This window comes from Lepidochelys kempii, chromosome 10, assembly GCF_965140265.1.
Source record: "Lepidochelys kempii isolate rLepKem1 chromosome 10, rLepKem1.hap2, whole genome shotgun sequence".
Lineage (NCBI taxonomy): Eukaryota > Metazoa > Chordata > Testudines > Cheloniidae > Lepidochelys > Lepidochelys kempii.
In genome coordinates, this window is record NC_133265.1 from 70,698,122 (window position 1) to 71,274,837 (window position 576,716).

General features: G+C 48.4%; 3 protein-coding genes and 1 long non-coding RNA gene across 11 annotated transcripts; 2 read left to right on the top strand and 2 right to left on the bottom strand.

The window, feature by feature from the left end:
- Positions 1 to 12,193: 12,193 nt before the first annotated feature.
- On the bottom strand, positions 12,194 to 18,933 carry MRPS11 (mitochondrial ribosomal protein S11). Of its 2 annotated transcripts, none has more exons than XM_073304178.1 (6): positions 18,782 to 18,933; positions 17,176 to 17,295; positions 16,810 to 16,908; positions 15,441 to 15,570; positions 13,063 to 13,128; positions 12,194 to 12,552 (listed from the first exon to the last, which is right to left on the bottom strand). In XM_073304178.1, exons 1-6 carry the CDS (start codon positions 18,832 to 18,834, stop codon positions 12,445 to 12,447), a joined length of 576 nt encoding a protein of 191 aa, XP_073160279.1. In that variant the 5' UTR covers positions 18,835 to 18,933; the 3' UTR covers positions 12,194 to 12,444. The 2 variants fall into 2 exon arrangements, with proteins under 2 accessions (XP_073160279.1, XP_073160280.1); XM_073304179.1 differs by having other exon boundaries at positions 17,176 to 17,257; positions 18,782 to 18,929.
- A 65-nt stretch (positions 18,934 to 18,998) lies between these two features.
- On the top strand, positions 18,999 to 23,998 carry MRPL46 (mitochondrial ribosomal protein L46). The gene is made up of 4 exons (XM_073304177.1): positions 18,999 to 19,247; positions 20,295 to 20,487; positions 22,307 to 22,480; positions 23,576 to 23,998. The coding sequence occupies exons 1-4, from the start codon at positions 19,014 to 19,016 to the stop codon at positions 23,824 to 23,826; spliced, it is 852 nt and encodes a 283-aa protein (XP_073160278.1). The 5' UTR covers positions 18,999 to 19,013; the 3' UTR covers positions 23,827 to 23,998.
- Positions 23,999 to 29,450: 5,452 nt separating this feature from the next.
- NTRK3 (neurotrophic receptor tyrosine kinase 3) lies at positions 29,451 to 485,177 on the top strand. Of its 7 annotated transcripts, none has more exons than XM_073304182.1 (19): positions 29,451 to 29,517; positions 238,202 to 238,276; positions 239,834 to 239,905; positions 266,232 to 266,300; positions 278,084 to 278,241; positions 279,558 to 279,700; positions 280,391 to 280,532; positions 283,561 to 283,857; positions 291,927 to 291,950; positions 293,280 to 293,350; positions 295,180 to 295,282; positions 364,716 to 364,904; positions 432,029 to 432,159; positions 436,978 to 437,150; positions 444,216 to 444,459; positions 456,598 to 456,672; positions 461,347 to 461,460; positions 479,290 to 479,448; positions 482,898 to 485,177. In XM_073304182.1, the coding sequence occupies exons 1-19, from the start codon at positions 29,489 to 29,491 to the stop codon at positions 483,081 to 483,083; spliced, it is 2,454 nt and encodes an 817-aa protein (XP_073160283.1). In that variant the 5' UTR covers positions 29,451 to 29,488; the 3' UTR covers positions 483,084 to 485,177. The 7 variants fall into 7 exon arrangements, with proteins under 7 accessions (XP_073160283.1, XP_073160281.1, XP_073160282.1 ...); XM_073304180.1 differs by lacking the exon at positions 29,451 to 29,517 and adding an exon at positions 172,037 to 172,703; XM_073304181.1 differs by lacking the exons at positions 29,451 to 29,517; positions 456,598 to 456,672; positions 461,347 to 461,460 and adding an exon at positions 172,040 to 172,703.
- LOC140895048 (uncharacterized) lies at positions 315,486 to 373,591 on the bottom strand. The gene is made up of 4 exons (XR_012154052.1): positions 373,437 to 373,591; positions 372,336 to 372,537; positions 323,557 to 323,674; positions 315,486 to 315,923 (listed from the first exon to the last, which is right to left on the bottom strand). It is a non-coding gene; the product is annotated as an uncharacterized lncRNA (long non-coding RNA).
- Positions 485,178 to 576,716: the final 91,539 nt, after the last annotated feature.

A 576,716-nucleotide genomic window follows, 5' to 3' on the forward strand; every position in this document is an offset into this window, starting at 1 on the left:
TTGTTCTTAAGATCCAAGGGTTTGGGTCTGTGTTCACATATGCAAATTGGTGAGGATTTTTATCAAGCCTGCCCCAGGAAAGGGGTGTAGGGTTTGGGAGGAAAGACGTTTCCAAGCAGGCTCTTTCCCTGTTATGTATTTGTTAGACGCTTGGTGGTGGCAGCAATAAAGTCCAAGGGCAAAAGGTAAAATAGTTTGTACCTTGGGGAAGTTTTACCCTAAGCTGGTAAAAATAAGCTTAGGGGGTTTTTCATGCAGGTCCCTACATCCGTACCCTAGAGTTCCTTGACAGGGTCAAAAATACTGGTGGGTTTTGTTTTGATTTATGCATTTTTTTCACTGCATGGTCTTCCCAGGTAGAAAGTGCCTCTGCTGAGCTTGAACAGTGGCTGCCAGTGCACAAATGGGCCCGGCCTGAGGCTCCACAGCTTTGGATTTCTCGCTGCTCTGCTGCACCGAGTACTCAATAGCAACACTGTGTGTGCGTACCTCCATACTCAGTCTCAAGCAGGAGAGCACCGGAGAGGCCAATAACTGCACTTCCTGAGCCCTTTCCCTCTATTGTGTGTAGGTGTTCTTTATTCTACGGCTTCTCTTGAGCTTTGTGTCAGAATGACCCCACAGAAGCCCTTTAGCACTGAGCACTCCTCAATTCAGTTCAGTTCTGAACTAACCGGCAGGGAAACTCATGCCTTGAAAAGACCGTGTGTTGGTTAACAACGGCTCTACTTTATGCTTTCAGTGACTCCAGCCATCTTTGATCTGGCAGACAATCAAAATAAGATTGGGTCAGTTGTGTGAGGATTATATATAGCTGTATTAAGTGACAAGCTACAGAAGTCATTGTGGGCTCAAAAATGCAGCCTTCTGTACATCTGTGTATTCATCTAAAGGTAGATCCCTTCTTAAGACTCCTTTCAATTAACCTTCCAGCACAGACTTCCTTTCCACCATTTCTGCCCTCTTTCTTGGCTTTGCTCCCTTGCAGTCCCAGTGTAATTATGGTAGCTTCCCTTTGTTCACATGCTCTCCAGTGTATCTGCTAGGTTTGTTTAGGACTTTTCTGACACGGCGGGAAAAAACAGGTTTGTGGCTTTCTACAACTTTTTTTCAGGTCCTTCCTGTCTCTTCACTTCCACCACCCCCTTCTATGGGAACCATTTCACCCCAGGGGGAAAGGGGAAGAAGTCACTGAGGTCTAGTAAGACCAGGATTGCTTCTGCTAAATGTTTTTTTGATTTAAAAGAGTGAATGTAGAAAATGTTCTGTAATCAATAAATCATGTGCCAGGTGTGATGGTTGTGTGTTCATGTTACTCATGCTGTGTTAGGGTCCAGGTTGTTAGTGTGTCCTTGTCCCTTTCTGCGTCCCTGGCATCATGTTAAAAGTTGTTCTCTTGTCAGAGTAATTGTGAGAAATGATCGGCGAAAGGAAGGGAATGGAGCGAGGGAGACAGCTACAAACTCCTGTTGCTGCTGGGCTGCAGAAACATGCTCTGCTGAGTTGTACAAAGTAAACTCTTACGCAGATTGCTTAACTCTAGGACCCTACCAGCTGCTATGAGATGTGGCTGACTTCAAAACCAAAGCTGCTTTTTGGCTGGCAGTCTGTCTGTTCCAGTGCAGAATTTTAGTTGGCATGCTGGAAAATGAGTTCTGGTTTTATTCAGAGAAACATTGATATGAAAATGCTGAATTGTATGGGGTTTTTCTTATGTAACAGGATAAAAATACAGGCTTTAAGACGGTAACAACCAGAAAACTATTGTGACGTGGGTGACCAGCAGCATAGCGGAGGTTTGTGGGGGGATATACTAACGAGAAGGGCTAGTGAGTTCTGACAGAGCTGTATTGCATCTAGTTATGCTCCATTGGCAGCTAGTAATGGTAATCCATATTTCCAGACGTCAGTTGGTCCTACAGTGTCATGTTTTGGAGCTCTGCTATAATGCTAAGTTAGTGTGTTGACTCTGTTGCTTTGATCCTAGGAGATGGCAAGCTTGGAAACTTTACTGTCTTGTGGGTGGGTAGAGACATGCCCTAAAGACCTGGCTTCCAGACAGACAGCTGCAGCTGGTAGACTTCTCTTGCATCTCTGCCTGGTTTGGCTATTCTTCCACGGTCTTCCCTTTTGTTTTCTCACTCTGGCAGCTGGCGAGATCCTCTCTTAAAACATCTTCTGCTTCCTGCAGTTCATCCACCTGACAGAATTGCCATCTGCTTTGCAATGACTGGAATGCCAAGTGCACTGAGGAATTCAGGGAAAAGTTGATTCTTGCACTGGGGGTGGGGAGACAGACTATCGCCAGCTGCTCAGTGAGCTTAGCAGAACCTACTTGAGCTTAGAGAGGAGACCAGGGAAAGAATCCACTGGTGGTTGAGAAGATCCAGAGGGCTTGGAGGCCAGTCACTGGGGCTGGGAAACGTCTTGTGAAAACTGAAATGAGGCAGCATGAAGCTAGAGCAGGGGTGGGCAAACCTTTTGGCCCAAGGGCCACATCTGGGTCCAGAAATTTCATGGTGGGCCGTGAATCGGGGGTTGGGCTGTGGGAGGGGGTGAGGGCTCCAATTGGGGGTGGGCTCTGGGGTGGGGCCAGAAATGAGGAGTTCAGGGTGCGGGAGGGGACTCCAGGCTGGGACCGAGGGGGGTGAGGGCTCCGGCTGGGGATGTGGGCTCTGAGGTGGGGCTGAGGGGTTGGGGGTGCAGGAGAGTGCTCCGGGCTGGGACTGAGGGATTCAGAGGGCAGGAGGGGGATCAGGGATGGGGCAGAGGGTTGGGGCACGGGAGGGGTGTAGGTTCTGGGGGGCGCTTACCTCAAGCAACTCCTAGAAGCAGTAGCAAGTCCTCCCTCTGGCCTCTAAACAGAGGTGCAGCCCGGCGACTCTGCGAGCTGCCCTGTCCACAGGTGCCACCCCTGCAGCTCCCATTGGCCATGGTTCCCAGCCAATGGGAGCTGCAGGGGCGGCGCTTGGAGTGGGGACAGCATGCAGAGCCCCCTCGCTGCCCCTATGTGTAGGAGCTGGAGAGGGGACATGCCACTGCTTCCAGGAGCCGCACGGAGCGGGGCAAGTCTCAGACCCCGCTCCCCCGTGGGAACTCGAGGGCTGGATTAAAATGTCTAGAGGGCCAGATGCGGCCCCCAGGGCATAGTTTGCCCACCCCTGAGCTAAAGGAAACCTTAAATATCCCCAGCCTCTACCCTAGTGGGGCAGTCTGACTTGTCAGGTTGGAGGCTGATGCTTGGTGTCACTGGCCTTAGAAGTGAATACTTTGTTGGATTGCTAATTTACAAGGATCAACTGAATTTAACAGAAGCTGTTAATTTTTAACCAGTCACATACTTAGTAGCAACTATCCCTGTTCCTCAGTCGGGAGCTCTCCAAATGCCTTCATTATGTGTCAGCTGCTGGTTATGAGAGAGAAATCTCAAAGAAGTGGAGCCCTTCACAGGCACACGCTGTTTGGCTTTCGCCTGAAGGACACATCAGGCTTTTGCTCCTGGACACACACCTTCAGACTTCCCAAGTTGGACTACCCTGCAGAGCAAGCTCCTCTTTGGGACTCCTGCCCCTCTCACCTGCCATATCTCTCTTCTCCCAGCCTCGCTGGGGCAGCTATAGGCCTTGAGTACAAGGCGAAGTAGAAATAGGAGACAGTAAACCCTAACTCACTCTGAGCCCCATTCTCCATGCCTTATGACATAAAACTTCCTGGCTTCAGTGTGGATGTGTGAGGAAGGAATGATCAGGTCCTTCAAAGCAATGGGTATGGCTGCTTGCATTTTCCTAGCCTGTGTCTGGGAGGAGTGGTATGGAGGTGAGCCTGCAGCCAGATGGCATGTGGAGTTTGGTGGTATGCTTGAGGCATGTGAACAGCTGCACTCAGGCCAGAAGGTGTCCAAGAGATGTGCGGACATACTGCTATACCCAGGCTGCCCTGCAGGTAGTGGGTTTCTCACCAGTAAGAAAGCAGGAATGATGGGCAAGGGGAAAGGGAGAACCCGGTCTGGAATTGAACAAATATAACAAGGTGGGAGGAGGTGACCCAGCCATCTCCAGAGACACCTGTCTGCCAGTTCTGGTCAGATTTGATTTAGAGTGTTAATAGGAGTAGCTGGCTGAGTACTGCATCCTCTCCGAGCAACTATCGCAGTCTTGGAGCTGGTCATTTGATAGCTCCTTGATGCTTGTCAAAGGCGTAAGCCGGAGCAATGCTGGGATTAGATGTACCTGCTGCCCTTGGAGAGCACATGGGGAGATGCAGCTTTTCCCCCTCCCCCATCTCAGGATTGAGCTCTTACTAATCACTGTAACCATGACAACCAGAAGAGACAGGCGGCAAAAGCAGCTATCAACATGGCAACGTCCTCGGCTCAGGGCAACAAAACCCAGTTAAAACAGCCGCTTGGAGAAGAAAGAGCAGCCAGCAAACAGCCTGGGCTCTCCTGCTCAGGGGGGGAGGATGCAGCAGCGCACATAGCTACTCTGCACGTGGCCGAGGTCATTTCCCACCCTTTGGCCCAGTGTCTGGGCAAGGCCCCCGTCCTCATTAAGCCTCCCCAGGGTGGGATGCAGCAGCCTGAGCTAGATGACAGCAGGGTCAAATGAACCTGCTACTCAGAGCAACCGGCGCAAGGACATCTCCTGAGAATGGTGCTTGCCAGCCCTGGAGACAACCCCGGAGCAGGCTCTTACAACAACTCTGTTCACAATGGCCAAAAAACTGCTACTGGGACTATGCTCATGCCAATACTTTCTACGAGGGGGTTAGTAGCTAGTGTCACCTGCAGGGTAGGCCCCATGCTCACACTCTTGGTCCCTCTTTCTCATTTTCTTTCCTACCCCGAGGGAAGGTTTTCAGTGCTGCTTATTCCATTTTCTAGCTAGAGGCTGAGTCCAGCGTCCAACCAAGTTAGACATGCTGTTATTGGTAGAGATAGCTGGGCACTGTCTCTCTCCCAGCCAGTGCGTGCAGAGCACTGATAAAAGCAAGGGACAGGCATGGGCATTAATTCCATTTTTTGGCTAAAATGTGTGCCTGTTGGGAGGGAGAAGGAAAGTAGCGCTTGGCAGCCAAACAGCTCTGCTTTCCAACCCCTCATCTAGTTCGTTGTCTCTCTCGGCTCATCGTGTGCTGATTAAGGGAAAGGTGAAACTGACCTGAAGGACTGAAAGTACTTTTTAAAGCTAGCTATAGCCTAGGGCCAAGAGACTATTTTCTTTTAAAGCTGCAATTCTGTATACCCACACTGACTGCTGTGAATCTCTTGTCTAGCCCTCCCCGCTCTTCCCACCCAACATTTTGGAGAATAAAATCCCTATTCTGCCTGCACCTGCTCCTTCCAAAATAGGTTTGAAGTTAAAGAGGCATCTATATGAGGGCCTGGCTGGCCCAGAAGCAGGGTGCTGGAAGCATTTCTCTTCTACAGGGCCTGTTTAAACCCAGCTGTGCTTATCGCTACCCTCCAGTGGTCCTTCATTGACATCTGAGGAATGAGTTGAGCGTGACAATATTCACTTCCTGCTGCAGAGGTGCCTGTATCACACCAAACACCAGCACACAGGGTGGCAATCTCAGCAGAGGGAAAAGATGGACTGGCTGCTGCTGGTCAGGCCCATTGGAAAGGGAGCTTTGTTTGCAGCTGTCCAGCTGGCTACGGTTCAGTGGGTAAATGGACAATATCAGCGTGGCTCTCATTGTTGGCATTAAACAGACTCTTTACCAACATCCACAATGATGAAGCATTTTGATGCATGTTGGGTGCAACAAAGACTGTTGGAGGGAGGAGTAGGGAGAGAAGCTGCACCTGATATTCCCCCTTCCTCCCTGGAATAAGGAGAAATGCATTGGGGGCTGACACTGGAGGTTAGTCTGACTCTTGTTTTCTAGACTTTTTTGGGCAGAGTGTGGTCCTGACTGCTCAGTTAATCCGTCATCTGCTTCTGTGATGGACCCTGCAGGAGCAAATGAAGGCCAGAGTCCAGGTCTGTGCAATGGGTGGCATGAGGGCTATTCCTGACAATTACTGGAGAAAGTTGCTTGCCTCAAGGCAGGAATGGGAAGAGATTAGAATAATCTTTCAACACTTCAGCCTGTGACCTGCCAGAGGGACCGATTAGGAGGGCTGTGAGCGTGGCTCTTGCTCAGCTCTGTTTTTCTTATGCGACACTGAGTCCAGTCTGCTGTAGGAAATGCAACCTGTTCTTGGACATGGTAGTTAGTGGAGGAAACAAGGACGCATGATTAAAATGGACCAGTAGTGAAACTGTTATCCAAATGGTTTTGGACAAATATAGAACATGAACCCAGGCCATTCCTGTTTTTCACTTTGGCTTTGCCAATCAGAATCCTAACTGGTGAGATATTACAGGTCCTAAACTTGCTCTGATTTTACCTAGCTCTAAAGAAGGGATCTGTGCATAGCAGAGAGAGCCTCATGGACATACCCTTGGAACTTCCCTATGGCCAGACCCATGGAGCATTTCAGAACCAGAGCGGGAGGGAAAGGAAAGTTTTTTGAGGGGTGTCATTTCCACATAGAGAAATTAAAATTTACTAAAGAGGAGCAAGTTGGGAGTCAATGCCCAAGGGGATTGTCAGGCCAGTATTAAAGGCAGCTAAGTGAATACTCCCCATGTCACTTCATGCAAATGTCAGGGATACATGGAAACTCAGCTGCTTTTTTGGGTATTGGGAGAGGATGAGATTTGGGAAAGCAGGGTTCTTCCCTGCTAGGGAAGGGGAATGAGTCATGTGAATAGCTGTCAGAGTAGCAGCTGTGTTAGTCTGTATCCGCAAAAAGAAAAGGAGGACTTGTGGCACCTTAGAGACTAACTAATTTATTTGAGCATAAGCTTTCATGAGCTACAGCTCACTTCATCGGATGCATTCAGTCAGACTGAATGACTCAAATGAATTTATATGCACAAATAAATTAATTAGTCTCTAAGGTGCCACAAGTCCTCCTTGAATAGCTGTAAGTCCTTAGAATACAGTTACTGCTGCAGTGGTCCCTGTTCATACTGCCAGACGCTTTTGGTAACACGGACGTCTCTAGACTGAGCTGGAGGCTCAGCACGGGAGAAGATTTGGATAATTATGGCAGAATATAACCAACCAGTTTCTGTACTTTGATCCAAGACTTCTCTCTTCTTGAGCTGCTCCTGTTTCATTCCCTTCATCTTTGCTTAGCATTCAGTCCCCTGCCCCATGTGTTTGCTCTGCCTACTTCCTCTAGAACAAAAAGAAAAGGAGGACTTGTGGCACCTTAGAGACTAACCAATTTATTAGAGCATAAGCTTTCGTGAGCTACAGCTCACTTCTTCACAGTAGCTCTAAACTGACTACATTAGCTACTCCCAGGAACAGCCTCACTTGGCTTGGGCATAGGGGAAGAGTTACTGGGGCTTTCCAGCTGGTGCAAGATTTCAGTTCAGATAGGAGCCCATGTAGACTCTCCAGCACTCAGCAGATGTGGGGCCCAGTGAGGGAAGGATCATGAGCATCTGAGAAACAAAAGGGAGGGGGGTGGGTCAGTGGGACAGGAGAGCTTTGCCACTGCTTTTACAGGAAGGCTGAGAACACAATGCTTCCTCCTACACTGGTGCTCAGTTTTCTCACCAGCTGTTGTTTAGCTGCCCAGCAGGAGCTTGATCAGCAAAAGGAAAAGAGCCACTGTCTGCCTACTTCTCCTGGTACCCCCTCCCCAAGTGAAATGTGCTGCCTACCCCCACCATTATCTCAGGAACTTGGATGCCATTAGCTAGCTGAAAAGCAAAACCTCCAAGCACTCACTGCTGTTGAGTGCCAATTAATGCCTGAGCCTCTTCCTGGGGAGTAGAGAGCATTATGAAAGCAAGAAAACAATCTGAAGACCCTTGACCTAATTTGGCCTGAGAGGTTGCATGCTAAGAACCTGGAGAGGTAACTAGGAAAGGAAGAGAGATGGCCAAGGTAAAGAGGCTTGAGCTGGGTTGGTATCAATGATTTGTTTTGCAGACTGGAGAATACCTCTATTTATGCCAAAGTCTCAGTGCACAGGAAGAGCAGAATCATGACCTCAGTTGGATCCCCTCCACCCTTTAGGGGAGTTCATAAGGCTTCGTAGTTAGGAATGTCCAATCATGGAGTTAATTTGATTTACCCTCTATAACTGAGCATGATTTTGGCCCACTACCACTTTGCCAATGTAAGGGAGTGTAATTCCACTGCAGTGCTCCTGAGGATGATTTCTGGTTACAAACATTTCCCCCTAGGGGCAGTGAGGGAAAACTAAGGCAAAGCCCTACCACAGGCACACATTGGGCTGAAGTAAACCACCCCAGCTACTGCAGTTTATTGGCAGTGGAAGCTCTGCCCTCTTCTCTTCCTCACTTGCACTTGGTTAATGGATTAATGGTTCAACTGAAACATGCAAAGGAATTGGGCACCGGACTTGTCACCAACAACCATTTACAGCTCAGCTACAAAGGAAATAGTGAATCACTGGTTGAGCAAACAATGATGACCATTGCTCCAGCTCCAGGGTGGAAACTGCTTGGTGCAGGAACTAGGAAGGGGGTTCCCCCACATACAGCAGTGCACTGTGAGGGATGAGTTTTTGTGGCTTTTGTTCAAAGCACCAAACACAGATGCACAAGGAAGACTTTGGCACTTGGGTCCAACCTAAATTCCCGCTAGCGAGCACGCAGAAAGCGGTCTCATACTTGACATTACCGAGCTGCTTCATGCCAGGCTCACGCTGAGCCCAAGTGGGATTGACAAACTAGTCATTTCCCTGTTCCTGTCTTGCCTGATCCACTAAGTGTGCTTTTACATCAAAAAAGGTGATGGTGCCCCTTTTTGTTCTATAGCCCAGGGATTAGGGCACTCACCGCTTATGTCGGAGCCCTGGGTTCAAATCCCCATTCTACCTGATTCAGAAGCATGAACTCATGTCTCCCACCTTCAAGCTGAATGCCCTTGGCACTGGGCTATAGCAAGGGGGCCCGAAGCAGGAGTGCCACAATCATCACTTTTTTTTTTTTGCAAGAAAGGACTGCAGCCTTGAGTCATGAAGTGAAAGCTACAATGGTAGGCAGAGAGTTATCAAAGCAAGGAAGCGAGAAGCCTCCCTATGCCAAGTGAGTGCCAGGGCAAACAGAGAACTCCTGAGAGGAGAGAAGTCAAACAGGGGCTGAAGAGTCTGACCAGAACAAAATTACTAGGACCAAATGGTGCTGCGCAGGGAGGAACAGCAGCTAAGCAAGCCAGCATGGAACTGTACATCACCCAAGCACCAGGGAAAGCAATTAAAACTTGTAAATCCTGGTGGCTGACTCAAATCGGGTTTTAATTAACGGTTGAAATGGAATTGTAAAGAAATCCTGTAATTAAGTGCTCTTGAGGTCCATTCGTACCCAAAAAGCACAACTGAGCACACGGCCCTAAAAGATCTGCAGCAGATTTTCATCTGCAGCACAGTGTGTGAAGGTAACTGTCCCACACAAGGGGTGTAAGAGTCCAGTTTGGAGGCAATTCTGCTCTTCCCCAAGGCTAAAAGTTGCAGCACGGGCCTAAGCTTTGCAGAACAAAGAGGGTTAAAGCTGCAGCAGAGTCAAGGCTCCCGTGCTCTTCCACTCACACTTTATGAGCGATTGGCCTGGCCTCAGATTGTCCATTTTTCAGCAGTGAAGTCAAAGAGAGAAAGGAGGTGGATGTGGTGGATTTGAATTCACAAACAAGCTCTGTAGTTGACACATTGTGTTTGCAAGCCCATGAAGATTATGCTGAGCTGGGGGACTGGAAGAGAAACAAACATGTCAAGATGTTCTATATGGCCAGCTAATGAACAGATGGAAAGGTAATGCCAGGTACTTCTGGCCAGGTACACAGGGATTCTAAGAGAGAGCTAGGCAAACATCAATATAGGATAGGAAAAGACAGAGATAGGCAATGGGGCGAGACAGAACAGCAGAGAAGAGATGAGAAACTTCTTTACTGCACATACAGTGCAAAGAGTTTGTTGGCTTCATGTATCTTTTACAAATGCTGAGGAACCAACAGTGTTAAAAGCCCCGTCTTCATAATTGCTAAGAGAGGGGGAAAGGCCAAGCTTTACTCTAGATTTGGCCTGGACCTACAGAGGGTATAGGTGATGAGCGTGTGACTCAAAAAAAACAAGACCTCCCCACAGCACTTATTTTTTCACTCCCTTGTACCATTTACACTTAGAAGCACTTCTTGCTGCCCCACTGGTGCTCACAGTACCATTGGATTGAGCAGCACATAAGCTACTTGTATTCAAGAGTGAATATTTAGATTGCTCCAGAAAACATATATCATCATCTTCATAAAAGTCTGTGTCTGTTCAGCAATGCTCAGACATGCACCTGTTTAGAACTATGCCATTTTTTTTGCTGGATAGTGAATACACATATTCTGGGATACTGCTACTTGTTAAGTATGTGTGGGATACACACGACTACTTGCTGAACCCAGCACTAAAGATGATCAAGCTTTACCCACATCTCCATGTACACTCTCCCTGGCCATTAATGAAGCATGTGGTTAATATTTTTCTGTAGAGTCTACAACTGACCCAGCATCTCCTCCTGGACAGTGTTTGGAAGTCAGCAGAAGCCCAGAAACCCCTTTCCTGGGGTTGGGGGAAAGCTCTCAACTTTTTGAGTGATTAAATCAAATCAGTGGGGACCCTGCTATAGGAAAAAGCTTCTCTTCCCCATCCTGCAGTCTTGTGAATTGTAAAGGGACTTCCCCCTACTTTAAAACAACTTCCCCTCTGCCCAAATTCACATACACAGAGCTGGAATGAGGTAGGAGGAGTCATTTAAGCCTTGTTTTGTCATTGGTTAAATTTAGCTGGGTAGGCTCCTCTAAACAGCCTGATTTCATTAGCTTTCTGCACATCTCACAAAGCCATGAATGAGTTAAACATTGCCGTGTTGCTATGGCACCCTCTCTCTTTAAAGGGGAAGAGAATAGCTAATTACACTGTTTGAGAAACTAAAGAGGAAGCAAAAGAAAAGAGAAATAATGGAACAGAGAAGCCTGGATTTGTGCTAGACCTGGCAGATAGACCAAAGGAGAATCTGTGCTCATTAACATCCCTGATAGAGGAAGTACTTGCCCAGTGTTTGGGATATGTAACCAATGCTTCTTTCTGTTCCTCTTGGTCTCCTCCTGGAGCAAACTTCCCTCAGCCAGGAAGAGACACCTTCCTCAGTTGCTAGAGTTACCACCTCTCTTTCACACTCCCGAGTGCCCATAGCCTACGACAGGTTTCAGAGTGGTAGCCCTGTTAGTCTGTATCAGCAAAAACAACGAGGAATCTTTGTGGCACCTTAGAGACTAACACATTTATTTGGGCATAAGCTTTCGTGGGCTAACACCCACTTCATCAGATGCATGGAGTGGAAGACTCCTTATTGTTTTAGCCTACGAGACTCTCCTTAGGTGGAGCTGAAATAGGTGGCAGCAAATAGCAGGTACATTCCAGGCAGATAGGTCCTGCCTCTAGCCAAGGGCAGCATTGGCCTGACCTAGCATTTTAAATTTCTTGGGCAGCATTTGGTTGTTCCTCAGGCCTCCTAATCCCCTACTTACCCTCTCCCTTTGAACCCTGGCACAGCAGGTGCAGTTGGCATGAGAGAGGACTGAAAATACTGCATGCAGAAATAGGTGGGGAAAAATGTACCAGCGACTGTATGTGCATTTCACAGTGCTAGCTATGGATGGAGTTGGCACAGGCACAGCAATGATGCCGTAGATCAAAGCTGGCAAGATTCCTGCTTCAGTAGAACTGGGGTTTTCTATTAGTAAATACCACCAATAAGCCAACTGCAGCAAAGGCAAAATGAAGCAACAAAACAAACCTACAGCAGCAATGACTTCAGACTCCTCCACTCAGCGCAACTAGAGGAGCTGGCTGTTCTGCACCCCTCTCACATAGCAGTACTGGGCTCTGGTGGGAACACCACGCTTTGTAAGCTAGATGGAGAGAAGAGGTTCTCCACTTCCAGCTTCCAAATCTCTGTGTTTGGATAAAAGGGAGATGAGAAAAATCTGCCAGTCATTGCAAGAGGGTCCCTTCCTAATGACAAGAGTAGCAGCACCTGGATTTGTCAAGAGCCACATATAGCAGTGACAGGAGGAAAACAGCAGTTGAGAGAATAATCCAAAATGCTTCCAAGTAGACATGGCCATCACAAAGACTAAAACATTTTATTTATTAACTTTACAGACAATGCTTCCTACTCAGAAAGTAAATACAGGCTCGCTTCAACCACTAGGCTAAAGACCAGGGTTGTGTCCATCCTCTAAGTTTCTCCTAGGAAAGGCTTCCAAGGAACACGTCCTGCCAAGATCCATCAAAGACAAAATTCAAAACTAGTTCACAGGGCACCAAGCTGATACTGTACATGGTGTCTCCCTTCCACTCCCCTCTCAAAGTCTTCGTGCCTTCCGAGGACGGCAGCCGTTGTGTGGAATTGGGGTATTGTCTGTGATGGAGATGACCTCCAAACCCCCCATGGTCAACCCCTTGATGGCAGACTGAAAGAGCAAGAGAATGGACATTAGACTGCATGCTGCACTATTACACCATCAGCACAGACCGGCAGAAAAGTGAAAGGTATCTTTGAGGAGGCAATCTGGAACAGGGCGATCTCTTTGGAATAGTCTTAACTATCAGGAAGCCCTGTTTGGTCCCAGATGGTCCATTCCTCCTGGCTAGGGCAGGATTGTTTCTTACAATGTATTCTCCATTGTTTTGCTACTCTAGTTTGAAGTGACGTAAACAATTTGGCTTTCACTCAGGCCCTTATACAAAATTATTCTAGGATCTCACCAGGAGGACATTTTTTTTTTCTTTTTGTGATTAATGCTTTGGGGTGACAAAACAGTAAATTCCCTCCAGCACCTCTGTCCTTCATATCAGTTTCAGAAAAGCAGGTTAACAGGCAACATAATTCTGTAGGCCTGAATAAAAAACCCTGCAGCCCTCAGAGAAAGGAACAAATAGGTGAGGGCTCATGCCAGTGAAGAGGAATCTTAGGCACTTACCATACGCCCAGGGCCCAGACCTTTCACCACCACTCGCACGTGGGACACACCCTTCCCGCAGGCTTTCTGTGAGGAAAAAAGAGCTTTTAGTGATGAAAGGCAGGCAGGTCAAAAGGTATCTCTCTGGATTAATCCCTTTCATCCACTCTCACAAGCTTCTTCAGATAGAAAGGAAAATGGAATCAAGAATGGTTCCTGGGAGATAAACATGGAGATCATTTGGATAAAGCCAGGGATTTGGGGAAAGATAGGAAATGCGTGGCCGGGGACAGATTTAACACAACATTATGTACAAAGAGGAAAGGGGAGCTGAGAAGGGAAGCTGTCTTGGGTCATGAGTTGAGGCAGCAGATGTTGTGTCCTTTTAAGGCTAGTAGGTGACCAAATTAGGGAGGGCCTAAAAGAACTTCAAATCAACAAACCTTACCGGTTTCTCCTAATGTGGCGCAGCACTACCACCTAGTGGAGATCTCTAACCCTCCCTGATGGTGCATGTTAAAAGTTGTCTGGGGACATGTTTACACTTTAAAATGCTACAGCCGCAGAGTTTCAGGGCTTGTCTACACTTAAAGTACTGCAGCTGCACTGAAGCACTTCAGTTAAAACACTACCTACGCCGACCGGAGGGCTTCTCCCATTGGTGTAGGTACTCCACCTACTCAGGTTAGGTTGGTTTAACTGCATTGTTCGGGGTGTGGATTTTTCACACCCCTTAGCAACAGAGTTATACTGACTTAATTTCCTAGTGTAGACTGATGGGGTTCTCCCATTGGTGTAGATAATCTACCTCCCTGAGAGGCAGAAACTGGATTGACAGAAGAATTCTTCTGTGAATTAGCACTAGGGTGACCAGATGTCCAGATTTTATAGGGACAGTCCTGATTTTTGGGTCTTTTTCTGATATAGGCTCCTATTACCCCCCACCTCCTGTCCCGATTTTTCACATTTGCTGTCTGATCACCCTAACTAGTACCATTTACATTGGGAGTTCCAATGGCATAGCTACATCTCTTGGGTGTAGATTTTTCACACTTGAGAACTATGCCAATGTTTGTTCCCAGTACTGACCAGGCCCCAGGATTACAGGGATAGAGGCTAATTTCTGACACTGGCTGTTTGTGAGGGGTAACAGTACAGCACTGCACCTGTATTCTAAGAATCAGTCCCCGATGCATAAGATTAGTGCTGGAAATGGTTCTTATTCATCTAAACCAATCGCAACATGTTGTTCTTCCCACAATAGGAAAGAAAAACTCCAGAGGCTAAAGGGTTAACTAGAGTGAGTTCTATCCAGTTCAGAATGGGGATACTTTAGGTTTTCATTCTCACTGCGCCCCATTCTGCAGTGCTGGAGTCTGGGACACAAGCAGTCTCATCTTCCCCCACACATCACACACAAAATTCGGTTCTTTTAGAAATACTTACACTAGATCCACAGGACCAGATATTAAACTCTTGTGTGAAACTGATAACTGAAAGTGCAACTGTGTCATATTCTCAAAGTCTGACCATGCTCTTTTAGGAATGAAGGGTTACCAGAATGGCTCAGATCTTTGGTGTGATATTCTGCCTCCAACAGCAGCTTACAGCTGAGACTTCACCAGGCCAACTATGCGGTGCTGCTCATGGAATAATTCTAAACACAGCAATTCCTTCCTGCCCCTCACACCTGCTCGGTTTGTGCCTAGATTTCATTTCCCCTTATTTGGCTTTTGAAAATAAATGGTCCATGTTTCAAGTGAGACCATCTGAGCAAAAGCTACTCTCAAGGCAGGGCCACAGCTCTGCACAAGGTAACAAGAATTTCTTACCCTGGATAAGCTTATAACTGAAATGGAAGCTCTGTCTCTCACAACAGCAACTGCCATTTTACCAATGAGTGACACTGCTTATGACAGCATCGATATGTGGAAGGAAAGTCACAGCTGAGTAACCTGTTTCCATCTGGGCTTAATAGTCAAATGAAATGTGCTGCTTAACATTTAGACCAATGGTTTAAACTACAACACTGTCCAAACTGGAGCCAAAAAAGGATAGGAAGTAACTTACATTTCTCCATTACAGGCCACTAAAGCCACCACATTTTCATTTAAAGCTCCCATTTCACATACAGTTTATCCAGGCTGAGATGCTCATCATGGCCCCCCACTCAAAGGAAACAAGGGCAGCAATGTGTAAATGGGGTGTACTGCTCAGACACACAGGAACTGGCAGACTCTACTTCTCTCCTCCAACAGAAGACAGAAATGGGAGAAGGAAGCAGAACTTCAGAGCCCATCCACAAATGCATTCTGTTGGCAATCACTGCACTACTAGCACACCTCCTCCGAACTCAGCAAGATTAGCCTCAACAAGCAGAGTGACCAGGCCAGACTCACCGCTGCTGCAGCAATGCCTGCAGTCTGTGCTGCAATGGCAGTGGCCTTCTTGGCATTTCTGAATCCTTCTGTGCCACAGGACGTATGGGCAAATGGCAAGTTCTCAGGACTGATGACCTGGATGTGGGTGCTGGGGATGAGAAAAAGGGGGGTAGGAAGCCATAAGAAAGTAATTCTCCAATCTTTTCTTGCTCTGATTATCTTCAAGGCCACCCAGAAGGCCCCACCCAATACCTCTACACTACTGCACTCTAGGCCAGTGGTTCTCAACCAGGGATACGCAGAGGTCTTCCAGGGGGTACATCAACTCATCTAGATATTTGCCTAGTTTTACAACAGACTATATAAAGGCTAGCGAAGTCAGTACAAACTACAATTTTAAACAGACAATGACTCGTTTATACTGGTCTATAGACTATACATTGAAATGTAAGTACAATATTTATATTCTCATTGATTAATGTTATAATTATATGGTAAAAATGAGAAAGTTAGCAATTTTTCAGTAATAATGTACTGGGACGCTTTTGTATTTTTATGCCTGAGTGTGTGAGCAAGTAGTTTTTAAGCAAGGAGAATCTTGCAGGTACACAAGACAAATCAAACTCCTGAAAAGGGTACAGTAGTTTGGAAAGGTTGAAAGCCACTGCTCTAGGCAACAATAGAAGGCTCTGCAGCAGCCCTGGTTTGTCTTAAGGGTGATGCTAGAGTGGCAGAATGAGAGAGTACTGTCTTTTGGGGTAATATACACCTGCCAGAAATTGCTCAAATTTCCAGACCCACTTTCCCACTGCATATGATTCACCACCTCTGCTTATTTTAAAATGTACAGAACACCTTTGTTAAGCTTCAGAGACCTTCACAGAATTATAAATTATGTCTCATTGGGGGACACCACTGAAATGCAACCACCTCTGGTGAACAACACGGCAGCTGTTCAACAGCTGAACAGCAATATTGCAACAATGTAGGACAGGAAATGATCAGATTCCTGTATCCTGTTAAAACTGCCTGTGGAATATAGGGGGGACAAGATGTAATTACCCATACCTGAATTTGGTCAAAACATGCGATCAACAGCTTTACTCTTGTGAAAGGCACTATGTGTTAATGGCCTTGGTCTTACATTTCCCATTACAGTTGGCACCTCCAGCACTGCACTGAACTATTGCTTCAGTACTGACTCATAAGAAAGAGTGCTGTCTCCTGAGTCACTACTTCCAACACTACTTCCCAGCCTTTTCCATAGAGACCTCCCATCTAGCCAAGATCAGGGCCCAGTTGCTTAGCTTGGGTGTTCTCAGCATAAAGCGGTACTGCTGCAGGCCCTTTTACATGGGACCTGTATACCAAGAAGTTTGTGTCTTACTTGTTGTACGTAGCTTTGATGTGAGCTATTGGGATATCTTCATATTTCTTTCCACCCCAAGTTAAGGAACTTCCTTGTCCTGGTACTGGGGGGAAAAGGCTGAAAAGTAAAATAAGAGGAATCAAATACTTGCAATATCACGCAATGGTAATTTTTAATACAGTCTTGGAATTTAGGAAAAATGTGGATTAAATGCTGCCAAACGAAGCTCAGAACTTCTTATATAAACTGTGTTTGCGATTGTTTCACGTCACTTGTTTCCCTTACTTTCCTGAAAGATGCTTGAGGTGATTCACCCCCCTGATGGGAGACAGATGAAGAGACTTTACACCACAGCTTGGTTTGGAGCCATACAGGATGCCTCACCTGAAGTCACTCTTGCTTTGGTTTGCTGTCACCTCAGGTGCAACACTGGTATTCTCCATTTGTTCCTGCAACCTCTGGAAACCTGTGTGTATGTCACGACACAATGCAACATTGTAACCACTAGGTGAAAGAAGTGGGAGAAATAGATTAGGATTTCACAGCTACACAATAGTCTTTTACATTATCTTTTGCCACCTCACATAAGACCTCCCATAGTATATTTTCGCACAGGAAACAACCAAAGCTATTTGCTAACTGTAGGACTATCTCAAGCAGTCAACATCACCCTCACGGTTCCCCAGTCACCTTGAGGAATCAAGTAGTAACCACCCCAGGAACATCACTTTTTCAAAGGGACATTGTCAGGTGTCCACATTCCAGTTTTTTATAAAAACAAACAGTTGGGCAAAACTGAGGACTGTTTTCACAATAAAAATAAACTCAGACAGCATGCTGGCAGTGCACAAGAAACAGAAATGGAAAGGGACTAGGCTAAGTTCACTGGCCAGGAGCTAGGGAGGAGCAAAAGCAAACAAACACTGAAATGAGCACTGAAAGGTATTTTGTTATAATCCTTTTAGTGGGACAGAGGAGGGGATTTTACGTTTCTGTCAAAATACAAACAAAATTAGACAACATCCATTCTGAAGAGAGACTTAACTGGGAGCACGTTTGAAAATAAGACTGTTCATCAATAAAACAGTAGTCTTGCCCAATCATTTCCTGCCAAGCCTATGCTATACCCTAAGAGCCTCAACCTCAAGCCCTGGATTTCTCTATTGGTCTTAGATTCTGCACAAGTTGATCTGTTGACATGGAAACAGCAGCAACAACACACAGTATGATCTTATTACAGGTGGAGTTGGGAAGGAGGGTGCTTGTTAAACATATGTAGTTTTAATAATTGAGCTAGTTCTACCCAAAACAATCTCTTCCTACCCAGCAGAGACCTTCCCTGTGTGTATCAATCAGAATTGCTGACTTCAGTAGCTACCTATGTTTCATTAGTTGGAAAGTGAACCGGTTTCTGTCTATTGCACCTCATGCTTCGTCTACACAAGGGTGAACGGAGTTGCAATGACAGGGCCCAAAGCCTGTAGACAGGAGCAGAACATGAAGACGGTGTGATTGCACAGGTATCCCCGGGGAACAGAACCTTTATTACCGGTGACCATACCCAGCCAGAGGGAGGCTAGCCCGAGTCCGCAGGGTTTTGGGGGGGGGGGGGGGCAGAACAAATGTTTTCATTTGCGCTCTGCGCCATCTGGCTCCGGAATCAGGAAAGATGAGAACAGCGAAGGAGCCCCACAGCGCCCCTTTGGCGGAGTCACTGCTTGGGGCAGGGGCAGCCTGAACCCACAATGCAGCCCAACGCGAAGGGCGGCTGCAGTCTGTAAACCACCCCCAGGGCGCTGCGGTCAGCCCAGCGCTGGGACCCCAACGCCCTGCCGGCCGCCCGCCCGCTCCGCCCCCCACTCCCCAGGCCCTGGCCGCCCGCTCCCCCCTTCACGCCCAATGCCCGGGCCGCCCGCTCCCCCCGCAACTCCCCGGCCGGCCGCCCGCTCCGCTCCCCGCACAGGCCCTGGCCGGCCCCCGCTCCAGTTACCCCAGTCCGGCCCCTAAGAACCGCTGCCAGGCAACCACCGGCACCCGGGTCATGGCCCTTCCCCGCTGCCGTCCGACCGGCCCCAGAGCGAGGAGCCAAGGGCCCAACCCGACAGAAGAGGGGAAAGGTCAGCGTCGTGCATTGTGGCCTATGGGAGGAAAGATGGCGGCGCCCGGATGGCCCTGTGGTGCGGTGCATTGTGGCCTATGGGAGGAAAGATGGCGGCGCCCGGATGGCCCTGTGGTGCGGTGCATTGTGGCCTATGGGAGGAAAGATGGCGGCCCCCATGCAGCGGGCACTGTGCGGTGCCGCGGTGCCATGGCGGTGGGCGCTTGGCCCTCGCTGGCTGGCCGCCGCGGCCGCGCCCCGGTGGCGGCTCGTGGGTGCGCTGTGTCTGCAGAGGCCGCCGAGCATCACGCAGGCCCTGAGCCCGGAGCAGGAGGAGATGGCGCAGCTGGTGCACCAGGTAGTGGGTTTGGGGGGAGGCGACCCTCCTGGGGCGGGGAGCAGGAAAACCCCCCGGCGTACCTGGGGATGGGGCTGGAGTCGGAGCCGCTCCCGCCCCCGGCACTGGAGCTGGTCCAGATCTGTGTAGGCCACATGCTGTGTTTCCCCCGGAGGAGACTGCTGCCTCCCCTTTGTCAAGCTCAGGCGTATCAGACCTGAGGAAAAGCAGTTTGTTGTGCCTCTGGGCTGGGACCCACCTGGAAAAGTCCCCTGTCTAAAATGCAAATAGTTTGTAAAGCACAAAGTTAAAACCCGGGTTAAAATGCCCCTTTGTAACTGTACTGGGGCAAGACACAGGCTGTGCCCCAGGAGTTTCAGCACTTTGATGCAGGAGTTGCTGGGTGAGGTTCCATGGGCTGTGATGCTCAATCAGCGTGTCCCCTTCTTGCTCTAAGCACTGTGACTCCGCTTCCATGAGTAGCGTTCTAGCGTATGGATGGTGTGGGGTGTGGATGGCGCACTAGGCATGTCCTTTGAGTCATGAATGCTATGTCCCCGGCTGCGCTAGTGGGAGCTGGGATCCCACAAGTGGTGGGGGTGACTTGTTGGGAAGAGAACACTCCCTTCTGAGGCAGTAATGACTCCAGTGCCTGGCTGTAGTTCTCAAAGGGGATATCCGCTATACGTCACATGGAGGCCATGTTACTGTGAAACCCTCAATTTTTGGATTTCCTGATTTATGTGCATTTAGATTCCAGACTACAATATTGTGCTAACATATTTTTTGTAGTGAGTACATAACTGTATTTACAGTGGGCTAGCATCTCCTTATGTCGTCAATATTAGATGTGATCTCTGCACAGTATAACTTTAACCTCTTGGGGTAGAGCATATTATGTTCTGGGCAGAGACTTATTGTCCAGCACAAAGAAATAAACGCAAGCCCTGTTTGTGGCAATAAAAAATTGCTTTATTCTCTACGTGTGACCTTGGATAACAGCGCTAGTAACTGTGACCCATAGTGGGGCTCCTGATACTTGACAATTCTCTATGGTGTTCTTTCCAGATAGAGGTGGAGAAAAGCAACTTTTCAGACCATGAGATCCGTCGCTTGGCAGAAGAGGAGCAGCTGCGGAAGATGAAAGACAATATACAGGATGAGGAAGCGGACTCTGGGCAAGCTATTGTGTTGGCCCAAGACCTGGAGGATGCCTGGGAACAGAAATTCCAACAGTTCAAAGCTGGCCCACGAATAACAGGTTCTGATCCAAGTTCTCTCAGCTGAGCAGGAGAGGGGTGGGGCCTCCCTGGTCTATCTGAACGTGGTTGACTTTGGTATAGTGGAGTGGAGGTGAGGCAGGGTGCTGAGCCTTCAGGAGGAGGGAGCTTCCATGGGACTCCCATGACTCCTTTCAGCTATTATAGGAGGAGTTATCTGGTCTGTGAAAAGAGCTGTGTTCTGTTCCTTTCCTCATAGAACCTTTGAGAGAGGATAAAGTATGGAGGCTAGTTATTCTGTCCTTATCAGAAAAACCATGACCAGCCTGACTCCCAGTTGTAGTTCACAAGAGCACACAATACTAGTGTTGTTTTTATGTAGGTCCTGCATAATCATTGACTATTAGTTATTAGGTACTAAGTTGAACTAGAAACTTCAACTACTTGCTTTAAATGGTCTTTTTTAAAAAGAAGAGCATCTAAAGTCCAGTCCTGCTTTCACCTTTATGAAACATGACTGAAAATCAATGGATTCTGTCCAGATCCCCAGGTGGCACCTATTCTGTTGTATGTAGGTTCTTATACTTTGCTCATCACGATAGTATCTGAGTGCCTTCCAGAATTGCATTAAATAACACGACTAACTTCTATCATATTCATATCATCTACCCAGTGGGAGAAGCATGTGTAGTGGAGTGTCTTGAGAACATAAGAATGGCCATACTGGGTCAGAACAATGGTGGTTCTAATCCATTATCCTGTCTTCTGACAGTCGCCGGTGCCAGATGCTTCAGAGGGAATGAACAGAACAGTGCAATTTTGAGTGTTCTATACCCTTTTGGGTAGTCCCAGTTTCGTGCAGCTGGAGGTTTAGGGGCACCCGGGGCATGGATTTGCGTCCCTGTCCATCAATGGCTATTTGCCAAGATGGTCCTATCCTTCATGAATTTACCTAATTTTTTTTTAACCCCATTATACTTTTGGCCTTCACAACATCTCATGGCAATGAGTTCCATAGGTTGACTGTGCATTGTGTGAAGAAGTGCTTCCTTTCTTTGATTTTAAAAAACAACAAAAACAACAAAACCTGCTGCCTATTAATTTTGTCCGGTGACCCCCTAGTCCTTGTGTTATGTGAAGGGGTAAATAACACTTCCTTATACACTTTCTCTACACCATTCATGATTTTATAACCCTCTATCATATCCCCCCTTAGCTGTCTCTTTTCTAAGATGAACAGTCCCAGTCTTTTTAATTTCTGCTTGTATGGAAGCTACCATATCCCTAATCACTTTTGTTGCTCTTCTCTATACCTTTTCCATTTCTAATATATCTTTTTTGTGGTGGGGTGACTAGAACTGAATGGAATATTCAAGGTCTAGATGTACCATGGGTTTATATAGTGGCATTATGATATTTTCTGTTTTATCTATCTCTTTCCTAATGGTTCCTAACACACTGTTTTTGACTGCCACCGCATATTGGGGAGATGTCTTGTTTTGGTAGGTTTTTTTATTATTATTATTATTTATTAATTAAATATACCTATTACTGTGGGTGTATGTTAGAAAAATCAATATCAAAGAAATGTGCCTTGCACTTGGAATGGAAAGTAGTGAGGTTTGTGATGTTTCTTATTTCTTGGGGGAATTTATTCCACAGTCTTGGACCACCCCTGGAGAAAGTTCCTAGAGCTGATGAGAGCATTTGTACCTAGAAGCATCACTCGGAATTGTTCCATGTGTCCTTGTTGTCAGGGGTCTGAGAGACAGGAAGGCATGGGCTCTGATGAGCTAGGTACTGGATGACCCCATCCCACTTGGAGCCTATCTGTCTCTGGAATCTGTTCTCTCTTGGCAGATGCTGATAAACGCAATGACCGGACATCTTTGAACAGGAAGCTGGATCGGAACCTGATGCTTCTGGTCAAAGAGAAAGTTGGCAACCAAGAGTTGTGGCTCCTTCCTCAAGCAGAGTGGCAGGCTGGAGAGACGTTGCGAAGCACTGCAGAGCGAGCTTTGGCTACTCTCTCGGGTAAGTCATCTGCTGTGCAGCTGCTGCCACCCCTTCCTGTCCTCATTTCTTTCTCTTGTGTCATTACTGGGATATTATCAGCTCATACTAGTAGAGCCCCATTATACTCCATTAGGATTGGCCAGAGAAAGGGCATGTAGTAGCAGATGGGGTGGGTTGAACCCAGTGGGGTCTCTGAGGAGAGTTGTGTCTGGGTAAAGTTGCTTAGAAGCCATGGGGTATTGCCCATTGCAGGGAGAGTTGCTCTACATTCCAGCTCAGCTACTAGTGTATAGGCTCTCGACAGGGGGCACTAGGTGCCCCAAGCTATGTCTACACTTAAAGCGGCATGTAGAGTACAGGTACCACACATGCAGCGGCAGTGAAAGGCAGGCTGCATCCACACTTAGTAGAGGCACCACAGAGAGAGACGTCGGCAGTGGAGATGCAGAGGGACACTGAAACTGCTTTTTTCAAAAAAAAAAAAATAAAATAGCAGCATAGACAGGGGAGGTGCTGCTTAGTATGTAGAGAGCCTGTGTGGGGTGCGTACCCGGAGTTCAGGCATGTAGGGCACTCCACTCATCAAAGCCATGCCTCACCATCTACCCTGTCATTTATACCCTGCAAGGGGTGTGTGTGTGGTGTCTGTACTCTGCACACCACCGTAAGTGTAGACTTACCCTGTTGTCGGGGAAAGGGCTTCTGTCTCCATCACACACACAGCCCATTAGCAGCCTTTCTTGGCACGTAAAGCCTATCCTCAGCCAGGTCTCTTCTTGCTTCCCAGCAGGGGAGCACTGTGGAAGCCGCACAGTTATCCTGACAAAGGGAGGGGGCATTTTATGATCCCCTGGACCACACTACCTCTGGCCAGTCTTTGCGTGGGGTTATTGAGACTCCAAAAAGGGTCCCTAAGAGGGAGGTATGGCACAGTGTGGACCTGTGGGAGGGGGTGTTGTTGCTAGAAAGAGATAACAGAATTGAACCAAAACTAAGCATGACGAGTCCTTTACTGTCCCACTGTTACCCCTTAGATGCGGCAGCTGCTGTCATTGTATGACCTGATCTCTTGCTTTGTTTTCTTTCCCCTCTGGACACCCTTGGACCTCACAGGAAATTGCATCCAGGCCAAATTCCTAGGGAATGCACCATGTGGGCTTTATAAGTACAAGTTCCCCAGGGCTCTCAGGACAGAGGGCAGTGTGGGGGCCAAAATATTCTTCTTCAAAGCTCTCCTCCAGAGCGGTGATCTGCCCCAGGCAGAGAGGAAAGAAGACTACGTGTGGGTCAGCAGGGGGGAGCTGGGGGATTACTTGAAACCGGACTACCTAACACAAGTCAACAGATTTTTGATGGACCAGTGAAAGTCAGGGCTGTGCTCCAAGCAAATGGGGAGGACGCAAAAAACAACTTCAGACAGGTGCATTGCCTCTGTGTACAGAGAGTGGCATTTGAAGAAGGATCCAACCTCCCCCTTGTTTTCTGTTCCTCTTCTCTAGGCCTGTATCAAATAAAAAATATTAAAACCTCTGCTAAGTGAAGAGTGTTGTGCTTATGTTGCACCCTTTAATGCCCCTAGGATTCTCCTTTTCCCCCCTCCCAGCTGTGCCATTCCCTAGGTCTGTGGTACCTCTCTTCACTGGATCCCCATAGTAGCCTGAAGCTCAAATGGTCTCTCTGAAAAGCTGTACTCTTCCTTTAGCAGCTGTTCCTCAATAAAAGGAGCAGTGAGTGAGCTCCCTTTACTTGCTTAGGTGGGATGAGACACTGTTAGAGGAGTAAGAAGGGGATTTACCAATTAGTTGCATTGGGAAACCTGGCAAAGGACCATGTTTAAAGTTCCCCATTTTTAAACTCTGTGTCCAAGCCTTTAAGTCCTTAATCTCCTTCTGGGTTATTGTGGCCCCTCTGGGGAGGAGGCGCACCTGTCAGTGTGTGGGGGGAATAGCAGCCACCTGCTTCTCTAAGGAATTCAGCTTTCATTGGCCTGGAACGTGGGAAAGCAGCATCTTCAGTAACACACTGGTCCCTGTTGATGCAAATTGTACACACTGCTGAGTCCCATCTATCCTCCTCTTTAACCTGCCAGGGGGTCCTTTGACCTCTCCAGAGGCAGCCACTGTAATTTATCTAACGAAGGAGAACTGTTCTAGGCCAGTGCTGTGTATTAATTTTAGAAAGTATGTCTGAGTGGCCGCCACAATATGGTGGCTGAAGACAAACTGTCCTCTCAGCAAAGTGGAGCATCTGACCTTTATGCTCTGAGCCATGCCCCAGGAAATGTTCGTGCTACAGCTGAGGACTTGGCTTCTCTTCTGTTTCTATCTGCATGGGAAATTCACAATGAAAGTCAAACTGCTTAAGTCACATGCAGCTGTTTCATCCCTGTCTGTGGCACTCCCGGGCCTTGTAAGGGTGCAGCAGCAGGTGGTGTGTTGGCCACGTACCACACAACTCTCTTTCTTTAGCATAAAGACCATCATGTAGCTTTCCTGTCACCATTCTGACAGGGCTTCTGTGACGCCATTGCAATCCTCTAGTGCAGAGGTTCTCAAACTGTGGTCTGTGGACCACCAGTGGTCCGCGAGCTCCATTCTGGTGGTCCATGGGTAGTTCCCTCTCAGGTGCTCACCTGGGCAGCCGCACATGAGAGAATGAAGGGCCACCCACCTAATGAGTGGAGCCGTGCAGGCATGGCTCCACTAATTAGCTGCCTGAACCCTGGAGAAGACACACATATAAGGTGATGTGGTGGCCTTGGAATAGGGGGCAGGTGGGAGGGGGCAGTGGGGTGAGAAAAGGGGGTGGGGGAAATTTGGGACGTGCAGGGCTGTGGCGGCCAGAGAAAGAGGTGACTTTCCCCAGCTCCAGGGCTGCGGCTTCCGGGGAGAGACGGCCCTCCTTCCCAGCCCCAGCTCGGGGACTGCTGCGGCGGGGAAGAGAGGGCACATCCATCATATTAGAAAGGTGAGACTACTGATATTAAAATGAGTTGTGTGTTTTTATTTGTAGAACAAAAAAAGTTTATTAAGGTTTTTATATAGTGGTTTTATCCAAAGCGCTTTACAATAGTTAGCTAAGGATACAAACAACATTTGGAAAGATCATTAAGTGGTCCACCGAGACCCTCAGCAATTTTCAAGTGGTCCGTGGGGGGAAAAAAAAAGCTTGAGAACCACTGCTCCAGTGTGTGAGTGAAGCCTGACAGACTTAGAAGCACAGAAAGCAGAGCTGCTGCTTACACTCTGCCCTTACCTACTGTCCAGCAAGTATCTTCTCAGTCCCATCAGGAAGTTCAGCATTAGAGTTGCCACTTCACGGATAGGAGAAGGTATGGAGGGGACATGACTTATCCAAGGGCAGTCTCTGTCAAGCTGGATTTAGAAATTCCTGGCTCCCCATTCCTACGTACAGCTTGTTAGGCCAGAATTGCTAACCTTACTTGGTAGTGCCTCTGTTATTTACAGTGACTTCAGATTACAGGGTAGGGGGGTGATTTTTTTGAAGACTGTCCCATGCTTGCGGGGCTCTGCCTTACCCATCTCCCCACTGATGGTCTGATTTCCAAAGGCATTTTCTAACTGAAAGCTTTGCCGACTTTGGGTTAGGTATGGATCTGGTGCTCACTGTACTTTGTGGAGCAACAACCTTCTCAAGTGGCACAGGGAGAGAGGAGAAAGCAGTTCTGAATCATCTCGGGAGAGTCAGGGCTTCAGGGGACCAACAGGAGATTGCAATATGTATTTTGTCAACCCCTTGGGAACTGTTGAGCTGCAGGCTGCAAATTAAAGCTGTTAATCACCCATAAGCAGTCAGAGATGCAGCCTTCTGTTTTCTAAAGCAAGGGAATTTCAATGCTTGTAATAAATTATATAAAAACCCCTCTCTTCTTAGATTGCCCTGGGAGGCTCAGTGGGGAGCTGAACCATCGCAGAGAGATTAGGGAGAGGGAGAGCAGGCTGCAAAGAGAAACTAAATAAAAGCAGAGAATGTGCCCTGGGTCTGTGAGCTTAGTTTGCCAAGGTCTGGTGACTCCAGCTTCACCGAAAGGGGCAAAGGGTTGGACTTCAGCCCGCTGTGATGCTAAAAGCTGTCTGCAGCAGGAGGAGATGGGCACTTCTTTCCATCCCTGCTAAGTACCTGTTTGTTCTCGGCCCCGGCCTGTCAGGCACACCTCACAGTGGGGTGTTCCCGGTCTCCATGGCAACTGGAGGCAGACCAGATCTTTGTTCTCAGCCTGGGCTCAGAGCTGCCCCTCAGGAAGGACTGTTGGAGCTCGCCTCCACGCTCCAGAGCTCTCGTTCAGAAACCCTGCAAAGGCTTTTAACTAAATGTCTCTCTCTTCGTTGGCTTTGAGGTTTGTCAGAACAAAAAGAATTCCAGTTGGCTCTGAGGTGGTTTTGAAGGACAGCAGCTCTCCAGGACCCAGCTCCAAGCTGGCGGGTGGGTGAGGTCCATGCCCAAGCAGGTTGCGTGGAAGCTGCCTTCCCTGAAGCCAGGCCAGAATCAGTGGCAAGTTGTTTTTTTTTCTTTCTTTCTTTCTTTTCAGCGCCCCCATATGGGATCCCTATTCCCACAGTTTGCCTTGCAAGCAGGAAAGTTTCATGAAACCGCCTGAATCCCCAGTGCTGAGAAGGCTCCAAAGCATCCCCTCTTCCCACAAGATGTTTTACCTGCAAGGCCTCTGCTGCCAGGAAAGATGCTAGCTCCTGTGACTTTTCTGCTACCAATGAGTTGTTTATCTCGAGAGGCTCCAGCTCACTCCTCATTCTGTGTGGTCAGGCCCTGCTCAGCCTGGACTCAGCAGCAGGGAGCAAAGGGTGATGCGGTGATTCAGATCCCTTTCCCTGGAAGATAGACCTACCTCCTTTCCCCTTTCAGCCTCCAGGGCTCCCACAGGAACTTATATCATCTGTGGGGGGCACAGCAACAAAGCTGTCGTTGAGGCTATATACAAAGTAATACGTCCCACTCTCCTTCCAGTGAGAATATCTTCAAACTGATTTATCTCAGCAGGTGTTCCCTTTGAAACCTCTCTGCTCCTCTAGGCTCCAGCTTAGATTTCACATGAGGAAGAAGCTGTTACAGCCTTTCCTGAGAGGTGGAAGACTCGGGCTGGGATTCTTTTGTGGCGGGGGGGGAACATCTAGCCCCATAAGCTTCTGGTGATTTTTTTGGATTTCCAAGTTTGGGCAAACCCTCCCTCTATTACCTTAATGATGGGCCCTTATCTGTGTGAGTGACCCACTTACGAAAATGGGTACTTGAGATAATCGGGGAAAGTTATTCAATAGAGCTCATTTGTTGTCCAAAGTTTATCCTTTCCCCAAAGTGAATTAATATAAATCAAAACTAGTAACAACAAGTCTCCTTGTAGAATCTGAAGATGAAGGGTGCAGAAGTCCATTTCCTACACATTACAATGACAGAACCAGTTTCATGGGAGACATATTTTGGAAAAGGCATAAGATTCTTTGTTGTACAAAGAAACAATAGCACACAGCCTATTTTAGATCTTGGGTCTTTCATCCAGGAGGAGATCAATATTCCATGCAGAAATACTGAAATCAGTCCTTACAGCATTATCACCCCCCAAACTCAGCAATATGAAAATACACCTCCAGGAGATATACTGAAGGTATGCACGGGGAGAGTCACTCGGGGATACTTTTGGGTTCTGCTACCACAAGAAGCATTTTCAATACAAAGCAGTCCCCTTTTGGACTCAACTTCTAAATGGATATACAGCCCAATGCTTCATCAACCTTCCTTTCAAGTGAAAGGGATACATATCTACCCTACTCTGGATGATCTTATGCTAGCAATGGCTCCTGGGCCTTGTGTAAAAGCCTTCAGAAACAGGGCTTTGAGTGAACAGGTGGTAGGGCCAATTACAGCATGCTCAGAGCTCCAGAAACTAAATAATTATCAAAGACCAAATTTATTTCAGAAGAGAAACGGAAGAAGATAGTTCACCAAACATTAGCACACCTCTCTTAAGATTAAAATCCCTCTCAACTCCTGGGCTAGCTGGTTTCATGTGGATACCCAGCACAATTCTTTCTTTGCTTCCAGACAGCAATTGCAGCAGATCAGTATGTAAACATCTTCGTCCAAATCCACTACTTGAATTCACCAAGAGATGCTTTCTTAATATTATTTACAGCTGTCTGGTGTTGGGTCCAGAGAAGCTGGTGATCAGTACAGATACCAGACCCCATGTAAGGGGCACATATCTGAATTCTTGTCTGTCTTGTGGTGGGGGGAGGGGAAGAGCTGAGGTCCAAGGAGGAGACATGGAGTATAACTTGGCACAGAAACAAAGGAATGTGACCTAGACCATCTCACTGTTTGGTGTATCACAGGCCAGGCTGGAATCCTGTTGATGGACCTATTTGCATCAAAGTCCAGTTGGAAAATTGAGGTACTACTATGTAAGAAAGAGACACTTGACAGTGGAGGCTGTTCTCCCCTTATCTCAGAGGTGGACTTAAAAAGCTTCATTTACATCTCCCTGCCCCTCCTTAACCACTGAGAATTGTTCAGATACAATGGTTGGTAGAAGAGTGTTAGGCAATAGAGTGACCCAGTAATCTTTAAATTCCTTTTCAATCCTACATGGATAAATAGAATCCTCTGTCTTCTGTAGGGATGGTTTGCTGCTTTGTACGTCCCATTGTGAAGACTACCTGACATGGAGGGGACAGAGAGAAAATTCACAATTTTTTATTCCAGGACCCTTCATTGGAGGATTGCATTGTGCCCAGGTTTTTCTCAGGCTACTGCTCACTTGCTAAGGAAAGGGAAGAGGATCCCTTCCAGAAATCCCTGAGCTTCATGTCAAGGTTTTGCTGAAAATTGCTTGAGTGAAATAGCACTTTTAGAAAGAAGTGATTTTTCAGTGTTGGCAGTTATCATTCTGGAGAGTCCTCTCCAAGGGACAGTCCTAAGCTCAGGCTCATCAAAGATAAGGTCACCTCCATTTGCCCGGGAGACCGAGAACACCCATTGTGAAGACTTTCTGACATGGAGAGTCGTAGAACTAAAATTCACAGGTAAGGCAAAAATTTTCCTTTTCCCCCTTGTGTGTGTTCAGGAGCCAGTGGTCTCTGCTAGTCAGATCATGAGCTCTGGAGTAGACCATGAAGGGCTCAGGGAGTACAGTTAGTGTGAGACCCTTAAAACACAACCCTTGGAGCCTCATTCTTTGGGAGTGTTGTACTGGGAAAGGTCCTGCACTGACACCCCAGCCGCCTGGTCTCCTCCTGTCCTTAAATTCATAGAGGTTTTACTTTCTCCTCTCTATCACAAACATGTCCTCAAGCTTGCCCAAATGCACCATTTCTGGGGGGAAGAAGGGAGACCAGTCTCCAGGGCTCATGCAAGCCTTAGTCTCTCTGCTGACAATATTGGCAAGGCTGTTGTTGGTGGCAATGGGTTAGTGCTGTAGGCACCCTTGAATCGGCTAATTTGGGGGACGGTGTGTAGTATGACAAGAGCTAATTCTTCACTCCTGGATCGGAGTGTGGTTCCATCCTGCTCCGCTTAGCTGGGAAGGATGAGATCTTGTTCATTGCACTGGTAGAAACAGCCCAGGCCATCTTGTCCTGTGCCCTCAATTCTGGGTGTATCTCTGCTCTGATTTGTCCCTTCTTCCCTGGGAAAGGAAAGAGAAGATAAGGTTTGGCTCCCACTCAGCCCTATGGCCCCTCCTTCCCCAGTGTTCCCATCCCCCAGGAACAGGACATGCCTTTGGACATGCAAAAAGCCATGGCAAGCAATCCTTTGTGTTTTATTACATTAACCCTCACATCCCAGTGGGTTTGAGAACTGTCCAGGAGTGGGTACATGACTGGTAGATTTTGGCCCCAGCCCCATGTTCCCCTGTCTCATCCCTGCATTTACAGCCCCAACATTCCTGTGGTGTGAAATGCCAGTAGGGAGCATGTGTGGTGTGGGCGGGGTCTACAGGCCTCTTGCTGGCATCTTGGCTGGGCCTCAGCTGTTCTGTTTCTTGGTATATTTAATGATGGTATATAAGGCCTCCTGTGCACTCTGTTTTCCTTGCTGGAAAAAATGGTGGAGAGAGAGGGCTCTAGATTTCTTGGCAGTTTCTTTCTCACTCGATTAAACCCCCCTGAATCTTATTTGTGTTGGAAGTTCTGCACCATCAGAAGCATGAGGAACGTTGTACGGGAATTTCTCTGACAGCTCACAGCATTTCTGAGCTCTGCCTGTTTCTCCCATAAGCTGGTGTATGCAGTCTGCAAAAGGAGCCTGTGCTGAGTGAAGCAAATTTCACTCCGTGCAGCCAGGTGGCACAGTCAGCTAAGGGTTTCAAAGCCTGATTTAGGTCACCAGTGGCAAGCATTTACCTGGTCTCTCTAGTGTCTAGCGGATATTTTCTCCCACGGTATGAAACCATCCATATAACCTGACATGCCTAGCTGGCTGTGCACGACAAGTCTTGGACCAGCAGGGGTTGCTGTAGGTCAGCACTGAGGAGGATGCACAGGGATAGAAGGGAGGGTCAGGATGTGCATAACAGGGTGAGGTATTAGCAGAGAGGAGCTGACTTAGAAATCTCTTCCATGGCTGGTGATGGGACACTAAAGGGAGCGGGCTTACTACAGAGAATTCTTTCCTAGGTGTCTGCCTGATGGGTCTTGCTCACATGTTCAGGGCCTGACTCACCAGCGTATGAGGTTGGAAAGGAATTTTCCCCTGGGTCAGATTGGCAGAGACACTGGGAGATTTTCACCTTCCTCTACAGAGTGGAGCACAGGTCACTTGCAGATTTAAACTAGTGTAAATGGTGGAGTTTCTGTAACCTGAAGTCTTTAAATCATGATTTGAGGACTTCAGTAACTCAGCCACAGGTTAGGGGTGTATTACTGGAGTGGGTGGGTGAGGTTCTGTGGCCTACAATGTGCAGGAGGTCAGACTAGCTCAAGGGTGGGCAATAATTTTCACAGGGGGGCCACTCCATGAATTTTGGTAAGTCGTCACGGGCCACACATTTCTACTATATTAATGGAGGGGGTGCAGGGTCTGGGAGGGAGTTTGGGTGCAGGAGGGAGCTCCGGGCTGGGGCAGAGTTTTGGGGTGCAGGAGAGGGGTCTGACCTGGGGCAGAGGGTTGGGGTGAGGGAGGGGCTGCGAGGTGCAGGCCCTGGCCGGGAGGCACTTACCACAGGCGGCTGGTTTCCAGCCAATGGGAGCTGTGAAGACGGTGCTGGGGGTGGGGGCAGTGTGTGGAGCTGCCTCCCCCGGCCAGGGGCGCACAGAGATATGCCAGCAGCCGCTGGCTGCTTCCAGGAGTGGTGTGGGGTCACGGCAGGCAGGCAACCTGCCTGAGTGCCCTGCCTTGCCGCAGGACTTTTAGCGGCCCAGATATCGCAAGGAGGCAGCCAAAGAGCCTGGTGGACTGGACAGAAATGTTAGGCCGGATCTGGCCTGCGGGCTGTATATTGCCCACCCCTGGACTAGATGATCATGATGGTCCCTTCTGACCTTAATAAGACTTCATCTTCAAGTCAGAAAAACAAGAGAAGCAAACGCATTGAAGGTATCAAGGTCAGTGGGAGACAATTGGAGCAGGAGGTTTAAGGGCAGGGGGCTGTTTTAGATATGACTCTCGCAAGATATGACTCTCGCAAGAAGGACATTTTTCTCTTTAAGAACTTGGAATGGTCTAGTTATTACTTAGTCCTGCCTTTAGTGCAGGGGACTGGTCTAGATGATCTACTGAGGTCCCTTCCAGCCCTACACGTCTATGATTCTATCTATAAAGCTCCACAGAGGGAAACTGACTCCAGCTGGGTTTCCCCTGCCACCCAGAAGTATCTTGTAAGACAGGGACAAAAGGATATTTAATGAAATTAAAAGGGAGCAAATTCAAAACAGATACAAGGAAAGACTTTTTTCACGCAATGTGTGATTAGACTGAAACTCATTGCCCCAGGGAGTCATTTATACCAGGAGCTTAGCAGGATTCTAAAAGGGACTGGACTTTTATATAGATAAATATATAGATATAGAATAGCCAGAGTTGTTATGATTGACAACACATTTTGGAAGCGCTGTTAAACCTTATGCTTATTGGCTGAAGCCCATCTCTAACTATTAGAGATCAGGAGGAGACCTAAGATTGGGGCAGATTATCCCACATCTGCCCACTGCAGGGTTTTTACACCTTCCTATGAAGCATCTAACTTCCAGAGCCAGGATACAGGACTGACTGGACTTCGGGTTTGATCCAGTCTGGTTGTTCTATGTATCTGCCAGTAGCATCGGTGGCATTCCCATCCATGATTGTGTGTGTGTGGCCTTATAGCTCAGTGTACTCCCTGCCTGCCTTCTGCTCTCTCTCATTCATCAAAGTAATTACACACATTACATTTATCCTTTCAGGTTTTACCCTCCCAAATGTTATTCCTGAGCACTAAACCTGTGGGGGAAGTGAATTACCAGGGAAAGTAACTAGATATAATCCAAGTTTAATGGGCACATAGAAAAGCAAACCAGCTTGGGTAGGGCGGCTTAGGCAGCATCCTGCATTTGCAGGCAAATAGGAATTTATCTTGATGTGTGTATATATCCAGCTTAGTGATCTGTGAGCTCTTCATAATTGGTTTGGTGCCCTGTCAGCAGTGCTCACTCGGCAGAGCTTTGCCCCGTCTCTGGTTAATATAATGGGTCACAAATCCCATTCGCTTTTGAATTCTGAGTAATCCGTTGCCTATTGCTGTTTTGGAAGCATTGGGGGAAATCTGAGCCATGTGCTAATTATGAAATCTGGGTCTGCACATTTGTAAGCCGCTGACCTGCCCTGGGCCGGTCTTCCAAATCACCAACGTATCCCATTAGCGTCCGACACCAGTGTGCCACTCTGGAAAACAAATTGTTTTGCGATCCTTGGAATTAGAATGTTGGATGATCTTAGGAAAGCTATGGGGTGTGTTCAAGAGCAGACAGCCAAACGCGAAGGGTAGGTGCTAGTAAATCATGGACTGCTCTTGCAGACCCCAGGATCATGCAGGGGCTGCTGTGCTTCAGGGAGCAGTATGGGTGACTCTCCCTCTCTGAGTCAGGGCCGACTTCAGTGCTCCACTTGTGTGAGGGGCTCTGTGTTGCATGAAGCAGTATGGATGAATCTTTCTGACTCAGGACAGACTCTTGCCCAGCGTTGTGCTAAAAAGGGCTTGCTTCAGAGCGTGGAACTGGTGGTCCTTTTGAATCAATTCTGACCCCGTGCTGAGTAAGGGGCCATGTGCTGGGGGAAACGATGTTAGTGACTCAATAGTGGGTGCTGTCCTCTCTGAGTCAATGCTGATCCCAATCCCCTGGCATGGTGCTGGGCTGCAGGGACTTTAGAAACCTTCTAGTAGTGACCATTCTCCCAGGCTGCCTGCCTTTCTACCCCCTTGATTTCACTGGTCTGGAAACAGGATTCTTGTGGCTTCTGAGTCCATCTGCTGGTGACTGCTCTTTCCCACTGGCCTCCTAACCCCACAGGTGTAGGGGAAATCCCAGCTGCAGTGGGGCTGATGGAGGTGTGTCATTCACTTTAGATGGGGGTGAATAAGCAGATGAGTTAAGAGGCTCCTAAGGAGAAATCAACCCATGTTAATGCAAATGGTCCTAGTGGGGAGAGAAGGAGGGGAAACCCAACTGTTCTTCAGACTCCTGAGCGGCCCACCTGGGCTTCTGTGGGAGATCCCAAACCCACCTGCACTCATTGAAGCGACTTTCTGGCTACCTTGCCCAGTGGGACAAGGGAGGAAAGTTCTTGGTGTACTTCTTTCGGTCCTGTGGGTGTGCTGGCCCGGCCCAGCACCCTGCAGCCCCAGATATGTGCCCGTTCTACCATGTTAGATAGGACAGTCGAGGGTCGTTGCAGAGACAAAGCTAGCTGATTACCGCTTGTTACTGGGCTGGCCTCTTTCTTCAGACCTGCCAGCTGCTACCAGCTCTATCCCCTCTGAGTCGATGGTGATCCTTATCCCTTAAGGTGATGCTAGTGGGCACTGGGCTTCAGAGAGAGGATGCCTTCCTCTCTGAGTCAGTGCTAACTCCAATACCACATAGTGTGCTGGAGGCTCTGAGTCAGCTGCCCCAGCCACGGGGGCGCTCTCTGCTGAACCAATGCTGACCCCCATGCCCCAGTCACGGTGCTGCAGGGCTGGAGGTGCCATGTTTCAGAGGAGGCTGTGGTTGCTCATGCGTAACATTACATTAAAACCTAAGACTATCTGGGGTTGTTATAATGGGATGCAGGCCAGCCCCAGAAAGATCGAGTGTCCCATGTGCTAAATCAGTGTTTCTCAAACTTTCCAGGTTGGCAATTCCCTTATTTGAAGTCAGTTTTTTTTATTATTATTTTTTGCAATCCCCTTTCATTTACAGTACGAGAGTCTGACTGTGAATGCTTGACCCTGAAGGGTAAGCGTGTGCATGGAGTCCAGGAACCAGATTTTCTTTACTTTTGTTTGTAATAACAACTTTAACACGTCACAGCCCCCATTGCCTTCTGTGACTTCTCCTCGTCCTCACTGGTTGAGAAACACTGTACTAAGGGGTGGAGGTGGGTCTCAGCAGGGTGTGTCTTTACTATGCTTTCGTTGAATTGACCCACTGTGATCTGGGCTGCTGCTTACCTAAGAAATGCCTTCCCTCCTCTCATAGCCATGGCCTAGAGGGAGAGGAGAAGCTCCCTGCCAGAGCTGCCTTGCACTGGGGCTCTGAGGCTGTGGGCAGCTCTGGTCCATGCTCTCTGGCTCAGATATGGGGCTAGATCTAATTTAAAAGGCAAATTTGGCTTCCTCTTCTAGCAAATAGAAAAGGAGTACTAGTGGCACCTTAGAGACTAACCAATTTATTTGAGCATAAGCTTTTGTGAGCTACAGCTCACTTCATCGGATGCAAATTGGTTAGTCTCTAAGGTGCCACTAGTACTCCTTTTCTTTTTGCGAATACAGACTAACACGGCTGTTACTCTGAAACCTGTCTTCTAGCAAATGTTTGTTGACAGCAGTGTGTAGGCCAACACCTTACTGTGCCACTAGGTGGCAGGCTCTGCCTGAGAAATCCCATCAGCTTCTCCTACACTGAGCTTTTCCTTAAGCTCTCCCAGGGCATCAGCTCCATCAGTGTCAGCAGCAAGGGCAGGAGCAATAGCCTGGACCAGCTGCCAGTGCTTATTACCACCCCATGGTCCAACCCTGCTCAGAGCATGGGAGGCTTGTGCCAGAATGGCCCTGGGGAGGCTGGTGCAGAGGGAGTGGTGCAGCAGCTGGCCGCTCTGCCAAGCTCCCAGTGGCTCAGAAGGCCGGAATGGCTCTATCCCTTGAGCACAGTGAGGGGAGTAGAGAGAGAGGCCAACGGAGGGTCAGGTTATGGGGCCATTGAGAATGGAAGGGGTGGAGGGGTAAGAGTGTATGGTTGTGTGTGTGTGGTGGCTGCACATGTATGTTCATGGCAAAGTACGTGTGTGTGGACATGGCGGTTTTGCTAGAGGCAGGCACAAGCTGTGAGACTGTCAGGCTCAAATTTCCAATGGGCCAAGTGGTAGGTGCTTCCTCTGGTGAAGGTAGCAAATAGCTTCCCTCTCGCACTGTGTGAATATGTCCCTGTGTTGTGGATAGGGTTGGAGAGCCTTCAATTACAGAGCTGTGAAGAGATGGAGGGACTCTATTCTGGGACCAAGAGGCTGAGTCGAGGACTCCAGCCGCAGGTAAAAGTGGCTCTAGGCCAGGGGTGCGCAAAATACGGCCCATGGGCTGGATCTGGCCCACCTAATATTTCTGTCCAACCTCCTCTGCCCCCTCACAATCTCCGAGTCTGGGCCACTAAAAGTCCCACGGCGCAGTGGGGCACTCAGGCAGGCTGCCTGCCTGCCGTGGCCCCATGCCACTCCCAGAAACTGGCCTATGGGAGTTGCAGGGGCGGTGCTTGAGGGCGGTGCCAGAGCTGCTTCTGGGAGCAGTGTGGGGCCATGGCAGGCAGGCAGCCTGCCTGAGCCTTGCTGTGCCATCAGGTGGGAGCCACCTGTGGTAAGTGCCTCCTGGCCAGAGCCTGCACCTCGCACCACCTCCTGCACCCCAACCCTCTGCCCCAGGTCAGAACCCCCTCCTGCACCAAACTCCCTCCCAGAGCCCACACCCCTCACCCTCTCCTGCACCCCAACACTTTGCACCAGCCCGGAGCTCCCTCCCGCACCCAAACTCCCTCCCAGACCCTGCACCCCCTCTATTAATATAGTAGAAATGTGTGGCCCATGGCAACTTACCAAAATTCATGGAGTGGCCCCGCAGCGAAAATTATTGCCCACCCCTGCTCTAAGCCATTTAAAACACTGCTTTGACCCCTAATGCTTTCCCCCACCTCTCAGCGTCCCTCGCAGAATTCATGAGGGTGGCAAGAACCAGCTTCATCCGCACTGAACTCTCTCGAGGGTGGGGAGCCTTGGCCAGGGGTAGGATCGCCTGGTAACACAAGCCCAGGCCATGCCCAGGACTAACCCTCCAGGACTAACAGGCCAAGCTCTCTGCATGTTTGTGTCTCTTCCCAAGGCAGGTGGGAGTGTGATATCAGGGCTGTGCTGGGCCAGGAGGAGGAGAGCTGCCTGCCATAGTAGGCTGTCACGGGAGTCTCTCAATCCCCAAATGCTTGTGACTGGCTCCTGAGCGGAAGGGTGTCAGCCTCCCAGCTGCAATTTAGCAGAGAATCCATTCACTTTAATTACCATCAGTAAAACCTGTGCATTAATGTAGCACTCGTGAAAGTAACAGGCCAACCCCAAAGTTGTTCCAGACCTGCACCCCCTACAGCTCTGCTGATGCCCCTCACTCCTGGCCTACAGCACTCCCAGCTATTCCAGGCTTGGGCTCTCCCTACACTGATCTGTCACGACACCTCAATCCATTTCTGGGTCCCCGCACCACAACCCTCGGCCCTGCAGAAACTTTACTGTCCTAGTCCTGGCTTCTCTTCCCTTCTCCCTAAAGCTCTGCCAATGTGCCTCAACTCCAACCTGCCATTCCCCTTGCTCCTCCACTCCTAGGCACCCTAACCCCCCCCTGCTATTCTAGTCCTACCCTGGGCTGCATCCAGCTCTGCTTGTGCTTTGAGGCATCCTCTTTAATGATGGCTGCTGCCTTCTTTAGCAGACCCAGGACCTAGCCCCAGCTGTCTGTCCATCACTGTCAGAACTTGTGTCCAACAGGGCTTGTGTTGGTTCCAGTTGGTATCTCCTATCATGCCAGGTGGCCCTGGGCTGTCATACTGCCCCCTGCCCTCATCAGAGCCACACAGAGAACTTCCCCCTGGGGGTGGGCTGTCTCTCCCCAATGGAAGCATGTCAATCAGAGCCCAAACAGCTGAATCTGGCGAGAGTGTGAAAACTCGCCAGCAGCTCCATAAATTATTAGGCTGTAAAGCCCCTCCCCCTCCCTCTCCTCCTGGGTTTGACGTGCCCAGCAGCATATTCCAGATGGCCAGGAGGGGCGTAGGAGGTACCATCTCTGGCACTGACCCATGGGCTGCATCAGCCCTGCTGTGAGCTGATGGCTACAGCTAGGTTGGGGGAGTGACGCCCCTGGAACATTTAGCAACGTTTCCATCTCTGCCCAGTGTAAGCAGCGTTTGCTTCCACGGTCTGCCCCAGGGCTGGGGAGAGAGGAGCCTCCAGAAAGAGACTCTGGATGCAGAATATTGGAGAGTGGGGGCAGCCTGTAGGTCAGGAGGAAGGTGCATCAGCAGAGTCTTGGATGTATTTGTGCCATTGATCTCTAAGCCCCCAAGCTTTATCCTAGAGATTCCCAGGGCATTTGTAGTAGGAAAGTTCTGGGTTCAAAGATGAGAGCAGCAGGGAGAGCTGCTGGAGCAGGACTGGGGAAGGAGGGTCAAGAACAGGCTGCCCTCCTGCCCCCGTCAGTGTCCACTCCTCTGCCCTCTGCTTCTGTAGTAAAGTAGCTCTGAAGCTGCTGCAGCCAGTCCTGCTCCCACCCATTTGAGATGAGAGGCAAATTTTGTTTCTCAGCTGACAAGGCCCTTCCCCAAATGCCATGGAAACATCCCCATTCCACGCAGGCTCTGCCTCTCCTCGGCTTGGTGGAAGGATAAGGATTGTTTGGCTTGGGCTGTATGGGGCATTCTGCCTGACCTGGCCAGGGGTATGGTTGAAGGACCCCTGTGGCTGGACTCCTTCCTCTGGGACACTGCAGGCCACAGCCCTGCCTTGTCGGGGGATTTTCACAGGCTTGGTACAATCTCAGTTCAGAATAGAATGCCACCCCTGTTAGTCCTCTTGGGTTACTCAGAAAACTGGCATGAGTCTACATTGGCCTCCAGCTCCGAGTCCCATCCCACCCCCACTGTCAGGGGGACCGTCACACAGGCCCCTGTGAGACTCTCCCACAAAGAGCCTTCTCCAGCTCCCACTGCAGGCAGCAGAGTTTTGCTGTTGATTCAACAGGAGCTGGGGTGGGCCCTTGGAAGCCTGCCTGTAGCTCAGTGGGATTCCGTTGCCTCTGGAGGAGAGTTGGTAACATTGCGTGGGAGCTGCCTGGGAAACAAATACACTATAGACCAATATGTAATAACCAATTCCTCAAAAGGGCTCCAGAGGTACTCCTGGCAATAACTGGCCAGTAAACCTAATTTCAGGGCCAGGCAAAGTGGTAGAAACTATAGTAAAGAACAGAATTATCAGCCACATAGATAAACACAATTTTGTTGGAACACGATTGTTCCCATTTGTAAAGGGAAGTCATGTGTCACCAATTTATTAGAATTCTTTGAGGGAGTCAACAAGCATGCGGATAAGGGTGATCCAGTTGATATAAAGCGTACTTGGACTTTCAGAAAGCCTTTGACAAGGTCCCTTGCCAAAGGCTCTAAAGGAAACTAAAGTAGTCATGAGATAATAGGGAAGGACCTCTCATGGATCAGTTACTGGTTAAAATATAGAAAACAAAGGGAAGGAGTAAATGGCCAGTTTTCATAAAGGAGAAAGGTGAACAGCAGGGTCCCTTAAGGATCTGTACTGGGACCTGTGCTGTTCAACATATTCATTCATGATCTGGAAACAGGAGTGAATAGTGAAGTGGCAAAGGCTGCAGACAATACAAAATTATTCGAGATAGTGAAGTACAAAGCAAACTGCAAGGAGTTACAAGGGGATCTCACAAAACTGGGTGACTGGGCAACAAAATGGCAGATGACATTCAATGTCGTTTAGAGTAAAGTAATGAACATTGGAAAAAATAATTCCAACTACACATACACAAGGATGAGGTCCAAATTAGCTGTTACCACCCAAGAAAGAGTTCTTGGAGTCACTGTGGATAGTTCTCTAGAAATTTCTGCTCAATTCACAGCAGCAGCCAAAAAAGCTATCAGTACGTTAGGAACTATTAGGGAAGGGATAAAAAAAAGACAAAATAGTATAATACCACTTATAAATCCATGGTGCATCCACACCATGAATACTGTGTCCATTTCTGGTTGCCCAAGCTCAAAAAGGATATAGTGGAACTGAAAAAGGTTTGGAGAAGGGCAACAAAGATGATCAAGGGAATCCATACAAGGAGAGACTCAAGAGAGTAGGGCTGTTCAGTTTAGAAAAGAGACAACTAAGGGGGGATTTGATAGAGATCTATAAAATCATTAATTGTATACAGAAAGTTAATAGAGAAGTGTTATTTACCCCTTTCCACAATTCAAAAACAAGGGATCATGCTAAGAAATTAAGAGGCAGCAGGTTTAATGCAAACAAGAGGAAGTACTTTTTCACACAATGCACAACTAACCTCTGCCACCCATTGTGGATGTTGTGGTGGCCAGAAGCAAAACTGGGTTAAAAAAACTGGATACATTCATGGATGATAGGTCTATCAATGGCTATTAGCCAAGATGATCAAGGATGCAACCCTAAACCTGTGACTACCAGAAGCCAGGAGTGTACCCTCTCCCTGAAGCTCTAGTATGGACTGCTGTCGGAGACAGGATACTGGGCAAGATGGACCAAGGTCTGACCCAGGACGGCAGCTCTTATATTCTTAAGATCCCTTGGGACTCTCCTGGCACTCCTGTAGCTGAGCCCACAGCCTCTAATGTGTCCTCTAATGGAACTCTAGAAACCATCTGCCACATCTATGTCTGTAGCATGCACATGGTGATGTACCCATGCAAACCTGGCCATGCTGGGTGCCTTACCTAGGCTTTGCCCCATGCTGGACCCTGCATCCATGTGCCCCAGGCTGTGTCACAGAGGCACCGTAGCCATGTGCAGCCAGGTGCCACTGGTATGCAAAGTAACCAGCGGGCACTTGTGCTGTGGAATTGGCAAAGCCCTTGTGCCTTTGTAGATTCCCTGTAAGTACCTTCCAACAAAAAAGGGATTATCTGTAGCTTGTTAGAGTCCTCGCAGGGAGGGAGAATCAGGCTCTTTGCTCTGAAATGTTCTCTTCTCTGGGATTACAAGATAATGCATATAAAATGCCATTGGCTCAGCCAGGTTTATGGATTATTTGAAAACCAAATTCTTGTAATCTCATCCACCGTCTGGCACCAGCGTAGCAGCCAGCCTGGGGCCCCGGCTTTCTGGGGGAGCTCCTCAGATCTCCTCCCTGCCTGAGCCTGGGGCTCCAGGCCAGAGCCCAGCATTGGGGGCATTCTGGCTTTTTCCCAAGGCACTGTGGATCCAGCCAGAGGCCAAGGTTCTCTTTAGGCTCCCCAGCCTGGCACACACACCTGGCAGCGTTAGCATGAAGCTTCTCTAGACTCCCATCTACCCACAAGGAGAACCCCACCCCTCCCCACCCCCTCGATTACTATGGTGAGGGCCAGGGTCTTATTCACACCTCCCGCTGCCATACCAGGTGGTTTCGGCTTGCACCAGGGAGCAGAATGATCATCTTAATACCCCATCTTCCATCCCTTTCAGCTTCCACCTGAGGGTACAGGCACAGAGAGGGGAGGCCTATGACAGGAGCTGTGGGGACAGAGCCTGGCTCCCTTGGCTTTCAGCTCTGAGCAGGATTCACAGAACTGCCCTTCACTCCCGCGAGCGAGTGCTGTTGCAGGCGTCCAGCGGTGGCAGCTGGTCTTGTTCCAGGGGCTGAACACCGCCCCCCTGGTGGGCACATTCCAAAGAAGCAGCATTAGAAGTCTCAGTTAAGGATGTATTGACATGCTGGTCATTTTCCTCCCCTTAAAGTTTCATTTAGGGCTGATGGAAGGTGCCACTCTTGAGATCCCCAGAGACCAAAGGGCTGATCCCCAGGGCAGGGCTGAGTCAAAGGAGCTTGCCCAGCGGCTGCCAGGCAGGATCCTCTCTGGGGGTCAGTGGGGAGTTGAGTCTCCTTGGCCTCTCTGCTCACACCACACCCTGGGTCCCAGGCAGCGCCAGGCCTGCCGGTGCTTTTAATTCCTTCCCTGGCTCCCTGCAGGGATTTCTGATCAGGGTGTTGACTTAGGCAGCGGAGCGGGGCACAGGGCAGGGTTTGTTCTCCCTTGTAGCTCTCTCCTGCCTGAGCCCCTCCCAGATGAACTGGTGTCATGGGGATGTGCCCACTGGATGGGTGCCCATGGTGCTCCCAATAGGGCTTTAAAGGGAGGGGCGCAGAGGGGCAAGTTCCCAAGATGAGAGGGAACTGACCTTGCATGGGGTTGTGTGTGAACAAACAGGCTGACAGCCTAGCGAGTTAGTAGGCTACCAGCAGGGCCGCACCAGGGAGCAACTTTCCCGAGGATGGAGCTCTGCTCCACTGTATCTCTGTAGCCCATTGATTCAAAGTCAGCAGCCGGGGGGGACGGGGAGTCTAGCCTCAGAGGAAAAAATGGAGGCCCCTCGCTGGTCCACATGAATCCCTCAGGCAGCATTACTGTTTCCTTTGCACTAATGAGGTTTGTAATGATGTCCTGGCTGGACAGAGTGGGCTGAGGGGTCAGGACTCACTGCAAGATGCTGATGCAGGGATTCTTTACAGGAGGTTGAATTTCCTGATGAATATGAATCTGGAGCTGTCTTAGTGGATCTGGGCTGCGTGCTGGGGCTGGAGGCTCCCATTGTTATGAGGATCGGGGAGCCAGGGATAAATTAAATTGTTCGCTGTGTGTAATGCAAGTGGACATGAGCTCTCTGCATGGGGCAAAGCATTGGTGCCAACCCGGAAGTGCATCTGTGCCATGGTGTGGCCTGAGTTCTCATGGCAGAAGCCTGTCTCCCTGGAGGCAGTCACAGCCTGGCACTTCAGCTTCCCTGTGGGCATCTTCATATTCAAAGGAATGGGCAGCACGTGAGGTGACCCAATAGGCAAAGGGATGGGTGTCTCTGTGGCTGGGGCTTGAAGGCTCCAGCTGATGCCTGCCCCAGCTGTGCCAATAGTTGGCAACCCTTTGTAACATGGCCAAATCCAGCCTCACCATCTCTGCTGGCAATGCTTCCACTAAGACAGCCCAATATGCCATTGGCCTTCTTGGCAACAAGGGTACACTGTTGACTCATATCCAGCTTCTCATCCACTATAATCACCAGGTCCTTTTCTGCAGAACTGCCGCTTAGCCTGTTGTTCCCCAGCCTGTAGCAGTGCATGGGATTCTTCCATCCTAAGTGCAGGACCCTTCATTTGTCCTTGTTGAACCTCATCAGATTTCTTTTGGCCCAATCCTCCAATTTGTCTAGGTCAGAAGTTCTCAAACTGTGGTCCGTGGACCGCCAGTGGTCCGCGAGCTCCATTCAGGTAGTCCACGGATAGGTCCCTCTAAGGTGCGCACTTGGGCGGCTGCACATGAGAGAATGAAGGGCTACCCACCTAATTAGTGGAGCTGCAGCAGGGGAGAGACCCCCACTCCTTCCTAGCCCCAGCTGGGGGGCTGCTGTAGCAGGGGAGAAAGGGCACATCCATCGGATTAGAAAGGTAAGGCTACTGATATTAAAATATGAGTTGTGTGCTTTTATTTGTAGAACAAAAAAATTAATTATTAGTATGGGGTTTTTTTATATAGTGCTTTTATCCAAAGCGCTTTACAGTAGTTAGCTAATGGTACAAACAACATTTGGAAAGATCATTAAGTGGTCTGCTGAGACCCTCACCAATTTTCAAGTGGTCCACCAAAAAGAAAGTTTGAGAACCACTGATCTAGGTCGCTCTGGACCCTATCCCTACCCTCCAGCGTATCTACCTCTCCCCCCAGCTTAGTATCATCTGCGAACTTGCTCAGGGTGAAATCCATCCCATCATCCACATCATTAATGAAGATGTTGAACAAAACTGGCCCCAGGACAGACCCGTGGGGCACTCTACTTGATACCGGCTGCCAACTAGATATGGAGCCATTGATCACTACTCGCTGAGCCCAACAATCTAGCCAGCTTCCTATCCACCTTATAGTCCATGCAGCGCCTGAACACCTGAGCGCTGGACTGAAGAGCTGAGCTGTCCTGTGGCATGGCCACAACTGAGCAATAGACTTTGGGGCTGGGAAGGGCTGGAATGCAGAGAGCTGGTTTGTGGCTGGCTTCTGTGCCAAGTGTGATTTCACACTGCTCCCTGGGACTAAGACACAGTTCTGCTCTGAAATGCCACCTTGGGCTCCATGTTCATTGTGCAATTGCAGAGCCATTTTTCCCAGCTCAAAAGAGATGGTTTTTACCGTCCAGCCCTGCCAACTGCCCTGGGCCTTGAGCATCAAGCTGGGCCCAGTCTGGATCATGCATCGTAATCACTGATAAAGATACTGACCCCAGCCCAGCCCTCAGCAGGTGAGCCATGCACCTTCCCTATCCTGGGGCTGCCCCAGCTTGCACCCAGGCAGTGACGGCTCCCATGGTTGCTGTGACAGCCAGTACCCCTCCGCCCCAGGCTAGGCAGACTCTGGCAATGAGGCCAGGCAGTGACAAGGGCACGGCACCCACTGTTCCACTCACATCCCAGACTCAGCTGATCTGTGTGACTTCTTTTCACAGTAAAATTCTTCTGGTAGAGATTAATTGTGTCCATATTTTCACAGTCTGTTGACTGTTCTTACGACCTTGAGCCAAGGGCTATCACATGCCTCATAATTGCAGGCGGTGCACTTGCAAGCAGAGAGTTATGGATCTGATAAGGGGTTCTTTTAGTTTGCTGAGTCCCTTGCCTGATAAGATGAGGGGCCCTTGCTCCAGGAACATCATTGCCTGCCCCCCACATCAACACCTGCAACTGATCCCAGGTTCATGGGCCTCCTGGACTCTTCTGGAGCCCTGGGCCCTGGCTTCAGGGTCAGGAACCCTGATTCAGGCTGAGGGTTCCTGCTACCAATTCCCTGGGGACTTGAATTTTCAGGCAGGTCCTTATGGGCACAGCAAACCCGCCCCCCATCCCCTGGTGGGCAGGGCCAGATTTACACCGTGGCCTCCATAGGCACAGCATCTTCAGCCCCCCCTGTCTACAGCTACCCATCATGTTTTCTGTAAAAAATGAAACTTTTAACCCACTTTTAACTTTTAGGCACCCCTAGAATGTCAGCGCCCCTACGCATGTGTCTGCTGTGCCTAATTGGAAACCCAGCCCTGCTGGTGGGCATTTTCTGCCCTTGCCAGAAAGCTCACACCTGTCAACCTTTCACAGAGGAGGTGCACTGAGAGCACCCATAGGAGGTGACCCAGGGTGGGGATGTTGCCACTTTCCCTAGCTGGAGCAGGAGCTGGGGCGGGGCGGAGGGAAGGATTTCAAGTTTTTTGTCCTTGCTGAATCATCCAAAATCCCAACTTAGTCACACTCCAAAGTGGCCTCAGGTTTTCACTTTAAATCTCCTGTCCCTATGGATTTGCTCTTTTCTCCCTCTCTGCCTAGGCAGGTCAAGGCAGCCTAGCCACTAGCCCTGCCTTCCACTCTGGGTTCACACTCCTGGGTTCTTTTCTGAGACTCACTGAATGTTTGTTACCCTTGCTGCTGCATCAGGGCAGAGGAGAGGTGCTCAGAAGGCCAAAGACACACCCACATAGCATGGAAGGAAATTCATGCAAAGACTGATCTCCCTGTTGGCTCCAGTGCTAAAGCATGTCCCAGGTAGGTAGGGGGTATGTCCCACCAGGGCCCAGAAGCCCTGTTATCAGGCAGGTGCTATCTACCTCCTCTGGGACACAGCCAGGTAAGGAGATGGGAGGGGCACTCCAGCATCTCCCCTCCCTCAGGCTCAAACCCAGTATCCCAGCCACCCTGTTCATGAAAGGCAAGAGATGGTTAAAGCCGATCAGGAGAGAGAGGGCTGCAGGCTGGATGACAGGCAGGGAAAATTTTTAATTCTCTGGCACTTAATATAGATTCTCCATGAACAAGGGCTCACAATATGCTGTGTGTGGAATTATTTTGGGAAAAAACCCAGCCACAACCCCTAATTGATTCTGCTGGTTTTCTGCCTTGGAAGCCGGAATGCAGAGCTTCCCCCACAACCGCCCATGCCATTAGCTGTCCAGGGGGGGAACTCCCCCTGCAGAGGCAGACACACGCGCGCGTGCACACACAGAAACACACAGAGTGGGGTAGTCAAGCAGAAGGGAAGCTCTTGGGGCAGGGAGGAGGAGTGGGTCTGGATCTGTAGGAGGGGGAAAGCCCCTCTCTACCACCCTCCATCCGAGAAGCACAAGGCATTTGACAGGCATTAATGAGTTCAGCCTGCCTATGGAGAATCACTCTCCCTATTTTACAGGTGGAGAAACTGAGGCTCAAAGCCACATAGGAAGTCTGAAGCAAACTGAGGAACGTGGCCCAGGAGTTCTGGCTTGCAACCCTGTGCTCTAGTTACTGGACCATCTTTCCCCTGCTGGGATCGTGAGCATGTGAATGCACCAGTGCACTGTCCCCACTAATGAATGGGTTGACTCCTCCCACTATTACCTTCTGGGAGATCCCCAAACCTCCAGCATAGCTGGGAGCAGGTTCTACCTCCTTAGCACTGCTCCTGGAGGGTAGCCAGCAAAATACTATAGCTGGATTTAAGAGGACCGTGTAGGTTAATAGCCATTGGTAACATCTCTAGCTATGTCAGCTAAAGTAAAACCACATGCTTCAGGGCATCAGCTGATTGGAATCAGGGATTTCCTCACCTGATACTTCACTGCACAAATGGCTAGATGTCATTGCTTGTTTTAGAGTAGGGGTTGTGTGCTTCCTCTGAAGTATTAGCTCTTGCCAGAAATAAAGTGCTAGATGAAATAGGTCAGTGGCTAGATCTAGCGTGGAAGAAGCAGGATAGTGGACTCAATTAGCCTCCAGTCTGATCTGGGGTGGCAGGAGGCGGGCAGGTAGATTGCAAGGGTCAGGATAGCTTGTTTAGTAGAATTAGGTGGACAGCTGAGGTGGGTTTTCCAAAGCCCCTAGGGTTAGCCTAACTCCATTCACGTTGGCTAGGTGCTCTCAGTCTGTTCTGATAGGGCAGGAAGTGAGACTGAGCAGCCTATTGATGTGATCTGTTACAATAAAGCCTATGCTCCTTTATACTGGGAATTGTAAACTGATCTGGTGTAAGGGGCTAAGTTAGGTGACTTGCACCAGTTGGGCTGCAGAGAAGGAGATGGGGGTGCAGCAGGACAAGCAATAAGCAGGAAGGTGTAAGAAAAAGCAGCTCCACCCTAGGGATAGCATAAATCTGGCCCTGCCAATGTGCCTCGGTCAGCCCTGAACTGGTGGGACTGTGTCTGAGGGGAGCTCGGTCAGTGCTTGGGCTCTAGCCTGACACTGTCTGTTGGGGGACAGGAAGGGAGTTATTGCTGGCAGTTATGGTGTATTTTGTGGTGGGAGCCTCACTGCACACAGCCATCAGATGGGAATGGCTTTCACTTGCTACTCACCCGGCTTGAGTATGAGGCAGCTCCATGCACAGCAGAGCCCCTCTCTCCTCACCTGCATATCCAGTCCCTCTGCCCCTTTCCCATCATCCCAGCTTCTCCAAATGCTCTGACTCCATCACACAGAAAGCCCTGCCTCCATCTTTCCTGAGTTTGCACCGAGGCAGCCCCGGATGGAAGGTGGTGGGGCAGGAAGCAGTCCCACCTGTTGTAGATTCATACATTCCAAGGTCAGAAGGAACCATTGTGATCATAGAATCATAGGCGATTAGAGTTGGAAGAGACCTCAGGAGGCTCCATCCTTAGGGGTTACTAAGGCCCGGCTTGACAAAGCCCTGGCTGGGATGATTTAGTTGGTGTCGGTCCTGCTTTGAGCAGGGGGTTGGACTAAATGACCTCCTGATATTCTATGATTATTCCAACCCTAATATTCTATGATTCTATGATCTAGTCCAACCCCCTGCTCAAAGCAGGACCAACCCCAACTAAATCATCCCAGCCAGGGCTTTGTTAAGTTGGGCCTTAAAAACCTATAAGGATGGAGATTCCACCACCTGCCTAGGTAAGCCATTCCAGTGCTTCACCATCCTCCTAGTGAAATAGTTTTTCCTCATACCCAACCTAGACCTCCCCCAGTGCAACTTGAGACCATTGCTCCTTGTTCTGTCATCTGCCACCACTGAGAACAGCCTAGCTACATCCTCTTTGGAACTCCCCTTCAGGTAGTTGAAGGTTGCTATCAAATCCCCCCTCACTTTTTCCTTCTGCAGACTAAATAAGACCAATTCCTCAGCTTCTCCTCATAAGTCATGTGTGCCAGCCCCCTAATAATTTTTGTTGCCCTCTCCTGGACTCTTTCCAATTTGTCCACATCCCTTCTGTAGTGGGGGGCCCAAAAGTGGACACAGTTCTCCAGATGAGGTGACCAGTGCTGAATAGAGGGGAATAATCACTTCCCTTGATCTGCTGGCAATGCTCCAACTAATGCAGCCCAATATGCCGTTAGCCTTCTTTTCAACAAGGGCACACTGTTGACTCATATCCAGCTTCTCGTCCACTGTAATCCCCAGGTCCTTTTTTGCCGAACTGCCTCTTAGACAGTCAGTCCCCAGCCTGTAGCGGTGCACGGGATTCTTCCTTCCTAAGTGCAGGACTCTGCACTTGTCCTTGTTGAACCTCATCAGATTTCTTTGGCCCAATCCTCCAATTTGTCTAGGTCACTCTGGACCCTATCCCTACCCTCCAGCTTATCTACCTCTCCCCCCAATTTAGTGTCATCCGCGAACTTGCTGAGGGTGCAATCCATCCCATCATACAGATCATTAATGAAGATGCTGAAAAAAACCAGCCCCAGGACTGACCCTTGGGGCACTCCGCTTGATACCGGCTGCCAACTAGACATTGAGCCGTTGATCTCTACCCATTGAGCCCAACAATCTAGCCAGTAGGAGCTCTGTAACACAGAGGCCAGAGAACATCCCCAAACTAATTGTTAGAGCATAGTGGACTCTAGGATCAGCCTGAGTCTAACCTGGTTTGCCTTTCCCCTGGTTTTGCTGCAACGAGCATTTTGCCACTTGGCTCCACAGCTTCTTGTTGCTTGTTGCAAACAGGAGTTGGGGGCGGTGCTTTATTTTTCCAGACATGAAGCCTGTTGCACTGTAAAGCCGTATGGCTTGTTCCTAGAGGGCAGCACTTGAGGTTTTTACTCCCCTTCATCAGGCCTATCCTGATGGGCCTTCAGTGCTTCTGGAGCAGCCCTTGTGGTTGTCCAGTTGCTTTGGGATCTGGGGACTGATCTCAGCTATTATAGCCACAGCAACATGAAGTTGCTGGGGAGAAGTCAGAGGATCCACAGGAGTGAGCTGCTGTGTTTAAAGGATCAGGCCTCAAATGCCATACTGCACTTCCAGGGCCAGAGACCAGCTTCTGTCTTAGGCCACAAATGAAAGTGACTTTGGTGGATGTCATCCAATTCCCTTCGGGACACCTCACACCGCGCAGAGCAATTTGCTTCCGTGGAATCCATGTTCTGGAGGCAACCAGCGCTCAGGAAAAAAAAAATTAATAGGTCTAAGTAAATGAAAGTGTCATTCCCATAAGTAATTAATTACTAATTATACAATCACAGCATTGTCTGTATCAATAAAAAATTACTTGGTTTTTCAATAAATTGTAGTTTTAATTAAATAAATCTTTAGACTTTAAAAAAAAACTCCAAATCATTTTTTTATTAATGCTACAGAATAAAATAATTGTATAATTAGTAACTATTAATCTGTCTCTCCCGGAAGGGTTATTTCCAGGTAGCACATGTTTATGAAAGTATGCTTTGCTTCTAGAGCACTGCAGGCAGGATTGAGGTGCATGGGGAGAGCTGAACGCATAGGAGCTCCTGCGGGGAACAGCAGGTGGGGGCTGCAGGTCAGGATTGAGAAGCATCCAGAGAGCTGTGTGAGAGGGGCTAGAGACTAGAACAGCAGGAGGTACTGCAGGTCAGGACTGAGGTGCATTGGCAGAGCTGTGCATGCAGGGGAGCCCAGGACTAAAATAGCAGGGGGTGCAGATGATCAGGTTCGAGGTGCATTGGAGGAGCCGCTTTCTTGACAGTCAGGTCATCACAATAGTGTGTAGGTCCCAGGGCCATAACTCTTGGAGGTCTTAGCTGGAGAAAGTCGTGGATCCTGGGATATTGCAAGGCTTATATACTCAAGGGGAAAGGAGACACTTTGCTTGTAAAGAAAACCATTCTGTTAGCCATACAGGCAGCACGGTTAGCCCAGCCAAAGGCAACTCCTTTGTCTATTGCAGGGATCGGCAACATTTGGCATGCCGCCCATCAGGGAAATCCGCTGGTGGGCCGGGACGGTTTCTTTACCTGCAGCAGCCACAGGTTCTGCTGATCGCAGCTCCCACTGCCCACGGTTCACCATCCCAGGCCAATGGGCCTGCAGGAAGCAGCGTGGGCCGAGGGATGTGCTGGCCACTGCTTCCTGCAGCCCCCATTGGCCTGGAACGGCGAGCTGCGGCCAGTGGAAGCTGCGATCGGCCGAACCTGTGGACGCTGCAGGTAAAGAAACCGTCCCGGCCCGCCAGCGGATTTCCTTCATGGGCCGTGTGCCAAAGGTTGCCGATCCCTGGTCTATTGCCATGAGCAACTGGGCCCATGGAGGATGAACTTCCCTAGGAGAAACCAAGGAAGTTCTGAGAGGGGAACCAGGAAGGGGTAGGGGAGCCCAGGGCAAGGCCTTTTTTTAAAAAGAAAGTTTTGGTTTTCACAAAATATTTTCCCCCTTAATTTAAACCATTGTTTTCCCCAGGGAAATGTAATCATAAAAGCCCATGTGTTTCTAACAAACTGGCAGCCTGTGCTGCGTAAACAATTGGGGTTCCTGTCTGAACAAGATTCTTGAACTGTTTCTTCTAGGAGTTTGTAACAATAAACCCCCAGCCCCAAACAGCAGCCCAGCACTTGCTTTTCACCAGAGCCAAGTGGACCAGGAGCCCCTTGAGCTGCCCTAGACAGAGAACCCAGGCTCTGCGAGCCATTCTGCATGGCAGGGTAATTTCTCCCCTTCCTGACACTCAGCCCCGGCTGGCTTCCTCTTCCTGCCTCACTCCCCTTCTAGCAAGGCCGATTGCTGGCAATGGCCCAGCTCCATGTGGAGCAACCCCATGGGCATCCAATTCATGGCGGATCCAACCTCGCAGGGTCAGTCAGTGCTTCCACTGTCGTGCCTCCTCTGTTTTCCACAGAGAGGGAGTGGTTTGACCAATGAAATCCGGGCCCTGAACTCACTCCCTTGGAAGCCCCGGGAGGGCCAGTGTGCACTGTGCTTTCTGCTCTCTCCTCCATCTCTGGGGAAGGCCCACCTGCTCAGATCCCCTACCCCAAAGTGCTGATGTCGGGGAGGCCTTGACACTCCCAATAAATCTTAATTAGTTAATGCTTGCCAAGCACTTTGGCAATGCAAAGCCTTCTCATCTAATAACAGGACACCCTCTCCCCACACTTCCCTCTCCGAGACTCAGCTGTTCATATCATCCTCTGACCAGCAGCCAATCTGCTTTTCTCTGCATTGGAGGGGTTAGTCCTGTCTCACAGGTATACTCTCAGCACCAGAACAGAGGGCATGACTGGGTGGGGTATGGCTGGAGAGCCCACCAGCCCACACCCAAAGTCAAGCCAAATCCTGACCTAGGCCCAGCTATGTGCTAGGAATACAGCCATCAGGGCCCTGCTTCCACCACAAATCTCCCCTGACACCATGCAGAGATGGGATTTTAACCATGTCCTTGGACCATGTTAAAGTCTCCAATTATGCAAGATCCTGTCACAACTTTTGTTGGCACCGGTGGGTGCTCGTGCCCCTGACTCCACCCCCGCCCTGCCCCTATTGGACCCCTCCCCAAATCCCCACCCCGGGTCCGCCTCCTCCCCAAGCATGCCGCGTTCCTTCTCCTCCTCCCCACTCCCAGCACTTGCTGCGCGAAACAGCTGTTTCGTGGCGCAAGCGCTGGGAGGGAAGGAGGAGAAGCAGGATGTGGTGGCGCACTCAGGGGAGGAGGCAGAGGCAAGCTGGGGTGGTGAGCTGGGGCAGCGAGCTGGGGTGGCGATCAATTTTTCACTGTGGGTGCTCCAGTCCCGGAGCGCTCACGGAGTCGGCACCTATGGATCCTGTTGTATTGGGGGAAGAGATACTGGGGTAGCCCAAACTCTAAGATAAGGAAGAATGTTCATCATGCTGGTGAGAGCTGGGCCTGGGCCAAAACCAAACAGTGCTCACCTTTGAGGCACTTTGGGTCCGGATTTAGATCTGTAGCTGATCTTCACAAATGACCCCACCCCCATTAAGGAGCCGAGCCAAGCCAACCCCCCTGCTCTGAGTGCTCTAAACTTGGAGGTCACATGCAGGGCTGAGGCTTGGGGGGAGGCCCATCTCCACTGCTGGTGAAGGGCACCGGCCTGACAGTGATGGAAACTGTGGAGTCCTCTTCTTAGGGCCAGAACATGTGGAGCTTGGGCGACAGCAATGACATGTCCTTCTGCCAGTGTGTCACTTCTGGGAGAAGTTCTGCCTCCATTGCCCACCCAGTCCTTCGACCTTTTCCCTGAGATTGCCAGCCAGGGAGACGATTAGTGTCCGCTGTGATTGTGGCTTTTCTGCTGGGCATACCTGGCCTGTCAGGAATTGGACTGAAACCCACCAGCTCCTCTCATGTGGGCCACTGAGCAGGCAGTGGGTGGTAACAACTTTCAGTTTCTACTCACCTGGCCTGGATTTGAACTTGCAGCCTAAAGGGTGAAGGAGTTATATCCCTAAGCAGTCCCCAGAGGAACCCCCTGGATCAGTCATAGCAGACAGAAGGGAGCTCAGGGTGACAGCTCCTTGAAAGGACAGTGCGACTAGCAGCGTAGTATAAGGATTTTGATATCGGCCATTTTTCTCTGATCATAATCCATCATTCCTGCTTTTTCATTGTACTCCACAGTTTCCTCATTCTTCAGGAACTGATCTCCTGTAAGGCCTCTTCCACTCCTTCACAGCTGCTGCTGCAGTCTCCTTCTCTGGTTATTTATTCCACAGAGTTTTAGTCCAATGGGATGGAGGAGGTCTCCCTCTGGTTATGTCCCATAGCCCCACACACCAGTGTATTATTCCCCAATCAGGGCTACCAATCTCTCCAGTGCTCCTGGAGTGTTTACACTGCCCATGAACCTAAAGCCTGTTGTGGGACTTGAACCTGTGATTTCAGAGATTCCAACACTATTCCCTGACCTGGACTGATGCTACCCATGAGCCTTCCCAACATCAAAACTTCAACCAAGAGGAGACTGTAGCAAGGGCACCTCAGGAATCTGACACCGCCACCATTCATCCACAATAACCCATCAGTCGTCCTGGCCAGCATTGCTCATCCCATTATTCTTCAGATTTCCAACTGGACTGAATGTGACAGCGAGTCCACCAATCACACAGGGAACGAGTCCTTCCTTTGGAAACTGGAGTTCAGGGTCATTCCACATGGAGTTACAGAGGCAGCTTCCCTCCTGACTGTGTCAAAACAAAAACCCTTGGCCTGATGTATGTCCAGAGACCAGTCCAGTTCATTCATCAGAAGGACTGCACTGTCTGCAGCCACCCCAGCAAGAGCACTGATGAAAGAAAGGAGCAGAAGACTCTTGCCAGAGAAGCAAAGAGGGGAGAAAACAACGCCCTACACAACTCAAAGAGCCTGGAGGGGACTCTAAAACTTTCAGAGATCTATGTCTTGAAATACGATCAATCAGAATTAACAAGGCTAATTACACACTTTTAAGAATAGCTCCCAACTCCTGTACCTGGAGATGGACCCAGGATCCTCAGCATGATAGTACAGCCTGTGCCAGCACATCTATCTTCTATTTTTAGCCATGCTAGCATAGGTAAAGCTAGCGCAGATATGTCTACCTGAGCTGCGACCACACTTCAGATTGCAGTGTAGACAAACCCTTAGGCTCTTCAGTGCCTACATCACTTTTGAAAATAGCCTTTATGCTCCAAAGTCACATAGGAACATTTGGCAATATTACCCCAAATCTTTTTCATTTGGAATATTTTTTTTTAAAAATCCATATTTAGCATTTCTGTTGGCCTTAGGTTTTGTAACTGAAATGTTGGGACAAATTTGACCCTACATTGCAAGCCAGTCCTATAATAAACCAGCCACTCAGTTTGGCAATTTCCCTCTGGGGTTCTCTTCCCCTGCACTCACAAGTGACCCTGCAATAATAAATCAGTGCCCACTAGAGACCCTACAATAACAAGGCAGTGTGCACACAGCCCAGTGCTTATGATGAGCAATGACATGGTTTGAAACACATTGATATTCCCACTGATGTGTCCTTTCTGAGGGCATCAGCGTCAGCAGTCCTTTTAACTGTGAAGCGATAAGGATGACTCATGAACCATTCAGGCAGAGGCTATGTTAGTGCCTTAATGGTCCATCGGCTTTCCAACATGCATCAGCAAAATCAGGGATGAGCAGGGAAAAGAGAGTCACGTAAATCCCTAATTTCTAGGGAGGGGATTATGGAGACAAGAAAAACTCTGTGTCCCAAGTGTGCTTCATTTGTGACATGGGACATCTCTCCTGGAAACCCAATCTCCTCTGTCCTTCAAGCATGAAGTCCACTCACTGCTATCTCTATAATATAGTGATATTAGAAATATTAACTCTAGAAACTGTCCAAGGGGGTAGAAGTTTTATGTCTGTTAATAGCATCATGCTCACCTTTCTGCACCAACAGTTTTGGGTATTAACTCATGGGATTTGGCAGGCTGGTATCTGGAATTGTTACAAGGAAATCTGCTGGGGTTGTTAGACTTGGAGAGAGAAAAGTGAAGCTCCTGAGAATTCAGAGAAGAGCAAGAAAGATGAGTAAGAGGCTCAAGGATATTGACACACAAGGCTTGGGAAAGATGAAAACCACTAAATCTCTATATCTTGGCTAAGTGATGCCTAGAGTTGGGACAATCACCATCTCCAGGTGTTTGGAGGGTGCAAATACCAAGGAGGGAGAGGACTTGGGGGGGAATCCAGAAGTGTGTGAGGACCATCAAAGGAACAGGATGAAACTGAGCGAGGAAAACATTAGGATGAGTAACAGGAAAAATCTCCTGGTTGTGCTCATTCTTCTTTGACTTGGATCAGCTCCCAAGGGCAGTGCTAGCACTTGAGACATTTTAGCCTGGGCACCTGAATAGGCTGTGGGTAACAATCTTGTAGTGCCAGGGGATAGACCTGATGCTGCCTTGTCCGATGCTCTGGCAAAATCCATTTCTTCAAATCCCTCCTCTGGCATCCTCTCACTTTCCGCGTCCAGTTCAGCCTCCTTATTCTCAACTTCAGGGCTCTGCACTGCTCAGTCCTTGCGCTCTCTTACTACTTCACTCTGCCTAAGCACCCCTCGGCCACTCTCCTTTCTGTGTCTTCTTCAGTGTTGCCTCGTTACCTCTAAAATCTCTGACCTGCTCCAGCCGGCCTCCCTCAATCCTCTCTCTCTTTGGATCCCTCTTTAAAACCTCCACCACCTTTTCCCATGAGGCCTATACACCCCAAATACATCCCAGCCACTCACCTAGATCACAACAACCTTCCCTGCTGTGACACTGGTCACCCAGTGCATTGCCTGTGTGGTTTGTTTTTTCTGGGAGCTCCTTGGAGACAGGGGCCGCATCTCCTCGGTGTTCTGCGGAGCTGAGCAAGCTGCCAGCTTGGGGCAATTAATTCCCAAACAGCCTGGAATCTAGTTGGTCTTCTCTTTAACAGCCTGGAAGGAAGGAATCTGACCCTGCAATAGGTGCCTGAACCCCTTGGAGACCTGACAAAGGAATAGGTGCTGCACTGTAACGATTTGCTTTCCCAGGCTGGCTCTGAAGATCCCTTTTTGGCTAGTTCTTGAAGAGAATTTAATTGCATGTAGAGCACAGAGATAGAGCAGTGCATGGTGTATACATACAATGCAGCAGGATCACAAGATACCACTTCTCCCTTTACAGTCCCTGCAGCTTCTCCAGCAATATTAAAAGATACACACAGGGAGTGAGTGAGGGGGAAAGAGACAAACATGGAAGAGCCTGCCAGGTGTGGCCAGGAAACCCCTGGCATTTTATCCCACCTGCTCCCTCATGGTGACTCACCCCAAACAGTTTCAGGAAAATCCCATGTAAATGGAACATAAATGTTTGATGAATCCAGCCCCGGCAGAGTAAATTAAAGGGTCATTAATGGGCTCATTAAAGAGCTTTGCACTTTGTACTGAATTATGAAAACTATCACGCAGTGTTAAATGAAATGGAGTTTTAGGAGAGATTTTTAAACTCTTCTAACTAGTTCTCTCTGTCGCGCTGTTTTTTTTTTTCCCTGAGAAATGTCTTTTGAGAGCGCCGCCTGTAGTGCTACAAACTAGATTTAAATGATAAATCTTCTTATGTTCCATTAATGGCCCAGAGTTTTTCTCGAGAGCTGCCTGAGGTTCATGCTGACGAAGAAAGGACCCCTTTGCTCTACTTAAAATGGTGCCATCATCCGCCTCTAAGAAGATGCCGAGCAGGGGGTTACCTACAGGGGTACCTGAATGGCAGCAAGAGATGTGGGTCCTGCCGTGGGCTGGGGCTGAGGGACATGGGCAACAGATGGACTAGGAGGGTAGCAGTGCTGAGCGTGCCATGTAGGGTTGCCAACTTTGTAATATTTAAAAACCAGAAACTCCAGCAGGAGTTCTAGAACTGCCCCTGCCCTACCCATTTCCCCCCAGCCCCCACCCCTTCCCCCCAGGCCTCATCCCTGCCCCGCCTCTTCCCCCGAGGCCCCGCCCCTGCCCTGCCCCTTCCCCCTGAGGTCACACCCTGCCTCCCCCACCTGCAGTAACTGGACTTTGGGTGTCACATCAGTAGATCTGATGGGATGCCATCAGGTCCCCTTTTCGACCGGACTTCCAAGGGAAAGTGGGGGACTTTCTGGTCAAAAACTGGAAAACTGGCCACCCTATTAATGCCATGGCTTTTCCTTGTCTCACAGCCCACTTTGTTTCTACCATCACTTACTTAGATACAAGGTCTTGATTCCTGCCAATGGAAATGGTTTTAGCGGTTACCAGCACTGATCATAGAGGGCACACAATGGTGAGTCCACACACAGCTAGCACAGGGAGTTGAGCTCAAGTTGGTTGTTAATTGAGGACCTTTCTGCACTGTCACAAAAGTCACTGTGCTATTTGAGCACGGAGGCCCAAGACCGCAAGAGCAGATGCTGCTGCAGGAGGTTAATCAGCAGAGCTGTGTGGGGAAGCCTTGGCCTGGAATAACAGATGGTGCTGTGGGCCAGGGTTGAGGGGCATTGGCAGAGTTATCTGATAGTCCCAGGACTGATATAGCGGGAGGGGCTACAGCCTGCAGGTCAGGACTGCCTTGCATTGGCAAAGCGGGGTGTGCGGGAAGCTGTTGCAGCAGCTGCTTGCGCTATGCTTGCCTATGGCCTGCACTATCGGCCCTTTGCTCTTTACAGCACGAAAACAGCCATTGCAAAGACCAGAACTGGCCTGATAGAATGATGACAGATGCTAAGGGCAAAAGATAAGCAGCTGGATCGAGAATCAGTGGAGTCTGTCTCCTCATCTCTGCGCATCTCATATCTAACAAATCTCTCCGTTATAGCACTGAGAAGTAAACAAAGCCATGAGAATTATAAATGCCAGCAAGCCCCAACCTGCTCCTTCTCCAATTGAGGAGGCCTCGTTCCCTTCCTTTCCCGTCTTTAAATTGCTTCTTGATGAGGAATACTGGGGCTGCCTGCTGCGGAGCGGAGGTGACTTGATATAAATACACATTTAATGTCCCAATAATTGTTACTATGAATAGATGCTAATTAAGAGGTTACTTTGGAACAGCTGGGCCTTCTGAAGTCATGTATCCCTGGCGGGTGGCGTGTTGTGTCGGCTCTGTCGGAGGGAACCAGACTTCAGAGGACCACACCTCAGGTCTAGACAAGAGGCAAACAACAGGGAAGCAGGGTTTGTGCAGGCGCGTGTGTGGAATGTTTCACCCTGGTGCAAGCGCTTTGGTGTTCAAGCCTCTTCAGCTGCAAGAAAAGGACACACACAAGTCAGCTGCTGCCTGGTTTGGGCCCCAATGCATCAGATCTCCTCACCTTCCCCGAGGGCTGGCTTTATCCAGGCACCTGGCACCCAGTGTTCACTGATCAGCTGAGGGAAGGACAAAGACTAGACAAGAACTAGCACCAGAAGGATGTTGAAGTTGTATCCAAGCATGGCCAGACACACAGAGGGGCAAATTGTGACCCCGCTTACTCTCGCTCATGAGCAGTTACTTACACCAGCAGTCCTACTGACTGCGGTGGCATTCTTTGGGCGAGTAACTGCTCACCAATGTGAGTTAGGGGTTCCTAGTCTGATCTGGAGATGACATGGGACCTTCAGCACCAAAGCACAAGCCTCTGCCTCTTGAGCTGCAGTAAATGGCAGGCTGGGCACAGTCACATGCCCTAAGTCAGCAGAGTAGACAATCCTGTGATATAATTACACATATCTCCATACAGAGCAAACTATCCGGTCTCCATAGACAGGTGAACTGTTTCCTAAGAGACATTGTAAATGGAATGAAGTAAGTGCAACAAGACCCAAAGCACGGTTTGAATGAGCACTATCCATGAGGCTGGAGACACAATCACATTCAAACCCAGCGAAATATACATCTTTGCCCAAGCTTGGACCAGATTCTCTCATTCTCACTCAAGCCAGGGTGAATTTCAGATGAGCCTGGGGATAATATATACATATCTAGTAGTAAAAGCCAAGCTTGGAGGCTTCTCTCTGAGATTTTGGGTGCATTAGAACTCAGGGGTGCAAGTCCACACTTACCCAAATAAAAGATGGATGAGGCCATAAGAACCCAAATGTCTGTTTCTGCCATCTCTATTGCTGATACTTCACCTATCAAACCTAACCCAATCTAGCTCTGGTATTTTAATGGAGTCCATGAGCATGGTACCTCTAAACTGGGGTCCAAGCAAGAGGAAGCTCTGCAAAGTCACAAAGCTAGATAAATTTTCTCTTTTTTATAAATACTGAGATAAAAATGAATATGGTCTGATATCACGAGTTGTTGAGCACCCACATCTCCCACTGATCTCGTTGGGAGATACCACCTCTCAGAATCAGAACATCCTGTTTTAACTGATGGGTGTAAAGTTTGTAAATTTCAGGATCAGCAAAAAGCAAATTGGTGACCCCCAAATCCTCATTTGCTGAATTCTGTTTCTAAGCATTTGTTTCTAACAGATGATGAGCCAGATTTTCTGAAGTGTCCTGCACCCACCAGCTCCCATCATTCTCCTTGCCTTTGAAAGCTAACTGAGTCCATCCCTAAAGGGGTGATTTCCCCAAAAGCTGAGGATTGTCACAAAATCTGCATAGGACTGGAACTGCCGCTGTCCCCAGGAATCCTGCTGCTGGATTGTGACAGGAGAAGGGACAGTAAGCCCACTAGAGAGGCAGACAATGCAGAGGCCACCAGGATTGAACGATGTCCTTAGACTTATGTGCAGTGAACCTACAGGCTTTATAATCGGCCTTATCCCCCAGCCCAGTTAACTCAGTGGCATCACGTTCCAGTGCTTGTGACATCGTAATTCAGTCACCGTGGGAGCTGCTGTGATGTTACTGACGCTGTCTGAATTCATTCAGGCAGGATGGGCTGTGAGAGGGGAAGAGGTAAAACTACTGACTGGGAAGCAGAAAAGGGTCCAGATCCATGCCTGGTGAACCTCTAGACAATGTAGTGTGTGAACTTGCTCCATTCTGCTAATGCACAGATTTCCTGGTGATTAGCACTGACGTGCAGGGAAATTCAGGAACGGTACCAGACAGCTGTATGGGGTTTCAGCCATGGACCTGCTTTATTAAAGTGTGCCGGAATGCCGGCTGTGTCTCTTTATAAGCATCTTGGCCAGCACTTGGCAGCCTTCATTGTATTTTCCTCGCTGGCTGAGAGATCCCATCTGCCTTGTGGTTTGCTTTTCTCAGAACTGAGGGCTCCTAAGCAGGAGCCTTAAGAGTTCTGCTGAGCACCACTTACTAGGAAAGGGTCAGAGAGATTTTTCGAGAGCTCTCAACTCAGAAATTGCTGCAGCTTTCTTGCCCGCTTTCCGGAGGGTTTGTCACCGTGGCACAGGAGGTGGGGGAATCACTGTCCTGGAGCCAAGGGGAACTGACTGAAGGGGATGCTATCAGCAAAGATGATGGCCACAGGGGCTGCGGCAGGAGAGTGAAAGGACACAAAGGCCTCCAGAGGGTGAGAAAGAACTCAACTAAGACACATGCTGTACAGTTTCCTCCATAAGCCATTAGGAATAAGCTCCATTTCCACAGCTTTCCAGCTTGTGAAGGATTCTGGTTGGGAATAAGCTGATCTCCTGGCTGATACCTAATTCTCCCTTGCTACAAATGTTCCCTGTCTGAGGGTAGCTGTGGAGTTGTGGATAGAACACCAGCCTGAGAGCTCTGCTGCTAACCTGTTCTGTGACATTAGCACTGCCCCTCTTGGTGCCTCAGTTTACTCATCTGCATGAGGACAATGATCCTTGGCCCCCACTGTGAGATGGACTGATGGAGGGCACTATATAGTGTGAAATATGAAGACAGCAATTTCCAGGTGAGAAGTGAAGCTCCTACCATACCAGCTCAGCCTGGCAGAGCAGCCCCCAAGAGGAGCCTGGTTTAGCTTTGGCTGCAATGCCAGAAGACGCTCACACCTAGCCAATGCTCACACCTAGCCTACCTAGCTTATCCAAGAATTAGCCCTCATCATGTTACCTGTCTGGGAAAGAGCTGGAGAGGCCAGGTTGATAAGCTAGGTAGGCTAGGTGTGAGCATCCAAACATTGGCTGAAGGAATGCACTGACTAGCAAACTTTTCTTGGAGGAGCCACCTATTGGCTCACATGACACCCCCAAGGTTTCCTGGAGAATTCACAGTCCAGGGATTTACCAGGTCTTAGCTGAGGAGGGAGAAAGAACCAGCTAGTGACATCTGAGTCCTGGCATCATTCCAAGCAGCAGGCGTAGGAGGTGCAGGTGACCAGTCTTATTCAGCAATAGGGCATCACTTCAATTGATCCTGATACATACATTGTGGGGGGGAGACTGCGGTTAGGGGGGCTATGTCCATTGCATAGTTTAGGGGCCCTCTAAAATTACAAAATGGTGGAGCCCACTTACCTTCCTTTCACCTCAAACTATGTGATTGGGTGGGGCAGCAGGGGAGACAGAAGGGGATGGATCCCACAGGGTGCTGTTACTGGCTGGGTCTCAGGCCAGACACCTCTTCATCCTCCATCAGGGATTTCATCTCAACACAGCATTTGACAGGTCTCTGTTTACAGGCGAACAACACAAACACAGCGGCATTCTCCTTCTCTCGCTTCTTGAGGCAAGACCATGCCAGCTTCCCTGTCTGGACTCAGGCCCCAAATGCCAGTGGGCATGGCTCCGCAGTGCCAGGAGTTTTTGCTAGAACATCACTTCAGTGAGTCACGATGGACACTTGGGGTGCTTCTGTTAGCAGCAGAATCCAGTTGCTTGCAGCAGCTGGGGCTGGTGGCAGAGTCCTCATCTGCTCAACTCCTTGCCCTGGGCTCTGGGAGAAAACCACAGCTCTCCTATCTGTGCTGAAAAGCATCACACAAACACCCTTCACCTTGATCCTCCAATGGACACCTAACTTCCATTGGTTTCAGTGGGAGCCAGGTGCCTAAGTACCTTTGATGATCTGGGCCCTTAAGCCCAAGCGCATCCAAATAACACTGCCTTTGGGCCCAATCCTGCAAGATGCTGAATGCCCTCTGTTCCCAGTGATGCTAATGGGAGCTGCAGGTGCTCACTCTTCACAGGAGATCTCCTTGCAGGGTCAGGCCATATACATGGCTGAGTGCTTGGGAACCCACAACTGCCAGCCCATCGCTGATTGGGCTCCGTCACACTGGAGGATGCAATAGCCTGGACTGCTCCCTTTTGTGGAGTGGCTTATTCCCCATCTCTGTCATTAGGCAGTGGAGTGACATGATCTCTTTAACTGTAGCTTTTGCCTTGCCTGTACTAATGACGTTGGCTCAGATTCTTAAAGGTATTAACCTTACTACCACTGATTTCAAAGGGAGTTAGGCACCTAAATGCCTTTGAGGAGCACCATCTGGGCCCTTGAATTTTATACAGGCATTGTCAGGGCTACTAAAGAAGGTGGACTTTGGGGTATAAAAGGCAGCAGGTGGCTGGCCAGCAGGCCTTAGTGCAAGCAATAGTCATGGTTGTGTCTGCTTAGGGCAGGCAGGAGAAGGGCAGGAAGGGCCAGGGCAAGGCATGGCATGGCATGGCATGGCATGGCACGGCACAACACATATTAACTCTGCGTGTGCAAACTATTCTCACTCAGCTCCTCCCAAAGCTCCCCTTGTTTGCCAGAGTTAAGTAGCCTCCCCACCATTCCCCCTTTTAAAGGACTTCTCTGCACAGCAGATAGTCAATCAGCAAACCTATTCTGGGTCACGATACTGCAGCTGCATGTCCTATGCTCTGGTCAAACCCTCAAGGGTTGGTATGGTGGGGAGCTGGTGAGCAGCACGGGGCAGACTGGCCAGCTCTTGTTTATTGGGAGGGAGAGTTGCTTGCTCTCAATCAACCTCAAGGAGTTTAGCAAAGCTTCTCCCTCCTGTGCTGGAAGAGTCTGATGTGTGTTTCAGTGTCCCAGCCTGATATCCCAAGGAAAACAGGCCTGGCTGGAGCATTAGCCTTCATCTTACCTGTCGGGGTCAGGTTGATAAGCTAGGTAGGAGATAGATGGCTGGATAGTTAGAGCCCGGTGCTTGACAGGGGAAGAGATAGCTGAGAGCATAGCTAGAGGGATGCCGTGCTAAGAAAATAACATGGGGTGATTTAGTAAGGCTCGGACATGGACCTGACAGCAGTTACATCACTATAAACCATGTTTATGGTGATGTAATTAGCAGTGCCATCAATATTGCTTAGCCTGAGCCCTGCAGTTAGTTTGCAGTTTTGTACATTGGGGCAAATGTGGAATAGCCACCCAATGGCAGCTGAGCTTGGCCACTAAATTACACTCCAAGGGGAGGGAGAGCAGTAGGGAATGTTTCTGTCTCTACAATGCTCAGCACTTTTATAATAGTTTGCAAACTGTTGTAAATCGTAACTCCCTAGAAGGGAGGTCAGGCTGCTAGGGCATATGTTACAGAGGGGAAACTGAGGCATGGAGAGAGGAAATAAGTGGAGCAAAGTCACAGAGGGAGTTAGTATCAGAGCTTGTCTAGAGTTCAGGACTGCCTAACTCCCAACCCTGGGCTTATTCCACTAGATCACGCTGTCTCCCTCTCATGCCTGCATACTCATTGCATGATTCATGCTTCTCTGAGCCAGGCAGGCACTGGGCAGCTTTGGCGCCTATTATCCTGCTTTCCCTCTGCTGCACCCAGGCTGTGTTACAGACAGCATATGCCCAAGGGGTCACTGATAATGTGGCCCCACTAGAACCTGCACTGAGCATACTTCGGTGCTGCACTGAGCATACTTTGGCACTACCCACTATCCACAAAATTTAGTCTCCTTGTCAGGAGTGTGAATGGCAGGGACTCTACTAATGGTACCAGCTTAACCATGGTTATTCACAATAACTTACAAGACGCATGCTGTGTCAGCAGCAGATTTCTTTCTCTCTAAGTAAATATGTTTTGTATCCCAAAGGAAATCTTGTTTTTACTCTATCACTTCCCAAACAAAATAAATTACTAGATGCAAAATATGACTAGATAATCCAAAGTGAAAACACTCACAAGCAAGAGAGCTCTGAACGAGGGAGACAACCAAACATTATTGAATGGCTTGTGTGCATCTGAGTCTAGCGCTGGCTTCTTCCCACCTCTAAGGTGCCTCCCTGTTGGGCACCGCTGGGAGCCGTGGAGAGGCTCAGAATCCTTTAGGCTGGCAGGGACTTTCAGTGAAACTCAGAGCAACCCCTAGTCACTGCGTAGTTCAGTCCCTGGGACCCATGCTGTCCCTGGCCTCTCTGCTGAGACCGCCAGCAAAAAGGCCAGCCTGCACCCGTGCCGTTGGTGCTCTCTGGGATATGGACATCTAGTCACTGAAGACCACCTCCACAGGCCACTGAGCAGCCGTGACATGGTAGCAACTCTCGATCACTCCTGCATCAGGTCACCTAGAGGTAGTAAAAAGTCCTGTGGGTGAATGCTGGTCCCCAGTGAGCCACCAAGTCCTCTGGTTTATGTCTTAATCCCTTTCCCAAGACACTAAGTATGCTCATGAGGTGTTAGCTGGAAACATGTTCCACTGTAAGATGTGCACTTTCCATTGGCGACTAATACAATCCTTCTCTCTCAAGAGCCCCCCAAGGAAATAAGCATGGAAAGCCCTGCTCCTGAGGAGCACCTGTAACTTCAGCTGCTTCCTCGCTGCTCTTGGTCCCTCCCCATAACTAACTCTGCGTTTTCACCGACTGTCCCATTCTGACAGCCTGGGGGTGGGGGAGAATGGAGCAGGGAGGGCAAGGACAGGGAGTGGGGGAAAGAGGAAGTGGGGAGGGACAGAGAGGGAGAGGAGAGGAGTGGAGTGGAGTGGAGAGGATGGGATGGGGGAATGGCAGAGGGAGGAGGAAACACGGTCTAAAAGGGGCCCTTTCCCATCGAAATCCCAAACCAGGTGAGCATTGTTGGGTTCAGGGTGTCAATGGGAACCTGTGCCTCACCCTGATTCTGGCTGCCCCTGGCACAGCTGTCCCCACAGCAGGACTTATGGCTCAATTCCTCTCCCTCCTCACAGGCTGTGGACCCTCACATCTTCCTGCCCCACACAAACCCAGACATTCTGAGCAGAGACCTATTGATCTCCCCTCCCCCTGCCTTTAAGAGGTGGCTGTCTGGGCTTCCATCTCCTCCCAGAGATTTTCAGGGTGACCGGCTGGCCTGCCTCTCCATCTGCAGAAGCCTGGAGGGCAGGTTTGTGGCATCGTCCCTGGAGACAGCCACAGAACTAGCAGCACCAGGGGACATGCAGTGAGGAGGCCGAGAGCCAGGACAGGCTTATTCCAACTGCATAAGGTGTAACAGCCACTGGCAGAACAGTGATCAGGAGGGAGCGAGATCTGCGTCATGGCTCCAGCCATCATCATTCAAACGCTCCGCTGGTCCCATGGAAGTCTCACATTAAATTTTGCTTCCTCACCAAAGCAGTTCACCCCCTCCATCGTGCATTTACACATTGGATTGTTATTGTAGGGTCACTTGGGACTGTTGGGCCGTGCACTCCGGTTTGTTAGTGTAGGGTCTCTTCAGGTATGATTTTTCTCCCCCAAGGAAAAAGATCAAATGTATCATTTTGCAAAATAATCCTGGCCCAGAGAAAGATTCTATGGAGCTCTTAACCTAGCAGGAGGGGGCATCTGGGGCAAATGAGCCGGTCTTGGCAGTGTCTGTCCCTGGGTTTGTGTCTTTAAACAACATCAAGGGCAGTAGGTGGCAATACTTGCTTATTTAGGCAGCCAAAGCAGGGATAGAGAAACGACAGCTGAACAGATCAGTTGAGCCCCCAAGGGTGGGGACCCAGTTGGGAGCCAGTCAATGAAAAGGGTTGTGATTTTGGCTCAGAACTTGGAAGACAGAGGCCTGTGGGAAGTGGAGTCTTCTTCACCTCACAGCCAGCCCCTGCCCCAGCCCCTCCCAGCCTTTGTATCAGGGAGCACTCAGTCTCCTAACTGCTCTTCTCTCTCCCCAGCACTCTGTAGGCCAGGCCTCCTCCCTGGGTGATTAGCAGAAGCATCTGTAACTTCCTGCAGAGAGTGGTGGCTAATTGAAGAGCCCTTATCAATATTGCATGGCCCCTTACCTCTGGTCCAGCTAGGGCAGCAGCTGTGATGGAGGATGCTGCTGAAGAGCTAGTGCAGAACACACGTTGCTGCTGCCTCTCTCTGCACGCAGGCAGCTCAGTCTCTCATCTGTTTTCACCCTCCACTCACTCAGCAGCACCTCAGCCCTTGGAGGGCAGCTCATTCCCTTTGAGGAGGTTTCTCTGGCTTCCCCGTCGCAGGCCAGTGCTCTGTTTGGGCCTGTCCAGGAGCAGCAGAGATGCCATGCAGTGGTTTATCCATCGCTTCCCCACACACTCACCTCTCTCTTTGCCCCTATGTGCCAGTTCCTTGCAGCTCAGCCTCTGGCTCCAAGCACCAACCGGGTTCCTTCGGTGCCACAGTCAAATGCCTACCATCTTTTGGAAGCTCTGCAGAGAGCTGGAGATGTTGGCCAGGGACACAGGCATTTGCAAACACGGAGAGAGGAAGAACGAGGAGTACTTGTCGCACCTGAGAGACTAACAAATTTATTTGAGCATAAGCTTTCATGGGCTAAAGCCCACTTTATCAGATTCATGCAGTGGAAGATACAGTAGGATATATAGATATAGATATACAGAGAACATGAAAAAATGGGGGTTGCCATACCAATTCTTAATTAGACTAATCGATTAAGGTAGGCTATTATCAGCAGAAGAAAAAAACTTTTGTAGTGATAATCAGGATGGCCCATTTCCAACAGTAGACAAGAAGGTATGAGTAACAGTAGGGGGAAAATTAGCATGGGGAGATAGTTTGTAGTTAGTGTAATGACTCATCCACTCCCAGTCTTTATTCAAGCCTAATTTAATGGTGTCCAGTTTGCAGATTAATTCCAGTTCCAGTCTGTAATTGAGTGTCCAGGGAGGTTGAAGTGTTCTCCGACTGGTTTTTGAATGTTATAATTCTTGACGTCTGATTTATGTCCATTTATTCTTTTGTGTACAGACTGTTTCGTCTGGCCAATGTACATGGCAGAGGTGCATTTCTGGCATATGATGGCATATATCACATTGGTAGATGTGCAGGTGAATGAGCCTCTGATAGTGTGACTGATGTGATTAGGTCCTATGATGGTATCCCTTGAATAGATATGTGGACAGAGTTGGCAATGGGCTTTGTTGCAAGGATAGGTTCCTGGGTTAGTGGTTCTGTTGTGTGGTGTGTGGTTGCTGGTGAGTATTTGCTTCAGGTTGGGGGGCTGTCTGTAAGCGAGGACTGGCCTGTCTCCCAAGATCTGTGAGAGTGATGGGTTGTCCTTCAGGATAGGTTGTAGATCCTTGATGATGCGCTGAAGAGGTTTTAGTTGGGGGCTGAAGGTGACGGCTAAATGCAGCTGCTAAGATCGCCCCCCTGGCCAGTTGCTCTAGCCATGTCTTCCCTCTTTGAATCTCACCACTGGCCCCCCACTATTGACTATTGCTTCAGCATCAGGCTTCTGGTTCCCACCTTCAAGGCCCTTCATGTGTCTGCCCCTCTGTATTTTTCCTTTCCTCTCCCTCATCCCTGTGTCCTGTGCTCTGCCAGTGATGCCCATCTCACTGCCCCATTTGTCAGCTTCTCACATGAATGTCTTTGCACCCTCTTCCTCCCTGCCCGTTGCATATGGAATGTCTTCCCTGGGCTGATCTGCCGGTCACCAGCCTCTGCCCCTTCAGACCCCTCCTTGAGACTCTCCTTGTGACACTTCCAAGAGATCAGGGCAATCAGGGAGAGGTGATTTGATTAAATACTTCCCAGTAACTGGGATCTATAGGGCGGGACACCTTGCTGTGTGACCTCGTCAGCACCCCCCTTCCCTCCTGGTGTGTGTTACACTCTTTGCTGCATCTTCTTTCCAGTCAGCTCAGAAGATCTTTGGGGCAGGGACTGTGTCTTCCTGTGTGTTTGCACAGAGCCCAGACCCATGCCGCCTTAGTGCTTGCTGTTACTGGGATACACATCATACCAACCATAAAGAGATGAGGAAGATCATGTCTAGCAGTTCCTTGCCCAGGGCCCTTCCAGCAACATCTCCCATTGGGCTGCCCAGTGCCCCCTTTGGGGATGTCACCCTATGATTGAGAGTCCTTATCATTTGATTCTAGGGAATCATTAGGCTCCCATTACCGTGAGCACCCCAGTGCCCCCTTTGGGGATGTCACCCTATGATTGAGAGTCCTTATCATTTGATTCTAGGGAATCATTAGGCTCCCATTACCGTGAGCACCTCACAATCATGCATGTATCCTCACAACACCCCTGTGATGCAGGGCAAGGCTATTATCCCTACCCCTAAGGCAGCGTCTCCATCAGGTAGGGGGGCCATTTCTCCTGGCCTGCAGCAGCAGCAGCGTCTCCACCTGTGGATCTGAAGGGGAAAGCTTCCTTCGTTCTGAGCCAGTTGGAGTCTGGGCTCTGCTCCTCTTTGCGCCGCTGTTGATCACGCAGGCTGTATTTATTTTGGAACTGTGGTGTTTTGCAGCTGGCTCAGTGCTGTATCTGTGTCATGCTCTCTCCAGCTCAGTGACAGGAGCCCTGGGGAAGAGAGGATTTAAATATATCCAGATCTATGGAATGAGAGGTGATGAGAACCTGAACTCCCGCCTCATTCACCTGCACGGCAGAGCGCACAGGGCATCTGCTCAGACCTCTCCACCTGCCACGGCTCAGATAGGGGTGGATCTGGAGGTGAGGTGTGTGAACAGCACGGCCACCTCTAAAATGTGTGACACAGACACACCCCTTCCTCCCAACAAAGGGACACAACATCACAGGGCAGAAGGAGGGTCAGACGATGCAAGGTTGTAGCTTTGCTGGGGAGTCAAGATTCACAGAAATGAGAGATGGAAAAGCCCCACTGGGTGCCAGCTATTCCACACCTTGGCTCAACGCAGGACTATGTTTGTACAGCACCTAGCACAATGGGGTGCCTGATCCTGATTTGGGCCCTTGGCCATGTAATAGTCCCACCCTTGCCACTGGGCCTGATTTTGCACAAAGCGGAGTCCCCTGCAGCTCCCATTGGCTTCATGTTGTGGGTGCTCAGCAGTGCTGCAAATCAAGCCCCCAAGGAATTCTTCATGCAGAGGGCATCCGAGGTGTGCATGCTGCTTAACAGGCAAACGAAATGACAGGGCCAATGCTAAAGAAGTTTACATGCTAAATTAGACTTAACATAGCAAGTGACGACAATGGTCCTTATATAAGGATCTTTCCTCCCATGTGCCACCAGCACCATGGTCCTTTCCCTATGTAAAACCGTCATTCATCCTTTATTTATCAGGTAAGTGCAGCAGTGCTGTCAGGGACCTCGCGTCCTGAAGCTGAAAGTGTTATAACTCCGAGGGACTTGGCAGCCTGACAAGATGCCAGGCTTGGGCACAAACTGTAAATGTTCCCACAAAACATTGTAGGCTGGTGTTCTGCCAACTTACAAACAATGCCTGCTAACCCTTCCAGGCTAGCATTTCTAAAGGATGCTCCCGGGCTGGGCGAGCAGCTGGGTGCATGTGCGCACGCGTGCTTTTCAACAGGAGATGCTCAAGAGTATGAAACATACTGCTGCCCAAGGAAGAAAATAAGTAAGTGGGTCTGAGGGGCATGGCCATATAGCTAATTCACATGCCCCTTTTCACCACAGCTGGGGTGCAAACTGAGCTGCTACATGTAGCTGAAGGATCATCCCGTTCAGGGAATTGCCGTCTGAATGGCTGAAAAGTCTCTTGACATGTGCTCTGTACCCAACAAATCAGACGGCCGAGGAACGGGAACTGGCTGGGGGTGGGGGGAAGGGTTGACAAAATGATTTCACTGTTATTTAAATTTCCTCTACATTAAAATGTGAGAGTTAGAGAAGTCCCCCACAAAACTCTCCCAGCCAGCTGTGCCACAGGACAGACATCATAGAGAAGCAGAGCAAATGAAGTCATCAGCAGCGGAAAAACATGCCAATACAGTCCAATATAGAACAATGCAAATCCCACCTCGCACACAGGGCTGAAAGAGACATCGTCCCTCTGTCTAATCCATTACCACGCACTTATTCCAATAACAAATAACTTAGGAAGTGAGAAGCCCAAATTCAATTTCCCTCTCAGTCCAAGTAAATATGAGGAGGCTGCCAAATTTGACTGAATAAAACCCAATGATCTCATACGTTTTCCTTGAATGTATTAAGAAAAATAAGACCAAAGGGGTTTTTACCCCACCAGCAGAGGATATAAGCTCTGAATAGGGTACTGAGCTGAGTGAATATTTTAGAGCAGTGGTGTCCAACCAACAGCCCTCCAGGCTCTGCATTGCAGCCCTAGGGGGTGGCTGGGTTAAGGAGAAAATTTGCATTTGATGATGAATTGAAAACCATGGCCCTGAGCGGGGCCCTGAGCTGTTCAAACAGCAGGGTTTGAATGAGGCATGTCACTATGGGGAAGAGGTAGGGGATGCCATCTTTCCAGCTGTCTGCCGCTGCTTCCCTGGTGGCCCCCTGGGCAGCCAAGAGTACTATGAGCAGCTGCTGTTCCATGCTTGCTGCAGCTGCCCTGCAGCACCTCATTTGGCTGCCTCCTGCATCTCAGGAGAGGGTCGAGTCAACAGCTCCCAGGGATGTTAGGGGATCACCAGTGGGAGATGAGTTGGGCTCCCTGGGATCAGGAGTAGACAGGGAAGAGTCCACGGGATAGTATTTCTGTCGGGATATGGACCCCACCATCTATAGCGTGAGGACTCCCTGTGCTAGCCCATGCAGCCAAACTCAGCTGCAACCAACAACTTAAGGGAGAGGTGGAGAAAAATGTTTCTCTGCTACATTAGAAAACAGTTTGGTCTCATTAAAAATCAGCTTTCACCTGCTACTAATTTTCCTCTTGTTTACGAAGACCTTGTATGTTATTTGTTTGACTGACTGTAAATTACGGCACATATTGGAAGGGGACACACTGGTTAATGAGCAGGGAATGGGGATTAGGATGCAACTGCAAGAACAAAATCCTCTCCCAGAACTTGATGGGAAGTCTGCCAGTCGGCTGAGGGTTTGCCTCCACAGTGGACTTTTTGCACCGATGTAGCTGTGTTGCTAGCCCCTAGCACAGACACGCTGCTCTGTTGTGAAAGGTGACCTGTTCCTGTGCAGCTTGCTCTGCTCCTGTCTCACTGAAATCAAGGGGTGTTTGCTGGGAGTGGGGCCAGGCCCGCAAGGGATGTATATATCATGATGGAGTGAGCTGCATTGGTGAAAGTCACTTTTTGCACTGGTCCAGCACGTCTCTACCCGGGAACTTGCACTTGTGAAGCTTTATCAGTGCAAAAATCCCCTGAATAGCTAACTGAGGAAACCAACTTACATTCATAAAGAAGGCATATTCAGTCACTCTGCGTATTTCAATTGGATGTCTGATGAGGATTCCCTTTTTATGCCTATCTTGACCCCTCTGTTTCCTTCCTCCCACCTTGTCCTTCCCATCCGTGTGCCATCTGCCATACATGCTGCCCCCATGCATGCAATGCCCTCCCCAAGCCTCTTTACTGACCCACCGCCGTCTCCTCAGACCAGCCTTTCCTAAAGACTCTCTCCTCCAGCCTTGCCTACATGGAGTGAATTGTACATTTAAAAATAAAATCAGCAGCCCACCTTGATGTGTATGTTCCCATGGGGCAAGGGCAAAGAGTCCCATTGATCTCAGACAGACTCCCATTTACATCAAGGAAGATGGGCCTGGACCAGGTGAGGAGCTGTAGCATTCTATCATTGTCACCTTGTCCTGCCTTCTGCTTGTTTATTATCCCACTTTGTTGTAACATGTGTGAATTGAACTTGTAACCTCTCTGGAGCAGGGGCTGCATCTTTACATCTACCTTCAGGGCTCCTACAGCATCCCCCACTGGGACAGCTCTGGTTTCTGTTCAGTGCTTAGCACACTGAGTGATAAATAAACATTAATAACGATTATCCTCATTGCCTCTCATTTCATGCTTAAAATGAGCTCTGAAAACAGAGCCCCAAGCAAGCCCAACCAGTGCCGCACGATTCCAGTTCCTATAGAAACACATATGACAGCCACATGCATGTACCCAGTTCAGTAAATTCTCAGCTGCCCGCAGTGGTGTTACAATAACTACACACCCATATCTATTAATACCGAGCATGGTGGCAAAGCTGGTGTTTCAGCAGCTTCCAGCTGCCCATGACGGCAAATGTTTTGCACATATTTTCCCATTCTAAAGAAGGCCTTTCTGCCTCCCTAGCTGGATGGGACTGACCCCCACTAACCCAATCCAGGTTACCCCCTTGACAGTCCAAATGTCTCAGGCTTCATTCCATCTTCCCCTTCTGTTTTACAGCATATTACTGCCCATGACCTCATTTTATGGCAGTCACCTTCATTAGCTGACTGCTGTAAATTGCCATAAAGTGAGGTAATAAGCACAGCGCGGTGCCATTAAAACACTCCATGAAAACAAACTTGGAAGGCTCCAGCTCAAGATGTTTTGAAGTGATTGTTTCATCTGGTCTCGGAGCTGCTCTGAGGGCTCCGAGCACAGCTGGATCGAGGGCCAACATCAGAGGAAAGGGAGAGGAACAGCAAGCACGGCACTCGTTAGCGAGCGCATAACGTGGGAACGTTTTAGATCACACCCTCTAGCAGATGGGTGTGGAACTTGGGAAGACTCCTCTTCCGTGGGACCTCGGCAGCACCAGGAGTCCAAGGCTGCCAGGATCTAGAGCTCTTTGCGCCCAGTCCCATGCTGGTTATCAGGGAGCTCTGGTCCTGGAAAATCAAGCCTTTGTGGCAACAGGACATGGGGGATTCTACAGCGGGTGAAAGCCCGGATACAATGACAGGGGAATGTTAAAGGGCTCCAGGGCTGGGTTCAGACAAGTACCTAAACGCCACAAGCTTCTCAGAATGTCCCAACCTCCAAGCCATGTGATGAGCTGCCTGGCAATTTCTGTCTCCTCTTTTCACTCAGGCTGGAGGCTAGGGTTGCCAACCCTCTCGGTTTCACCAGGAGTCTTCCGGAATCAGGCCCTATCTTCTGGAGGCTACTGAAGCCAAACCGAGAGAGTTTAGGCCTCTAAAAGTCTGGTGGCGCAGCAGGGCTAAGGCAGGCTCCCTGCCTGCCCTGGCTCCACGCTGCTCTGAGAAGCGGGCAACATGTCCCTGCAGCCCCTGGGGGGGAAGTGGGGGTATTTGTGCGCTGTCCACACACACCCCCCAGCACTGACTCTGCAGCTCCCATTGCCCGGGAACTGCGGCCAATGGGAGCTGTGGTGGGAAGAGCCTGTAGGCAGGGGCAGCACACAGAGCCCCCTCCCCTCCCAGGGACCGCAGGGAGGTGCTGGCTGCTTCCAGGAGTGGTGCGGGACCAGGGCAGGCAGGGAGCCTGTCTTAGCCCCACTGTGCCGCCGCCCAGGAGCTGCCTGAAGTAAGCGCCGCCCAGCTGGAGCCCACACCCCGAACCCCCTTCTGCACCCTAACCCCCTACCCCAGCCCCTTCCTGCACCCAAACTCCCTCCCAGAGCCTGCACCCCGCACCTCCTCCCGTACCCCAACCCCCTGCCCCAATCTGGTGAAAGTGAGTGAGGGTGGGGAAGATCGAGCGATGGAGGAGGAGTGAGCAGGGCGGGACCTCAGAGAAGGGGTGGGGCAGGGGCTGGGGCAAGGATATTTGGGTTTGTGTGTTTAGACAGTTGACAACCCTACTGGAGGCGCAGGCCCTCCATCTTGAAAGGGCCTCAACCAGGCCTCAGGTTTGGTGGCCATGGTTGGTAGCGCATGGATGTCCAACTGCCAGATTTACAGGCACAGGCAGGCAGTAAAGTGGCAAAACCAAAGGCTGCCCTGGGACCCAGCAGGAGGTGTGATCCAGAGGGAAAAGGGCCTTTCCTAGGATGGTCAGACATTTGTGTCTGGAGCCAGAAAATGTAGTCCCAGGGACATGGGGAATAATGGGGACCAGGGGGAAATCACCTCTAGTGTGTGGATCTCAAAGAAGCTGTGAGATTTGGATGAAACTATGTGTCAGTTACCCAAACATGTCTGCCCATCTCCCTGGAAAGCCTCATCCTCCAACTGCCCCCATTTCCCCCCACTAGGCTCCTCTCACAGTGTTGGCATGGCATAGCCACCTGACAAGCTATTGCAAGCAGTAAGACAGAATCATACGACCAGGTGGGACATTGGGAGTATGTGAATGCAGTTGTGGGGAGGCGAGTGCACATGTTAAGGAGCAGGAGGTGGCTGTGGTGCATGGCAGTGTGTGCAGTTGTGTCTGCATGTGTGTTTATTTCTGGGGAGGTGCATGTCCGCACTATAATGAGTTTTGATATTTATACCAATGTGTGTTTATGAACTGATGGAAGTTGAGGGGTTCTGAACTGGAGTGTGGAGATCCTGGCGCGTGGGTGTGTAGAGCAGTTTCTGTGCAAGGGTGTGGGGGGTCTGGTGTGTGCATAGTACTTGCAAATATGGAGTTGTAGGTTTCTGGTCAGGAGTGTGAAGTTGCAGGGTTCCTGTGCAGAGGTGTGGGGTGCATTTGTTATGAGTTTGCACAGCAGAGGCGTGTATGTGTGCATATGGAATTGGGAGTCAGCTGTATATGTGTGTGTGGTTGTGTGTGCAGGAAACAAGCAAATGAGTAGCCGAGCTGCTGTATTTATCTTTGCTTCATTCTGCTGGGCATTTCTGGCCCACAACGGACCAGGGAGCAGCGCATGCAAGGAGCTGTCTCGCATTATTATGACAAGTAATTAGGGTGATGTGAGATGCTCCAAAATGACTTTATTAGGCTAAGGAGGCTGATAAACCCCATGCACCAGACAGGCTTTTCAAACATCTCCAGACTGGGCGTGAAAACGGCTGCCTTCCCTGCACACCTTGGCCAGAGAAGAGACTCTTGGGTCTGGCTGCGCTGGCACCATGTTAGCAGTGACTCAGACTGAGCGTTAGAGCAAATGATAAACAAACAGCAACTGGTTCCTGAGCCAAGTGGCACCTGCCAGTGAGGCAGGCAGCCCCCCAATCCACTCCTATCCCTTCCTGTGATAGGCTGTGATGCCCTTGGGTGGTGCCAATGTGGAAGCTGCCAAAAGCAGGGAGCATGCCTGCACTGGGACAAAGATCAGTGGATGGTGAGTGCAGCAAGGGGACAGGAGGCATCAGCTGGTGGAGGGCATGACTGGGAGACTCTGCAGGACTTGCATGGTTACTAGAGTCCCAGGAAAAAGAGGCTAAATGGGACCAGGGTGAGGCCTTCCCCCTGGAATGGACAGAATGGAGGGGGATGAGGATTGTAGCTACTTAGGCTATGGATTTTATTTAGCTTCAGCCACCAAGCGCCCCTCAGATAGGAACATCCTTTGGTCTCTTTCTCCGCAGTAGATTCAAATCCAAGACTCATGGCAGGCTTCATATCCTAATAGTATGAGGAATATAATCCCCTCCTAGCAAGGAACCAGGCAGCTGGAGCTAATGCTGGCTCACTCGGGCATTAAGCAAAACCCGGCAAGGTTTTCACATCACTCTGAAGAGTGTTATTTAAACTCCTTGCTGTTTCCAACACCTGCCTCTCATCACAGCTTTCGATTGGCCCCCATCCTTGCAGGCACAATCCTGCACCTGCAGCTATTCACAGGTGGAGTTGGGATCACTAAGATATCTAGTTATCAGCTATGCAAGTGGAAGTCTGGAACTGAAATCTGTTTCCCTCCTGAAACCTTCTGTGACCAAACTCACACTGTTTGGTTACTGTCAAGCTAGGCTGTTCAGTCTGGCTTGTTCCTGCAGGACCCCTCATAAATGCTCAGAAAGGCACACTGGTGCACCCTGGCTATTGTTTGCTATGGTTGGGTTGCCCTCCATGCAGACTTGAGCAGACTGGTTTGTTATTATAGACTGTCTCCTGATCACTGGCTAATGTGTACTAGTTTGTTATTGTAGGATCTCCCTTGAGCTCTGAGCTGCTGGCACTGATTTTATTGCTCCATGTGGCTTTGGATGAGTGAGTTGGTTCCAGTTACAACGTGGTGATGGTAGAGATCTGCAACAGCCATTCGTATCGGCTGACTGGATGAAGAGGTAGTGTGTGGAGATGGAGGAGAAAGTAGGGAGAGGGCTGTGCCTTGGTATATTGTTCACACATGGGATTTCTCCTAACATCACCATGCTTTGTTTTCCTCTCCACATACAGACACACCCAGCTGCCTATTGAAGATCCCGGGTTGTGTAACAGGCCTTTCCTGTACTAAGGAGAATTATAAGTAGATTGACCACGAAGGGGCGCTCAGAATCCTTTGTGCACATATTACTGGACTTGCACAGAAAGCCCCACTATACAGAAAAAGGATTTGTCTCCTTTAAAATAGCTCATTATCTCCCTCCACATTTTGTAAAATAGTAAGGAAATAGTGATCCCAATAATGACACAAGCCTTGTGGGTTATTCCCTCCTCTGGGCCAGCTGGGTAGATTGTGAATAGTTTGAGGCAGTTTATATTTTGTCCTGTATGGCAGAGAATAATTGAGAATAATAACCAAACCCTGGCCAGTTTCGTCACATTGATTACATCGTTTTTATTCCTGTCGTATACAGCATGTTAGGAAAGAGGTGATAAATAAGCACTGTTCCTAACAGCTGGGCTTCTGGCAGCTGCAGGCAGCAGAGTTTTTGCTCAGTACCTTGGCAATTCCACCTGTTTGCTAAGGGTATGTTAATAGCGTAAAGTAGCACGTAGAACACACAGCGATCAGGCTATTTGCAGAACTCCTTGCCCAAAGAACAGGCATGGCCAATGTACATCAGGTAAGAATCAACACGAGTGTGTTTGACTCCAAGAATGTTTCTTTGTAGATGACTGAAATTCCAGGAGATGTGGCGGGTGAAAGTGCTTGTTTATTTGCCTGCACATTGCCTCTGAGGAGCAGGGAAGGGCCCATGCTCTGGAGTCAGATCAACATTTCCCCAGTTACAGATGAAAGGAAGGACAGCCCAGTGGTTAGGCACTAGCTGAGGGCTTTGGCTACATGATCAAGTCCCTGCTTTGCCACAGATTCACTGTGTGACTTTGGGTGAGTCTCTCTGTGCCTCAGTCCCCCATCTGGAAAATGGTGTTGGGAGGATCCTTACGTTAATGACTGTCAGGTGCTCAGACAGCCTGGTGACGGGGGCCCCAGGCAGGTAGACTGTTTGGCTCTCAGGTCCCACCTCCCGCCCATCTCTAGTAAGGAGATTGCTCATATACCTCATGATGCTGAGGTCAAAGGTCAAATCTGAGCATCTTTCCTGTGGTTTCACTGTAGAACTTCTAAAAGCCTAGGAGGAGCCTGACAGCTCAGCTGTACAAACAGAACAGCCCTGGGAGTGTACATGCTCCAGGGCCATGCAGAGCGCTTCTGTTCCAGCCAGGGAGACAGCAACACTGAAAGCAGGCGAGGCAGGTGGAGACTGAGGGAATGAAGGAGAGGAAAGGAGAAAGCGAGGAGGTGGATTAGGGTGGCGACTAAACACTAAAGTTTTCAGGGCAGCTGTTTTCACCTTTTTTCACACAGGGATCCTCTGCCCACCCTTCACCCCTCTCCTCGCTGGGGTCTCCCTCCCATTTAACAGCATGGGAAGGGCACAGTGGTCATGACTCCCTGTTGGTTGCAGCGCCTAACTTGGGAACCCACACCTGAGAGGGAAGCTGTCTGGTTGTTAAGGGATCTCAGGAAAGCTGCCAGAGCTGGAGGGAGGGAGAAAAGTCCAGTGCACACAGCACATCCACCTCCGTGTCCAGGCTAGCTATGAAAGAATCACAATTACAAAAAGTGCCCAAAGCAACTCCAGGTTTAATTGACTCCTTTGCTCTCTCAGGTTGCACCCACCCAGCCCCAGTTCTCCCACCGCTGGCTGTTGCTCACTAAATCCCTAGCCCTGGACCTTTCCACATAGTGCAAACAGACAAAGAAAGGCCCTGGGAATGCTGGCTTGCCCCCCTGCAATTCAGAGGGGCTGGGGCTGTGCCTGATGCTGACCCAGATATGGCCCACAGCAACTGTTGCTGTGCCTCCTTGTAGAGTTTCAGGGCAGTGGTTTGGGGATCAGACAGGCATTAATAAATCTGTAGCACTGATATTGCTTTAGCAACCCTCTAATTGGTGCCATAAAGTTAAACCCAGCCATTTAGAGTTCTGCTGGGAACTGGGGCTTCCATTTACCAGTTCTCCCGCACAGCTAAAGGGCACCACGTGCTAATAGGTGTTAAATTGGAGCATCAAATTTTAATAAGCCTCTTAATGGAATTGTGTGGATCCTGGGTAGCTTTTGGAGGCTTCCATTATGGCACCGATGTGCCCAAGCAAGCCCAGTGTACCTGGGGAGTGGCAGTGGGAGTAAAGGGATTTGGGAGCTAAGTAGTGGCTGAGAAAAGATAGGGCTACAGAGATGAGAAGCTGCCTTGCCCTTATAGCATGCAGAAGAGACTGGCTGGATTGCTTTCTCTCTATCTATATACCACAGTAGCATTTAACCTCCAAAATGGGAACTACACATCAATGAGGAGGCTAGTTAAACAGATATTAAAATGAACAGTCACCAGAGTGAAATGTCTTCAAGCTGCATGGAAACTTTTTAAAAACACCATAAGAGAGGCTCAAACTGTATGCCTATCCCAAACAAACAAACAAAAACAGGAAGAGGACCGAAAAAATGCCACCATGGCTAAACAGCAGAGAAAAAGAGGTGGTTAACGTCAAATCCTATTTAGGAAACTAGAAAGGACCATAAACTCTAGCAAGTCAAGTGTAAAAGTAGAATTAGGCAGGCCAAAAAAGAATGTGAAGAGCAGCTAGCAAAAGACACAAAAGCTAACAGCAATTTTTTTAAATACATGAGCAGCAGGGAGCCTTCCAAACAATTAGTGGGGCCTCTGGACCACTGAGATGCTAAAGGAGCACTCAAAGAAGACAAGGCAATTGTGGAGAAGCTAAATGATATATATGCATCAGTCTTCACTGCAGAGGATGTGAGGGAGGTTTCCACACCTAAGTCATTCTTTTTAGGTGACAGAACTGAGGAACTGTCCCATATTGGGGTGTCAGTAGAGGAGGTTTTGGAATAAATCGGTAAATTAAACAATAATAAGTTATTAGGACCAGATGGTATTCACCCAAGACTTCTGAAGGAACTCAAATATGAAATTGCAGAATTACTAACTGTGGTATGCAACCTATTGCTTAAATCAGCCTCTTTATCAGATGACGGGCAAATAGCTAATGTAACACCAATTTTTAGAAAAAGGGTCCAGAGGCAATCCCGGCAATTACAGGCCAGTAAACCTAACTTCAGTACCAGGCAAACTGGTGAAACTATAGTAAAGAACAAAATTATTAGACACGTAGATGAACACACTATGTTGGGGAAGAGTCAACACTGCTTTTGTAAAGGGAAATCATGCCTCACCAATCTATTAGAATTCTTTGAGGAGGGGGTCAACAAATATGTAGACAAGGGTGATCCAGTGGATATAGTGTACTTGGACCTTCAGAAAGCCTGTGACAAGGTCCCTCCTCAAAGGCTCTTAAGCAAAGTAGGCAGTCATGGGATAAGAGGGAAGGTCCTCTCATGGATCAGCAACTGGTTAAAAGATAGGAAACAAAGGATAGGAATAAATGGTCAGTTTTCACAGTGGAAAGAGCTAAATAGCGGAGTACCCCAAGGATCTGTACTGGGACCAATGCTGTTCAACATGTTCATAAATGATCTGGAAAAAGGGGTAAACAGTGAGGTGGCAAAGTTTGTAGATAGTACATAATTACTCAAGATAGTTAAGTCCAAAGCATACTGTGAAGAGTTATAAAGGTATCTCATAAAACTGGGTTACTGGGAAAGAAAATGGCAGATGAAATCCAATGTGGATAAATTCAAAGTAATGCACATTGGAAAACATAATTCCAACTATGCATAGAAAACGATGGGGTCTAAATTAGCTATTTATCACTCAAGAAAGAGACGTTGGTGTCATTGTGGATAGCTCAATGTGCAGCAGCAGTCAAAAAAGCTAACAGAATGTTAGGAACCATTAGGAAAGTGATAGATAATAAGAGAGAAAATATCATAATACCACTATATAACTCCATGGTATGCCCACACCTTGAATACTGAGTGCAATTCTGGTCATCCCAACTCAAAAAAGATATATTAGAATTGGAAAAAGTACAGAGAAGGGCAACAAAAATGATGAGAGGTATGGAACAGCTTCCATGTGAGGAGAGATTTAAAAAACTGGGCCTCTTCACCTTACAAAAGAGATGCCTAAAGAGGGATCTGATAGAGATCTATAAAATCATGAGTGGTGCAGAGAGAGTGACTAGGGAAGTGTTATTTTCCCCTTCACATAACACAAGAACCAGGGGTCACCCAATGAAATTAGTAGGCAGCAGCTTTAAAACAAACAAAAGGAAGTACTTGTTCACATAATGCACAGACAACCTGTAGAACTCATTGCTAGGGGATGTTGTGAAGGCCAAAAGTATAACTGGGTTCAAAAAATAATTAGATAAGTTCATGGAGAATAAGTCCCTCAATGGCTATTATTAGCCAAGATGGTCAGGGATGTAACGCCATGATCTAGTGGTTCTTAAACCTCTGATTTCCAGAAGCTGGGACTGCACAACAGGGGATAGATCACTTGCCAACTGCCCTGTTCTGTTCATTCCCTCTGAAGCATCTGGCATTGGCCACTGTGAGAAGACAGGATACTGGGCTAGATGGACCATTGGTCTGACCCAGTATGGCCATTATCTATCTATCTAGATGGGGCTGCAATAATGAAATGCTTTCCCTTTCAGCAGCATCTCTTTCCACTACTGTCAAGTGGAACCCCCATCATTTTTGCCACTCCCATCAACAGAGATGGAACTTGCCCAGGACAATAGGTTGGGACCACGCCTGGACTTTCACCGGCAATTCTCATGATCTCAGTGTCCTGGGCTGCTGAGCCATCTTGCTGCTCCCTGGATGGCTTCTTAGGCCATTGAATTCAACCAGTTGGGAGCAGGGCCAGACACAGCGAGTCCCCTCCTGCTACGGAGTCAGCCTGTTCACATGCGTCACAGAAGCGCTGATGGCAATCGGGGCATCACCTGTGACTGCCGCCTGCCGTGGCTGGCTGGTAAAAGAGAGAACACCTGGGAGCCCAACTAACAGCCTGTTGGCCCCTCCTTAAACAAAGGGGAATCTACTACCCACCTAAGGCATTCAGTAGTCAGGGCAATACTAGAGAAACCACTGCCCCATGCTAGAGCCCTCGCAAGCCACTGCCCAGCCTCCGACCTGCCTCTTCCAAGCAAAGCTAATCCACACATGGCAATAAACAGGCCCCAGTGGCACCCACCGGCTGCCAGTATCCTGGATCCCTCCCAGGCCAGCGTCAGGCCAGGGCACGGCACCATGACAGTACTTGTTGCTCTGGTGAATGACCGGCTCCTGACTTGTGACAGGGGAAAATCAACTACACCCCTCCCACTGGGCCTCTCTATGGCACCTGTGACCAGTGATCACCACATGCCCTGCCTCCAGAAAACTGCCAGGGTGAATGGAAACTCCCTGAAATGGTTCAGGGCCTCCCTCTCAGACCACACCCAGAGGGCCCTTATGAGAAACTGTTCCTCCATCTCCAAACCCCTCCCCTATGGGGCCCCACAAGGCTCAGTTCTCCAACATCTTTGTATTCAATATCTATAGGAAGCCATTAGTAGAGATGGAGAGATGGCAGGGGCTTATGTGTCAGAAATACACAGATGACACTGGGCTGTACACTGCCTTTCTATTAAATATAAAGCCCACCAAGGCCTATCTAGCTCAATGCCCAGACAAAATCAGCAGCTGGAGGAAGAGCTGCTGACTAATGCTGAACCAAGCAAGACTGAGATGATGCTGACTGCAAGAGAGACGTGCTCTGAAAGACTTGCCTCTTCCACAGCGTCCCCCACTAGCAAGGGTGTATGCCCCCCAATTATTAGACGAGGCAGAGCCCGTGGGTTCCCCTTGAATTCTACAGTGCAACTAGAGTCCCAAATAGTCACAGCACCCAAATCCTGATCCAAAAGGGGGCCTTGAGGCACTAGTGCGATGCAAACAATAGATAATAATGATAAATGCAAACCTCATTGCTTTGACTTAACTCTTCCTTAAGGATTTCTTCACATAAACGCAACACAAACAAAATCCTATAAACTAATCTGTCTATGTCTCCTGAAGGCTGGGAAGAAAGAGAGAGACATTGTTATTAGTATTTCTACTTCTAAGCACTCAGCTAGGACCACAGAAATATTTAATCTAATCTATCTATCATATTTATAGAGCACCTATTAGTGTAGTATCTAGTCATTGGATCATCAATTGATGACTGCCAGGAGAGCCCTAATGAGGTCCAAAAGAATCAGGGTCACTACACACAACACAATCCTGATAATGATCATGGAGAGTCCATGGCTGTAGTGTCAAATGGCTGCAAAAAGATCCCATGCAGAACCATCTCTGCAGCCAGAGGGAAGAAGTGATCAATCTAAGCACAAGGTTTGGAATATCTCAGCTCTCTGGAAGCCCTGAGCCAGGCTTTTCTCTTCACCCACTGAGGTAGATAAATTGTGTTCCGAGCAACTTGCTCTGTGGGGATCTTTATTAGTTTTATGATGTGTTATTTGTTGAGCAGGATCAATGTGCTGGCACATTAGAGTAGAGTATGCTGAGGAATGCATGGTCCCTGCCCTGAAGGGACTGAAATCTGCATTAAGCACACCTTGTAGATCACACATACACAATGCACCAAGGCTCTTATAAGATTCAAATCTCAGAAGATTGCTTCATTTTTTGGGTTTTTAAATATAATTTCCTTCTGTGGTGAGCCACTGCTAGAAGGTCTTTCAAATGCAGGTTTAACATGTAGGCTCCTGGCTTATGGTTCTTATGGATATTAAAAATCCCACGGGGAACCTTCTATAAGAGTTGGGGTTGCTCTGGTGGCCTTAAACAAAACCCTCACTCTTTAGGGTCTGCTAATTGGTTGTCTGGCTATGGCCCCCGTCCCCGGGAAGGGACTACATTTCAGTGGTGAAGGGAATCCTGAGTGTAGATAGTTTGTAAAATGCTTTGGTATCCTCCGGGACTGAAGCTATGCTGTGAATAGGGGGCGTGCAAGCTTGCTAGGCAAAGGACATTATGACGTGCCCTCCAACTTCCACCATGTTATAGAAAAGCAAAAGGATGGCAGCCTCTGTAAGCCATCACACACACCCAAGGGCCTAGCAGAGGGATCACTGTGCCCAACAACACAACATGTTGTGGCATGTTCTATGACATGCCTGCTTCTGTGCTGGAGAGGATTTGCATGTGATTGGGGTGATGGCTTGGCGGCCCATTTCAGAGAAGGAGGATTCTCCGGGCTTAACAAAGACTTGCAAATTTTACTTGCCTGCTCACCCGAGCTGAGCAATCTCTTTGGTCTCCAAGTAAAACACTGTTAGTGTTTTTATCATTGCCATCATCTTCCTCCTGCTGTGGGTGTTGTTGGACCTTGGTTGGTCTATTTTCATGACAGTATTTCAAGGCCTGCCTAGCAGTATGTGGCACATGATGACCCAGGCTGCTGCTACCACTACACAGCGATTAGGGGTTCCTCCTTTTCCTTAATGTGAGTTAACGCCATTTGAAATCCACAGCAGTTCTGAGGTGTGTCTGGCTAAGTTGGAATGTAGTCATGAGCAAGCCTCAGAGACGATGTGTCACCATCAGGTCAGCTTCATGGGACTATTCTGGTGAACCAGCCCCAAGGCAGAGTCTTTCTTGCCTTTTTGTGTGAGACTCTCACACATGTATAAAGGATGGCTCTGGTGAGATCCGGTGCGTGAGGAGTTTTATAAAGTACAGTTAATAGGACAAAAAGAAAAGGAGTACTTGTGGCACCTTAGAGACTAACCAATGTATTTGAGCATAAGCTTCGTGAGCTACAGCATCCGATGAAGTGAGCTGTAGCTCACGAAAGCTTATGCTCAAATAAATTGGTTAGTCTCTAAGGTGCCACAAGTACTCCTTTTCTTTTTGCAAATACAGACTAACACGGCTGTTACTCTGAAACCAGTTAATAGGACAGTTCCCTAGTGACTACACATATACTGGATGCAAAAGAGTACAAGCCTCCATAACAGAAGTCTACATTAAATGGCACCCCCAAAATTTGCTGGAAGACAGTGCAGTGTAGAGTGGGGCTTTCCAAAACCTCATATGCATAGCAATGTTTGCAGCTTTCTATTTCCGCCCCAGTGACTAGAAACAGTGAAACTGTCCAGCCTAGAGACTACCAATTAATTTGAGCATAAGCTCATGAAAGCTTATGCTCAAATTATTTGGTTAGTCTCTAAGGTGCCACAAGTCCTCCTTTTCTTTTTGCGAATACAGACTAACACGGCTGCTACTCTGAAACCTGTCCAGCCTAGTTTCACTGAGGATGAAATGCAGACAGTAAATATAATGCACAAAATGATGAAAAAGAAATGGTATTTTATTTAATCTTTCAGCATTATGAGTATTATGAGTAGTAACTCAGGTGGGGGAGTTTTTAAAGGTATATGAGGATTTTTATCATAATGATGTGTCACTCATCTCTTTTTTCCCCTTGTTTATTTCACTCCTCTCTCTGCCTCCTCCCTGATAAGAGCTACACAAAGAGAGCACAAAAACAACATGTCTTATTGGTCCTATGACCCCATGAACTACCCTACATATGCTGGCACGTAATTAACTATTTACAGATACACTGATACAAAACTCTCTTGTAACACTTCCCAACTCATCTATTCCTCCCTTTACAACTATCATTTGTGCTCTGGGAAGGAGACTTTTTTGGGGGAAGGGACGGGCTGGATGGGCGGGAGGAGGAACAATACCACTCCAGTTTGGGGAAGGGTGAAGTGGGGGATTTGTCACCCCCAAACCAAGTGGATTTGATGCCAAGCCAATAGAAGGGGATGAATGCAATTTTTGTCAGTTTCATGTGCGCCTGTGAATGCAGATCATGAATTACACACCAGCCAGATGACAGGCTGACATTTTAGGTCCAAACATTCTCCTATAATTAGTAGAATCTAATGCAATACAGGGAATGGCTCCATTTTACACACACATTAGCGTAATGCCTTTAAATAAGATAATTGATTATGCCTCTGCATAAGAAAATAAAATATTCGGTGTAATTAAAACCGGCATTTGGATTCTGGCATGCTGACAGGTGAGGCCATGTGTCATTTTATAAATCCTTAAAGTGATATTCACACCCACATTTGAGTTCCCACAGTTTTGAAAATGATTCCTTGCTGCTGAGTTGCTTTTTATCTTTAGTTCAGAAGGGTTTTGATGAGGGTTTTTTTTTCTCATTTATCTTCATTCTGGCCTCATATCAGCAGCTAACAAAAAGCTGCAGTCGTACCATCCTGGGAAGGGAAATTCGTAGCTCTCATAAGCTAAGCAGCATTGGGCTTGCTTTGGATTTGCAACTGAGCCCTCCAATGAGTGCTCCTACAGTGCGGGGGCTTCAGCAGGGGGCGCTCTCCACTCTGAGTCAGCACCAAAATGTAAATGGGATACAGCATTGATCGTCACTTCCTGTTCCAAACGGTGGCATAGTGTTTCTGGGGCATTAAATAGCTGTCATATCCCATCCCAGAACTGGCTACCTTTCAGTAGCAGGGGAAATGATTCCTGTGCATTGTGTCTGCAAAGTGCTTTGGGATCCTTTTGGAGGAAAGCTGCAGCAGGAATGTAAGTCATTGTCACTCGTACAGCAAGTGAATGAGGGAGCCACAGTTCACAAGGTGCCAGTGTACCACCCTTTGGGAGAAATCTGCTGCATGCACGTGCAGCATGGACCACATGGTGACTTTGCCAGGCTGGGGAGCTACACTTTTATCCTTTTCAAGTTGCTTTATGCCATTTGCTGATTGATGAGTTTACTCCTGCTGTCAGCCCTTTTCATCCCTTGTGCCTAGCACTGGGGCACAGTTCAAGATGCCCAAGGAGACTGAGCTTCTGGGTGCCAGCCCTGAATAATTTATAATTAAAGATGCATTTCTGTAAGGGACTAGCTGGCTCAGGGGATCAGGAAAGGGACTTAGAGCATTTCCGTTCTCACATCACCATGTGGCATCTGGCCCAGCCTGGTAGTGACCAGAAGTTGTTATCCAGCTGATTGCTGCTCAGTAGCCTGTGTGAAATAGGCTGGTGAGTCTCAGTCCCGTTCCTAGTGGACAAGGGGCCATATGACAAACCACCACCACCAATATTCATTGGGGCTAACTCACATTCGTGTGGATAGTATCAATGTGGAGACCAAGGTCTGCCTGGGCTGTGGAGTCTGAGGTCCCCCTCTCACCTGAAGAGATGGTTCCTCAAGTCGATACTGAGGCAGATCATCGGCGGTGGGTAAGGAGGACTTGGAAATCTTGTCCCTCCGCTGCCCGGCATTCTTGTTGTGTAGTCAGATACAGCAAGGGTTTGGCCTCTAGGGCATTAATCTGGCACCTTTCACCAGCACTGCAACTCTGTAAAAAGAGGAGCAGAATTTGGCTGTCTCTTGCAGTTGTGTTTGTCACCCCATAGCAGGTTCTTTATGGGCTTCTGAAGGATGACAGATAAAGGAATTTCCTACACGTGCGATAAATGCATCTTCCCTATGCTATTGCTAATGGATTGTAAGGGTCTGTGTCTGTTCGTTTGGGTATGCAATGGATTCTCTTCTCCTATTGGTTGATGGCTCTTTAAACAAAGGAGAGCTGGTTCAACATCACTAAGAAAAAACACCAGGATGGTAACATACCCCCAGCAGTTTGTTACAGGTATGGAGGTGGCACACAGCCATAGTAGCCTTTACAAAGCAGCCAAAGGCAAGAAAGAGCTGGAATAGAACAAACCAGATCTGACTGCAGCCATTCCTCATTGTCCCCAGATGCATCCTCATCAAAGATTGCAGTGACGTAACCATGTGGAGCAGAGGGAATCACGGCAGTATATGGCCTTTCTCCTCAACCTTATCTGGCATGAAACATTTATCACCTGAATTGATCAGACCTCACCCTGTCTGGCCTGGCATGACCTCATAGTCCACTAACCCCGCCTCTGTTCTCACTCGTGGGCTTTGTCCGCATCAAAGAGACACAAGATATACACACACCACAGGTGTGATATGGGATTATGATAGGGAAGGTAGAGAATGCACGCACCTAGGCCCATCAGCAAGACTGCAAATACATGATCTATAAAGAGCCACTCCTAGCTGAAGAGTTCAATAGAGCACTTACTGTCCCAGCCACCTGGCAGAGCTGCTTCCTGCGGACCTCAAGGGCTTGGCTTGTGCTGATGACCAAGGCAGCAACTCCAGCCACCAGGTGGATGACTCCATTGACCTCTAATTACGATTTGACCTCGTTCCAGGTTTCCTGCTGAAAGGGTGGTTAGGAGACGGTACTGTATCTATATCTGTATCCTCTCTGTCTACAGCTTACCTCCCTGCCTCAGACATGGACGAGATGTCCATATGACATATCACAGAGCCCTGTGACAAATGAATGCACCCTTCAGCTCTGACCACCTCTTCTGTGCTCTGCCCACTAATCCATCTCCCCCGGACTTAGTCTCACCCCTTAAGCAGCCTCAAACAGCCATGCAGGAGAGAAATAGTTCCTCCTCTACAAATAGAGAATTCCCACTTCCCCAGATCACCCTGGCCTAAGGCAGTGGAGTGACAAAGTTCTTGTCCTGTACCAGCGACAGCATTAATTAAATGTCATGCTTTTAAACCTTCCCTTCCCAGCACTCCCAGTTATCCCTGTAAGGACCCAAGATACTTGCCGTTAAAGGCACGACACTTTTGGTTATAAAAAAGCTATTTTCAGTCAATTTAAGAGGTTTTCATGACTCCCCCCGAGGCCTGTCCTATGATAGTTCAGGCTGATAGCTTTACACAAGGATGGAGGGACCAAGAAACAGTCCCATTCATTTGCTTGTAACATACACTGTATATACAGAATATAGAGTGGAGCAGTCTGAAGAATTTAATAGTGCTTGTTTAATAGATGAATTGCATAATGGACCATCCCAAATTCATAGCCATAACTTTCTACCACACATCTATCTATCTATCTATCTATTGAGTTTTCTCAAGCATCTGTCCCCATCACATCTAAACATTGCACAGGTAATTAAGATCCACAGGCAATGGCTGATCAGTATGGAACTAATGGATGCCTGGAATCAGAGTCTGGCTGAAAATGTGTCCTTCTGTTTCTGTGGGGTCCTTTTTCCATGAAGTGGCTCTTTGACAGTCAGATTCCTGCGTCTGAGGCACTAGACAGGGACAGACAGACGGGGACAAGGGAAACCAAGTTAGGGAAAGCAGAGGTCATTCCGGGAGGGTGTTAGAAATGGGAGCAAATGCCCAGGGGAGGGAGCCTGGGAATCTCACCCTATTTCATAGCAGGCTCCCCGTCTCCCCTTCCACCTCTCCCTGAGATTTCATGAGGCGATGTCACCTTGAGGCAGGACTGCGGAAAGAAAAGAAAACTTCCTCTGTTTGCTAGTCTAGGAAGAATGGCAAAGGCGCTCTTGGCACGGAGGGCGGGAGTGTGAGGAGACCGCTGAGAGCTCTGTGTCTGCTGCTGCTCGCATTAGCAGGCTGCCGCTGCTGTTATTGGTTGCTCTTTAAGCCATTACGCCTCGCTCTCGGGGCTGTGGTTGGCAGTGTGGTGCGCCTGAGTCCACCGGGACCTAGAGACAGCAGCCAGCGGGTTCTGTGTTACTCAGCTCTTAGGGAGGGCTTGTAAAAAAAAACACACACACACACACAAAACAAGGCACAAGGGAAACAAAGCGATGTGTAAGTGGATGTCTGAAGCCATCTTCTCTATCCATTCACTCTCTGGCCTCCATCTCCTCAGGGCTGCTTCTCTCCTGGGGCCTGTGTGCCACACACTCTCCCTGGCCCCCAGGCCTCCTGGTGGTTCTTTGTCATCTAGGGCCGAATAGTCAGAGCCTCTAAAAATACCCACACACTATGTGTGGGATCCCCTCTGTGCACCCACTAACCTGCGTATGCACGTGCAAAGCAGATTGCTGCACATGAAGGTGTACGTTGGCATGAACAAAGGCAGATTGTGGCCCATACTAAGGGAATGTACGTACTTTTGCTGGTGCTTTTTTGGAAGTTCCATAGGAACTTTGTCCTCAGCAAACCCTTGGAGTCCCTACTGGACGTGTAGGGCTGCATCACAACAAATCACTTTTCATGAGTGGCGGGGTTGGGCCTCATTCAGCCACCTCATCCTCCCAGCTTCCTGCATTGCCAATGTGATTGGCAGCCCCGAGTACAGGAAACAGCGGTGGAGGAAGGCTGGCTCCCATTCTCGGGCAGGGGAGTCTATTTCAGAGCAGCACAAACATTCCTCTCTTATGTTCGGCTTGCTTGGTGTGTATTAGTCACTCCAGGGGGCTAGGAGGTGTAACCTGAACACTGCTAATCACTTCAATGAGGTGGGGTAAGTGCATAGGCTTGATACAGACTCATTACTCGTCACTAGGGGACCTAATGTGTGTCTCCTGATGCTCAGTCCCGACCTGGGCGATAGCTTATCCTGCAAAGGAGACACCAGGCTGGGTTAGGTGAGGCAGCCACTACTCCTTGCTGGTAGTCACATGGCTGCCTCTTTGTTCCCACACACCCACCTAGCCTACCTCCCACGAATGACTCACTGCACTAAGCTCCTGCATTTATAGAGACATCTTCCAGAGGCCCTCAAAATGCTTTACAACATGAGTTAATGAAGCTGCACAACACCCCTGTGAGGCCAGTCAGTATTATTATGACCATTATTGTTTACTAAGTGTGGGCAATACGCACTGATATCCATTTTACAAATGGGGAAACTGAGGCACAGAGCAAGGCAGTGACTTGCCCAAGGTCTCAAGCAATTCTGTGGCAGAGCTGGGAATAGGCCCCGGGTGTCCTGGCTCTCAGTCCCCTCCAGACCCTACTAGCAAATAATGCCAATGAAAAACACCCATGAGTCCTGAATCCCACTCTCACACTCTGACCAACAGGAAACACTGCTGTTGCTTCCAGTAATGACACCACACCACCCTCTCATTCATGTTTCTGACACGGCTCCATTTCTGGGAGAGCAGGCCACACGGAGCAGAAGGGAGAGACGCAGGTTGCAGCTGCCAACTTCTTTAAGCCCCATTGTCAGAGGTTTCTTCCCTCCACTTGAGACCTGCCTAACCGAGTGTAGGCTCCGTCTGTTCTCAAGGAGAGCAGTGAAGCAGCTGGAGAGAGGCAGGGAGGGATAGAATCAATCTGAGCATCTCCTGGTAGGGGTGAAAACAACAGTCCCGAGTAGCCCAGAATAACAACAGACCATGTCCAACAACCTCACACAATCACTCAGATGCACACTGTGTCCCATACGCACTCCCCTACCTGCAGATCCACGTGCACTCTCGCTGACACACCCATTTGCACGTTCCCACACACAAGCTCTGACAGACAGTCTCACGCTTCCAAACTCTCTCTCATGCACACACCCGCGGCTTGCTCTCCCTCCCATACTCGCACATCCACGCACACACACTCAGGAATGAGGCAAGCAGCACAGAAGTGCAATGAAATTAGTCACTAGGTCTGAGTAGGAGGAAGGTTGTGAGTGGTGGGGGCAGAACAGGTGGTGGTGGTTGGTGTGGTCACCAGCTCGTCGACTGTGTCACCAGCTTATCCTCTATTTATTGTAGCAAAGCATTTGGCTTGGTGTCTCATGCAAAGTTCGTAGGAAAACAAATTCAAATTGGTTTGGCTCAGAGCCTGTCATGTGGATTGGGAGCTGTCTGTGGGACAGTAAACCAAAGGCAATGGTGATCAGCTGTAGCCTGAGCTGGAGGAGGGTGTCTAGTAGTGGGATGGCAGAGGGAGCAGTGTTAGGACCTGCTGGAAATCTTCATTAATGACCTGGAAGAGGGGGGTCAGCACCATGCCAATAAAAGGTCACAGTAGGTATTAAATGAGAAGGAGTTGCACACAGCAGTGAGGACAAGGAACTGCTCGAAGGGGCCCAAGGGTTAGAAATCTGGGCAGGAAATGACAAAATGAGATTCAGTTCAGAGACGTGCAGCTAATCGGTGCGGGGAGGAAAGAGTCTGAAGCCCAGGAAGTGGCAATGGCTGTGAGAGACCTGGGGCGACAAGGGACAGCCATTCAGAGTGGAGTGTGCAATGTGATCTGGCAGCTAGAAAGGTCACTGTGATTGCAATGCACATGCTGTGACTTCGCATCACAGAGCAGCTTGGTGGAAGCCCCTCTCTATACAGTGCTGGTGAGAGGCACCCCCCACCCCCCAGCTCTCTGAATTGCTGCATTCATTGCTGAGCTGAGCACCCCATTTCTAGCAAGAGGGGGAGTCCATAGGTAGGTCACTAAGGTGTGTAAGGGTCTGGAAGAGATGACTCATGGGGAAAGATTAAAAGAGCTAAATATGAAGAACAGAATTTGGCTCAATGATGGCCACATGGTGGACATGAGAATTGGCTAGCAGCATGTGAAGTGTGAGCATCACGGAGGAGCAGGAATTGTTTTGGGTGATCCAAGGGGCTGGACTGGTGGCAATGGGACAGAGCTGAGCAAAGGGACATGTGGAGAGGCTTATCTGGAGAGGCTTCCTAGCTGTAAGATGTGGTAGCCTGTGGCCTGCCTCCAAGGGAAGGGGTGGGAAACTAGAAAATGTCCCATAGGGAGCAATCCTGCACTGGCCAATGGGGATGGACAAGTTGGCCCAAGAGAGCGTTTCCAGCTCTAACGTCCAGGTCTCTTTGGTATTTGGGGGGTTATTTCTCTTCCTGGTTCTCCTTTCCCTTGCTTCATCTGAGCTCTTCCAAGGGATCTCCAGGGGAGGTCATCCCTCTCCAAACACCCCCCCACACACACCTTCTGGAGTTCTTTATAGGATCCCCAGCAAAGGATCCCCCCGCCCACCCTCCCTCTGCCCCCAGACCGGGACCTGCTGCAGGTTTTGTAGACAACAAACTTAGCTTACATGTTCTGATCTGAAAATGCTCTGGTTGCCAGAGACCTTCCTATTTGCAGCTTCCAAGTCCCACAGTGCGTGTGGGCGGCAGATTGGAGGAGAGAATAGCCCACAAATGTTCAGTTTCACTATCTCCTTCCTTCCCAACAGGGTTCGGCCCTGCAACAAAATGAAACGCACACTCCCTCCCCCGCCCTCCAGCACACTGTAAGAGAGAGAATAACTCAGCCTGCTGCCCTCCAACCAGGCTCTCCTAAGTTGAGTGGAAATTATTCCTGACAGGTGTAAAGGACTGGCCACTGCTAGTGGCAACTAATGGCTACAAAGCTGGCTGTGACTAAGGAGTAAAGGGCAGGGGCGACACGGCTCTGAGCCTTTGTGAAAAGGGAGGGGAGAGAGAGAGCAGAGCTGAGGGATGGCACTGCAGCCTTTCCTAGGACGCAGAGTCGTGAGCTCCCTACCAAGGCATGGGCATCAGCACTCAGGCCCTATGCCTGTCTTTGGTTTGGGGGTCTGGTGCGGTGACTAGCCCGCCACAGAGGTGGGATATGCAGCGGCCTGGCTTTAACACTGTCACTACCATCATTTCCTGCTCCCACCCACTGTACCACTGCCTCCCTTCTCCTACGCCGTCCACTTCCTGCCGCAGCCCCCACCACCTTATCTCTGCCCGCTGCCAGTGCTGCCCCACCACCAGGCCTCCTCCAGCCTGCGCACATGACAACGGAGAAGAAAGGTCCCTGCAGACCTGTAGTGGAAAATGACCTATGTCCATACGTATGTGTTCTTCATACTGTGTGCGCATTCCTTCTATCCATTCCTGGCTCTGTCCATTCCTAGTATTGTGGGTGTCCACTGCCTGAATTACTATGTGTATAATGCTTGTATTCATCCTGGGTACTGTGCGCATCCAGCTGACATAATGTATGTGTGCGTGTGTCCATGTCCATTCCTGGGACTGCGTCTATGGTTTGTACGGTACCCATTGGCAGCATTTGATGCACCCGCTCCATGTATTGTACATATGCTTTGTGTATCCATTCTGTGCATTGTGTTTCTCTTCCATCCACCGCATCATCAGACTGTTGTGACAGGTGTTCATGCTCTGAACTGAGCCATGAATGAGATAAGAAGAGCTTGAGGAGGGTGCTGACCTTTGCACCAAGCTCTAGTGACCATCGCTGAATCTCGCCTCGTCTTGGACACTGTCCAGGTGCAGGACAGCGCAAGCCGATAATTTACAAGGTGCCCACATTCAAGAGATGTTGCAAACAAAGCCATGCTCCCTAGAATGCCATTGCAATCAGAGTGCAGACAAGTAACGGATCGGAACAGCATTTATTCATTAAAATTCTTCAGGTGAAAAACATCCCCTTGATATTCCGGCATTTTGCTTCTAGTCCAAAGCAAAATCCAATGTGCACAGCAGAGAGAGGGGAAAAGCCAAACAAGGGAACATTTCTACCTTGCATCTGTTACAATGATTGCATCAGCCTTAATTACAATAGAACTTTCCACCTTTAACGCATTTAGGCACATGCAGTATTCTCAAGCTCCCTATCTTCGGTTGGCTTCATCTTTGAAATGGTTTTTCCATGCATTCAAAACAGTTTGTAATTAACAGTCACATTGTTTTCCTTTGAATGTTCCCTGAGATGCAGAACGCAGAGAGTGAGAGAGATGGGGAGCTAAGTGACTCGTTGATATGACTGGGGATTAGTTTGCTTTCAAGAAATCACTTTTTCCATTTTACAGAGAATTTTGTGCTAGCGAAAGGTTAAGGGTGCTGGATTGACAGCCCTGCAGACTCAGGTGATCTGTTTATCACAGAGTAGGTACAGCCTGGCAGCACAAGCAGCTCCCCATCACTTCAACAATGTGCCTTGCCTCTGGGGCCAAGAGGGGAATTTGGTCTCTGTGGCACAGTCAATCTTTGGTCTCTCTTTTCAGGCCTCCACCAAGGGGGGCAATTCGTGCCAATGGAGATGGTGATCCCTCTGTTGTGGACCTGGCCACTAGGAACCAGATTGCAGCCATCAGTTCATTTCACACATGGGCCACTGAACAGCTCTAAGATAGGAATGACTTTTGTCCACAGTCTGGAACAGCACCAGGGACATTGGCATGAAATACACCCACCACCTGAGCCAGCCAGTGGCCCAGCCCTTCCCCTGCAGAGCGTAGCACAGATTTGCTCTTAATGCTCATCCCCTATAAATCCCAAAGTCAGATAACAAGCTCCCTGTCTGTAGTTCTGGTGCAAACCCTGGGCAGGAGGGCTGTTACCTCCATCTGTTCTTCTCTAGACAATCTGCCTTTGAAAGTCTTTGTGGCACAATCTTGGAGTATGAGTAACTGAGGCAGCACCTGGATATTGTTTAACAGATGAGAACACACATTTTTCAGGCAACGAGCTTTTCCTTCCCTTTCCTGCATGTATATTTTTTAATCTAGAATTTATATTTTCAGGAGGGTCCTACCAACTCTTCAGATTTGAATGATTAGTGGGAAGCAGGAGGGTGCCCTAGTCTGTGTGTTGCTTCCAGGAGATACCCTAGCTCCATTTCTATTTAAGAGTTGGCACCCATTTTTGTTTCCAAGCAACGGTGCCAAGACGTCAGTTCACTAAGTTACCTCTGTTGTGTCATATTGCTTGATAGCATGTCAGGTTGTCCCGTAACTGCGGAGATACAACCTGCCATGCCCTACCCTATTCCCACGCTAATGCCATTTGACATGTCACAGTTATTTGCTGACAGCCATAAGATCTTGTGAAGCGGCCTTGCCTAGTGACAAAGAAGGGGAATGGGAGTCAGGACTCTAGTCAGCTCCCATCTCTGTTCACTGGATGATGTTGGGCAAATCACAGCCTCTCTCTCTTTGTCTCTGTTCCCCTGACTGTAAATAGGTGTAAAAATATGTACAATACCTACCTCACCAGGGGCCTGCTGGGAGGCAGATACCATAACGGTGTTGGAGGGAAGTAGAGATGATGGCATTCCCAGCCACCTGCCAAAGAGGGGAGCCAAGCATGATGGTCATCCCTGGAGGCATCTGCATGCAATAAGCTCCCAGAATGCTCTTTCCTGCTGCAGGGTCACAGCACCAATAGTTTGGTGGAGCACTCTTGGCATCTTCTGTCCTCAGCCATTAAACATCTGCCCCCCCTCAAAGCTCCCACCCACTGCATCATCCTGGCAGGATCACCCTGATACCCTGACAAGCCCTGGCAGATGAAACGTGAAGGCAGAATGCTCAAACGCTGGCAGCACAAATCCTGCTCTGTATTTAATCAACAACAGTGCAGGATTCCTGGCAACCGTGTGCCCCGCCAGTGAAGGAGGCCAGAAGAACCCTCCTCTTCCCCACCTCCATATCTGCATGTCTGGTTGAACCGTTCTGAATAAAGGAGCCAATCAATCTGAAGGGCCTTTGCCCAGCCTTGGCCCCAAGTGCCTGTCTGGGAGGAGCCCTCATCCCACTTGGCTGAAAAGATCAAACACATCCGAGACGGTCTCCCTGGACCCAAGGACCCCTGTAAAAGCAGTGACCATTCCAGCTTTCTAACTGGAGTTTGGTGCAGTCACTCAGAGTCCCTGGAAGGCATGACGGTCACTACAAGGGAAATAAATCCCCGCTCCCCATGGCTGATGGTAGCCAGAGAAGAGCCTCTGCATCCATTCCTAACCACGCTCAATGGCTCGTCTAGCCGCACCACAGGCAGTTCCATATTCTGGTTCGCTTTCAGGAAACATCACTTAACCTCAGTGCTCTCTCCAGCTACCACCCTACAGCTGGTTTCCCTTTCCTGGGCAAAGTTACCGACAAGTGGTGGCAAGCAAACGCCAGCAATGCTTGACCTCTGCCAATATCCTACACCCTTCACAATGAGGGTCAGACTGGGATGCGGCAGGGATGGTTCTAGTTGACAAAACACCGTGATTCCACCGTGGTGTCTATTGGCAATCACGGAACCCTGTCTCACATGGTGCCGCCGACTTGAGTACAAGACTTAGCAGGAGTGGATGGTGCAGCAGCACTGAACTGGCTTTTGTGATTTATCTCCATCAGATCTGGGACAGTCATTTGTCTCTCAAAAGAGCTGCCACATTGGGAGTCACTTCCTGTCCCTTGTAGACCATTCCCCTGATGCTTGAGACTGGATCACCCCTATCTCAGCCACAACGCTGCAAAAGTTGTTATTGATCATAATGTTTTCCAGCATCCAGCTGAGGTGTAATAGGGATTCTTTATATTTGCATTTGCAAAACATTTGGAAGCATCTGACTCCCTGACTTCCTGCAGGAGACCACGGTTGCTGCAGGCAGATTCACCCCCACCCCCACTCCCTGTTAGTGGGGTTCAGTTTACAGGCCATTAACTTTGTGGTGTGACCCCATCTTCTCTCATGTGATGGGACTGAGTAAGTAGGAGGGCACTGGGCCTTCCCATAGGGAGAGCCTTAGACTTTATCATGCTGAGAAAGCCCGGTGCCGAGGGCTGACTTGCTCCCCTGTGCCCACCTACCCTCCCCACCCTTTTTGTCTCTTGTGCCACAAGGGCCCTTGGAGTCCCTGCAGTGCTGATGGCAGGCATGTTTCCTGGACTACCCACCAGCCTGGGGTGCAATAACTGAGTTATAGCACATCCCCATCAGAAAGACGTTTCTTTTCCTGAACTTGCAGTCCAGTGATAGCTGCAGCTGCTGAGATGGTCAAACAACACACGGAGGGGAGGGCACAAGGACAGCACCGGGCTGGGTGCAGAAAGGCTTTCAGATTGTCCCATCTATAGCCTAGCAGTGAGGCCACCAGCATGGTTAGGGTCTTATTCCAGCTTTCAGATGAATGTTGCCAGGAGAAGTGGTGGCCTGCCCCATGTTCCCTGTATATCTCGCCCACTGGCCAGCCTGGGTGAGGGTCCTTTCCATCTCTTATCTCTAGGAGTCTCACTGCCCCCCACTCCACCATGCACCCTGCCTTGCTCTCCTGTCCCATGCCCCTCTCTCTCCATCACCCTCTCCTCTCCTCTTTCTCATGCTGCCTCCATTTCTCCCACCCTTCTTGCTCCCATCCCTCTCTGCCTTTCCCTCTCTCTTCCCCCACCCCTTCCATCTGTTATTTCTTTTGCTGTCTGGTGTTATTGACTGCCACAGGGCATCATACTGAGTCAGGCAGTGGAGTCAGTAGTACTTACGTACGAAGGTGATGAGAGTGTTGGAAAAGCTGAAGAAGAGTGAGACTGGATGGCGCTTAGGGAAGGGAGAGGCCAGGGCATCCAGACAGCTGCCAGGGTCTGACACATGCAGTTACTTTAAACAGATCTCATGAGATTTGTTGGTGGCAACAGATCACCAGCTGGATCTATCTATCTATCTGTCACTATCATATCTAGGCTTACACCCCACCCCTATGAAATCCCACAAACCTGTTGAATGGCCCTGCAGTGACGTCTTTTGAGGTATGTGCTTTTGTAGGCTCTGATGTCATACAAGAGCAGCCAATCAGAGTTACTGTTGTTTCAGGAAGTACCACCTTCAGGGAGTGGAAGGAGAAAGACATTCAGGAGCTATGTCAGATTCTCCGCCACAGATTTTTCTCATAGTATTAATTTTTAAAAGAATAGTAAATTAATATTTTGCTTTTCTGTAGGCCCTTGTATCTAAGGATCTCAAAGCAGGTTATGAACATTAACTAAGTCTCACCACATCTCTGTGGGGCACCTTGTTCTTTTAACCCGCTTTACAGGTGGATAAACTGAAGACAAGAGAAGAGACGTACATACTCAAGGTCACGAAGTGAGACAATGCCAAGGGTCCTGGCTCCTTGTTCTCTGCGCTAGCCATTAGACAGCACAGTCTGTTAGGTGGCTCCTGGACAGATTTGGTATATGCTTCCGAAAGGATGGGCTCAGTCTCTGTTACAAAATCCTCACCACTTCCAGCTTGGGACAAACAAATATGCCAACATGTGAACACTGAGCTATGCCAACTGAGAGGAATAACCATGCGTCCCAGCTCAGTGCCCTGGACAATGAGCAGCAAAGGAGCCCAGAGGCACTAGGGATTGCAGGCACATCTTGTGGGCCATGCAGAATTTGCTGAAGTCATCTCATTATATCAGGGCTACGGTGGTTTTAGAAATATCCACTGACCAGTGGGTACGAGACAGAGATTGCTCCAACTGGCGTCCTGAGAAGGGCACAGTCTAAATGTTGGCCACAGCAGTCAGACCTCTGGGAGTCTGCACTGACAGACAGAAAGAGAAATTAGCTGAGGGGCAGCCAAGGCGTAAAGGCTCTAGGGGAATTTGGCCCTCATGGTACTCCCCACTCTCCGTTGTCTGGGAAGGTATTATTTTTGCACCACTTGAGGGAAAGTTGTTCTTTGCACACTTTGGGTATTTCTCATCAGGTCAAGGCCCAGCTTCCCTGGTTGTGGGTGCATATCACACCCTGGACATTTCTGCCCTCAGTTTGCACCCACAAAAATGAATCATGGGTCCATATCTAAGAACTTTCACCTCCAAGTTTGCACCTGCAGTTGGACATAGAACCTTAAGACATACTGCCAATCTGATTGCCTGTGTAATACCTCTAAGGAGGTCATCATGAATACCTAGGGCAATATATGAACATAAGAACAGCCATAGTGGGTCAGACCAAAGGTCCATCTAGCCCAGCGTCCTGTCTTCCGACAGTGGCCAATGCTAAGTGCCCCAGAGGCAATGAACATAACAGGAAATCACCAAGTGATCCATTCCATGCCCATTCCCAGCTTCTGGCAAATAGAGGCTAGGGACACCATCCCTGCCCATCCTGGCTAAGGGCACAGCAACCCCTGTTTGGGAATGGGCATGTGCTGAGATCAGGGGTTGAGAGCAGTGAGTTTAAGGTGGTGGTTGTCTCTTCAATCCCTATGGCTTCATTTTGGGACAGATCATGGCAAATGAGTTATTACATGTCATGTCAGGAGATCAGGCTGGCATGGCCTCTGCTGAGAAAGCTGACAAGGAACCGAGAACTGTAGTTTTTTAAATTAAACAACACATTCCAGGGAAGTCACATCAGCATTTGTTGTCTTTCAGATGAGATGCAAACCTAGTGATCCGGCCACCGCTGGTAATTAAAGATTCCCCGGGCACTGTCATCAGGACTCCTGGTCTTAGCCCGGGTGTCCTGGGCAACCCTAGATGCATTGTGCAGTTACATTTGGATACAGTGTTCTTCTTCACTTCCTGTCCTAAACTGTTCTGAGTTGCTGCACTATTCCACCCCAAAGAGGGCTACATTAGCATTGCCTGTATATCTCTCGCATCCTCTCCTGAGCTGGTCACATAATTAAACTCTAATATTTGCAAATAGTTATTGGATGAAGTGTGCTGTAAATATTATTTACAACAAATTATTTAATTCTCTAACCCCCAGGTTGAAAGGCTTTGTAAGAAAGATTGTCAGGTCTTTGCCGCAGTAGCTGTCTTTTTGCTCTGTCTTTGCACAGTACCTAGCATATTGGGGCCTTTCTCCAGAGCTGGGGTTCCTAGGCACCACTACAATACAAACAAATAAACAAATAACGATGTGTTAGTGATACACAGGCTTTAAGGCTTATCTGTATTATACTCAGTAGAAGTAACCTCACGAGCAGGTTTCTGCAAAACCATACAGGGACCACTTCATCAAACACTAAATGCAGCCATCTCTGGGTGGGAAGGTGGCAGCCATTTACATAGAGCACTGCACCATTTGACACAATTCTGGGATGGGAAGTGAAGCCATTGCAACTGCAGTTGTGAGTTCTAATACTCTCAACAGACTTAGGGCCCCATTCCTGGCTGCAGAGATCCCCAGACTGTGGTCTGGGGAGCACTTGCTGGTGATCTACGGAGAGCTGGCTGGACACATGACACCAGTCCCTTCTCCTTGTTTGATGGGAATGGGAGGTCTCCATAAGGCGATCCGTCATGCTGAAGTCCTCACTCTGAACAAAATGAGGTTCTCCCCTTTCTCCTTTACCAACCATTCAACTTAGCCCAGCCTTTCCTACAGCCCTGGCCAAGAGCAAAATGTAGCATTTGCAGTGGACTCCCAGAGGGCTGGTGAAATGGCAGGCAGTCAAGATGCAACTGACCTTGTCTCTGTAGGTTTGGCCACGTGTGGGCAGAACAGCATAGGCAGAACATTAAATCCCAATTTTCTTGTTGGGCATAGATAATTGGTGAAAAATCTCTAAATCCGTGGCTGGCAGGTGAAGTCACTGCCAAAAAGAGAGAGAAAGAAGAGGTGAAACAAAGGACAGAGGGAGACCAAACCACAGGAATGAAAACCAAATTTCTCTGCTTTCCTCTCATGTTTTCATGTTGCTCCCCTCCTCCCCCCTTTCCCTTTTTTCCTCAGTCACCACATTCTTTCTGGGAGAAAGCGGCTATTGGAAAACAGAGAGGAGAAGACAGACACTGCTGTGGAATTATTTAACGAGCCAGAATGAATTGCATTTGAAATCATTTAAATGGGATCTGGGAGTATTTAACTGAAGCACAAGAACTTAACAAGAGTGGGAAAGGATCTTTGCGCTAATTGCCGGCAATGACATACCTACAGAGAGAGAACATGCCGCAATTTGTAAGCAAGTCTGTAATTTCAGTCTCAGGTCCTTGCCTGCCCTGGAATATGGCACGGATTCTCCGCTGGAGAGGAGAGAAGGGCTGCTAGCTACAGGTGACCGGAGATGGTAGAAGATGAAGCTCCAGTTTAAGAGTATTTAGCCAAACATTTCACATTTTGTGGTGGGACTGAATAAAATGGGATAGAGATGCAAACCAGCCGGCCCTGGTTTGAGTCTGGGCTGTGCAATCCTCACACTCAAATGACTCATTTTGCAAAAGCAAACCCACCCTTTTTTTTTGCCCACCCTCCAGTTCCTATGCTAAATCTCTCTGCCTGCACCCGGACTACCCTAAGATAGCAGGGATTCGCAATGCAGCCAGGCCCCACTGTAGAATGGGGCTGGATTTCGGGAAATGAACTGGAGTGAGGACCGCCCAGCTCATTGCACATATAGCACATGCAGCCGCCAGATACCAGTGGCTCTCATGCTCTGCCAGACTGATGTGATTAGACTCAGGAAGATCCGAGAGGGGCAAGGCTCCGAATCCCAGTGCCATCCAGTCCCCATCTGCTGTCTGGTGCTAAGGGACCAGGCCCCCTTGTGCTAGGTACATCACAGTCATATAACAGAGAGAGAGAGAGCCCCTGCCCCAGAGAGCTCAGCAGCTGAATGACAGACAGCATGCAATAGGGCAAATCAGACAAACAAATAAAGTGGGGAGAGGTGGGGGGGGTGAAGTAACAAAAGGAACTGAGTTAATACTTGAAGAGCAGTTGTTCAGCAGGAATGCTCCCCTTGTGTACATGGGGAGTACACGTCTGCACTCCTTGTGCCCTCCTATTAGCGGAGACTACATTTTGCATGAGCAAATTCTGTCCCACTTGCCTATCAGTTATAGGCTCTATTGCCTGAGCAGCTGGGAGCTGGAACACACCGTGTAGGTGCAGGGGTGTGCTCCCCTTAGACCCCACTGAAAACCAGCCCCTACAATGCAAATCCAGTGAGTGGACAAGCCAAGTGCATTCAGTGCCTGGAACCCACTGGCAGAGCCAAGGTTGCTGCTGGTCCCCTCCTAACACAAGCTGACTATAGGCAGAAACTGTCTCAGGTACTAGTTAGATGGTAAATAATGGGGCTGTCTTTCCCCACAGTGCTCCTAAGTGGTGTCCCTCATTGGATGTGGATGCATCAGGCCACAGCATCTCTACTCTGCATCTCACGCCAGCAGCTGGGTACAGCCTCTGTGATGTGTCATTACTGTTTTCCTTCCTTTGCATCCCCCTGCCCCTCCCCACGATCCATCTCTGATGATGCTGCCTTTATTCTTTGTCTTGCAATCAGTTTTCATCTCAGTAATTCCCATTCAATGGCTAGTCCCTGATCTCTCTAATTGAGATCAGAGCTTAATACATTGGATGGGGGGAGGGGGACTACTTTTAATTTGCTAGGTTCCCATTAAGTCTTCTAATTACAAAATCTCCATCTTCCATCCTCCCAAGTTCAGAGAAAAACTCTCCGTGACTTCTGTTGGAATCTTCTTCTGATAAATTGGTACTACAGCCTCCTTGAACAGCTGTCCTCTTGAGCAGACATAGTAATTAATGTGAATAATAAATACATTCAAAGCAGGTTCATAACCCTCCGTTCTTGCACACAGACTTCCATTCGCATTGCAAGAGACACACATCAACGTTTCCACTCACAGAACAGGTCCAGAGGAGCTGCCTCAATCTAACAAGCCTGGTTTTCATTAGCAGTTCTTAGGCCCACAAGAAATCTTCATAGACAACGGGCCTCTTGGGAAATGGAGGCTCCTGATTGGCTGGAAATGAGGTCATGGGATAAAATAGTCATCACAAATTGGGCCACCAAGAACTTTGCACTTGTCACTATGCTGCTGGGCACTGGGAACATCATGGTGTCCATGAGGCTAGAGCTCACACTCACCTGCTCTAAAAACACAGGTGAACAAAGAATCTCTCTTAGTAGTACAGGGCTATTGACACACAGATGGGGGCGAACATGCATATACACACTCTCTCTAGCCAGTTCATTGCAATACACTGCAGATAGACAAGCAGTCCCTCTAGTCAGACTCGGTGTCTGTGTGTCCTCACTCAGACTAATTGAGAGGAGCTGGGGAGAGAGTGGAGATGACCGTATCCAATTGCTGGTTCACCTGTTTGCCTGGCTTTTGAGCATAGGGAGTAGCACGTGCACCTGGAGCTGAGGCATAGACACAATACCAGGGGATGCCCAAGTCATGCTGATTAGAGGAGATGGCTGCTGCTCTCTGATAGGCGCAGCTGTGAGTAGCATACACCTGCTCCAATGCAGAGCTGGTCAATTAATGTAAACTATTGCCTGTGACATTCGTTTGAATTTTTTAATACATTCGCTTGGGCTGTGCTCAAGTACCCACGGCCCAGCCTGCGCCCCCTTTGTATCCACATCACAATCTTACAATGAATGTTTGAGAGATGGCGTTTTACAGGCACAAATGTTCTCCTTAAGCACATTTCAGAGGCACAGGCATGAGGGTTTGTGGGAATCAAACTGTACATTTGCACATGCATGTAGTTGCACTGGAAGGTCTTGTGCACTCAGCCAGTCAAAGGGCAGAAGAACTAACACTACTGTCTCCTTCCCCTGTGATTCTGCTGCAGCTGTGAGCAGTGGAAGGGCTCAAGTTTAAATGAGAAGGGTCCTCACTAGGAAACTCACTTTCTCTTTGATCTGTGCTATGTTAGAGGTCAGAGTAGGTGATCACAATGGTTGCCACTGGCCTTAAGTTCTATGAACTTTCCCCTTCTCCTCCATATGATCTATGTATCTACCGCATTTCTAATGCACCTGTCTCCATAGTACGTAAGTGTTCCCTAAGGGTGAGTTTGTCATTTTACCTACAGTGAAACTGAGGTGCTGGAAGGTGAAGTGTGCCCAAAGTCACACTGTGAGTGGGACTGGGACCCAGGAGTCCTGACTCGCTTGCTGTAACCACTAGACTCACAAAGCCAGAAAAGTGAAATGAGAATTGCTGAGGGCAATGCCCAGGCGGGATAGGAGAGCCCTAGCATGGCAAAGCGGAGGTGTGAGGTTCAGTGAGCCGTCTGTCCATTTACACCAGCTGCTGACTTGCACTTCCCCTAATATACACTTCAGCTGTGCCCATGACTGATAGACCCAGACAGCCTCATCCTTCTGTTATTGTTGCTTGCCTTTATTTGCTCTATGTACACATCCACTGAGTTAATGGACTCCTCTCAGGAGTGGCCAAGCCAGGAGCCATCAGAGCAGATTTCCCTGAGATGAGCAATCCGTCCCAACCAGTGATTTCAATTAAAGGGTCATTAGTGTGAAATCTTATCCATCCCAGCTCCCATTTGCCGGCAGGAGGCTCTTCTTCTCCCTGTCCTGAGCCCTGTACTGCGGTTAGAGCACAATCCTCTCGCTGGAGCCCACTCGCTTTGCTAAAACACAGCAGCTGCTGCCGATAAACAAACATATTGATCATACAGATATGGGCTGTCAGGGACTTAATTCATGAATGAAGTGTGTTGTAGGAGTGCTTGGTGGGCAAAGGTTCCTTTTAAAGAGCCAGCAGCAGCCAACGACAGAAACCTCACTTAAAATTTGAAGACCAGCATGTCTCCAGCAGCCAAGAAGCTCATCTGCTTTATAACACTGTGGTGTCCACAGTCTGGGATTTATAAACCTTTAAAGGTTTGTGTGTGAGTTCATCTACAGAACAAGTGCAGCACAGACAGCAGAAGAGCAAGCTTCCACCACACTGCCCCCCTCCCATATCCCCCAACAAAGACCTTCTTTAATGGAGAGCAGGAAGTTCAGTCCACAGGGCTCAGCCAGTCCTCAGCTTCTCTGCTGAACTAGTGCTAGTTGGGGCCCTTCTGTGGGAGTGAGATGGGCTGAGCCCACCAGTTCATTTCACACCATTCCCCATGCCGCTGTTGTGTGGTTGTGGTACATGCAGCTATGCCAACAGAAGAGAGTTGCTGCGAGTCTGTTTTCTGTGCACTGCACCTTTCGCTGTAAGATTTCTCCTTGCCTGTCAGCTGTAGGGGCAGGGGGGCGTGCGTTGTGTCAGGGTAGCAGGCACAGCCCGAGTGACACACACTGTGCTCTCTTTCTCTCATGGAGACTTTACACTTGTGCTTATTTCCTTTTCCAGTGGGTACAGTCCCACTGTCAGGAGAGCCAGTCTAGAACCGGTGATGAAAGGCTCTGTCTCGCTTCACCAACAGCCAGTTCCCTGTCACCATGCACGAGTGTTCAGATATGACTGTGCTTATAAAACTCTTACTCTAGCATGGCCAGTGTGAGGAGCTCCCACTGTGGATACAGGTACTGGGATGATTCCTCTGAGTCTGGCCATTTGGGGCACAATTTGCCATAGCAGATGGCTGAGCTGTGAGGTGAAGTGGGCTCTTGTAGGCACCATCTCCTGGGCTGCATGGGGGAAGAGGGAGGAGCCCCCAAATACTGGGACCCTGTAACTCCTGCCACCCCTATTTTGGGGCAGGTCTAAGAAATGCATTTGTATCCAGCAGCCCCTGAGCTGACATGAAGACAGAGAGAAAGCACTTGCTCCTAGGTCCGCAATATAACCTTGTCCCAGGCATCAGCAAGGAGGGGGAGTTGAACTGCTGCTGAAGATGGTTTGCCTGAAAGAGTAGACAGGGCCAAACCACATTCAGCACCATTTCAGAAGCCATGGGAAAAGCTTGTTTGCTGTATGCAACTTGACTGGGTCCTGTCTACAGCTGTAGTTCAGTACCTTTTGCTTCAGAGAGGCAGTGTGCCCTAGTGGATAAGGAACCATGAGTCAGGAGACCAGGGCTCTGTTCCTTGCTTGGCCTCTGACGTGCTATGTGACCTCTCGCTCTGCGTCTCTGTTTTCCCTCCCACACTTTGTCTGTCCGATCTATTTAGAGCATAAGGTCAACTCCTTCTTTAGGCAGGGACTTTAACCTCCTCTGACTATGGTAGCGGCTTCTCAGCATTTCTGATAGGCAGACATAGCCCAGAGGCTGGAGGAAGGAGCGGGCTGGGTGCAGAATGGAGAGGCAGGGAGGGAAAGGAATGGAGACTGGGGAACAATGGAGAAGTGTGACAGGTGTGTGGGCTTCTTGGCATGTCGGGTCGTTGTGAGTGGTCTCTTCAGACTTCACAGACAGCCGGTTGGCTGGATGGGGGACAGTTTCATTGTCCTGATCAGTCCTATGGAGACAGCAGCCTTCCTCCTCCTCCTCCTCCATTTACTGGGCTTGACCTTCTTTAGCAAGAGATCAAGAGGATGGCCTCAGTGCTATACTTCTGACAGCAAATTGCTCACGTGCTTTCTGTTCCCTTTCATTCCCTCTCTTCCCCACCTGCCTCTCTCCTCTTCCCCCTAAATCAGCAGTTCTCAAACGTCATTGCACTGCGACCCCCTTCTGACAACAAAAATAACTACATGACCCCAGGAGGGGGGAACCAAAGCCTGAGCCCACCTGAGCCCCACCACCCCAGATGGGGAGGCCAAAGCTTGAGCCCTGTCGCTCTGTGCAGCGGGGGCAGGGAGGGTGATGGGCGAAGCCCAAGGGCTTCAGCTCCAGGTAGGGGACCGGTAACCGGAGCCTGTTGCCCAGGGCTGAAGCTGAAGCCTGAGCCCCACTGCCCAGGGCTGAAGCCCTCAGGCTTCGGCTTTCGCCCCAAGCAGTGGGGCTCCAGCTCCGGCTTCAGCCCTGGGCTCCAGCAAGTCTAACACCAGCCCTGGTGACCCCATTAAAATGGGGTTGCAACCCACTTTGGGGTCCCGACCCACAGTTTGAGAATCTCTGCCCTAGATCCTCCTGCCTTGTGGGGTACGTGGCACCGAGCGTGAAAGGCTTCTTTTGTGTCAGGCTTCTGCTGCCACAAGCAGCAGGAGACTAGGGGCTAATGCTCAGGGCTCTGAGCAGCCAATATTTGTCCTGCTGAAGTAATGCTTGTAACCTGACATCCTGCTGGAGAGCTGTGCTGGGGTGGAGCTCTGTGGAACTGGAATTCTTTCTCTTGCTCGTGTGTTTTTCATTGAGCTCTCTGAGTTAATCCCAACGCAGTGCAATTCACTACTTATTTTTTTTAACCTGTCTCTGGGCGCTGAACTGAGTATTACTCCAGACCCAGCATACTTCTCTCCCTGGCTCTGACCCCATCGCTCTCTTCCACCCCGTCTCCATCTTCATTTCTCTTTCTCCTCTGATCAGTTTGGTCCCTATCCAAAAAAAGCACTTAAGCAGGTGTTTAACTAAGCACATGAGTGGTCCCACCTATGTCTGTGATAAAACAGATTGACAGAGCGAGACAGGTACCAAGAAGTCACCTGCTACAGGACAGGCCCAACAAGGAAAATAACAGAACACCACTGGCCATCACGTACATACCCCAGCTAAAACCTCTCCAGCGCATCATCAACGATCTACAACCTATCCTGGAAAACGATCCCTCACTCTCCCAGACCTTGGGAGGCAGGCCAGTCCTTGCTTACTGACAGCCCCCCAACTTGTAGCAAATACTCACCAGCAACTACACACCACACCACAGAAACACTAACCCAGGAACCAATCCCTCTAGCAAACCTCGTTGCCTACTCTGTCCCCATATCTACTCTAGCGATACCATCAGGGGACCCAACCACATCAGCCACACCATCAGGGGCTCATTCACCTGCACATCTACTAATGTGATACGCCATCATGTGCCAGTAATGCCCCTCTGTCATGTACATTGGCCAAACTGGACAGTCTCTACGTAAAAGAATAAAGGGACACAAATCAGACAGGAATGGTAACATACAAAAGCCAGTGGGAGAACACTTTAATTTCCCTGGACATTCAATAATAGATTTAAAAGTAGCCATCCTTCAATAAAAAAGCTTCAAAAACAGACTTTGAAGAGAAACTGCAGAGCTACAATTCATTTGCAAACTTAACACCATAAATTTGGGCTTGAATAGGGACTGGGAGTGGTTGGCTCACTGAAAAGCAATTTTCCCTCTCTTGGTATTGACACTTCCTCATCAATTATTGGGAGTGGCCCTCATCCACCCTGACTGAATTGGCCTTGTCAACACTGCTTCTCCACTTGTAAGGTAACTCCCTTCCTTCATGTGCCAGTATATTTATGCCTGTATCTGAAATTTTCACTCCATGCATCTGAAGAAGTGGGTTTTTTTACCCACGAAAGTTTATGCCCAAATAAATCTGTTAGTCTTTATGGTGCCACCGGACTCCTCATTGTTTTTGTGGATACAGACTAACACTCAGGTACCTGGTGTCTCTCAACACACTGAGAGCCTTGCTAGCAAAGGGCAGACCACACACTTATGACTCAATGAAAATCAAACAAGACCTTCCTTCCTCATGTTGTTGATTCTTTCATTGCTGGTGCTGTCTTTATTTATTCATTCTGAAGCTTTTTACACTGTGCCCTCCCAAAGCTCTGAAAGCCTGTCCAAAAATATTAAGTGACAGAACATACAGTTGAGGACTGGTAGCCAGAAAACAGACCCACCCCCACCTCCAATTTAGGAGGATTAAGAAACTCTCTGCCCCTTCCATTCCTGCCCATAGAAAACAGATGGGCATCTCAGCATAGTGGCGAGCAAGGCTCAAGGGGTGCGTAGGCCTGTGCAAAACACCCCAAGAGCTCAGACACTGACTCCCCCAAGTTTAGCCCCTGCCTGTGGGATGGCTGCTGCTCAGCCCAGTAACAAGTCAAGGATAATATAGCCAGGCTTACATTGCAGGACTTAAAAATTCAATTAATCAATAGAATATTCCATTAGTGCAATAATCATTTGGAAGAGTCTGATCTATAGGTACATCTCAGCTGGGTCTTGCAAATTGATTTCTGATGAAGTTCTAATTGACTTCACAGTCAGACAAGGGCCTGTCTGAGCACAATGAAGTCCAGCTTGAGAAGGCTCAGGCATCTCTGTATCCCCTCGAGGTGAGGAGGGGGAAAGTGTGATTTATGCCACATTTATCACTACAGTCTCTACCCAACACTGCTTTATTGGTCCCAGGTGAGAGATGAAAGCTTACAGCTTTAATGCTGAACTTCTCAGACAGCCCAAGACACCCGTAAGCTTCAGGCAGCAGCTTGTCACTCCTGGAGCAGGTGCCCTGTGGGGTCCTTAATACTGACCCCTTTAATGTGTGTCTCAGCCAGGCAGCAGACCTCAAGGGGGTTAGATTTCATCGGCACACATGCTTGTTGGACCATCATGCATGTTTTCAGCAACACAGACACGCTGATCCCTCTTCTGCAGAGGGGCTGGGGATTGTGTCTACCTACTGTTACTGTGGCTCATGACCCAGGGGGGCTACTGCAGCTGCTCGTGGATTTCCAGGTAGAGATGGGGGTGAAGGATGCTCTTTTTTATCCCTGCTTGGCCAGGAACTGGTGCCTTTCCTCTCTGATCTGCACTCCCCACAGCACATAATATTGTTGTTATGAATTTGTATGATAGTAATGCCCAGAGGCCCCAAACAAGATGGGGGCCTCATTGTGCTTGGTACTGTGCATACACAGAGTAGGAGGTAGTCCCTGCCCTAAAAAGCTTTCCCCTGCCATGTATGCTACACTCAACAACTTAAGCTAGTGCCCATATGGCTGCTTGCATGCACATAGAGTCTTGCGCAGAGTGCATTACCCTTGTGAGTTCCATAGACTGGCCCGGCTTCCAGTTTCTTTCTGGGTGCAGTTTAAGGTGTTGGTTTCAATCTAGAAGCCATTTATGGTTTGGCTTATTGCTACCATGGAGACAGCTTTCTTCTCTTGCTCCACCCCAACCAGCTGGGACAGTCCAGCTCTTGTGCTCCTGCTCTCAGTCCCTACATTGTTATGGCTGGGGCAGAGCATTCCCTGTGGAGGCCTGTTTGCCAGAAGAGGTGGCCGGTGTGGGGGATGAGTTTCAGTTGTAGTTTGGGGAGTTCTCTGAACTGTTGCTAATGTCTCAATTAGTATCACTCTACCTTGTGCGAAAGCAGCTGGGCACATGCACCTAGCGCTAATGACGGGCATGCTTTACACACGGAACACGGGATCATTATGATTTTGTCTTTTCGGTATGTGTTTGTTAAGAGCCTACAGTATGCTCAGCCCTTCTCTGCGAGATACAAAGGGAAGACAGTTCCTGCCCCAGAGCGGAGGGCTGACAGTCTAATAGACCGATGTTGAGAGAGAGAAGTAATGTGTATGCAGATTTGGATACACACTATACAGCACATAGCTATATATCTCAATCCTGGCAATAACAGATTCTCTACTGGCTGGAATCATAGAATCATAGAATATCAGGGTTGGAAGGGACCTCAGGAGGTTATCTAGTCCAACCCCCTGCTCAAAGCAGGACCAATCCCCAACTAAATCATCCCAGCGAGGGCTTTGTCAAGCTTGACCTTAAAAACTTCAAAGGAAGGAGATTCCACCACCTCCCTAGGTAACCCATTCCAGTGCTTCACCACCCTCCTAGTGAAAAAGTTTTTCCTAATATCCAACCTACTGCAACTTGAGACCATTAGTCCTTGTTCTGTCATCTGCTACCAGTGAGAACAGTCTAGATCATCCTCTTTGGAACCCCCTTTCAGTTAGTTGAAAGCAACTATCAAATCCCCCCTCATTCTTCTCTTCCGCAGACTAAACAATCCCAGTTCCCTCAGCCTCTCCTCATAAGTCATGTGTTCCAGTCCCCCAATCATTTTTGTTGCCCTCCACTGGATGTTTTCCAATTTTTCCGCATCCTTCTTGTAATGTGGGGCCCAAAACTGGACACAGTACTCCAGATGAGGCCTCACCAATATCAAATAGAGGGGAACGATCACGTCCCTCCATCTGCTGGCAATGCCCCTACTTATACAGCCCAAAATGCCATTGGCCTTCTTGGCAACAAGGGCACACGGTTGACTCATATCCAGCTTCTCGTCCACTGTAACCCCTAAACGTATCAGACCAGGACAGGACATCACCCCAGGGCCAGTCACAGCTTCCTGGCTGCTGCCATCAGTTCCAGGTATTGCCAGATAGACCATGTCATCTATGCTACTGAACATGCCAGCTACACTAGATTCTTCCATTCAAGAGCTTCTTCCAGCCCCTGCTAGCTTGGAGGAGAGTCCCAGCTGAGGCCAGTGCTGGACAGTCAGCTCCTCCTGACTGAAGCAGGGGAGCTGACACCTGCTGAGACCCCCTCAGCGCAGACCCTACTGGGACCAGCTCAGTGCATCTCTTGCTGGTTCAGTGAAGGAGGGGGTGCACAGCTGCAATGGGCTTAGCTCCTGCTGATTCGTCCAGGGGAGAGTTCTCTTTTGCCTCAGCTGGGGAGCTGATGTTTTTAGGGGACTTTCAGTCCAAGGTTCAGCAACAGGAATGTGCCCCGGCGAGACAGGCCACCGGGTGGGCGAGTGCTTATCACATGAGCCAGCTCTATCGCCTGTTCTCTGGCTCCCTGGAGGTAGATCATGCTGATTTCAGAGACACGTTAGCAGGTAGCTGTGGCAGGGGTGGTGAAAGGGTTAAAAACAAAACAAAAAGCATTTGGCCAATTTCTGAATCATAAGAGAAAAACTGTAAAAAAAAAAAAAAAAAAAAACAACCAAGAAAAAAAACCATAGAGAAGTGAGTGCAATTCCCTCCCCATTCTCCGGCTGTATTAACCTAACAGTGGGCTAGGCACTTAAAGCACACTTTGAGGGTGATGACTAGTCTGTAAATGGGGGCTAATCACCTCTAACTGGGGTGGGTGTTATTTTTATTGAACAACCACCCAAGTGGCTTTGGTGTAGGAAAAAAAAAATCCAGCTCGGTACATTTTTTGCAGAGAGGAATAATAGCCTAAAAAAAAAAAAAAAGTCATTCAGTGTATGTGTGGCATGTAGTAATGGCTTTGAGAGAGTGGAACGCAGCCCAGGTAAATGCCCACATAGAGGGATTTCAAAAGAGCAACTTCGAGCTACCTAGTTGGGGAGAGGGGTTTCTCTCCACCATTTTTTTCCCCTTTATTTATTTTATAGGAGACAGATTTAAATGTTTCGTTTTGGAACACAATGCCTAGAGTTTATGCAGCAAAGTTCTCCCTTGGCTCATGGGCGCCAGACGGAAAATGATGTGTTCGGGTTCTTGGCTCTGGCTTCCCCACTGCTGTGTAGAGAGGACATGGTAATTTCCCATCTGCACATACCTGTCAGGTTACAATCAGTGTTACTATTCAATAGTGGTGAGCAGAAAGAAACATAACCCCGCCCACAAGGGTATTTAGGCTGAACTTTACTGGGAGAGGCTCCCTATTCAAAATGGCAGAAGATACTTCCTAATAAGGGAAGGGCCAATCTTATAACTCTTACCCTTCCTGAACGTAGGGTTATGGTCCAGGAATCCAACCCCTTCCCTGGGTTTTGGTTGTAGTTTGAGTCAATGAAACCTTGACCAATGAGGTTTTGCTCACTTTTGCTTTTAAAAAAATGCGTGTTTCTTAATTACTGTTCCAGGGGAGCCAGCAATATAGCTGTGCTTGGAACAAAAACACAGGGAACTCAGCCACAGATGCCATTTCCTCAGGGGGTTGGTGGCAAATGGGCCTGATAATGGACTAAGTACAAGCATAGGCGTCGGAGATGGAAAAACCCTAATGGGCCTGATGTTGCAAAGGGCAGGTGCCAAAATATCACTGCAGTGGCATGCCTACTTTGCACTGCATTTACTGTGACTGCATGCAAATGGCCATTTATACACCCAACCAACATTTATACACCCAACCAGCCATTTGCGCCAGCAAATACCCAGTTCATGCACACAGTTGTGTTAGCTGCACATGATTCACTCCCTTGCACACAGGTTTTGACCTTAAGAAAACTGGCCCCCTTAAGTCCTATACTGTAGCCCATCTCCCAGACAGTGCATTTCAGAATATGGAGCCTCTCACTTCTAAGATACTGGTTGTGCTCCATTCCAGGTTGGTAGTGACTGAGAGCCATCACTATCTGACTGCAGTTTGGTGCCCTTCTGTGTGTGAAATACCCGGGTAACTGCAGTCAGGTCCCAGCAGACAGGCGTCCACATCACAAAGCCTGCCATTGTAACATCAGAGTGGAAGCCAAGAATTTAATGAGCTGCAGAGAGAAGTCCCCTCTCGGTCCTAGATAAAGTCCTTCCAGGACGGCACTTAGACATACTTGTTCTGTGGATAAGGCAAGGACTCCGGTCTCCAGAGCTGTCAATCCATCAGCATGAAATTCAATTAAAAGTTGTATTATTTGTTAATGCAACTTGTTTCTCCCGATTTCCTTTCTCAGACTCTTGCCAAGCTGCACGGCATATGGGCAGAGTGCACCATGTGTGCTGTGGAAGCGTGTCCAGTGCTCAGCGTGTCACAGATTCCCACACAAATATGGGGACTACTAAGCAAGAATTATTAAGTGTCATTATTAATATGCCGGAATGTGACAGAAGAGGATTTATTTTTATAGCAAAGCCTCACACGTACACTCTCCTCATGACAGGGATAAAAGAGGAAATGGGTTTCATTTGACGCCTCTGCAACCACAGAGCATGTCACAAATACACCGATTGTTCCAAGATCACACTACAACCCGAAGCAGAGCTGAAACGGTTGCATAATGGAAAGCTTTACTTGCCGCCTCAACTTTGGTCCCTGCCTGGTCTGTAGCTGGGTTGGAGCTCATGATATGGGGTTGTCTAAATACCAGCTGTTTGGGAAGAGCAACACAACACGCTAGAGAGCATCAAAATGCTCAGCAAGCTAGATTGCAGAAAATAATAAGTGGCTTGAAGCTTCACCCTCAGTGTGAACTTACTCAAGCTCAACCCTGTTTCTGAGTTTTAGTTAAGTTCAGTTGAGTTCTTAGTTCAGATCCTCAGCTGCTGGAAATTGGTGTCAGAGGAGCATTGGTCCAGTCCTGCTGATTTACACCTGTGGAGCAACTGGAACAGAAAGTTAACTGAACTTCAGAAACAAAGGGTTGAATCTGATTAGCTTCACATTCTGGGTGAAAGTGTCTCTCAGGGACTGGACACTTGGTGACTGATCTGGCAGTAGAATCACCAGCAGTTCGGCATTGGAAACATTGGGGGAAAGCCTCTACAGAGATCCCAACCCAAGGAGAGGCTTCAGATAGTCTCTAGTCTAAACCTCTGAATCATAGCAATAGAAATGACCTATTATTATCAGAGTTTGTCTAATCCATCGCCCATCCAGGGCAGGATGGTTTCCTGTAGCGTATTCCCATGCATATTTAACTTTTCTGATCTTCATCCACCTTAAACTCCTTCAGTTCCCCTGGCAGCCATTGTGTGTTCCAGCAAATGCTTTTTTCATTGTGATTCCCTTGTCTCTCTCTGAGTCTCGACTTTCTACTACCTCTTTCTTTTTGAATGCTCTTCCTGTTTGCTGGTAGCCTTCCTTTGACTTCAGGGGGATTTAGATGTGCAGCGGGCTTGAAGCGTTGTGCCCAAAGTTAAGTGTTTTGATTGCTTGTTGCATTGTTTCAGCTCCTATCTCTGCTAGTCTCTCACTTCCATCCACCCACTCAGATCCCAGAACTGGTCTGAAGTAAATAGGATGAAATTCAACAAGGACAAATGCAAAGTACTCCACTTAGCAGGGAACAGTCAGTTGCACACATACAAAATGGGAAATGACTGCCTAGGAAGGAGTACTGCAGAAAGGGATCTGGGGGTCATAGTGGACCACAAGCTAAATATGAGTCAATAGTGTAACACTGTTGCAAAGAAAAGTGAACATCATTCTGGGATGGATTAGCAGGAGTGTTGTAAGCAAGCCACGGGAAGTAATTCTTCCGCTCTACTCCATGCTGATTAGGCTTCAGCTGGAGTATTGTGTCCAGTCCTGGGCGCCGCATTTCAGGAAAGATGTGGACAAATTGGAGAGAGTCCAGAGAAGAGCAACAAAAATTATTAAAGGTCTAGAAAACATGACCTATGAGGGAAGATTGAAAAAATTGGGTTTGTTTAGTCCGGAGAAGAGAAGACTGAGAGGGGACATAACAGTTTTCAAGTACATAAAAGGTTGTTACAAGGAGGAGGGAGAAGAATTGTTCTTCTTAACCTCTGAGGATAGGACAAGAAGCAATGGGCTTAAACTGCAGCAAGGGCGGTTTAGGTTGGACATTAGGAAAAACTTCCTAACTGTCAGGGTGGTTAAGCACTGGAATAAATTGCCTGGGGAGGTTGTGGAATCTCCATCATTGGAGATTTTTAAGGGCAGGTTGGACAAACACCTGTCAGGGATGGTCCAGATAATACTTAGTCCTGCCATGAGTGCAGGGGACTAGATGACCTCTCAAGGTCCCTTCCAGTCCTATGATTCTACCCAGGCCCTACTGCTCTGTATTAGGACTGCTTGGTTGCTGCTGTACTTCCCTTGGGGCTGAAGGTAAATTTTGAACCTCCAGCCCTCTTGCTGTCCACCCAGCAACCCACTGAGTCTGGGTCTGAGGCTCATTCCCCTCTTAGAGGCAGCATTTCAAAATTCTCATGCAAAAAGGTCTTATACTCCAGGTTCTGCAATGGCTTTATGTTGGATGAAATACAACTTTTCTACCAGGCAGTTTATTAGCGTAGCTAATTAACCCATAGTCAGTGTCTCGCTCACCTCTAATCACAGGCTGCTCACACCCTCAGTTCACAGAGTGCAGCAGTGCTATAGCACATGTATTTATAGAGAAGTGTGCCACACTAGATGAACTGTATTTACAGGGACAGCATCAATTCATTCGGGCACAAAATATGACCTACCTAAAAGCGTTAGAGAAAGGGACTGCATGGCGCTAAGGATTAGGAATAGTATATGGAGCCTCTCATTTTTAGAGCGCTGGTTATGACATAGCCCAGGTCAGTGATGGCTAGCCCTCAGTACCGTTTAACAGCTGGACTAGGAATCATACAGGTTAGAGATGGAAGAGACCTATTAGGTCATCCAGTCTACATCCCTCTCAATGCAGGATTGTTCCCAGTGTATATTTTTTCATGCTGTTTCAAATATTCCAGTCAATGGGGCTCCACCACTTTCTTTGGGAGATTACCCCATAGTTGATTTGACTGAAAACTAGATTTTCCTGAGATTGAGCCTAAACAATCCTTTTTCTTAATTTCACTTTCACTAGATATACCCCATGTATCACCTTCTACAATGCTGCCCTCTCATTAACACCTTTCAATATCTGCTGGTGAAGCTCATGTCCCCACACTAGCCAAGCTAGACATATTTAGCTTTCTTAGTGTTTCCTCGTAAACCAGTCTCTCTGAATTTCTGATTATTGTTGCCATGCTCTGACCTCCTTCCAGTTTGTCAATATCCTTCTGGCAATGTGATGCCCAGAATACAATGGGTATGATGATGATTCTTAAAAACGTCACCACACAGTGGTACATCAAAACCAGAAAGTGCATAAAAACCTCTTTGCACCACAGGGGGATGACATTCTGCTGTTCCAAAATTGTTTTCAAGATGGTAACGTCATTCTGCAAGGACAAACCGTCTCCACGCTGATAAAATCAGGACCAGAAAGGCAACCCTGCTTGGATGAGCAGATTGCAGTGTGGGGTTTTTGCAATAATTTATTTTTAAATAAGACAGCCACCATAAAATGGGACAGACATAGAGAAGATCAGATTCAAATGAAAGAGCAGCTTAAGTGGATCATTCTTCCTCTGATATTTAAAGCCTTTCAGACACAGTGCTGCTGCTCTGCTCTCCTACTGGTGTGAGCTGATTCCCATCCCCCCCGCCCCATCCTTGACAAATCAGTGATCGGTGCCTGCAGCTGGCTTGCTGGGAATCTCAGAATCTCAGGCCTTTGTTTGTGCTGCTCCAGTTTGGTGGAGCTCTCTCCCCGTCTGCAGACTCCTATGCCTTGTTCAGAACTAAACTGCTTTCAGGTTCCTCTCCTCACCTGTAAGATTCCTGTTCTTCTCATGAATATCTTGTCCTTGCACGCTGCTTAGCACCTTGATGCTCAGGGAAGATATAGTGCACAGGTGAAAATGAAGTAAAAAAAGAATCAAGTCAAGATGCTCTTAGGACCCCACTCACCTGCCTGTCCCAGTCATGGAGTGGGAAATTAATCTTGGCATCTGTAGAACTGAGGGAGAAATATCTCTTTAACCCGTCTACCTGGATTTGTGCAAGGTCACCCATCACTGTGGTATCTGGGCCTTGAACACTTTATGAAACAGGCCCTAATAGATTCAAAGATTCTCAGGCCAGAACGGACCATTATGATCTTCTAGTCTGACTTTCTGTGTATCTTAGGCCATAGAACTTCCCCAAGATAATTCCTACAGCAGATCTTTTAGAAAAACATCTAATCTTGATTGAAAAATTGTCACTGATGGGAAATCTACCACGACCCTTGGTAAATTGTTACAATGGTTAATTACTCTCACTGTCAAAAATGTACACCTTTATTTCCTGTCTGAATTTGGCTAGCTTCAACTTCCAGCCACTGGATCCTGTTTTTATCTTTCTCTGCTAGACTGAAGAGCCCATTACTAAATATTTGTTCCCCATGTAGGTACTTATAGATTGTAATCAAGTCACCCCTTAACCGTCTCTTTGTTAAGCTAAATAGATTGAGCTCCTTGAGTCTATCACTCTCAGGCATGTTTTCTAATCCTTTAATCATCCTCAGGGCTCTTCTCTGAACCTTCTCCAATTTATCAACATCCTTCTTGAATGGTGGGCACCAGACCTGGATTCCAGCAGCAGTTGCACCAGTACCAAATACAGAGGTAAAATAACCTCTCTGCTCCTAATCCAGACCCACCTGTTTATGCATCCCAGGATCACATTAGCTCTTTGGACCATACCGTCACACTGGGAGCTCATGTTCAGCTGATTATCCACCACAACCCCAAATTTTTTCAGAGTCACTGCTTCCCAGGATAGAGTCCCCCACCCTATAACTATTGCAGATGTATTTTGTTCCTGTGGATCCTTTTGTTGAACTCACCCCCTCCCCCTTTAACAATGCACATACCATTATCACCTCTTTAAAGCCCTTGCTCCTTATGTGTTCCCTTCTCTCTTTTCCATTCTCATCTCACACAGTGGGAGAAGGTGCATCTACAGGCTAATTAGACATTCCCCATCCCTCAGGCTAATAACAATTGGCATCATGTTAGAAGGTTATTTTTTATTTTCACAGCAGCTTGTTTCTCTGTGTGTGTGTGTCTTCCTTTGTCTTGCAAACACAAATTGAGAGAATTGGTTGCGTACACAGAACATTGTCCATCACTTGTTATTGTCTGTATTTAATTGGCCAAGCTTGCAAGGCCACACACTCAACTTGATGGCATTTTCCTGGCTGTCTGTGACACAATAACTTTTGAGCGCCGCATCTGATCAATTTCTAAATTTAAGGGAATGGTCTAGGCATCAGTGGCCAGAGCCCTATTGATCTCAGGGCAAATCGGAAAACTGGAAGGGGGGAAATGAGCCCCTGTTAGCTGTTTAGCACAGCCTCAGCTTCAAGCATTTCTGCAAATGTTTCTAGATCAAACAACTGGTTGATGGCAGCCATTAACTCCTCCAGCATAACAATATCCTGAATTTATCTCTGCTCATCCTCCCAACAGAGATTAACATAGAATCATAGAATATCAGGGTTGGAAGGGACCCCAGAAGGTCATCTAGTCCAACCCCCTGCTCAAAGCAGGACCAATTCCCAGTTAAATCATCCCAGCCAGGGCTTTGTCAAGCCTGACCTTAAAAACCTCTAAGGAAGGAGATTCTACCACCTCCCTAGGTAACGCATTCCAGTGTTTCACCACCCTCTTAGTGAAAAAGTTTTTCCTAATATCCAATCTAAACCTCTCCCACTGCAACTTGAAACATGTTGATACCCTGAACAACTTCTCTCCCAGACAATTAATAATGGCTGGGGGAGAATGGAAAATAGGGGAGAGCACACAGTCCCTGGCATGGGGGAAGAATGGGGGACTCTGGTATGGGAGGACAGGGGCATGGGGGCACACACAACCTCTGACAGAGTGGGGATGGGGAGAGCTTCAGGGAATCCCTGAATTGGACAGGGTGGAAGGGTGCCATGTAGGGAGATTGAGGGAGTGGAATGGAGGAATGCAAGGAGTGAATGCAAGGAGCCCAGGGTATGTACAATGAGCTCCGAAGCTATGAAGTGGGCGACCCCCGAGTTTATATTGGTTTATGCCTCACCCTTTGGAAGGGTTCTGGGGTCCCATGCATTGTAAATCTTCCTGGCTTTGGCCTCACCCTCTGGAGGAATTTGCAGGGTCCCATACAGAGTGGATCTCATTCTGGTTTGCACCCAACACTCAGGTGGCTCTCCTGGTGAGGGACGACAGAGATGATTTGGCTCTTATTGGGAAGGAGGGCCTTTTAATACATTGTTAGAGAGCAGGAAGTTTGAGTCTAAGGGTTAGTCATTATGGGGAAATGGACCCTGATAGTGATTGCAGAATAATGTACCTGCTATCGCTATTCCAGAGCAGCCCCTCCATGGGGACACTCGATTCCAGAATAAAGTGATTTTATCCTACAATAATTTGTGGTTTCCAGGCAGAGTAAATATTCTGGAATAAAATCACTTTTAATTCTGGAATAGAGTGTCCCCATGGGAAGCTGTTCCGGAAGAGCTTGTCCAGCCATTCCCCCACACGGACAAATCTTTCGTGCGACTGTACTTGGGGATGCCCAGGAGAGAGTTTGTGGAGGGCTCCAAGTGGGTGTATCTTGGGGGGGATAGCCTGGGGGAGTTTGGAAAAGGATCCTAGATAGGGGATACCTGCAAGGAGGTGTTTGGATAGCATCCCACCCAGGCGTGTGGGTCACTGCAGGAGGCTATGTGTTGGAGGTTCACTGGAGGCTTTGTGGGGGGGTACCCAGAAGGTTGTTCTTGTGGGATCAGGATCAGGAGTCTGTGGCTGATCCCAGGAAAGATTCACAGAGAGCCAATTATTTCATGGCCTGTTTTATTCCCTTGCTTTATGGATGTGTTATTAAATGTCTCTTTTAAAGGCTCTCTCCTCTCTGAAAATCTCACTTCTTTAAAAACATTTGTTTTGTCACCAGTTTTATTACTGACTCACCGGAGAGCCTAGACTAAGTCCAAATGTTTCTCTAGAGCTCAGCCTGGCTCTCTCCTCTGTAATTCACAGGGAGGTCCTTTTTATGAAGCAGGCAGTGAGGAGTTTATGTGAGGAGGGAGCTAGCCGCAAAGAGGGCATTGTTTTGCCAATTACTGCTTGAAAACGGGAACATTTGATTGGCTCTTGTCAAGGTTCCTCCCCCACTCTGAACTCTAGGGTACAGATGTGGGGACCTGCATGAAAAACTCCTAAGCTTACTTTTACCAGCTTAAGTTAAAACTTCCCCAAGGTACAAATTAATTTTACCCTTTGCCCTTGGAATTTCCACTGCCACCACCAAACTTTAACTGGGTTTACTGGGAAACATAGTTTGGACATGTATTTCCCCCCAGAATCCTCCCTTCCTGGGGAAGGTTTGGTAAAAATCCTCACCAATTTGCATAAGTGACCACAGACCCAAACCCTTGGATCTTAGAACAATGAAAAAGCATTCAGTTTTCTTACAAGAAGACTTTTAATAGAAGTAAAGGAATCACCTCTGTAAAATCAGGATGGTAGATGCCTTACAGGATAATTAGATTCAAAACATAGAGATCCCTCTAGGCAAAACTTTAAGTTACAAAAAAGACACACAGACAGGGATAGTCATTCTATTCAGCACAGTTCTTTTCTCAGCCATTTAAAGAAATCATAATCTAACACATACCTAGTTAGATTACTTACTAAAAGTTCTAAGACTCCATTCCTGTTCTGTCCCTGGCAAAAGCAGCATACAGACAGACCCAGACCCTTTGTTTTTCTCCCTCCTCCCAGCTTTTGAAAGTATCTTGTCTCCTCATTGGTTATTTTGGTCAGGTGCCAAAGAGGTTACCTTTAGCTTCTTAACCCTTTACAGGTGAGAGGATTTTTCCTCTGGTCAGGAGGGATTTTAAAGGAGTTTACCCTTCCCTTTATATTTATGACACGCCCCCCAAATCTCAGCTAGGGTGAAACGCTGGCTGGGATTTCTTCCTGGAGCTCTAGGAAAAACAGAGTTAATAAGACACATGCACCTCTAAATATACTACCAAATACATAAAGACTAACAATATTTTCCACATCTCAAGGACGATTTTAACCAGTTGGTTCTGGGAAACTTTCACGGGAGAGTGCATCAGCCACTTTGTTAGAAGCTCCTGAGATGTGTTGGATGTCAAAATCAAAATCTTGGAGAGCTAAACTCCACCGAATAAGTTTTTTGTTATTTCCCATGGTGGTATGAAGCCACTGTAGTGCAGCATGGTCAGTTTGCAGGTGGAAACACCATCCCCAAACATATGGGCGTAGCTTTTCCAGGGCGTAGACAATGGCGTAACATTCTTTTTCATTGACTGACCAGTTGCTTTCCCTCTCAGACAGTTTTTTGCTGAGAAACATTACAGGGTGGAATTCTTGATCAGGTCCTTTCTGCATTAAAACTGCTCCCACGCCACGCTTGGACGCATCTGTGGCAAAAATTGGGGATTGGTCCTGCTTTGAGCAGGGGGTTGGACTAGATGACCTCCTGAGGTCCCTTCCAACCCTGATATTCTATGATTCTTTGATTCTATGATTCTATGACCAGAGAGAGGCAGATAGGCGAAGAGAGGGAAGGAGAGAAAGTCTCAGCAGGCTGATTGAGAGAAGGGGCATACCGGGGAAAGGGAGGCATTTGTTTTCTTACCTTGGCCAGCGCTACTGGTAACCTGGATGCAGTGGGATTAGCAGTCACTGCCTGAGAGGGCTGGTTGCCTGACTACTAGCTATCAAAATCCATTGATCTCTGCTGACCTAATACCACTCCCCATGGGCTCCGACCACTGCTTCCTGCTCTCTCCCACATCCCACCCTGCCACCCTTTTGCCCAGCTCAGGATACAAAACCTACAGATCACCCTGGGGGATGCAGGGCTTCAGTACCCAGAAGAATTGAAATACTCTCGCCATGAGATTATGGTCAGGCCAGCAATTCATCAGCATCTTAGCTGAGGGGACTGCTGGACAGGCCTGACAAACCCAGGGAGTTCTGCCTGCAGTAGATATGGGCCACATCCAGGAAATGTCCTGTGGTGCTTACTGGGTGGCATGACTTAATCCACACACTGCAATGGCAGCGCACCCTGGGCTTCAGCGCAAAAGAGCCTCAACATTTACTTCGAATGTTCTCTGTCTTTAAATGGGGAGCAAAGAGCAGCTCCCATCATATCCAGCTAGCCAGGCCAGGCTATAGGAATAACAGAATGATGGCCAGCCAGCTGCCATCAACATGTGCGTCCCTTGAGCAACAGACCCTCTGCTACGTGACAGCCGGCACAGGCTGGGGCTCTCTGAGTCCCCAGGCCCAGGGAGCAGGGAGGTGGAGTGGCTGGGAGACTTAGTGGATGCAAAGGGAAGGCAGCAGAGCTTTTGTCCCAGAAGCTGGAGGCCGCAGTCAGAGGCCCTGGGGAGCTGGCATGTTTGCTCATGTACCCAGCCCCAGCCCTGACAAGCTGGCGCTCTGCTGGCAGGAGAGAGAGCATTCAAAGCAATGAAGGAAGTGGTGGGAGATCTGCAGTCTCCCACTACTTCTAGCTAGTGAAAAAGACAAAAGCAATGACAGCAAGTGAACAGCTACCTGCGGGCTGACACCTTGTCGGTGCCTGAAGCGAGTGACATGCAAATACCTGGTCACTCTGAGAGATTAATTAACCAAAACCAATTGCACACCAAGAATGATGAGACTCCTCACTCACAGACACTTGGCGGGGTTCTCGCACCCCTGTCTCTCTCTCACTACCAGCGGCGGTGAGAACAGCACCGGGCGCTTGGTGGGGAGTAGGACTCCTGTGAAGGCTTCAGCAGCCCCTGCCATCGAGCCCGGCTCTTTCTCATGCATTGAATGCCCCTAAAACGCTGTAAGGAAGTGCCAAAGGCAGAGTCCAGGAAAAGTAGGAGCAACAAGTATCTCCGGCAGGGTGGTGATTGTTAATGGAAATTAAAGGGGATTGGGTGGCCTAGTCAGTGGAGTGAGCAGAGGGGTGGTGGTGGGGTTAGAGTCCTAACTCTGCCACTGACTCCCTGTGTGACTTTGTATGAGTCCTTTCCCCTCTCTGTGCCTCAGTTCCCTATCTGTAAAACGGGGAGAATGACACTCGCTGCTGGAAAGTGTTTTGACATCTACAGATGAAAAGCGCGAGAGCCAAGTTAAACATCATCATCATCTGTATGGTGATAGTGCCTAGTAGCCCCAGTCCTGGGCCCTGACCCCACCATGCTAGGTGCTGTACAAACACAGAACAAAAAGGTGGTCCTGTCCTCAGAGAGCTGACAGTCTATTTTTATAGGATCACTGATGCTCAGACTCCTTTACAGACAAAGAGAATTGGAAAAAATCTAATGATTAACCCCCAGATTCCTTCCCACCTATCTTTCCACTGATCCATCCCTCACTCCTTCTAAGCTTTTCTTGCTTCTGAATCACAGTTCAGCTGTCAAAATCTGAGTGTCAAGGCTTTATTGCATGGGAGTATGTAGTATGTGGCTGATTTCTGCCCCTTGCTTCCAAATGCGTTTGCTTTTAGGTGCTCAGATACAATGACTATGAGCGCAGTATAAAGACCTAACTAGCTGATAGATAGCTAGATACTAAATGAGGGGCTGCAGGGGTGAAGACCAAGAGGTTTGAAGAAAATCTGGGCAGCTCTTGGTTCATTTCAGTAGCCCTGGCCTGGAGCCTGGCTAGATTCAGCCTTCCCACAGTCCTGCCTACACTATCGGGTTTTCTAATTCTCACCACTTTAATTATATTTGTAAAGATTTCCATTATCGGAGCAGGACATCGTTGTGGTTTCCATTACACTTTGAGTCACTGAAATCTCTTCCATTCCTTGGTTTGATCTCCCTGTTGAAATTGATTCCGTTTGATCTTCTTATTGTAATGCAGTCGAGGGAAGTGAGTCTAGCGAACAGGTCTCCTTAGAATTAAACTGTCTCTCTAATGTGATTACAAATGGCTGTTAACCCTCATATCAACATGAAGGAATTGATATCTAAGAAGGGGGACTTGAAAGTCCCTCCTCCGCCAGGTGCCAGCTAAAACAAGGGCAGCTGCTGCACCAGGAATAATTGTACTTACCCACCTCTTTTGCAGGGGGGCTGTGAGAGTTGGTGAATGTTTGTCAAGCACTTTGAAGATGTGAAGCATTATAGAAATGCTGCAGGTGCCATAAGCACTGTTCCTATTACTGCTTTCTCTCAGGTGACAGGATCACCTCATTTCACAATTATCGAGTGCTTTCCATGCCAGGATTCTAAAGTGGGTCACCGGTGTTCAGTAATAACGCCTCTGTGCAGCTGGGATTGGTAGGATTATTATTCTTCCTATTTTACAAATGGGGAAACTGAGGCACGGAGCGAGGAAAGAGACTTACCCAAGATCACACAACGAGTCAGTGGCAGAGCTGGGACTGGAACTCAGGTGTCCTAATACACTCAGGCATCCTTTGTCAGTTCCCATCTGGACTACAGCAATATACCTGGGCAGGAGGCCAGCCCATAACACCTGTCCTCCACTCTTTACACTGGCTTCCCAAAGAATAGCAAGTCAAGTTCAGTGTCTCGGTCCTTATCGTCATGGTGTTTCACGGCCTGATCCCAGCATATTTAAAAGATTGGCTAAGGCCCCAGGATGAAGACTGTGATTGACCCGCTGCTCCTCAGGGACAGGGAACTGTCTCCCTGAAGGGCAAAGCTTGTCAGTATGAAAGACAGCACTTTCTCAGGGGCTGGTTCCCAACTGTGGAACGAACTCCCACGGGACTAAGGCCCATCACAACCCCCCTCCCACTCCCAGTGCCAGGCACACTTCTTTGACCTGCCTTCTCTGATGTACACACAGAGCGGTGCATACAGCTACAGGAATCAACACGCCATCAACACAGCACGCTACACAGCACATCCAGCTCTGCCCCTGGGGGTGGGACCAAGAGAGAGAGAACAAACCCCACCCGACAGATATGGGCACATCGCCTAGGGCACTGCTGGGAGGCACTCAGATACTGAGAGGGGTGGGAGAGGAACCTGAACGAACAGAACAGAAGTCCTGACTCCCAGCTCTGAGTCATAATAATCGCAAAACCACCCTTCTCAGGGGCAGGTTTTCCAGAGGGACCATACTGAGGGGCAGGTTTTATAAGTGCTGTGAGTGGCAAGAGGAGGGGCCTCTCTGTGCATGGGTGAGTTACCAGTAAGCACAGGAAGAAATCGTTGAATTAAGAAGGTGAGCCATTGTTGCCACTTGCATGAGCCTGGTGGAACATGCCATCACGGGGGAGCATTCCACTGCCACATGGCATTCTGAATGCAGAGGGATGGGAGCATATGGTGAGCCAATTGCTCCGATGTGGCTGGCACAGGGTCTGATATGTGGGTGATCTGGTGTGGGTGTGAGCTTGTGGGCTTGTCAGTTCTAGAGGAGCAACTTCCTTCCCACTGGCCCGCTGAACGTAATGGGACATCCATCAGCATCAGTCAGCAGGAGCTGCCCACTTGCACTCTCCTCAAGTGGAAAAGGCCCAAAGGCAACAGAGTCCCAGGAAATAACAGTGCAGAGCCATAGAGAGATCTAGAGATATAGATGTACATATATGTGAAGCAAGTGTTATGCTGCCAGGCAATGCTGGGGAATGTGGTGACTTGGGGATGTGCCAAGTGCACTGATCTGAATGAAAAATGCACTGGGACTGGGATGGGCTGTGACTCACCAGAAGCCCAGGCCAGGCGGATTGCACCCCACTGGATGAAGAGAATAAAGGTAAACTCCTTCTGCCACCCATACACTGTTCCAGCATCAGATGAACCACGGACATCAGCCACCTGAGGAGACTGAGTCTGACAACCATTGTCCTTTGTCTTCTCGGGACCACGAGGCCTGCAGCAAACAAACCACACTTCTCTTTGTCCTGTAGGCTAGGAAGGACTGGGAGTCCTGCAGGGCTGGCACACAGAGCCACTGACCTGGGAGGCAACAACCTGCATTACTCAGTCCCTTTGTGCAAATCATAAGGAGCACTGAGAGGCTCTGCAGTGTGGAGTCCTACCCATTCTCCTGGCTTGGAAGGGCAGGGGCCTGCAGAGAGAGGTTTTCTTTATCCATTGTGCAGAAGAAGTGGGATCTGTATGATGTGGAGGACCCTACAAAACCACCTAAATGATTAGAAGCCCCAGGGAAGATCACAACTAAACGGGGCTCTGATTCACCAAAACGCCCAGGATCCCAGGAAGATCAGCCCCTTCCCACCCTGATCCCAGCACATTCTCCTCCTTGCTCTCTTCATATTGAGCTCCAGGATCTTCCTCTCCCATCCCTTCCAAGCAGCTTTTTCTTCCAGGTGCCTCTCCTTTGGGCAAATTCATCTTCACCTTCTCCCCTCTGCCAAGATCTCCCTGCTTTTCCTTTCTCAGCCCTCCTGCTAACAGACACTCACTCACTCACAGCTCCCCAGAACCTGCCTCCTAGCACCCTGCCAGACTAGGGCGATGAAGGAATGGGAAGAGAAAATCTTAATGCTGAAGAAGGGAACGGGGAAGGAGAGAATTTCTGAGGGGCTGTGGGCCTCATTTCACACATATATTGTCTCAGCCTTCCATCAAGGCCAGCACCCTGTCCCCATGGCAACACAATGCTATCCTCTGGAACAGGCTCCTCCAATCTGTGCTGGGAAACTGTGAAGTTCAGGAGTTTCTGAGGAAGATGAGTGGGGCGAGGCATGAGGGATCCCATCCTGGGTGTGGCAGGTGCAAACCTGCGTGAGCTGGGAGCTATGCTCAGTGATGTTGGGGAGAGTGGGATGCCCAGAAGGTACTTGGAGCTGAATCAGTAACCACCTTGTCGATGTTGTCTCTTTTCTTCACACTGACAGCTTGACAAGCTAACAGGAAAAATGAAGTCAGTGAAGGGAGAAATGCTATCAGGAGCTCCGTGCTAAAAGGGCAGACAGGCCAGATTGGAGGAAAATGAGAAGCTGTCCAGGCTAATGCAATCATTTATCACATAATCTTGCTTGGCACTTGGGTGAGGATCCTGGCAGTCCCTGGCACTGTGCAGAAGCTCTCCTGGCCCCTTGTGCACTGGCACCATATATGGGGCTCCTTCTCAGCACCTCTGCTGGCTGCTTTGCTTGTTGCTATGGCACACTGCGCTCTCTCCCCATAGCAAGCTGTCTTTATCCATTGTGCCGTGCTCTGGCTGTGTCTGGTGTGGAGTTTGTCTTGTCTCGCTTTGAACCTGTTGTCAGAGGGGACACCATCTTATTGGGTCACAGCTCATGGGCCTTTTTGGCTCCAGTTCTTATTAGCCTATGGCATGAGGCCAGGATTTACGGCAGCCTAGCACCATACGATGGAAAGATGCATTAAGAAACATCCCTGCAAAGCAGGGTCAGCTGTAAAATGTGACAAAAGGGGAGCAACAAGGGAATTTCCTTCCCTGATCATGTTGCATTGTAGATTTTGCTGCACGTTTGGGCCATATGTGACCCGTACCCAAGGGGACTGTGAGATCTTCAGAGTGATTTCCAGCTGAGATGAGCTCATTCATTTAAACTTGCCCCTTTTCAGGGAGCGCAAACCTACCTACTCTATATCTGACACACAATAGTTGCAGACCAGATTCAAGCTGAACAAGGAAGGGTTTGCACAACTCGCATTTGGAAACTGGATCTTACCATCCTGAGTTATGTGACTTCACTTTACAGCATGCATCCCAATGACCAGTGAGCTGAGGGAAGTGCTCTGATTTATGAGAACAATCTGATCATTTCCATTTCATGTTATGCTGACAGTGTTTTTTTCTAATAAATATTTTGTGAGGATACAGGCTTCCCAGGTAAACCCTATGCTCTCTGGGTCCCCTCTCGAAAGGGATAGTTTTCCCAAGGCTTAGAGCAGCTGGACAATAGGAGCCTGTTTTTTAAGGCCATTTGCACTCAGTTACATGCACAAAAATGAATGCTTTAATTTGTGCTTGTGGTTACCATGACTGAACAGCAAATCGAATGTTGCCCCTTTGGCAGGATTGTTTCCACCTGGATGAGTAATTGGTGATAGAAGCCAGGTATAGTCTTGGTGTAATCTTGTTTAGTCTCAAACAAAGCACACAGTGTCCTGTTTCCCAGAATGCAGTAAAAACAACCTGCAGCAGCAAGTTTCCTTTCTCAGAAATCCCCAAGTCAGCCACTCCAGTGAGCTTTGTGCCCAAGAAGCTCTGTCTTTCTGCTTCCTCTCAGGGTCATGCATACAACTCATTCTGCTTCCTTGCTCCTTCCAATACACACAACTTGCAACAAATATCCTAGCCTCTGCATTTGCAATCAGAAAATCTCCTGTGAATCCACCTGGTTTGACTCTGCTCTGGCCATGCTGCCTAGGGCCTTGGGCAGTAGACCCCACAGTCTGCAGGTGTTTTTACTACATAACGGGCTTGATTGCTACTTCTGTTGAGTCTGAAACAGCATACTTGGCACACCCACTGGCTTTAATGAGGGCTAGATTGCATTTGGAACCAAGACCCTCCCCGTGCACACACACACCCCCCCAGCAGCTATTAGCACCTTTCTGCAAAACAAAGTAATTTCACAAGTAAATGACTGGTTACAAATGCAACTGACCATTTGCACATGCAATTTCCTAATATGCATTCCTAAGCATGGTAAGTGTGCGCACAAATTAGATACACAATTGCACACCCATTTTTGTGTGCATACTTAAATGGACTTAGTTTTAACAATCAGACCTTGGTTCTCCAGGGGTACACAAGGAGACTCATTGTGCCAATGACACATTTGCATGTACAAACAGCCACTCAACTGTGTAATGACTAGAGTTGACTGAGCATGACAATTCCTTTTCATGGCAACTGCGGCGTGTGCATGGGGGCTAGTGGCCTAGAATGTGGTAGACCTAAGTTCAAGTCCCTGCTCTGAATCAAGCAGAGTTTTTCATTCCAGATCACTCCAGCTGAGACAGGACAGGGACTTAAAGCGGGGTCTAGCACATCCCAGGCCAGCACCCTAACCGGGCAGCTATACAGTTGCTCTTTTTCTCCCTCTGTGTCGCTAAGACCTGAAAACCAATACATTTCAGCTTTGACAAAACAGCCTATTTCACCAAAAATGTTCCAGCCAGCTCCAATAACTAACCATCACGCAGGCCCTTCTCCAGAGCAGATCCTACCGTTACTTCCATATCCATTTACACCGTAGGTTCACGGTCCTTTCACCATCAGTCCCCTTAGCAGCCTGGCCCTGTTCTTCTGACCCTACTTTCAGAGCCTTCAAGCCTGCTCACCTTGGAGATGGGCACATGCTCTCTCCTTCCGCACCTACTCATCTGAGTGCAGCCAGTAGGGCGAGGGGGTCTCACACCCTTCGCTGTCTTACAGGACCTAACCCAGGCAGATTGTATCCACTTCCAGTTATTGCTTGTGGTTCAATCATTGGTACAGGTCCCAGTCTCTAAGAGAAGAGAGAGGTATTGCCAAAAAGCATCCCAGAGAGAGGACCCCCCAGACCTATTAGCCACCGATTTCCAGAGTTAGGAACTGAGATGCAAAACTTCCCTGAGGCTACGGATTGTCATGTCCACCCGGAGCATGGAGTATTAATTATTATTATCCTTAATGACACCGAGCGACTATAGAGCAGTACTAATGATGGAAATTAATTGGATTATTACTGCCCCTCCCCACTGAGGTGCTCAGGATGCTGTGTGGTTAAAATATGCCAAGGCGCGGTGCTTACAAAGGGATACACTGAGCAAGAGAAAATCCAGGCGAGATGCTAATAGGGCAAATGAAGGTGGCAGTGATTAAAAGGAGGCTGGTGCATGCTGACACGAGGGGTGAAAGCAAGAGATACAGGTGATCAAAATGCAGAGTCCGTTGCTAAAGCCTGAAGGGGTGAGGTATGTTTATGTCAGCGTTTATTGTATGGTTTACAAGCTGTAAATGCATGGAGCTCTAGGACTTTGCATCGAACAGGGCACCAGATGTGGCCCCACCAGGAAGGAATTGGGGTTCAGAAAGCCAAGGCCCCACTACTCCATGCCCATCTCCATCTGCTCCCTGCCCACTTGCTTGCAGGGGACACATGTGGAGAACAGGGGCTCTGTGCTACATCAGCCCCACACTCAAGACTCAGATAGGCTGAGCAATGGGTGAACGTCCTACTCCCCTGCTCAGAACAGTATGACAAGGGCACAGCCAGGCCAGCCCATAGTGTTACAGCTAAAAAACAGATTGAGCCAGAACCAAGATCTTCGCCAACACACGCATACACACACCCAAACATATTTGGAGATTACAATCTGGGCCCAAAGTTTGTAGCTTGGGCTCATTTCTGCTAACAGTCTCATAAACAATTTTTCCCCTTCCTAACTGTAATCCACAGATCAATTTGTATCATTTAATACATGAGAAGCAGCAGCCTGGAAATGAACAGAAAATAACCATCTCCCTCTAAAAACCCCCAAACCAACCCACTTAATGTTATTTCTTCCTCTTATTTGTGTGGCCTTATCCTCCCCTTATCCATACCCTCCACAGCAGCCTGCGATGTTCTTAACCATCACCCCACATGGCTTTAGACGGGGCGGGGGCGGGGGCTGTGGGAGACAGATCCTTGTAGTGCCCAGGTTGGGAGAGAGGAGAATAGTCTTACGGGGAGGAGAGATATAGGAGCAGATCTGTGGCCCACAGATCTGTTTGCCCCTCACTTCCCAGATCTGGGTGGGATGGGGACGGGCGGATCCAAGGGCAAGGAACTTTTGCTGATGTTTTCACTTTGCACCCCTATGAGGGCCACACAGCTGAAGGGACAGTCAGGTCAAGGCTCATGAGAGCATCATCTGTTTCCAGACTGAGCTGCCTTGGCTTTAGGATGCCTGGGGAAACCAGCTATGTATCCATGCAAGGTGGAGATTTTGCTTCTCTGCGGGGTTCCTGATGCGGGCAGCTCGCTGTTGTATGGCCCTGGATGTACTGGCCGCGTGGACATTTCGATCAATCAAACCTGACAACAGGGCTGCACTCTGCTGTGACGGAGGGGGCTATGGAGCGCAGAGTCGAACACCGCATTTCAGACCGACAGGTGGATTTCATTCCCAGGGTGAACTCTCAGCCTGGGGGAGGTGGTGTGTTGCCCAGCTGTTGTGTTGATGAGAAGGAAGAAATGTTGGCAGGCTGGGACATAGGGCCTGTGGTGAGAAGCCAGCTTGCCAGTCTGCTAACAGCACCAGCTTTACTGCAGTGAGCCTCCATCCCTGCCCAAGAGAAACCCATGTGCAGTTAGCTGTGTGGGCAGGGGTGCTGGAACAATTTGTACAGTGGGGCTGCTGGGAGCCATTGAACCAAGCTGTAAACCCTGTATCTAATGGCATCCACTTCAAACCAGGGAGTACAGTAGCACCCCTAGTTCCAGCACCTATATGTGTGGGTGAATTCTGGTATCATTCTATTCAATTTAGCTTCTTATACTGTGCCTGAGGTCTGAGAATCTCGACGGAGAGATCAGGGGTTAGTGAGCGACATGCAGTATGAGTGGGGCAGCTGACCACTGACCCCCAGTGTTGGGTGAATATTGGCTGCAAGGACCCTTTCTGTTTCCCTGGGGGAACCTGTTGAACCACCAAATAGTAACTCATTGCAATGAAAGCAGCCAATCAAACAGATTTTGATGGGAGATGGAGGGGTAGTCGCCTGGGTTTAAAATATACAGAGGGATGCAGTGCCCGTATTTTAAAGAGGGGGATGGGAAAGTTGTCCTAGCTGGAACACCAGTGACTTTTGGGACAATCTTGGGGATGGGAGCTCTCAGCTCTGTTCCCCCAATTTGCTCCTTTTAAGAATGCAGATGACAGACTTTAAGAGAGAGCGACTGACCCTAACTGCCACAATGGACTATCCCTTCTGGCTGATGGACGGTGTCTACCTAAGGGAGACTCCTTGATTGGTTTCAGATATAAATGAGTCAATGCCAGGCCACAGTTCAGCTCAGGGCCAGGCAATCACCAAGTGAGAAGGACAGAAAAGGAAGGCAGATGTAAGAAAGTCTTAGCCCATGGCAGCAGGCTAGCCATATCCATGGCACAGGCCAGAGCCTTCACATCAGTCCAGAACCAGCCAGGCCCCTGCCTTGTGTGGGATCCATAGTTTGTTCTTGTCCCCTGGAGTTCACTTTAAGAGTCAAGATGATCCTATTGCATTTGTGGTGGCATTCAAGCTCTTTCATTCAGCAGACCGAGTTGCCATCCATTTAGCAAACCCACCTCTGAAGAAAGAGGAGTGAGAGTGAGTGTGTGCATCCACAAACCCATTTGCTGTTTAGGTGTCAGAAATAAATTTCACCACTGGAGTCTGCAGCATCTGATTAGTGAATTATTCAGTTTGGAGATTGCATTCTTTGTGACCTCATTAGTAACCCCAAGGTGAGCGGGATGCATTAGCCTAACCACTGTATTGTCACCGAGGAGCAGAATGGGGGCATTAAAAGGGATTAAAGTGCTTTACCAAGAAGTGCGGCACAACTCATAAAACCAATAAAAAAATAAAAAATAAAGCGCACTGTGAAACCGGCAAATAAACAGGCTGGCGCGGCACGGGGTAGGGCAGGAGTGTGCTGGCACAGGAGGGTTCTGCAGATAAACAGGCCGGCACGGCATGGGGACAGGGGCACTAGCGTGCTGGCAAAGTGGGGTCCCGCAGGTAAACAGGCCAGCATAGTGTGGGGCCAAGGCCAGGAGCGTGCTGACAAAGTGGGGTCCTGTGGCTGGGAGTAAAGGCCACTGCTTTAAGAGACTTTGCAGAGTTACCAAGCCCACCAACGAGAACTTCACTGAGGCCCAGCTGTGGGGAGGGAGCTCAGGTCCCCATCACACTTTACACTTATATCAGCCTGATCCAGCCCCTCTTGAGAAATCTGTGGAAAGAGTCCTGTTGATGTGAGTGGGCCTTGAATGAGGCCTGTCTGCTGAGAAGTGCTCTACGAAGTCTTAAGAGAGATCAGCCTAGAGTCGACCTTTCTGACTGAAGATCTTTACCAAGCTCGGTGAGTATCACTTTCCCATTGTAGAAATGGAGAGACTGAGGCACGGGGTGGGGACAGGAAGGCAGTTGTCCCAGGTCACACACTGAAGCAGTGGCAGAGCCAGAATTACAACCCACATCATCTGGCTCCCAGCTCCATGTTCTTATTGGTACATGAGACAGCTTCCCTGTGTATGCCGCTTCCTTGTGCCCTGACTGAGGTGAATCTTCTCCTGGCAGGATCAGGGCCTGAGTGTACTGAAGAAACCATCCGCAGCACAGGGCTGAAAGGGTGACTGACGAAGTCTTGTGGCTAGTTGGTATCGATTATTCTTAGGCTCTAAAACAATCACTGATTGTCAAGACAATCATTGTCTTTCTGGGATGGAGGGCTTCCGTCACTCTCCAGACCCGAGACCCAGGGCCTCTCTCTAGTTTTCCATCCCTAGTGCCTCTCTCAGCTCTCCCAACCCCAGACCTGGGGCCCAGCCTCCTAGTCCCAGTTGCAGGTCTCCTGACCCCAGGGTTGGGTCCCCTCTCTGGTCTCCCATTCCACTGAACTTGGAAAGAAGAGCTCCCACCTGGCTGGAGCTGGGTGAATGGTGGGGGAAGGAATCTGAGAGCAAGTCTGCTAAGTCCTCCTCACCCTCTCCTCTGTGTGTGGGTTTACATCACTGTAGCTGGGAGCAGGATTTGGCTCTGGGTGTTTCTTCTACAGTCAATCTGCACATGGGATGGATGCAGAATGGGGGGAGAGTGCCAAGGAGAATAGATGGAGCTGACTTTTCCTGATTCGCACAGGTTTCTTATTAAAGAAAGAGGGAGAAGGGTTTGTATCAAGCTCTCTCTGGGTCATCTCTTCTTTGTTTCTGCTGGGAGGTATTGGCTGACGTGAATGGCCTTCACCCGGGGATGATCCTGTTAGTGACCCGTGCGGCTGCATTTGTTTGCTCAGCAGCACTTGCAAATAATGGATGCTAAAAGGCTTTGTGGTTCATTGATGGCCATGCTCATAACCACACACCCTTCATCCAGTTCTTGGGAGAGATGCAAAACTCGCCGATGCTTCTGCTTGGGTCCTAAACTCTGCCTCCTACCTAGCACAACGGGCTGGCTCCCCACAGCCTGCACTCACCGGAAGTCTCCTTTGCAAGGGATCCTGGGGAAAGTTGTCCTAACTTAGACCCTCAGGTGGATGAATTCAATCAGCAGAGTCCCCCGTCCCCTTCCACCAGTGCAGGGGCTGGACTCCCATGTTTTCAGCTGGGACTTGAAGCCAGGCAGGTCCTCCAGTGGCAGTCCCAGCTGAGCCCAATGCGTTCCCGCCCTTCTCTAGCTGAGCCTCTTGGAGCGATGCTAAACTTATCCCCAGCTCATAGCAGGGCCGGCCTTCCAGAGAGGCAAACTCTGTGTTACTCTAAGGAGTCCTCCTGCTTGACCACTCTTCTTTGGTAGTGCCTCCTGGTTGCTATGCACAGGGCCATGGCTTGTCCAGTGGCGTGAAGATGTTGCAAGGGTTTTCTCCCTCCTCAGCCTGATCTCCTGGACTCAGATTAACCTGCCTCCGTGGAGACCCCACTCAATAAATTGTACATGTCCCATCATATTAACATTCAATATTTTAACTTCTCCAAAGCTGGGAATATTTCCAAAGTCTGAGCACAGGGATGATTATAATTCCATAATAATATTTTAATTCTATGATAAGCTAAATTAACTTCAGCCCCCTTGTGTCCCATTTCCCTTGCTGGCGCCAATAACGGCTGATCAAACCCCTGGTACTGATGAGTTTGGGGGAGGTGAAAACCACATCATCTGCAGGAGTGTGAGCTAAGGGAGGTGGACTTTGGCCCCAGAATTCCAGGTATGGGCATCTATCCTGTCTGCATATCAGGACCAGTAGGGGGCATTGTACGTGACAACTGCACATGCTGAACAACCTTTGTTTCCAATCAGCTCCAGCCACTGCAAGGTTAACACCTGGGCTGGGAGAGTGACTTGGAGAAGGAAAGCCTGGGTTGGATCCAGAGTGAAAAAAGGACAAAGTGGGGAATGGGAGACAGCAAAAAGTAAACAGAGAAAGGGAGAGCCCCAGCAACACAGAGCCACAAGAGGCTCTGAGCAGAACGAGGATGTAGCTAGTTCTTTCTGTCCAAGATAGATAAACCCAAGGGGCTCCACGCCTGTTAATAAGAAAAGGCCTGTCTGTGTTCCTCTCAGACCTTACTCATACACACTGACTTTTGTCGTGTCTGTGGCAAGGTCAGAGCTGCTGCCTAGGAATTGAGGACAGTTGAACTAGTTGGGTAACAGTAAGAAGTGAGCCAAAGCAGAACCTCAACATGGTCAGAGGGACTAATGCAGCCTGTTGCAGTGGGGAGGCAGGGGGCGGGTGCTGCCTCTCTGATGACACCCTGTATCCCTCCCTACATTTGCTTGTCTAGCTACAGGCCTGGGTTGTTTTCTGGGTGCTTTCAGGCTGGTGGTGCTGGGAACCTGCTTTTTCTTGCTTCTTGCTGGGGGAATCTCAGGGAGATGGCTGGGGGATTATCCAAAGTGGGAACCTTTGGGTTGTTGCCTCTCATTACTTAGAATGCTAGCCGTCCCCTCAAGCACTGCAAGCGGTCTGGCCATTACCCAAACACCTTGACGTTTGGCCCCTGCTAGAGTGCTCCAGGCCCAGCTGAGACACTGTAGCAGGGGCAAGAAGGAAGGAAGGAGTTTTATGAGGTGTAGTCTTCCCCATCTTTATTAGACCTGAATGTGGGAGGAACCTTATTTTTAAAAACACACCCTGAAAACTAGCCACAAAAAGAGTGTGTGAGAGACCCCCAGAGTAGGGAGTGATCTAGGATTTCAGCTCTGCTCCTGCTCTTTCCTTATCCCCCCTCCCCTTCCCACCCATCACACAAGTACGGGAAATTCATGTAATGCTATTTAATAATATATACTTATGCACTGGCTATCTCAAGCCATTTGCATTGTCAAGTCATGTGCACTGATGTGAAGTCTTTGCTTTCCCTTGTGTCACTGCTGGTGTCATCGTCAAGCAGTTGTCTAATGGTGACTTGAAGAACTGAAGGGGAAAGACGCGACAGAAATTAAAAACTAATCAGTGAGTTAAACTAAGGATCCCTTTCATTGTCATCATTATGAGTATTGTATTGTATTCACTGAGCACCCCGCAGGCACAGAGGTAGTGGGAACACCTTCCTCTTTACATTTTCAAAACGTTACTGGAATGGTGGTTTAAATTAAGCACATTTGCTTTCTTTTGAATTCCAGTAGAATTCCCTGCTAACTGGGATTCTTCAGTGGATATTCTCATCTGTCCCAGGTTAGCAGCAATTCCAGGTTTGAAGAGACTATTTAAAAAGTCCAACAAATCTTAAAATGGAATAAATTACTGTGCTAAATAAAAATGAGACCCCTCACAGTTCATCTTCATTTCTTATTTTATTCCTCCTTTGGCACCCTCTGTATTTAAAAAGGCTGGCCCTTAAAATTTCACATCTCTTTACTATCTGCTTAAACACCACTTAATGCCTTGGCACTGGTCAATGCATTCCCTTCCCATTAGGCAGAATGTTTGCAAACTGTCATGGAGAAGCAGCCATCGTGCCATTCACTCTGCACCATGGGAGAGTTCCAACAGAGACAGAGGACTCATGCCTGTTTAGGTGTGTTGAATGCAGAGCAGTCTGGTCTGTTACAGAAGCTATCTTACAATCCCTTTGAAACTCTCCTGTCTTCCTCATGCATTCAAATGGGAGCTGCATTCTCTCAGCTCTGCCTTGTGTCCATTCAGGAGGCCACTTCTGTTGACAACAAATCGCACTTTAAGCAAATCACACTTTTAAATGATGTTTTAAAATGTTGACAAAGCTTTACATGGCAATTTGCTCTTCTGAGCGAGCCCATGTAGTGCTTTGAATTGCTTTACAGTACACCTTAAAGGAGACGATGGTCACGATAAAGGGTGAAGGAGGAGCCTGAAAGGAAGGGGAGGGGCCTGAGGATGAAGGGCATGTTCCTCAATTCAGTTTCTTTTTTTCCCTTCGTATTTCCCAGCTAGTTCAATGCGGAAGCCATTTGCACTCAGGGGTTTCTGTGCCAGACGGGTCTTCTGCTCATTGTTGCATCAAAAGGATTCTCATGTTTCTTTCTTTGCTTAACCCTTTAAAAATATTCCATCTCTCAGGGCCTGGCACTCCCTAGTGATTTTCCTTGAAGTACAAGCCACATCCTTATGTTTGCTTGTCAAGCAAACAGTCAGACTGACAGACGTCCTGGGGTGCACACAAGCCTAAACAGACCCACTCATATGGCTGCATGCAGAGTGAGCTGTATATGCAGTTGTACAGACACAAGTGCATATAGGCACCTGCACACCCTCACATGCCAATGCAGACATGTCTGTGTACAGGTAACAACCCCTGCCTGCATCAATGTAGGGTTTGAACCCCTGACCCTGAGCCGGAGCTTACTAACTGAGCTAAAGCAAAACCTCCATGAGCTGGTAGCAGCAGTAGGTTGCTAGCCTCTAGAGCGTGACCCTAGAGTCGCCAAGCATCTCGGAGCCCTGTCTGCATCCCCGCAGCTTGGCCTCACCCTCACACACCTGGCTCAGCTGTGGTCAGGATCTGTAGTTCCCGCCGTCGGCCGCTAGATGCCACTGTGGAGCCCGGCTTCAGGCAGCTTGCCCGCTTCCCCAGCGGGGAGGGACAGCGGCCGCTGCAGTGGGGATGAGGCTAATGAGCAGGTGGGCGCAGCAGGGCGGCTGGCGGAGACGGAAGGGAAGGGGGGCTCGGCACTGGCCCCAGGCTGCCCCTGTCCCAGGGAGACCTTAGCTAGATCCCAGCCCCTGGAGAGACCCCAGCTTTCAGACCTGCCTCAGCACCTACCCTAAACACCACGCGGGCACCCTCCCACCTGACCCAGCACCCCAGCCACCAGCCAGCACCCCAGATACCCCCTTCCTGCCGGGATTGATATAAGCCCTTGCCCTCGCCCCGAGACTGCCCTGGGAAGGGTGCGGCGACCCTAAGACAGTTCACGGCCATTTGCAAAATGCGAGTGAGCTCCTTTCCATAACATGTCACCCGTGGAGCTGCACCCAGTGTGGCAGCCGGGGCTGCATTCAGAGTCACACACAGAGAAGTGTGCGCACACCAGCATGGCTGCGCAAGCAGCTAAGCTCCCTGTACGGGCCCAATCACTGTACACCTGAGCCCCTCCTAATCTTTCATTCGTTTGCCCTCACACGCCCCTGCGAGGCAGGGCTGGTATCCCCAGTGTACAAAGGGGGAACTGAGGCACAGAGAGGCGAAGTGACTCACCTAGGCTCACACGGCGAGACTGTGTCAGAGCACGGACAGGAACGCAGCTCTCCCAAGTCCTAACCTCCCCGCTTGCACGCAAACAACACAGTATCTTGCGTGGTGCAACTGACACTGGCCTCGGTATAGCCCAGGCCCAGCATCTCAGGAGCTCTGCAGCCGGGCACTGGTGGGCTGTCCGCAGTCTCAGTAGGCCAGAAAGGGAAGCAGGGAGCTGCAGCTTCCCTCAGCAGCCTGTTTTCAGGCAGCCCCCGGCTCGCCTCTCCCCCAAGCATTCAAGGAGAGTTTTGAGTCTCACCGCTGTCGTACCAGCCTCAGAGCTCACAGGACAATGCTCAGCACTCACAGGACTCCTCTTCTTTGAGCCGAGTGATGCTCTGAAAGCCACAGCCACATTGTGAGGGGGGTGATGGTGCCGCACAGCACAGTGGCTTTGTTGCTGAGAACAGTGCCTGGGACATGGTGACCTCAGCACGGGGCTGGCGGGGGGAGATCCTGGGGAGCCAGCTGGGCCATAGAACCAGAGTGAATGGAGGTGGGAAAGACCTGACAGGTCCCTCCCCCATACCGTGGCTAGATTTGAACCAGTGACGGAGCCCGGCTCCCGCTTGCAGTTCCAGGAGTTCTCTGACGTCCGTCCCTGGATAACAGGGGCAGTTGCCATTAGGGATTCGCCCCTTTGTGCTGGTGCACAGACCCTGGTCCCTGAGCTGTCCTGACTATGTGCTACATGGCACGTGCCACCTCCCCAACACATGAGCAACAATCCCGAGGGGCTTGACTTGACTCTAACAGCTCAGCCATCACGGCGGCCACAGAAACAGCAGCAGAAGGCACCTGACCTGAACCTTTCACACCAACAGCTGCTGTTCAGGAAGCTCTGTCCCCATCACTGAGTGAAGCATTTCCCATTTCTCTGCCCCTTCCAGGAGCCTCCAGATTGCCTTTCCTTTCACAGTGGGTCTCAAAGGTACCAACTGCCCACCCTGGAGAATGGACAGGGCCAGCATCCCCTCGGGTGCCCCCCACCAACATACCTCGCCAAGCCCCTCTAGGTCCCATGCAGTGTATGGCTTCCCTGCTCAGCTCGGTGTCAGCTGTGCTGAGGACACCAGCCTGCTGACAACTGGCCAAACTCATTGCATACTGCCAGAGGCCTTTGGCCACAGGACACCAACAAATTATGCCCAGGTGACTTGCTCAGGGTCTCCCACCCCACTACCCTCATGTCTCCCACACCCTCTGTTGTTTTCATCCTGCCTTTAATTAGACTGAAAACTCTTCAGGGCACGGGCCATCTCTTATGCTGAGTTTCCACAGTGCCTAGCACCATGGGCTCTGGTCTCCGCTGTGCCCTCTACCACAATACAAATACCAGCTAATAATAGAGACCATGCTGGATTTGAACCAGTGACTGGGTCTGTAGCTCATCCCCAATTCCTGGAGCTATGTGCTCCCCTAGCAAATTTAAAAGGCATCTTCCCAAATGTTCCTGTTTACTTATAGCTTTCCAGTGCCTCTAACAGCACCTGGTGTCCTCAGCAGAGATCCAAGGTACTTGAAAAGAGGGCCGCATGTACCTTTCCCTGTGTGTTAGAGAGATGCGGGAGTTTTCTTGTGGCCACTCCCTCAACAACTGGAGTTATCTGTATCCACGGAGAGCTGTGTTACCCAGCTGCGCATGGGGACACTTGACCCCAGTGTCTTTCTCCCAGCTGGGCTGGGTTTGTCATGACTCTTTTGCTTTATGCCCAGGCTCTGGGTCTAATATTTCTGGAGGGCTAGAAATAGGATTGACTCAGGAAGACAGAAGCAGCTGCCCTGATATTGTCCTCCTGGCCTCTCCTGCCCCACCTACTTTGGGAACTGGGTCCGGGTAAAGCAGGACCAGAAAAGCCTGGATTTCAGACCCTTCCCTGGTTTTTATTGCCATTTTGTCTCAGTTTAATGATAAGTTTCCCAGTCCCCCTTCCAGACACCAGGCCCATGCATTGGTTTCAGTGAGTCCTCACCACGTCTAGGGAGGTTGTGGAATCTCCATCATTGGGGATTTTTAAGAGCAGGTTGGACAAACACCTGTCAGGGATGGTCTAGATAATACTTAGTCCTGCCTTGAGTGCCGGGAACTGGACTAGATGACCTCTTGAGGTCCCTTCCAGTCCTATGATTCTATGTCGGGTTTCCTTCAGTCTCTGGGAGGTGCAGCCGCAGAACAAGCTGGGAGAATGTGCTGCTCCTGACAGAGAGGGGCTGAGAGCGCTAACTGGGGAAAGGGATCGTGCAGGCCAGTGCTGGGCACAGCAATGCTAATGGAGTGAGGCCCCTCAGCCCTGCCACGCAGCATCCCTGAGCTTCTCACACACACAGCTCTGCTGCTGCGCCTTCGGCCCGACCTGCAGCTCCTACTGCTATGCCCGATGCATCCCAGTTCTCCCCTGCTAGTCCCTTCCTGGGCTGTCACAGCTCTCCCAATGCACCTCCGTCCTGCCCGCCGCCCGCCTGTCAATCCACTCCTCAGCTGGTAAGTATTCCCTCTTCTACCTATTGAATGAAGGGGCCAGGGATAATGCAGAGCCCCTCAAGACTTCTGGCTCTTGCTCAGCAAGGAAACCAAGCCCCTGCCATATGAGAGCAAGATGTGAGCTCAGGAGACAGGTCGTCATTAGCAGCACCCCGTCTTCCCCTGTAGCCCTGCTTTCTGTTTGCACTCCCTCGTGCGCTCTTCCCCCTCCTTCCTTGCAAACTGCTGCTCTGATGGAGGCTGAAAGTGTCTCGTCTTTGACGGAGTGATGGGCAAGCGATACCTTTGGGGAGATCAGCTCGTGTTGGAAACCATCCAGCGCCCCCAACCCACACAAGGGGTTTTCACGGGCTGTGGGATTGTTGTCTCTCAGCCCTAGCTGCTTCCATTGGTGCCTCTGCCCCTTTGGGAAGGGGTGCCCCCATCCTGCTCCCCGGCCCCACTGGGGAGCCGGCACTTGCCCAAGCAGGACAGGACATGGCAGAGGAAGGAACTCATGTGCCAAGCCCCCAGTTTGGGGAGCCCTGAGAGTAATGCAGCTCGACGAGCTCTAGAGTGGTGGGTGACAAACACAGAGGCTGTTTGTGTTTTCTCTTCTCCTCCTCTCACCTCCTAAACACCTTTCAAGTGGGCTGTGAGCACAGTCACTGCCCACCGGGGAGCCACTCTTCCCAGCACCCTCTGGCTGGGTCTGTGCTGGGAGAGGAGCCATCCGCTAGCAGAGTGTGGCAGCTGCTGGGGGACAGCAGCTGATTAGTTGTGATTACAGGGTTCAAGGAGGAGGCAGCGAGAGGAGCAATTAAAATCCAGGGATGCTTCTCTTTGCTATTATGCCAAAGCAGAGAATCATAGAATCATAGAATCATAGAATATCAGGGTTGGAAGGGACCCCAGAAGGTCATCTAGTCCAACCCCCTGCTCAAAGCAGGACCAATTCCCAGTTAAATCATCCCAGCCAGGGCTTTGTCAAGCCTGACCTTAAAAACCTCTAAGGAAGGAGATTCTACCACCTCCCTAGGTAACGCATTCCAGTGTTTCACCACCCTCTTAGTGAAAAAGTTTTTCCTAATATCCAATCTAAACCTCCCCCACTGCAACTTGAGACCATTACTCCTCGTTCTGTCATCTGCTACCATTGAGAACAGTCTAGAGCCATCCTCTTTGGAACCCCCTTTCAGGTAGTTGAAAGCAGCTATCAAATCCCCCCTCATTCTTCTCTTCTGCAGGCTAAACAATCCCAGCTCCCTCAGCCTCTCCTCATAACTCATGTGTTCCAGTCCCCTAATCATTTTTGTTGCCCTTCGCTGGACTCTCTCCAATTTATCCACATCCTTCTTGAAGTGTGGGGCCCAAAACTGGACACAATACTCCAGATGAGGCCTCACCAATGTCGAATAGAGGGGAACGATCACGTCCCTCGATCTGCTCGCTATGCCCCTACTTATACATCCCAAAATGCCATTGGCCTTCTTGGCAACAAGGGCACACTGCTGACTCATATCCAGCTTCTCGTCCACTGTCACCCCTAGGTCCTTTTCTGCAGAACTGCTGCCTAGCCATTCGGTCCCTAGTCTGTAGCTGTGCATTGGGTTCTTCCGTCCTAAGTGCAGGACCCTGCACTTATCCTTATTGAACCTCATCAGATTCCTTTTGGCCCAATCTTCCAATTGGTCTAGGTCCTTCTGTATCCTATCCCTCCCCTCCAGCATATCTACCACTCCTCCCAGTTTAGTATCATCCGCAAATTTGCTGAGAGTGCAATCCACACCATCCTCCAGATCATTTATGAAGATATTGAATAAAACCGGCCCCAGGACCGACCCTTGGGGCACTCCACTTGATACCGGCTGCCAACTAGACATGGAGCCATTGATCACTACCCGTTGAGCCCGACAATTTAGCCAGCTTTCTACCCACCTTATAGTGCATTCATCCAGCCCATACTTCCTTAACTTGCTGACAAGAATACTATGGGAGACCGTGTCAAAAGCTTTGCTAAAGTCAAGAAACAATACATCCACTGCTTTCCCTTCATCCACAGAACCAGTAATCTCATCATAAAAGGCGATTAGATTAGTCAGGCATGACCTTCCCTTGGTGAATCCATGCTGGCTGTTCCTGATCACTTTCCTCTCATGCAAGTGCTTCAGGATTGATTCTTTGAGGACCTGCTCCATGATTTTTCCAGGGACTGAGGTGAGGCTGACTGGCCTGTAGTTCCCAGGATCTTCCTTCTTCCCTTTTTTAAAGATTGGCACTACATTAGCCTTTTTCCAGTCATCCGGGACTTCCCCGGTTCGCCACGAGTTTTCAAAGATAATGGCCAGTGGCTCTGCAATCACAGCCGCCAATTCCTTCAGCACTCTCGGATGCAACTCGTCCGGCCCCATGGACTTGTGCACGTCCAGCTTTTCTAAATAGTCCCTAACCGCCTCTATCTCCACAGAGGGCTGGCCATCTCTTCCGCATTTTGTGATGCCCAGCGCAGCAGTCTGGGAGCTGACCTTGTTAGTGAAAACAGAGGCAAAAAAAGCATTGAGTACATTAGCTTTTTCCACATCCTCTGTCACTAGGTTGCCTCCCTCATTCAGTAAGGGGCCCACACATTCCTTGGCTTTCTTCTTGTTGCCAACATACCTGAAGAAACCCTTCTTGTTACTCTTGACATCTCTGGCTAGCTGCAGCTCCAGGTGCGATTTGGCCCTCCTGATAACATTCCTACATGCCCGAGCAATATTTTTATACTCTTCCCTGGTCATATGTCCAACCTTCCACTTCTTGTAAGCTTCTTTTTTATGTTTAAGATCCGCTAGGATTTCACCATTAAGCCAAGTTGGTCGCCTGCCATATTTACTATTCTTTCGACTCATCGGGATGGTTTGTCCCTGTAACCTCAACAGGGATTCCTTGAAATACAGCCAGCTCTCCTGGACTCCTTTCCCCTTCAAGTTAGTCCCCCAGGGGATCCTGGCCATCCGTTCCCTGAGGGAGTCGAAGTCTGCTTTCCTGAAGTCCAGGGTCCGTATCCTGCTGCTTACCTTTGTTCCCTGCGTCAGGATCCTGAACTCAACCAACTCATGGTCACTGCCTCCCAGATTCCCATCCACTTTTGCTTCCCCCACTAATTCTACCCGGTTTGTGAGCAGCAGGTCAAGAAAAGCACCCCCCCTAGTTGGCTCCTCTAGCACTTGCGCCAGGAAATTGTCCCCTACGCTTTCCAAAAACTTCCTGGATTGTCTATGCACCGCTGTATTGCTCTCCCAGCAGATATCAGGAAAATTAAAGTCACCCATGAGAATCAGGGCATGCGATCTAGTAGCTTCCGTGAGCTGCCGGAAGAAAGCCTCATCCACCTCATCCCCCTGGTCCGGTGGTCTATAGCAGACTCCCACCACTACATCACTCTTGTTGCACACACTTCTAAACTTAATCCAGAGACACTCAGGTTTTTCTGCAGTTTCGTACCGGAGCTCTGAGCAGTCATACTGCTCCCTTACATACAGTGCTACTCCCCCACCTTTTCTGCCCTGCCTGTCCTTCCTGAACAGTTTATAACCATCCATGACAGTACTCCAGTCATATGAGTTATCCCACCAAGTCTCTGTTATTCCGATCACGTCATAGTTCCTTGACATCACCAGGACCTCCAGTTCTCCCTGCTTGTTTCCAAGGCTTTGTGCATTTGTATATAAGCACTTGAGATAACCTGTTGATCGCCCCTCATTGCCAGTATGAGGCAGGAGCCCTCCCCTCACAGACATTCCTGCCTGTGCTTCCTCCCGGTATCCCGCTTTCCCACTTACCTCAGGGCTTTGGTCTCCTTCCCCCGGTGAACCTAGTTTAAAGCCCTCCTCACTAGGTTAGCCAGCCTGCTGGCAAAGATGCTCTTCCCTCTCTTCGTAAGATGGAGCCCGTCTCTACCCAGCACTCCTCCTTCATGGAACACCATCCCATGGTCAAAGAAACCAAAGTCTTCTCTCCGACACCATCTGCGTAGCCATTCGTTGACTTCCACGATTCGACGCTCCCTACCTAGGCCTTTTCCTTCCACGGGGAGGATGGACGAGAACACCACTTGCGCCTCCAACTCCTTTATTCTTCTTCCTAGAGCCACATAGTCCGCAGTGATCCGCTCAAGGTCATTCTTGGCAGTATCATTGGTGCCCACGTGGAGAAGCAGGAAGGGGTAGCGATCCGAGGGCTTGATGAGTCTCGGCAGTCTCTCCGTCACATCACGAATCTTAGCCCCTGGCAAGCAGCAGACTTCTCGGTTTTCCCGGTCAGGGCGGCAGATAGATGACTCAGTCCCCCGGAGGAGAGAGTCCCCGACCACCACCACCCGCCTTCTCCTCTTGGGGGTGGTGGTCGTGGAACCCCCAACCTCAGGACAGCGCATCTCATGCCTTCCAACCAGCGGAGTCTCCTTCTGCTTTCTCGCCCCAGACATATCATCTGGTCCACTCTCCGCAACGATACCTGTGGAGAGAACATGAAAGCGGTTAGTTACCTGTGTCTGTGTTACTGGAACCCGGACATTCCGCTTACCTCTTCTGGAGGTCACATGTTGCCAAGCTTCTTCACTGGTCTCTTGGCTCCTCTGTGCAACCTGCTCTATATCTGTAGAGCTTTGTGCCCCTAGAAGCCTATCCTGAGTTTCGTCCAGGAAATCCTCAGTTTCCCATATGCAACGCAGGGTTGTTATCTGTTGCTCCAGACCTTCAATCTTCTCTTCCAATATGGAGACCAGCTTGCACTTTGTACAGACAAAGTCGCTTCTGTCCTGTGGAAGAAAGACAAACATGGCACATCCAGTGCAGGTCACAACAGCTGAACCCCCCCCTTCCATATCACCTTCCTACTATGAGCTTCCTCAGAGCGGTTTGCAAGACGTAAGCCTCACTGGGCTCCCTCCAGGCGAACTCCCAGGCAAACTCCTGCTGTGTGCTGCTCTGCTGTCCCCGCTGCTCAGCTAGCTGAAACCAGCTAGCTGGTGAGTTGAGAGATGGCTGGGGCCCGGAGTGAACAAGGTCCAGAGGGGCGCAAGCAGGAGAGGTTCAGTGTGATGGGCCTGGCAGGTTAGGGGTGAATAACCCCCTTGGGTGCCATTGATACCCTCTGTGCTCAAGGCTGGCACTATCCAGCTGATTAATATGCCTGCATGGTGAGGAGGTCACTTTGCAATGCAGGGTATACAGAGCTGGTGGATGTGGGAGGGGGTTCAAAAGCTGGGAGCACTGGGGCAGAGTCCTCAGGGCTGCAGCAGGGACCCCAGCTGAGAAGGAGAGAGAGGTGACAGCACCAGGGAGCAAAGAAAGGGGAAATGAGCTCGGCTTTTTCTAGACACTTTTTCTTCCATTATCCCCGTTCCCTGCTCCCCTCAATACGGCTGTCGCCTGCCAACCCAGTACAGCAGGCTGGTACCCCCCCCCCAGGCTCTACCAGTGTTCCTGAATTCGGATTTCCAGCACCCTCTGCTAGTCCAGTGCTGGCCCCACACAGCTCTGCCAGTGCTCTTCGGTCCTGTCCTGCATCCCCCTGATATTCCAGTCCTGAATTAACCCCATGCCCCTCAAGCCTGACCTGCCATCCCCCTTTGTATTCCAGTCCTTCCCTTCCAGCCTGACACAGCTCTGCCCCTCAGTCCCAGCCAGTGCTGCAGAGCTGCCTCCAGATTCCCTGCTCCTTTCAAAGGGCTCCATTACCTGCATCGTGCTCACGTGTATTCTCACCCCTTCGTTTTCCTTGTGTGTCTCACCCCTGGCCAAGAAGCTATTGTGTGCTGGGTAAACTCCGGCCCAAACATCTCTGTCACAGTGTATGCACTTGTTTGAATTCAAGGCTCCCTTCCCTGTCTTACAGACCGTTCTTTATTTTGGAAGCCTTGCCTGGTTTCTCCCCTGCAGAGAGTTCAGGGCACCAGATCCCCTGCAACCCAACCTTCAAGGGGGGATGAGCTGGGACTGGGAAAACATCCTGGCTCAGATGTTTCCTTTACACCCTGTGACCAGCAGGTGGCGCTGCATTCATCCCCAGCTCTCTCGTGCGGGGCTCCTTACATCCCTGTTCTTCTGGGCTGCTACATGAGACTCCCTGGTTCGGATTCTCTAGAGGGGACAATTGTGCCTATTTCTTAGCAACTCATTTATCAGTTTCTCACTGGGTGCCTCGGAAATGCTCTCCTGGTGGCTGGTGATGAGGTGGAGCTCTCTTTTTCTCCCCATGTGTCTTGGTGCAGCGACAAAGAGTCCCAGTGGCCCCTGGGTTACATGGACGTGGCAGGAAGGTGTTGGATTTGACCTGCTGATGGCAGGAAGAGCGGGGTCCTACAATGTAATCATACTGTGATCCTTTACTTGGCCTTCGCTGAAATCAACCCTGTCCACTCCCAGCCAACACACACACATCCCTGTGGCATCTGCGGGAACCAGAAACAAGCCAGCTCAGAGGCAGACGCTGGTGGGAGAGACAGTGGCAGGTAGGGCGGGTGCAAGCGGACTACCACTCGCTCACAAACCCTCAGGCGAGCATAAGCCAGGTAACCCCATCCAGCTTTCCCTGGGCGAGGTGCCTTTCAAACAAACTCCACCCAAAGGGGTGACTGACCCAAGACACCGGACAGCCTAAGGGGTGTGGGACAGAAAACAGCTGGGGAAGACAGTGTTTGGAGGCTAAACAAGCTTAAGGCCAACAGAGGAGGGGACTCAGAGGCCTCGAGCAAGGGGATGTTTGGAGCAGAGATTTTCCATAAGCGGGGCAGCTGATGCGGCAGAGAAACGCAGTTCCAACCAGATGGCAGGAGCTGCAGAGGAGAAGGAGAAGCTGTCTCTCAGCTCTGATCTCCAGCTCTGCAGCTTTTCCAGGCTTGGACCTCTCCTTAGAAACCTGCCAGGCATCCCAGTGGCTTTGTGATTAGAACAAATGTCCACCGAAGACATGAGATCCAAAAAATCTATTAGACTGGCCGCCTGCCCTGGCCCTGGGGTTGAATCGAAGTTCTGGGAGGCGAAAGGCCAGGACATCAGACCACTGCAGCAAGCAGCCTCCAGTGCTTCTTTCTGTCCCTTTTGCTCATAAGAAGCAATGCAAACAACCCCACAAGAATCAGAGAAACAGGCCCCACAGCATATGGCAACCTCATTTGTATGTTCTTGAGAGACGGGACAGAGAGGAGGCCAGTGCTGGACAAGCAGAGGGAGCAGAGCAGAGAGCAATGAGGGCTGGGCACCTGGATGGGGAAGTCCACTGAGAAATTTGAAACGGAGGGTAACGAGCGTATGCAGGTGAACGAGGGCACCGCACAGCGCGCTAAGCTCCTGGTGATGCTTAGTACCCACTACTGGTTATTGCTAGTAAGGTCAACCCTCTAAGGTTTCCGTCTGCCCATGGCTTGGTGCAGGTCGCATTCCGAGAGGGAGAAGTACAGGAGCAGAAGGAACAGAAAGCCTAGTAGATCTCACCCATCCACAGGGCAGTGGACATGACTAAGAATCAGGCTTTGGTCATCACTCTCAGAACCTACCTCGCTGCAATTACCAGCAGCTCCAGGAAATCTGCTGAGACCCTCCTGTCCTCCTGAAAACCTGCCTGTGCCTCTGCTGAGTTACTGATTTACTTAGTGCTTTCGTGTATGAAATCTGAAGGTGAACAAGGAAGTTGCAGTGTGTGTATAAGGGTCTGTGATCTCTGGTTTGAAGCCAGGAGTTATGCAAGCTTCTCCCATGTACAACCGGGCCGATGCTCCTGAATCCAGACCTGCAGCACCCGTTGCTCTTCCAGTTCTGCTGCCTGCATCTTTGCCAATGCATCTCAATCCTGGCCCACAGCCACCCCTAATACTCCAGTCCTGGCTCTCCATCCAGCTCTGCTGATGACCCTCGATCCAAACATGCAGAACACCCTGCCTTGCCAGTCCTGGGCTCTCCGTGCATAACTTGGCCAGTGCCTCTCAGCTCTGATCTCCAGCTCTGCAGCTTTTCCAGGCTTGGACCTCTCCTTAGAAACCTGCCAGGCATCCCAGTGGCTTTGTGATTAGAACAAATGTCCACCGAAGACATGAGACCCAAAAAATCTATTAGACTGGCCGCCTGCCCTGGCCCTGGGGTTGAATCGAAGTTCTGGGAGGCGAAAGGCCCGGACATCAGACCACTGCAGCAAGCAGCCTTCAGTGCTTCTTTTTGTCCCTTTTGCTCATAAGAAGCAATGCAAACAACCCCACAAGAATCAGAGAAACAGGCCCCACAGCATATGGCAACCTCATTTGTATGCAGGCCGACAGGCCCAGGGCAGCCAGGAAGCCCATTACCTCCATGCATGGTTTTAACACAGTCATGTATGACGGTCTCGGGGGAGGAGAATGAGCCAAACACAATAACATCACCATAAAATGCTGCGGCTCCCCATGCAGAGAGGTCAGTGTGCAGGCCCCGGGGGGAGACACTCACATCAGAGAGGGGCTCACTAGAACAGTGTTTAAGCCACTAACGGATGGCAGCTAAAGCAATAAACAAGTGGAGGGAGAGATCATGGCAGCAGGTTGGGAGGGGAGAGTGCCAGATTTCTCCAGCTCTGTGAGGGTCTCATGGATGCAGTGGGTGTGGGGTAGATGAGGAGAACAAAAGTGCCATCCCTAACTCATCCTTTCTCCCACCCAACTGCTTCTCCATGGCTAATCGGCCATGATCCCAGCTCGCCTCCTGGGACCGTGTTTCGTGATGAAGTCGCTGGTATCTTTGTGTGCTCTTGTCCTCTACTGGATAGAGTGAGAACTGTTCCCTTGGCATGTCATAGCCCTCCACAGGGGCTGGTGATAAAATCTCTGTAGCGCTGGTGATAGCTTGTGTTTTAGGAGCAGCAGTTCTATCCCTGCTACTGTTGGAAGGTTCCAATGGGCATCATAGTAACAGCTGTGCCAGACATAAGCGGCTGTGCCAGACATAAGCATCTGACCCTTTTGCCAAAGCATTGCAGGACCTTTCCTTGGAGTGAGGGTATTGCAGCTGGAGAGTGGGGGATTTACTGTTCTCAGTAAGTTCCCCTTGTTCTGGAGGAGGCTAACTCTCTGTGATGTGCACTTGTAGGAGCTACCCTTTAACATAAAGCAACCTGTGCAACAATAAATATCCTCTCAGATGCACTTCCCACTCTGGACTCCAGCAAAGCAGAGCACTTCCCTTCTTCACCTCGAGGTAGCTGGAGAAAGTCCACGAGCTGAACAGCCTGCAGCAGTGGCATCATGCAGCCAATATTTCAACCCTTTCTAGACCTTCCATGGTGCCATCCTTCCTTAAGTCTGTGGTAGGGAGTCCAAACAACTAGTGTTGGATTCCAAATAGGAAGCAGCTAGCAATCTACCAGGGGAACAGCTTCACCATGCGCACCAAGTTCGTGCATCACAGCCACGCTGAGATGCAGGCCTGTAGGAGAGCAGAAACATCAAAAACAAAACCAAGGAGGATTCTACGTGGAGAAATTCAGAATGCTGCCGGCAGTGCTGACACCCCATCCCGACAGTGACCAGAGAAAGGACAGGAAGCCGCAAGGACATGTGGGGCAGCCACCTTGTAGCCAAACAGGTCCCTACAGAGGGAACTGTTCTGAGACCAAGGAATGGCTGTGAGATCACAAAGCCAACGAGGGGCAGAGCTTGTAGCTACTGATGGATATCCAATAAGCAGCTCCCATTTTAACTAGAATGTCACTTAACTCAGAGCAGATCTAGATGATACAGTGCACCAGATGGTAGCACCTTGCCCATCTTACATTTTCCACCATGGTTCCTGCTGGTGGAGCTGCTCCAGAACTAGTGTATGTCTCATGTAGACAGCGCTAGTGAATTAGCAGAACCCCATTTACCTCCCAAGCCAAATCAGCACCTGCTACCAAGGCGGGGTGCATCAAGCAAACACAGCTCGCCCGCGACAACCAGACATGAAATTCCCCTTGAAAAGGAATGGTTTCAATGAAGGGAAATAACGTTTAGCAAAGTCCAAGGCCCTGCTGGCAATTCATTATTTTATCAGTCTTGCAATATTTGAGGTTTCTCTTCAAGCCCCAGCTGCTAGGATCAAGGCCTGAGAATCTCAGCATCCATCCAAAGAAAAGCGGGGTTCTAGTTCTCACAATGGCAGAGAAACATTTGAAAACATGATGCAAGCTCAACCCTAAAGGCTCGAGGTCCAGATCCCCAAAGAGACGTAAGAGCCCACTGAAATCAGTGAGAGTTAAATACCTTTGAGGAGTGGGGCCCAAAAGGCAAAGAAGAACCCTACCATTATTATTTTAAATCTAATGCTTTTTAAGCCAATCTCCTGATGACTGGGGGCCTGACTCCTGATTTTTGAATGCTTGGTTTGGTGATACTGGTCCCTCCCCAGGCCTCCTCTACCATACAGCAGGTGCTGTTGGACTGTGCAGTGGAGACATAGTGAGGGACAACCATCCTGGAAAAGGTGAATTGAATGCTCCACCCTGACAAAGGCCCAGCAGAATCCACTCAAATCCCAATGAAATCTGCACCAAGGACCCTCACACAAAGGTCTTCTGGGACCACTTTAGAGTCTCACTAAAGGCTTGTTGTAAGCAAGGCACAAGAATTAATTCTTCCGCTCTACTCCACGCTGATTAGGCCTCAGATGGAGTATTGTGTCCAGTTCCGGGTGCCGCATTTCAGGAAAGATGTGGACAAACTGGAGAACGTCTAGAGAGGGGCAACAAAAATGATTAAAGGTCTAGAAAACATGACCTATGCGTGAAGTTTGGAAAAATCGGGTTTGTTTAGTCTGGAGAAGAGAAGACTGAGGGGGACATGATAACAGTTTTCAAGTACATAAAAGGTTGTTACAAGGAGGAGGGAAAAAATTGTTCTCCTTAACCTCTAAGGATAGGACAAGAAGCAATGGGCTTAAATTTCAGCAAGGGCAGTTTAGTTTGAATATCAGAAAAAACTTCCTATGTCAGGGTGGTTAAGCATTGGAATAAATTGCCCAGGGAGATTGTGAAATCAATATCATTGGAGATTTTTAAGAGCAAGTTAGACAAACACCTGTCAGGGATGGTGTAGATAATATTTAGTCCTGCCATCTGTTCAGGGGACTGGACTAGTTGATCTTTCGAGGTCCCTTCCAGTCCTATGATTCTTTGATTCCTGAATAGCTTTTTCCACCTTTCAGCTTCAGACCATCCTCTGCTAGGGAGACCAGCTTTTGCTAGTCCATTTGGGAATTTACTCACAAGAAGATTCTTCAGGCTTCCAGGGCATGGTGACTAGCGGAGGGTTAGAAAGTTCCAGTTGGCAATGATCACCTGTAAATTTCCTCTCTCGGCTCATAGATTGCCCCAAAAGGAATGCCAGGCAGCCATGGGCAGCAGGCTCAAATTTGGATTTACTTCTGTTGTGCAGCCCAAACAGCTGCTGAGGGTGTCAGTTATAGAGACGTGATGATACTGTCACATTATTTATCATTTTTATTTCATTGCTTTCCAACGTTTGTAATACCCCAGAGCTCAGGAGCTTAAATAACAGCTCTCCCCATATCTCCAGTTGGAAAATGTTCATTCTTTTCCCTCTGAGTTCCTAATAACCATGATTTTAACCTGGTTTCTTTTATTTTTCTCTCTTTGTACTTGGGAATCGTCAGTGGCAGATCTGAGAAGACATGGGTATTTGCTACATGCAGCAGATGGAGCATATGAACACAAAACATTGTTTTTCTCCAGGTCCTACAGAAACATCAGCTGTCCTGTTTTTAATTTTGTAGTCACTTCTTTGATTGAGTTTAAAAAAATATATTTATCATCATGAGAGAATTTCTCACCTGGTTAAAGTGGGGCAGATTTGGGGTTAGAATATCACTTCAAGCATGATGTTGGGAATGGATCCAAGTACTCAGTCGGTACTTGGTGACTATTTCATAATAAATTTTGCCTTTTCTTCCCTTTGCAAATTGTTGATGGAGAGACCCTGGGTTTCTCAAATGTATTCTGTTTGGAATCACTTTCCATTTCCCGTTTGGATGAGCATAACTCACATTGGATTTGTGGTGTGGACGCTCGTGGCTGCGAGTTCAGTGCGCCTTTGTGGAGAACTCTCTAGAATATTTGCCATTTCTCCTGGCCAGGCAGTCTTTCCAGTAACCTCACTGGCTGCATATTTGTGGGGAGCAAACCTGGCATGGGTGCAGACCACTCGAAGGGAATTTATTTAAACATTGAGGTGAATCTCAGCTGTATTTGTCTGATTCTAACCCCAATTACTGCAGAGCCCTGATTTGCCTTTTGTTTAACGTTTCCTTTTCTTTCGTGTGAATTTTCAAAACCCAGTGGCAAAATCCGTCCAGTGTTGGCTCTTCCTGGCTCATGGACTCTGTTAGTGGGCTGAGCTCATGTCTTCGCCGGTCTCTGAGCCAAAAGCTTGTTCGCAGTCCTCTGTTACCAGTCGGTTTAAAATAGATGAGGTAAAAGGAGAACTTCTTCCCTTGACACCTCCAGGCATGGTGCATGCAGAGGTGGTCGGCTTACTAGTGTGCGTGGGGAGGCTCTGAAAGGGTCCCAAAGGGGCTGAGTGGAACCAGTCCCCTCTCAGAGTGAGGATCTGAGACACTCCACTCTCCCCAAGAGAGAGAGGGAGGGTAAATGCCACGAGCAAAACCAGGTCTGTCAGCCCCTCTCTGCTTATGTCTCCTAGCAAGAGGTCTTTTCTGTGATGCAGTGGTGCGGAAAGTGAGAAGGTGGCTCCTGGGCAGTGCTTGGCACTTTCCACATGGCTGCAGCAATTGGTATTTCAACTTAAATTCAAAGTCAGAGAGATTTCTGCTCTCCAGCCCTCTCCCACCTCAGCTCACCCGCTTCCCTCCTCTCAGGCCCCTTTGCCACATCCCCTTCTCTTTGATCCTCTCCTCAGGGTTCATTGCCGTCTCACTGCAGATCATCACACTGACACACAGGTTCTGTGCATGCCCTGGTACGCTGGGGTCCTCCACTGCACAGGGGAGCTCAGGTGCTCCAGGGCGGCCCAGGGTGGCCAGGAGGGGGCCTCTGTGGGTCTGGGTGCTCTGTGGACATCTGATCCAGCCTATCTCGGGAGATCATTGCTCCACAGAACAGACTGTGTTTAACAGCATCTTTTGGAAACGCTTTTGGGGAGAGGCTGCCACAGAAAACAAGGGGGGATTGGAAGCTAATTATCTAAACAATTACCTGGTCCCACTGAAAGGTAGCACCAAGCATGGGTGAGCTTATTCTGACTCTGTCCCTCTGTGGCAGGGCAGCATCGTTATCCCTGCTTTGAGAAAGTGAAGCTGAGGCGCAGAGAGGGGAGGTGACCTGCCCAAGGAGAGCTGGGAACAGAACCCAGGTGGCCTGACTCTCAAGGCCCTAGTCACTGCCTCTCTCAACATCCTCACCCTCCCGATGAGCAGGCAAACCAAGAAAGGTGCTAGATGTTAACACTTCTGAGGTATTCCCCGGGCCGGTTGATCTCAAAGGCTCTGGGAGGGGAAAAAGTAAACTTAGCTATCAGCGGGGAGTGGGGGACATAAAAATGTGTGCGTGTGAGGAGCTGAAAGCAAAATGCTGTCCTCTGCCATCCCGGTATTGTTCCTAGGTGGGAGATGTGCAGAGCCAGCAAGTGGAAAACTTCATCCTTTGATCTATTAGCAGCATGAGCAGGAATATCACTGAGAGAGAATCAGCAAAGAAGGTGAGCCCTGCAGCACTGTGAAGCAGTCATCTGTCTGTCTGTCTAACTAGGGGTTTTCCATCGCATCCATCGCCTTAGTATGTCTGAGCTGCACAGATATGTTAGATCAGCGTAGCATGGGTTTTGGAAGGACTTTGTGAAGTCTTCTGCTCTCCTCCTTTTCCTGCTTGTAGGAGGCACTGCTTGGGGAAAAGTTTTTATGAGTGGAAATGCTTTGTCCAAGAGCAAGCTTTGCATTTTGCCCTGAAGTTAGGCAGATCCTGGAGCAGCCTAATCTCCTCAGGAAGTTCATTTCCCAGCCGAACCTCCTTGACCGATAACATTTTGCCTCCATCTCTCACACACTTGGCCCAAGGCTTTGTCAGCGGCATTGCCCCCGCGGAGCACAGCTGTCTTAGTGGGTCAGAGATGGAGATGCAGTAGCTAATGTAGCTGGATCCTGAGCTGTTGACGGCTTTGAGTCTCAAGAGCACCGCCTTGGACCGGCAATGGCTGGGAGCTAGCAGAGGGTGTGAAGCAGGGGAGTGATGTGCTCCCGGAGACACGACCCACTTTGGAGATGGGTTCAGGGGTTGCTGCTTTCTACACAAGCTGCTGCCTCTGTGTTGCTTCCAACAGAAGCCCCACACAGTGTTTTACAGCAACCCAGTCTGAAGGTGCTGAACGTGTGAATCCCTGAAGCCAGATCCTCCTTCATGAGGAAAGGGCAATGTTTTCTCACTAGCTGGATGTGGGAAGAGGCATTTTCCAGCCGTGATGCTGCCTAATCATTTAGTCTCTGTGATGAGTCTAGCCAGACTTGGAAGCTTTGCCCTGCATGGGTGAACAGAAGCACGGGAGGTGGAGGTGAATGTCTTTGATGGGAGTTCTTGAAAATGTTTCCCTCTTGAGCAGTCTGAGCATTGAGATGTGAACATAAGAATGGCCACACTGGGTCAGACCAAAGGTCCATCTAGCCCAGTGTCCTGTCTTCCGACAGTGGCCAAGGCCAGGTGCCCCAGAGGGAATGAACAGAACAGGTCATCACCAAGTGATCCATCCCATCACCCATTCCTAGCTTCTGGCAAACAGAGGCTAGGGACACCTTCCTTGCCCATCCTGGCTAATAGCCATTGATGGATCTATCCTCCATGAACTTATCTAGTTCTTTTTTGAACCCTGCTGTAGACCTGACCTTCACAACATCCTCTGGCAAGGTGTTCCACAGGTTGACTGTGTGTTGTGCGAAAAAATACTTCCTTTTGTTTGTTTTAAACCTGCTGCCTGTTAATTTCATTTGGTGCCCCCCTAGTTCTTGTGTTATGAGAAGGAGTAAATAACACTTTCTTATTTACTTTGTCCACACCAGTCATGATTTTATAGACCTCTATCATATCCCCCCTTAGTCATCTTTTTTCCAAGTGTCTGTCTGTTACCACAAGGAGATGGTTTTTGAGCACCACCCAGGACTGTCTTTGTGCTCTGCCCTAGTCTGAGGCTGCACTGTGAACCTTCTCAGATGCTGGTGTAGGTCATGTGCCATTGGTTCTGAGCTGTCATTGCTTCCTGTGTGATTCAGTCTAGGAGTGGAGAACTGGAGATGGCTCTGAGGTTGGAGTGGCTTTCTGCATCCAGGGCTGCCTTTCGGAGGATCGGGAAGGCTAATGTGCATTTCAGTAAGGTTGGCCAGGTTGCGTATTTGAAAGAGGCACCAATTGTTAGCAGTGGGCATGGTTTGCTGCTTCCACCAGCCAGGTGACCCCCTCAGAGACCCAATATGCCAGCTCTGTCAGAAGCAATAATCTAGTGGCCATTTTGCCAAGGAGCTGGAACTCTCTGAGTTGTTCCCCTGGAGACAGGGCCTCCTGTGTGCTACCAAGCCCATCCTACATCCCAAGAGCCAGATCTGTAGAACAATTGGAAAGCCCTGAATTTATAAGGGGCATGGCGAGCTTGAGTCATAATGTAGAATCTTGCCCAGATGACACTGCTGTGTGGATTAGAGTTCATAATGGAATTATTTCCTCCCCCACAACAATATCCAGGATGGTGGCCACGAGCCCAACCCCACCGGGAACCGAGCACTGCCCCTGAGCAGAGCTTCCTTCCAGGGAGGGAAACAACATCTTATTTGATTAGCAGATAAGCTTGTGATTGTAACTCACCCATTGATAGTGAGCTACAGGTTCATTCTTCCCTAGAGTCTGTTTGTTGTGGGGGTGGACGGGGCTTGGTCACACACCCGTACTGAGCACACACATCCTACCTGACTTTTATACCCCCTCACAAACCCACACTACATTTATCCCCCATTGCGTGTGCATGTTGCTTCAGCCCTTAAACACTCCTCCAATGCATCTTCACACACCTTCACCCCTGCAACACCCACTCATACGCACCCTTTTAATCCTTACACCCCCCATGCATCTGCACCCCCTATAGCTCTCCTTTCCCCATGAAGACAGGCGCACATCCCAGACCCTCCTCCACTCACTGACCTCGCACACTCTCCCTGTAAGGTCTAAAATAAACTCCATCTGGAACATGTTCAAAGGCTAATGTGCATCCTCTCTTAATTATTGATTTGTTTATTACAGACACTTTGGCAGGACACTCACTGCAGCTTGTATGCCAAACTCTTGCCTCCGGTTCCCCTCTATGTGCACAAGGGACCGAGGGGAGGTTTAGCTGCGGGTGAGGAGGGGGAGACACAGGACAGTCACAGATTGTTGGCCTGTCCCCAGTCATGCCTCTCTGTCCCCACTAGAGCACTGGTGAGCTTCTGTGGTGCAAAAATTAATCATCATTATCCAAGTATGGTGTGAATTCCTCACGGTTTCCTGCAGAAACAACAGCAGCTCCCCTGTTGTCTCCCATCAGCTCCCCTGCCACATGTTGAATGGAAGGAGCCCCCTGGGTTTTGGGGCTCCTCCTGTAAGTAACACAGTATCACCTCTCAGTGTGTAAAGCAGAGTCTCCGGGAGCTGGCATGGTAGCTCAAAACACAATTATGCCATTGAGTACCGAGGCTGCTGTCATCTCTGTGCACGGAGAGATTAGTTCCTACACATTAGTGTGATGGTTAATGACTTTGCAAAGCCACTATTGAGAAACAGTGGCGGTGGTATCTTGAGATGTGCGCGCACGCACACAGCCCTGCCTCTACCAGGGGCTGTTATTAGCTCGTCACTTTCCACTCCAAGAGCTCAGACTTTCAGATAGTACAGGGGAGGCATCAAAATAGGAAAATAGAGACTCAATCAGCCACCGGGGGATTCTTCATTCAGTATGTTTTCTCCAGCCCTGGATGATGTAGCTGTTTCTTCCCAGGCTCCCAGGAACTGCCATACAAGATCAGACCAATAGTTCATCCAGTCTGGTGCCCTATCTCCCGCTCGGGACTAGATAACTGTCCCTTTTGGTTTGGCTAATTCAAGCTGGGTGTGTTGTACAACATGAGCCAAAGAGGGTGGTGTGGCTCTCTTCGTTGCAGCTAGTCTGAAAGGAAGGAGGCTGCCCACCCTGACACTGGATTGAATACAGTGTCTCCGTCTCGTGTACAAGCCGTGGGCTGGGGTTCAGATGGGAACAGCACATGTGTATTGCTTCTCCTGTTGCACAGCGGCGTCCCGCTGGGAGCTGTGGAGGTTCCTCACCAACACTGGAGTCCTTGTGTTTGGTGACTTCAACATTCACGTGGATGAGGGAGCTTTGGAAACAGCCCACGATCTCCTGGCTGCCAGAATGACCATGGGGTTGTGCCATGTGATGGCTGGCTCAACTCAGATAGCTGGGCACACTCTTGGTCTAGTGTTTGGGAAATCCGGAAATTATCTCCTTGTTCTAGACTGACTGTGGCCGCCTTTTATTTCAGGTTTGAACTAATTTCTCCAGTTAGGTCAAGAGACCTGTTTTGATGGTCCTGTTTCCAAAACATCAGGAAGCCCTATTAAACCTTCCAGCACCCAAATGGAGGGGGTGGGTCTATTTTCCTCCTTTCCAGAAAGTTGCCATTCTTACACTGCTTTAGGTGTTAGTGATGTAATTGACTTAGACCGGGGAGATCATGAGCCCCAAACCTAGGTTTTAGCAGGTAAGTATAGGAGTCACTCGATTTCAAATAGCTTCAGATAAATTCAGCCCTGCTGTAATCAGCAGAGTCCCACCAGGCAGGAGAATCTGTTAAGGATTTGGAGTTTGAAACAGGTTGTTAGTTTTTTTTTAAAAGCTATTCAGTTCCCTTTTAAGGACAGCCTAGGTTTGTAGAATGTGTGTGTGTGATTTGGAGCCAGGGAAAAACTCAGGGTAAGGAGGAATTGATTCTCTAGTGAGCTGTGATTTAACTTGAAGACTTGGTAGGGGGCTGGCGTGAGTGTTGTTTAGCCTCTGATGAGGTGTGTGTCACGACGGCTGTTCCTTTCGCACAATTTCCTTCCCGGCATGTGTGGTGCTGGGCTGGATATCACTAAAGTACACCGAGGTACAGCCTGGCAATAGGAGTGCTTGCCGTCTGGACCCCAGCCCCAGGAGCTGCTGCATTAGCATAGTTGCAATTTGTAGCAGTCTTGCAATCTAATGTCAGATGTTGCTGGCAAAGGGGAACTGGACCTGGGAAGTGCACAGAGGAACAGAGGCCAGGATAGTGCAAAATGTTATGTATTGGCAAGTAAATAGGAAAGGAGAGCTGTTAAGTGGTGTTAGGTCTCAGATTGAAATTTTGTAATGAATTTTTTAAAGCTTAATGCAAACAGAAATACCAGACATTTTCTGTTTGTTTAACATGTGCTTAAAATCGGCGGTTTTGTTTCTTTTTAAATCTACAGCCATTTTTTTCCAAAGGGGCCACTGCCTCCATTTGTGGATGCCCACCTTGAAAAACCTTAAAAGGCCTGATTTTCACAGGCATGGAGCACCCACAGCTCTCAGTGGCTTTAGTTAGAGGTTTCGGTGTTCAGCACTTCTGCAAATCAGGCCTTAGGCGTCTCAAGATGAACACCCAGAGACTATATTACCATCACTAGGGGACACTTCAGAAAATTCAGGCCTTCACTTCTTGGGGAAGATAATGTGGGAATATGTTTTCAGGTGGTGTGGGACCCCAGCTCCCTTTCTGTGGCATACTGTGTGTCCATAACTGGACTGCAGGGCCAAACCTGATCACGTGCCTTATTGGTTTCCTGATTTGAGCCCATGGTCAGGCAATGAACTGGTCAAATTCTCAGCTTTGCATCTGCAATCCAACTGTTAGCACACAGTGCAGGTGCACAAGGGGAGCCACGGGGCTGGACACCCCCCCTTATTGTTTCACTACTGTTTTGACATCCTCAGACGGCAGGCACTAAAGCAGAAATATAATGACTGTATTTCTTGTTACGTACATGGCAACACACTGGCTGTCTCTAGTGCTCACCGAGGCTTCTCTAGACAGCAGTGACTGGACTTGTGAACTGTGATGTAATGGCTTTGTGATATGGGAACTGGAAATAAGAAAGAGTTGGCTGTGTGGGGAAGAAATTGAGAGGGGATAGTGGGTGATGTATGGAAAGAAAATGGCTAATGTGGAGATGGAATAGGGACACCGAGACCATTTATACTAAATGCCTTTCTGAGGTCTGTAAGCATCATTCCTGTAGAGTTATCCCAGTGACCATGGGCACCTAATGACCGTGGCCAAAGAGCATGGTCCCATTATGTTAGGTGCTTACAAAAGAATGTCTTTGTCCCAGAGACCTCAATGTCCACTTCTGAGTCTTCATCATCTTTGCCACTAGCAAACCACCCTCGCCTCTGCTCATGATAGCCCCATAACACAGGAACATCAGAATCACTTGACTGGATTAGACCTATGGTCCATCAAGCCCAGTGTCTGGTCTCCAACAGCAGGCAAGACCAGATGCTTCCTAGGAAGGTGCAGGACATCCCACAGCAGGTGGTTAGGGATAACCTACTCCCTCCCCTTCTTCTTTTTGTCAATTTGTTCTTATAACTCTGGAGATTCATACTATCCGTAAAAACACTGGATCCTCTTCTGAATCCTGCTTGGGCCCATTAATATCTTCTGGCAATGAGTCCTCCAGGCCAGTGGGGTATTGTGTGAAGAAGTATTACCTTTTATAAGTTTTGATTTTGCCACCTTCCAATTCCACTGAATGTCCCCTTGCTCTTGTGTTTCAAGACAGGGGAAATAGAAGTTCTTCTCCAGACCATTCAGTATTCTGTGGGCTTTACTATGTCCCCTCCTATTCCTCTCTTCTCCAAGGCAGACCGTCTCAATCTTTTCAATCTCTCTTCATATGAGAGATCTTCACTATGCCATGATTCATTCTCATTGCTTTTGAATCCCCTCTATTTCCTTTCTGAGATGGGGTCACCAGACTGCATGCAGAATTCCAGGTGGCAGCTTAACAGCAATTGATATAATGGTGCTATAATCTTTTCCGTACTATTCTGCAACCTATGCCTTACGGCTGCTAACATTTTTGACCACTGTCTCATATGGAGCAGAGGCCTTCACAGAGCTGTCCCCTGGGTATTCATTTTGATGACCAGTTCCCTTATTCTTTAGAATCCACTGAAGTGTTTGAGTTGTTCCAATTAGTCCCTCCAATGTGCAGTCATTTGCAGTTGTCAATGCTGGATTTCATCTCCTTATCATGGACTTCATGCTACACTGTTTTGACCCATGTGATGTGATTCTTACCAGGATTGGGCTCCAGTGAACCCATGTGCCGTCCTTACCAGCATAGCCTTGCACCCAGCCAGACATCGGCAGTGTTTATTACCTGATACCCAACCTTACAGAATTATGTGTAAGCAACTGCAAAATGGTGAATCTATTTCCCCAGGCTTATTGTAAAGCAGGGCTGCAGGCAATGTTCTACTTGTAGATATGGAGAGGACAATGTTTTCATCTTTCTCTTGAAAATGGCATTTTTCAAAGTTTCCATGCCTGTGTACGAGCAAACGAGGCTTTAATTTGTGGGTTCTCCATTTCCTCTTCATGCCTGCTCAAATTTGAGTCCATTGTAATTGGTCGTGTCACTGGAAATTAGAGCGGATTGTGTGATTTCCTGCTCTGATTTCCATTTATCATATTTGGTATGTGTCTTTCTCTGTCTCAGCACATGTGGGAGTAGTAGCTCTGCACACAGCCATCTCCCTGCAGCCCTACCTGCTTTCGCAGCGTGGCTTTCCTGGAGGATGCGTAGCTGGGGAATTCTCAGCCAGGCAATCTGAGAGGCCAGTGAAGATCTGAGCCCAGAGCGGTGGGAGCCGCTCTCTCCATGTGGGTGGAGAAGCTCATCTGCCCTGTGGATGAAATAGACATCTCTATGGGTGATGATGACAATGGTGATCAAACCTGGCACCTCCACAGGGCTTCTATTCTTCAGAGTGCTTGCGAAACTCACCAGCTAATCCACACAATACCACTGTGAAGCAGAGAACGTTATCCACATTTTACAGAGATGCTGAAGTCTCTTATCTTGGGTGCCCAACTTTGGATAGCGAGGGCTTGTTTTTAGGGGCACTGAGCACCTGCAGCTGGCACTGAAGCACTTTTGAAAATTAGGGCCATCGGTGTCTCATATTTGGGCAACCAAAAGCCAGGGACTTGAAATTAGAAGCCACGGTTGAAAATCGGGCCCCAAGTAACTTGCCCCAGGCAATAGAGAGAATCAGTGTCAGAGCCAGGATTAGACCTTGGGAGTTTCTGGCCCCTGGTCTGGCACCGAGACCACTAGACTGTGCCTCTCAGTAGAATGTACAGGGCTTTTGTCTCCTTGCAGAAGTCTTTGGCATACCGAGTGGGACCTTCTAGGGGGACAGCAATCACCAGCGGCTACAGAATCTCCCTTGTATCTCCAATGGTCTGGTACTGCAGAGCTGGTGCAAACCTCACGGGATCTCATTCCACAGTCACGCTTTTCTTCTGCTAACGACAGCAACTGTAAGGAGAGAGGAGAAAGGGTGCAAACCCATTTGCCTCTGTCTCGGCCACTCTGTCTTTCCACCCCAAGAACCTCCTCAGAAGAACCATCCCCAGGGACTATGGTGCCTCTTGTTTGAAAAGCCTGTAGTGGGTGGGGAGGGAGCAGGAAATACACCATGGACAGCGACTTGCAGCAGGAGGCTCAGTTCCCTTCCACCCATCTGCAGGCAGAGTCCCTGATTCCTGTCCTAAGAACCCTGCCTCTCCCTGGGGACAGGCTGTCTCCAGACCAAGCCCGCCCCTGTCCTTTTAGGCTCCTTACAGCCCCTCATTGTAGTCTCCAGAGCAGCAGCCCCCTGCTCCCCTGGCCTGCCGCCCCATCCCCTGGACACAGTAGGGCGAAGGGAGGCGGAAGGCAGTGTAGGGAGCTGGTGTCTTGCTTGACCTCTCTTTGAGGTCACCATGAACAGCTGCTGGGATGAGCTGAGCTAGAGCCAGGAGCGATTCTGCTGTCTTCCAACCTCCCCAGCTGCTTAGACATTAACCCTTTGTTGCCTGCCTCCTAGTCTGATGTTTCCCAGGAGTGTGATTTTTCCCCCCCCTCCTCCTCCAACCCTCCCAGGCAAGGGTGATCTCTTTGCAGGAAGCTACCTCCTTTTGCTACACGTGGGCTTCTTCTGCCAAATGCTTGAAAAGAGATACAGACATCAGATCAAAAGCTGCCTGTTCCCAGGGCTTCAGGGAAAGAGGAGCTTTGCTTCAGTAGCATTCCTTTTGATGCTTGTGTGAGCTATATGGTCTGGGCAAAGCCAGGGAAACAGACGCCTCTAACTGTTTTTATTTTTGATACCTCTCGGTCGCACCTCCCGGTGACTCAGCAGGGAACAGTCTCCCCTGGAATCAGTACTGACCCCAAAACCCCAGCATGGGCCCAAGGGGGTGCTGTACTGCAGGGAGTGGCGAGCGGGACTCGGAGTCAACTGATCCCAGTGCCACAACGCAGCTGTAAGGGGTATTGTGCTGCAGGAGATGCCAGCTTTCAGATGAGATGGAGAACTGACGTCCTGGCCACATGTGGTCATTAAGAGCCCAGGGCACTTCCCCTAAGAATTGGGATGTTAGACTTCAGTGAACTGGCCAAGTTCCAATTTGGGAAATCACCTTCTTCCCTAAATTTCTCTCTGTAGTTTCAATCAGACATAGTATTCTTCACTTCCCATCCTAAAGTGTTGTCCAGTGTTGTTGAACAGCTGCTGCGTCCCACCCCAGACATGGCTGCATTTCAGTAATGTGCAAAGTGATACTTCCATATATCCTGTGTTTGTAAAGTGCAGCTGGGTCCTTCTGGATGTGAGGGGTTGGGGAAATGTTAGGTCATCGTTATCAAATAGCTTAGTAGGGTTCTGGTAATAGGGGACAGGGCGAGGCACGTCTCTGGGGTTGCTGAATCAATGTGAAGATCAGAGGAAGGAGGGGATGCTAGATCTTATAAGGACGGAGCATATATTGGTGTCCTTACCTTAGTCCTTAGTCCATCCCGTGCTTTGCCATTCTTGCTTGTCAACTGCCCTTCTCTCCAAATCTTCCCATTTCATATTGAGATGCTTGATGTTGTTCAGAACTGTTCATTTCCATGTTATTCGCGGTCTTCTGCTCCTTCTTCTTGCGTTTTCTGGCTTCCATTCAAGGGCGGTATTTGGTAAGCATTCTTTTTCCATTCTCAGCACATGTCCCAGCCACTGAGGTCTTCTTTTGTAGATTATTTGTGAGCGGGTGCCTTGTCCAGTCATTTTTCTGACTTCTTCATTCATCTTCCTATCTCTATATGTTATTCCCAATATTCTTCTCAGACATTTGTGATGAAATGCATCCAGCTTTTGCGTATCTTTCTTGGTAAGTTGCCATGTCTCACTGCTATATGTGGTGATGGTGATAACAATTGCTTTGTACACATTCAGTTTTGTCTTGAGGGAGATGTTTTTGAGTCTTCCAAATGCAGCGTTTGCCTTCCCGATTCTTCTTATTTCCTCAGAACTAGTACCATCTTGGCTGATGGTACTTCCAAGATACGCAAAAATGTCCACCTTCTCCAGTTTCTCTTCTTCAATTTTGATTTCTGTCCCTACAGTTCCCATTAACATGACTTTACATTTCTTTGCATTGTATCTCAAACCTATCTTCTCCATTACTTCTTTTACTTGGTTTGTGCATTTCTGTAGTCCATTGGCATCTTCATTGATATATTGGTGTGCTAACCCTTTAAGATCAAAGCCTCTTGGGAGATTGTGACTGTAATTTTCCCCTGACCTGGGAGAGGTGTGGTGCATGGTAATGATTAGGCTGAGGCACCAGGAGTAATAACCTTTATCTCAGAACCACTGGGGTGGAGGAAATAGGGTGACCAGATGTCCCAATTTTATAGGGAAAGACATGCTATTCAGGGCTTTGTCTTATCTAGGTGCCTATTACCCCCCACCTCCTGTGTCGATTTTTCACACTTGCTATCTGGTCACCCTAAGAGGAAAGATTACATCACGGAGAAGAGGGGACAGCCGGAGTGTATGATATTAAAGGAAACGATGTAATCAAAATGAGAGAGGCAAATGCTCATGATACAGCCCGGCTTCTGGTGTCCAAGACCTGACAGCTAAGGGAACAATCATGGGACATAGAGCTTTTCATCTCTAATCAGTTCCAATCCAGCCTATCTTAGTAGTGACTGAAATCTTTCTGCCCAGTGCCACTTGGGTGGCTTGTCTGGAACGAGTACTTGATGTCTGGCTTTCTCCTGGCAGACAGATGCCTGTGCAAGTCCAGCTTGAGAGTTTATGGTATCTCCTGCTGTGGCCGTTGTGGACGTAAAGAAGATGCGTCCCGCCCCTGGCATGTTGGCCTGAAAGTCCTGGTCAGCAGGACTGTTCTGAGTGGTTAGCAGCCTTTTGAGTCTAGGTTGTCTGTGCTTGGTTACAAACTTGACTCTTTCTCAGATTATAGCTGGGGGAGGGGCACACCAAATAGTCTGGGGCTGGATTGGCTGCTTCTGTGAGGGTGGATGTGTGTTTGAGAGGGATAAATGAAAGTTCTTACGGGACTCGATTTTAGACCTGAGTGGCTCACTGAGGTTTTGGTGGCACTTGGTCAACATCGGGCAAAGCCCTACAGTTTGAACCCGTTTCTCTCTTGGCTGAGAGAATCTCATGGGGTGTCACTGACTTCATTATTCGTGGAGACTCTCAACACATGCCTTAGGGAAGGCAAGATGCCAGCATGTCTTAAAGCAATGACTGCAAGGCTGTGCTCAAGAGATCACCTCTTAATTCTGACAGTCGAATCAGTTTTTGCCCTGTCCCTTGGCTCAGGGAGAAGTATGGGGTGTAAGCCACACCAACAATCCTTGAAGTTCTCAGATCTTCTCGACTCCCTTTTTGGTCTGGTTTCGGGCCTGTGTGTTATGGAGACTGCATTGGGTTTGTTGGGTGATGACTTCCGTCTGGTGAAGGACACACACCAAGTGTCCACGGTCATTCCTTTAACTGTCTGCAACCTTGGGGACACCGACTGAGTTACTGACCAGGTCCTGGCAGAGACACACAGAGAGCAGTGATCTCTCACCTGCTCCAGATGCCTCCTGGGAGGTGCTGCAGGAATGTTTCTTGTTCCATGTGTTTATTGAGGCCTATAGGAGAGATGGTGAGGTGGGGTGAATCACAGCGGAGCCACTGGTATGCTCTTTGCACAGAGTTCTTATGTCTCTGTTTTGCGGGCACTTCTGAAGCACAGAACAGATGGATTCCTCCACACACCCCTGCAAAAAACCCCTGGCTCCTGGCAAAGGGGGATGCTCCTGCTTCACCAGTTATATTTCTTCCCCTGCTTGAAATACATCTCTGAGTGTTAGTTTTCTCTGTTAGCTGCAGAGAAAGCCAGGGCTTCACACAGAACCTTCTCATTAGCTGCTGAAGCAGGGCCCACCTGGCATGGCAATGGCAGGACAGGGAGCGGGAATCTCAGCTCGGAGGTACCCTGCACTAGATGGCGGGCCCTATGCTCTCACTCAGAACCGCCTTTGAAGCAAGAGGCCCGAGACCTTCCAAACTTTCCACAATTCTAAAACTCTCCTTTGCAGGAACGCATTCCTAGGGATCTGGGGAGTTCTGCAGCCATATGAGCGTGTTGTCAGTGAGCTTTAGGGAAAGTGGGAGCTGCAGTAACTTTATCAATTCATTATAGAGGAATTGAAAACCTCCGCATATAGATTTACACTCCATTATCATGCTAACTCAGATATAAGCCCTACTTTCCAGGCACAGAACATCCTGGCTGCAACTTGGGCTTGAATTGTAACAGCCACGAGACAATAGCCAGGAGCTGCTTTGGAAAATGTAGGACAGCAGGCAAACACGCTGAGAGCCTGGGCTGCTTGCAGTCATCATGTGGAGCGTGAGTGACAGGGGAAAGGGCAGAGACGAATCCTACCTACTGCCTGGGGTTGCAGGGGGTGGGTTCACAGGCCTGCGGCTGCCTTCACTGATGCTCTGTTGAGTTCACACCTGCCCACGGTGAATCTGGACAGAAGTGATGGAGATAGATTCATGGTAAACGCCTCCAAGTAAGGGAGAAGTTATGGCTGTGGCCTTGTGCTGTTGATACTTGGCCCTGTTTGCAGGTTGAAGGGGGTGAAGCATAGACCCTGTATCTCAGCAGCATAGGTGCTTGCTTGCTTTCCCTCCCCCACTTCCCTCACTCTGGGGTACAATACTTGTAGAGGCGGTGTACAGGTGGAAGCATTGGGGCGGGGGCATAGGGAAGAACCATTTTCTCTGACTCACTCCTTCCACCAGCAGGCTCCCACTCATCCCCATGTGGCACCAGTCCCCTCCCCTCTTCCAATCCTCCCCATGTAAGACAGAAAAAGCTCACTATTAAGGATTCTACACCCAGCCCCTTCAGTTACAGGCTGGGGAAGATCCCTGTGCACACTTCTGAGTCCCATGTCAGAAGCAGGGAGGGCAAGACTTGCCATTCCTGATATATCTAAGGAACAGTGAAGATGCAGGGGAAAAATCTTGTCCAGCCACCTTCTTGCCTCACAAAGAAGCAGAAAAGAGCACAAGTCCGGTTGTTTTTCCCCCTTCAAGTCACTTCAGTGCTCTGTGACTCAGTTTACCAATCTGTCAGATGGGTATGATATACAGTCCAATAATGGGGATACATTGCAGGGGAGCTGTGTGGATTGGGTCATTATTGCCTGGAGAGTTCTTTGAGGTCCTCGATTAGGAGGTGTTAGAGAAGGACAAAGTCAGCATTGCCACTAATGTCCGTACAACGCCTCGAGATGGGAAACTCTGTCGGAGCTAAGAATTAGTATTATTTACACTTGCAGCACTACACGCCACAGTGATAGCACAGAGCTCCTCTGCAGCACTTTATGGCCCAGGTTTTAAAATGATCTGTGAAAAATGCACCGGCGCGACTTGGCTATCGAATCCCTGCGAGTGCACAATCAGCCACGGTAATTACATGGTTATTCTTTTGTTATCCCTTGTGACCCAAGCAGCCAGTCAGAGTTTGGGACCCTGGGGTTGTTTCCAATGAAGGAGACACCGATGAGGCACTTCTTTGATGCAATCTTTTTTATTTACCAAGAATATACAAAGTCCCGTTTCCCTGAACACAGGAGGAATCAAATAATGGGAGGCAATGTCCTTGCTCACAGGTCCAAGGTTCTTTTAGCTGGCACCTCCACCCTAAATCTCTCTCTAGGCTTCTCCCAGGGCCACATCACACTTCCAGGCTGTGTCTGTCTCTGTCCTGCTTCTTCCTCACCACATCAACCCTTGATTAAAATAATACTGAGCAAAATCCCTCTGCCCACACTGTAAATTCCTGATCTCATTCACGTATGCCATTGCTTTGGGCGATGATGTACGCTTAACTGCCCCAATGGTTATATTAAATGAAGGGCAGTGGTTAAACCTATATTATTATTTGCAGGACCGTAGTGCCCATGTGTGTCTATCTGTCCAGGTGCTTATATGAGCTCTCCATCACTGAAGTAGCTGAGCAAATGGTCACCCAGACATCTAATTGGACTTTGCATGCACAATCACTGTGAATGCCCAGGGGACTTGTGCATACAATAAAATCTGGCCCCGTGTTTTCAAAGCACTGTGCAAACATTGGGATAGATTCGCTTCTGCTTGAAGGCCCCAGCTGCAGGGGAGCCCTCTCAGGAGTAGAGGAGGCACAAGAGTGCAAGTGGCCCTCATACCTGTTGTGCCCAGAGCCATCTGGTGCAGCCCTAAAATGGGGTGGGGGCAGCTAGGAGAGGGGACAGAGCCAAGGAAGGCCCCTGGCAGAGGTGCTCCCTGGGTCGATTTGGTGGGATTCTAGTGGGGCTCCGCCCCTGGCTGGACACTACTTGCCCTCCTGTAGGGGTGAATCTCGCCTCTGGTGCAGCTACCCACATGGGCACAAGGAGCGTACATTGGAGCCCCCGTGGGCCTAGCCATGAATCAAGCCCACTAGCTAACACATACGAGCCCAGCCCTGAATCCCTTACTCAGCTTTGACTCCCTCCTTCCTCAGCGAAAATACCCATGAGAATTTTGCCTGGGTAAAAAGGTCAGGACTTGGCCCTGTAACTGTAGACCCAGACATAGAGGTCCCTATGCCCGTTAACCCCACGCACGCGCCCGCTCTTGGAGCAGCGCAGCTCTGGGGAATACTAGCTACTTTCCAGGTCTGACTGCTCCTCTGCACTTGCTAAGCTGAGTGACATGCCTGTCCCCTCCTTTTCTGGTCATCCTTTTGTGACAGATGTTTCTCCTCTCCTCCTGTCTGCCCCAGATGCCAGGCAGCCCTGCTTCTTGGCTTCTCGTGTCTCCAGCCCAGCATATAACTAATAGATCCCCTCCTCAATCCCATTTTGCTGTCATAATTAAGCTTATTCTGCCATATCCCCTCTTGTTCCCAAGCAGCTCTCCAAAGGGTCTTTGGAGGTTTCTTATTTGTTCTAAATCCAAGTATCTCTCTCTCTCTGCTTCCAGAATGTGCGGAGGAGAATTTAAACAGGGACAGGGGGTGTTAAAACCACAATGTTTCTCTTTAAAGCGGGTCTGCCACCATGGGGCGAGATGCTCGTGCATGAGTCACACCCAAATGCTAAGCAAGATCACAGCTCCTTGGAATACAGAGCACCGGTGGGATCTGCGAATCTATTGCTCTGAAAGTGCAGGTGGCAACAGGTGGGTAGCCTCCAGATGCTGCTCTTGTTCTGTTTGGCATAACTATCCAAGAGATGTGCCCTCAAACAAAGGGATTTGCCATCTCCTCCTGCTAGATCCTGCAGTGATGTCCTCTTACCAGAGGCATTTCCATGGCAACACACTGTGATATCACAAACGCAGGCAGTTGACCTCATGACAGGGTCCAGTAGAAGGAAACCCCCTTGGTGCTAATCTGCCACCCAAAGAAGCGTTGTTATATATTGGGTAACAAAACACACAGACCTGCCACTCCACTGTTTGATGGAACCCACCCTTCTGGTCCCCCAGCACAGCTGTGTGTCTGCACGGGAGCCTGCTGTTTGTTTAGGGCAGAGAGATGATTTTTTCCATGCAGCGCCAAGCATGCTGTCAGCACGCAACAGATACATAACAAGAAGCATGAGAAGCTGCGTTCCAGAGGCTGGGAGGAAAAGAGGAGTGGCTCTCCTTAAATATATTGACAGATGTAACGAATAATAAAATGACGTTGCCGATCTCTAGCCTCTTCAATATCTGGATCTCAAAGCTTTTCCTGAACAGGAATGAACAAATCCTCCTGCTTCCCTGAGGTGAGTCACGATCATTATCTCCTTTTACAGATGGGGAAACTGAGGCACGGAGGGAGTCTGAGCAAAACTTTCAATCCTGGGTGCCTGAAGTTAGGCACCTCAATATGTACTGAGGGACTGAAATATGTGACCTGATTTTCAGTGGTGTTGAGTCCTGACAGCACCCACTGAAGCCAGTGAGAATCGGGTCACTTTTATTTAGCTGCCTAGCTATGGGTTTAGGAGTCTATCTTTAGTAGGGTGGCCAGATATCCCGATTTTATAGGGACAGTCCCAATATTTGGGGCTTCTTCTTATATAGGTGCCAATTACCCCACACCCCCGTCCCGATTTTTCACTTACTATCTGGTCACCCTAATCTTTAGGTACCCAAGTCTGAACATTTTGGCTTGAGTATCTTGCTCCAGGCCACACAGAGGGTCGGGGACAGAGGAAGAGCTCAGTTCTCCCAATTTTCAGCCTTAGCTACGGGACCATCCTTCCTCCCACTCAGGAAGACATTACAGCAAATGGACACCAGTACAACTACCCCTGATGACAGGCGGTAGAGATGGGAAAGCCCCGTTAGGTCCCATCTAGTCCATCTGCAGAACCCGGTAGGATCCTTCCCTCTAGGCTATTTACTAGATCTTTTTGTCCAGTCTAGGACAACAAACAAATGCCTCAGGAGTGTCCAGCGCCTAGCACAGTGCGCGACTGGGCCTCTAGGCGCTAAGAAATAACAGGGATGCTTTTGAAGTTTGATCCCAGCTGACAGCCCCACTTCAGCTGCCTCGCTGATATGCTGTATTAACTCTGGGCTTTGAATGGCAACCCCAGCCCCCTTGTGTGGCTTGCACGAATTGCTGGGAATCCTTCGTGAAAGATGCAGGTCAAGCTGCAGCCTCTCTCTCCCCCTTGCTCTTCCTGCTGGCCTGGTTTGACTGCATGTAGCTTCGGTGCGTTTATTTGCCTGCTGCTAAGCTGCCTCCCTCCCCGATCGCGCTGCTTTGATTCAGTAAACAGCCAAGACTTCCAGTGTCCCCCCCCCGCGGACTAAGCAGCGAGTCCCTCTCCCTGGCAGCGACCCGCCTGAGATAGCTGGAGTGATTCACCTGTAATTCCTCTCCTCTTCCCCACCACCCGCCTGCCGCTCGGCTCCTTTATCATCATGGTGTTCTCTGTGCGGAGGAGCAGAAACAAGAAACTAAAGAAAAAAAAAAAGCACGTAAAAAAGCGCTGTAGAAGAGCAGAGCAAATTAAGCAGCCCCCGGATCCGCTTGGGTTTGCGCTTGCCAAAAATGCACCATGCATCTTAATTCGCTCTGCTGCTCAGCTCTCGCACGCGGCTCTCCTGGTGCCATTTCGGCGCTCCCAGGCCAGCCTTTCCAACACTTCATTCGTCTTCGGGTGTGTGTGTGTGTGACGGCAGAATCTGCTGGTGCAAGGGAGCGAAAGAGATCCCCCCCCCTTGCCTTGCAGCTCGCCGGGCAGTTCCAGACGATCCACTGGGTCCCCGTTGCATTGTTCCCAGCCGCCTCTATTTTGGCGGGGGTGCATTTTCTCGAAAGTGCTTCTTGGGCGCTCTCCAATCTGTTTTACACCCACCCCTGGGAGCTGCCTGTTATCTCCCCGGGATCCTGAGCAAAGAAACGCCTAACCCGGAATCCGCGCCGGGGTCAGGCTGCTCGGTTTCAGTGCGTATCTTTCCGGCGGGCTGTCCGGATTGCAGCGGAAAAAAAAAAATAAAATAAAATAAAAAGGAGAAAAAGAAAGTAAAAGCAGCGGGAGACCATCTCCCCTCCCCCTCTTCTCAATTGCAATCCCAACTGGAACTTTCCCTCTTCCAGCCGGGATGCCTTTCCTCCTCTCCAGTCCTCAGCTTTGATCCCAGCCTCTTCTTTTAAGTGGAAGGGGGTGGGGGGTGGGGATCCTTTTTATTGCAGAGAGGGAAACACGCCGAGACGGGGTTTCTTTGCAGGCATTTGGGCAATCTAGCTCTACGGATACGCATATATTTTTGCACGCATCTCCTGCTGCAGCAGATCCAGCCAGCGTGGGGGAGGGGATGGAGAGGGTGCACCCTCCTCTCCTGATCCTCTCTTCTTGCCTCTGTGTGGGTTTCTTTGCAGGTGTGTCAATTTTAATTCTGCCCAGTAGGTGGGACTTGGTGACTTTAGCACCATTTGTGTGCGTGTGTGTGTGTGTGTGTGCGCGCGCGTGCTGCCTCCCCATCTTCTATTGCAATCCTCAGAAGTCTCTCCGAGGGAGCGGGAGAGCGCCTGATACCGAGAGCCAGCCTGCAATCAACAAGGCACTATGCATTTCAGACCGCTACTGTAGGGGGAATTACAGCTTCTCCTAGCCAGCTGCCAGCATGATTTCATCTGCTGGAGGATTTTTGCATCTGATCCTTTGAGTTTTTTCCTCCCTCTGTCTTTGTTTCCTTCCCCTTCTCCCCCCCATCCCCCTTTCCTCCTCCTCCTCCTCTTTTGTAGAAGCAGCAGTCGGAGATGGATGTCTCTCTTTGCCCTACCAAGTGCAGTTTCTGGAGGGTATTTTTGTTCTGGAGCATTTGGGGAGACTATCTGCTTTCGGGGCTGGCTTGCCCTGCGAATTGCCTTTGCAGCAAGACAGACATCAATTGCAAGAAGCCGGATGATGGGAACCTCTTCCCTCTCTTGGAAGGGCAGGATTCAGGCACCAGCAATGGGAACACCAGCATCAACATCACTGACATCTCAAGGAACATCACTTCAATGTAAGTCAGCTCTTCTCCCCACCCCAGTGGGTGCCCTTTCCTCTACTGCTGCCCGAGACACAGGGTGTGTGTGTGTGTGTGTGTGTGTTTAAGGGGAGAAACTGGCGTGTGGATTTCAGGTGCCCTCAGCATTGCTATGGATGATGCTTATTCCCTGCCTGCCTCAGACCCGTTATGCCTGGGGTGCGTGCAGAGGACGCGAATCTAATTTTCTACCCCCACTGAAACAGCAACAGTTTGGCTCACGTTTAAGTGGGGGTAAAGTAAATGAGACGAAATGGCTTAGCAGGGGCGGGCGGCGGGCAGAGATGCTGTAAAGCGACCCCTTCTTTTCACCATTTGTGTTAGCAGAGAGATGAAACACACACACACACAAACTGGGCACCTAAAGCAAGTTCTAAGCCGCCTGCTCCTTTAGAGACTTCGGATCCGATTAAACTGTCATTTGTTATTCCCCCCACTGGCAAACCCACCCTCCTGTGCCCTGGCTGTGTGTATCTGGGAATCTGCAGTTTCTCCTTTTTAAGAGAGAGAGAGAGTGAGATGCCCCTCAAGTTGTTACAATTTCCCAGCCCCACTCGGATGCTGAGCTGGGATTTGTGTATTTTGATCTCAAGGTAGCGGGGGTATGTGTAGGAGGCAGATATTTGTAGTTGAGCACTTTGCGTTTGTTTGCATGCTTGTTTATCTGGAAAATCAACTGGAAGTTGCATTATCCTTGTTTGGAGAGGCTGGTAGCAAAAGCCCATGCAAATCTCATCAGCGTAGAGTAGGGAAAGGACTGGATTCCTCCCCCCCTTCTCCCCCCGTGCTATGTTATGTGTGTGCTTAAAAAATCCCTCATCTTCTGCAATCTCTGCTCTTCAGCGTTCAGTACATTTTCGGGGAGGTGAACTGCAAGGCATTTCATTATTCTAATGCTAATTGAAATGTGAGCATTTAGGGAAATGTAGCCCCATGAGTAAGTTGCCTGTGGGAAGTTGGACAGAAATGAGGTGGAATGCTTTATCCTGGCAGTTAAATGCAGCAAGGTTGGGAATGAGTAATTGCCGGTTATTTATTTATTTCCCACCTCCATTGTGAAATAGCTTGTTGGAAGGGTGCTCTTTGATGGTTCGTTTCCCGAGGCTGTGCTATTTGGTCACAGTGCAATTGTAGCAGTGCTATGGAATAATTGTGATACCCTACTTAAGAGCATTGCCAGGCACCTTTACCGGATAAAGAGGACTGGGCTAACACAGACCCATTGCTGTTAACGGGTTTAATGTAATGAATGCTCAAGCAGTTCTCCCCACGTCCAGGTCTAGTGAGGAACGCGGACCTATTCCCATGCTATGGCTTTCCCTTTCCAGCAAATTTGCTCTCCAGAAACTAAAGGGATCAGGGAAAGTAAATATGAACCTAATGTAATGTTTGCGTGCCAAATGGCCCATATTTACCCTGTGCCGGTGTATTGCTGGGGATGCTGGAGCAATCCAGATAACACTAGGAAAGTGGGAGAAACTTGTGTTTATTACTGTGCTTGCCGTTTGTTGTGTTTTTCTCTTAACCCTTTGTTGTCAGCATCAAGCAGGCTGTAAGAGGGGAGAGAGCTAGCAAATTGTTTACTGTACTGTGGCTCAGAGGCAGCTTGTGTGGCTGTTACTTAGTACGTGTTTGTGTGTGTGTGTATATGCACAATTCTGAACTGCGGGAAGAGACACTACAATGTGAACCCTTGTGTCTAGAAAATGTCTTTACTGCTTTGAAATTGAAAAATGCTGGAGTCAACCAAAAACCCAACCCAAACAAAAATCCTAAAACCCAGCCCCAAACCTCTCAACTCCATTAGCAGATGTTTTCAGGAGAAGAGCATCTTTTCAGGACAGGAATAATGAGAGGGTGACTGGGTAAATCTGTTTGTGTTCCCCCTAGAATAATATGTCTTCCCTGGCTCCCCACCTCCCTAAATGGACTTCTGTAGCTGTGGAAGAAATGGTGGTAACTGAATTGAGGCTAATCCATAACCACCACTACTGTGATTCAGGATTTTAGGCTGAATATCAGGGAAGATGTCTGGACAGTGAGATCTGTGACACGGTGAAAAAGTCTCCCCAGGGAAGAGATGAAAACCCAGGCGTTCAGGATGCTTACAACTGGCACTAGCCATTGTACTTGGAGGGGGCAACCTGGTGGGCTAGATGGCACCTAAGAAGTCGTTTCCTCCTGCGATTTGTGTGGGATTCCTTCGGGACCTGAGTGCGTGGCCTGAAGGAGCTAGGGCAGAAACTCGTGTTTAGCAAGAATACTCTGCTCACTCCGCCCTCGACAGAAAGGAAGGCTAAGACAGGGCTGATTGGGTCAGTTCATGGGGAGAGAAGGTCAAAGATCATCCCTTCCCCCACCTCTAGATTTTAAATATAGGCTATAGTTCAGCCCCCTCCTGGCCTGCCAAAACTATGTTGTTGCCAAGGAAGTTACAGTGCCCAGATGCTAGGGTGATGGGCACGTTTCCAATCCCCCTAATAACGAATCCACTGCCTTCCCCAAAGAGAAGAGTGTGATTCTCCCTTATGCCAAATATCACCTTTGTGTCATCCTGCTTCATCCTGTTTCCTAGTGTAAAAGCCCATTGGGGCTTTTCTTTCGTAAGCCAGAATGACTTAGTGGTGTGCAATTGCCTCAGTGGGCCGCAAGTGAGATGGGCTGGGGGTCGTTTAGCTCTCTAGCCCCTCGTGGGGAATGGTGTACAAAAGAAAGCAAGTAGCTAGCTTGCAGCCCCTGCCCTTCCCGTCAGTCTCTGGAGAGGGGTGTGGGACTGTGTTGGCAGGGTGGATAGCGGAGCTCTGGCATGCTCCGCTGTAATGGATCCTGTGTCTCTGGGCCTGTTCTCCAGTCCCCGCTGCGCAATGCCCAGTGTCTGGGAAGGCATCTCTAGCTTTCAAGAGACTCCCGTGAAGGCTTTCCCTTTGCGTGGCTGTTGAAAACATGAGTGAGGCGTGTTGCCGCTGAAATGTTCTTTCCCTGAAAGGCCACAGGGCCGAGGGTGATGCCTTCCCCGTTGCCAAACGACAGACCTGGCTGCTGGTAAAGCTACGCTCACAGGGTCTCTCTGGTGGATTGAACTGTGGAGATGCAAGGGCATTTTCATCAAGGGAAGGGTTGGGAAAGAGAGAAGGGGCCGGGGGATGGGAGGAAGAGGATCCTAGGTGATGAACACTCCATTCATCTTTATTTTAATTTCCAAAGCCCAGCAGGAGAGGCCAGGAGCCCTTTTGCTACAGGTCTTCAAAAGAAAAACATCCCACTGAAGGAGGGAATATTCTCATCTCGGGATGAAGCCACTGGAAGCATTTTGCTCTGGTTCTGTAACATCCCGGAGGCCATCCAGGCCAGGGCCCCCTTGTGCTAGGTGCTGCACAAGCAGATAGGAAACAGGGACCTGTCCCAAGAGCTGAGAGTCTAACAGATGACATCACAGTGGCGTGAGGCAGAAGAATGGGCCGAGGTGGGGGAAAGGGGTAATATGCTATGGGGTAGCTGCAGTTCTTAGCCAATCAGTGTAGTGATCACAGCTTGCCAGCTGCCGAGGTGTCCTTAGAATCATAGAAAATCAGGGTTGGAAGGGACCTCAGGAGGTCATCTAGTCCAACCCCCTGCTCAAAGCAGGACCAATCCCCAATTTTTGCCCCAGATCCCTAAATGGCCCCCTCAAGGATTGAGCTCACAACCCTGGGTTTAGCAGGCCAATGCTCAAACCACTGAGCTATCCCTCTCTTCTTGTGTCCTTGTTTGTTATATTTGGGGCCCAGTTCTTTGGAGCCTGTTTGGGGCATTCACTCTCCTTTCCCCCATCAATGGCAGAGGAATTACCAGCAGCCAGGATCGGGACCCTGGCATCTCATATCTTCGGATCCTGCCAGTGCTGAGAAGCTCTTCGCCACCTTCCTCTCTTCTGGGCAGTTCCCAAGCCCAAGCCATGCTGGCGTTCCTTCCCTTACCTTGAAATCAGCCCAGAGGGCTCAGTTTGTGCAGGCTTGAGCAGCCGCATGTCGCTCTGTCATGGCCTGGCTGTCGAGCCGTAGTGGTCAGAGTTCGAATTGCGTGCCGACTTGCCAGTTCACTGTAGCAGATTCCCCCAGCTGTCTGTGTGGGGGGAGATTGTGCGGTGTGAGCGCAGCTGTGCATGAAGGCAGCCCTTTGGCTAGTGATCAGCCACGGCCACCGCTCCCGTCGAGCCTGTGATCCTAAACACCAGGCGCTCCCGGAAAAGCAGCCGCATGCTGGTAACCTGAGCTGCCAGTGGGTCGCTCTGAGTTTGGCTGGGCCGCCTCTCTGTAATATTATCAGAGCAGGTGTAACTCAAGCTGCCGTTTAAAAGCTTGTTTAGAAATTGAACAAAAGCCTCAATTAATTAACGTTCCGCTCTCAGATTGGTTTTGTCCCTCTCCCCCCCGTTCTCCTTCCATGGAGAGCGGAATGGTCACATTTCTTGTTTTGATCTGTGAAGCCCCTGCTGCTGTTACTGGTGTGTGCTGCAGATGGGGACCAGCCAGGGGGCGCAAGGCGCAGAGCTAGTGGGAAGGCCTGGCCTTGTGAGATGGGCGGGTGATCTCCCAGCTGCTTTCAGGAGAGGAGCGCTGGAGCTGCAGTGGGGTGCTGGGGCTCCTCCTGTAACTGATGGACTCTCCCACCCCGTGCTGGAAAAGGGGTGACTTGCAGAGCTTTATGAGAATCCAGACCAGAAAGGGTTAACAGGGAAGTATGGGAAGGGCAGAGCATTCCTGGCCCTGGCTTGAGTGGGTGAGGATTGTGTGGCTGGCACGGGCCCCTGAGGCCCCGAGTAACCCTGGCAGTGCCCTTGTGTTGAGCAGGCAGGACTCTTACCCCCATCCCCGAGTGCCCTGGCAATGCGTCTGGCTTTGAGATTGGGCCTCTGAGGGTCTGGTTCTGACCATGAGCCATTCAGCGTCCTCCTGCCGCAGGGGAATTGCGCAAGCTTTCCTGTTAGCTGTAGTCGTGTAAGGTCAGGCGCTCTCCTTATCTGTGCTTTCTTCCCAGGGACCAGGAGGGTGCTGAGCTCCAGCCAGCATCATGTTCCTAGGGAGAACCCGTGGCTCGTCCTTGTTTTTGGAAAAGCCTTGCAAAATTTGTCGAGAACCCCTTCCAGCTGAGATGAGCTCAGCACGGTGTCTGCCCTTGGCTCACCTGATGGAGTGGCTGCCTGTGGGCTGTGAGGGCCCCGTGTGAGCCATGGCTGGGTTAGCTTGCAGCTAGCACGTGCAGGGGGTTCAGTGTCCCGATGGGGGCGGCTCCTTGGGCCGATGTTCTTCATGTATTTTCCTAGTGACGTTAGTGCTGCTGAGGGTGCCAGACTGAGACAGGAGACAGGAGATCTCTGCTTCACTCCAGGCCAGGAGACAGGAGGTCTCTGCTTTACTCTAGGCCAGGTATGGGTTGGGGAACATGAGCTTTCCTCACCCACAGGAGCGGGCGGTTCAGTCTTCTTGGCTCATTGCATCCGCAACCTCTCTGCTGAGACTGCCGGAGAGGGGGCCAGGAGTGACATGGCCCCTTGGCTGCTAGGAGCAGGTCTCGACCCCACCAGCTCCTTTCACTCAGTCCACCGAGCAGCCATATTCATACTCCCCATCCGCTGCCATTGTGGGCTCTGTATGAAACAGTGACCTAGAGGTGAAAGTGCCTCGTTCCATCCATACAGTGCTGGGGTGTGTGCATCACTCCTGGGCTCCCTGTCGTAAGGTGGGGTCCCCCTGCTCCAGCACAGAGATCATGTCCCTAGTACATAACCGCCAGCTGCCTTGCTCCTTTCTCTGACTGCGGAACAGTGTTTTACATGGTGAACCACACCCTGTAGAGGGCTTGGAGGTGAGGGGCCAGGAGGTGTCCTTAACATTACCCACCATGACTGGGTAGCTGCCTATGGCAGGGTGAGCAGAATTCACATCCTTAGAGAGACACGGAATCTGTGTTACCCTGTTCTTGGGGGTCCCCCATGGAGAAGCCTGTTTCACCCCTAGAAGGGGGTGAGCCTCTTGTGTTCCCCTGGGGGACAGGAAGAGTGGTCAGACAGCCCAGTGTGCCTTGCCAATGCAATGAGGTCACACCAAATCACAGGCAGTGTCTGGTGTAACCAGACCTAGTTAAACATGAATGTGCTGAATTCTCTAATATGTGGGCCTTGGAGGAGTGGACCTGACAGGTCAGGTCTCAGCGGTCTCACAGCCTGGGGGAAGACTGGCTCACTTGCCAGGCACGGTTAGATCCGCACGCATGGAAACAGGGGAGAGAAGAGGCCCTCGGTGTAGTAGGTTGCTAATGGGGGAAGCAGCAGATACATGGCTCTGGCACACCCTTCCCGTACCGCCTGATGTATGGAGCAATGAGGAATCTCTTCCAGTGGTGCCCGCGTGTTACACCTCCTGCCTGATGTGGGCCCTTCTGGCAGGAATGGAAGGAGGCTGGATTTCGTGAGTTCGTGTCGGCCTAGAATGATGGAAGGGGTTGCTGGGGAACCTTCCAACGAGTAATTAAGTGAACTGTCCTGCTAGAGGCAATGGGGTACAGATACCGGGGGGATCCATACAAGTCACCCCTCACTGTACTGCAGGGACTTTTACCATGTCCTAGTGGGGATCCAGACTGTGCTGATGCCAGAAGAGGTTTAGGTGGCCTCTGTATCTTCCATGAAGCTTCTTTATGTACATTTCAGCCATGAGCTGTCCAGGCGAAATGACTCGTGAGGCCGCTGGTTGAACATACAACCACTTTCCTCCTCCACGCCCAGGAATCTCAGCCATGACCGTCAGCCCTTTATGAGATGCATGTGTGAACGTGGTGTTTATGAGAATTGGCTAGGACCAGCCAGAACGGAGGCAGCTGTCAGATATCGCAGGGATAGGGGGATTGTAGATAGAGTACGAGCTGTGCCAGCTTCCCCCTCCCCTCAGCCCTTCTGATACTCCTCTGTCCTGACCAGCAGCACTCTCCGCCCTGGCCTCCTCCTTTGCTGTTCCAGCCCTGGGGGTCTCCCAAGCTGAGACTGCAAATGACGCCAGATTATGGGGTGGATTCATGATGTGGACAAATATCCGCTAGGATGAGAGTCACCCAACTCATTCTACTTGTGCTATCAGCTGGAAGAGGATGCTGGGTCCCCAGAGATTATATGCCCCTATGTTACCAGAGCCTCTGGTCTGTCTTTTTCTCCAGGATTCTGGTCCCTGAGGTTTTGGCTGCTAGTAAGATCATTACAAAGGTCTGTAATTCAATCCATCTTTGTTTTGCACAGTGTTTGTTTATGCAGAGCGCTTATCCCAAAGCACATTGACAAGTGAGAGGCGGGTGTAGCGAGAGCCTGTGACGGCAGAGGGAGAGGGAAGTACACATCCCAGGGTGTGAAGATGTTTTGGGTTGAGACATGGAGCTGGATGGGGAGTCAGTGGGGTGGAGAGAGGCAGGGAAGGCTGTTCCAGGTGGCAGGGCTGCAGAGAAGGCACTCTCAACAAGAGCAGGGAAGTTCTGTGAAAGAGGCAGGAGTTGAGAGAGATGTGGTCCGTGAGAGAGGCTGGATTGAGACTGCAAAGGGCTGTAGAAATGAAGGCAGTTGAGTTGTTTGGATAATCTGGAAAGATCCTGATCTGGGGGAGCTGAGCTCCTGAATCTTTCAGCTCTGCCTGTCCCTGGCCTTCATTTTGCAGGGGCTGCTTCCAAGCAGAGTATCACCAGATGCCCTTTTGGGCTGGTGTCTGGAGCCTCTCCTCTCTGTTGCTCCTGCTGGGTGCAGTGATGGGGGATTGTTACAGGCCCTTCATGCAGCTCAAATCCACTCTCCCAGCGGGTCTGGTTTAACTGTCCCGTAGGGCTGTGATTTTCTTACTGAAGTAGTTAAATCAGTACCACCTCTAGTGTGGACACAGTTATACCAGTGTAAAGGTGCCTTATTCCCCTTCCCGTATAGCTGGCCTGGTAAAGCACTGTCAAACTGTACAGTAGCAGGGGCTGTAATGCTTTAAGTACTCTGGTGTGGTTAAACACGCAATGTCTTTGTACAGACAAACCCTTGAACTCATTTTCCTGCCCCTGTGCTATCCTTACAGTTGGCTGCAGCCAGTGCCTGTGTGGTTTAATTTCCCAGGGCGGGGCTCAGCATCCCTGCTTTGCATGGATAACTCCCCTCCCCGCTTAGCACTCCTCGAAGGAGTCACCTTTGTGCCTGTCGTGACCTTTGGACCCTCCAGAGCATCTGCTGTCACTCTGGTTATACAGGGACACGGCTGACTCACAGCTGCCTTTCCAGGGAAAGGGAATGGAAGCGCCAAACGTCACTCAGCTAATGCTGTGCAGAGAACACAGCACAAGGGCCAGCTAGAGACCGGTTGTAAGAGGCTGCGGCTCTGCTGACTTCCGTGGAGTTGTATCTGCCTGTGCCAGGTCTCCATTTGGCCTGAGAATCCGCCTCCCAGCAAGGCTTGGAGACCATGGCAGGTTATGTGCTTAGCGCAGCGCTGTGGACACTGGCCAACCAACAGCTACTGAGCAGACTTGTTTCAGAAAGAGGATTCCGCTTGGCTTCTTGAGCCAGAACCACTGAGCTGATGCCTCTGTCCCTTCATTTCCAGTGCCACAGTCTATCCCTGAGCACCTCTTGCCGGGCCAGGCCTCAGAGCTCGGTCAGTGCACCTGGCCTGCCTCCCTCCTGCCCAAATGCTTCTTCTCAGAGCAGGAGGCCGCAACCCCAGCAGCCAAGCCCTCCTCCAACCCAACCAGCCTGCCCAGAGAGGTCCCACTGGAATGATAGGCTGCCTTCTGGGCCAAGCCTCATTGAGATTATTTCTTCTGCAGACAGGAGATGGCTAAAGGGCTCTAGTGACTGCGCTGGCTTTTCATGGCATTGATCGGACTGTAGAAGGGAAAGGGATCGATGGGTTGCACGTAATATCTCCCCAGTCTTTGCCCCACACTGGAATAGAGATACTGTACAAACCTGCCCAGTGACCCTCATTCCCAGGGACCACCTTCAGTGTAGTCCCAGATTCCCCACAGGTCTCTGGGTGGCTGAGAACCACGGGCCTCCTCTGAGAGCTGGTGAATCTGTCACAGAAGTGGCAGAGGAGTACGATCCCCCTTGGCCGCTGGGTGAGAGGGAGTTGGGAAGATCCAGACACAGGCCATGCCTTGCAAGGAGCCCCATCGCATGGGGAGGAGCTTGGGCACAGGAGCTGTTGTGAGCTGCCAGACAGGGTGGAGATGGGGGAAAGGGGAGGGGCCCCTTTTGCTGCTCACTCAGAGAAGCCAAATTGTGATCCTCCCCCAGTGCAGGGAACACTGGATGCACTGCGATGGGTCCAGCCCAGTTCTCCGTGGAATTGTCCCGCTCACCTGCCCTTGTGAGCACAGAGCTTGTGTGTGCTTTGCGGGGGTTGTTTTCCTGAAGACGATGCATTGTTTTTGTTAGGGACTTTTGCCCTGGGGTGAATCCCCAGCGTAGAGGCTTGTGTGGGTACAAAGCAGGGCTTGCGGGTGCGGCTCACTTGAAGTCAGAGCAAGTCACCCTGATTCAAGCCCCGTCTCACACCAGTGCAGGGCATCTACACTGGGACTTTGCACTGATGGAATGCCAGGGCAAAGCCCCTAACGTAGACAAAGTCTGAGTCCTCTTGTTCCTTTGAAGAGCCCCCGGGCATCTCTGCCGGCCAGAGAAGCGTTGTGCGCCCAACTCTGGCTCTTTCATAGGCAGAAACACCCCCAACCATCACATCAGGCACCCCTTTTGGGCACCCCATCTGGTCAGCTGTGCTTCAGCTTCTGGGATTCTAAGACTGTCCCAACTGCCCCAGCCCAACCGACCAGCAGCCTGTTAGCCATTGGTGCTGTCATGACTGGTGGCCAGAACTGGATGCTCCATATGAATGCCTGTGTCCCTCCCTGTAGGTATCCTGCAGCTGCATTTGGCTGCCCCCTGATCACTGAGAAGAAGTTGCATGAAGAAACCAAGGCCCCTGAGGCCACAGTCCAGTACTAAGCACAATGTCTTCCTGACCACAGTGTCTGACCTGGTGATGCCCTGCAATCTGCGGGTTAATAGTGCTTGTCATTTGCCTCTGCGTGAGGGATCGTCAGGTGCTCTTCAGTGGCTTTTAGCCTTGGGAACATGCTGCTTCAGGGAGTTCTGTGGGTTCATTTCATGTTCTCTAAAAGTGTTTCCCTCCATCTGTGGGAAATTTGAATCTTTTATATTTCACTTATTGTCCCTTGTTCTTGTGCTATGGGTCTGGGTAGAGAGGAGCCAGACTGGCTGTCTCTGGGTTGCTGTGTATCCCTCTCCCCTCGCTTTTCTCTCTCTTCATCATTCCAGATGAAAGAGTCCAAGTGCCAGGCTCTGGGTCGCACCACTCAGGAGGCACAGACCAGTCAGTATGGTCCAGGGAGAGGGAGCAAAGGTGGCTTTATGCCAACTTTGTGCCACCCAGATGTTGGGCTAATTCGGGGCTCAGCTTGGCCCCTGTCATAAGTTAGAGCAGTTCAGAGGCTGCTATAGTTAATGGCAGCCTTCCCATAGCTCTCTGTGGGCTGCCTCATGGTCCAGGACAGCCTGAGGGCAGAGTGCTCCTTCCACTCCCCTGCTCTGGAGGGGAAAAGGGATGGGGGGATGGCTGTGTATATCTGCCCTAAGATGCTCCTGCACTTGGGGAATTCCCCAGGGGTCCATTTCGGCCCCTTTACACAGCAGGAGTGGCGTAAGGGAGACAGAGTAGAGGCCAGAATCAGGCCCTCGCCTCTCTCATCTCACCTCCTTCTGGAGCCCCCTCCTAATTTCCAGTTACCTTTGTTCTTCCTTTCACTCTCTTTGGAGGTGCGGTGATCCCTCCAGCCCAGGGTTCAGAGTGTGGCTGTGTCCTTGGTTTCGATAGGGATAGTCTCTATCCCCATCTCAGCAGAGCCCCGCCTCCTAGGGCTTGTCTAGGTACGGGGCGGTTGCGTTGTGGTAACTGCACGGATGTGGCGCCATCCGTGTAAACCAGCAGGCGTTCGGCACTGGTGCACGACGGAGCTTGCCGTAGTGCACTCCCCTGAGCCCCTTCTTACACCGGGGTCGTGCATCTGCACTAGGGCTTTGCACTGGGGTAGCTACAGCCATGCATGACGGATGCCCTGCTATAGGCAGGGCCTTAGACAGCTGTGTCACCACTGAACATTGAGCCGGTGTCTTCGCGGCTCTCTCTTGACAGTGAAGCCAGGGTTTTTGTGCCAGAGAGGATACAGTGAACTCAGGATGAGGTCCGAGGAGTTTGGGGAGTTTAAATTGCTCCTTCCATTGTGTGTCCCCTTGGACTCGCTGATGCCAAGAGTCACTTGCCCAGTAGCTAGTTTAGCTTGGTGCCTCCCTGTCCTTGACTCACTAAATGATTTTGTGCCATCAGCACCTCCTTATTCATGCTCTGTCCCAGTCACTAACTATACTGACCAGCACCAGCCCTGGCATCAATTGACTTTTCTGGGAACTGTCCAGTTGTTCCTTCCCTTTGTACCCTGTTCTCCTAGCCAGTGTCTGACCCAGGGCTGGACACTAGCCCTCACTCTGTGGTGCCCCTTGGAGCCCTGAGGCACCACCTTCCTTTCTTCCTCCTCAGGAAATTGCACAGGGGCCGAGGATACACTCCATGGCCTCTGTATTCCTGGTCCCACTCCAGAGCACCTCGCTGCTGAGACCTCCCTCAGCAAGAGCCTCGGCCCCATCCCAACTGCTGGCCCCTTCCACTGTCCCTGACGTGCCCCAGCCTGACCCCTGGCTCTGTTGCTGGTTCCTGCCTCCCCATGGCTGGCTAGCCAGAAACCCACCCGGGCCGCCCTCCCATCTAACCTGCCTCTCAGCAGCTGCTGCCAGTCCAGATAGGAATAGGCTCTTGAGATCTGGGAGCGTGGGTCTGCGAGGGAGGTTGGGTCAGGCCATTCCAGCTGCTGGACACTCTCCCTGCTCCCCAGCCTCCTAGCACCCAGCTTTCCTTGTTCGTTACCTGGAAAGTGCTCAGGGTGTGAAGTGCTGAGAGCCTCCCGTGAGGGACTTTACCCCAGCGAAATTCCTGAGCGGGCCTGTCCCTTTCTCATCCCGGGCCGGTGTTCAGGAGGGTGTGCTAAGGAGCCCCCGGTCCATGGGGAGCCCTGTTGCAGCCTTGTGATACTCTCAGGACACCCCCAGCCAGCAAACAGCTCCCCAATCCTCCTCCTTCCCTTAGTCCGGCGGCTTTGCCTTGTCAAAGTGCAGTTCAGCCACCAGAGGGCAGCGCGCTGCACAAGACTGCGTGTCAGCAATCGGGATGGAGGGACTGGAGCTGCAGAGCAGCTGCGGGTTGTGGCGTGGGGAGGGGTGGTGATAAACAGAGACATGGCAGGACTCCCTCTGCTGCACCCCCCAAGTCCTGCACTGGGAGGCAGGGAGGCTGTAACCCAACCAGGCGGGGAGGGCAGGTTTATGGATGTGCCCAGACAAAAGACACTGCGTCCAGCCAGCCCCCCTGTAGTGATCAGGGCCGGATTCTCTTGTCACTCGCCTCAATACGGCTCTGCATTGGGTAACCTCCAGTCCCAGCTCCTCAGCCCCTGTGACACATGCTGCCTTGGGACCCCACTTGGTGCTGGGTCACAGCTCTTCTTTCTGAGCTCCAGGCTTCTCGCCTCCCCAGCCTCTCTGCAAATGCACCCAGATGCTGCATCAGTGTCATGAGCTCTACGGCCTCAGTGGCATTCATATCTTCTCACCCATGGCCTGGTCTTGGGTGTTGCCCCTGGCTCTTGTGTCCAGGACAGAGCTGGTACAGAGTGAAATGCCCTGGGGGGGGCTGCGGACCCAAACAGAGGGCTTTAGTTCCACATTAAATACAATCAAAGATGCTCATGTGCTGGGTGTTGTCGGCCCTCTGGGACTATCATCTAGTTATAATAATATTATATAGCACTTTACAAATGAGGGCAGTATCATTATCCCTCATCTGCAGCTGGGGAAACTGAGGCACAGAGTGGGGAAGTGACTCACCCAAGGCCACCCAGCAGGCCAGCTGCAGAGCCAAGAAGAGAGCCCAGGTCTTGTGAGTCCCAGTCAAGTGTTCTATCCACTAGACCACAGGGCTTCACCTGTAGTATTGGTTTTCAACCTGTGGAGTGTGCCCGCCCTGGTTATCAGGAGGGTGAGGTGGAGTGTGGGGCTGCAGTTCAGGTCAGGGCAGCAGTGGGGAGTGTGTGCAGGGAGTCCCCAGTGGTTGGGGGTGAGGAGAGGGAGCGGGTCCCTGCTCTGCCCCACCCTGGCAGCACCCTGCTGCTCTCCCCTCCCTTCCCCCTGGGCACTCCCTACATGCTCCCCCCGCTGCTGCCCTGCTCCGGGTGGCTGCAGCCTCATCCACTTTAAACCCTCCAGAGCCTGCAGGAGCGAGAGGTTCTGGTCAGGGGAAGGGAGGGCGAGGAGCCCTGGTCCGTGCCGCGTGGCTGTGGTCTACTTCGGGGGTGGAGCCAGCCGGGTCCTGCCACTGCTCCCTCTCTTCTGCCCCGCAAACTGTTATTTGACTCCCTTGGAGAAGAGGGCGTGCAGCCAAAAACTTGAGGAACCTCTGTCCTCGCTTGCCATAGCTGAGGCGTTTGCGTCAACGGCCACCCCGCAGAGCAGCTAGGGCGAGGACAGAGATCCTCCAGTCCAGCTGCAGAGGGACTGTAAGGAGATGCCCTCTAAGTCCCCAAGCTGGAATCTGCCTAGCGCATTAGGGCGCATGACCAAGCGCCAAGACCACATGTAGGCAGGATCTGACCCAAAATACAGCTCCTCCAGCTGCACCAGCCCTGTGCTGAAGTCTGGGGCTCATTACTGACCTAGAAATGAGAGTTCCCCCTACTGAGTCATTCTCATCCCCCCCCAGCTGTGCTAGGACATTGGGGTCAGCACTGACTCAGAGGAGAGCGCCCCCTAGCCCCACGCTGCGGGAGTGGAGTCAGCACTGACTCAGAGGAGAGCGCCCCCTAGCCCCACGCTGCGGGAGTGGAGTCAGCACTGACTCAGAGGAGAGCGCCCCCTAGCCTCACGCTGCAGGAGTGGAGTCAGCACTGACTCAGAGGAGAGTGCCCCTAGCCCCACGCTGCGGGAGTGGAGTCAGCACTGACTCAGAGGAGAGCGCCCCCTAGCCTCACGCTGCAGGAGTGGAGTCAGCACTGACTCAGAGGAGAGTGCCCCTAGCCCCACGCTGCGGGAGTGGAGTCAGCACTGACTCAGAGGAGAGCGCCCCCTAGCCCCATGCTGTGGGAGTGGAGTCAGCACTGACTCAGAGGGGAGCGCCCCCTAGCCCCACGCTGCGGGAGTGGAGTCAGCACTGACTCAGAGGAGAGAGCCCCCTAGCCCCACGCTGCGGGAGTGGAGTCAGCACTGACTCAGAGGGGAGAGCTCCTTGACTGAGTCACCAACACAACTTCTAACAGCCCTTGGGTTTCCCTGGGAGGGTTCTCATTTGAGCACTGAGCACCCCAGCCCTGATGAGCTGACAGGCTGAAGTGTCATGGCTGTAGTGGGGTGAAGAAGGGGAGTCGTGTATGCAGAAGGGTGGCTGGAGGAGTGATTACTCAGAGGCAATTTTGTGCATTTGCAGAGGGAAGAGTTGTAATTAACAGAGACAGTCTTAATATCTGACCAGTTGCAATACCCTGCTGTCACACTAGAGGGCACATGGCTGAGGTTTAGGGTCACAGTCAATTCATGGTGAGATAGGGTGAAGGCTCTCTCTATCCTGTTACACTCAAGCCACTGTTAGATACACCCCCTTACTTACAGGCCTGTCTATGGGGCTGCTCTTAGATCCCTCACTGATCAGCGCCTTGGAAACAGCTGTAGTAGGTCAGGCCATCCCAGCTCTGATTAACTTTTTGTTGTGGGTACTAGCCTAGTGCTGGATGGCTGGGGTGGGGGCTGCTGAATGCAGGTCTGAAGAAACTGCTGGATCCTCAAGATGTAAAGGGCAGAGAGGCAATCTAGGTGGGAAGAGGGAAGTGCGGGAGGAGCTGAGTCATATGGAACTGGTGCCATACCCCTTCCACTGCAGCAGTTCCATGCTCATAGTTACTGAGCTGGTGCCAACAGCTTCCTTTGACCACTCGGCAACCACCAGCTTCTCTCTTAGAAAAAAACATCCTGGTTATTGTCCTGCCTGGTTAATGCAGTTTGGATGCATTTGTGGTGGGATGGTTGTGACACCTGGTGGCCAGTTTGTGTAACAGCAGCTGAGTTTTCACTAGTGGTTGTGCAGGGTGAAAGTGTGCGTGGGGGCGGGGGCTAGTGAATGCATCCCTGCTCGACATTGGGACGTTGGCCGATAATTCGGGGCCCACCTCTCAGTCCACTTGAAGAAAAGAGGGAAAAAACCACCTTGCTGCGACTCAGAATATTTGAATGACGTTTTTGACAGTTGCGTGGAAATGGTTTATTGGACTGTAAATGGGTTTATTGGACTGGAGCCTTCTCTGCGAGGTGGCACGCTGCAGCCCAGCAGCCCTTGCTGACACAGGAGAGGAGGCATGTGGAATCCGCCATGCTGGTTCCATTGCCTCAAGCTCAGGTGAAATGCAGACGGAAAACATGCCACATTGACGGCACTGTGCAAATGAGCCCCAGGGTCGTTAGGAGCCAGTGCCAGGAAGAATGGGGATTTCTTCAATGTGATTTTGATTTCAACCCTGCTCTTTTAGCCCACCCGCCTCTTGAGCCACCCCTCTCAAAGCTGCAGTGTGGAGTGGTGGGAAGTACTGGGCTGGGCACTGGCCTGGAGATAAAGGGGCCCTTAGCTACAACATTTTATTGCATGAGCAGTTTATGGTGCTTAGCAAATATGCAATAAAACTCTCCCAAGCAGGGGCTCTCCAAAATGTGCCCAGCTTCATGGGGAGAATGGCCAGCCTGGCCGGTCCCATGCGACAGAAACTAACCCTCCCCTCCCTTTCCCCATCTCCCAGCCCAACCCCCTTCTCATTCCCAATTGCTGGCCCCGTGCTGCCCCTGCCATTCCCCATGGCATAACCCTGCTGTGGCAACGCCAGCCTTTGCTTACATGGGAAAGGAACATCAGGAAAGAATTTGCTATATTTGTAGCTTCTTTTTCTATGTTGCAGCAGCCGGTTCTCAGCCAGCCACCAGCAAGAGCTGCAAGGGCCACAGTTTGGGAACCAATGCTGTATATTAACCGCCCGCTTCTCCCCTACTTATGCACCCCTCTCCCCCACGTTCAGAGACTGCCAAAATGTAGAGGGGAACCATCTCTTTAGCTGTGAAGGTCCCAGAGGGCTGGGGGAGGCTTCCCAGCGGAGTAGATCTAGTGAGTAGCTAATGGCTCCAAGTGGCTTGGTTACCGTTGCTCCTTGGCAGGCTATATGGCAGCTGTCCAGTCTGGGGAGGAACACTCTGTGCCAGGTTGTTGCTGTGACAGCTGCATGTTTGAGAGGCTAAGGGAGAACCCGCCCTGTCCAGTCTGCCCTTCCCAGGGCAGCCTGTGCAGCCTGCTCGGAGCCTCCTCCAGACAAACTGCTTTCTGAGTGCCTGGTTTGCACCTAACAAAGCTTTGAGAATTAATTGATAGATGGCGCCAGTGCTGGGGGTTTGTTAAAGTGACTGCAAATGTCTAGCTGCATCTGTCCAGTGTCTGATGGAGCTGCTTGGCAGGGCGGGGCCTGTTCCTAAGAAACACCAGAGAAAAGCCAGACTCGGTTCCCTTGAGCAGTAGATCCCAGCCGTGGCCAGGACAGGAGCAGTCGGAGCAGGGAATAGCTGCTTAATGAGTCGTTAGCTTTGCTCCGTGCTGATGTGCACCTCCATCCTGACCTGCAGCCCTCCCCGCTACCCCAGTCCTGCGCTCCCACACAGCTCTGTCAATATCCTCGATTGCAGCCCCCCTCTCTGCTGCTCCCATCCTGGGCCCCCCTGAGCAGAAACTCCCAGTCCTGCCTATTTTATTTTTATATGGAAATATGTTCCCAGGGACCTGGCCCTTGACCTCAAAATTTGTTGCTGTGGCAACCCAGTGGACCTTTGATCCCAGGACTACGGGGGGGCTGACAGCCTCTCTTCGTTGTTACTGTTTCATGCATGTTACCCCACGCCTGTGCAGGGCTGTGGGGAGCCCCACAGAGCTTGCAGCATAGGGGGAGTGAAAATGAGGAACGATGGCCAAACACGGGGGGTAGGTAGGGGAAGATTCCTTGGCAACAGCTGGGAGTGAGGGTTTAGAGACTGTGGATGAGGTTTATCTCCAGGCTTTATTTGGCTGCTGGTCCCCTCCCTGCTGGCTTGCACCTTCCCCACCCCCTCCGGTCGCAGCTAGCTTGCCCATCCTGGTTCTGCCAGGTTGCCCCTTGCCCATCCTGTCCTGCCAATTCTCCCCCCAGCAAGGCACCTCAGCTGCCAGCTGGGTTTCCCTTCTCGCTCCCTGCAGCTCCTCTCTGACTTTGGGTCTTTGGCACAGTCTGAGCCAAGCTGTTCTTTCAATGAGACACCGTGAGCTTCATGCCCAGGTGCCAGGAGGCTGGCGCGCAGTTATCTTTGCCCCCATGGTGAGAGGGGGAGTTCAGGCAAATCCCTGTGCTCAGCACGCTGCTGCCAGGTGACCGGAACGAGGGCCAGGAGGTAGATGCCCCTGGCACTGTCCCTGTCCTGCTATGGTGCTAGGTGGGTCTGGCCTTGTACAGATTCCCCATGGGACTGTCCCTGCTTGGCTGCTGATGGCTGTGCCTAGGGAGGGCTAACGCTTGGGGCCTGTCTACACCAGAGCTGGGGCTGTAAGGAGACATACCCGCGCTAGCTCTGATGGAGCTAGCATACTAAAAACAAAGCGTTTCTGTAAGCTGTCCTGAATATGATCCTGTCTGAGAGAAGCATGTACTTGGGGCAGCTAGCCTGTCCAACTGCAGTAGCCACACGTCTACGTCTAGCATGATCTGAGCTGGCATGGCTTCTTCTCAAGCTTGAATTGACACCTTCTACCTCTAGTGGAGACATACACTGAATGCAGACTCTGCTTTGTCCTGTGCCGTAGTCTGTTGGAGGCCCATCAAATTCAGGCTGTGTTAAATCAGGAATGTAGAAACTCCACTGGGTGATTTCTGTGGCTGGACGGTAGGGAGCTCTAGTTTTGGACTAGAGCAGGCTGGTTAACTCCTGGCACTGGGAGGACTTGAACTTACAACCTTTGGGCGCAGATGGCAGTGCACACTGCCCCTGCATCAGCATTAGGCCTTGTGCTGCACGTGGGCTCTAACCTCTCCTTGCCACCCACGTCTCAGTGGCAGAGCCCCCATCCTCTGCAGCAAGCCCCTGCCTGTCTCTTGCCTCCTGGCTGAGGAGCTCAGCAAAGCTATGGAATGCAGCTAGCTGGGCAGAGAACCCAGGTGTCCTGACTCCCAACCCTGTGCTCTAACAGCCGCTGGTAGGCCACACTGCCTTATGGGCTCGGCAGGGACTTACTCCTTACGTGCTCTCTCATGGCCCGGGCTACAGGCATCAGTGGCTCCCAGGGCTCAGGCCTCGAATTACCAGGGCCTTCACTTTTGTCAGAGTGAGGCCATGTATCTTGGGGGGAAGGTTGCAGCTTGCAGGTCCCACTCCCATTATTGTTCACTGTCCCGTGTCATGTCTCGCGCCATCCTTGGGTCTGGGGCTCCTCGCTAGTGCCACAAGCCACATCCATGTGTCTGTCTGCTGGCGGGAGACAGCTTGTCGGCTTGTGTACCTGCCTGGCCCTGCTGGCAGTGAGCCGCCGTGTCTGCTCTCTGAGGGGCTGGCTGTTGGCCTCACCTGTTCATAATGCAGCTGGGTTCCCTTTGCACCCAGCCCCTGCCCCTCTGCAGGCCTGACTAGACATTTCACGCAGCTCGAACCCAGCTGGGTCTCCTTCCCCCTCTGCCTGCCTGTCCTGGCGCATTCTCTCTTTTCACTCATTCCCTCTTTCCTGCGTCCTCCTCTCCTCCTTCCCCAGGCTTGTTCTCTGGGCTCCCTCTTCCTCCTCCTCCCGGCTCTCCTTGCCTGTGTGCTCCCTGCTTTCTTGGGGCGAAGCCCCCCCGTTGTTTAATTGTAATGTGTATAGACAGTGTTTGGAAATGGAGCTGTGTACCATATTGATCCCTGCACAGATGGCTGCAGAGCTGCCTCCAGGGACCCCAATGACTCGCTTGGCAGTCACCTCCTCCCCCCCATCTCCAGTTCCTCACATGGCGTCCCCCCAGTCACAGACTCCCAGTGAGGGTTGGAGGTCCTGATGGGGGGACTCTGCCATGCTCCCCTGCCCTGCTGGAGGTAGAATGGCATCTCTCTGTATCCATAATGGCCTGGCATGGTAACACCCTGGCCCTGTATATGAAGCCCAAGTCCAGAAGAGCCAGGCCTCTGCCTGCCACCATCCAGAGGGGAGTCTCAGTGCCACTGACCATCCCTGGCACCAGGCTGACCCCTCCTCAGAGCCCAGGGAGTCCCCAGGTGGGGATGATGGGGAGCCAGAGTCACCAACCCACTTGTTTCAGCTCCTGTGAGTGCCTGGTTCTCCTCTGGAAATGGCAAAACTCCAGGGATCCTGCTGGGCCCCCCACTCCATTGCCCTTCACCTGTGGCAGACGCTCTGCCTGTCTGTCCGTCTGGGCATCCGATGGCCCTCCTTGCCCAGTATCTGGGCGCTCTGGGCTCAGTTCATCCCTGCCCCCTGGTGGGAAGGGGCCGTGCAGCGGCTGTATGGCCCCAAAGCTAGCTGTAGGTCATCCCTCCTGGGTGACGCCAGCATAGGGCCTTCGACGGGGTCTTCCAGCCACTGTCCAGCCCATTGGAGCCATGTCGTCTGGGTGGGCAGTGCCCTCAGGGCTGCTCTAAGCTGATCCAGGGCACAGACTGGTTGCCCAGGGTTGAGGCACCGCCATCTCCCCCTCCCCCCTGCGAGATTCCCCCGCTCCGCTCTCTCTGCTGGCTCTCTGTCTCCGCTGCCACCTCCTCCCCCAGGGAAATGCAGTAAGTTGCAGTGAGATGAAAAAGCAATTTGCATATTCCCCGTAACCCAATCTCTGACAAGGGCTTATTGTTTTTAAATCAATTGGGAGCTGGCGAGTAGGCGTGTGGTGCAGAGGCAGGTGATTGAGCAGTGGGTGTCTCGGCCACGTGGTCCGGCTATGGCCCTGTCACAGCTACATGTACCACAAGGACAAACTGCTGACCAGCCTGCTACCTCCCAGGGCCTTGCACCCATTGGCTAGCCAGATGTGGAAACTGAGGCACAAACGGGCGCAGCACACTTCTCTGAGGCACATGCTGTCACCAGCATAGCTCAGCTGAGCCATCCCTTCTCCCTCCCCCCTGCCCCCAGATCTCAAGTTTCCTGACAGTCAATGGGATCTCAAGGACAGATTGTACTAACCATTTTCCCCATCTCCGAACCCCAGCTCACACGTGCTCGCCTGAGGGCATGCGTGTGTACGTGCAGTAGTGTGGGTTGTGCCTGTGGTGCACTCCTGAGTACGTGGGTGTGTATATGCAGGAGTATGGGTGTGCATGTGCACTTCCCTGGGTACAGACAGGTGTGCACTTGCACAAGTACTTGGGTGCGCTCTGAAGAGCATCTGCCCATGTGCAGTCCCTTGTGGGCATCCCTGTATGGGCACTACCCTGTACCCACAGCTGCCATGTGTGGACTCTCCAAGCAGCTTGATGGGCCTTGGACCTAGCCTGTGCATACTGTAGAGCAGAGCAGTAACAGCAGCCCGGTGTCCTGGAGATGGAGCGCTGGAGGACCTCTAGGAATCAGCTCTCCTCTCCCCTAAGAGTGGATATTCCATGTACCCACCCGGCTCCTTGTTCTCACCATTCTTCCTCCCTCTAGCAAGGTGCTCATTGCTTTGTGCCCTGTCCAGTGAGTGGTGAGAGAAGGGGAAGGTCTTCTTGGGCACCACTGTGGTTCCAAACTCTTATTGGTTAATCAGAAGCTCCTAGAAGAACCACATCCCTTTTCGATAGTGTCTGGGGTCCTCTAAGAGCTTTGTTGACTGCAGAAAGGGCTGACTTGACCCAGCACTAAAATGCAGCTACTTCTGGGGTGGAGAAACATGCCACAGCAACAAGACCGACTGCTGCTAACTCACTGTGTGGCCTTTGATGAGTCATAGGGGCCAGAATTCCCAGCGCCCTTTGGGCACAATGGGAACTCCTGAGTGATGAGCTGTTTCGAAAGTCTGGTCGCTTCATCTGGGTGCATAAATGGGAGTAGGAGATCCTAACTCCTTTGATTATCTGGCTCTATACTTTTCAATGCCTCAGTTTCCCCATTTGTAAAATGAGGATAATCATCCTGACCATCCCCTCCCCTCCCCCCGTGTGCAGTGGGTTGGTAGAATCCACTAAGTGAGCACTGGGTGTTTTGAGGATCAACATTACATAAGCTCTTACAAGAGGACTCACAGGAGCATCTGTGTCCAGCTGATGCTGATGGGTGCATAGGGTGGGGGGTGGCCCCAATGCTGGAGTTCACATCCTGATTCTTGCCAAAAGGATCATGGGAGTGTTACTGCCCTTCAGTGATCAGGACTTGCCCAAAGCATTCCCTCTTCTAGCCACTGCCAGAGAGCACAGAGGCTGCTGTGTGAGTAATCAGTTTGCAGAGCTGGACAGTGCTCCAAACTGACCACAAAGCAGCTACATGCAGTGTTGGTCCCAGGATAGTAGACAGACAAGGTAGGTGAGGTAATATCTTTTATTGGACGAGCTTCTGTTGGTGAGAAAGACCAAGCTTTCTAACTACACAGAGCTCTTCTTCAGGTCTGAGAAAGTACTCTGAGCATCACAGCTAAATACAAGGTGGAAGAAAGAGAGTTTAGCATAAGTAGTTAACACATACTCTAAAGGAGTGCCCAAGGTAGAGTGGCCTATTAACACCCCTGTAGTCATAGGACAAATGGGTGGTGGGGGGAGGGGGGTTGTGGGTTACAGATTGTTGTAGGTTTCAGAGTAGCAGCCGTGTTAGTCTGTATCCGCAAAAAGAAAAGGAGTACTTGTGGCACCTTAGAGACTAGCAAATTTATTTAATAAGCCATAAATCCAGTGTTTTTATTTACACCATTATTTTTAGTGTCTAGCAAAGTTTTGAATTTATGCTTCCAGGCTCGTCTTTTGAAAGCGTTGTGCTGGTTTCCTTTGCGGATGAGGACTGATAGGTCAGATATAGAGTGATCACTTTGTGAAAAGTGTTCAGCCACAGCTGATGTGGTGTTTTCGTCTTTTATCATTTACTGGTGTGAGTTCATTGGAGTGTATAGTGATTGTCTGGTTTCACCCACATAGTTGTTATTGGGGCATTTAGACTGCTGGATGAGGTACACCACAGGTTGTGATAGGCATGCGTAGGATCCATGGATCATATAAGGTGTGTTGTGGAGGGTACTGATCATTGTAGCAGTGGAGATATGGTTGCAGGTTTTGCATCTGTTGTTCTGGCAGGATCTGGTGGCGCTCTGGTAGGTGTGTCCTGGTCTGTGGGGAGCTTGCTTCTGATGATGAGCTTGGAGAGGTTGGGGGGTTGTTTGAAGGCCAGAAGAGGGGGTTCAGGAAAGATTTCTTTCAGGATGGGGTCCCCGTCGAGTATGGGTTGTAGTGGTTTGATGATACGCCATATGGGTTCCAGTGTGGGGTGGTAGGTGACAACAAGGGATGTGTGGTCAGAGGGGACTTTATTTCTGTATTGAAGCAGGTTCTTTCAGGGTATTTGGGTGGCCTGTTCCATGATGTGATGTAGTTCTCTGGTGGAGTGTCCTTGTTTGGTGAAGGCGGTTCTGAGTGTGTTGAGGTGTGTATCCCGGACGTTCTCCTCAGTGCATATTCTGTGGTATCTGAGTGCCTGGCTATAGATAAGAGATTTGTTGATGTGTTTGGGGTGGTTACTGGATCTGTAAAGGTAGGTGTGGTGATCCGTGGGTTTCTTTTGTATGGTTGTCTGTAGGGCTGTATTGTTGAAGCTGATCCTGGTGTCCAGGAAGGTGATGCCAGTGTGGGAGTGTTCCAGAGAGAGTTTAATGGGATGGGTGGTGGTTGTTGAAGAGGTGGAGATCTATGAGAGAGTTTAAGTCATCTGTCCAAAGGATGAAAATAGCATCGATGTATCTCAGGTAAATAACTGGTTTTTTGGTGCATTTGTCCAGAAATTCTTCTTCAAGGTGGCCCATGAAGAGGAGCCTAGTTCTGTCCTGTGTCATTTTCTCCAACTAAGCCTGTCATCTCCTTGTTCTTGACATGCAGACCCCTGTGATTCCAGCCCTGGTCTCCCTACCCACAGCTCTGACAATGCCCCTCTCTCCTGCCCTGCAGCCCCCTGTGAGTCCATCCCCAGGCTCCCCACACACAGCTCTGCCAAATCCTCTCTCTCCTGCCCTGCAGCCCCCTGCGATTCCATCCCCGGCTTCCCACACACAGAGCTCTGCCAAATCCTCTCTTTCCTGTCCTGCAGACCCCTCTGAGTCCAGCCCTGGGCTCCCCACACACAGCTCTGCCAATGCCCCTCTCTCCGGTCCTGCAGCTCCCTGCAATTTCAGCCCTGTGCTCTCATCAGAGGAGAAGACTGCTCAGCCTAAATTGCCTGTGCAGGTTTTATGTTGTGGGCAAACTGTCCCCTGAAACTGCAGCCAAACCCCACCACGCTCCTGTGATGTGTGCAGCTGGCCGGCTCTGGGGGCAAGTGGGGAGCGTGGGTTCAATAGGACACGCAGCAGGGCTGCCTCATGCTCCCCGAGCGCTGCGGGGGATCCCTCCCCCAACCTCCGCGTGCCTCTGAAGTGTTTATTGTGACTCTAATAGCAGCACAGTAATCCGCCCCTGAGGAGCAGGCGGGAACAAAAGTCGGTGCAGAGCCTGCGCCTGCCGTTCACTGTCTGAGGCTGGGGGATCAAAGCCACAGCAGCTCCCTTTTCTTGTCACTCAGAAAAGACAAGGTCGCTCTCAGAGAAGCCAGGTGCCAATGCATCCCTGCCAGCCAGCCACTCTGCACGGCGGTGGTGCCTCTGGGAGCCTGAACGGTGCGAGCTGTCGCGTGTGGCCAGGCTGGAGCCAGGAGAGGGGGAGCTGTGCTGCTGGGAATGCTGCTGCTCCCGCCTTGGGGTTGTCGTCAAAGGGGGAGTGTAGGGCGTAGAAGGGAGTCGTTCCCTCCTTCCGCTGTGGAGGGACGGGGCGCGGGGTGATTCTTTACGGCCTGTTGGCGGGAGGGCTGCAGAGCCGGGGCAGGGATGGAGGTAGGCTCAGAGGTTGATTGTGGATGGAGGTAGGCTTCTGAGGTCCCAGCTCAGATAGTGTATGGGTGCTGAGGTCTCTGTGGGACAGTAGGTACTGGGGGCCTGACTAGCTTGTGGCTAGGGTCCCGTTTGGATGGTGCGTGCGGAGTGGTCGGGCACACTCGGTTCTCCCTAGGTCACACTTGTAGCTGAGGTGCAGGCCTGGGGCAGGCCGGTTCCCTTGCCGAAGAAACCTGCAGAGACCCTGATGACTCAGGGACCCTCCTTATTTAGCCCTGGTGCTCTGGAAGGCTGCCGAGCAGCTGCCAGCCCATCTCCACCTCCCTCTGAGCGTTGGTCTTTGACTGTGCTGCTGTGAGGGACCTTCTGGCAGGGAGGGCATGTGGGGAACAGCTCAGGGCTCCCCCAGTGAAGGGGTCAGGCAGCCCTGAGGCCACCGCTGCCCCCTGCTGGTTGGCAGTGGTCTCTAGGAACTGCTAGCCCAGATCCACTGGAACAGGGTTGTGGATTCCCCATCACAGGCCATTTTAAAATCGAGAGTGGATGTTTTTCTAATAGATCTGCTCTAGGAGTTATTGTGGGGAAGTTCTGTGGCCTGTTTTAGGCAGGAGGTCAGACCGGATGATCACAATGATCCTTCTGGCCTTGGAATATGTGAATCCCCGAGCACTGTCAGGAACTCAGGTGCTAAGACAGTCCCAGTCTCTCTTTTGCTGGGTTTATTTTACTCTTCAGCTCTGGACACTTTAAGCTTTCTTTATACTTCAAAGTGGACTAGCCGGCTGTCCCGCGAGACGCTCTGTAGCAGGGAATTCAAAGCAGTGCAGAGCCTGGCTAATCCAAACATGAGGCGGAACTGGAGCAGGGGCAACATGCAGCAGCCTGCAGCTCTACTTAAAAGCTTCCTTTCATCTCCGGAAGCGTGGGTGTCAGAAACGGAGAAGTGGAGGGTCAGGCTTAGTGGTTGGAGCAGCAGAGGTCATGCCTAGAGGTCAGGCCAGGGAGCAGATCAGGAATCAGGCATTAAAAGCAGGGTTGGAACAGGAGTGGGCAGGGGCTGGGGCAGGAGCAGTCTGTCAGAACCACCAAGCAGCAGGGGATACCCTCAACAACATAGCAACATTGAGTAGACTGGAGAAGCTGCTCTCAGTGGGAGCTGATATCCCTGGCCTTGGCGGGGAGGGGGGTCACCTGGTTAGCCCTTCGCCTGTGGATTGGCTGAGCCCTGGTTTATTGAAGTGGAGCCCCCAGGTAATCAGGCTCAGGGATGACTTATTACACTGAGGCAGGAACTGGGGGCTACAGCAGGGGAGGGGTGATTGGTGTTGGGGATAAATACACCTGACTTACAGAAGGAGCTCACCACAGCTGGGGAGAGGCAGGGTCCTGGGATGAATGCACCCCAATCGTCAGAGGGGAGGGATGGCTGTCTGTTTTTACAAACAGTTAACTTGAGGACTGCAAAGGGGCCCCGAGGGTTAATGCATCCCAGAGACTGGTGCGGAGGGGCCCATTCTAACAGGGACCCCCTTGGGGCAAGGCTGGGGCTCATGGGATATATGGCCCAGCCTGCTGAGCTGGGCTCTCACTCCGGGCTGAGTGTTCTAGCCTAGCTGTTGCCTTTGCCGCGATGCTGAGCCCGGTCAGTGTTGTCGGAGGAGGAAACTCGGTATGTCTATACTGAAAAAAACCAAGCAAACAGAAGAACCCCATGGCAGCAAGTCTCAGAGCCCGGGTCTAGGGACTCAGACTCGTGCTACGGTGCTAAAAATAGCTGTGTAGCCGTTGCTGCTTGGTCCCTGCCTCCCCAACTTCCCCAAGGCTGAGCAGGGCCCTGGCTCCCGCTGGGTTAATGGCTTTGGCTGGATCTGCTGTTTGGGGGAGAAAGGAGCCTAATGAGGAAGAGGAAGTGTCAGGTGTGGGAGCTCATCAGTCCCTCTTCACATCAGGCTATTGACCTCCTTGATGCCAGCATAGGATCCTCCCCTCCACCCCCCCGCAACCCTGAGAGCAGGTGCCTCCTCATGCCAGTGCCACTCAGAGCCATGTCAAGCGGCAGGGGGTGATTTGGGGCCCAGATGTGTGCTGGCACTTCAGCATCAGGCCTCTTGTTCTGCTGCTCTGCTCTGCTAGGCAGGAGGGGGCCCTCAGCTGTAGGGAGACCAAGTGATAAGGGACCTCTGTTGACTTCCGAAGCTGTCGAAAGGTTGTGGGGTGGCAGCCCGAGAGCTAGCTGCCCTCTGTCTATATAGGAGAGATAGAGCAGGACAAACTTCTTCTGCACACTGCCCTGCCAAGGTCCCTTGGTCTTGCCCCGGGAGGCACCCATTGGAGCTGAGAGGGGATTTCAGGCTCCGTGGCCTTTGGCCTCTCTGCTAAGTGGGCCTGCTGGTGCTGTTTGCGAGGAGGGTTTGTGTGATGTGGGTACTTGTTAATGGAGAGCCATGCTGAGCCCCACCACCTCACGTCAGGGCCACCGAACACCCAGCAGATGTGGCCCTGTCACTACCATCCTCTTATGGACTCTCTCTAGAGGTGCAGAAATGAAGGGTTCGGTAGCCTGTTTCTGACCTGGTTTTGAGCTGCTGACTAGGCTAGAGTGAACCGATTTGGGCAGGAGAGTAATGCATGGTAGCTTCCCGGGATGGAGCTTGGATCCTCTTGCCATTTAGGACTTTAGCCTCTTCTCTCATGTAACCCCCCCCGGTGTCCATCTATAGCCCCTGGAGGTTCTGCTCTGTCACATACCCACTGAAGGGTGAGTGAGAAAACCTAGTTGGCGTGTGGGGTGAGATCCCCATTTGGGGTTGGCTAGTGCTGTTATGCTGAGATTGCTGGGAAGCTTTAAGTTACCTCGGGATGCCAAGGAGCTGAGCCCAGTGCCTGGCTTGCAGCAATGTACCTCTATTTGCTACTTGTGAGGCAGCTTGGGAAGTCTTGACCTTGCTGCTCCCGAAAGTGAGAGATATGAGGTCCCTAGGAGAGCTCTGCTAATGCTCCTCTAGCTTGGCCTGTGGTCTCTGTCCCTTTAAGGTCCTCCCTTGTGCACTGGTGGCCAAATAGGCTTGGCCTTACCCTCTCTGCTATTCCAGGCCCGTGCTGGAGCATGGTTGCTAGGGGTGAGGGTCGTCGTAGATTTGTGCTGCGGGCAAGAATCCTCTGGGGAACGGACAACAAACACTTTGTTGAGGAGAGACCCATAAGAGACACCTGCCCCCCCCCCCCCCAATTCACAATTTCACAGGTCACCACCCACCCAGCCACTCCCCACTTTTGGGGATCATGCTAGTGGCAACTACAGCACTTGCTCGCACGGAAAGTAATGTCTGGAAGTATTAATGGGTATTTAGCTGCTTCCAATACAATTTAACTGCAGGCAATGAGGAGGACAGGCCAGCACCATGTGCCCAGCCAGCCACAGGCCACAAGCTATTGCACTGTATTGAGTAGGGTTGAGACCTACCCAACTCTTTCACTTGTAACTCAATTTACGTTTGATCCTAGATCTCCGGGGTCCCTCCCTGCATTCTCCCTTCTCTAAATCATTGTATGAGGCTCTGCCACTGGGAGGTCATTTTGACACCCCTGCTTCCCCCTGCTCCCCTAAACACACACCAGTTTGCTGATTGGGTGAGATTTGGGCTTGGGTGTCACTGAAGACCCAAGACTATTGACTATTGAGCTGTCATGGGAAGGGGACTTGATGTGGCTGAGGTAAATGGTGGATGCAGAGGGAAAGATGGGAAGGTGGGGATCAAGCGTTGTGCAGTGCTTCTGAGTGGTAAGAAGCCCCAGCCACATGGCGTGGTGTAGGAGGCAGCCCACCGGGCCTGTGGCTGGATGCACCAAATGGCCCAGGATGGGGGCAGATTGACCAGCTCCCCTGGCCCCCAGGCAGACTGCCTGGCGCCTTTGTCCATTGCGCCGGCGGCACTGACTTTACGGGGAAGGATCCCTGACTTCCAAAAAGCATTTGCTAGAATAGATTTGTTTATTCAAAGACTTAATTAGCATCTTTAAATATTAACTAGTAAACAAGCCGTGTCTAGCGGGATCAACATTTACAAACAGGGTCGGGTTTTTTTTTTCCCTGGGACACGCATTCAGTTTTCAAAGCATTTAGCTGTCTGATGGTGGGAGCAGCTGCCCGTGAGGCTCTGGGATGGGCCGGTGGCTGCCGCTGGCCTGTGACTGAGCAAGCCATGAAGCAGCGTGTGTGGCCCATGCTCCTGGGGGGCGGAGGGAGCTGCAGAGCTCTGAGGAACAAGGGCATAACGGGGCCAAGAGTTTGGGGGAGGGGTGGGAGGTTGCAGGGGGGTGAAGTTCTGAGGTGTAGAGTAAGTTGAGGTACAGAGTTATAAGAGGGCAGGGAGGTGGGAGTACAGGAGCTGGAGCTGTAGGGCACTGGGGGCAGAAGGGTGGAGCTGTGGGGGCAGGGAGGTGGGGATACAGAGGGAGGTACCAGATTTGGGCGCATAGTTGCTGGGTGCTGCCAAGTTGAATCCCAGGAGGCAAGAGGTCTCCTTGTGCCCCCAGGCAGACTGAGGAGATGGGGAGGGACAGGAGGTCCCGAGAACTAATTGCAATAAAGAGGTGGCAGTCTCTGGGAGAAGAGTTTCAGAGGAACAGCCGTGTTAGTCTGTATTCGCAAAAAGAAAAGGAGTACTTGTGGCACCTTAGAGACTAACTAACAGAGAAGAGGTGTTTTACAACTGATCTGAAACCTAATATCTCTGCAGATGGAGACCTGGCTGGCGGCAGATTACGCTGGGGGTTATTTATTGGCAAAGCACTGTACAGTTTTAATTTTTCTTTTTGCTTATTCAGACTTTAGCTCCGGAGGAAAGTAGCCTGGGGTGGCTTTGAAATGGATTCTCTCTGCCCCATTAACTTATTCAGTGAGTTTAATGGGCCTTGTTTCCCTCAGCCTTGAAGCCATCATTAAAAGGCAGAGATTTATAAAAGCAAAGATACTCCTGAGCTTTAGTCAAACTTTGGGTGCTCGGGGGTAGGGGTGGGAATTGCACTGGTACTTCCTGTGTGTTGGGTGAACGAAGTACAGGCCCTGTTACCATTGATTGAAGCTGCCCGGGCCAGCCTGGAGCAGTGGAGAGTTTCCCATCATGCATAGGGGCAGGAGGCCTTATACAGCAGTTCTGCTGCTGCATTGAGCCAAGCATTGAAGTTGGGGAAGTACTGGAAGAAGTGGAGGGCTAATGACTACAGGGGAGGGGCCTTTTCTGTACCTGGGGCAGGGAATAGGGTGAATTTAGACCAGAAACCAGTGTGGCTGACACCATTTAAGGCAGAGCTATAGGGGGGGGCAGATGATATGAATGTGATGTTTCCCATGTCTGACACTGCCAGCTGCAGGATGTGGGCACCATATATTGGAGTATTCTAATATCTAAACAGGGCATGGTACGCAAAAAGAGAGAAACACATAAAACCAGTGGCTCCTGCTCATCCTAAATCCCCAGGGTCCTGAATAATTCCGTACTGCCTCCCCTGTGGCTTCACATGGAGATGTGATTCCTCACTTCCTCTCCTAAATGTTCCTGTGTGGCCACGACCTTACCTAGAAGCAGCTGCATTTCAGTGGTGGTGAAATGATTCCTTCACCTTATTGTGCGCCTTTGGGCTGGGCTGGGCTAGGGGAAGGGTTTAAAGGAGCTGTGTGGGGGTGAGAGACGCAGACCGTAGTCCTCGTCCTCTTTGAATGATCTGGCTGTCTCCATCGCCTCTCCCTGAACGTCTGGGGCCTGTGATATCCTAGAGGGGTATTTGGGGTGGGGTGAATGCTGACTCTTGCTCAGCAGAGGGGCTGTAGAGCCCAGCTGTTGCCAGCAGGCTCCTGCAGGGCTCTGCCGCAGCCCAAGGTTGGTTTGTAATAGGATGGTTAGGTTACATGAGCAGGAACAAATGTTCTGCATGTTGGCTCGATGAGGCATTTTCCTGAGTGCTCCCTTTGCAGCATCGATCCCTTCACCTCTAATAAAATAACTATGCAGGGAAGCAGATAAAATATCCACTGCATTGATCACTTCAGTATGAGAAGGCTTCGTGGGGCGGGGGAGGGAGAACTGGAGTGGGCAAGCGTGCATCTCTGTGTAAGGAGGTGTGCAAGCAGATGGGGGAGGGTGGCCATGGGAGGGTGTGGCTGTGGGTGCATTGGAGTGTGAGAAAGCGTGCATGGGAGTGCACGTACATGTGGGTGAGTGATGGTGTGAGCGTGTGTTTGTCTGCCTGGGAATGCACACCCTTGTAGCTGCAGCTGCAGACAGGCTGTGAGCTGTGATTTGTGATTGATGGGATCTTATCTGGGCCCTTGTGTTACCCATAATAGTGACTATTACAGATTGGGATATTACCCGGTATGGCTCATAATCCGTCTGTGCTGAATAGCTGCCGTCACTCCAGGCTGAGGGGAGAGATGCTTCCTGCCTCATGTAGGCAGCTTGCAGCTTTATTTTCATCTTATTTATTCTATTCCTGGCCTGGGAAGAACATTAACTCTTTCATGGCATGTCTCGATGCCCATTGGTTGTCACCCTTCCCTCATCTATCCCCCTACACACACACACATACGCACACACACACTCAAACATTCACACTTGCACCACTAAGTTATAACTGCTAATTTATGCTCAATTGTACAGATTCCCGTTTGCAGCGTAACCAGCTTGCCTGCTCACTTCTCACTCGCTCACGACAGTTTTGTACACTCATGCATGCTTGCAGCATGTTGTCTAGTATGTACACCCTTGTGCAACACTTAGTCTCGACTGTTCAGTGTCATGCCCTCTGCTGCATGCTCACAACATGCTTAGAGAATATGATCTCTTGTATGTGCACACTTGTAGCACGCTCAGCCTTGCTCTCTCAGTGCATGCTTCTCCTTTATTGGGCCATTGCAATAGGAATTTGATGCTCTTCTTAGAACTGACTGGTCCTCAGTTCCCTCATTATGAACCAGACCTTGGTATTTGTCAGTTCCCTTAATAGAAGTCAGAGCAAACTCCTGAGGGTGCCATCTCCAGTCTACTGGCCGTTTTTTGCTGCTGGGGAAGAGGTACCAGAGACCCCCCGACCCCAGCTCCTGCCCTGGCTCCAATGACTCGGCCACTCTCTTTCCCGACATCAGTTGCCCCATGTGGCCGTGATTCAGATGCATCTGTTAATTGGGCCAGTGATGAAGCCTTTCTATTCCTGGCTCTGGGGCCGCCACGTGCTAGGCCACGGCCCTGTGCTACTTTCCTTTACATAGGGTGCCCTTTGGCGGCACCGATGCAGACTTTGCACTGGCCAGCGCAGCCGCATTCGTGGGCGAGGGTTTGAACTTGACCTTGTCTGGGGTGTTGCCTTCCTGAAGTGGTGCCAGGGTGCAGGGTTAGGAAGGAACTTCTGCTCTGCTCTCAGGAGTGACCTGACTTGCTCCCATAGCTTCTGGAACGGAACACATGCCCATACCTTCACTCAGCTCCCTGGGGCACCCCCCACGGAGAGCCCTGTTGCATACGGGAGTTCTGGTGAAGTTAATGGAGTTGCACCTGTTTACCCCAGGGGTGGATTTGGCCCAGGGGTGGATTTGGGGGGAAGGAAGAGGGAGTCCACATGGCTAGAGCCCCCGGGAACATCTAACCCTAGCGCTGGCTAGCGGCAGATCTGACAGACAGCAATCTGGGATCGGCACACATGGCTGGTATTCCTGGCACTGGGGAGGGTGGGGCTGCCCTCGATGGGGAAAGACAGGGCTGGGAGGGAGTCAAGGAGATGAAATGCCACAGGAGCCTTCCAGGAGCTGGCAGGTGCCTTGATTTCTGCCTTTCCATTCTGGCTCTAGTGTGTTTGGTTTGGGTCAAGGTGCCTGTGTGTCCATTGATTTTTGCCCGTGACTTGGCTGAACCTTCCCCTATCACCTCCCTCCCTTGCTACCTCTCCCCAGAGCTGGGCTTGGCCTGCAGATGCAGAGTTGCTTTCTGGGGCTAGTGGAGGAATGGCTCAGTATCGTGTACTGTATCAAGCACATTGCAGACTTTAGCTCCTTTCTTTGTGCTGATTGGTCAGGGTCACAGTGTTGGCCCCTTTGAGGGGAGAGGGACCCAACGCCATCTGTGTTACAACCCCCTTGCCTCCCCAGTGGGACAGAATGGTCATAAGATGGTGGGTCATTGGAACCAATCAGGCCTTCCTGGAAGAGCTAAGAACAGAGGCCTGGGGAAGAGCAGGGGGAGGGCAGAGAAGGAGGATCTGGGCCCAGCCTGGAAGACTGGGGTAAAGGCTCTTTGTTGTATGTTTGTTTTGAGCTGCCAGGGGAGAGACACTATGGAGCTCTGTTCTTGAAAGGGTGACTCAGAAGGATCGGGGGCAGTGCAACTCAAGGAGGAAGGTGGGCTATGATGTGGAATCCCCTTAGCCAAGAGGGAAGGGTTTGGGATCTAGAGGGCTACTGAAAACTGGGTGAAAGTTTAAACAAGTTAAACCCCACGCGGAAGGGGGAAATCTTGTTTTAAATCCTGTGCGGTGTGGTATTTACTGAAGAGCCCAGAGAAGGGGAAACTGAGGCAGGGCGGCTGCAGCCCCTGGACCAGCAGGAGGTGCGCTGGAGGCGATGACCCCGTTATGGTCAGTTAATCTCAAAGTGCTGCTCTTGGGGGGAGGTGCTTCCCCAGGCGGCTCCCTGAACACGACTGGCTGTGCTGCGCATGTCCTTGGGGAATGCCTGCACCAGGTCTCATGCCTGCATCAGTCAGAGCAGCGGCTGTGGGAGTTCTGTGGGGTAGGTGATGGGGAGGGAGGAAGGCGGGAGTGCAGGGCAGCAAAGAGCTGCTGGGATTTTCCTAGCTCCCTGGCCAAGATTGTGAGACCCTCCTCCTCCCACATTTCTTTTGTCTCTTTTTTTTAACAGCGACTTATTGCTCGGTGGGGATTGGAGTGTAACAGCCAGTGTGGCAGGAAATGGGGAGCGGGAGAAGGGCCCTGCCACAGCATTGGGTCGCTCCGTGCCATTGCTGCACACTCCCGGATCTCCATCCTGGGACCGTCGGCACAGTCAAAGCCAGGGACCTGTGCCTCCTCCTTGGCAGCCTGGCTCCCAGGTGTCGCTCTTCGAGCCAGGAAACGTGAGCAATGGTGCTGAAGGAATGAAATGAGACCAAGGGCAATTTGTGAGCTGCCCCTCCCCAGCCTGGAGCCCCCATCCCAGCACGGGCTCCGTAGCTAATGTTAAAAACGAAGCTTGTCGGAGGGGCTCAGCAGCTGCAAGTCGGACCAGAAGATTCAAGTGCCCAGTGCCCAGCAGCTGCCTTAGCACTGGCAGTGGAGAGAGGCTCTGGCTGCTCACTGGGATTCAGTGAAGTGCCTGGCTCTGCAGGGCTCCGGAGAAGGAGGTTCCTTGGGGCATTTTGGCTCTGCTGCTTTCTGGCCCAGCTGGAAGCAGAAATTGCAGAGGCAGCTGGGAAATGGGATCATAAATGGAAGGAGTGTGTGGAGTGAGGGGGTGGGGAGGTGGGAAGTGACCTGCCCACAAGGAAGGATCTGTTGCAGTTGGGATGATGGCTTGGCTGCCTTCCCTGACCCTGCTGCATGGCCAGGGAACAGGATGCCCTGCCCCCAGTCTCTGTGCTATCAGCTTGGAGAGCTACCTCAGCTGCAAAGAGCATCTCCAGAGCATTAGGAGTCCTGACTTCCAGCCCCCCTGCTCTAACCACTGGACTCCCCTCCCATTGGACCTCCTCCCTGCGAACTGAGGTGGGTCTGAGGCAAAAGGTGGCATGAGCAATGCAGCTGGTCTTGCTAGAGGAAAAGGCCACTTGCCTGTGGCCTCAGGACAAGGTGTGGGGGAAGATACGTGGTTCCCAGCCATGCTACACGGAATGGCTTATCTGTGTGTGTCTTCTCCCCCGCCCCTGGCTAAGGCAGAGGGGAAGCGATATTTGATACAGAACTCCAACTAACTGGATCCTTGCATTCCAGCTTAGCGCCTTTGCTCTAATCTGTGGAGCTCAGGGGCTGGTTCTCCCTTGTGTTAGCAGACACCTGTGGGAAGGGGTGTATCCTGCTCCTCCGAGCACACGTGTCTCCAGGTTCACTCTTAGCAGGAGCAGGGAAGTGGAGCATTGGACCCAATGAAGGAATTCATGGGTTCGTTAGGGCCACTCTACACCTGCAAAGCCGCTGTAAATCCCCATGAACAGTGGCCTGGGTGCAGGGGGCATGTCGAAAACATGCCTATGCCCTGACTATTCTGCAATGCTGCAGCAGCAGCCCATAGGGACCATTGCAGCAGCTCGGCAAGTTACGGGCTGCCTTCAGAGCTGTTTCAACCCATGCCAGGGACTAAGATGGCTCCCAGCAGCTCCAGGATGTGACAGGAGCAAACCACCCCCCAGTTCCATATGGCTCTGCTAGGGTGAATCTTGCCCTGAGTTTTCTTCTGGCTCTTTTGGGGCTCTGTGGAGGGAGCCCTTGATGTTTGCATAACCACTGATGGAAAGTCAAGAGCCCCTTGTAATGCTGCATCCCGTCCTGTAAACTCCCATCCTCTCTGTGCCAAGCCCTGCAAACCCCTCACTGCTGATCTCAGAAACCACCTGCTGCTTTGTTCCGAGGACCCTGTAACTTGCCCATCCCTTTAAATTCCCTGCTACTTTGTGACACCCACGTGCTTCACAGAAGGGGCCGATGAGTGGCTGCCACTCATGAGTATCTTTCTGGGGATGCCCCTGGGCCATAGTGCCATATTTACCCTGGGTGGGAGGAAATGTGTTCCCGGGATCATCCGGGCAGTCGCAGAGACACTGATGCCCCTGCTCTGACTCTGATTCCTCTAATGCAGGTGGGGGGAGGAAGGTCATTCTTATTCTCATTCTCACCACACCTGCCAAAGGAGTACAGAGATGGTTTGGGAGTGGGGAAGATTAAAACGGAGACGTTCCTGGCTGTGAGCTTGCTGAGAAGTGCTTTGGGCTCCTTTTGGACTAGCAGTGCAGTGCAGCTGTAAAAACATGTTCCTTTGCCTCCATGGTATGCTGTGCTGGGGAGTGCTGTAGGTTAATATGGGCTGTTTGTTTGACAGTTATGATGCTGGGGAAGAAGAGCAGCAAAAAGCTCCCCTGATGCCAGGTAGAGGTGTGGGGATGAAAAGCAGCCAGGACACAAAAGTGGGAGGCACTGAGCTGGACCTTTGCATCCCGAGGTGCAAATATGGGGCAAAGAAGCTGGGACTTTTGTGGGATCAGCTCGCTGGCAATAAGAGCATCATCTCTAACCTCAGCTTCCTGGTCTAGCATTTGAGGTAATTAACTTACACTGGGAGATGTACGTAAGGTGCATTCCTGTTTGATGAGAGGCAGCTGGGAGGGCGTGTGCGTCTTCAGGTCGAGAGAGAGAAAGGGCTTTCGGTGGGGAACATCTTTCCTCCTTTATATTCAGCTGGTGGCTGAATACCTCAGGAAAGGGGCCTGGCTTCTCTAGTACAGTCAATGCAGGCACTGGTGCAGCTGTTGCCAACTGCTGTTGTGCACGGCTGGGAAATTTGATCTCTGGAAGCTTTGCTTTGCCAAGTGCTGATTCCGCACCTCAATGTCAAAGGGCTCAATGAGCAGAGCTGTTAGACGTGAACAGTTTTGCCCTGCTTCAGTAGGGGGCAGTGCTGCCGACACCAGAAAACACATTGCTGGAGCGGAGGAGGGGTTGCCGTAGTGTTTTGGGCTGTCATTCCTGGGTAAGTATGGAACTGATGGGTGGACCCTGGAAACTCCCTGCCCTGTCTCCCGTGGAGCCAGGTGCTGGCTCTCGGAGATGCTCTGGGAGCACTCCTGTTAATTCGTTCAGAGGGTATTTTAATCTGTGCTGACTGCATGTGGGCCAGCAAGCGCAAAACTGGCTGCTGAATCCCAGAGGGGACCAGCAGGAAGGAGCAGGTATTTCCCTGGGGCAAGCAAGGCTCTGAGCTAATGTGTTGGGTTGCACTTGTCCTGCCTCCCCTCCAGCAGGCCCAGCGAGCATTTCCAGACCCTGGAAATCAGTGCCCCCTGTAGGCAGAGCTCGTAAATACAAATACATGTAGCCTGCATAGCTGCTGCCTCTGTGGTGGTTACTTAGTGACCACCAGTCGGCTTTGAAGTGGGTGAAAATTGTTTGCATGGATACGACTAGGAACAGGACTAGGCCCATCCGGGTTTTAAGCGGAGGGCCTGGTGCTATGAGCTGCTGAGCGCCCTCGAACCCCAGAAGTCAGTGGGAGCTGGGGCAGTGTTGAGCAGCTTGCAGGGCTGAGCCTGTCAATCGTAAATGGAGATGAAGGGATCAGAAAGGTGCGGCCATGGGTTTGAATATTTCTCTGAACGACCCTTTCTTTTCTGTAGCAAATTTGTCAGGCTTCGCTGTCAGGCATACTGCATTAGAGGTGCCAAAGTGTAAGGGCCAGGTGCTAGGCCCTTCTCTTGGTTCTGGCACAAAATGGCTTGGAACTGGGTTACCAGGGAATTCTCTTTCCTAAGGGCAATCTCCAGCTATCTGTCCCCTTTACCCCTTCCCCCATACTGGCCCCTGGGATCAGAAGTGTGGCTGGAGCATCCATGTGTCCCAGCTATTGCTGGCTGCAAGAACAGCCTCTTCTAGGCTTGGTACCAGACTGATCCCTGCAATCCTGGGGCTGCAGAGGTGGAGTACAGCCACATTTGCTCCTTTCCCCACGAACTTGGACATGGCTCTGAATCTGGCCCTAGTCAGAGAATCATTCTGTTCTGTATAGGTGCTTATGCCATTTTCTGTAGTGGTATAGTCATGGTAGTGTCTGAGCACCTTCCAGCAGTGCATTAAGCAATGTGACTGGCATCTGTCATGTGTCGTCCAATTCTGCTTGACGACCTGGAGAACAGTTGCCAGGAGACTGACAATAACAGCATTCAGTGACTCTTCCAAGTTACATCAGAGGGTTGCTGAATTACGGGTTGCTAAAGTGCTGGAACTGTCACTGGAGAAACTGGCGAGGTATTGGCAAACTAGAAGCGAATGTGGTATCAGCCTTCAGTGAATAAGAGAGATCCTGGCAGTTGCTACAGCCCATGTCCAGGTATTTAGGCACTGACCTCCCGTTGATTTCAGTGGCGGAGACTAAATATTCTTGAGGATTTGGGCCCATCAATCCAATTCCTAGCCCTAGTAAAGTAACACAGTGCTAGTTTGTGTTGCACCTTTTCCTGTGTCCTGTGAACGAGGCCAGTTGTGTATGAGCACTAGTTGAATGTCTGCCTGCAGCCTGGCCCTTGCTGGAGGAAACCCCAGAAGGGAACTATATGGCAGTCACAGAGCCAAGGACAGTTGTGGCAGCTGAGAATAGAGGGGGCAGCGGAAGGGGAAGAGAAGGCAGATTTTAAAAATCCCTATAAATAGCAAAAATAAATTTCCAGCAAATATTTCCAGCCCTGCAGTATTAAGAGAGAGAAGCACCAGAGGATAAGGGAAGCATGAGCAATAACAGCAGGGATTTAGAAAGAATAAATCTTGCCAGACAAACCTGATTGCTTTTTCTTTTTGATGGAATTGCAAAATTAGTGGCTGAGCCCGACGTGGAAATCCTAATATAGTTGGATTTAGTAAACTGTTTGATACAGTGTTTCGCCAAATCTGCCTCTGAAAATTAGTTCAGTTTGGCTTGGATATGACACTGCCAAATGGACTGAAAACTGGCTTAAGGCCCTTGAAAAATGGCTGCAGCAGCAGCAGTGTGCAGAGTTGCGGGGAGGCGTGTAGCTGGGTGTAGCAGGTGGCATGGAGCTAGGAGCTGGCGTATTTAAAGCACCTGGAATGTTGCTTCAGTCCTGGGTGCCTTGTTACCGGAATATTGACCAACTGGAGAGAGTTCAGAGAGGAACAGTGAAAAGAGATCTGGGGCGTGGAGGGGTCCATTTGTGCAGAGAATAGTCTCCGAGTTTGGAGGGTGTAAACCCCAAGGAAGGAGGGGACTTTAGGGCAGAACACATGGGTATCACTGGGAGCAGAGGGATGAACGTCTGTCTGTCTCCATCACTACCATAGTATCTGAGTGCCTCACAGTCATCAATATATTTACCCTCCCAACACCTCCGTGCAGTATGGAAATGCTATTATCCCCATTGTACTGATGAGGGGGGAATAATAAATTGAGCTTGAAATTCTGGGGTGACTATCTGAAAGACACCTCCCTGCCACAGTGGTGAATGGTCTCCCCAGGGACATGTGCTCACTCTGCCCTCTTGAAACGAGGCTGGACAAAGCATTAGAAAATGGTGCATGGTCACAGTGGCGGGGGGAGGAAGGGCAGCGTACGGTGTGATGGGCTTTTTCCTTCAGGATTCTTGGAAGGAGCAGGAAGCTGAGGGTACAGATGGTAGGCGGGAGCTCCTGCAAACCCGGTGCCACGCTGGGTGCGGCCGTGAATAAAGTCAGTTACTGCCTGGTGTCAATCCCAGCGTCCATAGCAGTTATTCGTGGCTGTGAGCACAGGTGCTGACTTCTACTGGTGCCGGTGGGTGCTCGACCCCTCTCTGCCCCTGGCCCCGCCCTGACTCCATCCCTGCCCCACCCCTTCCCGTGCCCATTCCAACCCCTTCCCCAAAGTCCCTGCCCCAACTCCACCCCCTCCCTGCCCCGATTCCGACTCCTTCCCCAAATCCCCGCCCCAGCCCCGCCTCTTCCCCGCCTCCTCTCCTGAGCTCCCCACATTCCCGCTCCTCCCCCCTCCCTCCCAGAGCTTGCTACAGCTGTTTGGTGGCGGGAAGTGCTGGGAGGTAGGCGGAGGAGCGGGGACACGGCGCGCTCAGGGGAGGAGGCGGAGGTGAGGTGGGGCGGGGCTGGGAGCTTGGTTGACTGTGGGTGCAGAGCACCCACTAATTTTTCCCTGTGGGTGCTCCAGCCCCAGAGTACCCATGGCGTTGGTGCCTGTGGCCGTGAGGACAGGGCAGAAAGCCTGTCCCTGCTGATGAAAAAGGGATGATTGGGGGTGCAGGACGGTGCTCGTGGGTGTAAATCTGGGCTTCTGCCTGCCTGCGGGGTGATGTGCTGTCCTTTAAAATCTCAGCATGAGTTGGCGGCATTTTGGCTTGTCCCCAGCTGGCCACATCAGGCAGTAATGGGGTAGACTTCCAAGTGCTCAATACCCAGGGCAGCTCAGCTCCCATTCAGGCATCTAAACCAGGGTCAGATTTTCAAGAGCGCTTAGCCCCCAGCAGCTCCCGCTCTGACACTAGGGCTGGGTTTTGAAGGAAGCTCAGCTCCCAACCTATGCCCAGTGCTTGGAGCTCTTCTGAAAACCTGGCTGCCGCTTTTAGTGCCTAAATGGATGCTAAGCTCCTGTAGGAACCCTGGTCCTAAAGGGTTTGTTAGGGCCTCTCTGATCCTGTCCATTTCTGCAGCACAATGCCGGTTCCTCTGGCAGGGAGGATGCAATGCTGTCACACATTGCTGTGACTGCTCTGTGTACCGTGCACCTACCAGCACAAGTTGCCTCCAGCTTTTCAGGCTTCGTGATCACCAGGGAACTTGCAGAAAAAGTGAAGAAGTGGGTGTGTGTCTGTGGGGAGTGTCCCTAAGCCACTGCCTGCCCTCCTTCCCTTTCGTTATCTTCTCTGCCTTTTAAGAGGGGACATGGTAGTTCCACAAAATAATGAATGGGGGAGAGAAGACAAATCATGTGCTTGTATTTACAGTGGTTTCTAATACAAGAACAAGGGGACTGTCAATGATGCTGGAAGACTGATGAAAGGGAATACACAGTGTACAGTCAGCTTGTGGAACTTGCTGCCACGAGATGCCATTGAGGTCCAGAATTGATCAGGATTCAGAAAGGGATTAAATACAGAGAGGGCTAATGAGACCTGCGATGGGGTGTATAAATCCCACACTAGCCGCGACAAGGTTAAAGGGGAGCCAGAGAGCGCAGTTCACCCACTCTGGCCCCTGGAGGGGGGGCAGGCAATTAAGGATTAGACTCAGCTGAGTGACTCCTATAAAGCAAGGACTGCAGGGAGACCCAGGAGAGAGATAGATGGGAGTTCTCTCACTCACAAATGGGGATGGCAGCTGGGGAGAAGGAGACTCCCGAAGGAGGCCGGAGAGAAGAGACACCAGGGGAGAGGCCCTGAGGGTCAGTGGCTTTGGAGGAGCTGGGCCTTCAGGGAGAAAGCCCTGGGAGACTGCGCTCTGTAACTGAGTGAGGAAGAACGCTGCAGATCTCAGGTTATTCCATAGCTTGCCCATTATGTTGTTTCTTGCACCTTCCTCTGTTGGCTTTGGCACTGGGTAGTGTCAGCACTGGGGTACTAGCCTGGAGGGTTTACTAATCTAATCCAGCATTAGGTAGGAGGAGCATCGGACTCACATCCTTTCAGGGGATAGAGCCCAGCAGCTGACCCCGAATGGCACCAGGTAACTCGGGCACAATAGATACCTGCTGCTATTTTATTGTGGGGCTTCTTGGTGCCCCACTTGACCAATCAATCCCTGAAAGGCTGGTCAGAGCCATCTCCCATGCTGCCAAAGCACCAACTGGAATCATCTGATGCCAGCTATCTGACAGGAATCCTGGAGGGCCCTGCTGAGCTGCTGTTTGTTCAGCCCCTTCTATCAAGCTCCCTGCCCAGGGATACCAGAGATATTGGTGGCTCTTCCATGGTATGATTTCTGTTACTGACCAACACTTGTCGTCAGTTTCTGCCGTGAATTAGTGTAGGGGCTGATGGGATCTGTGGTTCTTCCTTTTGTGCCCCCACTACTCCCCAGCTCAGATCTGCCCTGCACTTTTCTCCTGCCTTTCAGCCTTAAAGGTGCAGTGTCTCTGGGTGAAAGGGTCCGGGAGGGGGAGAGGGACAGTGCAGAATCACAGAGGGCTCGGGGAAGTATTTTTAGATGTTCTAAGTGTGTCAAATAAATGCCATTCTTACTTGTAGGGCGTGAGCAGCAGATAAATCACAACTAGTTCTAATGATGATAATTACCGGATTTCAATATTTATAGAAACTGGTGCTTCTTTCGTATCAGCGTCTGTTGCTGAGCTCTCACCTTCACACATAGAATCCTTGGCTAATTGTCACTGCAGCTATTTATTTATTTGCACATTTTTAACCCATTGTTATTGTCACTCTTAGTTAAAATTTGCAAATAAAAAACAAGCCTTTCCCCAAGACCTGCCCATTAGGCTCTTGCCAACACAGACCCTGGGCGAAGTTCTCAAGAGTTCTCAACCATTCTTACAACTACAATACCCACCTGCTGAAGTGAAGAAACAGATTGACAGAGCCAGAAGAGTACCCAGAAATCACCTACTACAGGACAGGCCCAACAAAGAAAATAACAGAACGCCACTAGCCGTCACCTTCAGCCCCCAACTAAAACCCCTCCAATGCATCATCAAGGATCTACAACCTTCCTGAAGGACGACCCATCACTCTCACAGATCTTGGGAGACAGGTCAGTCCTTGCTTACAGACAGCCCCCCAACCTGAATCAAATACTCCCCAGCAACCACACACCACACAGCAGAACCGCTAACCCAGGAACCTATCCTTGCAACAAAGCCCTTTGCCAATTGTGTCCACATATCTATTCAGGGGACACCAACATAGGGCCTAATCACATCAGCCACACTATCAGAGGCTCGTTCACCTGCACATCCACCAATGTGATATATGCCATCATGTGCCAGCAATGGCCCTCTGCCATGTACATTGGTCAAACCGGACAGTCTCTACGTAAAAGAATAATGGAAACAAATCAGACGTCAAGAATTATAACATTCAAAAACCAGTCGGAGAACACTTCAATCTCTTTGGTCACTCGATTACAGACCTAAAAGTTGCAATTCTTCAACAAAAAACGTCAAAAACAGACTCCAACGAGAGACTGCTGAATTGGAATTAATTTGCAAACTGGATACAATTAATTTAGGCTTGAATAAAGACTGGGAGTGGATGGGTCATTACACAAAGTAAAACTATTTCCCCATGTTTATTCCATCCCCCACCCCCCACTGTTCCTCAGAGGTTCTTGTCAACTGCTGGAAATGGCCCACCTTGATTATCACTACAAAAGGTTCCCCTCCTCCCCCCCGCCCCCGCTCTCCTGCTGGTAATAGCTCACCTTAAGTGATCACTCTCCTTACAGTCTGTATGGTAACACCCATTGTTTCATGTTCTTTATGTATATAAATCTCCCCACTGTATTTTCCACTGAATGCATCCAATGAAGTAAGCTGTCGCTCACGAAGGCTTATGCTCAAATACATTTGTTAGTCTCTAAGGTGCCACAAGTCCTCCTTTTCTTTTTAAGAGTCCTACTGTATCCCCAGTGACTCACTCTGCCCCTGCCCTGAAGTGGCCTTTGCTTCTGCTAACACAATGGGTCTGCTCCTTTTGTGCATTGGAGCCTGCACGTGTTGTTTATACACATCTGTGAGTGTGTGAAAATTTATGCATGGGTGTGTGCCAGGCTATGTGTGTCTGAGGGTGTGAATTATTTGCATGCACAAGCTGTACATGCAGTTGTGTCCTGCATGTGTATAGACGGCGTATGCATGCACTCTCTCCTCGGGAGCTGGCTGGCCTTCTACTTTGCCTGCAGATCCTTGCTGGCCTTCAGAACTCTGTGCGGATCAGCTCAGGAGATTCCATCCCCATGCAAGGTGTGGAGGAGATTCACTTATTCAATTTGCTATCTCTCCAGTGCTGCATAAACTGTATTGATAAATTAATCTCATATTGTTGTGACTAAACAGCCCTGCAATTTTTTCCACTGTGCCGTCTAATCTGTCTTGACAGCTGTATCATTATTTTATATTTGTTGTAATCTTATTCACTGTATTGGCTGTGTGTGTGCTGTCACACCATCACCATACAGGCTACAGGCATGGCTGTCAGCTTCCCCCCGACCCGTCACGCCAATCCACCGAGGGAGCGACTCTGCTCCACTGCGTGCATGCAAGGCAGAGAGAGCTCACTGCTGGGTCAGAAGCAAACCACACCGAAAATGATCGGGAAGTCTCAGAAGGTGTTTGCGTGGGTGTGGAGCTGTGGGTGGCCGGGTATAGCCCTATATTTCTGGGCACTGGGCAAAGAACGGCTCATGAGCCAGACACAGCCCACATGGCTCAGCAATGCCATCTGTGGCTGTTATTTAACCTGGAGGTGTTGGTGGCTCCCATAATGCTCCGTTCTAAACTGAGAGCCCTGAATCATAGAATCATAGAATATCAGGGTCGGAAGGGACCTCAGGAGGTCATCTAGTCCAACCCGCTGCTCAGAGCAGGACCGATCCCCTGCTTGCATTGCATGCTGGGATCTCTCTTAGTCTAGTTAGTAACACTGTGCCCATTTCTATGGGGTCTCAGGGTGGTGGCTGTATTCAGCTGCATTTCATGCCCGCTGGGTTGAGCTGCTGGAGAGCAGGTATTTCACCAGTGCGGTGAAATGTGGCCACCACACAGTGTAAACAGTGGAAGGGCTACAGAGCGGGGGGACACGCCCGGGTTAAGCTGCTCTCCAGTGCTGCTAGGAAAGTGCTCCTGAGTCTGCACCTAATGTAACTTCCTTCTGGGGTTGTTTTTGCTGAGCCGCCTGGGCAGCTCAAAGGGCGGGTCTGCAAGGCCATTATTTGCATAGTCGAGCTTAACCCGGGAAGAGCCTCTTCCATATAGCGGTTGCTAGGGGTGTCACTAGGCCATATGTCATAGAGGTTCTTTGGCTGCTGACAAGGTGATGGACATGACTGTCTTGAACACAGATGTTCAGTACAACCGGAACTGGGGGTAGAGACAGAATGAGGTGCACATGGCCAGGCTGGGATTGGCTAATCAGTGGAGGCGGGATGCAGGGGAGGGTAGTCTCCCAGATGCAGAGAAGGAGAGCAGGGGTCCTTGACATACAGCCTAGAGGCAGGGTGGGTGGGGGAGGCATGCTGGCACCTGTGATGCATGAATTCTGGTGCATCACTCGCTGTGCTGTCAGCCTCCGTGGAGAAGACATATTTCCCACCCAGCTGTTACAGGGCTTCTTAAACACGAAGAGACTCTGAGTTTCCACAGCACGTTTCAGACTTAAGGTATTTCCGGGCACTCTGTGCAGCAGTGAGCTAGAGCCTGTCTGTGCAGAGAAACACATCTGTCATCCTGCACTGGGTGATGGCTCAGGGATGTGACAGGCTGCTGAGTAAGGAGGGTGACTGCTGATGGGGGGATGCTGGGGTTGTCTCCAGCTTCACGAAATGCCGTGGGATCTATAATTGGACAGCCCAGGAGAGAGACTGGATTAAGGTCTCTTTCAAAGGGCTATGTTTCCCCCACCAGCTAGGACCCCAGTGAGCTTTCAGCAAAGGTTAGGAGTCAAGTCCTAGTGTAAGATGTGAGTAACCTACAGCCTTTGGGCTGAGGCTGGAGAAGGGATGGCTCCCTAAGCTAGGCTAATACCTTGCAGTTGGTATAAATTGTAGCCACACGCTGGCCAGTTTTCCCAATGGGCAAAGTATAATAATGGCTCTGCTTTCCTCTAACCCCTTTCATTATAATAACAGTGGGAAGCTGCTTGGAGGTAAGGACACCTTGCAGTCCACACCAGTTGGGTCACTATTATTATTAGCCTCCTTTTACAGATGGGTGAAACTGAGGCACAGAGAGGGAAGGGATTTGCCTGCATTGTGTTGGTGGCAGAACCAGGAACAAAACGCAGGGGTCCCGAGTCCCTGATCTAATGATGACACACACTCCCTCCCCCACAGTAACGGTGTGGTTTGGGGCTGATTGCATCCCTCCGTGTGTTGTAAGTGTCATGCCCATTAGCAGCTGTGGTAATATTTCAGCCCTGAGTGTCTCCCGATTGTTCACGTGGAGAGTCACAGACCCTTGCCCCCAACTCTCTTGAGGGTTCTCCTCCCCTGGCAGCAGCGACTAGCACTGAAGTGGAGAGCAGCAGATGGGTGGCCCTAATCTCAGTGTTTCAAGCCTAGTCAGCAGTTTCCTGACCATGGTGTCTATTTCACGCAACACTGCGTCTGTGGATACTGCCAAACTCCTCCCACACCAGGGACTTTGGAGGGGAAGCAATGGAAGGAGATTAGAAACAGGATCCAACCAAGCCACTGATGGGCTATCAAATACCTGCTAGTGCAGGGGGCGCTGTAAGGTTAGAACTGACTCACGTCTGGGAGAATTACTCAACTGGCCTGACCTGCTCCTGCCCCAAAGTCAAGGCAATGGGAACTGGCTGACCCCACACTCCGCCTTGATGCTCTGATTGTGGGCAGGCTGTGGAAAGGAGCATCTCGCCTGGTGCTGATCTGGGTTCCATTCCTTGGTGACACCCTCCCTGCCCTCTGGACCGTTCCTGAGCAGAGCAGTGTGGGCCACTGTGCAGTAACAGCCTTGCTGGGCCAGTTGTGTGCACAGGTGGTGTTGGGCTTGGGCACCCTTGGAGGGACAATGGCGTGTGATGGGAGGCCGATGGATTCCAGGACAGTGCTTGATGTTGTAGGGCTGTGACTTGCCTTGGTGGAGGGGCAAGATTCCAGGGGTACACTAGGAAAGTGTCAGGTGTTGATTTGTACCCAGATACCCTCGTGCTCACACTCGGTGTGAATCATCAGACTGCCGCTGGTCCTGGGATCACAGTGCTCACACCCGAATGCTGTAGTTGCCAGGCTAGGGGCGGTTTCCTGCCCCAAACCAGCCAAACTCCAGTTTGTTTTAAACGTTTTTTATTTTTGCTGTGGGGTGGGAGGGAAGGAAAGCGGAAGCTCATCACCTTGGAGGGAAGTGAAGGTGGCCGGCCTGGCCCTTTGGGGTACTGCAATGTACTGGTGACCATCTCCTGTTCTCCCTTCGTCTCCCATGCAGCTGGGGCTCTCATGTTTCAGGACCCTCCTTGAAGGCAGCTCAGCTGTGCTGGTGCCTGGCTGGCTGGCCCTGCTGTTTCAAAGGGCACCGTGTCCAGAGGGAGCCATGATTCTTGGGTCTGGACCGCCAGTGCACCCTATTGGCAATTTCAGAGTAACAGCCATGTTAGTCTGTATTTGCAAAAAGAAAAGGAGTACTTGTGGCACCTTAGAGACTAACCAAAAAAAAAAAAAAAAAAGCTTATGCTCAAATAAATTGGTTAGTCTCTAAGGTGCCAATAGGAAAGGAGTACTTGTGGCAATGTGCTCTACTCCTCCTTGGGCTGGTTCCCTTCGCATCTGCTCCTGCTCCCTCCTTGCTCTGCCTCTTGTTGCCCTGGTGCTAATGGAAACCATGGAAACACTGGTACAAAATCCCCTCTGCTTGGAAGTGAGCCTTTGACAGGCTGTGAGGATGGAGCATCTGCCCACTTGCTGTAGGAAGTGATCCCAGCGGCTCAGCCAGCCAGAGGGGCAGAGTGTGGAGCTTGATATTTCATTGCAGGAAAGGAGCTCCCTGGACAGGCAGCTGCACAAGTAGGAGGACTCCGTTGCTTTCTGCTGGGCTGGGTAATACTTAACTCCTGACTGTGTTAGTCATGAGTTGACAGCCAGCGAGGGAGTAATGGGGGAAGGAGGTGCTCCCCAGAGGTCCTGTGCTTGCCTTGCACCCCTCAATTGTTTTGGAGCTGATAGGCCAGTGGGTGGAGTCCTCCCATCCTGCAGAGCGCAAGTCTCTGTGTACGTGCAGTGCTGTATGCTGCTATAATGCAAGTTTTGCACCCAGGACCCTTGTATGGAATGTGCCAGGCCATGCCTCTGGCTTATGGACCAATAGTGGTGCTCAGAGCCTTTCCCGATGACCCACGGGATGACCTATTTTGAGAGCCGAACACTGGGATATTGGGAGGGGAGGCTAGACCCATTCTCACCAGGTCACTTACAGAATGAGATGAACTGAGAAACCCTGTGCTAGGAGTGAGCAGACTCTGTTCTGGGTCATATTGGAGAGGGGACAGCAGACATCCTGACCCTCTGCATGGCCTGTTTCTCCCCCAGTGCACGGGCTCTTTGTGCGTCTTGCAGTTGGGGTGATGCTCTAGGCATCCAGGGCTGCAGCAGCCAGCCTGGCTGTAAAAAAGCAATGAGTGCTGAAACAAGCCACGTTTTCCTCTGCAGTGCCTTGCATAATGACAGGTTTCAGAGTAACAGCCGTGTTAGTCTGTATTCGCAAAAAGAAAAGGAGGACTTGTGGCACCTTAGAGACTAACCAAATTGGTTAGTCTCTAAGGTGCCACAAGTACTCCTTTTCGTTTTCCTCTGCCTGCACCTCACGGACCTGCACTCCAGGGAGCAGCTCCTCCGGGTGAGTGAAAGGACTACCTCGCTGCCCCTCTTCCTTCTCTGCCCTCCCCCACACCCCATTCGTCAGTCTGTAGGGGTCAGGCAGGTAATTTGGGGACAGTTCAGTTGCGGTGACCAAGTAATTTTGTTTCTGCAGTGAAATTGTTGGGGTTTTCACTGAACTTTTTATTTACCTCCATCAAGCGCTGGCTCAGGGTTTTGAACGCACAGCCTTGCTGTTCCCTGTGCCCCCCATTAGGGTGATGTGATGGGGCACACAGATCCCTTGCAAAGCAGGAAAGGGTAGACGGGCTACTGGAGCCCAGTCAGCCTGCCCTGCAACACCTGGGGCAGGAGTGGGCCTTCCAGGGAGGAGCAGAAAGGGAGAGCCCTGCTCAGCTGGGGGAGTGGCTGTGGAGTTCTGCTTACAGGAAAGAAGGCTGTCGCTGATCCGGTCTCAAGGTGAAAGGGAAGCATTTATGTGCTTATCTACTTGTTTTGAACTTTGGGTCTCCAGGTGGGGGTAGACCTGTAAGCGACCTGGCCAGAGGGCTAAGTCATTGCGACCCAGAAGGTGTTGGAGGCTGGGTGGAGCAGCAGCAGACTAATAGAGAAACTGAGTCTGAGCACAATGCAGCGCTGCAAGGGGGCACTCTGGTAAAGATGCACTATTGCGGACGGGCACGCTGCACGGCTTAGGGGATTGTGATTCCGAGTCTCTCGAACGTCCAGGTGTGTGTGGGGGGCCTGAGCCTCGCAGTGTTCCAGGCCCTGCTGCCTCAGGGGCGGGGAGAGCTGAGACGTGGGATCCTGGCAGGGAGAGGAAGCCCACTCAGCCCTGGGCAGTAGGGGCAGGCTGCTCTGGGGCCAGGCCGGAGGATCTCTGCATGGCTGGCGGCTTTGGAGAAGGATACAAACTTCTAGGCATTTAATCTGAATAGAGCTTCATTCCAGCTTCCAGAGGTTTCTCAGTTTGCTGGGTCTCTAGGTCTGAATGTGGCTCATGGAGCACTCCCACTGGCCTCCTCCTCAGTCGGCTGGTGTAGCCCGTGGTTCTGTCAGACCAGAGCCCAGAAACTGCTCTGCCTGCGCCCCTCCTCCTTCCCCCTCATGACTTTGTTGCTTCTTCTTCTTAGCGTGTGCGCCACATGCCTCAGGTGGCACGTGGCCAGGATTCCTCACCGAATTTGATCCGCTGGTTGGATCATTGGCTTGCCTGGGCTGGGCACTGACGGGGAGCTCGACATGAACGCTGATCCGTGTCCCCCGCTTTCTTGCTGTGGCTGGTGAGCTTGGCCAGCTAGTGGCTTCTGCTCAGCTATCAGGGAGGGCACATTTGTGGTGAGGCCTTCTGGCTCCTGGCAAAGGGGTGATACAGCCCTTCTGTTGCACAGTGTGTGTTGGGCCATCTTGTCCCTGCCACTTCTCCATGGGTCCGCGGCCAGGTCATTCTATGTATCAGTGTGAGGAGGGGCTCATCTCCTCTCATCTCCCCCTCCCAATCACTAACTCCCACAGGCCAGTAGGGTGGATAGAGCCCAACAGACACGTGGGGCCTGCCTGTACCAGTGTGTGTGCTGTAGGCTTGGCAGAGCCCCTGAGTTCAGTCAGGCATGAGATGCCACCCCACAAAGCAGGACACTCGAATAAAAACCCAGTCTGGCATACAGCAAGAGCTGTTAGGTCCCAGGTGTGGTGGACTGCTGAGTAAGCCAGCCCCCAGAGGACTCTCTGTGTGTTGGCATACAACATGGTCTGCATTCTTCATGCAGAGTGAACTTCTCTTTCTTCCGACTTACTTGGATTCCCCAGTCGCTTCCCCTGATAGCTGACTTTGCCGGGTTGGTGGGGTCGGCTTTTTCCCCTTGGCTTGGTGCTGGCTGCTGATGCCTTTTGATGCCCGTGGTGCCACCGTTGCCATGAGAACATTGGAAGTGTCTTTATAACCGCAGCACCACAAGCTGGCTCCAACAACTGAGAGATTGTGTTCAGTGCTCAGACTTTCCCTCCCTGCCACTCCGTGCCTCTGCCATTCGGTGTGCTCTAGTCTCGCCCCGGTCTGTCTGTCTCTCGCCTTCTCGTTCTCTGTTTCTCCATTCTCGCTGGGTTCTGTGTTAACATGCAGATTGCGTCCTCTGATAATCTGGGGTGATATATACTCTGAAGCTGGGTCGGTACTGGGACCTCGCAGCCCACGCAGCTGCCTGGGAAGAAAAAGAGTTAGGATTTGCAGAGAATCCAGGAACATGCTGAGATGTTTTCTCTGCTGAGGATCTGCTTTCTGGCATTGAAATTGCTCCGTGAGCCTAAATGGCACCAAAAGGGAGGCCATGTCCTAATAAATAAATTTTCAGCCTCACTGCAGAAAGAGGAGGTGCCATCAGGAGCTTGAACTTGACTTTGCTTCTCATTCCTTCTTTGCAATTATGAATTAGAATGGCCTCTGGATTCCTTGAATGCTCCTGCAAGATTTTATACCGGTCAGTTTAGCACTGGCCTTTGGGAATGCTTTGGAAATAGTCTGGTGTACTCTAAAATCAGAAATTTATCATGCTTGTCATGTGTGTACTTATCACATCTCAGTAAGAGAGGCGCTCAGGGTACCCTCCCTGGGCCATTGCCTTATGATACAGAGATCTGTGCTTAACCTGACCACTGCAGCCTTCTTTCTTAGCCCATCAGCTGATGTTAAAAAGAAGACAGGTGGCTTCACACCTCAAGTGCTGCAAATGGACCACTAGAGGTCGCCAGTGCCCACCTAGTGCATGAAGTTAAAATTTATCGGGCAGTCAAAAAAACATCTGACCGTTAAAGGAGGCTGCTTAAAAGTAAGCATGTTCTGTGCATCTCCTTTGGATTCTTTAACAAGCAAAATCCTAGACATACTACTTTCAAATGAATAACTGTAGATATTGCTCCCACATGGGTGCTGAGAGGATAATTCACAACTCAGTTTATGCACTTACATAGGACATACGTGGGGTGGAATACTGAGTGTGCCACTTTGCCACTGGGCCTGGAGGCAGTTCCATTCTGCATTTAGGTCCAAACAGTTGTTTCTTTAGCTGGGTCTGCCAGGAATCCTAACCGAAATGCCACAGCCCCTTTAACAGAGTCTCTCACTGCCCTATTGTTTCCTTCTACAATAGTTAAAAAAGACCACCCTTGTTAAAGGGATACTGCCAAAGTTGAGGGTGTTTTGGGGGAGGGAGGGCAAAGTTTGATCAGTTATACTTTCTCCCCCTCCCCCCTCCCCTCTAGCCCTGGCTCTATCTAGATAGTGTCATTTGTGCAAAGCCAACTGTCCCCTTCCCACAAAGTACTCTGCAGTACCAACAGCCCAGCACTCATGAGCAATCCTATGCCAACGCACTGGCATGTGCATCTCCAGCTCTCCTGACCACAATCCTACAATAACACAACAGTGGGTCCACTCTGTGGAGGAGACATGTTCAGAAAAGTGACAGATTTTTTTTTTCTTTGATGCTTCCAAGCAATGATGACCAACTGCAGGAAATGAAAACATTATAATCTTGGAAGGCTGCTAATATTACTGCCAGGTGTCTTTGTTGTAGGGAGTCAGCTTCCTGGGGTGTTTGCTCCTTCTGATGGGCCATCAGGGGCTGAGCCTGGGCTGAGGTAATGGACATCTCCCCCCTTGGGGCGTGGGGCAGATGGCGGTGGTGGGGCTGTTACTGCTGGCAGCTCAGGAAGAACAGGCTGTGGTTTCTCTGCAATAGAAGGAACAAGTGGGGGGTAATGGGTACATAATAAGCTATGTGGCCACAGCTTACTCGGAGCCAGTGGCTTTGCTGTGGAGAACAGGCTCCATCCAGGCTAAGGAGAGAGATTTTCAATCCTCTGTGGCAGTGCTGTGAAGATAGGGAGACCAGGGCAGGCCTCTTCCAAGCTCCCAGACAACCGTAAGCCACTGTGCCCCAAGGCCCTTCGGAACAGCGTTCCGCTGGGGAGGGGGCGGGCAGATTGGCGCTGCTCCAGCCCAGCTGGGCATCACTGCCCAGTTGCTCAAGCTTCATAAACATCGCAGGAGCCAAAACGCTGGAGGATCAAAGTTCAGGCTCCTTGGGAGCCATTTAGAAAAACAAATGCTTCGTGGGAGCTGAAAACAAGTCCAGGAAAGATTGGCTCCATCTCCCCTCCTCATTGGGAGCGGGAGCAGTACAGCAGGTTTCATACTATCTGGTGTGTGTGGGAAAACCGGTGCCTGAAATAGCTGAGGAGGGAGGGAAAGGCTGAGGGAAACGGAGGAGGCTAAAGCGGGGCTGGGGTGCAGAGGAGGGAGAGGACAAGAAGAGCTCAGGCTGGGGGAAGGACATGGAATTTGTTGCCAAAAGCTCCTAACCGCTCAAGGAGCCGAAAGACCTTCTGACACTTTGGAGTTTGCAAATCTTAGCTTTTGTTTTTACAGCTTTTGTGAGAGTCAGAGGTGGTACCGGGAGGTGTGGGGGTGGGGAATCAGCCCCCCCGGCCCTGACATTCACATCTGCATCTAAAATGGAAAAAAAGAAACTGGTGTGGAAAAGAGAACTCCTAAATTTAGATTCACATGGAACCTTTTTGTTTTAAGTGTGTGTGGGCGAGGACGGGAAAGGGGGCAGGACTGGTGTGTGCGTGCAGGGTCACGCAGGCGGGGGCAGGGTGGTGCACTCTTCAAGATGGCATCTGCTCTGTGGCGTGCACGCGAGGGCACACCATGGGGGGCAGGCCCCGTCATTCCTGGAAGCACCAGTGTGTCCAGTATCATGGGGATGTGTGAGTAGCCACCCTACCCGCATCTCTGTCGTTAATCGTGTCATCTGGTGCAGCCTGGAGCTTATATACCCTTTGTCCCTCTGGGAGTCTGGGCCTGGTGCTGCACACCAGTTTAGGACAGGAGGTGAAGAACCACCCCGTATCCATTTGAACCCGCAGGGGGAATTTAATGAGGCAGAATGTAATTTAATGAGTTGGAATTTGGCCCGGATCCTGGGCGTAGCACCCTGATCCTTGAAGAAAGTGCCTTTCTGATCTTTACTGACCACAGGGGGTCAGGAGCTCACGCTTTCATATGAAAGACAGCAATAAAACAAGTGTCCTTCATCCAGAAGCCAGGATGACTCTCATTACCTCAGCTACTGTCCAAAGGGTGGCTCTTTGGGGTCCCCTAAGGCCATCTCCTAAGTCAGGCGATGCTGGCCCGTCCTGAGGCTCGTGCTGTGATGGAGATTCTCAGGCAGCAGCTTTTTCCCTTGGGAAGCCCTCAACCCCAGAGCTGCAGGGTAATGAAACATGAACAGGTTTATGGTAATAGTCCCTAATCCAGAGCATATGCTCCTGTTGCACAGCGGATAAGTCTCTAACAAGCCTCAGCAGGGACCGCCTCTCCTGGTGCAAAGGATTGTTTTAGCCATGACTTCATGAAGAAAGCAGGCCCACTGGCAGTGGGCGAGACTGCCAGCCACATGCCCAGCCCAACAATAACAAAGAAATGGCCCCTCTGTGGGGGAGAAATAGATGACTTTGGTCTCCAGGGATGTCAATCTGAAACCTTCCAATGGAGCTAAAGGGAGAGACAGGTTGGTCTAGTGGTTAAAGCGGGGGACTGGGGCCTTATTCTCCATTGCCTTGCAGCTGCTGCATGCCACCCCAGAGGTGGTTGCATTTCAGTAATGATTTATATCTGTGCCAACAGTAAAGTACTGCTGAATTAGAATTCCCTCCTCACGCACTCACCCTTTGGGTGGTGGGTTACACCGGCTCTGCTGGGTGTACATGACGCAGGTGAAAGGCACAGGCTTCTGTGCCCCAGTTTCCCCAAATCTAAAATGCCACTTATCTCATTTGAAGGGCTGTCACAAGGGTTAGTATCTGTAAAATGCCTTATGATTGTTTGATGAAAGATGCTAAAGCAGTGCAAAGGTTTATTAATACAATCGCTTTGCTGTCTGACCCTGGGCAAAGGTGGGGCGGGGGTGACACAGTTAAGGGACACGAGGGTAGGATGTGGATTATAACAGCACTTGTGCAGAGCTTAACAATGCACAAACAGAGCCTCCATTCCGTTCCTCTGATGAAGGCAGATGGTGTTAGCTGAGGTGAGGTGACATGCCCAAAGCCCCACAGAGAGTCAGAATCAGGAATAGAATGTAGGAGTCCTGACTCCCTGTCCTGTGTGCAGACCATTAAGCTGTGCTGCCTCATAAGGAGGACTGAGGGGGCAAATGCAGTTCTCTGTTGAAGGCCTTCAACAGAGCTTGGTCCCAATGAGCAAGAGTTTCGTTTGTGTGAGCAGAAATGCTCTGATTAAGCAGTTGCACTAATTGCTTCCGGAGGCCTAAAGCTCTCGCTGGGGAACCCAGGGCTCCGTGCTGACTGGTGCTAACAAGGTAAAAAGGACATGACATTAAGGAGGGTGTTCGTGAATGAATCCCTGCCGCTGCTGCCACCAGCCGGGTTTCGTCTCGGCTGCTGTACCTTGTGAAGCAGCTTGTTCTCCCTTTGCAGCATCGAGGCAGAAAATCACGTGTAACTCTTCTGGCACTGGGAAGGCCCTGGCTCTAGTGTGCGAGAACAGGAGAGCTCGCTATTTCTGGCTTGTGGCATTGCCTCCCTGGTGGTGTGGGGCAGGCAGTTGTCAGCTGATAGTTCTGAAACAGGAGCTCTGGAGCCAGGACAACCAGCCCCATGAGACAGGAAGAGAGGGTGAAGGCACTACCCTGGTGAACTGGAGGAAGGATGGTGGTCAGGCTTGCAAGGGGCATGTCTTCACCATAGTCAGCCTGAGGGATCAGTGCTGGGGTCTGAGCACCCAGATCAGCCTAGCCTGGGTGTGAGCAGCCCTTCTGCAAAGCCCTACCCAAGTTACCTGCACTGGTGCTGCGTTGCCCCATGTGTGTTGCTGAGAGATCAGGGAGCATATCCCATAGAGCTCGGCCCTGCAGTGAGCGGAGGTGCTTGAAGATTCTTCCCCTTTAAATTGTGGGAGGACTTGTCTGTCTGTTGGGGAGCACAGGGAGAACTGGGGGACTGTCCGTAGTCAAATGGTTTAGCCTGCAGCCTCACTGCAAAGTGGGTGGGTTACCAACCTGAGTGAAAGCAGCCCCTGGGCTGTAGCCTACACCCCAAGCCAGGCCAGCTAGCCTGGATTGAAAATACCACTTAGCTCAGCTCAGAGGGGTTTTGAGAGTGGATTGGTTAGGGGCAATGCCCAGATAAGAGCCTGGACTAACTCTGCAGTGAAGACAGACCCTAGGGGTCTGTCTACACTGCAATGTAAGCTCAGGGTTAATAGGATTTGAGTTAGCAGACCTTGGGTTTATTAACGTAGGGCTTGAGTGTCTACACTCATTTGTAATGCCATGTTAGGAACTGTTGAACCCTGAGTCCCAACCTGGGTCTCCAGCATCTACACTGCATTATACAGGCTTGAGTCCAACTACCTGTATCCCAGGCTTCCTGGTGGCTTCCTAAAATATGGCTCCTCTAGCCCTTTGTTCATGGTGCGGTGTGGGAAAACGAGACGGTCCACAGGACAAAGAAAGTCAGCTGTGGGATACTTTTGGTGGACTCCCAGAGCATGAGTCCAGTGGGTCTGTGTCTACACTGCAAAGCAATAGGGCTTGAACCCTGAGTCCTGGCTTGACTCAGGCTCGGACCCTCAACCCCCATGGGGTCCTGGGACTTTGGGTCTGAGCCCTGGGTTAGTGCGATTTGTGCGTAGAGGGAAGAGGGCTAGGCTTGAGCCTGAATCTGAACCCTGGGCTTACACTGCAGTGTAGACATACCCTTAGAGGATGTTGAAAAACAAACCCAGGCACGACATGCAGAGAATGTGACACGTCGATGCCCCACCCCATATGTAACATAACATTCAGCAAGGAATCAATAACATTGTCAGTGACTCTCTTCCCAACCCCTGTAACAAAACTGAAATGCAGAGCCTAAACCTCTGGCCTGAGTTCTTATGGACTACCAGCAGCATTGTGTAGCTGGGCACAGCATTGGTGCCTGGAATAATTCTATATGGATTCCAAGCAGAGCTTAAATATACCACTTACAGGATAGAGGCTGGTTTTCTAGAGCATCTTCTGTACTTGGATGTCTCTCTATGGCAATGAATTTAGATACTGCAAATGAGGCAGCCCTTTAGCACTGAGCAATAGCTCCCGGGTAGCCTGGGACAACAAAGCGTGTTTTGGTGAGAGGGGAGACACTGGCTGGGACACTGAGCTCATCCCAGCTTGCTTGAAAAGTGTCCTTAAAAAAACAAATTCCACACCAGATACCGCTGGTGCCCTGAGAACTGTGGTGGGGCTCGTGAGGACAGAGGAGAGGGATTCTGCGGGGAGAGGAATTCACAGTGATCTCCAGGATCCTGCACCTAGATGAGAATGTCTTCAGTGTCTCAGCAGAGACAACGCAACGCACCACCAGCCGCAAACCAGATTGCAAGATGCGTTGCAGAGTTATTAACTCAGTGGCAAGGGGGAGAACTCAGAGGCTTTGGCAAAGAGAGCTGCAGAGGGGAAGGTTCTTGCAGCTGCATTGTTTGGCCAGGCTGTGGGGGAAGAGGACAGAGGAAGAGGCAGTGCTAAGCAAGGATGGGAGTAGAAAGAGGAGGAGTTGTTTTATCTATCCCTGAGGGACAGTGGAAGATTATTCCCTACAATCTGTTTCCCCTCCCGCTTGCTATGCACCTGCTCTTTCCCCATGATGGCGCTCCAGTGGGGTGATGACTCCACCTCCCATTGCAGGAGACTCAGATTCCACACGGTCAGGAGACTTTTAATGATATCAATTTAAATGCTCCTTGCTTAATCCCATGGCTCCTTGTTCTGTCCCTTTGGATCACCCTAAGTAGCTCCTCTCCCTGCATGGTGATTATACACTGATAGGCCCTCTTAGTCACTGTTGGGATGAGGCAGGCATCCTCTGGGCACGTCCACACTGCAAAACAAGCCCTGTGGCAGCAAGTCTCAGAGCCCATGCCACATGACTTGAGTTCGTGCTAAGGGGCTAAAAATAGCAGTGTAGACGTTCCCTCTCCCCCCTCACACCCTGCCAGTGGGTCTCTCACCTGGGACTCAGAGACCTTCTGTGGTGGGGTAAGAACAATTCAGCCTCCACAGCCCATTCATGTCTTTGTCTCTCTGGAAATGCCAAACAGATGTCTGAGCTGGGATGTTGGGGCTGGGTCCTATGTAGGATTCTGGTGCAGTGTCACATCTGAGACCAGAATGCAGACCTGAATACTGTTTCCTGCTAGCTATGGATCGGACCTGTCCGTTACTAGTTTCTAACCAGCAGTGCTGTTTGTTCTGTTGTTGCACCTTTCTGAACTAACATAGTTCCTCTAAATTATCCCGTATAGACCACTAGGTTATGCGAGGTTGGGGTCATGGAAGGGTAACTGCCTCATTGCCTGCTTTCTTTGCCTCAAGTACAGCGTCTCTCCTCACATGCGCTCTATAAGGACCTGGCTAGTGGCACAGATTTGCATGCATAAAGAGTGCTGTGTCACAAATGTTATGTTTTATGATCATTACCTTGACAAATCACAATTACACCCTAGGGTGATGCTGATTATTATTTCTCCAAAGCTGGAGTCATTTTTTTTCCCAGTGACCTCGAATTATCCTCTAACAATATAAACTTCCTCAATGCTGGGAGACTTATTTTTATGTGCCCGTGGGGAGGGGGTGTTGAGGGGAAATCCATCCATTTAATAGGGAAAATATTGCCCTTGTAAGTATTTATGTGTCTGTATTTCCCTTTGATGCTCAGTTACTGATTCAATTTTATAACTTCCATGTTGAGTGAATTAAGTCTTTCATGCCTGTAGTTATTAAATGTATGTGATAAGTGCTTTATAATGCTGTAAAGGGTGGCTTGGTTTCTTTACAGCTTCCTCAGAAACTCTTATGGAGTATGCAGGTATGGGTGAAGGGAGAATGCAAATCAGAGACCTGTGCTCTGTTGTTTAATCTCCCTATGTAAAACAATGGTCTTCATTGTGCTATGGGCTTTCTTCTCTCTCTCTCATGGAGCATGCAAAGTCGCGTGGCAAGGCTGCAGTCAGGACAGACAGTTTCAACTTAACCTTGCAGTGGTTTGGAGCATATCTTCAACTGCTCCCTGGCACAGGAGAGGAGAATCCAAAAATCAGATTCCACAATACCTCTCTTCTGGGGCTGAGCTGAGAAGCAGGGCTGAGTTATGACAAATAAGGACTGATTTCTAAGGAGAGGTAAGGTTTTTTTTTTTTTTCAGTGTGCTTAGTAGTGAATGAACTAGTTCTGGATGTCCCATGAATGTGACCTACACGCTGCCTCTCCCCTAGAGCAGTTGGGGTCAAGGAGAAAGCTGAAGTCCTCCTATGCAACACTTGCTAGACAGCTGACTTGGGTAGTTTAAGAATGCTACTGAGAGCCACAGATGTCCACATAATCTAGGCAGCGAAATTTCCTGCCTCTGCTGGACTGGAACTGTAGCAGCCTTGTGGAGAACTGCCCTGAGGTCTGCCTTTGACCTCGACTAGCCATGCTTCACCTTCCCTTACGTGTCCTCGGGCTCCAACAGCTGACTGAGGTGGATTGCCATTGGCTGGATGTTTAGGAATCAGTAATTAATTGAACTATGAATAGCCAATGGCCAGTTACTTAGGAGCCACCGTTAGCTGAGTACCAAACGCCACAGGGATTTGAATGCAGGTGGAGCTTGGCGAGTGTGCAGACCAATTTCTCTTGGGTTCCTGCGCGAATCTGAGAACTTTGAGGGGAAGGAGTGACTGCTGTTCACTGAAGCACTTGCCCCTGCCTGGCGTGGGGAGTTCAGTACAGTCCTCCCTGATGTTGCCTCTAAGCCCACAGGCACTGGCCAACAGGAGACATGATGTTTGATACCGGGGGGTTGTAAATGACGGGGGGGGGTCTGTGTTCACCAGGGGAGAGAGACCTCGAGCTGTGCACAGCTCCTGCACTATCAGATAGGCTGCCATTACCTGAACACTAAGGGGGGAGGAGCAGAGACACTCTGTGTGGTGGCCTCTTTTATTCTCACTGGAAGGCAAAGGCCTCTTCACATGCACCCCCTCTTCCTGCCTACCAGGAAGGGTTTAGCAAAAGCCAGCCAGTGCAGGCTGATGGGGAGCGGTGGGGTGGAGCCAAGTCTGTCGCTGTTCTGATCTGGTGGAACTTTCCAGGAATTGTTCATTTATTCGTTGTCAGTTATTGCCTTTGATCCCTGGACTGAGCCTCTGAGTTTTGAGGTTTTCACAAAAACTCATCTGAAAATTAAAAGGGGCGGGGGAGGGGGGAATTGCTCAGCACTGACTGTGAACCTCTGGGCAGCAGCACCCCGCGTCGCTGGTGTGACTGGGGTTATAACAGAGGGGGCTCCTAGAGAAAACTTAGGGTGCTGCAAGGTCGGGGTGTAGGTGCTCTTCCCTGAGTGAGTGCTGACCCCGGTGCCCCAGCACAACACTGCAGAACAGTGTGGGGGGTACTTAAACGTGGGTCCCAGGCCTTCTGAATCGGTACTGACTCCAGGGCCCCAGCATGGGGGTAGGAGGTGATGAGCAGCAGGGAGCAATGGCCGTGACACTCTCTGAGTCAGTACCGACCTCCGTGTCCTAGCCCGGTGCCAGCCCTGGTGTGTTGCTGGAGAGGGCTGTTCTTCAGATGGAACATAAAATCTGTCCACTGGGTAACGAATCCATGGCACTCCAAGTCGGAGTGCTAACCCCTCAATCCCTGGCCGTACTCCTTCCATCTCAGGGAATTATTTTGCTGGCTTTAAATTCCCCACGTGGTTTCAGTCAGAGACAGGATTCTTCGTAACTTCCTTTCTGTCCTGCACCGTGTGTCATGTCGCTGTGCGGCTGCCTGCATCTTCCAGGCTAGCAGAGGTTAAGTTCAGTGGAGGAAGAGTGACCCCTGTACGCAGAGCTAGTTAAATGCGTTGGGATCCATTGGCACTATGTAACCATCAGTCTTTGCTAGTATCATTGTGACGGGACCGGCACCGAAAGGGTGGTGACGTGGGCAGCGGCAGAGTGTACTCTGTACTGCAGTCATTAGCAGGATGATGGGGGCTTTAGAGATTGCCTGGAGATGACACCAAAGACTGTAGAATTGACCCAGGATCTCTAGCATCCCATCTACAAACGGCAGTGGGTCCAATGGATTGTCAGCGACTCATTGGTATTCCCGCAGGTAATTGCTGCTTTGCATTGCAGTGGCCTCCCAGATCGGCGTGCCAGTCACAAAACATGCTGAAGTGGGTTTCAAAGGAAGTCCTTGAACCTATCGACTTTTTAAAGTACCCGTCAGCCTGAGTTGCACGGCCTGTGGCTTTCTTTCTCCTGACAGCTGGGGAGAGGCAGAGAGCTGGATTCTATTGGCTGCTGCTTTTAAAAGAAGGCCCCCTTCTCCTGCCCCCGCCTCCCCACGTTCATAGCTGCGCAGTCTGGAGCTGGTCTGCCAGACAGTTTGTTTATAATGCTAAACATATCGGATAATTGAAAGCTAATGCTCCTGTCTAGATCACTAGACATAACACGCCTGGATGACAAATCAATTTCCTCGTTGCCCTACAGGGGTGTGCAGTCAAATGCGCGGTTTGCATTTCCATTGTGCGTGTGTTTGTTTGAGTGCTGCTTGCTTGCTGGAATCCAGTGCTTATTTTGCAGTCCAACATCCAAACACAAATGTGGGCCTTGAGCTGCGTGTCTCTAAAGGGGCCGTGTCATCTGCTCAGGTGTTGTGGAGAGAGGACATCCTCATGGAAATCCACCCCAGACTAACTAGGCAAGACACAAGTTGTGTGTGTGTATGTGGACTGTATGTAGAATGTAGTGTCGGCATCTCTCTGGGCATGTCTCTGTAGTGTAAGGCATAGGGCTAGGAATCAGGACTCCTGGGGTCTGTTCCCAAGACTGCTGCTGACTTGGCACATGATCTTGGTCAGGTGGATTTAGGCCAATATTTTCAAAAGTGGCCACTCCTTTTGGGGGCTTTAGGCTTTTTTTGGGTGCCCAGTTCAAACCGCTTGCTAGGGGTCTGATTTCTTGGCGGTGCTGAGCACCTGTAGCCCTCATTACTTCCAACTGGTGGTGTAGATACTCAGCACCACTGAAAATCAGATTCCAATGGAAGCGCCCAATGTTAGTGAGTGTTTTTGAAAATCTGACCTCCAGCTTTCTCTCTGTATGTCTGTTTCCTCCTCTATGAAGTAGAGATGATGAGACCTCTGTTTTGTGAAGCGCTTGGAGATCCATGGGTTAAAGGGCTAAGTGGTAGGATTGTACCGCGCAAACTCCCACAGGCTGTGTAACTGACTAATAACGAATTTCAAAAGAGTGAAACATCATAGCAAGAAAACGCTGGGTTCACTGCTCATAGCAAACTGCAATTCAGGCTGGGCTGAAATCAAAAGCCTTTAGTATATGAAAGTGACTCAGCGTACGGTGTTGTGTGATTACCATGTGTGTCTGCGTGCGTGTGTGTGTCTCTGGCTGTCTATGCCCTCATATGATTATAGGTTATTAGCATGTGAAAGGGTCACGAGCTTCCCTCCTGGGGCAAGAGGCAGGAGCCCAGGTTTGCTGAGCTGTCTTTGCAGGCGGCAGCAGTCTGGTGTAAAGCCACTTCCACAATGGAGGAACAATTCTAGTTGCTCATGTGTGTGTGAGCTATGGGGACTGGATGCTGGCACTAGGGATCTTAGTTCTGTTTCCCAGTCCTCAGCCATCATGTTCCATTATATGGACAGAGAGTGGCTCTGACAGGGAAATTAAACAGGGAGCATTTGTATTTCATGCCCATGAAACAGAGGGACATGTGGTTTGCAAGACTCCTCTGCTCACCTCAGGCCTGGGCCATGGCACCCACAGCTATTTGAGTGCTAAGCCTTAAGTTGTCTTTCTGCCAGAGTACGGCATGCCTGTCCTGCAAGCACGCTTATGAGCGGAAGACTTGCTCGATAAGAACCCGGAGGGTAAAGTCCGAACTTAACTTCATCTTTATTAACAAACTCATGAACAGTGATACAGCATAAAGTCTAATCTTCTCCCTGGGCTATTTGCTGCTTGGGTTCCTAGCTGAGAGCTGCTTAGCCCATTCCCTCAGACACTATACTCCAAACCCAACATACCGTACATCTGTCATGGCAGCAGCACTAAAGCCTGGTTCCTGATGTCCTTCTCCTTCCCACTGGAGGGCCCCCTCTCTGGGCTTGACATTGCTGGGTGGCGGAGATGGCTTCAGCCCGCGTTTCTGTCTCTGCTCCAGTGTGTTTTGTCCAGCCTATCACAATCCTCATCTCTTCCAGTCCTGGAAGCCCCATGGTGCTCGGAAAATGTACCTCTGCCCTTTCTCCCTAATAACTGCAATACCACTTGGAGTCTGTTGGCCAACTCCTTCTGGCCCGAGTTCTGTTCTGCCAAGGATTTGCAGAAGCTTTGTCCATTGCCCGGGAATTCAAAATTGCTTGAATGTCCCTGTTTCTCAGCCCACCCGAATGTAGGTTTAGGCTTCTCCAGGGATCGGCAACCTTTGGCTCGTGGCCCGACAGGGAAAGCCGCTGGCGGGCCGGGACAGTTTGTTTGCCTGCAGTGTCTGCAGGTTCGGCTGATTGCAGCTCCCACTGGCCGTGGTTTGCTGTCCCAGGCCAATGGGGGCTGTGAGAAGTGGTGTGGGCTGAGGGGTTTGCTGGCTGCCGCTTCCCACAGCCCCCATTGGCCTAGGACAGCAAACCGCGGCCAGTGGGAGCTGCGATTGGCCAAACCTGTGGATGCTGCAGGTAAACAAACCATCCCAGCCCGCTGGGGCTTTCTCCTTGCTTGGTTGCAGTGGGAAGGTTCCTCCCCCTCTCCAGACTCTTGCATGAGTTCATCTGCTCTTCTGACTTTGACTACACCGGGGCCACTTGAGAGGCCACTCCACCTAGGGGCTGAACCTGCTGCCAGGGATGGGGACAAGTCAAAGCCTGAGATCTGATCAGTGTCTCCAAAGCTCTGGACCTGGCTTCCAAATAGTCACTTTTTACATTGACTAAATAGAAATATACAGGGATTTCCCCCCACCCACAAGTTGTAGTCTTTCTTCTCTTGTGAATACACCTTAGGGTACAGGTCGAGTGGGGAGCAGAACCTGCCCTGGATTTTTGTAGTCTCTGGGGAAAGAAGGTCTGAACTGGATTTGTGGTTTTTGGGATGGACTGAATACAACTCCCAGCAGAAACTAAATTACATGGGCCTTAGCATGCTCTGTGACTGAATGTGAAGTTAAGTGGGTTCCCACGTCCCTTGATCTCTGTAGTAGCTATAAACTGAGGCCAAGGTTTAGGCATCTATGGTAGATGCCTTCAGATTCCAGAGAGCTGGCAGTTTATGGCCCAACAGCTTGTTAGTTCAATGTGGGAGGAGCTTTGCGTGCCAACCAGTGTTTCCCACTGAGCTTGCTTAGCCCCTGAGTGTGTCTGTTGGTGTGAAGGGTGTTCTTCCCCCAGGCTTGAGGACGGGGAAAGCTCCTTTCTGTTTCCAACATGAAAACTCATGTGGGAGCAGAAATGACCCCATTGTCCTCTGAAGGGTGGTGAGAGGGACTGGGATGAGGAGCCTGTCACCTGTGGGTCACTGATTCCAGTTCAACCTAGGTTTGTATGTGTGTCTGATCAGTGGACCACCTGCAATGAATCGGTGGGTCTTGCCCTACTTCCCTGTAGACAAGGGTCCACTTTACACAACCGACTATTGTCACGGATGTTAACTAGCCCTTTGTTGGCTGTGTCAGCAATGAGGTCAAGCACTGAATGTGCAGGGGAGACAAAACTCTCCTCTGTTCTCTAGGTTGGGCTCCCACCTGCTCAGGATTGAGTCCCACTAACAGGAGTCTGTGCCAATTGGGGTATATCTGTACAGCTCGTGGCAGCGAGTCTCAGAGCCTGGGTTGACAGCTGTGTAGATGCTTGGGCTCTGAAGCCTAAGGAAGGACAGGCTCCAGAGCCTGAGCTCCAGTTTGAGCCATAGTGTCTATACAGCTGTTTTTAGTACGGTAATGTGAGCCTCAATCTGCAGGCCTGGGCTCTGAGGCTCGCTGTGTAGACGTACCCTAGGAACTAAACAATACAGCAGTGCCAGCTTTGGTTTTTCCCCCCATTCTCAATAGCACGCCTGTCCGACTGCCTCAAGTGTGTGAGGAACACATTGTAAAAACACATTTTATACACTAAGCCAGATACCATGTCACGTAAACACGCCTCAGCTAGCAAAGAGTTGAACCCCACCCATTACTCCCATTAGCAGAGTGGATAAATATGTGTGTTGTGTAGCTGTAGCCACTTCACCTTGAATGGTCCCTTGAAATATGTATTAACTAGTTATGCCAAACAACTTGTTCCACCTTGTATTTAGCTGTAACACTGAGTACGTTTCCCTGACCCGAAGAGCTCTGTGTAAGCTCAAAAGCTTGTCTCTCTCCCCAACAGATGCTGGTCCAATGAAAGATATTACCTCCCCTATCGTGTCTCTCTGGATTAAATGTGTGACCAGGTCCTTCCATTACCGTTATACAGTATATCGCAATCACCCCAACCAAAGCACCTCACCTCAAACCCTGCTTTGCAAATCCAAGTTCTGGCCAGGAAAGGAGGGATGGGGTGTACAGTCCCCATCCAGGGCTTGGCAGGGAAGGAGTTATCCCCCTTCCTCCTGGCTGGAGGATGGCCCCCTGGACTGGGACTTGTGAGCTGGGTTCAAATCCCTGCTCTGACACACTCCCTATGTGACATTTAATCTCTTTTGAGGGGCTTTTGAAGATGAGCTGCCACTCAAATCATTCTTCAGTGTCATGGAGGCCACCCATAGCAGGAGCCCCACAGGCTCCCCTGCTTAGCCCAGGACCACAGACCTGCCACTGACTCCTAAGCTGTTGTTCCCTCACCTGGTGAAAGACCTGCAGAGACTCTGCATGCTTAACTTTGGGGACACCTGTGCCCCATTATACACAGGGGTGCCCCTTCCCCATGTGCTGAAGAGCCTGCTGATTGGAAACGGGAAATCAGATCTACCGTCGTCAATACAAATTCTGGTTGGTGGATCAGCTGTCTGGGGGGTTGGAGTGCCCTCTGTCCTTTCCCTGGATCAGTTTGTGATGAGGGCTGCTTTCAGAGGTGTCTGCCTTCCGGAAGCTTCAGAGACCGGGAGCCCTGAGGTGGGCCCTTACCTCTGGCTCTTGCACATGGGGATGTTGTATGTTGTGGCTGGGCTGGACCCATCCGAGGCCATATTGAAGACTGGATTTTTTGAATCTGTGGGGGTCAGAGCTGAGTGCACTTGAGCCCTGAAGGGACCTTATCTGTTTGTTGGGCAGCTCAGCCAGAGGAGCAAACCCCTCTTCTCCCTGGCCACCAGGAACAGGGATCCAGAGCCAGTTTGGGGCTCAGTAGCCGCATTTTTAAATTTTGCATTAGCCTTTTGCCCAGTGGCTCCGGTGTCTCTCATGTGGGGATCTTGATCCTTATCTCTGCTTTACACATGGGCAGAGTGAGACACACATGGAGGGGAAGTGACTTGCCCAAAACTCCCCCCTCCCCGTTGGCTACATTAACCATTAGACCCAGGTGCCTCCATTGGCCCCTTAATAAAATATTAAATGATGGGACCAGAGGAAACCCAAGGTGATGGCTTGACCCCCAAAGCTGCAGAGAATAGGAAATAATAAAAAAAACAAGAGAAATTGTTTTTGGGGGGTTATAATGGAAACCACATGAGCTCCAGGGTGCCGGAGCAGCAGCTTATGTGGTGTTGCAGATGCAATAGTGTCTATTCCCCACACCCTCCCCCTGCATAGGGCTTTGGGCAAAGCCAGGGAGTGGATGTCTCCTATGGACAGTTTCCTGGGTGTTGCCTGGGTCGTGCAGCACTTCTGCTGTGTGGAACAGACTGACTGTCCTGTTGTACCTAGGGCTGAGCCTTTCCTTCCTCTCCACAGACACATAGAGAACTGGAAGAACTTGCAGACGCTGAACGCTGTAGACATGGAGCTGTACACGGGACTCCAGAGGCTGTGAGTATCATGCATGTGTGAGAGCGAGAGACCTGAAGGGTGGTGTTGGCGGCAGCCAGTTCAGGCTGCGGCGGGGAAATATTGCTCCTTTCATCCTACGGCCTCTGACGTATGATGTTGAGAGCATGACTGACGGTTCCCAGGCAGATGTAGAACCTTGCCTTTCTCCTTAACTTTTGCTGCTTTCCAGTCCTAGACGGAGCCCTGGTCAGGCAGACTGTGAACTTCACACAGCTTTGCCAATACTCTTCAGTCCTAATCTGGATCACCCCCTGTTGGTCCAGATCTGGGTCCATATGCTGCACTGCTCTCCTAAGATGTGAAACTCCAGCTGTTTCTATCTGTCTGGTTACTTACATGGCTCCTATCACAGTAGCAGCTGAGTGCTTTGCAGTCACAACGACTGTGTCCTCAGCATACCCTTGTGAGGTAGGGAAGTAGTCGAATCTCCATTTTACAGAGCGGGAACCGAGGTGGTGATTTGTCAGTCGCACGGGAAGTCTGCGGTACAGCCAGGAACGGCGCCCAGACCTTTCAAATCCCATTCCAGTGCCTTAAACTGTCCCTGTACCTCTCTTGATCAGACACTGGATTATGCCGGGTGATGGTTCTGTAATGTGGACAGATGTGCACCAGGGGTTAAGTTGTAATTCTCCAACCTCATTTCAGTTGGAAACCTACAGTATATCGCTCAGCTTCCTGGACTCAGCTCCCCAGCGAGCTGTGCACTGAACCAGTCCCCAGGCTGGGCTGCTGGTTGAGATTTAGTGTAGAAAAGCTGCAATGGAGTCTGGTATTTTGTCCACAGAGGAGATTAAGAAATCATGGCCCTGGGGGCTGATTTAGCTCTGCCAGAGCACAAGAGGAAGAGAATCCTTCTCGGCTCTTCTTATCATGTTGGGAAAAATTCACTTGTCCTCAAGTGCTCAAAGCAAACGGATTTTCTTCTGGGTTAAATGTGTGTGTGGTGCTCCCCAAAGGACGTATATGTCCATCACAGATCTCTAGAACAGTGGGCCCAAGGAAACTATGGACCAGAAGTAGCAAGGGCCGTGGGGGGTGCAGTTAGGATTGAGGGGCACTGGCAGAGATTTGTTTTGGGAGCTCAGGATTGGAATAGCAGGGAGTGTGGCTGGTGAAGACCGAAGTGCATTGATAATGCCGCGTGGGGAAGCCCAGGGCTGCAGTAGCAGGGAGTGCTGTGGGTCAAGATTGCGGTGCATTGGCAGAACTGCGTAGGAGAGGCCTGCACAGCGGCTGCTCATGCTACGCCTGCTCTTGACAGTACTAGGTCTATCAGATTAAATTGAGACAACCAGACTCCTCTCTATTTGTGACCTTACCCAGGTCTTCTGAGGCTAGAGATTAAACTGTTCACCCCTCCCCACGCTCGCTAATTCCCTGAGCGTCCGCTCCTGAAACTGTCTTGCTCTGCCTGTCGCTTTCAGTTTTATGGGCATTGTCTCTCGACCGTCTCCTCGAGTTTAGCAAAGGGTTTTGAGTGCCCATTGATCCTCAGTCTTTACTTCATCACTGTCCTTTTAAATCTCCTTCCAGGACAATCAAGAACTCAGGACTTCGCAGCATCCAGCCGCGAGCTTTTGCCAAGAACTCTCATTTGCGCTACATGTGAGTAACGTAGCCCTCTTGCCCCGCTGTTCCCTTTGGAAAGGTTATCTCCAATGCTGTCACCCCTCGGGGGGAAGCCAGGGGCAAGCGTGAAAGGAGAGATGCAGGAGGGAGAAGGAGAGAGAAGTAATGAAAGGTGAATTAAGGAAGGGAGTAGAAGAGAAGAGTGAAGGGGATGGGGGAGGAGGGCACAGAGAGGGAGGTCTGGGGAAAGTGAGAGCACTGAACAGTTCTCTCCTGCTGGGAAACCGACACATTTAGGTGTCTAAGAACTGGGCTGGCTTTGATTGTGGCTGTAACCAGTGCTTGCCTCATTAGCACCCCTGCAGCGGCCAGCGGAAGTTTCCCTTTCTGTGGAGTTCAGGGGACTGCGGGCAGAATGGTGGTGGCAGCATGCCTTTAGTGCAGAGCCTGAGCCTGCACTGCTCATTAACATGTGAAAAATACAGAGGGCTTTGCAGACACAGATCTTGCTGTCGCTTCAGGCATGTGGCTGACAGCTGTGCTCCTAATTATTGACTTGTTAAACGGGCATTTGAGGTGGGCCCAGGGCACAGATGCTTCCTGCTGGAGGTTATTGGAGGATCAGGGGAGATGGTAAGGAAGTGGTGCTCTGGAATTTGGTATGGGAAGGAGGCAAGCCAGTAGGTAGCGTCCAGTTTTCCAGAGGAGTATCTGGGAAGGTTGGACTGTGTCCCATGGAACGTACAAGCACTGGAGGCTATTGGGCGACATTTCTCTCTTCAGAAAAGGCTGGAGTACCAGCATGTGTGCAAAATGCATCAAGGGCCTGAAATAATTGGGTCTGAGTGAGTGATACGGGATCAGATCCCTCTGAGCTCCAGCATAAAGACGAGAGGTGGGCTGATTGGTTATTGTGAGTTCCAGTGCATTGTGTGTGAGCCCAGGTGCTTGCTCTCAATCGTGTACTGTCAGACATTTCAATGAAAACTGGTAATAACTTACAAAAATAATCTTTTTGATTCTATGGGCATGTGTTGCCAGCCATATGGGCATGTTACTAGTGAAAAGAGATGGGGTAGACTTGCCGCTTGATTGCGTGCACAGAGCTCACGTTAACACAAATGCCTAAAAGCTTCATTGTGAAAGCTGGTTACAGTTGCTAAGTGACAGCAATGTACTTACCTAACATTTGCAAAACCCAAGCACTTAAAATCAAACACATGAACAGTTAAGGATGTCACAGAACTTGAACTGCCCACCTAATAAACACACACTGTTCTTACTGAGCAGAAAGGAATGCACATTTCATCACAATACAACGGTTTTAATTCTGACCCATGGATTTTGTTTTTAATGTATACTCTTGGCTATTTTGGTTGGGATATCTAAATATTTTCTTTGACGGGATACTGTTGAATGGGGAAATTGCATAACGCATTTAGCACCGGACAGCTGAATTGTGTAAAATAGCTATGGTTGCTGTTTCTTGGGAATAATATTGTCTATAATAGGTAAGGAGCATATCTATTGATTCATGGTATTGTTGTGTAGGTGAACTTGCATTAGAGGCTGATCAATATGTGCCATTAGTGTGTACCTATGCCATTATTACTTTCAGAAAGAGTTCAGTTTTGTAGTTTGAGATGGCTGGACAAATCACTTTTATTTCGGGTCGGAGTTAAGGCTGATGTGTGGTGATGAAATGTTTGTTTACTATGTGGGCCATGTAAGATTTAAACATCCTTAGCTTGAGATTCGTTTCCTTGCCTTGAAGTGCTTGGGTCTGCTACTATAGGTACCTACATTGTTCAATTGGTATCCTTAACTTTTTTTTTTTTTGTTTAAACTAAGTAGCTGGGCTTTGGTGGTATGTCCTAGGCATGCTTAGTCCTTCACGTGGGACCATGGAGCTTGAGAGGAGGAAATATGTCTGTTCTTCTGACTGTTGTACTCCTGTCCAGAGAAAGCTCAGTCCCTGGTTCTGGTTGTTTGTTCAGACATATCATCTTGCTGTAGGGCCCTCTCCATGCCTGATGGTCACGGTTACCTGCTTCCTATAGTAGCTTGGATCATCTCTGGAATTACCTGTCTGCTCCACGGAGAGATTCCCTGGTCACCATGCCAGCCACTCAAATGACAAGACCTCTCCTAACTCTGGCATTTCACAGTGTGAAGAGCTGTTGATTTGAAGTAAGAAAATGTAGCGTGATGATGGGAGAAGCCCAGACCTGGGGCTCTCTGTCCCGCTTTTCTGTTCATCGTGGTGTCTGACCTCATGTAAAGGCTGGAAGTTCTTAGCTCTTAAACTTCCCGATCCTAGAGGAGAAGTGGCTTTAATGATAACACAAAAAGGTGATTTCTGAGATAGTGGAGTGAGATAGATGGGGGCAGGGCAGGATTCTGAGTCCAACTGGACCAGGATTTGGGCTGCTGCTGGTTGTCTAGATCAGGGATGGGCAACCTTTGGCACACGGCCCGCCTGAGAAAGCCGCTGGCGGGCCGGGCCAGTTTGTTTACCTGCCGTGTCTGCAGGTTCAGCCGATCACAACTCCCACTGGCTGCGGTTCGCCGTCCCAGGCCAATGGTGGCTGCAGGAAGCGGTGCAGGCCAAGGGTTGTGCTGTCCACTCTTCCCGCAGCCCCCATTGGCCTGGGACGACAAACCCAGCTGCGATCAACCGAGTCTGCTGATGCTGGAGGTAAACAAACTGTCCCGGCCCGCCAGCGGCTTTCCTTAATGGGCTGTGGGCCAAAGATTGCCAATCCCTGGTCTAGATGGTCTGCCCCCCACTTTATTACCTAAGCTTCCTGTGGCTCCTTTGTCTTGGACTGTGGCAGGCCATCTCACCTCAGCCATTGGATCTGCCACTTGAACATCTAGTGGCACTTGGGGGACCCCTCCAGAGAGACAGCATGTCAGACTGTACCAGCATGGCAGGGCAGCTTTCGGGCTCCTAGCCAGCCACTGCCTCGGAAGGAGCTCAGCCTGCTGGGGACCTGACATTTTCGGAGGCAGCCTCACATTGGAGCTGGGGATAAAAGGATTAGTGGAAATGTCACTCTGCTCGGAGTCTCAGGCTGCTGTAGCTGGGTTCAATGGCTGGTAAGATCAAGGAATACTGCCCCAGTCCCCATCAAGGGGAATGGCCTCCATGAGCCACAGCTGGTTGCATGTCAGGGCCAAGACCTGTTGGATGGTGTTGTTACTGTACTTGAGGCTCAACTAGCCAGGGCTGTGAGAAGTGGAACCCGGGGGCCAGTTCAGGATGCAGCATTGCAGGGGACATCGCCTCTTTGCCCTCCACCCCCGCATTTGGGGGTCTTGTCTCTTTGTGTTTGTTGGGGGTTTGGATAATTTGCAAATGGATTCTGAAGCACCCAACACCAAGTGTTTGACTGGGGAATTACTGAGAAGCTGAATGGGGAAGATTGAGGGGCAATAGTGCAGGCATGTTGGGGCCCAGGACTGGAATCGTAGGGGGTACTGGAAGCTGGGATTGAGGGGCAGCAGCAGACTTGTATCTTGGGGAAAGCTTGCATACTGATTTAAACTCCTTTACTGGTTGATGGTGGGTTTTTTTTCCTCCCTGGGGGAAATCCCAACACCATCCACCTCTCTATCTTTTCTCCCCTTCCTCCCACAGCTTTGAGAGAGGTTTTCTCCTGTCAGACAAGCTGGGTTTCTCTGCCTTCTCCCAGCTTCTTCTATTTCTGTTCCGTTCTCTGTGCATTTACAAGTCTTCAGACCCCAGCTGTGCAATCACAAGATGATCACTTACTCCAGCTCTAATTGTAGGATCTCTGGTTTGTTGGAGTTTATTTAAGATAATGGCTCTGAATGAGTTTTTTCCTGCACAGAGTAAGAAAGGGAAGGTGAAGCCATTGAGAGGTTTTGCAGCGTTCAGCTTCTTGAAGTGTCTGAATACTCCAGTGCCCTCTAACAGGGGACATAGCTGCCCTTAAGTGGTTAGTCAGCCCTGCGCACAGTCCTTGGTATGTGATGTGCGGGGGGTGGGGGGGAAGGGAGCAGTGAGTGACTGATGTAAACAAACTCTGGACTAGAGGTATATGGATCCATAAATAGCCTTAGCCCACTGTGACATACTATACCGTGGGGGAGCGACTTGTAATCCCCATAGTCCTCATTTTTATATAATCGTGATCTTACATATAAAGCATGCCTTGTAAGGTGTCAGGGGAAAGGTTATGATCTGCTGAAATTCATTTCTCTATCCATATATGTATATCATTAATGCATATGAAGTTATGAGAATTGTGTTGTATGGTGGTCACTAGCACATGCTGCAAGTTGGGGAATCAGCCAGATATTCACTCCCCAGAGGCAACAGCAAGGAAAATAACCAACACCTGGGCGGGGTATCAATCAAACCATCAACAACCATTGTCCAGCAAGGGAGCTATAATGCAATGTCTCTCACGCATGGGGCCACACCAGGGGAACTGCTCAATCTTGTCTGGAGACTCAGCAACGCCCCAGACATGCCTGGACTGGTGCTCCCCAAACACATGGGACTGAGGTTATAAAGCAGACACAGGGGCCACATGCTGGGTCTTTCTCCTTCACCCGCCCATGCTGGAAGCAACAAGGACACTGAGAAGACTTAAGCAGAAGAGATTGGCCCAGATTTCAAGGGGGGAAATCTGTATACTATGGACTGCAATATCCAGTGGGGTGAGAAAAACTGCTTAATCTAGATGTTGCCCTGTTTAATAGGGTTGAGAGTTTATACCAGTGGTGGGCAACGTGGGCCCATCAGGGTAACCCGCTGGTAGGCCGTGAGACAATGTTTACATTGACGGTCTGCAGGCACAGCCGCCCGCAGCTCCCAGTGGCCATGGTTTGCCATTCCTGGATGATGGGAGCTGCAGGAGTTCTCGTTGCAGTGGGGAACACCCTCTGCAGCAGTGTGGGAGAGGGTGGATGTAGGATTTATGTTTCTCTGTCTTGTTGCCTGAATTGGACCTTCCCTCTCCCCATCCTCCAAAAGATAGACATCAACCTCCATCTGCTCATATAATGTGCCCTTGGGAGAGAATAGGAAACAAATGTCCTGCGGGGGCAGGGACAAGGACTCCAGGAGCTTAGCTGACTGTATGAAACAAATCTGGTGGGTCTCAGATCCTTTTTGGTGACTGGGCTACCACAAAATGCACTGCTACAAGTGATACTCAGTGGCCCTGCCATTGTGAGGGCCTCAGCAGAGAGGCCCAGCATTGGCTGGGCTCTAGAGGTTGAACTCTGGTCTTACCCCAAATGGCTCAGGGCTGAAACAGTCAATGGAGTGTGATGGCATGTAGAAGCTCTCTCTGCAGAGCCTGTCCCATAGGCGGAGGCCATCAATGCCAGGGCTGCCAAACTGGCACCAGATTCATCTCCAAGAGATAAAAAGGAAAGGACAGCGATAAAACTGAGACTAAAAACAATTGGGTGGTGTTCTCTGGGGGAAACCAATCCCGTTGCCATTGTCAAGGAGTCTGAGGGCTGGACTGGAAATGCAAGCTAGAGAGGAGAGAAGGAACCACAGTGCCACAGACTGGTGTGAGTTAGATATTAATATATTTGTATGTCTGCTCCATCCCTCCCATCAGGTCCGTCGTTCCATGTTGGTTGGGAGGACTGACAGTGTCATGCCTCCCTGCCATTCAGATCAGCTGATGCTGGTCCTAGAGGTGTAAGTCCCTTCAGCCTCCCTTGAATCCCCTTAACAGCCAATGATGGTCCTCTGCCCCCAGCTCCTTTCCTTGGACTGAGAGCTGCGTCCTTCCCCGTGAACCCCATCATGTTCTACCCCCCCGGTCTCAGGTCACCCGCTAATAGAATGTGACTCCCTCTAAACACTTCCTTGAATCACTTGCTCTCAGTCAGCCAGTCTGTAAAGCGCCTGTTTGTATTTGTGGAGAATAACCACATGCACCTTATTTATTGGTGTAGTAAAGAAAACAAATTAAGGCCCTGGAATTATAGAGTCAGGTGCGCTTTTAAATAAAGCTTAAGTAGTCAGAATTCCATTTAGAATATTAATAATTGCTTTTTCCGCCCGCATTCTGTGGCTTCTTTTCCCCCCAATCTGTCTTCTGGAGGCTTCTGTGAGCTCTAAATGGGTTCATAGGCCAGCCGAGACACCATTCCCATTCCAGAGCTCTCCCTTGGCAGGGCTTGCCAGTGTGGGGATGGAGGCCTTTGATAAAGCAGAGCCACATTTGTACAACTATAGCCAGGTTGGTAAATACAAAGGACATGGAGTCGTCGTGGTGACTCCTGCCCTCTCTGGGTAGCGGGGTGGTGGGGTGATAGATTGTTTGGCTTTTGAATGCTGCCATACATAGGCTGCCTTCTGTCCCACTGTGGGTTTTTTATCTTCTCTTCTGTGTCTGTCACTTCTCTGCTCACATAGATTGGGGGGTGGGCTGAAGGGCTGAAGACTTATGGACGTTAGAGATGGGAAAGGCCCTACTGGGCTAAGTGTGTAGGGAACTCTTTGGCTTGGGAGGAGGATGGGGTAGATGATCCAACAGGCCTGTTCCATTGCCAGCTTCTGTGATGTAGTTAACCTAGACCACCCTGCCCATTCACCATGGCATGTCAATGTTGATATACTTTATGAGCATGGCCTTGACCCTAGTGCCCTGGCGATGTTCTAGTCTGGGAAAGCACATCCTGATTACCTGAGGTTCCCTTTCTGTTTTTGACTGGATACAGGATTCTTCTCTGCCTCACTTCCTGGACTGTTTGGTACAGTTGCTGAGTGCTGTTAAAGAGCAGCTGTATTCCACCCCAGAGCCAACTGCATTTCAGTGCGAGGTGAAAGAATGAGGGGTGCGTGGATAAGTGTGGTCTGTGAAGAGCTTTGGACTAGAATATTTTGGAGAAGCATTGCAGGATTATCTCTAGATCAAGGCAGGACCATGACCCATGACTCCTCTCCTGGGTACCGCACAGTCTAGAGATCAGGGCTGCTGAGTCACGCTGTGCTCATTGTATTGACACTTCATAAAGGCACTCAGACACTAGAAGCACCCTTCCATCTCATACCCACACATCTTGAAGGACTGGAGATACTTGATCCATGGTGCTTGTGAGGTTTGTGTGTCCCCTTGTGTAACTGCGCAGCCTTGCCATGTGTGTTATTGTTTAAACTACTTTGCCCTGGGTGGCTGTGTGAGCTTGTTCAGGATCTCGGGCTGAATGGATAAACAAACAAAACACCAGACTTAATATTGTTTCGACGATGTTCAATTGCTTTTCACAAAAATCACTTGCCCTTATTCCCTGGATAGTGATGCTGGGCCTCTCTCTAAAGCAGCCAGGTTAATCTGTTTTATAAGGAGCAAAGTCTAACTCTGCTCTCCTCCACTAAGCAACTCCAGGGCTTCTCACTGTTTCTGATCCTGGGTGCCACACATCCTCTTTCCTCCTCCTGTGCTGAGGCCTTTCAAGTAGGCTACCAGCTGTCACCTGCACGCCTGCCAGTCTTCTCCCTCCAACCTGAACTACAGCATAGGAACAGTTCAAGCAATTATGAAAAGGAATCAGATACATCCATAGCAAATCAATCTTTCCTGATTTCCCTCCATCTCCCAGGCAATGCTTGGCATTCCTAGCTTGGGCGCTATTACTCTTCAATTGTATTTCTGTGCGAGACAGCGTTACGGACTAGGACCACACTGTGCGGGGGATGTGGTCCATTGCTATCCGCTCTGTAAGTAAAGGTCTGATCATGCCAGTACTCAGCACCTCTCAGTTCCCATTTGTGCTGTAAGGACATTAGGGAGCTCAGCGCTTCTTGGGAGCAGGTCCTTGAACTGTTACTTACTCACAGCAGGGTCAGTTGCCCTGGTCTATTTTTCATAGATTCCAAGGCCAGAAGGGATCACTGTGATCATCTAGTCTGCTCTCCTGTCTAACACAGCCCATGGAACTTCCCCCAAATAATTCCTAGAGTAGATCTTTTAGAAAAACATCCAATCTTGATTTTAAAATGGCCAGTGATGGAGAATCCACCACAATCCTTGGTAAATTGGTCCAACGGTTAGTTATTCTCACCATTAAAAATGTATGCCTTATTTCCTGTTTGAATTTGTCTAGCTTTAACGTCCAGCCATTGGATTGCATTATATCTTTCTCTGCTAGATTGAAGAGTCCATTATTAAATGTGTTGCCAATGTAGATACTTATAGACTGTAATGAAGTTAGGCCTTTACCTTCTCTTTGTTAAGCTAACTCAATTTTTCTCTTAGAGTCTGTCACTCTAAGGCCTGTTTTCTAATCCTTTAAGCATTTTTGTGGCTCTTCTCTGAACTCTTTCCAATTTATCAACATCCTTTTTGAATTGTGGGCACCAGACCTGGACACAGGATTCCAGCAACAGTCGTACCGGTGACTGATACAGAGGTAAAGTAACCTCTCTGCTCCTAATCCAGATTTCCCAGGATCGCATTAGCTCTTTTGGCTACAACATCACACTGGGAGCTCATGTTCAGCTGATTATCCGCCACAACCCCCAAATCTTTTCCTGAGCCACTGCTTCCCAGGATAGAGTCCCGCACGGCATAAGTATGACCTACGTGCTTTGTCTACATTTAGCTGTATTTAAAATACACATTGTTTGCTTGTGCCCAGTTTACTAAGGGATCCAGTTCTTCTGTAAAGAGTTGTGCATGTCTGTGGTTCCCTAGGTATAATAAATAGTAATAATGTTCCCTCTGATTCCATACCTCCCCCATGCCCTCCTCCCTACTTTGTCCCCTGCGTGCCGGCATAGCACACTGCCTAGCCACTATGCTAATCAGCAGTGGCTGGATGGCATGTTTATTTCCAATTGTTACCTCAGACTGAATCAATTTGGAGCATCTCCTCATTCAGCGGGAACATCAGCACAGGCAGGCTCTGTATTTTAGCAGCCTCTGTTCCCAAGGCCAAAGGAGAGACCTGTTCCGTGCAGACATGAGACAGTCTGGCTTTTCCCACAGGGCTGGCAACTGTAAACTTAACTCATTTGAACAGCATTCCAAAGGCCCAGTGGTGAATTTCTGACTGCAGTGATATGCCTCAGCATCTCTAGTTATAAACACCATCCACATTTAAAGCACTGCACAAGCATCCTCACCATGCCCTGGTAAGGTAGGCAGGGGAGTGTTAGCCCCGTGTTACAGATGGGGAATGGAGATGCAGAGATGTGAAATGATTTGCCCAAGGCTATACAGTAGCAGAGCAAGGACTGGAGTTGGGGACCGCATACCACTTAGAGTTGTGCTCTCTGCTGCAGGCCTGGCTGCCTCCAACAGAATCCAAACCTGCTTAAGAACTGATGTGTTCTACAATAATACAGAGAGGAGAGATGATCATGTTGTTAATGCACTATAGTGGGACTCGAGGATATGGGTGCTGATCCTGTCTTTGCCACAGACTTCCTGTGTGCCATTTGGTGAGTCACTGATCTCCCTGTGTCTCCATCTCTGTCAGGTAGGGATAATAGTCCTTTTGTTCTCTAGTCTCTGTAGGTTGTAGCTCTTTGGGGCTACACCTGTGCAGCACCTAGAAGAATGAAGTCACAAGCTGGTTGGGGCCTCTAGGCGCTACTCCAACAAGATGAATTATAACAACAGTGAGGTAAAGAAGGTTTCCTATTCCATTCAGGTTCTTGTATCTGCCCATCACTGTGGTGTCTGAGCTCTTCAGAATCTTGTCTCACTCTCACACACTACCTTGTTCTGAAGCTTTTTAATGCGTTGAACCACCACTTCCAGTTAAATCACACGGGGATGGTGTTTGTTCCTACTCCCTTGGGCCTTTCTGGTTTCATGCCATGCTGCCGTTTTGAAAAAACTATCAGTCGTCTCGCTGGCAAATGGATGAAACTGGGAGCTTCTTTGCCGGCATATCTCTGCTTCCCAGTCCCATTTTAAAAAGTCCTTTGCATTGGTTGCAGCGTCATTTCAAACTGGCCTTGCCAGCAGTTCTAGGGATGGGTCTCACCTCTGACAAGCCTGATTCCAGGTTTGCAGTGAAGCGCAATTTAACATGTTCTGAGAGATTTTTGGACTAGGGCAGTTTCATCACGTTCTCCTGCGATTATGTAGCCTCATGAAGTTGTGTTGTGACGTGACCTGGGTTGGGTAGTGGTGGCTTGATGCATGTCTTATGTTGTAGCACATTTACCCTGCAAGACATGCTGTTAGAATCGGGAGACCTATCTCTGCCATGCCTCACATAGTGTTTCTGAGCCAGGGGAACACCTGGTACTTAGTTAAATCCTGTCAGATCTCTCCTCATCTCCCAAGAAGAGCAAACAAATGTGGAAAGACCTGATTCCCGTAGGGCTTGGTATGGAGGTCCATGGGCAATAGGGGCCAGAATTCACTTCCACACCCCTATGGCCAGTGGGGGATAGCATTTCAGAGGCAGCCTCTGGTAGCCCATTGAAGGCAGAAACACCTTGCTTGACTCTGCAGAAAATACAATAGGGTATGTTAAGCGGCTGTGGTGGGGAGCCATATCCAGCCTCCCAGTTCCAGTGGGAGGTGCCCGGGGGGGGCATGAAATGAAGAGGACTGGCATCCAAGGGGAACTTGGAAGACACCGTTTAAGTGGGTGGGAGGAAAGATCCATCACTGTAGGAGCATAGTAGAATGTAGAGGGACTTCCCAAGTGATCTTATCTGGGTTTTACAAGGATGCCGCCTTGCTAACAACATGATGGTGGGGTGGATAGGGGTTCAGAGACAGTAAACAGAGCTCCTGAGAAAGAGAGACAGTCAAAGAGAGTGTTGTTTAAGCAATAAGGCATGACAGGGCGTGAATGATGGGGCATTAATTCAGACCTTGCATGTGACTGTGCCAGAATTTAATATGCCATAACTTACTCACTGGCACGTTTTATTGAAATTGTAAAATGTTGTTATAAAATTCTAGGTTTTTTCTGCCAACCCCTCCCCCTCCCTGTTTATGTACGTTAAAAGCCGAGTGGTGGATTATGCAGGATGTGGGAGACAGTGTGACATACTTTATTAGCCCATCTGTGCGAGCTCACTGTGGGGTTATGGTGTCACGAGGAGGCCTGGCTGGAATTGCCTTTGCATTGTCTTTCCGGTTATGTATGCAGTGAGTGTCAGCAGTAATGTGGGATGAGTGGTGGTGGCAGACCTGATCCCGTGGAAGTGTGTGTTTCCACTAGAGCCCCTCTCAGTCGGGAATGTGAACACATGGTGACGTGTGTGTGTGTGTGTGTTTATACTGGATCCCCAGTGCACTAGTATATAGTTATTCCAGGTACCTTGCACTCTGAATCCATTTACACCCAATGAGGTGCATGTTTACTTCTGATCCATTGTTGTGGGAGTCTGGTGCCTGAGTCCCTTAGCTGCAGCATGTCACCTCTCCTTGCACCTGCCATGGGGCCAGTGCCATTCAGCACCAAGGCCAGAGCATGAAGCAGAGCCCCTCAGCCTCCCATCAGAAAAGAGGAGAGCCGCAAGGTCCATGCCAGGCTTTCAGGACTGGCCCCCTCCATATTCACCTGCCTTTTTTCCTCTCCTAACTCCCTCTTCCCAGTGCTCCCACTGCTGGCACATGATCACTATTTTGCAAACAGAGCCCCAGTGGTGAACTTGAAGCTGCACACATCTGACTTGCAGGTGTCTGTTTTTCTTGTCCTTTTCCAGCAGCCAGATTTTGGGGGGCAGGAGGAAGAGCTCCCCATGGCTCCAGAGTGACAGGTTTGGGTGAATGAGAGGGAGGGGAGAATAGATTTCTTTTGGACCCTTCTGTGGTGCTACCAGCCTGTCTGAATTATTCTCCTCTGACCCCTGTGTTATCTCCCGCCACCGCATGGGCTAGTTCTCTCCAAAGTTGTGTCTGTATTAAAAAGAAGCAGATAATTCTCTCTAACCTGAACTGATCTCCCAGTGCCCATCCCACCTGTCAGCCTAAATGGACTTGTCTCCCAGGACGGGTACCCCGGCATTCACAACAGGCCACCCACGTGCCCAACATTCCAGCAAAAATAAACGTATCACCCAGCCCTCGGTCCACCCCTCCCAGTCATCCCCGTGCAGCAGCAACAGGCTCTGCAGACAGGACGGCCTCTCAGGAGTCAGATACCGCGGTGCTGGACGTGTCCTGAGAACCTGAATGGAATAGGAAAAAGGGAGGCTGGGGGTGAAGGCAAGGCAGGGGTGGCTCTAAAGCTGCAGATTGCACATTCTGCCTGTGCTTGTTTGCTGCCATCCTACCCTGCATGAATGCTGCTAACCACAGGCTTGGGCTGTAGGCACCTTGATGTCTGCTGTCTTGTTGCCCCACAAATGCTGTGGGGGTCCCAATGAGAATTGGCAGTTTGGGGTGGGGCAGCTTCCTCCTTGGCGTTGTATTTGTCTTGTGTGCTGAGCATTTCTCTTGCCTTTCGATGGGAAATAGTTTGAATGCATCAGTCTCTGCAGAGTATGTTGGATTGCTGCTTTCATATCCGTTTGCTGCTGCAGGGGACCCTTTGCTACTTGCCTTCCTCCTTTCCCTCCAGGAGGAAAACCTTAGCCGCTCCTGAGATCCAGGCTTGCTTCCCTCCAGCGCCCCATTGCCACAGGTACACACCACCTTCCCCCAGATGCTTGCCGAGACCACACAAACACTCCGCAGTCCGGGAGATACAAGGCTGTCCTCTCCTTCCCTGCCCAGTCGACACCAGCCCGCAACAGACATAAACTACTTCCACACAGACCCTCTCCTCTCACCCAACATACCCTGTCTACCCACTGGTGTAGGCTGTCTAGCCTTCTCGGCCACATGTCTTCTGCTGTGTCTATCTGTGAGGTCCCGGCACTCCCTTTGGAAGTTGCACTGGAAGCAGTTTCCCTCCGCTCTGATGCTGGGGTGCATGTGCCATGAGGTAATGGCAGTCGTTCCTTTTTATTAGTTGGTATAAACACAGATCTCTTGGCAGCAGCCTGGCTTCATCAGCCATTGAAGACCATTTTCCTTTTATCTATAATTTAGTAAAATATCAACCCATGGTTGTTTTAACAATCAACAGCAGGAGATTTTTTTTTTCTTCAAAAGCTGTTGTATCCCAGGGCTGTGGCTCTTTTTTAGATCTTCTGAACAAAGGCTTCAGCTGCTCACACAGGAGCAAATTCATTTGACCTCTATTCTCTCCTGGTGGAACGGCTCCCTATCTGCTCCCACTAGAGCCAGGTACCCGGCTGGGCGAGGCAGGTGAGCGGGGGAAGCTGGAGTGAGAAATGAGTGGTTAGTGAGGTTTGAGCCTGGTGGGAGGGAGAGGACTCGTGTCGTTGGCAAGGCAGGGCATGGGCTGGCTGTTGCTGGGGAAATTTGAGGCAAAGACCCAGCCACTGCTCTGACTTTGAGTCAATATTCAGGGGGACAGGGAGGAAAGGGAAGCATTGATAGACACAAAGATGTGGGATAGGGAGAAGCACAGGAGTGGGAGGAAAGCAGAGAGTGGGGAGCAGGAAATGGGGGAGGTGGAAAGGGAGGAGGTGTTGAACAAAGAGAAAATTGGGGGGTTTTGGTTAGTGAGGAATGGGGATCAGGCTGGAGAGGGATAATGGTGGGAATAGGGTGGAGTAAGAAGAAATCATCAGGCAGGAGGAACGAGTTGGAGGAAAAGGGGGAAAGGAAGTGGATGGGAAGAATGTATATGAGGGCAGAGGGGTAGGGAAGAAAGGGAAGGATAGCTGGGGTAGGAATGGGGTGTGTGGACTCCAAGAAAGCGGAACAGGGGTGAGAGGTGCTGGGAGCTGTGCCTCTAAATTAACCAGAACCACCCCCTTGGATTTGGATGTAATATTAAAATGTGCCTAATTATTCTTGGACAAGTTTTGTGATCCTGATGATATTAATTATTCTTAAAGGTCAACAGCGCTCACTCGAATCCCCTTCTGTTCTATCATGTAATCAGTTAATTAACTGGAAACTATTTAGCAGTGCCTGCCAAGTGCTTTGTCTACCTCGTGTTGGGTTGTTTTGTTACTGCTGATTTCCCCCTGCTTCCCGCCCACGGCTTTCTTCAAAGTCCAGAGAACCTGCAGAGCTGCCCCCTCCCAGCCTGGCCACTGGCACAGAGCCCCCTCTGTTGGAGTTGGGTTTTTTTAACCAGCCATTCGGTACCGTGGGGGTTGCTCAGAGGTCTGCTGGCATTTTTGGTTTTCACCCTCCAGCCTTATGTGCATGTAGCAAACCAGGGGGGCTTGGAACACGGCTCTGAGGACACAAAAGGGCAGCTCAGCTATTGCGCCAAGCAAGCCTGTCTGAGTGGCTTTGTGCTCGATATTGTTCACCATAGGTCGAGTACGACTGCAGTTGTGGGTTGATTGTGTAAAACTCCCCAGCCCCTCCCCACGCTCTCCTCAAGAGCTATCTGTGCAGCAGGGCTTCCATCTAGTGCCTCCATAAAGGTGATTTACTAATCCATTGGCTCTCGCTGTTTCTATACACAGTGCCTGGAAGCTGTAGTTAAGTATCTTGGGTCCTTGTTGAATATTTTTGTGACTGTGTTGTGGGTTCTGGCTTCTCTGAATGCTTTGTGGAGTTGGAGGGAAGGGCCCTTCCACGATTCCCTTCCCAGGCACTCTCTGTATCTTCCCCTGTATTTTCAGCGTGGCTGGGATCTCTCTTCCGTTGTGGAATGGTCTGCCTCACCCCAGGCCTGCTGGAAATCCGGGGCTGGGGATGCAGGGGATGGGTCTTTGCCATTCGCTGTCTGCTCCCATCTGGGGGAAACAAGCACTTTGAGGCAAACAAGCACAATAAGCCCTGCCTCTTGCTGGAGTTGTCAGCTGGCACCTCCTGGCCTCTGTCGGCACTAATACTGCTTCTGTGCACTGCAGCAGGAGAAAGCCCAACACACGGTTACATTCCGGGTCTGCTGAGTTCCAATTACCCCAGTGTGGGCTGAGGAGGGTGGGGTGGGTAAAGGGCACTCGGGGGTGGATCTCTCTCCATGGTAGGATTGAAGTGCAGGGGAAGGTTCCTCTCACTGCAGGCTGGCTAGTTGCACTGAGAACTAAAGTGCTTCCGAGCGCTGTTGGCCTTCACCCTGAGGGGGGAGCTGGCAGGCTCAGGAAATGCCATTGCGGGGCCGAGCCAGCTTTTTAATATTGGCTTGAATCCTCTGAATCCAGCTGTCCTTGGAGGAGAACATTGTAAACAGCCCCCAGGCAAAGTGTGATGAGCGTAACAGAGAGCCAGAGCCAAACCCTGACATCTAAACCACCCCAGACCATGGGAAAGTTTGGATCCAACCTTTGTGACTGGTCCCCATCTCTGTCACATGTTGAAGCAAAGCCCAGAGTACCACAGAACCTTTGGGAGTGATCCCATCTCTGAGTAAAGCAGGGTGCAGCTGAGAGACACCTTGGAAGAAAGGGGGTGGTGGATGAGGGACCGTGTGTAAAGGCTTTGTGGACTCTGGAGCGCGTTGAGATCCATTGGGATGAAACTGCTAGCAAGTATGCATGTTGTTATTATCATTTGTAGTGGGAGGAAAGGCGTGTGGCAGATGAGCTGCTCGTGCCTAGCTCCAGGGTGCCATAAGTGTGTGTGCACATTGCTGGCAATTTCACCCTGTGCAGCACTAGCAGGGGAAACGCCCTCGCTCCTCCCCCCGTGTCTCTCTCCCTTGCATCGTGATTGTGGTTTGGTTTGAATGCTGTCGCTGAAAAAAAATAAAACCTCTCCACCCACCCTTCTTCCCCCTCAGATTCTGCTGCAGGAGCAGCTGGGGGCTGTGGAGAATGCCGGCTGCCAACCAACGCAAAGCGTCTCCTGCCTAAGAACAGGCCTGGCCTGGCTAGGTGCATCCCAGGAGATACAGGGGCTGGTGTTTGAAAGGGGGATGTGCTGTGATGCGTCACGGTGGGCAATGGCTCCACCAGGCTGGTGGTGAACATCTTTTGATTCTCCCTCGCAGGACCAAATCTTGGCATTCATGCTGGTGTTTCTGGGATTGTCGTGACTGCTGGCTGTGACTCTTGCACTGGGAGACGATGTGTTAGGATCATGAAGTGATGCTGTTTGGGATGCCCCATGTTCTGAGGCAGCATTTGGCAATCTCACAAAGAGGACAAGGCTCTCACCCCCTTCATCCATTGCAGCATTTGGGAGACGCTGGGGCAAGGAACTGGGGATTTCCTGGCTGGAATGAAATGATTTTTTGCTTTTTTGTAGTGCTGATATGTTTGTGGTGACACCTGGAAGAGTCCAGGCAGAGCGCTCCGCAGAGGGAATAGCCGGCGGCTAACGCTGGCCTTGTCAATTTAACGCTGAGCCCTGTTCTGCTAACTCATCCACTTTGCCTGCGTGTGAGCGAGAGGCTTGTGTGTGTTTGGCATTGCCGGGTGCTTTGGCAGGCTCTCTCTCAGCTGTGGCCTATTGGGGGTTTGTGCTGAGCGATCTGAGATTTCAATTTAGTCTAATATTTGCAGAGCCCGAATCGTGGTGTGGGCCTGTGCTGCCACCGTGGCTGCTGCTGGGACTTGCTAGGGTAATTTTAGCACGTTCATTAAAGGAGGACAGTACATTTTCCCTTAATGAGCAAAGCTGCTAACTAAACAGGAAATAGGGTAGAGGAGGAAAAAGGAGACTAATGGGGGGGGGAGATCAGGAGCACAACACTGTTTTTAGAGGTCATTGCATCTGTCTGATAGAGATGAACAAGCCGAAGAGCTATTCTCCAGTGCTGTAGAGTGAGGCTTGTTCAAGGGGTTTCTGCCGAACTAGGTGGGACGTCCAGTATGGGGATGACCTCTTGCTCTGTTCTGAAAGGGCAATTCCTGTGTCATCAAGCCAGATTACTCTGATGTGGAGTGTTTTTCACTTTGGCCATTTTGGCACACGGTAGAAAATAGATCAGATGTTGAGGAGTTGGCCTAAAAGAATAGTGGGCCAGTGCATTTGCCCCTCTGGGTACTTTTTTGGTGGCACATATTTTTTTGGTGGCACATCGCTGTCTCCCAATGTCTCTCTCCCCTTGGCACCCTATTTCTGTGTCAAGTGAGTGGCACATGGAGACAGGGCAATGCCAGAACTGATGATCAGGCCTCTCCTTCCTGTCAGCTTCAGTGTCCTGTTCACACTTGCTGATCAACACAAGGGAGCCAAGATGATCAAGAAGTCCAGTCCAGGGCTTTATTGCAGCCATGGGGCAAAGCCCAAATACCCTGGTGAAGACAGCGGGTCCACAGAAGCCTAGATGCAGGGGAGGGATTCCTGGTGAATGGCAAGGAGTTTTGAGGAGTGGAGCAAAAGGCAGGAGGACTTTCCTATGAGGACATATACAGCAAAGTCAAACTTTGGCATGGAGAGAGGTGGGCAGAGGCGGACGAGTGGGCTGCGTGTCTGCCCTTACTTTAAGGTACATCTTCATCTCAAACCCGAAGCACCTTTGGCACCTGGCTGCTCCAGATAGCCAACACAAGACGCGTGTGAATCCATGGCGTTTGCTGCCGGTTTCAGTGGGTGAAACTGGCTGCCACCAGGCATGCTCGGAGGTTGAATTGTCTTGAGAAATGAAACAGCGACAAGTTGACACTCACTGGGCTCTCAGTCTGTATTGTTACCCTTGGTTGTGTGTTTGTGCAGGGGCCTGAGTGGGACTGACGTGGGGGCTAGTTATGTAGGAATGTCAGGGAGAATTTCCCAGACTCTCTCTGGTTGGTTTTTGTTCTTGTGGATTTGGTGGCCCCTTTCTTCTCTTCTCCCATTTCCTCCCTCCTTATTCCCTTCCCGAAACTGGGGCTACTGCTGGCTAGCAAATGGCCTGGAGAGAGCCACAGTAGGGTGGTTTCCCTATCCAATGATGCCATCTAGTTTTTACTTCAACGCTGAGTGTGCTGTCATGACTTTCTCCTGCCGTGTGTCTGCCCCCTGCCATCCTTGGCCTTTAGATGAGAGGGTGGGGAGTCAGTGGGGGCAGCAGCATATGTGCTATATTGGGGTACAGTGCCTTAATGGGCAAGGCTGATTGGGTCTGTGTTGCAGAGCAGATTGAATATCAAAGAAGCCACGCACTGTGCCCCTGACAACCTGGTGCTGGGGAATACATCGGGGATGTGCGTTACCGTCGGGGATGTGCGTTTCACTTCTAATTTATGCCAAGCACTCGTGCGTGCCCCCCCAGCAGCTCCGTGCAGCTAATCCTCTGGATCAGGATTTTTGGAGCTGGCAGCATGTTATTAAAATGTGTTTAAAAACGGCTTCCATGCAGAAAGGAATGTGTCAGGTTTGAAATAAAGGGTGACCATGGAAGGGGGAGCTCATTGGGAGAAGGAGGGCAGCAGGGTCCATCCCCAACAGCAGCGTCTTTCTGCCACTAGTTGGACTGAATCACAATAATATAGTTTGCAGTTTAATTACAGAGGCTCTTGTTTGTTAGTGTCATTAATCAGGCATCTGGCTTACTTTAGCTGAATAAAAATGGCTTTTAATAGTGGAGCCCTTCTTGCTGCTACTTAATTGAGGGAAAAGCAAACATGCCATTTCTTTTTGACTAAAGTCCAATTGTTCTGGTTTTCGGGAGCTAAACTCTTTAATCCTCCACTACAAACAAACCAACACCTCCCCAAGAATGGGAGTGATGAGCCATTCGGCAGATGCACCTCAGTGGCCCCATTCATCTGCTGGGCTAAGATGACTCTGATCGCCTTACATTTCTCTTCTGCCTTTCTTCACGCAGGGTTCCAGAGCACTCTAGCCATGTGCAAACCACTTCAGCTACCACTGAAATGCAGCCACCTCTGAGTAGGGGTACAGATGCTGCCTAATAATTCACATCAGCACTTTAGGGGAGATGAGGTGACGAGTCCCACACAGTTAAAATTGGAAGAGGGAGAGGAGGCAGAATATAATAACCCGGGCTGGAATTGGGTCTGGACATTAGGGCTAATCCCCTAACTCTTACAAAAAATGCATGAGATTTATAAGCACCAGTGGTCAGGAATGTTATGTCTCATCTCAAAGACAGGCGCTTCAGGAGCACAGCTGTCCCTGACATGATGCTGAGACAGTGGAGTATTGTTGAACTGTGACCTTTCCATCAGAGGTCACAAAAGGGTCTTAAATCTGTCTCGTTGGTGTTCAACCATTCAAGTGCTCTTTTGACCTGTAGTCTGGAAATGTGGGGTACTTGGTCGTTACGGGCCTCCCCCCACTTTGGAGCCTCCTTGGACCAGAAGGGTACAGGGAAAGAACATGTTGTTTGTGAAAGGGGAGGAGAGTGTTTGGAAGGATTTCCCATGGAAAGTGGGTCCTTGGAGGGTCCTGTGGGATATGAGAGGCTGGCAGGAGTGAGGTGTAGACTACCTGAAATGGAGAGGGCTGGTAACATTGGCTGTTATTAAGGTTGCCTGATGCTTCCCATGATAAGATCCAGTTGCTTATAACTTGGCTAAATTTTAGCCATTTGAGCTGGAACTTTTTCATGCAGAGTGTCTGCCTTAGGGCTAAATATTTTTTGGAACATTTCAGCTAAAACAGTTCAGCTGCTCCCAAAAACAAAGCAAGGGAAAATACATTGCTTTATCTGTGGCAAAAAATTCTCTTTTCTTTGCAAAACTCTAGTGCCCAGTGCTTTGGAGCAGGGATCTGAAATTTGGCAGGCTGGTGGCCTTTGTGTCAGGGATGTGCCTTTTGCTTTCCCTGTGAAAATCTGCCCAAATTTGGTCTAATTATAAGCCTTTGTAAAATAGCAGTTTGCACTCGCTCAGCAAAGAGTTGTTAGATTTTACAGTAGTTCCCTGGAGCACACTTGCCACCAGAGCCTGGAATGGAACTCAAGATTCCAGAGTCTCACCATTCCTCTGCTGTCAGCAACAATCTATGGAAACCCTGGCAAAGTGACCCAGGCTCCTCTAGTGCTGCTCCACACAAAGGATGACAACCTACTACTGCTGTTGTTTACTCTGTTAGCTCAAGCGACAGAGGTCTGTACTGTGGCTCTAAAAGTTCCAACTCTGCTGATGACCTGTATGGGTGTTTATACGGTGCCACGTGATGGAATTTCAGTTTTTTTGCTTGGTTTTAAAAACGTACCCAAACCCTCGGAAATTACATACAACCCTTCTGTCCCCAAAAACACAAACCAAACCAAACCAAAAACCAAATAAGGCTGCAAAGTCAAATAGGAATTGTCAGAGTTAAGGTTGCTTGTTGCTTATGGCAAGGCCAGGGTCTTGTGGGTAAAATAGTATGTGATCATGTAACTAAAGACTGTATCATAAGGCACACACTCAAGGAGGCCAAATAAAGATTACACAGGCAACTTTAATTCTAGCATTTCCTATTTTTTGAGAGCTTAACAGTGGCCCTGAGAGCACCCCAGTGCCAGAGGGCAATGGGCACTTTAGTATCTAGCAGTGAGCCTGAGCTGGTCTGACCAGTGTACTCCAACTCACGTTGTCGTAATCTGTATCTAACAGGTGTCATGTAAGGTATCATATGTGAACTGATAAAATGCTTGTCGCTAGTATTATTATGTGGTGTATGTATGGGAGATACGAGAAACATTTTGTGATGGAAATGTATTCTCAAGTGTTTTTGGCAGGTACAGTTTAAGTCAACCCACTGTAGACAAAGGAACGTGGTCCCTCCTGCTTGACTTTGCCTCCAATGTAAATTGAATATAGAGAGGAAATGAAAGGACGCTTACATAAAAGGCAAACAAAGCCATCAAACGACTAGTGAATTGGGGAGAGAGCCGCTTAACTATCTCAGTAGGGGGAGGAGACTGCAAAAATGAACATGGCGTCAGCTCCTTGGTGGACCCAGCAAGCTGAGCCCGCAGGAGGGCTTCCTGACTTTGAAAACAAAGATAAAACATTGAGGATATAAGCAGAGAGGAAAAGCCGTTTTGGCATCTTGCACCTGAAGAGACAAAGAAGCCAAATGCTTTAAACTCTGTGTTGGGTCCTGGCTAAGAACTGGCCATTCATGCTGGAAGAACATCACTTGGAACAAGAGGCTCTAGTTTAAATTAGGTTTTAGTTTTAGAAGAGTATTTTTACTTTTGTTTGTTTGTAGCCATTTCTGTCTCAGTTCGGCCTGTTTGGTATCACTTGAATGTCTGTGCTTTGTCAATAAACGTATTCTTGTTTTATTACGCCACCACCTCCATACATTGTTTCACATGGAAGAGTAAAATCCTCTACCAAGCGAATGGGCTGGTGCTGCATACTGTCTCGCCAAAGGAGCAGCAAACTCAGGAAGGTTTGGCGAGGGCTACAGTTAGAGGGGCTGAGCTCTGCAGCGGAGATGGTTTGGGGTAGACTTGGGGCTAGCGGGGCTGGTGGTGTCACCCCAAAAGGAGTAACCAGGCTGGTGGAAGCGAAGGTGAACTATTGTACTGCTGTTGTCAGGGCTCTCTTAAAGCTGCCCAGCATGGAAGCACCAGGGTTGCAGGGTGGGCGGTGTAAAAACCCCTTACTGGTCTTCACAACCTTAATTATTTTTTAAATATAGTTTGTTTGTTTTTAAAACCCCTCCCAAGATCATGGACCTTACACAACTTACCCCACTTCAGAGTGTGTGTATCTGCCTCTGTTGGCGAATGCCTTCCCCATGGCACTCCCCAGATAAAGGTTGTGAGTAGGTGTCCCTGCCCACAGTTGCCTGCAGTTGTTGCCTATTGGGTCAGACAGTGTCACTGCTCCTCCAAAGGAGCATTTCCTGCCAGATGTGAGCCAATGACAGTGCGTCCCCTCTTCACTGGGTTCTCCGGGAGGGCCGTGGCGAAGGAGTGAGGCTAAAAGCTGAGCACATCCGCCTAGCAAAGTGCCTCATGTTAGCGAGGCCGTGTCCCCTCTCCATCACTCCCTGCCCCAAATTGTAATAACATGATCGTGCTATTTTTGGTTCCTTATTTGCGTGGAAAGCCTGTTGTTTTTTCTTTCCTCTTTCAGAATCCAATTTTCTCTTGACATTTCTGCCTAATGTAGCTAAACATGACCTTTGTGAAAGGACACTTCCAGCAAGATGTCCTCCCTCCTCTGCAGCTGTGTCTGCCGCTCTTCAACATCTCTCTCTATCTCTCACCCATCCCCATTTCCACCCTCCCCTCTTCTCTCTCTGGTGTGGGGACTGTAGAGCATTTACTGGCTAATCTGTCTGTAGCGATGGGAGTTTCCTACCCTCTCCTCAGCTGGCAGTGCCAGGCTCCCGAAGGCTGACTCTTCTCCGAGGGACACTGAAGCCTGATTCTCTGGGGCATGCCTGCAAGTTGTGCCCATTTCCCAAGACTTTCCCGCGGATGGGAAGTAGGAGCTGTGGGCTTGTCTACATGGAGACTTAGTGGGTGGCAAGGTGGGGTGTAGACCTCCAGCATGCTAGCCTGCCACGCACTAACTGGCTGTGTGGACCTTGCTGCCGTGAGTTCTGTAGTTTGGTTTGATCCACTGCTGAGTGAAACTGTAGTCGGTCTAGGCGCACTATGGAACTCTTAGCATGCAATAGCGAGGTCCACACGGCCCATTAGCATGCAGCAGGCTAGCACATTGTGGATTTACACCCCAGCTTGCCAGGCGCTAAATCTCCTTTTAGACAAACCCAGTGTTTCCACAGCATTGGGAATTAAGGGATCTTTGCTGCCTCAGTGAGATTCTTGCAGTTTGCAGTGCTTTGTGCATGCTATGATGTATGTAGCGTGACATGAAGCCACGGCTTATGGATGCAGCAGTGTCATGTGGCTACAAACACACAGCTGTATGACACCGGCTGGGTGGGGTTTATCCCCTAACCAAAGTGAACAACACATACTGGGGAGTGTTTGCCTTGTAAGCAGCATAGATGTGTCTGGGCTTCAACTGCAGAATTCCAGATCTGACCTCTTCAGGAGAGGTTGTTCTAGGTTAGAGCAACCCCTGGGCTGTTCTAAACTATGCTGTCTTGAATATGAGTGGCAGAGAGGTGGCTTAAAGTGACATTTGCCTTTCAACACCTGGCTATGGCTTCTGTGCTACGTGTCTCATAAAGCACGCCTAGAATCTGCCATTGACTCTCTCCTGGGGGCTGGATGGCACACTGGCTTGTTATTGCAGCATCTCTCAGGCAGCTTGGGTTGCAGAGGCCAGGGTGTCTCAGGTGGGCTGGCTGGGCAAAGACACAGAGCAGGCAGGTTTCCAGGGGCTTTATGAGGAAGATGGTGAGGAGTTCTTCCAAGCTGGAAAGGTAAAACTCCTTCAGAGACTCCTGTACCCAAAAAAGATCAGTTTGGATTTGTAGGATCCATCCCTTTAATCGCCCCTAGCACTACACACCTGGCCTCACTGTATATTGCTTTCTTATTCTGAGAGTAAGAGCCAAATGAATCTAATAGCCCAAACCCTTCAGCCTCCTTCATGTATCAAACCCACATAGAGCCGAAGTCAGTGCCTCTCCGTGTCCACTCTCAATGCTGCCTTATGTTTATCCCATTTCCCTGAGTCTGATGGGGATCCTCGTGCCTGGCCTATAGCAAACTTAGCTGCCTTTGTGCCACCTCCTCCTCTTGCCCCATATTTCCTCTTTAGCTGGCTGCAGATTTAATGAGGCTCTGGGTCTCTTGTTCATGTCTCTTGCTCTTGGTTGCCGTTCTCAGTGAATAAGGTCACAGCATGAATGATCTGTGCAGCCAAGGAACCGTTGTCATAGTTGATTAATTGCCATGCCTGCCCAGGCATAGGTGACTAGGGCAATGATGATTCAGATGGGCCAGCAAAGGGGAGGGAAATTAGAGGATGAGGAGGGGTTTGAGTGGCATGAGAGACCGAAAAGTGTCAGTGCTTTAATGGGAGGCAGGGAGATCAAGGAGAGTGGTGCCATTGGTGGTTAATAAGGGTGCAGAACACCACTGCTGAGAAGGGGGAAAGAAGGTCCTGAAGCAACTCTACTCTGCAAATCCTGTTCACTGGCCATTAGTTGCTGGCATGCAGTGATGGAGCTGGCTTCCCGTTCCTCCCCAAGCAGCAGGCTCTCCCCCACTACCAGCACTGCAGGAATGGGCTCCCCAACCAAAGACTCTCCTGGGCAGACATTGCTGCCTCTCCACTCAGGGTGTAGGACCCCAGATCTCAGCCTTCGCTGTGTGGGGGTGTGACTTAAATAGAACAGATAATGACTTCAGAGGCTACTGACGTTTACTGCTGAACTTCCAATTAGAGCCTAAACTCGGGGTTCACCTGTGATCCTCCCCTACCTCTTGGTTCTTGCTGTAAAATGGGAGTTCAGTTGGGAAGAGGAGAAGGCAGAGTTAATTAGGCTGTAATTAGGAGAAGGCTTTCTGATCACTCACACTGATGATTAATGGTTTGGAGTTTTTTCCCCTAGTTTCTGCAGCTGTGGTTTTTCATGCTCAAGTTGTTGCAGGTGCAAAAACTTCAGCTGGCAGGTGTGAGCTGAATTTGTGTGTGTAGACTGAGCTGTCAGGTGTGTAGCTTTGATGTGCCAAGCTGTGAGGGCTAATTCTTCGAGTGCTTGATCATGTTGATTCTGTGTTAGGTAAGCGCGAGCCCATGTATACGGCTGCCGGAGATTTTTGTCTTACTGTTATCCATAGGGCCAGGTCTGGAGCCCCATGCTCATACGCTGGTATATAAGTTGCCACCAGCCCTGCGCCCTGTCAGTTCCTTCTTACAGCCCTGGGTGGTTGCTGGAACGCCTTTCCTCTTGTGACTGCAAGCGCTTATAGTGGTTCTCTTTCATAGTTTCTTGTATATAGTTGTTCATAGAGTTAGTATTTAACAGTTGGTAAGTTACAGTTAGTTAGTGGTCCTCTTAGGGACGTCATCCCTGGGATGGGGCATGCCCCAGTCCCCGGGCTTCAAACCGTATTCTGCTTTCCATAAGCCTATGCCTGTGAGCGACCCCCATGCAAACTGTCTGAAGTGTTTGGGGGAGATGAACATTAAAGATAGGTGCTGATTCAAGACCTCTGCAGAGCTGCTACCTGGTCGTCAGTCCATACCTTTGTGTCCCATTACACCATCACCCAGCAAGCTCGGGACAATTCCAACTTCAACAGAGCTGTTTGCTGTTTCCAACTTCACCGTTTGCAGTGTTGCAAACAGCACATCCGTGGACTCTGAGCCCACCTCCAGGGATACTGCTTGGGAGTCACGTAACATGGAATCACCATGAGCAAGCACTCGAAGAAGAAAAAATGGTTACTAGCCTTCCGTAGCGGTTGTTCTTTGAGGTTTGTTGCTCATGTCCATTCCATGAGTTGGAGTTGACAGCAAGAAGGAACTGAGAGGGCATAGGGCTGGCAGCGCCTCATATACCAGTGCATGAGCACGGGGCTCCAGAGGGCGCCAGAGCCGGCCCTACGGATACCACTAAGGCAAAAATCTCTGTTAGCCGGGCACAGGGGCGCACACGCTCACCTAACATGGAATGGACATGAGCAGCACATCTCAAAGAACAAGTTATGGAAGGTTAGTAACCATTGTTTTTTTTTTTGAGCATGGGTTGAAGATCCATTGAACATTTAGCCTTTTACAAAATTTAGGTTCTTTGTTTTTCCTGTCATCTTAAAATGAACCCATAATAAAATACAGGTAACCCTTCTGTGTGTGTGTGTGTGTGTGTCTTTCTCTCTCTCATACTCTGCCTCTGTCCTCTCTGAGCTAGTCTTTGACCCCTGTTTGCTCTCTTTCCCATCTCCAGCTCTTTTTGTCTCTCTCCTTCTTTTACTTGACTCAGTAGATGTGGGCACTGGTTTGTAAAAAGTTCCCAGAGACAGAAGAGGTCGCATTTCTGTAGTTTTGGGTGGAGTGGTGCTAGGATGTGGTTGCTCCTAGTTGCTACAGCAGTAGTCCCTTTTGGTGTGAATGATGCAGAGCCTAATGGGAAAACAAATATACAAATCCTATTTTAAAATTTCCCTTCTCTGTGTTACTGTTAACACTTTAGACTATCACAGCTGAAATAATTCTAAAGATTAGCATTTATTTCATACCATGCAGATTGTTTATTTCTTGTATTTCACTCGAGTTTGGAGAGTGAAACCGGGCTGATCAGTTTTCCTTTCTGTTTGTAGCTGGTTCCCTTTCCGGTTCTCAGGTATGGTTGCAGGGAATTGTTCTGTTTGTCTTTTTCACTCTGCAACAGAATATGGACTGTTTTCACAAAAAGGAAAGGAAGCCTTCTATCCACATTCAATATTTAAATTAAAATTAAAACATTAAAATATTTTAAACATTAAAATATTTTTACTAAACCTTAAGTTTGGGCCTTAGATGACTGGACAGCCTTCCTGTAGCTGTAAATTGTAGAGGAAAATTCTGAGCTCTGAGGAACCCCGTATGGTCTGGTGCAGAGGGAATTATTCACCATGAATTCTTTCTCTTGTTAATTTTCAGAAACCTCTCCGATAACCGGCTTACCACACTGTCATGGCAACTCTTCCAGACACTGAGACTTTCTGAACTGTAAGTTCCATCCTGGAGGGATCTCCTGGGAGTGGGGGGAGGTGGGGGAGAGGTACAGAAAGTCCCCCCCCCAAAAAAGATCAGTTTTGAAACCTGTGATGTATGAGTGTAAATAATTATCTAAAATCCCAGAGGGCAGAGTGAATCCTGGAAGGGGTTCCTGGGCGTGGACGCTCCAGAGCCCAGCTGCTTCTCTGTTAACTTCATAACATCTTGTGAATTGACGTTCGGGGCTGATGATAAAGCCATTTCTGGGCTTATAATGGTTTGGCTAAATGCAAGGCCAGATTTTGAGGGGCCCTCTGTAAGGACCAGACACTGTGAGATGGGAAGAGTCCTCCACTCCCATTCATTTGCCAGCTGTGGTTGGTTGTATGGCAAGGGTCATCCAGTGTGGAGGGGTGCGTTTCGTAGTCGATGGTGGCTGTAATGGTGGGTGACTCCCTGGCTCTTGAGTAACCAAGGCACCTGCCAGATCCTGTGTGGACGAGAGGCGAGTATCTCTCCTGGGTTACCTGAGGGCTGCAGCCCACTGAATTATGGATAAAGCATGCTCTACAGCGTCTAAAGAGTAAGTGGACATGAAATCAATGGAGCACTGCCCCGGTGACCTGTTTTGTTGAGTTTTAGAAATAGTTGTTAGGTGGATATAAAAAAAAATCTGTGATTTATCCCAGAGGATCATGGGATATCCCATTCATCCTCACCTGTGATCAATACAGCTGTAAGCTAGAAGTGACTTATGAAAGAATAATGACAGTCTCTCAAGTGGGAGTAAATGTGTTATCACCGCTGTTACTGCAGTGTATTTTATTTCTGTCAAATTGTTAAATGAAAAATACTAATAGTAATATTAGAAAATAAAGAAATACCCATCTGATGGGGAATCTGGCTTGCAGAGGTAAACGCTGGATTTGGAATTCATCTCTGCACTGATTGCAGCTCAGAAGAGTTCCAAGTCCTGCTCAGGTTTCAAGTTTAAAAGAGGTGAGTGGCTTCTAGTCTTAGGTTTCCATTTGTTCTCATTGCACCATCTGGCACAGTTCAGATTAGCAGTTGCTAGCCAAGAGAGGCCTATGAATGGAAGGCGGGGTGGGGACTGCAGGTCAGGACTGAGGTGCATTGGCAGAGTTTTGGGGGAAAGCCCAGGGCTGGGATAACGAGGTGCTGCAGATCAGGACTGGAGTACTTTTGCAGAAATCTTTGGAGTCAAGGGCTAGAATGGGGTATGCTGCAGATCAGGGTAAATACTCTCAATATTAATTTGTTTTTAAAATGGTTCTGTCCCATTTGGTTATATTGCACTTCAAGTATATCCCATGTCTACAACCCCACATCAGGCCAACACCGTCAATGATGGAAACTGAGGATCCTTCATATTTGGGCAGCAAAAAATAGCAAAGAATCCTCTTTCTTGCCCTACAACAGGGATTTCGACCTGTTTGAGCTTGCTTCATGTTGTGGCAGCAGGGTAACTCATGATCATTAGGGTAACTCATGGTTGATAGGCTGACCATCAGGTGAGCTATATGAAGGAGGAGAATGGAAGTGGTGTAAACAGTTCAGTTCCTTTTGGAGCCTCTTGCGGGGGCGTTTTCTAGGAGTTAGTGAGCCATGACTGGTGGGAGAAGTAACATGGATGAAGTCGCTGGGGATCAAAGAAGGGGAAAAATGGCACTGCCATTATCAAGCGGTGTGGTGTTAGCTATCCTTTATAAAGCTTCAGGCCTCTAGTGCTGGGAAAGTATTAACTCCCACGTGTGTGCTCCTCAAGCTATCAAAGTGGCTCTTAACATGAAAAACCCGTTGGGTTTATGCCTGTGGGGGATGACTTCCTTTGAGTTGAATCAGAATCAGCATACAATTCAGATAAACAGATTACACAGCCCTTTGACTATGATGCCTCTCATCAGAAGTTTCCAGATGGGATCCTGCTCAGCAACCACTCTCCATCCATCTGAACAGTGGCCAGGCTGGTGGTCAGCAGTAGGACAGGACAGGGATGCTGCTCCGGGAAGTCTGGAAGAGAGAGGGGAATCTTTCTTAGCTGGTTGTGAGAGTACCAGTGTTGGTGGGAGGTGTGCTTTGAGCACTTCTGCTGGGATAGAGACGAGGGTGGCATGGGTTCTACAGAACTTGAGATGTGGTTGAGAGAAGACTGAAAGGGGTGGAAATCAAACTACAAGGGTGAATAATCATGAATGCAAAGCTGCAAGAGAGTGAGGGGGAAAGAGAGAACTGAATAGATATATTGCACACAGATTTGACCCCTAAAGCTCAGAGGGCAAGATGAGTGAAATGAGGAATAAATCTCCAGCAGGCTCGGGAGAGGTTAAGAACTGATGGGCAAGGAGAAACATAACATTTAAAAATCCCAAGAGGCTCAGCCAGTATAAGACATTTATATCACGTCAAACTACAAGATGGGTTACGAGACTTGGGAGCGGGGTGGAATACACAGTCCACACAAGGTGACAGTGTAGTACTAGTAGAAGCTAGAGAGAAAGCTGCAGCGTGAGGTTGGCTAAGAACTTGAAGCTGAGCCAAATCTCTCTTGAAAGGAAGAAAGTAATGAAATGAGAAGATAGATGCAGAGAGACAGCAAGTGTGAGAAAGGCAGGTTGAGCCGTATGAGCTCTGCAAGGCCTTGGGGAGGCAGGAGAAATATTACAGAAGACACAAGAACACATGTTTGCATGATGTGTGCTATCCTCCAGAGCGATAGGAATATAGGAAGATGAGATGGGGACAAGCTGGCCTTCTAATGGCAACAGCTGCTGCTGCTCAAGGCCAAAGATGGAGCGGTGGTTACCGAGAGGATATCCGGTAGAGTAGATAGCCCCAGCTGGTAGGAGGGGCTTGCCACTTGAACATAACCAGGCAAAAATGATGTGTTAGCATTTCAGGGCATCAAGAGACAGAAATGTCAGTGCAGGTAAAGATGCCCTCAGGGGGCCAGCTGAAAGAAGTGGAGCAAGCAGTCAAGGTAATGATGGGAATGTGAGAGATTGGAGACCTGGGAAGTGTAAAGAGTTCAAATGACGCTACTAAAATGTGCCAGACAAGCCTTGACTCTTTGGGACAATACGTGTTAAATGGCTTTCCTGGGGAATCCCTGGGGAGTGTTTAACAAAAATGCCACAACTCCGATTTTGCAAGAACCCAACTTTTTGGAGCTACACCCTGAGGAGAGGGCCATCGACTGTTGATTGCCTGTTCCCAGAGACTGAAGATCAAAGGCCTGAGCTGTATAACGAAGTAGCTGATCTGCCTAGCTTTTATTCTGGTTCTGATTTAACGATTGATGTGAGCCCAGGGAAAACCCAGTTATGGGAGTTCAAGGACTGACAGCTGCCAGAGCCCTATGTTGGAGTTGGGGTGACCCCAGTAAGCTTTTAGTATGCATGTAGGTGCTTTTCTTGTGTTTTTGTCTGCTTCCGTTGTAATATTTTGACTTTCAGAATAAATGTGCTTATTTCAAAGGAGCTGTGTGTTAACTTATAGTGTCTGGCCACATACTGCTCATTGCCCTTGGGGAGAGAGCAAAGTGCAGATGCTGGCCATTTAGGGAGACTGTCTTGCTGGGGGTATCTGTGTAGATCAGGGAGCTGTACAGTCTCAAAGACGCCAGCCAGAAAGGGAGTGAGATGCAGGTCACCGCCCAGGAGCGGTCGCAGCTGGAAGCCCTCGAGGGACCATGGAGGGGGAAATACAGGTGCAGTTACTCTGAAACCGTGACAGGGAGAAACAGCTCCTTGGGGAGGATTGGGAGGACGTGACATGAAATGGAGAGCAGCTAGAGAATGTCAGGCCTGATGAAGCCATTCACAGCAAACACTGGAGAGGAGAGAGCGTGGAAATAGTAACACCAGAACCATGCCACCCCACCCGTAAGATCTGGCTGACATATGGGAATTTCCTGAGGAACTCCAAGCTTCAGTGGGTTTGTGTCTGCTGTTTAGGCACATGGAACCAACAGCCTCATTGCAGGAATGAGTAGGTTTTTGCATGCTAGGGCTTCTTTGTCATTGGCCAGAGCCAACCTTCTCCCTAGCCAACAGTTCCCCCAGAGGGACTGGCAAGAGGTCATCCCTTATTGATGATTTCTACACGTTCCCCACTCCTGCTGGCGCAGGGACCAAGTCACTGGTTCTTGGCATCAAACATAAGGCAGATCCCTTTTAGGGCAGGATGACTTTGTATGAATACAATACAGTGCACTACAAAGGAAAGTCCCGGTCAACTCCTTTTTAGTCAACGCCGCAGGGACTTGAGAAACAAGAGGTTTGATACTGAAATATACCTCCTCCACTCCTGGAAAAAGCCATGTCTGGGGATGGCTTGCTGTGAGTGAACCCCTAACTCTCCTAGGCTCAGACTGACCTTGAATGGCAGGTCTCCAGCCAAAAGATGTGCATCTCTTGTGAGCCTGTAGTGTGCAGAGCTCATGGAAGCTTCAGAAACATGCTGCGGCTCATAAACATTGGCCTTACAGCCCTTGTTGTCCAGAGGTCACTGCTGGCTTCCTCCGTCATGCCCTGGGAGAGCTTAGGGCTGACCTTTCAGGAGAGTTTTGTAAAAAACCTGCCCCCAAAACTGACCTTCTCAGGGCAGTGAGAGATCCAAGCCTTCCTTGCTCCAGTTGCATCTGTCATTTGATAAAACCTTGGCGTTACAGGCACTCCTCCCTCACCCAGACCTCCAGTCCTTCTGAAGCAATCTGTAGCTGCCTTATTGCCCTGCAAAACATTTCCATAGTGCTGTTGTGAGAGGTGACGGTGCTGAATAGGGCACAGCAGGGTGTCTGTTAATATCATGAGCACAAGTTAATTTCACATGTGTCTGTTGCTTAAGGACTTATTGCCACCGACAGGCACGCTAATGGAGTTGGCTGTACACAAGAGGGGCTTCCCTGCTGGGTGCAGGGGACTAATTCAGCAACCAGAAACCATGCCTCTCTCTGTAGATTAAATCTCCCCTTCTCGTTCCATTTTCTGCCACCAGGGGTTCTGAAATGATGAAGCCAGATATTTTTCCTTCTTTGCTGGACACCCTGATTCACTTGGAGGCTCAACAAAGCAGAGGCAGAGTCCCTACCTGGGAGAGTGCTTTAAGCTGCAAGCACTCAAAACCTCAGCCCTAATTTTATAAGGCTCAAAGCAGACAATGGAAAGAAGGCACAGATCCCATTAGGAACTTTGCTGCAGGCACTTGTTTTAACTGGTGAATCGTATAGTGAGCTCGCGGAACCAGGGACAGGCTGTGAGGGTTCGATGTGCCCCACACAGCTGTGTTATTCTTGAGAGAATAGTTTTGAGGTGATCACACATCTAAAACTGTGGTCATCCCAGTGCATTCAGGGGCTCCTCAGGCCTCTGCCCCACAGAGCTCATCGGTTTTACTGGGAGCAGGGTTGCTGGGGTAATCTCCAAAGGTTCTAGGCACTGCATTGTGGGATGCGGTTAGGAGGCTTGGCTGAACCAGACAGCCGCAACACTTGCCGTTTCTATTCCATGCTGGGGAAAAGTCATTGTAGGCTTTTCTGTTGCGGCTAGAGCCCTTATTCCCAGTTTTCAGAGTGGCAGCCGTGTTGGTCTGTAGCAGCAAAAAGAACGAGGAGTCCTTGTGGCACCTTAGAGACTAACAAATTTATTTGAGCATACGCTTTCGTGGGCTAAAACCCACTTCATCGGATGCATGGAGTGGAAAATACAGTAGGAAGATATATATATATATATATAAAAACTAAAATGCCCTTTGAATCTTCTTGTCCTTTCCTGGAGTAAAACATGCAAGAATCCAGCTAGAGAAAGAACCCTCAGCCTTTAGATCTTGCTGTAGCTCCGATACGGCTGTTAAGCATATGGCAGCAACTAAGTGAAATTAACTTCCAGAGGCTGCTGAGGAAAGGGATCACAGCTGTGGAGAAAATTAGCTCCTTCTCTTTCTAAGTTGCAGCCTCACAGGGAGGATAGCTTGGTTTTCTGAGATGGCCATGCATCCCTTGGTCATTCTGGTACTGAAATCTCTAATGCTGTCATTCTGGGTGCCTCACTTCAGGAAAGATGTGGACAATTTGGAGAGAGTCCAGAGGATGGCAACAAAAATGATAGAAGGATTAGAAAACTTGACTTCTGAGGAAAGGTTAAACAAACTGGGGATGGTTTGGTCTTGAGAAAAGAAGACTGGTGGGGCGGGGATAATCTGAGAATAGTCTTCAGGTATGTTAAGAGCTGTTGTAAAGAGCAGGGTGATGTGTTTTCCATGTCCACAGAAAGAAGGACAAGAAAGCTTAATCTGCAGTGAGGGAGATTGAGGGAAAACTTTCTAGCTAGAAGGATAGTTAAATTCTGGAATAAGCTTCCAAGGGAGTGTGGTGGACCCTCGCTCTCCCGCTCAGAGGGAGGACACTCGTTCAGGTGCCTTCGGGCTTGTCTGGCCAAGGTATGAAGCTGCAGAATAGTCTAGGGCCCTTGTCTCCACCCAAGGTGGAGCAAGGCCCCCCAGGTCCTCTAGTTCCCAGCGCCACAATAGGGCTGGGCACCAGACGGTCACGGCCAGGCTTTAGCCTGGGCTTGGGGAGGCTCAAGCTGCCAGCAATTAAACACTGGCTACAGAGGGCTGGCTTCGGCCGGGGCACGGCTCCGGCCGCCAGCAAGGCAGTCACAGTCTATGGAGCTGGTGTGGGCCTGGGCTTGAGGAGGCTCAGGCTGCCAGCCAACAAACAGTCTCTAGGATGGCTTTAGCCTGACCGTGGCTCCGTGTATAAGGGAGCTGGTAAGGAAGGATCCTTCTTCAGAGGGGGAGCTTCCCTGCACAGTGTAGGGAGTCGGCCACCCGGGGAAGGGGGAGGTGGCAGGGGGATGCTGGCCCACCCTACTCCACTGCGTCCCAGCCCAGGGCCCTGGCAGAGGCACGTTTGGCCGCCCTTGCATCAGCGGGGATCCAGCCGCAACACACCGACTGAGCCAAACCTGGCTCTGCAGCTGGGTGCTCCGTGGCTGCCCCTGGGCCACTTCCTGCCTCCCCGGGGTTTTGTACCTTTCGCTTCCGGGGCTTGTTGGGCTCCTCGGGGTACACCGCAGCCGGTAGTCCGGGCCACTCCTCGTCAGGGTCTCTCACTTCTGTGACTATCGGACAGTCAGGGGTAGGTTCCCCTCCTGGGCATGGCAGTACGGCAGGAGCATCCTTCTCTGGGATTCTGCCCCAACTGGGCTGCAGGGCCTTCCTCTTATATTTCCGGCCCCGCCCCACCACTTTCAGTGAGGGAGATGGGGCAGGCTAGGCTCCGCCCACCAAGGGGAGTGTAGTGGACCTTCTCTCTCCTGCTCAGAGGGAGGCCACTCGGCCTCACTGCGGGGAGGATGTGGAATCCCCATCATTGGAGGCTTTTAAGAATAGGTTGGACAAACACCTGTCAGAGATGATCTATATGTACTTGGTCCTGCCTCTGCATAGAGAGGCTGGACTTGATTACATCTTGAGGTCCCTTCCAGCCCTGCCTGTTATGATTCTTGTGACATATGCCCGGCAGTTTCTTCCATCCTCTTGAGTTCTTAAAGCCTGATAAAAGGATTGGCATAAAGGAATTGTCTCCTGGCCTGAAGTTGTATCTGTGACGTTAGGCATCCCGGTGGGTGCCTTCTAGCTGGACATACAGTGGTTGCCATTGAAAAGTCAGCATATGCCGATAGGTACCGTGCAGTGGCCAGAGCTATTTCCTCTGAGCATATAGGGAGAAAGCTCTGTTAATCTCGAGTACTGCTCCCAGCAAGTACTGCCTTCTTAACGGTAAATGCTGGAATGCTGGGTGGCCTGGTGCCTGAGTTCTAACCGGAACACCTGGCAGCACAGCAGACATCCTACCACGGTAGTATCCGAGTGGGGCAACTACCATCCTTTTCTTCCTGGGAAACGGTTGTTTATATCACCCCACTAGGGTGCAGGGCACATGTCAAGGGAGTCAGATAACCTCCCTGTTCTGCGTTTAGGGCAATTGTAGACCTATTACAGGAGACAGTCCATGGGCTACAGTAGTTGTGGGAAAATAGAACAGAAGGGAAGGGTGCTTTTAAGTGGCATTGTTTGTAATGGTCAGGCATGAGCCTTGAAGCTTGACAGGGCCTGGCATGGAGTTGAGTGAGCAGAAAGAAGCATGTTTCAATTACTGTGGACAGGGTAGTGGATGCAGGAGCAGAACAGTATGGGAGTCAAAATCCCTGTCTGTAGCATAAAGCATGTATCTTCCCCTCCTGTGAATCAGCTGGCCTGGCGGCATGGGTTCAAAGCAAGGGGAGCGGGTGTCTCCAGCATGCCAGGAGCACTTTTGGGAAAAGCACAAATAAAGGAGAATCAGTAGATGTATCTGAAAAGCAGCCCTGTCCCCAGAGAGGCAAAGTGCCAGCTGCTGATGGCGCTCAGCGCGTCCAGTCGATGAGAGGAGTTAATTTGCGCAAAAGCTCCCCAGGGTGCCACGATTAGGGGACTTACATCACTGACTCTGGGGCAGGCTGTTGGTAAATTCTTTCTGTCTGCTACTCCTTTATTATTCATGGGGCTTCATGCATTATCGATGGGCCAGAAAACTGCACTCTGTTACTTACAGATCTGCCCCTGAAGTGCTGTGAGGGCGGCAGCTCTCGCAGGCAACCTGATTTCAGGGCCATGTTTCCAGCCACGTAGAATTTCCTGCTCTCTTCTAGTCTCCCCCTCCTCTCTGCTGAGTCTCAGGACATAACTCGCACTAACAAACCTGGTATTAGCAGAGACCAGAATGCCTAGTATGTGCTGTCCCACTACTCAGCCAGCACCATGTGACCTCCCCTCCCTGCACATGGCCGACATCCTGTCACACTGATGGGAGGTACCTATGTATCGAGGGGAGTGAGGACTCCAGATCTACAGCCATGCTGAAGTGAATTCAAGGCCTATTTTGGGCACCAGCGATGATAATAATGGTGGGGGAGGATGCTTAAGTCATGCAGTGAGGGCTGCCATGTGCCCCCAAATCCACGAGACAGTCATGTTGTTCGCAGGTTTGTCTTCCCTAAGCCTTTTTCTGCTAGATTACTGATGGGTCCCTGTTTTTTTTTTCTTGTGTGACACCTTTATTCTAAAGGGTGTAGATTCTTGTGAGGGGAGAGGGAGGGACAGACCTGAAATGCCGCCCATCATCCAAGTTGAGCTACCACAATGATCAGCCGTAAAATATCGAACATTGTGTACATAGAATGTGACATCGCCAGGTTTCAGGATCAAGATCTTTTGAGAAAACAGGGGGAACTTGCCATCTCTCTTTGCACTCAGAGTTTCAGCAGCCCTGCAGTACACCCCATCAGAATCCAGTGTGTGAGTGGGGGCTATGTAGCTTTTTTAAAAATTAAAACTTAAATTTTGCAGAACAAGATGGATGAAGCCAGAGAAGTACTGGCATAGTGCCTCTGGCTTGGCCAACCCCTGGTACGTGGTGGTACAAAGATGCAGAATCCCTGTGTGGGGGTGTTTTGGGATTACTGAATCTTTTGTAACCTCAGAGTTGGAAAGGACCCTTCCATTTTCAGATGGCTGAGTCTGCACATCACAGCTCCTATGCCTTCTGGTTTCTCTTGGCTTCTGGTTGTGTCTGTGCTGGGAAATCCTGTCATGTCTCTGCCTGAGTCCTGAAGACCCTCTGAGACAGAATATATCCCTGTGTTCACACCCTACACACTATTGTAATAATGTTTGTACCAGGTTTACCTCGTGAGGTATCATTTAAAAACTCCTAATTTGCTGATCAGTAGTATAATGGCAAAATGCACATAGTGTTATATGTGAAGTTATAAACAGAAGCTGAGATCATGGCGAGAAGTATGTTTTCCAGATTAAGTCTGGGGAACGGTCAGACCAGTTCCTTGGAGACAAAGGGCAAGCAGACACTACAGCCAGCTGTAAGCACAGCTAATGGACCATTACATGCTAAGTGGCTATTCTTTGGCAGGAAAGGAGGCAGGGGTACAAATCTACAGCTTAGCAAAGAAATAGCATGGAGTTCTCTTGCACACAGACTGCCTGTCACCTTGCTCCCAGCTGGAAATGCTTCTCAAAGTGGGGAACAGAACTATAAAGGAAGGGGCAGACACTCCCTCTGTCTCTCCCTGTCCATTGTGTTCACAGCACCTGAAAAAACGAAGGACGCAGCAGTTGGACTCTGGAGGAGGGGTCCTGACCTAAAGAGTTTGGTCAATAAGACTGCTGAAAGCATGTGGGGAGGAAACTTTGCTTTGAATCGAATACAGGTTGTTAAGTTAGACACGGGTTGCATTTTATCTTTATTGTTCTTGTAACCATTTCTGACTTTTATGGCTCATTACTTCTACTCACTTAAAATCTATCTTGTTAATAAACTTGTTTTACTGTTTTATCTAATCCAGTGTATTCAAGTTGAAATGTCTGGATAACTGTTTAAGGTAATATGATGATGTATTTCTCCCTTATATTTGTATATTTGTACTGTCCAGGAACATGCTGGGCAGTGCAGTACATGTATTTCAGGGGGAAGATCTAGGACTGGGAGTGCGTTGGGGTCACCCTGCAGTATAGCCGAGGCTGGAAAGAGCCAAGGTGTTGCTGGCTGGCTGCAGCACACACATGGACATTGCTGGGAGTGACTTACATGCTGGAGGCTCTTTGTGAGCAGTCCAGGGTGGAGGCTACAGTAGCCCAGCCTTGTGAAGAACACCCTAGGTTACAGGGCAGGGGTGACACAGCACCTCACTAGTCTGGATTGTACCCTGGGATGTTACGCCTTTTCCCATGTTTCTCCATGTTACATCCGCAAGTAGCTCCCTCTTTTTATCCCAGCGGCCATCCTTCCAGCCAGCCTTCCATCCCCATGTGATGTGACCTCACGTCTCCGAAGGGAATGGCAAGGGTTTTTCAGAAATGTAAACAAGATGGCTGATAGGCTGGAAAATCAATAATAATAAAATTATCTGTATATAAAATATGTGTAAGTGTATTTTAAATGAAGTATATTAAAGGCAGAGCTCCGTCCTGGCCGGGTCAATGGGTCCCAGCACAGCACTGTTTGATTCAATTAAAATGCCTGGTATGCTGTGTGTTAACCAGCAGCGTTGTTTCCTTACACTAAGCTGCAGTATTAAGGACAAGAGCTGCCAGCTTTAGTGAGCATATCCTGCTGGAGGTCTGCCCTGAACTGACTGAACGCCCCCCAGAAGGGTCCTGCCCCACAAGCCCTGGGGTCTTAGGACACAAGATATAAATATTTCTTGAGGAGAATGGGGTCACGCCTGCTCCTTTGAGACAGTCCTTTGTTGTGCTAGGTGGCAATGAGGTGGAGCACTGTGACAACCATGTAGTCCTGGGGTGTTCCAATGCAATTCCATTCTCAACATCAGCATCCTTTGTTATTCCAGCCCTTGCATTCTCTGCCTTTCAAGCTCTGCCAACATATCTGCTCCCCTTCTCCCCCTCCGGCCAAATATCCGTCTGGCCTTGAGAGTGCTTACAACATGTTTTTTGTGTGACCCAAGATAGCATTTGAACCTTGGTTTCCAGGGCCAAAAAGCTAGTGCAGTAACTCGCTGCACCCCCATGCTCCTTTCCTCCCCTTGCTGCTCCAAGGAGTCCATAATCTCTCCTGATCTACAGAGACTCATTTTAGCCTCGCAGCACATAGCCTTTTTACAATTAGTAGCTTTTCTGTGGAGATCCCATATAACCAATGGTAACCTTGTTTATTTGTCCCCACCCCTTGTTTCTCACATTCTCTCTCTCTCTAGGACACTTGAAAGAAACCTTTTTAACTGCAGCTGTGACATCCGCTGGATTCAGCTCTGGCAGGAGAAAGGTGAAGCAAATCTGCAGAAACAGGAGCTGTACTGCATGAACATGGAGGCTGCTGTCATTCCCCTGCAGGAGATGAACATCACCCAGTGTGGTAAGGAAAGCCCTTTGTGTGCTCCAGTTCACCTTGCTCCCAAGGCTATAGAGAGAGGAGGCCAGGAGGGGCCCCTTGCTACCCTTGCACGTCCTACAAGAAGTACCCAATGACAGGGAAATATTGTTAAAAAAACCCAGGTACTGTTTTTTGGTACAGAGTATGATTAACCCATCGAACTTACTGATACCAAGGCAATTAAGAGTGATCTTTTTGAAAGAGATTAGGATACAGTAACTCCTCACTTAACGTTGTAGTTATGTTCCTGAAAAATGCGACTTTAAGCAAAACGATGTTAAGCGAATCCAATGTCCCCATAAGAATTAATGTAAATGGGGGGGTTAGGGGTCAAGGTCAGGCTTGACAAAGCCCTGGCTGGGATGATTTAGTTGGGGATCGGTCCTGCTTTGAGCAGGGGGTTGGACTAGATGACCTCCTGAGGTCCCTTCCGACCCTGATATTCTATGGTTCTATGATAAGAAAGAGGCCATTGCACTGACCCGTTGCCTTCTATTCCCATCTCATTCATTCGGGGTCCTCTTTACACATGCTGCAGCCCTTGATGCTCCCCTTACGCATACTGTGTCCGGTCACTCTCCCGTGTATCACCCTCCCTTCTGTACTGCTGCTGGTACCATCTCTTGCACTCTGTGTGACCGCTTGGTGCCTGGGTGGCTCAGCAGGACAGAGGAGTAAGTCAAAGCCACTATAAATCAGTATTTCTTTGGCGCCTTGGAGGGAAGAGCCGGGGCGTCTTTCATTAGCAGAGATGTTTTTAATATGAGGACACATCCCTGGTCATCTTCTCTTGATTGTTATCAATTAGAGAGAAACTCTCTCTCTTCTCCTTAAGTGCCAGGAGCGCTGTGCCCTGTCCTAGCTCAGGCTGGATCTCTTGCCAGTGATTCCTTAGAAGCAGCTTTATTCCTCCCAGACCTCTGCACGGACACAGGTGCCAGGGGCTTGGGGGAAAGGGGAGAAGGGACATAGGTTTGGAAGGCAACTAGCACTTGGACAGAACTTCCTGACTTGTGTGCAATGTCAGAATTGCAAAGCACAGAGAAGATCCATCCATCCACCTGGTGATGTCCCCCATGTCACTCATTCCTTCCAATATGAGACAGCCAAGCTACTTGCCACCTCCTGTACTTCCCCCTCCCCTTCCTTCATTCGGAAGCACAAGACAGTGCAGGCTTCTTTGCTGTAAGGTGAAGCCTGCTTGGGAGACGGAGCTCATGGGGATCAGAATCCAATCCTGTACCGTATGTCTTGGCTGGCCAGGGTGCCCTAAGTGTCCTGGTGTTTGACTCCCTTAGATCTGCCCGAGATCAGCGTCAGCCACATTAACCTGACTGTGCGGGAAGGCGAGAATGCAGTGATCACGTGCAATGGCTCAGGCTCGCCGCTGCCTGACGTAGACTGGACAGTTGCCGATCTGCACTCCATCACTACTCATCAGGTAGGAGGCCAAGGGGCTTGGGTGGCTGGGCATTTACTGCCCTTGCCAAGGTCCATCACCAGGGTGTTAACACACAACACAGCAGTTGGGGTGCTGGCCCGGGGAATTTTCCGGGTCTTTGTTTCCTGTGTATTCCATTTTAATAGGCCTGGATGAGTGTTGATCACCACAGGAGAGAAGTGAAATGCAGTGATTGTTTGAAATGGATTGTATAGTCCACACCAGAGTCAGATTAGGAACCCTGGGTTGGCAGAGTATTGGCGGGTAGAGTGCAGATATTGACTCCAGGCAGCAAAACAGCTCTTCCTGCGGGCTGATTGTTTCACACCTTTAGTGCTCCCTTGGTTGCATGTTAGCCCGTCTCCACGAGCAAAATTATCCGTTGCTGACAATGGTGTATCAACAACAGGTGCAGCTGAAAGTGGTTTAACTGCAAGTAGAGGCAGGGGCATACCCTGTTTAGCACTGTTTCAGAAGCTGTGGTTATAACCTCTTTGGACTAAGTGCGTGGGTGCACTGTGGTGCCATGGACAGGGTGAGCTGTGAAACTGAAATCCTGCCTGGCCATGGTTGTTAGAGACCATGACATTTTATACAGGAGTTGGGATCCTCTGGTCCTGGGCCCGGGAGGTGGGCAGGCCGGCATCATTTGTTGGGTTTGTCCTTATTGGGTTTTTTGGGGATTTGCAGACGAACCTCAACTGGACTAACGTTCATGCCATCAATTTGACCCTGGTGAATGTCACCAGTGAGGATAACGGTTTCCTCCTGACATGTATTGCTGAGAACGTGGTGGGAATGACCAATGCCAGTGTGCTGCTCACGGTCTACTGTAAGTAGAGGCAGGGAGACGCGGGCCATACATGGGCTGGTGGGAGGGTGAGCGTGGGAACTATTTGAATGTGTCTCCCGTCGGGAATTGTGTGTCACCAAGCTATGCTGCGCTTATCTTGATTTGCTGCTGTTGAGGGTGAGGACACAAAGTCAGAGTTGCTGCAGGAGACTGAGGCAGGGACCAGTCCTAGGACTACGTGTAAAAGGAGCTTTCATTATGGGCCAATTACTTTGTCCTCCAGCTTCTCTCCATTTTAGCTTGCCTGCAGAAACGGGCGTACTCCCAGTGTGGGTGTGTCAGTCCCACACTTGCACATGTGTGGTGAGCCCCTGCTGGGCTGAACGGCTGCGCCACGTGTCTGCATGCCTCACTGGCACGTTCAGGTGGCTACTTGCATTCACAAAGCACCACTGGGAAATCCAGTGGGGTGAGGAAATGCCCAGCTGGGGCTAAAACTTTCTGAGTCACTCATCCCCTAGCCTCACTGAAATCAATGGAAGTTTTGCCATTGACTATAATGGAGTCAGGATTTCATCCCAGATCTGTTTCTACCAGGTTAATCAGTGAACACTGTGTAAACATGTGCAAAGCAAGGTTTAAAACCATTTACTTACAGGCTGTAGAGAGCTAAACTTTCATGTGCTTTCTAATATAACTTAATAAAAACCAGACCTTAACAGGAGTTTACGCAGCTTTGCTGCCTCAGGCAACTGGGACTTACCATGTGTTGCTGTGTCCATAACATTTGCCCTTAATCTGTGGTTTGAAAATCCCCCATCCCTAACCCCCGCTGGTACCTGTGTAAACTGGAGAATTATGCCCCGTTATCCCATGCAGCGCGGGCACCATTGGGCACCTGTAGCAATGAGGCAGAACTGAAGACAATAGAATATTGGAAGGAGAATAAAAAGTACGTCATTCTCTGGTCTCCCCCAAAATAAATAATTTTGGTGTGTTTGGATGGTTTGGGGGGGCTTTGGTTGCCTAAATTAATACAGTTCCAGATCTGATCAGCTGGGAGGAGACAGGTATGCCGTCCAAACCCTTTAAGTGCCACCATGTTGATGCTAATTTACATGCCCAGAATCCTGCAAGCCAGTACCAGTTTGTACCATACTTGCTCTAATGTAATCATTCTGAAAAGAGCTGATATTTTGGTGTATTGGTGACTAATTGCTTTGGTACCCTCCTAGTCATAGGGTGACCAGATGTCCCGATTTTATAGGGACAGTCCCGATTTTTGGGTCTTTTTCTTATATAGGCTCCTATTATCCCCACCTCCTGTCCTGATTTTTCACACTTGCTGTCTGGCCACCCTACCTGGTCATTCACCCAGAGATATAGGGAACTAAATTCCGACCTAGGCTTACATGTGAAACATGCTGGGTGGGACTCTGCACGATCACTGGGTTAGCAGCCGTGGGTCAAGATTGAGGTGTATCGCCTGAGTTGTGAGTGCGGAATCTTGGGCGTCTCCTCCGAGCTCTACCTCTCTCTCTTTGGCATTGCTGTTTCTCCACTTTCACAACATGAAACTCTTTAGAAAAAACAGAGGGGAAAGTTGATGGATCTTTCCTGTTAGTTAGGGGCTGCCTGTGGGCGTGACCCCAGCCCTCTGCATGGGGTACGGGAAAGGAGAGTGCTTAGGAAAGAATAGAAGGCCTTTGTCTTATGAAGTTCTGATCCTTGCCCTACAGTAGTGGGCCATCTTTGGTCATGCTCTGTGGCCTCAGTGTTTGGGGCCTTACATGTGATGCTGTAATTAAGTTTTCATCAGCGATGGTGGAGCGGAGTTTGAATTCTTGAGGCGTAGGTATCCTCAGTTCAGAGGCCTCTCAGGAGAGGGTACCATGCATATGTATTAAATGGAGGTGAGCTCCCAGCTTTAATCCCTGTCCTGCTACACGTCCTTTAATTGTAACAATCCTGGAGGATATTCAACCAATCAAAGCCTCCAAGGACATGCAGCCATTCAGAAACCCTGAGGGATGTTTGCTTGAATGGCTGAGAATTCCTAAACTACTGAATGTGACCAGAGAGCCCCAAGGGGCACCTTGTAGACATGTGTGTAATTAATAACAATGCACTAGAAAAGCCTACATAACATGAGCAGGCTGCTCCATTGACATTGTGTGGGGAGGGGAATACAACAATATGCACGCTAAGTGGACAGCTACAAACTTAATTCGGGCTGGTTAGCAGGGGTCCAAATCCAAGATCTGATCTCAGACCTTGTTTCCCAGACCTACGGAGCTAGCCGTGCTTGTAGCTTACAGAGGCTAGAGTGGCTCAGTGGTGCCCCTTCAGGTTGATGTTCCGCATGACCCCATTCGGTCCTCCACACCAGAGAAAAGGCTGCGGTGAAGCAGGGCCATTTAGGAATTAAACTGGTGGGGTGAGGAGGAGTGGGGATGCAAAGTAAGGGGTTCCAGGGGACACCCTCAGTGCTGAGGGGAAAGACATTTTTCATTTCTATTATGTATCCATTATCCAGGGCAGAGTGGAGCCTGATTACTTGTTTCTTTATTGGGGATTTTGACTGTCGAGACTGAATGTCCCTCTATCCTGCACTGCTCGTTACATGCCCACTAAAATGAATGTGAACAACCCTTAAACATGTGCTGGGAAAGGTCTTGCATCAGTGTGATGTGAGTGCTATGAAATGCTCTGAGAGCAACTCCCAGCTGAGACAAGCTTAGTTGATTTCGTGTCATCAAGCCCAGAGGGAAGGGAAGAAACTCTTAAATGACAGCAGGTCATCTCCTACTGCCAAAACCAGGCTTGGCTCCTTTGGGCAAGGCTCCATTCCAGCTCACCTGGTAAGGCTGCTGACGACATTGCAGCTGTAGTAGAGCGTAGCATGCACACACAGCAAATTCAGCCATGGGATGGGAGGTTCCTCTAGCTGTTCGAGTGCGCTTTGGTGGCTGGCTGCTGGGAGATGAGGTAATCATCATTGCCTGGAACATGTGAGGTTACTTGGGTCTTGAGTCCCACAAATTTGCATTGTGTTTCTCTATGCTAGATCCGCCACGCATTCAGAGCCTGGAAGAGCCAGAGCTACGTCTGGAGCACTGCATTGAGTTTGTGGTGCATGGGAACCCGGTGCCCAGCCTTCACTGGCTGCACAATGGTCAGGTCCTCAGGGAGACTGAGATCATCCGCATGGAGTTCTACCAGCAGGGTGAAGTGTCTGAGGGCTGTCTACTCTTCAACAAGCCCACTCACTACAACAATGGCAACTACACCCTCGTGGCCACTAACCAGCTGGGGACAGCCAACCAGACCATCAAAGGGCATTTCCTCGAGAAGCCCTTTCCAGGTGAGAGAGTCACAGCTTATGTTTCTGTAGTGCCTTGCATCCTGGAGCACTTAACAGGCTGCTATACAAGCTATGCACCAGGATCATTGAACCTCACATTAAAATACAGTCCCCTCTGGTGCACAATATAATAACTGTTTACCAGCATTGAGCAACATTTCACAAGAGTCTAGACATGGGTGTGAAAAAGAGTTGTGTATCCAGTTGAAATCAAAGGGGATTTTAGGGAGGGAGGATGTAATTATCCAAACTGACCATGACGTAAGAGCTAACATACCTATTGGTGCAGAAAGTGCCATGACGTTTTTGGTGGCTTTGAATGATCATGGCCTTTGTGTCAAGTCTCCTCAGAAAGATGGTGGCTTGAACAACAACATAACATCACGATGGGACACTTGGGTCTGATCAACCATGTACAGACCAGGCATGGCCCAATTAGCTTGTGAAGTTTGCCCAACCCATGCCATATGATGCCAGGGGACCCCACTTTCTTCTTTGACAGGAATCTTCATCAACATCTTAAGGGAAAAAAGGGTGAAAATTTGACGGAAAAGGAAATGAGTGACTGGTTTTTGACTTTGCATTCTGCAGTGTTTGTGGTGGTTGTTGCTCCATGACTTATCCGTGAGAGAAGGGCTTAGGGCCTGCAGTGTATCATGGGGGGTTACCTCTGACACCCCTTAAAGTGGACTCCCACTCTTTTGACACCGAATATTCTTTTGGGGCATATAACTGGGGTAGTGGTTGTGTGTGGAGGAAAGCCCTTTTGAGGGACTTGGTGATCTTGTTTTACTTTGTCTATAAAATGGCTGTGATCTAGATGGAATGTCCTCAGGATTCTATATATTTCATTAAAAAAAAATCTGTCAGACATCATTTTGGTGCAACAGCCCCCACAAAAATGGTAAATACCCCCCCAGTCCCTCGGCATTAACTATTTGTCAGGCACTCTCAGTAAATGATTTTAAATTCCTCCCTGTGTCACTGGGCGGTGAGTGGTGAAATTGTAGAAGGGAAAATAAAGCAGGGGAAGCTCTTGTTATAAGGCGTGCAGTAGAGAGGGTTGTGGTGGCTGTCCTGCAGTGAAAGCGTGGGAGGGCTCTTGCACTGCCTTCTGTTTTTGCAGCACCAGATCAGGCACCCTGGAGTTAACAGAGTGGTGCATACTGTTGCCTTCAGGAGTGATGCCATGAGAAAGTGGCCAGCGTGGCTCCTGCAGCCCCTAGAAAACGGAGCAAAATCGGGCACTTGCTCTATATAGAGCAATACCAATGGTATTGTCATTTATTATTTATATCATGCCGTCAATGCGCACAGAGCTTTCCGGGTGGTCAGATATAGTAAATGGAAGCCAAAATCTCTGCCTTGAAGAGCTGACCAGTCTAAAGACATGAACAGATACAGAAAGGAGTGGGAAAATTATATTCAAGATTCAAGGATGATCATCTGTCTAGCTCCTTAATCTGTGTAGGCTTTCTGCTATCTGGGAGGAAGGGCAGTCTGTGTTTCTGGCACATGGGGTGGGGGTCAGGAGATAGGTCAGGTTATGTTCTCACCTCTGTCGCTTCCCATTTCTGTGATTCAGTTCCCCTGTCTGCAGGATGGGGATAACAACATTTTGTTTCTGATGCATCTGCAATGTGCTAGGCACTTTCCAAAGGTAACAGGAAGCAGGTCTGCTGCTCCAAAGAGCTGACACTAAAAATTCATTCCAGTCTTGCCACCATGTTGAGAGAATAAGCTAATGTTTAAGTGTTTTGAAATCCTTGTATAGAAGGTGCTGGAAAAGAAAAGACTATAGATAGACCTAATCCAAAGGTTCGCTGCCTTTTTCTACCTGCCACTACAAACTCATCCCTTTTTTTCCTCCCACGAGCCTGTGTCCCAGAATCTTTCTCACTGTGGCAGCCCCCCGCCCATGATGTAATCAGTACATGATTTACTTTTCTTGAAGATCACTGGTCCGGACATTGCCAAAACTGACCTTTACATTCAGTGCATCTGAAATGTACAGTCTTGCATTTGAAAGTTGTTTTTTCTAGAAAACGTGAGGAGCTGTACATTCAACACACCTCATTACTGCTGCTAGTTACACTGGGGAGGTTTTCGCTGCAACCTGCCAGGACCAGAATTTTTTAAAATTAAAGTTTAGAGTCTCATAGATTCATACACTTTAAGGCCAGATGGGACCATCGTGATCATTTAGTCTGACCTGCACATTGCAGGCCACAGAACCTCACCCACCGATTCCTGAAATAGACCCCAAACCTCTGGGTGGGTTACTGCAGTCCTCAGAGTTTGATTTAAAGACTTCAAGTTACAGAGAATCCACCATTTACTCTAGTTCAAACCAGCAAGTGACCCACGTCCAAAGCTGCCAAGAAAGGCAAAACAATCCCAAGGTCTCTGCCAATCTGACCTGGGGGAAAATTCTGTCCTGACCCCAAATATGGCAACCAGACCCTGAGCATGTAGGCGAGACCTGCCAGGCAGACACCTGGGAAAGAATTGTCATCGCCCTTCCCAACTACTGTCCTATCTCTGGACATTGGAGATATTTTCTAATCGCAGTTGTGGATGGGCCATATACCACTGTAGGCAATCTCACTGTGCCACCCCCTTCATAAACTTATCAAACTCAGTCTTAAAATAGGTTAGGGTTTTTTGGCCCCACTGCTTCCCTTGGAAGGCTGTTCCAGAACTTCACTCCTCTGATGGTTTGAAACTTTTGTATAGTTTCAAGCCTAAACTTGTTGATGGCCAGTTTATATTCATTTGTTCTTTTGCCAGCATTGGCCCTTAATTTAAATAACTCCTCTCCCTCTGTGGCGTTTTTCCCTCTGATGTATTTATAGAGAGCAATCGTATCACCCCTCATTCTTTGTTTTGTTAGGTTAAACAAGCCAAGCTCCTTAAGTCTCCTCTCTTAAGGTAGGGTCTTCATTGCACTGATCATCCTAGTAGCCCTTCTCTGCATCTGTTCCAGTTTAAATTAATCTTTCTTAAACATTGGAGACCAGAATTGCACACAGTGTTCCAGATGGGGTCTCACCAATGCCCTGTATTATGGTAATAACACTTTCCTATCTGGAAATACGTTGGCTGATGCATCCTAGAATTGCAATTAGCCTTTTTCATGGCGGGATCACAGTGGTGGCTCATAGTCATCCTGTGATTGACCAACACAGCCACATCTTTCTCCTCCTCTGTCACTTCCAACTGATACATCTCCATCTTACAGCAAAAATTCTTCTTGTTAGTCCTGAAATTCACTTTGTACTGTTAAATTTCATCCAATTTCTATTACTCCAGTTTTCAAGGTCATCAAAATCTTCTTGTATGATGATCTGGTCCTCCTCCATATTGGCAATATCTCCCAACTTAGCGTCATGCACAAATTTTATTAGCACACTCACACTTTTTGTACCACGGTCATTAATGAAAATGTTAAATAAGATTGGTCCCAAGATTGACCCTTGAGAAACTCCACTAGTAACCTCCCGTCAGCCTGACAGCATGACCCATTGTTGTCTCCTCATTAACCAGCTTCTTACCCACATTTCAATTCTCTTATTAATTCTCATCATCTTCAATTTAACTAATAATTTGACTAATCTACTGATCTAACCATGTGGAACTGTATCAAATGCTTTACTGAAATGCAAGTAGATTAGATCTACTGCATTTCCTTTGTCTAGAAAATTGGTTATCTTCTCAAAGAAAGAGATTAGGTTGGTCTGGGATGATCTACCTTTTGTAAAGCCAGTGTTGTATTTTATCCCAATTACTGTTGACCTCTATGTCCTTAACTACTCACTCTTTCATAATTTGTTCTAAGACCTTCCATATAACTGAGGTCAAACTAAGAAGCCTGTAGTTTCCCAGATCCCTTTCTTTTCATTTCTTAAATATAGGTACTATATTTTCAATTCTCCAGTCATAAGGTACAACCCCTGAGTTGACAGATTCATTAAAAATCCTTGCAATTTGATATACCAGTTCCTTTAGTATTCTTGGATGGAGATTATCTGGGCCCCCCAATTTGGTCCCATTAAGCTGTCTGAGTTTGGCTTCCATCTAATTTCTACTTCCATATCCTTGTTCCACTGGTACCTTGCCACTGCCCTCAAGCTCCTCATTATCCTTATTAAAAACGGAGGCAAATTATTTGCTTAGGTGTTGGGCCATACCTTTATGATCTTTAATCTGCAACCCATCCTCAGTGCTTAGCGGTCTCACTTCTTTCCTTGTTTTCTTTAAAAAAAAGAATCTTTTACTATTGCTTTTAATTTCCTTTGCAAAGTCCAACTCTGCTTAGCTTTTGGCAGTTCTCACTTTTCTCCCTACACTTTCCGACTTTCAAGAAGTAACTCTCCTTTGTGTCCATCACTTCTTCCATTCCTTGTAGGTTTTCTCTTCTTAATAACCTGTTTGAGATGCTTGTTCATCCAGTTAGGTCTGCTATCCTTCCCTACAATTTTTTCCCCCTTACTCAAAGTAATCCCAAGCCTCTTCCACATTAAGATCCTTAAATTCTTCAATCCAATCCACTTCCCTTAGTTATTTCCTTTACTTTTTAAAGTGTGCCCTTTTGAAATCAAGGATAGTTACAGACCTATTTCTGTTTATCCTTCAGTTTAGTCTAAACTGAATTAATTCATGATCACTCGAATCAAGGTTGTCCTCTACAACCAGGAGTCCTATGAAGTCCATGCTACTTACCAATACTAAATCTAAAATAGCATCACATCTTGTAGGTTCAGTGACTATCTGGTGAAGAAATCTGTTGACTATCACGTCCAGGAATATCTGGGCCCTACCATTTACACACTTGTCTTCCAGTCTATATCTGGGAAATGAAAATCTCTCATAATCACACAATTCCCAGTAGTGTTTATTTTATTAAAAATATTAGAGGTCTCTCTCCATATCCAAATCAGATCCTGGGTGTCTATAGCAGGCCCAAGCACTATCCCAGTGGAACCTCTGTTACCTTTCTTCCCCAAAGAGATTTTGACCCAAACAGATTCAGTTTTATGCATTCCATCACTTCTAATTTCTTTACAGTCTTCCCCATTATTAATACCACCTTTACCTTTATTTCTGTCTTTTCTGAACAGCACATACCCTCCAACACCTGGATTGAAGTCGTGGTTACTGTTTCACCAGGTTTCCATTCACCTTATAATATCTACTTTCACTTCTTGCACTGGTAGTTCTAGTTCCTCCATTTTGTTACCCAGGTTCCTTGCACTGATTCACAGACATCTTAGTTGTTTCTGCTTGGTTTTGCCCAAATTCCTCGCTGGATTAGGTACCGTCATTTTACTGCCAGTATACCTGACTGTTACTCCCAGTGATTTAGCCCTATCTTTCCTCTTGTTGTTGTACATTTTCTTACCCTCTTTTATTCCTTTCTTCATTGCTCTTTTACTTGGTTTTCCTCCCACTCAATATTAGAATCAGATGCAGAGATTACATGAGCTCCAAACCGTTTCCCCCATGTTCCTAGTTTAAAGCTCTTTTAATCAGTTGTGCCAACCTCCGTCCCAGAAGCATATTTCCCTCTCTACTCAGGTGGAGTCCATCCCATGAGAACAGTCCTCTGTCTGTGAATACCTCCCACTGGTTGAACATCCCAAAGCCCTCCTTATAGCACCATTGTCTGAACCATCTGTTCATCATCATAATCTTGTCTTGCCTTTGCCCTCCTCCTCTACAGACAGGTAGAATCCCCCTGAGGGTCACCTGAGCCTCCATTTCTTTAAGTGTCTTCTCCAGCCTGTCAGTTTTCCTTGTTGTGTCCCAGTGAGAATCTAGCAATATCATTTGTTCCAACATGAAGGACAATCAGTGGATTCTTTCCAGCTCCCATTAGGATCCTCTTCCATCTCAGGTCCACATCCTGTCTCTTATCTCACGGCAGACAACACACCCTTCTGTTCTCCGGATCAGCTGTGGTGACAGGTCTGTCTGTTCTTCTTAGTAGGGGAGTCCCCAATCTCGTACACCTGCCTCTTCTGAGTGTTGCAATTCTCCAGCCTTCCCCCTTCTGTTCTTTCTGGCTGCAAGTCTTCTGTTCGCACTTGTAGTCTCCTGCGAGTCATCCTCTATCCTCTTAGGTCTCTGAAGTCTGGCTGTCTTCATTGTCTCTTTCCCTCTTCTTGCAGGACTAGCTGCTCTTCTTTTCTTCCTTGCCTTCCCATCTTTGGTTACTGACTGCCTCTCCTTTTCATTTTTCAACTCAGCGAACCTGTTCCTCTGCTCTGTTTCTCCTTCGCTAGCCAGTCTTTTCCTCCTCCTTGTTCTCATAGTCATGTGCTTCCGTTGGCCATTTTCCTCATCCAGAAGTCTACCCTCACAGTTCTCTGGTCCAGCATGCATTTGCAAGTCATGAGGTTTCTCTTCAGCCTCTTCTCTCCTTCCCTCCATCATCTGCCCAAATCCCCTTTGAAAATCCACCACAGTTTCTAGCTGCCTCTCCAAACCTTGGATCTTCTCCTCCATCAGATGCATCAGACGGCACTTCATACAAATGAAGCACCTTTCAGGTACCCTCTCCAGAATAAAGTATATCCCACAGCTTCCACATCCAGTCATCTTAATTGTCTCTTCCATTCTTTGGGTCACTACTACAGCTGCCTGTGTAGCTGTCATAGCCTTCCCTCCTACGCTCCTCTGAAGAAAGAAAAAAGGAGTGGGGAAAGAACCCAAAACATACCCCTGTTTGCTGGCTCCTGTGCTGCCGGCCAATTGGTTGGCTGCCTTTATAGGCTTGCTGATTAGGGAAGCCTCGCCCCCACAATCAAGGTTCAGCTGTGATCACAGGCTCTGCTTCTCTCCCCATGCACTGCCCCCTGCCAGACTTTGCAAACTGAAAACAAACCCTCAAGCAAGCAAACACACTGTCAAGAACTCTCTCCCTGCCCCTCAGGAGCAGAGGCTTGCCTCCCTTCTCCTCCAACAGGGATCTCCATGCAAAGGCTGCTGTTTTCAACTCTGTTTGCTGGCTCCTATGCTGCAGTCCCTGGAAAATTTCCAGCCCCCTCAAATTAAAAAAGTGTAGTAACTTGCCCAGGAGTCAAGAACTACTGATCTAATCCATCACAGCCCAATTAACCGAACCAAACTTCAGTTCATTGGGAGCTGCACGTATGACCCTGGGTCTGTATTTGCTTCCCTTCCAAGCCTCTGCCATGCTTTTATGGGAACGCTGCAGCATCATTCCAGGCACCCTTGGCCGGCAAAGCTGTGTAAAATCCTGTTAGTATCAGGGTCAGTTTCTTTTGCTGGCGAGTACATTGAAAGCTGATGTTGTTCTCATGCTATATAAACTGATTGTCACTGAGAGCTTTAGACATTGTCACCTGGGGCCCTAGCGAGCTGTTTTGTTTGGAAGGAGCTTTACTGGATACCGTGAACTGGTCAGGTTGCTGAGGGGAATGACTAAGAGGGCCTACTTTACAGGATGGCGCAAATGTCGTGCGGCCCCTTTCCCCCGCACCAGCCACACCTCTGTCCTGAGCCCAATTGCTTCCAGTCCTCACTCCATCACAGCTCTGCAACTTGCTCCTAAATGGTATTACAGCTACTGGGGCCATGGGGTTTCCAGTTCTGCCCTATCAATCCACTGGAATCCCAACCTGCAGTCCTCCCTCCCCCATTTCAGCCCAAGCCCCCTCACAGCTGTTCCAGTGCACCCCAATCCCGACCTTCAACACAGTCTGAGATTATTTTGAGCCAGGACTGCCAAATGGGCCAAAAATGGGAAGCTTTGTTCTCTTGCCACACCTCCCCCAAATCCTGCTCAGCCCTGCCGTGTGGATCTAAACAGAGAAATCTCTTAAAGTAGCTATGCTCTTCCTAGGAGGGTTTTCCCTCTGCTCCCTGTGCAGTCAGTGAGCTGGCATTAGCTAGTGGCTGGCTTACTCCGAGAGGTACGCCCTCAAACGTCCCTGGGCTGGTTGGGATGATGTGGGAGTGTGGCTGAGAAGTGTTTGGATGGGAGGGGCTGACGTCCCTTTACTGTGCTGTTAATTGTGTTGCTTCTCTCTTTGTCCTTTTCACAGAGAGTACGGATAACTTTGTTTCAAGTAAGTGCCTTCTTGCCTTTTGCTTCATTTCCTTTTTTCACCTCCTGAATCCAAGTACCTTGCAGATGACGTTTGGGGGCGATCTAATGCTTTAGCGCTAGGCAGGAGGGATTGTTAGAGAGGGAGATGAGGAAATAAGTGTCTGGCTTCCCCTCTGTGAGAGCCTGAGTGTATTAAGGAAGGTTTTTATGTGCTGTACAGTCTGTAGATCCTGGGCAGGTCTATTCCTGCCTAGTGGGGTCCTGAAGAAGGATCCAGACCAATGGAGAGGGAAGCATGTGATGTGCCGGTAGCACGGGTAACTTTGCAGTATGACACAGAGGCGTGAATGTGTCTTCAAGCAACTCCTGTACTGGCTGTAGTTTGGGGTGCCACAGGGCAGTGGTATAGATGCCTAGTCCACTGAAACTGAAAGGAAAAGCAGTCTTCAGAGCTAGCCTTGTGAGGGCTGATGTGGTTCAGGGCTTGGGGAAGTAATATGGAACCTCTCCCCTTGAGGTTACTGATCTAAATTAGGTGCAGATAGGTGGTGCCCCAAAGAAGTTGCCATTGAATCACCTGTATGAAATGAGCAGCTGGGTCTCAGTCCCCTTCCTAGCAGAACAGTTGTCTGCATCACAACAAGTGCTGGTTTGACCCCCATATTGCAGCAGTCTGAGCACAAGCCAAAGGACTGATTGGGTCCTGGATATTGGAATCCCTCCCCCCTTCATTGTAGTGTGGACTCTTCCAAGTAGGAGCTGAGGCCCATTGAACAGGTGTGTAGGGTAAGTGCTGTACCTGTTCTGTGGCTGGGGGATTTCTGCTCCCTGGATTTTTAATTGCCAGCATTCAAATGCATTTAATTTAAAAAATCACTCAAGTCATTGTTTGTTGGTTTTAATTTGGCAGGATTCAGTCTTGTAGCAATCTGCATTCCAGGGATGCTTGAACCACTAGCTTTCCCCTGGTGCTGGGAGGCATGTGGGTGGATGAAGAACCCTCACCCACAGAACATATGGGATCAGACTGCTTCTCATTAACTGGTGGGAGTGACACTGTGTCCGATCAGTAACTTGACTTTGCTTCCTCACTGCCGAGTCACATAGGAACCTAGAGAGCTTAAGTAAAAAAACACCTATTAGCTCATTTGGTCTATGCCAGTTCAGGAGAAATTACAACCCCAATAAGACTTGAATTCAAAGTCTTTGAAATAGAAGGCAAGAGACCTCATTCTCTGGGCTAGCCAGTGCTATGTAGTGTGACATCACAAGGTTGGGATGTTCTGGGGCCTGTGGAATTCCTTGGGGGCACAAATTGAATATTTCCTCTTTCTTCTTCTGGTTCCAGTTGGTGACTATGAAGTGAGCCCCACCCCACCTATCACTGTGACCCACAAACCAGAGGAGGATACATTTGGGGTGAGTCCTGTCTCCTTTTTGTACAGGGGAAGCATTTTCTATTGATTTCTGCTGTTGCTGATGGATAGGGTGGTATACTGTTTGCACCACCATTGCTTCTATACTGAGATATTTGTTTGTAAGTAAAATCCTACCCTGTCCAATTAATGATGGCCAGACTTTAGATGGTTCAGTGGTTTGCGATGGATAAGCAGGGATACTGATATGAACTACGTTAGCCTCTTGAGTTTGCAAAACTGGGTTGTGAATCTCTTGAAGACAGAGTCTCCCCCAAAGTATTTCCTGCAGGGTCAGAAATTCTGAGAGAACAGTGAAAAAAATGACAAATCAATCAATTAATTGAGTTGTTTCATGCTATAATGGAATCTTTAGGAGCATGGATTCAGTTCTGGTTTATTTTCATCAATACCGATTCATCCACCCCTTCTTTAACCCCCCCCCCCCCCGCTGCATTTGGTGATGTCGCACTAGGACTTGATCACATTGGCTGAAATAAGTTTTGCCAATTCATTTTACATGGTTTGCAAGACCCTCAAAATTTCACTTTTCACAAAATCCAGACAGAGATGGGGAAAATGTTGAGAGCAACAGTGTTGGGAAAATAATTAGGGGTTTCATAGAATTGCTCTAATTTTATGCAAGGTTTTGAGAATCTTGAAATCCAGAAAATATTGACAGAATAAACAAACCCTTATCGATTTTTCTGAATGTTTTATCCTGCGGTAATTCTCAGGGGAACTGAGGAAAGCGCTTCATACAATGGGACCTTACTCGTGAACAGCACCCAGTGTAGAAAAAGAAATGCAGAATATATACAGGGGAATGAAAATCATACTTGTTAAAATGTGACCTTTGAAAAATAAAACCATGCGTCTATCAAAGACTGGGAAAAGCATCAAGCGATGAAAGGAGTAAAATGTCTTTCTGTTAATGCTGTATTTTCTTCTGTGATTGAACACATCACAGTAAGAGGAACACAGGTCCAAATGCAATAAGAGGCCCTGGAAGGCAGTAAGAATAATTGGCCAAATGCAAACGGAAGAAATCCTGAAAGGAAGCTGTTTATTTACAGCAACACAATTAAAGAGTCTTGGGTAAAGATCTGCAGAATAAATATTAATAAATATAAAAAGGAGCTTTGGGCTGTAAGCCTTTGTGTACAGGGATGATCTCCCTTCTGCATCCGTACAGGGCTTGGCACAATGGGACCCCAGTCCCAACTGGGGCACTTTGGGTACGATCATAATATAAATATTTACCACTACTACTCATAAAGGAGCAGCTGGAACCTCAGGAAAAGAGTTCGACCGCCTTCTGTCTCTTGTGTTTTCTCTTCCCTTATTCTTGCTTCTGAGGGTTGCTTGCATGGAGGCAGAATTGATGTTGTGAAAGAATTCTTCTGCTCCTACTGCATATTCCCCATCGCAAGTTAGTATCCACTTATGGTTGTGAGACCACACATTGGGTAAGATGTGTCAAATGGAGATTATGAAGGGCAAAAAACCCAGGGCATTAAGGAATACTAAGGAGCGAAGATTCCATGCAGATGTACTTGATGATTAGAGAGTGAGGGTTCAGAGGCATGGGAAATGTGATATCGGAGCAGAATTGTATCTATATAGAAATTATTCTTATTTTTCCTGTCGCAGTAAGAGGCTCTTGTAGTTTCAAAACTGCACTAAAGCCATTTGCATTCAGATGGATTCGTCTCCACAGCAGCATGTAAGTGTACAGGAGTGACTGAGCCAGGAGACTTTTACTTTTCAAGTCTGAACTGGTTTGGATATCATATGTTCCTTCATCCTAACTTTCAGATTTGTCCCTTGCAGGTATCCATAGCAGTTGGGCTTGCAGCTTTCGCGTGTGTCCTCTTGGTGGTGCTCTTTATTATGATCAACAAGTACGGTCGAAGATCCAAGTTTGGGATGAAAGGTACGTGTAGCTGCTCTTCTCCAGCAAGAGGCACCTTCAAGGAATGCCAGGCTCTAATGCCACATTATGAAAGGTGGTGTGTTTTATTTCCACAAAAGGTACTGTCTATACCAGCCAGTGGCACTCCCAGAGCCCTTTGAAGGGAAACAGTACGACTACCTCTTCTGTTCATTGCCTGGACCTAGAGAGCAATAGAGTCTTTCTCTTTTGTTGTTCTGGGCTGCAGCTGTTCCTGCTATTGGGAATAAGCATGTGTGTTTGTGTGTGTGTGTGTGTGTGTGTTGGTGGGGGGCTTTGGGTCCTGCTGTCTTTGGCAGTAACAGCGGTTGTTGAGCGCTGAAGAATGAATGCCCTTGTGCCGTGTTGTTGTAGCTGTGTTGGTCCCAGGATATTAGTGAGGCAAGGTGGCTGAGCTCATATCTTTTGTTGGACCACCTTCTGTTGGTGAGAGAGATGAACTTTCGAGTTTACACAGAGCTCTGCTTCAGGTCTGGGGAATGTACTCAGAGCTCGAAAGCATGTCTCTCTCTAAAAGATATTACCTCACCCCTTTGCCCTTCTTATAGGTCTCACAGGAAATGCCGTTTGGCTGCCCTGCGTTAAGCAGGGTTGGGTAGGTTGGGGCGGGAGGTAAAAATACATTAAATTGCCTCCTTGGTGTATTGGCCAGTTCCTGATAGAACGGAATGCGGGTGGATTCTGAGTCGGTTTGTGAAGGAAGAAAATATGCTGTTATGAGTCTGTGGGGTGCTTGCGAAGAGCAAGTGATGTTTCAGCAGGTTGCAAGGGGTTTTCCTGCTGCCTCCCCACTGGAATGTTTCACTCGTTTCCTTTTCTGCTTCATGGCCATCCTCGTGGGAACTGTTTCAGGCAGGCTAGGTAGTGCTTAGCCAATGAGAAGACAGTGATGGTTGCCATATGGAGCCATTCTTTCAGTTCTCCCCAGCAACATCGTTGCTTCTCTTCAGGATCATGGGGCTCGTGCCAAGAGAAACTGAATCATTGAGCACCGTCTGTTTTTCATGATTCGCCTTGTGTTTATCTGCAGCCTTGAAGCGTTGGTGGTGCGTAGCAGAGCCTACTGGGACAGGTTTATAACATAACAAAGTAGTTGCCAGCCTCCATCCTTGTTAATACAGGCATTGTACAGCCAAACACGTGGTCTTTGGTTAACACAACCCTTTTCAAAGGCTGCTGAGTGGCAGCTGATTTCCCAGCCATGCTGGGGCCTGCAGTTGAGGAGCAGGCTGAAATGTTTGGGGGCACGGCTTGTGCTTGCCCAGAGTTCTGTTTGCTTTGCGAAGACATTTCCAGAGTAGGTCCAAATGAGACTGTGGCTGGTGTTTCCCCTGTGTGGCCTCTGGAGATGGAAGACAGGACCTTAATTAAACAGCAGAACTACTGTAGCAACTTAGCAAATTTAGCTCATATGTCCATTGATGGGAGCAATCTGCTAGGGTGTACAGATTGTTGGTGGGGGAGCATGGGAATGGAAGTCATGATTTCTGCGGGTCATGATTCCCAACTCTTCCACTGCCTCATTTTGTGACCTCACACAACTAACTGGCTTAACTATGCTTTCTGCTTGAGTTTCCCCATCTGTAAAGCGGAGATGAAGTTTTCCAACTTCATACGGGGAGGGGGGTATATCTACGGGAGGAATGGTTTGTACAGTGCTGTGGTATCTGCTGCTGATAGTGCAAAATGTTATAGGTAAAAGAAAAGAATAAATATTCCCACACATGAAAAACAGAGAGAAGAATGTGAATATCATGTGGGTAACTCACCTCTGTAGATGGATAGACAGATGTGTGCTTGCACACGTACTGAGGGGTTATGGTAACCATGAGTATGAATCTTGAATGACGTTTGAGTTCCTCAATATACAGTGGTAATATTCCCTTTTGGCATGTGCAGGATTTAGATAGCACAAGCTTTTATCAAGAAAAACATGGTTTTCCTTTCATTGAGTTGCTGTGCTAAGTTGGAGTCCCTGTTATTCTGATAATAAATTGTAGATATAAATATTCCCCTGCAGACTTAATTTTTAGGGGTTTTGCTGGTAAGGCTGTTAGACAGACAGAATCTGCAGTGTTTACATGGGTTTAAAATTCAGAGAGATGTCTCATGTGGGACTTGATCCTGGTGCACTGATTCTGTAGCCAATCACAGCCTTCATAGGCATCTTGGAAATGCAGGTTGTTGTTGGGTGCTGTGGACACCAAGTCCACGTGGAGTTAGTGTGAAAGTGACTGGCTCTGCTATTAGATGAGCAGCTGGATCTTGAGCCTCGAAGGCTCCTTGTACATCGGTAGCATTCTGCCGCCACGTTTAGACAAACGTGCACGTGCTCCTGCTGAGCAAAAGTACCTGTTGCTGACACAAGGGCTCACGTAGCTCTCTTGATATCTTCTACAGCACCTTTATCAGTGCCACTAGGGTAAATTTGTCTAATTTGCTCCCCTTACAAACTCCACCTTGCTTCCTCCTTCTCCTCCCTCAACCAACACTCTGGGGACCCCTTCCATGGCTTCTCCCTCTACGCCTTCTCCTTGGTGACTGTATCCATTTGTACAGTTTAAACTCTCATCTCTTGGCTGATGACTCACTAATCTATGGGCCCTGTTTCCCTCTGCCCACTCCTGTGCTGCAGACGATCTCCTGATATATGGCCTTAGATGGCCCATCGCCAGCATAGAGCTTCTTGGTTTTTCCATTTCCTCCTTTCTCTGTTGTCGTTGGCACAACACCATCCTGCCCATCGCTTAGGCTCACAGTCCCTTTGACTCCTCCTTTCCCTTCTTCCCACACAACAAGGCTGTTGCAGAATATTGCTTCTTCCTCCTCAATGTTTTGCAAATGTGACCCTTCCATTCTGTTCCAGGGGCTAATACCCTGGCTGCATCTTGCCTTGATGGCTGCAACCAGCAGATGACTGCGTCACTCCCTGCCAGTCTGCCTGAAACGCAGTGGCAAAAATGCTCTTCCTTCCCCATTGATCAGATCCTACCATCCTCTGTCTACCTTTGCACCCCTCCATTAGCGTCCCTTCAGCCACTGCATAAAAGTTCAAACTTCTCACTTAACACCTTCAAGGCCTTGAATAATGTAGGCGTGATCTACACTACAGACTTATGGTGGTATAACTACCCTGAGCAACGCAGAAAATCCACACCCCTGCGCAACACAGTTACGCCGACCGAACTCTGGTGTAGACAGTGCTACGTAAATGGGAGAGCTTCTTCTGTCGACATAGCTACTGCTTATCAGGGAGGTGGAGTACCTGTGCCGATGGGAGAAGCTCTCCCATCGGCATAGGTACTGTGGTTACTAAGCATTACAGACTCATTGGTGCTGCTGCACCACTGCAGTGCCATATGTGTAGATAAGCCCTTAGGCCCAGCCTCCAAGTTGGATTTTATCGTCTTTCATGTCCCCCGGCCCTTCATTCCACCAATGATGCCCCATTTATTTCAGTCTCCCATCTTTACCTTCTTCTGTGGTGCTTCCCACTTGTGGAATGAGCTCCCTAATAACAGAAAAACAGCAATACTGGGTCAGACCAATGGTCCATCTAGCCTGGTGTCTTGTCTTCCGACAGTGGCCAATGCCAGGTGCTTCACAGGAAATGAACAGACCAGGTAGTCATCAAGTGATCCATCCCCTGTCACCCATTCCCAGCCCCTGGCAAACAGAGGCTAGGGACACCATCCCTGCCCATCCTGGCTAATAGCCTTTGATGGACCAATCCTCCATGAATTTATCTAGTTCATTTTTGAACCCTGTTATAGTCTTGGCTTTCACAACATCCTCTGGCAAGGAGTTCCACAGGTTGACTGTGCGTTGTGTGAAGAAGTACTTCCTTTTGTTTGTTTTAAACCTGCTGCCTATTAATTTCATTTGGTGACCCCTAGTTCTGGTTCTAATCTAGCTTGCCAAGCTACTCTTCTTTCTTCATTCATATCTCCTGAAGTCTCACCCCTGGACACTCACCTCTGGCAAAGATCTTTACTGTCACAGTGTCATGGGAGAGAAGGAGAGTGTGATCAAAAATCAATACAACCGAAAATCCTCTGGAAGCTTGCACTCTCCTCTGAGTCTCCCATTGTGATCTAAAAAGAAAAGGAGTACTTGTGGCACCTTAGAGACTAACTAGTTGCAGCTTTCTGGGACAGGAACTAGGTCCTACAGAGCATCAAGCATATGGTTGGTGATTAAAAAATAGAATAATAATAATCAAAAGGCCTGATCTGGGGATGGAGCATCATTCCCTGATTCAGGAGCAGTTTGTAGCCAGCTGATGCATTGCCACTTGCTGTTGAAATCCCAGCTTGGCAGGATTGTAGGAGCAGGTTTTTCCTGTTGTTTTTGTCATGGCCGCAGAATGCTGTGTACTCAAGTAACCCAGAATGCCTTGTGGGGAGGCTTGTAAGCTTGTCTCCTCCTCCCCCTTTACTTTCTCTTACCAGCAGGCTGAGAAGGGAGGTTAATGCCTAAGTGAATAAGGGGGGAGGTGAGGCACAGCTAGGGCCAGGGAGTGAACCTTAGCAGGGTGTGCAGGCAGATGGCTGCTTGCGTTCTGTGGAGGTGAGGCCAGAGAATGAGGGATCCCTATATCCCAATCCTGGGCTTTGTACACATGGGCAGAAAGCACAGCAAAGGAGCAGAGCAATCTGAGAGGACCTGGTTAGGGATTTCCCAGCTAATAGATATGGATTTGGGCCCTGTTTGGGAGCATAGGCCAGCGCCTTTGCTTCTCTTCTCTCTGTCTGTCCCAGAGACAGCCCGGAAAATAAGTGCCTCACATTGCTCTCTAGCGACCCTCTCAGGTAGTTTGTAGAAGTGGCAGTGACAGGCTGAAGAGTGAGCAGCATCCAGTCTGCCTCGCTGAAGAGTCACCACAACAAAGAATGACAGGTTTCAGAGTCGCAGCCGTGTTAGTCTGTATCCGCAAAAAGAAAAGGAGGACTTGTGGCACCTTAGAGACTAACCAATTTATTTGAGCATAAGCTTCCGTGAGCTACAGCTCACTTCATCGGATGCATGTAGTGGAAAATACAGTGGGGAGATTTTATATACACAGAGAACGTGAAACAATGGATGTTACCATACACACTGTAACAAGAGTGATCAGGTAAGGTGAGCTATTTTTGCCAGCAGGAGAGCCGGGTGGTGGGAACATTTTGTAGTGATAATCAAGGTGGGCCATTTCCAGCAGTTGACAAGAATGTGTGAGGAACAGTGTGTGGGAGGGAATGTTTATTTATCCCCATGTTTATTTCCCAGGTTATGACCCAGCTACTGATCTGTCCAATAACAATGGTGCACAATACTTGCTCTGCCAGTTGCATGATAGCAGGGCTGGCGTCAGGGTGGCTTCACAGGCCCCTTGTGAGGTGGGTTATAATGCAGCATGTTCCCTGTTTATCTTCGTTCTGGAGAGCTTGTTGCGGATGGCTGTGTGCCATCCTCATTGAGTTTCCTCGCTTGCTCCAGAGGAGGCGCCTCGTTAATATTGGATCATGGTGGCAATCCTGCCTTTCAGGCCTCCTTGCAGATTTGCCTCCGTGCAACAGAGTGGAGAAAAATATGGCTTGACAGGCTATCAGCGACTGCCGGGGCCATGGAATGTGAAAACCTAGGGTTAGGGGAGATAAAATGAACATGGAAAACAAAGTTCCCTTTGTGTACCTTAGGCTTAGCTGCAGAATAGAGAGACATTGGAGAAAGAACGGCCAGACAAAACACATACGTAAACAGAAAGTATTTAAGACACAGATGTAGTCTGCAATAATTGCTGGTGTCTAATCTGAGTTTTTGTACACAGACATGTGAATGAATTTTTAACCAAGGAAGGACAGTGATCAAGTGGTTAGAACACGAACCTGGGAATCAGAGCCCCTGGTTTCTATTCCCAGGTGTGGGAGGGAGAGTGGTTAGAGCAGGCAGACTGGGGGTCAGATTTCCTGGGTTCTCTTCCTGTTCCCAGCTCTTCCAATGACGCACTTAGTGACCTTGCACTAGTCTTTGCTTCCCTGTACCTCAGTTTCCCTGCCTGTAGACTAAGGATAGAATGCTTTAGACTTCACCTTAATAGCACTCTTCTTCCTGTAAGTCTATAAACCCAAATCCTCCCAGTAAAGTGTAGTCAGAATACATTTTAGGAAATGAAGTTTAATTTAATAAAGCTACAGGAAAGTCCTGGGGCTTACGAGATACTCGGACACATTGATGGGCATGGTCACATGAGTACTTAGGCAGGTAGACAACAAGACATGCACATTCCAGTGCTAACATTTGGCTTGCTGGTTCTCCTTTGTGTACATCAGGGATTGGCAACCTTTGGCACGCGGCCAGCACATCCCTCGGCCTGCGCCGCTTCCCGCAGCCCCCATTGGCCTTGGAACGGCGAACCGCAGCCAGTGGGAGCTGCAATCGGCTGAACCTGCGGACACTGCAGGTAAACAAACCATCCTGGCCCTCCAGGGGCTTTCCCTGGCGGGCCCTGTGCCAAAGGTTGCCAATCCCTGGTGTACATGTTTTCTGTTTCAATCGTAAGCTCTTTGAGACAGGGATGTTGTGCTCATACTTATTTGTATTATGTACTCTTGGTGCTCCAGAAATAATAAACAATAATTCATGCTTGTAAGAGAGCTACAATATTTTTGGATGAAAGAGAATAGAGCAGAGCAGAAACAAATGTACTTATTTATTGTGTGTGTTACCATAGCACCTAACAGCCCTAGTCATGGACCAGGGCCCCATTGTTTTAGATGCTATACAAACACAGAACAAAATGACTTGTCTTGCGTAGTTGAACTTGTTTTCTGGGCTCAGCTACAAACTAGTTTTTGTTCCCCAAATCAGGTTCATCATGCAGGACAAGGGTGAGGAGCGACTGACAGCCCAAACGTAGCATCATCTGAAATCCCATTGCCTTTTTTCATTTTCTGAATCAACCGAAACAGCAAAGGGGGGAGGGGAGGGGGAAAGGAAAGAGAGAGGCAAAACAATAGTAAATAGAGGCTCTTTACCCTTTCGGTAACGTGTCAAGAATCACATCACTCAGTTCATTTGGTATTCACTCCAATAGCCCTGCTCGGAGCGCTGGTGCTGCTGATGTGTATGTCAAAAGTACTTGCCGAGCTGTTCCATTGCAATTTAGCATTAGTTAATAGCTACTTAAAGTAAAGTGGTTGCCTATTTGATTATGATTGGGGGTTATTAACATTTTTCCATAAACAGATGGTAACTGTCCTCTGCGTCCATTGCAAAGCAATGCCAGGGTTCTGATTTCAAGGAGACCAGTTCCTGCAAAGACAGCTTGGATGCATGCTTTGTTTTTTTGTTTCCCTCCTTAACAGTGTAATTATTTCAGTAGCTTAAAGGGAAAAAATGCTTAAGTGAAATGACCTGCCTCTCCAATGAGACTTAATCCTAACCTCCATTGACTTGCCCATGTCTGAGTACAATTACCTGGTGGTTTATTTTTTCCCTTGAAGCTGTACAGGAAGTAAAATAAATTTGCAATTAAGAGAAACCATAAAGTCAGTACTGATTGCCCCAAAGCAATCGGTGTCCAGCACCCTTCTATTTTATCCTACCGGACTTGTTCATGTCGCAGGGGTGATGCCCTCCCACTATCAAGGCCGTACAGGGTGGCTATGGGAAAGGAGCAGCCATCCAAAGGAAACAGCAGCTGGCCACAGAAAGTGTTGTGAATAAATCCATGGTGAACCATCAAGTAGATCAAAAGTTAGTAAAAGGTAACAGGCTTATGCTGCTTTGTTTGGGCCCAGTCCTGTAATGTGCTGAGCGCTTGACGCGAGGTGTGAGCTCCTTCGATTCCTGCTGATGCTGGTGGGAGCTAGAGGCACTCAGCACCCTGCAAGGTCAGGACCTTTCCTTGGTGGTAACTTTTTATTTGTTTTACAAGCCCCTAGGTTTGCTTTCTGCGCTCAACATCACTTAGTTTGCCTGCCTTGAAACCTGGGAAATGGATTGAAAGGGCATGTGGTTTCACTGGGTCTTCCTTCTATAAGTACTTCTGTATCTTCTGCTAAAGTGACATTTTATTTTGTTTTCTGATTCCAACCTTGTGAAGCCCTGTGCTCCCAATCTGTAAGTACCTGCCCTTCCATTAAAAATACAATCCATAACCACAGCAGCAATGGTCAAATAAAACTCTTCCAAGCATGTCTTGGTGAATGTTAAGAGAAAACACTGCACTGCTTACAAGGCATGTCTCTAGAGCAGGGATCGGCAACCTTTGGCCAGTGGCCTGCCAGGGTAAGCCCCCTGGCAGGCCTGGCCGGTTTGTTTACCTGGCTCATCCACGGGTTCAGCCGATCTCAGCTCCCACTGGCCATGATTCACTGTATCAAGCCAATGGGGCTTCGGGAAGCGGTGGCCAGCACATCCCTCGGTCCGTGCTGCTTCCCGCAGACCCTATTGGCCTGGAACGGTGAACTGCGGCCAGTGGGAGCTGCAACCGGCTGAACCTGCGGACGTGCCAGGTAAACAAACCAGCCCAGGCTGCCAGGGGGCTTACCCTGGTGGGCTGCGTACCAAAGGTTGCCAATCCCTGCTCTAGAGGGATCCATTTATCTTCTTTTCACAGGACGGAAGCTCACCAGTATCACCCAAGGCTGTGGTGTGCCAGCATTCCTGTTTCCTTTACTAAGGTTCTGATACCAGGTCCTGCACTTAAAGTGCAGACCTAATATATGGAAGGTACTGTTCTTCTAGTCCAGCCACTAGACGTTTAGGCTGCATTTACTTCTATTGTCTTGCTACACCAGGTAGTAGCAGACTTTTTGCCTATCCTAACTAAGAGCAACCAGATTCCTTGTCACCAGGCTATAAACAAAAGTGTCAGAGTAAATTCTGCCCAAGCTTGGCATCTCTGTGCCAGATAGAAGTGTCTTCCCTGAAAGACTTTGGAAGGGAACAGAGATGCATGCTACTTACTCCTCTGAACTGCTTGGAGAAATGCTTAGTAGAAGATTTGCAACTGCTTAGATCTAAAAGTAAAATACTTCTACCTGAAGCTTTAAGAGACTGCTTAAAAGAAGTGCTTGCAAAATGCACTTACCAAACATCTACCAAGCATCAACTTCAATTTCTTAGCCAAAAAATGAATGTTACTTGATAGCAATGGTAAGAACCTCTTAAGGAATTCAAATAAATAGTTTAATTTGACTTGAGATACCTCTGCTTCCTTTAAATTTCTTTAACCTTTCATCATACATCAGACCTTCCAGTTCTCCTTACACCTTTGTTGCTTTTCTGTGCATTCATTCTTTCTAATTATCTGTTGGGTACTCTGATTCCTGCCATCTCCAGAATGCACCAGTCACATTAATGGAACAATGATGGAAAGAGCCCAACAACAGACTTTGGCTGTTCCATGAATGGTTCACAAATCACACTAGTGGCACCCAGAATTGTTTGCAGCTAAATTGAGATGCAAACACCAAATTGGTCTGGTGGAAGTAAACAGCTGGATTGTAAAAAGCAAACTCCCAAATCCAAAATCTTGCATGTTTCTGCTTTGCCTGGCAGAACAGTAATAAGCAGGAACAGATTGGAGCGTCAGGGTTTCCAGGACATTGGATTAATGAGGAATGGTAGGAGGCTGGTGATCTGGCTGGACATGCTAGTGCACTAGGCTTGTAACTTCATGTACTTTGGGGTCACAACCTTGGATACAGTTCCTGGGGGAGAGGATTAGGATTAATTACACAGTATCTCTCATGCTGGAGGGGCTGAGTGGACTTCCTTCATCCACTGCAGATTTGGAAATGGATGAGTCATGCTGGTTTGTGGTCCTGCTTTCCTCTCTGCAGGCATCTCAGTTCCACAGCAGTGACATCTCACACTGCTGAGCTTCTCTCATCCGAGCAGCCTTCCCCTTGGGCCAGGAGGAGAAGGGAAACATTTGTCCTCAAGGTATCTCCTCTGAAAGCAGCGTGGTTCCTGCTGGGTCACTCATCCCCTTTTCAGTTCCAACCTGTGTTTGCCACTTGAAATGTTGTGTTTTCTTTCCATTTTAAAATGAATTGAAAACTGGTGGATTGACAGACCTGGAGACCTAAGACCTCTGTTTATCCATAGGACATGTACCATATGCACCAGTTTCCTTCATCTGACTCGGAGGGAACTGCTTCTGGGCCATGGGGACTGAATTCTTCTCTCAACCATATGGAGTTGTCGGTACCTCCTCTGAGGCTGACAAGAACTGGGCAAATCAGTGTCTGTGATGATGGTGGTATCGGTGCTGGGGCACTGCAGAGTAACACAGGGAGAAACAGGGAGGCTCAGTCCTTGCTTTTCTTTCCTGTGTCACCTTTAATCAGTACTTTAACTGTGATCTGTCTATACTACCTCTCCCTGTCTTTCTTTTGAAAAAGGCTACAGGGCACTAAATGTGCTCCATGGAGTTTGTAGTTCATCTTCTCCTTCTTTGGCTTGCTGTAGCATCCTCAAGATTTTCCTCCTGTTCAGCCAAGGCTCCTGCAATTGAATAGCTCATGCCTAAACTGTGCAGCCAGAGAGTGCAGCTCTTGACCTAATGACACCTAAATGGAGATGTGATGAACACCACACAAGTACAGTGTAAACACCCGGGAGAGGGAGAGAGAGTTCTTAAGGAAGATTTACAGCAGTAATGGGACGATATTGTTCAGTTGTGAATTTAGGCTTAATGTGATCAGAGGAATAACTTCTATACCCTGGAATCTCTAAGGCTGTGGAATAGTCTCCAAGGGAAATGGTAGAAGCTCTGTTATTTGGGCCATTTAAAACTCTACCGGAGAGAACACTGGTGAATATATTGTAGGGATCAGGGTGCATGGGATAATCTACTGGGCCTCCTCCATCTCTAATTTCTACTTTTCTGTGATGGAGTAACACCTCTGCCTGTGTTTTGGGAAGCATGGAGCATCTAGCAAGGGTACTGATGTTTAGCAGCTTTATTTATGTATTTAATTTATGTATTTATTTCTGAAAGTGGAAGCCATGTAGGACCCTCATTAACGTTCAGGCATTTCATTTCAATACACAACTGTGCTATTAAAAATAAATGTCCACCATAAAAAATGCCTGGCCTGGTACTTGACATCAGCTGCATTAGCAGCACCCAGCATGCTGTAGGAACAAACCAGGTTGTGATTCTAATGACTGGTGTCCAGGGTGTTTCACGGTCCAGGTTCTAGGGTGGGGAACTGTCTCCAGTTGACATTCCAAGTTCTTGGGAAGGAATGGGGGGAAGGGGGTTCTTTCTCTGGTGGATGGTTGGGATCTGGATTGAATACCCTGCCTTGGCTTCAGAAGAGAGACCTGGAGCTCTAGGCTGGTATTGCTGATAGTCATTTCTAACTACTGTATACTGAAAATCAGTTTATTTTCCTTTCAGGCTAGCTGAATGGGGTGTGGGCACTTGTGTTAGTTGGGTTATATGCAGGCTTGAAAGGATTCAATTTTTCTCAGTAAATGTTGTTAAATGTCGATTTTTGCCATACGCACATAAATCAACAAAAAGTATTTCCATAGATGATAATTGAAATTTACAGATAAGCAGAGTAAGAAGAATGATGCTGCTTGAGAACTTATTACCATTTGATTTAAGGGTATTTACTGTGTATATACTGTGTTGTTGACAGTTTGTGTTTTAATGGTTATAAAGCTTTAACTTTTTGTGTCTCAATGCCTACTGTCACTAAATAATTTACATCTGATCCCGCATAATTTCCCACAACCGTGAAAAATCTAAATTGATAAAAATAAAGCCTAACACTCATAATTTTGGACAGTTGTGTTAATTTGAATTGATTTAAAAAATTGCTTAAAATATACATTGATATTGGAAGCGGAATAAATGTGAAAACCTTTGGCTCAGTAGAGCATTCATAATTGCTAAATGACTAGTACTACAGAAATGGAAATCCAAAAAGCAACCAACAATTGAAGATTGCAGCCATCATAAACGTGGCCATCCATGGAAAGAATAGTATACTGTAACAGAAATACCCCAGAAAAATTCTGAGGTATGGGGTGCTTTCCTGGAAGTATCTCGGTGATCTTATTAAATGGATGAGCCTTCCCCATTCACCACCTCCTCTTCTCTTTTGCCTCTCCAGTTTGCTTTGATTCTTTATTGTATTCTATTATTTTTTTTCAATTTCTCTGTACCTAAAATAAGGATAAGGCAGAATAAGATTTAAAGTTAATTTGATTTTGTAAACAAATTATTTATAAACTGTAATACAGAGAATTGATTTATATTTTAACCATTCAGATGATATAGTCAACTGTTTCAGGTGTAGTTAAGGTTAGGTAACAAATGGTTAACACATTGTGAGACGTTTATGGATAGCTTGTTTTGTGTGTGTGTGTTTGTGTGTCTGCGTGTGTGTGAAAATGTAATGAAAAGTGAAGAGGAAAAAATAAACTGATATTATCTGTAAAAATTATATTAAAAAAATACAAATCCAATTCTGCCAAGCCTAATTATATGCTGGTATAATTCAAGGAGTTGAAAGCACCTTGTTAACCTCTTGCGTGCCATAGGAATATAGGGTACCAAGTTTAGCCATGAAAACTCGTGCAGGCCCAGAACCATAGGTCACCCTGTTTTCAAAGGAAGGAATTCCCTCTTCCCACACTGGCTATATATTTCTAGTGGATTCCCTCTCTTTGTTCCAGTAATTCATAGCTTCAGTCTCTCACAGCACAAGGACAGCATGAAGTCACTGCCTCCTTCTCCTCTGTCCCTTATCTTTCATTGCTTCTCTGGTCATAGAGGTTTCCTCCCTGAGGCTCCAAGGCTAGACCTCTCAGAGGCCCCTTCTTGAAATGTTTAGTACACATCAGGGCTGTTCTTATGTGACCCAGCGTTACACTCCCTAGTGACTGGAGAGTGCTCTGTGCCCCCCTGGACCCTCTTTCAGCTTGCTCTATCTTGTCAGTCTGCACAGTTGTGCCAGAAACAGGCTTCCCCAGGAGGTATCTGGTACATTTTGTTTCCAGCTGGTCCCGAGATATCTTTAAAAAAAAAAGAACAGCCTTTGCTTCCTTTGCTCCCCTCTAAAATGGAAGGTTAGACCGGGTGGGAGGAACGGATAGACAGAGGAAGGTTGTGAGTTGGAGTGGGGCCATATACTTTTTCCTTAATCTAAATTTGGAGTTTCAGCCTCTTGAATGCAGAGAGAGTATGGCATAGGCTGAGATCCCTGTGCCTGGACAATCCTGGAGTGGGATGGGGAGGCGTGAGCTGATGGGAGACCCCTCAGCACAAGAGGGATCTGTCTTGACACAGTGCAGTGTCTGCCGCTCACGTAAAAGCCTGCGGCCGTGAGACAGCTGCTGGAATCGGGGTAAAGAAGCTGTCCCTTTTGTTGCTGACAGGACGATTTCATTTTGATATGGTAAAAGCTCTCATGACCTCTGCAATTTTCCAGATGGATAACGAAAAACTAGAAGGAGGGGGCATCTCGGCGGCTTTCTGTGTATCTGCCTATGGAGCTGCACCCATTGGCTCAGATCTGCTGACAGGACTTAGTAGTCGTTACATTAAATGGTGCCGGCAAGGAGAGAGGCAGGTAAAACCACTGCCATCCTTGGGCTGAGATGCGCTCCCCGTGATACAGGGCATGTGCATGCAGAGACATGAAACGCTGTCTCCAAACAGCCCCACGTCTGCCACACAGGGTTAGGGACCCAGGAGTTCTGCTGCAGTTTGGAGAAGGGTTGTGCGGTTGCAGCAGCATGGGCACCGCGGCACTGCCCTGCTTTGCAGGGGTGGGGGCTGCTCTGAAAGCTGTTTATTAACGGGGTAGCTTGACTGAGATGTGTGTGACTGGCAGAATCATCCCTGGTTTTTTCCACATAGCGCAGGGGGGCTGTTGTATCCTCTGGGGTGGGTGTTTCTCAAAGCTTGTAGGATCTTCCCTACTTTTTCTTCTACTCTCCCACCTCAGACATTATTGCCTCAAGGGGAACCTCCCAACGCCATGGAGAAATGGACCCAACTCCCTCCGGAGCCTATTAACACCATTTCTCTAATCTGCCAGTTGGGGGCAGCAGAGAGTTATAGGAGGGGTGAATGGTGTCTGCAGGCAGGATGAGCAGAGAACCAGTTGATGGAGGGGGGCACTTGAATTCTGTTCTTATCCTTCTGGATCCTGCAGATCAGTGGATGGGGAACAGATACTGGGGTTAAATCTGTATGTTTGCCTCGCTACCTTACTGATAGGCCCCTACCAAATTCATGGTACGTTTTGCTCATTTTCATGGTCCTAAGATTTTGAAAAATGTAAATTTCATTATTTTAGAGATTTAAATCTGAAATTTCACGTTGTAACAAAAGGGGTTTGTGATGGGAGAGGGGGTTCACAAGGTTATCATAGGAGGGTTGCGATATTGCCACCCTTACTTCTGCGCTGCTGCTTGCAGCTGTGCTGCCTGCAGGGGTAGCTGGCTGGACAGCGCTGTCTGCTGGCTGGGAGCCCAGCTCTGAAGGCAGCATCACCGCCGGCAGCAGTACAGAAGTAGGAATGGCCTGGTATGGTTTTGCCACCCTTACTTCTGCACTGCTGCCTTCAGAGCTGGGCCCTCAGCCAGCAGCCGCCACTCTTTGACCGCCCAGCTCTGAAGGCAGCGCAGAAGTAAGGGTGGCAATACCGTAACCCCCCCTACAATAACCTTGCAACCTCTCCCTGCAATCCCCTTTTCAATCAGGACCCCCAGTTTGAGAAACGCTGGCCTCCCCATGAAATCTGTATAGCATAGGGTAAAAGTACACAGGAAACCAGATTTCATGGGGGAGACCAGATTTCACAGTCTGTGACGCATTTTCCATGGCCATGAATTTGGTAAGGCCTTACTTATTGTCTCGTGAGAGATCTTCTTGTATTCCTCACACACATCAGTGAGTGCATGAGAAATAAGAGCTGCTCACCTTCCCCTTATCACTCACAGTATCAGAGAAGCCAGTGAGAAATGACCCACTAGGACTTCCTGGTCCCCTCTCCCTGTACTTGCAGGGTTGCTCCACAGGAGGCTTGCTACCTCCTGCGGATACAGCCATCAGGACTTATTCCACGCATATGACTTATATTCCATGTTGACTTTGTGACGTTAGCCCGCATACCGGCAGAGTGGCTCATGGTAAAGGCACAACAGCACACTTGCTCAGGAAGCCCTCGGGAACTTGGGCCTGCGCTCTCAGGAGTGGGAGGATGTGATGGGTTGGATCACAGTGAACCCCTTTGGGACTGCCACTTGAGGTGCCGGGACTACCTCTAAGCCCGCTTTCCCTGGCAGCTTGGGACTTCAGGGCCCTGCCTGGTTTGAGCCAGACATGCTAGCCTGCTAGAAACCCAGACCCAGGTCTGAACAACATCCCCCCAAAACTGCAGGCTTAACTGAAAACAGATTAAGAAGTGTTCCTGTCTCCAACACTCAGGTACCCAACTCCCACTGGGGTCCAAACCCAAAATAAATCCATTTTACCCTGTTTAAAGCTTATACAGGGTAAACTCATACATTGTTCACCCTCTATAACACTGATAGAAAGATATGCAAGGCTGTTTGCCCCCCCCCCTCGGTATTAATACATACTCTGGGTTAATTAATAAGTAAAAAGTCATTTTATTAAATACAAAAAGTAGGATTTAAGTGGTTCCAAGTAATAACAGAGAGAACAAAGTGAATTACCAAGCGAAATAAAATAAAACACGCAGGTGTAAGCCTAATACAGTAAGAAAACTGAATACAGATTAAAATCTCACCCTCAGAGATGTTTCAATAAGCTTCTATCACAGACTGGATGCCTTCCCAGTATGGGCACAATCCTTTCCCCTGGCACAGCCCTTGTTCCAGCTCAGCTGGTAGCTAGGGGATTTCTCATGATTGCAGCCCCCTTTGTTCTGTTCCACTCCCTTATATAGCTTTTGCACAAGGCGGGAATCCTTTGTCCCTCTCTGTGTTCCCACCCCTCCTTCTAAATGGAAAAGCACCAGATTAAAGATGGATTCCAGTTCAGGTGACATGATCACATGGCACTGTAAGACCCCAAGCCCTCATTCCTCCCAGCCTGACTCACAGGAAGGCTTGCAAGCAAACAGAGCCATCCAGAGTCAATTGTCCTGGTTGATGGGCGCCATCAAGATTCCAGACGACCATTAATGGCCCACGCTTTGCATAACTACAATAGGACCTCAGAGTTATATTTCATATTTCTAGTTTCAGAAACAAGAGTGATATATTTATACAAATAGGATGACCACACTCAGTAGATTATAAGCTTTGTAATGATACCTTACAAGAGACCTTTTGCATGAAGCATATTCCAGTTACATTATATTCACGCTCATTAGCATATTTTCATAAAATCATATAGAGTGCAACGTCACAGAGGAGATCTATCTCGTTCTGTTATGTTGCTAGGAGGGGCCATGCAGTGTGGTGGGGATGAGGCAGAGCACCTTCTGTCATTCTGCATTCTCTCTCTTTAAAACAGCCTCCCTCTCCCGCCGCCCTTGCCACACAACGTGCTTGGACTTCATCAGCAAGCCCCCAGCATGGCCCAGCAGCCGCTTGACTTTTGAATAATGGAGTCAGGGAGATGTTGGGGTTTTGTGTCCTAAATGGCCATGTAAGACTTGGCCTTCTAGAGCAGACCAATAGCCCATCTAGTCCTGTCTCCAGCCCTGCCAGACCAATAGCCCCTCTTGTCCAATACCTTATTTTAATCTATACCGGATCAGACCAATGGTTCATTTCGTCTCATGTCCTGTCTCCAGCTGTGTCAGGTCAGTCCCGTTGCTGCATCTGTCCCTTGTATTATCTCCTGACCTACCAGATCATATCAGCCACCTGTCCTACTCCTCTAGGCTGCCTCTTGCCCACAGCAGATGGCAGTGGTAGCCCCTCTGACAGTGGCTGGAGCTGGAGTCCGTCCCAGAGGGCATAAAGGCTTCAGCATACAGTCCGTCTACTATACTGTTTGAGGGGGCAACTCAAAGCTATGGAGACAGAAGGGATGGGGGACGGGGAGAAACTCCTCCCTCACCATTGCCACAGCAGTGGTCTCTCTTTTTTTCTCTCTCTCCTCTGGTTTCCTCCACTGTCCCTCATCCTTCCCTTTCACTTCTTCCCTCCCCCACCCCAGTAGTATTAATCTCCTGCCTTTGGCCCGTGCCTGTACCGTGTTGTACATCTGAACACGCTGTAGCAACACGGCTGCTGGGACACCTGTGGTATTTAACGATCAGGCCTGCGCGCCTCTCGTTAGGGGGCCCCCTTGTCAGCTCTCTGCCACCTGGTCTGTCTCGCGGTATAGCACTGTTTATTTAACAGAGAGATTAAGCATGACATGATGACTCCCAGCGGAGGAGCCAGGGAAACTGTTGCCATCTATAAATTGGAATCTTTTTATTTATTTATTTGTTAATTGTCATCAAGGACTTGTGAGCTGTTTTTTGGAAATGGTGGTGACAGTTAACCCTTTTTTGCCCACGTGGCATGAAGAGAAGCCGGTCTGGGTGTGGCTGTGGGAGGGAGGGAAGGGAGAAGCAGGAGAGAGGACGCACTGACCGTGGTGCTCAGTTCTGTGACACTGTTCTTTTTCTAATAGGGCGGAAGGTTTTCTGGGAGCAGTCTCCTCCTGTTTAATTTCCCCAGGTCCTTCCCTTCCATCAAAGAGCCCTGCCTTGTGCCAGCATGCCTGGGCTGAGGAAAATCAGGCTTCCCTATTGGGTCCCAGCCTCTCATCAGGCTATCTTAGTGCAATAATCGGAAGATGCAGGATAAGAAAGGAGCTTGCATAAGTTCTCTTGAGCTACCGCAGTGACATGGTGCGTCAGTCCCTGAGCCCAAACAGCTGCCTTCAGCTCAGGTTTGTCTTAAGCTGGTGGGGACGTGGTGCTGAAAATGGAACCCACTCTTTGATATTGGGCTGCTAGTGTCTATGCCTAATTTCAAGTGGGTGATTATATTCTATAGTCTACCTCCGCAAAGTCCACCTGCATTGTCACTTAGATGAGCTATTCTTCACTCCCTGCCTTAAATGGATGTGCAGTGTTTTGGGGGCACTGTTAAATGGCTGTTGTGCGCCGCCCTAGAAGTGGGTACATTTCTATGCTGAGCAAAGTGATAGCTGTATGAATACCATCTGGAATGTGCTTTGGGACCAAAAGATGAATATCCCATGAGGAGGTACTTATGCTAGAGTGTTTTCTATACAATTAACTCAAGGATTTCTGTTGCCCTCACAGGTGCTCCAGTAACATATACATTGATTTCTTTTTAAAATATATAATTAATTTGGGTATAATAGCAAGTGTGGAATTGTTTATTAAGCTATGTTTTTTCATCAAGGAGAAAAGAAATTAAAAATAGAGAGAAAACATAACTTAAGGCAGCAAAGCCCTGGGAACAATTTATGGTCTCCTTAATTAATCTCTCTCCTTGTTATTTATTGCACTTTGTAAAGAGAGAGAATTCACATGCCTGTTGGAATGGCAGAATGATGGTGCAACAAGTCTGAGCAGCTGGTAAGGGCATAGCCCTAGCGTGGCAAGGATGCAGAAGGGGTATATTATATTGGCAGCTCACTAGACTGGACATTTTAAAGTGTAATAATGGATGTTAGAGGGAGGGAGTGTGACATGAAGTGTGCCTGTTTCTCATTCTGGTGCTGTACCTGGTGCCCCTCCAAAATTACATTAGGGCCAGATTTTCAAAAAAGAGAAAAGTGGGCAATTGTACACTTAATTTGCTCGGGCAAAGGCTCTGTTCATGCACATTGTGTAGTTGTATGCAGAACCTCTACCCTTAAAATCACTCCCACACTGAAGAAAATCCTCTCTAGTAGTACACTGGAAACTAGACTTGGGGGAGACGTATTTGTTCATCTGGTCTCTTCCCCTGTCAGTGCAGGACTCTTTCTGATTGGATGATCTTTACTGCCTTGTCTCCTCAGCAGTGGAGATGCCATCTCTTCCCAGGGGAGACTATTCCACAGTCTAATGGCACTCTTTGTTAGAAGGAGAGCCTACATTTAACTTTGTTCGGCATCATTCCATCACTCCCAGTTACACCCCTTTGAGCCATCCTCAACAATTCCTCTCTCCTCTTCATCCTTGTAGATGATTCTTTCTCTCTCCCTTAATCATCATTAAGGGGGAGCAATCCATATTTGGTTTTTTAACTCCCCTCTTAAGTCAGTCCCTCCAGCCTCTTCATCATTTTTGTTGCTCTTCTCTGAATTTCCTCAAATGTGTTGACGCTTTCCTGGCTTTTTGCCCAGAACTGTTTGCAATATTCCAGGTGTGGTCTCATCCGAGCTCTAGGGAGATGGACTAACTCTGCTCTGTGTTGCAATGTTGCTGCATATGTAGGCCGGAATTTCTGGTGAGGTTTTTTTCTTTTCCCCCCGTCATATTGCATTATAGTCTGATAAGCCTTTTAATGCCCATCGTCACCACAAGCCTTTTTTGGCATTAACTACCTTCCAGGTTTCTGCCGTCCACTAAATTGTTTGATGTGATTTTCTCCAAAATGTATTGGCTTGCATTTTTTCTATGTTTGGGCCTTGTTTTGTTTCCTTCCGTGTTTTCTAAGCCGTCTAGGTGCTTTTTGTATGACTTCCTGATCCTCAGTGACCTCCTGATTTTATTATCGTTGGAGCATAGAAATGAACAGACTGGATCTGAAATAGTCCAGTATCCTTCTCCGGTTAGTGGCCAGTATCAGATGCTTCAGAGAAAGGTAATGGTTCCCCTAAACATACAAGTATCAGCTTTATAGTTAATGTGGTGTCTAATAATTAATAATTTCCAAATAATTACTAATGATGTTAAATAAAACCAGACTTAACACCAATCCTGCTGCAGACAGCTTCCCCCAACTCTAAACTTCGCTATTTTATTGCCCTTTGTTTAAACTCCATCACCTTGTTTTGAATTCATATGCATACTTCGGTTTTTTTAATGCGAGTGGTGTGTTTTTGTGGACTACCTAGAAGAGCACTGGCAGATAAGAGCTATATAAATAAAATGTATTATTATTATTTATGCTGCTTTATGCCAGTGCTCATAACCAAGCCAATTTGAAATAATTTTTCAAGTAAGATTTTGTGAAGCACCATATCAAATGTTTTACTAAGTCCAGATATATTGCAGCTACTGCATTCCCTTCATCTGCTCTTTTGTAATTCAATCAACAACAAAAAAGAGGTGATCAGATTAGTCTGGCATGATTTGTGATTTATACATCCCCAGCTTATTTGCTCTTGGTTCCATTATCCTGTAGGCACTTAAAGAATTTTGTCTCTTAACATTTATTTAATTGTTTTGCTAGTGACTGAAGTAAAATGTATTAATTTATTTTATTCATCAAATATGAACATGCAACAGTTAACAATATATATAAGGATATATATATAAATATATATGAGATGTATATAAATGTCTGTGAAGAATTATAGTATTTGTCTTACTGATATGATTCTGGACAGAAGTATATATATATTAGTCCATAGCCTGGAAGTACACTCAACAGCATGGAAGGCAGGAAATGCATCTGATATATCAAGGTAGCATACACCTGCTGGCTGCTCCATTTATGTCCAGTTGATCTGGAGAACCAACAGAGAAAACATGAATGAATTTCCTAGAAGGACTTCTCATCTGCTTTGACCATTATTTCTTATGGGATTTTGGGAATGTGAATTCTTTTCTGTCTTGTTCAGTCTAAACTCCTCCTTCACTAAAAGTGGCACTCAAATAGCCTATATAGAGAGATACAAACATAAAAATAGTGTCTCCCTGTTCACTCTGACTTCATTTCTGAAACATCAAAGAAATTCTCTTCCACTCCACTGCTGTTATATAGCTGGATTTTAGATTTCCATCCCTTTATTACAATGTCATTTAACTCTTAATAACGAAACACATGGTCCTTACTTGTCATGTTCTTTTCTACCAACATTTTCTATGCTACTGACCTATTCAGTAATGTGATTTCTGATATAGGAGTATTTCCCCACTTGGAGAGTTGGGATAATGCTTCCTGGGGCTGTGCTCTATTATCTAATAATATATTGGAGTTAATGGAACATCAGGACATGCCTAATAAGTAGGCTTGGCAGAATACAATTTTTATTTTTTGTTATAATTTTGATTAGTAATATTGATTTTTATTTTTAAATTTCCCCCCTGATTTTTATCCATTTTAATGGTTTGACAGTTGCACAAAATCATGGATGGTGGTTTCCAGATAATACCTGATGACAATGGACGTTGAGATTCAAAAAGTTAAATCTTTATAACTGTTAAAACACAAATTGTCAACATCATATATCTAAATATACAACATAAATAGCAATAAAATAAAATAAAATAAAAGTTTTCAAGCAGCAATTTCCTTACTTTGCTTAATTGTACATTTTGATTTTTATCAATGGAAATTTTTTTCTCGGTTTGTATGTGTAAGGTGAAATCGATGTTTATTGACATTTACTGATAAAAATCTAATCCTTCTGAACCTACTAATAAGCTTTAATGAGCTTGGTAGCAAGGTGGATGTGTTCTGTGCTGGAGTACCAGGTGCAGAATTTGAAAGGATAATTTAGGCACTTCTCTTTATATATATGTGGCTAGAGGCATTGATTACGCTCTACAGAGCTTTACATCCTCTAGGTCCCACTGATTTATGTCACAGTACAGAAGTTAGGATCTGCTGGGTTCTTATCACAGTTGACTCAGGGCCTGCACTTCTTAAGCTCAGCAGAAGGCACTCTCAGTTGAGACTCTCCCGTCTTGAACATAGTTCCTACAGGGCTCTGACAGAGCCTTAGTTTGGAGAGCTGCAGGATGCCATTCCAGTACAAATTGTGTAGCAAGGCTTTTCATGAATCTTCCTAATCAGGAATGGGGTTTGGGCTTTTTGTTGTTAAACAGCAGGTTTTGGTAAGCCTTGTAGAATGGTGTTTTTATTGAAGGAAGACACTTTGGGACCTATACATTTCTGAATAATAATAAAAATAAGTGGAAAGGCCAAAAACTATATTTGTTACCTACTACAGAGTGGCCCTCAAAAGGGGTGACATTCTTTCCTCATCAGACATTTAGTTCAAAACTCAACCTTGACTGTTCAGCTGATCTGTGTGCAAGCTAAACATATCAGCACCCACTGAAATCAGCCATTGGAAGTCAATTTGGATCCATGTAAGAAAATGATTACCACTGGCACTGATCCCTAAAGCCAAACTCACCTGGATTTTCAAAAACGTGGTCTGAAATTAGCGCCCCTAGGGATAGATTTTGGTCCCATTAAAGTCAATAGCAAAACTCCCGTTGGCTTCCATGGGACAAGGATTTTATCCTTAAAAGATTTTCCAAACTCTCCAGGGAACAATAAAGATTTCAGAACCCCCCTCTCTCCCCAACACACACATGCACTGGAAGCAATTCAGGATCGCAAATCAGTCAGACATTGTAAACCCACTGACAAATCCATCTAAACTTTAGAACAAAACAATTGGAATTGGCTTCTCCTCCACTTAATGCTTCTGAATCTTGAGTTCAAGATTCTAGGATTTTCTGGCAAGAGTGGATGATGAAGATGGATCTGTGCGTAAGGTTTTATGAATTCAGACAAAATGCTGGATGGCTCTGAGGACAGATATGGGAGGGGTAAGATTTAAGACACACATGCAGGAGGTCTCATGCTGCCTCTACTAGAACATCCTTGGAATTTCTAAATATTGTAAATGACACTTTTCTAACTCAAAAAGTGTCACATCCAACACGGGGGAATTCTATATTAGACCTCATCTTGTCAGATAAAGAGGAACTGATAACAGAACTGAAAAGTAATGGTAATTTAGGTACAAGCGATTATGACTTGATCACATTTTTAATGTGCAATCAGAATAAAGTCCAGACTATACACACACACATATACTTGGTGCTTTATAAGGGCCAACTTCATAAAGAGGAAAACAATTATCAGCTAAATCATCTGGGAGGAAGAATTTAATCAGAAAATATGTGAATGATAACTAGGAATTGTTTAAGAATACTTTAGTAGACCCCAAAAAGCCACAGTCCTACAATTGAGGAAGAAGGCTGTATCAGTTAAAAACTGACCTGGTTTAGAGGGGAAGCTATATATTTTTTAAAACAAGGGGTGGGGAAAATAATATAGCAAATAGAAGAAAGGAAAAGTTGATATTAATGAATATAAATCAGAAACTAGGAATTGTAGAAAATTGATAAGGAAAGGAAAGGAACACAAGGGAATATCTATGGAAAGCAGAGAAGAGGACAATAAGGAGGATTTTTAAAATTATAATAGGAACAAAAAGAATCCTAACAATGGTACTGGTCCATTACTAGATGAAAATGGTAGATTTATCAATGATAATGCAGAAAAGGCAAAAGTGTTCAATTAATATTTCTGTTATGTATTTGGAGGGGAAAATAGATGACATAATCATATCATATGATAACATTCTTCCATTGCTCCAATATCTTCAGAGGATGTTAAACAGCAGCTACTGAAGTTAGACATTTTGAAATCAGCAGGTCTAGATAACTTGAACCCAAAAGTTTTAAAAGAGCTAGCTCCGGAGCTCGCTGGACCATAAATGTTGATATTCAATAAATTTTGGAACACTGGGGAAGTTCCAGAACACTGGAAGAAGGCTAATGACATGCCAACATTTAAAAAGGGTAAACAGGATCATCTATGTAATTATAGGCCTGTCAGTCATCAATCCTGATAATAGGCAAGATAATGAAGTGGGTGATACAGGACTTGATTAATAAAGAATTAAAAGAGGGCAATATTATTAATGCCAATTAACATGGGTTTATGGAAAATACATTCTGTCAAGCTAACTTGATATCTTTTTTGATGAGATTATAAATTTGGTTGATAAAGATAATAGTGTTGATGTAATATACCTAGACTTCTGTAAGGTGTTTGACTGGGTACCTTATGATATTTTGATTTAAAAACTAGAATGATATAAAATTAACATGGCGCACATTAAATGAATTAAGAGCTGGCTAACTGATAGATCTCAAAGAGTAATTGTAAACAGAGGATCGTCATTGAATGGGTGGATTTCTAGTGGAGTCCTGCAGGAGTTGGTTCTTGGCCCTACACTATTTAACTTCTTTATTAATTACCTGAAAAAAACCCGTAAAATTGTCATTGATAAAGTTTTCAGATGACCCGAAAATTGGGCGAGTGTTAAACAATATGGAGGACAGGACCCTGATACAGCGTGATTTGGGTTGCTTGGTAAAGTGGGTGCAAGTAAACTAAGTGTTTTAATATGGTTAAATGTAAGTGTATGCATCTAGGAACAAAGAATGCAAGCCATAATTACATGATGGGGGACTCTACTGTGGGGAGCCAGTGTCCTGGAAAAAGATTTGGGGGTCATGGTGGATAATCAGCTGAACATGAGCTAAAAGTGTGATGGTGTGGCCAAACAGGCTAATGTGATCCTTGCATGCATAAACAGGAGAATCTTGAGCAGAAGTAGAGAGGTTATTTTATCTTTGTATTTGGCACTGGTGTGACCACTGCTGAAATACCGTGTCCAGTTCTGGTGTCCGCAATTCAAGAAGGATGTTGATATTTTGGGGAGGTTTCAGAGAGGAGCTCTGAGAGTAATTAAAGGATTAGATTACATGCCTTACAGTGATAGACTCAAGGAGGTCAGTCTATTTAGTGTAACAAAGAGAAGGTTAAGAGGGGACCTGATTGCAGTGTATAGGTGCCTACATAGGGAACAAATAACAATGGGCTCTTCAGTCTAGCAGAGAAATATAACATGATCCAGTGGCTGGAAGTTGAAGCTAAGACTGGAAATAAGCTGCAAATTTTTAATGGCCAAAGTAATTACCACTGGAGCAGTTTACTGAGGGTCATGTTGGATTCTCCATTGCTGACACTTTTTGAATCAAGATTGGATGTTTCTCTAAAATATCTGCTCTAGGAATTATTTTGGGGAAGTTCTCTGACCTGTGCTATACAGGAGGACAGACTAGATGATCACAATAGTCCCTTCTGGCCTTGGAATCTATGAAAAAGGCAGAGGCAGTATAGTAGTGAAGTTGCTTGAGAGACATCTTGAGGCTGCATGCTGCCCCTTAACGATGCCCCTAGGGAAGGGGAACGTCTATGAAGAATTAGTTCCAATCTACATGTCTGAATAGTGTGTGTGGGTTGGGGGGGGGCAATCCCAGGGGAATAAAAGCAGAAAGATGTTTTATGAAGTTATTAGCAGCTGGTGGTAAGTGCCTATTTATCTGCATCGAGCTGCAGAGCCTGGGAGCGGCTGGAGTGAGATTTGCTGTCGTATTGGTTCTTTAAGGATAAATAATCTTGGCTGGAATTTGCACTAATGATTTCCTAAGCGTGGTGCTGCTGGAGTTTCCAGACAAAAAATGTTTCTTTGTTTTTCAAGGGTATAAATGGGGATGGGTAGGAGGCGGGAGAAAGGTTCATTTCCCATCTTGTTCTCATTGGGAGCTTGGCAAAAGATCCTTGTGTTTTATTTCTTTTTGTTTTTTTCAAACCCCTCCCAAGATTACCTTCCTTCCAGCAAGGAGTGTGACCACTGGACATGGTCCTGCTGAAGTGTGATAAAGGCCGTTCCTTCAGTCAGCTGGGGAAGGTTCTCTCAAACCCTCTGAGAGCTGCCTCTGCTGGCTTTCCTGTTTCCGTTGTCCAGGTTGGTGGAAGTGGGCACGTTGCTGGGACGGATGCTGCCTACTCGGAGGAGTTTGGAATGGGGTCCAACAGAAGGTTTCCCATTTGCATTATTGGGGAAGTATATGGCTGCACATACAACTATTTTGCTCAGGCAGGCAGCGAAACCAAAGCAGATGCACAAAGCCATCTAGCCAGGGTCTGACGATTGTCCTGTGCATGTATCAATGGGATGCAGTTGCCAGCAAAGTATATTTCCATCTCCAGATGGAACCAGATGGCAATCTCCAGTTGCTAACCTTCCTAAAGGAACTCTCACTGATCTGTTTAGGCATTTATTCCCTGTTCAGCAGGATATTATCTGAGCACCTTACAGAAATACCAGCATTGGCAGTAGTTTAATCAGTGTTGTAGGTCTGTTTTTGGCTCTTTCCTCTTCCCTTGCATGTGAGGGTAAATGGGAAAAAAATGTAAATGTTGTATTACCACTATCTGTTGTTGTTCTAGTGAGAAAGGTGAGTCTTGTATTTAGTCCTAAAAGCAATGCCATGTTAACCTTTATGTAAGAAGGTCCCAAAGCTCAGGCTCCCACAGGTTTCATCCTTGTAGTAGCTAGTGCCTGAGGAGCCCAGCTGTCATGGGAGGTCATGGTCCCTAAGGTAGTCTGGGTTTATTGCATTGCTCATTGCTTGGAAAGCAGGACCAGAACCTTGACTTTTGACTTGTTGTTCAAGAGGAAGCCAAATGTCTGGAGTATGAAAGTTATATGCTCATATCGCTCTCTGTTGGATAGCAGGCGAGCTACTATATTTTGAATCAGATGAATCTCTTCAGGTCTAGCATTGTTATGTCCTGATATAGCACAACTGCAATAACTGAGCCTGGAGGTCACAGACACAGTGGATCTGATAGTGCAAACCAGTCAAGTAATCAAATACGTTACCGGAAAGAAAGAAAGAAAAAAAACCAACCTCATCAAGTATGTTAGGGCATAATCTCTAGTCACAGACACAAGAAAATGTTCCTGGTGTGTACTGGCTGCTAGAAGGTGAAGATTTGCGTTCTCCATGTGTTCTGTTCTGGAGGTTTGTTCCCTTTCCTGCAGCACTGGAGAATGCATAGAATGTCTGTGGTCTGAGAAGGCATCTTTGCTCACCCCACTGTACTGCTGGAAATGTGCAGCTGTCTTTGATCCTTCTAGCCATCATACTGTCATAAAACTCATGGATGATATTTGTTAACTTCTGAGTATCCTGAGGATCTTTCTGAAGATTTTTGGTGGTGGTGACTGGCCTCAGGGCTGTGTTGAGAGGCATTTTGTGTGCTCCCTCGCTGTACTCTCCATCGGAGAAAATGCTGAAGTAGTCTAGCTGAACAGTAATCATGATGATTCCCTGTGTTTTAGGGGAGGCAGTGTTACCTAGTGACTAGAGCACTGGACTGGGACTCAGGAGACCTGGGTTCCAGTCTCAGCCACTAGACCATAGGCAAATCACTTCTCCTCCCTGTGCTGCAGTTTCCCCCATCTGTAAAATGGGGATGATACTGACCATTATGAAGTGCGTAGAGATCTGTGGATGAAAAACAGAATCTGAGAGGTATTATTATTATCAAGACACCTACAGATGGGAGTCACCAAGCAGGATATGGGATCACAGCCTATAACTACCTTCCAGGCAACAATAGGAAGGAAGGATGGAAGGTTGGTAGTTGGCAAAGTTTCAGAAGGCAGTTGGACCATGCGGTGGCGTGCCGTCCAGTGAAGGAAGGATTCTGAAGGTCATGAAGAGAAAGTTCTGAAGGCTAGGTGCAGTTGGGCAGTGGAGTAGGCTTCCCAAGTGGTTGATGGAGACACCATCCCTATGGTGATGGAGGCACTGTTTCGAGAAGACCAGTGCTCAGCACCCAGCCTCTCACACTGTGACACTGGTGGCCAGATTTTCACAAGAGCACAGCACCCGAGGTACCTCCAACATGCTTTTTGAAAATCTGGCTGATAATGGGCCCTTTGTGAAGAGAAGCCCTGTAGGATGTAATGGAAACTTGTCAGGGTGACTCAGCGGATATTTTCCAGCTTGTTTGTCTGGCTTTATGAAAACTATTTGGGCAGAATGAACATTTTAGTGAAATTCTTCGTGTTACAGCTCTTGTATTCCGAGGGGCATTGTCCTCTTGAATGGATGACACTAGATTCATTCCATCACTCTCAACTTGATCATGGCACTACCCAGACCTTTGTAAAGTGTGCAGTACTTACAGCCCCTTTTACTTCTGCTCTAGCAGTGTCCAGCCACTCTGCTGATGTCCCCTGCTTCACCTCCCATTTGCATTATGCAGTCAGCCAGGCTTTCCCTTTAATAACCTTGTTGCTTGCCTTGAGAATTAGTTAATACTCTTTAGCATAAACATTGAACTGCATGCCCAATGCCTGGGAAGCCTGCCTGGATATATTGTTCCCAGCATGTCGGCTGTTGGAGCTGCGGGTATGTATATATTTTAGCCTTGACAAGTGGAGTATGTAAAGATTTTCCACTTACCTCTCTGCGTGGTCTGGTTGGTTCCAGAGCGTGTGTTAGTTCTGGCAGCTTTCGCTGCACCCTGCGTCGATCATCATGTTGGCGGATGTGAGTATTTCATGCAGGAAAAGCTCTTTTCCTGGAGAAGGAATGAATTAAGAAGAACGGTTATTGCCACTTGAGAAAAGCAGTCCCAGGCCGGGCAACAAGATGCATGGGTTGCGTTCAAATTAAGAGAACAAACATCAATACGGAAATGGAAGGGGAATGGAGACCAGGGAACTGAATTCTGTTACTTCTGAGCCAGGACAACCTTTGAAGCTGTCTGTTGCTCTGTGGCGATTTTGGAACAAATACATCTGATAGCACAGGGGTGGGCAAACGACGGCCTGCAGGCCGGATCCGGCCCCTCAGGGCTTTGGATCCGGCCTGCGGGATTGTCATCCCTGTGGCACCGCACCGCTCCGGGAAGCGGCCACACCACATCTCTGCAGCCCCCAGGGGTGGGGTGGCAGAGAGCTCTGCACGCTGCTCTTGCCTGTGGGTACCTCCCCCAAAGCTCCCATTGGCGAGGAATGGGTTACTGCGTCCAGTGGGAGCTTCGTGGGAGGTACCCACAGGCAAGGGAAACACGCTGTCCTGGCCCCGGAGCCGCTCTAGGTAAGCGGTGCCGGGCCAGAGCCTGAGCCCCTCCTGCACCCCACACTCCAACTCCCTGCCCTGAACCCCCTGCCGCATCCTGCACCCCTCCTGCACCCCAACTCCTTGCCCTTAGCCACCTCCTGCACCCCGCACCCCTCCTGCACCCCAACCTCCTGCCCTGAGCCCCCTGCCACATCTCACACCCCTCCTGCACCCTCACCCCCTCCCTTGACCCCCCCATACACCCCGCACCCCTCCTCTGCCCCAACCCCTTGCCCTGAGCCCCTTCCTGCACACCGCACCCCCTCCCACACCCCGCATCCTGCCCCCCCATCCCAACCCCCTGCCCTGGCCCTGCAAGCAATTTCCTCACCCAGATGTGGCGCTCGGGCCAAAAAGTTTGCCCACCCCAGTGATAGCAGTACATGAGAGGGTGTGAGTTCCTCTGTACATATGTATACCCATGTGTGCGTACATGCGTTCCTTCTTGCAAGTTATCTGGCGTGCATGTCAATATGTTTATAATCACGTTGAACCCAATAATCAGGTATAGCCTGTCAAATGGCACTGAAAGGTCTTCCTGCCCCAGCTCACACCCTCTGCCAGCATAACATACTAACTCTGTTCAACCTCCGCTTTGAAAACTGCTGAGAAAACAAACGTGCCCAAAACGTCAACACACTCAGAGTGAAATCCTGGCCCCCGTGAAGTCAATGGAAGTTTTGCTGTTGATCTCAGTGGAACTAGGATTTCGTTCTCACGCTCTCCTGGAGCAAGGAGAGAATCAAACTCCAGACTGGAGACCCCGCACTGACAGCGCCCTGCTCTCTGAGGCATTAATCAAGAGGGTATAAGCAGCAGTGCCTGTTTTGATCTCAGCTGTCAGGGTACCACATAGAGAGAACATCTATCACTGCGCTACCCAGGCCTCTGACTATGAAGAGAGAGCTTCATAGATGAGAACTAGCATTCTGAATATTTAGCTGTACTGAAGATGCTGTGGTGAGGGGCGGACTATAAATTATTGAATTTTATATAATAAGCACATATATACCATGGAACCCACTTAGAAAGAGCGTGGGCCTAGCAGAAGTCTGTTTACAGGGCACTCAGAGGACGTTCTATGGGGCAAATAGTGTGTCCAATACAAAAGCAACCACGTGGCGCTCCTCCTCCGAGGTAGGGAACCCAGAAAGCCAGATGGGAGTTGGTAGCTCCCTCAGGGCCCTGTGCCGCGGCATTAGTTTTTCTTAAAGGGCCACCTTCCAGTACCCTATATCAGGATGGGAATGTGTACATATCAAAACAGATGGGAATGTGTACATATCCCTGCAGCCCCTGGAGGTGGGGGTGGGGGCGGGGCGGCAGAGAGCTCCGCACGCTGCTCTTGCCTGTGGGTACCTCCCCCAAAGCTCCCATTGGCCAGGAACGGGTTACCGTGACCAATGAGAGCTTTGGGGGAGGTACCCACAGGCGAGGGAAACACACGGAGCCCTCTTCACCCCTATCCCCACCCCCAGGGGCCGCGCAGGGACGTGGTGCTGGCCGCTTCCCGGAGCGGCGCGGCGTGGGGCCAGGGCAGGCAGGCAGGGAGGCTGCCCTGGCCCCGGTGCGCGCCACTGCCACCCCGGAGCCGCTCTGGGTAAGCGGTGCTGGGCCGGAGCCTGAACCCCTCCTGCACCCCGCACCCCAACTCCCTGCCCTGAGCCCCCTGCCGCATCCCGCACCCTTCCTGCACCCCAACCCCCTGCCCTGAGCCCCCTCCTGCACCCCGCACCCCTCCTGCACTCCAGCTCCCTGCCCTGCTGCATCCTGTACCCCTCCTGCACCCCAACCCCCTGATCTGAGCCCCCTGCCACACCCTGCACCCCTCCTGCACCCCAACTCACTGCCCGAACCCCCTCATACACCCCGCATCCCTCTTGCACCTCAATCCCCTGACCTGAGCCCCCTCCTGCACTCCACACCCCTCCTGCACCCTAACCCCCTTCCATGAGCCCCTCATATACCACTTTGCTCCAACCCCTTGGCCTGAGCCCTTTCCTGCACACTGCACCACCTCCCGTACCCCAACCCCCTGCCCTGGCCCTGCAAGCAATTTCCCCACCCAGATGTGGCCCTCGGGCCAAAAAGTTTGCCCACCCCTGTGCTAACACCTGGTTGGACCACTCCGCTGAGTCCACTGATCTAATGCTTTCTCATGTGCAGGTATCAGCATGGAGGAAACAGGGCTGTGGGGGCCTTTCCCGCTTATCTTGCTCAGGAATCTCTCTTTCCCGCTGACCATGGCATCTGGCTCTCAGGGCCTCCTGCACCATCTGCAGTGTTGGTCTGAGGGGAGCTGATTAGCAGCATAGTCAGCCAAAGTCCTGCAGGAGATAGAACTCACTCGCTTTCAAAAGTAGTTTTTTCTTCCAACCAAAGCAGTCTGCCTTTGCCAGCATGTGATACAAGGGAGCGGTGCACGTTCTGCTCTTGTATCCTTTCCCTTGTTAATTCATCCCAGCCTCACTTTGAAATAATGCGAGAAGACAAACCAGGGAAGATGATTTCAGAGTAAGCCCATTCATTCCATGACTGAGCAGACCGTCGGGAAGCAGAGTGGGTTGTTGTGAAGTGAATCTGTTTCCCTTGAGGCTGCTCTGTCTCCTCGGAGTTCAACCTTGTTATGTTTTGGCCTGCGCGTGTCCAGCTATTTCTTTCTATAACATCCTTCCTTTGATAATGAACTCCGGCCAGACTTGAACATACTCTCCCTTTTGACTCCCTCAACGCTCCCCTTTGACCTTCACAACAGCCTGTGTGCTCTCAGCCTCTGCCAGAGCATCCAATGTTCTGTCTTTCTCCTGAAACATGGGTCTTTTCCTCTTGATTTTTGTAAAGGGGTTGAGGGAATGTGTCCATCCGTGGTGGTTAATGAAGGAGCATTCTGGCCGTGCTTCCTCCACATTTCCATGCCAACAAATCATTGCAGTACAAGCTTCTCTCATACACTATCACCTGCCAATGACTTTACTCCTGAACTGGTGGCACCACCCACTTTGGGGGGGGGCGGGGGGCGGGGGGCACGGTGTCAAAGGTAGCTCAGTCTCTATATAGGCAAGGGGGCCCATATTTTCTTAAAGGGAGAATGGGACAGTGCACAGGGCCGGCCCCAGGTCCCCCTCCCTACCCCTGCATGCAGGGCTGGCCCTCCCTCCGGTCACTTGCCTGAGGCCTCCCCCTCCTTCTCCTCCCCTCCCCGTGAACGGGGCTGGCTCAAGGCCCCCCGGCCACCCATTGCGTGCAGGGCTGGCCCAAGGAGGTCCCGCACCCTCTGCTTCGTTCATGGGGCGGGGCCGAGCGCTTCTTGCCTCCCACCCAGGCGGGGCCAGTCCAAAGTCCCTCTCTCCCTCCTGTGTGCAGAACTGACCTGAGCCCCCCTGCTGGCCCGAGCTGCTCTCCCCAACCCTCCCTCCTGCGCAGGGCTGGCATTGCTGCTCACCTCCTCCCCACATGTTCCTCTGTTCCCTGCAAGAGTTCACACCCCACTTTTTGGCAATACTGGGCATTTGTCCAGTTTAATCTTGCCAACTGATGATCAGGATGGCAAGAGCAAACGGGACGAAGGGCCAGATTTACCAAAAAAGTCGGGATGGCCAGGACATGGCTCAAAAAAGGGACTGTCCCAGCCAAAATGGGACATATGGTCACCCTAATGTAGGCTCAAGCTTTTGGGGGCTCTCCTGAGCACTGGGTGGTACTTACACAGCTAAAACCTCTACAAAAATGTCCCCTTTGATGTCTGTGAGGAGGCCGAGGGCTTGCAGCAGCACCGCTCTAGTGCTTAGTGAAGATGCTGCCTATGCCAACGGGAGAGCTTCGCCCACTGGCATAGTTATTCCACCTTCCCTAGAAGTGGCAGCGATGTTGTCAGGAGAAGCCCTCCTGTCAACGTAGCACTGTCTACACTGGGAGTTTGGTTGGTATAGCTGCATCACCATTAGTTTGTAGTATAGACCAGGGCTTAGTATGTCTTCTGTTGGTTTGGGTTTTTTTCAACAATCAACCATGGTGGCTGTTTGCACTTTCTGATACCAGGGTAGGATACTTTGATTACTGCAGCTACCATTCTGTGAATCAGGTCAACTCCATTTTGGGCTGTCATCTGATAAAAGACATAAGAGCCAATGAACATCTTTAGAAATTAGTCTAGGGGAGGTTATTTGGGGAGAGGGTTTCTGGTGTCCTATGCAGAAGGAGCTTTCATGCATGAATTTCTTTCACATAGTTGAATAACCCCTCACGGTTTTAACTAGACATTGAATTCGCAGCATCTCCTCAGAGAGGCTTGTAGGCAGCTTTTGGGAATGAATCTTTAATTTTGGTCTATAAAACACAATAGAAGCCTCTCCTAGACATGAGAGCAATTAAAATGTCCACTGAGTGAATAAACACAGTCTAATAATAACGGTACCGTTAATGAGACTTCAGATGTTTTAGCAAACTGGCCTAGGTCTAGCAAGTTTGGAGATGCATTATCTGAATAAAGTTGCTGCTGCTGTGAATTGCAGAGATGTTTCCTAAATGCCGTGGGCTTTAACTGAAGCTTCACTATCCCACTACCACCACTGTGGGTGGTGTGTATCCCATCCCAAGGGAAATATACTTTAGGCAAAACATAGCATGGAAGGAACGAGAGCAATTTTGCAAAACAGTTCACTTGATTCCCTCTTGGAAGGAATTCAGAGAAGATCAACAAAAATAATTAAGGTTCTGCAGGGATTAAATTGTACAAAAAAGCTAAGTATGTATACCTTGGCTAGACAACGGCTAAGCGGATGTGATAACCAGCAGTGCATATTTAAAAGATGTAAACAGTGAGGAAGGAGAGGGATTTCTTAGGGTAAGGGGCTAGAACTGGAAATTGCAAGATAAAATTAAGCGCAAGAATATGTAGCTTCACTATCCCGAAACTTTTCCTAATCATAGAAATGTAGGGCTGGAAGGGACCTTGAGAGGTCATCTCGCCCAGCCCGCTGCACCGAGGCAGGACCGAGTATACCTAGATCATCCCTGACAGGCATTTGTCCGACCTGTTCTTAAATACCCCCAGTGATGGGGACTCCGCAACCTATCCCATGTTTAACTATCCTTATATTTACAAAGCTTGCCCTAATATCTAACCCCAATTTCCCTTGCTGCAGGTGAGCTGTATGAGAGAGTGGTATAGTTTCCAAGGTGAATGCCTTATTACTTGAGTAATTTAAAGCTCGTCTGAGCTAATTATGCTCGTTAGCTGGAAGGTCATGGCTGAGGAGCACTGGCAACACTGTATGAAGGTGGCAGAGTGGGGCAGCAGGAGGGGTAGAAATCAGGGATGAGCTGCATGAGCAGAGATTAGTAATCAGTGGATTGCAGGACTAGATTGTGGTGTATTAGCACTGTAGGGTTGTGCTTGGGAAGTTTGTGCAGCCCCTTCCTGACCTGTGCCTAGCTCTAACCAGAGCTATAAGATGCTCACATGCAGAAGCACCAAATTCACCCCCAAATCATAGTGGGAAAGGTGGAACTGTAACCCCATGCTGTGTAGTCACTGTGCTTTACCACTGGAAAGCAGTGGGAGGAAGAACAAGATACTGACTGTTTCCCCCACTCAAATGTCTCCTTCTATCCCTGTGACTGCCATATTTTGTACTCATGGGTGAAATTGCTAAGTGGAAGGTGTGTGAGGGAGGACTGGCTGAAGTCTCTCAGCCTTGGCTGATTAATTAACTCTTCAGATTAATTTCCTTTCTGATTACCGCTTGACTAATTCCTCCTAAATTCGTGAGACCTCCTCACTACTTAATCCTCTTTGTAAGACTTCAGAGTGAAACGCTTGAAGTAAACATTAGCAAAAAAGGAAGACATTATGAAACACAACAATGCTCCCGCTCTCCCGTTGGGACACCCCCTCCCGTCCCACCCCCACAGCAGCACTTTCCCTTTGCTTCACCATGGGGGCTGTGTGAGGCAGACTCTCTCAAGGGTTCTTCAGAACTCGCCTCTTTTCCTCATGTCTAAACCTGCTTTGTGTGTTGTTTCTCTAGTGTGTCTGTAACAAATTGCATAATTTCACTTGTTCAGCCTGATAATTAGTGACAATATCCCAGTAATTTGCAAAGGGGCAGGAGGAGGGAGACTCGTGGAAGCTCTGCTCAAAAACATTAGAGGAATCTTTTCTCACAGCTTCATTAAAGAGAATGTCCATACCTATCAAATAGCTTTTGAGTGCAAGAGACTGACAGTGCTCCTGGGCTTTGCCAGGCATAGGTATCACACAAACATCTCCACACACCTCTGCAAAGGCACCCCAGTCGTAATCTGCAGTCCCTCCAGTTATTCCAGCCCTGCCTCCTCCAGCTTTTGAATGCATCTCAGTCCCGATCTGCAGTCCTCCTTCACCCCTCTGCCCCATTATTCTAGTCCTGCCCGCCTCCCACAGCTTTTAAATACACTTCAATCCTCATCTGCATCCACACGGTTATTCCACTCCTGGGACTCTCCTTCACAGCCATGTCACTGTATCTCAGTCCTGATTCGGGTGAGACAATATTATTGGGACCGTTTTGTCTTATAAACGCAAGTATACCCCCTCTTTTTCCTCCCCCCCCCAAAAAGTGTCCCAGTTTTTCACACTGGTCACCATACTCCTGATTATAATTAATTAATTAATTTGTTTATTACTGTTCCAGCCAGATTTGGGGCGCTCTCGTATTAGGCTTTGTACAAACACATATGAAGACCTGGATGATCCCTGGAAGAGTTTACAATTTACAATGTGACCCATGAAATTTGAGGGAGAGGTATATAATCAAATATATAATTGATGGTCAAATGGGATTAGTCTATGTTGCATCCGGGTAGATGCAAATGCCTAAAACACCCCATGTGTCCATCACTGATTGCTGGGATGTCATAAGAAATCAGCCAGAGAAGAGTTTTGAAGGAGCAGAGCGTAGTGGCCCTGCTGATCAGTTCAGGGAAGATGTTCCATATGTAAGGGGCAGGAGGGAAGAAAGCCTGGAGATATGTATTTGAGAAGCTCACAAACAGGGTAACGAGGTTGGGTAATGGTTGTTGGTAGATAGGAGAAGGTGGCGATCATGGTGGTAGGGGTGGTACAGTGAGAGAACAGAGTGGACAAATAGGGGTGGGTAGAATTGTGAAGCGCCAATAAGGTGAGGGCAAGAAGTTTGAATTTGATATAGTGAGATGAGATCCAGGATAAAGGTGACATGGCCAAAGTGATGGGCAATAATGGGGCCTGCTACAGAGCAGGTCCAAGTAAAATGGATATGCTATGAAAATCTGAGGACTCGCATATGCTATGGACCTGATCTACAGCATCCCCAATTACACAAGTCTAGTACTCTCCAGAGGAAGGTGCCGTGACACTTGTAATCTGCCCTGGAAGCCCTCGCCCTGTCCCAGTTCTGACCACTCAACAGCCCTACTAATGCACCCTCCTCCTTTTTTGTAGAGCACCCTCTGCTATTCCAACCCTGGGCTCTCCCAAACAGTTCTGTCAATGCACCGCCATCCTGACCTTCGGCACCTCCTGCTATTCCGGGAGATAGTCTCTGCAGAACAGATGACTGCTTGTTCCACTAAGAGCACTATGTTTTTATTCCTGGGCATACATTCCCAGAGTCTCTGGATGCTTTAATGAAATATTAGTAAAAACATAACTTACACTGAAAAAGGAAACCTGCCCAAATCAATCCCAGAGCGGGAACAAAACTTTCCCCATCTTCCTCCAGCATCCCACCCTCCTAACATGCAATAAATGGACACGACACCCACTGGAAACATAACATTCAAAGAGAAACAACAAATTCTGGTGCAGTGCTTTGACCAATGCTTTGTGGATAGCAACAAGGTTCTACTAGGAATCCGGCTAGACCTAGCCAACTCCTTTCACTTGTGACCTCAGCTCGTGAAAGGCTAGTACAGCGGCACTTGGAGTGAGCCATTCCTTTTTCTTCATTTGTGTTCTGTGTGCAGTACTTAAATGTCGCCTAGACTAATTAATCTCGGCTGAGTTTGAGCTGCCAAGTGGAAAAAAATAAGAAAGAGGGTTTGTGGATCGAGAAAAAAGTAAAAAAAGTGATTGCTCTCTGACGGCGAAAACCGCTATTGGAGGCTTTTGGAGCAGACGCTGTTTTTGGATTCCAGGCTTTGCTGTGGTAGCCTTGTGCAGCCCGGCCCTGAGTACCACTGCACTCTCCTTGTCTAGCTGCTCTGATTATGATATTTAAATCGGTCTTTAGATCTGCTGCTTTGCTTTGTCCCTGCTGGAGCCAAATTACTCTGGCTGATAAAGGAGATTGAACCATATGCAGAGAATATGCCGTGCTCATATACATGGTATTAGACACAACACTGAAAGATTACCGAAGGTACAGTGCAGATACTGCAGCCAGGGAGCTCTGGCTGCAAAGCACACAGGCAGAAGCTTCTGTTTTTCACTGGCGCCACCACCCTTGACAAATAATTTTTGTTTGTGCCAACTTTATTCTAGCTGGTGTATGACAAATTGTAACTGCACTCTGCCAGCTTAAAGAGGCCTACCTAATTTCAGGCAGCTAGGAATTGGTTTACCAGAACAGACCAATGTTCTCTTTAGTTCCGTATCCTGGCTCCTGCCTCACTGGATCACATTAATAGTCCATTTAGTCTATGCACCTAATTGAGCAATGATGTTCCTTGTAGTGGGTGGGGCAGGGTTCTTCCATCAGTTTAAGTCATCAAGTGTGAGGACTGGTAGACTGCATAATTTTATCCTGGCAAGTGTAAATGCAGTTGCTAGCCAGAGACGTAGTAGTCTGTAGTTATTAGAGCAGGTGCTTGGGAGTTGGGAGTCCAGGGTTCTCTTCACAGCTCAGCAACTGACCTTGGACAAGTCACTTAATCCCTCTGTGCCTCACGTTCCACATCTGCAGAACTCTGTCTACCCACCTTGCAAAGCACTTCGATCTCCTTGAACAGGAGGTGCTGGAAAAGCACAAATTGTTATTTCTCAGACTTGCTGGGCTACCCCACGACCCAGTGTCTAAAAGCATGGATTTCATTCCTGGTCTCCAGAGCTCTCCACATACCCTCTTGGAATCAACAGCGGGTGTTTAAGGTGGCTCCAGTTCTGTGCACAGAAAACAATGTCACTCTGCTATAGATGGCGTTGCATGCCTGGTGGCACTGATGCAGGTGCAGATGCATTGTGTAGCTGCTCTGGATTTGGCCCCATCACTGATGCAGTCAGAATGGCAGTGCACTAGCCGTGGAGCAGTCCCATACTTGGATGGTAATTGCACCCTGAGAGTATACTCTGTCTTTGTTTCTCTCTGGGTGCTTACATGGCCTGCTGACTGTAGTATCTGGTGGCTCCCCCTCTCCACCACACATATGCTTTCATTCCTGCACCCAGCTTAGGTTGGGGTGGGGAGGGAAGACTATAGTCTCCTGTATGTCCTGTTATGCAATCAGAGTGACCCCATGTCCCCTCTTTTTGCTACGTAAGAAGCATATTTCCCTTTGCTTCAGCATGCTCAGTAACCCTAGGAGTAATACAGTAACTGTTGCTCATATGCCAACTGCTTGCACACAGGTTCCTGTGGTTTGTATCACTTTCACATTTACTTTTGTTGCCATGGGTCTGTTCAATTTGTAAAGAAGAAGAGAAAGAGCAAAAATAACAGCAGTCATAAAATAATGGCAAAGCCAGAGATGGCCAGTCAACGACTCTTATTTAGCCCATCTCATCATGCAGGAAGTAGAGGGCACCTGGCATTTCAAACAAATCCACAAAACACCTTTTAAAAATAACATATAATTAACCTATAGAGCTCGCTGCTGCAGGGCGATAGCTTGCTAAGATCCATCTGACAGTGGTTCAGTGAGAGGATTTGTTGGGTCTCAATCCGATTTCTAGTGGACAGGTTCCCACATCCCGGGCGTAAATCACATGCTGATGGTCATGCTTGGTAAGAGTCATCTCCGGAGAGGAGCCAAGAACTGAATGGGCCATGGGGCCTGCATTCCTCTCTAGCTCCTCAGGGTCTCTGCAAGGCATGGCAGAGGCGCAGAACGGGAAAGCTGCCCTGCAGTTACCTGGGCTATGTCTGGTCTGTGGATCAGAGGATATCCCTGTCCAAGACTGTCATTCTGGCATCTTTCACCAGCATATAATGTAGTTTAATAAAAGAAACAATCTGTCACTTTCCCCTTCACCCCTCTCTGAATGCCCTGCTCCAGTCTCTGACTGTCCTTGCCATATAAAGCCAGACAGCATATCCCAGGACTCCGACTGAACCTTTTGGGCTGTGTCTGTGCTCTGCTATGTCCTCCACAAACGTGCAACCAGCATGTGAAAAGGAAGCATGGAGAAAGCCAGTGGTCTGATTCTTGGCCCTAAGGAGCTGGGCTACAACCAGCCACCTCATGGTTAGGTGGTGTGGAACCAGAACACCCTTCTGGCTTCCTGCACAGTTTGGAAGCTGGCAAGTCAAAGTGAGGGATGCAAGACAGATTAGCATGGGGGGAATGATGGTAATGTCTGGGAAAGCAATGGATTCACAGGGGTGGGTAGATTTCCAGCTGATGTAGCAGATCCAAAAATGCACATAAATTATATGTGGCTGAAATGATAGTTTTGCAAAAACACATCTCTGCAAATGCCCTGGAAAAAACCCCTCAGAGCCCAAAGAAATTTCTCATTTTTATGAGGTGGCCAGAGGGTGAGCACAATATCCCTTCAATACTGTATTATATCAGAATCTCACACACACACTCCCTCCATCCATCTCCCTCAGGCAGCTTAACTCTGTAAAGATGACTTAGAGCATGAAGGATGCGGTAGGATTGAACCCTAATCAGATCATTACTGCAGCAAGGAGGGGAAATAACTTCCAATCCAAAGCTGCCGTCATTTTACTTATTTCATAATAGCTTTTATTTATTTATTTTTCCTGCTGCGTGGTCCAAAAATTCTCCCTAAAGACAGGGGAGAGGATGAGCCACAGTGACTTAGGGAGAATAGATGCTCCCTCGCTCTGAATTAAAAACAAACACAAAAAATACAGCTGTGTGCATGTACACAGTGCAGAGTTTTGCAGCAATCCAAATAATTTATTCTCTCTAAACTAAAATTCCAGCTGTCAAACTTCTCTGCCTGTTTAGAGCTGTTGGCTCTTGAGACCAAAGACTAGAAAAAAGGAGGAAAATGAGGGTGATACTTTTTGAAAAAAAAAAAATAATAAAAACAAGCCATGGGGAAACTGGCTGTTTGATGGCACCACTAATACAGTGCATTTCACTTCTGGCCTAGACATCTGGTTGCATCTTATGTTGGTGGTAGCTGAAAGCTGTTACTAGCTTATGACTATTTGGTGCTCCTCCCTCTGAAATGAGCCGGAGGTCACAATATAGCAGAGAGGTGCCCGCTTCACAACTGGAAATAAGGGGAAAGGCTGAATAGTCAGGGGTTTGACATCGGGATATAGCGAAGTGGCCTATTTGAATCCAGTCCAGGTCAGTCGTGACCACAGACTTGCTAGCTGTTTGGGTTCTGTGACATGAGCCTGGTGATTTCCATCGCTTCCAGTGGACAGGTGCCCATGCAACAAGAATACCATCACTGCAATTGGCACTAATTGTTCCCCTTACTGGTAGAAGGCCAAGAACTGAATTGCCTGCTCATATGTCCTTTATACTGTACTAGTATCTTTGGACTGTGGGCGATTACGTCATCTCTGATATAGTCGGGTTCTCAGCTATTTTGGGCATTACTGATTAGGACCAAGACTTTGAATTTGGTTTGGAAGTGACTGGGGAACCGCTGGCGTGTGTGGAACACTACAGTAATATTTTCACTTTGAACCTTTGTTGCTTAAGACTCAGACAACTGCCTGGTGCCTGAGTTGTAGCTTCAGTGGCATCCCCGTTAATCATTGGGTAGAGGGAATTGCTGCCATCTATCTTGGAGACAGCGAGCATGGATATGTGTGGCAAGGTCTGTTTTGGAAGAGGAAAGAGTGGAGTCTCCTGGGCAGGTGGAGGCGGTAGGAGGCATCCACACCACTATTGCAGCCTTTGTGCGTTGCAGTAGTGGTGAGGTAGCAGCATGTAAACTTGAGCATGGACTGGAGGTAGTTCCTCCCGGTTAGAGTTGATGCACATTGCTGGGGTGGTAAGTGGGGGAAACTTGCCATGCTGCTGTCTGTGCTTTACCTGTCCTGGGGATAAATAGAGGCCTTGATCTCCAGGGCTGTCAGACTAGCATCTTTCACCAGCTTGAGCTGCTGAGAAAGAAAGAGGTGCTGAAATAAACGTGGGGCAGAGCTGTAATTGCCCAGTCAGATGGGCTCACAAATGCTAGCTCATACCTTTGAACCTTGGGATGATCGTTCTACAAATTCCGTCATGAATGGCACCCCCTTCGCTTGCATGTCTGGGACACGAGGCACCTGAGCTGGGTGCACTATGCCCAGACAACGGTGCCAGGCGTGGGAGGTGACGCTCACTGGTGGAAATGCAAGGCGTCCTGTTGGAAAGCAGCTGTGAGAGGAAAGGGTTTGGTTTTGTATGTGTGACCCCAGAGGGCAAAGGGAAGAGGCTGGAGAGGAGGCTGGAAAGGAGAATCTGCTGGGCAGCACAGCGGTGGCCTGCCTGCACAGAGCTGTCTCAGCAACATCAGCATTCCCTGCTTGAAATGGTAAATTATTCTCCTCCTCGGTGTGATATTTTTTTATGTGCTTTTCTCAGCAAAATCAATCAAGAGGAATTGATAATTTATAAGCTTTTGTTTGCCTTTTTCACTGTTCGGGGGGGGGGGCGGCAGGGAAGCAGAATTCAGAGAAGCAAACGCCAGAATAAAGGAGTTGAGGCGTTTGCATCTCCGTGTCCCTGTGCTTCCCCCAGCCCTGGGGTGGGTGCAAGGGTGAAAAGTGGGGGAGGGCTGCTGTCTCCTTTAGGATGCTCTGTGGGGGTAAGGTTTCTTTGTTGCAGCTGTTGACTCATCAGCTTCTCCTGAAGCAATGTGGCTGCTGTTGCTAGCTAGGCAGCAAAAGAGGGGGATGAGCCTGCCAAAGAGTGTGTCCGAATGTATCCGTGTCAGGGACCCAATCCTGTGAGGTGCTGAGCACCCTCACTTTGCACTGAAGTCAACAGAGTTATGTTGGGCTGACTGAGAGCAGGACGTGCTCTGCTTTCTGTGTGCAGAGAATGATGCAGGGAAAGAGATTAGATGAGGCAAGTAAAAAGATAAAGGCTGGTCAGCTGCCATCCTGGTTTATTCAGAAAAAGAAATACCCCATGGCAGCATAGTCCATGTGTCTGCTAGATACATCCCAGCTGATGCTCCCTCACGCTCATGTGCACCCACAGACGTGTTTGTGCCTCCGCTCCCTGCAAGCGTGTGGGAACGCGTCTCTGCCATCCGTGCCCACCTCACCATCATTCACCCCCTGAATGGCAAGTAAGATATTGAGAAGGGACCCGTGTCCCTAGGGAAACTACCCTAGTTTGAGAATTACAGGAGCCACCATTGTAAAGTAGAGACAAATGTTAGAGCTGTGCAGAGAGAAAGATAAATAGTCAAGGAGACACTCTGCTCAGATAAATAGGTGCTGTAGATAAATACATCGACAGATACAGGAGGTAATTATGTAGATGGATAGCTACCCAGACTAGTGCGTGGACATGGATAATAGTGCGCTGCTGTAGTCTAAAGAGAGAGACATGTTAGTCTGTAGCTCAGTTCCTGTTCCCTGACTAAGGGCTTGTCTTCACGTACAGTGCAGGAGCCGCACAGCTGCATCAGTGAGGCCGTAGTGCTTTAGTGAAGACGCTGCTACACCAACGAGAGAGCTTCTCCCATCAGGGACGTTAATCCACCTCCTCCAGTGGTGGAAGCTATATCGACGGGAGAAGATCTCCTGTCAACATAGTGCTGTCTACATGGTGGGGTGGTGGGATAGGTTGGTATAACTACATCTCCCAGCGGTGTGGATTTTTCACACCCCCGAGTGACATCGTTATACCGATATAGGCCTAAGCTAACCCTCCTCAATGCCATTGTCACTGGAACGGAAGTTTCCTTTGTGGGGAGCTCAAAGTGGGCAGCGGGCGTTTTTCTCAAGAAAGGTTGGTTTCCATAGTCTGAACTCCTTGTGTGGCTTCACACCTCCATTTCCGAGAGCAGCCTGCATGAGTGATCATGGAAGTGAGTGATGATAATGTAGTTAGGAATTGTAGCTCCATCTCTTGACAACATCCTGCCCAAGAGCTGAATGTCCTTCGGCCTTTGTGCACTGCCAGTCCAGTGGTGCCAAAGGGAAACCAGTTTTGGTGGCTGCACATGCTCCTATGGTGCTCGCATATCCACTGAACCTAGTGAAACTGCTGGTGTTTGCTTAGCTGTCCCTCCCCGCCTAGTAGTGAAAAGTGCTTTGGTGGTTGGTCCATTGTGGAGCAGAGGCATAGAATGAAGCCTCAAGCTTCTGGTTAATTTTGGTGGTAGATAGATAATAAATAATGAAGGAGGGAAGCTCAAGATGTTGGGACTTAATGTTGGCTTTGAATAAACACTGCAGAATTTGGATCCTTGTCCAAAATGTTTCACACCTTTTAGGCTTGCGGAGTTTGTCTGGAACTCTTCTGGCAACAGGCTTTCTCACATGGCTTTTGTGTCACGTACCCCAGAGACAGTCTTCAGCACTTCTGCTTCTTATTGTAGTTGGCACCTGAATAGCTGCACAAATGGAAGAGGAAAAAACTGACTTGTGCCTTTCTGAACTCTCAGAAAGGATGGTGTTCAGCTTTTGTTCTAGAAATTGGCAAAAGCTCCTGGGTTTTTGTTTTCTTCAGAACCCTTTTGCCCATTTCCTCTGTTACTGCTCACTTTGACTGGGCCTGGCATATGCCAGGGCTGGCTTCCTGGGAGCCAGCAGATCTTTCTGATCTACCCTAGTAGATTCTGTTTGTTGGAAAATGGATGTTACTGTGTGAGCAATGATTGACAGCCCAGCCTGTAGTGGACTGGTTGGATCGTGGGGTTACTCCTGCGCTATAGAGCCCTTTTAATCTTTAGTTTTCTGGTTCAAGTCCAGTCCAGGATGTGATTGATTGACAGTCACCAGCATATGAAGGCTGCGTGATGTGGAAGGAGTTATTGTCCACGTTAAAGAAAAGCAAACAAAAATACACCACTACAAATGTCACTAACTGACCTCCTAACAGCAGAGAGAGGCTGAGAATTGAATGAGCCAAGGAGAATAAATTCTTCTCCCACCCTGTGAGGTAGAGTCCTTCCCAAGTAATATCCTCCTTGGACACAAAACATAATCGGAGAAAAGATAATTCTCTCCTGAACTTCAAAATGGGTGTTAACTTACTCCCCAGCACAAACTGGTTTACAGCGCTTTCCATGCCATTTACTGTTGTCTTTTGGGTTTTGTTTAAATGGCTCAATGCTGTGGGAGTCCTCCACTTGACCCAGAAGTTCAGTTCATTCCCTGCCAGGTGACAGAATGCAGGAAGATGATCAAATAGTTTGTATTAATGCTCTTAGATGACAGACACTGCCTTTCTGTAACACCTTCTTGAGATGTAATGCTGGATTTGGCTGTCCAGTGACCGTGCGGCCTCCCCTGGTGATTCCTATCAGCTGCTGAAGAAAATATGGTTCAGGAAGAGGTGGCCAGCCCTTCTCTCTGCACGGAGAACACCCCTAACTGGTATAGATCCCATGGATGCAGCATTTCCAGTTACTCTTTCCCTCTTATTCCTCTGGGCCCTTTCCCTTATGAAACGTGTTTTTAAAATCCAATACATCTGAAGAAAGAGCTGCGGGACCGTTGGTCAGGCCTGTGTTTGTTCCCTTCCTCGCTCATCACCGCCTTCACCTGGCCATATAGATCCCCATTGCTGCCCTCCTCCCATCTATTTTTGCACCACAGCTGCAAATGAAACAAGCAGCTCCCTGCACCAGGCAGATTGCTCCTTGGCTAAGAGGGTCAGAAATTGATGGCTTTGTGGCCAGAAGACACTTGTCATGGGCTTGACAGGTTGCTTGGTGTTGCAGGGTGGAAGCGGGGGAGGGAGGCAATGTGCTTGCTGTTTATTGGCCCCCTGGTGGGACCAGTAGGCGACCTAGTGTAGTGACTGCTCTGGGCATTTAGTGAGAGATTTATGAGTTTGTAATTTTCTCAGGCCCTGAAGAAAAACTGTCTTTAATTAAATTTGGATTCCACCCCCTCCTGTCCTTCCTCTCTTCCATGGTTGTGGATTGTTTACTGAGACGCCTGCATAGCTTTTGAAGAACAGGTAAGAGTCTTTGAGCATAGCCAGGAGGAGCAGGGGATTGAAAAGCAAACAGACAGCTGGAGAATGCGACAGAGAGAGACAAAGGAGGCTTTGCCAGGCTTAGAGAGTGCTCTGTGATGCTCTGTGATACCCCACTGTGTGCACTTCAGGCCAGCAGGAGCTGGGAGTGCTCTGGGTCCTTCTGCATGAGAAAGATCCTGGATCAGTCTTCAGATCCTGGCTGACCTCTTGGGTTGCTGCTCTGAACTGCTGTCTAGGAGCCCAAGGTTTGAGTCATGCTCCTGTTCTTCCTTCCTCAGGTGGCCAGGAGCTAGGATTCCTGCAAAAGCAGTGCTATCCCGCCCCATCTCGTGGTGAGGTGAGATGAGCTTAGGTTGCTCTGCTGTGCCACCCCGTGGCTGATGTAAGAGCATCACACAGCCCTCCCTGTCTGAATGAAGGTTGCCTCCAGTGGTGAGAATGGAAAGCAAGAGGAGAAATAGCTGTGGGGAGGGGTTAGGTTTAATATTATTTGAAGTGGACGGTACCAGAAGAGTAAACTGGGAAGCTGGCCTGGTTGCTTGAGCTCTTCTGTTGAGGGAGTGGCCAGAAGGCATCCCCGGAGATGCGAACAGGGCACTGCATTGGATGTAACGGTGCTGCTGCTGCGCCCACAGATCCTCCTTGTCTTCTTGTGCAGACAGCCAGATGGAGAATGCCGCTGTAGCACTTAGTGAAGACACTCCTACACTGACAGGAGAGCGTCTCCCGGGGCTGTAGTTAATCCCCCTCCCCGAGAGGGGATAGATGTGTCGATGGGAGAAGCTCTCCTGTCGACATAGCACTGTCTACATGAGGGGTAAGGTTGATATAACTACGTTGCTTGGGGGGTGTGTGGATTTTTCACACCCTTGAGCGATGTAGTTATACTGATATAGGTCTTCAGTGTAGACCTGGCCTCAGTCTCATTTCTGATCCCCATCCAACAGCTAAAACAAACACTTCATCTGGCCTGTGGGTACACACCGGCTCCCATCCATTCACCCTCTCAGCCCTGAAGACCCATAGTTAAAAGGCTCTGGATACCCATTAGCACTGTCTGCTCCATACTGAGGATGGTTTCACCTGCCTTTGTGCTGAGATTGCTGGGATGAAAAGTGGTCCAATTTCCGTCCTGCTCCTGCAGTGACTTGGTATCCACTTCGGAACAGCTGTTCTGTGCCACTCCAGTCACCAGCCTCAGTGTTTCCAGTGATATCTACATGATCCCTACAGCCACATTCCAGTGATCCCAGCCACATCCCTACACATCCTGCGGACACATGCCTCAGTCATCTCAGGCATTTCTGGGTCTTGCAGAGGCATGGAAAATCCTCCCGTCTTGGGCCCACTCTGGGGGTGCAGCAGCTTGGTGCTGTAGGCGCTTCTCGCCAGGTGAGCGGATAGGTTTGGCGGCACCCTCACAGTTGTATTGTGCTGGGAGCTCCTTGTTTGTTCATCCGCATGACTGGTGCCTGCTGCTGGGTGTGCTTGGTCTGGGCAGCAGCAGTCAGTGGGTGTCATGAGGGAGGCACAGAAAACTCTAGCGGCTCTCGGCCTGCTTGCTGCCAGCATGGGGCGTTCCAGATTCCTTCCCCTCACAGTGCTGCAGATGAAAAGTCTCCTGTGCTTGCCTTCTCCCTCAGATGGCGCATATGGAGGAGACGTATGGCCTCCGCACATGTTCGGTTCTGACTTTGCAGCACAAAGCTGCTGTCGTTCGTCTTATCGTGAGCTACAAAAACAACCAGGGAAAAATATAAATCCCCTAATGTGAGAGCCCTGTCTCAGGAAGTGGGCTGGGCTCAACACATATTGATGCTTTGCCTGTGCGGAATGACAGATGCTGTCCTTTGCATCCCCTTAATTAGTCATGAAGGTAAATGTCGACCGCCTCTGTTTCCTCTGCCCTCCTGGCTCGTGGCCTGGCAAGAGGTATCTTTCCCTCCTACTAGCTCTCAGGATGTTGATGAAGTAGCTAATAATGACACAGGCCATGTGTGTGGTGATGGGGATCTGGCTTGGGAGGGGGAGCGCACTCTGTCCTTCCAACTTGTATTATTTTAAACATAGACAACTTGGATTGCAAAGAACTGGGCATAAAAGTAGCCACCGCTAACCCCCTCCCTTCTGTGAGGCAGGGCTAGCCCACAGCTCACATGGAAAACTCGAGGCTGCAAGTAGAGTCTTTTCTAGCCTGAATCTCCTGTTGGCAAGACATTGATTATGCCAGAAAAGCCTTTGGGTGACCAAGACCCCATTCTGATGTCCAGTTGTATTCACTTACTTCCTTAGAAGCCTCTGACAATAGAGTTTCCCCTATTTTGCTGTTCTTAGGTGGGAGTAGATGCTCTTTATGTGCACACACGTCTAGTCTGTGTCTATCCGTCTTCCCACATTTGATCCCATATGGAGTCTCCTGCATTGCGATAGGTGGTTTCTGGGAACTTCCCCTCTGACTCTTACCCATCTTAGCATATTGAGCCAACTGATTCTCTCTCTCATCATTCTTCTTTTTTCCCCCTCCTGGTCCTTTAGTGCCTGGTGTTCGTGGGCATTTTCTAACCAAAGACCTCTTCATGTGCCCTCCTTCGTGATGCATCCCGGTGTGTGACACAAGTGGCATCCTCACGTGCTCTTCAGTAGAGCACTTAAAAGCTCCCCTCACTTTAAGACTCTCCTCTCTCTTCCTGTCATTGGGCCATAGGCAGCCTTGATGTACAGGACCCAGCTCCATTCAGTTGGTGGAGTGGCACCCACTCATACCAGTGTCCCCTTGAGTTTTCAAAGGACAGGGAGGGGCCAAGAGCATAATACCTTTTTCAAGGTGGGGGTAGGAAGGATGTGTTCTAATAATAATACCTATCTCTTATATAGCACTTTTCATCAATAGATCTCAAAGCACTTCAGTCTTCAATTTGTTTATCCTCACAATACCCCGGTGAGTAGGGAAAGTATCAGTATCCCCTTTTTACAGATGGGGGAGTGAGGTATAGAGATGTCAAATGACTTGCCCAAGATGACCCAGGAAGTCTGTGGCAGAGCAGGGAATCGAACCTGGGTCTCTAAAGTCCTAGGCTGGTGCCCTAACCTTCCTTCCTCTCCAACTTCTAATTGCCAGCCAACCCCACCACTTCTTTTTGGGCACCTGCTACCACCAGCTGCTTGGATTCGTTCAAGCTGAAGTCAATGGAAGCAGCTGGGGATGCCACAAGTGAGGATCAGGCTGGTTGCTCAGGTGGCTAGGTGTGGCTCTCAGCTTCTGCTCTTAAAAGCTTGACCGGAAAGCCTTTCCCCCAGAAGAGAGGTGATTCATCATGCACATATACGCTGCCCCTCCCCCCCTTAAATGTGATTTGCTCTAGAGGTCTGGTCTAGAGGCACCCCCTGGGGGTGGGAGGTGAAGTCAGTCTCCAGTGGCCTGTTCAACCCTTGGCCTCTCTGTTAAGAGTGTCAACAAGGGGAAGAGTAGTGTTAATTGTGATCATGCTGTGGACTGCTGTCCCCATAACTCTTTCACTTGGGTGACTGGGTAGTAAATTTTGGTCTTTATTGACCTGGGCTGGGTTTGAACTAGCTGCCTAGAAGTGAAAGGAACCACATCCCTCTTCCTGATCCTTTGTAACATCCATCGCTCAACCTGGTATTGTCTGGAATCATCCCCTTTATTGTATGCCACCATTTCACCTTTATAACTGCAGCCTCCTATGGCTATTGCAGTTCTACGCCTATGGCTGGCAGGATGGGGAGAGGCAGAATCGGTTTCTGGTTGAGTGCGAGTTGTGATTACACAGCTGACGGGTCCCAGAAGGTACTGTGTGCACGTACACTCAGGGTTACGTGAAAGCTAGAGCTGTTTGCGATCACGGCTCCCGTCACACCATGACAACCACTGCGCTTGCTTGCTCCTTTATTTAAATGGAGTTGATGTTCCCTACTGACCTCAGATGGGAGCTGCGTGCATGTGTGCGTCTGTGAGAAGCGGAGCGTGCTGTTCTGTTTAGAAAGTGAAATCCCCAACCCTGGGGGGGGGAATTAATAATTTTATATTCTGGACTCTTGCCTCCTGACTGATCTATCTGAATTACAGATTAACTGGCAGCATAGGGACAGTGGAATCCATTTAAATGAATAGCTCTCTAATTTATTAAAGGGGTTATTTAGGCTGTTGGTATCAGCAGAGCATCAACTTCTTGGAGTAGCAGCAGATTCCTGCCCCCCAGCAGCACTCAACCCTTTGCTCCCTGTATATTTTATCTTCCCTATCAAAGCTGAAAGGGGGCCCTCCCAGAAATCCCTGTAGGATTCAGATAAGAATTCTGAGCAGTTAGTTTTATTTTATTTTCCGATTAGCAGTCGGCTCACTGGTAGCATATACTTTCTAAGTTATTCTGTAGGAGCCAGCTTTGTGTTCTCCTTTCTGATAGGTCTGGAGAAAGCAATGGAGAAATCCGACCTGTCTGACTAGACCAGACACCAATTGTCATGATTATCCTGTGACTGGTACTGTCAATAGTTCTTCTTTTTAACCTATACAGTATGCTTTTCTGACATAGATATACAATCCACTTCTAGATCTCCAGGTCAGGGCTGCAGGCCATAAGGAATGATGTCCTGGAAAACACTGGCATACCTATCTGACCTATTGACTATAGGGGACCCAGCCAAAAGAGACCCTTGAAAATAAGAATCATAGAAGTTAGAGATAGAAAAGGCCTATGCAGGCCTACCCAGCCTGACTTCCTGGAGTCAATGCAGTTTTGTTTCCTCTACTGATTTCTTGTGCTTTGTCCAGTCTAGTTTTAAATGTTCCAAGCAATGGAGCTTCCATCCGTTCCCTTGGCAGACTGTTCTACAAATTCATATATCCTGCTGCAGGAGCTCTTTTCCTGATATTGTCAAGAGGTTCTGTCCCCTCTGAGAGATCTTTGCTCCTCTGAACACAGGGGATCCTTTGCACTAGTGGAATAGTTTTTACAGATGATTTTTTTTCAGTTTAGTTTGCCCTGGACAGCCCTCTGTTCCTTCGTTTCACACAGACTTATAGAAGAAGTGTCCCTTCCAGCCCTACAAGAGGTCAGTTAGTCCATCCTCCCGTCCCGAGGCAGGACTGAGTATACCTAAACCATCCCTGTCAGATGTTTTGTCTAACCTTTTCTTTAATGGTGTGATGTCAGCTCAATATGATGTGTATGTACAATGCCGGTGAATTTTGCAACGATACAGTTGTCTGCAAACTGTAGTTAAAAGCTCGGTTCGTCTTTAAAAGAAGTCAAGGCAAATACTACCTTTATATCATGATATGTGTGCCAGGAATTTCTGCTTTCCCTCCGTTGTCTACAACGTCCTTTTGAAAATCTGCTCAACCTCATGTCTTCTGGTCAACTTCAGATGACAAGACTGTATCAGCATAGCACTAGGGAACCAGCAGGGGAAGCACAAGAGACTATGTAAACGGTGGTTGTTTTTTTAAAAAATTTATCTATGATGGAATGGTGGACAAGTTTTTTGTTTTTTGGGTTTTTTTTAGGATATTTCTAATCTGGAATTCATACCCCCAAGAGATCATCATAATTTTCAAAAGGCTCAGATTCAGGATATAAACTCTTTCTGCAATTTGAATGCATTTAGTTTCTGTAGGAAACAAAATATTTTTCTTCGGAAGGAGTAAATGCATAGGGAGGATGACATCACCAGACCAGGCTATTTTGAGGAGTATTAAGCAAAGAAAAGTGATATACTTTTTGCAAAAGTCAGAAGTGTTACATTTCCATTACTTTAAAGAACTAAGTTAAGCTAGTTTTATTTCAGACTTTCCTATTAAATTCCATTCTGGCTGAACGTAAACACGGTGGGTCTGTTTTTTTAAAAGTTTGGGTGTGCAAATATGTGTCTAAGCTGCACACTCAGAACTGGGGCTCCAGCCTGATCAGAAATGTCTACACTGATATTTTTAACTCTGTAGGAGGAGCCCTGTGAGCCTGAGTCAGTTGACCCAGGCTCTGGGACTCACTGCTAAGGGGTTTATTTTGCAGTGTAGAAGTTATGTCAGTTGCATGCACAATTGCAGTAAGTGGGCCTGCAAATAACTTGTTAGGAGCATAATGTCACTGTCATACAACTATGGTGACTGCCTGCGTACAGAGGTAAAATGTTTAATAACAAAAAGCCCATTTTTAAAATAGGTCAAATTTTGACAGAAAAGTTTTTGTTTGAAAAATCATGAGCTCTGTTAAATAGTGTCTGAGAACTAGAATGTGAGAAACTGACCAGTCTAGTTTCAAGGTTCAAGATGAATGATTTGCAAAATGAAAACAAAGAGCATAAACCAGGGGTGCAAAATACCTTAGATTATAAATGTTCTTTCCGTTTGAATCCTTTGTGGGAGTCACACAAGGGAAGAGATTTATTTTTGTTTAATACATGATATTTTTTCTTGACAGAAAATTAAACCGCAATAGGGAGGCCTGAACATTAATGTTGTATTATAACAGCTAATTCCCTCACTGGCTTCAGAGTCTTTTAAATTGGATACTTTGGGGAGGGGACACATGACTCCAAGGACTCCAGGGGCTCTGGTTACCATTGGCTGGGTAAGACTTCTCTGCATACAGGCCTCTCATCTCCATGGAGAACACACTGGTGTCAGCGTTAAGTGGTGTGGCTTAAAGATAGCCTTGTCAGTATAATTGATCTTGCGTCATTGCCTTTCCTGCCAGGACTGTCTGTCTCCTTACCCATAATCCCCATCACTTTGATGACCCATCAGGAATATGGGACTTGGCCCAGCTTTGCCTTCATCCAATAACATTATGAAATTGATACTGACACTTCCATTGGCACTAATTTCTGTAAGAGATTGGAGCCAGAGGACAAGTGGTTTACTTTCATGGCAGTTAAGCTTTCCAAGTAGATCAAGGCGGAGACAGCCCAAGATTGATCTCACTGTGGCCAGGTTATGGGAGAGGAGATGTAGCAAGAGGGTGGGTGGGGGGTGGATACCTTGGCAGCTCACAGCAACCATAGCGAGGGAGGGAGGCAGATTGTCGAAAAATGGCAAAGCTGAAAAATGGGAAGCATGCACAAACCTTCTACTATGTGTCTGTGATGCCAGTGTTCACTGGTGGCCAGATGCCTGAAGGGCAGATACAAATGCTCTGACCACTGAGAGCTGGTAGAGGTTTGCTGGTTGATTACTATTATTATTTATTAAGCATCCACGGTGCACTCAGCTCAGTTCAGTTCAGCGCTGTATAGTTCAGGGATGGGCAAATGTTTTGGCCCAAGGGCCACATCGGGGTGTGAAACGATATGGAGGGCCGGGTAGGGAAGGCTGTGCCTCCCCAAACAGCCTGGCCCCCGCCCCCATCCACTCCCTCCCACTTCTCTCCCCCTGACTGCACCCCTCAGAACCCCCAACCCATCCAGCCCCCCCCTTGCTCCTTGTCCCCTGACCACCCCCTCCCGGGACCCCCCATCCCTAACCACCCTCCCTGGACCCCACCTCCATCCAACCCCCCTGCTCCCTGTCCCCTACTGCCCCCCTGACCCCTATCCACACCCCTGACCCCTGACAGGCCCCCCAGGACCCCACCCCCTATCCAACCCCCCCGTTCCCTGTCCCCTGAGTGCCCTGACCCCTATCCACACCCCCGTCCCCTGACAGGCCCCCCAGGACTCCCACCCCTACCCAACCCCCCCGTTCCCTGTCCCCTGACCACCCCCTCCCAGAGCCTCTGCCCCATCCAACTGCCCCCTGCTCCCCGTCCCCTAACTACCCCCCTGGAATCCCCTGCTCCTCCCCTTACCACCCCCCCGCTCCCAGCCCCCTTACCATGCCGCTCAGAGCAGCAGGAGCTCGCCACCCGGCCGGAGCCAGTCGCACTGCCCGGTGGCAGCATGGCTGTGCGGGACGGGGAACAGCAGGGGTGGGGCTGGGGGTAGCCTCCCCAGCCAGGGGCTCAAGCGCCGGGCAGGACGGTCCCGTGGGTCGGATGTGACCCGCGGGCCGTAGTTTGTCCACCTTTGGTATAGTCGGTCAGGTGCAGGCTCTTGCTTATGGGGCCATGCTGGACTCACTCAGCTGATGGTCTGATCCAATGGCAAATTTAATGTTTCTGAGGCCCAGCTCAAGGACAACTTTAACTGAGTCAGGGGTCTCTGTGTAAGCAGTGTCAGGATGAGCTCCACCCTGACATCTGGTGGTGAGGTGTGGCAAGTTGTGGAAAAGAACTTCAGGGGCCGATCTCATTTGCATAGGCACACCCACCACGCCTAGAATGAGACCATAGCTGCCCAAATGGTCACTTTGGCTGCTGTGGGATCCCCAGTGTCTCTGTTATTGGGGCAGGAAGAATAAATTGTTATTACCCTGATTATGGGAACTGTGCTTGGAACTGTACGTGGCCTTTTGTTATGATGGAGGGATTCACCATCAACTAAGTAGCACTCGCTAGGCAAGGGTCATGGGTTCCAAAACTGTGTGAACGGAGAGAGGCTGGGGACAAGTATTAATACTTGGTGGCATGGGCCCCTTGGTGAGGGCCTTACATGCTGATTGCACTTCCTCCTCTCTCCACTGTGGAATATCAGAGCTAATTTTGATTTCATTAGAAGTCTAGTTATAGGCTGCTGAGCTCACTTTGGGCTGACAGTGCACCAGCACTGGGGCTCCCCTACTATAAGCTGAATTCACCTAAGAGCTGAAATCACTGAGTGTTGTGTTAAGTAGTGGGGGAGCCTGAAGATATATTGTGGAGCAGTTTGCGGGACGGCTGGTGAAGCAGTTCGACGCGGAGCAGTGTGTGGATGGCAGGAGCTGCTTGTGGGCCGTGGAGCTGAGTGAAGGAGTCCGTGGGGCGGCTGGCGGAGCGGAGCGGAGCGCAGCTGAGCGAAGGAGTTCGTGGGGCGGCTGGTGGAGCGGAGCGCAGCTGAGCGAAGGAGTTTGTGGGGCGGCTGGCGGAGTGGAGCGCCGCTATGGAGCTATGGGGCGGTCAGCTTCAGATCACGTAAGGTGCCTCTTACCCCCGTCCCATTTCCACTCAGGTTGGGAGGTAAAGCTCCACAGATAAACTTTTGAACTCTGGGGCTGCCCTGACCAGGGACAGAGACTTTTGGGGCATTGGACTTTTGGGACTTTGGGTGATTTGGGGTTGCTGGACTCAAGAACCAAAGGGAAAAGGGCATGCCCCAATTTGCCTGGGGTGGGGTTGTTTTTGCTCATGGGTTGTGTTATGAATCCTGTTGGTGGTGTTTCCCCAACATAATGCCACATTGTTTCTCTCTGTTATTAAAAGACTTTTGCTACACTCAGACTATGTGCTTGCGAGAGGGGAAGTATTGCCTCTTGGAGGCACCCAGCGGGGGTGGTATATATTTGTCCCAGGTCACTGGGTGGGGGCTCGAGCCGGTTTGCATTGTGTTATTGGAATGGATCCCCTAGATATTGAACCCGGCCCTTGTTGCTGCCAACTCTGACGGGCAGAAGGGTTACATCTGTTATAACCTGGTGAAAAGCTGCAGGGTAGGTGGGACCTAACCATGGCCCAGCATTGCAAGCATGTTAAAACCCTGGGCTGTCCAAAGCTTTACCTGAGTTATGCAGAGACAGGTAGATCCCATCTAAACAGTAGCTTTTAACCATGTTGTAATAGCGTCCCTTGTCCTGGGTGGGGTCTGCCTGCGAGTATGGGATGGCATCTTCACATTGGGGCCCAGCTAGTAGAGATGTGCAGCTCAGCCTGTGTTTGTGGAAACCCTGTGCCTGCCAAGCAGCCCCTGCTCCAGCTCAGCTCTTTGTATGCGTGTGCTCAGGAGGAAGGGCTTGGTTAAAGTGTTTATCAGTTTGTCACAGTCTCAGTCTGCCATGGCTGGGGGCCAGGAAAGTGGATAAAAGCCTTGGGCCAGTGATAAATAGAAATTGAAAAAAGGAAATGTGTGTGTTCAGCCCTGAGCCGTCATCTCTGTTTCCGAGGAGATTGCTCCCTTGTGGTTTGGGCATTTGGATAGACTCACTTGTCTTGGCATTGAGTGCCCACGAGGTACCTTCGGGTTCAAATGGCATGTAAGCATGTGAAATGCCAAGGGCCAATGGGCGAAGAAACATGTCACAATGCTGAGTGTGTTGGGGGGGGTTGTTCCCCCATTTTTACATGTGGGTGAGCGTGCGTGAGCATGTCTGTGTGGGAGTGCAACATGCATATAAACCAATATAGGCAGGTCCTTGGGTGAGTTCAAGTGACCATGTGTTAACATGCATGTGTCTAAGCAAGCAAATATGGACTTGTGTGGATCTGAGGGAGGGAGGGTCCCTTTGTGGCAGGTGTCAACATGATCTAGTGGTTAGTGGAGTCAGGGAATCTGGGCTTTATTGCTGGTTCTGCAATGGATTTACTGGATTAAGTTGCTGGATAGTCTCTTTGTGCCTCAATTTCCCTACTGGTAAAATGAAGATAGAGACACTTCGCTCCTTTTTGCTTACTGTTTATTGTGTGTGAGTGTGTATATGTGTGAGCAGCACCTGTGCATATGTGAATGTTCATGTGAGTAGTTGAACGTGTACTCCTGCACGTGTGTGCAAACTGTAGCAAGCACCGCAGTATATAAAACACACCTTATGAGCAGAAGAGATTAGAAGGCTGATATGGTGTTATTCCGATTGATTTTGCTGTTGTATTTATACCTGAAGGTAAAGAGCAGGCATACTGGAAATCAATTGGCCCTGTGCTCTCTCCCCACTCCCTCTGCAGTGCCATTTGAATGAAATGCTTCTATCATTTTTACCATGTGTCTATGATAGGGATGAGTGAGCCAAGAGATTAATAGGCCCTGCTGTGGCCTTTACCCAGCAACTGCCCATCTCTTGTGTTGTAAAGTACACACGGTTCTGGAGGTTTTAGGTACCCTTGAGGTGAAAGTTTTGGGACTCTGGCTTAAATGGGAGGCAAGTTTCTGTCTACAAAAAGATGATGTAAAGGGGCAGCATGCTGAGAGTACAGGCAGCCGGGAGTGCACTGAGCTCCCAGTGTTTGGGACTGGAGGCTAAGGGTGATTAATGGGAGATGCTGAACAGTTAGGGATTCGTGGCTGGTACTGGACATGGTGCTGGGAAATACGGGGTTCTGTTGTCCAAATTATAGCATGGCCATAAAATGATGGAAGATTGCGGGCCTTGGTGACAGGAAGATACACCTTTGCCATGACTTCAGTCCTTTGCTGGGCTCCCCTGATCCATCCAACCCAAAATTGACTAGCCTTTGGTTTTCTGTAGCATCTTGCAAAATCTGCCTGCCGTGCTGAGTGTGGTATAGCAGCTGTTCTGCACTAAGCAGTAGTCTCAGATATGTGAAACTGCAGTACTGGCAGAGGAACATTCAGTCATTTTATCCTCTGTCTCCTCCGGAAAAGTGCCTTGGGATGTTGAGTTTCCAAATGGACTGCCAAACAGAATCGTGCAGGCGGGACCTTGGTTTGATGCCTCATTCCAAATATGGAGCCCCTAAGCACAGCGACCCTCCTCCTTATTACTGCATGACTGCAATGAGTCTGGATCTTGGCGTGAGATCTGAACCCCAGAAGCTTTTGGCCCAGAAGCAAATGGGCTCCCACCTGAGCCACAGTGACAAATGAATAGCAAAGGGACTTGTGTCCTACTCAGGTTGTGTCTACAGAAATGCTACAAAATGGAGAATTGGTGCCTGTGGCTGTGATGACTTTGCAGGGAGCAGTGCCATGCCTTGGGCCTCTGAAATGTCTCCTGATTTGCCCACCCTTCTCCCACTGTGGCATTTGTCCACTCCATGGGCACTTGGGGCTAGGCACACAGCATGCCGTTTGCAGTGGGATTTTGTTACAGCGATAGATAGCTGTATCCCCTGCGACAGGGGCCCTTTCTCACTGCATTTCAGAAGGGTACATCGGTGCCATGCGGTTGCGACTCTGCAACCCAAAATACCACAGTGCATCCCATGTGCCTCACTGGAAGGTTCCATATCTTATATATGCCAGTGTCCTCCCCATGTAAAGAGGTGTGAAAGGAGCACAGGGGCTGACTGTCAGAGGGGGCTGAACACTGGCAAGTCAGTAGGAGCCGTGGATACTCAATACCTCTGAGCATCAAGCCCAAAGAGCACGCTGAATAATTAAAGTGAGATTACAGCAAGTGACTCTATAGATTTGGCCCTTCCTTGCTTCCCCCCTCCACTCTCTTTGTGCCTTCAAAGCATATCTGCTCCTTTTGCTGACAGAACTGCATTTCTCCTCCCATTAATGCTGCGAAAGCCGATATCGCTGGCGTGGACGCTAGTGTGCCAAGATGGGATCCCAGGAGCATTCTTGCTAGTGATTGATGCATAAGCCAGAAAGACTCCACCTGGATTTTCAAATCCTGGGATGAGTGTGCAGCTCTGGCATTTAGAAAAATTAGCTTTTGGAATGTGAACAGAGCAAACTTGATCAGGGAGTCATGAAGAGCAACTAAAGATGGTATAAGAGTAGTGCTGTTAGCTAGTGTCCTGTTCCATTACATCACAGGTATTGTAACTAAATACGGCCATCCTCCCTGCATTTAATATCAGATAAAATACGCTTTGCTTCCTCTTCTGAGCTCTTAGGAAGTGTTGCTGTGCATTATTAAATAGCTGCCATGTTTCACCCCAGAGGTGGTTGCATTTCATTGGTAGGCAGGAGAAACGGTTCCCATCTATCCTTTATCTGCTTCATGGGGGATGGTTTAGGCTTAGTTAATACTTAAAATCTTCGAGATGCTCAGGTGTAAGGATAAAGTATTCCTACGAGTAACCCCACAGTGTCACGTTTAGTCACTTTTCTGACTATTTGCTTCTTCCTGTGTTGGAGGCACTTGGTACAGCTGGCCCTCTGGCTTTGGGCATAGCTGTAAAATGTCCTCCTCTCCATTCTTCCCACTGGAGCCTGGGACTCAGAATTGGATTTTCACACTGTCTGGCTTGTTGGATGCCTCCCCTTGAAATTTTCAGATTGTCTTGTGATTTTTATTGTCTACGTTCCTCTGCTGGATTTATGTATTCGTGCTGTCCTATGCATTGACTCGTGTTTGATCTTAATACTTCCATTCCCAGTGTGCGAGTGCATTCAGGAGTCACATCAAAACTCCATAAATAAAGCCGAGAAGGAAAATCACTACCAAGGGGGAGCTCTCCAGAGTACGAGAGATTTGGGGAATCCGACATCTCTTACAGGAGAGAATCTTTGAAGGGTGATGGAAGTTGAACCAGTGCTTTATGGTTTGGGGAGACCTTATGGATTATTGTATATGAAGCAAACAGCAGTGTGAGTGGCCCAGAGGTAGATTTACTCTGCGATGTGCCTCAATTCCTAAACGTGATGATGGGATACTTTCCTCTGAGAATTACTGTCCAGCATTTCATTTGCTCTGGGGGCCAATTGAAGCTACCACTCTGGATTATTTTTACATGTGGCAGAAGGCGTATGGGGAAGGAAGGATGGGGGCAGTAGCTATGCTGCCATTGCAAGGTGAAATGCAGCAATCTTCTCTTTTTTCCTCTACCCTCTGGGGATGGAATAGGAGCAGCTCATTCAGGGCACTTGCAACTGAATTCAGTGGCAGGTTCGTGACTCCCCACTTCCATTCTCAGCAGTTTGGGTCTGCATCAGTGTAACTGCTGCAATTAGTTCTGGCTCTGGCTGGTCCATGTGCTTCTGGCTCTGTCCCCCATGTGCTCTTGGTTCTGTCTCTGACCTGCCTGTGGAGTGTATTGTTTAATGAGAACTGTGATCATGGCTCTCTAGAAAGGTGCTAATCTGGTTTCAAATCTTAGTTTGGCCACAATCAGATTAGCTCTGGGTCGGTCGATGCAACTCTAATGCTTCTGGCCCAATTGCTGTGAATTTGGTAAAGAAGGAGAGGGATGGCACTTGGCTGATGATAACTGGAAAGCTATTTCTACGGTAGGGGGTAGCCTAGAAATAGGCGTGAAGTTGGGAGTGACCCGAGCAAGCAGTGCGAAGTCAGCAGGTAGCAGGAGAGCGGAACGGAGTTGTGGGGACGTTGGGGAGTGAGGGAAGAAGCCGTGTTTGAACGTGGTGCAGATGGCGAGGGCGAGCCAAGAGCGGGAGACTGTATCAGCAGAAAGAAAAGGAGTACTTGTGGCACCTTAGAGACTAACAAATTTATTTGAGCATAAGCGTTCGTGAGCTACAGCTCACTTCATCGGATCCTTTTCTCCTTCAGCTCACTTCATTGGATCCTTTTCTCCTTCTCCTTTTCTTTTTCCGGATACAGACTAACACGGCTGCTACTCTGTATCAGCAGAGTGAAAGCGTTTTGCATGGATTGGAGGGAGGTATTCAGCCCCTTCTGCCTCTTGGTAGGGCCACTGCTCAGGGAAGCGCATCCTACAGGATAGAAGCTCCCACAGTCTGCCATGGTGGATATCAAAGCTAGAAGGAAGAGGCAGCCGCACCAGGATATTCTGGAGACAAAAAGGGTGGGATAACCGCCCTTCACAGCAGGGAAAGGGGAACTGGGAGGGCCAGCCTCCAGTCAGGTCCCTGCCTTGAAAGCAGCAAGCGCTAACCTGGCCCTGTGCCCGTATCTGCCAATAAAAATTAAGAAATTGATTTCCTTTTGTTTGCCTGACAGAACAGGGCTCTTTATGAGACAGTAAATGCAATCCATCTCTGAGCATGGCCAGAGTTTTAATTGTGTTTGTTGTCCTTTCACTTATTCTGTTTTATGAGTTTCAGTTGCCATCCCTGCTGGTGCAGAGCTCACCCCTGGGGGATGAGTCAGTGTTTGATTTCAGCTCCAGCAAAAGGTTGGGATTTTTTAAACACCTCGCTTTTGTTGTTGTTTTTAATGTAAAGGTTGGAGCTGTTTTTGTATCTGCTGTTTATAAATAAATATATGTCTCCTGGTCTGAAGCAGGGCTGGACGATTCTGTTTGAGAGCCATCCTTCTGCCAGCTGATGATATGGCCCTTTGATGTATTGAATTTAAGATTAAGATCACTGAAGCATGGAAGCATCAACTGAGGTTTGAGGTCAGGCCAGAAGGCCAGTGGGATTTTAAAAGGTGGATTTTTTTAAAATGAGGGCTTTTACAGCACTTGCAGTAGCTTGCTTTTTGGTCCAGTTTACTGGGGAGGGGAGGGTTTTTTAGTTATGGATCGTATACAGTTCTTAATTAAATGGCTTCACTGTGTGCTTCTTTATATTATACAGTGGAGTTTGGATGGCCCATTTAGCTCTTGTAGTGATCGATCAAAAATCAGTTCCCAAAAGGCAGTTCCTGTTGATGGCGGTGTGGTTGGCCCATTGTTCTGAATGAACTATTTCTTAGCCATCTGACCTGCTTTGGGACCGCTGCTTTGGGGTTTGTAGTGTAGCTGGGACAGACCCTTTCTAGAACAGTGTTAGGGAATTGTATTGCTTATAGGGTGAGATTTCCAAGTCACCTAAAGGATCTGAATGTCCACTTCTCATTGCAAAGAATGAGAAATGCACATCCATATCCTCTAGGTGGCTTTGAAAATCCCTTACATTCACTACGAGGAGATTTAAGGAGCATCAGACTGGAAGGTAGGTACTTTGTCTTTCTTTGATCTTTTCAGAGATAGGAAAGAACTTGACTCCTCTCTGAGGGCCATTCTGCCGCAGTAAAGAACGTCATGGCTTGGGAGAGCACTGAGCATCATCATTTACAACCTACCTAACCTGCCTTTTAGATGCCCGGTAGAGGTTACTGTCTTAGCATGATGGACTTTTTGCTCTTGTGCACATGTCTGCTTTGGAGAATTCATTATGTTATGGATGTGCATGGAGTGACCATTATCTTCTCTTCTCTAATCTCTGGCTATTTATAAGGTATTCTGTAATGCCTATGCCTGCATCTTATCAGAAAATATAGTACCTTTCCTTGTTAAGTAATTGACCATTCGGATCTGATCATGTGAACAGGGGATTTACTAGGTGCTTTACAGACCTAGAGTAAGAGGTGTACCCTGCTTCCTAGAGCTTCAGACAAACTGGAACCAGAGCAGTTAAGCTATAGGAGACCACGCTGGAGAGAAGATGGTAGAAAGTCCCCAGAGACAGTGGGTTTCAGGAAGATTAGCAGAATGGGAGAAAATGTACTTGGCAGATGAAAAGAGGGAGGATTTTGGAGCAGCAGAATCAGGATAGAGTCAAATCCAAAAGGGGGAGAAAAAGACAAATGGGCACAATGCTGGGAAAGAACTGGAAGGCATATAGGGTGGGAGGGAGGCCGCAGGAGTTAAGAGAGAAGGGAGGTAGATGAGCGTGCAAATGGGCCTCACTCATGGTGGTGTGGGGGGAAAAGACAGAAAGAGTCAGAAAGAGGAGCTACACCTTTCTCTGTAGTGACTCTAATGGCTGACGTTGGGGCCTCTCTGACAAGGCTCTCCACCAATCTTTCTTGGAGGAGGACTGGTACAGTACTTTCAGTTGTGGTGACCAAGTAAGAGAGTCTAAAAAAAGGGAGCGTGGAGTTGAATCAGCTGCTGGAGTCATGGAGGGGCCCGCAGGGAACTGTAGTTGCTGTCTTGCAGCAGGTATGAATGACTCTGATTGTTAATCTGACTTTAGCTGCATACCAGATCCAACCTCTGCCCCAATCCCTCCTTTGCTCTCCGAGATTTCAGAATGTTAAAAATCCCAGAGAACACAGAAGATACACACAAAATCCTTCAAAAATTAACTAGTGGCCATGCTATACGGTAATTAATATCCACAATACAGACCTATTTATCCACAGACAGACACCTGCTACATCATCATATAGTTTGAGTTCATTGGCGACTCAAATTCACTTTAGTCCTGTTCCAAGATCTCCCATGGGTATATCAGGAATTACCAGGGGTTGTCCTGGGCCATTAACCTGGATTTGGTGGTGCAAAATTATGTCCATCCGGGCATCCACCTGCCTATCCATCTGTCTGTCTGTACAGGTGGATAGATTTACATAGATCCGTAGACACTTAAATCCTGAAGTCAATTTTTGTTCAGTTTTTCTCAGTCCTTACTCAGAAAATCTCTCACTGAAATCAGTAGAAGTTTGCCCAAGTAAAGATCTCAGGATTTGGTCTTTCATCAGTATCGTCCATTGTAAGTTCAGTGTCCTGTACGTGGTTAGCAGTTACAGTATGTACAGTATACTCAAGAGAGTGTTTAAAAGTTACATTATTGATACCTGGTTTATTTCTATGAGCTATTGATGATTGTATATATCATGAGTGGCAGAGCAAATCAAGCCCGCAGGTACAATATGAAAGGCTATCGGTATCTAGTTGGAACCAATTATGTCTCCAGGGTCTGTCCAGTATGTCTGCATTGCATCTCTGGTACCGTGTCACCCTCAGTTTGTGTCAAAGAGAAACTGTGATTAATTCTGTGCTGGAGAGACCTGGATCTCAAGCCACAGTGACCTATGCTCCCCAGATGTGGCAATGGGAGTGAAAGAAAATACAAGAAATACCACCATTGGTGGGCACAGGGTAGTGTATGGGGTAGGCAGATATCTAAGAGAGGAGCAGAGAGCTGGAGATTTAGGAGAAATGTAAAATAACAAAGATAAATAATTAAAAGATAAGAGAATGAGAGGAAAGCTTGGAGGGCACTAAACATTAATTTGTAAACGTTGTACATAATTAATCCGATAATATCTGGTTTCTGAGTTTATTGGGGAGGAAGTAGCTGGACGCTAGCCAATAGCTAAGTATCTTGGTCTCCAGCTCTGGCAGGGATCAGAAGTGCCTCCAAAAGGTAAGAGCAAATGCATTGTGAGCTCCATTGGTGCATTCCCTCACACTGGTCTCCCTGGGGCTTGAGAAGGGGAAGCGTTGCAGGCTCATTCTCGGCAAGAGGTGGAAGTGTGCTCAGGCAGACTCTGCGATATATTATCAATGTGGCTGTAACCATCAGGTGGCTCCACCCCTGACAGTTCTTGTTTTGTCAGTGACTAGCAGTAGTTGTAAGTGTTTGGGGATGGTGATGGACCAGCAGAGTTGGCTGGTGCTGAAGCTACTGGGGACTGGTAGCTTCTACAAGTGTACCAGGGTCTGCTGGAGCTGGGTAAATTTCACTGAGATGAGATAAAGCAAGGTCTTTCGGTGGTTTTATTTCAGTGTAAGCCAGGCAGTGTGTCTTGTGTACTGTATATGTAATGATCATGACTATAGTCTTGACTTTCCATTGCACCTTTCATCAAAGTGGATCCCAAAGCACAGTTACTAACGGATCAGGCAAACTGCTAGCACATAGCGGCCAGGAGGGAGCACATAGGGAGCACTTTGTCCATCCTGAATCAGGGCCACCTCTGGCCTGCAACCTCGTACTGCCCCAGTTCCCTCGTGTCATTTGGGAAAATCTGTTCCTTTGAGTATGTTCTGTCTTTAAAAAAAAAATTAAAGATCACAGATTCAAATCCTGGCCTGGAATAGTTTTAACTGAGAGTTATTAGAAGGAATGAACAAACCTCTTTACCACTGTGATGGAAGTGGTTGGGAACCAGTGACCAAGAAGCAAAAGGCCCTGTATATCCTGAACCATCCAGAGCCCTGGTACAGTAGACCTGTCTTCTATTAGTTTTAGCATCTAGTGTCTTCTCTTACTGACTGTGAGGGCCTGATTTGACAGAAGTGCCAAGAACTCTCAGCTCCCGTTAACTGCAATTGGAGTGGTGGCAGCTCAGCATTTCTGAAAACTAAGCCCTACCTTTGTAGTAATGCTTTTGAAACCCATCTTATTTGGGAGCCATCTGTAGTGTCCTCTAAGGCCAGGTCTCCACTTGAAAGGTTTTGCCGGCAGAGCTCTTTCGACTAGGGGTGGGATATTTCTTTACGACATAGCTTTGCTGGCAAAAGCCCTAGTGTAGGCACAGCTGTACTGGCAAAAAAAAGTGGTCTGGCTGAGATAGCTTATTTCACTCATTAAACTGGAATAAACCATCCTGGCAAAAGCACTTTGCTGGTATAACTGCATTGACACTCGCAGGGTTTTGCCAATATAGCTATCCCATATAGACATCATTGGAAACCTTTTAAGTGTAGACCAGGTGTAATCCTAATGACTTTTAGCCACCCTTCCTACTCACTTACACTGATGTGTGTCCTACCACCACACCACGTTACTGCCTTGGGACATGAAGACCCTTAACTGGCACTTAGGAATCCTTGACAGCCCCCTTTTAAACACCAGGCCCATTTGGGGTGCTAACCAAAGAAATCCTCTCTGTTTAGACCAGGGGTCTCAAAGTCCCGGCCCACGGGCCCTCTGCAGCCCAAGAACCTCCCCACTGCGGCCCGTGGGGGAAAGACCCATACAGCCACGCTGCCAGCTCTGTCTTCTGCAGGCGACGCCCCCCGCAGCTCCCATTGGCTGGGGGAGAGGGGCGGCGATACCATCACTAGTCGCTGGGCAGAGTCAGCCATGGCGGCAGCATCATTAGTTGCCGGGCAGAGTCAGCCATGGAGGCAGCATCACTTTTTTCCACAATGACTTTAAACAAGTCAAAATACCGAACACAACTGTCTGATGCCCACCTCCCTGCAATCCTGAAGGTTTCAACTGCTTGGTCACTGAGGCCAAACGTCAACAAACTGACTGAACTGAAGCGTTGCCAGGTGTCTGGCAAACACTAAAAACTCTCTGGCAGGCGAAGAATTGTATAACGTTGTATGACAGTTTCATTAGTTCTAAGAAATTCGAAATAAAAAATACAATATAAACATTTTCTTTTCTGAACACCATCTTCAGTGACATTATTGGCCTGCTGGGAGGATCTGAGGACTGGCACTGGCCCTAAGGTAAATTGAGACCCCTGGTTTAGACTGAGGCCTTGTCCAGGCTAGAGATGCTTCGCTGGCATAGCTACACTGGCAGAGCCCTCTAGTGCGGATGTAGCTTATGCCTACAACAGAAGGAGTATTTCTGTCAACAGAGCTGCACCACTTCCCGGAACAATGTTAGCTGTGCTTCTGTCGGCATAGCAGTGTCTGCCCTGGGGTTTTTGCTGGCATAGCCGTCAGCTAGGGGCTGGGGGGTTTTCATCCCTCTGACTGACACAGGTATGCTGACAGAACTCTGTAGAGTGGACCTGGCCTCACTGAACTGCCAATGTATGGAGGAGTAAGCGAAAGTGGAGGAAGTGGGCTGAGCATGGAGAAGGAGAGTTGGCATGGGTGACAGCCTGCTATGGAGAATTAGCTGAGAGTGAAATCCATGAAGACCTTTGAAGGGTGTAAAGATCAAGGAGCAGGAGGTATTTTGGGGAGCATTCGAAAAGGGCTTGAAGTAGGAGCAGTGGGGATGGAATGAAGAGAAGGAAACTGCAGAGCAACTCTCAGGAAACACTTCCTACCAGTGAGGTAAGGCCATGAGATACTTGTGTCCAAAAGGGGAGTGGTGGAAGCCCCATTGCTTGAGACATTTAAACGGGACAGGCCTACATTGATGGAGTGGTTGAATGGGCTTGATGTGACCTACGGTAATGGGTCTTGTCTATCGTTAATGTCTATGGTTTTTCTCTGCCTCTTTTGCATTCTGCCCTCTTGGGATTCAGTTTGAAGCTCACCTTCTACCTGAGGGACAGGAGCACCCAGTTTGAAGACCTCAGTGCTGACCTCATTAGGTAGACAGTAGCCAGTGAGTCACCGGGCGTGCTCCCCTCTGAAGGCAGCCTCTTGTGTTCTGCGGAGCTGCCTGGACTAAGTGTATTGTCGTGTACAATCAACTTTGTGCACAGCCGTTAGGTTGGCTAGTGCAGTATCACAAGTCTGTTGCTGGATCAGTTGATCTCAACCTGCCCCTAGGGCAATCTTGGTTACTGTCCCCTCCCTTTTCTCCTGCCCCTGCCCCACAGCCCTCATCAGCTTACTCAAGAGTGTACTAATGTTCCATTTTGTCTGGTTTGGCCAATAAATTGCACAGCATCAATGAGTTGTTATGAATCATTAAAGGTGGGTGAAGGTCTCAAGATTCAGAGATGTGGCTCAGTTTGGAATAGGTCCCAAAAGTTTGGTGCTAGTCCCACCTTTGAGACATTATCCAGGCTTCGTTGCTCTGGGAGGCATGTTAGGAATCTCCTGAGGATGGGTTTTCCTATCAGTTTCCCAGCACCTCCATCAGCTCCCCCAAATCTAAACATCCTGCTGCCTGGAGACACCCGTGGGGTTGTCAGTGGCCTCTACCATTGCTGGAGGGGCAAGTGGGACCTTCATGGACTCTGCAAAAACTCTGGTCTACTATCCTAGTATATGGCACTTTTATCTTGATTGACATGTTTTCTGTATCCTGCACCCTTAAATGGGGGCATGTCACCCTCCTGCCTGCAGAGACAGACATCATGTTGTGTTCACTTCTCAGTGCAGTTTGTGACAGAGAGGACTCATGCCTACCATGAAAAAGACTTTGCTTTTGTTCCTTCTTTGGCGGGGTGTGTGGGTGGTGGTGGTCTCTTCATCTAAAGTAAGTCATTCAGACTGAAATTGCTTTTTGTTTATTGTGTTTGGAGAAACACAATACCTGTACTCCTAACGCAGGTATCTTGCAGGGGAGATGAATTCTGCTGTGTTTTCTGTAACGTCACAGGAGCTGAGGGTAATCTGGGCCCTGAAAGAAGGCGAGAACCTGCCAAAAGGAACTCACAATAAAGGGAGAGACTTCTTTCTTGTGAGTAAAACACCTGCCAGAAATCTGCTAATTACACAATAACTTTATTATATCCCACTCAGAAGAACAAACAATACTTGAAGTCTGAGAAATCAGAATAGATTAATGCAGTCAGAATGTCTGAATGAAGCACATATTCTCTGGATCCTCTCAGAAGCTCCAAGGGAGCAAAATGACTTCAAGACACTCTTCTTTGTTGCTAGCACTACATAATAAAGTAATTGTGCAATTAGCAATAGATTAGTGACAGAAGAGAGACATTTTCTACTCAGCGCAGGTAGAAGGTGGAGCGGCTCCGCTCATCTTGGCTTAACCTTCTGTTAGCCCCTGGTAGTTTCCAGAAAACAGCAGAGATACATCACCAGATGACTGGGATTTTTCTTCCCTCCTTGTCTGAATAAATTACAGCGTGTTTGATTAGGGTGCTGAGGAATGTGTCCTTACAAAAGCTTGCGTTGGATCCTTCTCATTCCCAAGCTCCTCACAGTTTCCCATTCATGCAAGACAGATGGCTGGAGCTTGCAATTTTGGGCTTTACCAGGGGCCTGGGGAAATGGTGGTTGTGATCATGGGGCTTGTGGAAAGAACATTTCATAATGATCCCTCCTGGCTTCTGAAGTTCCATGAGGTTTTCTGGCCTTGACAACTTTCCGTCATGAAAGCTGACAGGCAGTTTTACAACTGGGGCTGTAAAAATCAGGTGATGACTGAGGTTTGTAAAATGTTTATGGGTCTGAGAAGCTGGACCTGGCTATTAGGTCACCTGGCCCTTTCTTCAGGGCATCCTTTTGTGTATGAAAATGGGGGGGTGTTGGGGAGGGGTTAGAGCAGCCGTATCCTGGGATTTGGATGTGTGCGTGCGTGCATGTGCAGGCTTGGATGTGGGGGGGGGGGTCTCTTTTTGCAGGAGGTGGGCTGTGCAGTGTTTGGGCCATTAGGGTGTCTGAGGGCAGCTTGAGTGGGCCCATTTGGCGGTGTTAGGATGAGTGTGTTTGCCCATGCTGGGGCATGTGTGGTTAGAGGGGTGTGTACATGTGGTATTTTCGAGGGGGCAGTTTGTGAAAGGGCAGGGAGCTGTACATGGATGGAGATGTATTTTGGGGTGTCTGAGAAGGAGAGGGGACCAGTGTTTGGGCTGTTAAGGTGACTGTGGATGTGGGTGCGTTGAGGAGGGGAGGGAGCTATTTGTGTGTAAGGGTCTACTGAGCAGGCTGCTGCAATAGCTCACCCACCACGCAGTTCCCACTGGGTGACAAGTGTGAGCCCTTGGCTTAGAAGGACAGCATGGAGAGAGACTCCAGGCTTCTCCGTTAGGCCTGCTGCCCAGCAGTCTGACTGAGTGGCGAGATCAATAAAGCATCCCTGGAAGTGAGCAGCAAATGGGGAACTGGGATGGCAACAGTCAAATTAGAGAAGATGGGGAGGAAACTCTCCTGAGCCTATTACAGCTCAGCCCAAAGTTTGCTCCAGTTGCTGCCTGGCTCTGCACCATGCTTGGGGCTTGCTCCTGGTGCTGGCTGTGGGTGCTTGTGGCAGCCCAGAGAGAGGAGGAGCAGGGAGAAGCCAACACTGTGGAGTGCCAGCAAGAAGGAGAAGCTCTGCCGGTGAGAAAATCCTCCTGCAGCCTCTTCTCAGGCAAGAGCAGCCCAACAAGTTGATGGCAGGTGGAGAAGGTTGGGGGGATTCCCCTGGATTGCAGTCAGAGAGCACTGGCTGTTTTCCTTCTCCCTCTGTCTGTGAATGCTCTGGCTTTGGAGGGGCTCCGGTGGAGAGGGTGTGGGTTGCTCAGCACACAGTTAGGAAGGAGGGAGGTGCATTTCCATCACTGTGAGGCTCACTCAGGATTGACTCCTATGGACTCACAGAATTTGTGAGGCTCACTCAGGATTGACTCCTATGGATCACAGGTTCCCAAGCACATCAGCTGGAGCTAGGGGTTGTGGGCATGCAGGCAGGGGAAAAGGGAAGGAGGAGGTGTACATGGGTGGTGAGAGGGAAACATCGTCTGAGCACAGCCTGAGACCCAGGAAGCCCTATTTGTGAATGCTGCTTCTCCAATCTGCGCTCTCGGTTACTTGTTTAATCTATCTTGGGTCTCATATCATGCCCAGCACTGTAGTATATGAGCACCACAGAGGCTGAAATGTCCGGCAGGGACTAAAGACGGTGGCCCTCCAGGGCAGGGCTGAAGCCTGTTCGGTTGCTGCCTGTGCTGTAGTTCTGGAGGGAGAGGACTTTGGTCTCCAGGATTGTCAGTCTGGCTCGCTCACCGGTATTGTGAATGGGACGGGCTCTCCCCAGCACACGTGCATTGCCTGGGAGATTCCCAGGATAATTAATCTGTTCAGGAGGTTAGATTATTCTTTGTCCAGCTGACGCAACTAACCTAGGTGAACTGTATGTAACAGTGAACAGAAGAACCACACAGGGATCTGGGCTGCTTGTCTCTTCATTGTGTTGTCTGACATTTTTGTGTGTGATGGCTCTAGGTCCCGTGGCAGTGATCAGCGGGGAGGAGGATTCTGCCAGCCCCCTCCATCATATCAACCATGGCATCACCACACCCTCGTCGCTGGATGCTGGCCCGGACACGGTGGTGATCGGCATGACCCGTATCCCTGTCATCGAGAACCCCCAGTACTTCAGGCAGGGCCACAACTGCCACAAGCCAGACACATGTGAGTGCCTTATCCAGCTGGATCCTTCTGCTTATGTGAGGACAAGAATGGGGGCCGGGGTGGGGGGAAGAGGAGTGGGTGGAAAAAGAAGGATGAGGAGGAAGAGGTAAAGGAAGAAGTGGATGTGGGGGAGGATAATGGGTCTTGTATGGTCCAGAAATGAAAGTGAACTGAAAGGTAAATCTCAGGTCACAAAAATCACAACATACATGTAGGTGCTTCAGAAGGAGAATTCCCACCCTCACCCTCCATTCCACTTTCATCCTCCTACCACCACCTGTTAATCACCTTCCCCGTTTGGGACAGAGACAGCCTAGAATGGAGCCTGCAGATGGTTTCTTTGGGCACTGTACCTGAGGCGTGAGCCAGTGCAACTTGAGAGCAAAAGGCATTAGAGAGACCTGATTCCCCTGTGGGATAAGGATGCATCTACCCTTCCTTCTCCAACAATTCCCTACCCTCATAGCAGCAGGACTGCCTCCTTGAACAACCTGCAGCCGAAAGGGCAAACACAGCAGTATCTACAGGTAGGGCAGATACACAGAAAATGCTTGGAGCAGGAGAGCAACAGATTTGGACACTCCATTTCTTACACTCAGGGGGGGCCTCTGAAAAGCTTGAAATCTGTGTTGTGGGCAACATCCATTAAATAGCAAATATCTTCCACACCAGGTGATAAACTGTTCAGCCCAGCTTAGCGGGAGCCCTCATAAACTCTGATAGTGAAAGTGAAGGGCTATTAAAAAGGATGCACTGTTGGTCACCACATACCACAACTGCTTCCTGGGCCACTGTCCCTCAATATGTGGAGCCCATGCACAATCAGTGGATCAGATACAAACCTCCCGCTGCACCCTCTGCCTTTGTCAATTCCTAGAAGCAACCGCCTCCCACTCCATTTATTGTTCAGGTTCTTGGAATATTTTGCATTTCTTGGTTCCAGTCAGGGTTGGATGTAACAAAATGTCACAAGGAAAGTTATTGTCACCATCTTCCCAGCCTGACCAGAAGCAGGAAGTACCAGGGATCTTGCTGGAGAGCCAGACTCCCAGTCTGTTTTTGCAAACTCGGGAGGCTGGAAAAATTTGAGTCAGCAGCTGAGCTTTGAGGTGTTCATAGGAATCAAACTTCCAAACCTTTAGAAATTCACCCAGTGCTGAACATTAGGCAGGAACTTGGTTCTCCATGGCCGCGTCTTTTGCAATCAGATAACCCTGAACAGCATCCTCTTCCCCTCCGGCTGAGACGTCAAGGACTGGTCCTATCGCTGACACTCACACGAACTGATAGAGAGAAACATGAGCTGGACCTCCAGTCCTGGACTGCTGCTTGTTGCACTTCAGTCACTGGAGCAATGGGGCATATCCAGTTACTGTGCTTGGCTTTCCCTTTGATTTGTATTTGAATGTATTTCTTTTGATCAGTTTATACAGGGAGGGAGTGGAGTGTTTTGGTTAGGAAGAAGGAGCCAAATAGTGTGGTATTTCTGTATCATATTTATGTTTTATATTGCTTATAGCACCTCATCTCAAAACACTCAGCAGACTCTGATGGCTTTGATTCTCTCATTTCTCTCTCATCTCTGTAATATTTCATAGTACATCAACTCTTTTGGTGTGTAAGCACCATTGTAGTAGAGGTGGTTGAAAATCAAAGGATTCAATTTCCTCTGAGTTTTGGGGGTTTGGTTAAATATTATGGGGCTGCCCGGGAAGTAGATCGCAGCAGAATATGGTCCAAAAGCTTCACGGGTTCCGTTTGATTAAGATCTGAACAGTTCAATATGCAGCAGAACCACGAGGGGCTGGAATCTGGATCATTTAACCGGGCCATGTGGAGAGAATTTAACATTGTCAATAAATATACGCACAACAGATTATAGGGAAAGCACGTCCCTCTGCTTATCTGCCTGGAATCATCTGCAGAGCTCCATGTTTTTGGCGTTAGTTTAGTATATTTTAGGGCCCAATCCTGCAGCTCTTATTCAGACCAAACACCCTGTGACTTCAGTAGCAGTGTTGCATTAGCCCTGGAAAGTATTATAGTTCACCTTTACAGTAAATAAAACCAGCCAGACTCTTTGGAGCTTCCATTTGGTTTTTATTTTACCCAAGCTGTTCTGCCCAGCCCTCATTTAGCATGTTGGGTCTGGCTGGAGGTGAGTGACTGTTCCCATTCACCCAGCATTTTACACATTGGACCTCTGGTTTGCTCCTCTCAAAATATTTCCCCCTCCTCCCCCTCCCCTCTGTGAAGGAGAGGTGAAGCCCTTTAGATAGGCAAGCCTATTAATACCCAGCAGCGTCTATCCAGAAAAGGGGCTGGTACAATGCCTGGACATACCAGTGGCTGTTAGCCCCTGCCCTTCTGATCACTGTCTTCCTGCTAAGTCCACTAGCTAGATATTAGACTATGAAGCCCATCACTAGCAATGGCATTTGCCCCCACATGACTTGTAGAGCTCAGATTCACAGACAAGATTTTGTTAACGCATCGTCTATAAACTTTGGAACGTGGCTTCTCTCTTTCTTTAGCTTGGCCCTGCTCCCTGGTTGGCTGTGATGCCGGGTGTTTGGGCTGAGGACACACGGACACCTGTTACTGAATTACAGTGAGGAGAGAAAACTCTCTGTGCTTAATGCCATATTAATAGTACATTGGTGTGATATAGATTTCCGTCACCCTCTGCACTAACAAACATCGCTTATCATGCGGGAATGATGGATGTTTATTCCCAGCCACTTAGTTCTGCATAATGGAATTGCAGATGAAATATGGAAAGTGGCTTGCTGCCTGCTAAGCTTTGCCCCCTCTTGCTGCTTCTGCACAAACTTGTCCTGTGGGGGGTACTCTTACAGGCCCATTAATTACTGCTGTCTGCGAGGAGACAGACGTTTGCTTCTGACTATGAATGTGCTGGGGTTTTTTTTCCTATCAATAGGATGAAGGATGCTGGAGCTCTCTGTCTCAACTGTGATTTTCTCGGAGCTCCTGAGACCAGGGCCGTTCTCTCGTTCACCTACTTGCTGCTGCTCCCAGAATTAGAGAGATGGAAGGGAAGAGTCATTCTTCCTTTCCTAGATGTGGGTTTGGGGAAAGGGCCTGGAAGCAAATATGCCACCCTGTCCCTGTACTGGGACGTATTGACCCTTTGGGACCTCGCTCTCTGCCCCCTTCCGTCCTTTGCCATTCCCTTTGCTCCTTCCGGCCATAACTCTGTGTGCACCGGTCAGCACCATGGCTCGGAAGGATGCATTTTTTTAATAAACAAAAGCTTCAGCTTCAGTCGTTCTCACTCACCTGCAGGGGGTTAAGCTGAGTGTCAGATTTAAGATGGGGCATATTGATCTCAGAGGAATTGGTGGCAATATAGAGCCCCTTTTTTCTGGGACACTAAACAGGGATCAGGTGGGCATATCTGCTTACTGAGATCTCAGGGTATCGGAAGAGCAATGGGCATGGATGAATCTGTGCTTTCACTGTCATCTGGAAATAGTTGTGTTTCTTTTCTAAAATGCAGTTAAGTTGTTTTGGGTTAGGGCACCATATGGCAGGGAACTCATCAGAATTCAGCATGCAGTGGGTCAGAAGGTTCCATCCCATGAGTGATGCTGGTGCTGAAGCAAAACGTGACTCATTCTACCCTCCAACGTTTTCTGAAAATGGCAGTCGGTTCCTGTGGGCAGGAAACTGCAGTTTGCGACAAAAATTAACCACATGATGGTAGAAAAAATCATCTGCCCAAGAATGTCTGCCCAAGAGACATTAACACTGATGCGGTGCCCTGATGCTGGTGGGAAGGACAAATGTCACTGTTTTGACCATGAACAGCTGTGGTTGTTGACAGCAATGGAGACTTTCCACTCTAGCTCCAATTTGCCAGTCCTCCCCAGAGTAAAAAGGATCCATTTTGCCCCCTGACTCTAATTCCAGGTGGGTGATGGAAGAAGCTGGAAATTTCTTAGATCTAAAAGCTTCAGAGATGTTTTGGATGAAAAGGTTTGGAGGCTGACCTTGCTTTTGATAATGGTAATAAACACGGGCTATGCTGAGGTGATTATTTATTAGAACTTCTTGAGTCTGTCCCATCAGGCTCTATGCAAACATGGTAGCTAACGTTCAGTTGTCTTCCTGTTTTGTCAGAACAGCAGTATCCCAGGAGCAGTTGTTCTTGAGGAAAACTGGCTTTTCTGAGGTGGTTCCAGAGCAGAACTAGGAAGAAAAGGCCTCAACAATGAAAAATACTTACCAAGAAGGAATCCGAACTTTTCTGAAACTCCGGCAATGCTCAGTTTGAGTCTGGGGTGAAGGGTCAGTTGGGGCTGCTCTCTCAGAACAGGATGCTCTGGCCCCAGTAAAAACAGCAATGCTGGAGTTATTCAGAGCCTGGTTTGATTTTTGTTGCTGCTGCTGCTGCTGACTGGGCACAACGGTTGTTTGGTTTGTTTTCCTCTGTCGGGACTGGTGCAGCCTCAGCACTGCGATGCATTCGCCATGTGGGTGGAGCCGACGTCCTTCTATAGAGTACTAATGAGGGGTTTTTTACAACCTCATTTATTACAGGCTGCCCTGACATAATTGCATATTCTAAGTTAGTAATTACACATATTCACACTAATTAAGTAATTAGATATAATTACGCTAACTGTAAATACATGGTAATCGGCTAAAAAGAAGTATTTCAGGAAAGCCAAGACAAATCACACAATAAAGACACCATCAGCAGCCTTTCCGCACATCACTCTGTCTTTATCTTGCATTTGGAGTGAAGTTTGAAAGGGAATCTGTGATCCATTCAAAAATCATACTCTTTAAACAAATGGATTTCCTCCCCTATGTCTCTGATAACACTAGAAAGTCAAAATGAGAGAGGATTTTTAAAAATCCAGTTTTCCCCTCACTGCTGATGCTCTTTGTTCATCAGTTGTATTTTCTCTAGCTTGGACAACGGAAACTGACTAAGTCCATTCCATTTTGCTTGTAATCAGTTTTGCTCCCAGGTTCTCCAAGATGCACATCTTAGGTTGCAAATGTTTGCAGTTTATTTGTATGGAAACAACTGTTTTCACTGCTAATAGAAGAGGAAACGTTTCTGGGGGCAGTTAGGGTTTGCAAAAACTTATTTCCACCAAATGTAAATGTTGAGCCAACTTTGAGCTGATGACAGAGGCCCTTTAACTGTTAATGAGCAGCCCAGAGTAACTGAATTATAGTAGACATAGCCTCTGAGTAGACTGAATCCCTCCCCCCCGCCCCCCGAACCCTTTGCAAGTCCTACTGACGCTCACGTACACAAGCACTGACTCAGCTCTTTGCTCCTTCGGAAAAGCCTTAACCTTCCCAGAGACTCTAGTTCCCTTCACTTCTCTCAGAGGTTTGGCCGTGGCGCTTTCTTGTGGGGGTACATCAGCATTCTATGCTGCCATCCTTTGTGGCCAATGTGTATCTGAGGTCATTAGGGAACTTAGTGGGGAGGTTTGGGCTGAGGCCTAATCAATATGCCGATGACACCTAATGGTGCATCTCCATCTCCACCAACCCAGGGAGGGTGATCAGGTGTCTCAGAATTTGGGTGAGGCTGGGGCATAGATGAAAGTGAGCTGGTTGACACTTAGTCCAGTTAGACAGAAGTGTTTATAGGGAGTGGGGGAAGCAGCAGGATGAGACTGAGTTGATGCTATACCTCCAGTTTGAGGCTGTGTTCATTTTTTATTACTTCCGCTCACAGCTTGAAGGTCGGGTTAGATTCCCAGATGCTTTTGAAGGATGAAAGAATAGCAGTGGTCAAGGGGCCTTTGTCCATCTAGATCTGACTAGGAGGCTGTGCCTATTTCTCTTGGATGTGAATTTAGCTGTCATGATCGATGCCTTTGTCACCTCTAGATCAGACTGCTGCAGAGCGCTCCATTCCCCTACCCCCAGCAAGAACTTCTTCTGTCTGGTTTCCCATTGCTGTCCAGCCGCCGGCCTTTCCACTGCCAGAAACCCTCTTGAGCTTTCCTGGACAAGAGTTCTCACTGATGGCTGCTGCCCAGTCCTGATGGTCAGGTTCGGAGGTGGGGTGGAGACCACATGTGAAATAGGCTCCCTGGGGAAGTGGTGGAAACCCTGTCTCTAGAGTTATTTAGAACTGGACTGCACAAAACATAGGAGATCTTATTGTAGGGGTTGATCTTACATTGACAAGTGGGTGGAGGGGTATAGGCTGGATCTAATAAGTCTCTTCCATCTCTTTAGCACTTATGTCTAGGAGGTTTCTGGCTTGGCTCTGTGCAAAAACCCTGACCTCAACACTCGCCTTCTAGCAGCTGGAAAACCTCCATGATTCTGAACTAGAATCCTGCTTCCAAACCTTGCAAAAACTCTGCTGGAAACTGCTTAGAATGCCAAGGGCTAATGTCAGTCTCTTGTGAACAGATTTTAATGTTCAAACCCCACAGGCAATGAAGCAGAACTGAGCAGTGCAGAGTGGCAGAATAAGGAAAGCGCAGGGCCCCACTCACCCTTTCTCGCCTACCTCCTTTGTCTCATTCTCCTGACTGACAGCTGAAAGGAAAGGTCACTGGCCTGCCCATCCAGCTCTCTCTATCTACGGTCAGCTCTCAGCTGGTTTCTCTCTCTCTGCTGCACTCTCCAGTATTCCTTATCTATAAGCATTTGTTCTCCATCCCATTTACCCAGCTGAGGAAGGGAGAGAGAAATGGCAACAAATGCCAGAGCTGAGAAGTCAAACCAATCGCAGGCGGAGAGTGGTAGACTGACCATCCAGACCCGTTCCAGAGCTATTCTGAGTTGCAATTTGACCCTCAGGATTAACACCACTAGGAGTTGGTCTTCTGCCTTTCCTGCCATGGGCCATTAACTTGCTATTGAGCCAAAGGAATAGCAGGCTGCAGTGGAATGGTTGGCAGGTGCACGTATACCAGGTATATGTATACCACGTATACCAGGACTGTTGGCCAGTACTGCAGGTGTTTCTACATGGGTCCATTCAGGAGAAACCAAACAATTAAGGAGGAAAATTCCTGTCCTGCCTTTCTCTCCCAAAACCCTGCAGGCATTGCAAAGCATTGTGGTAGCCAATGATGCAGTGCCTGGTGGGACAGTCCCGCCCTACTCCTAATGTGACCCACATGCTGTCTCTATTTGCATACAAGCAAATCACCTCCTGCAGCTGTGAGGATGGGCTCTGAGGAAGTTAGATCCTACCAGTTACTTTAATGTGTGTTTATTGAAGATGTTTGTAGCAACAAAACAGAACAAAGGCAGCAAAGCACAACGCCAGCCCGCACCAGGAACTGAAGCTGACAGCACAGCTGTGGCGGTGATGCTGCATCCGGAAGCCACGCTCCCGAGTGCAGTGAATCCATTTCCATTAGAAAACAAACCATTAACTCATCCATAACTCAGTTATGTGCTGGTGACACTCACCTGCCAGTAGGGAGGCAATGCTCATGAAGGGATGAGACCCATATACAGACATCAAGCAGAGAGCAAAGCCTTCCCCTAAACACACATCCTCTGGCTCCAGAGTCACTCTTGAGGCCCCTTTAATCCTGGCGTGTCCAAAGGTGTCAGCTTGCCTGAGGTGATTTTAGAACGGAGCCAAAGCTCTATGAAGGGGGCCTGTAAGCTGTACGAAGAAGCAAAGCAGGGAAAGGCCTTCAGCATATTTCCTATTGGGCTGGAGCAACTCTAGCACCCCAGGCTGCTGTTGCTCATCAGAAGCCCTGTCCGTCCATCAAGAAAAGGGTAGTTTGATCCTTCCCACTTCAGCAGTATGGGAGCAAACTCTTCCACACTAGAATAATGATTAACCCTGAAGGCTACTTGGCTGCAGCAAGGATGTGTATATGCTCACTTGCCACCCTGGGCACATGCACACTTACCTGCACACTCATTTGTGCACCTGTGCACACTCATTTATATGTAGCCTATCCCGCCAATGTATTGCAATAACATACCCATCGTTCTTACTTGTACGCCCTCCTACGTACACGTTCATTTGAGTACGTATGCCTGCTCACTCGTGTACTGCAGTGACAAGCATGGTATAAAGCCATAGTTGGATTAGCTCCAGGCACTCACTCACCACCAATGCATGTGCTCTCACACGTACATTCACACCCGCTTATCAGGCGCCTCTGCTCACAAATAACTTTGCACCTGTTAATTTTCTACTTTCTGCTGAGCACGCTTGCCAGTTCTGACGCCCCACCCCGGCCCCCCGCCCCCCCCCCCGGCCCCCATGCAGATCCAGCAATGGCAGCAGGCTCACTGACATGCAGCCTGGGCAGCTTCCCTTTCACATATTGCCCCTCTGCCTGTCAAAAATGGCTGTCTCTGCAATTTCTGGGGGGGTGAAGGGTTTTCATGAGCTGACATGAGAGACTGGATTTTCAATTCGGGCAGATCATAAACTGTGAGGCATTTTGGGAGTGGTGGGGTGAGAAAGAAAGGATAGGGCAGGTGACAGAATGAGGAGAGAGATTATCATGCTGTAAATTGGTGCCTGTTTAATCATTTGCTCACCTATGTATTGGTATTTTGTAATGTCTGTCCGGTTGAATGTGTCTCAGCTCCACTCTGTTCTTGGGGCTGAGGTGGGTGTCTATGCCACAGAAAGACATAACGGTCTTCATCCGTCACTGATGTCCTGGCTCAGAGCTCCGTCCTCTCCGCCTGGCGTAATGGTGACACAGCATCTTGTCCTGGGGATATTGCTAACTCATGCAGCCCTGATGCCAGTGATAAGGAAGAAAGCTTTAGAATGATCTCCTAATAGCTGATTGATTGTGTGAATTATGCCTTGGGTATTTCTAAAAATAGATGGTATATCTGTAAAGAGAGAGAGCTGAGCTCCTTACCCATCAGGTATTTATTTATTGTGGGTTTTTCCTGCATTTGGTTTGACTTATAAAACTGAAGCATTCCGAAAGAACGTTGACCTGCCTGCTGTACCTACAGATCCATGATGTCCATGTGGTTCATGGATGTTGTGATTTGTGGAATGTCATGGTACCGAAGAAAGGGTTATTTTGTAGAAGCTAGTTGCCAGGTCCCAGGAGTTGCTTGGAGACAATGTCAGGCTCTCTTGGTACAGTATAATCCACCCAGTGAAAGTTGGTTTTGCAGATGTAACATCACATCCTGCTGGAGAGTTTTGGTTGGGTGAAGTCTTCCAGAGTTGATCTGAGTTGACTTGGTTTGAAGGAGATGCTCTCTCTGCTGGCAGTGCAGTTGAATTAAAGCTCCTAATAAAGACAGCAGTTATTAATGAGAAGTCCAGGTGTCGGTTAGAAAAAATATTACTCCCAACTATAGTGTGAGCATCTTTAGTAGCGCTGCCTCTCCCCATGGAGGTTTCGTCTGGTACCCTAGAGCTGATGTAATGGTGATGGTTCATCAGCAGTCACAAGTACTGTCCATTTCCAGTGCTGCTTTTAGACAGAGACTCCAGGAGTGGTTTCTCCTCAAAACAGCATGTACAGAACATGACAGAACCCACAGTTCCAGTGGTGAAACCCAGATAGAGATCAGGGTAGAAAGATGCTCTCCCCGATTGCAATAGGTTCACTCCAAAGACCTCCTCGTGTCAAAGGGGGCTCGCGTTCCGTGGACCTGCACAGGGGTCTAGGAACGGATGTGTGAATGGCCTGTGAATGCTCAGCCAGGCCGATTGCTAAATGACCTAGACGGTCTTTGTAAAGATTGTGGCTGTCTCCTGTCTCATGTACCAAAACTTGGCTATGGAGGATGCCGCATCTGTCGCTATGCCGCAGGCACTTGGAACAACCCAGTGGCGGACCCCAGGGTAGAACTGAGCTGCATCTAGTCCAGTCTGCTGCCTCTAACAGTGGCCAGTGTTGGGTGCTGCTGACGAGGGTGCCGCAATACAGTGCACCCGGTTATGCAATAGTATTCTCACTGAGGGGGAGTGTAGCAGGGATTTCTTCCTGACTCCAGCTAGTGATCACTTGGTGCCATGAAGTCTAGGAGCTCTTGCTGGTTTACTCCTGGGAAATCGTGAATGATTTATTATTTACATTGCAGTAGCACCCAGAGGCCCACTAATGTAATTGCACATACCGTTCTTCAGAGAAAGGTCTAATCCTTTTGAGTCTTACTGAGTTATTTGCCTTAATATCCTGCATCGGTAGTTCTCCAGGTTATTGATACATTAAAATATTGGTTTTAAATATGCTGGCTTTTAAATCTGGAGTGCCTTCTTGTTCTTGTACTATAGGAAATGCTAAACAGAAGCTTCATTGCCCTTCCTTATCCCAGTCTTTCACACCCTATCCCATTCTATCCTTTCTTATTAACCCTGTGCCAGGCTAAAGGGTTCTTTCAGAAACAAAATAAAAAAAACATTTCATTTATATTGAGAAATAACAGATCTATGTGGCTCTGATAAGTATAAAAGGCAGAGAAGGTGGCTAAATCTCCAAAGTGTACATGGCAAATTTGCCTTCTAATTGCAACACTGAAATGAAATTAAAGTCCCTGCCTCCCTCCCTCCTTCATCTCATCTTCTCTCACCCTTCCACCTCCTACTTGAGGGATTAATTTGAGCTAATCCTCAGATGAGCAAAGTCTTTAGGAAATCAAAGAAGTAAAGTAAAACCATGGGGGTAAAAAACCTCACACTCGACACTAATAAAGAAATTACTGGCGTCCTACATTATGAATTGGATAAATTTTTAATGGCCGGGAATGTGGTTGATTTATAATGCATCCATCTGGCCTGAAGAGCCCATTGCCAGCTAATAAATAAATGACTGGCCCCTTGTATTAAAAGTATCAGTCATTTTACATCATGGCACTGTAACTGATGTAGAGTATCGAGCATGGGGTGGAGTGGGCCTGGGGCCATGGCAAGTTCCATGCAGGCAGAAGAAGCAGGATGGGCTTCATGCCCCCAACCTATGTTTCAGACAAGCTCTGTGAGGCCAGAGAATGGGTCTCAGTTGAGGTGGTCCTGTGAGAACCTGGCCGGCTGGTTGCAGTCCTTGAACCCTGCTCCCTTAGAGGAAAGTGAGCTCAGCTGGGTTTTCCTTCCTTCCCCCGTACCCATTCGGAATTTCCAGCCTGCATTCTGGGGGGAGGTATCTGCTCTCTGGTTTGAAAGCTGTCAGTACAGGGGGGAGAAGCTCCCAGGAAAGGATCTCAGCTACAGTTCCAAGCATTGTGTTAAGCAACCTGCATTCTTGTCCTTGCATTGCTGAGGCCCTCACAAACCAAAGACAAATGTAGCTAGGCTGAGGTCTTGCTCCAAGTGTCTCCAACAAGGTCTCATTCAGTGCAGCTCAGTATCCTGTCCTGTGGGTCTTATACTTAGGGTGCAGAGCCTGTGCAAACCAGGGGACAGGAACCCAGAGTGTTTGGTGATGGGCCCATTAGTGGATATCATCGAAGATCTAGGACAAGATTTGCAAGCCCATGTTCACTGGGGCAGAGCCCAACAAGCCAGAGTGAGGCTTGGTGGCAGGACATGCCTTACAATGAGCAGGGCAAGGTTCCTCAAGGAAGCAGGGTGTCCAGGAGCTTTGGGTGTGTTCTGCTCTGGGTTTCTCAGGTAGATTTAATTAGCACTTCACAGCTCTCTAGAAACACTGATTACTCCTCACCACCACCTGTCAGGTAGCAAGGGATCCTTGTCTCCATTTTACAGAAGGGGAAGGCAGAAGGGGAATTGACTTGCACGGGGTCCCAGGGCAAGTCAGTGGCAGCTCGGATTAGATCCTGGAATTGCTGGTTCCCCAGCCTGCAGTCAGCCCACTAGACCATGTTGTGTGTTTATGTGCCTCCTGTAATTATTTCATAGTTGGCAAGGAGGTAACTCCCAGATGAGACCAGTTAAGTTAGCTCCTTGCCAACTTGGTAGGAGCTGGGCTGAGCTGGGTGTGAAGGAGTAGCTCCATTTTACAGACATCATTGCCAAGCACATAGATATGTCATATGCTTTCAAAGAGGCTCATTGCAGAGCTTACGAGGGGAAGAGTAGGGAAATATTTGCCGTATACAAAAGGCCTCCTTACTGCCTCTCCTTACGTGACTTCCTTTATTGGCTGAAAGAATGCAACATGGAGCCTGGGACATTGGACTCGCTGACCGATGAAAACAGAGTGCTCCAAGCTACAGATTTTGTCTTGGTCTGGAGGAAGAAAGAGTTTATTGCCTTATTTATTATGTTTCCCCACAGTAGCATAAATAATATTTTCATAATAGATGTGGACCTTATGAATAATACAGAGTCTTGATCTAAGTAATTGCGATGCTTTTTAATATAAGAGATCTTCAGTGTCAAGTACTATTAATGAGCTGCCTTTACTCTCTCTCTCTCTGCTGAGGGCAGTTGCAAACCCCAGCACTGTGAGAATTTGATATATATGGGGAAGATTCTAATGCACTGTTCAATCATCTTGTTCTCTTTGAGAGACCCCAGAAAAAGACCCTGTTTGCTGATTTTCTCAGCCTTCCCTGGGTTTTGATAGATGCCCAAGTTGCATAGGTTGCTGGGAAACCAATACTCTTACATTTCGTATAAATCTGTGAACATCTGATTGATCCACACATTGGCATTAACTACTCTAAATTGCAGGGACTACTTTGAATTAATGCATATATAATACACTAATTCCACCATTATATATACATTGTTTTAATAAACCTAGGGTGGATGAAGGGTGCCAGATCATCCTGGAAACTGAGTTCCTCTCTCCCTAGATCTGGTATAGCACAGGAATTTGCAGTGTTAGTTTCCATAACCAATATGCCTCGGTTTTGCCCTGGAGGGACCTGGTAGTTCAGCTTCTGTGGCCCATTTGGTCTTTGGCCTCCTTTTTGAGGCTGAAGACAAGAGAGGGCAGTTAGATGGGGGGGAGACATTTTCACAAGTGCCTATATAACTTTGGCACTTTGGAAAATTTTACTCATGTGGTTTTTTGTGATGTGGACACTTGTCCACTAGGAACAAGACAAAGACCCACCACCCCATGGGCTGTGGGACTAGTTCAACTACCTGGTTGGCGTGGTGGAATACTTTTCTCAGGGCAGAGGTAGAAGCGCTGTCCTGAAGTGCTGCAGGAAATGTTGATGGTGCTCTTCCCTTTGTCAGCAGAGCACTGAACAAGCATCCCAACATGTACGGAGTCAGGGCATGCTGTGCTGTGCTGCTTGAGGTGATGTTTTTTTGGGATGAAATACAAACAAAAGATCCTGGCCACACTCCTTGTGGTCATTAAAGATGAGCGGAAAAGTCAGATTATTAGACATGGTGTTGTGGTTAGATTCACACTCAGGTAATGGCATTCTGCCTGTCTGATTTCCCCCTGCAGTGTTAATTGGAAGTACTCCTCGTCACTTGCTGTCCTAAAATCCTGTGTAGACTTGCCTCCTATGTGCTATTAAACAGGTGGCTATGTTGTTAGAAATGGTTCCTTTATAAAGTACATGCTGTCTGTAATGCCTTATGATCCTTTGGGATGAAAAAGCACTGATGATACTAATTATTATTAAGACTGAACACACAATACCTCTTTAGCAGTTACACTGTCATCTGGGGGGATAATGTGATGGCGGTTGTGGGAATTGCTGTGTGGTCATTTTCATTTTACGTCACTGTTCATATAAAACAGCCATTCATCAAGTGGCCTGGTTGCCTAGTGGTCAGTGTTCCTGAGATGGCTTCCTGCTTAATGTGTTCGAGGCCATGTGTCCTAGTGCCAGGAGGCCTCTTTAGATTAATGGAGCTGTCTTGGAACATTATGGATGCCTTTTCCATTTTTTTCCAGACTTTGCATCTCAAGCCCAGAATCAGGCTGTAAATCTCTTGCATTACTCTTTTCCCAGCCAAGTTAATTTTTAAGTAGTTTCACTTCCTCCTTCCCCCAACTCCCTGAGGACTGGAACTCTGGAAGGGGAGAACTGCGGCCTGCTGGCTTGGCAAATACAAGGCCTAAAATCAGGCCTCACCAGCAGTGAGAAGAGGCAGGGAGGGGAAGGTCTGGTGACCTTGGATGGTGAGTCAGGCAGGGCCTGTGTGGCCTCCAGTGTCCCTGTGCCAGAGGATAGCTAGTATCTCGTTGACCCAGTGAGCCTCTGCACATAACTTTTATTGATCATCAGCTTCTTAATCAAAAATTCAGTCACAGTTCGATGCCACAGTTCTCCCCCTCCCTCTTCAGGCTTCACCCCAGGTGAGGCTCACATTCTCATTATGCACCCAAGAAGCTCCTCTCTGGGGTTTGATGTGTGAATTTCAGTTCTGGTGAACGTGTACAGCTACCACAAAGCTCTGTTCATTGTGTTTCTGATCCACCACCGGCTGGTCATGCTGACCTTCTGCCCATGAGTGCTCCCCAGCTGACTTGGAAAGTCCAAGTCTAAAATCAAAATTCGTACTCAGGCCCCAGTATAGCAGTGCCTAGTGCTGCTGCTAAAGTGCAGAGCTGGCTCACGCCTGCCATTATTTAAGCACGTGGCAGCTGGCTACTTATCTGCCAACTTTTGCATCTATACAGCTGGGAGTTTTCCCTCAGTTTGCACCTGGCTCCATTATGAACAGCATGGCGCAATGACGCAGCATTGTTCCTCACAGCCATTGCTTTGTGGGGAGAAAAGTAGAAAACAGCTCTTCTTCCCATTTTCCCTTCACGGTTATGCTACAAGTGCAATTCCAGTGTTGGAGAAGAGTCCAGAGGGAAGGAGGAGGTGACTCTGCTCAATACAGAAACTATTCTAGATGGTAATATGGAGAGATAGTCAAGGTTTCAGATGAGCAGCCCCCACTCTGCTGTACCCTTCCCCGGGTGGACTAAAGGAGAAGACTGAGCTCAGGAGGAAGGCAGTGCTGCAATGAATCTGTGCCCCACAGGCTGCAGAGGCAATTGTATAAACCACACACACACCTGGGGAACTAGAACCCTCAGCCTTAAGTCCCAAAAGCTCAGGCCTCTGCCACCTGAGCTAAGGTAGATCTTTGTAATGGGTGGTAGTAATCAACCCCTTATCTTCTGTATCAACCAGCGCGCAACGTGACACCACACACATTTACTGACTACAAGCTAGTGGAGGACAAGGATGTCAAGAAAGAATGCTCAGAAGGGCACATTAATAGGGTGAAGAAAAGAGACCATGAGAGAAGGGTGACTGGGGCAGAAGGATTGATCTTGGGAGGTGGAGATAACAGGGCAGAGGAATTTGGATATAGGAGGTTAATTGCGGGAAAGAACACACAGAACAGCTCTCAAGGGATTTAAATTGTGTGTAGATGATGGGAGAGAGCATAGGGGATTGCAGTCCTCATGGAGGGTCAAATGGCAGCCTTGGTCCTTCTAGCTGGACCTTCTTTTTTCTTTCCCTGACTTTCTTGTATATAGTTCAGGCCAGATTTTCAGGTTACTTAAAACCAGTGTGTGATTTGAGTCCCCACAATGGCCATACAAAGTGCACACTCATAATTTTGCACAAGTGTTCTTGGTCATGTGTGTGTGTGTTTTACGAATTTGACTTCTTTTCTTGCGCTTGAGATGTCATCGTGCTCCAATTGTTAGAAGAAATAATGGACCATTTTTGGATGGGACATGATTATTTTTTGGGAGATGAACCTTGAGTTAGATGTGTTTGTTCCTGTTGCATCATGTGTAGCTCAGGGCTGAATTTGCAGTTCTGTTTGATTTTCTGGTATGCTTCATTTTCCTTCTCTCCTTTGGTAATTGCTGCATTGAAAAAAATTCTCCTTGCTCCTTATGCGATCAGTACTGCATATTCTGTATTGGTTACAGTGCTCTAATAGCTTAATTTGACTGTGCAGGGTCATGTCTCATTTAATGCTGGCTGGTTTTCTTGTCAATCAATAAAAACTTCATTTAAAAAAAAAAAGGAAAGAAAGTGGGGGCAGAAACCCAGCCATTAGTGAGCTAGGCTGAGACCCGCAGTACTCACCTGGTTTCCAAGTGGTCATGCTGCAAAAGCTTGTGCAATCTAGCCTAAGTTGAGCCTTCCAGATTCCTTGCTGACTTCTGCCAATACTAATCAGAAGCAAGGATAGACCTGAATCACAGAAAGGCCCTCCCTTCTGGCCCCCAGCACCACTGAGCGGCTCCATGGAGTCCTTACTCCACCCGCTTGCATGTCCTCTAAGAGGAGTTCGTCTCCTAGGTCCCGTGAGTGTTTGTATAATTCTCCCCATGTCCCCATCTCGACGCTGGGGCCTGTTGGTCTCTGTGTTCCACATGAGTGAACCATGTCTAGCTCAGAAACTCTTACCTTTCCTTGCCCTTCTGTTGTTTACCACTCACTCAGAGGGGACAAGAAGAGCCTGATTTGCGTTTGTTTGACTCATTTGCCTGTGAAATAAACATGTCACATCATAGGAGGGTGTCAGCAACCCCAGTCTTGCGTCCACATTGTTCTCCTCACTCAGGCAGCTTAGACAACCCTTTCAGAGGTTTTATGTAAGTGGACCGCAATTGAGGAGGAAAAAGAGATGTCTCAAGCTCTTATCTTAGCTGAAGTGTAGCTGCTTCTACTGAGTTGGCTTATTCCCCAGAGAAGGCTCATAGCTAAATGTGTCAACCTAGAGCCTGGCCTTTTGTAAAAGAGAATCTGCTTTTTTCCAAACTGAAACAATATCAAACCATCACCTAGATGTATGCAGGCAGCCTTTGCAGGGTGACAGTACTTGTTTGGCAAATCACTTAGCTGACCCTTTGGTTGTTTGCTTGTGAGCCGCCGACCTCCCTGACCTCTCAGGACTTTATTAACTCAGCTTCCTGCACCATTCTGTCAAGCAGGACACTCACAACCCTGTGAAGTTCAGCTGGAATCAGCAGAGCCCTCCTGTTCCCATTTGGAAACCTCTACTCTTGGAGCTGCGGGTGTGATTCCCAGCTCACGTAGAGATATCTGAGCTAGCTCTGCTTGAGCTAGGGTGCTAAAAACAGCCGAGTAGCTGGGATAGCACAGATGGTGGCTTCGGCTTGCCACCCAGGGAAGTAGCAGGGGTCTAGGTGGGTATGGCCTATGGGAGTACATGCCCACTGGACACCCTGGGTACTTATTTGGGCAGTTAGCCTGTGCTACCCTGGCTACACTGCTAATTTGAGCGTGATAGCTGGAGCAGAACTCGTGCAGGTATCTGTGCAAGCTCAGAATCACACCCCCAAGTCCAAGTGCAGACATAGCCACCATAAGGGAGTGGTCAGAAAGGCACTGCCTCTCCCCAGATTGTGTGCGGCATTGCACAGTTGGCCAGGTGAATTATGCTGGAGTTTTGTGCCTCATTCTGAAGCTTTAGATCAGGGGTGGCCAACCTGTGGCTCCAGAGCCACATGCGGCTCTTCAGAAGTTAATATGTGGCTCCTTGTACAGGCACCGATTCTGGAACTGGAGCAATAGGTGCCAACTTTCCAGTGTGCCGGGGGATGCTCACTGCTCAACCCCTGGCTCTGCCACAGGTCCTGCCCCCACTTCACCCCTTCCCGCCCCCTCCCCTGAGACTGCCATGCCCTCACTCCTCCCCCTCCAAACCTCCTGTACGCCACAAAACAGCTGATCGGGAGGTGCGGGGAGGGAGGGGGAGACGCTGATCGGTGGGGCTGCCGGTGGGCGGGAGGAGCGGGGTGCATGGGGGATCTGATGCGGGGCTGCTGACGTATTATTGTGGCTCTTTGGCAATGTACATTGGTAAATTCTGGCTCCTTCTCAGGCTCAGGTTGGCCACCCCTGCTTTAGATAGTAGCCACTGCTAAAGGCTGAATAAAGGAGTAAATGGACTGATGTTTCTGGCATGGCACAAGACATGCTGCTGGAGTCCAGTGCTGGAGTCCAGTGCTGCTGCTGGAGTCCAGTGTTGTTAGACGTAATGGGAAGAGGCAGGCTATTGGGCTGGATGGACCATTTGAGCAATCTATAATGGCAGAAGGTGGAATAGTAGACAAGACAGAATTATGGAGTGATCCGTAATTGCAGGTAGTGGGACTGCAGGTTGAATATTGACTAGTTGTGTGATCCTTGATGGCAAGACACCAGATCTGATAGACCTGCAGGCTGATCCATTAAGGCAGTTCCTGTTACTTATTCTCCATACTGAAATATTCTTTCATCAGAGAGTCAGATGTGAAGTCTCGATATGAAGTCTCTTTAAGAGGAGACTTCCATACAGTTACTGACTCGATGCAGTAAACAGAGTATCTGCGATGGAATGCTTTTCCTGCAGAAATTTCACATCCTTCCTCGTTTCCTTGCTGATCTTTAGGGTGAACCAGTGAAAGGAGCTGTACACAAATAGTGCAGCCTGTGATCCTGTGGGTGTCCATTAGCGAGGCATTTGCTCAGTGTTAATGGACCTGTTGATTAACAAACAAGCCATTGAGGAAAGCTGCTACCCAATCAGAGTGGTTTGGTAGCATTTGGTGTTGTGCTGTCCCACCTCCTCCGTGCATCATTCATTCCTGGTGCCCAGGCTGCTGCAGCCAAATCCATATCTGTGCCACTTGAGAAAGGATCCGAACCAGGAGCTTGTCCACATCACTCGCAAACAGCTCTTTGGGGGAGAAAATCGGATTTCTTTTTGAAGAGAAAGAGACTGTCGTGTAATGGGCTGGTGATTTGATTGTCATGGGCATTTTTCGGTTGATCCTATTACAGGGGAAGGCAGGGTTTACCAATTGTGTCTTGGGAATGCCTTGCTCAGATGAGGTTAAATTAACTGGTAACATCCGCGGAAGAGCCCCAACAGGCTTTAGAAACACTGTAGTAGTAATGGTTCCTGAAGAAGTCACAGTGCATGGGAACATTCAGTCAGTTCTATAAAAACTTCCAGGCTGCCTGTCTGGGCTCAGTAAAGCTGAGACAGATGAAGTGGGTGAGGTAATATCTTTTACTGGACCAACTTCTCTTGGTAAAAGAGACAAGCTTTCAATCTCAGCAGGGCTCTCCTTCAGGTCTGGGAAGGGTACTCAGATAAAGCTGTTAGTTCTTTTCCTTCCTACAGAGCTTTAAACTTTGCCCTTTTTGCAGAATTTCCCATAGTGCTTTTGCCAGTTCAGTAGCACTCCCCATAGTAGAAGACTTAGGCCTGGTCTACGCAACATGGTAAGGTCGACGTCGACCCAGCTGTGGAATTGTCTTCACTTAAATTTGTCTCCCTTCAACATAAGTGCCTCTCTACGCCAATTTAGTAACACCACCACTCCGAGCGGCATAAAGTCACAGCCAATGTAATTAGGTCAATACGGTCTCAGTGCAGACATTGCGTTGTTTACACTGACTGATCCTGGCCTCCAGGAGCTGTCCCATAATGCCCCACGCTGACAATACAATTGATACAAGCGCTCCTGGTGAGGTTGCGCACCGCCTACCCAAGGAGCCAAGCATGCACACACAAGCAGTTTAATAACTGTGGTGGCTGTATGCACATAATTTTGTAGTGTTGACATGTCAAGAGTTGGGGTTTTGAGCACTGTGTTGATTAACATTGTATTACGCTGTGGTTCAAATGCTCCCTTGTTTATTGTAAGGTGCACACTGCTGCTAATACCAGCAGAGCTGACCCCATCTTTGGAGACTTTTGCAGAGTTCCCATAATGTAGACAAGGACGTAGCACATTCGGGTATGTCTACATGGCAGTATGCAGTGAGCCTGCCAGCCCGGTTCAATAGACATGGGCTAGCCAGGCTCACGCTAGCCCTCTACAAATAGCGGTGCGGACAGTGCTTTGAAGTTGCAGCTCAATCTGGAGCTTGGCTCTGAAGCCCACCCCTCTTCCCTAGGCGTCAGAGCCCTGGATCCAGCCTGAGCCACAACTTCAAAGCGCTGTCCGCAGAGCTGGTTTTAGAGTATGAGCACGAGCCCCGTTGGCCCAAGTCTATCGGCCCAGACTGGGAGCTTCACTCCAAAATGCTGTGTAGACATGCCCTTCAAGGTCTCCCAGTGATCTGGGATCCCTGAGTACAAGCCTAGGCACTGCACTTCCCTGACAGCCCGTGGTGGCCATCTGTGCTGAGCAGCTGTAATAAAGCTGTTGCGGAAACACTGGCGTGACCCAGCAGCACCGAGTGGGTGGAAGGAAAAGAACAGGTTTCTGGGTACGGGTTGTATTTTAGACATAACGATCATGCTTGTAACCAGTTGCTGTGCTTGTGGGAAGTGAAGTTGAAACCTCAGCGCTTTGTGGGGAGCGGAGGGCACTTTGGGCGTCCTTTGGCTGCCAGTGTAAAGAAACCTATTGCCTGGTCTGGTATGCCGCCATCACTGCTCCTCTGGCTTTGTGCCCACTGCACAAAGAGACCTCAGTGTGTTAACTGTTAGAACTGTCTCTGTTGTGCCAAGTCTGACTTTGTTAGGATCGTCCTTCTTAGGGCTGACGGGAGCCGAAGTGACAAGGCAGCGGAGTGAGAACCATTTGGCGTTTCTCTCCCAACTCTTCTGGGTGCCTTTAATTAGCATGACTGTAGTGCACATGATTACGCCATGTCCTCTAGTTCCCCTGGTTAGACTAAGGATTCCCATAGCTCCTTTTCTAACCACTGCTGGTCATTTAGAAAGACTTCTGTTAAAAGCTGTTGTAGTAAAAGTTCACCTGCAACATGCTCACAGTGACACATGCATTCGCATGTCGCGTGCCTCTTCATACCCACATCATATGCTCACCAACCTCACACCCTCCTGATGGCCTCACCCTTTCTGTGCCATCCACACACACATCATCCACTTACACAGTCTCACACTGATGCTTTCTGTGTTGCTCAGGCATACAGTCACATGTACAACAAAACTCCACCCTGCCACACTCACTATCACTCCCATACATGTCACATACTTTGTGTCACTTGCTTGTCCCTATCACGTGCTTGCACACCCAATGGACTCACACAAACACACCCACCACACACACTCTCACACATGCACAACCGTTCTGTATCACTCATCCCACGCACACTCACTACTCTGAGTAGTGGGGGGGCGGGGTTCTGGACAGTTGTATTTTAGTGAGTTATCCTGTCCCAACGCCTGCCCGTACTGACCCCGGGTGAGCGCATCCTCTTCTCTCCTATGGATCGTTCCTCCTCCATGGCGATTGATATGTGAGCGCCACTTGCTTGTGACACAAGTAGGGCAGACGGCTACAAAGCCTTGCGCGGAATTACATGGTGTGAAATGAGATCTGGCTGAAGTGCTTTAAACCCATCGTGCATTTATGTGACTTGGAGGGCGGGGGACAGAGGGAAGTTAGTTTTGGACTCAAAGTAAAACTGGGTCAGGCAAGGGCTGGATTCATGAGGCTCAGAGCTGACTGCCAAAAGCTGCAGCACAAAGATTCACAACCAGGCTACTGACAGGAAAAGTTTGCAGGAAAGGTACCTTTGTCCTCCTCAAAAAAAGAAAACCCCAAATGAGGCAGCCAAATGCTTTCAGCCCACTGAGCATTTCAGCCCCTGGCCCTCATTTTCAACCCCGCACTGGTGTGCTGGGCCTTCCCTAGCTACCCTGTGCTGACCATCCCTAGGGTGCAGGGAGGGGCGTCTCATGCATCGGTCGCCATCCCTTCTTACTCCCTGCAAAGCAGACTGCCTGGGGCCCCCCAGCCCTTGTCTCCTTTCCACTTTCCTGACTCTCTCTGCTCTGCTAGGGGGAGAAAGAGCCATCCTGCCTTTTATACCTTATACCCACAAACATTCAGGGCTTTGAGTGCATTCTGCCATGCCTTCCTCTGTAGCGTGAGTCATATGACGCCTGCCTCATTCACTTGGGGCTATCGGGAATGCCTAGGATTATTCCTTGGGAGCAGCATGTTCCCAGTACAGGCCTGGGTTCCTGAACACCCTGTGGGGACTGCGGGTGTCTTTCTTTGAGGGAAGTACTGGACATTTTGTACCCTTGTTTGTGTAATGATTTGAGTGTTGTTCAGAGGGCATGCTGCTCTGTGCCACAAAGGTGGGGGATAGAAGCCCTCCCCATTTAACCCTTTGGAAGATACTTGTTTCTTGTCTGACTGTTGTTTTTCTTCACAAGGAAACTTTTTGAGAACCAGATAGTGGGGAATTGACAGGGGTAACGAATCCATGGTAGATTCCTTCTTTTACAAAATGATCTGCAGAGTGGAAGAGCTGGAGATGTGCTCTGTGAAGGGTAATAACGCTTGTCCGCGTAACTGCCTAATGGCTTAAAAATAACAAACTCCTATTACACTAGCCCCTCTGCTCTTCTGCATTCTCCTGCCCGCAGCAATTTCTGTTCCTATTTAGAACCACTCTGTAGAGACAAACACCAGGTTCCCTTCACTCTTAAAGCACCAGTTTCCATCATTGTTTTAAAAGCTCCAGGACATTGGCTCCAGGACTCTCAGGCTGGTATCGCTGCTTGGATTCCTTGAGAACAGTTATGTCCTTTCCAGGCTATAGGAGGCAATGCTGGAGCAGATGTCTGGAGGAAAGGACTTAAACCAATGAGAGACTATCTTGTGCTTCAGTCTCTCTTCTGCTCCTTCCTTGTCCATCTGGGAATCCGGATGGAGGCCTTAGGGGTAGAGACATGAGAGGTCCCACGTATCCTGGGCTGCAGAGATGGAGGATTTTTCTCTCCAGCACATATATCTCCTTTAGCTGTGTGCTGTCATCCCCCTACTGATTTGTCTGCAGTAAACTCAGCTATTGAAGGGTTGGGGATCTGGGAGTGGGTCAGCAAATTGGTGCTTCCTAGTTCAGTGCCACCTGCAAACATGTATCCTCCTTTGTGTCTCGTATTATGCCATGCCAGCCACTTCTGTCATTAGTCCAAAGGGGGCAGGCTGAGCTTTGCACCCACCGATAGTAACTCGTGAGAGTGTTATCTAGTGGTCAGGGCAAGGGAATGGGAGTCAGGACTCTTGGTTATGTTCCATCTCTCTCACTGACTCTCTCTGCTATCTTGGACAGGTCACGTCCCTTCTTTGTGCCTCAGTTTCCCCACCGGCATAATGGTTAAAACAGCTCCTGCCTTCCAGAGGAATGGTGAGGCTTAGCAAGCTAAAGTTTGTAAAGCCCTTTGAGATTAAAGAGAAATGTATCATGTGATAGCTGTTATCCTAACTGGAGGGTTTCCTTTATGGGTTGTCTCTTTGACTTCCTAGTCTATGGCACTGGTAGATCAGCCACTCCATGATTTGTATTAAACACCAATTAAATAACCTATTTAGTTAAAAACAGCCGACCAGGATTCCTTCCCAATGGGCTCTAATTCCTAGGCATATTGGTTTATGATTCCAACAACTCAGTATAAACAATTTCCACTTGAAGCAGTTGGAGAACTGAGTCATGTAAGAACAGCACCAACACCACGGACCGACCTGCTAGGCAAACCGGGGATTGCTGCAGAAGAGCTGAGAAGCTCTTTTGAAAAGATGCCTGGTTCTCAAGTCAGTAGTAGTCTAGGGGCAGATGTAAAGATGGCAAAAGAATATATTTAAAAATCAAATGTGTGACAATAATGTATTATGCTGCAATATAGTATCTCTCAGACAGGGTCCCTAATGCTTTGGGGAGTGTAAGAGCAGAGGGGAGAGAAGCTGAGACAGAGCAATGTCAAAAAGAAATGGAGAGTCAGTTAGGTGGAAAGATACTAGAGATGGTTCCTTCTGTGAACTGGAGCTGCAGAGGAGAAGGCTTTTGCAGAAAGTAGTGACACAACTGTGGGAAGAGACAGGGATGGGGAGAGTAGAGAGAGATGAAGCTCATGATATCAGCTGGAGCAAATCCATAGAGTGTTTTAAAATCAATTCCTGAGTTCAGGGTTATTTGTTTTTCATCACTAATATATCCAATGAGCGGTTTGCTGCACACCTTGCATTGCTTTGGTTGTTTGGACAGGCAGGATATGCTGCCCTGTGTACTTCACAGATCAAGAGCCTTTCTCCTGAACGTTACAAGTCTGACCCTATCTGACTGAAAGAAGACTGAAACACTAAACTTTGTGCATCGTGGGTGAAACCGGTGGGTACCCAGTCCTCCCCCCTCCAAGCAATCCCACATACACTGACTTCAGTCTAATGAAAACAAATCTGGGGACAGGGAGGCCTAACTGATCTGGCTGAGTTCCATCATGCACTGGGTCTCTGAGTAGCTTTAAATAGCTGCATCACAGTGCATTGGGGGGGGAGGGGGAGGGGGAGGGGGGAAGAGTCTGGCTCTAATCTTTGATGACATGGGAGTGTCAGGAGCAAAACACAGAGCACCTGCATATGTTGTAGCAACCTTGACATGGTTGTAACAGAGCTCAAAGTGGTCTTTTTATTTCTGTCACACACTTTCTCTCAAATTCATGCTTTTTTCCATCCTGGTAAACACTTTCCCTTTCTGCTTCAGGGGCTTTTCTTAAGGAGAGGGGGAGTGATGGGGAAATCTTGGATCTCTGCCTTTTAGGCTATCCAGCTACAGCATTTAGTATCTTGGAACCACTCCATCCACAAAGGAGTTCCAGAGAAAACAAACTTGTGATCCCAGCTAATATGGAAATGTCTCAGATAAATGGAGGCAACAGCAGAAATATTCTGGATACGGGAATTCTTCTGAGCAAAGGTTTAATGAGTCTGACACAGAGTCTTAAAGATACTGTGGACACCAAATGGAAAGCTGTGAACACTGCTTTCTTCACAAAGACTCCTGCGTAGTTGTTGGGTGTTTTCAGTATTTCTCTTCCTCTGTGTTTTAAGAATGAGAAAAATCTGTATGAAAACAGGATCTTTGTGCTTTATCTGCTTCTGCTCTTTATTCCACACATCCCCAACCGAGGTCATGATCCTCTGATTGTGACATCACAGTTGGTTCCTGTGGAGATGCCAGAGATGCCACAAATGGAGGGTTATAACTTCAGCTGGCGCCTAAGCCGGAGAGGTGTTAGGCAATTTCAGCTCCCCTTGAGGTAAGTGGGAGTTGTTTGTTCAGGCAGCTCTCCTCGAGCCCAGGGAGAATAAACAGCAGTAAAAGGTGAAGCTGCTGCTCATGGACAGAGATCCTGTTTCCATGCAAATGTTCCCCAAGAGTCAAGCCCCAGGGACAAGGGGAATTGACTGAGGCAGTGAAAAGTGATGCTGCCTTTCCAATAGGGATGTTCACTAGCTCCCAGGACCCATTCTGAAGCTGTTAAATGGGGTTGGTTCCACTCTAACGCTGACTTGATATTAGACCGCCCCAGTGAAGCTCTTCCAGGGGCCTAATTCTTCTCTGTCATGCTGGTGAAAATCAGTAGTAACTCCCTTGAAGTTGGGGAGTTTGTAACACGGGAGAAGATGAGAGGAAAATCAGGCCCCGTGGCTTTAGCTTGGAGTGCAGAGAAGGCAGCATGGCTCCAGTCTTGCGGGAGAAGGGAAAGCAGCACCTTGGTTCACTTTCTGTTGATCCGCTGTGGCTGGAATTGTAGTTGCTGGTCCCCTGAAAGTGGGGGGGGGGGGCTCCTGAAGGAGCCCTCGCCTCTAAAGCATAGCCCTGAGGCTGAATGTCTCCCAGAGCGTTCACAAGTTCCAGGGCATGATGAACTTCATGGGGCTTTCCCCCGTCAGGATGTACAAGCGACTCTCCTAACCCTGAACACACAGACTGTTGTGAACCATCTTCCACTGGCTCCGGTACATCGACTAGACTGGATGGCACCAAACAGCACTCCCATCTCTTGTCTTCTCGGATGTCATTCCGAGGAGCACTCCTCCTACGGAGAGCTATAAAAGATACCCGGACCCCGGGTTGTTCTTGCCTATGTTACAGGTTCTAGTGTAACATGAGAAGGGCAGGAGTGGGAACGCTATCAAGTAGTTTAGGCCTTAAATATGAGTGAGGTTAGCGCAGCTGCAATTTGCTGGAGATTCTCCTCCCGGTTCTAAATAGCTGTTGTTAATTTGGCACTACCTCTCTTTCCCGAGAAAGAAACACAGAGTCACCGTAGCCCGTGCTGCGCGCACCGCAGCCTATGCTGCTGCAGTGAAAACAGCTTCCACCCAGCCAGCAGGCGGAGGTTCACTTGCAAACAGTTCCCACAACTGTGTCTGAACTGCTAGTGCCCTAGCTGACGACGTGCCATTTTCTATATAATTACCTGGGCCTACCCGCCCTTTGCGGCACCACCTGCCCATTCCTCATGTGACCTGGGGGAATCCAGCGTTTGAAAAGCCCCAGGCTGGATTGCACTGTAAAATGTTGGCAGAGTGAGAGGCAGACAGTTAGTGTACTACAGGGACCCAACCGGGAGGAGGCTGGGCTCTGGGTTCCCTTTTAAAGTAGCAAAAGGTGCTGGAAGCTGTTTAAAGGCCAGAGCAGAAACTAGGGAGAGTCAAGGAGGATGAGAAGGTAAATGGCTAAGTCAAGAGGAAGGGTGATTACGTATCCCTGGGACAGACGCCCTCAATCCAACTCTCTTTTCAGCAGCTACCCCGTCCCAGATTGCTTAGGACAAGTGCTCCATCCGATCCTGCCCTCCCCAAGATGTTAGACCGCCTTGCATCTAGTAATGTACAAGCCAGATCTGAGCCCCTTTCCTCCCTCACCAGCAGCCAAAACTCTCTATGCATTTGCTCCAGTACAATCACATGACCATTAAGAAGGGTGGTTTATTATTAAACTGCTCTCCATAGACTAGTGATGGGCAAAGGGGTGAGGAACAATCACCCTCATCCTGAAGTGTTGCCTGTTCTTAGAGTCCGATTTTCCACAAGGCTTTGAAATGCCTGGCTGGTCACTAGTTACCAATATATTGGAGTGTTTTCCTCCCATTTTCCAGCTGGTACTGTACCGAGTGAGAACTTCACAAGAAGAACTGTTTCAAGATTTCCCCAGCCTGCTCCAAAAGCAGAAGGTGCCAGAAATCCTCTTTTCATGAGATTTCCAATCCAGTTTTGCAGGAGCTAATGGTTCGGCCAGTAAAGCTGATGCTTATCCCATCTCTGAATCTTTTGAGATTCACCCATTCCAACCCTAGACATCACTGAGGACATCATCCATCTAACATATGACAACAAAGAAGAAAACCTAGCAAAAGCCATCTTAGTTTCTGATCCATATGAAACAGAACAGGGTAGAGGACTGCAGAGTGGGAGAGGAATAGTTGAAAAAGAGCAAAATCTGCCAGAAAAGGAATATAGTTTTGCAACTTCTCTGAGGATTTTACAAACAAGAGAGAGTAAAAGGCAACAATTAAACGCCATAAAAGAGTACTGGACAGTATCTCATTTTTTGCCAGATCATTTGTAGGTCTGCTCAATACCCTAATCCTTGGGAAACATGGACTTCCACCCCAGCACACCTCACATTGTCTCCCAGTAAGAGGCACATGCCACCTATCAGACCCAAATTGGCTCCCATCCCATGCAGACCCAGCATTCTTGCTCTTTTATTTATCGTCCATGGAGACCTTTGAAGCCTCCAGCTGTGCTGACAGATCTTACCACTGATGGATGCTAATTGAATGAAGCCCTAGGACTTTCCAACTCCTGGCCTGGCTGATTTTTCATGTGCCTCTTGCTTGAGGGTCTTGGTACCTAGCAGGCTTTGGGTCTGCTGCACACACTGGTTTTGCAATAAAATAAAGCAGAGACCAGAACTCTGCAGAGACACTTGCTTTTGTTGAAAGTTGACTCCTCCAGCCATCCGCCAGTGAATTTAAAGTGCAGTTATACTCTGAAAAGTGACTGGGTAAAAATGCCATTCCGGGGTGCCATGTTTATTGTCTGCCAATGACTCTGATAATAAGTGTGCTCAGTTTACACATTCGTTTCTAACTGTCAGCCAAGCTGGGATCTTTCTCACCAGGAATGAAGATTCTGCTGCTGGAACTTGGTTAACAGTTTTGGTTATGATAATTGAATCTAGCTCACTGTCCCAAAGACATGTCGATTCTGCAAGGCCAACAGCAATAACAGATAGTTAAAATTATTTTTGTCTGCAAAGCCAGCAGATCTGACTGCTACATGCATGCAGGGATCCGATGAGGAAGAAGGGGCCAGTTTTATAAAGGTGCTTTTCAGGGTAGAACTGCATTTTACAATTAAAAGAGATGATTTTTTGCTGTCTGGCTTGGATTCAGGGTTTAGTGAGCACAGACCATCTGTTCCTGTCCCTTTCGTGTCTTATCAAGTAGAGGTCACCCTGCATGTTGCAATCAAAGGGATAGGTTCTCCTCTGCACACTGGCTGCTCTGGTAGTAGCAGCCCCAAACCTGGCTTCAGCAGTTGGTTTGAGGATTCCCTGCCCAGGGGAATCCTTGAGTTGTGTAGAGTGGCTAGAGCAGCACTTGCACCCTTCAGGTAGGGCAAAGGTATCCCAGTGATTCCCAGCTGCTGGAACTGTTCAGGAGTAGCTGGTATAGATATATGAGCCTGAGGCAGCATTAATGGTCATTATCGACCAGACTGGCAGCCTGATGGACCTAGGATTAGGAAAGCACGAAAGATGGCCTCTAAGCTACTTTTGCACCCTCTTTGCCCAAGCTTCATTGACAGCAACTCAGCGGTAGCTCAGGAACTACCTACCTCCGACGACATCGACCATCCTCGCTCCTGCCCATCTCATTCCATTGTGGCTGCCTCCGTGTTACAGGAATATTATCAATGGGAGTCCACAGAAAGAATTGAAAAATTGGCTCGGCTAGATGACAGTGGAAGGGCAGACACGGGAATTCTTTGCAAGTACCTGCAGGTGTAAGCACCAAAGAGGGAGGTACATGGGGCTAGACATCAGAGGGGTAGAACTAAGCAAAGCAAAGTTTAGGATGACCATTGGAAAAGTGTCCTAACAGTGACCCAGAACGTGCCCGCCCACCCTTGTTCAGATTCACAGGAGAGGGCTCTGGAACAGGAAATCACCAGGTTTCACCCATGGAGATTCCCCCACATTGTTCCATCAGGAACAGATGAGGTTAGCTCCCCCTAGCGCCTGGAATAGGACAAACCTGGTGATGGTGGCTCCATTGGAGTCACAGTAGTAGGGACCTTCGGAGGCTGAGCCTGCCCAGGGAGGAAGCACTGTGCAGAAATGACAATCCCAGGCTGCTGGTTTTGCCTGGTAGACGCCTTGGGACTGAAGGAGGGATGAAGTAGGCATTCCCTGTCCCACACTCTCTTCCTTCTGACCTGACCAGGGCAGACCCTAGACCCACAGATTACCCTTCCAGGCGGGAAGGAGGCAATCCACGTACAAGTGATCCCCTCAGAGTATAGCCCTTGAGACTGAGGGGACAGGCTGGGCAATAAAATCAATGAGGCTGTGAAAGGTTGTCAGAGGAATAGTAGCGGGAGCTCTTGTGCTTTAGCTTTTCGAAACTAGACTGGGGACACCGCAGCAGGGAGATCCCCCCCCCCTCCGCTTCCCCCCACAGGAGATGGACTAGGTGTGAACTAATAGGCCTATACCATCTCTAACTAATGTGAATCTGTTGGGAAAATAGTTCACAGAGCACTTAGAATCATAGAATATCACAGTTGGAAGGGACCTCAGGAGGTCATCTAGTCCAACCCCCTGCTCAAAGCAGGACCAATCCCCAACTAAATCATCCCAGCCAGGGCTTTGTCAAGCCTGACCTTAAAAACCCCAAAGGAAGGAGATTCCACCACCTCCCTCCTTGTTCTGTCGCACCACCACTCTTCCCTGTCACAATCATGTACCTCCTGAAGCCTCTGTCTTTCCCTTATGGACTGAGATAGCCAGCTAAGCCCAGCAAAGAGAGGGCAGTTTGACTTTAATTTAGCTACAGCCGTTTGCTGGTTATTCGTTTGATTCTTTTTAAATAATTATATGTGTGTCGGTATCTCTCTCTTTTTTTCTAGTTTTGCTCTTTTTTGTTTTTTCGTTTACTTTATTTTGCTTTTTTCTTTTTTCTGTTTTTTGTTTTTCTTTTAGGTTTCAGAGAAATTATGTTGAATCCAATAAGCCTCCCTGGACATTCCAAACCTCTTAACCAAGGCATCTATGTTGAGGATGTCAGTGTTTATTTCAGCAAAGGACGTCATGGCTTTTAAAAACTCCTTAAAGGTCCCTGTTTTGATGCCAAGTTTATAGGCTGTGTCCTCAGAGCGGTGGGAAGCAGTGAGCGTGCTCTGTACGGATCAAGGCCTTCTCCTAGTAGGACTCTGCAGCCCCGTCGGTACACACGTTAAAGCCAACCGAAACATGTGGTTGTCTGTCACCAGATATCAGGGTTGTTCTTTTCCTCCAATAGTCGCTGTGTTTGTTAGATGTTCCTGCAAGGCCCCACAGCCACAATGAGAGCAAATAAAGAAAATTTAAAGCCCAATTTAAAGGAGTCATTCTAATGACACAGTAAATAATTGCACTTTTGCTTGAAACAACCAAACTGATACTGTTAGTCATGTCCTCCTTGCTTGGAGTTCTCCTTGTAAGCTTGTGTCTTCACAACACCCAGCGAATGTCGCCATCACCTTTTCTTGTAGCAACACCATGGGAGGTCTCCCAGGGCGAGCGGAGATGTGAGATCCTGGAAGACACTAATGCAGAGCGAAGACTCTTGGTAAGAACAAAGGAAGCCCTCTGCTCCCAGTTTTTGCACAGAAAATGATGTTGAAAGTGAAGATGGGCAGGAATAAAAATCTTACTTCTCTGACAGGAGAGAATGTGGTTATTTTTGACATACAACTGTCCTAGGAGGCTTTTCTCTTTTGTGTGTGTTAGAACAGCTCTTTGGAGCTGACCATATCATTGTTGTGCTTTGGTCTCTCCCTACTGCTGGAATGATGAGCTTTATCTGAGGAGGTTCCTGGACTTCCCACCTGGATGGAACATCAGTGGTGTAGGAGGGTTGGTGACCTTGCCAGGACTAGGGCAGTAAGCCAAGTGAAAAAGCATATCAGACACATCCTTCCGCAGTCAGTGAACCCATGGGCCTTTTTCCCTCCCCTCCTTCCTCACTGAGGTAGAGATGTAGTGTAATCCAGTCATGTACACAGAACGATCAGCTCAAGGCAGACAAACTGAAGGGGATGAAAAATAAACATTCTGTTGCTTCTTCGGTGGCATAAACAGAAATATTGATCCTGTTCTCTGGTCAATATTTGTATGTTTTTTTTTTCTCTTGCCTTACTCCATCCTCAGCCTCTCAGATGGAAAAATAAAACCTTTGATCCTACCCTCACGAGAAGACGACTGCCTTAACGGCAACTCACAATCTGGACTGGCCTGGGATGGGTCTCTCCTTGGATACTCTGGAGAGAGTGTGTATGGGAAAGGAAGATGTGCTCACAGACACCACTGAAAACCTATAAACATGAGGCAGGTTTTCAAGGAGGAGGATCCAGGTTTGGTCAGATCCCTTTCTGGCAGGAGTTGCAAACTGTGAGCTCCCTCACCAGTCAGTTAACTTGCTTGCCTCCCTCCATGGCCTGAGACGATGTTTAGCATCACCAGCCCTAATAGGTTGCTGCCATTGGGAAGTGAGAAGGTTCCCCCTCAGCCAGCATTGAGCAGAAGTGTAAGAACGGGATGTTCCATTGTCATCCTGCCCTTCACAAGTGTCACGTGTGGAACATTCCTGGAGATTGCAGGAATGTTCTCGAACTCCACACAGGGATGCTCCACTGAACATTCCATTCTCTTGCTTCTTTTAGTGGTTCTCATGCATAAAAATGTGACGTATAATAGAAGAGAAATGGTGGCAGTTTGTTTTAAATTGATGCATACACATGAAGTGGCAGCTGCATTAGAATTGGGAGAATTCAGTGCGGATCACATAAGGACCCACAACCAAAACTTGAACTGAAGGGTAATATCTCATGAAATTTCCAGCCCAAATTGGAGCAAGAGAGGTGGGAAAAGTACGAGGAGATGACCTGTTGCTTTCATTATTTCCACCTTGATTTTGAAGATTCAGAGAGTTAGGAGATGCTTCACAAAAGCAGCTAACAGCTGGGTGCTTGTCCAAACTGAACTCCCCTTATTCTGAAATTCGCCCATCCCATTTGGGGATGTCTTGTTCAGGATGAACTGCTCAGCCTCGTAGTCCTCTCCCCTTGCATTGCTCAGGGGATTCTGCTCTCAACTGTATGTGTCAGACTTAGAGATATGTGGGCCTGACCCAGAGCCTTGTCTTCAAACGCCCTGTTGGAGGACTGTAGAATTTTGCAGCTCAGGCCCATCTCTGCTCAGAAGTTGTCCCCCCGACCGTGCGGAAAAATTTAAAACAGTTCTCCCCACTGTGATTGATGTCTCAGTTATTTAAACACCAACTAAAAGTCTCTGGTTCCTCACTGCTGAAAATGACAGCCGGTCGCAGTCATTTGCATTTGGTGGCTTTAAGTAGCAAATCTAAGGATTTTTTTTTTAATTATTGTAAATCATTACCTCATTTCCTGTCAGTGAGAGTCCTCCATTCCCGAGCATTCTTATCTTGCCATAACTATCATCTTGTGCTATGGAAATGGGACAATCCCTTTTTCACAGAGACTATAGGGGTGTTCAATGTCTAGTTTCTTAATAAACACTTTATTTTCTAACGAAACACCTGCATCAGGTCTGTTCTTTGAAGACAAAATAAAGAAAAGGTGAAACTGACGCCTCCCATACTTTACCGCTTAATTATGCGTTCTGGGTACAGGTTTTTGGTTGGGAGGGGAATTTGCTGTTCTGGTGTGAAAAGTGCTCAGCTCTGATGCTTGGCTCTGTCACCCATGTTGGTTGGGAGGCCGGTCTTCTCATAGAACTGCGGCTCTGCTGACTACGTGTCTGAATAGCTAGTGATTTCCAGCCACCCAGCAGCACTTATCTCCAATGATCTCCCTCTCTGGGACACAGCAGGCCAACAGGCAATTTAAGGGCTTACAAAGACGGGCTCCTTTGCTGGAGGACAGAGGAATGAGTGGTGGCGCTTAGCTCATCGTTTTATCTGGGTCTCTGAAGCTTGCCTCAGCTCTACACGTGCATGTGCCAGAGCAGATGTCCCAACAAGGATCCTGCATCCGGAAGAGCTATCCCGTTAAGCTGACAGCTGCGAATGGCGTGTAGAGTGGGGATGAAGGTAACTTTGTTTTACTCAGCCTTTTTCCCCATCTTTGTCTAAGACAAATGTCTCAGCTGCCCGAGGGCTTGAGTTGAGACTCTCCATGAACTGTCAGGCTTGGTAAATGGGAGAGATGGTGACAGCTTTGCCTATGAGGCTGTCAGTGGGAGTTGTCATTTTCATAACGCTCTCACCGCCACCACACCAACCTGTCCGTGTCCATGTGTGCGTATGCAAAAGGAGGGGAGAAGCTCCAGAACGGTGCTGGATGGGAGATATTGGAACTGACAGCAGTGGGATGTTGCAGGAGCGGTTTCACTGTAACTCTCCTGAAAAGGCCCGAGGAAGTTCTGATGGTCTCTCACTGGCCCCCAGTGAGCAAAATAAGGTTCCATGGTCTGGCATCAGTCTGCCTCTCTCATGTCCTGAGCTGACTTTCAAACACACTCATTGTACGGGCGCCATGAGCAGGTTTCTGCCTGTGCTTCTAATTACAGTATCTCTGTGCCTGGTGAATGGGTGCTGGGTTTGACAGCAAAAAGGTCTTGTTGAGCCCAGGGTGCCCTTCAGGCTCTCTCCCATTCCAGGTCCCGTGCCAGTGTATCTAGAGAGGAGGGGATGTGCTCCTCTGAGGGGAGTGGGCATGATTCACAACCTCAAACAGAGGCTGACCAACTCAATGCTGCACTGGGTGCCATACCCCCAACTTCCCCCAGGCGTGCTGGAAGCATGCAGCCAATGGGAGCTCACCCCAATCTTTCCCTTTGCCCAGTGTGCCAGTACCCTGGTTGGGGTTCACAGATCAGTAATGCTGCCAGCCAGGACCTGATCATCGATTACTGTAGCCTGGCATTATGGCCCAGTTATGGTCAGTCTTCAGTCCACCCGCCTTGCATGTCCATGGAAGCTGATTTCTCCAAGCATCTGAATTCCCATGACCTCAATATATTTTGGAAACTGTGAACCCCAGATAAGCAGGCATAGTTGTGTCTTAGTGCTTGAAAGAAGCAGCAGGGGTTCTCATTGTGCTTGCTGGTGGGTTTGGGGGTTTTTGTACCTGGTGGCGGATCACTAAGACTTGTATTAGGACTTCATGGTTACTGAGACATCAGTCATGTGAGCTAGTGGCCAGGTAAGCTTCTATGTAAAATGAGTCTGGCCAAGACTGAGGTGCATAGGCAGAGCTGTGTGGAACAGGAGAGGGTGGCGCAGGTCAGGACTGCGCTGCTGGCAGAGCATGCTCAGGAAGCTTTCACAGGCACTTGCCTGCACTCTGTCCAGCTCTGTTTCCCCAAACTGCACAGGGCGAACTCAGAAACTCTGACTACTGTTTTGTTGATCTAGGAGGCCATTAGCACTGATCAGCACGCCATACCAGAGAAACCAATAAAGCTCCTTTCAAGAAAGCCCCGCTACTTGCTTCCTTCCCCCATCCCGCCCCTAAGTTCTCCATGCTCCCAGCCTCCTCCTTTGTCCACTGGGCAGGGACAGGGCAAGCTGCAAAGGAACCCCTACCTCTGTCAGCTAACTGCAGTGGAGCATCATCCCTCCATTTCGATTTGTACCCAGTGCAAGCTGCAGATCTCACAAGGTAAGCCCTGGTGTCAGCAGAGGATAAAGAGCCCTCGATACAGCAGTCAAGCTTTAAACACAGGCTTGAAGGAGCCGAGAAAGGAGCGCGCAAAAGAGATCAATGAAGGGCGACTTCATTTTTGCTTAACGCTTTGAACCGTTCCGGCTGTGGCTTAAGTAATGAGCCAAGGAGTCCTTGTTACCTCGATATTTACCGATGCCTCCAGGCGCTGATCAATTGACAGAAAAGTTTAACAAGTCACAGGAAAATGAATGCAGCCACTTTAAAGGGGAAATAGGTTCTCCTTTCCTCTACCCTCCAGCTCTTTGGGCTAACTCTCAAGTTCCATGGCTTTATCCCCTCTTGTCTCTGCATCCTGAGCTCCCAACATATTGTTTAGAGCTTCTGCTCTGCATGTAAATAGACTCCTGCTACGACAATCTCTTTAGTGTTGCCGTGATGGTTAGTGGTACATTAAATTCCCCAGAGTAACCACTTCTCAGTCAGCTGTGTTTTCAACCATCCGTGTTCTTATTGAGCTGTACAGAAAATGGTTCATATCCATCCATGATGTAACTCTATTAGCTTTGGTGGCTCTATCCCAAGGATGGATTTGAGCCAATATATGGCCATTTCATTCTGTCAGATGCTCAGAAATATATATATATATCCTGCTGTATTTTCCACTGCATGCATCCGATGAAGTGGGTTTTAGCCCACGAAAACTTATGCTCAAATAAATTTGTTAGTCTCTAAGGTGCCACAAGTACTCCTGTTCTTTTTGCGGATACAGACTAACACGGCTGCAACTCTGAAACCTGTCAGAAATTTAGGTTACCCTCCTTAGCACTTTCCTTACACAGGAACTGTTCACCATTCAATGCCAGGAAAGAAACAAGTGGCAGGAAGGCCAAGATAAAGACCTTTCAGAGGTTCAGTTGCCGAGCTTCTCTAGTGTTGCTGGAATCTCAGAATGGGAGATTTATCTCCTGATTAACTGTTTAGTTCTGGATTTCACCAACTTGGATATACCACAAGAGTGGTCTTTACTCATAGGAGTTCGGTATGTTTGCTTCCATCCAGTGAGTGATCTCCTCCTGCTTTTGTTCGAATCACTGGGTGCTTTGCTATTGACTTCACGGGGACCAGGACTCAACTGTAAGCCAGGAAGACTAACGGCAGAGCAGAAATCTAAAACACCCTGTTAATTGAGTTTTTCCAGGGCTTGATTTGATTTTTGGGTTAAGACTTATTTCAGTTCTTACTTTGAAAAAACTGTTCTCCCACCCTGGTAAATATATGGCAGAGTATTTCCTTGACAAGTAAATATGATGATCTTTCCAGCACTAAAGCAAAATGTCAAGTACAAAGACAATTATTTTTGAACTTTGATATCAGTTTTGAACTAGTAACTGTAACTGCTGACTAATCAGCAGGTGCGAATCCTGGTTGTTCTGAACAAAGCAAGGGAATTCATTGTGAGAGCTGGTTAAATGATTCATTTTGGGATTAGTGACTCATATGCGACCTGATTCTGGTTTCTGAGAACATGGGGTTATTCATAGGGATTTGCCCCATGGTTTCAGTGGATACCTTTCAGCACATTGTGCCTTTTTTCTAGAACAATTTGCTTCAAATATTCATTGTTGTGTTGTGTGATTGGTCCACGGTATTGTTTCTGCTCTCTGATTGGATGACTGAACATTTTTAAACAGGAAAATAGTGAAGATGACCAATGTAAAGGTGCTATTAACAATTACTACTACTGTACTGGGTCAGTCACTAGCATGGTGTTTCTGTACCGTATATGGGGATGGATATTTCACCCTAGGGATCTGTCTGGGTAGCAGAGCCTACCCACCTGTAGCAAGCAGAAGGAGGCCAGGTCTAATAGTCACCTAACAGCTTGCACTTAAGAGTCATTAAGAGACAATACCAGAGCCAGTAGCCTTAATGGCTCTAGCTGGATCTCTGGGCAGCCCACAAACTGGTCTGAACAAGGGGAGTGAGCAGGACTCATGTACACTTGCTAAAGAACCCAGGAAGACAAAGGGAGGGATGAGTGGTTGATATAGAGACAGTCAGAGACGCTCTCTAGGGGAGTCAGAGGGACCTGGACTGGGAGTCGCACTCAGACACTGGAGCCTGCCAGCATGGCTGAAGAAGTTAACCCTGGGTTGCCATTACAAGATGGTGGTGGTTGTTTTAATTCATTTTCGTGTAATGCTCTGTTGTAGCTGCTAAGTAAAACCTCTTTGTTTTAAGAGGCTGTTGGTCATTGTATCCCTGGTCAAAGGTTCCCGAAAGGAAGAAAGGTAGGTACCCGAAATCCAGGGTGATCGGCAATTGGTATTATAGGAGAATCACCAGAGTTTACCCTGAGACAGGTAGGGCAAGAGACCTGACACCTGAGGTGGCTGCATTCAGAGAGACTTGAAAGGGGCAGGGGTGCAGCTAGCCCTATAACCATGACACTGGTAGATAACAAAGTTTTGTAACACATTTTTGGATAGAGAATCATTGGTGCTAACAGTTTTGGGGTTTAGGAATATTTTTCTGCATGTCTGTGAGCTGTCCATATACTCATGAGTAACAAGAATCGGAGCCTATGAATGCACCTGAAATCTGTGCTTTTAGTGATAACAACTGTGATTTTTTTATTTTTATTTTTTAACCTTTTTGACCAGCTCTATTAAAGGCAGTGTCAGTCCCGTAGAAACAGAAGTAAAACTAGGGCTGCGTGCCTCCTGCCCTGATTTTACTGGGGTTATTTCCAAATGAATAAATTAGAATGGTCGCACTCTTTGAGCTGACTAGGTGAGAAATAAAGTGTCCTGCAGCATCTTTTAGGGCCGGCCTGTCATCCTAACAGGACATGTGTTGAATGCATGATGCTGTATTGCTGCTGGTCTGTGTGTACCGAGCCCTGACCCCGATGGAAGCCTGGGTGTGGACACTATAGCAATACCACTAGTAAATAATAACAGTGACCACATGCCAATGGTGTGCCGGTGTTCCAAACATCATGACAGGTGAGTTTGTTACGCTGGGCAAACTGTTAAAGGTGGCTTTTCTGCTTGCAACTTCCTGTGTGGTCTTTGTGTCTGGTACGTAAGTGCAGTCAGCGATATTTTGGATCAAGAATGCATTTTGGTTTTGCTGCCATAAGTTTCTGGCAATATTTTGAGGGTCTTTGGAACAGCTGTACATTCGCATAAGCAGATGAAAGCCAATCCTGGATTGATGCTGTGCTATCCAATGCCCCACAGAATGCAGCAGTAACTGCATAGTTGTCTTGTGCTTCCCATTTCCCAATCAATTGGTGCCAGAGAGGTTTGCACATTTTAAAGTGTTCAAGCATAGCGTGTATGCTCAGCAATGCCAGAATAACTCCAAAGATACTCATCCCCCAAAGACACCACATCTGACAGCATGCAGACATTGCAGGCGATTGAGAAAGGAACTCTTTTAAAGAGATAGGTAAGTGCTGAATTTTCACTTTCCAGGAGGCTACTATTTATGACACATTGAGTTCAAATCTGTCTTAAATCGACAGCGAAAGTGAGTTTGGTGGATCTGATCCCAGTGTATAATGGGCATCTGTCAACATCAGACAGCCTCGAAAGAAATTGTCAGTTTCTGCCCAGGAAAGGGTCTGGGACTGCAGTAGCAGAAAGTGCTGCGGGATTGGAACTGTGTGGGGACCCAAATGTGGAACAGTGGGTTGAGGCTGTAGATCAGGATTAAGGTTCATTGGCAAGGCTATTTAGCGGTTCAGGACCGGGTTCAGGACCAGGTCAGAATTGAGGTACATTGGCAGAGTTGCGTGTGGTGTCCCAAACTATCCAACATGCCTTTGCAGAAGGATAGAAATACAATGTCTAATACTAGGTGGTGCTGCCAGTCCCTGATTTTCATTGGCAATAGAAAAAAACAAAAATGACCTTCATGCTCCTTTTCTTCTGTCTGATCCCAGCCGAGTATGTGTCATAAGACACTTGTACTGGCTGTGTGATTTCCATCTAGCCTGGGGTGTTCTACTTCCTCCTCTGTGAAAAAGAACTTTAAAATGCAAGAATCAGCCTGACTGAGCTGAGAGTCAAGATGTGAACAGGAGGACTGGACCAGATACCTATGGGGGAAAGTAACTGAACCTGCTTCTTGCTCTACACCATGTGCCTCCTCTGGCAGGACATGGTCAAAAACATGGGAGAAGATGAAAACAACCAAGGTCCAGCAATTCCCCATTCCACATATACACGCCACGTTTGCACTCTCATGACACCCTCGCTACGTGAACCCAACAGAAGCTCCACACTTATTGCTTCAGAAGAGGGCAACAAGGTCCCTGCCAATGCATCTTGGAGGAAAATTCCTTCCCATGCGTAGAGTCAGTTTATCTTGACCCTGTTCATCTGTGAGTGACTCTTGGGAGCTCTATTCTGTTCAGGTTCTTATATCACCCTCATCACCATAGTATCTGAAGCATCTAATCCTGTTTATCTTCTAAGACTCCCCTTCCAGACATCTCCCAAGCTTGAACCCTGTTGGCATGAGTTTCCCAAACATGTCACAAATTGGAATTGATAGCAGATTTCGGAGAAGTGGAAACTTCTTCTGTCAACAAAGGGGGTCACTTTTAGGAGACAGAGGGAACACCAGCAGCCTGAGATGTGCAACAGCTTGGCCAAAAGCTGGAGAGAAGCCACCATCTTTCTAAGGTAGTATGGACTAAGACCCACAGCATGGGAAACTGTAGTACCCAGCCAGCAAGAGACAGTGGGTATGTCTACACTGCAGTGTAAGCCCAGGGTTAGTGGGACTCGAGTCAGCTGACCTGTATTAGGGAACCCTGGGCTTGAGCATCTACATTGCATTTTAAGGCTATGTTAAAACTTTTTTAACCCATGCTCGAACCTAGGGCTGTGGTGTCCACGCTGCAGTATGCAGACCCAAGTCAAAGTAATCGTATCCCAGTGTCCCTAGTGCCTTGTCCCTCCCCCAAAATATGGTCACTCTAGCCCTAGGACTGTGGTGCACTGTGGAAAAACTTTACTGCCCGCCCTGCATGTTACTAGGAAGCAGCTCGCTTTGCAAAGGGTTTGATCAGTTCACTCTCCATTGCAAACCCAGGAGGCTCTTTGATAGTGTTCTTGCAGATGGGTGATCAGAAAGATGGGTTAATGCTGACCTGGGCTGTTGCTGCTGTTTGCAAAAGGGGTGTCACTTCCATTTTCAATGGAGTGGATTGCAGACTGTTGGGATAGAGAGGACTAAGGAAGTTGTCCCATGGAATTGTGGGATACTTGCGACTGACTAAGCGGGGCTGCACCTACGCTGCAAAGCAATAGGGTTTGGATCCTGGATCCTGGCTTAACTCAAGCTTGGATACTCTAGCCCTGCAGGGTCCTGGGACCCTGGATCCAAGTCCTGGGTTAGCACAATTGCAGTTTAGACGCAAGGTGGGTTATGCTCAAACACAGCTTTACGTGCAGTGTAGATGTACCCAGAGTGTGGACTGAAATCTGCCTCACTGGGCTCTTTCATTCCCTTGAAAGCGCTGAAGAATAAGAGAGATCTTGGGGTCGGCCCTCTCAAGCAGAATTACGGGAGTATTCAGCCTTTCTGCTTCCCTCCAGGATCCATGCGTGACACAAGGAAGAGGGGTCTTAGCTTCCAAACCCATCCTTGGCTGAACCCCTCTTTGGGATGAACAGAGTAAGGGATAGGTTCTCTGTCTGCTGATTTTCTCCTCTCTTTTGAATGAGGACTGACTCTCCCCATGAGGATTTGGTGCTTCACCATGCTCAGTTCACTGTAATAGAGCAGAGACACCTAATCTGTCTTGGAAGGTCCATCTCCTTCACTGGGACGGCAGATGTTTGGAGTGAGAAGTGAGGTAGATGTTTTTCAGTCATGGTGCAGGGAGTGTATGCATGGGCACATGCTCAGAAAGCAGTAAATATCGCCAGGCTTAGAGGTGATGTTGATTTTCCTAGATCAGGGGCTGGGTTTCGAAAGGAGTGTGATGTAGTAGGCTAGACTGGAAGTCCTGGGTTTTCTTCTCAGCTCTGCCAGTAGATAACCATGTAACCTAGTGGTAAGTCTCTGCTCCTGTGTTTCCTCATTTGTAATAATATGTAGGATGTAATAGTTCTCAACTCCCTCGCAGGGGGAGTCTGTGATGTTCCGGGGTAGATATTTAGAAACTACTGCTGTCCCGTGGGAAAAGAGGGAACACTGTCAATATCGGACACTGGGGAAGCCGTGATGCATCCTTGAGGAGGAGTAACTTGCTGCCGTAATGATTCAGTGGAGATGGGAGATGTTCTTGAGGTTGGGAGAATGTCAGGAGGTAGTTTGTTCCCTGTGCTGCTAACAGACTGAGCTTGAGTCCTCAGTGATGAGCTTTTGAGGCCTGGGGTGCAGGAAGGCAGCTCTGCCCAGCAAATAGCCTGCAATGTCAGAGAAAAAAAATGTCAAACCCCGAGGACTTCTTCCTCCCCTCCTCCACAAAGGGGCGGCCTGTCCCAGGAGGAAAAGAGAGGGCCCAGGAGCCACTCAGCACTGCACCAGACTGCCTTACAATCCTCCAAGTACAGATTCTGACTTAGTTCCATGATACTTTTTTAAAAACGTCCATGAATCATTTATAGCCCAACAGATGAAACCAAGCACCAGAGTTGAAGAAAAGGCAGAGGGTCTCAGGCAGGGAACATTCCATTATGTATTATACTAAATCTTGAATGGGTAGTACTTTTTGTCTGCCCTCTTAACCTTTACTTTTGGGCTCTCTCTCTTTCTAAAGATAACGCTCTCTGATGTGCTGGCCGTTTCAATTGTATCAAAAAAGCAGCAGCTAATCAGCTGCTTCTCTCGGTGTGATAACCGTCAGCTGGCCTTAGACAGAGCCCAAAGGCATTCCCTAGAGAACAAGCGCAGCAGCAGTGCTGACGTGGAGAGCTCAGCTGTACTGGCTTGGGATGGGGTTAGGATGAGAAGAGGGAGTCTCCAGACTCAGTTATCACCAGGGTGGTATCTGGACAGAAAAGAGTTAACAGAAAAGGATGGAGCTAGGCTGTTCTCAGTGGTGGCAGATGACAGAACAAGGAACAGTGGTCTCAAGTTACAGTGGGGGAGGTCTAGGTTGGATATAAGGAAACACTATTTCACTAGGAGGGTGGTGAAGCACTGGAATGGGTTACCTAGGCAGGTGGTTGAATGTCCATCCTTAGAGGTTTTTAAGGCCTGGCTTGACAAAGCCTTGGTTGGGATGATTTAGTTGGTGCTGGTCCTGCTTTGAGCAGGGGATTGGACTAGATGACCTCCTGAGGTCTCTTCCAACCCTAATATTCTATGAACATTAGAGTGTGTGGTCAGAGCCACAGTGCAAGGATTATTTGACTAAAGGGTTTGCTTTGAGGGACTGGATGGCTCACAAGATTGGTAAAAGAGAGATAGAGGCTTTCACTTCTGGGCTGCCAGTTCCCATGTGGCTCAGGTCAGTTGTGGGTGAAAGCTGTTGCCATCACGTGGCTGCTTGGTGGCCTATATGAACTGAGGTTGTGGATCTCAGCCCAGTTCTTTGTGGGCAGGTGTCCACGTCACAAAACCCACCACTACATTGTTGGAAGGCAGCGGAGGCCAGTGACTGAGTGGGTCATGAAAACTGTGTTGTGGTCTCCCCCAGGTCAGGGATGCAGGGGGAGAAGTTTGTATTGCATTTGTCGTGTCCTGTGGACAAAATGAGGTCTTCCATATGCAGAACTTTCTCCAGCACTTCTCACCAGCATTAAAATTCACACAAACAAAGGATGTTTCTTTTAAAGGTGACCTGAAAAAAAGGACGTTGCTTTTCATTTCTGTTTTGTTTTGCTTCTTTATGATGTCGAGAGAGAGACTGGAAGGTGGGGGTTTTCCTTCAAAACGTGTTTGTTTGCTTTTTCCCCCTCTCCTTGTTCTCCCGCGTTAGAAATTCAGATCGTGTCAGCTCTGGAAGACTCAGTGATGACTGGAGAGGTAGTAAAATGATGCACCACAAGAGCCAAGAGAGGAAAAGCTAAAACCCATTTGCTTTGCATTGGATTTTGTTAACACCTATTTAGTAACAATGCCTAATTAATAGGTGGGATAAATGTCATAGGTTCTGAGACTCAACATCCCTCCATTTCAGTTAGGTTGTGAGGGCTTACAGCAACAAGCTCTGCAACAGCCAGGGAAAAACAGACTTGAAACGCCAGCTATTTCTAAAGTAGAAGAATAACAAAAGGTTTGGCAAAAACCTTTCAGGCCTTCTTGAATCCATCATAACAAAGAAAAAACAGGGTGGGGGCATGAGTATAGGACCAAATTTTCAACTTCCTTTGCAGATCACCTTTAAAAACTCCTAAATGCTGGGTGTGGACTGGAATCCAAGGCAGCAGGCCCAACTGGGTTTGTTACTGAAAAGAACCAAGAAGGGCTAAAACAGAATCCAGGTGAGCTCTGGAAATGGAATGGAAGAGCTGCAGCTGCATTTAGCTGGCTCGCATGGATTCAGTGTTTCATAAAGCCACTTTGCCCTCCTTCTCCAGGCTCCCACAGTGATTGGCTTGAGCACAGGAGACAGCAATTTAAGGAATGCTCAGAAGACTGCTGGACTCCTTGTTTGTCAATTGCAGATTTACTCTGACCTGTTCCCTCCTATGGAAGTTGGGTGCCAGTGAAAATTCCAGCATCCAGCCTTAGCTGAGGTCTAGGTGCCAGCTTGTTAAGCAAAACAATATTCCTCCTTCCACCAAGATCTTCCCGTGATGCTAAGTGCAACTATGGCAAAAGCACACTACATTAAACCCGATGAAGCAAAAGTGTACGGACTGGGGGGAGCATGCCATGAGTATACTGAGACATAGTTTTGAAATAAAGTCACAATGTGGAAAATGTGATCTATGGAATGCTCTTGAGTTGATCCCAACTCTGGCCTTTCCTGAGACCAGACTCCTTATCACAATGAATATTAAATACTCTTTTGCAGACTAACCTGAGATCCCCTAACTCATTTCACTTTTGAATACCTAATTTCTGCACCTCTATCTAAAGACCAGCCATGTGCAGGGGCAATAGGCACTTACTATCTATTGCTTATTAAGAGGTTTAACAAGCCTGGTTAATTACAACGTACTCGAGGATTTTCTAGCTTATGAAAACTGTCCCTGTTTGTTTGTGTAATGCTTTAATACTGTAACACTCCAATTAACTGTGTGCACATATGCGTGATCGCAGGGCTTAACATACAGTGGGGATATTCAGGAGACATGGGAAGCCTTTCATATCAACCCTTGCTGCGCCAAAGAAATGTTTCTGTATTTACTGTCCAACATCTCATGTAAATCGGATCACTCCTAAAGCAGAACAATGTAACTCCTGCTAAGCAATACTCTTTTCCATGAGACCCCAGCAAACACAGCACTAGGGTTAGTTTGGGTTTGGTTTTTTTCAAAAATGGCTAATCTACTGAAGTTGCATGAGATGCCCCTTGGAGTGTTTCAGAATTTGTTCTCACCCTGTTGCTGATTACTCAAACAATTTGTACCTAATTATCTCCCCTTCTTCTTCGAGTGCTTGCTCATGTCCATTCCATTGTAGGTTTGTGTGCTTGCCACATGCACTGGTGCCGGAAGTTTTTCCCTCAGGGGTATCCGTAGGAGACCATCTCCGGTGCTCTGTGGAGTGGCACCTGTATGTCATGGTATAAGGGGTGCTGCCAGCTCCCCCCACCCTCCGTTTCTTCCTACCACCGGTGATGGTGCTGGAACATCTCTTGCTTTGGCAAACCTTCTCATTCTTAATTTGTTGAGACAAACTTTTTTCTGTAAATAGTTAAAAGTTGGTAGTAGTTTCCCTTAGTGTAGTTAATTAGTTAGTCCTGAACGGGACTCAGCCTAGGAGCGGGGCATGCCCCGATCCCCAGGCTTCAAACCCTGTGATCGCTTAAAAAAACCGATGCCCATCAGTGATCCTTATAGTAGCTGTCTGAGGTGCTTGCCTTTCCTCCCTGCATGGGTCTCTATAACTTTGGACCGTTGGGTCCTCAACACCCTGATGCAGGATTATACCCTCTAGTTTCTTTCTCTCCCCCCTCCCACTTGCCTTCCTCGTCCCTCTTCAGGGACCCCTCTCATGAGCAACTGCTTGTGCAGGAGGTTCAGGGCCTTCTGCAAGTGGGGGCCGTGGAGAAAGTCCCTCAGGAATACATGGGCAAGAGAGTCTATTCCCGGTACTTTCTAATCCCTAAAGCCAAGGGCAGGGGGTCTAAGACACATTCTGGACCTGCGAGACCTTAACAGATACCTCAAGAAGTTGAAATTCTGCATGTTCTCCCTGGCCTCCATCATTCCCTCCCTGGATCCAGGAGGCTGGTCTGCCACCCTCGATTTGAAAGATGCATGCTTCCATGTATTGATATTCCAGGGGCCCAGAGAATTCCTACGCTTTGCAGTGGATCCCACTCACTACTAGTTCACAGTGCTCCTGTTTGGCCTGGCTACGGCTCCGAGGGTGTTTACCAAATGCATGGCGGTGGTGGCAGCCTATCTCAGGCGGCGAGGTATCCAGGTTTACCTGTACCTCGACAACTGACTCATCAAGGGCCGCTCCAGGTCTCAGGTCCAGCACGACGTCTTAGTGCTACAGCTCACGTGCCGTGCTCTGGACCTGTTGATAAACGAGGAAAAATCATTAGTCCTGGTACAAAGGATAGAATTCATCGGAGTGGTCCTCAACTCAACCTGTGCTAGAGCGTTTCTGCTGCAAGACAGATTCGAGACAATGGTGAGTCTCATTGCCAGCATCTCTACATATCCCCTCACCATGGCCCGGGTCTGCCTCAGGCTGTTGGGCCACATGGCAGCGTGCCCTTGCGTCATCCACCATGCGATGCTCAGGCTGCGACCCCTCCAATAGTGGCTGTCAACAGTCTATACCCGTCCAGAGACCATCTGGACAAGATCATCACGATTCCACCGAAGGCATTTATCTCCCTGCGGTGGTGGTCCAATCCGGGGACTGTCCTGGAAGGAGTTCAGTTTGAGAGTACCCAACCCTCGGTATCTCTGATACCGGATGCCTCCGACCTCAGTTGGCAAGCATCTCTCTGCACGTTGCGGACCCAAGGGACATGGTCTCCAGAGGAGCTGACATTGCACATAAACGTCAGGGAGCTCAGGGCAGACCGCCTATCCTGCAGAGTCTTCCTGCCACACCTCTGCTGTTAAAGCATACAGATACTCAAGGACAACACAGCCTCAATGTTTTACATCAACAGGCAAGGGGGAGCTCGCTCATCGGCCCTCTGTCAGGAAGCGCTCCATTTGTGGGACTTTTGCATCCAGCACGGCATCAACCTGGAGGCGTCACACCTCCCCGGCGTCCAGAATGCGCTGGCAGATCACCTCAGTAGGTCCTCCACCCGGAGGTCGTCCAGGTACTCTTCCGAAGGTGGGGAGCTCCCCGAGTGGACCTGTTTGCCACCAGACAGAAAAGGAAATGCCAGCACTTCTGCTCTCTGCAGGGCCTAGGCAGGGACTCCCTCTCCGATGCCTTCCTTCTGTCGTGGGAGGGGGATCTGATGTACGCATTCCCGCCAATTCCGCTGGTCAGCAGGGTCCAGGCAAAAGTCAAAAGAGACAAGGCAAGGGTCATCATAATTGCCCCGGTGTGGCGTCACCAGCACTGGTTCGGCATGCTCATGAACCTGACCATGGCGCACCCATGGCCACTGCCCAGCTGTCCGGATCTCCTCTCGCAAGACCCATGGGCAGCTCCTGCACCTGAATCTACCCACCTTACACTTCACGGGTTGGTTTTGCTGAGTGGCTGAACCTGGAGGAAAGGGCCTGCTCCAGCCAGGTACAGCAGGTCCTCTTGGAAAGCAGAAAGCTCTCCACCAGAACGACTTACCTGGCAAAGTGGAAGCGATTCTCCTGCAGGGTGGAGGAGCGTGGCATCTCCCCAGCACTGTCGTCTGTGCAGTCCTGCTCCACCTTAAGCAACAAGGTCTCACGCTTTCCTCCATCAAGGTGCATTTGGCAGCCATATTGGCTTTCCACCAGCAGGTCCAGGGCAAATCAGTGTTTTCACATGACATAATCCATCCGGTTTCTGAAAGGACTAGAGCGGCTCTTCCCACCTGTCCAGGACCCATTCCACAATGGGACTTCAGCCTCATCCTCTCAAGGCTCACTGGGCCTCCCTTTGAGCCACTGGCCTCCTGCTCCCTTTGACATCTGTCATGGAAAGTAGCTTTCCTTGTAGCCATTATCTCAGCGAGGCAAGTCTCCGAGATTAAAGCCCTGACTTCGGAGCCCACTAACACAGTTTTCTACAAGGACAAAGTCCAGATGCGACCCCACCTGACGTTCCTGCCCAAGGTGGTGTCCCACTTCCACATAAACCAGGATATCTTTCTCCCGGTTCTCTGTCCAAAGCGACACTCAACTGTGGAGGAGAGGCGTCTGCATACTTTGGATGTCCGGTGCGGCCTAGCCTGGAGCACACCAAGACCTTCCGTAAGTTGACCCAACTGTTTATTGCAACCGCAGACAGGATGAAAGGCCTACCAGTGTCCTCACAGAGGATCTCTAACCGGATCACATCATGCATCCTGACCTGTTATGAATTGGCATGGACTAAGCCGCCACCTATTCTAAAGGCCCACTCAAGCAGGGCACAAGCATCCTTGGCGGCCTTCCTAGCACACATCCCTATCCAGGACATCTGCAGGGCCGCCACATGGTCATCAGTACGCAGGTTCACGATGCATGACGCCATCACCTAGCAGGCCAGAGATAACGCTGGATTCGGCAGAGCTGTGTTGCAATCGACACATCCATGAACTCCTACCCGCCTCTGGTGGTACTGCTTGGGAGTCACCTAATGTGAAATGGACATGAGCAAGCACTCGAAGAAGAAAAGACAATTACCTGTTTTGTAACTGGTGTTCTTCAAGATGTGTTGCTCATGTCCATTCCATGACCCACCCTCCTTCCCCACTGTCGGAGTTTCCGGCAAGAAGGAACTGAGGGTGGGGGGAAGCCGGCGGCGCCCCTTATACCGTGCCATATGGGCACCACTCCAGAGGCACCAGAGCCGGTCCCCCATGGATACCACTGAGGGAAAAACTTCCGGCACCAGTGCATGTGATGAGCATATGCATATGAGCAGCATATCTTGAAGAACATCAGTTGTGAAACAGGTAACTGTCTTTTCTTTCCTCCTCTTTCTTGATTCACTTGGAGAGGCCACAGGTCAGAGTTTGTGGCTGCCCGGCAGATTTTCTTGAGATGTTTATCCTTGTTTATAAAGCGCCTGGCGCAGGGTTGATGGCACGTAAATAATAAATGAAGGTAATGTCACAAACAGTTGATTCTACCGTAAGTGCAGAAACTGGACTGGAGCAGGCAGCTGAAGGTAAAGGTAAAAGCTTCCTTCCATGCACAAACATTTCAGCAAAGGGGAAAGAATGTTACGGGGGAGAGGGAATAGCAGTTTAAGGGAAATTCACCAGCTATGATAAATGCAATTGAAATAGAAGAGTAGCTAGGCACCAATGATTATATTCTCCTCAGGACTGAAATGCTGAGGAGGGTCTGCAGAAAGGGCAGCCACACAAAAACACTGGCCTTTAGGAAAGCAGACTTTAGAGGAATGCAAAATGAGTTAAAGAAAACTGGCTGGAATTCAATGCTGCCTGGGAAATCCACAGTGGGGGAGTGGGAAGTATTTAAGATACAGTTGGGAAGGCTGCACTCAAAATTCATTCCAGTAAAATAAAAAGAGCTGAAAGGGCTGACAAAAACCAGCCTAGCTAAGCAGGGAGATAAAGAGATCAAGAGAGGGCACTGATGAAATACACAGTGAAACTGTGTGGGAGGAAGACTGGGAGTTAGCCAAACAAAGAGGCAGTGGAAAGAGGAGAAAATGGAGGACCAGGCAGAAGCAGCATGCAAGACAGTTCAGGAAGCATTTCAAACAGCAATACCTTGTTCACAAATATAGCTGTGAGAGACAAAGAACCCTTTGGGAAGTTGGTGAGGAGGAGAATTTATCTTGGAGTTGCGGAGAATAGAGAGCTTATATCAGCAGTGAGGACAGTGGAGAACTTATATCAGTGATAAAGAAAAAGAAGCATTGTCAAACAGTTTTCATTTACCAAAATAGCATTCATCTTTACAGAGGATGAAGGGAAAGGGCTGCCCAAATTGAGGAGCCATTTCTCATAAGCACTGGACAAGGGAATATACTGTTTAGACAACAGGATCCGATAACACACGCACTCATAAGTGAACACGGAAATAACTGAACCTCTAACTGATGTTTTTAAAAGCTCATTGGATTTGGGACAGATTCGCCAGGATTGGAAGGTGGCAAACATAGTGCCTCCTTGTTTGTCTTAACACCAGTGAGCTGAACGTATTCTGCAGAAACTCTTGGAAATCATCTTAAAGGACGTGTTGGAAAAACACATTGCTGTGAAGGCCAGACTAGCATGAGTTGGAGTGCTGGGAGATCATGCTTAACTAGTCTGCAGGCATTCTCTGAGGATCTAACTGCCATGATAGATAAGGGAAATTTAGTGGATGTAGTATACTTAGATTTTCAGCAAGTATTTGACAGGGTTCCACATCAGAGATTGATGGTTGAGGTTAGGAGTCTTAGAGTAGGATTTTAAAATAGGAGGCTGGATAGAAAGCTGGCTTAAGAGCAAGAGACAAAACTGAGCCATTGCTGGAAACTATTCCAGCTGGAAAGAGGTCAAAAGTGTAATATCCCAGGGCTCATTTAAGCACCTCTGTTGTTCATAAGCAGTATTCATGTTTTGCATGGAGGATACTGATAGCAAGGGGCCAGATTCATCCCTGCCATAATTCCATTGGCTTTATTGATGTTTCACCAATGCTAACTCTGTGGTAAGATCTCCAAGTGTGCACAGTGGCAAACTGGATACTGGGCTGTGTTGGGAAAAAGGAGGTACTGGGAGGGAGTAAGGTACTTCTTGGACTCCGTCTGAATACTGTGTGCCACTCTGAGAATAGTCCTACAGGAAGGAGGTTTTTGTCTCAGAGGATGCGATGTGGGCAAGAGAGAGGATACCATGAAAGGATGAGTGAAGCAGTTCAGATAACCTGAGACTCTCTGCCCCTCTGAACCTCTTCCCAGGACAGAACCCATGACGTAAGAGTATAATAGGAGTAAAAATCAGGGTCATTGACTTATACTGTAGTGATGAACATAGCATAGGCAGGTAGAGCATGAGATTAGATTAGCAAAAATCGGCCCCTGATTTACTGTTCCTAGGACTTCAGTTCAAACATTGTGAGAAAACAGATAGCATGTAAACTCCTGTCCAAGCAACTTAAATGAGATTGGTCCCTGACTGATGAGGAAGGGCAACAAATGAGATTGTGGTGGGCCCGTTTCTACAGTATGCAGCCCATGGTTGGCTTCTTAACACCAGTTAAAGGGGTAGCTCTCACACATTAATCTAAAAATTGGCATCACCAGCTTCTGCAGGCTACAATGAAGTACTTTCTGGTGCATGGGATCCCTTTTATGTCTCTTCAGCTCCTTCCCTGTTTTAGCTCACGGCAAAACTTGCCCCACAAGGACTCACCGTTCTTCTTTCCGTTAACACTGTCCTTACTGTAGACCTTTCAGCTGAAGGTCTGATTAGATTCTCCCCCCGTGTCCTCCACGGCACATGTCCACAATACCCACTTAACATCCACTCATCACACTCACAGCCCATTTAGTCTCACCCGCTGTAATTCATTGTGTCCCGCGGGGTCACCAACAATACAGAATATGTTCTTCATTCTTGCCCTGGAGTTTAAGAAGAACCAAAAGGGCAGTTTCCATGGTGCAGATGATAGAAAGAATAAGTTGTTGTTTTCTTGCAATGAAAGTGATATTTCTCTCTGAAAATTTGGGCTCTGCAGGGTGGTTCTGGTGAAACAAGAGCCACCAGTGATGGAAAACAGAGTCAGCCCATAGATCTATTTTTTTTTATCCAGCATTCCAAAGTGTGCTGGGAGCCTCACAGACCAAGAGCAGGGCAGGTCCCCACATGCAGTCTAAATAAAAGTGGGACATTAGAGGTGAATACAAAAAATACAAATGGGTAGGGAAAGGAAGGACGGGGCCCAAGAAGATTGTGTGATTCCTTAAATAGTTCTCCAGGCATAGCAGTAGATCAGTGGCCATCCACATGTCTGAGGCCTTTTCCAGACAGAACTTGTTGAGGTTCTACAGGGTACACCTCTGCCGGGGGGGGGGTGATTTTGGCAAGTGGGGGCACCTCTCTCTTCCCCAGCCTTTGACAGCTCTTCGAGTTGGGGGTGGAGGGAGAGTCCTCAAGCTAGTCCCAGATCCGCATGGCTAAGTGAGAAGCAGCTGCTAGCCCCATCACATCTCTCCCTATTCGTCCCAGTAAAATTTGCAGCCTAATAACTGTCCCTGAAATAGCCAAGCCACAGCAATTTTAGACCATTGTGCCGCAAAGGCAGGAGGAAATTTCTCACGCTACTCCTCCTTTGGGGGGCTTCTTGCAGCAAGAAGAGTGGCTGAGATGAAAGGGATTGGGGTGTTGTTGACCCAAGTATGAAGGAAGCCAAGGAAACCTCAGACAGAGAGAAAGAAGGAGACAGGCCTGTTTGGGACATAAGAAAAACATGAGTCCGAAAGGACACCTCATCAGGCCCTAGACTAGAGTATGCCTCCAGTATCAACTGCTTGAGAGCAGGGATAAGGGGGGTAGGGAAGAGAAGGAGAGAGATGGAAATTGGGCAAATCAGAGGGAGAGACATTCTAATGAAACCATAACATGAGCCTGAGATCTGTCTTTCAGCACCTCATGTTTTCACTCCATATGGCTTCATTTCTGGAATTTTCTTGTTCCATGAGCTTGGCTGGGTTAGTTGCTCCTTTAGCACCAGCTAGAGCAAGCTTTCTGTAGGAAAATAGCCCGGCATGGAGAAGGAGAAGGAGACAGGTACTCAGAAACCCCCAAGAGCCCGTAGTGGAAAATACTAGGTTCTGTCAAGACTTGTCCTTATAATTTGTGGTCACAATGAGCCATACAAGAATCTGAGGCATCTCTGAACTGTGTAGAACTGTGTCTGGAAAGCTCAAAAGAACAAGCTTTCTCTCACCAGATTGTCGCTGCTTCCTGCTTCAGGTCAGGCCAGGAATTCTGGGAGAACAGGTTTTTGCATGGTTTTCCGGCACTTCCACCTCTGGAAGGCACCAGGAAGTGTGGAGGGAGCAGTGAAAGTAAAATGTAGTTTTTAAAAAAAATTAGCCAAAAATGTTGACCTTCTAAAAAGTTTGAAGTTTATTTGAGTTTTGGCCAAAGTTCAGTTGTTTCTTGTTCTACCCAAAGCCCTTTCACTCACCCTGTTTATAATCTGTGAGATGAACAAGTCTGTGTTCAGTCACCTCCAGACCACACAACTTGGCTAGATTCCCACCTCGCTCCGAATCGTCACCCACCTTCCAGTTATCCTTTTGCCTATGGATTCCATCATGCAGTCAGCAGCATGGATACAGCAAGCCCTGCTTAGCAGCCCCCCGCTACACTATTGAGTGTCTCTGGGAAGTCGTGCTGCGTGATGTGCTCTTGGGCTCCAAATGGTGCTGGCAGACTGAGAGCAGAAGTCACCAGGAAGATCAGGGAAAGTAGGGCCAGATTAAGGCATAAGCACTCTAGGCCCATTTTTAGGACCCCCGTTTCTGGAGTCAGGGATTGAACTGGACTCTTAGCTTTCATTTTTAAAAAATGTGTGATTTGAGCCACCATAGTTACAAGGAAAAGTTTGAAAATGTGTAACGTATGCAGAGATGTCTGCCTGAGTCTGCAGACAGCCTGAAGCAATAGCCCTGAGAGGGATGAACTGCCCCATGCATCTCAATGGGATGTTAACTCCAAGACCCATTGCCCAGGGCAGGGGCTGCCAACACTACGCCAGCAGAGGATACTTTGTCCTACAGAAGAGTACAATGGATCTGTCCATCCCACCCATCCAAGCAGATAAATCCTAGCTGCTGGGGTAAGTACTGGGGGGACCCCCTGCTGCTGGTACTTGCTGCAGCCCCTAAGTCTGGAATGGGGGGGCCCATATCATTGACATGCCAACTGTGGATTGAGGCCATGGCATGGTCCAGGGACAAGGGTGGGGCAGACTCCTGGAAGGATGTTGGGAGCCCCGGCCTCTGCTGCTGACTCCAGAGCAGGGTCGCATACAGGAACAAGGTCAGGGGTGTGACCAGTTGGGGCCCCGAGTCGTGATGTGCACTGCATAATCCAGTCCTGAGTGAAACTCATGCCGGGGGGAGCTAGAGAAGCCAAACTTTAGCTGTTGCTAAAGGAGAAGTCTCAGGTTGGATTTTTCAAAAGCCAGTCCCACTCCCACCAAGGATCCAAGTACCAGGAGCTCTGCTATGGCGTTATGGTACCTGTGTGCCTCTCTGTGTCATTCAGAAGAGGCTGTGAGAGGGTATGTGCACCATCCACCATTGGAATAAAGCCTGGGATAGTCACTGTCCCCGTGTGGCTAAAGATGAATGGTTTTCCCAAGAGAATTCTTCTCAGGGCAACAGTAAGTCTTAGTACCTGTATTCTGGGAGGGCCAGTCTATCTGTATAGTCTAAGGGTCTATCTGTAGCAGCCAGCAGCATAGTGTCTACCTGCCAGAATTATATGGTGCTTTCATTACTGGAAACGTAAAGTGCTGGAGTGGTTGAAGTTTTGGGGTGCTGGGGAGGGGGAAGGCAAAGAGAGCATGGAAAACCTCAGTGCCAGAAGGTAATGCAATCCATGTTCCTGGGGAGAGCGGGCAAAGGGACGTCCCAGAAGCTTTGAGCCTGCTGCATAAAGCGGCCTCCTGGTTGCTCCCAGATTTATCGGGATTATCCATCTCGGCAATAGGATGCCGTTAAGTGTCTGATTACTGCATTGTTAAAGCACTAAGTCTGAAATCTGACTACTGCAGGGCCCCTGAGGGAGCCTTCCCCCTCCCCCTTCCGCCACTAACAATCCAGAAAAATCGCAAGTGGGATCTGTCTGCAGCAGCACTTTCCAGTCAAGTGAAAACTGGCTGGAAAATCAAATCAACTAGTAAAGTTCCTGTGAAAAGCAACTCTATCTCTTTAAAATCGCCCCTTTTGGGACGGTTGAACTGAATGGCAATTGCAGCTGATGTAAAGCAAACTGTTTCTCCTCTCTGAGCCCCCTCCTCCCAGACTGACGAGTCTGAGGGAGGCAGACGCTCTCTGAAGACTATTTTCCTCAATTCAAATAAATTCACTTTCAAATAATGTGTAATTAAATGTGTGGTATTGAATTAATGTTTTATTCTGAGTGCTTTGGCAGCAGGGGACTCAGGGGCCTGGCTGGTGGAAAGAAAACACGCTCACCAGAAAGCCTCTTGTCCTCTCTCTGATTCCCTTTTCCTCCCGCCCCTGCCAGGAATCCCCATTCCCACTTCCAAGAGCCGCTGGAACACACTGGGGAGTCAAGGAGTGACTGCCACTTCACATTCGATCCCATTTACGGTACCTCGTGGGGTAGCTCCCGGACTTTGGACCAGCACGAAGGTCTCTGCAGCTCAGTACCCTCCTCTTCCTCAGCCCTGATCCCACTCCATCTCCTGCAGGGGTTTGGCTTCTTGCCCATATGATCCCCTGCCACGTCGTTAACCCCTGGTGCGCCAAAAGCTGCGCACACTTTGGGATAGGATCCCAAAGCATCACCTCAGCAGAGGCAAAGAAGTTGAAGATGTCTGTGGTGCTCTGTGATATATCCGTTGGATATATGTGGAAATAGATTGTGGGAATACATGAAGCTCAGCAGGCAGGCTGGACTTCGGAGTCTTGTTTCAGGAGGGCACTATTTGTGGAGGTGGAGAGATCTATGGAAACCTTTGTCCTGTTTTTATGTCTGTTGCCTGTGGCTTTGGCAAGGCTCAGGTCGGATCACAAGTGCTCTGGCAATCCACTTGGGGTTTAGCGACGTTTTTAGTCACAAGGAGCTGCAGGGGAGAGCGATCTTGCAGGGACAAGCTTGTGTGATGTGGCAGGGAAGAGTCTAGGGCTAGGCAAGCAGAGGGAGCCATGAGGGGCGAGCAAGACGGAAGCAGGAGCGTAGCAGGAGCAAGGTTTTAAAAACAAGGGCGGTTTTATAGTGGTTCTTGAAATGACTGGTGCCAATGGACGTGTTTGTAAGTGGGGGTCAGCTGGCCGTGCTGTTTCATGTGGATGAAAGGCTGACATCATGATGGAGTCTAGAGAGCCGAGTTTCTGGGAGGGCACAGGGAAAGCAGTGGCTTTGGCCAAGGCAAGAGGAAAACGTGGGACAATAATTTCAGCAGCAGTGGTATCCATGGGCCCTGTTGCAGTGGCAACAAGCAGAACTGCAGTCTAAAGAGAGAGATCTAGATTTGTTCCTTGGGAAGGAAGGGGTGGGGAAAGGGAGCTGCGGGGAAAGGCAGGGATGTGGCATTCAGATCAACCCAAACCAGGTTGGGATGGGCAACCATGTTGAACAAAATGGACTTTTTCTGCCCCTCAAGTTTGACGTGTTCTCCTCAGTGATAATGTTTCGGCCATTAACTTCTGAGCACAGACGAGGCATATGTGTGATTTTACCATCCGCTGATGTCAGGGACAATAATCAGAAAAGGTGTGGGTGTGGCAGGTGATCTTTTGTTGAAACAATTCTGCCAAGTTACACGTCTGACTGCGGAGGAAAATTTGCTTTTTAATGATGGGAATTTGCCACTGTGCAAGAATCCGGATGCACACCAGGGTTGGAGGCCTCCATTATTTATTACTACAGTCGCTGGCAAAATCTGCGGTTGATGATCAACAGGAATCCTCGGTTTGACGTGGCTACATTGTTTTCTTTTCTTTCTGGAATTCCCCAGGTAGGGAGGAGATCTTGCAGAGTGCTGCAAATAATTACAGATTTCAACTGAGAATCGAACCCTAGGTTACTTTATGCTATTTCCTTTTATAAGATCATTAGCAGGCAGGTCCTGTTCACAAGTATGGCATGTATTGTTCTGGAATGGATGTGAAGGGTTGGGAATCTATTTAATTTTTAATATGCGCCACTTGTGCTTTTTTTTTTTCTTCAGAAAAAGAAGCTGGGCCTTGCTGTAAGATAAACAGAAATATTCTCTTCAAATAATTTTTTTTAACTGTTCTTAATGAAAATGGGGGTTTCATTTTGGGTTTAAACTTTTTCAGCTGCGCTTTATGCACCGCACTGGCTTTCATCTCCTTTCGGGTACAAATCAAGATATTGGTTTTCAATCTGGCTGCTTTAGAGTCAGCCTCTCGCCCTGTGTGTTATCGTGACAGCAGAGCTCAGATGAGATGCTTTGGCTCCAGGGCCTCAGAGGCGTCTCCAGAGGTGGTGGAGACATGGTGTTCTCAGAGAACCATCTCAAGTTGCAAAATTGCTCCCTCTGTTCTCATCCTCTCTGGAGACTGATTTTACTGGCACATCTTTTCAGTCAAGCACGATAGGTGTAAATAAATCGAGGGGGAGCCTACTGCAGTAGTATCTAAGAGTTCCAGGTATGGACTAGGAACCCATTGTGCATTTGTTCTGTACAAACTCAGAACAGAGACAGTTTCTGCAAAAGACTTTACAATCTGTGTAAGACAATAGACGACAAGTGGAGGAATACAAAGAAACAATAAAACAGTGTGGGTCAGTATGACAGGCAGTGGTCTCAGCACACCAGCTTCTTAACTGTTGTCAAGGCTTGTATAGGCCTGGTGGCAAAGGCGTTTTAGAGAGGACTTTAAAGGAGGACAATGAGTTTGCATTGTGGGTTTTGCCTTGGGAGCCCCTCTCAAGTATAGGGGGCAGCATAGAAGAAAGCATGAAGGTGCTTGTTTGAAAAATTAACAAATAGGTGATGAAGGGTTGCACCATTGCCTGATTGGAAATGGGAGTCAAATTTTTGATAATGTGGGAGAGATGATAGGTCTCATGGGGACGGGCTGTGAAGGGCCTTGAAAGTGAAGACAAGGCACTTATGTTTGATGCAATGAAGACAGGGGAGCTAGTAGAGGGATGCAGCGAGTGGGTGTCAGGACCAAATTGACAAGCTAGGAAAATGATTTTTGCAGCAGCCCTTTGGAGGTGAGAGCACAAGATGGCCTTTGTCCAGGCCAGAGAAGAAGATTGCAGTGATCGAGCCGCGAGATGATAAAAGCTTGGATTAGAGTGTTAGCTAGGCAGATGGATAGATAAGGCTGTATCTTAGAGAAGTCATGCAAGATTTAGACACAGCCTGGATGAGAGGCTGTAGAGAGAGGGCTGAGTGAAAAATGATGTCCAGGTTACAAAGATGACGGTGGTGTTATCCATAGTGACTGAGAAAGGAGGGAGTAAAAAGGGCTTTGATACATGTGGTTTCTAGAGCTCAGAAAGTCTATTTACGGGAGAGTTCCAACCCAGTTTTGCAGGCTCAAGAGAGTTACCCAAGGTTGGGGTACAAACTGCATCTTTTTGGTGCTGTTCTGAACCGAGTCTCTGACCTTTTGATTATTATTGTCCATCACTATTTTAGACATGAACTCCAGCAAGACATGACACACCCCTGAATGGTATTTGGACAAACTCTAATGTAGGATCTCAGCAAAGAGTAAGGGATCAGGCACAGGGAAGAGCTGTCAAGAAGCAGATGTAGAACCTCCTCCAAAAGGCAGTCAGTGGCCAGGCTATGTATTGTACCACCAGAAGAGGAATGCAGCCTATTTATTATCCTTCTGGACCAGAGGGAACAGCGTGTGTGTTTCTCCATCATAGACAATATGGACCTGATTCTCCTCTCACTTACATCAGCTTTATGCCAGTTGACACCATTTTGCTCCATTGATTTCAGCAGAGTTACTACGGATTTACACCAATGTGAGTGGAGAATCAGACCACATGCAGTTAGCAAATGAGTAACCTTTTTTCATTAAGAAAAAAGCCCAAGTTAGAGAGTGATTTAACAGACTGCCAACTGTGAGGCTTTTTGATCCTGTCCTACCACATGCTTTTGTTGGTTCAAGTATCTTGGGTAACTCATCAGCGCAGTTGATGGACGCTTGTACAATTTGAAATGAACTCCCCTGGCTAGTTACATGTCTTAATTACACAAGAGGTAGTGCAAATTCTGACCTTTATAGTTGATTTTAATAGTCACGGTGCATGCAAGTCACATAAGGCTGATTCACAAGAATTATTGTCACAGTTACTCATGGAAGAAATTAGTGAATAATGAATACTTCTGAGAACTTTACCTTTTGGTGAACAGAGAAAAAGACCACATTCACAGAATAAATGATGTGTTGCAGCAAATTAGTCATCCTTAGGGAAAACTGTCACGCATTAGTATTATATATATATAGCACTGGAAGTGTAAACCAGACTTTAGAAGTGCATAAAAAAGACAAGGACCCTGCCAAAAAGAGTTTGTGATCGAACTCAGGAGATCAAGAAGTCAGCTTTAAAATGGGTTTTGAACAGTGAGAGGAACAGGGCATAGGGGGAGTTTTCGACAGGATAGAGTGACCAAGTCAAGACGGGGAGGAGGTACAAAGGGGGCCCAATGGGAAGGAGTGCATTGTGGCAAATGAAAGCAGAGATGTGGGTTGAGATGGCACTGGGCAGAGCCTGTAAGGTAAGGACAGGGAACATGAACGCGACGTGAAGAAAGAGCGGAAGCCAGTGGGAGGATTTGAGAAGGTCTTCTCCACAGCAGGAGGAGAAATTAATTATATGCAATGGGAGGTGAAAAGAAAGAGAGGGGAGAGATTTCCATAGATTTGTTCTGTGTTTCCCCAAATGAGCTGCATGTTATTCATGAAACGGGAGCTGCAGGGTACAAAATAGGTTAGCAAATACATACCAGCAAACAGGCCCCTTTTCATGAGAGTTGAAGATGGATGGTGTGCATGCCACACAAATCCGTTTCAGTCCAGTGAGAATAAACAGCCCAGACCAGTAGCCTAGGGATAACTTTCTGTGCTGCTTATATAGTTTGAGGCCTATTCCTAGCAGCTGTTTAGTGTGTCTATGATTCTATCCACCCATCTACCTACCATCCTAAACATGCATGCCACACTTATCACCATAATATCTGTATCAACTTTCCAACATACCATAATGTCCTTTGCTTGAAGGACATTGGAGCTGAGTGGTCTTAAAAGGAAAATGGGGGCATCTTAAGGGGCATGGAAAACACACAGAAATTAAAATAATAATAATGAGAATGAAGAATGATTTGAAAACATGTAAATAATCAGGAAAGTGGCTGTGTGAAAAGGAGACTATGTGAGATTCTGATTTATCCTCATCAAACTGTTTCAGTTATATATTTTTTTTTATGCCTACCAGACTGTAAACTCCACTTGGGATCTGAAAAAATCAAGCTGGGCTCTTTCTGCCTCTTATATTGTCACCAGCTATAGAGATTTTGCAACAGGAGCATAGAATCATAGAATCAGCCGTCGGAGTTGGAGATGGAAAAGCCCTTTTGGCTCATCTAGTCCATCTCTGGAGAGCTGGTGCAGGATTGACCCCTTCAGGACATGCTAGGCTGATGTGTGAGGAAGAGCTGAATTCATCTTGCCCCCCAAAAGCTATGTTGGTTCTGAGGGACTCATAAGAGTCAAATGTGTTTGTCTGGAATAACAGTAGGTGCGACTCAGGGACTCAGGGAACAAAGATGGGGCATAACAAGGTGCTATTTGTAGACAGTCATTTTTCTGACTGAATGCTCTTTCAGCCATCTTGCAAACAGTTTGTTGGAGGTTATACAAGGTCTCACGGCAGAACCAAGGTCCCTACCCTTCTGCCTAGCGTCTTGTGGAAGCGGAAATCCTGTTGTGATGGTGAGCACACCTCCTACTGCTTACCCAACTCTAACACTTTTAAATCTAAGACTTCCTCTAACCTCCTGTTGGGCATTTTGCGATTGCACTATTCACAATGGTAATGGGAGAAGCAAAAATGTTTTCTACAAATTAATTCTTGATGGACAAAGAATATGACTGAAGGGTCTCTATCCATTTGTCTATCTTTTTGTACATCGTTTATCACCATAGCAACCTAGCAATTGTGGGACCAGAATTATGAGATATTACTGTGATTATGGCAACTAGTTCAGTGCTCTGTGTTAGTGTCTGTCCTTGTAGGTACAGCATGGCCTTGAATAAGTTCTTATAGTGCTGTTGAGTCCAGTTATTTTCCTGTCAATTATTATTGTGGTTCTTGCCTAGATTCTTCTTTTGGATTGTCTTACTAGCTTTCTTTTGTAAATTAACGGTATATGGAGAAGAAAAAAAAGAGGGCTTGCAGGAAGGCCATTTGCATACACCTTGTTAGCAAGGCTGACCGCAACCCAGCAGAGACCGATAAACAGATTTAGTACACCACGTCTGCCTGGAACAGCAAACAGCAGCTGTTTATCAGGCAGCACATAGCTTTTGCCTGGAGGAGGTAAATAGCTTTATTCGGATGAACCCCCCATGTTTTCCTTGCAATATAGTGTCTTTGGTGGCAACTCTGGCTGCCTTATTAATTACAAGTTACAGTGTAAAATGGGGTAGTGAAGACCAGATTAAAGGGTAGCAGAACGAGGTCCCAGTCATTCAATTCCAGGATGAATTTCATTGCTTTATATTTTGAACCCATGCTGACACAGCAAGGTAGGACCAAACACAGCCATGAGCCCTTTGTGTCTCCAAGAACTTCACGTAAGCTGCACCAGCTCAGTCCTATGGCATTTGAAACTGTTATTTATTATTACTCCATATGGGCCGAAAACACCACTATGAAAAATTCCCTGTGGCCATTCTGGGATCGGGGGAAACAGGATCAGCAGACATTTCCTTCCTGAACCCCAGAAAGGGTGGCCAACTGTTCCCAAGCACAAAACTGATTCTCTATTAGCTTATTAAATTTTATAGAGCCATTCAATTTTTTATTAAATCCATTAAAACTACTTGATACCACCACCTCAACAGGACATCTACTCCAGAGGCTCACTGTAATATGGCACTGATATAATAGGTATCATGGAAACTTGGTGGAATGAGGATAGGGACACAGCAATACCAAGATACAAAATATATAGGATTGACAGAATAGGTCACACTGGGGAGGAGATGGCATTATATTTGAAAGAAAGCCTAGCGTCAAATAAAGGTAAAAATCTTAAATCAATCGAACTGTACCATAGAATTGCTATGGATAGAAACTCCATGCCTGAACAATAAGAATATAGCAGGAGGAATATGTTGACCAGGATGGTGACAGTGATTATGAAATGCTAAGGGAGATTAGAGAGACTACAAAGGCAGAAAACACAATAATAATGGGAGATTTCAACTATCCTCATATTGACTAGTACATGTCACCTTAGGACAGGATGCAGAGATAAAATTTCTAGACACCACAAATGACTGCTTCTTGGAGCAGCTAGTCCTGCAAGCCATAAGGGGAGAGGCAATTCTTAATTTAGCCCAAAGCGGAGCACAGGATCTGGTCCGAGAGGTAAATATAACTGAACCGCTCAGTAATAGTGACCATAATGTAATTAAATTTAATGTCCTTGTGTGGGGGAAAATGCCAAAGAAAGCCACCATGGTAGTATTTAACTTCAAAAAGGGGAACTACAGAAAACTGAGGCAAACTAATTAAACAAATTAAAAGGAGCTGTCACAAAGGTGAAATGCCTGCAAACTGCATAGAGACTATTTAAAAACACCATAATAAAGACTCAAACTAAACGTATACCCCATAAAAAGAGGACCAAACTATGCTGCAAAGGCTAAACAGCAGAGTAAATGAGGTGATTAGAGGCAAAAAGGCATCCTTTAAATATTGGAAGTCAAATCCTAGTGAGAAAAATAGAAAGTACCATAAACTCTGGCAAGTCAAGTATTAAAGTATAAATAGACAGGCCAAGAAAGTATATGAGGAGCAATTAGCTAAAGACACAAAAACTAACAGCAATTTTTTAAAGTACATCAGAAGCTGGCAGCCTGCCACTGGATGATGGAGTTGCTGAAGGAGCACTTAAGGAAAACAAGGCCATTGCAGAGAAAATACATGAATTCTTTGCCTCAGTCTTCGCTGCAGAGGATATGGGGCAGATCCCCACACCTAAGTCATTCTTTTTAGATGACAAATCTGAGGAACTATCCCAAATTGAGGTGTCAATAGAGGAGGTCTTCGAACAAAGTGATCAGCTAAACAGTAATAAGTCACCATGACCAGATGGAATTCACCCAAGAGTTATGAAGGAACTCATATAAATTGCAGAACTATTAACTGTGAATGTAACCTATCACTTAAATCAGCCTTTGTACCAAATGACTTGGGGGTAGCTAATATAATGCCTATTTTTTAAAAAGGCTCCATGGACAAACCTGTCTATTACAGGTTAGTAAGCCTAACTTCAGTAGCGGGCAAATTAGTTGAAACTATTGCAAGGAACAAAATTATCAGACATATATATAAACATGATTTGTTTCATAAGAACATAAGAATAGCCATATGGGGACAGAGTCAACATGACTTTGTAAATCATGCTTCACCGGTTAGAATTCTTTGAGAAAGTCAACAACCATGTGGACGAGGGTGATCTAGTCCGATATAGTGTACTTCCAGAAAGCCTTTGACAAGGTCCCTCACCAATGGCTCTTAAGCAAAGTAAGCAGACATGGGTTAAAAGGGAAGGTCCTGTCATCGATCAGTAACTGGTTAAAAGATAGGTTTCAGAGTAACAGCCGTGTTAGTCTGTATTCGCAAAAAGAAAAGGAGTACTTGTGGCACCTTAGAGACTAACCAATTTATTTGAGCATGAGCTTTCGTGAGCTACAGCTCACTTCATCGGATGCATGCCGTGGAAACTGCAGCAGACTTTATTTATACACAGAGAATATGAAACAATACCTCCTCCCACCCCACTGTCCTGCTGGTAATAGCTTATCTAAAGTGATCATCAGGTGGCAGAGTGAATTTGTGTGGGGGGGTGGAGGGTGAGAAAACCTGGATTTGTGCTGGAAATGGCCCACCTGATGATCACTTTAGATAAGCTATTACCAGCAGGACAGTGGGGTGGGAGGAGGTATTTTTTCATATTCTCTGTGTATAAATAAAGTCTGCTGCAGTTTCCACGGCATGCATCCGATGAAGTGAGCTGTAGCTCACGAAAGCTCATGCTCAAATAAATTGGTTAGTCTCTAAGGTGCCACAAGTACTCCTTTTCTTTTTGGTTAAAAGATAGGAAACAAAGGATAGGAATAAATGGTCTATGAAAACTGACCATTTTCATAGTGGAGAGAGCTAAATAGCAGGGTCCCCCAAGGAGCTGTACTGAGGTATGTGCTGCTCATCATATTCATAAATGATCTGGAAATGGGGGTGAACGGTGAGGTTCCAAAATTTGCAAATGATACAGAATTACTCAAGATAGTTAAGTCCAAAGCTGAGTGCGAAGAGTGGCAAAGGGATCTCACTAAAGTGGGTGATAAAATGGCAGGTAAAATTCAGTGTTAAATGCAAAGTAATGCACACTGGGAAAAATAACCCCAGTTCTACATACAATATGATGGGGTCTAACTTTGCTGTTCCCACTCAAGAAGATCTTGGAGTCCTCATAGCTCGTTCTCTGAAAATATCTGCTCACTGTGCAATGGCACTTAAAAAAACCTAACAGAATGTTAGGAACCATTAGGAAAGGGATAATAGCAAATATCACAAGGCCACGGTATGAGTCCATGGTACGCCCTCACCTTGAATACAGGGTGCAATTCTTGTTTCCCCATCACAAGAAAGATATATTAGAATTGGAAAAGGTACAGAGAAGGGCAACAGAAATGATTACGAGTATTGAACAGCTTCCATATAGGAGGGATGAAAAAGACTGGAACTGTTCCACTTAGAAAAGAGACGACTCAGCGGGAATATGATAGAATCATAGAATCGTAGGACTGGAAGGGACCATGAGAGATCATCTAATCCAGTCCCCTGCATAGAGGGTATACAGAGTTCCTATAAAGGGTACATAGAGGGTATATAGAGATCTATAAATTCATGAATGGTGTGGAGAAAGTGAATAAGAAAGTATTATTTATCGCTTCACATAACCTAAGAATTAGGGGTCACCCAGTGAAATTAATAGGCAGCAGGTTTAAAACAAATAAAAAGAAGTACTTCTTCACACAACGCACACACAGTCAGCCGGTGGAACTCATTGCCATGAGATGCTGTGAAGCTTTAGAGTATAACTAAGTTTTTAAAAGTTCATAGAGAATAGATCCATCAATGGCTATTAGCAAAGATGGTCAGTGACGCAACCCAATGCTGCTGGTGTCTCTAAACCTCTAACTGCTGGAAGCTGGGACTGAACAACAGGGATGGATCACTCAAAATTGCCCTGCTCTGTTCATCCCCCTGAAGCAACTGGCACTGGCCACTGTCAGAGACAGAATACTGGGCTAAATTAATCATCAGTTTGACCCAGTATGGCCATTCTTATGTTCCTTAAATTCTTCTTACATATCTTCCCTCTTACCTGAAACTTCCAGTGTGTCCTCCTGGCATGTTCAGAGATATCACATACGTTATGATGTTAACAACCCATTGGTAGTTTAAATTACCCACACCAGAGCCCTGCTCCAAACTCCGGATCTTTAATCCAAAATGTGTATTTTTGTAATGGAGCAAAAATCAAGTCTGAACTCTCTGAACCTGAAGGTACAAAATCCAGACCTGAACTTTCCCATGTCTAGCAGTTCAGACTCATTTCATTCTACAGATACAGTAGGTTGGTGCTGGGTATTTGGTTCAGTTCCAGTCATGTCACCTCTTAATTATCTTCCCTCTAGCCTAAATAACCTCAAACGCCATCAGTCTCTGCTCACATGTGAGCCCCTCCACAGCATGCAGCATCTACACTGGCCTTTTGCATCGGATTCTGTAACAATTTCACTTCAGATAGGGTGACCAGACCTGGATGCTATTCTCCCAGATGAGTATTTCTTTATAAAGTACTAGCGCAACATCTGTGGACTGCTCTCAATATGAGACAGCCTCACCTTAGCCCTCTTTGTGGCTGCTGAACAGTGGACCAAGACTTGAAATACTGGGTTTATCACTATACCCAAATCCTTAGTATGTAGACTACTGTGATGGGCCCCATGGAAATACCTTGGTGGACAGAAAAGAATCTCTAACTCATTGCCATTTGAAATGTTTTTAGGTTAGGGGTTCTCCCTACCCAAGTATGTCCCTTTACACTTAGACACCTGACATTTCAGATTCATCTAGGTATCCATAAACACTGAAACTAAGCCAGACCAAAGAAACCCATACCTGAGCTGCTGTCTTCGACTGTCATTTGAGATTTCACACCAGTCGTTTGGGATGTGGCTACCATCCTATACCTTAATGTTACTAATAGTATTAATATTGGTAACTAACAGTTTTCTACCTGGTGCACAATTAATGAAAAGGTCAATGAGAATTCTCTGTAGGGCGCTGTTCATTACAAGGCCCATTGCTTATGCAATCTGTCCATATCTCACTTCCCAAACAGTCAAGAGGACTGTAGATGGCAGCTTATAGACCTGCCTGCGAGCTTCTAATTAGCAGGTTTAATCGTATGGAAGCCATCAGGACATTCCTCTTCCAGTGCATTGGCTTTTTGATAAATTGAGCAGTGCCTGTGCCATCACAGGGTGTGTTCGTCCCCCTGTGAAGCAGATAGGTATTGGATTAAGTCAGGGTTGATATGGCACTTGGGATGGGCACTTGTAATGGGCTGTAACCTTTCCTTCTTGATGGCATGCTCTAGATGACTCGGAACAGCCACCACAATTGCTGTCTCAGTGTTGTCTTACCTTCTCGATAGACCAGCCCAACATGAAATCTGGGCACCAGAGAATCCTGCCAACTGAGTACAGATCCCTCCTGCCACCTTGGCAAGGGGAAATGGAAGAAAGGATACAAAAGCAACTTGCTATGGAAGAAAGTGGGAGCACGTAAACAGAGTATGCATCCGATGAAGTGAGCTGTAGCTCACGAAAGCTTATGCTCAAATAAATTGGTTAGTCTCTAAGGTGCCACAAGTATTCCTTTTCTTTTTGCGAATACAGACTAACACGGCTGTTACTCTGAAACCGTAAACAGAGGGTCACATTATGGCTGCCCCTCTGTGGGAGAGAGAAGGGAGCACTTTACCATATAGGGGATGGCCGTAATGGGGCCACATTTGGTCCATGAGCACAAGGGAGAGGTCACCAATGCTGCCATCACTCTGCCTCCGGCACGCTAGGGCTCAGCTGGGGAGAGTCCATGGTGCACCGGTGCCTCAGTGAAGCAGCTGGCTCTGGGGAATGTGCTCCCCCAGTATCTGCTCCTGGCCTCCACGGGCACAAAGCTTCCACACTGCTGCTGTGGTTGGGCACCTCTTCCTCCCAGCCCCACACTGCTCAGGCCCATGGAGCCATAAAAGAGCCCTTTGGAAGCACTGGGACGCATACATGATGCAGTGCAGAGGCTAGAAGGGCCATCTTTTGGGTGAGATATGAAAACAGTGCTTGGCACACTGTGGTCATTGAGCCTGCCTGGGCATTTGCCCCAAGAGAAGGCACTGAGGGGCAGATTTCCAAAGGCATTTCTGTGTCTAAAGGTGTAGCTAGGTACCTAATTGGATTTTCAGAAGTGCCTACGGGCTAGGGCCCTAAATCCCATTGATTTCAACCAGAGTTAAATGCCCAACCTGCCTTGCCTCTTTCAAAGAACTCGCTAGGTGCCTATCTGCACCTTTAGGCACCTAAATACCTTTGGAAATTTGCCCCTGAGATACTGCACCAATGGGTAACGTATAAAGACCTAAACAGACGGAGCGTAAACCGCAGTGTCCCCACTAAATTCTTGTTGGTTTGCTTCTTCCTGCGTTTCATTATGTAGCATTGCTGGGTGCTGCTAAACCGTTGCCACTTACTGCCCAGAACTTCACGACAAAGTCAGTGCTTTCTCTCCTCCCAGGTCATTTCCCTCATTTTGACCCACCGGGGTCAGGCACCCAAATATCTCTCTTGAGCTTTGGAGTTTAAACCAACCCAAAGTCTCTATGCAAAACTCCCTCGAAACCCTCAGATTTCACCTGGTCTGGCATCAAAACCATGTGAAACTGAAACATGTAATGAATGTGGTGCCAGAACGTATGTCCAGCTTGGTTCCAAACAGACCCAAAACAGCATGGGAGATTCAGCTGAAAGATTCCTGAACCTTAGGGAACCTCCTGTTAAACCTGCTGTGAGTTTTAGCGAAAACCGAGTGACTTTGAAGTGCTTTCCTTGCTGATATTTTGCGCAGCTCTAGCTCCACTCTGCAAGTCTGCATCCTCTGTAGGGGTGCATGTGAAAAGGGAGAGAGCTTGTAAAGCACTAGAAATGTAACTCGTTGTCCCTTCCCTGCATTAACCTGGATTCATTCTCCCCTCCCCATCAACCCATTCTCTGCAGATGTTCAGCATATTAAGAGGAGAGACATCGTTCTGAAGAGGGAACTGGGAGAAGGTGCCTTCGGGAAGGTGTTCTTGGCCGAGTGCTACAACCTTAGCCCCACCAAGGACAAGATGCTGGTGGCAGTGAAGGTAAATCTCAAGAGAGCATGGAGCAGAATGTAGTGGAGGCTGAACAGCAAGGTATAGCTGGTTGATACTGTGTGGGAAGGATAGGATAGGTGGGGAAGGTTTGTCAGATGCAGTAGATTGTGGTAAATCCACTTAGTCACATAACGTTTCAGCTTTTTGCTTCAAGGTAATTTATTCTCACCAATGCCAAAACCTCCTTTCCTTTCCTGTTGATCTGGCCACGAGGCACCGAGCAGAAGCTGCACTGCACTGGTCTGGAAGCTAAAGCTGACATGCAGCTGCAAAAACAATGTATGGAATTCACCTGCCCTCTCTGAGAGACTGGGGGCCCTCCTCCCCCCTCCTTTTGCTCAGCCTTTTGTTTTATCTTTTGCTGCAACTGTACATGAGACGCTGAAGCAAAGAGGCCTCAGCAAAACACACACACACACACACAAATCCAAAACACAAACACAAAAAACCCACAGAAATACAGTTTTCTGGGATGATCTGCAAGATCCTCGAAGAACCACTTCCAGCTGAGATCTGCTTCTACCAGCCTGGTCACACAACTCCAAGCTAAAGGACTTCCAACAGAGGCCAGCTCAGCATGGCTTCTGCTGTCTCAATCAGCTGCTGTGTACACCCCTTAAGGGTCCTTTTGAGAGACTCAGGACACATTTGCACAGCAAGTCCAGGCCTCGGGTGGAGGAGTCTGCTTAGTGGATAAGTGTGCTTTCATATCAAGTGGCACCAGTTGGCAGATACATCATAATCCACTGTGGTAACTGCGGCCATGTAAATCATTGTAAGTGGTTTTGAATTTGAACTGATACCCTACAAAGAAAAAATACCATCTGTCTCTCCAGAAGTCCAGAGACAACCGGTTCCCAAAGAGAACGTTGTTTTAATGAACCTTTGAGGACATTTTTTTAAGCTCACTTTTCCTGGTATGTTCTGGTCCTGAACTGCAAGGTGCCACCCTTTCGCCCCATGCTACAGAGATGTATAGAGTAACTACACACATGATTAATTATCTGAGAGTGTGGCTTGTGTCATGATGTGAACCTTGTTCCCCATCTTGTGCCTGCCTCTCAACAACATCCATCCCTTTATGGCATATAAACAATGCATCCACAATCTCTTAGGGCTCGACTGAGTTCCATTTGCTTGTAGGCGGTAGTGTTATCTCGACTATTTCCCACTAATTGTTGTTACAGACTTATATCTCCAGAATGCCTTTTGTCATGGTCACAAAGTATTTTACACAAGACTGACTTCACCACCTCTGAAATGCACCCAGCTTCAATATGCAACACAACAGCTGTTTGACATCCGACGCACAAGGACGAGGAAGAATAATGTAGCCAGTTGAAGCCACAAGGGGAATTTAGGGAGCACATTTAGGTAGTTATGCAAAATCTGAGCCCAGACCGGCAGAGCTTAACATCAGTCCTCCTTTACAAAGTGCCAGAGGGTCTTTAATTACTGTAAGTGACCAAGGCTTCCTGTTTCGTATCCAAAAACCTACCCCCAGCAGCATCACACCCCGTAAGCCTGCACTGGCATTTGTTCCGTTGTGGGTTAGATGGAAGAGTACCACCTCCTGGAGCATCAGTACAACTTGCAGCACCTGGGTTTTCTTGGAGATCTTGCAAGCGCACACAGACTCAGCCTCCTGAGAACTGGCTGGCATTTATTACAGGCGGGGACTGGTAGCACGGCCCGTTATTAAGGTTGTCTGATCCTTCCTATTGTAAGATCCTGTTTTCAGTTGCTAATACCTTTCCCAGCTTTTAACCATTTAGGCTGAAGATTCCAATGCTGGGTGTCTGCTTCAGGCTGAATTTTTTTTTTTTTTTGGAAAATTTCAACCAAAATGATTCAGCTTTGTCCAGGAATGAGGTTAGGGAAAATGCATTGTTTTGCCCATGCTAAAAAATGCAGATGACCTTTTGTTTGCAAAGCTCTGGAACCAGAGTATTGCATGCAAAGCACAACTCCTATTGACTTCAGTTGTAGCTGTAGCTGAGAAAGCTGCAACTCAGCGCCCAGAGTCTCAGGTCAGGCATGAGAAAAATGAGGCACTCACAGGGACCACCTGCGTAAAGTTAGGTTTAAGTGACTTGCCCAGCATCCAGAAGAAGCAGAAGCAGAGGTAGAAGGCAGTTCTTCTCCCAGGCAGCATTCAACAGCCTTAACCATGAGACCCCTCTCTTTCCTCTTCTATTCTGCCTCATTCACCATACATCTTCCAACGTCTACATTTTCTGACTTTTAAATGCTTGCCTTTGCAAACGTAACAATGTTCCTTTAACATCTATATTCCCATTACCGTGTAGAATCAACGGTGTATTCAGGGAACTTAAAAGTCATTGTACCTGAAATATCAGGTCCAAATATAAGGTGGGAAAAGGATGACTGAGGAGGGAGGGGAGCTATTTTCCTGGAAGGGTATAGCAGCCATACTATAAAGATATTAAATGACTAAAAATAATCAGGTGCCTGAGATGAGGATGGATGTTTTGCCATCTGCACAGTGTAACTGTCATCCATCTAAATATCTCTAGGTGGCTATCCCTTGAGGGCAGAGAATTAAAATGAAATTATACAATGTGTCGAGCGGGTGTAGGGCAGGGGAAGGAACAAAGAGGAATGGCCTCGTGCTCGGATAATAACCTGTAGAGATCAGTTCAGAGGAAAAAGCACGTGGGAGAAGAGCACTTGCCACTTTGCTAAGCTTAGCGTCTAGCCTGACAAAGCTGCAGGACAGACTGGGTTTATTTTCAGCATCTCACTCCATAGATCCACTCCCTCAAGACACAGCAAATGAGAAGGAGCTTCCTAAATGCTGAACATTCTTCCAGTGCATCATTTACAACCAAGTTCTGCCGACCTTCCAAGTTCTGCCGACCTTCAAGTTGTGCCTTTGAATTCCAGGCATGAGTAAGATGAGCAGGGTCTCGTCCTTGGTCCCCAATCAGTGGGGTGACCAGATCAGTTTACAGACTGACAAGAGAAGGACTGGGGTTTGTGGTAACTCCAGTGACATCATTACACAGACAAGAGATTGGTAAGCAGACAGCAGACGTCCTGATAGGGTGAGCACCCAAGAAGAAATAATTTCAAAGGATACTGTTATGATCAAGGGGTATTAAATCTGATCAGTTTCTTTTTTTTGATGCGTGAATGTTCGCAGTCCATGGCATTTGTGATGATTCTCCCAAAACTTCTGGGCTCTTTTTTCCAAATTAAAGGCAGCCCTCACAAATTACCCTGCAATAATAACAAAGCAGTGTCCAAACCAACCTCCATAAGCAACTGTAAAATAATAAACAGTGTGTAGAGCCCTGCACTCACAAGGAACCTTACAGTATTCTCAGGAAGTATGTGCAGTCAAGTCCTCCTAGCACCCTACAATAACAAGTGTGTGCATGCTGCCCAATGCTACCCTATAACAGCAGCAAACCGATGTGCTCAAATGTGCTAAAGGAGACATTTTTGCTAAGGATACAGATTTCAGCATCAATCTCTCAGGGAGCTGTTATAAACAGCAGGGAATAAAAACATGATTTTAAAAATTATGAGGAAAGATTTGACAGTGTCCTTCAGAGGCATTTTGAAAAATCCTCACAATAACTGCACAGCCCGGCAAATCCGTCTTCAGAAGAAAGGCGGTGTAGTCAGCTATTTCAAAAGAAAAGACAGCTAGAGGGGGCTGGCTGGCTCAGGAGCTGAGTAATAATGAGATACTGAGCCTTTCGCCCCTAGGTCACCAGTTGAAATCCTGCCCAAGTTTGTAATAATGGGAATCTATTACCCTTTGAGGGCTGTTTGCTGCTCTCTGTGAAATGAGTTGGGGAATGAGCTCTATTGCCAAGTGGGCTGCTGTCCACATAGGAAGAAACTCCAGCCTAGTGGCAGTCACTGCAGCTCAAACTCAGCAGAGCTGAATGGTGCCATGGAGCCATACCACCTTTGCCAACTCCCTCAGGAGGTGCCTCCAGAGTATGGCTGAGACACATAGGTAGGGAGTAAAGGCCCCTTGGACTGCACTGTGAGAAGACCGGGAACTCCGTGATGGGTCCCACAACAAAGCCCCCAAACTATTAGGTGTTTAGTGGGAAAGGAGTGGGTTGTCTCTCCTTGTCGCAGGAAAGTGAAGAGATCTGTGACATTTCTAGCACCTGCTGGTAAGACACTGTAGTTTAATGGTAGGGAAGGCAAGCTACTCCTCCTAAAATCCAAACAGTCTTCGGCCTTGTCCCATGTTCAAACCAAACCCAAACCATATTGAAGGGTTAGGAACAGTACACTTAATGCAAGAGGGCAGCTCCTATAAACTATCCCAAAAGATCTCCGGCCCACATGTAAGTTCCTCTAGCTTCCTTCTCTTCCCATCTGTTCTCTCTCCAGATTTACTCAGCAGATTCAGGCAGCGCTATCCAGTCTCTTCCCCCCAGCCAGTCTCGGGTGCCCCCCTCAATGTCATCCCAGGTTGGGTTTCAGGAGGAGGGTAGCTCAGTGCAGCAGTTAGAGCATAAACCTGGAGCTGGCACTACAGGATTCTGTTCCCAGCTCTGCCACTGACTCACTTTGTGGCCTTGGACAACTCACTGTTTCTCCATCAGTAAAATGGGGATAATGAACCTGGTTTGTCTCACAGTGGGGCTATGAGGCCTAATTCATTCCTATTTGTAAACTGCTTTGAGATCCTCGCGTAACAGGCAATATCACTCTGCAGAATCCTCTACCCCCAAGAGTCCAGCGCGGAAAGGCCAGGCCTGGTCCTTCTGACTCACACCCTCCCAATTCTGTTTGCATGCTCCCCTCTTCCAGGCTCTGAAAGACCCCACTTTGGCAGCCCGCAAGGATTTCCAGAGGGAGGCAGAGCTGCTCACCAACCTGCAGCATGAGCACATTGTCAAGTTCTATGGGGTCTGCGGTGACGGGGACCCTCTCATCATGGTCTTTGAATACATGAAGCATGGGGACCTGAATAAGTTCCTGAGGTAAGCGTGAGCTGACTGCTGAGATGGCAGGGCAGGGGCCACAGAATCTTCCTCCTCTGGGTCACTGCTCTGAATCCAGACCAAGCCAGTAGGGACCAAAAGTCGTTACTGTTCAGTGACTACTTGACTGCCTGGATAACATGAGTCAGCCATTCTCAGTCCAGCTTCCAGCAGACAGGGGGTCAGCGCTCTCCACAGAGAGCCATGCAGACTGGACTTCTTCCTTATCCCTAAAGGGCTTCCATCTGGTCAAAGCAGGTTTGAGACAGGAGGCAGCCTGGGAATGCTATGGATAAAGGTCTGCAGGGCTGGCAAACCCACACCTTTCAGCAGCTGTGAAATTCCCATGCCAAACAAAGCCAAAGACTGAACCGACCCCCCTGAACACTTCCTCTGGTTTGTAAAAATGAGGTTATCGTTCTGCTGCCATGCATTTCGTTTTGCACATCACCCACCTCAGAATCCTGATGGGGCCAGGAGTAAAAATACAACAACACTACCCTAGAGAAGCTGTACTTTCAGGATGTCTGACCTGGCTGGCGCCAGTGGTTAGAGATCCTCTGAGATTTCCAGCTCCCCTTTCTAGATCCAGAGATCTGATTTTTGGGGTGCCCACTGGACCCAAACACTGGGGCTTTGCTCACTAATTCTGGTCAGAGGTCCCTAATCCTAGGGGAATTAGGTGCTATTGTAGGCTGGGCCCCTTACAGTCATTGTCTCACCTGCCTCAAGAGTGGTAGAGATTAAAACACCAGCCCATCATCTTGTAAGCATTTCATTGCCAGAATGTAGCTCTTTCATATACACTGTCCCTCAGGGCTTGTCTATGTGCAGCATGGGAAAGCGTATTAGAGGGGTGTGATTTGAGGGGTGCTCTGCCTGCCCTGTGTAGACCCTCCTGGCGTGAACAAAAAGGTTTCAGTTTGCGTTAACGTAGCCCTGTTTCACATCTCTGAGTGGTGTGGAGCATACAGCAAATGTGTCTGATGCTAGTCTCCTGTGATGCAGAAATCATGCTCTAAAACTTGTACTGTGAGTGGAGTGGCGCTTACCTCTTGAAATAATTACTAGCTTTATTTCCAAGTATTTAGAAAATTGGACCCTTGATATTTTTGTGTTTTGACTGCTAAGCACGAGCATAATTGCATTAGGAGTGAGGAGCTGAACATGATGTCAGTGCTAGAGCTGGAGCTCTCCTGTTCACGGAGATTATTGTTCCACTGGTGCAATCGATTTCTGACCAGGAAAAACAAATCCTTCCCTAAAGGTTTGGGTTGTTAAACAAGTGTCCTGCATGCATGAGGCTCTGGGAATGGCTCTTGAAAGGTTCACCTCCCCCCAGAGCTCTGCAAGGGGGCTCTCGCACTGATGTAGGCGTTTCACAGTCCTTGGGGGGCAGCCCCAGCATTTTGGTCCCCAAGCCAGAGGTGTCTGGGCGGTTGTGTGCAGACTTCAGGAAACTGCATGTGATTTCCCAGGTCAATCCCTACCCCATGCCCTAGCGGGAAGAGCTGGTTGACAAGTTAGGAACAACACAATACATCAATTTATTAGACATACCAAAGAGGCATTGGCAGGTCCCCTTCACAGCCAAATCCAAAGAGAAGCCAGCCTTCCCCACCCCGGGGCTCTCCCATTTCACTACCATGCCTTGTGTGGCACCCCACCACCTTCCAGCAGTTATTAGACCACCTCTTCCTGCCATCACTGTGAGCATGTAGCTGCCTATTTGGGTGAGGTGGTCCTTCTTTTAGTTCGGAGTGCAGATACAACCTGTAGGACAGTGTGTTGCTGAAGGAAGCCAGCCCAGAGAAAAGCATGAGAGACCAAGTACTTGAGGTACTTAATAGAAAAGGAGAAAATCCATCTGCTCTTAGATGAAATGGAGACACCATTCCCTGGCCAAAAAAAAAAAAAAAAAAAAAGGTTGTAAGCCTTGTCCGCCTTAGGACTAGGCACATATTGCAGGTGAGTCATACCCTATTGTACCATTTTGGCATCTCCTTTAATTGACCTCACCAAACAGAATGCTACAGAACAGGCCAGCTGGACACTGCAGAGTGACAAAGCCATTCCTTGTTAAGCCTTTCCGCTGCCAGAGCTCTGGGGCCTGGCTTGACACAGACATTCATACTCCAGACGAAGGCCTTGGAGCTATTCCACCCCCACGCTTCCAGGGTTATATTATTGGTTGACTATTGGAGTCAAGCCACAATTTGCCTCATTAAGTGAGATAACCCATGGTTGAGGAGTGCCTGGGTACCCAGTGGGCTCTCTGGAATAACCTATTAGGGAGGGTCTTTGTCTCATTACCGTATTATGCCCCACTGCCCTGGCTCCATGTGATGGAGTCCAATCTCTGGATTACCCAGTAGTCCCAGGCATTACAGCCATACACCTTTTGGATACTTTTCCCCCTCATGCTGTGGTCATCCCCGGGCCCCCTACTCTGGGGAGTTATGTGGTGGGCAGAGTGGACACTCTGGAAAACCAGTAGCTGCCCTCACATCCCTGATACACCCCAGACCCTTTTTTACTAGTGATGGGACGAGACACCAGCCTAGTTATTGGGACAGGAGGGCTCCAAGAGACACCTGGGCCAAGGGAACACCCCACAAAGCTCAGGGTGTTCAGAGAGAGCATGAACCCCCTGAGCCTGATTCACTAATGCAGCACTGCTGCCATCCTCACAAAGGGGACGAGGTAGAGAGAGGGCAGCCCCGGGAAAGGGAGGCTGCCAGACCAAACCTCTCTCCCTTGGGCAGTGAGTTCAGGCAGAGCCATGAATTGATCCCTGTGCTGTTGCTGGTGTGCGTACACTGGGTCCTTTGTGTAGCCAGCCCAGAGGTGCTGGGCGGGGAGCTGGAGTCAGGTCTCCTTAGGCATGAAGGTCTTTACATCAGATAAATAGGGCCTCTCTTTTGCTTGCTGCAGAGGAGCCTCTGACGGGACTGGAACAGGGACCCGCCATGCCTCCCTTTGCTGAAACGATGCTGTGGGAGGTGCCATCTTTCAGGCAGGGCACAAAGCCCAGGCCCTGGACACTTGTGTCACTTAAAATCCCCAGTGCATTCCCTCAAAAAGGGGAGTTCACTCCCAGACACTGTCAAAAGCTCAGCAAGGATAATAACATTCTTCTTTAATTTCACCCATCAGCTGCAAGGTCCTTCTTTGCTGCCTTCCTTAACTTCTTGTGCAGTGTTATTGTGTGCTGTGAAGCAGCTGCTACATGCCACACCAGTGGTGGCCACACATCAGTGCTGGTTAGGAATTAGCCCTGGCATGAGAGGGCCTAACTACCAGTGACTTCAGCAGATATTACCCCAGGTTAGCCTGGGGCTGAATGTGGACCAGTCTCTGAAGCCCTTGGGAGTACTGTTGTAGCTGTGCTGGTCCCAGGTATTAGGCCATGGCTACACTACAGCTTACGTTATGTCGCTCAAGGGTGTGAATTAGCCACACTCCTGAGCGACATAACCCATGCAGACATAGCACTGTCCACTCTGGTGCATTCCTTGCTTTGGGCATTCATCCTGCAGGAGGCATGCAGAAGTTTTCTTCGGCATACTTCACCCAGCACTGCTCCCAGAGCCAGAGGGGTGGGGGCTGCTTTCAGGAGATAATCAAATGAACTTGTTCAAGTTTAACTACACATTTCAATAGACATTGAAAAAGCAGTAAAAGGGGAGAGGGCTCACTTTAGCCTGGGCTTCCCACAGATAAGCATCATAAATAAAAGTCCCCCAGTTTTTATTATGCCGCACAGGGCCTCTCAGAGAAAACACTGAACAATAAAGGTGACCTATGTGGCAAGGGGAGTCATTTCAATTTACACCTGCCAGCTGGACTGGGGATTGAGTGCCACAGGGTGGTCTCTCTTCATACTTCATTCCCAGCCCTCACGCAGCCTGGCTGCTCCTCTCGTCACTGGTGGCGGCAGATCAGACGTGTCAGGCCCATCAGGAAATACAAAAAGGCCTGCTGCAAATTGCAGTGTCCTGGCTGATAAAAGGCCAGCATTGAAATGGCAGCTCCCTCCAAAAGAGCCTGTCAGGGAGAAGTGTAAACATCCCTCTCCAGGGAGCAGGGGGTCTCCAGGGCTGACTTACTAGGGAGCCTGGGTGTTCACTAGAGCTGCTATGCAAGGCAAAGTTACAGAGCCCCTGCTGTGCTCATACCATTGGTGGCTGCTCTGCATTTCTGTGGTGTTCAAATATTCTCTTTCTCTCGATGTTTACTGCACATGTGTCTTCCTCTCTATCTAGCCATGGAGAAGGACAGAGTGAGCGAGCGTGTGTGTTAAACTCAGAGCTTGGGTGGCAGCAACAGCTAGAGTTAAGGTTACTTAAACAATTCCATTGTAAACCCCTATTTGCAGTCACCTTTAATTTCCCCCTTTTATTAAAGTCTCCAGACTTGCTCCCTGCTCAGAGGCAATTGTTTCTTCGACGTTTGATTATGCATGTTTGTAAAATCAGAGCGTCAGTGGTAACAACAGCTAGAGTTAAGGTTACTTAAACAATTGCATAGTAAACCCCTATTTGCAGTCATCTTTAATTTTCCTCTTTTATTAAATACTCCAGACTTGCTCCCTGCTCACAGACAAATTGTATCTTGGAAGTTTGTTTAGCCTTTTGATTATGAAGAAAGAAGGAACAAACATACATGCTATCCATTACCAAAAAACAAGTCATAGTAGTATAATTTTAACATCTCTAGTGTCCAAACAGCGAGGGGCAAAAAGAGACAGTGCTCATTGAAGACGGGATTTCTGCCCCATGCTGACACAAATGTCCATCGTACGAACTGCAGTGTTTTATCCCCAAAGAACAAACCCCTCTGATGGACTGAGAATCTGCCCAGTTTTACAATCCTTAGTAAACTGCATTATCCCTACTCTCTGAGAAAGTGACAGACCAACCTGTCTTCACATGCTCTCTGCAGCCTTCTCCACAGAACGATGCACACTCGTCACTTACACTAATGGCATTAGCCTGTTGACGCTACCTCCTCTGGGACCATCCCAGCTACAGGGAGTGAGGAAGGGCCTGTCTAGACTAGGTTGCATTTTAAAAGGTTTTAACTAATTTAGACACTAGTGTAAACAGGGTGTCCCACTTTTACAAAAGTGTTAGCTGGTTGAGGGCAACTGTGCACCCCTCTGAGGTTGACCTTGAGCAGCTAATATGTTTTGAACGTGTCCTGTGTTCCTTACCTAGACGGAAAGAGAGATTTCCTTGGTGCCTCTTGGTCTGTTTGGAGTTGGAATGAGCTGCAGATCAAACAAGAATCTCCAGCAATCTATCAACAACATGTTGCTCGCTTCCAGACCTGTTCTACACCAGAAATATTACTCGTTGTTGACAACAGGTGTCAGCCACAGTCGAACCTTGATGAGCAGGGTCCAACTGCAAGTGCAGACCATGGCCAGCTGTGTTCTTCACTGTTTCAGACACTGTGGTTTGTTCTGGTGTATGTTTGTCGCTCAGCCGTACTCAGCACCAGCTCAGCTCCACCGACTGCTGACATCTGTTGTCAACAACAGTTAATTTTCCTGGTATAAAACAGGCTTTAGGATGTTTAAATAAGACATCAATCATTCATCTTATATACTGTCTTCAGTAATCCCCTCTTGCACTCTGCAGCATTCCCTAACAAGTTCTCTCAGAGCACAGCTTGTCTCATCAACCCACCTGCTCTTTACAACTAGCTCCATAATCTCTGTGACATTTCTACCCCCCAGCCCAGCTCCTCCAACCCTAGCCCTGTGCTCTCTGCAGCATTTCTACCTCCCGCTCTCTGCAACGTCTCCACCTCTGTCTGCAGCACTCCTTGCTCCCTAGTGCCACGTGTAGAGTTCACCTTCCCTTTCAGAGCTCCTCCTGCTGTCTTGTAGGGGAGCTTTAGGGTTGTATTTGTGGTGGCAGGAAGGCAATAGACATTTGAAGAAGTGGCATCTGAAAAACAGAATCAGCTGAACCCGAAATATCTGGACTCTAATCCCAGTGCTCATCCTAGAGCCCAGCCAAGCATTTAAGAAAAGGAGATAAACAGTTCTGCTCTTGTGGGGATGTTTAGCCCCATGCAGGGAAGGAGGTACAGCTCCGTATATGCAGTTTCAATTTGCTTGATGAAATGCCAAGAATCATTTTGAAGAGAGTGGTAGAAAAGACCCAGAGGAAATGTTGTTCTGTATCTAGTCAGGAGGAAGAAGATCACAGAAAAATCTCTTGCTTTTTCCCTAAATATGAATGTTTTTCCTATTCCACCTCCACACAGGCAACCAGAGGGTGAACTCCAGCAGGGGAGAGACATCACGGTGGAGATAGTGTGGCAAAGACAGGCTTAGTATGTGAGGGGAACTGGGTGGGCAGGGCAGCAAGGAGGCTGACCTTGAGTTCAAACCTAGAATGCACTAGTTTCTTATACGTACACCTTGTGCTGCCCAGGATTTCCCCTGACTTTTCAGGGTCTAATCCCTGTTAGCAACTCTGGGAGGGCATGTGACCCTGCAATTCACACACATACTCCCATGCATTGCCTCTGCCTGCCACCTTCAGCTCCTGTCCACGCTTACAGATTCCAGGGCTGCCTCAGGGTTAGAGTTGGGGTTCTGACCCGGGGAAGCCCAGGAGCATGTGACATCTGAAGCCTAGCAGAGACCCCTCTCACTCAGTGGAACGTCACCAGGAGCAGAGGACATAGTGGGGGCTGGTGGAATGGAGTTTGGTGGGAAAAGGGCAACCTGTTTGGGGAGAGGGAGGCTGCTGGGGAGCCAGGGAATGATGGGATTGGAAGAAAGGGAGATCTCTAAATATTTGGAGAAGGTTTTATGGGGGGTGAAGTTAACTGAACTGAACTTCCGGATCTTGAGGGTGTTCATGTTTGTTTTGGCTCTGTCTTTCCAATATATCTGTGCATAGAGGCCAATCATCCCAGTGCACAGGGAAGGTCTCAGAGTTGGGGCCCAATGCCCTGACTCCAGGATGAATGGAGATGGTTGAGATCCCTGCCACCTGGTTGTTTAGATACCCACTTCTGTGCTCTTTGCTCTTTCCCCTGCAGGGCGCATGGCCCAGATGCTATGATCCTGGTGGATGGGCAGCCTCGACAGGCCAAGGGGGAGCTGGGGCTGTCCCAGATGCTGCACATCGCTAGCCAGATTGCCTCTGGAATGGTGTACCTTGCTTCCCAGCACTTCGTCCACAGAGACCTGGCAACCAGGAACTGCTTGGTCGGAGCCAACCTGCTCGTGAAGATCGGAGACTTTGGGATGTCAAGAGATGTCTACAGCACTGATTACTACAGGGTAAGGCAGCTCCAGCAACAGAGTCTGAAGGGCAGAGCAGAGGGAGGCTAGGAAATGTTGCAGTCAGTCAGCTACCAAAACTAAACTCACACACTTGTTCATTCCTTCCCCTGTGCTCTCATGAACCCTGAAACACATACTCATGCAGCTGCCCATGACTCACATCCTTGCACATACTGGTGTGCACACCCACGCATGCACACACCCACACATCAGTACCCTCTGTCCTTCTCACCTACACCCCCCTACACATTTATAACTCAGACACAAATGCACACTCATGCACTTATACACATTCACTTAATCTTTTACATATTCAGCTCTTTCTCTCTCTGATGCACACACACACACACACAATGTACAGTTTTGGATTCCTCTCTTTATTTAAAAAAAAAAGACACTGATGCATTAAAGAGAATCCCAAGGAGGGTGACAAAGCTGATTAAGGGATTGGAGGCCGTGATCTGCAGAGTGTGGTTAAAGAAATTTAATATAGAGAAAAGGCAACTGAAATAATGACTGATAACTGCATAAAATATGGGAGAGGAAATAATAGGCAATTTAGGTTTGACCTCAGGACTGTCTTTCAACAGGGACATTATTTAGACAATGGAGTAATTTGCCAATGTAGGTTGCTCAAGCCCCGTCATTAGAGAAGTTCAATAGGAGACTAGAAAATAAATACCTGGGTTTAGTGCAGAGAATAATTGTGCACTAGATGCTGGCGCTCGACTCAATGACCCAGATGCTCCTTTCTAGCCTTATCTTCTGGGATTTATACTTACACATTCCTGTGTCCTTACACACAACCCTGTGTTGCTCTGCAGTGCCCCATCTGGCTAATGCAGGAGCTTTACTGATGAGCTCTAAAGGAAGCTCTCCCCAGTACTCCTCAGCTGTGGAAAATTGGTTTTCCTTTGGGGGAATACTATAGAGGATTCAGCACCCTGTCCTCCACAAAAAAAGAGTCTTTCAGGATAAGAAGTGGAAGCTGTTGCTGTCGGGAATGTTCTGGGTTTGGTTCCTTTCAGATTGTAACATAGGAGTCTGGTTCTATATAGCTGGCTGCTGGAGCTCCACCTGATTTCTGTCACCTTGGGACAGAGTGACCCATGGCCACATTGTTTTAAAACAACTTGAGGCAGGAGCTACCTTGTGGGGGGATGGAGGGTGGAGATGGACAGGGGAAAGCTCTCAACAGAGCGATTGAGCAGTGGCCAAGGTGGAGATGGTGAAGACACCGTCAGTGCAGAGATTTCAAGAACCAGGCTAGATAAGAAGTTAGTGGGCATGATGTCTGAAGGAGTCTTGCAGGATTTGGAGTAAGATGAGCTGTCAAGCTGGTATTATCTGACTCTTCTCTCTATGACTATAGAAAAGATATGCTCCGTCTAACTACATTATTGGAAACCCCAGTAGGGTTTCTGTAAGTCATCGATGTAGCAGGATCGCTGCCTTCCCACTAGTCCCGTGGAAAGGGAGTAAGCACTGCAAAGAGCTTCATGGATGAAGGGACTGTGTTGGGCCCTTTTCACTCTCTGTAATGGAGATGTCCCGGGGCTCCTCCCATCTTCTCTCAGAAGGATTTTTTATGTCTTTATTGAATGAGGAGGTGGAAGTTAAAACACTCCCTTTCCAGCCAGTCACTGCAACGTCTTTAGAAGTCATCTGTTTCTAGTGGGCTTTTCTTTGTATCACACCAGCTGCCTTGTGTGGCCAGAGCAGCCCCTGGCACTGTGCTCTATACAAGCAGAGAGTCTCAGGGGAAGAGTTTTTTTCTGCAGAGTCCAATTTTTTATTAGTTTTAGGATTAAAAACAAATCTTGATCATTTAACCCATACTACTACTACTTAGTCCCTCTCTAGCACTGTCCATTTGAAGGGGCCCCCACAACCACCCCGGAGAAGTAGGGGTCACTATTATTACTCCTCTTTACACATGGGGAAAATGAAGCAGAGAGGTTAAGTGATTTGTCTAAGGTCACACAGTGAATCAGTGGCAGAGGACAGAATTGCACCCAGGTCTCTTGATTCTCTTGTCCCCAGTAGGCCATGTTCCTCTTATAGCTGGGAGCAAAACCCAGGAGTCCTAAGTGCTCTGTCCTCTGGTCCAACATTCCCCCCAAACTGTCCTCCTCTCCCCTTCTGCTCTCACTTAGCACAACATTCTTTGATAGCATGAGACTTGCTTTGCTAGGTTTGAATTGTGCGAAGGAGTAAGGTGTGTAAAGGGCAGTCGGCATTGCTGAGCTCCATGCTAGCAGCCGTTGCCACCTTTCTGGGAAAAAAGCTGGTGGTGACATCAGTGGTATTGGATGTGGCTCTGTAGCTGTGGTGTCAGGGACCATTTGGCTGTAACCCTGGTGTAAAGTGCAATTGACTTCTCTTGCAAACCTGGGCAAGGCAAGCAATTCTGTTTAGCAACAACTGTTATTCTTGGCCCTGAATGCATCTTAGGATTTTTACTCCTAACGTCTTTTGCATTAAAACTGGACCTTTTGGGTTTCAGAGCTCACCTGTCCCTGTTGCTTATGCCCAGCATGAAAGGCTATTTGACCTCTGTTCCAGACACCACAAATGGTTGCTGTTGAAGTAACACAGACAGAGAGCAAGATCCCAAGTCTGAGAATCATAATAGGACTTGGACTCCCATATGCAGCCATTAGGATGTGGCTGATGAGTTCAACCTTTAAGGTTTGCCCTTTGGGTATGGTACCAAGCAGTGGGTATAACCCCCATAGTAAGTTCCTGGAACGAACTTCTCAGTGTCCATGCAGAACACCTTTCTGCTGGGGATATTTCCCGTTTGTAGGATCCTGGAGCAAAGTTCTATTTCGGGTGATTTCTTGTAACACATTGTGTTGTGTATCCAGGTTGAGGCCCCAGAAGAATACAGTAATTTATCATTTTCTGAGAAGGCTGTGAAGGATTCCATCTGAAAACTGACAAGATCTGACAGGTCTGCAGCACTCTGAAGGCTGCAGCTTACTTAAATCTGTTGGGTCTGTGTGTTTGCCCTCGCCCAGCACGGCTGAGGATGGGATGCGGGAGTGCATTCCAGGTTCGGGATTAACTACTAGCCATTTCTTTTCTTTTCCATTTTTAATCTTTTAAAACAAAGAGAAAGCACCATCTGGCTCATGCGTAAGTAGGATGCAAAATGCTTTACAAAGGTGAACTGCTTAATTTCCTGTTACACGTTTGGATACAGAAAACAAACATTGATGTAATAAAAGCAAAAGAGTGATTTGTTCTCCCTCTCTCCATGTTCAGTCTGAAGACAGATGTGTTCTTTCCCACGCGGATCACTTAGGAATCCCATCAGCTCTTGCTTTTAAACCTGCTTTGACAAGACAGGGTTTCTTATGGGGATGGGGAGGAAGTGTTTTTTGGCAAGTATGAAAAGATCTGAGATAAAATCTTTGATTAGAAAGAGAGGGAGGGTGGTGGGGTGGGACGGGGACGAGCAGAATCCTAAAACCTGTGTGCATTCCGCAGAATTGAAGGAACATTGGTGTAAAGCGTTGTTTAATGTTCCATTTCGTTTTTGGTTTTGATCCCTGTGGGAATAAAGGATTGAATAGCTGTGTATTGGTGAGAAAATACTTTTTTTTAAAATTTCATGACTGGAATCTTTTTCAGAAAAAAAGACCCAGGACTGCAATGAGAGGAAGGGGGACTTGCAGGTCAGGATTTAGGTGCAGCAGATTTGTGTGGAGAGCCCTGGACTGGAGTAGCCGGGATTTGTAAATTAAGTCAGGACTGAGATTCTTTGACAGCTGGGGATGGACAGGAATGGAACAGCAGAGGGTGCTGCAGGTGTGGGCTGTGCTTGGATCCTAAGAAGTAGGTGACTTCCTCACTCACACACTCCACTCTTAGGCACTACCTCAGGGAAAGATCCCAACCAGCTCTGGTACATGCCCTTGCTAGTCTTGGTGGAGTGTTGAATCTCCTCAGTGAGGTCATTGGGTTCCCCTTCACCAAAACGAGAGAGAAGCGATCACCGTGTCAGGAATACACCTGGCAACTGAAGGGTCCCCGGTGTTTTAATGAGTGGTGAATTGCGTTCCTAACAGTTCAGCTTGAATTGGGTGCTTCACTGGTGGTGTGCAAGCCCCTCAAGTCTGTAAAATCTGGTTGGAAATGTTGGAAGAAGATATTTTCTGGTGATATTTTGTCATTGGCCTGGTGGGTCGTGGCCAGAAGCATGGAGAGGCATGGAAATGGAAAGTTAACAGAATTCTTTCCAGAACCCTATGTGGCTCAGGATTAATATGAGCTCTGGGTGAAAGTTCAGGTCTTTTCTCCTTTTTAATCCACTCCCCAATTTAAATTAAATACTTTCCACATGACACTATTGTAGATGCTTGCTTGTAATGGTAGGAGACCAGGGGATGGAAGGGTGACATTTCTAAGTCGTTGGAAGAGAACCCTGATCCTAGCTTCTCTGTAGCCAACATCTAATGATGCCCAGTTAATGTCCTAACATGGATATGACAGCAGGAATGGGAGCAGAATAGGGGAGTTTGGTAGCATCAAAAGCAGTGAAACCTCGTTACGACATCATTCCTGGTATAAAAACATTGGATAGTGTTTAGTCCCCGTCATTTTTCAATTCATTTAAGAGTTTCAGCTCTAATCTAGCCATTGGCATTTCTCACACATCCATTGCCATGGTATTTTAGTACTATAGAATCCTTCATGAATATAATGTCCCTGTTATCTCTTCTCCTGCTGCTCTGGGACTTTGCTTTATTGTCTATCTCCATGTCGCATGAGGGCAGTGTGGCATTCACTGTGACGCTCTTAGCACCAAGAAAAATGCCCAGCTACAGCACAGCAGTGCCAGCAAGCATAGTACCTCCCTGCCCCAAGTTTGGATGCAATGTCACATCTCATCCAATCCCCAGTAGAGTTAGAACAGGTTTTGCTGTACCACTATGTAAAAGTGGTTTTAAAATGTACTAGTATTTAGAGCTAATCCATCAGCCTTCCCGTCTTAGAAATCTGGCTGAAGTTTACTGGGCAAAAGTGGGGGAAATTGATTTGGCACCCGCCCTGCTGGCATTACTGTACTTCATTCCCATTTGACTTATGCTAATTAGCAGAGCGCTAACCCTTTCCCCTTAATTAATACTGAAGAAATAATGGTCTGTGAAATACCAGCCACTTCTCACTAGGAATTGCTGAAGAGCTGTCCACTCTCACCCCTCTTGCAATTTTTCCAGGAGGCATGTCTGAAGCACCAGAAGCCTGCGCACTATGCGGAGTGTGCATAGGAGCACTGCGGGCTCTCCCCTCCGTATCCCCGTCTGGGACTTTGAAACACACCACTTTCCAAATGGCCATCCCTGTCTAGTCTTACTGACTTTGCTATAAGCTCTTGGGCAGCCCATATACCACATGTAGGACTTTGCAGCTTCACAGTGCAGTGCTAACGCTGGCTAATGAATCCAAGTCACCTCACCTTTCTGTACCTCAGGTTCCCCTTCTGTAAAATGGAAGTGATAATACGATTTACAGCCTGGCAATGCTGGAAATTTTTATGTCTGTAAAAATGCTTTGAGATCCGCAGATGAAAGGAAGTTGGAGCTGGACAGAGTATTCTGATTAATTAAGGGCTCCCCATAATATAGGAGACACCGTGGCAGAGTATGTGCTAGATTCACATACAGAGATAGTCATGGGTGCTGTTAGGGGACTGTAAGAGTTATAGAAGGTGCCTCAGGGTGACAGAAAGGGAACCAAAAAGAAAAGGAGGACTAGTGACACCTTAGAGACTAACCAATTTATTTGAGCATAAGCTTTCGTGAGCTACAGCTCACTTCATCGGATGCATTCAGTGGAAAATACAGTGAGGAGATTTATATACACACACCTGGAGACCTTCAGAATGCATGCAGATGTGCCTGCAAACTGGTGGCCGGAGACTTGCAATGAACTTGGCCAGATAATGGAGATCTCCACTACTGGTGGGACTGTTTTTCTCAGTGTAACTTTGTATCCTTTTAGGGAGCACTATGCGACTGCATTCTCCCCACTTTAATATCTCTCTATTCCAGTGCCAGCGTCAGTCACCAACTTCCCAGACGAGGACTGGATGGGACTCCCATCAGAATACAGCCATGCTGCTGCTTACTCAGCTGGTGCTCAGTATTCAGGGCTCAGCATGCTCCCTACTCAGTGTGCCAGTCCCTCCTGGCAGCCAGAAGTGAGAGAGCAGGACTGGGAGTCACCCAGGTTTGGAAGGGGAGGCTTCAGTGTGGCAGTGCAGGAAAAATACCCCTGGGCCAGGCACACTGGGTGTTCTGCGTGTGTAGGAAGAGACTGCACAATATTAAATGTGTTGGTCTTTGATATCACTCCGGCTCCTGTAAAACCTCTGCAAATGGAATTCACGGTACAGTTCAATATCTCCTGTAAGTAGATGTAAGAGCAGCATCTTGTGTTTCATCCGGGCTCTTTTCCCCACCCTCCGCCCCTCGCTTTTACACCGATGGGAAAAAAAACAACAAATTGTAAAGGTTCTTTTTTTCCTCTCTCTCTCTCTCTCTCTCTCTTTGATAGTTAAGAGCCCCTCACAAAGTAGTGTGAGTGCAGAAGAATTAATTGGGGTAATTAGGTTGTGTTGTAATTCATGGCATTTTCTCAGGAATGGTAATTACCCTAATTCCCCGCCCTCAGCCCTCCCTTCTCTTCCCCCCCCCCCATGCCCATCTCATGGCTGCGTTGCTGTTTTGATGTATATACTGTTCATTTAATTTCTGTAATGAGAGGGATGTGGCCGGCTAAGACCTCTCACCAGCCCAGTGACGTCTTCTTTGAAGCACAAACACAAAAGGGGACTATGAAGAATAGTCTGTAATCAACGAGTGAAAACGCCGGCCTGCCAGCCGTGCTAGGAGGCTTGACCTCTGCCCCAGTATCACCACCAGCTCAGGATTTGTGCCACCAGACTCTGAGTCGTAGCATCGTCACCAGGGGATGATGCTCGTAAGCGCGTTCAGGTAAAATGAGAACCAACCTGAACCTTTACCCACGGCTTAAACGGAACCCCAAAACTTTATCCAGAGCTCAAACTAAATTCAGGACCTAGTGCCTGAGGTCACCACATCCCTGCATCTTGCCCAGAGCTAAGTGGACTCCCAGAGCTAGCTAAACCCCTCCAGTTTCATGAGCACATGAGCTTTCAACCAGAGCTCAATACAGCTCCCCAAATCTTCATCAAGAGCTTGAACTGAGGCCTTGAGCCTTCTTCCAGCGGTGGAGCTCAACTTCAGAAGTTTGGTGAAGTCAGAAGCAGTTCGGTTAGCTCTTCCTTTAACTTGTACCTTGCTCTGTTTGCATCTCATGTTTGCAGAATACATGAAAGCATCAGGCCATTGTGTAAAAGCCAATTCGCTCACCAGCAAATACAGGAAGTCTCCCAAGAGACCCTGTTCTCGTGAGATTTCCAGCCTCATCTCTACACCAGTATGGTCTGGAGAAATTCCAATGAGCTGTGGGTAATCAATCAAATGCTGAACCCATATGAGTGAGGGGCAAACCAAAACCAGTAACGTAGAGGTTCCATTTTATTCAATACAGAGAAATCCAGGTGATTATCCAAATAGTCTGTGCTTCTTGAACCTGCACAACTGCATTGCAAATCATGAGGCAGCAAACCTTCTGGTGAGATTTCAGGGTTCTTCTGCTTCCCTCTACTTAAATTCCAGTTATGCCTAGACCCTAAGGGCTGGATTCTCTGCTGTAACCAATTTCTGCTGGGTGAAGCAAACAGATGCAGGGGCAAAGGAAGCTGTTGATGGCTCCCTGCTTGTAGAGTCAGTTCTTCTCCAGCCCCACCATAGATTAAAGAAGCCGAGAGCCTGCTCTAATCTATGCTGGCCAGCTGTGGCTCCCAGTGGATATCCGTCAGATGGAGATTGCCGGAGCAGTGTGCTCTAGCCACACCATTCCCCACCTCCCATATGCCAAGGGCTGCACAGAGAATACTTCAGGAGCCAGATGTGGCAGAGAGGGAGTTCTCACCGGTGTCTGGTCCCTTAGTGCCACCAGAGCCATGCAAAGGGGAGAGTACAAAGCTGACCCTAGGATATTACATATGAAGCCAGACAGACGAGAAGGATGAGAAATGTGTTTCCCGATTTTTTTTGGACACTTCCACTTATTGTCCCAGGTGGCACCAGAAACTACAGAGAAAATGAAAAATAATTCACGTAATATTTTAGAAAAGCCTTTGCCACATTCAGGGAGATGAGTTAAGAATTAGATGCAGCAAGTCCCTCCTCTCTACCAGTGCTGGGCCTATACTCTTCACAGCTCCCCAGCTTATCAGCTGACTCCTCCTGCTTGCTCCCTACCCGCAATGTTGTGACCTCACCATTCATCTCCATTGCAGCACCTGTGAGGTCACAAGCAGGAAGGGGCAGCAGAGGAGAAGGGTGGTGTCACGGAGTCCCTGGGCGATGCTCTGGAACTGCTCCCCATGAAGCCAGTCAGGACTCTGGGGCAGTCTCCTTCCTGTGAGCAGCCTGTCTGCAGGACACACAGCTCACCTGGCTTCCCTCTTCCTGGGTCTGACCTTGGAGCATTCCGCCTCCTCTGCCCCTCCGTGTGCTTCCCACAGCGAGTCCGCCCAGGTGGGGTCCTGGGGAAGCTAGAGGGTCCTGCACCCCAACTTCGCAGCCAGACATGACTCTCAGCCAGCCAGTAAAACAGAGGTTTATTAGACGACAGGGACATGGTCTAAAACAGAGCTTGTAGGTGCAGAGAACGGGACCCCTCAGCTGGGTCCATTTTGGGGGGCAGTGAGCCAGACAACCACATCTGCCCTTCACTCCATGTCCCAGCCAGCCCCAAACTGAAACTCCCTCCAGCCCCTCCTCCCCTGGGCTTTGTTCCTTTCCCAGGCCAGGAGGTCACCTGATTCCTTTGTTCTCCAACCCTTTAGCTCTCACCTTGCAGGGGGGGAGGGCCCAGGCCACCAGTGGCCAGGAAACAGGGTGTCGGCCATTCTCTGTGTCCAGACCCCTGCACACACCTGCCCTCTAGGGCTCTGCAATGATCATACACCCTTACCCCACCCCCTAGATACTTAAGAACTGCATAGGGGAAACTGAGGCACCCCCCACACTATTCAGCGGAAACATTAAGAACGGTCCCACATCGTCACAGGTGGCAAGCTGTCTCTTAGCCACAAACACCTTGGTGATCAGCAAGGGAAGAGGAGGTGGAGAACTTATGAGAGTTTAATGGGAGCTTGGTAAATTATGGCTTGGCTTGTTTTTTTTTTTAATGTGTTGCTTACGGCAGTGGCTTTTTCAGTGGATAGACTTGAAGGTTTCCCCTGGTGCAAAAGGCAAATTGAAAACCTCGCTATGAAAATTAACATATAAATATCTTCCTCATCCTCTGTAATTAAGATATTTGCATGGGAAGAGAACATGTTTCTCCTGACTCCTGCGTGGCCTGAATTCTCTCTCTCTTCCCCTCCATTTCATAATCCTCCTCCTCTCCCAGCCACCCTCTGCGAACTCCTACTCCAAACCAGCTGGAGATGAAAGAGGGAGAAAGATGGTATTTGCAAACAGCTGTGCTTAAGAAATGGACCATTTAGGGCTAGGCATTCAGAGAGAACATGCTCCACGTACAATCAGGCAATGATGCACAAAATGGCACATATATAGAAATAGAAATCTTTTTTAGGAGGGTAGCACAAGTACTGAGCACAACTGAAAATAGTTCTCTTTCTGTGCATGCCACGCTGAATTGGGGAGGAGGGGAGAATCATTTATGTGGGCATCACATCATGAGATTGTCAAAGGAATTCACAGGGAGGAAATGTTTATATTTTCTTACTCCAAACCCCCTTTCCTTTCTGCAGTAATTAGTGAGTGACAACATACAGGACCTATAGTTCTGAAATACTTCGCCAGTATCTCACAGCAGCAGGGTAGTAACTCCATTCCTAGTTTTTCCAATACATATGAGGATAGCTTATGAGATCATTGGCTTTTTTAGCCAGCTTCAACAGCTTCTTCATATTTGCTTGAATTTGGGTTTCTCTCTCCCTAAGTTATTTGTGATTGAATAAGCACGTGGTAAGGGATCAGACACAGGGAAAATGTCTCTTGCAGCCCCATGTTTGAGGTGGGATTTGCATTGTGCTGTATTGGTGTGTTTTTCCATTGTTGATGACTTCATTTGCTCTGTATCTTTTTTGATGCCCGTCCTGTGACACAGCTGGCTGGGAGAGTTTGTGCAGTGGACTTTTCTAACTCTGTAACATTTTAATGAACAGGAAATTTAAACATAAGTGAAATCATTTTCTCAACCTCCTTCCCACCCAGTTCTCATTCCTCAGGCATTTGCTTTGTTCGGAATAGAGCAAAGCAATTTAGGGGCTTTTCAGCCATTCAGACAGCAATTGCCTGAACGGGATGATCCTGCAGCTACAGGTAGCAGCTAAAATTTGCACCGCTAACTCTGGTGAAAAGGTGCACGTGAGTGTAACTAGGTGGCCAGGCCTCCCAAACCCCCTTACTTCTTTGCTTTAATTTGGCAGCAGTCCATGTTGTGTTCTTAAGCACCGCCTATGAAAATGGTCACATGTGCGCGGAGCTCCAACTAAATGCACAGCTCAGGGATGTCCCTTTAATTTTTGCCTTTGGAGTCCAGTTCACTGGAGAGGACTTACTCACTGATTTCACAGTATCTGCCACGGCCATTCAACATTATTTGCCCAGTGACAGTCTCCCCTGACTCCCCTTCTGCTTTGATACAGCCGAAGTCTAATTTCAGTGTTTTCTCCTCCATTCTTTTATAATATTTTTTGTCTTCTTCCCTTCTTTGGGCCCAGTTCTCTGAGAGGTGGAGCATCTGTCACTCCCACCAGTGTGGGTAGAATTCGAGGCCAGTCATAATCTTGCAGCATAGGGTCCTGTATTTCCAAAATGTGACTGAAATAACGGGGGGGGGGAGGAAGTACTGTAAATGAAACTCAGGGTGTCACCATAAGCTGCTTAATAACTTTGCACTACTGCAAATCAGGCCTGTAACTCAGCTTCCCCCGTCTGAAATGGTATAATTCCTCCCTACCTCACGGGGGTATTGTGCGGTTTAATTGCTGTTTGTGAAAAGCACTATAGAGTTGGAAGTTGTCACAGAAAGGCAGATTACTGACTCCCTGTGAATCACTTTTCTGCCTGACATGCTGCTCCTCTGGCCTAGGATACCCTGTAAACTAAATAAAAGTGAAACAAGTTGCTCTCATGAGTCCACATTTATATTGCTGCTCTCAGTGGTCCCTAATGCTGGGGGGCATGTGTAGCATAGAATAGCATAGCATCTGTGTTACTGCTGTATTACGCTGCAAAATTAGATACAAGAATAACCGCTCCAGTAGGAGTGCTGGCACATAACCATCCATTATATAGTGGGTGCTTTATCCTGTGAAACTTTAGGACCTTAATTCTGAGAGGCTTTGAACACTCCCTGTCAGGGTCTGAGCAGCTTGAATTCCTCTTTGCTTCAGTGAAAGTGACAAGCACTCAGCACCTTACAGGATCAGGTCCTCAGTCTTGATTCAGGCCAAATGTTCCCTGGAAGTTGTGGCTGAGTAAAGGCCTGGGTCTGGGCCCTGTCCCACCTGCAGTGATATAAATCCAAGTATGTCATTCTAAGGAGGATATTTAGTAGCAAAGGAACTGGAGATATCTAGGAGTTGGACACAGGGGACAGTTTCAGCCTTTTGCAGTTCCTCCTGTGCTGCAAGAAAGAAAGAGACTCTTTGTACAGGGTCTCGGTGTTATTCGGTGGCTTTTACCATGTAGGTCAGGGGTCTAATTCACAGGTGCCCATCCCTTTGTTTAGTCCTTTGCGCTTGTTTAAATGATGACCCCAGGGGCAGAGCAGGGGTGCACCACGCCTCAGCACAATAGTGGGGATCTGTCTGACCCCATGCTCACGATGAGTGTTGTAAAGCTGTTAGAATGTTGCAGCCAGTGATCGACATACAGTTCAGTTAAAGACATACCCTCTCCCTTCTTGTCCCCCTGCTTCATCCCCCCCACATACTCCCTCCCCTTCTCTTTTGTTTTTCTCCTTCCCTTGTTTTCACCCATTCACTGTCAGGAAGGGCCGCATCCGAAGGGCCAATGCAGCGCAGCGTGGCAGCGGCAGAGACTAGCACGACCAGCAGCTAAAACAGTGAGTGGATTTCTACTCCAGGGGGCAGTTTGAAGGCTGGGGAGTCGTCTGGATCGAGCATGTGATGACTTACGGGATTGGCTTTGGGACTGGTCTGCCGCAGTGCACGTGGCAGTGGAGGGGACCCCACCCCTTGTGTAGGAGGAGAACGCAACCTGCCCCCACAACAACTTCATACAGATAAACAGCCTCTCAGTGTAGCTGAAACAAATTACAATAAGGCATGTGCTGCGTTAAGTGTCTGGCTGTCTCTTGGAAGGCCCCTGGCATTGCTGTCAGGGAGCAGGGCTCGAGCAGTTAATGTCTGTCACCAGAATCGCACAATAGCGTGAGTTTAGATCCAGCGTCGACAGACGATATAAGGGCCATTGCAGCAGTTAAACGGGCTTCATCCCAAATATGATTTTGCTGCTTTCTTGCATTTCAGTGCAGTAACCAGAATGGCACTGCAGGACATGGATGGAATTAGTGTAAGAACTGATGTCATTTGTATCCTCTGCCCTGAAGGCAATGGCGGATTAGCCACTGGGCCAACGGGGCCTGTGCCCAGGGGCATCGGGCAATTGTGGGGCCCTGGAAGAATAGGGTCCCCGCACCCTGACCTGCTCTACCCACCCAGTGCTCCTTCTGGGGAGCAGGGTCGGGGCATGGGGGCTTGCCCCGCTCTGCCCGCCTGCCTACTCCTGCCAGGGAACGGGGTCAAAGCACAGAGAAGGGCAGAAGCAGCATGTCCCAAGCTGATGGGTCCTTTCAGTTGGCTGTGGGTCCAGCCCCACCTCTGCCTGGCTCAGGTCTCCATCCCCGCTGGGGAAAGTTAGTGCAGCTACATGACAAATGCAGCTAAATCAGGCCCAGATGGAGGGCTGAGCCAGAAGCCTGCAGCTGCAGGGAGCCCAAGGCAGCAAGGGAAAAGCAAGCTCGAAGGAGGCCTGCCAGCCCCCACAGCCAGAACAGGATTACAGGGACAGCTCAGAGAAGCTACAGCCAACTGGAATGACCATCACAGGCTCCACAGGGCTGTGAGATTCCGGGCACAGGTGGGGCCACTTACCAGAGTTATCAATCTGACTGGGAGGGGCTAAGGACTAAGCCAAGATGCTGTAAGAAACAAGAGCCCTCATGGCTGAATCTAGTCTAAAGTGATCCAGTCTGGGTGCCAGGCAAGGGAGGAGAGGCCAGTGCTCGTGCAGGGCCATGCCGTGTCCCCAGCGTACCCTGTGGGATGGCGGCTGGTCACACAGAGCCCACCTCTCCCAGGGTCCAGCCCAGCCCACCAGACCAGGCAGTTTGCAGAGCCAGTTCCCTGTGCCAGCCAGCATGGCCATGTGACCTGCAGCCAGGGTAGAGATTGGTGTTTGAAAGCCTTTATTTCAAGAACCTGGCTAGTTTCCAGGTGTACGTGGGGTTCCTGACCAGAGGTGCTCCTGCCGGACAGGCCCCTGTGCCCCGACCCCATTTTCCTGGTAGGAGTGCCCAGGAGGTTTGGGGGGCCCCCACTTGCTCTGGCCCAGGGCCCCACAAAACCATAATCCGCCTCTGCTTGAAGGGAGTCTTTTTAACAGGATTGTCCCCTGTGCATTCACACTGTTTTTTGTCTTTCATTCACGTCTTTGTGACTGAATAAATACTGCAGAGGTCAACTCCAGCAAAACATAATAACATGTAACTTCTTCATAGCTCCTTTCATCCAAAGTCTCTGCAAACTGTGAGCCTGATCCTGCAAACACTTACCCCTGGACTGCCATGAACAATCCCCATGGAAGTTAATGGGACTCTTCACTCTAGAAAGGGCTATACCTGGTACTGTTTGCAATATCAGGCTCCACATAAATGCAGCACCCCACTGAGAGTGGATACATTTGGACAAGAGAACACTACCATACTCGGATGCAAAGTTCCCTGAGCTCTTGCATGTCCCGTGTTAACGTTTCGTCCCAAACACCCAAACACTCTCTTCCTTTGGCTGCACTGTCATTGCAAATGGCTCTTTGCTCATAATTGTACTAACCACCTGGAAATTTGTTGCTTCCTTTTATTGGTTTTATTTGTTTTCCAGTGTAGATAACATGCAAATTAACAGCATATCTTATACCATTTAGTAATACAACCATTTGATAATTTTAATATATTGGCAAATACAAAGAACAAGTTATTCTGGGTGTTGTGTGGGGGAGAGGGGTGGAATTTACTTAGAAATATCCCCTGGTATCCCTTCCAGCAGGGCCTTGCAGCCTGCCATGGAGGTCAGTAGACTCCAGCTCCCTCGGACTGACTGAGGGAAGTGAGTCCCGGACTTGAGAGCTCTGCACTGACCATGCTTTAGGGGAGACCCAAATAGCTTGTATCGAGAGGGAGGGTGCGCCAGTGCTCTGCCACTGAATTCCTGTGTGACCTCAGGCAAGTTATTTAGTCTCTGTGCCTCAGCTTCCCATCTGTAAAATGGACATAATAGAACGCCCTACCTCACAGGCGATAAATACATTTAAGAAGATTGTGAGGCATTGTGAAGGGTTTCCCACTCACCACAGGGTCTGGGAATTAGCACCTCCCTTACACCATCTAGCACCCTCTTCTGTGGGTTATTCATGGTATGACCCCCTCACTCTCTTCATGACTCAGGACGCTCCTTCTTCATGACTCAGCCCTCCAGCCTGGTCACTATATAGTCCTCCCCTTCTAGGGTAGGAAAGTCCCACCATACAATATCCTTGTGCCATTTCAGACAGTCTTCTGTTTCAACTCCAGGTCCTGTGCAGCTTTGCCAGTGGCTGGTAGGGAAACCCAGTCCCGCCCACTACTTCAGCTTCCAGCCCCGGGATCCTACAATTAGCAACCTAAGTCTGCTCAGTCCGAGACTGTTGTTTTCCTGGGCTCTTTCCTGCCCCATTTCTCTATGTCCTTGCCTATCTCTGGGTTTCCACCAGAGATTCCTCCAGTCTCTGTGGCTACTTCACCCCTCTGAGCCTCTTGCCAGACTCCCTAATCCAGGACAGGACCCTCAGAGCTTTCTCTTCTCCTGGATTTCCTCCTTGTCCCTGACCAACTCCCTTTCTCTTTAGGAAGTAACTGCAGACCTCACCCCTTCAGCCACCTCCTACTTGCACTTCCTGGCTTTACACTCCTATCCCAGGTGGGCTTCATCTGCCATCAGGCCTATCAAGCCTTGGTTCCACCCCAGATGCAGCATCCTGGCCCACATTAACCCCCTGAGGGCTTGTGTGGGGGGTCAACACCCCATCACAGCTGCTCAGAGACTGTGGTGATGGGGCCATATAAGTTACTGAGATAAACAGAATCTTTGGTCGAGAACTGCACAGGGAAACGTTGTTGGCAGAGATACACAATGTACCCTGCTTGGAACTGGGTCTCCGAATCAGTCCAGGTGTGGTGAGCTCTGAAAATTCTCAGGTTGGAAAAAACAGCAGGAGCTGGAAAGTATCCACCAGTGCAAGGACCATGCTGTGATTCCTTAGCCCTTTCCTTACCTGGCTTGTGCAACACTACCAGTCGTAGGCGCCGACTCCGTGAAAAATAGTGGGTGCTCATCACCCACCGGCAGCCCCCCAAACAGCTCCGCCGCCTTCTCTCCACGCCTCCTGCCCGCCAGTGGTCCTGCCCATCAGCTCCTCTCCCTCCCGCTCAGTGCCTCCCACTCACCACGGATCCGCTGTTCAGCAGCATGCAGGAGGCGCTGGGGGGGGAAAGGGGAGGAGCGAGGGCACGGAGCCCTCTGGGGACAGGGCAGACTAGGGGCAGGGGTGGGGGCTTGGGGAAAGGGGTGGAGTGGGGTCAGAGCCAGGGGCAGAGCGGGGGTTGAGCAACCCCCAGCAACTCATGAAGACAGCGGCTATGCTGCCATTACCGGGCAAGGACATTAGTCTAGCTGCAGTGCTGTAGGATGTGGCCTTGCCTGGTGAGCTCATGCCATTAGCCAGGCATTAGAACCTATCAAGAGGTGAGAGAGACATACATGCATATGTAACAGGTGTCTTCCTGAACACACAGCTCTCTCTTTCCTTTCTGCCTGCTGCCACCCAAACAGGATCTTTTTTCTTAATTAGTTAATGTTTTATTAAACAGGAGGCACCTAGCTCAGAAGCAAGAGGTTTAACTCAGAATCTCACACAACCCATACAAAAATACTGCATTAAAAGAACATAAAGGTTGCAAAGTGAAGCGTGCAAAAGTCAGGTACTGGAAAGGTCAAGACTGCCTGTGCATCCTTAACTTCTACACTCGGATGTATGCATCACCCTACAGTCTTTAATTATATGATCGTGAGCTATTATTCCTGCAAGAGCCACAGGATGGACAGTGCTCAGTAAACATGGGCAATTGTTCTTTATTTCTTAGTGTTCATTGTGTGGCTCCATGTCTCATTTGCTGCACACCATCCAGCTTCCACACGGAGATTTTTTTCTTTCTTTATTGTCTTTTTCTATGTCATTCATCACTGCAGTGTCTGAGAACCTCACTAATCTCTATCTGCACAGCACTCTTGTGAAGCTGGGAAATTTTATTTCCCCATTTTACAGATGAGGACCCAGGTTACAGAGAGATCAAGTGAATTACTTGTGGTCACACAGCAAATCTGTGGCACAAGCAAGACCAGAATCCAAATCTTGGGAGTCCCAAGCCATGGCCGTAATCACAAGGCTATCTCTTCTCTACCAGGGGGCCTCTACGTTATTCACTACACACCATACAACATCTGCAGTGAAAGAGGAAAGGATGCTGTGGATACCACCCTCATTCATGACACACCATACAATATCTGCAGTGAATGAGGTGAGATGTTCAGATCCCCAGAATAAATCACTGCACAGCCTGGCCTCATTCATTCTCCAGCATGTACATTGCATGAAGCAAGGGTCCTGTGGAAAAACAGTGTGTGATCATGTAACTGAAAATGGTATCACATTGCAGAGGTACGGGGGGGGGGGGGGCAGAGCTAAGGTTATACTTTGGCTAAAGGAGATTCCCCTGAAGCTTGTAATAGCAAAGGGCCTATGACACACTGTAGTGCTCATTTCATCCAGTAGAGAGCAATGGTGCACATGTGTACGCGCACACATACACACTTGCCAGTTCATTACAGTACAGTATAGACCAGTGGCTCTCAACCTTTCCAGACTTCTGTACCCACTTTCAAGAATTTGATTTGTCTTGCATACCCCCAAGTTTCACCCCACTTTAAAACTACTTGCTTACAAAATTGCTGACTTTCTCATTTTTACCATATAATTGTGAAATAAATCAATTAGAATATAAATATGGTACTTATATTTCAGTGGATAGTATATCGAGCAGTATAAACAAGTCGTATGGAATTTTAGTTTGTGCTGACTTTGCTAGGGCTTTTTATGTAGCCTATTGTAAAACTAGGCAAATATCTAGATGAGCTGATGTACCCCCTGGTTGAGAACCACTGGTATAGACTACTAGAGCAATTGGCTCAGAGGGCTCAGTGTGCAAAGCCACTATGTGAACTAAGTCCCCCATTCAGTTATTTAAATTGACACTTATTCACCCAAAAGAGGCATCGTTAAGAAGAGGTTAGACAAACATGAGTCGGGGTGGTCTAGCTATGTAATACTGCCTGAGTGCAAGGGGCTGGACTAGATGACCTCTTAAGGTCCCTTCCAGCCCTGCATTTCTAAGATTCTGTGTGTGGAGGGTCTACGGGCTGAGGTGAGCATCAGCGTATGGGATTTGAGTGTTCTGTTTTGGTGCGTTTGAAAACCGGGCCTAGGAACTTTTTAAAACAGTCATTAGAGCTCTATTATACCTGGCTGAATCCTTCCAACAAATTAGAAGATTTTATTAGTCTAGGATCTGAAAATAATTGCTGCCATTACTATTTAAACTGTAAGTGCTCCAGAGGGAGCAACCTAAGTGGGTCTAAAATGCATGCAAATAGCCTTAGTCACCTTAAAAATCCCATGGGCTTTATATGCATCATCCACCAATCCCTGACCCACATGCAGAGCACCCGCTGGCATCAGTGGATTGGAGGTATTTGTGTATCAACTGGTGGGGGCGGCATGTGGGGGTTCTGTAGGCGGGATGGTTCCTTCGGGTGGGGTGAGCACTGTAGTGCAGGCAGTTCCATGGGGCATGGCTGGGGTACAATGTACCTGGCTCTGAGAGGGGAAGCGTTAGCTCTGGTGACTGGAGCAGAAGCTTTCAGACTGACCCATAGTGTGTGCGCGTGTGGGCAGAGGCAAAAAGTTTCAACACAGAAGGCAAAAGCTGGTCCATTCAGCGTTTTACCCCAGGTTTTCCAAAGCGAACGCCCAGGTCTCTCTCTTGTTGGTTTTGATGAGCTCAGAGGGTGACTCAAAGCGCGAGGATATAGGTGGCGGTTACTGGCAATGCTCCCCCTCGCTCGAAGGCTAATAGAGCTCTACAACTGGTGTCCTCACCACCTCTCACATGGGGCTGTGTGAAATCTTGGACCCCTTTCTCCCACATCAGGAAGGGTGACCCCTCGCTTTGTCCCCCGCACACCCCTTCCTTCTTCCAGGTATCACTGGGCAAAGCCAGATTTGTCCCTCTCAGACATTTACACTGCACCCCACACAGAAAGGGGCAGGCCGCACAGTTCAAAACAGAGGAACTCCCCTTCCCTGCAGGTATGCACACAGACATGTCCAGTCAGACTGCACTGCACAGAGCAAACCTTTCCTCTTCACCCTGAACAGGGTTACCACCCTCTCCCACCCCTGTCCCACAGCAGAGTTGTTTGTTGGGATGAGTCTCAGTGCAGGGACATGGATGGGCCGCTTTTCAGAGGTGCTGAGCAGCCTCAGGTCCAGCCAACGGGAGCTGCAGGCGCTCAGCGGCTCTGGAAACCAAGTCATAAACTGTTCCCCAAGGGGCTGACATGGCAACAGTGTGTTGCGTTGTGCTGCAGCCACCTCATGCTTCACTGACAGCATTGCAGAGTCTTGACACAGCAACTTTATGCATTTAAAAAGTGTTGACCCTTGCTCTGTAGTGATAGCAACATGGCCAGTCCCCTGACACTGCGCAGAGATAACATGCTCTCCCCGGTTACTGAACACCGAAATGGGAAGGTGCTAAGAGGTTCAGAGATTAATTACCATTTAACTGGCCGTGTTTCAATCTTTGGAGAAGACTGTAGTGAAGAAGACAGAAAGACCCAGATAATTTACCCTGGTGCTATATAATAGATTACCCTGTACTTACAAGGTCGCTAGTTACCATGTAATTAGAGTTCTGACACATGGAAGCCAGTGTTAGGCTTCTGAAACACCATGTTACCACTTCAGCACCTGGTGTCATAATAGCAGAGGGATGGCAGCAGAGGGCAGGTGAAAAACCTTGTTATGCACATATTGGAGGGTGTTAAATAGCTTAAAAATTCAAATGGGGCCAGGTGGATCTGGGGGGTGGGGAGAGAGGCCATATGTAGAAGAGAGGAGAGAGAAGAGACAGACCCAGGGTGTCTGAGATACACAGTGGAGAGGGAAGGAGATACAAACTATGTGTGTTAGGAGGTTTTGGACTGGAATAGCAGGTGTTGCTGCATTTCAGGATTGAATTGCATCCGCAGAGCTGGGGGACAGGAGGCCCAGGGCTTTGACAGAGCCACGGGACTGGATTAGCAGGGTACGGCACAGGTCCGGAGCACCAGCAGGACTATGTGAGGAGAATGCAATGCTGGAAGGTCAGGATGTGCTGCAGGTTGGGACTGAGGTACTTGAGTAGCGGCAGGTCAGGGCCCAGGACTGTAATACCAGGTGTTCCTGAAGATCAGGATTGAAGTGCACTGTGCCTGCCACATTGGACCTGCCCACACTGGGCCTGCCGCTAGTTAATGGTTTCTGTCCCTCATTTTCACAAGCATTAAATTCAAACACAGAGAGAGAGAGAGAGTTTGAAAGAGTGTCTTTGATTATAAAGCACATATTCCATTAACATCACACATCTCACGTGGAGCCAGTTCTGTCCCATACACAATCAAACCCCTGTAATGTGCACTTGTATCATTTCCCCTCAGGTCACATCCTAATTTCTTGGGGTAAACACTGTCCTCTTTGAATCGTGTGACGGGGAAGTTCACCACAGAGCTTGTGTGATACGGCAACACAAAGGCCAGTGCACTGTGAGGCTGAATGTACAGAGCAATCACATAAAGGAGCAGGGAGATAGGTCTCTGCTCTAAAAGTCTCTACTACAACCATACCTCAGATATTACTTCCTTGTGCAGGCAGGCTCCATGCCACAGCACCACATTACCAGAATGGTATTGACAAACCCAAAAGACTTCAGAGAAGAGCAGCAGAAATCATGCGGGGCCATTGATTTATGAAGATTAAAAGGCCTAACTATGTTTAGCTTGGCTAAGCAACGGCGAAGGGAGTGGATATGACAGTCTGCAAATATTGGAAAGCGGCAGGTTTTCAGAAGTGTCAAAGAAGTGCTATTTAGGGCTGAACATGGAAATTATCACTAGGAGCAATGGGATGGATATAAGAAAGGCAGCGTGAACATCAGGGAAATCTTGACAGTGAGATGGTTTTGGCTGTGGAGTATTTGCACATGGGAAGTGGTGGAAGCCCCTTTGGGATGTTTAGAGCTGAAGCCATCAAAATGTCCATCAGGGGACAGTCCTCCATTCTCAAAGGGGTGGTAAACTGAGTGGGACATAGCAGGTATTTTCCAACTCTAATTCCTTTGGTACAACATCTTTTAGTTTTTGGTTTATAGATATGTGGCCAGTGTGTGCTTGTCCATGTGTGTAATACACACGTATACAGAATTCCTGAAACATAAATATAGGGCCAGATCCTCAGCTGGTGTAAGTCAGAGGAGCTTCAATGAAGTCAGCTCAGGATATGGCTCATAATTTTTAAAGATAAACTTCTCCACTAAGTAAATGACCTAGCAAGGATATAATCTAGGAAGAAATGATGCCTTATGCATATCTGCATTGTGTCATTCCTCCCACCAGACACAGCTGAACATTAGCGGTTTCTGTATTTCTTTCTCTCCTTCCGTCCTTCCTCTTGTGGCTAACCCTAATGGAGAGATGGTGTCCAGAGAGACATCCGAAAGATTCATCTAGTTAAGACAGCTGACTATTCAGGGGCAACACAGGCTTCCAGCAAAAGCTTTCATTTCTGTCCCACCAGGGAGTGGGTTTAGCAAAATGCATCCCTTTAGGGGCTGGATGGCTCAGGGCCTCCGGTTGGCTTCAGGAAAGGGAGCCTATGGTGCAGGAGATGTCAGACAGCAATATCTGAAATGGCTTCTTAGTTCTTCCTAGCTCTCATGGCATTTAGGACCCAGGCATCTGAATATTCCTGGGTTTTGTTTTGCCAAATAAAGTTCAGAGAAGTGTTTTAATAAAAGACCATTAGGATAAGCAGGTCACTGGACACGGTGGGTTCTGGTCTATCGAGAAGTTCTGGAGACATAACCAAGCAGGACAGTGAACTGCAAGTCACTCTGATACTCTGAGGACAAATGCTTGGATAGAAAGGAACAGGGTGGGACTGTAGTCCCAAAATTCAAAATTAGCCTGTTAACGGTTTCCAGAAACAAGTCCCAGATCCATCTTCGGCATGGGCTACTGCTCCCCCTAGTGGTGCTTTGAGCTCTCCATTTTTCTGATGCTGCTGCCCTCTTGTAACTCACTCAGACACCTCCAGCAACTGTCCCCTTCTGCTTCCACTTTTCTGTAGGTGCTGTCACGTCCTGCAGCCTCCTGTTTCTGTGCCCCAGCACTTTTGCCCATGCATTATAGTCATCTGGGACATGCAAGAAAAGAGCTCCATCCAGTGCGGAGCATTCACCTTGCTTGGCCTCAGGAAGTGCAGCCATTAGCATCACATATCAAATCACAGCATCATCACAGTGTCTAAAATGTGTGTGCTCCAAATCCTCTCTAGCGCTGCCTTAACCCTGGTTCTGCTTTCCTCATACTTCTCCCGCATTGACCAGTGTCAAAGCAGGCATTGCTTCCCTAATGGCATTGGCTAGTTTAATCACATCATTAGTGGGTGTGATGTTGCAATCCTGAATGTTGAGATCTTTATTCTGACATGGGATGTAGTGTGTTTGGTTGACATGCCATCCAGGCCTTCTCTGCCAATAACTGGTATTTGACTAGGCCAGCAATCAAAAGCAACTTCAGTCTGAGGTTGCTCAATATTTCTTTGAGGTTTTCAAGCTGATAACCCACTGTTTTAAAACAGAGTGAGAATCTCATCCTAAGGGGAGGGGTGAAAGCACCGTCACCCAGGATGTTTAAATAGACTGGAGAGGACAAAGCACTAGCAGAGGTACAGTAAGGAACTGTCCTGTAGTTGTTGGCCCACAAAAGATTGACTAAATGTGACCGAATGGATTTTGATGAGATGGCCCTGATTTAATGGGGACTGTCTACCTATCATATTTCTAAAGGATCCATCACCTTGGGGAAGCACTAAAGCTTTGTAGGCTAAAACTTCTGCTACATTTGCAGAACAATAAGGGGCAGATTTTTGAAATAGCCCTTTAATTTTTATACACACTTTCACACACATCTCTTGTTTGCACACACAATTTAGGAAACTGCATATGCAGTTTAGGCACGCAACTGTATGCATGAGAGGTACATCTGTGCAGTTTTTAATATCTGACCCAGCGAGTTTATTAAGTTATTATGGGCTGGTACAGTATCCACCCAGGGTAGGACAAGAAGTAATCAGCTTAGTTTGTAGCAAGTGAGATTTAGATTGGATATTAGGAAAAAATTTCTAACTATAAGTATAGTTAAGACCTAGAATGGGTTACCTATGGAGATTGTGCAACTTGTGCTTAAAAACCTCCAGTGTTGGGAATGCCACAAACAACTGTCAGAGATGGTCTAGGTATACTTGGTCCTACCTCAGCCCAGAGGGATGGACTACATGACCTTTTGAGATCTCTTCTAGCCCTACATTTCTATGGTTCTAGGATGTTCCATTGCAGCATGATGTGCTAACATCACAACATTGCAGTGCAGCTGGGTTCAACACAGAGGACAACGCCGGGAGCTTTCAGGTCTCCCTCCAGAGTAACTGTTTCACATATAGAAAGGGATTTATGTATCATGGGGTTCCCAGGCCCTACATTGTGTTAAATTTCTGTCTTTAAGCCACCAGGACATTTCTGTCTCTGGCTGCCAGGCGTGAGCTCAGTGAAACTGACATTAATAGGAAATAGATTTCCAAACAATCAACCCTAATGAATTTTGAAAATTATTATGATTAATGCCAAGGAAGTTGAACTGATTATCCAGCATCCAGAAGTTAAGTAATGGAGCCTTCTCTAAATCATGTATACTCTTCAGTCAAAAAGAAAAGGAGGACTTGTGGCACCTTAGAGACTAACCAATTTATTAGAGCATAAGCTTTCGTGAGCTACAGCTCACTTCCTCAGATGCATATCGTGGAAACTGCAGCAGGCTTTATATATACACAGAGAATATGAAACAATACTATATTCTCTGTTTCATATTCTCTGTGTATATATAAAGCCTGCTGCAGTTTCCACGATATGCATCTGAGGAAGTGAGCTGTAGCTCACGAAAGCTTATGCTCTAATAAATTGGTTAGTCTCTAAGGTGCCACAAGTCCTCCTTTTCTTTTTGCGAATACAGACTAACACGGCTGTTACTCTGAAACTCTTCAGTCAGGAGTTGATCTGGCTGCAGATGAAAAACGGGCATCATTGCTCCTGAGAGGGTGTCCTGGGCAGGACAGAGAGAAAGGGGTAATGGAGAGGAGAGATTAAGAGATACCAAGATGACACTGTCTTTGCATGTAGCGGTAACACATGCAATTTGTTTTACCACTGCAGTTTTTTGAGCTTCATACCTCAGCCCATTTTGTGAGTTTACTTGCATATTACTGAGCAAGGATCTACTGACATAAAACTCCACAGTTCATGCCCCGAGATGAGGCATGTAGAAGACATTGCTTGCAGCCTGCTGTTTTGACTTATCGCCCGTCTGTCTGATTAGCTGTTGATCCCTGACACACCCATCACTGTATTATCAGGTCACTGTCAGGTTGCATCACAACGCATGATGTGATGATGTAGTGCCGGCTCCAAAACATATGCGGTTGTATGATCTTGCAGATATGGGAGACTTTAAAATCAGTCTGAAGGCTGGTAATACTCAGCCCCAAAGAGATGTCAGTTGGCCTAATGCCAGAATGATGCTGGGAGAGTGTAAAGCAAAAGAGAAGGTGGTTGGAGGGGTTTGGATAACATCAGGGGTAGCCAAAGTGTTGGTCAGCAGGCCACAATGGCCTGCAGAGTTCTCCAGTGTCCCTCACAGGAACCCTTATCACTAAACCCTGGGGGCTGCCCCTAGAGACTCATGCAAATTTCCATGTTTATCCAAGCAACATTAGCTTCTCAGCGCATGATAGAAAATTACACGCTGGGACCACTAGTATCTTGGGTCAATATGGAGCATTACATGCTGGTACCGGTAGCTTCCATGGGCCACACCTCTTTATTAAAGTGGGATACAGCTGGAAGACATTCCATTGCATGGATATTAGGTACTTCTGTTCACCTATGCAGCCTTTTCCCTGCGCAGTTGGGGCAGTGCCTGGGACGTGGTGTCTGTAGTAGCGGATGTGGTTATGAAGATGGTAGCATTGCTGGTGGCCGCACTGAGCACTTTGCAAACCAGAGCTGAGAAAGGCTTTCCTTGCTGTTACTCCAGGCATTTGGCTTGTGTCCGGGCTGCACCTGGGACAGTTTGCAGGACCAGCTGCCTCCCCAGCTGAACAAAATATGACTGTGAGGTGTAAAACACCACACGTGCTCAGAAGGTACTATTTTTGAGGCATCGTTTTGGAAGCAAAAGCAAAATGCTGGATCTTGCTCCTTTGCATATGTGCATATGATTAGCCTAGCTCATTCATAGCAGTAGGTGCTGATGTCTGAGCTCTGGGAACAAGAGGGGAGGGTTGAGCTGTGGTTTGGGCACGCTGAGTTCTTGTCTGTGTTCTTGGCAAACATAATTTAAAATATCTGTGAGATTAATCCTCTATTTCCCATTTTGTAACCTCTCTCCATGTTACCTCTGGCATTTCTAGGCGGCAGGTAATAAGAGAGAGAGCAATCCTGGATGCAGGCAGCTCTTAGAGTAGCAATGATTTATCTCAGGCCATTCTGAGGCAGCAGACTTTACCTCTAGCTACAGCCACCCCTCCATGTCTGCTCCCCCTCATTTGCATAAGTAATTGGCAGCTTGTTAATGGCTCATTAGGAATGCTGAAAACCGTGGGATTGAAACAAACTCAAAGGAGCAGAGACGGGGAAGGGTGAAAAGGACGGGGTCCTGGCTTGCAAATTACACTTCTGAATTCCACCTGATTCAGAATTCGGGTCATAAACCAACCGGATTGTTAAATGAAGTAAGGAAAAACAATGTCAATGGGAGGCTTTATTTTTAGACGTGTATTTAAACACAGAATGCGAGTCTGGAGGGAACAAATAGTCCATCTGCCTCCAGGAGGCTTGTCTCGCCTCCTTCCTGACCTTGCAGTAACTTTATCTGGTCATCTCCCCCTATCTCATAGCAGGTATATCCAGCTCTCTACATCCACCTTATGAGAAGTGCATTTAGTTCCCTGTTCCAGTAGAGGTGATTCCAGCCTCCTCTCCTCACCTCACAGCCAGGGCACTGCATCCTCCCACCTCGTGACAAGTAAGGGGACACAGGTGCCAGCTACTGTCTGGTTAGGAGAGGCCATGCCTATTTGTAAACACAGACACTGTCAACATGTGCAGGGCACTTCACTGCGAGCTATGAACCTGGCCCAGTTTTTGCCCTATAAGATATAAGCTGCCTGCAGCTATTGACATCCAGGCAGGACGCAAGGCCTGCTGTGTGAAGCCATGAGCGTGCAGAGCTGGCTGTGTAATCGTTACACAAAGACACTGGAGATTAGTGCAAAGGCTGCAACTGGCATCCCCATGGGCAGTGCAGGGAATGCAAAGCAGCTGCATCAAGGAGACACAAGAGGCTGAAGAAAATCAGTTGGTGTTTGTTCGTTTTTTGGGGGGAAGGCGATAGTTAATTCTCCACTCTGGCTGCAGCAGCCGGGACCATCTGACTGAGTGAAGTCACAAGACCCCAAGTCTCTCGCCTGTCCTGCTGGATCATGGATGAAGAACAAGAGCTTAAAAGCCCTGAGTGCAGTGTGTCCTCTCCCCTGCTGTAGGCCTGAGCTGTGCCCAGGAAAGAATTTAGGTTACATGGAAGGGCTAAAGCAGGGCAAGAAAGGAGGAGGGGCAGTCTGTCTGATCTGCTCTTTGCAAGGAGCAGCAAGCCTGACATTTGCAGTGAGAGGTTCTGTTGACGGGGAAAGAGCATGGACTGCAAAGTAGAGCAGCAGCAGGAGGTCCCCAATCAGGGGAATTGCTTTGCAAAGTCTTCATGATGACACAGGATACTCCCCCTCCAGCTAGTGTGTTCAGATAGGAGAGATCCGTGTAATTCTGAAGGCAAGTTGGGGCTGGTGAGAGGACCTGTGTTAGGAACATCTACATAACTCAGAGGCTTTGCCTGCATGAATCTGGGACCTCTGTTGCAGCTTTGGAGCTGGACCACATTGAGTTACGCATCTGCCTTGCAGTCTTTCCGAGTCTTTTTCACACATTTATAAGGGCAAGTGACGTTCTGGTACCAAACAGCAGCCTCTCTATTGAGTGGGATCCTTTCCATTTGATTTTTCTTGCAAAAAGGAATGAAACAAGGAACTGTTTACTTTTAATTTGAGGTTACAGTGCCATTGTTGATGATAATATCGTCTTACATTTCTCTAGGGCATTTCATCATGTATAAATACATACATGGTAAAATGGAATTCCATCTCCCCCAACTCCAAATGAATACCCACACACCCATATGCACTTAAATGCAGCTACCTCTGGGGTGGAACATGCCAGCTGTTTAATAGCAAAGCAGCAAGACAGTTTAGAAAAGAAAAAAGAAGTGTAATGTCTGCAGGGAATATTTCGAGAAGCAGAATGTAGCTGAAAATTAGCCAGGACATCAGGGCTAACACCCTGCCCTTGAACAAAGTGCCCTGGAATCCTTAATGAACACAGAGGGTCTCACTTTTACATCTAATTTGAAAACTGGCACTTCCAGCAGCACGGTATCTACTAGCGCCACACTAAGGCATTGGATTCAGCACAGACTCCCAGGGAAGGCTGCCCCTTTCTGGATTTTCAGCAACACTAGGAATTTCTGAGGGGTCTTCCATCCCAACCCTTACAAAGGGCAACCCTGCTTAGCTTGTGAGCACTCACAAAATCACAACCTGCTGTGGTGGACAGATGGCAGCATCACTTGGTTTTGTTTTAAGTGGCAGCATAGCCAAATGCAGAGGTTTTTCCTGCATCTTAGCTGCATTCGCTCTGCTCTGACGTCCTCTCAGAAGAAGAGCCAGGCACCTGCCATTTTTATTTACTCAAGACTGCTCTAGATTACTGAACAGCAAGTATTGTCCTTAGCAGAAATGAACGCGTCCTGATGGGGGACACATCTGGTTGTTGGAAGAAGGTCCAGAGGTGAGAATCTTCAGGTGCTTTTGGTGCTGAGGTTCTAAAGGACATGCGCACATGTTCCATCCCATCCCAGCCTGGGAAGTCAGCCAGTTGTGCAATTAAAGGAGAGCCCTGCTTCAACCCCCACACACAACAGAGTTGAGACAGCAACCAAAGAGCATGTGTCCTGTCACCAGGTTTAAAAGGAATTAATTTGCTGAATGGATTCAACTGCACTCACAAACCAAACAGGCAGGGAGATGGCACCAAGTTCTCTAATTCCCCCTACCTCATCCAGGAAGAAATCAAGCAAACAACATCTAACCTTGCAGCACACAAAAGGTGAAATTCACCAGAAAACTGCCTCATTTAAAGAGACACATTTTCTGTGGTTCAGACCTGAGTAGCTTTTCCGTGAGGCACCAGCAAAAGCGACAAGAGCAGAGGCCTCCCAAATGAATGCCAGCCATGTGAGCTTTCCTCCTTCCAAGCGATGCCCTGTGTACATTGAACAGTTTCCGCTAGACCTGGATCACAAATTTGGGTCAGGCTCAGTTAGAGGGTGTTTGGAGGAGTTGGATTCTGGATCCTAACTCACCTGCTGGCTCTTATCTCCAGAGTGGGGATCAGAACCAAAAACCCTAGATCCAAAGTTCACGGGAGTTCTGGGCTAGGGTTTTGGCCCAGGCCTGTCTTTAGTTTTGGCTACATCTAAGAGAGTCCATCCAAGCGCCTCCTTGTCTGAAACACTGCACTACCTTGGCAAGCTTCTCCGTGACTTGCTGCTGTATGGCCACACTCACTAGGGATGGCATGTCTTTTTAGTCCTTCCTAATCAGAAAGCTGGGACAAGGAGACTTCTTTCCCCAGACACCAGGCTTCCTTCCTGGCAGTCAAACCTGGAGCCTTATAATAATAATCGTACATAGCACTTATATAGCTTTACATCTTCAAAGTGCTATACTAGCATTAACTAATTATCCCTCTCCCTAATGGCCATTAATCCTGGCCTTTCATGAACCTTCCGCATTTCCCTGAGGTTCAGCTCTAATACAGCAATAAGCCACTCTCAGGGAGTGGCCTGCTATCTTGCAATCTGCTGTCTCGGATGTTTAATGAGGCCCCAAAGAAAAGGCCAGGTGCCCTGGGCCATTGGAAATGTGTGATTATAGAACAGTGCATGACCTTGAGAGTGGTTTATCCTGATTCTAAGATGGCTGTGTTATCAAAAGACAGTTCTCCACAGCTCTGAAGCAAATGCACCGCAGGCTGCATTCATTTGTGGGCATCACGTTACCAGGAAAGTATTGGAAGGAGCAGAGCAATGGAAAGGATATGAAAGCTGGAGACGTTGATTTAGAGAGAAAAAGTAAGAGCTAAAGCTGTCCAGCTAGGTTCGGCCACCACTAAGGTGGGGATGGGGGAAGGCTGCAAATAGGTTGTGTGTTTATACAGCAACTAGCACAGGGATCGGCAACCTTTGGCACACGGCCCATCAGGGAAACCCCCTGCCGGGCCGGGCCGGTTTGTTTATCTGCAGCGTCCGCAGGTTTGGCCGATCGCAGCTCCCACTGGCCGTGGTTCACCGTTCCAGGCCAATGGGGGCTGCGGGAAGGGCTGCCAGCACATCCCTCAGCCCACACCGCTTCCTGCAGCCCCCATTGGCCTGGAACGGTGAACCACGGCCAGTGGGAGCTGCGATCGGCCAAACCTGCGGACGCTGCAGATAAACAAACTGGCCCGGCCCACTAGGGGCTTTCCCTGGTGGGCCGCGTGCCAGTGGTTGCTGATCCCTGAACTAGCACAGGTGCTACTAGGGGTCCTGGGCACAACTAGGGCTCTTTGGTGCTATAAAAAGAACAGGAGTACTTGTGGCACCTTAGAGACTAACAAATTTATTAGAGCATAAGCTTTCGTGGGCTACAGCTCACTTCATCAGATGCATAGAATGGAACATGTAGTAAGAAGAAATATATATACATACAGATAAATTGGAAGTTACCATACAAACTGTGAGAGGCTAATTAGTTAAGATGAGCTATTATCAGCAGGAGAAAAAACCTTTTGTAGTGATAATCAAGTTGGCCCATTTAGACAGTTGACAAGAAGGTGTGAGGAGGATACTTAACATGGGGAAATAGATTCAATATGTGTAATGACCCAGACACGCCCAGTCTCTATTCAAACCCAAGTTAATGGTGTCTAGTTTGCATATTAATTCAAGCTCAGCAGTTTCTCATTGGAGTCTGTTTTTGAAGCTTTTCTGTTGCAAAATTGCCACCCTTAAATCTTTTACTGAGTGGCCACAGAGACTGAAGTATTCTCCTACCAGTTTTTGAACGTTATGATTCCTGATGTCAGATTTGTGTCCATTTATTCTTTTGCATAGAGACTGTCCAGTTTGGCCAACGTATATGGCAGAGGGGCATTGCTGGCACATGATGGCATATATCACATTGGTAGATGTGCAGGTGAACGAGCCCCTGATGGCGTGGCTAATGTGATTAGGTCCTATGATGGTGTCACTTGAATAAATATGTGGACAGAGTTGGCATCGGGCTTTGTTGCAAGGATAGGTTCCTGGGTTAGTGTTTTTGTTGTGTGGTTTGTGGTTGCTGGAGAGTATTTGCTTCAGGTTGGGGGGCTGTTTGTAAGTGAGGACTGGTCTGTCTCCCAAGATCTGAGAGTGAGGGATCATTTTTCAGGATAGGTTGTAAATCTTTGATGATGCGCTGGAGAGGTTTTAGTTGGGGGCTGAAGGTGACAGCTAGTGGCGTTCTGTTGTTTTCTTTGTTGGGCCTGTCCTGTAGTAGGTGACTTCTGGGTACTCTTCTGGCTCTGTCAATCTGTTTCTTCACTTCAGCAGGTGGGTATTGTAGTTTTAAGAATGCTTGACAGAGATCTTGTAGGTGTTTGTCTCTGTCTGAGGGATTGGAGCAAATGCGATTGTATCTTAGAACTTGGCTGTAGACAATGGACTGTGTGGTGTGTCCTGGATGGAAGCTGGAGGCATATAGGTAAGAATAGCGGTCAGTAGGTTTCCGGTATAGGGTGGTGTTTATGTGACCATCGCTTATTAGCACAGTAGTGTCCAGAAAATGGACCGCTTGTGTGGATTGGTCTAGGCTGAGGTTGATGGTGGGATGGAAATTGTTGAAATCATGGTGGAATTCCTCAAGGGCAATAGTTATTTGTAGCAATGATACAGAGAGTTTAAATAGAAAGGAGGATGGGGTTCTTTTGGAGCAAAAGAGAAGAAAGGAAGAATTTAGGCTCAATGTCAGGATAAACTTCTTGAGAGTGAAACCTGTGACTGGGTTGTAGAACGTCTCTCAACGGGAGTTGTGGGAGTTGCATCATTTGGGACTTTGAAGACTGCACTGGACAATTCTGCATTGCCCCAGGGAGACAGGTCTGGATTTCAGAAGAGCTCTTTTCTAGCTCTATCGTGTCTCATTCTGGGTGGGAGTGGTGGAGGGTGGAGAAGAGAGTGACAGGAATCTTTCAGAAATGATTTTGAAGCAGCAGTCTCTTGACAAGGAGTCAGCCTGCATGATCACTGTTATTGCAGGAAACTGCCACCCTGGGCTCTGTCTCAGTAAACTGTGGATTGATTGAAACAAACTTTCATCTTCCCTATAAAGATCCGTAATGATTCTCTCCAGAGCCAAGGACATGAAATGTAAATTGGCTCTGCAAAAGGAAAAATAGTCTGTTTTGTAGACAGGTTTGTTTAATAGCCTCATTTCTCTCCAGTGCTTTTGCCAATGCATGCTACTCCAGGTGGTCCCAGGTACAGTGAACAGGCCTGGGAATCACGCTTATGTGATTATACAGTGGGAGGCAGAGGTTAAGAACAGGGAAGAACCCCCGAAGTGCAAAGTCTGTTGTAGCCAGCACATGGTGTAAGGAGGATCTTCTGTTATCCAGGCCACATGCCAGTTTATGTAGTATTGCCTATGCAGTCCAATCTGTCTGCTCTCAATTCTAGATTATAACATTTGCAATATTAACAAACAGCGGGGCATAGTAGACTGAGCACAGGGCTGAGATCCAGGAACTCCTGTTTTCAATACCCAGCTCTGCCATGACTGACTGTGTGACCTCAGGCAAAGTCCTATCCCCTCTCTGTGCTTCAGTTTCCCCATCTGTGAAATTGGGATTATAATTTATATCCCTAATCAACCTTGTACATGGCTGGTGAGGAGTTAATGGCTGTGCTTCGAAAACGTAAAATGACAGGTATTACATTAACTCTGGGTCCACTGAAAGCTGCTATCCTTCTGAAATACAGAACTCCCAAGAAACCCTTACATACAGCTCTAGGTTGGGCATATTTTGGGCTCCAGAGTCTTTTGTTTTTGCCTACGTCCATCTTCCTAAGGAATTATTGGTATTTTTTTCAATAACAAATAGTTGCACATGAAGTACAGAGATGAGATGAGATGAGCCCCTTGGCACTGCAAGTCTGTGAACAGATTAACTAAGCCAACATTCTGTCGTTACATCCTTGGGACAACAGCTGACCTTGTATTTCACTTTATGGGTAATTTTTCCCCAATGTGTGTCTAGAGAAGGCCAATGACTTGGCTCATGATTTGGCTCATTAGAGATGAGATGGACTGTTGGTTCATTTCTCTACTTTCAGAGCCAGATCCTCAGCTGGTATAAATTGTTGTAGTTGCATTGAAGCCAAGGAAGCTACACACCAGTTTATACCAGCTGAGGATCTGGCACACAAACTTCCTGACTGGCCCGGATCTAGTTCAAAAGGAAGTTAAATGCACACAATATATATTTCACTACTTGTATGTCGAACAAGCGCCAAGATAGGGCAGATTTACAGAGCTCTGCAATGATTTCAGGATTGTTGGAAAACGGAGTCAGTGCTACTAAAGGAGTGCGGAGAGCCAAACATTAGCACAAAATAATTTTCACTAACCAGCTTGGATATATGTCATGTTGTGTTGACAAAGAATTTCCTTGGAGCCCTTCAAAATAAGGGAAAGCAAGTCATAAAAGCTGGAAGTGCAGGAAAGAGCTAAAATCGCAGCCAAGATTTAAAAGGAACAGAGGAAGAAGTCTTTCCAGTTGCAATAGGAATAGCATTCCTGGGGGTTCAAGGCAGCAAACGGAGAGTATTTCAGCCAAAGATGGATCTCTAACTGGGAGGTGTGGAGATACAATAAGCTTTTCAACCTCGCGAATTGCAGTTTTGAGCATCTGCGCACATTAAAGTGAAAGATCGTTTTGAGACTTTATCGTATTTCTGGTAAAATTAGGCTGTACTAAGAACTAGAGATGGGGCCAGTTGATAGAACTCTGAGAGACTGAATCTGCACCCCATTAAACTCTGGGGAAGTTTGGAACAGCACTTCCTGGTTAAGGGCTCTCTCTGCCCTGTGTATTACCCATGTCATAACTTACTTTGAACACCTCCTATTAAATTGTTTCTGTAGCTCAGTGCTGTAGCTTGCCTCTTTACTGACACCGCTTTATCACTAGCAGCAATCTAATGAAGCAGGGGAGGTTTCAGAATTCGTGAGGAAAGCAGGGACTTGCAAAGCGTTTTCTTTTTGAGTACTGTTGCCCCCTTGACAGAGCAGTAACTGAAACTGGGGGCCTGGCAGGATGGTTTCTCTTTGGGTGGGAAGCCAATGACATGGAGTCAGGGTACTGTCTTTGTGTCATCTGTTTACTTACAAAAACATACACCAGCCCTCTTTCCACAAATGGCAGCAGCAGCACCCTGCACGCAGGCTGCCCTGTGTTGCTGAAATTTCAGGTCAGGCACTCCGGCCCCTGTCCCAAGAAGCAGCAGTCTTTGCCTCTGCTCATCTCCAGAGACCGAGGAAGACTCCAGCCACTTCATTGCAGCTGCCACATGGTTGAACTTCCGTGCTTGCACTGCTCGGTATCCGTAATAGTATGACAAGAGCTTCCCAAGCGTGCGCGTGCAGACACACACTCACACAGAAGGAATTCTCGCAGCATCAGTACCAAAAAAATGGTAGTCTCTGGGATACTCTACCCTCGCAAGAGATGAATGCCAGAGACACGGAGCCATACTGCTCTCAACACCTGCTGTTCAAAACTCCTATCAATTAGTTATTCCCCCTGCAGATGGTGATTCCTGTATTGAAAGACAGAACAGAGAGAATCTGGTTCTACTAAGAGACTTTGAGTTGTACAAAAATCTCTAGCAAGGACAAGGCAATTCCTTCTGCTTGCCTGCTGCTGCTGCTGCTTGCGTACTTCCCCGTTGGACTGAAATGTACTGGCAATCGGGGAACTCTGTCCCAAAAATGCTTTCCCTGCCCAGCATTCCTCGGAGGAATAGTCTCAGGCTGTTATTTCAAGGGCTCCACAGATTTCAGACATTGTGAAGGGGAGGACTTTACTTTGTGAATAGGTTCTTATGCTGCGCCCATCACCATGGTATCTAAGAATTTGAAGGCCAAGCCTTCATCCACTGACTGTGCTTTTGCACCTGCAGTTGCTTGTCTCTGAGTGGATTCCTGGTGCAATTTTCTGGGTGAACACCCCTTTGTGCAGTTATTTAATAGGAGCCCAAACCGGTTTGAGGCTGTCCTAGGCAGCAGGAAAGCTATAAAGAACATTGACATACCTCTGCTGTACGTATTTCTATGTATTTCAGTCATAAAGCCGAATATGCCATTCACTCTGCAATATCTAGGCCCAGGAAGGCTAAGGATAGCACTTTGGTTTAGACCGTACATTTCCTGCCTTTTGTTGCTTCATCAGCAGTTGAACACGTTCTAGGCATTTTGTTGTGTTACTTTGTACGTCAGGTTTGGGAAGAGGGAAATCTTTGGAGCTCATCATTTATCTCAATATATTTCACTTCCAATCTGTCATATTAGGATATTAGCCAGTTTGCATTGATGGGTGAGTGTGTGTGGGTTAGAGGGAGGAGTTAGCTTGCCTAGCCTGTCTGAGCATCCACATGGGTAGCCTGCTCTAAGTGAAGCCTTTCCCCTCTCTTATGGCTCTGATAGATTTGCCTGTGCCTTTGTCCCCATGCAGGTTGGAGGACACACCATGCTGCCCATCCGCTGGATGCCCCCTGAGAGCATCATGTACCGGAAGTTCACAACAGAGAGTGACGTGTGGAGCTTTGGGGTGATCCTCTGGGAGATCTTCACATATGGGAAGCAGCCCTGGTTCCAGCTCTCAAACACAGAGGTACAGGATAAACCATAGCATCTTTGGCTGGGGAGGGGAGATGAGGCGAGACATGATGGAAAGGAGCATAGTCACACAGCATGCTTCTTGCAGGAAGTTTCGGGCACTTTGAGATCTGGAGGTGGGTTATTTCGCCTCCCTTATCCATCTTGGAAGCCGGGGTACACCACCGCCTTCCACATTCTCAGGAGGAAGTCCTAGCCCTCCCCCACCTTGGGTGCCATTGTCCATAACAGCGTCATGGCCTCGCAGAGGAAGGGCTAGGTGAAGCCATGGCTTCCATCTGGGAAATGTAGCCTGACAGAGGCTCTTACTTTGAGAAGAGCCCCCAACCCATAATTCCTCCCATTCCACTCCCTGCCCCTTCCTCCTAGGTTTGAGTCAGCCACAAGTAAAGTAAGGTACATGGGGGCTAATGCACCCAACACTGGCACTGGGTTGGCTGGGCTGACTTTAAGGAGCAGCTTGTTGCAAGTAAATTATTTCCAGCAGAATTCCCAACCTCGGGTATGTAAAATGTTGGTCACAGCGAGGGCTGCAGGTGGCGAGGGGCAGGGATGGGGTGGACCCCAATATTTATAGAAAGCTGGGTCAGGCTGTTCAGTGTGTACCCCAAAGTGGGGAAAAATTGGGAAATACCAATGCACAACGAACACCTATGGTCCAGGCACTTCCCTTGTATGTTCATGTACAACTCCCATTGACCCCAGTGGGAGTTGTGGGCGAATGCGGGAGGGACAGATCTGGCCATAAAAATGGAACATTATTGCTCATGGGGAGAAGGGCTGTTCTCCTTCCATTGCCCTCTTTGCAACAAGGCTTTCAGAGCAATCAGTGCACTGAGTTTGCGGGTCATCTCCCAGATGTTCACAATAACAGTGGTAATTAATGCTTGCCACTCTTATGGCTCTTTTTAGGCATAGAATTTAAAGCACCTTTCAGAGGGATAGCTATTATCCCTATTTCACAGATAGGGAAACTGAGGCAAAGAGCCTGACACAGTGATAGAGTTGAGAATAGATCCCAGGTCCCTTGATGCCCAAAACCATGATTTAGCAACATACCCACCACTTTGTTTGGCTAGATAAGCACAGAAGCACTCTCAGAACTGGGCTAGTAGGGGTTGCTGCAGGTCAGTTACATCCAGGGGAGGCAGGTCTGGAACAGCAGGCAGTGCTCCAGCTCACGTCTGAGTGCAGTGACAGAGCTGTGCCCAGGAAACGTGCACATTTTATCCTATTGTGTGTCTAATGGATTCCAGAAAAGTTACCTCTTTTAACAAGAAATGTGCATTTTCTGCTTTCCGGACACAGATCCCTTAATTGAGTGAGTGCAGAGAGGGACTATCCAAGGTGCTTCTTTACATCGCTGATACTTGCCCATTTGTGAGCTCAGTGCCCTTCCTGAAGCAGTACGCACAAACATTTTAGAGACACAAAGCGTGAGAGAAATGATCACAGAAGCCATTTGTTATGATACTTAATGAGCTGCTCTTGCATTTGCCTTGGAGATAAATACACACACACACACACAAATGAGTGTACATACATCCCACATGGATGAGCTGTCATGCTGGAACCCAGACCGCACAAATGTCTCTGCACCTGTCTCAGTTTCCCCATCTGTGAAATGGGGATAATCAAACTAACCCATCTACTAACCTTAAACAGCGCTTTGAACATATAAAGCTGGTACTGTTGGGCTAGGAATAGTACTGCCACATCCAGACAGGGTGACTTGTAACCATAGTCACCTCCATCTTTACCTGACCCTGTCTTTCCTCTGTCCCTTTCCCTTTTCTCCTCAAAGGAGAGAATTCATAGGCAACTTGTGCAAGACATTGCACATTAAATCTTCCCAAATGTTAGGGATGTGTTTGCTGTTGGCCTGCTGGTTAGAAGCAAGCTGTGGAGACTCATGCAGAGTCCAGGGGCCTCTGGAGAACTGACTCCACCAGATCTTAGATTCACTTTTAATGAGGATGAGCAGGTCTGGGACACACCTTCTCCACTCCGGGACATCTACAGGGGACACAAGTCTAGATTTTATCTGGCTGTTGGCTGGTTAAAGTTAAAATGAGCATTTTTAGACGTTCTGCTAAACACTAGATGAGACCCTCGCTGAGGGGAAGATGGAATAGGGCACATGGCTAGTGAAAGACCACCTGAAGACCCAAAGCTAGCCCTACTGGCTAAATCTAAACCTTGCTTCCTCTCTAAAGATAGGGGCTCACCATGGGTCTTTCAAATACAGGAAGCTTTTTAGTGGTCCTAGTTCATGTCTCTCTGCCTGCTCCACCAAGGCTCAGAAAGTTGTCTCTGCCATCAGCTGTACAGTGATGGAGCCTTGTCTGCAGCACTGCATTTCCATCGCCCTCCCGTCCACAGCTCTTCCTAATCGCTTTCTCTTCTCGCTATGTCTATGCAAATATCAGAGTGATAACTGTCTGTTTGGATGCGTGCTGGGCCCCATTACTAGTCACAAATGATAAACTTTAGGCCCCCCTCGCTGGTCTACTTGCCTCGCGAGTAGCACTGTTTGGGATCTGTGTTTATCTGCAGCGTGTGTTAGGTCAATCAGCTACGGCAGTGCCGGGTGACTCATCACTTCCCAGACAGGGGACTAGTCAGTAATAACAGCTCTCTGACAAGTCAGTTTTTCCTCCCTTTACAGCCTTTTCCCTGGCGAGCAGGATTCAAAAAGCAGGTGCTTGGGGAATTGTTTTCCCCTGGAGTCACTCTAAAGATGCCATTTCATGCTGCACGAGCCGCTCGCATTTTTCTCATTAGCGGCAACAACCTGACCTAGAGTGAGGTGTGAACATTTGCAAGATTTTCTTCCATCATGAATTTGATCCAAGATGAAACAGTGTTTTTTTTTTTTTCCTGCTTACAAACATCAAAAATTAGACAAATTTGCCCTGGGAGAGGCAGGTGGGAGATGTTGCTCTGAAATCCCCCTAGTAGAATTATCCTGAGTTTCACCATGGAAAAGGCTTTTATTTTCAGCAGGGGGAAAGACTGATGATATAAAAAAAATTAACTTTTTCTTAGACCACCAGGAAAACCTGACATGTCAGGTTCAGCCTCTCCTCTATATAAATTACCATTGGACTCCTTCTTTGACGAAGCCTTCTGGTCCATAGGTACAGTCAGGTAATTAGGTGTCAAACTGGGAGGAGTTGTGCCTGGAGTTAATAGTGGTTGCAAAATCAAAAGTATATTTCACTGAGATTGCAAAACTGCAGCTGCAAAGCAGGAGGCAGGTGCTGAGAATCTGTTGCTGCATATCACCTGCTGGGAGCCTGCACACCTCAAATCAGAGGGATCTGCTGGCTCCTTAGTGCTCTGATGAAATGTTGGTTACCATCCAGGGCTAAGCAGATTCGGCAAAGGGACATTTGCAGCGCTTCGTTGTGTGAGACTCACCCTCTCTGTTCTGCGTTTCAGGTCATCGAGTGCATCACCCAAGGCCGAGTCTTGGAGAGGCCTCGAGTTTGTCCCAAGGAGGTTTATGACATCATGTTGGGCTGCTGGCAGAGGGAACCTCAGCAGCGGCTCAACATCAAGGAAATCTACAAGATCCTTCATGCTCTTGGCAAGGCCACACCAATCTACCTGGACATCCTTGGCTAGCAGTGGCCACTTGTCAAAAGTTCCTGCTCCTTCCTTCCTCCACCCATCCTACCTCCTCTGCTCCCCACCCCTTTCAGCCCCCAAGCAAACATCTTCATATAAACTCAAGTGCCTGCTACACATACAACACTGAAAAACAAAACAAAACAACCTGTAAGGCAGTTTGGCTTATATATATTTATAGATATATAGATATAGATATATATACCTTCCACACCAATACAGAAAGAAGCTGCTGTTACAGAAACTATAAGACTTTAAAAAATAAAACAAAAAAGAAGAGAAGAAACTTAAAGTACTTAAAAAAAAAAAAAAGGAGGAATCTTTTCCCCCAAGCTGTGGAGAAGTGAAACATGACCTTGCTGTGCTTTGTCTGCTCGGGCTGAGCTCAAGACTCTTGCTAGCGCAGAGACTCAGTCCCAGGGAAAAGCTCTGGGAGGAGGCCCTGCCCCATTTGTAAGATATGCACTGAATGTGTGACTCAGTCCCCGCCTGGACATTTGGGCTCTGAACCAGGGCAGTGCCCCTGGAGGAACTTGCAATTCCACCCACCCACCTTCCCACCCTTTTCCTCCTTTTGACATTGCAGGACAATTTTTCTAATTTGCCAATTCTTAAATGTATAGACTCAAGGCTTTCGGAACATACAGTAAAGGATCGCGGCACCTACGGGTAAACCACACACGAGAAACAGCCACCCTCCCACAGAACACAGACAAGAGGAACTGAACCTTTCTATTGCCCAGCACCAATCCTTTGTCAGACTCTGGGGATCAGTGCTGGGGACCAGAGCAGCTGCCTGGGAGAGCCATACAGAGAGCAGAGTTGGGGAGGGGTCTGTGCCATTATAAGGATGCTTTGACCTCACTTTGGCATGCGGGACAGGCACCCAGCCCATGCGTCGCCCCCAAATAGGGGGTGTTTTTGAAAGCAAAACCATCCACCCTGCTTATTTTGCCAGGAGACATGGTAGAGATGTGAGGAGAGCCCCCGCCATACAGATGGGCCAAATTCATCCCTGGCGCAACAGCGCTGAAATCAGGGCTTTCCCCCCCAGCGTGTGTTCAAAGGCTGTAGTTTGTCATCTGGCTGGGGACTGGCTTGCACGGCTTCAGGGGTGCTCTTTAGGGTTAGTACGCCATGCTGCCCCTCCTTCCTTTCCCCCACCTCCACCATCCACCCCCCTCTCCCTTGGTCCAATACCTAGTATATCTGCCAAAGGGATGGGGGTGGTGCAGGGGAAACGAAGGGGTCTGGGAGATGGCTGGGAACCTATCAGCACCTGCCCAGGCCCTGTTGACATTCCCCTCACGTCTCCAGGCCCTGAAAGGATTGATGCATCTGCCTTTGAGCTGCTGTGAAAATGCAGAGGCTGAAGAATAGCTTCACTGGTAACCCGGGGAGCTGGGGGAGGGGAAGGCGGTGCTTTCCCGAGTAGACGGCTCAGCAAATGGCCACTGCGGCCAGCCTTGCATGTCAATGAGGACAAAGGCCTGGCCAAGGGGACTGGGACAGCCAAGGGAGGGGCAGAGAAGCAGTCCCTATCCCACGCCCCCATCAATAAAAGGAATCAACTTCCTGGCAAAAGGCTTCCTCAGAGGTGGGCTCCTGCTCGAAGCAGGCCTGGGAAACAAAACATTTCTGGTTTGTTTCTCCTCTGGCTAATGGAGGATGAGGGGACAACATGCTGCTTGGCAGCTCTAGCCAGGAGGAGGGTGCTGTCAAGGCAGAGTTTGAAAGGTGACAGCTGTAGACCCAGAAATAGCTTGTTGGGATGTGGCCCTTGTCATGGAAGGAGTGGGGGGATCTTCTCTCCTCCCCCCCATCCAACACCCCCCGCCCAGAGCAATCGACAGGGCAGGCTGCATTCGAGAAAGGATGCTTCTGTCCAGGTGGTGACATAGTTGTGGCTCGCTGCACAGAGGAAACCCCCTTCTCCGCCCCATACAATCACCCCATTTATCTGAAGCTGTCTTGCTGCTGGCTTAAATCAGAGGAGGGGGCCCTGGCACAGGGAGGGGAAGAAAGCAGATCCAGGGGAAGGCCCCTCTGGTGCTAGTGGAGTAGAGTCTGCAGGGGCTGAGGCTGCTGGAGAGGGGTGGGTGCAGTGGCTTATTTGGTCCAGGCGGTGCTTGCTGTAATAAAGACATTGGGGAGGGGAGAGGGAGGGGAGGGGAGACAAAATGTGACTCCTTGGCCTGCCTTACAAAAACCAGGATCTGTCAGTGCTTGGCGGTAAGGGGCGAGGCCAGTGCAGCAGACTCTGGAGTCAGGGCAGTGTGCTGGGTTGTTTGCGTTACAATGCTGAATGATTGTGTACGGGTCACTTTGAATAACAGAACTGAGCTGTTGGCAGGAGGACAGGCAGGGAAGGGGTGTTAATGGCCCCAGAGATCATAGAGAAACCACAATCTAGTGCCCCACTCCCCCCATGCTCTGCATGGCTTTGTTCTCCTGGGGCACCTGGACAATGGGAGCTGGCTTTGGTGAGGGGGACACCCCGTCTTTTCCCTTCCTACCCACCATTTAACTAACCCTTCAAACCCCTTTCCCCAGTCATAGCACTCATAGACCCTATAATTCCATGTTAAATTCAGGAGCACCCCACCTTCCAGCTCTGCTGCAAACCAGGGATCCCTCCCAACCACCCCATCCCATGAGTGGTGGGTTCCCCAAGCCAGCTCTGTGTGTGGGCATCTGAGCAAGGTCAGGGCAGGAGCAAGGAAAGACATCAGGCCTGAATGCAGCATGGTTTTTAATAACTGGTCTAATGAAAAGAAGAAAGATGTCCCCTGAAAGATGTTAAGCTCTCGACACCGAGATTCAGGCTGTCAGACTGCCCCATTCTTAGCCCCACCAAATGCAATTATGGCATTGGGGAAAGGTTCTCTTGTCAAAGCTTGTTTTGAGCAGCTGCTCAGCAAAAAAGCAAGGCAGGGTTGATACCGTGGCATGGAGTCTTGATTCCCCTGCTGCTGTTGCTTTGGGCCTGTGCGTGTCAGGTTTTGCTTCTGTTAGTTTCGTTTCTGTACAGGTGAGAGGAAATAGTTGCAGACGTGCTGTGGGAGTTGGGAAGGACGCTGGGCCGAGTTATAGGGGAAAATACCCAGGAGTCTCCTGTTTGCTGGAATTAATACAGAGCCCCTTTAGTCTGCTTGGGTGGCTCTTTCACCCACCACAGGACCAGAAGTTCCTGATGGCTGTGGAGCCTTTGTGGTCCCACTGTGTCAGAGATAGCTCAGGGTTTGGGGAAACCCATACAGTGTGCCCCAAAGCAAAGATCTACTCTAAAATGTGGGTGCCTTTGTGGGCCAGGGAGGCACAAGTGACTCCAACATTGTGCAGATCATCCATTTGCTCCCCCCATGAAGAGGGTTAGCTATCACTCTGCTGCCAGGAACACCAGAGCTCTCCCCCAGCCTGGCTACTCATGCCATGCCCAAGGACTGCAGTTGACTCTGGCTTAGGCTTATTTCAGTTCCCCTCCCCACATCCCCACACCAGGGCATTCCCATTACTCGACTCCTTTAACTGAGCTGGTCCCCAAATGCCTTTTGAAAGGGGAGGTGGGCCAGACCTGAGGGCGGTCCTGGACCTTAGCTGAGAACAGGACTGTTGCCCTTCCTGGCACTGGCAGTGGGGCACTTTTACTTAGGGAAAAGATTAACCCAGGCAAATCCCTTCGAGGGTTTCACCTAGATGGACGCCTGCTGGGCAAGAGGGCGCTGTGCTGTGGTTGGCCCTGGGTTGTGGTCTCAGTGACCTCATGTTTTGTTTTTTTCACATCTGTGATTTCCCATTTCTAACATTTAGGTGAAGCGGATACTTCTTGAGGGTGGGCCATCGAGCACTCAGTGTTTAAATGGGGCTCAACCCCATCTCTTGAAGTCAGCCTTCTATTTTGCATGCCTGTATTGTTGCTCACAAAGCTTTCTACACTCCAGTTTTTGCACACACCTCTTAGACTTGGATGGTCATTAGATGCTTTGTTTGTGCAAACCTGATCAGCTGGCACATGCATGTGAATTCAGGGTTTTGAATTTGCATGAACTTGGGTGTGAAAAATGGCATGCAAAAACTTCAGTGTGGGGGAATATATGTGCAAAAGCAAGTGTGAAAATGGGGTTCCATTACAGAGGCTGCTTTTGAAAATGTGATCTTCAAAGCATGTCCGATTGCCTCTCTCCAGTAGTGGGTAGAATAAGCTGTCTCAATTAGACAGCACTTGGAAAAGACCTCGTAAGGAAGGGGACAGTATTACAAGTCCAGCACACTACTTGGGTTAAGTCAGGGATCGGCAACCTTAGGCGCACGGCCTGCCACGGTAAGCCCCCTGGTGGGTCAGGCCTGTTTGTTTACCTGCTATGTCCTCAGGTTTGGCCAGTCGCAGCTCCCGATGGCTGTGGTTCGCCACTCTGGGCCAATGGGGGCTGCGGGAAGCAGCGGCCAGCACATCCCTTGGCCGTTAAGTAAACCATAACATCCCTGGGTTAAGTAAACCATAGTTGTATTAGGAAGGGCTAGTGTTCTATTAAATTCCAAGTGGTGCTGATGGTAGAAACTGAAATAAACAAAAAATAAATTGTGTGACTGAGACTACAGGCAAATGAGGCTATAACTCTGGGCAAACACTGGCGAAAAAGCAAAGGTCACCAGCAGGCAGGGGTCTGAACTGTGCTGTGTTGTGAGCTTTTCTCATCTGAAATACAAGCAGAACAAGGCCTGAGCAATATTAAACCTTTCAGGGACAAAGGCAGGGAAATGCAAAGCTAAGGCTGTTGTTTTCTCTTCCGAAGAAAGGCTTTTACTTCTTAGGACCCAAGTGCTTTTGCTGCCTAATGTGCTAGCGATATCAGCAACTGTAACTGCAGAAACAGAGAACCGGGTCTCGGCTGGCAGGTGAAGAAAGACTTGATTTAAGCTCTGTTGTTCGTTGGGTGTATGTATTTGTCATTGGTGAGTCTGCATCTAAAGTGTGTTCTGTTCAGAGCTGGGATCTTTATTACGGTTGCATATTTATTTTTATAATGAGGCGTTTCACTTCCTGCACCCAACGCCGAGTCTTATTTTACAGGCTGTGTGTGAAAAATGTTGCATTCAAGGCTGGTAGCCAAATGTACTGAAGGCTACTCCTTGCTCTCTGCAGGTGACTTTTACACCTAAGGGTGGCCCAGTACAGTGCTTCCCCTCCTCTGGGGCAGCTGTACCAGTTTACTAGACCAAAACTGTGGCCCATGCCCTGTGCTTTCCCCTGTACAGTTACTGGGGCTTAGCAGCTGAAGCTCAGTTACACACCACTAAATGGGAAGCTGGCAGTGGTGCCATGCTGAGGCCTGAGCGAGAATGCAAGGGAGAGCCTAGAGTATCTGTCAGATGAGGACGTGCCAGTTTTGGGGCAGGGAAGAACCAACTGTTGAGAAGACAGACACACCAGAAAGGATAGCTTGCCCCCTTGGCTCTCCATTCACTGGGACTTGGTTTAAGCCTCTAGTATTTTTTGTACAAAGAGGGGGATCTGGGAGGATTTAATCTCTGATGGGATATTTAGCTCTTGGGTCGTTCCCTTTGCATGGGCCAGGTCTTGGCTGTGAAGCAATCCGTCCTGTTTACCAGGAAGAGCCTGGGTTGTGTTCTGTGCTGGATAGTTACGCCTCTGCAATGGCTCCTCTCTGCTTTTGAGACGCCTACTCGCTTTCTCTAAATGTGGATTTTCACATGCAGGGGGAGCTGACGGGGCGGGGCAGGGGGTTGGCTGGTGATCAGGTCTGATGGCTCCATACAGTTTTGCCCTGCGCATGGTGGGAAGACAGGACGCCCATGCCAAGAAAAGCACTCAGCAGGTCCATGCTTTGGTTCGGTGCAAAGGCACATCCCCAAAAGCTCTGCTGTGCTACTGTGTCTTTTTGAAGGAGCAGGATGGGACTGCACCTTTGGGGTGAGTATGCTGTCGGCTTGCAAAGGAGAAGAAGTTGCAGGGGGGAGCGTGCCAATTTGTGTCCCATTAGCACAATGGCTAAGTGGAAAAACTTGCTTAGCTCTTCTCCAGAATCACTGCTAGAAACTGTGCTCCTGGCTGGGACCTTGCGGGTCCTGTGTCTAGCCGAGTGAATGCGTACAAAGACACACACACACACACGAGTGGCCAATGGCACAAGCGTATGTAGTCTCTGCTCCCAGTGGAATACAGAGGTAACGGTGCGCCCTTCAGTCACTTCTGTGCCCCTTGTTCCTTGTCTGCACGACGTTAGGCAGTGGAACAGGTTCCCAACCAAAGTGGTGGAAGTCTCATTGCTTGCAGCTTTTAAAACTATGTTAGACAATTGTGGGGAACGATCTTGCTTAGGGCCCCAGTAGACAGGCTAAGTGATCTAATAGGTCATTTTCATCTCTAGCTTCTGTGGTTTCTCACTGGCCACAATTTCGCAAGGCTTCTTCACAGCCCCTGCTTCTAAAACAACCAGCTCTAACATTCCTCAAAGAAAATGGATGATTATCACATAACTCCCATTGGCACTCAGGGATCCCCTATGGGAACTAATCTCCCAGACTAAAAAAGGGACTGATCCTACAGCCTGAAGCCATAGCCCAGCAGCTGTTCTGAAGAGGTGTTGAGCTGCAGAACTACTGGCTTCTTAAGACAAGGGCCCAGCAGGAGATGACTGAAATGCCTCTGTGAAGGAAATCATAGCATTGGGAGGTCTGAACATTTTTTCTTTTGCGCACACTGGCTCTCTGTTGGTTTCCAGCCTCCCAGATCTTTGCTGCTTGATATTTAGATAAGTGAAGTTGCTGCATTTGCTTCCTTCCGGAAAAATAGGACTGGCACAAGCCCTGTGAGTTTCCTGGTGGAGATGCAATAAGATTCCCTCATACCCCACCCCCCGCCACTCCACCCCCCACACGTTTCCTTTCTGTCCCTGTAGTTCTCCGGGAGTGGCAAACGGACTTTTTAAACTGAGCGAATGTCTTAATGTGAGGTGAATCTGAAGCCCATAGTTTGGACTTCAAACAGTGAGAAAATTGGCGCTGAATGATTCTGCACACAAAGCAGAAAACTTTCATTTCCTGCAGGCAGGATGGAATTGACTGTTATATTAAGACTTCAGAAGGAGCACTGCCCTGGAGTAATTCCACTGCTGTCAGGCAATGTTGACATCTAGATTAACCTCTGTGCAGTGAATTTTACAGCAAAACTCATTGTGATGTGTGTGGGATATCTCCTGTAAATCCCAGCTGAAACCAAGGGTGTCCCACCCCCCTCTTTGAGAAGAAGGAGAAGAGCCTGGCAAGCGACTGTGTTTCTTTTACCTCAGCAGAACGCGGCTCTGACCTCATCCAGGCCATTCCTGCCGAGACAGGCTTTCTCCTCTGCTAAAGTGACAGGAGTTTTAGCCCATATTTTTTTTAATCCCCCCAAGGTATTTAAATCAAGGGGATGAAAGGCTCTTTGCTATTGACAAACAGGTCCTGCCATGTATCCACAAGCAGACAGTCGTAGTTAAAAGGAACTGGTTAACCAGTGGCTGTTAGCTTCTCTCTCTGATTAACTCCAAACTAGGGCACTGATGAGACCTGATCCGGTGAGCAATGCCACTCACTCTCACAGCTGCTGCCAACAGGCTGCATCTAGTGTTAACCAACCAAACAAGAGGCTAACTATTTAAACTGTGAGCATGACAAAAGATGCATAAATTAAAGGAGCTCACATAGTTCATTCTGCAGAAGTCAAAGGCCATTGCAAGAGAAGTCTCCAAACTCCTTATTTCTTTGCTCTGGCTGTTAAATCCAAACTGCAAGGTAGGAGCAAGTACCCTTGGTATTTTCTTTAAGAGTAGCTTCAGCAGCAAAAGTTTCAAGGTACAGAAGCGGAACTGCCTTCTCCTCCCTTGTGTGCTAGAGACAATGCTCTCAACAGGCATTAGTAAGTACCAGTGATGTCAACTAGTCCTTTTGATTACCTCTGTGTAGATAAGTACTGTCAGCTAGACAATGTCGGGACTTGAGGGTGTATCCTTCATTCTAGCTATTCTTTATGCCTTGCTCTTCTTGTTCATCTCTGAACTCATATATGTCTATAATCAATAGTAAAAATTCTAGGCACATCTTGAATACTGTGTGAAGATGTGGTCGCCCCATCTCAAAAAAATATATATTGGAATTGGAAAAGGTTCAGAAAAGGACAACAAAAATGATTAGGGGTATGGAACAGCTTCCATATGAGGAGAGATTAGTAAGCCTGGGACTTTTCACCTTGGAAAATTGATGACTAAGGTGGGATATGATAGAAGTCTATAAAATCATGATGGCTGTGGAGAAAGTAAATAAAGAAGTGTTATTTAGTCCTTCTCATAACACAAGAACTAGATGAATGAAATTAATAGGCAGCAGGTTTAAAACAAACAAAAGGAAGTATTTTTTCACACAACACAGTCAACCTGCGGAACTCCTTGCCAGAGGACGTTGTGAAGGTCAGGACTATAACAGGGTTCAAAAAAAGAATTAGATAAGTTCATGGAGAATGGGTCCATCAATGGCTATTAGCCAGGATGGGCAGGGATAGTGTCCCTTGCTTCTGTTTGCCAGAAGCTGGGAGTGAGTGACGGGATGGATCACTTGATGATTACTTGTTTTGTTCATTCCCTCTGGGGCACCTGGCATTGGCCACTGTCAGAGGACAGGATATTGGGCTAGATGGACCTTTGGTCTGACCCAATATGACCATTCTTATGTTCTTATAAAGCTCTCATTGACTCAGCTGGAGTTGTGTGTCCTCTGCATCTCTGAAATCAGGCCTATAAACTCTTTTTTGAACCTGTATTTGCTATCCCCAATTAGAATACAGCTGGAAGGGTTGCCTCCAAGGTTACAGAGAAGGTCATGGTGTCATTTTTGACTATGGAAAGAATATGGTCAACCAATTTAACCAACAAAGAAAATCAAACTTGGTGGCCTAATGTAAAAAGTAATCGGTATTGTATTTTGCTTTGGACATCCATGCATTAATATTCTGCAAATATGATTTCCCCTTTGTTTGTATTATTGATGCTATAAAATGTCAGACACACTAAAAAACAAACTAAAAAATCCTTTAGCAACCCAGCCTTTGGGGTTTGGAGTAATTTTGGCTGAGTCACAAATAAGGTTGCTGTCCCTTTTGCTTCTCATGGATATTAATGCACTGGTCACTCAATCTACTGCTGACTTTAAAAACATTCACTTTGCTAGCTGTATTTTAAAGAATACAAAACCCTGAAATTCTTTGTGCCCCATACGGGAAGCCAAAAGTGCCCAGGGTGAAGTACCACTTTGCTATGGTTGGGTTTGTGACTCTCATAGGGTCTGCTACATCTCTGTGGTTCCCAGCAAAGCACCACTTCACAACCATCTTAGTTCCAGCCAAGAAGAACTAGGTCTGTGTACCCTTTCGTCAGAGCTGTTTTATCACTTGGGTTTGCTCTTGAGCAGTACTGGGCTTCTGCCTCTTGCAGTGACAGGTGGATGTTATAACTCCACAGCACACCAGCCCTTAGTTGCCCAAGAATTGAGACGTAATCAGGAAGGGGAGACCTGTATTCTTGTCAAACCCCATCTAACTACATCCCAGAATCTTAGGCACTTGTTTTCATGAGCACTGAGCGGACATCTTTACTGTGCTGTCCACAGTGAACCCTAGATTTTTGTGCCAGAGAGGATACAGGGAACTCAGAACCCATCCCTGTGTTGGAGGAATTTAAATTGTTCCTTCCAATGTGTGTCTTTTTGAACTGGCTGAAGATGAGTTTCACTTGCCCAACAACTGATTTACTTTCGTCCCTCCCACTCCTATCTGCCCCGACTCACTAAATACTTTTGTGCCATTGGCAAATGTCACGTCATTATCCGCCCTCCGTCCAAAGTCATTAATAACTAAATTGACCAGCACCAGCTCTGGCATTGATGTCTGGGGTCACCCCACTATTAACATCTTCCCATTTGCTCCCTGTTTCTCCTTGTTAGTGTCTGATCCGTGGTAGGATGTTACCCCTTGCTCTGGCTATCCAGTTTCCTTATTAGCCGCTTATGAGGGCATTTATCATAGTCTTTTTGAAAGTCTAATAAAATGATACAAAGGTCTACTTTATCTATTATTTCCTTCCCTCTTCCAAAGCATTCTCAAAGGCTAGAGAGAAAATTGACTCTTACGTAGGCTATGTCAAAGTGTCCCTGCCTTGTTGCTTTCATCTGGGAGTTTCCCAACTATTTTGTAGTTGACTTCCAAACCCTTTTTCTGAGTCCTGCAATTAGAGCTCCCCATCTCTCAGGCCTGAGTAAAAATGGAGGTCAAATCATACTCTGCTGGAGGGATCTTCTTTACGATGTTGTGGGGAGGAAATCTCAGCAAGTTTCTCCTTGGATTTTCCCTCCAGTGATAGCAGGAGCAGGGGATTTGGGGAATCCAGAGGGAGGTAAAAAGAGCTCCCAGTTCTGTAACCTCCTGCTGAGATTTCCACATGGAAATCTGGGAGCAGGGCAGGGGACATTGCCATGGGGATCAACATTTCTCTTGTTCAATCCTCCTCCCAGCCCAGCCCTCTGAAGTCCACAGAATGCCATCGGCACAGAGGTACAGCTTAGGTGCATGCCCACAGCACAAGGATAGGGAATTTCCAATTGTGCCCTGCCACCCCCAATGAGATAGGAACAAAGTTAGCAAAAGTCCCAGAGTAGAAAGAGTTCTGGGTTATGATGTTTTCCCTACAGGGATTATTTAGTTTCCTTTTCTAACTCCGTTATTTAAGACACAATCCCACAGTAACTATAAACATGCTCTGAAATACGGAATGAACACGAGGAATCTGTTTGTTTTAGATTTTATGCCCGTAATTTCTCTCGCTGAGAATTCGGCTGTTACTTAGCCCCCAGCTGATTGTTCTGATTGGAAAGTCAGTCAGGACTGATTCCTGATGGGATCTGCTCTAGTCCATCCTAGTTCTTACACACTTGGGCTGCGGCAATGGAAATAATCAGCAAAAAGGACTGAGTTATTGTTACTGCGTTACTGAACCCTCCACTTGATGCTGGGCTAAAGCCTGATAGGTGTTGAGCACCACAAGTGTACATTAGAGTTGGAAAAGGTTGTGGGTTCTGGATGCCTCTTGAGATCGTTCATTGTGATGTTAAGAGTAGTGTTGCAGGGAATGAGGGGGGAAATTGTACAAGAAAAAAAATGTGTCAAACAGATTGTTTGGTGTTTAGTGCAAGAAAATCCACAACTGTACATGAGACAAGATTGAACTCATCATATTCTCCCTAGCAACAAAGAATATTTGCTACAGAGAGAGGAACGATTCTCTATCCCAATCGCTTTTAATTTTGTTTTTCTTGTTCTTCTGCTAGGGCAGAGCAAACCCTGGCTCACAATGTCTTTGAAAGCTGGAAATTAGGGTGAGAGGTGGGGTTGGGAGTGGATGAGAGCCTGATCTTGTTCAGTGATGTAGATGGGTAACAGCACAGCATCTTCCTGGGGTCAGGTCCTAATAATCTGGGATCAGATCTCCCCCTTCCCTACCTCCCAAAAAATCTATTTTGTGCAAGCATTGTTCACAGTATTGTAAATCAGTTTTATCTCTGAGATTAAGAGACAAAAGCAGCCACTAATCTGGGGATTTTGCTGTATCTTAAACCAGTAGAATCATTTCCCTGCAGATCAAAATGCCTGCCTAAGGTCAAGAAAGGCGCTGATGGAAAACCAAGCAATGAGATTGTTTTGATGACCTGTCTCTACCTAAATTTTTGCAACATGTTAACCACAGCCACCAGGGAATTCTGTGCTGAGGACAGGGACACCTCCGACACCGCAGAGATCAATTTCAGGCTGTTCCACTTAAGAACGGTCAGTGTAATAAACGTTATCGGAGGCAGGCTGTCATGCAGTGTCTGCAGCTGATGACTGAGTGTTTAGTCTGTCAGACTTGTTCTGATCTCTGGTTTCAGGGTGGCATGTTCTTGCTGGCATTTAATTTGGGACTGTGTGTTCAGCACCATGGACAACGGTCATCTGCTAGAAGTGAGTGAAATTTACAGGCTCTCGCCTAGCTTCATCTCCCACAGGGCTCTGGCTTTCCCCCCTCATTTCTGAGCCCTGGTGGTTGTTTTTCCTAGTGGCTGCTCTTTTGTGTGTGCTTTGCTTATCCAGCTCAGCGTGTCAAGACTCCCCCCTCCCCCATGCTGCACCCTGAACCTGCTGATGTTGGGCCTGCTCCTAAATCAGTGTGTTCCTCTCTATGCGTCAGGACTACTTGGGTGAGTAAGGGGGGCAGGGCTGGAGCCGTATATCTCCCACTCTGAGAAACAGGCCAGAGAGCTCTGAGGAGAAACAGCTTGAAGATTTAATAGGGATCCATGCAGGCCAGTAGTTCTCAATCTGCGGTCCAATCAGCACACACCTGTGGCTTGTGTGACATCCTCAGAACCATACAGGCAGTATATATATCCTGTGGATGCGGCCCACATCACACAGCGAGCTGCATATGCAGCCCACAGTGGTAAATAGGTTGAGAACCACTGATGTAGCCAATGGGCTGGCTCAGCTACCCTGGAGCTGATCTGGGACTGTTCTGGCACTCATTTAAGCCTAAATGTTCAAGGACCTGGTGTTGTCACTGAGCCAAATCCTTACATCATTCCAAAGTAGAGAGACAAGTCATAGCATGTCTAATGTATGAAAAGGGAACATAATCGGACCATGCAGCTTGGTACCGATTGTGTATGTGGGATTCTTCCCGCCCGCCCCTCCCCCCCCACTCACCTTTTCCTGACACCTAAACATTTCAACATTTGCTTTGTGCTAAAAGATTTAACCAAGTAGAGTGGAACTGGAGCTTCAGTGGAGTTACTCCTGATTGTCACCAGCATTTGTGAGATCAGGCTCAGGTCCAGTGACAGTTGTAAAGCACTGGGCCAGCTAGAGGTTTGGAAGCGCAGCCTTTGATCTGCTTTTGTTTATTTTAATATAAAATTGTCCTGTTGCAACAGTGCAAGGAAATGAGTAGCTACCACATATTAGTGAGCATATTTGTTCTCAGACTCAATGAGGTAACAGCATGCAAAATCCCTCTCATTTCAGCTTAGTGTCTCTGTGCTTTTTTTTTCGCTCTAACAGCCCTGCCCCTGCTCTTAGATTACACGAAGCAGGTAAACTCCATCTCAAGTGGCTGATTCTGCAAGCGTCAAGAATAACTTCCTTCTTTTGGGCAGCTTTGGGAGCGATCAGGAATTGTAGGTCCATCCCCAGCTCTTGGGTAGGGATGGGCTACCTGATTCAGGAAATGGAAGATAAGAACCAGCCAGAAACTTAGCTCAGATATGGAACCGAACCTTCAGACTGGTTCCTGGGAGCACCCCTTCCTGTCTTTCTTCCCTGACTCAACAGGCCTACTGTCTTGGCTGAAGAGGGAGCGGGAGTCATAGGGCAGGGGGTATATATTTGGAATTGAAGAATGGGGTGTAAGAGGGAGGCTTTTGGAAATCAGAGGGCTTGCTTTGCAGGAGTGGGGAATCCTGAACAGGGAAGTGTTAAATGTTGGGAGGGAGGAGAGAAACCACAAGTGACTTGTGTCCATTTGAAGCAGCTTTGAGGGCCCATCTGGACTTCCCATCTTGTTGGGCTTCTCCCAGGTCTGATCGTGGGTCCCTCACTCAATACCTTACAAACACCAAAGTCTTATTATTGTATATTCCACTGTCTGATGGTTCTTGCCAAACCACAAGTGGGTTGTTTTGTTTGGGGTTTTTTCCCCCTGTGTGAAAGGGATTTGTTTCTTCAGGAGAAGTGTCCTTTAAAATTCCAGCTAAATCTGGAGGTAATTTCTTGCATGAGCAGCTTTTTATAGATAGGCTTAAAGCAGAACAAAAAAACCTTATGTTAACTAAGTGCTATTTCACATAATGTGTTCCATGAGAAATGAAGGATTTCCTGCCTTGTAAATGATGTACATTGATGTAGTTCATACTGGACACTTGGGTCGGAGGAGTTGTGCAGAAAGGTTTCATTTTCTGAAGGATCAGCTGGCACCTGGGACAGATGTGAGGGGAGAGCAGGATGTATTTGGGAATGGAATTAGGTGCTGTATTCTCCCCCTCCTGAGATACTAAATATGTGATGCAGTGACCATGGCTGTAAGTGGCATGTGTCTGTCCAAATGTCCCATCCCCCTGCAGTTGGGGTGTATAATTCTCAGCATTGGAAAAATGGACCAGCTCTCAAAACAAATCTATTCACCTGCTTCTGTTCTGCAGAGATAGACGAGCCCTTGATTGGGGAAGAACTGCGGTGGCATACACAGGCTGTTGTCATCAGCAGTGACTCTAGCCATGTGGTTCTGCCCCACTTGGAAAAAAAGTGAAAGTAAAATCAGAGTCCAATAAGTTGGCCTTTGTCCCAGCTGCTATGTACCTCTGTTCACAGCTACTAATGGACCAGAATGGCTCTGCCAGGTGTAGAATGGCCTGCGCTGGTGCCCCATACAATTCACATTCCAGTAGGGGGGCGAGGCAGCAGCTGGATACACCCACCAGCCCAGCAGCTGCCACAGAGCACTGAGGGGTGCTGAAATGCACCCTTAACTCATGAGCACATGTACAGCCCTCCCCCAGAAGAATTTTGCCCTACGCAGCCTCTGGTTGGAACTTGGCCCCGTCTTGGCAGACATGTTAGGGGGAACATGGCTAGCATCCCAAAATGGGGACTTTTACCAGGCTAATGTGAATATCAGTTAACGTTATTGAAACTCTGTATGAACAGAAAACAAAAATCTCAGTGACATTTGCTGGATTGAGTTGTTTGTTTTTACCCATTATACCAATAAGCTACAATCATGGCCTCTTTGGATCCTGTTTTAAATTCTGCATCTGTGTCTACACTGGAGGCCATCACCTCCTGATACTTAGCCACTATGGGGGCCATCAATGGTGTCTCCCAATTAAGGGGTCAAAAACCAACTACCAGCCTTCAGGTCTTGCTGTGGTTCTCAACCCCTTCCATTTCACAACACCCTTTGCCATACCAGGACCCATCCAGAACTGCCCCTTCTGTCAAACTAGGATCCTCTCCCATGGGACAATATGGGAAAGGCAGGGTGGTGGCACCTCCTAGAACCTGTCTGCAACACCCTTCTTCCCCAGGGGCTCCAACTGCTAGGGGGAGGAACTCTGCTCTGGGTATTAGCCAAAGTGGGTTCCCCTGTATGCTCCCCATTGTAATTTGGATTGAGCTCTTTGCTACACTGGGGCGAGGGGCATGATTCCATTATAGTTTTAAACCCATAGAAGCCTTTTACAAATTTTTAAAAAGTGTTTGAAATTGAGGTTAAGGGACATCTGAAATGCTAAGGTATTTGCCCTTTCCCCGGACTCTCTCCCCACCCTTTGCTTCTTCTTTCCCTTGTCCCCAGCCTCAAAATGAAACAGAAAATTATTTTTTTAAAACTATTGATAATTTATGTTTAGTACAAAGGATGATTTAATGGCATCACCAAAGGTCGTTCATTCCATTTACACATTCCTCCTCCACCCCCAAGCCCATTCTCCCTATTGCAGCCCGTTGCCCCCTGTCATCCACCCCACACACTCCCCACAACTAAAGAAACACAAACACTGGAGACTATTCCGATTTGGTCAACAATCGTTGGAGGACAGAGATTTAAAAAAAAATACTAACCAGCCACCACAAAACGAAACCATGTCCACCTTTCAATCCAATAGTCAACTGCTGCAAATAAAAGACGAACTCATTTCTTGACATTTGTTTAAAAAAAAAAAGTCTTTTATACCTGTTTGTGTGAGCGTGTGTATGTGTGTGCATACACCGGTGTTCATACACACATACGCACATCTCTCTCTCTCTCTCTCTCTCTAATATAAATATATTGTACGTTAAAGCTGTAAATATTCCTTGGTCATGTGTCTATGTCTTCTTCATAGTATCATATCCTCAGTGTTATGTTAACAATTCCATTTATTGATTGATGAAACTGTGTGTAGAGCTGTACCCTCCTGACATAGTTTATGTAGATCTCTCTTCTCAAATAAAGTACAAAACAACCATTAACTAGGCTTTCCCCCCCCCTCCTCTGTCTGCCTGTCATTCAACTTTCTTTTTATAAACATCACCTTTGATCTTTTATGTTCAAGTTTTAATCACAAGCTTGAGGCAGGAATTCTTGGGTGAAGTTCTTTGACCTGGATTTTGCAGGTCAGATTAGAAGATCATAGTAGTTACTCCTGGGTTTAAAATCTATGGGTGAAATCCTGCCCTATTGAAGTCAAAGGGAGTTTTGCCAATGAGGTCCATCGGACCAAGATTTCACACTAGGATTCTAAAGAAGGGCAGAGTATTTTTTGTTTAGTGGAAGCTCTGATTCGGGAGCATGAGATAGCAGCTTCCAGAGAAAAGTACCAGTTTGCTGAACTACTAAACCCAGCCTGATTCACCTGATGGGAAGGGTGTGAACCACCATCAAAGTCAGTGTTCCTTCTCACCTGGGTTTCTAGCTCATGAACTAGTTAAACCCAGACAAAGTCTTTGTTACGGAAATTCCATCGCTCACATGTCCCTTGACAAATTGCTTCCTTCTCCAGGCAGGGCCAGGAGGACACATCTCTGACAGGTTTCAGAGTAGCAGCCGTATTACTCTGTATTCGCAAAAAGAAAAGGAGGACTTGTGGCACCTTAGAGACTAACATATTTATTTGAGCATAAGCTTTCGTGAGCTACAGCTCACTTCACGAAAGCTCATGCTCAAATAAATTTGTTAGTCTCTAAGGTGCCACAAGTCCTCCTTTTCTTTTTACATCTCTGACACTTTCTTGGGGGCACTTAGGACTCTGCATCACTGTGTAACTGCCCCTCCCCCTGCCCTGCCACAGCACGAGAGGGACTTGGTGGGGCTAAACTGGGTGTCACCTCCCTGTCTCCCCAGTCTGTTAGCCGGCTAAATCATCTTCTCTGAAGCTCTGCCAGCTTTCACTTTGCAGGTAACACTTGGTGTACTCCCATCCCCGAACACCTCAGAAGTAGCTCCCTGTAGCCTCCAGCCTGTCACTGGACACTCACAGAAATGACCAAGTCTGCTGTCTCAAAAGAGACAATGTACACACAGCTGGGAGACTACAACCCAGGATCAGGTCCTTCCTGACAACAATAGTACTTGGTGAAAACAAATGCAAGTTTAGTAACAACAGAGCTTCACCGATTCAAGTGAGTATTGAGTAAGAATAATGGAAACAGAAATGGTTACAAATGAAACAAAAGCATAACACGCTTCTAAGAAACGCCTTGTAATTGTGACAGACTACATTCCTTTGTCTGCAATAGTTTGTCACCCTCAATGTCCTTTTGCAGAGCTTGCTGATTTTAAGTCAAATCAGGAGCCAAATTTTCATGAACAACCTCTGCTCCACTAAGGGTGTTCCACAGTGAAATGGATAACAAAGTGTTCTGCAGATGATGATTATATTTTCCAAGGTTTATTGTCTTTGCTTCTAGAGTCAGGGTAACCCCTGTTGGTTTCACATCCCTCTATCAACCTGTTTTTCCTGTTGACATGCCATGCAAATAAGTGTTCCTTTCTGCTGGTTCCGCAATGCTTAATTTACATTAGAGATTGGGAGATAACTACCTTTCCCCCTGTCTGGAAGAAACTAGTTTCTGCCTTTGTTGGGTTACAGACTTTACAGCATTATATCAATAAGTATCTGTAACTCCTCATATAGTGTTAATACATACATTTCACAATGACATTAATGACCAGTGTGTCACCGGCTTTCATTTGATACCTTACAAGATGCTTTTTGGACAAACACTATGAAAACAGTGGGTTAGGTGTAGTGAGTTTGTCAGGCCTGATAGGAGTTGCTCACACAGGGTCGTGAACCATCAGTGGACCTCTATGTCGCAACATCACTGAGACTTCTGTAGAAATAACCAAAATGAAATGTGTTAATAGAGGTTACCAGTGGGTGGTGTGATGGCCTGTCTGCCATCCCCAGGCATTTTCTACTGCTCAGTATGGCAGTGGGTCAAATGGCAGATTATAGTTACAGGAAGGCTGTGTCATTGGTGTTATGTTATATCCTGCCAATTTCTGCCATTGGCTCACGTTACCTTTCTACGTGTATGCTGCCTGTGGTTAGAATTAGGAGGCGTGGAAGCATCCCAGAGTAACCCTGTGAGATAAACAGGCTCAGGAGCAGCTTCAGGTTGTGTGCCAAACTTAAACTGATTCCTCATGCCTACAAGAAATTAGGGAGAATGTGGGAGAAGAGGGAAGGTGGGAGAGCTTTTGACAGAGTGCTCCGGGGTTTGTGCATGATTTCCTGCTTGTCTCGGGGCATGCATCCTGGTGCTTGCTTGTGGAACCACAAAGTTATGTGATCGAGTCACCGCACCGACACTGTGAGGACACGAGCCTGAGAAATGCAATGTGGAGGTGACATTAGCATATATCTGGGAGCTGCAGAAAATGACTCCAATTATTAGACTAATGAAAGAAGCAGATAAGTGCTGAGCACCGATCAATTAACTAGGTGTTTGGTCTGGACTACACACTGGGGACTGATTGGCTAAAGGGATTGTGTAATGGGATACCAAGATTTTTCCCGACTTCAATTCCAGCCTGGTCTGGTAGATTCTTATCTGGTGGCTATGGGGTGGCCTATGAAGAATGAGTCAAATGAGCCCTCTGTTTAATAGGAGACACGTGTCCACATCCAAGCAGGCACCACTTGTCCTTCTCGTTGGCAACTTCGGTAATGGGGGTCAAGAACTGAACAGGCCATGGAAACTGATCCCTGGGAAAGGTCCCTGCATAACAGGGGGTGAGGCGCACTGGCATAGCAATGAAGCTTGCACCGCTGCTGCCCATGCTAAGACACAGAGCTGTTTTTTCTCCAGGGCACTGTCAATCCAGCTCCTTTCTCCATCTACCACCATCGGATAATGCATGTGCTTTTATAAAACGAGGAGCAACATAAAGGGACACATCACACAACAAAGACAGAAACAAAGCTAGGGGGGAGGTTGGACTCAGGACTACCCACAATCCAGCTTGTCTGACACATCCCCAGGAGGCTTCATCCTTCCATTTGTGCACATCCCCATGGCTCAGGCATTTCAAAGAGGAGATGGCCCCTGTGTGGCATGGAAGGTGACAAGCTAGACGTTCAATAGCATGGCTGCCATTCCGCTTCCCCCAGCCCCATTGCAGAGCTTTACTATGGCTTTAGTTATTCCAGCCATCGAGCACCTAATTACTGCCCCACAGGCAATGGCTGCTGGGCCAGAAGGAGGGGGTGGGGGGAGGGAAAGTGCCCATGCTAGTTAAGACTCCCAGGATTCCTCCTTCCAAAGGCAGCTGGAGCTGGTGGCAGCTCTAGAGGACATGACACCGATGAGAGGGGATCCCAAACCTGCACATCCAGCCTGTGAGCTGCCTGTTTCGGGTTAAACTCACCCTTTGCAGATGATCAGCCTAAGCCCCATGCACCACCCCATGCAGTTCAGGTAGGACCAACCATCTCAATCAGGCCCTCTGGAAAAGGGGTGAGATTTAACCCTTAGAGCAGTGGTCTCCAAACTGGGGTGTGTGCACCTCAGGGGGGTGCACGAGATGATCCCAGGGGGTGCACAGCAGCAGGAGTGCTGCTGGACAGCACTCCGCCATTTTTTTTCTTCGGTGGCAGCTCTGCACGTCCATGGCTGGTGTTTCCCTCTGGCAGCCCACCTGTGGTAAGTCTTCTGTCGTTCTTCCATTGGCGGCGCACCTGCGGCTGGTCTTCCGGTCTTCACACTGGGGGTGCGCGAGCCAAAGAGTTTGGAGACCACTGTCTTAGAGAACCACTGAATTGTGCCACGGAGCTGGCACCAATATTTGGATCCCTTAGGCTCTAAGCCCACTTTCCCCTGGTTCACACTGACCTGCTCAGGACCTTTCCCAGCCGTAGCCTCCTGCCCAGCTGCAGCTTGCTTTAGCCTTGGAAAACACAGCGATTGTCATTCTTGCAGGTATTCCCTAACTGCTATGAGCTTTCTTCGCTGCAGGGCCAATGAGACTCAGAATTAATGCTGTTCATTGGGGGAATCCTCCATCCCTCTACTACATCCAAAGCCCCTCCGCCACCAAGCCAAAAGGTCAAGCACAAAGCCAGGCTCTCCCTGTCCCACAATGGCTCCGTGTGCTCTCCTTCTCTTGTTCTCAGCCTCTGCTGACCTGAAGATCTCAGCACTCAAACTCAGATCTGCTATATAATAATGGGCTAGAGGCCACCAGCCTAGCAAAGGGCTGGGGCCAACCCTGGCTGTCTTCATGCTGACTCCATGCCCCAATTACAACAACAGCCCATGTGTTACCATCTCAGAGTCACTGGGAGGGAGGATATTTGGCATCGCAAACTGAAACAAGTCTTTGTACAAATACACTTGCCGGCCAAACCATAAAGGTGATTTGGGGAGTGTAACAGTTAATTTATTGCATCTGACTACAGCTGCTAGGAATTTGACTGACAATTTCTGTTTATTTATATCCCACTACATAATCTGTGGCTTCGTGTTATAAATTCTTCTGATTGCAGTTTCACTGTGTCTGCTTGGATATTTATTGATCATAAAATAATCCATGCAATCCTTTCAAGTCAAGGCAGGAAGAACTGGTGCCCATGAATTCACTTGGCAGGATCTGGGCACCAGTGCCCAGGCAGCAGGAAAAAGGGGGAGACTTTTGTATTGGGTTATGAATTACTGAGCGCCAACCTTTCGGAATGGTTTATCGTCTCTGCCTGAATGCCTGACCTGGAGGCCTTCTTTGCTTGTGATGCTGATTACCCATCAGTTGATTCCACATGGACTTTGCAATCCGTTCTATAGCTGTGTGTGGGTAAGGGAGGCCGAGGGATGTTTTGTTAGTGTCATTAGTAGGTTCCCTGCTGTGAGGATTATTACATGTGCAATGAAATCTGTGTTTTCACAACAGTTCACTAATATGGCCCAAGGGGCAACATTTGGCTCTTTTTGCAGCATGGAAGTTTTGCCAGCTTTTTTGGCAGCCAAGAAAATGATACCGTTCCAAGCCCCCTGGGGGAAAAAACCCTGCGTGCCCACCCCAGCTGGGAGTCTGCTATTTCTGCTGGTGAATGTAACTTTTCTTTCTGCGCTCAGTGCTGACTCCACAATTTTTATCTCCAGTGAATCTTGCCCCATAAATTTTAGCTTCACTGATGCCTGGAGGAAGAGAGCCACCTCCCTTGTGGAAAATGTAACTGACTAGGAGACGTCCCTTTATTTCCCCTTTTGGCTTAGGCTTTTTTTCATTCCCTTCCGAAAGCTGGGCCTTGCCTCTTTCAGGGACGGCACGTCTATCTGACACAGACGTGCAAAGGATGGGCAGATGTTACTCTGCCACCTTTGCTTATGTGGCCTGGTGCCAAAGATTCTGGTTCCTCTAGGGTGACAAGATGTCCCGATTTTATAGGGACCGTCCCGATTTTTGGGTCTTTTTCTTATGTAGGCTCTTATTACTCCCCACCCCCACCCCTCGTCCTGATTTTTCACATTTGCTGTCTGCTCACTCTAGGTTCCTCTTAGTTATGATAGGTAATAAGTCAGCAGTTGCCTGGTGCAGCACTAGACTGGAAGTTAATGCAGCCGAGCCCACCGGTGGCTGGACTAGAAGGCCGGTATCCACCATATCAATTTTTGAGGTCTGCACAGTAAGTCAGCGTTGGGGAACAAGGCACTCAAATCCCCTTACAGGGAGCCAGGGAGGCTTCCCTCCGAACCAGAGGGTAAAGAGCCATTCTCTCAGCCGGAGTGGGCGGGGCCAGATCAAGCTTACTCCACCCCCCGGAAAGGAAGGGGGTGGGACAGGAAGAACAAAGGGCAGGGCCCTTTGCCCCGTGGGGGCAGCACCAGGGAGGGAGGCAGACCCAGGCTGTTCCCTCCAGACCCTGCTGCCGAGCCAGGGGAGGCCCTGGGCCAGGAGAAACCTGACCTGGAGGAAGGACTGGGGCGACCAGGGCTGCCAGCCGCCGAGTACCCGGAGGAACTGGAGGAGCCAGGCAGTAACCCGGGCCAGCGTGAGCCTGATGCAGCGGGGGAGCTGGAGCTGCCAGCAGCTGAATACCTGGACGAGCTGGAGGGACCGGAGGGACCCGCTCGAGAGACCGTGTAGGAAGTAGCCCAGAGGCAGAACCGCACAGTGCGGTGGGTCCATTTGGTCAGCGTGGCGCGGATGGTTCCCTGCTGACCCAGCGGCGGGACCCTCTCCTCCCGCCACTGTCAGGGCTCTGGGCTGGAACGCAGTGGAGTTGGGGGGGGCCTGCGTTCCCCTACCCCGGCCAACCCGCCTCGGGTAGCACAATCCCGACAACGCCACTGACCCAGGCTGGCGCTCCCCGTGCGTGAGGGGCGGGCCAGTGACCCGGGCCGGCGCTCCCCCCACCAGAGGGGCGGGCCAGTGACCCGGGCCGGCGCTCCCCCCGCCAGAGGGGCGGGCCACTGACCCGGGCCGGCGCTCCCCCCGCCGGAGGGGCAGGCCAGTGACCCGGGCCGGCGCTCCCCCCGCCGGAGGGGCGGGCCACTGACCCGGGCCGGCGCTCCCCCCGCCGGAGGGGTGGGCCAGTGACCCGGGCCGGCGCTCCCCCCGCCGGAGGGATGGGCCAGTGACCCGGGCCGGTGCTCCCCCCGCCGGAGGGGCGGGCCACTGACCCGGGCCTGCGCTCCCCCCGCCGGAGGGGCGGGCCACTGACCCGGGCCGGCGCACCTCTCTCCGCTAATTCGCTAGTGACAGAAAGGTGTGACCAAGGCCTGCCAGTGAGACAGTAGCTCCCCCCAAAGTGGCTCGGTGGACCAACTGAAACCTGTCACACCCCTTCACCTCCCTTCAGCTCCTTTGACAATCCCAGCCTCAGTGCGGGATCTGACAATACCCAGCTCTACTAGAGCGAGCCGGGTTCCTCACTGACACCCACGTATGCAGTGGTGAATCTGCTTTTGGCGAGAAGGAAAGGGTGCCACTCACACACTTCTGGGCTGGCAGACGGAGGGAGCTCTCTAGCGGCTCATTGGGGAACATGGATGTGCGAAGTTACACAGACGCTGAGGAGGCGTTTAGGAGAGCTACCAGGAACAGGAGAGACAGTCGTGATTATGGCAGCAAGGCTCTGACAAAAATGTCTCTCCTTTAGCCTGCAAGACACCTTGCACCGTGTGGCGGGGATGCGGGGAGAAATGGGGGGGATCTATTCATTGGCTTCTCTCATTTTAACAGACGTGCTCACCCCAACCATCCCCAGAGAGGGAGGCCACAGCCTCCCAGGGAGCAGCCTTTGGCTAGTGAGCGTTGTGCTCCTGAAGGTGTGCAGGGAGGGTGGAGCACAGACTCCAGCTCCTGCAGCCTGAGGGGGTGGGATGAAGACCTCGGCAGAGTGCAAAGGGGCATGCAGGGCCCCTCTCTCTTTGCATTCCTTCCCTGGCGCCTTTGTAGCAAACATAAGCGACTTGTCTTCACTTCCAAGGCCCTTCACAAACGATTCCTGCCTACCTGCCATTTTGCCTTCAGTACCAAAAGGTTGACACCTGCCTCCGCCTGGCCCATGATGTCAGCCTCCATCAGCCACTTGTTAAATTTTCAGCCCCTTGGTGCCTTCTCCCATGCGCGCCTTCACCGTTGGGAGAAACTCCCCATAAACAGCCACAGAGCTATCTCATTGTCCTTCAAAACCTTCCTTAAAACGCTCCTTTGCTGTGCGGCCTACAATAAACTTGAGGCTGCTGGTGTGCTGAGACCACTGCCGATCATGCTGAGAAGTGTCAGCTCATTGTTTCCTTGGACTGCCCCTGTGGGTCTGTCTGTCTGTGTCCATCTGTTGTAGCTTGGCTTAGGGCTCGTCTACACTTGCGGTGACATGTAGCTCATGGGCGGCGCGTGAACTGCTGGCTTGGGGAGGTTAGCCCCTGGCCCCTCCCCTTCTGCCCAAGGCCCCGCCCCCTCTGCAGCCCAGAGCCCCCCACTGCGGCCCCCACCCCCCCCAGCCCTGGGCCGCAAGAATGCCCCAGCCCTGGAGCCCCAGACCGGCCATGCAGTCCCCAGCCCCTGAGCGCCGGGTGGCCAGGCAGCGAAGTCCCCCAGCCCTGGAATGCTGAGTGGGTGGGAGGTGCAGCCCCAGCCGCCCGGACTCCTGGGCTCCAGGCCGGCCGCTCCCAGCCCTAACCCTAGCCCTAGCCTCAGCCCCAGCCCAGCCATGGGGGAAGAGTGGAGGCAGGAGGACTGGGGGTGGAGCGTGGGCAGGGCCACACAGGGCTGTTTGGGGAGGCTCAGCCTCCCCTGGCCTGCGATACCCGCCGCCTATGGTGTAGCTACGTGCCGCAGTGAATGGCTCTGGGGTGGGGAGGAAAGGCTTTAGCAGTGGGACACTGCAGTGTAGACATGGGAGGTGCGGGTCAGGCACAGTGGAAGGCCATGTAGGGATATCCCCTAAGGTTCTGGCCAGTCGGTACTCGACGTGACTAAGCCGTGCCTCACGTGTTAGTGATACCCAGGCCAGCTGTGCATGCAGTGTCTGTAGGCCACATGCCGTCCTAAGTGTAGACATCACCTTGGCCTGTAAGCTTTGTTCTGAGGGTTTACAGCACCTAGCACAGGGGGCGATTGGGCCGGGCTAGGCTCCTTGGTGCTACAATAACACAAATAAGAAAAATCATCCTTGTCCCCTGAGAGGTTTAGTTTGAAAAGCTCCATCATTTGGTGCAATGTGTGGGTACTAGAAGCCTTTGCGAATGGATCCAGCCGGGGGGGGGGGGGGGGGCGAAAACCCACAGAACACAGGGAACTTGCCCCGTTCATGTTGGGGGGAGAATTTTAACAAGGGGCTCCCAGGACCCCCCTCCGTCTTAGCAATGGAATAGGAAAGGAGTCTGTAGCCAGAGTTGCCCATCCCATCCCCTCCCAGCACACACACATGCTCGCTCATTGTCCCAGTGCGCACACACGCTCTCCTCATCAGCACACACCACTCCTCCTGCTCCCCCTTCCCCTCTCCCCTCCTGGTTTGTTCCTGGAGTGCAGCCTTGGCCTGCCGCCTCCAGATAAATAATGCACCAGCTATTGTTTCTGCTGCTCCCTGCATCCCACAAACAGGCTACTCCTCTCTCCTCATCAAATGCAGATTTGCTAGCGTTTCCTCAACTTTGGACTAATAAAACATGGGCTGGGGCTTGGATTTCAGGCTCATTAGCTCCAGACCAGCAGCCTGATGGACAGAACTCACTTTTATTATTGATTTAAGACATTTACACAGCAAAGACCTTTTGAGATTCATTAAAAATACAATAGAGACGAAAGCAGCTCAGCCAAGTTCTCTAAGCATCACCGCGTTCTGCTGTTCGCTCCCGCCCTGAGCCTGCTTCAGGCCGCTGCTATTTGTCTTTGACTAGCCGAGACGATGTGATTACAGGAGTGTGTGGCGGCTGGAGAGGCATCTAATGGGGCTGGAAATAAAGCCACACAAAGAATAAACAACAGCAGAGAAGTCAGCTACGGTGGGGGTTGTTAGGCTGCTGCAAAGCACCTAATCAAGGCAGCCACATTCTGCATGGACTGATCACATACACACATATGTGAACACCCCCCCCACACACACACACTGAGTCACCCAGCTCGTCACAGATTGCTCCCACACGGGTGTGTAGACAGAGTCAGTTACATGCATATACCATATAAACACAGAGCCCCCAGACATAAACATGCCCCCCTAAATTATGCATACAGACCAACTCATACATAGATCAGCTGTGCATACATGTAGCCCCAGATACACACAAATGTTTTACAATCAGACACACTTGTATGCTCACCTAGACTACCCTCTGCCACACAAATAACCATAATCATAGGCTGTCATCACAGACACGCACACACATACCTATGCTCCGCACACACATACTGGGACAGCTCATCAGCTGGTGTCAATCGGTATAGCTCCCTAGCCGCCCATCACTGGGCTATCTGGGCACTAGCAGCTGTGTGTAGGTATGCATAGTGGGGCAGCTCCTCAGTGGGAGTAAATCAGCATAATGCCTTTGAATTCATTTAAACCCACTGAGGATCTGCCCCACTGTATATACATGCAGAGGTGACAGCGGTCAGCTATCCTGGTGAAGGGCAATTGAGACATGTGTAGGCAGGATTAGCTAAAATGGGCAGAAATAGCAACACAGACACAAAATCCCATTGACTGAAGGGGAAGAAAGGCTCACGTTGGCCCATCAGCTAGGTGCTCCCCTGCAGTCGCTGTTCAAGCTGATGATAGTGCAATGACAGCGGGCGGATGTGGGCTAGTCATTGAGAAAGCGGGACCTCCTCTGGCATTGGTGGATGTTTTCTTCCACCACGGTGCCGTATATTTCACTCCAAGCCAATTGCCTGCCAATACGATCCCACAGAGGCTCCAGTGTTCACGGTAACCTTTTCAAGGCCCATAAACCCCTGCACACATTACCCTTTAGAAACCAGTAAGCCTGTGCTTGCCAGGCGATCCACTTGGACAGCGGCAGTAATGGGGTCTTGCCCTGCAGGTTAGAGTCATCCAAATGCATGGTTAACAGTGTCATGCTTTACTCACTGCACTCACAAAGCAGGAGTGTCACACAGGAGCCACTTTTAAATTATTTCCTACCCAGTACTGGCCACTGTTCTTCCTTGAGAAAAGCAGCATGCACTAGGGGCTTCTCATTAGCCTGCCTCATTACATTATGACAGGTTTCAGAGTAACAGCCATGTTAGTCTGTATTTGCGAAAAGAAAAGGAGTACTTGTGGCACCTTAGAGACTAACCATCCGATGCATCCGATGAAGTGAGCTGTAGCTCACGAAAGCTTGTGCTCAAATAAATTGGTTAGTCTCTAAGGTGCCACGAGTACTCCTTTTCTTTTTGCCATTACCATTAGGCCAGCCATTACCATTGTGGAGCTGTAAATAACACCTCCATAATGACCAACAGAGAGGTCTTTCTAGGCTAATAAAGATGTGACCCAAAAATACTGAAGGACGTAGTAGTGACCAGGATGGGCAATTTCCTTAAAGACAGACAAATGAAGGGCTCTTCAAGCAACATGTTTATCCTCGTGGCATAGCCTGTAAACACAGCTGCCTGCCGCACCACCTAGTCTTCGAATGAATTCCTTCACCTACCGAACTTTTCTACTCTCCCCATTTTTCCTGCTGTGAGCCATCTGTGGATCCAGGGGCCATCCACAAAGTGCTAAGGACGTTTCAAATGGAGCGAGAGTAGGTGGGTGTGAAGCACATGGAGAGATAGGATACAAATGTCATGACACCCCTGGATGCATCCTCTGAGGGGCCTGAACCAGGCTCTCTAAGCGTGAGCATCGCCTGGTTTTGCTCATGAAGCAGACCTATGTGCTCAAAGCCAGTAGCAGACTCACAAACCTCTATAACCTGGTCCAGCCATAAGCGGTGGCCAAATAGACTTGCTTTGTATGCTTGTGCAAACCAAACGCACACAGTAACATGGAGGTCGTTGTCCTGCTGTGCTTGGCATTGGTAAGGCCTCAGCTGGAGTACTGTGTCCAGTTCTAGGTGCCACAGTTTTAAAAAGATGTGGACCAATTGCAGAGAGTCCTGAGGAGAGCAACAAAAAGGATAAAAGGTTCAGAAAAACTTGACCTATGGGAAAAGGTTAAAAAAACTGGGTATGTTTAGCCTTGAGCCAAGAGTGAGGGGAGAACCTGATAATAGTTGTCAAATATGTTAAGGGCTGGTATAAAAAGGACAGTGATTAATTGTTCTCCACATCCATTGGACATAGAATAAGATGTCATGGACTAAATCTGCAGCAAGGATGATTTAGGTTAGATAATAGGAAAATCTTTCTAACTATAAGGGTAGTTAATCCCTGAAATAGGCTATCAAGGGAGGCTGTACAAATCCCCGTCACTGGAGGTTTTTAAGAACAGCTGGCACAAACACCTGTCAGGGATGATCTATTGGTCCTGCCTTAGTACAGGGGGATGGACTACATGACCACTTGAGGTCCCTTCCAGCCAAAATATTTCTATGGCAAGAGGTGTCCAGCATGGCAAGAGGGCTGATGTTGCCCCATTCTGGACTACAACTTTTGGAGGGAAATTGCAGCTGTTGGATATTTTCTCTGGAAATGCTTATTTTTTCTGCCAATAAAAGATAAAGAAAATGTCACCTAGTAGTTAGTGCTATAGAATCTAAGTCCTAGTCTCTTCCTAGCCTCTGAATCACTGTGTGATCTTGAGGGCTGGCCCTTACACACTATGTGCCTCAGTTTCCCCATCAATGTAATGGGTAGAGTAAGCCTTACCCATAATACCTTGCTCTCATATAGGGCCTCCCATCCAGTGAGTGCAAAGCACCTTGCAATAAATTATCCCTCACAACACTTCGGTCAGAAAGAGAAGCCTTAGCCCCATTTTTCTGGGAAAAGGTGGAAACTCAGGCAGGGAGAGATTAAGTGATTTGCCCAAAGTCACACAGGAAACCTATGGCAGAGCTAGCATTAAATCCTAGCACTCCTGAACTGCCAGGCCCAGACCTTAACTGGAAGACCAGCTTCCTTCTTTTGCTTGACAGGAGCTGTGATGCTTCATTGAGGCTCTGTTCCATACTAGATGTCACCTAGGTTTTACAATGTGAAACACTGGTTAAAAACTCTTTTAGCCAGGCAGCCCTTCTCTGGGACACCTGAAATCACAGCACCACAAACAGTCAGATGCTGCAGGGCACTCAGCGACTAACAAAACCCCCACAGCCATGCGTGGAGAAGTGGGTGATAAGGAGTCTGCCATTGCTGGAAGAACGGGTAGAGCGCTAGGCAGGTAGAAGACGCTGTGATTAGTTGGTTGGCAGTTGAGCACCAAGAGTCTCGCTTTCTGTTTCCAGACATTGCCCATGTGCCTACTGCTGCTGGTTGGGATCACAGAGGTGTGTCCTCCTAATGTGCATCGTGCCTTTGCTTTAATAGGCACCTGTGCTCTAAAACAACAAGCAGCATGGTGTCAGATGCCAGAGACTGTGAGTGGGGTAGACAGGGGGTGGAGAAGTGGAGGGAGGGGTTCTGGCATCGATGATGGCTTTCAGGAGAAATTGGGAGAGGAGGAGCTCTTCACCTGCACCATGGGCAATCTGAAGCTGCTCTTTGGAAAGTCAAGTAACAACAGCTGCCTGCCAGAGGTCCCTGATACCATGGTGAAGGGACCCTGACAGTGCAGGACCCCCCAGTATCCTAAATCTGTTGTGCAGTGTAGCTGTGCCCCAGCCCTGTCCAGCTGCCAAGTGGTCCTGCGATCTGACAAATGACCGGCTGCCCTCTCTTCTCTGCAGGACAGCTCATCCAGGTGCTTCCCCAGCAGATTAATCCCCTGGCATCCACTGCCTGGAGACTTGATCCAGGGCTGAGCTTTCCCAGCTTCCATCGAGCCTGAAATTAGGCAGAATTTTAAGGGTTGCAATGGCATCTCTCTCTAGCTGCCTGTGTAATTACACCAGGCTCATTCCCAGGCTGTCTGAGTGCCCAAGGGAAGCAAAGGCCAATTTGCTGCGAGACCGTGGGCTCAATACCCAGCTCACTTGCATCAGCGTGAATGAAGAGAAACCCCACCACAGTCAATGGACTTAACCAAGGTAAACCCAGAGATAGTGAGAGAAGAATCAGGCTTCATGTGCTCTACTAATGGGCACAGGAGCCTCTCTGGTGCTTCAGAAGGGAAAGGAGATCAAGGAAACCCGGAGGCCAAAGCATCACAGGTCATGCGAAAGGCAAAAAGATGTCACTTCTGGAAAGTTAGCTAATGTAAGACAAGAAGAAGATGAACAGAACTGGCAGGCAAAATCTATCACAGGGCAGTCCATGTAGGTGCTCAGCAAGCTTCAAAAGCTGCTCAGGGTGCGGTGATATTCAAAGAGCGATGTACGGGTCTCGCCAGGCCAACCATTGAGGCCCCAGTTCAGCTCAGCTGGAGCTGCTGCTGCTGCCTCAAAGGCGGGTGGCAGGGCATGTCTCAGCTGAGGTCCTGTGCTGGATGCACACCCTTGCGAGCCTGGCCATGGCTGAGCAGACCCACCCACTCCAGCACCCGATCTCTTGACAGCAAACGGGGTATGTCGTTCTTGATGTCATTTTTCAGTTCATGCTGGCTGCCTATCGTGTTATCTCTCAGCTTGGGCAGGCTAATGATCGAACACCAAACAGCAACAAGAACCTAACCAGTGCCAAATGCCCAAAACAACAATGGCAGAACTGCCTAAGCCCAGGAGACCCTCCCAGTGGCACCCAGAGACTCAAAAAGACCTTGTGTGAACACATTGGCCTTCCTGTAATGTAACGATTGGCTGTGTGTAAATACATGAGTCAGTGTATGCTATGCCATTCTCTCTGTGCATGATCCACCCAGAGATGAGTGTGTCAAACAGCTTCCAGCTCTGGGGAAGTGATGGGGTGTGTATCTCATACAGGCCCTGACAGGGTTAATGTGAATCTGAGAGGTCAATTATAGGGTAAGAGGTGTGGGGGAGGGAGCCAGGCTTTACTGATGTTGAAGACCAGCTGGGATAAGAGCTAGGTGGAGACTATGAAGGAAGGATGTTCAGAGCAGAAGGAGGGATGCAGGGAAGGAGTCTACACCCAGCTCTCTGGGAAGCAAGAGAAAGAGAGAAGTCCTGGGATCCTAGCCTGAGCAGAGAAGGCTGGCAAGCAGCCTGGGGAGGCACAGAGTAACCATGAGTTCCAGGGAAAAGCCCTGACTGTCTTAGCTCTGAGAGAAGGGTTCACTTACAGAGGTTGTCGGCAGGGGTGCTGGAACAATTTGTATAGTGGGGGTGCTGAAAGCCTTTCAACAAAACTGTAAACCCTGCATATGATGGAAACCACTTCAAGCCAGAGGATGTAGCAGTTCCAGCACTCTAGTTCCAGCACCCCGGTTGTCAGTGAGAAGACCTGAGAATGGCCATGATAGGAAGAAAACCATGGAGGCAGCAGCAAGGAGTTGTGCAAAGCTGCTTGTTGTAGGGTCTCTGGGCTGGAACCTGGTGCAGTGGGAGGACTGGGTTTCCCCCACCAGCCACTGGAGAAGATGCCATAAAGCCCCCCGATGTAGAGGGATAAGGACATTGGAAAGCCCACAGGCAAGGGAATGAGGACAACAGGACCCAGAGTTGGGGCCAAAGACCGTCTCCTGAGTCCATTGGACTTCTTTTATGTTGGGCCGTCTCTTACCCTGTAAGGGGTGGACTAAATTGTGATGTAACTGGAGGCCCGAGGTATGGGAAGAGAGACCACTGCAGCCCTGGAGCGACCCAGCCACAAGGAGGCGCTCTAGTGGCCGGTGAACTCCTTCAGAGGGGACTTAGTCCTTTAGCTCATGAGGGATCATTTCCCCATTTGTGGCTCCCGGCAAACAGATCTGACAGTGTGCTGCAAATGGTACAACTCCCGTAAGCCATTGTCATCACTGGTGAAGCTGCAGCCATTGCAAACACCAGGTCCCCGATGTGCAATGCAGGTAAGGCTAGAGAGGCTGGAAAGCTCTTCTGTTGCTGGTGGACCACAGAAGGGGTCTCCTTTAGTGCAATAGAAATTGGCCTGTGGTTTTGCAGACACAGGTCCCTGTGTTCTACTCCCACTGCCGCGTGTGAATGGTTTAACTGCCACCTGTGACATCTCTGTCACGTGCAGCACGTGGCACTCTTACAGTGCAACATGCTCCATCAGCAAAGTTGGCGGCATCTCTCAGTCCCAGGAGGGAAGGGAATATGAGAGCTGAGAGCCCTTTGCAGACAGCGCTCTGTCCACCCTGCCCCAAGATGTCAGCTCAATTCTCTGGTTCCGCCTCGGACAGAGAGGCGCTTTATAAACATTAAATCTGATAAGCATAGGAATTTATCCTAACTAAATCGCGACCTAGCCAAAGGGCAGCTCCCCTGTGAGGTCAGGAGGTATCACTACCCACATTTCGCAGCCAGGAAAACTGAAGGGCCGGGAGGGAATTAATTTCCCCAGCACATCACACAGAAAACCTGTGTCAGAGCCAGGAAGAGAAGCCAGGAATCCTGAATCCTATATTGTACCATTGCCACATGGCCACGCTTCCTCCAGACAGCTGATGGGGCTGGAGGAAGCCTGTGAAAACTGGTGAGCTCCCAAGGAGGACTTGGCTGGGGAACAAGCAGCAGGAGTACATGTGAGCTCCTGATAGAGAAGTAGCAGTCCCTGACAACTTAGGGTAATGTAATAACCAGACACACTCTACTACTTCACATCCTTTAGCGAACAAGTCCTCACAACACCCATTTTACAGATGTGGAAACTGAGGTGCAGAGATGGGAAGCAACTTGCCCAGTACTACATGTCGATATCTTTGTTCAGACCTTTCCATTTCCACATTCATCCTTTTCATTTCTCCTCCACCCATGCCGGGGGAGCGAACATTGCTTCAGATTACATGTCTCACAACCCCTTGGATGGAAGGTCCTTAGCAAAGTCAATGTTCTCCTTCTCATGCTTTTGTCATCTTCCCCGTCGATTACAAAAGGCGCTATTGTCAACGGAGTGAACTGGAGACGGAGGACGTGTCATTTGTATAGTGCTTTTCCCCGCTGTCTGTTCCGACTCCTGCTGCTAAGTGTGTGCGTGCCCTTTATCATTGCTTTGAAATCGAGAGAGACACTTTGGAATTCAATTAGTCAAACAGTTGCCACAGCAACAAAAAACATATACACTTAAATGATTTATCCTCGCAGATACCACTTCATATAGGAATAAATTTAATACAGCAGCTGGGAATGAAATGCATTGTACAATAAGAAAATTGTATTTTTTCTCTCCCCGATGATAGGCCTCAAGGTCTTAATGCAATATAGATGAAAAAAAGATATTTGGGCAGAAGGAAGTGGGATACATTGTGCTGTATGTACAATGCTGGCTTGGAGAGTACAACGTATAATGAGCATGTACATCTAATCACAGAGCTCCCGGATTTTGTTTGCATGACAGCAGAGGATCAAAGGCTGCAGAAAGCCAATAAGTTGTTGTTTGGTTTCGCTTTCCTTCTTCAACCCCTGCAGCATGTGAAATGTGCCCTGCCATCCCTGTTTGCTCTTACCCACTCGGGCAATAGATCTATCAGTGTTCCACCAGAGATCTATCGGCTGGCCCTAATAGGCTCCGCAATCCACTTCTGAACACGATCCAGGCCCATTAAGTAAGGCATGCCTGGGATGTGTTTCTGAAAGATTTGCTCTAGTTCAGCCTCAGCTCTTACACAATTGGCAATTCATTCAGGGAAGTCCTATGGCCTGCGTTATGCAGGAGGTCCAATTACATCATCACAATGGTTCCTTCTAATCTATAAAGCTATGAACATCACCATTGGTTGGGGAATCCAAATCAAACATGGTTTGAGCAAACTTCCACTCTACAAGATCTTATTCACCTGCCCTCCATTCCCCGCCCTTGACCCCCTGCCAGCCTCAAACAAAGAAGACATCCAGAAGTTGGGCAGTGGTAGTTTAGTTCTCCCTTGCAATAAGAATGGTGGCTGGTTTGACACACGCCTCTGTCATTTCTGCGCTTGCAGGTTGTCCACCTGTGTAATCAGATACAGCAATGGTGAGTTCATCGGCTTTTCACATGGACGTAGGCCATGCTTAGATCATGGGCTTTAAGCAGAACCCAGCGTGCTGTGGGGAAGTTGTGATTCAACAGGTGCTTCCCTGAGGCAGAGCTGACCCCCTGCTCCTGAAGGGGATTCAGGAGTACTGTGCGGCCAGAGGGGCTCTATTTCAGATGAGATGTGAAACTGAGGGGGTCGGTCTGAACCTGTGACGACTAAGTAACTGACTCTCACTGAAGCCCAGGGGTGCTGAGGATGCTCAACCCCTTATAGGGTTGATGCTTCATCACTGAAGATCCCCTAACTCTTTCTGCAAGAGATAGGGTTTTAGCTCTAAACATTGCTCATGGCAACTAAATTCCACCAACATGAATTATCCTCTGGGGTTTAGGCCAGATACAATATTCTTCTTTATTTCCTACCCTGAACTAGTCCATAGCATTGAGCCTTGTGCCTTGTCTTAACTCAGAGGTGAAGAGCGAAATGAATCCCATGTGTGTCAAGCACCTTGGGACCCTTCCTGGTCAACCCATGTATTCTTGCCATTTTCATGATTATGTATGATTTCCCCTGTGTCTAGTGAGATCAGAGCTTGGATGAGAAGTAGAAGGCCGAAGTTCTGGATAAGACAGGGATGATTATAATCTGCAAGTCTTTAACTTGAGATTGGAGGTCTGTCTAAAAGATCATGCCCCTAGCTCAACCAGAAGTTATGGGGTTCATGCGAAAATTACTTGGTGAGGTTTTATGGTCTGTGCAATGCAGGAGGTCAGAAGGGATGTTGGTAATAGATGACTCTATGATGCTGCTGGGCTGGGGGAACAATTGGAAGAGATGGCAGAGGTGATACTTTGATTGAAGGGGGTACATCTGCCTTTTTTGGCTAAGGTTTGCATAGACTAAGGGGCTGATCCAATGGTCATTGAAGGCAATGGAAAGACTCCCCTTTATGTCAATGAGTGCAGAATCAGCCCTAGGGTTGCATCCTCTGATGCTTAGGGTTCTTTAGACAGAGGCAAGACCAATGAGGGTTTCTTCCAGTTTGATGTGGAAGGAGACTTTGACCTCCTCTCTCCAACCTGCACTTTGCCACATTTATCCCTGTGAACCTGAGAAACCTCCCCTCTTACCCATCTGCTGACATTCTCAAACTGATGGTCTCTAGAACATTGAGGGTCCGGGAAGGCCATTTTCAGGGGAGGGATTGTGTTTGGACTGGAAATAAGGGCCATTGGTAAAGTTCAGAACCAGAGAAAATGCTTAGATTCTGGGATTTTATCCAGTTCCACCCTGATTTCGAACAACAGTGCACTCTTCTTGAACTGCACAGAGCACTCCACGGAGCTCAGCTTCTCTCAGGATCAGGCCCTGTAGCGAGACCTACCTTCTGCATTGCTAACATTTTTGTTGCTCCCTGGTTACTAAAACATCATGTGAGTGCAACACTCCTGAAAATGTCTCTCCAAAGAAAGGAGTTCTGTCAAGGTGAATTGCCCACTTGGGGAAAACTAACTCCTCTGTGTAGTAGAACTCATGTGAACAAGTTCTGGCTAGAACAATCTCTCCTAAAGGGCCTAGAGCAAGGATTATGTGGCTTGTTTTTCAGATAGGCAGCAAAGAGCCACATTTGCATCTCTTAGCTGGGACAGACAGCACGGCCCCCTGTGTAGAGAGGATAAAGTGGTACTAACCCAGTGAGATACCCTGGGCATTTCACTGGCTCTGCTATGTAGGGTCATGCTGATCAGATCACCAGCACCCCTAGATTGAGAGTTGCTGTGTGTCCATGAATTCACAACCAGGCTGTGGCTCACCTGTTGTGATACCGTTGCCTGATCTGAGTCACTGAATCGACTCTCTGCCACCACTGCATGCTTTAGCATGCCTCCAGCACTCACTTGGAGCGAGCTTATGTTATATGTTATATGTTATATGTTATATGTTAGCTTTAAGGGCTGGACATAGTGTCCTGATAGATGAGAAAGTTCTGTTTACCCAGCTGCATGATATGATGATCTTCTTGGGCACCCCACTCACTGAGCTACTCAAAGAGACATTATGAATCAGGCTACAGGCTAACGTGCAGGGCTGAATTATTTCATGAAGTAGCCAGGGATGTTTAGGGGTTGAAATCTCAGGCACGTTAAACATGCTTTTGCCTTTACACGTTTTATCTTCAATAGCACAGTTCCCAGCTGACTCTATGCTGAATCAATGCTCCAGTTACACACTCCCATATAGATCCAAATGGCCTCATGTCATAGGAACAGAGTATTTTTTTGCAGTAGGCTCTCTGTCGTTTCCCCACTGTCCTGCTCTGGAAAGCTCTCCCAGTCTAATATCCTGTTGGCAGCACACCATGGCCGTGTTCTTTGCTGATCAAACAATTTCATGTGGGGATTTTTTTTTGCTGGGCTTTTCTAGCTCAGATTGCAGCTTTTCCAAATGCACCAAACCATGCTGGACATTAGCCAGTCAGATCAATGGGACTAGATCAACATTCTATCCTTCTGTTTCTGAGGCACTAGCTCATCTCATATAATTCCACTGTGCTGGACTGTTCCATAGTCACTTTAAGGTTGCATCTGAGGGGAAAAAACATAGTTTATTTTATTAAAATAAAGTTTGTTTCAGTATTTAGTTATTTCAGATTTTAGTGCTTTAAAACACACAGTTCATGCCTGAGGATCTCCCAATTCAGCTGGGATATAGCCCCTTCCCTACAGTTCATATATCTATTATCTGGGATCAGATGCAACAGTGATAAACCCAGAAATAAACAGACAGGGACCCCGGAAGCGTCTCCACCAACATTCATAAATGAGTATTTAGAATCTCAGTAGAATCCTCAGTGAATCCTCAGTGGCTGTAAACTGACACATCTCCAGTGAGATGCACACCACCAAACAAGGACCAGACCTTTCACATTTCTGCCCAGACCTGATTATAGATGCTGCCGGCAATGGGAGATGCCAGTTCAGGAAGATGGTTTGCATTTCTTTGTGCACAGATCAAAATCAAAACACAGAAACCACTGCAACTTTGGAAAGGAATCGAAGTGGACATGGCAAAACAACCAAACAAATCCAATAATGAAATCATGTTTATGTAGGCAGGAAGTAAGCTCAATTGCCAGGAGAGTACTAGACTTTACAAGTGTAAATACATACCAAAGAAGTCAGTTTGACAAGATGCCAAGTTTGTTTTGCGAAGTAGGCCACTTTAGCACTGAACTGCCCCTGCAGAAGGAGAACAAGGAAAATGTCTTAAAGGTCAATGGGTGAGATATGTAGCTCACTCAGGATGTCATGGAAATCAGCACAGATTGCTGGAATCGAATGCTGTATGTTTCTCTGCAGGTGGGGAAATACGCAGGGTATCTGACAATCCTGCCACATGTAACTGCACGCAATTCATTCAGGAGCTCCACTGCTGGGAGTTCACATGCACTTACTGAACTAGACCTTTCAGCTCTAGAGTCTTGGCAAAGTGGAAACCCCCCCCCCCCCAGGTCATGCTTAGTGAAGGGTATATCAGTGCTGGAGATGAAGTGTTGAGATCCACAGTTAAGGCCTAACCGGATATTTCAGACCACCGAGTCCAAACCCAATTCAGCAGAACTGGCCTTTGTCAATAGACAGCATGAAAAGGATCAGGGAGCACGTATTTGAGCGTGCACGTATTTGCAGGGCTGGTTTGGTCAGTAGTTAGATGGGAGTGTTCTAAAGAAAACCCAAGGTGCTGCAGGAATTTGTTACCTTGACAATGTATCTGAGTCAGGGCTCAACTGCTCTTGCTCTTTGGGTCTTGGCTCCAGATGGTGACTTTGAAACCCACACATCTTCTGAGTGTGGTGCTCTGTCCCCTCTAGTGGCACCATGACCACTTAGAGATTAATGAGTCTGCTATAGCCTTAGCTAAGAGCCAGTTGGCTTTTAGCTCATGCAGTAGAGGCTCATGCACTAAGCGTCAGAAGTTCTGGGTTCGATCCTCATGTCAGGGGTCTGTGGGTGTTACACCTTGTCTATTTTTTCCTTCCTCCCTGCCAACCTGGGTGTCAACAAGGAGCAATGGTGCCTGGGGACGGCAGTTTGGTTTGCCCTGTTACACGCACCCAGTAAGTTCCCACTCTTCTGCTTGTGTCTGAGGGAGCAGAGCAGTTCCACAGCAAAGTATTCTAATCAAATGTAGTGCTACACAATCTAAGTCCAGAAGGGACTAGCAGACCAGCTAGTGTGACCTCCAGTAGATCAAGCCACCAGCACCACCCAGGACCTGCACACTAAGCCCAACAACCAAAATTAGACCTAAATATTACAGCCCCAGGTCTTTATGCCCCCATCTATTGGTTCCCCTGACATTAATGCTTTATCAGTCTTCCTTCCTGGCTTGGGTTGTGCTAGTATCACATTTGCATTACTAATCCCAGATGGACTGTTGGCAGCATCTCCTGGGGATGAGCATCTTTGCCCTGTGCCTTTGACTGAAGGCCCAGGCTTTTCAAACAAGATCAGTACACAGAAGCTCCCACTGAGTCACCTAAATGAAGTGGCCAGATCTGGGAGTTGTTGTTATTTATTATTTGTATTACTGTGACACCCCATTATGGACCATGACCTTGTTGTGCTAGGTGATGTATAAACACAGAACAAAAAGGAGGGGCCCTCTCCCAAAGTGCTTACAGTTCAAGTATAACGCAAGAGACCCAAATGGATACCGATGGGGGAGTACAAGGACACAATGAGGCAAGACTGGTCAGCATGACATGCAGGGGTCTCAGCACACCATTTTTGTCTGCCTCATGCCAAAGGAGAACTTTTAGGAGAGTTTTGGAGGATAATGAGGAGCTTTACAGAGAGCTCCTCCCAAGTACGAGGGGCAGCACGGGAGAAAGCATGAAGAGACTGGCATCGTGTCCTGATCAGAGACTGGAGGAGACATCTTGATAGTGACAGGTAGGGTAGGAATAGGCCATAAAAGGCTTCGGAATTTATGTGCTGGATATGCATCCAGTCCCTATTGCCCCAGGTCAGGTAGCTTTAACCCCCTTCTGTCCCTCACCCAACGTCAACAGTTTGTGTCTTTCAGAACAGACCTCAGTAAAGTTCCCCAGAACAGCCTGTGGCCAATAATACATCAGACAAAACAAAGATTGTTAAAAAAGATTAGATGGTGCAGAAGGTCCCTGGGTCTATGAGTGCAGCCAGCCTCAATTCAGGGCCAAAAGCCTGGTTACAGGTGAAACAAATCCAAGACCATTGATGCTCACACCATCAGAAAGCTGGCCTTTGCAGACCATCAGGGTAGATCAGGGATTGGCAACCTTTGGCCCATGGCTTGCCAGGGAAAGCCTCTGATTCGGCCGATCGCAGCTCCCACTGGCCGCAGTTTGCCATCCCAGGCCAATAGAGGCTGCAGGAAGCAGCGCAGGCCAAGGGATGTGCTGGCCGTCCTTCCCTCAGCCCCCATTGGCCTGGGACTGAGAACTGCAGCCAGTGGGAGCTGCGATCGGCCGAACCTGTGAACGCTGCAGGTAAACAAACTGGCCCGGCCCGCCAGCGGCTTTCCCTGGAGGGCCGCATGCCAAAGGTTGCCGATCCCTCGGGTAGATACTTCCTGACATGTTACCATGCCCAGTCACAAAGGCCAGGTGCCCAGCTCAGTTCCTTGCCCTGTACTATTTAATGTTTTTATCAATGACCTAAAAGAACACGTTACACCAACCTTTATAAATTTGCAGATGACGCAAAAACTGGGGAAGTGTAAATAACAAAGAGGACAGGCCATTGGCACTCTAGCTTACTTGGTAAGTTGGGTGCAAACAAACAATGAGTGCGGGGAATATAGTTTCCTGGGTTTCTGGGTGAGGGCTCAAACTGGTGTTAGCTAAATCTTTAATGAAACCCCTCAGAAATTGAACGTGGTCCTTTTTCTGCCAACACCAGCTGGGAGAAGGGTCATATGTTATTGGTCACTTTGGAGGGTTACATGGGAGCCCACATATCCAAGTTATCAGCCATGGAGTTGCAGGTTGCATTCACCTAGGCTTGCTCGTATTGCTAGTTTTGCTTTCTCATGCCATAGTTTGGCTCTGAGTCCATCTTTGGTACAATACCTGCATTTAATGAAAACTCCCACTTTAGAACTGCAAACCCTAGGGCCCAAATCTGCACCACTCTGGCAACACAAAGCAGCCAGCACTCCGGCTTAAGTGGCCCTGGGAGAATTCCTCCTTTTTTGGGGAATCCTATGATGGGATAACATGATTTTGGCAATTAATTGATCTTTAACTATTCATGGTAAATAGCCCAGTGACCTGTGATTGGATGTTAGATGGGATGGGATCTGAGTTACTACAGAGAACTCTTTCCTGGGTATCTGGCTGGTGAATCTTGCCGACATGCTTAGTTCAGCGGGGTTCAGCTGATCGCCATATTGGGGTCAGGAAGGAATTTTCCTCCAGGGCAGATTGGAAGAGGCCCTGGGTTTTTTTCGCCTTCCTATGTAGCATGGGGCACGGGTCACTTGCTGGAGGATTCTCTGCACCTTGAAGTTTTTAAAGCATGATTTGAGGACTTCAGGATTTGCAGGAGTGGGTGGGTGAGATTCTGTGGCCTGCATTGTGCAGGAGATCAGACTAGATGATCATAATGGTCCCTTCTGACCTTAATATCTATGAGTCTGTGAGTCTATGAATCCCCAAGGTGATGCAGGGCTTCTGGAACACATTCTATGGCACCATCCCCATGCTGGGGGTGTGGCCAAGATGTTCGCACACCCTGGAGAGCCTGGCTGCTAGAATGGCCCCTTGAGGTGGGGGGCAACTCCTGTAACACAGCGCACCCTTCAGGTTGGCCCCAGTATTGGGTTGCTAAAATAGTGGCTTAAAGCCACCTTTGCCCTCATCTCTTATGTTTGTGTCAAGCTCAGCTCAGCTCAACCAGTTTTAGCCAAGCTCACTCATGTTTCTTTCCCTGCACCCCCACGTTCATCCTTACAATATGATTGTGTGGCATCCAGTGCAAAGTTTGCTGTGTCAGGTGTCTTTGGAAGGCTCATGATGCACCGAGCATTGTTGTAATGTTAACATTATAGTAATGTTACAGGTTGTAATTTCATGTATATAGTTATGAGGCTGAAAATGTGTCCTCATGGCTTAAAACAAGCCCAGGCAAAAACTCTCCAAGAGCAGAGGGGCAGTTCACACCTCATCAAGGCATGTATGGGACAAACCCAGCCCAGCCTCACAGGAACAAAGGACACTGGCCTAGGCAGCAACAAAGGATCTGTTGGACTCTCGAGTGAGTCACTCCCCTTCCTTTGGTCAGTTTGGGGCTGCGATGAGGTAATGTTCACCTGACTCGGGGGGGCAGGGGTCAAAGCCAAGAGGGAAGAAGGAACATGATAAAAGGGAGAGACGTTTGCCGTGCTCTTCCTCTCTCTTCCACCTCCATCTATAAACATCACCACCAAGTGACTGAAGCGCTGGTCAAAGAGGAGAGCCTGGCTGAAGAGCAACCAGCCAGCCTGTGGTGAGAAGCATCTAAGTTTGTAAGGGCACTGAAAGTGTTAAGATCAGCTTAGAATGTGTTTTGCTTTTACTTAATTTGACCAAATCTGACTTGTTATGCTTTGACTTAGATTTTTAAGTGATTATATCTTTGTAGTTAATAAATTTGTTTGTTTATTCTACCTGAAGCAATGTGTTTGGTTTGAAGTGGGTCAGAGACTCCCCTTGGGATAACAAGCCTGGTGCATACGAATTTCTTTGTTAAATTGACAAACTCATATAAGTTTGCAGCATCCAGCAGACATAACTGGACATTGCAAGATGGAGATTCCTAGGGTTGTGTCTGGGCCGGAGATATTGGCTAGTGTCATTTTGTTGAACAATCCAAGCACCTTACATGCCAGAGGCTGTGCATAAACATCCCAGGAGTGGGGGGTTCTCACAGTAGAGCAGAGTAAGGGTGGATCCCAGAGTCAAGGATTGGAGTGACCTAGCAGATCACCGGTCCAGATAACACCAGGGGAACGTCACACTGTCCCAGCTCCCTGGGGCTGCTGGCCCCGTGTGTCAGAACGAAGGCAACTGCCAGTTCTTTCAGAGACTGAATGTCTCCGGGTTTTGCAATCATACTCTAGTTCTCATTAACACCCAATATGATTTCTTGCTGTATGAAATCTGCTTCATCATGCAGGGATTGGGGAAAGCTCAATGTTTGTCAAATGCACAAGGCAAAAGCCAGCAAGGGAGAGAAAGTGATTTCGAAGGAGAACGTTACACACAGAGCAGAGTGAGACCAAATGATTGGAGACTACATGAAATGCATTGACAACCTGCCTGCGAAACACTGCAACTCTCCCAGCAACATGCAACAGTTTCTCAGGGGATGGGAGCAGTCAGATCAATGAAATATGCAGTCTGGTCAGCACATTCTTCATCTCATACACTCAGATGCATAAATCCATTTACCAGCAAAGCATATGCTACGCCTCCAATGACAGGAGGGGAGCAGTTACTGAACTAGTGAAGTATGTGCCTCGGGTGACTTTTTGTCTTAAATGGAAAGACATTTCCATTAAAGGAAACAACGCTTCCCAGTGATTCTCAAAAATATGGGAACAAGGAAGAACAATGCCTGATTTTAATTAGCAAAAAGAAAAGGAGGACTTGTGGCACCTTAGCAACTAACCAATTTATTTGAGCATAAGCTTTCGTGAGCTACAGCTCACTTCATCGGATGCATACTATGGAAAATACAGAAGATGTTTTTATACACACAGACCATGAAAAAATGGGTGTTTATCACTACAAAAGGTTTTCTCTCCCCCCACCCCACTCTCCTGCTGGTAATGGCTTATCTAAAGTGATCACTCTCCTTACAATGTGTATGATAATCAAGGTGGGCCATTTCCAGCACAAATCCAGGGTTTAACAAGAACGTCTGAGGAACAGTGGAGGAGGGGAAGGAATAAACAAGGGGAAATAGGGTACTTTTTATAATGAATCAACCATTCCCAGTCTCTATTCAAGCCTAAGTTAATTGTATCCAATTTGCAAATTAATCCCAATTCAGCAGTCTCTCGTTGGAGTCTGTTTTTGAAGTTTTAATTTGCAGCTGCTGGTCAATTCCACAGCACTGAGAAGCCAGTGCCTCCCATCCCAAAATGGCAAACCTAATTCGTAGGAGCAGGGAGACCCCAGATGAACAATCCCATGCCCCTGTCAAGTGCATGAGTGCTGTCTGTGCACACTTGTCTGACTCGTTTCCAGTTTGGCAGGTTTCTTGGGTGTCAGGAGAACTGAGGTGTACAGACCATGTACATTTACTTCAGAAATTCTTTCAAACACATCTAGTGAGTCTGGCTTCCAACAGCTACTGTTTTGAAGGAAAAATCAGGAACACCCAGCCAAATTCTGACCTATGGTATGGATGCACTGCAGCCACTGAAGAGAAGGAGAATTGCATGAATGTATCTGAGGCCCATGGCAAGTTGTTCTGATTGATCTTCAATCCCAGAATCATTTGGTGGAAGGGATCTCCAAGAGGACATATAGTTCACAATGATTCATATATGAATGTGTTTAGGAGCCATTAATCAACTGGGTGTCCTCTGGGGAACTGTTAGTCTTTTAATTCATTTATTTAATTTTCGGTGAATTTAGAATTCATGAAAGCAATGCAGGAAAGTGATTGATTCTGCTGGAGACAACCAGGCACGCAGTGGGCAGGTGCTATGCAAATTCTCCCACCTCAGCACTGCCAATGCAGTTTATTCACATCCTGCAGAGTCCTCCAAATCACGAACACAGACCTGGGCTCCCCGAACAGCTCTGCCAATGCCCCTCAGTCCAGATCTGCAGCCCTCACCTGCTAGCCCCATCTTGGGTCAAAACACATAGCTCTGCGGATGCACCTCATAACTGAAGTACAGAACCCCTTACTTCTCCAGGGCTGGGCTCTGCCTCAGCAGAGACTGACAGTTAGGCAAAATTTGTCACAAATTATTCATCCTCTATTTTTCTCCACTCAGTTTATCCCCAACTAGCTAGTGATTTTTTCAAATGAATTCATTATTCAGCTTAATCACTACCCTATTTGTGATTAGTTACTTGTTCTATAGCTTGTTTACAAGTAGTTTGTTGTAAGTCCTTGATTTTCAGAATTTGAGCTTTTATTCCTGGATTTTTAGGTCAGTTGGGATGTCAGCGTCCCTGATTATATGAGTGAAATGCTTTAGAATCAGGTTTCTGGTGCAAAGACCTTTGCTTGTGAATTTGAAATTTGCATTTTTCAAACAGTCTGCAACATACACTTAATTATATCAGTGACATCCCTGACTGAAGGCCAACAAAGCAAAATCATGAAGAATTGTGCCAAATCGACTAGTAGTACATTTTTGGGAAGCAGACAGCTTTTCACTCTAGACTGACATGGGACTCAACAACCTCATTTCACCTGTGAAGCAAATTTTGTCTGGACCTGACACTCCAGAAGTAAAACTGCATGAGCCCACTGCGTCAGTCAGGCCCCTGGCTTGTCTCCTTGCAGCTGATGTGTTCACATCTCCCCTTACATAACACAGATATCACTTCTGCAAAGACTTTTAGCTCAAGAAGTGAATTTTTTCAGGTTAGAAACATTAATGGATGGATTTGAGGTAAACTCAGGCCCCACACATCCATCTAATATTGCTGAACTGCTGCAGGTTACTTCTTCTGAAACCTGTAATTGACTAGTCCTGTCAAAGCATATAACATCTCAGGCTTTGACTAACAACACTGCACGCTCTGAATCAGCTTTCTATCCACCAGATAGAGCAGCACATTTGTAAAATTGCTGTTGCATGTGTCTCTCTCCTATGCTAACACACACGCTCACACAGAAATCTGAAAACACAGATTAATACTTAAACATCATCCTACAATCTTGTTCTATTTTGGGTCAGAAAACCCTGTCATTGAAAATGCAGTGGGACAAAGGCACAGAAATCTCTTTTTGAATGGGAAGTTATTTTTCTTGTCCACTCCCTTTGATATAGCCCTAGGATTAGTTGCTTTTCATTGGGGTCCTCAGCTGTTTTTCCACTATCGATCCCCAGAGAACAAAGCTTAGGAAGTTAAATGAATTTGGGAATCTCATCTTCACTTTTAATTAATCTGAAACAAACGCAGGCTAATGATGGAATTACAGGAGGATTGACAGAGCCTTCCCACACTGTGGAGGGAAGTAGGGAGTGAAGGCGTAGCCCTCTTTACTCTCTCTGGATGTGGCTACAGCAGATAATTCGTGGTGGATCCAGCTCAGTAGGGTTTGATGTTTCAGTTTGGAACAGCACTGAAAGCTGGGATGCTCTGAACTTCATCTGGCCTATCCCAATCTCTTTGGCCCAGAGTCCAATTCCCTTATGCACTCTAAGGAGTATTTCACTCCTCTAGTAGCCCCTTTGAAATCAGTGTGATGCCTGAAGGAGCAGGGTGTTCGCCAACAGGAGTAAAGGTATCATGCTCTGGACTCTGGAGTGTGCAAACTCATGTGGGGATTCGCTCTGGTTCAGCCTCTCAAATGGGATTTTGGTGCTTTGGCTTCCCACCCAGAAGTGCAGGGGCCAGAGTGAAAAAGGAACATAACAAAGCAAGCCGGTCGTTCGACCTTGGCTGGGTGGCAGGGATCAGGCTGAGTTTCTGACAAAGGTTTGTGGCAGGTTGGTGTTTTTACCGGAATGGTCGCACCCATCGCTAGTGAGAGTTTGGCTGAGAGAGCACAGTGCTTTGGTTCCCTGGAAGAGCGTCTGAAGATTTGAACAGTGCACTAGATCTTTCTCTCTGGCCTCTCTGGCGAGCAAGCAGTCAGGTGTGAAAATACTGCCTGACATGTACGTCATGCCTTTCATCCCAAAGGGCTGCAAAGTGCTATGTGAACCTAGGGCACCTGTCAGCCACCACAGATCCTGGAGGCCTAAAATTCCTCTTGCTGATTGCACACCAGCTCAAACCCTTAGAGTGCTGTCTGCCCCGCCCCCCACAAGAGAACACCACTGCGGGGCTGGCCCAACAGGAGCGGAGATTTTGGGGTTCACACAATGCAGGGGCTGCCTGCTGGCTCCTCTCCAGCAGAAGAAGGTATTTAGTACCAAGAAAAGGGAATGTTTTATATGATTTTGAGGCCAGCTAGGACCATGAGATCAGGGAGTCTCACTTCCTGTGTAATATAGGCTGGATAATTTCACCCAGTTTCCCTTGTACTGAGCCCAGTTGCTTGTGTCTGGCTAAAGCAAACCTTCCAGAGAGGCAGCTCGACTTGATCTGAAGATGTCCAGAGATGGAGAATCCACCACTTCCCTCAGTAGCTTATTCCAGTGGTTCATCACCCTCACTATGTGACACAATTGTGTCTCTTAACCGTCATGCAGCCTAGAGTCACAGCCTATGGGATCCACGGTGGCAATAGGACAGGGAGACAAACTCCAAGGGCTGGAAAGTGTTGCTGCTCAGAAACTAGGGGCCACCCTTCGCTTGGGAGCAGGTGCAGGGAGCCTCTGCAGTGGGGTGCCTGATCCATGAGCACAAGGTGGAGTATTAGTGGTGAGACTCTCCCTTAAAGGAACTGGAAAAGGTCAAAGGGCATGACCGTAAGCCTCTTGCCTCCCTGTAGCACTGGGGGAAAGGCATTATACAGTGTTGCCAAACCTGAGCATTGAAATACGCGGAGCCAAGCCTCTCAAAATCATGACGTTGGCCTAGAAATCATGAGATTATTAAAAAAAAATAACTACTGTGTATTTGCATTCTTTGAGCCTGGAGAGGATCATAGTTCCCCAGCTTTTCTCTGCCACCACCATGGCTAGAAAGTTCCTTGTTTTCAAAAGGAGAGCTGAGACTCACATGACCTCAGGATCTGGGGTTATCAGGGAAAACACCAAATAGTGCGTGAGTAGCAATCCAATCCTGTGAGCACTAACAACACTGATCTACATGGCACTCCTTTATAGGGCTCAATAGTTGCAACCTCAGGCTGTGTTTCCCACCTCAGTCCAGGGTGTTATCCCGCACAGAGAGATCCCCTCTGTAGGAGCAATGGAAAGGCTGATCCAATCAATTTTTGGATTGGGTCAACCAAAACGTTTCATTAAATGTCAACCTTTTAAAGTTTTTTTTTATTATATATTAACTAACGTTTCAAAATGAAAAGTCATTTTGAACCAGAAGACAAACATCAAAAAAGTGCCAAAATGTGATGTTTTGAGACTATCCAACCTTTTTTTCAAATGTGTTTCAAATCAGATGTGTTGAAAATGATCCTTTCCCAAGAACAGTTCAAATTTTGATGAGTCAGCATTTTCCAATGGCAAAACATTTTGTCACAACATTTCCAGCGCTATTTGTGTCCTTATCTAGCCAGAGGGCTATATTGTGGCATAAGAAATGCAGAGGGGCACCATCCCAGAGGCAGTAGCTGGAGGTGTAAGGTCTCACCATTCCTTACATCCAAATTTGAGAGACAAACTAGGTGAGGTACATATTTTATTGGACCAACTTCTGTTGTGGAAGGGACCAGCTTTCAAGCTTCACAGAGCTCTTCTTCAGGTCTGAGGAAGGAAACCAGTATGTCTGAGCTCAATACAAGTTGGGCCAGATTGTTAAGCATAAGGGGTTCAAACACACATTGCAGGGTACCACTTAAAACGAGGTGGGCAATTAAGCACTAGCAGGTTGTGGGTTGTGTTATAATTATTGTACTGAGCCATAAAACCAGTATCCATGGTTATTAGTATCTAGTAAAGTTGTGATAGACTGGTTTTGTCTTTTATCATTTTTCTGTGTGAGTTCATTTGAGACCATAGTGACTGTCTGGTTTCACTAGGCTGACCAGATAGCAAGTGTGAAAAATCAGGACAGGGGGTGAGGGTTAATAGGAGCATATAAGAAAAAGCCCCAAATATTGGGACTGTCCCTATAAAATCGGGACATCTGGTCACCCTAGGTTTCACCCACATAGTGTTGTTGGGGCATTTGATGCACTGGACGAGGTACAGCACATGTTGAGATAGGCATATGTAGGACCCATGGATCTTGAACAACATGTAGAGGGGGATATTGATCATAGTAGCCGGGCAGATACGTCTGCAGGTTTTGTATCTATTGTTCTGCCAGGGTCTGGTGCTGCTTTGAGTTGGAGTGTCCTGGTCTGTAGGGCACTTGCTTCTGATGATGAGCTTTGTGAGGGTGGGGGTCAGAGGTTGGAGGTTATTTGAGGGAATTCGGGAAAGATTTGTGGTCCACATCAAGTACAGGTTGTAACTGTTTGATGATGCCATTTAAAATTCAAATTAGAGACAGTCTTAAAGGAATTTTTCAGACAGCTGCCTCATTCCAGTAAAGGAATTGTTCTTTCAGAATAAAGGACGTAAGGGAGTAAACCAGGTTCTGTTTTATTGCTACCACCTGAACAGCAAAAGGCTGAACATAACCCATTGAGCTATTGTGCCGTGGTTAAAATCCAGCTCTGTACTCTGCATTTCGGCCTCATCCTTTTTCATAGATTTCCTTACAAGCTGTAAAACATCTCACAAACAACTAAAGCCCAGCACAAATGACCCAGTGTAGATAAACTGGAGTACAATCGCTAAGAGAAACCATTACATGGGCGCATCTTAGTTTAATTTAAATTAAATGATCATCTGCCGCATCTGTAAAAGTGCTGTAATGTTAACCTCAGAGCACAGGCCGGCTACCTGCACAAACAGAAATCAAATTACAGATGCTTTGGTGTTAACATCTTTGGTCTTAGTGGAACAAATGCTTCTGCTGGACACATTTGTTTAAATGCTTGTAGGTACAGTGTGTGCTTATGTAGCCAGTAAAGTCTGCCATTCTGATTTTGTGACAAACAAATTCCAGGGTAGCTGGTGATGGAAGTCAGCTGGGCTGCTAGGCCCCGCTTCTCCCTTTTGCCTCACTGAGTGTGAACAGCCTTACTCTCTCTCTCCTAGCTGTTTCAGCAATCAACCCCCCTCCCAACTTTTCTCTTTTTGGGGATGTAAGAGGAAGTGAGACAGGCCAGGGGGCAGGGGAAGACTCCAGGAAGAACCTCTGCAGGGAAGGCAAGAGGCCAGGAGAGCAAGTTTAAGGCTAATATTGTTTTTCTTACTCTAATAAAGGTTCTTGTTCAGCGTTAGAAGAAATCAGCTCTTCCCCATTGTCACATGGCAGAGTCTCATTATTTTATTATTAATATTTATTATTTGTATTATCATTGCACATGGGAGCCCTAGTTCTGGAACAGGACTCCATGGTGCTAGGTGCTGTACAAACACAGAACAAAAGGACGGTCCCTGCCACATTAAAAATAACCCCCAAAAGGCACTGTCAGGGCTGCAGGACCCCATCAGCCACTGGGAAGGCTAATAGTGGGGAAATAATAACACAAGCCTGTTTGTTTTAGTCTCCGGTGAGTGAGACTTAATGTAGGTATGTTAATACTTTTGTCATTCATGGAAAGCACAAAGGAAGAGTTAAAAAAAACATAGCACACAGAGAGGCAACAGCCCTGGACCTCGCACTCTGAACCGGGCAGCAGTGCTTCCGTCTCTTATTCAGCTCCCACAAGGGTTTGTGAGAGCATTTGGGAAATTGCCGGGTATTATCGATTCATGAACATTTTGAGTTTTGGGCCTTTTGTCCAAATTTAGGAGAAGAAAATTTTCTCAAAATCTCAAAACTCTTGCGGGATGGGAAAACTCTCTCCCCCCGCCTCTAGATATCAGCACCAGTTCAAGAGGGGCAGATGTAAGTGATCGAATCACTTGTGTCAGAGTATCACCTGACCACATCTAAGATGAGGACAGCATTTCTTTCCTCACCCATAATTATCCAGGTGCATTCTGGGAGTTGTTCACTATCATCCTCTGAAGCACCAGATGCTGGCATTGGCAGAAGCAAGATTCCAAAGGCTAAAGTTCACTCCTAATTGTAGTATCTGTTAGCACAGAGGAGAGACAGGATCCAGTTGTAATGAATTCTTTATGAATCAGAGGATTCTTTATGAGATTGCTGGGCACAGACAGGTCCTTTTGTTCTCTCTGGTTCTGGATTAGTATCACACACTAACACAGGGGCTCCTTAAATCCTGGTCTGGACCTTAACATTCATGGAATGGTCTGTTAACTACACTGAACTAACCCAGAAAGATTTTCAGAGAAAAAAAATGTTACATAGAGGAAATTATGTTAATATCCAGGGTATTTAATTATTGATTTCCCTTAAATAAAAAACACGTGGCAATAAAGAAATAAGTGAAACATACAATGAGATCATCTGGGGCAGAGCAATAGGGCATCCCAGTGAGAGCAGATTTGCTCTTGGCCTTTTGCCTTTCTAATGCTAACATACTATTATTCTGCATTTCCTCCTCAGTGTCTGTTCAGTAACAGTAGAGCTGTCTGGGAGACAGAGTCATTCCCCTCCCCACATGCTGGGTCATCCCAATCCATGTCCTTCTGACCTGCCTGAGGAGTGATAACTAGCTTGTTAGGGGAAGTAAATATGCACTGCAGTCAGGTTGGAATTTAAAGGATGTCCTTGTCTTGGTGTCTTTCAAGGTGATGAGAGAGACAGTCACTCCAGCTTCGTTAACGGATCACACACAGTTTTGCTTCTTTAAAGCCAGGCTCTTTAGTTCCATCAAGGGCCTTAGTTTTAAAATCTTTGATAAGTAAAAAAAAAAAAATCACATCTCAGTGGCTTTGCTTTGTAGGCTCCTTTTTGTCTTGCTGTCTTTTCCCCCAAAAGCTCCATGGCTTAAATTCCTGCAGTGGGAAGAAATACACTGGAAATAGAAATATTATGCACAAGATGGGAGCAAGCGTGCTGGGAGCTATGGAGAAAGCTGGCATGTCCTGCCCAGCGTTCCGTGCAGCTGCATAAATCTGCAGCTACAGCAGCTGCAGAGGCAACCAGAGTTTTGGGCTGGGTCTCTTAAAGGAGAAGAGCGGAGAGGATCACAGAGTAGAGAGACGGAAGAGGGCTGGTAAGCCCCATCTGTGCTTCCTTCTGGCCAGCCAGTGAAGGATTGTTCTCTTAGGCTTTGTCCAGTTAAGATTTGAATGATCCGAGCAACTGAGACTTCCAGTGCTTCCCTTGAGGAACTACTCCGCACCTAAGGAATCTCACTGGGAGGAATTCTTCCCATCTGTGCAACCTAAATGTTTCCTTTCCTCAGTTTTCCTGTTGCATCAGTGAAATGGAAGGTAGCGGGGAGAGGCAATATGAGGCCTTTGGAATATTCAGAGCATGTTCCTATCTGTGGGCCATTGCCTTCCAAAGCAGAGCCAGAGGCCTCTAGTCTATATCCTTAATGTGAATCTCAGCAGAGAGCTCAATGTCTGAACTCCCCTGTCACTCTTGGGATCAGAGCCCCTTGCCATTCAAGGCTGAGACAGTGGCAGGCTGTGTAGGGAAAGCGGGCCCTGCTGCTCACCACACCATTTCGTCTGTCTTTGGGGCTGTCAATCCAGCCTCTTTCACCGGCTCTTTTACTGTATGAGGCTGGTGTCACCTTTCAGAGAATGGAGGGACACAGTGACCTGTGTGTGTTACAGAAGCCTTAGCCTCTCTGGGGAACAGGGTTGGGGGCAGGGGGAGATACGTCCCAGTCTGCATCAGATATTGATTGTTGTACTATATACGTCACCTCATGATTCTCATCTCCAGTGGAAGCTGTGATTTGTTTCTTGGTTCTTGATTTCCTTTGTACACAGTAGTGTCTCCCTTTAAAGTCACCTTTTCCTGGGAGCTCCTTTACTATGTGTGGGAATTGCAGATGTCACAGACACCTCCGACACAGTGCACGATTCTTGATTCAAATTCAGCTAAGCAGAGGAGAAAACAGGTCTTTAGATCTACTGCATCTCCTGGGGCTAGCAGCATGGCACACACACACACACGCATGCTCCCGTGATAAGGCAAACCAGGCACTGGGTGTCACCAGAACATCACCAGAATCACAGTAGAGGGAGCAGGTATCTGGCAGTAAAACCCTCCACTTCTTAAGGAAGGCAGCCCAGTTAGCAAGTAAGGATAAGTGCTTGCAGTGCAAGAACTAATGGAGATCATCTATCCCTTTCTATCGCTGGAGTTATTCCAGAAGGCCAAGGAGACTCAGGTGAAGGGATAGGGGTGAGTTTTCAGTGCAGTGACAACATAAGCATTGAGAAACAATCCCTAGCAGGGGAAATGAACATTTAGCTAATTTTGGTGGAGCGGTGGGACATGGAGACAGAGCGTGAAGATGTCTCAGCTGGTCAAATTGTTCTCCAGATCCCTCCAGCTGGCTAACAATATTGATAAAAGGGAATGTGGGGATCAGGGGAGGAAAAGATCTAGGTTCTTAATCTGCCACTGCCTTCAGGCTCCACATTGCCCTGAAGCCCGGCAAGTCCCTCCAAGTCTGGCGCTTAACCCCTCTCAAGATTATGTAGGGTTTTGAGATCCTTGGCTGAGAAGTGCAAGCCTTGGTATTATTATTTCTGCACACTCTTTATTCTGTCTTTTTCTTTCCCCTGACCCCCCCATATGCTTCTCCTTGCCCTCTGACTCCCCGTTGCTCTTCTCCATGTGCCAGTGGGAGAGGAAAGTATAATTGACAAGTTCCGCACCTTCCTGGGGCTTGTCAGTTTCACTGTGCCACTCTGCTCTTGGTACAGAGCAGGAGACAATAACAAAGCACTAGCCCATACATTATGCCAGCCCATACTTGCCCACATGCGCCCCAGGGGTCAGGGTCAAGAGAGTACTGGGCACACTTAGAGCAAGGCATGCAAACTATGGAATGATGGATCCTGTACACAACAGAGTCCAGATGAATTGTATGTTAATAGACTAATAGACCAGAAGACAATTCAGACCCTGATTCCTGCTCCTATGAGTGCCTCTGATCCAGGATGCTTGAGATGTTAAATATCCTAAAATGCTGTTTAAAAACACAGTGAAGTGTGTGTGTGTGTGTGTGTGTGTGTGTCACTGCTCGCTACTGGATGGAATGAAAGCTGTGTGTCATATGCCCTTTATTGCTAACAGCCAGAAGGAATTCTTCTTCAGCTGTGTTTTTGCAACAGGAGGATATCTGTCCTACCCCCACTTTTGCTGTGGCAATATATGTGGCTGCTAAGTGCAGCATAATAAGACATGATGTTCCTAGTTGGCTATGGATTTGTTACAAGTCAAGGGTGTCTGCATTGCCATCTCACTATTTCCAGCACTAAGAGCCTGTGTCCGGCAGCTTCTGGCCCTACCTGACCGTGTAACTATGTTCTGTTTGTTTTAAATGCTCCAAAGTTTAATACACTACCCTGCTGGAATGCCAAGGGAAATCGCCATTTGCATTGCCTCTGCCATCCTGCATTCTCTCTCCCATGCATTCATTTGTACAGAGCTTCACTGACCTTCTAAATATAGAGGCCTCAAATTAAATTATAACATTGCTGATAATCAGCAAACTGGGGGATTAAACTGATGGGGACCCTGCCAGACTAGATTTAGCTTTCATTAAGTTCTGTACACAGAGCAGCCCTTCCCACAGAGGAAAGTCCTTATTCTCTACATTACAATATAATGCAATACACACAGCAAAAGCAAAGTACTTCACTGTTTAAAATTCTAATCCTTTCAAGATCTGGAAATACCTAGGGTCTACGTACAGCACTGTCTATCCAACATCTGCTGTTAGAAGTCAAAAGCTGAAAGCAAGTCATTTACATGAGGGTTTAGAGAACTGTGAAAGAGCTACAAGGACAGGGACATAATCAGCAGCACAGAGGCAGTCTGAAAGGAGCTTGTGTATTCCTGTGAAATGCAGCAAGAGGCTTATCTAATTGTGTGTGTGTGTGTGTGTGTAAATTTCCTAAACAGTTGACCTAAATGAGTTCTTACCACGATCAGATAGCCTAGGACAACAGAGTAATCCTTCTAACAGGATTATAGGCTGTGCTAAAGGAGACTTTGGGCTTTTATGCTCTGCATCGTAATATGCATGCACACACAAACGGATATCTTGCCTGGCTGGTGGCACCTGGGAAATTGGCCCTTATTCATAGACTCATAGACTTTAAGGTCAGAAGGGACCATCATGATCATCTAGTCTGACCTCCTGCACATTGCGGGCCACAGAACCTCACCCACCCACCCCTCTAATAGGCCCCTAACCTCTGGCTGAGTTACTGAAGTCCTCAAATCATGATTTAAAGGCTTCAAGTTACGGAGAATCCACCATTTACACTAGTTTAAACCTGCAAGTGACCCATGGTCCATGCTGCAGAGGAACGCAAAAAACGCTCAGGGTCTCTGCCAATCTGACACGGGGGAAAATTCCTTCCCAACCCCAAATATGGCAATCAGTTAGACTCTGAGCATATGGGCAAGACCTAACAATCAGACACCTGGGAAAGAATTCTCTGTAGTAATTCAGAGCCCTCCCCATCTAGTGTCCCATCAGCCACTGGAAATATTTGCTGCTAGCAGTTGCCAATGGTCCACAAGCCATTGTAAGCAGTCTCATCATACCATCCCCTCCATGAATTTATCAAGCTCAGTCTTGAAGCCAGTTAGGTTTTTTGCCCCAACTGTTCCCCTTGGAAGATTGTTCCAGAACTTCATTCCTCTGATAGTTAGAAATCTTCACCTAATTTGAAGCCTAAACTTGTTGACGGCCAGTTTATAGCAATTTATTCTTGTGTCTACACTGGTGCTTAAGTTAAATACCACCTTGTGCCTGGGATAGACCACACTGATAATGCCACACTCAGGGCAAGAAATAGGGCAGACAAGCCCCAGAGCTGGTGGTTTACTCTATCATTAGATTCACCAAACCAGTAACTAAATAGCTTTTGCAGTACCACACCGGTTAACCAGAAGTCAAACATTTAGGCGTTCCAGCCTTTGGCTCCCATCCACGCAACCCAATCTAATATAGTGAGCGATTATTGAAAACCTATTTCACCCTCTGTGAGATTCTTTCTAATCCCAAAGGATCAGACACATATCCCCAGGTCAATATGAATCTCAGATCATGCCCAAATACCACGCTGCCAGTCAATCCTTAGTAACTAACTAAAGATTTATTAATAAAAGAAGAGAGTTATAAATGGTTAATAGATCAAATACCTACAAATGATTGCAAAGTCCTTATATCAGGTTTGTAGCTGTGATGAAATAGACTTCTGGTTTGTAAAGTCTCTCTGGGAAGGTCCTCAGTCTATTGTTCAAGATGCTCCTCTTAGTTGAAAACCTAAAGTCCAGAGAATCAAAGTAGGAAAGAGGCAACATGGAGATGTCACAGGTGTCTTTTTATATCCTCAATCATGTGCATGGAAACTTACTGTCCCAAACAAAGCCCACAGTCGCTGTCTGTGGAAAATTACTGGCCAAGATGGAGTCCAGGGTCACATGAGCATATTACATGCCCTTATATGTTTTGCAGAATCACAGAGGGCGGCTGTTGGCTTCTTGCTGTCTGAGGCATCCACCTCAGCTCCTGGGCAGGATGAGTTTCTTCAATATCCCAGTGTGAGAGCAGAGTGGCCTTCATGGGCCATCAATACCTAGCTGTCTAGCCCTAATGTAAGCCCTATCTGGTGGTTGTCACCCAGGAATACCACAGAGCTTTAAGATACAATTCCATAGCCAATATTCATAACTTCAGATAAAAAGATGATACGTCAATTTAACAAGGATAATCATATTTGATAGGTTGTAACTTTTCCATTGACACTTTACATCAGTGGTTCCCAAACTAGGGGCGCCGCTTGTTCAGCGAAAACCCCTGGAGGGCCAGGCCGGTTTGTTTACTTGCCACATCCGCAGGTTTGGCCGATTGCGGCTCCCATTGGCTGCAGTTCGCCGTTCTCAGCCAGTGGGGGCTGCAGGAAGCGGCACAGGCCCAGGGACATGCTGGCTGCCCTTCCCGCAGTCCCCATTGGCCTGGAGTGGTGAACCGCAGCCAGTGGGAGCCATGATCGGCCGAACCTGCAGACGCGGCAGGTAAACAAACCGGCCTGGCCCGCCAGGGGCTTTTCCTGAACAAGCGGGGCCCCTAGTTTGGGAACCACTGCTTTACATGATACACTTTGTACAAGCTTTATGGTAATTGTATAACAGTGCTAATATCAATTATATAAGTGGTCATCTTTAATCATACAGCATCACACCCCTCCCTGCCCAATTCCTCTTCCCTCCACCCTGCTTTCTCCACCACAGCAATAAAGTAGCCACCACTGTTTGTACTGGACATAGGAGAAAACATATATCAAAGGGTTGGAAACAAAATCGGACAGAACTTGGGGAATTATCATCAAATGGGGGTGTTTCTAGTGAGGTTCCACAGGGATCAGAACTAGGCCAGAGACTATGCAACATTTTCGTCAGTGACCTGGAAGTAAATATAAAAATCGCTGCTCATCAAATTTGCAGGTGACACAAAGATTGGTGGAGGGGGTCGATAAAAATGAGGACAGGGTCACTTGGTAAGGAAATGGATCACTTGGTAAGTTGGGCCTGTTCAAACATAATGCATTTAAATACACCAAATGCAAGGTTATACATCTAGGAATTAGGAATGTACGTTGTATCTACAGAATATGATGCTGCTGAAAAAAGCAAATACAATGTTAGGTTGCATTAACAGAGGCATAGCATGCAAGTCAAGGAAGGTGATAGTACCACTCTACTCAGTGCTGGTTACTCCTCAGCTGGAGTACTGTGTCCAGTTTTGGTCACCAATGTATAGCAAGCATGGAGAGAAACTGGAAAGGATCCAGAGGAGAGTGACAAAGATGATCAAAGGGATGGAATGCAAGCCATATGAGCAAAGGCTGAAGGGACGGGATATGTTTAGTTTGGAAAAGGGCAGATTAAGGAGGGACATGATAGCAGTTTTTATATACTTGAAAGGCTACCATAAAAAGATGGAGAAAAATTGTTCTCTTTTTCCACAGAGGGCAGGACAAGAGGCAATGGGTACGAACTACAGCAGAGCAGATTTAGATTAAATCTCAGGAAAAACTTCCTAACTGTAACAGACTGCCAAGGGAAGTTGTGGAAGCCCCTTTGCTGGAGGTTTTCAAAAGCCATCTGGATAGCCATCTGTCTTGGATGGGTTAGACACAACAAATCCTGCATCTTGGCAGGGGGCTAGACTGGATGACCCTTGTGGTCCCTTCTGACGCTGTCATTCTATGGATTCGATGAAGGGGGGACTGTATCCTGGAAAGGAGTAACTCTGAAAAGGATAGAGGGGACAAGCAACTGAACCTGAGCTCCCAGCACAATGCTGTGGCAAAAATGGCTAAACAATCCTCAGATTTATAAATGAGAATTGGGAGTAGGATTAGGAAGGTGATGAGACTGACACTGGAATATTGCATACAGTTCTGGTGTCCACATGTTGACTAGGACGTTGAAAAATTGGCAAGGGTGCTGGATCAACACAAAACATTTGTACATTTCACTTTCTGCGTGCGTATGACATTTTTTGGTTGGAAAGTTTGGTTCGGAAGCTGCCACAGGCATGGAGAAGTGGGAACTGGGAAAAAGGCACTGTTGGGAAATTCCTCCTCCTCAACCAGTTGGCAAGAGCCCAAAGAACTGGCAGGGAGAGAGAGAGGGGGCACATCCTGATGTCATGTGCTCCCCCGTGGGAATCAAGGGTGTGAGAGAGCAGCATTTGGACCCGGAAAGGTAAAAGAACCAGGACCAGCTCTAGGCATCAGCAAAGCAAGCACGTGCTTGGGGTGGCACAATTCCAGGGGTGGCAAATCAGCCACCCCCTTTTTTCTTTTTCTTTTTTTTTTTGTTTGGGCAGTTGCGCTCTCGGAGCATGGGGCGGCAAATTTTTTGCTTAGGGCAGCAAAAAACCTAGAGCTGGCCCTGAAAAGAACCTGCACAAAGCTGCAGGCTGGGTGGGGCTTGGTGAATTGCAGTGAGACAGTGTGAGAGCAGGGATGAAAGGAGAAGCGGGGGAGAGGGGTGGAACAGAAACAGAGAGAGGGGAAGTGAGTGGATCAGGGATGGAGGAGCAGCAGTTCCAATGCCTGACAGTTTGGGAAGAATTGGGGCTGGGATCTGAACCCCACTCTTCTGCACCTTGCCACACTGTAAAGCACCATATAGCTATAAGAGGCCACCTTGCCAGTGCTCCACCTATATTCTCCCTCCTGTTAATGGCAGATCCTCTTTAGCATTCCTGGGACTTGCCCAGCAAATGAGGCATTTTCACACTTGACAGCAGCGGCAGCTGCTTGGCAATACAAGCCATGCTTCTCTCCGGGGCTCAGTGCTAGATAGGAAATGAGACTTTTAAAAAATCTCATCCCCCCCATATCTCTCCCACCAGGGGCAAGATTGTGATTGCTGGGTGCCTTGAACTGCATTTGCAGGTCAGGAGCATCATGTGAGACCGGCGAGATGCCAAGAGCTCCACTGGTATGTTTCAGCCCAGGTGAGATAGCATCTTTCCGTTTGCTCGCTGCTTAAAGAGTCCTTTCTCAGCCTTCAAATATTTACCACGGCAGCTGATTCCCTGTCAGTGAACTTCACAACTCTGATGTCTGGTGTTACTTGTTTTCTGATACAGCAGGAGAGAGGGCGGAGGTACAAAGAGAGGTCGTCCAGTACTTCCCCCAGGCCAAGCCAGGCCTGGAATGTACATGAGCTGATACTGGTTCCCCTCAGGAGATGCGTTTGTCAATGGGGGTATGGGACAGAGGTCCAGCGATGGGCTGGCAGGCGAGAGGATGGAGAGACGAGCTGAAGAGGGGAGGGGGCAGGTGCTGTGGCAGCGGTGAGGAATGCAAACCTCTTCCCAGTCAGAGTGTTGTCATCATGTAGAGATTTGTTGAGTGTTTCCTCTTCTGGCCATGCTCTGTATGGTGAGGAGGAGGCTGGGTGGGAAGAGGAGGTGGTGTATGAAATTAGCACACCCTTGCTCTGGAGGAACCAGTTTACATCGCCCTGGCTCTGCTGTGCTGATGTATCCCACCATACCCATTATCCCATCAGCTGGGGCAATTGCAGCTGTCTGGGGTAAGTGGGGACAGAGAGAGATTTAACCCATGCTTGTTAAAAGGCAGGTACACAGTCTATACAGGCCTGGTCAATAAATAGCAACATGTGGGATTTAGTGCTGGAGAGGCCTTGACTGAACAGAAGCCCATTAACCACCCAAAACATTTCACTTATGGGACTTACACCTGGATGGGTAGGAGGGCTAGTGGGTAATACACTCAGCACCCCACATAATTAGCACTAACACATTCAAAATCCATATCTGCATTTTTGGCTTCCTCTCTGCCTGCCCCTGATACCAACTAAGCTGTGGTATCGGTTCCAATCTGCAGCGGGCAGCCAGTCACTGGTACCAAGAGCCAAAACCATCTGGTCCAGTTCCAGACACAAGTTCCCGGGCCCTGACTGGCAGCTCAAGGCTGCAGCAGGTCAATTTCAAGGAGGGTTATTGTGAAAATGCATCTTGTTCTCCATTGGCCTTTGATCTACTGCAGCCCTGAGAATTGCAGAAAAGAAGTGAATTGCTAGAATTCCAGCTCTAGGTAAAAATCTCTCCCAGTTCCTAGCCGAGTTCCACATTCTCTCCAAGAGCAACAGTCTGTGTATTCATCACCTAGTATTTAACAGGCATCTTCAGTAGGGGACTACCAAGAAAAAGAATTCACCAGAAGATCCAAGGAGTATAAAAATGGCAATTACAGACCTTTCTTATCTTTGGGGCCCATTTTGGCTCTGATACCCATCAAAGGGTATCTATGTTAGGGGCCAGATTGTGCATAGCCTGAACACTGGGTGGTGTGGCATTGCTCCCCAGTGGGGGTTTCTGCAGGCATTGTCTCTCCCTGGAGCTGCAGGGGGTGAGGGAATGTGCACCGTAGGATGTGCTCCTGGCTGATGTCTCAGAGGGTGTGGTTATGGCCCCTACTGGAGTGGTCTCCCCACCTCCCATCCAGAGCACTACCGTATCATAGGGGAGGCTGTTCTCACAATCTCAGAGAAAGATTGTGAAAGAGAAAGACTCTGATCTTGCTCCTTTTTCATTGGCAAAAGGGGAAAATGAGGCCGGGGAGAGAGGCAAAGGGGAAAAAATGGAAAAAAATTGAAAATGGGGGAAAAATAGAAAAAGTTCAAATCAGGCAATATTTTATGGTAAATGTGAATTGATAAAATAAACAATAATAAGTCACCAGGACCAGATGGTATTCTCCAAAGATTTCTGAAGGAACTCAGATGTGAAACTGCAGAACTACTAATTATGGTATGTAACCTATCATTTAAATCAGCTTCTGTACCAGATGACTGGAGGATAGCTAAAGTGACACCAATTTTTAAAAAAGGCTCCAGAGGTGATCCCAGCAATTACAGGCTGGTAAGCCTAACTTCAGTACCGGGAAAACTGGTAGAAACTATAATAAAGAACAAAATGATCAGATACATAGATGAACTCGATTTGTTGGGGAAGAGTCAACATAGTTTTTATAAATCATGCCTCACCAATCTACTCGAATTCTTTGAAGTGGTCAACAAGCATGTGGCCAAGGGTGATCCAGGTATATAGTGTACTTAGATTTTCAGAAAGCCTTTGACAAGGTCCCTCACCAAAGGTTCTTAAGCAAAGTAAGCTGTCATGGGATAAGAGGGAAGGTCCTCTCCTGGATCAGTAACTGGTTAAAAGATAGGAAACAAAGGGTAGGAATAAATGGTCAGTTTTCAGAATGGAGAGAGGTAAATATTGGTGTCCCCCAAGGGTCTGTACTGGGACCAGTGCTGTTTAACATATTCATAAATTATCTGGAAAAAGGGGTAAACAGCGAGGTGGCAAAATTTGCAAATGATACAAAACTACTCAAGATAGTTAAGTCCAAAGCAGACTGCGAAGAGTTACAAAGGGATCTCACAAAGCTGGGTGACTGGGCAACAAAATGAAATTCAATGTTGATAAATGCAAAGCAATGCTTATTGAAAAACATAATTCTAACTATACATATAAAATGATGGGGTCTAAATTAGCTGTTACCACTCAAGAAAGAGATCTTGGAGTCATTGTGGATAGTTCTCTGAAAACATCCACTCAATGTGCCGTGGCAGTCAAAAAAGCGAACAGAATGTTGGGCATCATTAGGAAAGGGCTAGATAATAAGACAGAAAATATCATATTGTGTCTATATAAATCCATGGTACACCCACATCTTGAATATTGTATGCAGATCTAGTCATCTCATCTCAAAAAAGATATATTAGAATTGAAAAAGGTACAGAAAAGGGCAACAAAAATGATTAAGGGTATGTAACAGCTTCCATATGAGGAGAGGTTAATAAGACTGGGACTTTTCAGCTTGGAAGAGAGATAACTAGGAGGAAATATGATAGGGGCCTATAAAATCCTGATTGGTGTGGAGAAAGTAAACAAGGAAGTGTTATTTACTCCCTCTCATAACAGAAGAACTAAGGGTCACCCAATGAAATCAGTAGGCAGAAGGTTTAAAACAAACAAAAGGAAGTATTTCTTTACCCAGTGCACAGTCAACCTGTGGAACTCTTTGCCTGAGGATGTTGGGAAGGCAAAGACTATAACAGGGTACAAAAAAGAACTAGATGAGTTTATGGAGGATAGGATCATCAATGGCTATTAGCCAGGATGGGCAGGGATGCAAAACCATGCTCGGAAGTGTCCCTAGCCTCTATTTGCCAGAAGCTGGGAATGGGCAACACGGGATGGATCACTTGATGATTACCTGTTCTGTTTATTCTGAAGCACCTGGCATTGGCCACTGTTGGAAGACTGGATACTGGGCTAGATGGACCATTGATGTGACCCAGTATGAATATTTTTATTGTCTTATGAAAATTTTGTGAATAAATTAAACATTCTTCCTTTTCAAAACCCGCAGAATTAAAATGATTTGAATTTTCAGATGTTGTTCATATATTAGTTCACACTGAAGACAGGAAAAGGGCAAATATAGTGCCCATCTATAAAGAGGGAAATAAGGACAACCCAGGGAATTTCAGACCCAGGGAATTTCAGCTTAACTTCTGTACCCAGAAAACTAATGGAGCAAATAATTAAGCAATTAATTTGAAAACATCTAGAAATAATAAGGTGATAAGTAACAGTCAGCATGGATTTGTCAAGAACAAATTGTGTTAAACCAACCAGATAGCTTTCTTTGACAGGGTGACAAGCCTTGTGGATGGGGGAAAGCAGTAGATGTGGTATATCTTGACTTTAGTAAGGCTTTTGATACTGTCTCACATGACCTTCTTATATACAAACTAGGGAAATGCAACCTAGATGGCACTACTATAAGATTGGTGCACAACTGGGGTTGTAAAACCATTCCCAGAGAGTAGTCATCAGTGGTTCACAGTTATGCTGGAAGGGCATAATGAGTGGAGTCCCGCAGGGATCAGTTCTGGGTCCAGTTCTGTTCAATATCTTCATCAACGATTTAGATAATGGCACACAGAGTACACTCATAAAGTTTACAGATGGTACCAAGCTGGGAGGGGTTGCAAGTGCTTTGGAGGATAGGATTATAATTCAAAATGATCTGGAGAAACTGGAGAACTGGTCTGAAGTAAATAGGATGACATTCAATAAGGACAAATGCAAAGTACTCCACTTAGGAAGGAACCATCAGTTGCACATATACAAAATGGGAAATGACTGCTTAGGAAGGAGTACTGCAGAAATGGATCTGGGGGTCATAGTGGACCACAAGCTAAAAATGATTCAACAGAGTAACACTGTTGCAAAAAAACCCCGAACATCATTCTGAGATGTATTAGCAGGAGTGTTGTAAGTAAGACACAAGAAGTAATTCTTCCGCTCTACTCTGTGCTGATTAGGCCTCAACCGGAGCATTGTGTCCAGTTCTGGGTGCCACATTTCAGGAAAGATGTGGACAAATTGGAAAAAGTCCAGAGAAGAGCAATAAAAATGATTAAAAGTCTATAAAACATGACCAATGAGAGAAGATTGAAAAAATTGGGCTTTTTAGTCTGGAAAAGAGAAGACTGAGAGGGGACATGATAACAGTTTTTAAGTACATAAAAAGTTGTTACAAGGAGGAGGGAGAAAAATTTTTCTTCTTAACCTCTGAGGATAGGACAAGAAGCCACGGGCTTAAATTGCAGCAAGGGAGGTTTAGGTTGGACATTAGGAAAAACTTCCTAACTCTCAGGGTGGTTAACCACTGGAATAAATTGTCTAGGGAGGCTGTGGAATCTCCATCATTGGAGATTTTTAAGAGCAGGTTAGACAAACACTTGTGAGGGGTGGTCTAGATAATACTTAGTCCTGCCATGAGTGCAGGAGACTGGGCTAGCAGACCTCTTGAGGTCCCTTCCAGTCCAATGATTCTATGATTTGTTGCATTTGTCAAAAAATGGAAAAATAATGACAAACCTTTGAGATTTGCCATCACTAATTTCTTTGTGTAACTCCCTTCTCTAGTTGATTGTTACCTGGTGGTAATATCAACTCCTCCATCCACTGTTGTGCCTTTTAAAAAACAAAACTGGGGGGAGGGACTGCGGGAAGCAAAATGACTTGAATATCTGAGACCCTCAAGGTGTTCAATGTATCTACATCCCAGCAATGAATGATCTGGATTGCGTGCATTTACCAACCCTTTTGCAAACCCAACGTGGGTACCCCAAATATATATTTAGTTACATTTTATATTTGATTGTTTTTGGACACAGGGAAATTCAGTTCCATTAGGGTATCTTCCCTCCCTCATCTCCAATCATGACATCTGCCTGTGGAGCTAGGAGTCTGGGCTTGCCTAGTTCAGACATGTGCATGAAAACAAAATCTCTAACTGCCAAGGACACAGGGACTTCTGCAAGGCATCTTAATGCCAAGGCTCGTTGGTTAAGGAACAATCAGCTCCACTCAGCATTCTTGCCAGCTGTTCAAGTCCACCCAGTAAAGTCAATAGAAAAACTCTGATTGGCCCTAATGGGAGCAGGACAAGGCCCCAGTTCTTTATCTGTAGCACTGTCCCAAAATTCTTTCCAACCTGAAACCATCATATTTGTTATTTCAGTAGCAAGCTCTATGGAGGCAGGAGAGAGTACCTTTTTCATGTGCTCTGTGGCCTTGTGTGAATGTATGCATTGCATTATTAATGTACATTATTTTTAATCAGTCAATTCGGTTGAATAACAATAAGATAATACACGCAGCTCCTGGATCTTTGTAACCAAAAGCTCTACAAATCTTTCCACACCAAGGGGAATCTGTGCCTGCACAGATAGATTTGGCTGAGAGTGTCAGACGATAGTGGTGATGAGCAAGTCTGAATCCCATCCGCTTTTATTTGTAAATATTCCATAAATACACGGCTGGAGACATGGGAATAGAAGGATCTCTGTAATCCTGCTACTCTGCAGATTTCTCCTCAGCACGTGAGTCTCTGAGCTGCATTTCCCATCTACATTACAAAAAAAAAAAAGATAAACCCAGTTATTGCCCTGATGCGTTATAAAAGGGGAAGTGCCACACTTCAAAATATGTGGTGGTAGAGCCATCTTCAGAGCCTCAGTCTCACCCATGCCCTCCATCAATAAAGCAGTGGAGCACGTTGCCATGCAAAGATCATGTGACTTTAAATGATGTCCAATCAGTTTGAGCCTGATGGCGCAACAACTCTGCAGCACCCCAAAGCCCACAGACTGAGTGAGGAAACTACAGAAGAGTGGGAGTGTCACTCTCTCTCTCTCCATTTCCGTAGCTCAGCTGTCCAGACATTGTGCTGTTCGTAGATGATGGGGTTCTGTTTTGCTGAACACTATCATCACTACACTCTGTGCATCAGATTGTAGGGTGCAGATACTGATTGCTGCACTGGTAGGTGAGATCCATGCCCCAGATCTGCGGGACACAATGTAAATCCCACCCAGTAGGGCAGTGTGTGAAAAATACATATGTGGAAATTTAAGGACTCGTGGAATGCGTATAATGCACTTTATCAGGGATATCTGCCCCTTGTTTAAACACTGCCAGTGGCTTAGAAAGAAAGAAAAATAAAAGATCTCTTATAAAATTATTACCTTGTAATTTAAGTCAACAGGAGTGGTACCATGATGGAAGCCAGCAGTTATGTCACATTGTTTTATCACTATAATTACATCAAGAACACAGTTACTGTCTGGGAGTGATAAGATGAAGAGAAGCAGCCCTTCTGAAATTTTGTATTCATGGCACTGAGATTTATAGATTGGTTCTGTGTTTGGACATTACGTTCAATTACTTCCGAATAGCTCTGGAGATCTGTGTTACAAGAGAAATACTCTCATATGGTGTCCCCCTAACTCCATCTGCTGTCGCTGGGTTCACCTGGAGCCACCAAACGCAAGGTGGCTAAGGAAGATTGCTAAGAGATGCTCTGATACCTTTCAGTTCATGAGTCAGGGAAGACAGAGTCAGCCACTGGACAGCAACTTGAAGTGCTCTACGCTCATTTTGTTGGCCAAGGCTGACTCTGCGGCTCTGCCAGCTCCAGGACTGAGGAAATTCAACTCAGCTCCCACATTACGTTACAAGACCATTAGACCACTGGGACAACCAATGGCTGATCTTTCTTTCCAGCAGCTCACAGCTATGCCAGTTGTGGCGGCTGGGAAAATGCTTACTCAGTGGAAAACCTTGCGTTCCAAACCTTACTCTTGCTTCTGACTCCCAATTGCCCTGAGAACGCAATACCTGGAGCAGAGACTGTGGATCTGCCAGCCCTGCTCTCCTATACTTTATCTCAAGGAGCTCCTACTTGCTTTTAGCAGTGTGGGTTGCTTGCCAATTTATTTTGGATTTATTTTGGCTGCCAACCTGCTAATAGCATTGTTCTGTAGAGGTGCAGAGAGGCACACTCATGTACCTTCCCTAACTTGTGGTATCACCCTAGCAGCTGTCTATAAAATCTTAAATCCTCCAAACATTTGTTCACTTATCTCAAAGGGTGAATCATGCAAGGCTTGGAGGTTCCATCATCATTCCCTATCCATTCCTCCCACCTTCCCCCATCGCTCTGGAATACACAGCTACTCTCTCTGTTCAGGGGACCAGTGCTCCACGTGCTCCTACATCTTGCCTGATGACTCATCTGTTTCTAGATTCCATACTGGGGATCCCCTTATTTATTGTAAATAGTCCTAAGGCACCACAGCGTCCAGCGAACAGTGCAACAGAAACCAGAAAGCTGCAATTGCAGCTGCTCTCAGCTGCCAAAAGAGGCTGTCCTTGTTTTTTTTCTTTTTATAGTGGAAGGCAGGACATAGCAGTGACATGCAGAGAAGGTCAAATGCAGAGAAACTGGCAGACCAGCCATCTTGCTGGGCATCTTTTTTCTATCCCTTGTCTTATTGTTATTAGACGTCCTTGTACTTGCACCAGACTAGCACTCAGGACCCATCCTATGTATGCACATGAGACTCTCTCGCCTCCTGCATGTTGATCTCCTAGCATCCCTTGTTGGTACGTCGGTGCCCTTTATTTACATCATGAAAAACAACAGTATAATTTCCACCCCCGATATGTGTCAGTTACAGATTGCTGACACTGCTTCCTGGGTGGAGAGGGACTTCTGCCTCCATGTGCAAATGAATTCAGCAGCTCTTCTGCTGAGAACAGCAACAAGAGAGCCAATCAGCAGGGCCAATCAGAGGGGGTCAGGAGGGCCATTTGGCCTGGGCCTCAAGCTCAAAGGGGGCCTCAAATTTAGACACTTGTTATTCTGAAGCAATATCTTCCTGTTTCACTGCATGGGATGTCCAAAACTAGATGGTCTGCATGGATTGATGGTGACCAACCAGTTGTGCAGCATTTGAATTCAGTGAAAAATACTTTAAATGAGCTTGAATCTCTCAATCTCACTGCAGAGGCTTGAACTGAACTTCAGTCCATTCAGAAGCACATGTCCAAATTTCAATGCATTCTGATGTCATTTTTGTGGATGAAGCTACTTACAATGATCCACCAAACTAATCTGGTAATTGTGGCCCACAGTGCTACACTTGATGTTGAGAGGGATAACACTGAAGGTCTTATCAATGACATTCAGCAGATTCGTGAACAATGGGATGCCATCCTGACTGAGTCCAAATTAGTAGCACACAATATTGGCATTTCATCGGAGTTCTCCACCAATCACAACTTACCTACTGAATCTGGTGCCGAGCAGCATTATAGGGTCAATGTCTTCCTTGTCATCATTGACTCTATTCAGTCAGATCTTACACGTCGATTTGAGTCACTGCGACTAATTTGTACTCTTTTTGGGTTTCTTTGGCAGTTCAACAGACTGAGTAATGAAGATCTACTTTCTGCAGCTGAACAATTTCAGCAACAATACAACAAAGAAATCTCAAAAGATCTCAGTGACAAGGTCATCTTCCTCAAACGAATACATTCCACAAACTTAAAATTGGATTGCAAGCCAAAGGAATTGCTTCAAGACATACTTGAAGTTGGACTCTCTGGGGTGTTTCCTAATATCACAATTGCATTGGGTATTTTTGTCAGTTTGCCTGCATCAGTGGCTTCAAGTGAACGCACCTTCAACGTGTTGAAGCAGGTAAAGAACGATCACCATTCAACCATAGGACAAGAGCATTTGAATGGGCTCACCATGCTTGGTATCAACTGTGACATTGCACGAAAGCTAGATTTTTCTTCAATAATTAGTGCATTTGCACAGAAAAAAGCTAGAAAAGCATTTGTTAAATAAAAAATATTCAGATTATGTCTCACTTTTTTTTGTGCTTATTTTGTTTTCATGTGTCGTCATTTTTTATTTTTATTATGGCTAGGGGCCTCAAAAGCTGGAAGTGGCCCGGGCCTCTCTGGACCTCTGAGAGCGCTTGCCAATCAGTGCCACATATCTGCACTGTGGACATCTGTCCACTAGAATTCGACTGACACCTACTCGACTCATTTCTCACAGGGGTCACGGAGTGCCCATCAGATAATAATGACTTCTGATCCACAATATTTTGCGCGATCCACAGAGCAACATGCAGGGAAATAACAGAGCAATCTGAGCTCTGTAGAAGACTGAATGATGGGAAGTTTACAGTATATTTTGCTAGGCAGGCACAATTCCGATGAAGATAGTGCCACGGAATGTAACCCCATCCTGTTTACTGACATTGTTTACTATGCTTGCCACAAAGGGATGGGATAAAATATCCTCTTGTCTGAAGTCAACAGCGACAGTGCAGTTAAGGATGATCCGTCATGCCACAAAGCTTTATCACGGTAATTACATCAGGAGCAAGTTTACTGTTTGAAAAAGAAGTAAGATTACAAGAAGCAATCCACCAAAACGGCAGCAGCGCCGCAGCTAAGAGATACTCAGCAGGGAAGAGGAATATGTTATGCGAATGAAGCTGAGTAAATTTAACACTCCAAGGACCAAATTTTCCTTGTCTGCCCCTGAAGTATTTATGAGCACATCTCCTTTCAGCCTCTCATACATGCATGTTCAATAACTAATCCTGCATGCATGGATACTCATTTTGCACTTGCAAATGTACGTACCCACTCATGTTACAAGGACATTTCTAGAGGCCCTTAGAACACAGGGGGATTACAGAGTCCTCCAGACACTCTTCTGTGGCAAATCAAAGTCCCTCAAAACCACATGGACTGGACACTTTGTTAGTCAAGAATGGACCCATGCTCATCTGCTACTATGACATCTCTACGTAACACAACCTTTTTCCTTCAGGCATAATAAGGCAGAAAATATCATATTGTCTCTATATAAATCCATGGTACACCCACATCTTGAATACCGTGTGCAGATGTGATCGCCCCGTCTCTAAAAAGATATATTGGAATTGGAAAAAGTTCAGAAAAGGGCAATAAAAATGATTAGGGGAATGGAACAGCTTCCATATGAGGAGAGATTAATAAGACTGGGACTTTTCAGCTTGGAAAATACATGACTGCAGGGTGGGAAGGATGATATGATAGAGGTCCATAAAATCATGACTGGTGTGGAGAAAGTAAATAAGGAAGTGTTATTTATTCCTTCATATAACACAAGAACTAGGGGTCACCCAACGAAATCAATAGGCAGCAGGTTTAAAACAAACAAAAGCAACTGTTTCTTCACACAACACACAGTCAACCTGTGGAACTCTTTGCCAGAAGATGTTGTGAAGGACAAGACTATAACAGGGGTCAAAAGAGGAACTAGATAAGTTCATGGAGGATAGGTCCATCAATGGCTATTAGCCAGGATGGGCAGGGATGGTGTCTCTAGCCTCTGTTTGCCAGGATGGGCAACAGGCGATGTATCACATGATGATTACCTGTTCTGTTCATTCCCTCTGGGGCACCTGGCATTGGCCACTGTTGGAAGACAGGATACTGGGCCAGATGGACCTTTGGTCTGACTCAGTATGGCCGTTCTTATGTTCAGGCCAAGTTTCAAGTGACCTGCCAACAGCTCAGGTGGGGATCTGTACAGCCATATGGAGAATCTGAATTTGGATCCTCCCTCTTTTAGCCACATGGAGGATCTGAATTGGTGTCTTGAGCCCATTCCCAGTTTCTTCAGCATGGCCAGGCATGGAAGCAGCCACGGAGACAGTGTGCTCGGTCCTTTCCACAGGGAGGAGATTTCATCACCCTGAAAGACCATTCCCATTTCTCTCTGGTACTCAGAACAGCCTCTAGACCAGTGGTGGGCAACCTGCGGCCCGTCAGGGTAATCCACTGGCGGGCCATCAGACAGTTTGTTTACATTTGCACGGCCACCTGCAGCTCCCAGTGGCCACGGTTTGCTGTTCCTGGCCAATGGGAGCTGTGAGAAGCGGTGCGGGCCACTGGGATGTGATGGTCCCCGCTTCCCGCAGCCCCCATTGGCCAGGAATGGCGAACCATGGCCACTGGGAGCTGCGGGCGGCCATACCGATGTAAACAAACTGTCTGGTGGCCCGCCAGCAGATTACCCTGATGAGCCGCGTGCGGCCCATGGGCCACAGGTTGACCACTGCTGCTTTAGACAGAGCTTCACACAGCACTCCTGAACTGGAGGGAGGGTCATTACAACTCTGACTGGATACACACCCCCCCCCCACACACAAATAAGATGGTGAGAAAATAGACGGGAGGCAATCCTCCAGGACCCCCAGTGGAGGCAGACCGAGTGAAAGAAGTTCTCATTACTGTCTCCCTGAAGTCTGATGGGGATGTGTACACCGTGCATTCAAGGAGACACAATCTGTCCATGAGACCCCATTGTAAAGAAGCTGTTATTGCCAGCCCGAGGATAGGAGCAATATCACCGGTCAATTTCCTTTGTGACATTAGGACATTGGTACCCCATGCACCACAGCCGCCTCCCCAGTGCACCACATACTGGCTGCCAGAGATGAAGGGGGCAGAACAGTGCACACCTCAGGTATTTAGAGAGACCAGACCCTCAGAGCGCCATGGTCCATAGACAAGCTGTGACAGGAAAAGCGGAAGGAAAAAAAATGAGCGTGGATGGCAGAAAAGACAGCCTGATACAAGCAGGCTCTGACACTAAGGATTTTGGCACACAGAGCCAAGCTGCCGTCTGCCATGCAGGCAGGAAAATCACAGCCTGCAGAGCTTTTGGGGACTATAAATCACTGTGTAAACCCAGAGACCAGCACTCAGCCCCAGATCCCCCCACCGCCCACCGGCAGGAATCATCACCTTCCACAGATCTGCTTCTGTGATGGCCTCATGGGCCACCAAGCACTACCGGTGGGAGCAGGGCCAGACACAGCGAGTCCCCTCCTGCTACGGAGTCAGCCCGTTCACACGCGTCACAGAAGCGCTGATGGCAATCGGGGCATCACCTGTGACTGCCGCCTGCCGTGGCTGGCTGGTAAAAGAGAGAACACCTGGGAGCCCAACTAACACCTGTTGGCCCCTCCTTAAACAAAGGGGAATCTACTACCCACCTAAGGCATTCAGTAGTCAGGGCAGTACTAGAGAAACCACTGCCCCATGCTAGAGCCCTCGCAAGCCACTGCCCAGCCTCCGACCTGCCTCTTCCAAGCAAAGCTAATCCACACGTGGCAATAAATGGGCTCCAGTGGCACCCGCTGGCTACCAGTATCCTGGATCCCTCCCAGGCCAGCGTCAGGCCAGGGCACGGCACCATGACAGTACTTGTTGCTCTGGTGGATGACCTGCTCCTCACTTATGACAGGGGAAAATCAACTACACCCCTCCCACTGGGCCTCTCTATGGCACCTGTGATCAGTGATCACCACATGCCCTGCCTCCAAGAACTGCTGGGGTGAATGGAAACGCCCTGAAATAGTTCAGGGCCTCCCTCGCAGATCCCAGCTGGAGCTGCAGGGGCTCAGCACCTCTGAAAACCACGTCATGTTATTTAGGTGCCTAAGGCCATGTCGACACTAGCGAGCTTAAAGCAGCCCAGCTGTACCAAGGCAGCTGCTCCGCTGTAAGATTCGCTCTGTGCAGAGCTCTTTCCCAGTGACATAATAAAACCACCTCAGCGAGCGGTGGTAGCTATGTCAGCGGGAGAAGCTGTCCTGCCAGCGCGGTGCTGCTCATGCCAGAGAAACTTACGTTGCTTAGGGAGGTGGATTTTTCCACACCCGGGAGCAACATACATTTTGCCGACATCAGTGCTAGGGTAACCATGGCCTAAATAGAGATTTAGATGCCTTACGGTAAGCCCCCAGGTTTGCAAATTGTGGCCATACATCTACTGTGTACATACATGCATAATGCATGCAACTGAAAGCTCAGCCAGTCCCCCAGTCTGCCCAGGGAAAGTGCCCAAGGCCCAATTTATTCTCTCACATGGAGTTTTCATTTACTTGGTGTTCCACGCAACACTGTAAAGGTTAGGAGAAGGCCCTTCAAAGGTGCTGCAATTTGCAGCATTAGCCTTTAGTGCTCGACCAGGCTGGCGAGCAAAGGAGGAGGGTGCGGGGTGGGGGCTGTGATGTTTTAGGGACGATTTGGAATGCATAGGGTTGGGTGGGGGGGTTGGGTGTAAAGGCCACTTTTCAATCTCCTGTTTAAAAAATCATCCCCAGGGCAGAAATATTCCAAGTGCGTGCAGGGCGCTCGCTTGCTGGACGGCTGCATATTTGTTTTATGAAATGCACTGCACACCGATGTAAGTTTTATGATAGAAGTTGTAGAATATATTGAGAGCATTACCAAATGGGCCAGTTTACCATTTCAAAACCGTAAAACCTAGATGAGAGGCCACCCCTGCCCGGCAAGCTCTCCTCCTCCGAGACTGCCCCAAAGCATCTCCTCACTGTTCTGCTCCACTTCTATTAGCAGACCACCCCAGTTGAGCAATGAGCATTGCTGCTCCCCTGAGCAGTTGCTTAAACTAGAATTTGCTGCGTGAGCTGTGAGGCAATGCAAGTTGGGTGTTAGATCCCTGGCGTCCGGGCTAAATTCCAACTTGGGTAATTGCATTCTGGCTATTTAAATCCCTCCTACACTGCACAGTCACAGCTGGAAACAGTCTCCTTTTCTTTCTGACCGACGCTGTTCCATGGGGTTGCTACGGTTGCAGGTCAATGTTGTTGATAGCCATTTCTGTAACACCCAGGAATGTTAGATAGAAGACAGACAAATTATAAGATATATAAATCATGCTTCAGGGCATAAGCCAGCCACCTACTGATGGGGTTAGGAACAAAACTTTCCCCGATGGGCTGGTTATTCCATAATTGTCCATTATGGCATTGCTTGTATCTTCCTCTGAAGCATCTAGTCGTGGCCATTATTTAACATAAAATACTGGATTGGCTGGGCCAAATGGACTGGCAGCTCTTAGGCTCTTCAGGATAGGAAACTATCATAGTAATGTTAGCGGGGCTTATTCTTTATCACAATGGTTAATTTCAGTGTATTCTATAAAACCGGTACTGGTTGGAATTCCAGAAGGAGATAAAAGGTGCGTGTGTGGGGTAGTTTCTTTTCGTTATTTGTTCGTTTTTCAAAGCTGAACAGACGTCTTCAGTGCTAAGGGCCCCTCACGTCTATGGGAGTTGGGCTGTTAGCTCCATACGCCCCGTGGTGCTTTCTGAGGGCGAGAGAAGATTGGAAGCGATCAGCAGTGTTGCGTGAAAGGTCAAGCAGAGGTTGGTTGCTGTGCAGCTCCTGCATTATTTTTATGTTGCCAATTAATACAGCCTGAGGTTTAGAAAGAGACAGAAAGGCAGCTAGTGGAGAGAAGGGCCCAGAGATGAGTGAGTAGGTGCACGAGCAACAAGGGTGGCTTTTGCCTTCCTCCAAAGCATCTGGCATTGTTCAACAGCAGAGACAGGATACCAGCTGAGCTGTGGTTTGTTCTAGTGCAGCGAGGACAGCAGAGTGATTGGCCTGAGGAGAGGGGGCCTAATCCAGAGCCCATGGAAGTTGATGGGAGTCTTTCCATTGTCTTCAGTCGTCTTTGGAACAGGCATTTGCTTTCCAGAGTCCACCAGGCCTGTGGGAGGATACAGATGGTGTTCACCTCATGCAACACCAGCTCCATTGGGACTGCCCTGCTGGACCTGAAGCAGAGCTCTGTGTAGCTTGAAAGCTTGTCTCTCACCAACAGAAGTTGGTCCAATAAAAGATATGACCTCACCCACCAGGTAAGGGTTAAAGCAGGTTGCCAGGGCCCATGTGGGGAAGAGTGACCTGGGACTGCCTGTGCTGTATAGATTCTTTAGGGAACCAGAAGCCTTCCATATCCAGGGCTTTCAATCTGTTACTTTTCTGTACTGCTATCATCCCCTAAATAAATTAAAACACAGCGAACAAACAGACCCAAGAGAGCCTCTCTCCTGAGTTTGTCTCAGCCACACAGGCAGGATAAATCATCCCTCCTAATGTAATATTGAAAGCACTCTCTCCAGCAGGACTGTCGCTATCATTCATTAGGTGCAGTTTTGCAATTCTGCTGTTATGAACTGGAGCCATTCGTCCAGCCGCGCTACACAGGTGACACTCTCAAGCATTTTGCATCACCTACGAAAAGCCATTATAGATAAAACAGCTCGATCTCTGATATGACCTGAAAGGAGCTGACAGAGTGTTATCTTCAAACCACTGCCAGACACTTTCCAAGAGGAGTTTCACTTGAACACAACTCTTGCCCAGCTCAGCAGAGTTCCCTCTGAGGCTCCTGAGCCCTGCTTGCCAGCTGCTGTGTCTAACATGTCATGTGGGTTGTAGAGAAGGGACTTGTGAACAGGGAAGAGGCAGAACCACAGGAAAATGCTTTCTTAGTCACCAGCCAGTTTGTTCTGGCCTCTGGCTGTGAGACCCCGGTTCAGAGACCCCATTTCCAGGGTTTCACGTGAGACGTTCGCCAGCTCACAAGGGAAATTTATAACCCAACTCTCCACTTTTTGCAGTTACCTGGGTGTTGCCTCATGGGCAGCTCTGAGGTGAGGCTCCAAGATGGCTGTGTTGGGTCATCCCATCATGTGTCACACATGGTGAATAGGGATGGTCAGATTATTCACTGTGGATAATTATCTGATTATTCTGTTTGTGAGCCAGCGCTTCCAGATTTTCTCCAAATGGTTTGTGCCAGCAAATAGCAGCTGATGGGGTGCTTGGCAACTCTTGACTACTTGTTATTCATGGTGTGTGGTTGGTCACGTCCAAGTCACATGGTATTATTTCTGTTCCCTGATTAGATCACTTACAGCTTTTACACAGAAAAATGAGAATTGAGGAAGAATAAATGGCAAATTACAAACTTTCTGGTTTGAATTTTCAAATAATCTTTCTGTGCTAAAGTTTGTGGAACTTTTTGAATTTGAAAATGTTTTCTTAAGTGAACTGGTGCTTAAAGACCCAGGAATGATAAACCCTCTGGCCTGTTATCTGACTCAGACAACAGCAGAGTGAACTCACCAAGTTTGCGCCTGAATATATTCACAGACCACTTTTGGAATATTTCCAATCAGTTGTAGCTGCAATGACACTGTGTTCGCTGATTACATCAAGGGAAAGAGGAAATTAGGTACACAAACAAAAAAAGTTTCATGGTAACAATTTGATACATTCTCTCCCCTTTCTTCCATAGGTGGAACCGTTGATTTGGGACAGAACTTCGCAATGCAAGGCCTTCCTCTTCAAAGACTGAGCCGTCATGACTGAATACTCCAGGAGTGCTCCATGGTCATGGCCTCACGTAGGGTGACTCAACAGCCCAGTCTGATCAGGCATGGGCTATCCTCCAGGAATATCTAGAGCAGGGATCAGCAACCTTTGGCCCACAGCCCGCCAGGGTAAGCCCCATGGCAGGCTGGGCCAGTTTGTTTACCTGCCGCATCCGCAGGTTCGGCCAATCACGGCTCCCCCTGGCTGCGGTTCGCTACTCCACGCCAATGGGGGCTGCGGGAAGCGGCGTGGGCCGAGGGACGTGCTGGCCACCGCTTCCTGCAGCCCCCATTGGCCAGGGACGGCGAACTGCGGCCCGTGGAACTGCGATCGGCCAAACCTGCGGATGCAGCAGGTAAACAAACTGGCCCGGCCCGCCAGGGGGCTTACCCTGGCGGGCTGTGGGCCAAAGGTTGCTGATCCCTGATCTAGGGCTACAGTTTCATTTGGAGCTAGGGTGTGATTCCCAGCTCAAGTAGATATATGCTGGCTCAATGCTAAAAATGATAGCATAACCACGGTAGCAGGGCCAATGACAGGACGGGCTAGCTGCTGCAAGTATGTACATACCCATGGAGTCTAGGCGGGTTTGGCTACCCTGTATCGCTGCTCAGTACTGCCCATGGCTACACTGCTATTTTTAGTGTGCTCACTCCATCAAAGCTAGTGCAAGTATGTTTACACAAGCTGGAAATCACACACCCTAAGAGAAACTTCTCTGGTTGGTGAAAGCTCAGCACAGCTACTCTTAATAACTCACTGAGCAGGATGTGTCTCTTCCCTCGCCTGGCAGGGTTGAATCTCAATGATCCCCAGCTATGGTGGTTACATAGGTCCAGTCACTGGAACAGAGGCAGGGGAGAAGGCAGTGCTAGTAATATCAATACACCCACTCATGTTTTTCTCCCCCTTCCACAAGCACCTACACACACACGCATGTGCACACACACACACACACACACGTATAATACTGCCCTCTTCCCAATGCCATTTGCTCCAGATATGAGCCAGCCTGACCAAGGTCTAGCTGCATGCAGTCAGCCAGGATTCAGTAGGTTGCAAGCACTGGTGCATCTTTCCCAGATAGTGCGGCCAAGCACTCCGAATAATACAGCACCAGGTGGGAGTGGAAGGAATATGCTGTGTGTTTTGCTATGTGTGCCCCATTCTGATTCACAGCCAGTGTCTTTCTAGGGATTGACAGGCTGCACAAGGCAGTGGGTAAGTGTAGGAGGTAGCAGTGACATACATTGGGGGGATGCTCTCCCACTCCATCCCCAAACGTGGTCACATGGCTGTTTGCCTCTATGCTGGAACACAAAGTCTACACCAAAGAGCCAGAACAAAACTCAAGATGAATACCTGCATAAATTTCTGCTCCTCCTAGATCCCCTAAACACCAGCCTGGACCCTGTAGTGATAACTGGGCCTACAAATTTACCCTAATTGTGTGCTCAACTGGGGGAAGGTGGACATAAGTTGATAAAATGTCACAATAAACAATAACCATTGATGCTGGTGGGAAAAAGTGCAAAAGGGAGACTCCAAGTCTGACTTAATCCCAATAGAAAAGCCGCCTGATATTACACAATGATTGTGTTAAGATCATGACAGGTGAACAAGGGAAGTGTGGTATCAGAAATCAAAGGGCCAAAATTGGTGTGTTGGAAATAAAGCCTAATTGGTGAACAAAATAATGAAAGGCTGGACTTATTTGCCCATCATTTCCTTTTGGGATAAAAAAAAAAAAAAGAATTCCTTAACATTAATTAATAATTTCTTAATTTAGCCCAGTATCCTGTCTTCCGACAATGGCCAGTGCCAAGTGCTTCAGAGGGAATGAATATAACAGATAATCATCAAGTGATCCATCCCCGTCACCCATTCCCAGCTTCTGGCAAACAGACGCTAGGGACACCATCCCTGCCCATCCTGTCTAATAGCTACTGATGGACCTATGCTCCATGAACTTATCTAGTTCTTTTTTGAACCCTGTTGTAGTCTTGGCCTTCACAATATCCTCTAGCAAGGAGTTTCACGGATTGACCATGCATTGTGTGAAGAAATACTTCCTTTTGTTTGTTTTAAACCTGCTGCCTATTAATTTAGTTGGGTGACCTCTAGTTCTGTGTGTGTTTCTCTTATTTTGTCTTTTAGAAAAGGGGATCAGACTTTAACAGCAGCAGGTCCAGCCCATTGCATCTAATGTCTTTTGTGTCCCCCCAAAACACAGCTACTGCCATCTTTAATACCATCCCAAAGTCTGTCAAACCAAGGGGTTTTCCTTACCAAAAACACCTGCCTACAGATAAAGGAAAAGGGAACAAGGGTTATGGTAAAAGTAAAAGCTTATTTAATGCTTTACATTTTAAAAGCTTTAACTGTTTTTCCTTCTTTTTCTGCACCTTTAATAAAAGGTTTAAAAGATTTTGAATGGTATGTTTGCCATGGTGCTAAGCAGGCTGATGTCTTTGTATACCAAATCCCGAACCTTGTTTGAAACTGTTTAATGTTGGACAGTTAACCCCTTTCACCCTCTGAAAATAGGGGTGAGATAGGAGAGAGCAGGTAGGGCCCCACACACCTTGTGGGCCACATCCCAGATGGAGAGTGGCACTCTGTGCCCAGGTACCAGATGCCAGACACACACACTAAGTATTTATATGGCCGATCCCCATGATACCTGAGTACACACCTGTCAAGGTTCCTTCCCCACTCTGAACTCTAGGGTACAGAGGTGGGGACCTGCATAAAAAACCCCCTAAGCTTATTTTTACCAGCTTAGGTTAAAACTTCCCCAAGGTACAAACTATTTTACCTTTTGCCCCTGGACTTTATTGCTGCCACCACCAAGCGTCTAACAAATACATAACAGGGAAAGAGCCCGCCTGGAAACGTCTATCCTCCCAAACCCTACATCCCTTTCCTGGGGAAGGCTTGATAAAAATCCTCACCAATTTGCATAGGTGAACACAGACCCAAACCCTTGGATCTTAAGAACAATGAAAAAGCAATCAGGTTCTTAAAAGAAGAATTTTAATTGAAGAAAAAGTAAAAAGAATCACCTCTGTAAAATCAGGATGGTAAATACCTTACAGGGTAATCAGATTCAAAACAGAGAGAATCCCTCTAGGCAAAACCTTAAGTTACAAAAAGACACAAAAACAGGAATATACATTTCATTCAGCACAACTTATTTTATCAGCCATTTAAACAAAACAGAATCTAATGCATATCTAACTAGATTGCTTATTAACCCTTTACAGGAGTTCTGACCTGCATTCCTGCTCTGGTCCCGGCAAAGGCAACAGACAGACAGAGAGAACCTTTGTTTCTCCCCCCCTCCAGCTCTGAAAGTATCTTGTCTCCTCATTGGTCATTTTGGTCAGGTGCCAGCAAATTTATCCTAGCTTCTTAACCCTTTACAGGTGAAAGGGTTTTTCCTCTGGCCAGGAGGGATTTAAAGGTGTTTACCCTTCCCTTTATATTTATGACAACACCTGTCTCTGGAATGTTGCCTTCCCCCTTCACACTTGGATTTAACTGGCGTATTTTCCACTCCTCTTCCTACTCTTTAACCCGTCATCAAGTGCACAAGCTGTTTTCAGGAGAACTGGCAACATTAGCTGGTCTCACCCAAGCTGGGTCTGAGCTTTCCAACCCCTTCCTATCTCCTATCAAGCTTGCCCTCTGCAAGACAACTGACATAAGAACATAAGAACGGCCATACTGGGTCAGACCGAAGGTCCATCTAGCCCACTATCCTGTCTTCCGACAGCAGCCAATGCCTGGTACCCCAGAGGGAATGAATAGAACGGGTAATCACCAGGTGATCCATCCTCATTCCAAGCTTCTGGCAAACAGAGGCTAAGGACACCATCCCTGCCCATCCTGGCTAATAGCCATTGATGGACCTATCCTCCACGAATTTATCTAGTTCTTTTTTGACTAGGTCTGGCTGAGGAGAATGGTGTTAAAAATGCACTTAATTAAATGTATGGGGGGAAGAAAACAGCCACAGAGATTTATCAGCCGGTGAGGGGTGGGAGGAAAGGCAAAGGATGGAGGAGATGAAGACTCTGGGTGGTGGAGTGGATGTTATTGCACAGACAGTATTCCTTTGTCTGACAAGTACAGACCCAATCTATAACCTCTATTAGCTCTATACACTCAGCAGATCTGCATCCATGTATTATTCTCTATATTATGGTAGCATCTAGCAGCCCCAGCTGAAGTCAGGGCCTATTATTCTAGGAGGTGCTTTACAGATCCATAATAAGAGCGAGTCCTTGCTCCAAAGAGCAATCATGTGAATGGGCAAGTCAAAGGGTGGGAGAAAAGGAAGCATTATACGGGTGGTGCATCATAGTTGGCAGTGTTGTTTGCACAGGCCCCCAGCTCTCTATTTATTTGTATTTGTGATAACAGACAAAAACAGCACCTATGCCAAGCACTAATCACCTTTGACAATCGTTTGAAAGCCAAGTAAACAGAAGTTATAAGCCAGCAGCAGTTTCCGCTACATAAACCAGCAGAGAAGCAAGCCTTGTAGGAAAGGAAAAATGACTTCCTGAAAACTATCCCTCCATCCATCTCTCTCCCTAGGCTCCCTTTAAAAGACGAACCTTGCAGCATGCCCTTGTGGGCAACAGATGAGGCTAATTGGGGCCGGGGTGAGGAGTGTGTTCCTAAGCAAGCCCCTTTCATGAGGAACACCCTGCCAGCAGTGCCCTCTCAATACTAATAATACCTGGCTCTTATATAGTGGTTTTTATCAATAGATCTTAAAACACTTTATAAAGGGGATCAGTATCATTAACCCCGCTTTACAAATGGGGAAACTGAGGCACGGAGTGGGGCTGTGACTTGCCCAAGGTCACCCAGCAGACCAGCGGCAAAGAGGAATAGAATTCAGGTCTTCCAGATCCCAGTCCACTCTACCCACTAGGCCATCCTGCCTCCCCAAGGGCATGCCAGCTGGAGTGCCTCTGCTGGTTTGCAGTGTGGCAGCACGACCCAGGGAGAGAGACAGGTCCCAGGCTGCTAGAGGCTTTATATGTCAAAACTCACAGGCAGCTGGCACAGATCACAGAGCCTCAGTGTACCTAAGCTCACAGCAAGATACCTTGCTTACCAAGAAGGCTGCTGCCTTCTCGGCCAGTTTCACGTTTGCAAATGGCTTGCAATGGAATCAGATCTAATCGTCACAAAGGCATGAATCACCCGGGTGAGGTCTGCAGCGAGGAAACAGGCGACTTACAGAGGGATGGTGAGGGATTCTCCATCATTTGGACTCTTTACCTCCGGACGGGTGCCTTTCTACAAGATAGGCTGCAGCGCAGCCAGAAGTCATGGGCTTGAGGCAAGAGTTACTGGGTGAAATTCTATGGCCTGCGTTAGGCAGAAGGTCAGACGAGTGGTCCCTCATGGCCTTAGAATGCAGGAATAGGGCAAACACTCTGGCCAGCAGCAAATGAAGGAGAACTGTCCTAGCCACTGCTGAGACCTGATCAAGTAGCAACAATAGGGAATGCAACCAGACTCCCAGGTTATGAATATGGGTAACAAATGAGAGAGAAACCCCGTCAGAGAGTGGCACAGACACCACCCTCACCATATGTTCCAGCGGCTTTCCACCACTTGCCTCTTCCATGTGGATTGGTCACCTGGTTCTCATCCATATCCTAGTATCAGCTAAGCACTGGGGAAAAAAACCCTGAACTGCACAGAGTCCAAAAAGACGAAAACATAAAGCCAGGTACCAGTTGGACGCTACAGGGACCGCGCCCCATCACAACTCACTAACGCCCACTAGTGGTCTCTCGCATACATTGCACAAGAAGGAGGCATGATGGGTCCCTGTGGAACTCCCCAGGAGAGTTGGGGAAGAGAAGGAATTGTCCAGCATTACCCCACAGGGCCTATCCGACACACAAGAATCAAGCCACTTGTGGGCAGCTCTTCCCTTGGAAGGCAGCTGATATAGCTAATAACAGTATTGCCTCTACAGTACTGCAGCTGCTACTTCTGGTGGCACTGGGACCCTTTATGAAGGCTAACTCCCCCTCCCTGTTACAGACAGTAGCATCTTACTAACATCCTGCTTTATTGTGTTTCACAGTGTCTACTTAATGCAACAAGATACTTTAAGCTTAACAGGAGCAGACAATCAATGTATACGTCTGAACGATTCATAGGTATTCTAGGAGAGAGCCAAAGCACGTTTGCCATGTTTTTAAAACACAGGGACACGATTCTCCTCTCCCTCACCCTAGAGTCACTCTCCTGAAGCCAGTGAGTTATGCTGGCATAAAGAACTGCTGAGATTGGAATCCAGCTCCTATTGTCTGCTGTCAAATATCTGCTAAATAATGCAAAGAAATGAAAACAATTTGGTTTGGAAGATTGATTATGGGAATATTGTTCATACCCCCAAAGCATGACACTTCCAATCACATCTTCATTTAATCTGTCAGAAAAGAAATTATGTTCCTCTCCTGGCACTGGGCCTGCTCCTTCCAGAGCTGCACATGGCGCTTTACTTTATTCTTTGTCAGTTTCCTGCCCCGTGGTGACACTTGGCCTTTCCTCACCTGGGCTGCCAGCCAGCAGCCACCTGACTCCACAGGATCTAGAACTCAATTTGACCAGCCAGCAGCCACCTGACTCCACAGGATCTAGAACTCAATTTGAACTTGAACATTAGCGTTCTAGATGGTCTCCGATGTCAAAACCAGTTCTCCTGATTTCTAATAATCAACTTCTAGGTAAACCTTGCTTTCCCGTAAGCACAAATACATTGCTACCCTCAGAGAAGCTGAAAGATCAGCTGTCATCTGAGGATTCATTATCTCCTTCAAAAGCGTTCTCTCATTCAACTGGATTTTCCCCCCATTGTGATTAGACAATTAAAAACAAAAGTTGTGAAGTGCAGAGTTTTAAATCAATCCCAGGGACTCTCTTCCCTCGGGGCTTTTTCACACTTATGTTTCTGGATCTGCTAGAAATAAACACTAAACTAGTCATGTTGTATAGGTGTGTGTATTATATATATAGACATAAAAACCTTAGGCACTGTGTCATCCTCCAAAATATACCAGCTAAGCTGTCACACAGGAAATAGTGACAAAGTCATATTAAAGGGCAAAGAATGCAGCTATTTGTAGACAGACTTTTAAACTCCTCAGGGAAGGGATTAGGTGGGTTCGTACAGCGCCTAGCACGATGGGGCCGTGGTCCCCATGGGGGCCTTTGGGAATACTGCAATACAAATAAATACATTATAATTAACAGCACACTCCTTACTGTGTATCTGAGGCCTCTGTTGTGGCTGAGGAGCACCCTTTCCAAGGATGTTGGGGGGAGGGGGGGGCGGGAGGAACTGAAGCCGAATAATGCCACATTTCCATAACACTTTTATGCAACAGGAGGGCAAAGTGCTTCATTGACTGTACAAACTATCCCCAGGAATCCCTTGGCCCCAGAGCATGGTACTGCCACTTTGTCGGGGGTAAAACGCAGCCATTGCTCAGCGCACACTGCAGGACAGTTGAGGACGGGAAGTGAGGAAGGATACCATGTCTAGAGGACATTGACCGGAGGAGTTTCAGAAGGCAGAATGTAACCCTCCAAATTGGAATATGTCCAAGATGCCAGATTTAGTAGCTCAACACGTACAGAGGGACACAAGACTTTTAAACACCATGCAAGATAGGTCCATTAATGGCTATTAGCCAGTATGGTTAGGGATGCGACGCCGTGCTCTGAGTATCCCTAGCCTCTGTTTGCCAGAAGCTGGCAGTGGGTGACAGGGGATGGATCACTTGATGGTTGCCCATTCTGTTCATTCCCTCTGGGGCACCTGGCACTGGCTGCTATCAGAGACAGGATACTGGGCTAGATGGACCGTTGATCTGACCCAGCGTGGCTGTTCTTAGGTTCTAAGGCTATGAGTGGTGAGGACCATCAAGCTGGCATCTCCCCAGAAAGAGAACCATCATATTTTGCTGCTGCATAGCACTTTCCATCTGAGGATCTCCAAGCGCCTCTCCAGCAGTTCGACACCCCTTAGCGTCGTGCTGAGGCACTAGTTCAGTGGGAAGTGCATCTCGACTAGTGAATCCTCATCAGCGCTGGGGTCTCCCGCTCAAGCCTGGACTCACCAGAACCCTGCTTAGTGCTTTGCTTATGAGATGTGACTAGCTCAGAGCCCAAGGTAGTCTGGCTGCAGATTCAGTGGCGAATGTGTAACCCACACACCTCCTGGGGGTGGGGTTCTGTCCCATCTAGTGGCACGGAGACCACTTAGAGAGAGACAGTTAAATGAGTCTGCTCTACAGCCTGAGCTAATAGCCAGCTGGCTTTTAGCTTATGCAGCAGAGGCTTATGCACTAAGCTCCAGAGAGCCCAGATTCAATCCCGCCCGCCGATGACCGGGGTCTGTTGGCGTTACAAAGGTACCAGAGTGAGATGCTCTCATATTGCTCTTGCTATTAAATGACACACATTTGCTGCGGAACTGCCCAGGTAACAGGAAGCCTGAGGCTGGATAACGGCTTGAGAACCCAAAAGTGCAGTCTCTCTCTCCCTCTCCACAAAAGCATCTTTGAGGGCCCCGCTGCCTCAGAGTGCGAGTAGCACCGCAATGAGCACTGGATTCTCTCAGCAGACTGAGAACAAACCAATAACAGTCCTAGGGCTAGCTGGTGGTGTTGTTACTGAGGCTCGTTCTGTGATGAGGGAGCGGAGGAGCTGACAGACAGACAAATGCTCTGGGCTAAGTGGAGCCAAATGAAATCACCCAGCAGTGCTGTTCCTCAGAAGATAGCAATCCTTCAGGATCTCACTGAAGCCTGCTCCAAAGCGCTACCGAGGATGGAATGCTAACTCCGGCCTAGCCCAGCTCTCTCTCCCCACTTGTGTTTTCCAAACAGCAGTGTCCCACGCTTGTTCGAGCACCGGGTGAAGCTTTTCCCCTTCCTCCCCAAATTCCCCCCACTCCTGAGGGGGCACACACTGCCCCCTCAGGAGGGCTAGATTCTTCCTATTCAGCCAACGTGTGAAGTCAATGTAAATTGCTTCCCCTTTGTTTTGGGGGAAAGTCTTGGCTTTCCGTCAGGCCCAGGCAACTGCCCAGGTACATTATGACAAATACTAGATTGGCCTCTCTCCAAACAGGTGGACCGTGATCCCTCTTACGATCTGCCCCAGGAAGGTCAGCTTGACAGCTTCATGTCCTTTTTCTGGATGGATCAATACAGAATGGCGGCTTCCCTGTTAACTGAGCTGCACTGGCTAAGAGAGCTGGGAGACTAGAAAGGCACCCAGTCTGGAGGTAAAGGGTCCAAGGGATGGAGACTCCCACGCCATCCCTCGGTAAGTTGGCCCTGTTTCCTTTCTGCAGACCGCACCAGGGTGACTCTGGATGAACTCCAAGGAAGATGCAAGCACCACCAAACACTGGTTCATAAGAAGGTTTCTTCTCCGCCTTCTATTCAGAAAGAACTTGCAATCAGGGCACGTGGGGGGCGGGGGCGGGGAATCACTGAAATGCAGCCACTTCTGGGGTGGGAAGTGCCAGCTGTTTAACAGGGGTCCAGCAATGCTGCTCAACAGCTTCAGGCAGGAAATGGAACCAGGACTGATACACCCAGCTGAAACTGATGAGGGAGATTTTTGGGAGGCAGAATGCAATTACCTAAATGGCAGTCTAACCAAGACACTGGCACTAAACCTTTCCTTCCTCTCTACCGTAAAGGTGCCCAAGGTCCCTCATGGTCCACCGCCACCTATGCTCATGGTGACAGTTCTACATGTCCTCTAAAGCGTAAGCAGTGCCTCCAAGACCAGACCGGGCACTGGGGTGAATGAAATCCCAACACTCCTTCTCATGGACCCCTAATTTCTTCTGCACTTCCTCTGTCCGAGCACTGAGCCACACTAGCCCTGCCTCTATTGAAAGGTCAGATAGGCTCACAGCACATGGGGTGAGGCTACTGGTGAACCAGCATCCCCAGTCTTGGGGAGCAAGTTGTAATTTCTTTTTCATTATGACAACCAAAAAAATCACTTACTGCATAGACACGAAAAGCAGTGGCCCCTCCATTCCCCTCTCACGCTTCCCCAGCCCATGTGCTACTGAAAGTTGGGTGTGGATTTGATTGAATAGTGTAACAAAACAGTTCTGCTCTCCCAGTTCACATCACTTCTGGCTATTCCTGCCCTGTACAGTTTTGCCTATTTTGCACTCGCTTTGACCTAATTCTCACTGAGGTCATGCTGGTGTGGCAGGATTGAAGCAGGGCTGTTCTACTGCTATTTCTTTTTAGGTTTTCATGGAGCTGAGGAGTAGAGGAAAGACAGGAAACATGGGAGGAGAAGGCAAACCCCTTCGACATATGTAGCGACTGGCGCCATCAGAATTATGGTAGTTCAGGACTGCGTGATCCTGTTACTCGTGGTCCTGGGGGGAAAGGAACAGTCATTTTCAGAGAAGTGGGTGGCAGCAAGATAATTGTTATGCAGCTCTGTACCAAACGCTAAGCCAAACCCTGATAGCAAGGGCTTCCCAAACAGGGTGTGGGAGCTTTTTCACCAAAACCCCTCCGAAGAGCAAATGGGCATGATCTAAACCTATGGGAACTTGGGCAGAACCACCACACTAAATCTAGGGAATGAATTACTAGGGAAAGGGAAGGAAACCAGAACAAGGACTAAATGAATTCAGGAGACCAATCTCCTGTAGATTTGTGGAGGAGGAGGGGGCAGAAGGACAAGATGAAAAAGCCAGGGGGTAGGATTAAAGCCACCTGGAAAATGAGCTACTCCTTTGTGCCATGTAGCGTATCCTGGAAATATCTGATGGGGGATTTGCTGACACGCTTGAAGCCTGTCTTCACGCTGTTTTCCACATGGGATTTTGCCATCTCTGTGAGGGGAGAGGAGGGAACTGAGAGAAGGGGAGGAGTGAAGGGGAAGAAGCAGCAGAGAAGATCCAGTTTATGGAAATCATGAACTGCCCCTTACATCCTGTGATATTAGGTCCTGGTCGGAAGTGATCAGATGCCATTGCTAGGTATGTTCCTAGCAATATTGGAACCTGGATACCATCGTGGCAGCGAACACACTGATGCATAGTGAGAGAAAGATCACAGAGTTTTGCCCTAGCTATAGGAAGCAGCAAATTCAAATCATTTGACTGCATCTATCCTTCCCCTAATTTTGCAAACCTCTGAGGTCACCTCAAAGTCTCCTCTTCCCCTCGGAGAAATGAGGCCAGCTCCCTTCATCTTTCCTCAGAATATGAGAGTGTTTGAAGGCAGCTGAAATGGATGCAGAAGCAAGACGGGCAAAATCAGAGCTGTTTTGGAAGGTGCTTTGCTCTTTCAAGCAAATGGAAATGCTCATTTGTAGCCATCAGCCCTTCTGAAGGGAAGGAAAAGCAGCTGCCCAAATACCCCTGGTCTCTGAAGGCATTCCCTGCTGGCTTTGCTACAACAGCCCAGCTTCAGCTCCGTGGGGGAAGTTAGAAGCTGTGCAGACAGACAGCAGGGCCCCTGTTACACCCACCTGAAAACCGGCAGAGGGCTACACAGGGTCAGAACGGCATTATCTAGTTCCTTGCCCTGTGCTAGCATCACGTAAGCACACACTCCCATGGAAATGCACTCCTGGTCTACACTGATGATTAGCCTCGTGCAAAAACGACACATTTTAAGATCTAATTTATAATTGCAAAGCCCTAAACCGTAATGGAAGAGCCTCTGAGACTCAGCTCATAAAAGCCTGACTGCTCTCACTGATCTTCTTTCTTGCAGAAAGAGAGCCTGTCGGGTGTGAGAACAATCTGTCACTTCAGGCTTGTGAAGTAACGGACCACAAAGGATGGGTGCCCTGTGCTCAGTGCCCTGTCCTGGTCTCTGTCTCTAACTGCCTTGGCTAGCCTGGTGGGAGCTTGGTGCTTTAGGCCTTGTACTGCAATGCTAGAGACCTGGGTTTTCAGCTGTGTCTGATTTTTTAGGCCTTGATCCGATAAGTCAATGGATTTTGGCTGCAGGGAGCTGTGAAGGACGCATGCTTGGTTTGGAGTGGTGAAGGGAAGTCAGGACCTCTTGGATCACTCTTACAATTAGCCCCTATATCGGGGTGGCTACCCAGCTCCTAAAATAGAAGGGGTTCAAAGCAGCCCTGGAGAGGGCTGCAGCTGGGGATGGCTGATTGGGGAAACAGCCGCAGCTGGGCCGCACCCTAATCAGGTCCCAGCTGGCCTGTATAAAAAGGCTGTGAGCCAGAGGCCCAAGGAGTCTCTCTCCATGCTGGGAGAGAGCAGGGCCTGCCAAGGTACTGGGGGTGAAGCAGGGCTGGAGAGGAGCAGGGGAGTCCCAGGCTGCAGGGCCTGGTCCAAGGCCTATAGAGGTACTGGAAGGCAGCAGGTCCAAACCCCCTTGCCTATGGTGGCCTTTACACTGCAGTCTGCGCCAGGGAGCGGGGGCTTGGTGATGACTGGCAGTAGCCCAGGCTGAGGCATAGTGGGTTGCGGGTTCCCCAGGAAGGGGAGACCCAGAGGCAGAGTGTGGGAGTTCTGCCAGGGGGGCACCACCCCAGAGAAAGGGGCACCGGGGTCTGTGAGGGACTTGGGGGCCAGAGCTGTGGCGGATCGCTACCCTGCAGAGGGTGCTCCATGCTGGAAAAGAGCTAATTCCCAATGACCAGCAGGAGGTGCCGCAGGGGTGAGTCGCCGCTCCCTTACAGCCGACTGGGTCAGGATGGACTGCAAAGGGAGATCTGTCTAGCTGTAGTGTTTGCAACCCAAACCTGCATGGAGTCTTGTGTGCACGTCTGTTTTTATGAGTCTGATCTTCAGGTACAAGTGGCTCACAGTTGCATTAAGCACTTTGGATGCTTCTCCAAACTCAGTGTATACATCTTTTATGGTTGGCTTGACACTAACTACCAGAAAGACCAGATACATCTTCACTACAGCCAGCAGCTAAAAAGTGATCCAGATGCCATAATGGGCAGCACGAAGATACTCTACACCATAGATATTAAGGGCCAGAGTTTTTAGGTGGCCTTCCTCATGGCAGCTTCTAACTTTTATTTACCTTTGTTTTCATGCACAACTGATTGCACTAAGGGATGGGTGAATTCCCAGTTTCTGCCTGCATCTTGGGTAGCTGGACACTCACTTGTTTGATTTGTGCACACAAAAATATGAAGGTTGTACGCGGCGTGGGGGGGGGGGGGGATAGGGTGTACATCTGCTTGCCCATGCAATCAGTTGCATGTGCAAAAATAGGTGAGCAGAACTGTAACAAGAGCATGTGATACATACAGATGTTAAATGTGCCTGGAATATATTGGTGCTAACTTACTATTACTTCCTGGCTGAAGGGCAGAGAGGGAACTATCACTGTGTTCCTTTCTCCATGACAACCAGGAGTTTAATCATCTCCTCCTCTATTCCAGATGTTATGCTCCTAAAGGAACCAATGACATGAGGCGATACCTTGACTAAAAAGCCTCAGATAAACTGGGCTGAAATCCACATCCCCCAGGAATGAAAGCTCTGATGCTGGTTTAGATAAGAAGTTTAGATAAGAAGCTCTGATTTGCATGTGGATAGGTTTCAGAGCAGCAGCCCTGTTAGTCTGTATTTGCAAACAGAAAAGGAGGACTTGTGGCACCTTAGACTAACCAATTTATTTGAGCATAAGCTTTCGTGAGCTACAGCTCACTTCATCGGATGCATTCAGTGGATAGATTTTCCTCCCTCTCTCTCTGGCTACCTGGAACCCCTGGGGCAGACAAACAGTGAAGAAATGCCAGAATAGCTTTCCAGGAGACCCAGAAAAACTAAAGATTTCAGAGGTTAAACTTCCTGATAGCCCAAGAAATCCAAACCAACCAGATATCACCTCCCAATTTCAAGCTGAATATGTGTCTGCTTTATAAATCAAAGGCACAGTCTCTCCATATGCCTTGATAATCTGTCTTGTTCCTTCAAAATACTGTTTCTTGCTCTATTATAAGCCCTAAGGACATGAAATGCTTATATATAATCAAATAATGTACAGAGAAGGTTGACTAAACTTAGAGTAAGTATAAGGGATTTTCTTGGCTTATTTCTAAATGATTGTCCCACTCTAGAAATCAGATGAACGACATAGCACAAGAAAGTGAAATGATATGGAAAGAGATAAGCAACTAAGCAGGGTATTACTTGGAAATATCAAAAAGTTGCTTAAGGGTGGGGAATTCTAACAGTCAGGGTTAAAAGTGAAATGCAATCCCTGAAATGAAGAAAACATAAACTTCCAATAAGAGAGGTAAAAAGAAATTGACGCCATCTACTGGATATCAATGGAGTAGCAGAGAAATTGACAGCTGAAACCTGACAGCCACCTGGCAAGTGTCCAATAAAACCAAAAGGGTGTCTCTCTCCCCTGCCTTCCCCAAGAAACCTGACATAGGGTGAACTGAGGTCACCATGTGGGACCTCAGCATTCTGCTGACCCTTGCAGACAGCCTCTTCGCTCCTCCCGTTACAGGATTAAGAAGATGAGTTTGAGGAACCTACAAAAGTAGCAGCAGAATCCAGAAGTGCCCCCGGACTTTTGGACTAAGCACACAAACAGACTTTCCCCTAGGACAATGTTACCAGGGGTCAGAAGAAGCGGTGAGAGTTCAGAGATTGTATTTCTCTTTGTGTTCTTCAATAGAAATAACTGAAAGGTGTCTCGTTGAGTCTGCACTCTTCCTAGTGAGACCTCAGGTGACTGTATCTTTTATTTTAACTAAACAATGCCATATGCATGTCTCTCCTTCGTAAGTCCGAGTACACTGGCCTAAAAGAACCTCAAACAATAGCTTTAAGCAATTGTTTTTGGTGCTTTAAACTAGACTAGTGCCTTTCAAACTAACCCCTGGAAAGAGCAGGAGGCCACGTTCATAAAATCACCTTAAGACAAGTGCATCTTTAGTCCTTGGGAATTATGTGAAGTGTGATAAATGTGTTAGCGATATTAAAGAACTGACAACTGGTGATTATAAGTAAATGTAAGAAATCTTGGTGATTTGTATTGTTCTCTGGTGTAACTACTTGGTCTCAGTGCTGTTCTGTGTCAGTTGCTTGCAGGACAATCTGTTGTATTTAGTACATGCCTAGAGCATTTGATATGCAAATATAATCTGTGGTTCTTGGTGACTTAACAAACCTGGTGATTAGTTAAGGGTAACTAAGTTTCCTGCTTTGAAAAATGCCACCCAGGGTAAAAGTGAATCTGAAAAGAAGTAGTGAACTAGCACTCCCTGGACTCAATAAAAGGACTCAACCTCATAAAATTCCTGTTACATATTGAATATAATATTTATCCAATTGGCGAATCTAGTTTGTTTGATTTTAAAGCTGAAATCTATCTGGAACCTGGGCAAATTGATAAAACTGACAGCTCCCCTCCCGCCACACACTCAAGTATTCAGAGTAACCAGCAACCAAAGAAGGATATTTTGGGCCTGTCATATCAGTGTCATGTCTGCTTTCTTAATGATCATAGGCCATGATCCTGTGCACATGGCAGCTCTGGGCATGGATGGTTAATTTATTAACTTTCAGAAGAACAGACCTAAAGTATTTTTCCAGATTTTTAGTCTGATTCTTCTCACACAGGAAAAATCAGAAGTACCTCTGCCAAAATCAATGGATTTATACCAAAGCGAAACCACAGTGAATGTGATCAGAATCAGGCTCTTTTTGTTTACAAGGGAAAGACTCGTTTAGTCATTGTTCTCAGCTCCCTGCTTTTTTTGGGTCAGTCCAAAGGTCACTGATGTCAAAGGAAAGATTCTCAATCACTTCACTAGGAGTTGGATCAGGTCCTTAGTTTAAAGGGTCCATCTATCTAGTTGATAGCAGCCAAATCAAGGCTCTCAGACCTTATAACCTCATTGCAGGCTTTCAGCTTTTACCTCTGCCATGCGTCTTCCCCTACCTTGCAATGCTTATACTTTTATCAGAGGAAAAAAAGATGACAAGCCAACCTCTAACAATAGCTTGACATTTCTGAGCTTGGTTGGAACCTGAGAACGCGGAAAAATAATGAGAAAAGTTTCAAAGCAACTTATTTGAACCTCAGCTCTGGTTCAGTTGGGGTCTGGGGCAAAAGCTGAGATTGGTTTTCATTTTACCCAAACGGTTTCATTCATATATTTGCAGGGCCTCCTTACAATGAGTCTCCAGGGTGACAACAATGGGTGTGGTTTTATTTGTTTTGCACATGCCAACTGATACGCTTGCAAATAGTGCTGGAGCAGTGATCAGTCGTAAAATAATCCTGCATCGCAATAAGAAATGTAATCGCAATTAAAGATCCTTTCAAAACCTGGCCTGTGTTTGCATAAAATAAACACAATTTAAAAAGGAACTGGAAAGAAACAGTTATTGTATCATATTACTAGCAAAAGGACAATCTATCGAGCTCAGCAATCCTGGGTTTTATCAACGCCCGACAGACACACAAAAAGGTGCACAAGACACTAATCAATTAAGCACTTATTCCAAATGGGAACATCTGGAGTTGAGAATCAATCAATCTTCCAGAACTAGCGGCTTGCTAATTAATATTCTTTCAAATAGCAGTTCTATCATGGTGTCCCTCCTGTTGCCCGTTCCCTGATGGTTTGGATTAATTTCCTGATAGGCAGTCCTGGTGAGGGAAGAGTTGGGCAGGGAACTAGCTCCTGGTGCTAGGATGCTCTTGACTTGTCTACCCAGGCCTTGTGTAAAGCAGCAGCCCTTTGCATGTCTAAAACTAGCTGGACAAAGCCCACGAGGATACAGAAAATAAATCTGTATTGGCCCTGGGGGAGGACTGGGACTAGAAGCCCTCAGAACAGGTGTTTTCCAGCTCTAGGTTCTTTGCCTCAGAAGAATTCTGAGAAGGCCATATTTTTACAGAGCCTCAGGTTTGTATGCAAGCACATGCACCCATTTGCCACCATAATCAGGCCTTCCCAAGCACCCTGCCCCACTCCGGTGGGCAAAGGCAGGTTTTCGGAGCAGGAACGCACATACACACAAATCATCCAGACATACAGACTGGTGGCCCTTTGACAATGGAGCCCCCAAAAGAGTCTCAAGTGATTTAACTGCTGCTACCCCTGGAGTGCTGCCAGGAGATCCCTTCAGTTGGCTACAGATGATATCCTTCGCTGAGCAGGCTGCTTCCCCGCTGCAGAGAAATACAGAATACAGCGCTGAAGGAAACACAACGGGCCAGCTGCTAATAAATACACAATAATAATACTTTACAAGTTTCCACAGCACCTTTCATCCAAGAGGCTGTAAGTGCTTATCAAACATTATCCACCCATCTCTTTTCCTTATTTGCCCCCGCTTTGCCATAGGTGAACCTCACAATGCCAGAATACTATTCAGCCTAGGTGAAAATTCCTGGTGAGTCAAATGAACTGTCTCCATTGCATTTGCCACTGAGCTTTGTGCCGACGGAAGAGCAAGGAAATCAAAATGTCCATGTGGCTCTCAAGTCCGGCTATGTCTGTTTGGCTCTCAGTACATTTCCAATCTCCCTGTGCTGCTAAAAGGGAGGGAACTGATTCAATACCATCTCATTTTCACCTCTCCCCTTCCCCAACTGGGGAATCATGTCAGTGTCTCCTCTGCAAACAAAGCCTCGCTCCTCAGGGTCACTGCGTTTTTTGTTGGGCTCAGTCCCATCAAATCTCATTCAGATCACACAAGAAAAATGAGCGTGTGACCCTGTCATGCATGGCTGATTTATCTATTTATTCCCAATAGACATTATCAGGAGGATTTTCACTGGGGCAGTGCTGGCCTTACGACCTGGGGTCAAATGCCACTTGGTCCCCAACCCAAAGCCCTGCAGAGTATGGCACAATTGGCACTGCAGTCTCAGGATCAGTGGGGGTGCTGCAGCCAGGACTGAGGCTCCTGAGTGAGCTGTGGGAGGAGGTCCAGGCTTACAGTTCCAAGGGTGCTGCAGGTCAGGAGGGAGGTCCGTTGGCACAGCTGTGTGGTGGGAGCTCAGGGCTGGAATAGCAGGGATGGCGGGGGAGCGGTTTGCAGGTGAGGCTGAGTGACATTGGCAGAAGCGTGTGTGTGTTGTAGGGAGAAGCTTGCACAGCGCCTTTCTCGCCGCAGTGCTATTGGAATGCCACCATCGCGAGCATCAACACTCATCAGAGATCAGGTTTCAGAGTAGCAGCCATGTTAGTCTGTATTCGCAAAAAGAAAAGGAAGACTTGTGGCACCTTAGAGACTAACCAATTTATTTGAGCATGAGCTTTCGTGAGCTACAGCTCACTTCAGTGGATGCATACCGTGGAAACTGCAGCAGACTTTATATACACACAGAGAATATGAAACAATACCTCCTCCCACCCCACTTTAGATAAGCTTTAGATAAGCTATTACCAGCAGGACAGTGGGGTGGGAGGAGGTATTGTTTCATATTCTCTATGTGTATATAAAGTCTGCTGCAGTTTCCACGGTATGCATCCGATGAAGTGAGCTGTAGCTCACGAAAGCTCATGCTCAAATAAATTGGTTAGTCTCTAAGGTGCCACAAGTACTCCTTTTCTTTTTACTCATCAGAGAGAGAGGAAAAACAGCACAACTCTGCTTTGCTGCATGCATCACACTGGGCCGTAAACACTCTGCAAACCCCGAGTCTCATTCCTATTCGTTTGAGGACCC

What these genes read in the sequence shown, in the direction of transcription:
- MRPS11 (XM_073304178.1), bottom strand. Translation starts at nt 18,834, where the DNA reads ATGACCCGGGTGCCGGTGGTTGCCTGGCAGCGGTTCTTAGGGGCCGGA. An exon ending in ATCAAAGCTACGTACAACAA is followed by an intron (nt 15,571 to 16,809) that starts GTAAGACACAAA and finishes TCTCATCCCCAG; the next exon opens with CACCCACATCCAGGTCATCA. An exon ending in CAGGCATTGCTGCAGCAGCG is followed by an intron (nt 13,129 to 15,440) that starts GTGAGTCTGGCC and finishes TTTTCCTCACAG; the next exon opens with AAAGCCTGCGGGAAGGGTGT.
- MRPL46 (XM_073304177.1), top strand. Translation starts at nt 19,014, where the DNA reads ATGGCCCTGTGGTGCGGTGCATTGTGGCCTATGGGAGGAAAGATGGCG. An exon ending in AGCTGGCCCACGAATAACAG is followed by an intron (nt 20,488 to 22,306) that starts GTTCTGATCCAA and finishes CTCTCTTGGCAG; the next exon opens with ATGCTGATAAACGCAATGAC. An exon ending in AGCTTTGGCTACTCTCTCGG is followed by an intron (nt 22,481 to 23,575) that starts GTAAGTCATCTG and finishes TGGACCTCACAG; the next exon opens with GAAATTGCATCCAGGCCAAA.
- NTRK3 (XM_073304180.1), top strand. Translation starts at nt 172,456, where the DNA reads ATGGATGTCTCTCTTTGCCCTACCAAGTGCAGTTTCTGGAGGGTATTT. An exon ending in ACTCCATCACTACTCATCAG is followed by an intron (nt 279,701 to 280,390) that starts GTAGGAGGCCAA and finishes GGGGATTTGCAG; the next exon opens with ACGAACCTCAACTGGACTAA. An exon ending in AGATGCTGGTGGCAGTGAAG is followed by an intron (nt 432,160 to 436,977) that starts GTAAATCTCAAG and finishes CCCCTCTTCCAG; the next exon opens with GCTCTGAAAGACCCCACTTT.